Source organism: Chiloscyllium plagiosum, unplaced genomic scaffold (assembly GCF_037043375.1).
Source record: "Chiloscyllium plagiosum isolate Xiang-an unplaced genomic scaffold, Cpla_swu_hap1 HiC_scaffold_10, whole genome shotgun sequence".
Lineage (NCBI taxonomy): Eukaryota > Metazoa > Chordata > Chondrichthyes > Orectolobiformes > Hemiscylliidae > Chiloscyllium > Chiloscyllium plagiosum.
Window position 1 is genome coordinate 100,662,915 of NW_028270148.1, and position 576,716 is coordinate 101,239,630.

General features: G+C 44.7%; 7 protein-coding genes across 10 annotated transcripts; 5 read left to right on the forward strand and 2 right to left on the reverse strand.

Moving 5' to 3' along the window:
• The first annotated feature begins 1,791 nt into the window (after positions 1–1,791).
• Positions 1,792–26,597, forward strand: rnaset2 (ribonuclease T2). Of its 3 annotated transcripts, none has more exons than XM_043696509.2 (10): positions 1,792–1,940; positions 5,316–5,432; positions 8,376–8,436; positions 11,919–11,980; positions 14,226–14,283; positions 15,801–15,865; positions 20,542–20,655; positions 22,643–22,688; positions 22,786–22,851; positions 23,340–26,597. In XM_043696509.2, the coding sequence occupies exons 2-10, from the start codon at positions 5,332–5,334 to the stop codon at positions 23,535–23,537; spliced, it is 771 nt and encodes a 256-aa protein (XP_043552444.2). In that variant the 5' UTR covers positions 1,792–1,940; positions 5,316–5,331; the 3' UTR covers positions 23,538–26,597. The 3 variants fall into 3 exon arrangements, with proteins under 3 accessions (XP_043552444.2, XP_087847726.1, XP_043552445.2); XM_087991600.1 differs by having other exon boundaries at positions 1,907–2,025; positions 23,344–26,597; XM_043696510.2 differs by having other exon boundaries at positions 1,909–2,025.
• Positions 26,598–32,144: 5,547 nt separating this feature from the next.
• Positions 32,145–56,374, reverse strand: bud23 (BUD23 rRNA methyltransferase and ribosome maturation factor). Its single transcript, XM_043696508.2, has 12 exons — positions 56,317–56,374; positions 53,035–53,072; positions 49,350–49,445; positions 47,500–47,582; positions 46,670–46,766; positions 45,200–45,296; positions 44,695–44,745; positions 41,757–41,842; positions 39,959–40,004; positions 35,858–35,916; positions 33,475–33,564; positions 32,145–32,782 (listed from the first exon to the last, which is right to left on the reverse strand). Exons 1-12 carry the CDS (start codon positions 56,362–56,364, stop codon positions 32,728–32,730), a joined length of 846 nt encoding a protein of 281 aa, XP_043552443.1. The 5' UTR covers positions 56,365–56,374; the 3' UTR covers positions 32,145–32,727.
• Positions 56,375–66,088: 9,714 nt separating this feature from the next.
• Positions 66,089–115,995, forward strand: memo1 (mediator of cell motility 1). The gene is made up of 9 exons (XM_087991601.1): positions 66,089–66,242; positions 75,711–75,792; positions 80,181–80,249; positions 98,191–98,303; positions 102,959–103,070; positions 106,999–107,141; positions 111,332–111,408; positions 114,358–114,462; positions 115,329–115,995. The coding sequence occupies exons 1-9, from the start codon at positions 66,182–66,184 to the stop codon at positions 115,458–115,460; spliced, it is 894 nt and encodes a 297-aa protein (XP_087847727.1). The 5' UTR covers positions 66,089–66,181; the 3' UTR covers positions 115,461–115,995.
• A 148-nt stretch (positions 115,996–116,143) lies between these two features.
• urb2 (URB2 ribosome biogenesis homolog) lies at positions 116,144–151,207 on the reverse strand. The gene is made up of 10 exons (XM_043696514.2): positions 151,160–151,207; positions 144,292–144,420; positions 142,400–142,576; positions 136,485–139,794; positions 130,855–131,015; positions 130,441–130,551; positions 126,616–126,858; positions 124,397–124,493; positions 119,814–119,953; positions 116,144–118,619 (listed from the first exon to the last, which is right to left on the reverse strand). Exons 2-10 carry the CDS (start codon positions 144,415–144,417, stop codon positions 118,422–118,424), a joined length of 4,563 nt encoding a protein of 1,520 aa, XP_043552449.2. The 5' UTR covers positions 144,418–144,420; positions 151,160–151,207; the 3' UTR covers positions 116,144–118,421.
• Positions 151,208–151,311: 104 nt separating this feature from the next.
• On the forward strand, positions 151,312–186,242 carry taf5l (TAF5-like RNA polymerase II, p300/CBP-associated factor (PCAF)-associated factor). Its single transcript, XM_043696516.2, has 5 exons — positions 151,312–151,449; positions 152,214–152,358; positions 168,604–168,708; positions 176,475–177,199; positions 184,503–186,242. Exons 2-5 carry the CDS (start codon positions 152,217–152,219, stop codon positions 185,292–185,294), a joined length of 1,764 nt encoding a protein of 587 aa, XP_043552451.1. The 5' UTR covers positions 151,312–151,449; positions 152,214–152,216; the 3' UTR covers positions 185,295–186,242.
• An 18,671-nt stretch (positions 186,243–204,913) lies between these two features.
• On the forward strand, positions 204,914–207,656 carry smim26 (small integral membrane protein 26). Of its 2 annotated transcripts, none has more exons than XM_087991602.1 (3): positions 204,914–205,070; positions 205,572–205,723; positions 206,382–207,656. In XM_087991602.1, the coding sequence occupies exons 2-3, from the start codon at positions 205,573–205,575 to the stop codon at positions 206,549–206,551; spliced, it is 321 nt and encodes a 106-aa protein (XP_087847728.1). In that variant the 5' UTR covers positions 204,914–205,070; position 205,572; the 3' UTR covers positions 206,552–207,656. The 2 variants fall into 2 exon arrangements, with proteins under 2 accessions (XP_087847728.1, XP_087847729.1); XM_087991603.1 differs by having other exon boundaries at positions 206,385–207,656.
• A 16,148-nt stretch (positions 207,657–223,804) lies between these two features.
• dtd1 (D-aminoacyl-tRNA deacylase 1) lies at positions 223,805–464,564 on the forward strand. The gene is made up of 6 exons (XM_043696517.2): positions 223,805–223,973; positions 238,744–238,834; positions 241,898–242,133; positions 246,646–246,743; positions 446,301–446,476; positions 464,353–464,564. Exons 1-5 carry the CDS (start codon positions 223,931–223,933, stop codon positions 446,454–446,456), a joined length of 624 nt encoding a protein of 207 aa, XP_043552452.1. The 5' UTR covers positions 223,805–223,930; the 3' UTR covers positions 446,457–446,476; positions 464,353–464,564.
• The last annotated feature ends 112,152 nt before the right edge of the window (positions 464,565–576,716 follow it).

Sequence of the window (576,716 nt, forward strand, 5' to 3'; positions counted from 1 at the left end):
GCATCCGAGGAGCAGGAGAGTCAATGTTTCAGGCATAAGCCCTTCACCAGGACCAAGACACAAATAGCAAGTGGGACAGAACATCAGCACATCATCAGAGGCTCACTGATGATGTTACCTGTCATAGTGATGAAACGTCTGAGAACAAACCTACCAGCTCAGTGAGCAAACCTGAGCTACAAATCTTCTCTAAAATCACATTATGTACCCAGATAGGATGCTTTCTATGGTGTATCTGTAAAGGTTGGTGAGGGTCCTCATGACATGCTGAATTTCCTAAGGCACCTGAGGAAGAGAAGGCATTGTTGTACTCCCTTGACCATCTCATCTACATAGGAGGCCCAGGACTGATTATCGGTTATCGTCACTCCCATGAGCTTGATGCTCTCGACCCTCTCCACCTCAGCTCCTTTGATGTAGGTAGGAGCGTGTCCTCCTCCTTTCTTCCTGAAGTCAATGATCAGTTTTCTTGTTTTGCCAATATTTACAGAGAGGTTGTTATCATTGCATCACAACAAGCACTCTATCTCTTTCCTCCATTCTGATTCATGGTTGTTTGATATTCAGCTACCATGGTGGTATGCCAGCAAACTTGGAGATGGCTGTTCATGTGGCATTTGGCTACACAGTCGTGGGTGTACAAGGAGAACAGTAGGGGGCTGAGAATGTAACCTTGTGGGATGCCAATGTTGCGGATTATCATGGAGGAGGTATTGTCGTCTATCTTCACTGATTACGGTCTGTGGGTCAGGAAGTTTAGGATCCAGTTGTAGAGGGCAGAGTTGAGACCTAAGTCTTGGAGTTTTGAGATTAGTCTGGAAGGGATTATGGTGTTGAGGGTGGAGCTGTAGTCGATGAATAGCAGCTTGATGTAAGTGTCCTTGTAATCCATATGTTTCAGGGATGAGTGTAGGGCTAGGAAAATGGCATCCGCTGTGATCCTGTTACATTGGTAGGCAAATTACAGGGAATCGATGCAGAGCGGGAGGCTAGTATTGATGTGGGCCCTGACCAGCCTCTCAATCCACCTCATGATTATGGAGGTCAGAGCCATGTTGACTGACGAGAGTGTGGTGCTGGAAAAGCACGGCAGGTCAGGCAGCATCCGAGGAACAGGAAAATCGACGTTTCAGGAGCCCTTCATCAGGAGTGAGTCCTGTGGGCCAGAGGCCGGGCAGCCTCCTGCTCCTCGGATGCTGTCTGACCTGCTGCGCTTTTCCAGCACCACACTCTTCAACTCTGATCTCCAGCATCTGCAGTCCTGACTTCCTCCACTTTGGATGACCTAAAGTTTGGGGAAGATAGAACCTAGGAGGGTGTTGGAATGGCTGCACACAGCAATAACAAATAAGCCAATGAGTATTTGCAGCAACCGATGAGGTGAGACGGGGATGAAAATCAGGCCATGTTGGAGTGGAGATGGGTGGTCTGGGTGATGGTGCAAATATAAGGCCTCAGGATGAAATGTGTGATCTGAATTTCTGCTGTTGGTCTGTAATTTTAAGGTGTGTGTTCGTGGCAAGTTTTATGTCTGTACAAATTCCATTGTGTGGAACAGAAATGTTTCCCCGTCTGTCTGAAAAGATAACTTGAGCAGCAGTTGGCTGGCTGTGTATTCGCATGGGCCAGCCTTGGAACTGGAAGTGTGGGGGAGGCAGGTTCAGTGGAGGCATTGGAAGGTTATTGGAATAGAAACGACGTGTTACAGGGATTGGGCAATGAGTTAAAGGAAGCTGGTGCAGAACTGCACAGTGACAACTGTGTAAAGCACAGAACGGGGCCAAAGTCTCTGGGAGCGATCAGTGTGAATCCGAGGCCACTCCCAGTGAGTCTTGAAGCCGCCCATCAGGCATTGGCTCCGCCTGGGTGTTAAATAACATCGAGTGAACGAGGCTGATGCGAGCAGACGGAGTCAGTACCTTTGTGTTGCCGGGAGAGAGGTGAGTAACCTGTGCCAGGTACGGTGTGTAGGAAGCTCTCGGCATCGGCCGGGACTGCAAGTGAGGGAGACCCTCGGGAGGGGAGGTAGGTCTGAGAGGAGAGTGGCCTGTTTATACCCTCCCCCCCCCCCCCCCCAGGAGAGTAGATGGGCGAGCGTCTCCTCTGAAGTCACCAGCTCAAGAACGGTCCCGACTCTGTGCTGCCTCCCCTAGTTCAATAGCTGGGGCAATCCAGCTTCACAATTACAGCCTGGGGCAGAGACAGCAACAGAGGCTGTACTGTAGTTTTTCTTAATCTGTGATCTGACGTTCTGCTGTTGGGCTGTAATTTTAAGCGTGTGTGTTCGTGGCAAGTTTTAGATTTAGATTACATTACGGTGTGGAAACAGGCCCAACAAGTCCACACCGACCCGCCGAAGCGCAACCCACCCATACCCCTACATTTACCCCTTACCTAACACTACGGGCAATTTCCCATGGCCAATTCACCTGACCTGCACATCTTTGGACTGTGGGAGGAAACCGGAGCACCCGGAGGAAACCCACACAGACACTGGGAGAATGTGCAAACTCCACACAGTCAGTGGGAATTGAACCCGGGTCTCTGGCGCTGTGAGGCAGCAGTGCTAACCACTGTGCCACCGTGCCGCCCACACGGTTTTTGTGTCTGTACTATTTCTAATGTGTGTAGCAGAAATGTTGACGCGACTGGTTTTATTTTGCATCAACTGGTTTTATTTAGTGAACTGTTCTGGTTGCCCCACACAGGCGACAAATGTGTTTGAACTTGCAACTGTTTGCAAATGGGTGTAGCCATGACAAGTTTGCTCATTGTTTCCTGAGTCCACTTTTTCATCAGGTAGTTGAAGGTGAGCCGGGATAATGGAAATTGGAAATACGATGGTCCAGTCAAGTTTATCTAGTGGCTAGTCATCTTAGTCTGGCCCAGGACTCTGTCATCTCTCCTTCAACCAACCGTCTACACCCTCCGACCTAATGGACTGCAGTCCAGAAGTACTTCAGTGTTATAAAGAACGTTGGGTCCTTCCAGGATTTGACAATACAGGCACTCAATTTGACAAATTTCCAACCAATACGGTTAAATTCGTATTTCACGTTTAATGCAAATTTTGTGGCCAATTAAATTTTCCATCTATTTTTCCATTAAAATATCTATCTTCAGCAGTTACTCCAGTGTGATGGAGATTCCTATTTGTATTTTCACACTCTCTAGCTTGTGAGTCAAAGTTTAACCAGTGGCAGTACTGAGGAAGGTCTGCAATGCCTGTAGTGCAGTCTTGCAGATGAGATGTTAAACTGAGGCCCCTCACGTGGAAGTGGAAGATTCTACCCCACAGTTCTGACGAATCTCAGAATAATCGCAGCACACAATGAGGCCAGTCAGTGTCTTTGCCCTTGTCTGAAAAATGTGTTGCTGGAAAAGCGCAGCAGATCAGGCAGCATCCAAGGAGCAGGAGAATCTCCAAGGAGCTGAAGAAGGGCTTATGCCCAAAACGTCGATTCTCCTGCTCCTTGGATGCTGCCTGACCTGCTGCGCTTTTCCAGCAACACATTTTTCCGCTCTGATCTCCAGCATCTGCAGCCCTCACTTTCTCCTTTGCCCTTGTCTGCAGGAAGAGCAGGGAAGTACCCCAGGTACTGGCTCCTGATCCCTGTACATTGAACCACCCCAAAACCCCAATGAGGTGTCTGTGTGGCCAGAGAGTAGAGGTTTTCATACGTTTGAGCTGGGGCTTTGGAGTTAGGTTCATTCCCTTTGTCATTGCTTAGGGAAAAGGTTCAGGCTTTCTCAGTTGGACAGACTGATCATGCTGAAATCGCCAATATTTCCAGCCCTGATAAAGTTTCCCTGAGATTGTTAAGACTTAGTAACAGACTAGAATCGCAGACCAAGTGAGGACAGTAGGCCCTTTTCCCCTGAAGGACATTGATAGTATAATTGGAATGAAAAGAACTGTGGGCACTAAGTCAAAAACAAAAATTGCTGGAAAAGCTCAGCGGGTCTGGCAGCATTTGTGAAGAGAAACCAGAGTTAACGTTTCGGGTCCAGATGCAGTCCCGAGGAAGGGTCACCAGACCCGAAAATGTTAACTCTGATTTCTCTTCACAGATGCTGCCAAGGCCTGCTGGGTTTTCCCAGAAATTTCTGCTTTTGTTTCTGACAGTCCAATGGGGTTTTCGCAATTGTACAATTACAGATATTGCATGTTACAATTGCTGCTAGCAAACTTGCAAATTGACCAAAATATATGTGCTTTGTAATTCTTGTAAGGTCAAGGTAAAATAGCAAATGAGAGGCTGGGGCAGGAACATATTTTTTAATCCTTACAACTCATCACGTGTCGTCAGATCTAGTCTTCAGGCCCACAGGAAACATTGTTGACAGCATCTGGGCATGAGAATGTTTAACGGAATTTGGATAGTATAAGAGTGTGTTTTAACCCCATGGTTTAGACAAAGAACTCAACTAATTATTGGACATTTTGCATCAAGGAGAAATTGTTATGGAACACCAATGTTGTGTCGATTTACCACCCAGGTCTTTTCCTGGCTTTTAAATATGCCATAAAAAGACTCAGCTACAATCGAGAACTGCTGAGTTTCTCCAGCAATTTCTATTTTTGTCTTGACAACAGTTTCTTTTTGGTGCCAATTAGAGCTGGGTCAAGCTAGCACTTGCCGGTGTCTGTCTAATTCCTTGAGTTTAAAGTAAAGTATAAATATATATGTAAAGTATGCATTTAAAGTAGATGCTTGTGTAAATTGGGGTTAGTGGAATGATGCTGTCAGATGCTTATTTGAATTTTCTTGCTTGCATTTTTAAGTAAAAGGAACCTTTTCCATAAAACTTGAATTGTTTGTTCTGGGTGCTCAGACTCAATAGTTTGTTTTGTCGAGAGTGTGGCGCTGGAAAAGCACAGTAGGTCAGGCAGCATCTGAGGAGCAGGAGAGTCAACGTTTCTGGCGTAAGCCCTTCTTGTGTTCTATTTGTGAAAGGAATGATCCACAAAACCTTATAGTTGTCATAACTACTTTCTTTGCTCTGGGTCCACATCATGATTCTTTTTAAAATTACTTCAGTTTCACAATTTGCCACAGTGTGAATTGCACCCACAACCTCTGAGTTAGCATTTTAAGGTCAGAACCACTAGGTTAACATCCCTTTGTAATGGCCATTGCACTGAAGTTTCCAGTGAATCTATCTTACAACAGGATGCAGAGAATGTTGCAAAGTGATTTAAGACCTTGCTGTTGAATTTGTAACTGGAACTCCTGACATTTGGTTGCCAGAGCAGAGAGAACAATGAAGCACTGAACAGCACTAACCTCTCAGTGGTATCTGTTTGCTCACAGGACAAGTTGATGTGAAATGGCTTGTCGCAACAGCAGAGAAAATAAGAGGAACTGCACATTTGTCCGGATTTTCCTGCCTCTGATTATTGCCATCGCTTTTCTTCAGACATCTGACTGGTGAGTGTGAAACGATGCATGGGGAAGTTTTGCGAAAAGTTCCAGTCTTGATGTTATTGGAAATGGCAGGTGTTCGTCACCTTCCGTCTTTAGGAGGGAGTTTGGGTATCTGTTTGAATCGGTGTGCGACAATATGAATTATTTGGTGCAATAGTAAAGTGAACAGTGAAACCTGAGGGAGGGTGGAGGGGGAGTTAGAAACCTCAAACTTGGAAGGTGTCAGGGGCAGTCGGTCGGCTGTTTGTTTTTGAGAAAAAAGTGAGATCTTTTTGAGTTTTTATGGTATATTGAGAAAGTTACAATAACTTTTAAAAAAATACCTGTTAGGCAAGAGGGAAGATGTACATGTACATGTTTGTATAAACTGGGATTAGTCCATTGATACATTTGAGTAAAAGGTTCCTTTTACTTAAAAATATGAGCAAAACAAATATAGTTGTAAGGATAGTCTAGGGAGGCAATAGCCTAGTGGTATTATTGCTTAGCTGTTAATCCAGAGATGCAGGGAATATTCTGAGGACCTGGGTTTGAATCCCACCATGGCAGTTGGTGTAATTTGAACTCAGTAAAATCTGGAAGGAAAAGTCTAACGATAACTGTGAATCCATTGTTGATTGTCGGAAAAGGCTATCTATCTGGTTCACTAATGCCCTTTCGGGAAGGAAACTGCCTGGTCTGGCTACGTGTGCCTGCAGACCCCAAGCAATGGGGTTGATTTTTAACTGTCCTCTGGGCAATTAGGGATGGGCACTTAATGCCGGTCTGGTCAGTGACACCTTCATCCCGTGAATGACTAAAATAAAAAAATCGGAATTCATTGACTGCTGTGTGGCAGGAGTCTCTTTTGAAATATATCAAAAAAAATGTTGGAAAAGGAATTTGCAGGGCTATGGGGGAACAGAAGGGATTTCTATCTCAAAGAGCTGGCTTAGGCATGATAAGTTGAATGGTTCCGGGGTGGACAATTACAACTTCACCCTCAAACTGCCGTTAGCTTTGCTCCAAGTAAGTTGTTATCTGTAGTTTTGCAAGCCGCGTTTTGAAAGCGCAACCTCGGAACTGGAGCTGCGCAGTTCTACGTGTTTTGTTTGAGGTTTCAAAGTCACAAAGTGGTTTTGCACTGCCTCGCTGCCGGGTGAATTGTCTGAAACTGAGTGAATCACATGAGTTCACTTCGGCTGCTGCAGGCAGAGCTTCAAAACATTTGAAGTCAAGGACCATATTTTCTAACCCTTCACTTGCAGCAGCAACAAATCAAAGGGCTTGCTGGTTTCAGATCAACTGACAGGTGATGGGAATTTCAAATCACTAACTGTGTTATTTGTTGAAGCACTTAAACAAGACCAATGTTAACATACAATGAAATGCCAGCGACACGGAACAGAGAACTGTAGAGACATTTTAGGACAGAGACTTTGTGTGGCTGTAGACTTCGTAACCAGTGTTGGTGATTGAAACTGAGAGGATATCAGCATTTCAGAATGGGTTATGTAGATGGGTTGACCGAAGAACAGGAACAATGGCAAATGGGAACACATTATCACTACCATGATCCAGGTGAGTGAGAGACACTGGAAGATGTACCCTTTGTCAACTGGTCTGCTGAGCTCTAACATGAGGGCCAACAGTTTGAGACAGATTTCTGGAATGAGTTCCTTTCAAAAATGGAACTAAAGGTGACCATCTGACAGTGTTGCCACGCAGTAATTGCAGTGTGTACCATCTACAAGATGCAATGCACGAAGTCACCAAGGCTCCTTAGACATTACCTAGCAAACCCACTATCAACTGGAAAGACAGGGCAGCACAGAACCTGCCAGTTCATCTTCAAGCCAGTCACCATCCTGACTTGGAAATATATCACTTGTTCCTCCAATGTCACTGGGTGAAAAGCCTGGAACTCCTTCCTTAATGGCATTGTGGGTCTTTCTACAGGACATGGATTACAGTGGTCCCAGAAGGCAGCTAATTACCACTTTCTCAAGGATCGCTAGGGGAGATGGATAATAAATGATGGTCCGGCCATGGCATCCACCATCGCACCTCCATACACACCAAGCCTTGTAATCCCATGGGTTGCTTTCACCATGGCCAAATCATTTCCATCCACTATTTGGCCCCATTAGCAGCTTCTCTCTCCTCCCAAACTCACCATGATCCACTCCTTTGTCTGTCCATCTGCTGTTCTCACTCTCTGAGCTCTATCTATCATTTATTCCTCCTCCACCTCTTTACTCTCTCTCCCTCTCTCTCTCTCTCTGTATATGTGCGTGTGTCACATGCACTTTTACACTCTCAGACACAGCAAGTCCCTCCTACCCGCAGGTAGTCCTGAAGAATAGGCCCCGAATCCAAAATGTTAACTGCTTTCTTATCACAGATGCTGCCAGGCTGTGTTGAGTTTCTCTAGCAACTTTTGTTTTTGAATAAGATCATGTATTGCATGGGGATTTAAACAGTCATTCTTTCTATTCTCATCACGGTTGTTCCTCCTCTCAATTCCTGAAGCCTGGGTCTCTGTGTTGGGCTGTGAATCTTTCAGGGACAGCAATCCTCTGATAGTTGGCCATTCTTGATCCTGGATGGTGAGTGGTAACCAGTCATTCAGTGGTGGGATCAGCATACTGTTAACCTTTACACAGATTCACCTTGCAGCACAGACTGCAGAATAATAAGGACCAGGAAACCCAACTGATTGCCTTGCCCCTCCACTCCTACCCCTGTCCTGAGGAGATCAGTTGAGCAGTTCTGCCTGCCATCCCTCTATCAGGAATTTTATCTCTGCAGGTCACTGCCACAGTAATGGTGTATCCTGTGAACAATTCCCTGTGCAATTCAGGTCAGCTATGGACATTGGGCGAAGTTTCCGATCACTAATAAGAGACCTATGGTATGTTTAAACAATAAAAGTATGTGCTAACTATGCTTTTTGTTCTCTTGTAGTAAAAATCACCAATGGCACAGCCTCAGTTTGTCTCATCATTGGCCTCAGACTGTGTGTTTGGTGAGTCAGTACCTGTTGTTGTGTTGTGGTATTGACTGTTTTTACCTTTCCCCTCCTCTGCTTGAACTAAACTTTTTATTTGTTTTTAAAAAAAGTGTCCTAAAATTCAAAGATATGCAAAGTTTGTTGATTATCATTTGCTTTTATTTTATTCTGTCCACTTTCACTTCTCGTTCTTGCATAATGTTACTTGAATCTATTTAAGTCAGTGCAAAGCTTAGATATACATGACTCCGCTAAATGGTCAATCACCATTTGAATCGTCCAGTATTTCAGCTTCCTCATATCAGAGCTCCATGAGATGCTGCAAGTCAGTCTGCGTGTTTTTGCTGTAATTTGTGTAATGTGCACCCAGGCAGTCCAGGGAATATTCATTAGCTTGATTCTGGGACTGGCAGGATTTTCCTGTGAGGGAAGGTTGAGTATGTTGAGATTGTATTCGGTGGAATTTAGATAAATGGGTGGAAACCTCATTGAAACATAGAAGGGTCCCATTCTAAAGGGAGCCATTGGTGTCAAGGTAGTGTCACTGGGACTGGTAATCCAGAACCCCCAAGTTAATGCTGTGGGTTTGAGTCCCATTATGTCAGGTAGTGAAATTGGGTTACCTTTTTATCCAAATCCAATGTTTATCATGTAGACATTGTTGATTATTGTAATATCACATCTGGTTCACCGCTTGGTCCGCGACTCCAGACCCACAGCAGTATGATTGTCTTTTAACTGCCCTCGGGATAATTTGAGCTTGTCTATGAATGCTGGCCGAGAATGATCGGCAGGTTTTTAATCAGCAAGGGAATGAAGGAAGTGTCAGGAAAGTGGAGTCAAGGATTATCAGATCAGCCATGATCTCATTAAATGACAGAGTGGAATCGATGGGCCGAAAGACCCCTTTCTCTCGTCTGTCTTAGACATGCATTTCCTTGCTTCATTGTCTATGTAGTATATGATTACATGTCGAAGCACTTACAGCCCACGATTTCCAAACTTTGAATATATTTCAAAACAAATTAGATGTCAGTAACCAGCCCAGGCAAACAGGCCAGCAGAGGCCTGCCTCCAATCACTGTTTTGGATCGGGCTGAAAGGGGAACTGCTGCAGTCAGAGTCGGTACCTTGGGGGTGAAGGGACAGAGAATTGGGAGCCAGCGACTCCAGTTGAAGGTGAGCAGGACATCGAGGTGCAGGCGGCTTGTGGTTTCTCCCAGTCTCTTGCTATTAAGGCCCACGCCGGACTTTGACCGGCTTGAGGAATTTTCTGAGGTGGCCAGGCATCAGCCGGACCCCCTTGGGACCAAAAGATTCAACTGTACCGGGGAGCGAGGGACAGAACAGCTGAGAATGTTAGTGAGGGAAACTCTCATTTCTGAATGGAACTGAACAGTTTGCCAACAGAAGTCACTTTTTAAATAAAAATAAAAGGACTCTGCTCCCTGACAGCAAAACACTTTAAGTTTTTCTTTTGGGTCACTTTTGATATGTTTTAACTGATTCATATCAATCTTTGTGGCGATCCCAATTAACTTTTATTAAGGCTTTGAGGAATTCCAGATTTGAGGTGATAGATTGGATGGTATTACAGGGGTTTGTGACAATGCTGTCACTTTACAAAGGTTATTTTGGTTTTTTTGTTTGTTTGAAGAGAGGTTGTAAAGGCAGAGGTGACGAACTGACTACTGGAGATGGCCTAAGTAAACAATTTAGGAGGACTTCAGGTTTTTTTTTAAATAATCTTGGAACAATGGAAGCAGCTTGAAGGGGAGTGGCCAGTTCTCACAGACCAGACTTTCAAATTTTTTTTTAGCTTTAGCAGTCAGAAGCTGTTTGGGGTTCCAGAAAAGGCAGAGCTTCAGTGAGCGTATCCTAGCTGCTTCTTGTCTGAAATCTCTCTTGATATTGTTTCCTCCTGAATTGGAGAACTGCATGTAAGAATCTGTCTGAATTTACCTTTTTGCTAAGGAGTTTGTTTATGGGATGTTACTATACTGGAACAGTTAATTAGTAATATGTACTGTGTCTATTATTCAGTCAGGGTTTCCTACAGTTAAGTTATTCTCAATTTCTCTTTCTTTTGTTCATATTTTAACTACAGTTATAGAGCCATAGAGACGTACAGCACAGAAACAGACCCTTTGGTCCAACTCGTTCATGCCGACCAGATATCCCAACCCAATCTAGTCCCATTTGCCAGCACTTGGCCCATGTCCCCCTCAACCCTTCCTGTTCATATACCCATCCGGATGCCTTTTAAATGCCATAATTGTACCAGCTTCCACCACTTCCTTTGGCAGCTCATTCACACATGCACCACCCTCTGTGTGAAAACATTGCCCCTTAGGTCCCTTTTAAATCTTTCCCCTCTCACCCTAAACCTATGCCCTCTAGTTCTGGACTCCCCCCCCCACTCCAGGAGAAAGACCTTGTCTATTTACCCTATCCATGGCCCTCATGATTTCATAAACCTCTATAAGGTCACCCCTCAGCCTCCAACACTCCAGGGAAACCAGTCTGTTCAGCCTCTCCCTTTAGCTCAAACCCTCCAACCTGTTTGAATAAATTGTGTTATGCTTAGGGTCGAGTAGTTTGACCAGTCACATCACATTTGGAACATGTACTTCGCATTTACCTTTTTAAAATAAGAAATGTTAGGGTCTAGGCTACCTTCAAAATATTTTTAAGGGGTCTGGTCTCATCCATAACAGGCAGATTGGCCGCCTCCTGTTTCTAATTTGTCTGTCGGTAACTGATGCACGAGAGGAGCAAAGGCTGGGAAGTGATGGAGGGAAATGGATGTTAAGAGGGATTGTGATCTGAGTTTGGCACCTGGGAGACTTTCAATGACAGGGGATGAGGCTGAGATGCCTTTAGCAAGGGAGTTGCAGAGAGTAGTTTGTGTGGTTCGTTCCAATTGTTCTAGCCTTCAGATGTGATCGATCACCTGCACCCAGCGAGTAGCTCTGATTATTTGAAGAACGTTTTAACTCTCTGACTTGGACAAAGTAAAGTTTCCACATTCTGAAGTGTGGAAAAAGCCCAGCCGGTCAGGCAGCATCTGACGAGCAGGAGGGTCAACGTTTCGAGCATAAGCTCTTCACCAGGAATGTCATTCCTGATGAAGATCTTATGCTTGATCTCCAGCATCTGCAGTCCTCATTTTCTCCTACATTCAGATGTTGTTTCCACTTGCGATGTTCCTCCTTCAGAAGGAGAAGCTTATCTAACGGCGTTATAACAGCTTAATGTTGGCTCTGTGCCAGCAGTGTCTTGCTTGTGTTTAAGTAGTTCTTTATTGTTTGAGTTTTGACAGCAGTTCCTTTTTTGAGAAGGGAGTTGGAGAGGGGTGGGAGAGGAGCGGGAGGTGGGGAATGCTGGTGGTCACAGTGATTGTATTTCCAATTTGTAACCTCTACAGCGGAGCAAACTTTGAAATAGCCATAACCTTTCTGCGAAGTCATATCTTTTTTTTTCTTTTTCCCCCTCAGATGGAGAGTGAAACCTGCAAAGTTCCTCAAAATATTGATTACTGGACAGTTCATGGCCTTTGGTGAGCACATATCTACGTTCACATCCTATTCCAAGTAATGTAAATTGCACAACTCCTCGTTCACCATCTGTGTTGGGTATTACCATATCCAAAGCACTCCACAGCCATTGAAATCTGGCAAGAAAGGCAGGAGGCCGGGAGAACGCAGCAAGCCAGGCAGCATCAGGGAGGTGGTGAAGTCAACGTTTCGGGTATGACCCTTCTTCAAGGTTGGGCGTATCCCCAGCCCTGAAGAAGGGTTACACCCACAACGTCGACTTCTCCACCTCCCTGATGCTTGCTGTGCTCTCCCAGCCTGCTGCCTGTCTAATTTGGATTCCAGCATCTGCATTTTTTTTTTTTGGTCTCAAATGAAATCTGTCGTGCAGTCACTGTTGGTTCGTAGGCCTATTTGCACCCAGCAAGATCCCACACACAGCAAATGAGATGAATTACTAACTAATCTGTTTCTTGCTGGTGGCATTTGAGAGACAGCAGTGTGGAAAAATTCACTTGTTCTTCCTTTGACTAACTCCAGGCAATCTTTTCTGGCCCTCAGCCCAGCCCCTGAGCAAGCCCCTCAGTTCAATGCTATTATGGACGGGCGCATCCAGCCAAGTCTGCATCCCACGAAGGGAATAAACAAAAGAATTGGGTCTTCATTCCTTTACCGCAAAGACACTTCACTTTTTTTTCTTTTAGTCACGTCCCAGGGTGTGACCATGCACAGGTCAGGGACTTGGAGTTTGGTTGCAAGCTCAGGAAATTAAGTTCAGTAAAATCTAATCCTCTGTCATGAGACAAGAGAAAAGCAGCAGAAAAAGCAGGCTGTTATCCAAAAGCCAACTTGTTCACAATTGTCTGAGTTGACATGTGACTCCAGTCGCGTGCTGTTGAAGTGTCCTCGTCAGTTATTTTATTTGCACAATAAGTCACTTTACCAGCTGAGGAAGAATAATAAGTAACCCACATCCTGAACAGCTTCTGGAAAAATCCACTTCCTTTAAATGTGTGCACAGGGGGTCATTGCTTGGCCAACTCCCATTGAACATCATTACTTGGGTGGGGGAATAGCTCAGACTCCACTGCATCCTTAAGAAATCCACTAACCAAAGCAAGCAGCAACTTACGCAGTGATCCACTTTTGAGAGATTTTAACACTGCAACAGAATTCAGTTGTAACGAAATATTAAGGATTATAGTCAGAGTTGTACAGCACGGAAACAGGCCCTTCAATCCAACTCGTCCATGCCAACTAGATATCCTAAATTATTTTAGTCGCATTTGGTCCATATCCCTCTAAACCCTTCCTATTCATATTCCCATCCAGATGCCTTTTAAACGCTGTGATTGTACCAGCCTCCACCACTTCCTCTGGCAGCTCATTCCATACACGTACCATACTCTGCGTGAAAAAGTTGCCCCTTAGGTCCCTTTTATGTCTTTTCCCTCTCACCTTAAACCTCTGCCTTCTAGTGCTGGGTCTCCCAGCTCAGAAAAAAGACCTTGACTATTCACCCTATCCATGCTCCTCCTGGTTTTATAAACATGATTGCAAGGGAAATCAGAGGGATATTTTTTTCCTCCTTCTGCCGCAGATAGCAGTTTGAATTGGAGAATTTCACACATTCGCCTCCTCCAACGAGCACCAATTTTTCAATTAACATCAATGTTGTTCCAGATGGAGGGAGCAGATGACTGAATGTCAGGCCTCCAAAATGAGATTTGCGTACAGAAGCGCAGGCAAAATGTACCACCTTGACCCAACAACGTGGCAACAATTGAGATTAATTTGTTGTCTCAGGTGTTTATTTGTCTCTTTTTCTCTCTCCTTTCTTTTCATCTCTCTCTCTCTCTCTCTCTCTTTTTTTGTCTTTTTATTTTGTTTCTCTCAAGTCCCAACAGAATGCTCGCACACTGATTTTTTTTGCCCCTTTTATCCCCTTCTTTTTCTCCTTGTCTCCCCCCCCCCCCCCCCTTAATTTGGGCTAAACGATCATATCTTCTGAGTGTCAAAAATCCAGATTTTATTAAAAATGAAGAATTTAAAGGTGAATCGTTAACCTGCCTTTACTTCCCTTTATTTCGAGCTTTGATTTCAGAACAATCTTAGTGTAACAAACAGGCTTGCTCAACACAAAACAGGACCTGATTGCATGGGACTAGTCAAACATAAGATATGGGAGCAGAAGTAGGCCATTCAGCCCATTGAATGAGATTACAGCGATCTGATAACCCTCAACTCCATGTTTTTTTTAAAATGTAGGCCCAAAGGAGATGAATTGTGCAACAAGTCCTGGCATTTTGAAATCCAAAATGTAAAGGTGAGTACTTACCTTCATTTACATTGGCATTTGTACAGTGGAGCCCTCTAAATGTTTACTCGGGCACGTTGCTGTTTATTTTGATGCAACGTGATGCACAAAATGAAATAACAAACTGGGGTTTATCCTTTTAAATGAAGTGCATTTAGTGTAACCTATATCACTTTCTCAGTACTTGGAGTTCTGATATCCGTAGGCAATCAGTACTAAGGCCCCCCCCCCCCAAATCTGCAGAATCGTTTTCTGCAGTTTCACATACCCTCAGTTTACCATGTCTGGAGCAAATTATAGGGAATGTTCCAGCACCAGGGACTGGGGGTTGCAGGGAAGGTATGTTTCCCTATGTAAATGAATGGGTTTGCTTCTATCCATGGTTCCAGGCTTCTGCAGTAAGTCCTGGAATGTAACCCCCAACTGGTACGGGGGGGGGGACTACTGTGATCACTAGCATTTAATGTGTTAAAAATGGGAGAGTGAGATTGAAGTTTTAACATTTAAAGAACATTGTTTACTTTAATTTTGTATGAAACTCAAGTGTTGGTGAGAAGTGACTTTGCTTTCACTGATGTTGCAGTTGTACAGTTAATTGTAGCCTGAATCTGAACTGGAAGGGAGACTTAGTAACACAGAGGGCATGGTTGAGGTAATATTATTCTGTTTTCCTTCAAGACCTATTTGCTTTTTGCTGACTGGTGAAGGAACTACAAAACCTATCTCTCTTTCTAATGATCATCTGTAAGTGAAATTGCTCCTCAATGATGCTCAACCATGGTTTCAGAGTGTATCATTGTTCAGGATTGACCATTGTAAGAGCGAAGGGTGGCTTGGATTCCCTGAAATAAAACGGAAACTTTGTGACTGCCTCACTCTTGGCAGGAAGCCAGTTTCTCTGGAATTTTTGAGAGCACTCAGTAAAGTTGGTTTGTCTGGAAAGGATGGATGAGCAGCTACATTGTATGTACATGTAATGGGAGATTTGAAAACACAGATGGCTCAAAGATCATGAGCAGGAATTCTGTATTCCGTTGACATCAGGTCACTACAAATCAAAGGGAAATAAAGGTTAAACTAGGAACTGTTTACAGTATGTACATGGAGCAAAGCCTGTGAGTTACATTGCGCTAAGAAGTACTTTGATCTATCTGTTGCCCTTTCCCATAAGCCCTCCTTCCCCCAAAGACATGTTTGACCAGTGAATGGCCATTTGACTGCCCCAGCTGCTGACCCTCATTGTCGCCACCTGCTGGTAGCAGTCTTGCTACAATTAGTTGGACTGGGTCTCCAGGGAGCAGAGTCCAAACTTTGCTCTGTGCACTGCCATTTACAGTGCCTTGAACCCAGGCAGCGGCGGTACTGATTGACTTTGACTTTGACTGGTGATGGAAGGCATATTTATGATTAAAGTCCATGTATATTTATTCCATGTCTGAGTCGGATGCACTCCAGCTCTCACTTCACTTTGAGCCTGAAGAGTGATGGCTATGGACACAACTTCTAATGGTTCTCTTTTTCTGCAGGACATTTTACCTGAATTAAAACTCTGGTGGCCTGATGTGCTTCATCCCAACAGTACTCAGTTCTGGTATGTCTCTTTGTAAACCTTCCATTATTCAAGGCACTTTCTGTTATTCACTGCCAATAGAAAAGTAGTCACAAATGGACATTTAACACTGGCTTCTCTCAGTTGTCTTGCATTCTGTTCATGAGCACACAATCCAGTGACACTGCCGTGCAGTATCCAGTGAGTGCTGCACTGTCAGCGGTGCCAGCATCCCCACTAGCAACTGAATAACAACCTCTGTTCAGTTTGATTCTAACCTATCCCTCAACAAACTGGGTTTTTTACACATCCCAAATGTAAAAGGAATTCAAGGGCTCGGAGCATCTGTGGTTCCAAGATTCCCGTGGTGCTTGTATCACAAAGTCCCAGATAAGTGCCGCTGCAGAGTTTCTCAGATTCAAGCTACAAACCGAGGGCCCAGTCAATGTAATCTCAGTTTTATATTTGGGCCACCACTGCTACCCCCACCATCAGTCTGTGGGTGGACAAGCAGCCAGGTCTTCAACATCTGTGGACAGCCAGAAACTAAAATGTCCTCCACTGCTCGAATTGAAGAGGCCATGATTGTGATGAAGCCAAGAGATGTGTCTATCTTTCCCGACAGCTTGGAGTTTGTAACATATCCCATCATCCTAATTTGGAGTTGAGCTAGCTACCCGGCATGAAAAGGGAAAGGAGCTGAGAATAACTTTGGAGAATCCAGCGCCAACCTGAGGAAATGAGTGAGCTTTAATCAAGGAGGGAGATTTTGAGTCATGTTGTCTGGGAGATATTCCCTGTAGCAGCAGTTGCCTGTTGAAATGGTGTTTAGTCAATGCTGCTTTTAGCCATAGAGAATGGAAACAGACCCCGTGGTCCAACCAGTGCACGTAGACCATGATCCCAAACTAAACTAGTCCCACTTGCCTGCATTTGGTCCATATCTCTCCAAAAATGTCTTGTTCATATACTTACAACATTTAAAAGACATTTCGGTAACTGTACCCACATCTACCATTTCCTCTGGAAGTTCATTCCTTACATCAACCACTCTATGTAATAAAAAAAAACAAAGCCCCTCCTCTTTCTTAAATCTTTCTCCTCTTAACATAAAAATATGTCCCTTAGTCTTGAAATCACCCACTCTAGGGAAAAGACACCTGCCATTCACCTTATCCATGCCCCTCGTGATTTTATAAACGTCTATCAGGTCACCCCTCAACCTCCTACGCTCCAGTGAAAACAAAATGTCCCAGCCTCTCCCTTTTCCTCAAACCCTCCATTTCTGACAACATTCCGGTAAATCTTTTCTGAACCCCCTCCAGCTTTAATAATATCCTTCCTGTAACCGGGTGATCAGAACAGATGTTTGTTATGGCAGAAGTTTAAAAGTTGAAATCCTGGTTCGTGTGATCCTTTCACCCAGTTGCTGCAAGTTCAAATTTTGTTTAAAAAGTTACAGATTTCTACAGGGTTTGTGACACATTTTATTTCGTCTTTGAATGCCAAACTAATTCCCTTTTTTTCAAAAGGGTTCCCGGCTGCAACAGCATGAGGAAATGATGGTCTAGTGGTAATATCTACCGGATCAGCTAATGTTCTGGTGACCTCGGTCTAAATCCTACCCTAGAAGATGGTGGAATTTAAATTATATTCATTTTTAATTAAAAAAATAAGAAACTGGAATGGATAGCTCTCCTCTGTGATGGTGGCCATGAAACTATCATTAATTTGTTATTTAAAATACATCATCATTCATCATGTCCTGAAATCTGCCACCCTCAGCTGGTCTGGTCTACATGTGAGCCTGCCCTGTGAAATGGCTGAGCAAGGGTAATTGGAGATGGATGAAGGGGGACAGTTAGTAAGTTTGCGGATGACACCAAAATTGGAGGTGTAGTGGACAGCGAAGAGTTACCTCCGATTACAACGGGATCTGGACCAGATGGGCCAATGGGCTGAGAAGTGGCAGATGGTGTTTAATTCAGATAAATGCGAGGTGCTGCATTTTGAGAAAGCAAATCTTAGCAGGACTTATACACTTAATGGTAAGGTCCTAGGGAGTGTTGCTGAACAAAGAGACCTTGGAGTGCAGGTTCATAGCTCCTTGAAAGTGGAGTCACAGGTAGCTAGGATAGTGAGGAAGGTGTTTGGTATGCTTTCCTTCATTGGTCAGAGTATTGAGTACAGGAGTTGGGAGGTCATGTTGCGGCTGTACAGGACATTGGTTAGACCACTGTTGGAATATTGCGTGCAATTCTGGTTGCTTTCTTATCGGAAAGATGTTGTGAAACTTGAAAGGGTTCAGAAAAGATTGACAAGGATGTTGCCAGAGTTGGAGAATCTGAGCTACAGGCTAGGGCTGTTTTCCCTGGAGCGTCAGAGGCTGAGGGTGACCTTATAGAAGTTTACAGAATTATGAGGGGCATGGATAGGATAAATAGGCAAGTCCTTTCCCTGGGATCGGGGAGTCCAGAACTAGAGGGCATAGGTTTAGGGTGAGAGGGGAAAGATATAAAAGAGACCTAAGGGGCAACCTTTTCACGCAGAGGATGGTACATGTATGGAATGAGCTGCCAGAGGATGTGGTGGAGGCTGGTACAATTGCAACATTTTAAGAGGCATTTGGATGGGTAGATGAATAGGAAGAGTTTGGAGGGATATGGGCCGGATGCTGGCAGGTGGGACTAGATTGGGTTGGGATATCTGGTTGGCATGGACGGGTTGGACCGAAGGGTCTGTTTCAATGGTGTACATCTCTGACTCTGACTCTATAAGTGCTGGTCTCGCCAGCGATGTGCCCACATCTCCTGAGAAACAAAGTGTCTGGGGGAGAGAATCCCACATTCTAACCTCTGATCCCATTCGCAATCATATGAAATTTGCACTCTCCTCCCACCCCAAAGAAAAATCCACTGTCTCGAGGTCACAGGACTGCTTACCTTTCCTAATCGTTAGCTCTTCCGTTCAGTCTTCCCTTTTCCTCACTGCCACAAAAAAGACAGAACCTTCATTTATTATAAACTCCTGTAGCTCCCTCTGATTACAGTGCTAATATCCTTTGTCACTATGTTCGTCCGATCTGTGGTTTCATATTGGTGGGTGGCCCAGAGTCAGGGAAGCATGCTGAAGAATTCAGGGTCTTCCTGGATGTGTCTGCATGATTTGACCAGCTCTGACAAAGCAGAGGAAATAGAAACATGCCCAAAGACAATGAAAATGGGTTGGTCTTGCCCCAACTTGGGCGTTGCCCTTCAGGTGCTACTGATCCCTGTTGTTCTGGAAATGTCCTGAAGTTGTTCCCTCATGCTGAATGACAACTGAGATTTAATGCTTTTCCTAACTTCAGTTAACACATGGATTGTGGGTCCTCCTTTGAGAATATTTTGTAATAGCAGGCATCTAACCGAGAGATCCTCTTAAATATCTCCTTCTACATCTATAGTGGTCTATCCATTCATCTAGTATGCTGGTTCATTACAGTAAGTTCAGATTTTATACAGACATAATTGTCCTTATTTAAGTTTAAAGCACTAATCTCAGACCCTTTTTTTTTTCTCTTTTGAACTGAATGTAAAAGTCAGTGACATTGAGGGTTCACTGCTACCCAGAGTACATTTATACTGTAATCATTAATTCATCTTATTACCTGGCAGTCTGAAATAGCATGCAGTTTGTTTGGCTGTATCCCACCAGGCCAGTAAAGAGAAAGGGGGCATTACACTGCTGTGGACTCAGTAGGTGTTATTGGCTCGAGTTTCTGTCTCTGTTACTATTACAACAGCCATGGCTGTCCAACTGAGAGAGAATTGAGTTTGCAAACAACGAATTTTTAGAATTGTAATCCCTACAATGTGGAAAATGGCCACTCAGCCCAACACGTTCACACCGACCCTCCAGAAGAGTAACCCACCCAGACCCATGTCCCTAAATTGAGGCCTGACTCATGCACCTAATCTGCACATCCCTGAACACTATGGGGCAATTTAGCATGGCCAATTCGCCTAACCTACACATCTCTGGATTGTGCGAGGAAACTAATGCAAACTCAACACAGTCGGCCAAGGCTGGAATCAAACCTGGGTCCCTGCTGCTGTGAGGCAGCCGTGCTAACCACTGAGCCACCATGCTGCTCCTTGATGTAGCCATTACTGTTCAGGCTCACATATGGAGGAGGTCCTCTGGGCTTGGTGACTTACTGCTTGCATTTACACAGCACCTTTTAACTCAAAAATAAAATCCCAAGGCGCTCCTTAGAACTTTACTCAGACGTGGGTACCAAGATGGAGGAGGAGATTTTATGAAAGGGACCCAGATTTCTGGTCAAAAGGGGTTCAGATTTAAGGAAGGCCTTGAAAGAAGAGAGGTAGCTGTAGAGTCAGATCTTGGCACAGGCTGAATGTGTCAGAGTGTGGCACTGGAAAAGTACAGCAAGTCAGGCAGCATCCAAAGAGCAGGAGAATCGACATTTCAGACATAAGCCCATCATTAGGAAACATCGATTCTCCTGCTTCTCGGATGCTGCCTGGCTGGCTGTGCTTTTCCAGCATCACACTTTGCAACACTGATCTCCAGCATCTGCAGTCCTCATTTTCTCCTCCAAGCTGGTAAAGCAATGTTGGAAGAGTAAGAAAAACTGTCAGCAACATAGAGTGTAACCTGGCCTGTAAAGATGGAGATAGGCTGCTCCCATTAACCACATCCACCTCTCTGCACAGGAAACACGAGTGGGCGAAACATGGAACCTGCGCAGCTACATTGCAATCCTTGAACACCCAGGAGAAGTACTTCAGCAAAACACTGGACCTGTTCCATAAAACCGACCTGAACAGGTAACCCCCACTTTAAATCGATTTCAGGCTCTTAGCCAAACCCTTGCAAATGCTTTTAAAGCAGACCCGAGTGGAATTTTCTGTGTTTTTTTTTTTAACCAATCTTTCGACCTTTCCAAAGCCAAGGGAAAAATCCCCAAGAGGTTTCAATGTATAAAATGGGAGCGTTAGGAGTCCATTTGGCCCCTCAGGCCTGCTGTGCCATTCTTTGTGTATACAATTCCACGTTAACATGTACTCTTGATAACCTTTTGATTCTTTTTGCCGAACGACAATTTATCCATTTCTGCCTTGGAATGATTTAATAATCCTGGTTCCACCACTTCCTGAGGCAGGGGGTACCAAAGCAACATATTTGTTCATTTCATCCGCCATTAACTCTCCATTTTCACTCTCTAGAGGATCAACACTTTTTTTTGTTCTTTTCAAATACCCACAGAAACTCTTGCTAGCTAGCTGACTGTCATACATTTTCATATATAGACAGTTCTTTCTGATGGTTAACTTTTTGGTCATTCCTTATATTCTTACCAATCATCTGACCTGCCACTCATCATTGCACAGTTTTATGCTTTTTACTTCAGTTTGATGCTTTCCCTAACTACTGCAGTTAACCATGGATTGTGGGTCCTCCTCTGAGAATATTTTGTAATGGCAGGTATATGCACACAATCTGAGAGATCTCCTTAAATATCTCTCTCTACATCTGCATTAGTCTATCCATTAACCTGGTTCATTACAGTAAGTTCAGCTTTCATACTGAAATGGTTGCCCTTAGTTAACATTAGTCTCAGACCCATTTTCCCCCTTTCCAACCAATGTGAATTTCAATGGCATTGAGTTCACTGCTACCTTGGGATGCCTTTACACTGTAGTCATTAATTAATCCTATTTCATCAGACAATATACAGTGTCATAGCATGCAATACGGTTGGTTCCAGAGCGTGCTACTCTAATAAACTATCTCAAAGACTTTCTATGAGCCCCTTCAGCTACTGATACTGCCTAGGTGTGTTTTGTCTCATTTGTTGGTTTGTATATTAAAATCCCACCCAAGATTATTGCCATGACTACAGTAGAAGCATTCAATATCTTGTATACTTTATTTTTTATATTCTTGTATTCTTTGTCCCACATTGGGGTTACCATTAGGGGCCAGTCAGTTGTTCCCAAGAGTATCTAAGAGCTCTCATGAGCTGTAGCCTTGATGCACAGTCCCCATTATCTGCTGATCCACATACCACGAGGTTGGTCCCCGATCCCATTCCATTTTTCCCATTGTCTCGTCCAGTCTGCCTCGGTAAACCGATTGTAGCCCTCTGCTGCACAGAGGATTAGTACTGCTTTTTTTTTAATGCATAGGAAGTCCATGCCACGATCCCTCGCAGATAATGAAGACTGTGTACCTGTTCTGTAATACATATTTATCTTTTAATTATTTTTTAACTGTGCCACCAATTTGTGTACTGTGCTGAAACTTCAGAATCGAATAGATCTTAACCATTTGCAAGATACTCACTGACCACCTACCTCCTTTCCTTGTTCCACACCAAGAACCAAATGGTACAGCACAGGCAGCGTTGCAAAGCAAAAGAGAACGAACTCGCACCTCCTTTTCACACCCTCTTCACCAAACTTCCCATTCCCCAAGCTCTCAATATAATTTCCTCAACTGCATTTGTTTGCCTCCTTGTATAAGCGGCTCTGTTCATATTTAAGTACTTGAATGCATGCTCGTTGCCACAAGAACTCCAATCTCTCCCGTCCACTCACTTCCCAGTCACCTTTATCTCTCCCCCCCCTTCCACCTGCCTTTGAGCATGTGAAACTGTAACTTAAAAAAGAACTCCATTTGCTCAGTCCTTCCACAGTGATGAGAATAAGCCTGATATCCATTGCCGTCCCGATTATATGCAGCAGAACCTTTTGGCTATTTATTGTAATGCAAAGATTTATTTACTAACCTTTGACCATTTGTTTTATTCAGTGTTTTTAAAAAGTTTAATATTCTCCCTTCGTCCAACTATTATACGGTAAGGACTTATTGGTGTTTGTCCTTTTTCACTCCCTTGCTTTTCTGCTGAGTTACACAGTTGGCTGTACTTCTAACTATAATATTCTCACATTTAGCTGGAGGTCATTGAAAGTGCGCTCGTGTCAGTCTATGGGGTTATGCCGAAAATTCAGTGCCTTAAGGTAATTTACGCTTTTTATTATTGGTGTGAATAGTTCAGATCAAAACCCGGTTTCAGGTAAACTAAGTTACACTGAGGTCTTGATCTTATTTCAATTTCATTTCTCAGTTTTTCTTTCATATTTTATATTTCTTGTCTAGCCAGCCTCACTGTAGATTGATGCAATGTAAGAACTGACTGTGTTGAGTGATTACGTGTTGTATGTATTGAATGGTGGATTGTTACACTGTTAGGATTGCAAGGAATTATTTAGTGTCTGCGTCAAGTTTTAATCTCCTCAAATCTGGGAATTAGGGTTAAAGAGTGATTTACAAGTCAGAGATTTAACTCTGCAATTGCTTGCCCATCCAGTTGTAAAGGCTTTTGCTTGATTGATTGATTGTAATTTTGTTTTAAGTGCACTCAGATATATTTTGTTGTTTTCATTTCAAACTCAATTGTATCTTTTGTTGTTGTTGTTTCCTCCAATTTCCTCCCCCCCCCCCCCAGCCAGAGGGAAGAACAGCTCAAATCCTGGGTCAGATTGAACTGTGTTTCACCAAAGACTTCGACCTGCTGAACTGCACACACGATGTATTCAGCACCCACACTACTGAGAATGACAGACAGTGTGCTAACTATTTAGGTTTATCAGTGTGTGACCCACAAGAGCAAATCTATTACCCTCCAATTGAGCATCTGTATTGAGTGTGAGAGTTTACTGCTAGTGGTTTCTGTTCAGCAGGTTCACTGGAGGGACAGTACAGCACATTGACTTCTTTGGTATCAGATACAATGCAGCTGTCAGTTTGAGTACAGTGTCAAATTTTAATATCAAGAAACCATGCTAGCATTGCATGATGGGTCAGTCAGTTTTTCCAAAAGGCAAATTAATGTCACCAACATGAATTTCTATTTTTTTTATGACTTTAGCCATTTCCAAAATCATTTTCATTTGTACCAGCACCATTTTTCATTTGGCGTGGAATTATTTAAAACAAATGATTTTAAAACTGGTTTTCAAAGCTCAGACCTGCATTCCTGCCAAGTTAAGCTATAAGCTGGCCTTATCATTCTAGTTGATTTAAACTATGTATTCAGTAGTCACCAGTTTATTTTATGACATTTGGTGTTGAACTAGCAATACCTAATTGTGGTGCTGATCCTTAGGGGCAGGAAACCAAAGTCATTGATCTATCATGTAAAGGACAAGGAATGCATAGATCTTAAAGCTTTAGTCATTTCTTCATGCCGATTTTTAGATTAGATTCCCTACAGTGTAGAAACAGGCCCTTCGGCCACACCGACCACACCGACCCTCCGAAGAGTAACCCCCCCCCCGCGACTAATGCTCCTAACTATGGGCAATTTAGCATGGCCAGTTCACCTGACCTGCATAGCTTTGGACTGTGGGAGGAAAACAGAGCACCCGGAGGAAACCCACGCAGACACGGGGAGAATGTGCAAACTCCACACAGAGTCGCCCGAGGCTGGAATCGAAGCTGGGACCCTGGTGCTGTGAGGCAGCAGTGCTAACCACTGAGCCACCGTGCTGCCCCTCATCTCTCACTCGTCGTAAGATGAAGGTGTCTTTCTTGGCCACTAAAGCAGCCAAAAGAACATGGTGCCTGCCTTAGACTCTGGTGGAGAGTCTGAGCTTGTACCAGGCTTTCACTCCACATTCCCTGCTTATTGGCACACACTCATCACTGTGATGTCCCCTCATACCCTTTCTCTGAGGCAGTGCTGGCTTGTACGCCTGGAGGTTCCTCACAACTAGTGGTTATTGGGCACAAGCCCGCACTGGATCCCACATTCAATCCACCCCGATGCTGCTTCCTATAAAGAGAACTGTGTGTGTGGCAACTTTGGTAAATTTAAAATCTCCCATTCCAATACAAGTCTTTTGTCCCATCTCCTGGGCTTTATTTAATAAAGAAAAGTACTTTGTGGATCTGTCTCGGTCTCTCTCGCTGGAATCATCAATCACCGTTGCAATAATTCCACCCTTAAACATATTGGAGAACAAAGATGGGTTTCAACATACTTTAATGAATAATTAAACTAAGCTGTTTCGAGACAGTGACTCAGCTAAAATCACTTGCATTTTCTAGACACTTCTTAAATTTGAGGTCTTTTGTGTTTTATGTAATATTTCATGAAAATATTAATATGTAATCCAATAAATCATTGAATTCATTTAAATTATAACAATGCAATTCTAACTGAGCTGGATGATTTTACAATTCTGTAGTCAAGAACTTGCCTTTCCCAAGTACATCCCAAAGCCTCCCTGAAACATCGATCATAAGGATTTGCATCAAAATGTTTAGTCCTATGAGATCAGTTTTATAAAAGAGAAACAGAGGGGGTGATGGAGCAGAAATTCAATCAAGTACAATGGAGGGACAGGCAATACATGTACCTGTGAACAATATATTTTTTAAAAACTGTATGAGAGATATCCAAGAGGCACTCACCTGTTTTTCTTTGGTGGTCTTTTACAAAATGTTCATGCTCTTTTTTTTTTGTAAAAATCGGGATGAAGTTCTTTAGCTGTATCCAATAATGACAGAATTCACTGGACTACGCAGAACTCTTCCTCTGGTTTTTATAGAAACCTAGGCATAGGAGTGGGCCATTCATCGATCTTGGCTAAAGAGCTCCTGATGCTGCAGTGTGGGGAAACTTGCCTCCAGTGAATGTAGAGGCAGAAGTGTCAGGGAGAAACGTTCGATACCACAACTTTGGACCAGACTGTGTCTGCAGTACTAAAGTGGGAAAGGTCTGACATACGTCTGTGGTGTAAAATTCAGTGGAATGTGGTGAAACGGTTAAAAATTATGTCCCAATACATGTGTGAATCTAACCGGAATGGAGGTGTTGCTTAGTCCCGTGTGAATCTTCTTATCTGTATGTAACCAGAATGGAATGTGTTTTTTAGCCTTGCTCTGCTGTTCACATGAATGTTTATATCTGGAAAAGAGTATATCAGCTGGAAAAGTCTCCAGTTCGGTGAGTCTGCTCCGGGGTTACGTTTAACCGCCGAGCGTGGGTTGTTGGCAACCGCTCTACGAGAACTGACGGCTCCCAGTTCCGGTAACATGTAGAGTGAGTATAAGCCAGACCCGTTGTTTGGACCTGGTTGTGGCGACGATGCGGGGAATAAAATGCCCATATTCTAGCAGACTCGCCTCTTGGTCGTTTGTTCTGTGTCAGACTACTCTCCTACGAACCTGACCTTGAGAATTTTTTAAAACAACGTCTTGTACAATCCACCATGCAAGTTATTTTGGGTCTCCAAGTGTCTTTGTGTTTAAACACAATCAGAAAGTGGCGGAGAAAGTCAGCAGTCTGGCAACATCTGTAGGGAAAGTAGTAAAAAATAACATTTCAAGTCCACAATGACTTATTTTGAGCTGAATGGGTCTGAAAAAATTGTCAACAGCAATGAGAGAGGGGAGGAGCAAATGGAACAGGTGGTGAGGGTGCCCGGAGCAAAAGGAATGCCATTGGTAGGAGAGGAGGGTGGATCATTGGTAGGATCATGGGTGTTAAGAGTCAGAGATTGAGAGCAAACCTAACAATGGAGTACTGTTCATTTTCTAAATAAACCTTCATTATCAAGGTCACTTTCTCCTGCTTATGTTTTTGTATTGTGCAATATGAATAATGTATTACAGCATTGATATGAACTGTTCAATATTTACAGATGGTTTATTGTAACTTGTCTTTTAAAGAAAATAAAATTAACATATATTCAAATCACCCAGGAAGTCAGGATTTAATCTCTTGCTGATCATTTTTAGGTTATTTCAAGTGGCTGGTCAGTTAATAAGTAGGTCTTTATGTATGTTTCTATATTGCAGACTAGGAATAGAAGTTAATATTTTTTCATTAACCTGTCCATTTTGTGTTATTCAAAGGAACAGGAGAATCAACGTTTCGGGCATAAGCCCTTCTCCAGCAACTGATTTTTAAGCTATGCTGTGCTTTTCCAGCAACACATTTTTAAACTCTGATCTCCAGCATCTGCAATCCTCACTTTCTCCATTTTGTATTATTGGCTGTTTCTTGGTTTGAATTTCTTGATTACCAAGTTCAGTAGGTACTGTTCAAGATTGTATGTCAACAAGTCTTCCTCCAGATATGTAATATTGTTGGAACTCCTTTGGTGTTATTGGCTGAGCTTATTATATATCACTTCATTCAGCAATATAAGCAGTTGCAGATTTTATTAAATAGGACTTGTTCAAGATACAAGTTGAGAACAACACATTGACTTTCACTGTGTATTTTTTTTTGAGTACATATTAGGTTGGTGTTTCCATTTCCCAGGGACCAACACATTATGTCAGAAGTATTTGTCTGGAGATCCTACTTGAAGTATCAGGGCTCTTTGGAATTTCCTTGGGTGCAGCATTAAACAATTGGGGAGGGATTTTGTGAGGAGTGCTAGAATACCTACTTCTGGATCAGAAGGTCCTGGTTCAGTTCCCACATGCCCTGCTGTGTCTCATAACATGTTCAAGCACAGTTAAAAATCAGACAACACCAGGTTATAGCCCAGCAGGTTTAATTGGAAGCACTAACTTTTGGAGCGCCGCTCCTTCATTCAAATCACGTTCAAGCAGATTGAGTAAAAAATCTACAACATCATACAGGTTTAAGTATTGAGTCAGCCTAATATGCAGGATATGCAGCTAAGATTGTCAAATCCATAAAGCAGAATTGCTCTAAATCCATGTTACTGAAGCTGATACACGATTTAAAAACTCAAACAAAACCTTTTAGAGATTTTACAAATGCTGATCAGCCAGTAGATTTTCCAGCATTTGCTGGTGTACTGGATTTTCAGTATTTACTTTTTCCAATTTTCATTTTAAAATTGATGGCTTTTGTTTTTGCAGTATCAGAGGTTGAGGGATGACTTTATAGAGGTCTATAAAATCATGAGGGGCATGGATAGGGTGAATAGCCAAGATTTTTGTTTCCCCCAGGGTTGGGGGGAGGAGTCCAAAACTAGAGGGAGTAGGTTTAAGGTGAAAGGAGAAACGTAAAAGGTACCTGAGGGACAACTGTTTCTCACACAGGATGGTGAGGGTATGGAATGAGCTGCCAGAAATGGTGGCAGTGGGTATGATGACAGCATTTAAAAGGCATCTGGACAGGAAGAGTTTAGAGGGTTCAGTTTACAATATCTGTTTGGCATGGACGAGTTGGACTGAAGGGTTTGTTTCTGTACTGTGTAACTCGATGACTCTGACTCTATAACTGGTTTTTGATGGGGATGTTTTTGGTCTCACTTCAGTAATGGTGCCATGGACATTGACTTCATTTTAGAGATTTTCTTTATTCTTTCTGTATATTACATTGTATCAGACGGTACTAACCTACAGCACCACATGAGGTTCAGTTCTGTGATTAGACTGAAGTTTATATTTTTATCAGACTTTTAAAAAGAAAAATCTGTTCCATTTGACCTGTAGGTTATCCTAAGGGCAGTTGGCAGAAATGACCCATTTACTGTTAAATCCATGTGGGGCTTCATGAGTCTCTTTATACAATATGAAGTGCCTTTGTGGCACTAATGTGGTTAACTGAGAGGTTATCCACTTCGACAGAAAAACAATCAAGTAGATTATTGTGGTGAGAATTTGGGAAGGAGGGAGGTGCAACAGGACCTCTGGGTTGTCATAAACCTAGGTGGTCCAGACAGCAAATGTTAGGTTTGTGATCCGAGATGATTTGAATACAGGAGCAGAGATATCTTACTGCAACTGCACAGGGGCATTGGTAAGGTCAGACCTGGAGCCTTTTATGTAGTTTGTAGTCTCCTTATTTGAGGAAGGACATTCTAGCTGTTGAGGGAACGCAAAGAAGGTTCACCAGACTGATTTCTAGGATAGCAGGACTTTTGTACAGGGATCAGTTAGGATGATATTCACAAGAGTTGAGAAGAACAAGGGGGTGATTGATTCACATAGAAACCTATAAAATTCTATAGACTTAAACAAGATCGGTGCAGGATGGATATTCTCAATGACCCAGGCTCACAGGCCTTTCAGGACAACAATGCAGAATTTCTTCACACAAAACCGTTGAGGCCAAAATATTGAAGATCGTCAAGAAAGATGTAGATAAAGTTCTTAAAAGTCTAATGGGATCGAAGTATATAGGGACAAAGATGGTGACCAATTTTGTGGACTGAGCAGAGGTTGGAGATTCTGTTCTATTTGTAGGAATGACCCTAATCTTCCATTCATTCAACATGTAAAACCACCATTTCATGTTGCCATGATTGTTTCTATCCTATACCTGCTGCAGTATTTAACTGAAGCACAATATAACATGAAGGACTTGACATGGAGCTCAACAATTACAGATAAATGTTGCCACCATTTTGATTACACCCCTTCCCCCACTGTGTCATATTTGCATATTGTGCTTCTCAGCAAAGGCAACCTGTTTCGACTATTCACACCTACTTTGTAACTATCACTTCTTTACTCCCGACTTTGTCTTTTGTTCTAGGCACCCTCAAGCTTCTTTTCTGCTTGCTCCCCCTCAGTCTTTGTCAACAGCATGAAAACATCACTTTTCCAGTCCCCTTCAGTTCTGAAGAGACTCAAACATTAACTTTCTCTATCCACGGATGCTGCCAAACTAGCTGAGTTGGAGCAGTTTCATTTCAAAATTCTAGGACTTTGCTATTGTCCTTGTTTGAAACAGTATGGATCAGTAGCAGTTAGGCAACTTAACTCTTTCTACCACGTGAGCAATGCAACTTCCTAATGGACATTTTTAAACAGCAGGGGTGAGAAAGAGTTCCTTAATTTCCAGTTAAGGACAGTTGACTCATCTGACTCAAACTTCATTATGATGAGTGACTAATTCTCTAATAGTCCTAAGCAGTGGAACTCAAATGCATAAACATGGTTAATAAACTTCCAAGCTTTTGTTCATTGTAGTATGAACTACAGGGGATAAATTGTCTGGCTGGTTTGAATAGTAAAGTGATCTATCTGCAAATGCTGGGTTGCAGTGGTGATACCACATCATGTATAAAAGTTTAATGTACCTTCAACGATGCAAATCACAAACAGTTTTTGCTAATTTGAGTTTTAAGGTTATGATAATTGAAAAGTTATGGATTTAAATTGTAGTAATTCACTTGATTTCTCCACAATTAAACAGCATCTTTTGCTGCAAAGTTAATAGAAAACAGAACCCAAAAAAAAAAGTATTATGCAAAACAATACAGGTAGGCCTGCAAGAGAAATCAGAGCTGAGCAAATAACCTGCAAGTTAAAACACAAATAGATTCTACAACATTTCCAAGTTTTTTGAAGGCTACTGACAAGGGCTCCTCCAAAATGTCTTTACGTTGCATTTTTTTTGGTCTTCATGAAGTAACTTTTTAAAAAAGAAATACATGGCACTTTTGCTGCTGGATGCATGCTTAAAAAGCAACTGTGTTTTGCACTTTCACATGCAGTACTCCACCTTGTGGTGGCATAGGCCTCGTGCAGCTTCTGAACAAGTTGATGAAAGGAACACTATAGACAAGAACAATTATTATGACTCTGCCGTTTTGGTAACCTTGGAAAACAAACAGTAATACAGCACCTCCACCACTGGGTTTTCATCTTCCAGAATCCGAGATCTCAGAATGGTTTCTGCAGATTGGAAGGTAGCAAACACAACAGGGAAAGAGATACCAGGGGATCTATCAGCGAAGTTGGGACTCGATTACATCGTGATATCGGGTTGGCGTGGACGAATTGAACCAAAGGGTCTGTTTCCATGCTGTACATCTCTATAGCTCTTAGAAGCAGGATGGTAGGTTAAATGTTAGACTTTTACTGGGGGTATTTTCAACAGTCCCTTAGAACACAGCACAAATGGACTGGTTCCACATGATTTACAGAAGGAAATTTGTTGAAATCATTAGTTAATGTAATAAAAGGGGGAACAAGTGGATGCAATGTTTGGATTTTTGAAAGTTAGTTACTGGACTACAATGGCTGTTAACAAAAAAAAACAAAGACCTCATGGGACTGTGAATGATGTTAGCATGGATTAAGGATTATCTTGTAGAGAACAAATAGGTCAGTTTTAGATGTGACAAGTGATGTCCAGTAAGGATTAATGCTTGGGCTCAGCTATTTAACCTGTATCAGTGACAAAGGGACAGAGAAATGTAATTATTTGTTTATAATATAAAGCGAGATGAGAAAGTAAGCCACGAGGAGGCTGTGAGTGGGCAAGAACACAAATGAAATACAAGGTAAAGTTGTCTTTTTTTGATAGACTTTTTTCCAGTGGCCAAAGATTGGAAAACAATTTGTATTTAGTGACAACTAGATGTCCTTGTACATGAATCACCAAATAAACACAGCAAGCAATTTGAAAAATCATATGCTAGCCTCCTATTGGGAATGTGAGTAAAGAGGTCTTGCTGCAATTTTGTAGGTCCCTGGTTAGAATATGATTGGAGTACTTGGTATAGTTTTGGTCTCCTTGGCTCGGGTAGCAAATATCTGCCTGAGAAGGAGCACAAGAAAGTTTCACTGGGCAGATTCTTAGAAATGGGAATTGTCTTACGAGAGGGACACTAGTTTAGTGTAATCACCTGTGTTCAATAGAATGAGAAAAGTGATCTCACTGAAACAAAACAATTCAACAGGGTTGATGTCATGAAACTAGGTTTCAGAGTTTCACAATAACGGTCAGATAGTTAGGATCAATATGCAGAAAAGAATCCTCAGAATAGTGAATTGTGGGAATCCTCCATCGCAGAGGGTTGCAGATACTCGCACACCAGTTGATTTTTGAACGCTAAGGAATTGAGGAAGGTAGAGTTGAGGTAGATGAACTACAGTTGAAACTTTATTGCTGGAACAGCACAGCAGGTCAGGCAGCATCCAGGGAACAGGAGATTCAACGTTTCGGGCACAGGCCCTTCTTCATTCCTGAAGAAGGGCCTGTGCCCGAAACGTCGAATCTCCTGTTCCCTGGATGCTGCCTGACCTGCTGTGCTGTTCCAGCAATAAAGTTTCAACTTTGATCTCCAGCATCTGCAGACCTCACTTTCTCCTCGTAGATGAACTACAATCTTGTTGAATGGCAGAGCCCATTTGGAACATAATGACCAAGTCCTATTTCTTGGGTTCTTTACCATTAATTCACAAAATCTGGACCATGGCTTTAGTTCATATCATCTGTTACTACACATCTCACATAACACTCAGCACTCCACAGCTTAAGCAGGAATGGACTCTTGAGCAAGTGAACACAAAGACATGACCAGAATTGAAGAAAATCTAGCTGATCAAGGGCTATATTTTTTTCAGTACACAAGTAAAATAATGTCAAAATTTCATCAGTAGATAAATCACAATCATCAGATTAAGTTGTTCACCTTCCTGGTTGAACTTTTCAATGCAGTCACTGTATAAATATCCTTTTTAAGGAATAATGGTAGCTCATCTGCGGTCTTTAACTCAAGCAGCCAAGCTCATTTAAGAACAACTAGATTCAAAGGCACTGACCCTTTCTTTTGTATTAGGACATCATCCATTCAAGAAACGCACACGACAGCAGTCAAAAATGAGACAACATGGGCTTGCAGAATTCTGGATATTGAGAAGGAAGTTGAGAATGAACAGAATTGCTTCCTCCTGTGATTCAAATCTTTACTGTTCAGCAAACCCATGAAGGTTGTTGTAAACGGAGAGCTCTGTACCAGTAGTGGGTTTGGTATGGTGATCATTCAAAGATAGTCCATCGGCAGTTGTGAGTTCAACATTGAGGGTTCCAGGATCAAGAGGCGCCACAGAATTGACCAAATGAAGTTCTCCAAGCTGAGAACAAAACACCCCTGCCATTCCCACCCTTAGAAACGGGGCTTCCTCTTTCTGCCAGTATACCTTGTGTCAACTCGAACTGTCCTAGGAAGGGAAAGGAAGAATAAAGTGATTACAATCTGCACACAGCAGTTAAGTTTATCTTTAGAATGTGTCTGGATCTAGAAAGCCTATCACAATGTCTTTGCAATGCACTTCTGAATGGAATCTTGCATATGGAGGTGGGTAGATAACCAAGCATTGCTCATTTGTAAAGTTAAAAGATACAGGAGAATAGATTTGGAACAAAGCTCCCACATAATAATGGACCAGTTAGTTCTCCTCAATTCAAATAAATCAGCCAAAGGTCCCCTTTAAGACGGTAACTGCACTAAGGAAAGGGGTATTCCATTCCATCTGACTGAATCCATTGGACAGTGGCAACCAAGATCAGGAGACCTATTGGAAAAGGAAATGCAAATATTTCTGTTTACTGGGAAAATAGTTTTGTCTGCCTTCACCCATATTCCAGAGGCACAGACAATGGCATCAATATGGGATGGTGGGGTGTGCCCTGCTTGTACGAATGAGAATGATGTCCACTGCCAGAGGTAGGAGCATCCAGAGTCTAAATTCATGCAGCAGCCTGCGCTGCAAGCATGTTCACAGTTTCGATTGAATGATTCAAGGTGTTAAACACCTTGTATACAGGACGAGAGAAGAGCGAGGAGGAAACACCTTCATCGCATGGAGGTTTCTTGTTACCCAGTAAGCACCATGGCCCAGCATCACCGTACCTGCCCTGACGCCTCCGACGCTCCTTCTTCTCCAGAATCCACTCTCTGCTTCTTTTTACAGGCTTTCCCTTCAGGTTTTTAAACCTCAACCTGCAGGCAAGAAAAATGGCAGCTTGCTCAGATAACTGAACCAACACTATCCAGCCGAATGCTCAGGGATTTGCTCGTTAAAAGCTTAATTAATGATTTGTTGTACTTTTTCCAGCACTATCCTTTTTGACTATCTCCCTGGACCAGGTTTCTTTGACCCTGGCAAAGAGCTTTTGCTTCCCTGATAGAGCTAATAAAACCAACAGGAGTGGGCCATTCGGCCCTTTGAGTCTGTTCACCCTTCAATATGATCATGGCTAGTCATTTCATTCTGGCTTCCAGTTTTATTTCTTATCTTTTGTTTCTTTCTCCTGTCTCCCTGCTCAGGTTCCCATTGGCCCTGTCATCCCAGTTAAAGTTAAAAATCACAACACCAGGTTATAGTCCAACAGGTTTATTTGGAAGCACTGGTTTTCGGAGCACTACTTCATCAGGTAGTTGTAGAGTAGGGCCATACAACAGAATTTATAGCAAAAGATTAGTGTCATGCAATGTGTCTTATGGCCCTGCTCTACAACTACCTGTAGTGCTCTGAAAGCTAGTGCCTCCAAATAAACTTGTTGGACCATAAACTTGTTGAGCTGAGACTGATCTTCAGCAAGTATGTGAAATGGGTGACAGTGAATCAGCAGCCCCCTTTACACAGTGCCCAAATATTTCCATTTAATCAGAATTTAGGTGTGTTATCAAACATACTGCAAGTAGAGGAGGAGGAGGGTTTATCGACAAACCTGACCCCACCCCAACACCATATCAGGGATTTCAGTGTGGCCTGAAGGAAGCAGCAGATGCAGACTTTCCCTCCTAACTGGGGAGAACTAGGGACCACTGCCAAAGCCACTGACCCACTTATACCAATTCATTTTGCTCTGCAATCAAAATTTCTGTCAAGATTCAGGACATGCGATGCAGGTGTCTCGCATTTGCTGTCAGGATGGTGTTGGTAGGATACTTGTTCAAATTGCTGCAGAACACATCCCTGATGTGTTCATTTGCCAGGGAATTCTAACTGAACCATTAAAGAGAACTTCACATTTATTTTACACTGACACTATCAACGGCACAAATTGTAAGAGGCAGGAAAATGTGGCAACCAGCAGCTCAGGATTGGCACACCAGTTCAATTCCTCAGTTACTATAGGTCTCTCAGTGACAGACAGAAGGAGACTGCAACCCTCTCTGCTTTACACTGACAGACCTGGACAATCAGGCAATCACTAAATATCCTTAAGACTGGAGCATCACACAATAATCTGCAGTTCCCAAAATGTACATTTTACATCCTTTGAGGCACAGTGCACATAGTCAGACTGTTTCTGGATGCCAAGTAAAGATTTTCAGCTCATTTCGTACTAACATAGGCCCATGATGCCATTCATGAGGTAGGTTCTCTCAGCACAAATAAGAAAGAGAAGCTGGGACCTCTCAAATCTATGTCACACAGGACATGCAACATGCCACAGAGCTGCTGTATGAACTCCACCTATCTGAAACACATGCCAGCCGTGGCTGAAGTTAGCTGTAGTCTGTTTTTGAAAATGATCACTTTTCTTCTTAGATCGTCAAATTGCAACAGCAAATAATTGGGAAGAACAAACTAAAATCAGACTGGTACGTGCAGACCAATGCAATTTCAGAACACAGCAATCAGGAAATCACAGTAACAGTCACTGTGGCTGTCTGTTAGGTGTTAATGCATAGTGAGGTCTGGCAGGGATGGTATAGAGTCAGGGTTAATTGGGTGAGGACAGGGTGTATACATATGGGGAGCATGTAATTAATGTGGGTTGAAGTTTTGATATGTGAACTGGAAATTCAATGATTGGAAAACATATATGACTGGACTCTCTCACCTGCATTTTAACCTCTGATGTTTTATCGTTAGAAGCAGCGTTTTTAAAAAAATGATAAGTGAATTCTGCATTTCCAATCAACTGAACAACGTGGCCCCACATCCAACAAATATTTACAAAACTGCATCGATATGGAATTCTGCAAATGTAACATTTCACTCAAATTAAGAGGTGAGCTCGTCTATAAATTTGACAAAACTTTCCTCACCTTCCGTTTCAAATAAACTGGGCAGCCCTCCCCCCTTAAGGTGAGGCCAATGCTTCTTCACTTGAAATTGGACTGAGAACCAGGGCTAAAGAGAATCTGATCAACACGAGGTTGCCAGTTCCACACTGTCAACCCCACCTTGCTGTTAGTGAATAAGTTTCGCCTATATTATGGTTGGATTTATTCATATTATTCACTTTAGCTTTGGACCTCCCCAGTATAAACACCTTACCTGGCATTAGTGAACTGAACCTGGCTCGTCGTCTCCTCTCCCTGCTCTGCTCCGAGCCCCTGGACAGGTAGGGGAAAGAGCACAAAACAGAACACTGTGACCACTGAAATTCAAATTCAATTCCATGCTCAGATCTCAAGGCAAATGATAGAATATGGAACATTACAGCACAGTACAGGACCTTCGGCCCTTGATGTTGTGCCACCCTGTGAAACCAATCTGAAGCCTATCTAACCCACACTATTCCATTATCATCCGTATATTTATCCAATGACCATGCAAATGTCCTTAAAATTGGCGAGTCTACTAATGTTGCAGGCAGGGCATTCCATGCCCTTACTACTCTGAGTAAAGAAACTACCTCTGACATCTGTCCTATATCTATCACTCCTCAATTTAAAGCTATGTCCCCTCGTGCCAGCCATCACCATCCGAGGAAAAAGGCTCTCTCTGTCCAGCCGATCTAATCCTGTGATCATCTTTTATGTCTCTATTAAGTCACCTTCTAACAAAAACCCCCTCAAGTCCCTCAGCCTTTCTTCATAACCCTTGGACCGACACAAACCAAAATGCTGGGGGAGTGGGAAGGTGCACTTATGGAACAAGGGCATGAGCAAGTCAAAAAGATAGCACATTATGATGGGGTAGGTCAAAACCACAGCTCGGGCAGCAAACGTGTTAATGCCTTTACTTGCTCCAATTATTTAAATTCTGGAGTTAAAATGGAAATAAATGGCTACAAGACGCAGTAATGAGATGTTTTACAGATGACAGAACCTCAGCATTAACAAGGCACCGCAAGTTCCACATTCAGCCTTTCCATTGTGATCTTGCCCGGGCCTCTTAGAACAGAACAGAACTTACCAGGAATGGCACTCATGATTTTAAAACAGGCCTCCCTCAACTATAAACAGGACCACAGACAGCTGAAGAGAACTCAAAGCCACAAACCTGTAAACAGAGCACCCAGTGAACTGTGCCAAGTCATTTGCAGCACTAAGTTTAAAGCAATTTTCAGAGAACAGGAATACCCCGCAGGACCCAACAGCACCTGAACAGATGGCTTCTTGTGAAGTGTGACAATGTCTAGAAACAAAACATGATTCACCAGCTATCTTTTTTCAGAAATGCTGACTGATCTATGTATTAACATCAGTTTGCACTCTTGCCCATTTCAAACTCAATTGTCAAAAAGGTGAAATATTTTGATCCTGTAAACTCCATTAGGGGTATTAGTGCTATTACTCTGCCATTATTTAGATTATTTGTTTTGGATCAAATAACCCATAGCCTGCTTATCTGTTAATTAATGGTTTTCTCCTGTTTAATTTGCAATAAAATCACACACCGAGTATTGCAAGAGTCCTCCTGACTGTCTGACAGTGTTACAATCTCTAATCCAGCCACTTAGAACATTCTATTTTAAATAGCAAAACAACAAGTAAACCATCAAGATTCCTCAGTCTGCTCTTTGCAGGACTGCTGGGGGATTAAGCAGGTCATGCATAGGTCATTTAGCCATATAATGTGCAGTAATAAGGGTGACTATCAAACATTTCAACGTTCCCCTCAATCTGTCTTTGTGGATAAAGCTGGATGCTCTAATTTGGAATTTGAAACTGCTGTAGTTATGTCAGACAAAGCCTATTACAATTCCCCAAACACATGGATCTTAAATGGGACAAAGTTGGCCAGACTGGTTGAAACACAGGCTGTCGTTAGCACCAAAGAGGAACCCTGGCTTGTTCTGCAAGGGGCTGATATCAACCCAACTCTAGCAACTTTACCCCAACATGATTCCCACAGTGAGGTTGTGGTAACTGTGCAAGTACATGCATCTTCAATATACAGCTGTTGGCAAGACTTGGGATAAGAACAAAGAGGTGAAATGTTAAGCACAAGTAGATGAATACAGAGGTTGAGATGGATTCAGAAACATGGTACAGACAGGGGTGAAAAGCTGTCAGAACCATTTGTTATCCCATTGAATTAACATCTTGGGAATTTATAAAGGAAGGGCATTTTGAAAACTGGGGAGAGTTAACTGCCATCGAACTGGACAGCACGTCATCTAAAAGGGGCTTTCTGAAAGAAATCTCTCAGAAAGCATCATCTATCAAAGGTACCCTTTCCAGTAAAAACAGTAAAAAGAAAGAGGACCCAGGGAGGAGACAGCAGAATCAGAAAGACAGAAGGAAGACAGCATAAAAGACTATGGTCTTTGAGAGGTTAAGTTGATTTAATGTTTAATAATTGTATTATTGGAGCAGCATTTGACAGAGTTGGGGTCAGATTGTGATTAGTTAAGAAAAGGGGGCTCAGTTTTGTCACTAGTTTTTGTTTCGTGTTCACTGTTAAGAGTTAGAAAATAAATTGTAATTTCTTCTTTGAATGGTGGAAATCAGAGGTTCACTTTCACTTTTTGCAGATTGCGAGGCGAGGTGAGCTTTTGTGGGGTGTTAGTTTTAATTAGCAGAGGGATTTGACCTCTGTCTTAACAAATTACAAATAGCCCTGTCCAGTAGAACATACAGTACTTAAGGACTGACTGAACAGATGGTATGCTAGTTAATGATAGCCTGGTTACTTTTCATGGAACTGTGACTATCACACCCACTGCCAACTCAGAACACAATTTGGATGATTCACAGAGCCAGCAGATGCCAAACAGAAGTTAGTTTTGACTAAATAGGAGACTTGGACTGTGACATTTTTTTGCCTCCACAGTGGGAAGATTTTGCATCAGCTGGGACGTGCCAGTCAGGCACTCGCTGTTAGAAGTCTTTGAGCATCAGCAACATGGATCAAGAAACACAACCTGGCAACTCTGCAAGCACGAGATTTAGCAGCTGCTCGGGAAACTACATTTGAATGCATCAGGTCTAATCTGAAGTTGTGTCTCAAAAGCAAAATGCACTGGGGCCATTGCAGTAACAAACTGAAAGCTCTCAAATTCAATTTTCACTCTATATTGAGAGATCTTTTGGGGTACAGCTGCAACAATGGGGTTCATTTTGCCCAGGGTTAGAGAGAGGATGCAGTGGCTTCTACAAGAAGCACCTAGTTACCAGTTATGGGGCCTTTCATGGTAGAGAAGCTAGTTGGAAATTATGTAGAGTACACTCTAGGAACCAGTTGCTATGGTACCATAACTGGATTGCAAATCTGTGGCTTCAGGAGAGGTAGCTTTATTACTCCCTTTTGAGACGATGTTGGATTTGCATCCAGTTTGAGGGTAGGTTGGAGCTGTGGAACATCAGCCACTGGGACAGGCTGCCTGTCATTATATAACTGTGGAACCTCAGTCCCGTGCAGACATTTAAAAACTCACAGGATCTAATGGATGGCCTTGCAACTAAAAACACCCAGTGTTTTTTTTTTGAAAGCTCGAAGACAACAGTAAACAGAAATGAAATTCAAGAGCAGGATTTTTAAGGGTGCCTCTGCAGAGACTCAGAGATCAATGCCCTTGTTATTCTGCAAAAATCTCAAGTTTTTAGATCAGGGTGGTGCTGGTTTTTAGATCAGGAATGATGAAGGGCTTTTGCCTGAAACGTCAAATTTCCTGCTCCTTGGAGGCTGCCTGACCTGCTGTGCTTTTCCAGCACCACTCTGGTTTCCAGCATCTGCAGTAAGAATACTGGTCTGGACTGGACTGCCAGGAATCGTAGTGATAGGTCACAGGCTGAATGTTTTGGTCATAGAACAAATTCCTACAGTGTGGAAGCAGGCCACTCAGCCAATCGAGTCCACACCAGCCCTCTGAAGAGCATCCCGTCTAGCAGTGCTAACCACTGAGTCAATGGTCAAGTATAGGCAAGAGCTTTTGACTCAAAGTATGCCCACATCCCCTGTTTATACAAAGAACCATCACGATAATCTTTAAATGGCAAACTTTGCTGCCATTTAAAGCCTTGAGGCACAATTTCTTCATGTCCGTTAATTGTACAGGCAGCCCTGGGAGAAACTCAAGCAATGTAGAGACAAAACTCCATCTCAGCTGAGAATAAAAACATAGCTCATTATCATACCAGCACATTACAACGCAAAGAAGGACGAGCCTTCACCAATACCCTAATAAAAATATAATAGAGGAGTTACCATTGGCAGCTTTCCAGAGACTCCAGCAAATAAACACAAGAAGAATCTAAAAAAGAAAAAAAAAAGTTAATACTGAGAAGTCATGAGCACAATCTACAGAAAGGGTTTGAATCACTTGCAGAATGTTAGTATATTCTCAGAACGTCACAAAATATATACTGGCCAATTAATTACTTCTTGAAGAGGAGTCACTGTTTATAAATAAAGAAACCCACCCTGAGCACCTTGTTTTGTCAATCCACCTTTGTTATACCCATATCATTGCTACCCTTACACTAAGTATTACCCATATTTCTTTTCAACCAGAGAGCTTTCTCTGGAAGGAGGATGCACGAGCAGTCAATGAAGGGAGCGCAAGTGTGTGCTGTCTGACATCCCATGTTGCAACAGTCTATGACCCATTTAGAACACCAGCTGCATGCCTAATCCTCACATGAGGCAAAGATCAGGAAATTCATTGTCAGAATGCTCCTAGCTTTACTCATTGACCAATCATCTGAGTAAAAATGTGTACATAGTGATGGTTCCTAAATCTACAACATGCCACAAACTCAAAAGACTGAACAGAGAATCCACAAAGAATCCGCTGATTCAGATGGGCAGGGTAATGTGAGGGGAAGAGGTAGAAATAAATCTCAGAACACTCAAGAATTTGCACCAATCAGAAGACAGCTGGACATATCAAGACGGTCATCTGCTTAGACAATCAGTAAGCCTTTAGTACTTTTACATGGAGCTTGCAAGCGAGCGCGGCATGCAGGATAAAGAAATAACTCAGCTGTCCAAAATAAATGCTGCATTTATACCAAGGTGAACAGTTAGGCTGCTCCATCCATCGCTTTTACTGTACCAATGCCAGTTGCAACTTGTTCTGACAGCATTTCCAGCTGCCATTTTTCACGCTTTCAGGATGCTATTTTTTCATGCGAAAGCAGCAGCTAATCTTGCACAACAGGATCCCTCAGACAGCACTGAGATAATGATGAAATCATCTGTTTTCAGATGCTGCTTGAGGGACAGCTGTCCCACTCTTTAAATACTGACACAGGATACTTGACTACATCCAACAGCAGATGAAATGATGATTTACCATTATGCTAGGAAAAAGGAATCCCCAACACTGCAGCACTCCCTCAGCATTTCCCTGGAATGTTACCCTCGAACGGTGTGCCGTAACCACCAGTGGGGATAGCAGCCAAAATCCTCAGGGTTGAAGCACTAATCCAGTCCAACTGAGTGCTAATGGCTACAAGGTCCCTTAAAATCTTGTAGTTCTTCTAATTGGGAGGGCGGCCTAACTGCCTGTCTTTGTAGGCCTCAGTTATGTCCTGAGTGGGGTGCTGGAAAAGCACAGGTCAGGCAGCATCCGAGGAGCAAGGAGGTCAACGTTTCGGGCATAAGCCCTGATCTCCAGCATCTGCTGTCCTCACTTGCTCCTAAATTATGTCCTGGAAACCTAACAGAAAGGCAAGTGTTTTTTTTAAACTTAAATATCCTGTGGATCAAAGATGTCCCCAGCCACTTGGTCCCTGAACTAGTCTCCTCTCTACAGGTCTACAGTATCTGCAAACTTCAAAACACCCAAAACGGGTGATGAGGAAAACAAAGTTAGGAAGCACTGGCTTGGATGTCGTGTTCATATCTCTCCGACACGCTATTGCCTGACTCCAGAAAGTGCGCTGTTCATCACGGAGCTAGGACCCGATAGTTAGAGACGAATTGCTTCACAGCTCAGGAATGAAACCACTTAAAGCAATGCCTCTTTCCTGAGTACTTACTCAAAAATGAGTCTACTTACTTTTTTGCCTTGCTGCTGTTGGGGTAATCCACGACCATCCCACCTGTGAAACCAGCCTTCATGGCCTGTGCTGTGATCAACTCCAACTGAAGACAACAAAAAGTTATACTCATTTTAGTTGCATTCAATGCTCTACCTCCCTTCCCTTTAGTTTTTATTCCCCTTTACTTCAAGCATGAGTTTTTGCCTGAGACAGAGTTTGTGGACACACAGTGGTCGCTTGCCCTTGGCACTACAGTAATACAACCACCTGACTCAGGTGAGAGCATGTTAAAAACCGACTCTGGGACCAGGGCACATAACCCAGACCATACCACAATGCAGCACCTAGACTGCACTGCTGCAGAAGCCTCTCTTTGGCAGAGATATTAAACCAATGAACTGTGTCTGTCTGTTCTGTTGTTTCAGATTTTTTGCTGAATTTGTATTATTTGATGAGAGTGGTTATGTATTGAACAGAATTCCAGGTAATTCAGTGACAGCACTGCACTTGAGGTAACAAGATACCACAATTTCCCACCCACAAGCTGCGACTCAACTGCAGGGGCATCAGCTGAGTCAGAGTTTGCTCTTGCTCCACATCCGCACTTGTATATTTATAGTAGGGGATTACTGCATGGTGGCGTGAAATGGGAACCTTGGCTAATTTCTCCGCTACCTGTTGCGGTAATTGAATGAGCTATTGGAAGCTCTCTCAGTAACTTATTCTACAATTTGAATTAAAAGGTGGCACAGATTCCACACTATCAATACCATTGTATCTGTTGGATCTGTAACAATTGCTGTTTGTGTTCACTGACAGTATCTACAGAGGCTGTGTGGGGACAAATAAAATATAAAAAGCAGGAAATAGGAACAGTAGGCCATTCGGCCCTACCAGGCCCCAGGTCCCTTTGTAATCTATATTTGCAATATATTACCATTTAAATAATACTGCCTTTGTTCTTCACATTTACCCATGCTACACTGCATCTGGCATGTGTTTGCTCACACATTACTGAAGCTACCGTGCGACTTCCTGACAGCAACAATAACAGAGTGACGATGACTTGCCTGAAGCACGCAGTATTCTGAAAACTTTTAACACTGAGCCACTAGACTCTGCCAATGGTTTAACAGATAGAGACACCTGATGCTCCACTGACATCCCTTCTGTGCCAAGTCAAGCTGGGATGCTAACAAGCAGCCCTGACACCTTGCGTCACAGGGTGCGAAAGCAGAAGCTTCAACTGGACAGGCTAGAATTTTACAATGCACACCCATATTGTTTGTGCCAGTTTCCTGATCAACAATACTTCCTTGCTCTTTCCCAAGAGCCCTTACAAATGTTTGTTTGTAAAGAAAATACCCAAGTCACTTCTAAAAGTTACAACTAAATGTGCTCCCACCAGCTTTTCAGACAGTGCGTTCCAAACCATCACAACGGAGTGTAAAAAGAACTCTTTGTTCTTCTGGCTTTGTGCCAATTATTTTCAAACTGCACCCTCTGAGTACAATCTCTCCTGTCAATGGCAACAGTTTCTCCTTACAGTATTGAAACCATTTGTAATGTTGAACTCTTCACAACTCTGTGCTCCATTCTGCTGCTGTTTACCACCCAGTACCCAAGCTGGGCAGTGCACTTCAATGGAGGTCAGGTGACTGGGTGATTGCACGGAAACAGACCCTTCAGTCCAACACATCCATGCTGACCATAATTCCAAACTAAAATAGCCCCACCTGCCTGCACATGGTCCACTGACGGAGGGGTGATGACCTCGTGGTATCATCACTGGACTGTTAATCCAGAGACCCAAATAATATTCTGGGGACCCAGGTTCAAATCCCACCAGGGCAAATGGTGGAATTTGAATTCAATAAATATCTGGAATTATGAATCTAATGACTACTATAAATCCATTGCCAATTGTTAGAAAAACCCATCTGGTTCATTAATTTCCTTCCTTTAGAGAAGGAAACTGCCATCCTTACCTGGTCTGGCCTACAGGTGACTCCAGACCCACAGCAAATGTGATAGACTCCCAACTGCTCTCTGGGCAATTAAGGATGGGCAATAAACGCTGCCTCGCCAGCGAAGCCCTCATCTTTTTACAGAATAAAGAAAAAAATCCCTTCAAACATTTCTTATTCATGTACTCATCTAAACATTTTTCAAACATTGTAACTGTACCCACATCCACCTCTTCCTCTCGAAGTTTATTTCACACACGAACCACTAAAATAAAGGCCAAATCTCTCTCCTCTCACCTTGCCCTTTCGTCTTGAAATCCCCCACCTTAAGGGAAAGACACTTGCCATCCACCTTATCTAGGCCCCTCATGATTTTATAAACCATTAAGGTCACCGCTCAACCTCCTACACTGCAGTGGAAAAGTCCCAACCTCTCCTTATAACTCAAACCCTAAATACCTGCCAACATCCTACTACATTTTTTTTCTCAACACTCTCCAGCTTAGTTATATCCTTCCTTTCACAGGACAACCATATCTGAACACACTACTTCAGAAGACGCCTCACCGACATCCTGTACAACATGACATCCTCTAACCATGCTCTCCTCAGAGCAACTTAGAACTGATGATTTAGGCTTGGGTAAAGAATGGCCACTTGGATAAAGTGCCAGAGTACTGTAATGCCTATGGAGCACAACCTAGTAGGGAGGGTATTGGGTACCAAGCCAGGCACTTGCTGTAATGATGACCAAGCTCTGAGGAGCTCACAAAGTTTACCAAATGATCATTTTAATGCTAGACACAAGCATTGTGTGGACAACATTTTAGGGAGTGTGCTGCATTTAATGCACAAAAAGAACTCTTGATTTACTTGACCTTCAACAAACTAGAAGGATGAATAGATCAGAAGACTGACATACAAGCCCACACGCATCCATGACATGTTGGGTATTAGATTTCACTTCTTCAATACTGTGGTAACTTACTTGCTCGGAGTTTTCAGGATAGAGCTGAAACACAGCTCGTGCGCCTCGTACCTGTAAAACAGAGAGCTTAGTGTATAAAATAGCCGCTCTGGTGAAAACCAAACAAAATTCCAATACCATGCCATTACAGTCAATAACAGCTGCTCTAGTAGTGCACATAGCAAACACAGTCCAAGACAATCTCAATGCAAACTCTCACTTACTTGTAACTAGAGCATTATAGTTTAGCAGGCTGCAGTTGCTGACTCAGTTCGGATGCATTTGAGTACAATGGGCAAATAGGGCGTTGGATGTTGTATCGAGTAGATTGGGGTGGGGCAAATAGAAACGCAATTAAAGTCTGGGTGTACATTCTAATCTTTCTCTGGCTTTCCTGCAAAACCTAGTGGCCGTGGAATCCATAGGTTCGGTGCAGAAATGCAACAGGCAACCTGCACACAAAACCACCCACACCGCTATCACCCTCACAACGATAAGTATTGAAGCTCCCAATCTCACACCTTACCAGACTGGCATACAGGGAGCTGAAGAACTTGTACAGTCGCTTTGGGGGGCTGTGATTCTTCTTATCGGCATTACAAAGCCACTGCAGGGCAGAAATACTAAGGAGAGAAGGAAAAGGACCACAGCATTAAACTCCTTCTGGTATGCCAACCTGCCAGATATCTAAGACCAAGTCCTTTGCTTCAAATGAAACGTGGTTCAGACAACATTCTTATTTAGTGATTTTTTTTTGCAAGCATTTCAGCATTCCAGTACTTGAGGTGGGGTGATGAGATAGATTAAAGGAAGGTCTTACAAAAATTATGAGGATTGACTTCAGAAACACTGCCTCAGGAGACAATCAGTCAACAGCTTTGTTCAAACAGGCTGTCTGGTTGATAACCAAAACCAGGGAGCGATTATAAAACTCATGCCCGGTTTAAATAGCTGAGATTGTTGAGCATGGAACGTGTTTGGGATGGGGTGGGGTGAACACTTCAAACATTTATTTGCCACAAACTGCAGAAGTTAAAGGCACAAGAAAAAGTTAAAGTTCAGTTTAGATACAACTTTGAGCAGGGAGGGGTAAACAGGTCGAATGAACTTTCGGGGGGGCGGGGGCACGCAAAAATCTGATGCTGCTTTTCTGATTAAATCGCTACCAATGTCCCAACATGTTTTCCAAGTCACTCAGATGACACAATCTTGTACATCGCCCCATTTTCAGTAATGCATGCTGATGGGCAGCACGGTGGCTTGGTTATTAGCACTGTTGCCTCACAGCACCAAGGACCCAGGTTCGATTCCACCCTTGGGCAGTGTTTGCACATTCTCCCCGTGTCTGCATGGGTTTCGTCCCACAATCCAAAAGTGTGAAAATTAGATGAATTGGGCAGGGATGTGTAAGTTAGCTGCATTAGTCAAGGGTAAATACAGAGCAATAGGATAGGAGAATGAGTCTGGGTGGGTTACTGCTCGGATGGTCGGTGTGGACTTGTTGGGTCTGTTTCTACACTGTAGGGATTCTATGATTCAAACAAAAGTGGGGAAAGGAAGTGTATTACTCTTTGCATATACAACATAGAACATTACAGCACATTACAGGTCCTTGATGTTGCGCTGACCTGTGAAACCAATCTGATTTTCCCATGAACAACCACACCTCAGGTACTTGTCCTTAAGGTCTGGAATTCCTCCACGTACCTGTCCGCAACTTACCTCTCATTTAATTTAATAAAACTAATCACTTCGATAAAGTTTTTGAGTATCTGCTTTAATATCTCTTTCTAGGGATGGAGCTCAGTGACAACTTTGATCTAATAACACTTCTGTGGAGCTCCTTGGGACACAATTTTAAACATCAACCTCAGGACCAGCATATGGATGGTTTACAATCTCTTTCCTACATTCAGGGGCAATGACAACAGAAAACATAGCAAAATTACTGTTGCTGCAGGTATTACTGCCAGTACCTAGACAGTTTCTCTTTTACCTGATGCAACCATCAAACATGCCAGGCCGGAATGGAATGCCAGCACCCAGATCACCCAGAATGAGATCACCTTCCACCTCTCTCTCCAATGCAACATCTGTCATGAAAAGGAAAAAAAGACTCAGCGATACCACCTACAAGCAGCACAGAAACCTATCAAATTTGTGCACATGTATTTCGCCACAATTCACTCAGTCTAACCTGCTCCCCGCAGTCTTTCACACCCCAGCAACTGTCTGCTCACTCTTCAATCATATCCAATCTGAATCCACTTGCTTGCTCAATTCAAACAGCATGAAGCATTTTTCCAATAATATGACTTTTTTTTTTAAAAAAGGTAATAGTTCCCCAATCTATGTTGATGTAATTATCACATTTGTTATCACTTGCTATTTATGACACCTTCATAATAATCCCCTCAGATTTTAAACCAGCTCAAACTGGGCAACTAGGGATTGGTAATAACTGGCGACAACTACATCTCTGAATGATGAAAGAATTCTGATTAAGCAATAGCTTAAGGATCCAGCTGGCGAAACAAAAAAAAATTTTTGGAGAGGACTGGAAGCCCCATTTAATTTCTCTTCTTATTTCTCAGGACACCAGCTGTACTCTCTTAGCTGCTCAGGTTATAGAATTATGAATCGGGACCAGGTTGAAAAGCTGCTGTCATGTTTTAAGATTCCTTCATCCCTGAGACAGATGAATTAAATCAAACTCCAGGTGCTAGAATTTGATTTGATCACATTGTGCAAAACTCTCTGGCTTTATAAGGCCAGGTTGTTGAATCTGATCACAACAGGAGCATGTAGTACTGCCCTGTCACCTACCAAGCATGGCTGGACTGATGTCCACACCAACCCAGTGATGTCCTTCTTCAGAGAGGTAATCCCCACTCAGTCCTGACCCACACCTGAAATACGCAGAGAAACAAAGTTCAGTCAATATCACCAAGAAATAACAAACTCTAATACACATATTTACATGGTATTGTACTGAACCATGTGCCAATTGTCTACGTTTCCAAGAACAATCAGATTTATAACATATATTTGTATGAACTGATCAATCATAAAATTGTGACAAGAATAGAGACTTGCAATACCGCACTAAAACCCAATTCAAATCCATTCTCTTCCAATGACCGGTTTTTAAAAATGGACATAGCTCTGGAAGGTGTTGGGTCAAGATTTATTTTTTTGATTAACAAATTAAGGGACTTCACCAGTCGTGTTACAGAATAGAAAACTTTACGAGTTTTGAGAAGATTTGTAGCTCAGGTTGACGTTTTAGATGTAGGTTTGCTCGCTGAGCTGAAAGGTTCATTTCCAAACGTTTCGTTATCTTACTAGGTAACATCTTCAGCGGACCTCATGCGAAGCAATGCTGAAAATTCCTGCTTTCTATTTATATGTTTAGCTTGGGACAGCAGCTAATGAACTTGAAAGACCCTATACAGACAATGAGCAAAACTAACGTCATTTACAAAATACCGTGCAAGGACTGTAACAAACACTACATTGGACAACCACCAGGATGCATGAACACCAACTAGCCACAAAAAGACATGACCCTCTCACTAGCATCCTCACATACGGAGGAGGAAGGACATCACTTTGACTGGGATAATACAGCCATCCTAGGATGGACCAAACAAAGACACACACGAGAATTCCTAGAAGCATGGCATTCCAACCGGAACTCTATCAACAAACACATCGAGTTAGACCCCATCTACCATCTTTTGAGAAAAGGGGTAGGAAGTGACTTCACCACAGGACATAACATCACCACAGGAAATGACATCACCAACCCAAAGAAAACCAAACATATAAATAGAAAGCAGGAATTTTCAGCATTGCTTCACATGAAGTCCACTGAAGATGTTACCTAGTAAGGTAACGAAACGTCTGGAAATGAACCTTTCAGCTCAGCGAGCAAACCTACATCCAGAAAACTTTATGTTTCAGGAAAAAGGTCTTGGCAAACACACAGACTCAGGTAAGGAGCTTCCAAATAAAGTGTAAAGCTACAGCCATGGCAATCACAACAGGGCGCTCCAACCTCAATTCAAGACATAATCTTCTGTACTTTTTTTGTCCAGTTTCCCTGTCATGGTTACCTTGAGGCTGCTGACCCATGCTGAATTCCAGCTAGTTCTACAACTTTGTCTGATCCCTATTAAGAAATGCATTGAGACCATACAAAGACTCATTGCATAGGATCCTTACAGCTAAGGACTGCCAATACCATCACTTTAGCCTGAACTAAGTGCAGCTATTCAAGATGAAAGGCATCAGATCCATGGGATCTCCCAATTCCATTGAAATATTTTAAATTCCACCAAACTTCCTTCACCCCCACCACCAAATGAAACATACCAAAACTTAAATATGATAACATCCATGTTCTTCTACCTACACACAAGATCTCTTATTGTGGCTTGATGGATAAGACAAAAAGGTGGCAAAATACAAAATGTGACAAGCAAGTCATACAGGGCAAGTGTTTCACATCTTGCGTCCTATGAAAATCAACGCCAGTAAGAGGCCAGGGAGCAGATTCAGAGTCCATCCCAGAGGATCAAGAGAACAAAAAGATAAATAACAACAGCTTCACCTCCGGGATGGTTTTCTCTGAAAATCCCCTGCAAGACTGTAAAAACTTAAGAGGACCCTACCCAACATCTAACAGGAAGCATGGCTGATCTTCAGGTAAATGGAGTAGCTCAACAGCCCTTTCGGACATCTGGGTCTGGATTTCAATCATACGTGAGCTGTGAAGGGAAGAGTCACATTTTATTCAGGTAACCGGCTCACTCCAATCTGTTAATAAGAAGTTTTTTTTACCCCCATCTGTCCTTGAACTGTGAATGACACCCACGAAGCAGCTTTTACTATCTGTATCGAATTGTCAAGAGAATTGAGAGGCTGCAGTTACATGAAGTCTGAGTTGTGCCTTCTTCCTCTCAAGTACGTTAGTGAAGATTAGATTCGATTCCCTACAATGTGGAAACAGGCCCTTCGGCCCAACCAGTCCACACTGACCTTCTGAAGAATAACCCAACCAAACCCATTTCCCTCTGACTAATGCACCCAACACTATGGGCAATTTAGCATGGCCAATCCACCTGACCTGCACATTTTGGACTGTCGGAGGAAACTGAATCACCCGGAGGAAACCCACGCAGACACGGGGAGAACGTGCAAACTCCACACAGATAGTCTGTGGAGGCTGGAATCGAACCTGGGACCCTGGTGCTGTGAGACAGCAGTGCTAACTGCTGAGCCACCGTGCCGCCCTACCACTTGGGTTTTTGCAATAATCCTGACAGCACTCATTCGCCAGTCTGAATGCTACCTGATGGCATGACAAGGCATCAGCTCAAATTAATATACACAAAAGCTGCTAGAAACACTCAGCAAGTCAAGCAGATTCTGTGCCGAGAGAAACTGAATTAGAGCATCAGGTTGAGATGGCTTTTCCATCCTTTCCAGTGAAACACCATCTCCATTTGAAACAGAGTTTCTCTCTCCACAGATTCTGTCTGACCAGTGAGGAATTTTATTTTTATTTCCAAATCCTGTGTGGGGGCTAAGTAGTCAGTAAAATATCACATTTACTCGCTACCAAAAGCAAGGCAGTTCAATTTCGCACATAACTCTCAACCCGAAACAAGGTAGCAAAGCTTCCCACCCTCTCCCCAACAATCTCCTTCCTGAAAATAGCAACTTTGATAGGTACCAGGTCCTAATTAAAAATTAAATACCACAGATACAGGAAATATGAAGTAAAAACAAGAAAATGCTGGAGGAACACAGCAGGTCTGGTAGCAACTGTACAGACAGAATTAGAGTTAAACGTTTCAAATCCAATCAGTCTGAAGAAGGTTAGAAAACAGTGGGTCAGAGAACAGCAGGTCTTTTTATGCTGTTGATGGAGGGGTAGGAGTTACTGAGCAAAACAGTTGTGAGGGAATCCAGAGCAGTGTGAAAAGGAAGCGATGTTAGCAAAGGCTCTCTCTGCTGACAGCAAAGTCAACAAGATATAAGTGGGGAAGGTGGGGACAGATGCAAGAAAAATGGATGACAGAGGTTCTGAAAGTTGTAGAATGCAATATTGAATCCTCCAGTCTGTAAAATGACTAAGTGGAAAATGAGGCGTTATTCTTCCAGGTTGTGTGGAGCTTCAATGAAACACTAGCAGGCCCAGGACGGAAATGTTAGTATTGAAACAAGATGGTTTATTGAAAAAGGCAAGCAACTAGATGGTTCGGGTCACTGTTCCAGATTGGAGGTTCTAGTACCCTTCCATTTTGGCTCAAGGAGAGCAATCAGGTGCCTAGCCTTGGAAAGCAGGGATGTTGGAGTTAAACAGAATTGGCAGCAAAACATTCATCCCATATCCATGTTTCCCTGCAGGAACCCTGGATTTTCACTCCCCATGTCTCAGAGCAGGGAACATACAGACCTCAGAATCAATCTGCTGCAATCAGCTGTCTTAATTCATAGTCGCACACAAGGGATCAAACAGATGAATTTACTTTAACTGAGTAACATGTTCATTTAACTACATCCCTGCAAAACATATCCAAAAGTTGCTGATAAAGTATAATTGCTTTCTGGAATACATTGTTTGGTTCTGTGCTCATAAAAGGAGGACATAAACAACATACACAAACAACTCGTTGGGAGACCCGAGCTTGAGTGAGGGGGAGGAACTGAAAGAAGTCAGCATTCGAAATGGTGTTGGGAAAATTGACAAGATTGAAAGCCGATAAATACCCAGAGCCAAGTCATCTACATCCCAGAGTGCTTAAGGAAGTAGACTCTGGAACAGTTCCTACAGATTGTAAGATATCTAGTGTAACCCCCTCCATTTAAAAAGGGAGACAGAGAGAAAACAGTGAACTATAAACCAATCAGCCTGATGTCAATAGGGGGAAAATGCTCGAGTCCATCATGAAAGACTTAATAGCAGAGCACTTATAAAACAGTGGTCGAATTGGACAGAGTCAGCATGAATTTCCGAAAGGGAAAAGGGCTTAACAAATCTACCGGAATTTGAGGATGTCACCAGCAGAGTTACTGATGGGGAGCCACTGGATATGGTTTATTTGGACATTTAGTAGGCTTTTGAAAAGTAAGTGATTAGCATTTCAAACTAAAATGGTTGGGATTGTGGGTAGTGCAGTGAGCCGAATAGAAAACAGTAGGAATAAACTGTCTTTTTCAGAAAGGCAGAATTTTTAGTCCTGCAGGGATCAGTGCTAGGATGCCAGGTATTCATAATATATAAACGATTTAGATGCACGAAGTAAATGTAACAGCTGCACATTTGCAGATGGCACAAAGTTGGGTGGGAGAATGAGTTCTGAGGAGGATGCAGTGATGCTTCAGTGCGATTTGGACAAGCTGAGAGTGTAGGCAAAAGTATAATGTTTATATAGATACAGCATAATGTTTATAAATGTGAGATTATCCACTTTGGTAGCAAAAAACAGGAAGGCAAGTTATCATCGGAATGGCTATAAATTGAGAGGGGGGGGGGGGGCGGGCAACAAGATCTGAATGTCCTTGCACATCAGCTGCTGAAAGTAAACGTGCAGTTGGAACAGGCGATAAAGGCAGTAACAGTGTGTTGGCCTTCATAGCAAGAGGATTCAAGTACAGAGGAGCAGGGATGTCTTGCTACAATTAACAGGGCATTGGTGAGGTCACACCTGGAATACTGTGTCTCCAATTTTGGTCTCCAATTGAGGAAGAATGCTCTTGCTATAGAAGGAGTGCAGGGAAGATTTACCAGACTGATCCCTGGGATAGCGGGACTAATGTACAAGGAGAGGTTGAATGAGTTTGGATTATGTTTGGAGTTCTGAAGAATGGGGACAGCAGTATTCTCATAAATACTTTTAAAATTCCAATAGGATTCAACAGAGTAAATGCAGAAAGTGTGTTCCGGATGACCAGAACCAAGCATTACAGTCTAAGTATGTGGGGGTAAACCATTCAGACAGAAATGAGAAGATGTTTCTTCACCCAGACTGTGGTAAAACTTTGGAATTGACTACACAGAAAGCAATCAAGGCCAAAACACTGTATGGCTTCAAGGAGGAGGTGGATACAGTACTTGGGGCTAAAGGGATTAATGAATGGAGGAAAAATCACGAACAAACTATTGTGTTGGATAATCAGCGTGATCATATTGAAAGGAGGAGCAAACTCAAATGGTCCACTTTTCCTATTTTTGATGTTTCTCAGTAAATCACGTTGGAATAATTTTACAGCAAGAGCACACAAGTCACACAGCCTCATCTAACAGAACAGGAGAATATAAACATCAGGGACCAAGTTGAGAAGACTTACTTTTGTGTGTATTTTCTTGCTTCATCTTCACTGTAAAACTGAAAATAAAACATTTCATTAATTTCTTACAATTTAAATCTCACTATAAATCATACAACACCTAAAATTCATTTGAGACATCTTTCGCAGATCTTCATACAAAGCAAACATAATGCACAATGTTGCTGTCACAGGGCTCCCAGGAGAGAAACAAAACTGCACAAATAGTTCACCAGTAATGCACATGCTGCACGCAATGTTATTCTGCCCAGAGCTCAAGGTATGTTAATGAAAACAAAATATTCTTTGCATAACATAATGGTAACAGCATTGATAGCCATCTCAGTGAACTTCCGGGGGGGGGGGGGGGGGCAGAGACTGGAGTGTGGGGGGTAAGGAGAGACTGGGGTGGGGGGTGGGGGAGGGAAGGGGCAGTGAGGGGACCTGTGGGATGGGGGAGGAGGAGTGAAGGAGCAGTGAGGGGACCCTGTGGCGGGTGGGGGAGGAGAGGGGAAGAGAAGGGACAGTGAGGGGACCCTGTTGGGGAGAGGGGGGGACAATAAGGGGACTCTGTTTGAGGGGGGCAGTAAGGGGACTCTGTTTGGGGGGGGAGCAATGAGGGGACCCCTGATGGGGGCACGGGGCAGTGAAAGGACCCTGTTTGGGCGGGGGGGTGCAGTGAGGGAACACTGTGGGGGGGGGGGTTTGGCAGAGAAGGGGCAGCAAGGGGATCCTGACCCTGGTGGGGTGGGGGAAGAGGCAGTGAGGGGATCCTGTGGGGGGGGGGGGGGGGGGGAAGGGTCAGTGAGAGGACCTGTGGGGGGTGGGGGGGGGGGAGAGAGAGAAGGGTCAGTGAGGGGACCTGTGGGGGGTGGAGGGGCACTGAGGGGACCCTGTTTTGGGGGGGGGGGGGGGGGGGGGGGGGGGGAGAAGAGAGAGAAGGGCAGTGAGGGAACCCTGTGGGGGAGAGGGTGCAGTGAGGGGACCCTGTGGGGGAAGGGGTGCAGTGATGGGAGCCTGTTTGGGGGGTCAGTGATCAGACCCTGTTGGGGAGAGGGGAGGGGACCCTGTTTTTTTTTGGGGGGGGGGGGGAGGAGGCAGTGAGGGGACTGTGGGGGGTGGAGAGGCAGTGAGGGGACCTGTGGGGGGTGGAGGGGCACTGAGGGGACCCTGTGGGGGGGGGGGGGGGGGAAAGAGGGGAGAGAAGGGCAGTGAGGGGACCCTGTGATGGGGGAGAAGAGCAGTGAGGAGACCCTGTTTTGGGGAGTGTGGGGGAAGAGAGGGGCACTGAGGGGACCCTGTGGTGGGGGGGGAAAGAGGGGAGAGCAGGGCAGTGAGGGGACCCTGTGGGGGTGTGGGGAAAGAGAGAGAAGGGCAGTGAGGGGACCCTGTGGGGGGGAGGGGAGGGGAGGGGAGGGACAGAGGGGATCCTGTGGGGGGGGGGGGGGGGGGGGGGGGGGGGGGGAGGGGATCCTGTGGGGGGGGGGGAGGGACAGAGGGGACCCTGTGGGGGGTGGAGGGGCAATAAGGGGACCTATGGAGGGGGTTGGAGGGGCAGTGAGGGGACCTGTGGGGGTGGGGGGGGCAGTGAGGAGACCCTGTGGGGGGGGGGGGGGGGGGGGTTGGAGGGGCAGTGAGGGGACCCTGTGGGGGTGGGGGAGAGGGGCAGTGAGGGGACCTGTGGGGGGGGGGGGGGGGGTTGGAGGAGCAGTGATGGGACCCTGGGGGGGGGGGAGACAAGGGGGAGGAGGGGAAGGGGGGAGGGGGGAAGGGGAAGGGAGGGGGGAGGGGGGAGGGGGGAGGGGGGGAGGGAGGGGGGGGGGAGGGAGGGGGGGGGGGAGAGGAGGGGGGGGGAGGGAGGGGGGGGGGGAGGGGGGGGGAGAGGAGGGGGGAGGGGGAGGGGGAGGGGGGGAGGGGGAGGGGGGGGGAGGGGGGGAGGGGGGGGAGGGGGGGGAGGGGGGGAGGGGGAGGGGGGGAGGGGGAGGGGGGGAGGGGGAGGAGGGGGGAGGGGGGGAGGGGGGGGAGGGGGGGAGGGGGGGGAGGGGGGGGAGGGGGGGGAGGGGGGGAGGGGGGGGAGGGGGGGAGGGGGGGGAGGGGGGGGGGAGGGGGGGGGGAGGGGGGGAGGGGGGGGAGGGGGGGGAGGGGGGGGGGGAGGGGGGGGAGGGGGGGGAGGGGGGGGGGGGAAGAGGGGGGAGGGGGGGGAAGAGGGGGGAGGGGGGGGAAGAGGGGGGAGGGGGGGGAAGAGGGGGGAGGGGGGGGAAGAGGGGGGAGGGGGGGGAAGAGGGGGGAGGGGGGGAGGGGGGGAGGGGGGAAGAGGGGGGGAGGGGGGGAAGAGGGAAGGGGGGGAGGGGGAAGGGGGGGGGGAGGGGGGAGGGGGAAGGGGGGGGGGAGGGGGAAGGGGGGGGGGGGGAGGGGGAAGGGGGGGGAGGGGGAAGGGGGGGGGGGGGAGGGGGAAGGGGGGGAGGGGGAAGGGGGAAGGGGGAAGGGGGAAGGGGGAAGGGGGGGAGGGGGAAGGGGGGAGGGGGAAGGGGGGGAGGGGGAAGGGGGGGAGGGGGAAGGGGGAGAGGGGGAAGGGGGGGAAGGGGAAGGGGGGGAAGGGGGGGAGGGGGAAGGGGGGGAAGGGGGGGAAGGGGGGGAGGGGGGGGAGGGGGGGAGGGGGGGGAGGGGGAAGGGGGGGGAGGGGGAAGGGGGGAGGGGGAGGGGGGGAGGGGGAAGGGGGGGAGGGGGGGAGGGGGGGAGGGGGGGAGGGGGGGAGGGGGAAGGGGGGGAGGGGGGGAGGGGGGGAGGGGGAAGGGGGGGAGGGGGGAGGGGGGGAGGGGGGGAGGGGGAGGGGGAAGGGGGGGGAGGGGGAAGGGGGGGAGGGGGGGAGAAGGGGCAGTGAGTAGACCCTGTTTTGTGGGGGGGGAAAAGAGAGGGACAGTGAGGGGATCCTGTGGGGGGGGGGGGGGGGAGGGGATCCTGTGGGGGGGGGGGGGAGAGAGGGGCAGAGAGGACCCTGTGGTGGGTGGAGGGGCAATAAGGGGACCTATGGAGGGGGATGGAGGGGCAGTGAGGGGAGTTGGAGGGGCAGTGAAAGGACCTGTGGGCGGGGGGGGGGGGGGGTTGGAGGAGTAGTGATAGGACCCGGGGGGGGGGGGGGGGGGAGAGAGAGGGGACCCTGTGGGGGGGGGGGGGGGGGGGTGGGATGGTAGCAGGAGGCCAGGGGGCGCGGTAAGGAAGGTGCCCATACGTTAGCGGTGCCTGAAAATCGGACCTGGGGCCTATCGCCCTTATTCCCCGCCCTCGGTTCCCCCGCTCCTTTACCACTTCAGGCGGAGCCAGGTGCTCAGGCCTCCCCGTGCGAGCCGCCATCTTCAAATAGCGTCATCAACACGCGACACCCGAGCATAATCACGGCGCGCTGAACATGTGATCGCCCGTCGCCATCTTGGTAAAGTAATGATGTGGAGGAGTCCCTGTGCTGGACTGGTGTGGACAAATCACACAACACCAGGTTATAGTTTAACAGGTTTATTTGAAAGTAGAAGCTTTTGGAGTGCTGCTCCTTCGTCAGGTAGCTAGCTAGCGAAGGAGTAGCAGTCCGAAAGCTTGTAGTGTTAAATAAACCTGGTGTTCGTGAATCTTAATTTGGTGAAGTAAATGAGACTTGGGACACATGGTACTGGCACTGTGTAAATAACTCATCTGTTAAATAAATTTAACTGTGACCAATAGTGTACTGCAAGGATTGGTGCTGGGTCCACTGCTTTTTAGATTAGATTAGATTACATTACATTACAGTGTGGAAACAGGCCCTTCGGCCCAACAAGTCCACACCGACCCGCCGAAGCGCAACCCACCCATACCCCTATATTTACCCATTACCTAACTCTACGGGCAATTTAACATGGTCAATTCACCTGACCTGCACATCTTTGGACTGTGGGAGGAAACCGGAGCACCCGGAGGAAACCCACGCAGACACGGGGAGAATGTGCAAACTCCACACAGTCAGTCGCCTGAGGTGGGAATTGAACCCGGGTCTCAGGCGCTGTGAGGCAGCAGTGCTAACCACTGTGCCACCGTGCCACCCATTCATATAAATGATGTGAATATGAACAATAGGAGGTATGATTAGTAAGTTTGCAGATGACACCAAATTTGGAGGTGTAGTGCACAGTGAAGAAGATTACCTTAAAATACGATGGGATATTGATCAGATGGGCCAATGGGCTGAGGAATGGCAGATGAAGTTTAACTTAAATAAATGTGAGTTGCTGCATCTTAGAAAGGCAAATCACGCCAGGACGTATACACTTAATGGGAAGCTGCTAGGCAGAGTTGCTGCACAAAGATATCCTGGAGTGCAGGTTCATAGTTCCTTGAAAGCAGGCCCACAAATAGACAGGATAGTGAAGAAGGCATTTGGTATGCTTTCCTTTATGGGTCAGTGCATTGAGTATAGGAGTTGGGGGAGTCATATTGTGGCTGTATAGGACATTGGTTCGACCACTATTGGAATACTGTATTCAATTCTGGTCTCCCTGCTATAGGAAGGACATTGTGAAACTTGAAAGGATTCAGAAGAGATTGACAAGGATATTGCCAACATCAGCATGTTTGAGCTATAGGCAAAAGCTGAATATTAACAGAGTCAGAGATGTACAGCAAGGATACAGGCCCTTCGGTCCAACTCGTCCATGCCAACCAGCTGTCCTAAAATTAATCTCGTTCTCATTTGCCAGAACTTGGCCAATATCCTTCTAAACCCTTCCCATTCATGCACCCTTCAGATGCCTTTTAAAATGTTGTAATTGTACCATTGAATAGACTGGGGCTATTTTCCCTGGAGGTTCGGAGGTTGAGGGGTGACCTTCTAGAGCTTTATACAATTATGAGAGGCATGGATAGGGTAGATAGACAAGGTCTTTTCCCCAGCATTGGGGAATCTAAAACTAGAGGGCATAGGTTTAAGTTGAGAGGGGAAAGATTTAAAAGGGACCTAAAGGATTACGTTTTTACACAGAAGGTGATACGTGTATGGAATGAGCTGGCAGACGAAATGGTGGAGGCTGATACAGTTACAACATTTAAAATGCATCTGGATGGTATATGAGTAAGAAGGGTTTAGAGAGATATGGGCCAAATGCTGGCAAATGGGACTAGATCAGTTTAGGCTATCTGGTCAGCATGGACGGGTTGGACCGAAGGGCCTGTTTCTGTGCTATATATCTCTATCACTTGTCATAAGTTACTAGATGATGCTTCTCATTGGAACAGAGAAGCAGGAGTGGACCATTCAGCCCATCAAGCCTGAACCATGGATGATCATTCACTCCCCACACTATCCCTTGATACTTTGACGTCATTGGAACTTAGAAACCTGTCAATCTCCAAATATACTCCATGAGAGAACTGATGCAGTCTTCTGGGATAGAGAACTTTGGAGACTCACAGCTATCTACATAAAAAAAGTCACATCTCATTCAAAAATGGCTTTCCCTGGTGAAATAGTTTCCCTGCATCTAACCTGTCTATCACTAAAAATTTTGTAGGGTTTGGTGAGGTGATCTTTCATTCTTTGAAACTCTGATGATGTTCTGTCCAGTTTTCCAAACCTCTCTTCATTGGATGGTCTTGACATCCTGGAAACAAGTCTCATGAACCTTTGTTTCACACCCTTTATGGCAATAATATCCTTCATAATGTAAGGTGATGAAAACTGCACACAGTACTCCAAGTATAGTCAAACCAAAATTTTAAACAACTGATGCAAGATTTCATTACCCCTGTACCTAAATCTTCTTGCAATAAGGACGAGCAAACTGTTAGCCTTCCTAATTGCTTCTGCATCCTCATGTATGCCTTCAATGACTTATTAATGAAGACACCCAAGTCCATTTCCACTTTCCGATTAAGAAACACTCATCTCCGTGATCAAACATCCGTCTGCTTTTAAAAACTGTCTTGTTTTAAGATCCCTATGACTGAAACTTTACTGCTGCATCAACTGTTTCAATTGGTTGGTGGTCGCTTTCATTCCTGTAACCAAGTGGTTTTTCTTAATTGTTTGAAAACCTCATCTGGGTTATGGTTGCTCTTCCTTTGCCTGGGGTTGTTATCATGTGGATGAAAATTCTTGGCAGTTTCTTCATATATCTCCCAGCTTCAATTAGTTCAATCTGTCAAACAGCCTTCCCCACCCCAGTCTCCAATATTTTTATCTTTAATAAAGCTAAATGTACAACTAAAATGAAAGATCATTTTTATGATTTTTCTGCAGGTTATGTATAGCCGTACAGAGAAAGTGAATCTTGATTTATGAAGACTACGTAAAAATTCTGATGGATGGGAATACAGCTCTCAATTCTTCAGGAGGGATATGTGGTAAATGTGTGGCCAAGTGTAAGAATTGTTGCCAGGAGGTCTGAGGCTATTCATCAGTGAGATGGAGAGGAAAATTGGACAAAATACTTTGATTAAACTGATTACATGATAGTCCGGCAAGTAAGCCAGGTGCTCCATGTTTATCAGGCATTTCTGATCAAAAAACTGATAATAATGAAATTGATATGAAGTACTTCAGCACTTAATGTACAAAGTGAGCAATTGCCAGCCCCATTTCATGATAGTATTTTCAAGTCTAAGTCAGAATCTTCAAGTCCCATTAATTCAGTTCAGTGCTGAGGTTTTGTTGCATTGTTGGCAGCATTGCTTTAGAGATGAGATGTTAAAACAAGAGCTGTCTCTTTAAGTGGATATAAAATATAACATATAAATTTAAGAAAGGTAGGAGAATTCTCTCCCAGTATCATGACCAACATGATTCCACTGTCAATAATATGAAAAACAAATTATCAGATTACCTCATTTCTTGTGGGATCTTGCGATGCAAAATTGGAAGTGGATGGCATGCTTCAGTAGTAACCCTTTGGAATTAAAGTGCTTTTGGAACAACATGACTCGGTATGGTGGCTCAGTGGTTAGCACTGGTACCTCACAGTGACAGGGACCCGGTTTCAATTCCAGCCTTGGGCAACTGTCTGCATGGAGGTTGCACATTCTCCCTGTGTCCGTGTGGGTTTCCTCTGAGAGCTCCCGTCTCCTCCCACAATCCAAAGATGTGCAGTTTAGGTGGATTGGCCATGCTAAATTGCCCATAGTGTCCAGGGATGCGGAGGTTAGGTGCATTAGTCAGGAGTAAATGTCGAATAATAGGGGGAATGGGTCTGTTAGGTTACTCTTTGGAGGGTGTGGACCTAGAGTCATAGAGATGTGCAGCACAGAAACAGACCCTTCAGTCCAACTTGTTCACGCTGATCAGATATCCTACCTTAACCTAGTCCCATTTGACAGTATTTGGCCCATATCCCTCTCAACCTTTCCTATTCATATACCCATCCAGATGCCTTTTATACGTTATAGTTGTACCAGCCTCTACCATTTCCTCTGGCAACTCATTCCATACACACACCACCCTCTGTGTGAAAAAGTTGCCCTTAGGTCCCTTTTATATCTTTCTCCTCTCACCCTAAACCTATGCCCTCTAGTTTTGGACACCCCATCCAGGGAAAAGACCTTGTCTATTTATAGACAATAGGTGCAGGAGTAGGCCATTCTGCCCTTCAAGCCTGCACCACCATTCAGTATGATCATGGCTGATCATCCTTAATCAGTATCCTGTTCCTGCCTTATCTCCATAACCCTTGATTCCACTATCCTTGAGAGCTCTATCCAACTCTTTCTTAAATGAATGCAGAGTCTGGGCCTCCACTGCCCTCTGGGGCAGAGCATTCCACACAGCCACCACTCTCTGGGTGAAGAAGTTTCTCCTCATCTCTGTCCTAAATGTTCTACCCCGTATTTTTAAGCTGTGTCCTCTGGTTCGGTACTCACCCATCAGCGGAAACATGTTTCCTGCCTCCAGAGCGTCCAGTCCTTTAATATTCTTATATGTCTCAATCAGATCCCCTCTCAGTCTTCTAAACTCAAGGGTATACAAGCCCAGTCACTCCAGTCTTTCAGCATAAGGTAGTCCCGCCATTCCAGGAATTGACCTCGTGAACCTACGCTGCACTCCCTCAATAGCCAGAATGTCTTTCCTCAAATTTGGAGACCAGAACTGCACACAGTACTCCAGGTGTGGTCTCACCAGGGCCCTGTACAGCTGCAGAAGAACCTCTCTGCTTCTATACTCAATCCCTCTTGTTATGAAGGCCAGCATGCTATTAACCTTCTTCACTACCTGCTGTACCTGCATGCTTACCTTCATTGACTGGTGTACAAGAACACCCAGATCTTTTTGTACTGTCCCTTTACCTAAATTGATTCCATTTACGTAGTAATCTGCCTTCCTGTTCTTGCTACCAAAGTGGATAACCATACATTTATCCACATTAAACTGCATCTGCCATGCATCTGACCACTCACCTAACCTGTCCAGGTCACCCTGTAATCTCCTAACATCCTCCTCACATTTCACCCTGCCACCCAGCTTAGTATCATCAGCAAATTTGCTAATGTTATTACTAATATCATCTTCTATATCATTAACATATATTGTAAAAAGCTGTGGTCCCAGCACTGATCCCTGCGGTACCCCACTGGTCACTGCCTGCCATTCCGAAATGGAACCGTTTATCACTACTCTTTGTTTCCTGTCAGCCAACCAACTTTCAATCCAAGTTAGTACTTTTCCCCAAATACCATGCGCTCTAATTTTGCTCACTAACCTCCTTTGTGGGACTTTATGAAAAGCTTTCTGAAAGTCCAGGTACACTACATCTACTGGATCTCCCTCGTCCATCTAGAGAGTTACATCCTCAAAAAATTACAGAAGATTAGTCAAGCATGATTTCCCCTTCATAAATCCATGCTGACTCTGACCTATCCTGTAACTACTATCCAGATGTGTCGTAATTTCATCCTTTACAAGAGACTCCACCATCTTTCCCACCACTGAGGTCAGACTAACTGGTCTATAATTTCCTGCTTTCCGTCTCCCACCTTTCTTAAAAAGTGGTACAACACTAGCCACCCTCCAATCCGCAGGAACTGATCCCGAATCTATCGAACTCTGGAAAATAATCACCAAAGCATCCACAATTTCTCAAGCCACCTCCTTCAGTACCCTGGGATGTAGACCATCAGGCCCCGGGGACTTATCAACCTTCAGACCTAACAGTCTCTCCAACACCAATTCCTGGCAAATATAAATTCACTTCAGTTCAGGTCCTTCAGCCACTGTTACCTCAGGGAGATTGCTTGTGCCATCCCCAGTGAACACAGATCTGAAGTACCAATTCAATTCTTCTGCCATTTCTTTGTTCCCTGTAATATATTCCCCTGTTTATCCTATCCATGCCACTCATGATTTTATAAGCCTTAATAATGTCACCCCTCAGCCTCTGATGCTCCAGGGAAGACAGCCCCAGCCTATTCAGCCTCCCGCTGTAGCTCAAATCCTCCAACCCTGGCAACATTCTTGTAAATCTTTTCTGAGCCCTTTCAAGTTTCACAATATCCTTCCAATCGGAAGGAGACGAGAATTGCACACAGTATTCCAAAAGTGGCCTAACTAATGTCCTGTACAGCCACTACATGACCTCTCAACTCCTGTACTCAATACTCTGACTCCAAATGGCCGGCTTCAACATTGTAGGGATTCTATGATGATGACTCAGTGATCAAACAGTACTTTAATAAAAATCTAACTTCAGCACATAGAAAATTGATAGACTCTTGAACTGTGTCTGTACCAATCAAAAAACTTGAAATGATTAGTGCAAGAGAAATCAGAGGACTTGGGAAAATAACCAAAGTTGTTCCTTTATTTAAGAGGGGCAATAGGTATAACTTGGAAAATTGTAGGCTGGTGACCCTTTCATTAGTGGTAGGTAAATTATTGGAGCAGATATTTAGGGATAAAATTTCTTCACATTTTGAAAATATGGACTTAACAACAATATGCAGTTTAACTTTATGCAGGGAAGGTTCTGTCTCATAAACTTGATTGAGTCTTTTGAGGAAATGACAAAGGTGATTGATGAGGGCAGGGTAGTAGATTTGTTAGGGCCTCACGGCAGGCTGATATCAGATGAAATCTGCAGTAGTATTAGGAGTGGTTGAGCTGGTAAAATGGTACAGAAGTGGCTTAGTTGTATACGACAGACAGTAGTAGGGGAAGGGTGGTTTTCTGACTGGAGATCTGTGGGCAGTGGTGTTCCATGGGGATCACTGCTGGGACCCTTATTGTTTGTAATAAAGATGAATGATTTTTGAGGAGAATGTAGATGGACTGATTAGTAAGATGGCAGATGAAACAAAGATTGGGGCAGTTGTGAATATTGGGGCAGATTGCCAGAGGATACATTAGGATCTAGAAAGGCTGGAGACTTGAGCAGAGAAATGACAGGTGAAGTTTAATCCAGACAAATGTGAGGTTATGCATTTTGGAAGATCCAGTGCAGGATGGAAGTATACAGTAAATGGAAGAACCCTTAGTAGCACCAACATACAGAGGGATTGAGGTGTACAGATCCACAGTTCCCTGAAAGTGGCAACACAAAAGAATGAGGTGTTTAGAATGTGGCATGCTTGCCTTCATCAGTTGGGGCAGAGAGCATAAACATTGACAAGTCATGTTGCAGCTGTTTTGAACTTTAGTTCTGCCACATTTGGAATATTGTGAACATTTCTGATTGCCACACTACCAGAAGGATGTGAAGGCTTTGGAGAGGATACACAAACAGTTTACTAGGACGTTGTCTGGTTTGGAGGGTAGTGGCTTTGAAGAAACACTGGACAAACATGGTTCATTTTCAAACTAGTGTCAAAGAATGAGGGGTGACCTGATAGAAGTTTACAAAGTTATGAGAGGCACGGATACTCAGAGTATTTTTCCCAGTATACAAATGTCAATTACTAGGGTTTCAGGTAAGAGGGGTAAGTTTAAAGGAGATGTGAGAGGCAGGTTTTATTACACAGGGTGGTAAGTGCCTCGAATCAAGTTGCCAAAGGAGGTGGTGGAGGCTCATACAGTAGCAACATTTAAGAGGCAGCTTGACAATTATATGAAGAGGCAGGAAATAGTGGGATATGGAACATGTAGACGTGAAATGTTTTTAGTTTTGAATAGCATGATGTGTCAATAGTTTTGGTGGGCCAAAGGGCCTGTTCTTGTGCTGTACTGTTCTTTGTTTATTTTGAGATTAAAAGAGATTTTTGGCTTGAATTGAAGAATAAAGCCTCAAAGGAGGAAAAGATTTAATAGTTGCTTTGGCTCCTTGAGCATGTTCCATCAGTTGTTAAAATCCTCACTGACCTATGACCTAACTCCATATAAAATATAATCGTGATGTGGTGAAGAATGAGGAAAGAAACGTGTGCATGTTACTAATTATTTTGAAATTGTTGGAAACCCTCAGTAGATCAGACAGCACAAGTGTTGAACAAAAGAAACCCGAGTGGCGAAATGAATCCTTCAAGAGATTGGTACAAAAATTGAGTTAAAGAATACATTTTGATTTGCACAAAGACACAATTTTGAAAAAGATTGCTAAAAGAGTGCTGTGGGATTGGTTAATGCTATGGGGTGAGCCTGCTTTTTGTATTAATATTAATGTAGTAAAAGATGTTGAAAAAAACACCTGCAGACTTCTGACCAAACACAGCACATCCAAAGATGAAGTTTCAGGTGGATACACTTGGATTGGATAGGCTGGGGTTGTTTGTCTTGGCGTAGAGGAAACTAAGGGGAACATGGGACCTGAAGGGGAAAAGATTCAAGAACAACTTCTTCCCCGCTGTTTATAGATTTCTGAATAGATCTCTCAAATTTTAAATTTAAATGTTGATCTTGCTCTCTGTGCACCTTCTCTGAAGTTATAACATTATATTCTTGACTCTGTTATATTACCCTAATGCACCTCGGGTGACTGTGTGGAGTTTGAGAGTCCAAAGATGGGCAGCTTAGGTGAATAGGCTATGCTAAATTGCCCATAGTGTTCAGGGATGTGTCGGCTAAGTGCATGAGTCGGGGCAAATGTAGAGTAGTTGGGGAATGGGTCTGGGTGGGATGCTCTTTGAAGGGGTGGTGTGGACTCGTTGGGCCAAGTGGCCTGTTTCCACTCTGTAGGGATTCTTCTATAAAACGTATGAAGAGAGTAGACAGGAGGTAGCTTTTCCCATTGGTGCAGGAATCAATAACCAGAGAGGATAGAATTAAGGGGAGCGACAGAAGGTTTAGAGATGTGAGGAAACATTTTTTTCACCCAGAGGCTGGTGAGAATCTGGAACTTGTTGCCCGTGAGGTTGACAGAGACAGAAACCCTTTTACCATCTAATATGTATTTAGATGTGAACTTGTGATGCATACAAGTGGGTCTAATGCTGGAAAATGAGATTGGAATTGTTGGTTTTGAACAGCTGGTACTGGATGGGCTGAAGAGCCTTTTTTCTGTGCTGCAGACCTCAATCAGAGGTGAAAAAGTTGGAGATGTGACAAATTTGAAAGCATTCAAAAATTTCTGTAGGTATTGGCTCATAATGAGCCTTAAAGCTACAAGGTTATGGTGTGGGGGGGCTGTGTGTCATGATAGAGTGCGCCATGGTCGAGCGCATGCGCGCACCCTCCCATCCGGAGGGCGGGGGGAATTGGCGTGTGTCTCTCTCTCCGTCATCACGGTCGGCGACCCCCTCGCGTCATGATGTCACGCCGGCGGCCGCACCCACACCTTTTCGGGAAGGGGAAGGGGGAGGGGTGAGGGAAGGGAGCGTCATGGCGTCAATCCCGATGCGTGCCGGCTGACGTCAGGACGCGGAGGCCGCGCCGCGCGCATGCGCCGGGCTCCCCTCATCCCACTCTGGGACCGGGACTGTTTCGGGTCGGATCTGCTCGGCGGCCGCTTTGTTCTCCCTGCCCGGGGAGGGGGCGGGCGGTCGAGCCGGCGGCTGGCGGTCTGCTCCGTGTGGGTCGCTGTCCCCTTGCTCCTCCGGTGCCGCTGGGTCCGGGCTGCGGCCTTTCTAGGTCCCACTTGGCCCTCCCTTCCTCTTTCCCTACCCCCCCCCCCCCCGTTCCCCCTTCCCCTCCCCCTGACCCCACTCCCTCCCCCCCCTCCCCACCCCTACCCCCACCCCCACCCCTCCCTCCAGTTGCTGAGATCCCATCATAGGAGGGTCCGGCTCCAAGATGTCCAGCCGAGCCGTCTGCCGAGAGGCCAGTCACGCCGGGAGCTGGTACACGGCCTCAGGTCAGGAGACGGTTCGGGAGGGACTGGAGGGTGGGGGTGGGGAATGGGAAGGCTGGATGGGGGGGGGGAGAGATAGGCACAGACACACACACACAGACACACACACACACACACATACACGACGGGGGGGGGGAAGTGAAGAAGAGATGGGCTTTGAGGGGTGGGAGGATAACAGGAAGATAGAGGAACTGGACTGGGGGTTAGAGAGTGATGGAGGAGGGACAGGACTGGGGGGGACAGGGTGGGGGGGGGGACAGGGTGGGGGAGGGGGGGCAGGACTGGGGGGGACAGGGTGGGGGAGGGGGGGCAGAACTGGGGGAGGGGGGCTGCAGTGTGGTGGAGGAGTGACAGGACTGGGGAGGGGGGCAGGGTGGTGGAGGAGTGACAGGACTGGGGAGGGGGGCAGGGTGGTGGAGGAGAGACAGGACTGGGGAGGGGGGCAGGGTGGTGGAGGAGAGACAGGACTGGGGAGGGGGGCAGTGTGGTGGAGGAGTGACAGGACTGGGGCGGGCAGGGTGGTGGAGGAGTGACAGGACTGGGGGAGGGGGGACAGGGTGGTGGAGGAGAGACAGGACTGGGGAGGGAGGCAGGATGGTGGAGGAGTGACAGGACTGGGGCGGGCAGGGTGGTGGAGGAGTGACAGGACTGGGGGAGGGGGGACAGGGTGGTGGAGGAGAGACAGGACTGGGGAGGGGGGCAGGGTGGTGGAGGAGAGACATGACTGGGGAGGGAGGCAGGATGGTGGAGGAGAGACAGGACTGGGGAGGGGGGCAGGGTGGTGGAGGAGAGACATGACTGGGGAGGGAGGCAGGATGGTGGAGGAGAGACAGGACTGGGGAGGGGGGCAGGATGGTGGAGGAGAGACAGGACTGGGGGAGGGGGGACAGGGTGGTGGAGGAGTGACAGGACTGGGGGAGGGGGGACAGGGTGGTGGAGGAGTGACAGGACTGGGGGAGGGGGGACAGGGTGGTGGAGGAGTGACAGGACTGGGGGAGGGGGGACAGGGTGGTGGAGGAGTGACAGGACTGGGGGAGGGGGGACAGGGTGGTGGAGGAGTGACAGGACTGGGGGAGGGGGGACAGGGTGGTGGAGGAGTGACAGGGTGGTGGAGGAGTGACAGGACTGGGGGAGGGGGGGACAGGGTGGTGGAGGAGTGACAGGACTGGGGGAGGGGGACAGGGTGGTGGAGGAGTGACAGGACTGGGGGGGGTGCAGTGTGGTGGAGGAGTGAGAGGACTGGGGCGGGCAGGGTGGTGGAGGAATGACAGGACTGGGGAGGGGGGACAGGGTGGTGGAGGAGTGACAGGACTGGGGGGGTGTGCAGTGTGGTGGAGGAGTGACAGGACTGGGGGGGTGTGCAGTGTGGTGGAGGAGAGACAGGACTGGGTGGGTGTGTAGTGTGCTGGAGGAGAGACAGGACTGGGGGGGTTTGTGCAGTGTGGTGGAGGAGTGACAGGACTGGGGGGGTGTGCAGTGTGGTGGAGGAGAGACAGGACTGGGGGGGTGTGCAGTGTGGTGGAGGAGAGACAGGACTGGGGGGGTGTGCAGTGTGGTGGAGGAGTGACAGGACTGGGGCGGGCAGGGTGGTGGAGGAGTGACAGGACTGTGGGGGGGGGCAGGGTGGTGGAGGAGTGACAGGACTGGGGAGGGGGGGGTGGTGGAGGAGTGACAGGACTGGGGGTGTGTGCAGTGTGGTGGAGGAGTGACAGGACTGTGGGGGGGGGGGGGGCAGGGTGGTGGAGGAGTGACAGGACTGGGGAGGGGAGCAGGGTGGTGGAGGAGAGACAGGACTCGCGGGGGGGGAGTGCAGTGTGGTGGAGGAGAGACAAGACTGGGGAGGGGGGACAGTGTGGTGGAGGAGTGACAGGACTGGGGGGGGGGCAGGGTGGTGGAGGAGACAAGACTGGAGGGGGGACAGGGTGGTGGAGGAGACAAGACTGGGGGGGGGGCAGGGTGGTGGAGGAGAGACAGGGGGGGGGCAGGTTGGTGGAGGAGAGACGGGGGGGCAGGTTGGTGGAGGAGAGACGGGGGGGCAGGTTGGTGGAGGAGAGACGGGGGGGCAGGTTGGTGGAGGAGAGACGGGGGGGCAGGTTGGTGGAGGAGAGACGGGGGGGCAGGTTGGTGGAGGAGAGACGGGGGGGCAGGTTGGTGGCGGAGAGACGGGGGCAGGTTGGTGGCGGAGAGACGGGGGGGCAGGTTGGTGGAGGAGAGACGGGGGGGCAGGTTGGTGGCGGAGAGACGGGGGGGCAGGTTGGTGGCGGAGAGACGGGGGGGCAGGTTGGTGGCGGAGAGACGGGGGGGCAGGTTGGTGGCGGAGAGACGGGGGGGCAGGTTGGTGGAGGCGAGACGGGGGGGCAGGTTCGTGGAGGCGAGACGGGGGGGCAGGTTGGTGGAGGCGAGACGGGGGGGCAGGTTGGTGGAGGCGAGACGGGGGGGCAGGTTGGTGGAGGCGAGACGGGGGGGGGCAGGTTGGTGGAGGCGAGACGGGGGGGGGCAGGTTGGTGGAGGCGAGACGGGGGGGCAGGTTGGTGGAGGCGAGACGGGGGGGCAGGTTGGTGGAGGCGAGACGGGGGGGGCAGGTTGGTGGAGGCGAGACGGGGGGGCAGGTTGGTGGAGGAGAGACGGGGGGGGGGCAGGTTGGTGGAGGCGAGACGGGGGGGCAGGTTGGTGGAGGCGAGACGGGGGGGCAGGTTGGTGGAGGCGAGACGGGGGGGGCAGGTTGGTGGAGGCGAGACGGGGGGGCAGGTTGGTGGAGGAGAGACGGGGGGGGGCAGGTTGGTGGAGGAGAGACGGGGGGGGGGCAGGTTGGTGGAGGAGAGACGGGGGGGGCAGGTTGGTGGAGGAGAGACGGGGGGGGCAGGTTGGTGGAGGAGAGACGGGGGGGCAGGTTGGTGGAGGAGAGACGGGGGAGGCAGGGTGGTGGAGCTGAGACGGGACGGGACTGTGGGGGGGGGGCTTGGGTGGTGGAGGAGAGACGGGGGCAAGGTGGTGGAGGAGAGATGGGATTGGGGGGGCAAGGTGGTGGAGGAGAGATGGGATTGGGGGGGCCGGGTGGTGGAGGAGAGACGGGACTGCGGAGGGGGCCAGGATGGTGGAGGAGAGACGGGACTGCGCGGGGGGGCCAGGATGGCAAGAGGCAGGGCAGGCCCTTGGATCACTTTGGCAAAGAGCATAAGGTTATGGGTTAGTGTGACCGGATTGTCATCTTAATGTAATAGAGAGCTGACATAAGGGTAGGGGTGGGTTATTTTTGGGGAAGATGGGTTATGGATGTGTTATTTGAGGGAAGAGTGACAGGATATGAATATGTGCAAATGACAGGAGAGGAACGTGGTGGATTTGTGGGGAATGAAGAACAGGAATGGCGTGTGGATGGGTTAATGAGGGGTGAGAGGGTAAAGATGTGGGTATGCTCCATCAGTTTAACTAAATTAGTTGGGTGTGTATTGCTGACGTAAAGGGTCACTGGTAATAATACAAGAGCAATATAGACATCACTGTAGGTTGTGATGTTGTTTTGGATGGAACATGGGAGATTGGCCGGGTAATGGGCAGGCATGGCACTTGAGGGGTTGGTTTAATGAGAATGACAGGGTGGAGATGTGAGTAAAAAGGGCAGTTTGAACATAGCAGGGATATAGCATTGAGTAAGTGGAGACTTATGTCTATTGTCCTCTGTGTTTGGGGCAATGAAAACTCACCCTGATGAAGGAAGGCCGAAACGTCGGTTCCCCTGCTCCTCGGATGCTGCCTGACCTGCTGTGCTTTTCCAGCAGCACGCTCTTGGCATTGAAAACTCATGTAGGGTGGTGCATGTGGTGTGATATTGTCAGTGGGGATGAGGTTTGACCAGTGTAACTAGATTTGGGTGGCTTATAGGTGTACTGGTGGGTTACAGAAGGAATAGCAGGAGCAGAGTTTTCTGAAACGTCAAGGAGTGATGTACATGGGAGAAGACATCGCCTGGTTGGGGCTGGGGAAAAGCAGAGAACAAGAGTGTGGATGCTGAAGATTTGAAACAAACGGCTGGAGAAAGTCTGCAGGTCTGACAACATTTCAAGTCCAGTGACCTTTCCTTAAAACTCATAGCAGCTCAGGAAAGGCGGTATGTGTACGGAAAAGGTTATACGAAAAAAGAAGCTTTACAGGATGCTGGGGAAGAGAATAGAGGTTGGTGACTGTATTGGACAAAGTTGAGGCAGTGAGGTTGGCTCAATGTTATTGAAACATAGATTTTTTTTTTCCATCATGTACATTATCTAATGTTTCTGGAAGGAGGGACTTGTTCAAAGTTTTTTTTCTTGCAGTTGTTGTGAATGTGAAATTTTCTTGCAGTTGTTTTGAATGTCAAAGTGTAGATGAGAAAGTCACCTGCCCTTTTCTCCTGTTGTTATAAATGGTTATCATTTAAATGTTCTCTTTCCTCTCATCAAATCAGTGCTGGCATCAAAGTAGTAGATTCCGGATCAGTGGTGCTGAAAGAGCACAGCAGGTCAGGCAGCATCCAAGGAGCTTCGAAATCGACGTTTCGGGCAAAAGCCCTTCATCAGGAATCGAGGATTCCTGACGAAGGGTTTTTGCCCGAAACGTTGATTTCGAAGCTCCTTAGATGCTGCCTGAACTGCTGTGCTCTTCCAGCACCACTAATCCAGAATCTGGTTTCCAGCATCTGCAGTCATTGTTTTTACATCAAAGAAGTAGGGTTGGGGGTCAGAAAGTGCCAGGGAGTATGCGAAAATATCTGATGCACATATCAGTGGGAGGATGCTGTACAGTGGCTTAGTACGCTAGCCTTCACTTTGCCTGACCCAGCCCAAACAGAAGGGATGATGGCTTTTTCCTTTGTTTTCGGATTGGAAGGGACTTGGCAGTAAATTTGCCTTCACGTATTAAATTTTGTGGTTGGCTTTGGAATAGAGACAGTCAAAGGAGCTTTCGTCTATTCCATATTTTACTTGTTCTGATCTGGGAATGTAACACAATGGCTAGTTGCCTAAATGGTATCGTATTCCCATGTGCATAAATTCCTTTGCCTAATGAAATGAATGAGCACAAACGTACAAAGGAAGGGGAAGTTAATATGTAAACATTGGGTTGACAGTGGAGGGAAGTCAGTTTGCCTATGATCAGTGAGAGTTGGGGTGTTTCCGTATGGGAGTACTTTGTGTAACTGGGTGTTGAAATACAGCATGGATCTGAATGGTAATTATTTCAGGTTTGAAAGAATTAAACCCAAATTTACTATCTCTTTCCCCCCCACTTTATCGTGAGTAGTTACACGAAAACATAAATGGTAACGCAAGCAATGTCAGGGAGTTTGTGCTGTGTTATGGAATTTTGCATGGGACCATGTTGTTTTCGGAGCCAGTCTAGTGTTTAGCCGAAATTGTGTTTTCAGGGCCAGTTTAGTGTTTTGCTTTATTTCTGACCCTTATCGCTAGGACTGAATGAGAGAATTTGATTCTCTTACTTCAATTTTTACTGAAGTCTTCAGTGCTGCATTGACAGGTTATTTAGAAAAAGGGAGCGGGAGGAAGTCAAATAGCCCTTTTGAACTTGCTGCTTCTGTTACCTGGTGAGGCTGTGTCCATGGGAAGGACATTGTACATTTATATTGGCAATGTTTAACGCAAACAGTAAAGCCAGTTGTTATTGCGCGGTGTGGGTCCATTCATTATCTCTCTGCCTGATGAAGCTCCCTGAATGTGTGCTTAATCCCATTGACATGTCAGTAGTTTGGAAATACAAGTTTATAGATGACTCCTGTTGCAAAATGTCAGTGATGAATTCATTCCCATAATGTGTTGGCTATTAATAAAAACTCTTTGCCATTTCTTGCAGCAAGGGAGTTGCTGATTTTGAGCTGCTCAATGGTTTTGATACCCCGGTGTTTGTATTGCAGCGCCACTAAGTGGTATCTCTTTTTAACTCTGGTAATTCTAAGAACTTGTTGGAATATAGATAGAAATTCAAACTCTTGTGATTTCTTCACTCAGTTTGGTTGGGTGAACTTGAGTTGTTTTACAGCTCTTCCAGTTACCGATCAAAGAACCTTTGAACACCTCAACTCATAACAAGGAGATGGGAGGTTGTTTTTAAAATTGCTCAGTTCTGCCAACCAGCTGCTGTCTGTTATTTTAAAGCATGATTTCCAAACGACAGTTCCTTTGAGCCTCGTGGTCAGTGCCAAGTAAACACAGGTCTATTTGTGTTACTTTCTGTTCTGAACTGTTTGAGTTCAGTGGGCCAGGAAGTTTAGTAAAGGGCTTTTCTGTCGCCCTGTGTCAGATAAATGCTGAATCAGAATTCCAGGACCAGTTCCAGTTAACAACTTGAGATATATGTGAGTTAATTAACATTCCAGGTAAACAACATAGATTTGTTCTAACCCTATCAGGAGGCTGCTAATCTATGCTGTATACCAAATCCCAAATTTTCACATCTTTTTGAAGGATAAAGGAATAAGATGATTGTGTTTTACCATGAAGTGACCCTATGACCCATTGAACAATACAAATTCAAGATTACATAAAGCTGAATTACATGGTAACACTCTAACTGGAACTGCTGACTCCCCTCTTGTGAGAGAATTCCTCACATGAATGACCTTTTAAAGAAAAAAAAGATTGAATGAAATATTCACTCTTCTTTCCTAATAGTCTGGCAGTCGAGTTGACCAAACTCTTGGCTGAGAGAGAGATAATTGAGAAAGGATCATGTGGAATATCTGAGGGCTTAATTGGAATTGAAAATGTTAATCCTGAATGCTGTTATTAAATTAAAAAATTTATGACCAAGCCCGATAGATTGTGAATTAAAGTATTAAGGAACATAGAACTGCAACTGTTGATCTAATTGAATTATGAAACAAGCTCTAGGGTTCCCTCAGTTAACCTATGCCTTTGATGACAAATGACACGAGGGCAAATTGCTTATGTGGGAGTTCAGGGTTGATGTCAAGAAGCGTGTCTGAGTGATCTGTAACTAGAATTATCTTCAAGGTGGAGTGTTGCAACAAAACCCATGGAAAATATACTGTGAAGTCATGGAGGTGAACTGTAGGTTTCTATAGGAAGCATCAGCTAGATGGACTGAATGGGTGTTGCTGCCATTTTTAATGATTTCTGAGGTGCAAAGATCCTTATTGATTGCAGTGATGTTCACAGATATCTGTCCTAAATTGGAAGCAGTGTTTGGGTTTAGCAGTATCAGCTACAATTTGTTTTGTTTCAACAATTTGTTCTCTTTCTACTGTGTTGTGAGAAATATAAAGAGATGTACTTTTCTACAAAGTGTCCCCAGCAAGAACAAGGGGTACTTTTGAATATTGGCTAATGCCATTATTTTAAAATGGCGTTCAAAGAAGTAATTGTCTAAATCATTTGTAGCCTGCAATTCCTTGAATTTTATAACATCTTAGTCTGATATTAATCTTTCATTTTCAAACAATTGATCTTAATGTTTTTAAATATGCATTGTTTCTCATAAGCATTTTTGGATTTATTTGTGCAGTTTAGAATCCCAGTCTCCTAATCCCATCTGTCCTATTCTGTCTGCATACCAGCTTAGAAATCACAGATAATAATGAGCTTATTTCTTTTGTGATGACATGGGGACAGACAGCTAAACCTAATCAGCCTTTGTACCTCTGTGTTTGCAACATAGTAAAATTAAGCTGTTGAAGACCCCTGAATAGTCACTCCAATGGTTCAAAACCAGAGTTTTGATTAACCAATCCCAGACTTTGCGAATAATTTCCAGATTCTGGTTTTGTACATTAAGCAAAAGATTTAATCATTTATTAGATCCACAATTTCTTTTTAACAGAAAATTAAACAATATGTTAAGCTGATTAAATCTGTGTTTTCAACTCGATATCTGTTTTCAGCTCCATTCTCTCAAATGACACTCAGCCAAACAATCACAAATAAGAAATCTCTCAACACCAGGTTATAGTCTAACAGGTTTAATTGGAAGCACACTAGCTTTCGGAGTGACGCTCCTTCATCAGGTGATTGTGGAGGGCTCGATCGTAACACAGAATTTATAGCAAAAATTTGCAGTGTGATGTAACTGAAATTATACATTGAAAAATTGATTGTCTGTTAAGCCTTTTATCTGTTAGAATACAGTGATAGTTTCAATTCTTTCATGTGTAAATCACATGAAAGAACCTTGGGTTCATGTCACATTATGGGTGATCACCATTGCACTACACACACACACACACACAGATATTCCTACACATACACACTGACACAGGTACACACAGACGCGCACACAGACACACATGCACCCCCTCACAGACTTAAGACACTCTGCACTCACTACACGCGTGCGTGCGCACATACACACACACACACACTTTCTCACACTCTCAACCCCCACCCTAGACAGACAAAGACCCACATGCGCACACATATTTTGTGGGGTGAATTTGTACTTGCAGAGTTACATTGCACTTTACTCAAAAACTGCATACATTCATATAGAACTCTGAGCTCAAAAACTGCATGAATTTATGTAAAACTCTGTTATCTCATTTTTAGATTAGAATCAATCTAAACATCAGGTCATAGACAGAGAACACAGGGGGCTAACACCTTCAACATATTGTCTAGCTGTCACCATTGTTAACAGCTAACCCGAGAATGCAACTTTAAAAAAACGGGTTTTGTGATTTACACATGAAAGAATCCACATCCCAAAACTAATCTTTAGTTCGTAATTCCCAGAATAAAATAAAAGCAATGAAAAATCAGTGGGGGCTTTGACACTAAATAATCTGACAATCCCATTGTTTTCAAATCTTTCTCTGGCCTCTTCAAGCCTTACACCATTCAAGATCTCATGTTCTTCCAATCTTAGCCTCCTGCATGTCCCCAGTTATCCTTGTTTCAGTCATTGGTGGATACCTAAAGGCAGCCTACTGCTGTAAAGATGTAAATGGACGATGAGAGCGGTATTAAACAATGACTAAAAGATCAGTCAATCGAAGTGGCTTTTAATGAGGCTATAAGAAGAATGAGCTGAAAATGTGTTGCTGGAAAAGCGCAGCAGGTCAGGCAGCATCCAAGGAGCAGGAGAATCGACAGGACTGCCATTCCTGAAGAAGGGCTCATGCCCGAAACGTCGATTCTCCTGTTCCCTGGATGCTGCCTGACCTGTGCTTTTCCAGCAACACATTTTCAGCTCTGATCTCCAGCATCTGCAGACCTCACTTTCTCCTATAAGAAGAATGAGGAAAGGTATTGAAAATGTACCAAAGTATCAAGTACAGAATAGGGATATGCAAGTGTCAGAGGAACAGGGTGTTCTTAGCCTAGCTGGTATGCATTTGGGTTTGCTGAATAGAAAAGGTTTGAAGTTGGAGAAGGAGCAAAATTTCATAAGAGGGTCTATTTGAAATCTGCAGCTTGAGCTAATGAGCAAGATTTTTTTTTAAACTTCACCATTGTCTCTTTTCAGGAGCTCAACTGAACGCACAATTAGAAAACTGGCTCGCCCAAGCACAACCCACTGGGAGGCCAGCTCGAGCCATCATTGCACCGTAAGTCCATCTATTAAAACAAGTCAACAGAGCCTTTTAGAGTGACATGTTTAACGGTAAACTCACTCACCTCTCTTTTTCAACCAGTTATGCACAACCTGTTTGCTTTAAGTGTAAAGAAATGATCTTGATCGTAATGCACCTTTCCACGTAGATCAGACATTAAAGAAGATCATAGAATCCTTAGTGTGGAACCAGGCCCTTCAATCCAGCAAGTCCACACCCAACCCTCCAAAGAGTATCCCACCTGAACCCATTCCCCTACCCTATTACTCGACATTTGCCCCTAACTAACACATCCCTGAACACCGGGCAATTTAACATGACCAGTTCACCTAACATGCACGGGGTTTTCTTCTATGTTTCAATTCCACTCACTTAAGAGGATAGGTAAATGTGCATCAAAACTGTAGAAGTGCCAAGTTTTGTTTTGGTAAAGAGAGTTAGCCCTCTTTGAATACAGGTTAGGTATTCTTCCGAAAATCAAAAAGACCTAAACACCGGAAGGTCTTTTTGAAAATGAACCCAATCAGACCTGTGGACACACTGGTTCTGGGTCCTTTGGGGCAAAATAACTTAATTTGTCCCCAATGGAACGAAACCTTTTTGTCCCCTGCAGAGGCTTAAACTCAACATATCTCCTGGTCTGTTCAGAGCGTTCCTGGGGAAAATTAGCTTTGCTTTTGGCTAGCTCTGTTCGAGCTGGCCAAAGATCTTTTTTTCTCCGTCCCCTCCCCTTCCCTCCCCTCCCTGGCCTGAATAGACCTTTCTGTGTATCTGAAAGCTGCAAGTACCTTTTGTCCAAAAAATAGTTGGTGCTGAGGTTTTGGGATAAAGCTTTCCTGACCCAGTACCACTGTGACTTTTGCAGCCATCTGAATGGAAAGGTGGAACCTTGCTTTTACACCTCGTTGAGAGACAGATGTGGATCGTTTACTTTGTCTTATGTGACATGTATCTGGGATGTTTACTGCTCTGCATTCCTACTTGAAACAGTATGGCATGACATTTGAATGATTAAATTTCAGTTTTGTCAAAATTTTGTTTGAGCGTGACTTGCTTTGTCAGTTGTGATGGTATGTTGGTGGAAATGTCAGCCTTGGTTCAGTAGTAACACAGTTGTCCCTTAAAGTAGAAGGTTGTGGCTTCAATTCCACATGAGAAACACGATTGTGCAGTGCAAGTGGATGCTCCAGTACAATATTGAGGGAGTGCTGTTTTGTGGAGAATACCATGTTTTGAGTTCAGTTTTGGACCAAATCTCTGACTCATTCCTGGATGGGTATTAAAGATTCTGTGGTCCACTTCAAAGAGAACGGGGGAATTCTTTCCATGTCCTGACCAACTTTTATCCCTCAACCAATATCTCTGGTTGTTAAATGTCATTGCAGTTTATGGGCATTTGCTGTGTGCAAATTGTTTGCCTCATTTCCCTTCTTTACAGCAATGACTAAACTTAGAAAGTACTTCATGGAGTGTGAAGTGCCTTGTGAAAGTAATGATGTAAACGACAGTTTGTTTGATTATGATTAAGGTAGCTATTTAACTAGCTGCTTCAGTTCTCTGTTACCAATCAAGTAAGTGCTCTATGACAGCAACTATATTCCCCAGTCTTAGCTTGAATTTGAACTTGAACCTTTTGCACATAAAGGCATCGTCTCGTCAATTTATTAATTGATGTAGAGGCATCTTTGACCAAGGGAAAAGCTGTTCACAACTCTGGGCCTACAAAAATATTATTGATTCGCATATTATCGTTAAAATGTTGTTTTTGGAGGGTTAATGCAAAATTGTGTCAAGATTATGCTGGTGCCTGAACATGGAAATGGTGTGAACCATTTGCCTTGCCTTATGTGACATCCACTTGGGATATTTGCTGCGCTCCATTCATATCTGAAGCAGGTGGTCACATGCAGGCAGCGGTATATTTTTGGAGAGTTTGTCTTTCAGGCGAGCCTCTGTCCATGAGTGTGTCAAAGAGCCAATGGCACTACTTGAGAAAGATTTAGATTTTTTCCGAGTGCCCTGGTCACCATTCCTCCCTCAGTCAAAACTATCATGATCTCCCCCACTTGGGAGAGCAGTAAGTCCATTGGAGCAGCATTAGTTGTAAGTTCCACTGCAGGTCATGCTATCACCACTGGGACAGATAACACTGCTGATTCAACGTTACTGAGCTTAACTCCTGGAACTATCTATCTTGGGAGTACCACCACCCCCAACACAAGTTGGAGTAGTTGTGGAGGGTTGCTTACCAGCATCATCTTGAACAACTGCTCTCAATTTATTTATTTAATATATTCAGTGACTTTGGTCTCCACTGCCTTCTATGATAGAGAATTCCACAGGTTCACCATCCTCTGTGTGAAGAAATCTCATCTGTCCAAAATGGCCTACTACATAGCGTGAGACTATGACCATTTGTTCTGGAGTCCCGAGCCAAGGATAACATCATCACTGGATCCAATCTGTCCAGCCTGTGAGAATTGTTTATATGTTTCAATGAAATCCCTTCACTTCCTCTTAAACTCAAGTGAATACAGGTCAAGTTGACCCAATAATTCCTCACAAAATAAACAAACTCTCCCAGAAATCAGTCTTTTGAACTGATACTGCATTCCCATTATGGCAAGAAGGTATTTTCTTGGGTAAAACTGCACACAATACTTACTCCAGGAGTTGTCTTACTGAGGCCTTATACAGCTGCAGTAAAAAGGCTTGATTTCTTATCAGTCCTCTTACAATTCCTGGCAATGTAGAGGCTTTCTGAATTTTCAAATATATTTGCTTCTCCTTATTGAGAGGGGGCTTTGAAAAAAGATTATTGAGATTATATTTGGCTGTGAGTCTTGGTTTTTTTTTCCATATCTTAAATTGCAAGGTTGAAGCCTCAGCATAAAGATCTACACAGGTTGACTTAACATTTAATTCAGCCCCAGCCATTTGATCTTTGAATACTTTATTATAGCCTTTGTTTTTTCTTTTAAAAATTATCTCACTATGAGACAAGTAACCAAACGTAGGTAAACAGGTAAGATCAGTGATGGTATAGTGTAAGGAAGTCCCTTACCTGGTACTCAGCTGTCTTTTTCCATACATATCTATTTGCTATTTTTTTCTGGGAACAGGAGGTTTTGAAGTTTGACTTACTTTGTCAAATTTTGGATTGCAACCTTCCAGAGCTATTCCTCTCATGTCTCTGCTAATTCTTGGACAGCCAATTTTCCACCCCATGGATTTCTTATCTGTATTCTGTCTGAAATAGTTATCTTGTTGTCCAGTAATGCATGCATCTGACCTGAGCACAAAGTAGTTGATCAGTCATTACACCTCCTATGTAAAATATGTATTTAACCTTTCTTCTTTCTCTTGCTAACAGCTTCAAATTGATTTATTGACTTCCCCACCGAGAAAAAATAGTCTTTTGCTTTGGAGCTGTCAAAATCTGACACCTTTCATCAGAATTGCCAACACTTTTGTTATGCAATATAGGTTGAGTAATATTATATTTTGCATCATCCTCGACCTACCACCAAATAGTATCTTTATTATTTGAAGCTTTCTTTCCCCCTTTCATGTACAAAATGTAGGTGTTTGTCCCAGGATTATATTGATTGGGTTGTCACAAACTCAAAATTGGCCTGTACATAGTACAATTTGTCTCCTGACATCTGCTTTTTAAAATATACATTTAAAATGTGATGCACTTAACGCATTTTATCATCTTGAGTGAATTACTTAGCCTGAGAAATTAATTGGACAGCAGTGATGCGGGGGGAGGTGCCTGCACTGCGTGCCAGTCAGCACAAAAGTGTGGTGTGATGCCACAGGTGTAATGCTGCAACCATTTAAAAATGATTAAAAATCTACCTGTTGTGTAAGAGTGAGCATTACGCTGAGACAATGCAATGATCATCCCTAGGAGTGGTCTCTTTTGCCATGTGTGCATTTTCGCTGCAAAGTTTATCCTATCTCAAGTTTTCAAACCTGATTGTTGCCATGTGTCATGGCCATAAGAATATAGAGAAATAAATTCAACTAAAATACATTTCATGGCAATTCTTTGGAAAGTTACATTTGAATTTCTCATCCACTCAGTAATTGCCTGACCTTACCCTCCATCAATCGTGGCTCTGTAATTGCTGCCAAAAGGTACCCAAGGAAAGCCCCCTTCTGAATCCTTCCAATTCTCCTTCCCTGTCTGCCAGTCAGTGCTTAGTTTCTGGTTGGAAACATGCCCTTTCATATGTTGCTGGTTTAAAGCCAAGTCCTAACATTGTCTGATTCAGGATGTTCAAGATGTTCTGCTGGCTGTGGATATGTTGATTAGATCTGCATAGGTTTTGTGTGGGATTTTAGTGTTTATGCTAACCTTTTGTTTCCTTTAGTCATGCAGGATACACGTATTGTGGATCTTGTGCTGCTCATGCTTACAAGCAAGTGGATCCATCAATCACGTAAGTGAATCATAAATACTGGAGCTTCTCTTCTGGTAAATATCACCTTAACCAAGGTTGATTTTGAAGGAGGAATTGAGCAGAATTGGGTCATTGGAACCATTAAATGATGGAAGTCTTCCTGCATATTAGGTTTGTGACCAGAAGTGAAGACTGAGTGATTCATTGGCCAGCAATAGCATGGATGCCATCATGCAAGGGATGGAAAGTAGTGAACCGTAGTAGAGGTTTCTTTGCTGGCTGAATAGTCCAACCCTGGGGCTAGAGACTCAGTTACAGGTGCTGAGGTTGGTTGTTGAGATGCTGTGGATTTGGTATCCTCTCTCCGCTGCTTGTATTGATCCCCATGCGCTCCATCCGAAGGGGTTGGCCCCTTCACGGATGCTGCTTCTCCATTTTGTGCGTTCTAGGACAAGTGGTTCCCATATAGCAGGGATTTTGCATTTTTCAAAACGTCCTTGTAGTGTTTCCCCTGCATTCCTAATAATTGTTAACTATCCTGGAGCTCGGATTAGAGCACTTGTTCAGGGAGTCACGAATCGGATGTGTGAATAATGTGACCCACCGGTTACAGCTAGTGAGTGACCACTGCTTCAATACTGGTATATTGTCCTGGGAGAGGATACTTGTTGATATGCTTGCTTTGCTAGTGGATTTGCAGGATTTTGTGAAGATGATACTAGTGATAACACTCCAGAGATTTGAGAGACTGCTGTACACGGTTCATGTTTCTGATGTATACAAGGGGTTGAGGTCCACGGCTGCTTTGCAGATCTTGAGCTTGGCGCTGGACTTGTCTCGGGCCTTCAAGCAGTTTCCTCAGGAAATCAAAAGTTGCACTTGCTCAGAAGTTCGGGTTAATTGTCAGTCTCTGCTCACACTGAGGAGACCCCTGAGGTAAGGGAAATGATCCATGTTGTCCAACGGCTCACTGTGGATTTTGACAGTTGGAGGGGTATTGTTGTTTGTTTTCTGGCTGTTTAGCCTGAGGCCTGTTCTCTCCACACATCAGAAAGTTTTCTGATTCAGTATGTGGATGTACTTATTAGAGAAGTTGCAAAACTTGACCTATCCTTGGGAAATAAGGCCGGTTGGTTGACCGAGGTGTCAGTAGGGGAACACTTTGGGGCCAGCAACAATAATTCTGTTAGTTTCAAAATAGTGTTGGAAAAGGATAGCCCAGATCTAAAAGCTGAAGTTCTGAATTGGAGGAAGGCCAATTTCAATGGTATTAGGCAGAAACATTCCAAAAACTGATTGGAGTCGGATGTTTGCAGGTAAAGGGATGACTGGAAAATGGGAAGCCTTCAAAAGTGAGATAATGAGAGTCCAGAGACTGTATATTCCTGTAAGGGTGAAAGGAAAGGCTGGTAGGTGTAGGGAATGCTGGATGACGAGAGGTTTTGATTAAGAAAAAGAAGGAAGCATACGTCAGAGATTGAGTAAATCCTTAGAGTATAAAGGCAGTAGGAGAATACTTGAGGGCCAAAAGAGGACATGTGATAGCTTTGGCAAATAAGGTTAAGGAGAATCCAAAGGGATTTTATAAATACATTAACTACAAAAGGGTAACTAGGGAGAGAATACGATCCCTTAAAGATCAGCAAGGCAGTCAATGTGTGGAACCGCAGGAGATGGAGGATATACTAAATGAGTATTTTGCATCAGTCTTTACTGTGGAAAAGGACATGGAAGATATAGAATGCGGGGGAATAGATGGTGACATGTTGAAAAATGTCCATATTACAGAGGAGGCTGTGTTGGTTGTCTTGAAATGCATAAAAGTGGATAAATTCCCAGAACTCTGTGGGAAACTAGGGAAGTGATTACTGGGCCCCTTGCGGAGATATTTGTATCATCGCTAGTCACAGGTGAGGTGCCGGACGACTGGAGGTTGGCTAAAGTGGTGCCACTATTTAAGAAGGGTGGTAAGGACAAGCTAGGGAACTATAGACCAGTGAGCCTGACATTGGTGGTGGGCAAGTTGTTGGAGGGAATCCTGAGGGACAGTATTTACATGTATTTGAATAAGCAAGGCCTGATTAGAAATAATAAACATGGCTTTGAGTGGGAGATTGTCTCTCACGGACTTGATTGCATTTTTTGAAGAAGTAACAAAGAGGATTGATAAGGGCAGAGTGCTGGAAGTGATTTACATGGACTTCAGTAAGGCATTCAACATGGTAGACTGGTTAGCAAGATTGGATCTCATGGAATACAGGGAGAACTAGCTATTTGGATACAAAATTGGCTCGAACTTAGAAGACAGAGGGTGGTGGTGGTGGAGGATTGCTTTTCAGACTGGAGGCCTGTGACCACTGGAGTGCCACAAGGATCGATGCTGGGTCCACTGCCTTTCGTTATTTATATAAATGATTTGGATTTGATCATAGGAGGTACAGTTAGTAAGTTTGCAGATGACACCAAAATTGGAGGTGTAGTGGACAGCGAAGAAGTTACATCAGAGAACAATGGGATCTTGATCAGATGGTCCAATGGGCTGAGGATTGGCAGGTGGTGTTTAATTTAGATAAATGCGAGGCACTGCATTTTGGAAAGGCAAATCAGAGCAGGACTTATACACTTAATAGGAAGATCCTGGGGAGTGTTGCTGAATAGATATTTTGGATGCAGCTTCACAATTCCGTGAAAGTAAAGTCATAGGATAGTGAAGAAGACGTTTGGTATGCTTTCCTTTATTGGACAGAGCATTGAGTGCAGGAGTTGAGGGGTCATGTTGTGGCTGTATAGGACATTGGTTAGGCCACTCTTGGGATATTGTGTGCAATTCTGGTCTCCATCCTATCAGAATGATGTTGTGAAACTATAAATTGTTCAGAAAAGATTTACAAGGATGTTGCCAGAGTTGGAAGATTTGAGCTATAGGGAGAGGCTGAACAGGCTGGGGCTGTTTTCCCTGGAGTGTTGGAGCCTGAGGGGTGACCTTATAGAGGTTTACAAAATCATGAGGGGAATGAGGTAAATAGACAAAGTCTCTTCCCGGGGGTGGGGGAGTCCAGAACTAGAGGGCATAGGTTTAGGGTGAGAGGGGAAAGATATAAAAGGGACCTAAGGGGCAAGTTTTTCACGCAGGAGGTAGTGCGTGTATGGAATGGGCTGCCAGAGGAAGTGGTGGAGGCTGGTACAATTACAGCATTTAAAAGACATCTGGATGGGTATATGGTTAGGAAGGGTTTAGAGGGATATGGGTCAACTGCTGGCAGGTTGGACTAGATTAGGTTAGAATATTTGGTTGGCATGGACCCCCCCCCCCCCCCCCCCCCCAAGGGCATGTTTCCGTACTGTACGTCTCTATGATTCTGAATGTGTCAGTATTGTTTTGTAGATTAGCCCAGAGTATGTGCAACAGGTGTCGTCTGCATACTTTGTTCGGTGACAGAAGTTGAGGTGTCTTGGTTCAGGCCTGGGAGGTATCAAATTTTGAACAGTTTCCCACTTTTTCTGTAGGTTGGCTCCACTCCATCTGGGAGTTTCATGAAGATGGGTTGGAGTATTGCAGTGTGGAAGATTAAAGAATACCTTTGGCACAATCACACAACACTGCTTGACCCAGTTTGCACTCATTGGATCTGTGGTAGATCTGTTGGTGAGGAGGATGAGCATGCCATCGTGAATGGTGGTCAATTTCTGCAGCAGCTGAATTTGAGGAACGTATTCTACTATTCCTCATTGTTGGCAGAGTCAAAGGCATTTGACCTATTGAAGCAGAGCACATGAGGGAAGAGCACCCAGAGTCAGTCAGTCACCAGCTGAAAGAGTGAGGGAGGCAGACACTGAGACAGTCACCATCAGCTGTTGCAATTTATAGCTGATGAAAGTCAAATGTAGTAAACAAGATGGAGAATAGGATCAAATTTCAGGAGGCCATGGACTGATTGGTGACAGGCACATTATTAAACGTAAGTGTCAAGTGATATTCTTTTGGCAGAAGAATGAGTAAAGTGAATTAAATAATACAATTCTGAGAACAATTATGTGGCTATTTGCAAAATAAACTCAGACCAGTATGGAACAGAGAGAACTTTTGTCAAGACAAATACAGTACTCAGCAAAGGGAGATCAGCAAATACGTGATAATAGAGAAGGTTGTCATGTGGGTGGTGGAAGGGGAGAGTATGCAGTAGCTTCGGGGAGAAAGATGTATTGCGATTGATAATTTAAGTTTTTTCCATATCATCAGTTAGCGAAGGTGGATTTGGTGATAGAGCTAGTGATTATCGCAGGGGAAGGTCAAGGAAAAGTGTTGAGAAGTTTGCAATGGATAAAATGATCAGTTTGCAACTGCAGATCCTGAACCTTTCCACTGAAAGTATATAATAGAAGCTGTCAAGTTCACCATTTGTAGTCCAGCTCCATGACCCTTGAAAAGAAGGTGAATCTTTTCATTGTGTGTTTTTAGTTTGCCAGTGTCATTTTTTTAAAATTTCCAGATTAAAAAAAACGAAGTTCAGGTTCTCAAACAACCACTATAAAATGAGATTTAATGTCTAGAATTTTACTTGTCCAATAATAGAAACATATACTGCAAATGAGAATTCGATCAAATCAGTGTTGGTAGATATGAATTTCTGTGAATGTTCCTTCCATGTTAGTAAGTGTATTATAGGTTCCATACAAAACATGCACACATTAATGGAGATAACTTGGCTTGTATGCGTTGAAATTTAGTTAGAGCACAGTGTTCAGATGAAAGGAAGTGATGACCAATGGTGTTTTCTGCATCATATGATGTATTCCATACTAAATCTGCAAATAATGGAGTAAATATTGATTGTAGGTGAAACTGAGAAAGAAAGTGAATTTGAAGAAAGGGGAGCGACTAAAGAGGTCAATGGGTTAAAATGGATATCTGCTCAATGGCAAATAGTCATGCAGCATGGAAACAGACCCTCCAGCCAACTCATTTGTGCTGACCAGACATCCACATCTGACCTAGTGCTATTTGCCCATCCCTCTAAATCCTTTCATTCACATTCTTCCAGATGCCTTTTAAGTGCAGTAATTCTACCCACCTCCTCCATCACCACATCTGGCAGCTCATTCCACACACATACCAATCTTTGCATGAAGTTGCCCCTCTGGTTCCTTTTTAAGTCTTTCCCCTCTCATCTAAACCTATGCCTTCTAGTTTTGGACTCCCTGATGTAGAGTAAAATTTGAGAATGTTTGAAGTGCGTGAAAAATGATTGGGAAGCTCTGTGTGGCTTAGGGGGAGAGAAACAAAGGTTTAAGAATCTAGGTACCTGAAAGCAAAATACAGTCTTAGAAAGCTTAATTAACTTAATTGGAAGGTGATATAAGATCCCAACAGGAATCCATTGGTGAACCTCAGAGTTTCATTTGGCCTATGATGTATAGTTTTGGCTGTTGACCACAGCAAGAAGAACAAGCCTTAGAGAACTGAGCTGTGATCTGTAAGATGAGTGAATTTACCTGTGATGAGAAAAAGACTTAGCTCTGGTTACACTCATTCGATAGTGGAGGTGATCTGTTTCACATGTCCAAAACAATGATTGGAATTGTCAGGATAGTGATAGAATGACTTCGCTATAGTCGAGGGAATCTCGAAAAATGTAACCAATCTTAGCATTTAGAGCATATTGGTTTCGCTTCAAGGATTGTGAGAATATTCTCTGCATTGTCATTGAATTCATGAAATGCAGAAACAATTGGCCATGCTTTGGAGGGAGAGAGCCTTTGGGAGTATGTGGTATCAAGAAAGGGATATAAATTAGTATTTAAAGGATAGGGCTGCAATGACTGTCAAAATGGAATAGAGCCATGAGCTGAATTGCTCACTTGTACATAAAATTTACATTTGCTCGCAAGAAGCATACAGTGTTCTATATACAGTGTTACTTGTGGTGACAGAGCTAAGTAGCTAATTTATATATTGGCAATCAAGCATCTAAAAATCTTGCCACCTTCTCTGTTTGCCAATGCTTTCCTTCTCATTTCTCCCACCCACACCACTTATCCATGAACAGCCTTATTCCTTTGAGGTACAGCTCTTCTGATGTCAGTTCTGCTGCTGTCTCTGTCCTGCCCTCCTGGCTATTACTTCTATATACTTACAGTGGCACTCTGGCAGCTGGAGTCTGATTCTCTAATCACCTGATAGCTGCATGCTCTTTAGGTGTTATGAGATAGCAAACGGAAAATGGAAACCCCTCTGGTCAACAGCCCTCTCTCTCCTACCACATGCCCTCCTTCCCCCTTAGGCACTCCCGCCTGCAAAAAAGATAAAAGCGACCTACACCTACCTTGGTTCAACTAACCCAAGACAGGGTAGGAGGTTAACATGCCCAATTCAAATGCTCCTTGGTTAAGCCCTCTCTCTATCGCTCAATTACTAATTGGGTAAACGCTGTCTCTGTATCTCCTATACTAAGAAGGAAAGGGGGTAATTTTCCAAGAGAGTGGGGCTCGGGGTAGGTTTTTCGAGGGACTTAAATGGTGAGTGCATTTGAATGAATCAGACAGTGGGATTTTGTAAGTGCAGTTATATATGAATTGAGGTGTGGGTGTTAATTAGGGATTCTCCAGGTCTGGGCACAAGTAGATAATGTAGGGTATGGATGGAGAATAATACGAGGCAGAGATCAGAGATGACCTTATCAGTGATAGATAGAAGGAACGAACAGGGTGATGGCTCTGAATATGGTGAAAAGGTGCAGATAAGATTAGCTCCTATTTAATTCTCTAGCCTTTTGCTCACTCCTGTTTCAAAATTAACATAGCAAAAATAGGCCATGTGCTTTAAATCAAAAATGCATCAAGTATTTGTTTTAGCAAAATCACCTAGCGTAAAAAAGAATCCAAAACATGAGTTTTAGAGAAACGAGGCATCTATGATGATTAGTCTTGGTATCCATAACAGTGAGTAACTACTAACAGTTCCTCAGCAGGGAGCAGATGATAACTGAAATGGTATAATGGCTGCAATTTAATAAGAAAAACATTTGCTAGTTCTTTTCACTAGATTACTCCCAATAGGTGAATAGATGTACACCCTGTCCACTTAAACAACACCAGATCAGTATAAGATTTACAAGAGTCACAGATGCTCTTGAAGTAATATTGAAATTTTTACATTGTGTAAATACAAATATTGATCATGCCTTCATGAATTGGGTTCACTTCAACATTATAATGAACTCCTGTGATGCTGTTTAATTTTCTTCTAGCTTCCTGTTTAACTTCCTTCTGCATCACATTTCCTCTTGAACTTCAGAGTAATCCAGCATTCTAATTCGCACTAGTAGTTAATAAAAACTCCTCCTGATAGCAGCATGAACTGGCAGACGTGTCCCTTTCATTTTCCTTTGTCCACAAGTGGAAAGCTTTGTTTTTACTTGATGACCCATAGAGGAGCTTTTCAGAACTAACTAACTTTATCTGTGGGGTGCATTAAGCAGTACATGTGATCTGTTTTTGTGAGGCAAATCTGTTGTGCCTTAACAGTGGGTTTTAAGGAGGAAGGCTACAGGAGTCTGCTTTGTGTATTTTAACTTTCAAAGGAAGCCTCAATATTTTACTTGTTTTTCTTTGTTTCCATTTTCTTCTTCCTGTGGTGTTTCGTCAATAGAAATCACTGACCTGTGTTTTCAGGTCGAGTTCGATATGTTCCTCATCCCCTATACAGTCTGTATGGACAGGATCTGATATATCCAGTCAGTAATTTCCACTGCTGTAGTTGGAAATGCTGGACAAGAGGAGGCGATGACCCAGTAGTATTATCACTGGACTGGTAATCCAGAGACCCAGGTAATGTTATGGGGCCACAGATTTGAATTCTGCTATAGTAGTTCGTGGAATTTGAATTCAATGAACGAAAAATGGAATTAAGAATCTAAAGATTATCATGAAACCATTGTCTATTGTCAGAAAAATGCATCTGTTCCACTGATGGCAAAAGCTGTATTCCTGATGATGGGCTTTTGCCCGAAATGTCGATTTTCCTGCTCCTCGGATGCTGCCTGACCTGTGCTTTTCCAGCACCACTCTGATCTAAACGCTGTTCCACTGATGTCCTTACCTTAACTACTATCCTTACCTGGTCTGGACTACATGTGACTCCAGACCCACAGCATTGTGGTTGACTCTGAACTGCCCTTTGGGATGGGCAATAAATGCTGGTCGAGCCAACGATGCTGTCATCCCGTAAATGAATCCCGAATTAATGAGGAAGAGGTAATCCTTTCAATATAAATGAAGAACAATGTTCAGACTGGTTTCCTATTCAGGTGTGAGATCCCACCTTAGATACTGGTGCCAAAAGCAGAATTGTGGGATGTGACCACACTGTCCTTAAGTAATTTTAGCATGCTGTTATTACAGCATTGTTGTTCCCATCGATAAATGGCTTTTTACCATTGAGAGTTTAAGGTCACACGTTGTTGGGTTGAAATGGGGTGGGGGAGAAGTCACCAGCTTATTTCCACAATATCTGAATGTGCCCAGTGTTTACTGACCATCAGCTAGATTTAAACAATTCACGGGATAATAGGTGTTAGATGGTTTAATATTCCAGAACATTTGTCACCATACTAGGTTATATCATCAGAGAGCCTCCGGATGAAGCACTGGTGGCATGGCCCACTTTCTATTTGTTTTGGTTTCCTTGGGCTGGTGATGTCATTGCTGACGATGTCATTTCCCATGATGATGTCATTTCCGGTTCTCTTTCTCAGGGGAGGTACATGGAATCCAAGTCAGTGTGTTTGTTGATGGAGTTCCAGTTGGAATGCCAAACATTTTCTAACTCGCCAGGGCCTGATGGCCTGCATTCAAAGGTTTTAAAGGAGGTGCTGTAGCGATGGAGGCACTGGATGAAATTAGTAAGTTTTGAGTCGCGGAAATGACTGCCAGACTACTCAGACTCCTTAGCATCATGGCAACCCACAAACCTATCAACAAACTAAAACAGCAGCTAATGAACCTGAAAGACCCTATACAGACAATAAGCAGCACTGATGTCATTTACAAAATACCTTGCAAGAAATGTGACAAACACTAGATTGGACAAACAGGCAGAAAACTAGCCACCAGGACATATGAATGTCAACTTGCCACAAAAAGACATGACCCACTCTCACTAGTCTCCTTACATATAGATGAGGAAGGACACCTCTTCGACTGGGACAACACATCCATCCTGGGACAAGCCAAACAGAGACACGCACGAGAATTCCTAGAAGCATAGCAAACGGAACTCTATCAACAAACACATTGACTTGGATCCCATTTATCACCCCTGAGAAAAAGTACAGGAAATGACATTGACCCAAAGAAACCTAAGCACATAAATAGAAAGCAGGCCATGCCGCCAGTGCTTCACTCAGAGGCTCGCTGATGATGTTACCTGGTATGGTGACAAACATCTGAAAACGAACCTTCCAGCTCAGCGAGCCAACCTACATCCATTGGTTGAAATATTCTGGGACTGTCTGGATTCTGAGAACGTTCCAACTGACTGGAAAACTGCTGATGTGACACCTCTGTTCAAGAAGGGAGAGACATTGAAAGCAGGAAACTGTTGAAGTATGACTGGACTAAGCACTAACCTATTTTCTTTGTACATATGCTACCAGACTTGCTGTGTTTCTCCAGCACTGTTCTTGTTTCAAGCAATATATAAGCCAGTTAGCCTAACACCAGTCATTGGGAAATGCGAAAGTCCTTTAATAAGGAGGAAATTGCAGGACATTTTCAAAATCTGTCAGCATGATTTTGTGCAAGACAAATCATATGTGACAAATTTGCTTGAGTTCTTTTGAAGATATAATGAGTAAGAGTTGATAAAAGAGAACTGGTAGATATAGTGTATTTTGATTTCCAAGTGGAATTTGATAAGGTTATTGCACAAGGCAGGAGTTTGTGGTATTGGGGTCATGGGTTAGCCTACCAAAGAGAGTCCGGAGTATTGTCTTTTTCAGATTGGAAAAAATATCACAAGTGAAATACCAACAGGATTTTCTAGGGTCTCGGGAGGAGGGAGAAAGGTCTTGCGTGTCCAGGTTTGCTGTCGATACAAAAAAATACATGAAAGATCACTTTGTGATTGAGACATAAGAACTTCTGTGAGGGTGGAGAGATAAGTGGTGTGAGTGGCCGAAAACTTGGCAGATGGAGTTTAATGTCAGAAAGTGTGAGGTCATGCACTTTGGTAGGAAGGATCAAAAGGCAAACTTCCAAAACCAAAGGATCTGAGTGTTTTTGTGTTGGCAACACAAAAATTTAGCATAGGTGCAGCAGGAAATGAAGAAGGCATGTGGAGTTTTGGCATTTTTTTTGCCAGGGGAATGAAGTTTAAAAATAGGTTTGTCTTATTACAACTGCTCAGGAGAAATGTATGAGGGAAGCTAATGAGGCTAAAGCCTGATGAGATTCCTGGACCTGACTGTATCCTAATATTTTAAAAGAAGTAATTGTACACACAGTGGATGCACTAGTGCTAGTGGTAATCTTTCAAGATTTTGGAAAACTGCCAATTTAACATCCTTAATTCAAAAAGGAGGGAGACTTAAAATAGGGAACTGCAGGCCAGTTAGCCAAACATCTGTTAGCGACGAAATGTTTAAGTTTATGAAACAACATTTAATAGCAGAGCATTGAGAAATACATAATGTGTCAAGAGTCAGCATGGCTTCATCAAGGAGAAATCATACCTGACAAATGAATTACACTATTTTGAGGTAACAGGCAGTGAAGATAAAGGGGAGCCAGTAAATATAACTTGGATTTCTGAAAGCATTTGATGAGGTACTGTACGTAAGGCTACTTAAAAAAGATAAAATGGTGGAGGGTAGTATATTAGTATTGACAGTGTATTGCCTAACTACTGAAAGACCATGGACATTTTCAGGTTGGCAAACTATGACTAGAATGCTAGAGGGATGGATGCTAGGGCCACAGTTATTTACAAGTGAATGCACTCGCACCAAGTTTGCAGATGACCCAAAAATGAATGGGAAGGAAAGGAGTGAAGTTGACACAGGAGTCTACAGAGGGATATGAAGACACTGGGCAAAAACTTGGTTATGCACTTTGGCAGGAAGAGTAGAAAAGCTGAATATTATTTAAGTGAGAAATGACTGCAAAATGCTGCAGCAGAGAGGAATTTGGATGTCGTGCATTAATCACAATGCCAGCATCCAAGTTCAGCAAGCAATAGGAAAGGCAAATGGAATTCAAAGGGAATAAGGAATAAAATTAGTGAGATCTTGCTAAAACTATTCAAGGTAATAGTCAGATCATGTCTAAGATAGTGTAAACAGTTTTAGTCCTCTTGACAGAGGAAAGGTATACCCCCACTGGAGGAAGTTGCGAGGAGAGCTTTTGTAGATTGAGCTTAGATCCATTGGAATATAGAAAAATGAGCAGCGACCTCATTGAAACGTGCAAGGTTCTTAGAGGACTTGACCGTGCAGATGTAGAGAATCCCTTCCCCTTGAGGGAGAGTCTGTGACCAGAGGGCATAATCTCTGATTTCGGTTCACCCGTTTAAGGTCAAGATGAGTAATTGTTTTGTGAAGGTGGTAAACCTGTGGAATTTTTTTTACCACAGTGTGATGTTGAGGATGGGTTCTTGAGTGTATTCAAGACTGCAAGATTTCTCTTCCTGAAGGCAATGGCGGGTAATGGGAATAAAGCAGGAAAGTGAAGTTGAGAATGATCAGATCCACCAAGATCTCATTGACTGGCAGAGCGGACACTATGGGCTAAATAAGTCTATTTCTGCTCCTTGTTTTCTGGTGCTAAGATCACCTTGGAGTACAGCTTTCATTCCTTTCTTTAAGAAGGATACACTGTCATTGAGGACAGATTCACAAGGTGGATTAAGGGTTTGATTTATCAAGGATGGCTTAACAAGTTGGGCTTTTATTAATTAGAGTTTAGAAGAATGAGGAGTGATCTTAGTGAAGCTTACAAGATCCTACAAGAGCTTGACATGGTAGATGTTGAGAAGATGTTTCCTTTAGTTTTGGAATTGTGAACTAGGGGACATGGTTACAGAATAAGGGGACAGTCACTTAAAACGTAGAAGCCATGGAATTTCTTCTCCCAGATGATAGTATCTGGAATTCTCTACCCCAGAGAGTTGTGGAGATGAGATGTAGGTAGAGTTTTGAAATATCATGAAGTTGATGATTGCTGATACGAAAGGAATTGAGACCTGGGGCCAAACAGCCATAATCTTGAGTTGCTGGGCATTCTGGAGAGGCTGAAAGGCCTCTTGCTGCTCATTGATTTTTGTGTTTACGTACATCATACTGCAACCATGAGAAACTTGTTCACAATATATTAAAATCAGTTCATCTGCATTGATCTCCTGTCTGTCAAACATATTCATTAAATTGATCCCATTTTCTGGCAGAGGCAGTTGGTAATGGCTTCAGTTTTTGCAGTACTTAGGAAATTTCTGCTTAGCCAGTATTGACAGAGTCTGACAATTATAAGACAATGGGTTATATATGCATTATATATGTATATGTACACAGGAGAGTGAATGAAGTAGAAATACAAAACAAAAAAGCCGGAGATAGTCACTGCGCTCAATGCAGTTTCCTTTGTGTTGGCAAGACCAAATATAGATTGGGTGACGGCTTTGCATAACGCCTCCACTTTGTTTAAAAGAATAACCCCACCTTTCCAGTTGCTTTCCATTTCAAGAAGCCATCTTGTGCCCATGCTGACCTTTCAGTTTCAGGCCTGCTGTAGCATTCCTGCACAGCTCAATGTAAGCTGGACCTCATTTTCTAATAAGGCACTTTACAGCCTTCAGAACTATCTTCAACAGCCATGGGATGAGGTGTGAATTCGTAGCGAGGATTGGGAGGAGAAAGTGAACAAGGGCTGTTGAGCAGATGATTTCAAACTTGATGACAGGAGTTTCACACACTTAGTAAGATGGGAGAGACAGTGGAGAAGCCATGCAGGAGAGAGAAGAAACTGGATGCTATCGTGGTTTTCTTGGTTGATTGGCAGAAGTAGTTTTAGCAGACTGCATTATGTGTGGATGGTGAATGGTTAAACTCGTTATACACCATATCCATTCATGTCTGTATCTGTTGGGCTTGAGACTGGAGATGTGTGCCATATTGAAATACAGTGAGTGTGATGATTTTAAAGGAAACTTAAAGCTTTAAAGGTAGAGGTGTGGCCACGCACACCAGCAGCTGCAGAATTGTTGTGGTGAATGGATAGTTAAATATGATAACATTGGTATTTTAAAAGTACAATAGCAAATGTGTTGTAATGGGTTTCCCTGCAGACTGGCATAGAAGAGGAGGCTAGGGCGAAGGAGGGAGATTTCGGTGACCAGCGAAAGTTATTGGGAATTACTTGACCTGTGACTCAATGTTATGTAATGCAGTGTAAGTTGATGCAGACCGTTCTGCTGTAATACAAATTTGCTGTAACACGATTGAATTGGGGATGCTGTTTCTAAAGCGCAAACTTTTAAAACCTGTTGGTTGTAATGTGATCACATTGCCAACACTTTCGGTGCTGTTTCTAAAACATGGGACCATCGCGTTCCAAAAGAATGAACTCCATCTCTGAAGATAATTTGCTGGGTGTAGAGGCTGAGAGAGGAGTGTTGTGAAGATAACTCTTTAGTGCTTGGATGTGCACTACTAAATGAGGATCTTGACCGAGAAGTGATGGGCTTTGATTAAGGTGGTATAGAGTCATAGAGATGTACAGCACGGAAACTGACCCTTCGGTCCAACTCGTCCATGCTGACCAGATATCCTAACCTAATCTAATACCATTTGCCTATAGAGGTGCCTTTTAAATGTTGTAATTGTACCAGCCTCAATCATTTCCTCTGGCAGCTCATTCCACACACGCACCACCCTATGATCAAGGTCATTGGAGAAAATGCCACAGAAGGGAGTACAGACAAGTGTTTCAGGCTGGGGAGGTTTCATTTAGAGGGAAGGTGATATCACATAGCCAGACTCGGTTAAGGTTGTGATGTCAATGCAGTTACCCACAATAAGCTTATGGATGGTGAGGGCGTTTCTCATGTGATTTGATATTGTGGAGGGAGACATGACATGAGGATAGTTGATTCACTGAGCCAGCGCCCAAACTAGTTGAACAATAAAGACATTGGCTTATCCTCTTATTAGGATGCTGGGTAGGAACGTTGACAGAAGTGCATTGTGGAACAATTTAGATTTGCTGCTCACGAGACCACCATTCAGAGCAGGAGTAACTTGTTTGGCCCTTCAAGGCTGCTCTGTTATTCCAAAAAATTCTAGCTGGTAATAGAGAGCAACTTTTCCACACTATTTTCGTATCGCCCGGTTTCCTTAGTATCCGGAAGATGGTCAATTTCGCTCTCTGCATGCACGCACTCACTGAACCTCCACAGCTTTGAGGGAAAAAAATTGTAAATATTCTCAACTCTTTGAATTAAGAAATTTCTCCTCTTGGCCAACTTGTCTGCGTATTATGACTCTAGTTCTAGACTCTCCAGCCAGAGGAATCTGCCTCCCAGCATCTACCCATTAAGTCCTTTACGAACCTTCTGTTTCAAAGCAATGACCTCTCATTCTTCTTAACCTCAGAAATTGCCAGCCTCAGATCTGCCTACTCTGTTACTGGTTCAAAAGTATGGAACTCCCTTACTGAAAGTCTGTTGCTGTGCCTCCAACACATGGACTGCAGTTGTTGGAGAAGACAGCTGAACTGTACTAGTTCGAGGCAGTTAGGGATGGGAAGTAAATGCTTTGTCAGCCCATGAAAGAATGGAGATTTTTAAACAAATCTCTTCCATCCCAGGAGACAGTGCTGTGAATCTTTATCACACTCACGTATATGTATGTTTCCTTAAGGCATTGACACTAAAACTATACCATACTGTCAGTATAATCTCAACAAGACCCAGTAATCAATAATTTTTTGTTTGGTGTTCTATTCTTTTGGAATAAATACTCTTCTTTCCTTAGTAATGTGCTAAAATTTATATTTCGTTAACAACAAGACCAACATTTCCTAGTCCAAAATGTCACCATTTTAATATTAGTCAGTTTTTCTACTTAATTTTGGTAATTTCACATTTCTCCACATTATAGCTGCAACATTCTTCCCCATTCATTGAGCCTGTTTAAATCCATTTGCAGTCTTTGTGTTTTCCCATCTAGTTTTTGTTGTCTGTAAACTTGGATGCTTTGCACTCTATTCCTGCATCTCATGTGTTGGTACAGCTCATGACTGAGGCCCAAGCCCTGATCCTTGTTGTAATCCACTACTTACACGCATGCCTACCAGAAAATGCCTTGTTTATTCCTACTGTTTTCTATACATGCTCGATCCATTCCAACGTTCACAAAGAACAGCACGAGTAGTGCCCCTGGAGAATGGGTTTCTGTAGGCTTTCTCCAACTCTGTTAATCCTTGAATGTAAAAGACAGCTTGTAATGAACAGGGCACAACCATCTTCACTATTTCATCAATGACCTCCTTCAAAGGGTTAGAGACAGGGATGTTCACAATTTATAATTCCTTGGACCTTGAATTAGTTCGTGTCCAAATACTGCAAGGCTTGGACAACATCCAGGCCTGGACTCATAAGTGGCAAGTGACATTTGCGCTACACAAGTACTGGACAATAATAATCTTCATCAAAACCAAATTCAGTAACCCAATGGTGTTCACTGGCATTACATTGCTGAGTCCCCCTGTGATTAAACTCCTGAGTGATACTGTTTACTGAAAACTGAACTCGTTCAGTCCTATAAATACTGTGGCTATATGAACAGACCTTAGGCTGGCAATTCTGTGACCAGTAACTCCCCATCTGACTCCCAGAGCCTGTTCACCATATATACGACAAATGAGTATGATGGAATACTTAAATAAAAGCAAAAACTGCAGATGTTGGAAATTAAAAAGTGCTGGCAAAACTCTGCAGGTCTGGCAGCATCAGTGGAGAGAAAAGCAGAGTTAACATGGAGTCTGATCCAATGGGACTTCAGTGCACTCCACTTGCCTGGATGAGTGCAGCACCAACAAAGCTCAAAGCTGCTTGATTGGACCTCCATTTAATATCTTCAACCTTTGCTTTCTCCACTGCCACTGTGCAGTAGCAGCTGATGCATTGCAACAACTCAGCAAGGCTCCTGAGCCAACATCCTCCAAATTAACAACCTCTACCACTGAGAAGGGTAAGACATATTTGGGAGCACCATCACTTGCAAATTCCCTGTCAAGCCACATGGCACCCTGACTTGGAAATCATATCACTGCTCCTTCACAGTTACTGTGTCAAAATCCTGGAGCTCCCTCCTCACAGCACTTGGATGTATCTACACCTCATGGACTGTAGCAGTTCAAGAAGGCAGCTCGCCATCACCACCTCAACGACAATTAGGGAAATAAATGCTGGTCTAGCCAACAATATACATATCCTGTAAATGAAAGCATAAAAATACCAAAAAATGTGCGTTGGCCTTTTTGAAATGAGGAAAAGGAATGACTGTGGGTTATCCTTGGAAATTTCTATTCTAATGGACTGTAGGTGACCAGTAATTGGGTATATTACATTTAGAGTACTTTGAACATGGAAAAGAGCCTCCAAGATATTGATAGATTAAGTAATTGGGCAAAGGTCTGGCAAATAGGGTACAATGTGGGAGAGTGTGAAATTGTCCATTTTGGTAGAAAGAAATGAAGCATTGGATCCAAATGGTGAGTCGTTGCAGAGCTGTGAGATGCAGAGAAATCTGGGTTTCCTTGCAAATTAATTACAGAAGGTTAGTATACAGGGATAGAGAAGAATTGATGGGAATTGTAAGTAAGAGTAGGAAGGTTATGCTTCTGTTTTACTTGGAATTGATGAGATCGCTTCTGGAGTGCTGTGTATATTACTGGTCACCATACTTATGGAAGGATGAAAATGCATTGGAAGCAGTTCAAAGAAAGGTTACTGAATTAATACCTAAAATGGGCAGATTGCCTTTTGAGGAACGACTTTCCAGCTAGTGTCTGGTGTTTTGAAGAGTCAGAGGTGACTTAAATGAGACACAAGATCCTGATGGGACTTGACGGATGGATATTGAAACCATATTTGTACTTGTGTGAGAATCTAGTATTAGGAATCATAGTTTAAAAGCAAGAGGGTGTCCATTTAAAACCAATAAAGAAACATTTTCTCAGAGTTGTGTCTCTTTGGAATTCTCTTCCTCAAAAAGCAATGGATGCCGAATCTTTAAATACTTTTTAAGGCAGAGGTAGATTCTTGATGACCAAGGGGGTGGAAGATGATTGGGGGTATGCAGGAATGTAGAGTTGAGGTCAAAATCAGATCCGCCATGGCCTTATTGGACCAAGCTTGAAATGCTGAGTGGCCAACTTGTGTTCCTTGTTCATCTATTCATAAGAATAGCAAGGGCTATTATGAGAATTGGGTGATGAAGGGCTGATGCCAGAAACTCAATTCTCCTGCTCCTCGGATGATGCCTGACCTGCTGTGCTTTTCCAGCACCACACTCTCGACTCTGATCTCCAGCATCTGCAGTCCTCACTTTCTCCTATTGAGAGAAAGTAAAGAATCCAAATTATCCAAAATAACCAGTTGTGATTGTCCAGCCCCCTCACTGCAACAATCTGGATGAATTAAGGTGCCACAAATGACTTCCCTCAACTGTAAATGCTGTGTGACTGTTGACCTATGATACTGAGAAACAGAGTCGGTTTCTCTGTTTCAGTGCAGGTGTCATCAAGTAACAGCATCCCCTGGGTAGGTGGATAATGAAAGATGAATTGTGACATGTTGCTAATTTCCACCATGTGGGTGATTGCTCGCTGTGAAACTGGGTTTTATTTTAAATGCTTTGTAATTGTTTGTGTAAGTCAGAAGGCAGGTAACTGCTCAAATTTACCAATGGATTTAATTTTGTCACAGACGCAGAGTTTTTATCTTGGGACCATCGCACCATGCGCCTCTTTCTCGTTGTGCTTTATCCACTGCAGATATTTATAGAACACCTTTGTATGATCTACGCATCGATCAAAAGAGTAAGTATCAATACCAAGATTTTGCTATTGATTAAAAATGAAATGTTATGCATGTTGTTTTAAATTTGTATGAGAAAACTGATGTCAAGATTACCTGATGCCCAGCTAAATCAAGGATTGGGTTTCCTTTTAAGCTCATCATTTGCTGCCCTGCCTACCATGAGGTAATGGGTATGGCAGATGTGGATATACTGGTCGTAATGATAACTTCTTACATTAGAAAAGTTAAAAGGCTGTGAGAATAAGAACAGAATTCCAGCATGGATTAAAAATAGATTAGGGAGCAAAGAATAGGAGTCAGACAAGTTTCTGGGAAAAGTCAGAGTTCATAGCAGTGTTATGCGTTTATCTAGAACCTCTTCAGTTCACTGTGTAAATCAAGAATTTGGATGTAGGTCTGGAGTAAGGGTTTGAGGTTTGCAGATATTATCAAAATCTGATGTATTGTTAATTCCTTAGAAATTGCAATAGGTTATTGATGGCGAAATGAGCTGAAAAGAAACCGATTCAATCCAGCATCACTGAGATGGCACAATTTGTAAATAAAAGCAGCAGCAGTTACTATCATCTTGGAATAAGTTTGATTCTGTGATTTGGTCAGGTACAGCAGGTAGCTCATACAACATAATGTACAAATGTATGAATTAGAAGCAAGTGTAGGCTTCTTGAGCCTGCTGCACAATTTTAATGACTGATGACTGATCTGATTATTCTACATTGCTGCCTAACTTTTCACCCTTTCCCTTATCAAGAATCAGTGTACCTCTGGATTAAACAGATTGAAGAACCTCCTTCCACCTCCTTTTGAGGAACAGTTCTAAAAATGTATGACATTCAAAGCATTTTGCCTCATCTTTGTCTTAAATGTGCAACCCCGAGTTCTAGCATCTCCCACAAGCGGAGACATCCTTTCTATATACACCCTGTCAAGAGCTTTCAGGATCCCATATGTTTCAATGAAGTTGCCTCTTATTATTCTAAACTCAATTAGTTGCAAACCTAGCCTGTCCAACGTTTCCTCATAAAATGACCATCCATTTTAATATTAGTCTTAAAAGTTCTCTGAGCATCCTGAATACATTTATATCCTTAAATAAGGAGATGAATACTGTATGCAGTATTCCACTTGCCAATACCCTGTATATGAGAGCCATAAACCACCTACTTTGTATTCCCTTCACAATAAACAATATCAATCTATTGGTTTTCCTCATTACTTGCTGCATCTGCTTAATAACCTTTTGTGGTTCAAGAATCAGGACTCCTGGATACCCCTGCACCTCAGAACTCTGCTAACTTGCATACTCAGAATTCTTTCTATTCTTGTCCCAATTAACAATTTTATATCATACTCTATTTTCTAAATCTGTGCTTACTCTCATATCCTATCTATGTCCCTTTGTAATCACCTCCACAAATTACTTTCCTAGTTATCATGGTGTCATCAGCAAATATAGCAATTACCTTCAGTCCCTTCATCTCCGTTATTTATATGAAATGTAAAAGGTTGAGACCCCGGCACTGATGCTTTTGGCATACCACTTGTTGCATCTTGCCAACCAGAAAAAGGTCCTTTGTGTCATCTAACAGCAAATAATCTTTGTCCATGCTAATATGTTACCATCTACACAAACTTCTGTTTTCCGCAAGGACCTTTGTGGCACCTTAGCAAATGCCTCTTGGAAATCCAAGCACAAACACCTTTTATCCACAACACCTGTTACTTTTTAAAAAAAAAATTCCATGAAATTGGTTAAATACGACTTCTCTTTTACAAAAGAGTGCTTACTTGACTACCACAAACCTTTCTGATGTTCTGCCAAGATCTCTTTATTAATAGCTTCTAACGTTTTCCATGACAGGTTAAGGTGACTAGCCTGCAGTTTCCTGTTTTCTGTATCCCTCTTTGAACAGAGGAGTTAGTTGTTATTTTTCATTCTAATGAAGCCTTCCCTGAATCTTAAGAAGTTTGGATTATGAAAATCAAGCCATAAATAATCTCGGCAGCCAGTTATTTTAAGATCCCTGGAGCAAGTCCATCAAGACTCCAGGACTTGTTAGCCTGCAGCTCTAATATTTTGTTGAATCCATCTTCCTCCCTCCCTCCCTCCCTCCGATTTCCTGATTGACAGCTATTCCTGGATTGTTACCTGCGTCCTTTATAGTGAAGACCAGTGCCAGCTCCTTATTTTCTATTCCCATTATTACTTCAGTTTTTGTAGGACCAAGGTTCACTTTGTTAGCCTGTTCCTTCATAGCTATAGAACGTTTAAAAAAATATATTTTTAGTTAGTTTTTGCTTGTGTTCTTAATTTTTCTCTCCTTTTTGGCCTTTTTTAAAATAATATTTTGCCCAGTCCTCTGACTTATCTCACATCTTTGCATAATTAATTGTTTAGTTAATCATGGAAGATGGGTCCTCCCTTTGAAATTTTTAGTTTGCCTTTGACGGTATCCACTCAATATTCTGAAATGTTCCCTTAAATGCCTGCCAGACTATTTGTATTGAACTGTGACTTAACCTAATTTGACAGTTTATTTTTGCTTGCTATACTTTTATGCCCTCTTAATCACTGTATTTAGATTTAAAATGCTAACCTCTCTCTCTCTCTCTGAATATGGAATTTGTTCTCATTATGGTACTGCTTTTACTGAAGTCACTGATTTATCCTATCGTATTGAAGAATACTGGGGCTGGTATAGATTTACCAATGGATTTAATTTTGTCACAGACGCAGAGTTTTTAATCTTGGGACCATCGCAACCGTCGTTTGGTTGCAGAACATGCTTCTCAGTGAAGCTAGCCAGAAGCATGCTATGAACTCATCATTTTGGCTACTTTTGCACAACCAAGTTTTCCAGTCTGTGTAGATTATTACCATTCTTTTTAGACAAGCTTGTGACATGTCTTCCTTTTTCCTCCATACAGCCATGTGGTTAATGTTACGGGGCTTGTACACCACTTACATAAATGATATTTTGCCTTTATCGTTTCTCATCTCTACCCAAACGACTTCTACATTCTGGTTATACAAAATTAAGTCATCCCTCTATTGTGCAAATGTTATGATTAACTAACAGAGACCCACTTCTTCTCCTCCTTCCTCGCTCCCTGTCCATCCTTAGTGACATTTATGGTTTCATATTTGGGTTCAGTCTGTCATCTTGCAGCCATGACTATCCATTGGTTATCAGATTATACTTCTTTTTGCAGTCTCTGTTCAGTTTGTTTTATTTCAAATTGTATGTGCATTCCAATATAGAACCTTTAGTTTGGTTTGTTTAACTTTGTCTTATTTGTTAATTTATCATTAGTTAATTTATCATTAGTTATACACTGTCCCTTCCAATCACTGTCTGATCATTTCTCATTTTAATATTTTTCCCTCTTCCTTTGTCCTTACTCTTTGATTCAATATCTCTTGCCAAATTCTATCCCTTGCCCCACTGTCTAGTTTAAAGCCCTTTTAACTTTCTTTGTCATGCTTGTAATTGAAACCTCTGTGGGTCAAAATGATGAGATCTTCCCTTGCCACTGCAATTTCCTCTACAGCCCTGAGCTGATGTCCTGAACCCTGGCACTGTGCAGGCAACACAGCTTTCTGGACTCTTGCTGTTTCACAGTGTCGATCTCCCTCACTATTAGTACATAATTCTGAGTTCGTTGCCTCTCATCATTTTGTCCCTGCACACACACACACACACACACACACACACACACCCCGTGTTCATCCGAGCAATCTTTAAAGTATTGTCCTGCATGAATCTAGGGGCTTGGCGAAGCTTATCTTAGCTTTGCGACCTCTCTGGTAGATAAATCCTACATCGGATTACGAGGATTTGTTTGTATCAGCACTGAGATGAGATTTATGAAGACGAGGGGCGCAGAAATTTATCTGATTCTCCACAGGCTCTGTTATTAGTGGTCGATGAAAGCTAAAAGCTTGGCTACTATCAGACAAAATATTGACTTTTCAGTTGCTTAAAGATAATCCATTGGATTGTCGCCAAGTAACTTGGAACGATGCACAGGTTGCATCCCCTGCCAAGTTGAACCATAAAGCTTTAATAGTGGAACACTTGAGGAATAAGCTAGTCAAGATTCACAGTCAGCACTGGGTAATCAGCCTGCTAGGTCTTGTTGTCTTTCCCTGCAGCAGCCCTGATATTAGTGAAACACTATTGACGGGCACTGTCACATGGCCACACTATCATGAGGCATCAATAAATTATAGAGAGCATGGTCTTCTGTGTGTGTGAAAATTAACGTAGTCATCTATGACCAAGGCTTTCTGCAATTTAAGCTCTATTGTACAAATGGTGCCCTTAAGAGTTTTCAGCACCTCAAAACTGTTTACATCTGTCCAGATTTAAGCACGGTGCCAGATAGGGTGACGCTAGATTGTGATCTTCTGACTGATAGCTTTTACTCTCCTGTTTGTGTATGTAAGGGAGAGAGAGATGTGGAGAAATTCTGTGGTGTCCAAACGCACTATCGAGCTGTTTGTTTTAGATTTCCAAGCTCTTGCGCATTCTGCAGGATTTAAATTGGTAAATTTTGTTGTGATACTGTGGGTTGTGATCATCTCAGATGAGTGACAAAGCACATGTATATTAAATCACAATTGACAAGGTTTCTTGTTTGTAATCTTTAGTTTACGGAGAGCTGTGGAAGACAGGAATGTTTGAACGCATGACCATTCAGATAGATGAAGATGAACATAGTATTGAAATGCATCTGCCTTACACAGCTAAAACCATGGAGAGGTAAGTCACTGAGCTGCTGTGTATCATAATTGAGCATGCAGTTAATTAGAATAAAGCAAATTCAAGCCCTTCCTTTTGTGTCTTTGTCAGCTAAAATGTTGAAAAGGCCTATCTGCTGGAAGGCAATAGGCTGTACAAAGAATATATGACTCCACTGCAATCTGACTGGACAATTTACCATTATCTCTTGTAAAGAACAGCACAGTGGCTCAGTGGTAATCTCCCTACCTCTGGGCTAGCAATTCTCGGTCAAGTCCCACCTGAGAATTAAATGGCCACAAAGTATGTCATATCATTGACCAAATAAGTTGATTATCAGTCTAAAATTGCTTCAGATAGGCCCGTGGCAGGTGCTAATTGTGGGAGTTTCCTGTTCAGCCAGCACCATGTGGTAGTTACTACTTAAGACCCCCTCTGCAGCACAAGCACGGGTTGTCCTCATTCCTAGGGATTACTCCACATACGTTGTGCTACACTTATATCCTGGATCTTTAAGAATCATGCAGTGCTTGAAAGGCTGTATTGCATTGGCTCTCTGCTCCTGGTCTGGCCTCACTTTGCTTACTCTCTCCTGACTGCTGCTATTTGAAACCCAGCTGCCTCTTCCAAAATCAATGAAAATTGGCGTTTTTGGATAGGTGATAAACTAGGATTAAATTTCTGTCTTTGCTCTCTAGATCCTGTGATATTTTTCAGTCAACAAATTCTTTGAACTGCGACTACTACTTCATTTTAAAGAACAGCAGTTAATGCACCTTGAATCTTGTTTAAATAAAGTTTAGTATGTTCTCTTGGGCTGACATTTTTGGAGGTTGCAAACATGAAGAAAACATTGTTTTAGTATTCATGCAAAAGCATGAGATATGTTAAAACAGCAGGGTGATGGTACAGGATATTATGATTTCCAGCTGTGAAGTTCCCTTTGAAACATTGACTTCAATCAAGTTAGAAGAGGCTTTGGTTTTCTTTAAGTGGTGAACACCACTATGATCTGAATGTTCTTGACATTTAGTTTTAACATGATTAGGCCTTCCTCACTATTTAAAATACAGCGGATTTTATGTCCTTGTTCCTTCCAATAAGTTTTCGACTTCTGAATCTAGCAACTGCACAGTATAAAAAGTTCAGAGGCTTCAGATGTTCTGTGGAAGCTAATGGTTTAGTCATAGAACATTACAGCACAGTACAGACTCTTCGGCCCTCGATGTTGCGCTGACCTGTGAAACCAATCTAAAGCCCATCTAACCTATATTATTCCATTATCATCCTTATGTTTATCCAGTGACCATTTAAATGTCCTTAAAGTTGGCGAGTCTACTACTCCTTGCAGGCAGTGCATTCCATGTCCTTACTACTGAGTAAAGAACCTACCTCTGACATCTGTCCTATGTCTGTCACCCCTCAATTTAAAGCTATGTCCCTTCATGCTAGCCATCACTATTCAAGGAAAAGGGCTCTCACTGTCCTCCCTATCTAATCTCTGATCATCTTGTATGCCTGTATTAAGTCACCTCTTAACCTCCTCCTCTCTAATGAAACAGCCTCCAGTACCTCAGCCTTTCCTCATAAGACCTTCCCTCCATACCAGGCAACACCCTAGTAAATCTCCTCTGAACCCTTTCCATAGCTTCCACATCCTTCCTATAATGCAGTGACCAGAACTATACGCAATACTCCAGGTGTGGCCGCACCAGAGTTTTATACAGCTGCAATATAACGTCATGACTCCGAAACTCAATCCCTCTACCAATAAAGGCCAACATACCGTACACCACCTTAACAGCCCTTTCAACTTCGGTGGCAAATTTCAGGGATCTATTGACATGGACACTGAGATCTCTCTGTTCGTCCATGCTACCAAGAATATTACCAATAGCCAGTACTCTGTATTCCTGTTCCTCATTCCAAAGTGATTCACCTCACACGTTTCCACATTAAACACCTTTTGCCACCTCTCAGCCTAGCTCTGCAGCTTATCTATGTCCCTCTGTACCCTGCAACATCCTTCTGCATTGTCCACAACGCCACTGACTTTAATGTCATCTGCAAATTTACTAACCCATCCTTCTACGCCCTCATCCAGGTCATTTATAAAGATGACAAATAGATCCTTGCGGTACACCACTACTAACTGAACTCCAGGACAAATGTTTCCCATCAACCACTATCCTCTGTTGTCTTACAGCGAGCCAATTTCTGATACAAACTGCTAAATCGCCCTCAATCCCATGCTTCCATATTTCCTGCAATAGCCTACCGTGGGGAACCTTATCAAACACTTTACTGAAATCTATATACAGAGGAATCTCGATTATCCAAATATCAATTATCCGAATTTCGGGTTATTCAAAGAAGATCTCAAGGTCCCGATAGAAACATTACATCAAAGAGGTGTTTCCAACAGTAATTGCGTCTCTTGTTTACAATGATTAAAAATGAATTTGGCTTGCTGAGAACAGTCCTGGACATCGATGGGAGACCAGGCACCGTCTCCAAATGACTGACTGCCTGCCCTCTCTTTCTCTCCCCACACTTTCCCTGAAATTCTACACAGGGGAACCCCCTTCACCAGGTAATCTCTCCAACATTGTCCTGTACAGGGCAAAGGTGGAACTTGTCAAAAAGTTGTGTGTGTGGCTGCGCGGACAGGAGGCAGGGTTGGGGACGGATGGGGAGGGGGTGTGCTGCTGCCTAGTGTCCTGAACAGGGAGTGGACTTAGCAACTGCTCGTTGTGTCGATCCCATTGAACTGATGGGTTGGGGGGTATGGGAAGCAGGAGGCTTCAGTAATACTGCAGGTCCCTTACACATGTGTGTCTCTGCTCAGAAACAAACCCTGAGACAGAGAGAGGGAGCAGGGCAGGCAGAGCGAGGAATAAGGAAACTTCAGAAAACTCTGAGCCCCAGAGGAGAAGCATTGAATCAATTAACCGAATAATCAATTATCCCAATGAAATTCTGCCAGCCCATCTCATTTGGATAATCGAGGTTCCTCCATACACCCTATCAACAATCCTCAACTATTCTTTGCAAATGCAGTGAACCAATATTGGCATGGAATTTGGGATTGTAGTGTCCAAACAGGCTTGATTTGTCCATCCACCCAAGGATACAACTGTGGGCAATAAGCAGTCTGTCAAAATATATAGTGAAGGATGGTAACACAGTGAGAAAAAGCCCTTTATTCATCAAGTTCATTCCTTCCACCTGAAGGATGCTTCATTTTAAACTCGAGGGGAAGCTGTCTCGTACACATCCCCTTCGGGTCAGTTGGTCGAGTGTGACAATTTTTTTTAGCTCAAGCCTCTTCGATGTTGGCATGTGGCTGTTCATGGATCACAATTGCACTTGCCATGGAGTATTCAGTCAAGGTTAGTAGTCTTCAGTTAAAGTACGTCGAGACAATGAAAGACGTCATCCTCTGCATCCAAAAAATGCCCAGCAGCCAACGAAGCAATTTTGGAGTATAGCCACTATTGCAATCTAAGGAAATCTGCCAGCTGATCCCAGAGGCAGCAGTGTGACAAATGACCAGATCATCTGTTTTGATTGTCTGTTGAATAGAAATTTTAGCCAAAGTAGTCGGCTGAGCTCCTCCTACTCTTCAAATTTCTGTGGAATCATTGACTCATACTTAAGAGGGAGTCCCAGTTGAAACTTCTGTACAATAGACCACACCCCTGACAGTGCCATGTCCCCTCAGTAATGACCTGCAGTGACAAACCTGTGCTCCGGTCTCTGGAGTGGAACTTGAGCAGGTGATCTTGTGGTAGCTCGGGGTACAACCAAATGAGCCACGGCTGGTGAAGCAGAAGTGGGTGAGTAATCCAAGACAGTTTAGACCAAAGCTGAGGCGATATTTTTCACTTCTGATTGTTTATTTCATTTTTTATGGCTTTCTGAACTGACTGTCTCTGTTTTTAACCAGCCAAAAAGATGAGTTAACCATTGTTCCCGTTTTGGTTGGAGCCCTGAGTGATTCCAAAGAACAGATGTACGGGGAGCTCTTCAGTAAATACCTAGCTGATCCTCTAAACCTCTTTGTGATTTCATCAGATTTCTGTCACTGGGGTATGTACGAGTTTAAATCGAATTGGTACTTTTGGAAGGAATCTGAGGAGGGGCATTTTTTTTCTTCGTAATTTTGTCATTAAGCAACCCTCCCTGCTTCAAGATTTCTGGTTAATCTGTGTCCAAACTTCATCCTAAACAACAGCTTCACAGTGTATGTGCATACACAGGTGCACACGCACATGCATAAATACATCAGTGCATTCATGCATACACGTCCAATCACAAACTTGTGTTACATATCCTCAGGCCACGTAGTGTGCTCCCATATTTACACTATTCTCTTTAAATCAATAGAGTCAAATTCATTAGAAGGTAAATTCAGAAGCTGAATACAGAATGAGTCCAAACTTTGAGGGCTAAGTTGGACTCTGTTAGGATGGCAGTGCCATTAAAAGCTCAGTGCTCCACCCCTACTTTCTGTGCTTGTATATAAATATACAGCATGGAAAAAGTGTTTATTTTAGCTAGTGCTGTTTATAAATATTGAGGGTATTTTGTTGCCTTTTTGGTCTTTACATCAAAAGACTTCCAGATGTCTTCAGAAATATTTTTGTCTGATATTTTAGTAATCTGTTGCAATCCTAGTTGGGAGTACTGACATTCAGAGAAATTCAAACACCCAGTAATTAACTGGTGGAGCTGAACTACAAGTTTTCATGTTTTTAAACAAAAACAAGCTTTATTGTACATGCAAAGAAAATTAAACAAGAGCACGCACTACCAATGTAACTGTGATATGAATCCAGTTTTACTTTTACTACCCAACCCCCAAGATTACCCTTGCTATAAAATCTTGAAGTTCATTTATCTGGCACCAACCCAAAGGATCACCACAGTCTTCAGAAATCACTTGGATTTCTTTTCAATGTTCCAACTATAATGAGAGGTATGGATTTTCTTGGGGATCCTGCCATTAGAGCTTGGCTCAGCAAACCTGTAATTTTATTTAAAAGCCACATGACTTTTCCCCTTCAGTTTGTGTGAGCTTTATGCATCCTTTCTTCAGGATTTGAACATCGGAAACGTCTCCGATTCCCAATGATTTTCTAAGTCCCCTTAATTTCTCCACAGCCGCTGCCCCTACGGCTTTATCCAGTTCCTGGCAGTTGTTTTTTCACTGCGTATACCAAACTGGCTGCTACAGGGATAACTGCCTTTTACTGTGAGAACAACGTTTTTAAAACTGTAGCTTTCAGCGAGGCCCATCTTCTAGCTTTGTTTCCATTCGTGCAAACTCTCAAGTCTTCAATTAGAGCTCAGGCCCCAGTCACATTCTTTGAAACAAACTCTTGGGTGAGTGTTTTCTCAATGTGCAAGCCTGGCTGATACCTCCTTTTGCTCCCTTGATTCGGTGATCTACAACCTGCCAAAAAAAACCAAATCTGCATCTAACGTCAGTGAGGACTGAGCAAGCTGAATCAAACAAAAAGGACACTTCGGCCCCACAATCCATTTCTGCCCTAACTCTGTATGCTTTCAGGGGTTCCAAATAGAAATGTCAGTTGACTATCTTGCCTTCAGCATAGCTCTTTGATCTGCAAAACGCGTGAATAATTTAGATCTCTAATAGGTAAAATTGCCCTTTCTCCAGGACTGCTGTCTCCGTCAAGAAACCTGCATGTTTACAAACTGTCTCAGCTTTTCATCTGGAGAAGACATAACCTGGCTCCATAAAAGATTTATGTTGCTTAACTGTTGTCTGTCTGTCAGTTTAAAGCTTGGAGATGGATCAATGTTTAAATTTCTTTGGACTGTCATCTGACCTTTCAGGATAATCAGGTTAAACCTAGTGTGTTTATTCTTCCTTTACATTAGGGTTGTTTTATCACTTTCTTAATGAGGGCTTTTCCATTTATCTGACCAATTCAATCTCCAACCTAAAAGTTACACCTAAAATATTAATATAAACCATGAAGCTAAACAATTACAACAATCCCATTAATATATTTTAAAATTCTTAACCTTCCAGCTCATATTTTAATAATTTGTCAAGCAGTACGTTTGTTTTCAAGTCTGTCTCTAGCACTTAATACGAGGGGATAATTGAATGTGATTTGCTTGTAACAGGCATATTAGACCCTTCTTTTGTGTCTCTACTCAACTGGGAGCTCAGGAGAGCTGAATGGGATTGTGGTTAGTTTTTTTTTGTCTCTGGGGCTCGAGTCTGATTCTAACTCTGGATAGATAGACTGGGACATTTTTCACTGGAGCATTGGGGGGGGGGGGTTGAGGGGTGCCCTTAAGGAGGTTTATAGAATCATGAGAGGTACAGATAAGGTGAATGGCAGGTGTCTTCTCCCTAACATGGATGATTTCAAGAATAGTTGACATTTTTAAGGCGAGAGGAGGAAGATTTTTTTTAAAAAAGTCAAGGGGGCACTGTTTTTTACACAGTGGGTCATGTGTGGAATTAACCTCCAGAGGAAGTGATGGATGCAAATACAGTTATAATGTTTAAAAGACATTGGATAAATACATGAATAAGCAATATATGGAGGGACAATAGCCAAGCGCAGGCAGGTGGGACTAGTTTAGTTTGGGATTATGGTTGGATCGAAGGGTCTGTTTCCATGCTATATGACAGTCCGATCACTGACTCTTAAATGACAGTCTGATCACTGCCTAGTACTTGACTGCACACAACCAACTATTCCTAACCCAATACTAATTGGCAAACTCTGAGGTCTGAATCTAGCTGATGTAGAGAATGAGACAACTAGGTCTGCAGTAGAGGACAGTCCTCTCAGCTAGGTGCAGAACACAGGTTTACTGGATATCTGAACGTAGGGTGCTTGTTGAAGTACAACTTCCATTAACATTACTAACAAAGGTTTATTTATTTAAAAATAAAATTTCATTGCAGCCCAGAGCCGAATTTAGGTAGTTTTTTTAAACATTGTCTTCCCATATACGATAGACAGAACTTTAAATAATATGTAACAACAATAACAGTGAGAGGATTAGGGTATAGGAATAGGGATGTTTTGCTGCAATTATACAGGATCTTTGGTGAGACCACACCTAGAATATTGTGTCATTTTGATCTCTTGATCTGAGAAAGAATGTTCTTGTTAGAGGGAATGCAGTGGAGGTTTACTCGACTGATTCCTGGGATGGCAGGGCTTGAAGTATGAGGAGAGATTTGATCATTTAGGATTGTGTGCATTGGAGGTCAGAAGAATGAGGGGGGATATCATAGAAACCTATAAAATTCTAACTGGACTAGACAGGGTGGGTGCACGAAAGATGTTCCTGATGACTGGGAATTCTAAAACCAAGGGGTCAGAGATCAAGGATATGAGTCAAACTATTTAAGACTGAGGTGAGGAGAAATTTCTTCACCTAGAGCACAGTGAGCCTGTGGAATTCACTACTACAGTAAGCCGTTGAGGTCACAACGTTGTATGATCTCAAGGTGTTGGATGTTTCATTTGGGGCTAAAGAACCAAAGGGTACAGGGGAAAAGCAGGAACAAGTTATTGAGTTGGATGATCACAATTAATGGTAGAGCAGGGTCAATTGGATGATGCTCCTATATTGATCATTTGATTTGGATTGTTATGTTAACCAGCATTCAATATTTGACATGTATCAAATGTGTTTATTGCTCAGGTGTGGTGTGATATTGGAGTATTCTTAAATCCTGTTATATTATCTCTTAATTCACTTGGCTGTTATTGAGTTCCGTAGCTGGAGGAACTGAGCGATTTGTGCAGTTAACTTGGAATGAGGCTTGAAGTTTGGGAACATTCTCTGTAAAAAAAAAATGGCAGAATTGATTAGTCTGATGTGTCTCTCTAGATTTCAATCATGTCAGAAACCAGAGAAGTAAGGGCCAAGAATGCCTTTGCAAGGTCTTTTACTCAACTGTTTTCCTTTGGCTTGAGGTTGCTGACCTCACTGCCTGACCCCACAAATTTCAGTACAGAATTAATAATAGTTTTACTGACTGACTGCCACATCTCTCAGTACATGGAATTCCTTTATTAAAAGGGAACAGCCCAAAATCTGACAGTAAACGTTTTGCAGGGGCCACTTCACTATTTCTCGAACTGTGGGAAAGCACAGCAGGAGGACATTAGGTCCATTGAACTACAAGGTTCTTCTGTGTCAGGACTATGATGTTTCTAACTCTGTTTAAAGCCTGACCCTCTGCCTCAGATTTCTGACCTTTGTTTTTTTTTCAGGGCAGCGTTTTCGATACACGCACTATGATGAGAGTCAAGGGGAGATCTACAGATCGATTCAGCACTTGGATAAAATGGTATGGCAAGTGGCATGTTCTCTGAGGGAGGAGATCCTTAGCTGAGTTTCCTTCTGTAATTTTGTTCCAACTTTGTTGTTTATCTGCTGCAAATGGCAATTAACTGCAAGCTGAAATGCCCAAGGCAGTTCCTTTGTCACTGAATGGATGGTTTCAATGTAGAACATTAAGTACAATAACCGGACCTTTGGTTCAACTGACATATGGCAGTGTTTATTATTACAGTTCTCCTGTCTTCCTTCTCCATCTAACCATATCCGCATAATCTTCTCTTTCTTTCTCCATGTTTATCTAGCTTTATCTTAAATGCTTCAATTATCAAAGTGGAGTATTTCTAGCCACTCCCTGGATCGTTCTTGCTGTTTTTTTTAAAAATTGGGAGTTATTTCATGACTATTTGAACTTTGTTACCTCTAATTTTGGTCTGACCCCCAGTGAAAACATTTTGATGACTCTTTGATCAATTTCCTTCAAGTCTTCCGTCAACAGTCAAGATACATGGGACAATGAGTGAATTTGCTCCTCATGCCCCCAAAATGCCTGCAAAAGTGTCATCACTAGGGCAACACATTGAGAAGAGTCACCACCTAGTCATGGGGGAAAGATAAACTGTGATTGGAGAAGTAGCTCCTCAGAGATTCTATCTCCCCTATGCAAGCCACAGCAGCTTCCCCAGGCTCGGGTGACCTCCCACCATTTGTGCTGCACTGGACACAGTACATGTGATTGGAGGAGCAGCAAGCTTGGGAGGGAGGGAAACTACTGATTGGAGGAGCAGGTCTGGTTGCTACCAGGATCAGCATGAGAGTTTTGTGAGACCAGAACAGTGGCTGTTGAGCCTGGTGAGGACACATCAAGGCTTGTGACCAAGTTGCAGCCTGATTGGGTCCGGTGGTGTCAAGAATAGCATCACCAGTCTTGGCCCAGGGTGGGTGCGGGTGAACAGCACTCGAGTGTCAGCCTGGTAGTGTTTGGGGGAAATGAGCAGGGGCAGTTGTAGTGTACCTGCCCCTGGACTGGAAGGCCCAGGTTCAACTCCCACCTGCTCCAGAGAGGTGAAACAACATCTCTGAACAACTTGATTCGAAAATTTACAAAAACAAAATTCAGAGTATCAGATGATCCACTAATTATCAGGAAAATAGGTAGCTCAGACCTTGTGCATTCTGCAACTTTACCAATTACTAACAAAGTTTATTGGAGCTTATTACCATTCATATTTTCCAAAATGATGAGAGGACACAGGATTCCCTGTAAAGAGGAGGCAATCTGAGGAGCTGAGGTCTTAGATACTTTTTATGATAACAAGGATGCCTGTGTCAGGCTCCTTATTGGCTACAGATCTGCCTTCAACATCATAATTCCAAATAAATTCATTTCCAGAATCTGAGACCTAGGTCTTCGCTCGCCCACCACTATAAACTGGATCTTCGACTTTCTGACTCATAGACTGCAATTAGTAAGAATAGGCGACAACACCACCTCCATGATAATCCTTAACACCGGTGCACCACAAGCCCCTTACTGTACTCCTTTTACAATCACGACTGTGTGGCCGAATTCTGCCCCCAACTCCGTTTACAAGTTTGCTGATGATGCCACCATTGTAGGCCAGATCTCAAACAACAATGAGACGGAGTACAGGAAAGAGATTGAGAATTTAGCAGCATAGTGTAAAGACACGATGCTGTACTCTCCATCGATGTCAGCAAAACGAAGAAGCTGGTCATTGACTTCAGGAAGTGGAGTGGAGGGCACGCCCCTGTCTGTATCAACGGTGCTGAGGTGGAGATGGTCAAGAGCATCAAGTTCCTGGGAGTGATGGTCACCAACAATCTGTCCTGGTCAATAAAGCACAACAATGCCTCTGTTTCCTCAGGAAGCTAAGGAAATTTGGCATACACCATAGAAAGCATCCTATCTTGATGGATAATAGCACAGTGTGGCAGCTGTTCTTCCCAGGACTGATAGAAACTACAGAGTCGTGGGCACAGCCCAGTCCATTATGCAAACCAGCGTCCCATCCATTGACTCCATCTATACTTCCTGCAGCCTTGGGAAAGCAACCAACATAATCAAAGATCTCTCCCACTCCAGTTATACTATCTTCCATCCTCTTCCATTGGGCAGAAGATATACATTTTTGAATACACTTACAAACAGATTGAAGAACAGCTTCTTTCCTGCTTTTATCATACTTTTGAGTGGACCTCTCCAATGTTAATGTTTATATTGCGCTCTCTCTCTCTCTGCATCTTCTCTCTGGCTATAACACTATTCTGCACTCTGTTCTGCTACCCTGATGCACTTTGTATGACACGATCAGCCTGCACAGCATGCAAAACAACACTCTTCAGTGTATCTCTGTACATGTAACAACAATAAATCAAATCAATTCAAATTTAATTATTTATAGAGGTATAGAATCAAAAGAGTTGGATAATCAGCTAATTGTTAATGTCATTTAGGGAAGGAAACTTTCATCCTAAACTGGTCTGGCCTATATAGGACTCCAGGCCCAAAGCAATGTGCTTAACTTTTAACTGTTGTCCGGGCAATTCAGGAGGGCAACAAATTTGGGCGTGAAAAAATGAATTAGAAAGAAGAGTCACCATCCTGCATTCAATATTTTCACAGTTTTCTTGAAGTAACGAAATGGCCAGGTGTTTGAATTGTGCAAGTGGTGTTCAGCCAGCAAATGAATGGAAGTGAGCAGTTTCCAGTTATGGCGGTGGTTACATTTAAAGATTTAATTTGCTAGCGTAATGACAATCACTGAATCTGCTTGGCTTGTGTTTCCTCATGACCTGACATTCACACGGTGCATGCTGGTTTCTGAAGGTGGCAAGACTAGTAATGTTCCCTGAACTTGGATATTTTTGCATTGGATGACAAAATGTTTCATAACATAGTCTCTCTCTCTCTGCCACTTGATCTGTTTTCTTTCAGGGTATGGATATTATTGAACAACTAGATGCTGTATCATTTAACAACTATTTGAAGAAATACCACAATACAATCTGCGGTCGCCACCCAATTGGGGTTCTGCTCAACGTAAGCTGCAGTTAATTATTTTTTCTCCTTTAGACCTCTATATTGTAAGACCGTTTTGCTAGTTGTGGTTAACTGTATTCTTTACATTGCGATGAGTTAGTACTACTTTTAGTTATTTTAGTTGTGGATTTCCAAAATTTTGTAATGGGGAGTCCGGTTTATCAACTACAGGAAGAGCACATTCAGATTTTAATTGCTTTGAGTTGGAAAAAGCTTGAGTTGAGTGAAGATGCCATTCCATACCAGAAAGACTCATCCAAAAATGAAGTTCATACATTTGGGTTTTATGTTTGTGTTCAGCCTACTGAGAATATAAACATTACAGCTGCATGTGTCTTAAAGGCTAAGTGAATCAATTGGGAGTCCAAAGAGGTAATTGTTCCAGGTTCCTAACCGCTGTCATCATTTCCATTTATTTTATCACAAGCAGAAGCTAAAAGTGGTTGTAACAAATGTGAGTGCACAGTCAAAGATTGTAGTCATGCTGCAGCTCCCATTGCATTAACCCATTCCTTTTCCAATAATTCTGGGAAACATTCAAAGTTATTAAAATGGGTAGAGGGTGTTAGCAGCTCGGTGTTTAGTTTTTTCGATTGACATGAAAAAACACAAGAAAAATCAGATCCTAAAGCAACTCCATCTCTCTGCCACTATGAATCTACTAACTACCCGGAGCATGAGAGAAACCATTCCTGTACTTGCTGATCAGACCATTGTGTGGCTAAGGTTAGCGGAAATGGTTCATAGTATCGATAGGTTTGTTGTCAAAAAGCACCAGTGAACACCTGCAGCCAGTATCTGTCTTTCCTGGTCTCTCTGTGCCCTCTTAGAGTTTGCTGATGGGACCATCTTCTTCTGTCTTTCAGGCTGTGGCAGAATTGAGGAAGAGTGGAATGAACATGGCGTTTTCCTTCCTAAACTATGCCCAATCAAGTCAATGCAAAAACTGGGAGGATAGCTCCGTTAGCTATGCCGCGGGTACTTTGATGGTCCACTGAATCATCGCTACTCAGGAAAGCCACTGCATCCTCGGTCTCCTGGTCCCAGCCTTCCCTTAAAGACATACCTCCATTATTTGGAGCTATCTAATGTTGAACTTTTGAACTTTCTTGAGGTGTAGTCCCTCATAGTTTTGACTGACGTGCTTTCTTTGTGTTTTCTTTAAGCTGAAGTGCGGTACTGGATGACGTGACCTAGTGTTAAGGTGGCCAATGGCGACGTATAAAAGTGTAGACACTTATTTGCTTACAGATAGATCTGCAGGTGTGGGTGAGAGTGTACCGTTCATATTCCCATCAGTTGCATTTATAATCTCAAACCATAGTTACTCAAGATATAAGCTGCAGTGCAAACAGCTGCTGCCAACATTGTATAAGGTTTTTTTGTTTAGTTGCTAATAAAGGGCTACACACACCAAAATGGTCTTATGATTTAGATTTCCTGCTATCTGATGTGTAATCTGAATTTTGTCACTAACTGTAGTGTTTTTATTATCTATTTTTAAAAACAATTAAAGTTTAATTCTTTTCTTGATTATTTTCATTGCTTTTAGCACATAGTTTCTAAATTTACTTGAATGTTACTCCAAGCAGGATGGATCCCATCAGTCTCCCCTCACTTTTTTTTTGTCCTGTAGGGTTATTTCTGTAGAGTAAGTCCTGGCTTAGCCTGCCTAATATCGATTTGCTTTAATGTTGTAATATAGTGACATTGTCAGTTTCACTTCAGTGTCATTCACCACAGAGTACTTGTTCTCTGCATTCTATTAAATTACTTTCCTCACCAGGCTGCCCTCCTCACCCTCTGTTCTTAACTTAGGCCCTGGGTTCCCCATCATTGCTGTACTCTCACTGACACTTGAGCTCTGTCTCGTTAGTCAGTTTAAGTAGCTCCAGCAGCTCCAAGTAAGTTTTATATTTGGCAAGTTTTTCTTTTTCAACTAGGAATGGAGTGTATGGTACGGTATTTCAACTTGTGCTTTTCTCCGTGGGGGAAATATCTGAAGGATCCAAACTTTTGGTTTTTATTTTGATTCCTATGAGTAAATAATGCTCACTCAAAATTTCTCTTTGAAGTCATAAGTTTAAGGAACATCAATTTAAGTGAGGACTTAAACCTTGAATTGAATACATATTAAGTATGGTGCTGATCGGAGAGGCTGAAAACCAACAGATCAAATACTCCATCTATGAAACAACACACGAATTGGTTAAAATAGTTAATTGATGTTGGAATCGAGGAAGGTATGGCGTTGGCGAAGTGCTGACAGGCCTGAAGTCCTGCTGCTATTTGCACAGCCAGGCTGCCAGCATCTTAGTCCTGCATGATATCTGTGATCTGTCTTGGCTTGAATGCCTTGATTTCCTTCCATCTTACACCAGTAGTTATGCCATCCCTCAGACTATTGGACATAATACTTTGACTGCAGTCTCGTTGCTGTCTGGAGTTTGCTGGTCCTGTCCAAACAAAATGCAGCCTAATTGTTCTTATAGAGGTGATAAGTCACCTTGAATGGTGCAGTTCATGTAGTATGACCCAATAACCATGAGGGAACAGTGAAATATGGATAAAAGAAAGTACTGTTAAAAAACAAAGCTGGAAATAAAACCAAGATCTATAGATCGTAAATGTCTCAGCTAGTCAGAGAGAGATTGAGTGGGAAAAGAGAAGGGGAAACAGCTTTAGTTGAAAGGGTTAATTTGAGGATGGGTTGCATAGATTAGTCTCATTTTCCCCTACTAGAAGATCAAGAGCTGATTTCAAACATTTATGAGTAAAGAAGTTGAAAGGGTGCATGAGAAATAATTTCCTCTGGTACAATGAGGCGTAATGTTAAAAACAAAGCTTGTGTCAGGAACTGAAATGTTCCATAAACATTTGAAGGCAGATTGAGAATTTCAAAGCTAAAGCTAATAGATATTTTTCTTAGGCCAAGTATACTAAGGTGCAGGGGTCTGGGATAACGGGATGGTCGGTACACTTCACCACACTTAATTAGAACTGGACTAATTATAGTAAGGAACATAATTGTAAGAATATTAGCCTCCAAGGTTAAATTGTCCCAAGTATGTTTACAAATAAACTAAGATACAACAGCAATAAAGCAATATTAACCAATACAATATAAATGAACTCTAATCAGTCCACAAGGAGCTAATTGGTCCATTTGGACAAGCTGCCTATTAATGAGTTTACACTGTCTCTCTTTTGGATCAACAGGCCTTTTCAGTCCAGTCTTTCAAATCTGTAAATCTTAATTTAGCAGAACCAAACAATATTTGTGACAGACCAAACTATCTGCACAATTTGTTAATTACCAGTTTGTCTGCTCTTGATCAGCAGCTCTGTGACACACGTTGTTGTCAGCTCTTATTCAATAAGAACCTGCTTATTGACACTCAGTTTGGGTTCTCCTAAGACTGGTACAGCCTTAGGCCAAATATGGACAAAAATCTTCAGAAGGTAAGTGGATATAACTGCCCTTGCCATCAGGGAGCATTTTCCTTATTTTGACATCAAGCAGCTCTAGCAACCTCCACCCAGATATGGTGAGGAGCCTTTGAACTTGATGGCTAATCCACACTGCCAGTGAACTACCCCGTTTTATGGAGTGGTGAGGGAGGAGTTGCCTCATCGTATCACAGTTATTTTCATATTGTTTAAAAGCATGCTGAGTGAGAAGCTTGGTAAACCATATTTTGGCTGATTTCAACTGGGGCAATTAAAACTGGTGACGTAGCCTCAGTTGGACAGACGTTTGGGCTTGAAATAGCTGGGTTTCCTTCCAGGTTGACCTTTTGCAGCACAGAAATAGGCACTGGGCTGAAGAAATGGTTAAATCTGAGATTCCCACCAACACTCTCAGGTTAAAGGTGAACTACCACAGTGGTTAGGGCCTTGGTAGGCAAGACGGAAGAGGTGGAAATCTGCAGAGCAAAAGGTGGCTTGTTCCTTGCAGTTCAGGCTGTGTATTTTTCCTCGCCTTGTTTTTTACTCTTGTGGTAGTGTGTGTAATCGTTGTACAACTCCTTAAACACTTCCCTCACGCCTGTCTGTAATGATGTATTGAGGAACCGGAGATCGCTCTCTGTGACTAGATCCAGGAGATGATAGATTCCCACCGTCAAATGTCTTTTCACATCTGTGTTGAGGGTGACCTGAAAATAAAAGAAAATGACAGCCTGGTAGGAACCCCTTCAAAATAAAAACAACAGATGTAAGAACCTTTCACTGAAGCTTAACAATATTAAGAAAATATGAGGTGTGCTTTTGGACACCTTGGATTCCAGCATCTGCAGTTTTTTTTGTCACTAACCAACTTTGGAGATGAGTAGCTGCTATTTTATTGGTAACTTTAGCATTGTGCCCCCAATGGGAGATGTTTGCAATGTATGCCAATTTGAACCAACAATCTGTATGGCTTCAGCTCCATCACACTCCATAGGTCCACTGGCTCTGCTTGTGAAAGTCTCCAATGTGTAGGAGCTAGGATTGTAGGGATCACAACTGACTGCTGAGAGCAACAGTAGGTTTCATCCCTCCTGAGCTTGCCTTTTCCATTATGTTTATGACTTACTTCATGGTTGGTTGGCAGGAGAATTGAGAATAGGTCAAGAGTCACAGGCACAAGCCATATTCCTGACACACTATAGTATAATACAACAGGATGCTACATGGTCTTAGTTCTACTGGCATCATCTGCTATTGGAAGACTGTGCGGTCAAGTCCCGTTCAAGGACAGAAATGAGGCTGACGCCGCTGAAGGAGAGTTGCGCTTCCTGTGATTCTGTCTTTCCAATGAGATGTTAAGTCATTATCTGCCCTTTCATAAAAGATCTTTGAAGCAAGGAAATTTATCCCTCAAAATAACACTATAAACGTGATCATTATAATATTTTCATATCTTTTAAAAGCATGCTGAGCAGGAAGGTCACTAAACCATGTTTTCTTGGCTGATCTCAACTGGGGCAATGAAAATGCGACACTGCCTCAAGTTGGACAGAGGTTTGGGTTTGAAAGAGCTGGGTTTCCTTTCCAGCTTGGTCTTTTGTGAAGCACGGAATTAGGCACTGGCTGAAGAAATGGTTGAAGCTATGATTCCCACCAACACTCTCGGATTAAAGGTAAACTGCCACAGTGGTGATGTGGAATGGTTTTGGGAATTTGCTCTGGTCAAAATGGGCTGCCACATTATATCATTTTTGCAAATCAAATTTGTGTTGAAGTTGGGTCTCTAACCCATTCCCTTCCAACTCCGTTGCTTGGGTCCTTTTACTGAGCCTCAGCTGAATTGTTCATTTCTTCCTCAATTCCTGCAATTACAAGTTGAGTTGGTTGGTGGCAGTGATTACCTTTTGTAGCTCGTTGACATACTCTGCCACTGCAAAGGAGGAGAACATTGCAAATTTCTCTGCGTTTGACGCAATGTGAGTGCACATCCTTTCCACCAAATGTGCACATTCTAGGACCACTTCACTGATCTTCGTCACACCTACAATAAAAGGACATTCATTAGAGATTCCAGGGCTCCAGCTTCTTACTGAAGCATATATAAACGTCCTACCCATTTTAGTACCTTGTTATTTTGTATCATCAGGAATTGGGATACTATGTGGCACAATACTCATTGATTCACCCTCTCACAACATTGACCCAGTGATGCAACAACTCTGCACTGCACTGCACAGCTATCCAAGATTACCTGGAAGATCATTTTTGATGTTCAGGGGAAGGATGGCAAAAGTGAGGAGTAATGTTTCTCATCTTAAGTGTTCAGCCGTTGTCAGGTTCTCGTCTGTTGCAGCACTGTGAGTTACCCATTTTGTGCTGTGATCCTATATCTCACTCCAAATGGAGTTGGACAGCTTGAACTGACTTTTTCAGCCAAAATGTTAGCAGCTAGTTTCAAACCCAGATCACTTCAGGAACCCGCTGCATCACTAGGTTCCTAATTATTTTCAAGGCCAGACCATAGGGCTACTCTCCCATGAGAGAGAGAGAGAGAGAGAGAGAGAGACTGTTGCTAGTGGTTTAACCCGAGGGTCACCAAGCCTCAGCCGAGGGGAGGGGTTGAGAAGTAGAATCCTTCATGGTAACCAGTCAGTGCAGAAATTGAATTAGTGCTACTGGCGTCACTCAGCCTTGCGAACTTATGTCTCGAAGTATTTTGCAAAGTAATTGAACAAAAATTTATGAAAAATACTAAAGTTTAGAGAGCTTATGATTGATGTTTAAGGTTTAAATGCTTGTTGAAAACTTGTGCATTTGAATGTCTATTTATTTAGCATGTCACAAAGCCAAGCAATAGTCTGGACTGTGGCCAAAAGGAGCTCTTTAAACCCACCTTCACATTTCATTAATGGACTCCTTGATGTGAGATGATGTTTGGACTGCAGCACAGCCTGCAATCTGGATGCTCTTAGTGAGCCCCTTGATGCTGGGTCATTGCACACATGCCTTGGCCACTCTGGAAACTATTCAAGGGGGACCACTGCCACTGCCACATTGGCAGATCAAAGCTGGGTGGGACAGCAGTGAGGTCGATGATGAGAGAATGATTTCTGCAGCGAGGTTTTCTCCTGGCAAAGATCATGGGCTGTTACTCTTTGGCGTGGTACATCTGGCGTGGTGTGAGAGATGGCAGATTGCTAGTGGGTTGAGGAGTGGGTAGGCTTGGGTTGAAATAGACCTTCCCCTTCTCGGTTTAGACCTTTCCGGTTGCAAGTTGTCGCTCAGAACTGGTAATCCAGGGATGGAAGGTTAATCAGGGATTACCCATGAGGATGCACATTTGGTGTGGACAGATTGGTACCACAATTGGGAGCAGGAATCTGCAGTGGAGTATGTGATGGTGAAGGCAGAGATCTTTTGGGTCTTGGCCTGTAATTTCCTACAAGGCACTGCTAAGTTTGTTTTTCTTTACTGCAGGAGGTGCAGTTACTGCTTGTTGAAAACATGGTCTCACTCCTCCCTTTGCCACTTAGTTATGCAGCAAGGAAAGAGACCCTTCAGTCCAACCAGTCCATGCATTTCTACAACTTTCAGAGACCTGCTATCCCTCCACTCCCAATCTTGATTGTATCACCAATTTTAATTTCTCTTACATCCTCAGCTGCCTTGGCCATAAGCTTTGGAATTTTCACCTTAAACCTCTCAATCTTTCAACCTTCCATGCAGACAGCCCTTAAAATCCATCTCTTTGAACGTGCTTTGGGTCACCTGCCCCTAGTAGATCAATTTGTGGCACAATGTCACATTTACTCTGAATATGGTCCTCGAAATGCCTTGAGACTAATTTACTATGCTGAAGATGATTTATAAATGCAGTACAAACAGAAAATGCTGCAAACACTTAACAGATAAAGCAGGAGCTCTTGACAAAATTTTAACTCCTTTTTCTCTCTGTAGATGGTGCCTGACCTACACTTAGAGAATTTCTTGTTTTTAATTTCAAATTTCCAGCAAAGGTTACATTTTGCTTTTTTTAAAAATAAATGCAAGTTGCTTTATGTGACATTTCAATAGCACATGCTTTAAAAGTGTGTTAATGGTATTCCTCTATGCCTCAGTATATGAATCTGTTATTCAAAAGTTTGCAAATTCAGGCACCAGAGTGGACACTAAAATTTGTGCTAAACTATTGATTCAAAATAAAAACCCTTTTAAATCTCTATGAAAGTCTTTTCCTGTCTAATTCAACACATGATTGTCAGCTAATGAAATAAGTGTCAGTGACAGTGACCACAAGACTATCATCAATGGTCATGAAACCTGATTCACAAAGCTATTATACTTACTGTTCTGGCCTATAGATAACTCTCGCTTCATAGTAATGTGGCTGACACCTTAACAACTTGGGAAAAGACTGATGAAACCACTCAGTTCAGAGCACTTAGGGATGGGTAAAAAATGCTGGCCTTGCCATGGGTGCCAACATAGAGTCATAGAGATGTATGGCATGGATGGGTCCAACCCATCCATGCCGACCAGATATCCCAACCTAATCTAGTCCCACCTGCCAGCACCCGGCCCATATCCCTCCAATCCCTTCCTATTCATATACCCATCCAAATGCCTCTTAAATCTTGCAATTGTACCAGCCTCCACCACATCCTCTGGCAGCTCATTCCATACACGTACCACCCTCTGCATGAAAGAGTTGCCCCTTAGGTTTCTTTTATATCTTTCCCCTCTCACCCTAAACCTATGCCCTCTAGTTCTGGACTTCCCAACCCCAGGGAAAAGACTTTGCCTATTTATCCTATCCATGCCCCTCATAATTTTGTAAACCTCTATAAGGTCACCCCTCAGCCTCCGATGCTCCAGGGAAATCAGCCCCAGCCTGTTCGGCCTCTCCCTGTAGCTCAGATCCTCCAACCCTGGCAACATCCTTGTAAATCTTTTCTGAACCCTTTCAAGTTTCACAACATCTTTCCTATAGGGAGGAGACCAGAATTGCATGCAATATTCCAACAGTGGCCTAACCAATGTCCTGTACAGCTGCAACATGACCTCCCAACTCCTGTACTCATACTCTGACCATAGGCTGCCAATTCAATGCATTATAGAGGCAACTCAATGTAGTGTCTTCATCATGATGCATCACATATCTTCATCCCAAACACTACCATCACCAATAACCTGCAGACTGAGGCTTAGGCTGGGTTCTACCAGGGTTTGCTTCTCCTAACCTCATTACAGCCTTCCTTCAAACATGGTCGAAAGAGCTGAACTCGAGAGATGAGGTAAGAATGACTGCCTTTGTAACCAAGACTATATTTGGTCAAATGTGGCGTCAAGGAGCCCTATCAAGGGTGGAGTCAATGGGAATCAGGACGAAAAATCTTTGCTGGTTAATATGTGGCATTTAGGAAGATGGTTGTGGATGTTAGAGACCAGACATCTCAGCTCCACGATATCATTGTAGGAGTTCCTCAAGGTAGTGTCCTTCAGGTACTTCACCAAGGACCTTTCCTACATCGTCAAGGAGAGAAGTGGGGATGTTTGTCAATGACTGCACAATATTCAACGTCATCCGCGATTCTTCAGATACTGACATTGTCCATGTCCAGATGCAACAAGATCTGGACAATATCCAGGCTTGGGCTGATAAGTAGCAAGTAACATTTGGACTGCACAAGTGCCGGGCAAAGGTCATCTCCTACAAGCAAGCTGCTAACAATCAATCATTCTTGATGTTCAACGGCACTATCATTGCTGAATCTCCCATCATCAACATCTTGGGGATTACTATTGACCTGGATCTAAACTGAACTAGCCATATAAATACTGTAGCTACAACAGTAGGTCAGAGGCTAGAGGTCCTTCAGTGAATGACTCACCACCTGACTCCCTAAAGGCTATCCACTATTTACAAGGCACAAATCAGGACTGTGGAATACTCTCCACTTGGTTAGAGAAGTGCAGCTCCAAAAATACTGAGGAAGACTGACATCATCCAGGAAAAGCAGGTCCACTTGTTTGGCACCACGTCCACAAACATTCACTCCTCCATTACCAATGCTCAACGTTACCATATACAAGATGCACTGCAGACATTCTCTAAGGCTCCTCCGACAGCAACCTCCAAACCCACAAACATTATCCTCTGAAAGGACAAGGGCCGCTGATACAACACCACCTACAAATCCACTATTGGGCCAAAGGGCTTGCCACTTGCCATCCTGACTTGGTAATGTATGACTGTTCCTTCGGTGTCTATGGGTCAAAATCCTGGAGCTCACATATGCCAATCTATCTACAGCACGTGTTGATTGTCAATAGCAACTGTGGTTCAATAAGGCAGCTCACCACCACCTTCTCAAGTGCAAATAGGGATGGGCAATAAAGGCTGGCCCAGGCAGTGATGCCCAGATCCCATGAATGAATAAAAGAACAAGTGAAACAATTCAGGACAAATTTGTTCCGCACTGACCTTTATCGCCAACACATTTCTGACGCCCTTTATGCATAACTGAAAGCACCAGCCGGTTAAAGCACTTGAAGAAAGTAGGTGCTGCATTAAACAAAACCTGTGGACCAATGCAAAGGATCCCAGTGAATGATAATACTTCCATTAGGGCAACAAGTAATAATTAAAGGCAGACCATTCCAAAAATACTCCCCTTTTCAAAAATGCCACACCCTTCAGTTAATATTGAGCCAGTCCCGCATTCTCTCCAGGTGTCCTGTTAATCCCAGATCAGTAGGGTCCCAGATGAAGACGGCCATGTCGGGTGAATCTGGCCGAGAGCCAGCTGTCTGATACAGTCAGCTCCACCAGTCACATGTAAAGTTAGAGCTAGTTTTTTCCAGTGAACGCAAAGGAGGACAAGAATGTCACAGTAATCAGCCCCTCATGTCACAGAATCCCTACAGTGTGGAAGCAGGCCATTTGGCCCATCAAGTCCACACCAACCCTTGAAAGGGCATCCCACCCAGATCCACCCCCATCCTACCCCTGTAACCCTGTATTTCCCACGACCCATGTAAATAAAGTTGCCCTCTGTTCCACGTAAAAGGATTTTCATTAGCAGTTTTTTTTTAAGAACCAAGGTTCCTGTAGAGCAATGATTTGGAGGAGCTGGTGTTGGACTGGGGTGGACAAAGTTAAAAATCGCACAACACCAGGTTATAATCCAACAGGTTCATTTGGAAGCACTAGCTTTCGGAGTGATGCTTCCAAATAAACCTGTTGGACTCTCACCTGGTGTTGTGTGATTTTTAACCCTGTAGAGCAAGGCTTCCTAAGGTCATAACCCTTCGAGGGATCAGTTGCCAAAATATTAGGGGGTCACATCATTCGATGTACAAATGGCTGTCTGAGCTCCTTTAAAGCATTGCAGTTTTTAAAAATATTATGTTTGACTCAACTGCTTGATCGTCAATCCTGTCCTAAAATTCCCCCGGAAAAACCCTGGGAGTAAACATATCCCACTGCCTCCATCACAGCTCTTTTCAATCCCCTCAACCTGTCCACAGTCATTCATCACCCAGCAGACATCTTAAATCTCCTATCCCCACAGGCACAATAGCCCCACCCCCATTCCATACAGGCATTTCTCTCACTCAACCCCTCACAAAAGCATCTCCCCTCTCCCCCTCCACAGGTGACCCCTCTGTACTCCCGTCACACACTCAGCTCTAGGTGATACTGAGCATTGAAAAGAGGTCACGATGAAAAATGTGTTTGGGAAGTCCCACTGAAGTGCAAAATCAAACAGCAAACATGATCATGAAATATTATATTTTTAAAGTCACCCTAATTTTAAATAAAGTGAAAGTATAATAGAAAACTGAATGCAACAGTGTACTATACCTTTAACCACCAGTTCACTGTAGCTTTAACTGTCAGTGGACTTTCTATAACGGGATGATGGTATGCTAACATCTACCAATTCTTTAATCCCATCAAAAGGGGTGGGGGGTGGACTCTGATAGATTCCAGTAAAGGAGGTAACAGCCCTCTCTACCACCATCCTGAAAAAGGCTAGGCCCTCAGCACAGGCCTCTCCTGACACAGGTTCACAGTTAATTGTCCATTTAATGGCCTCATTTGGCGCACTGAAACTGTAGGAGCTGCTGGTACTTAGGTGTGGACAAGGGTCGGCACATTGGCATTAATGAGCTCCACATACCCCATCTTCAAACCCGTTGGTGGACAGGAACATAGGAACAGGAGTAGGACATGGAGTCTACATATACTACATCCATTGGCTCTCCCTTTTCAACTTTGTTAGTAATATCATCAAAACTTCCAAGAAACTTCGAAATACAATTTCCCATTCACTAATGCTTGCTCTTGATGTCCAATCAGATCATTATCAACCAGGTGTCTAGTGATCACATCTTTTTCCCTTCTATTGAGGTAAGGCAAAGGTCCTGGTTTTGACTCTGGTCTCCAGCATCTACAGTCCTCCTCGTTGACTAATGCAGCCCACAGTAACTTATCCAGGCCACACTCGAAATTTGCTGTCTCACCACCTCATCAGGCACAGTGCAAGGCAAGACAATCAGGACAAAATCTGACTGGCAAGGTCAGAAAAGGAGGCAGTCCCATCCTGTAGCTGCATCCTCCAGTGCAGGGGTCAGCAGACTAGTTTGGAACAGGCATTGAGAAGAGGACCCTTATTACACCCAGTAGCACCAGCTTACCTTAGTCTGAGACTGCACTATAGCAAACAGCACCTCCTGGATGGCTCGAAAAATAGATCCATACTCATCCAGCTGAAAATGGTCGAGTGGAACACACAACAAAGCATTAAACGCAAGCGTCACATGATGAGGGTTCGAGAGAATGCCTTCTCCCTGCTGGACCAGAATTGCCAAGGTCTCCAAACTGAGCACAGTGATCCTAAAGCCCGCGGCCTGATCCAGAGCTGCTTCCTTACACAAAACCTGGAAAAACCAAAGTGATTCAAAGGTAACAGTGAAAGGTTGTCAACAGTCAGTGCACCGCATGGTAAGTTCAAACTGTAAGTGGGTATTAAGAATTCTGAAATCTGACGTTCTGGGTTCAAGTCCCCTTTCAAGTGATTCGGAACAACAAATCAGACTGACACTCCGGTACAGCACTGAGGGAGAGTCACACTGTCACAAGTGTTGATTGTTTGGACGAAATTTTAAAGAGGTCCCACTTGCTTGCTTTGCTGGATTTAAGAGATCCTAAGGCACTATTTTAAAAAAGAGAATTTGAATAAATGTGAGGCGTTGTGTTTTGGTAAAGCAAATCAGGGCAGGACTTATATAGTTAATGTTAGGGTCCTGGAGATGTTGCCATCAAAGAGACCTTGGGGTACGAGTTCATAGTTCTTTATCGGTGGACTCACGGGTAGACAGGGTAGTGAAGGTGGTGTTTCGTACAAATGCCTTTATTGGTCTGTGCATTGAGTATAGGAGTTATGTTATGGGGAGTATAGATGTCACATTGCGGCTGTACACTTTTGGAACACTGCATTCAATTGTAGTCTCCCTGCTATAGAAAAGATGTTGTGAAACTTGAAAGGGTTCAGAAAAGATTTACGAGGATGTTGCTGGGGTTAGAGGGTTTGAGCTACAGGGAGAGGGTGAACAGGCTGGGGCCGTTTTCCCTGGAGTGTCAGAAGCTGAGGGGTGACCTTATCGAGGCTTATAAAATCATGAGAGGCATGGATAGGGTAAATAGCCAAGATCTCTTCCCCAGGGTAGGTGAGTCCCAAGCATGAAGGCATAAATTTGAGTTGAAAGGGAAAACATTTAAAAGGGACCTAAGGGACAACCTTTTCATGCAGAGAGCGGAATGAGCTGTCAGAGGAGGTGGTGGAAGCTGGTACAAAAGGCACCTGGATGGGGACATAAATAGGAAGGTTTAGAGGGATATGGGCCAAATGCTGGCAAATGGGACTAGATTAATCCAGGATATCTGGTCAGCATGGACGAGTTGGACAGAATCCTTACATTGTGGATGCAAGCCCTTTGGCCCAACAAGGGCTCCGACCCTCCGAAGAGTATCCCACCCAAACCCATTCCCTTACATTTCCCTGGCTCATGTGCCTAACCTACACATCCCTGAACACTACGGGCAATTTAGCACGGCCAATTCACCTAACCTACACATCCCTGAACACTACGGGCAATTTATCAAGGCCAATTCACCTAACCTACACATCCCTGAACACTACGGGCAATTTAGCACGGCCAATTCACCTAACCTACACATCCCTGAACACTGCGGGCAATTTAGCATGGCCAATCCACCTAACCTACACATTTTTGGAGTATGGAAGGAAACTGGAGCACCCAGAGGAAACCCTTGCAGACACGGGGAGAATGTCTGCACACAGAAAGTAACCTGAGGCTGGGATTGTACCTGGGTCCCTGGCACTGTGAGGCAGCAGTGCTAACCACAGAGCCACCGTGCTGCCCCACTTCCATGCTGTGTAACTCTATGACTCTGTGATTATTTTCCTGGGGCCCTGGCCAATATATATCTCGCAATCAGAATCACAAAAATAGATCCTCAACATTATCACATGGCTGTTTGTGGGAGCTTGCTGTGCACGAATTGGCTGTCCTACATTATAACAGCTTCTACACTTCAAAACATACTTCATTGTCTGTAACATGTTTTTAAAATGTCTGGTGACTATAAAAAACGTTACGTGAATGTAGGTCTTTTTTTTATTTTTAACAAGCCATGAAAGATTATTGATAACAGGATAGTGAGGCAAGTTGTATTATTGGAATCGTAACCCTGGGTTAGATAGATTCTGGGTTCAAAGGGCAGGTCCTGGGATAAATCTGGTCATTTGTCTGCTCCCAGAAAGAGACCTTGAGAAGTTGCTAAATCGAGGTAATAAGCCAACTGGCTCCCTAATAATGTTTTGTAAAGTGTTTCTGCCAAACGTGCCAGATCTGGCCTGTACATGATTCCAATCCCACACAACATGGCTGACTCCTAACTTCCCCAAGATCACCTAGAGATGGGCAGCAGGCTCTTGGCAATATCTTTACAATTATCTGCTGCTTTCTAAGAAACAGGGCATAATTACTGTAGTGGTATTTCAGTGGAACCAAGTGACAGTGCAACAAGTGATGTCTTATTGATTAGCACCTTCATAATAGATCTGGATGTATAACTGGTTAGGATGCGAGTTGAATTACAGTGATAGGTTTTTTTAAAACTCATGAATGTGGATGCTGCTGGCAAAGACAAAGTTTGTTAATTGGTCCAGAACAGAGTGGCTTGCTCGGCCATTTCAGAGAGCATTTAAAAGTCAACCACATTGCTTGGGTTTGGAGTCACATATAGACCAGACTAGGTAAGGACAGCAGATTTCTTTCCCTAAAAGGACATCAATGAACCAAATGGGTCTTTCACAATAATTGACGACAGTTGCATGGTCACCGTGACTGAGACTAGTTCTTGAATTCTGGATTTCATGAATTAATTCAATTTAAATTCTACCAACTGCTAGGAGGGAATTCACACCTATATTCCCAAATTATTAGCCCAGGTTTCTGGATTACTAAACTGTTGATGTTACCATTATACCACCATCTCTCCCTTGTTTAGATGAGAATGGTCTTGGGTCAGTAACTGACCTTTGATGGTGAACAGGCTAATGGCAAATAATGGGAGATGTGGAGTTTGACAAACATTATGAGAGTAAATGTTTGGGAACCAACTGGATCCGCTCATACGAGGGTTGCCCTGGTTCATTCTGGCAATGCAAAAATGATTTGGTCTTAATGGGATCTTGCTGAGCACAATTTGGCTGCAAAATGGTGATTCCCCCGCAAAATGCATGTTGCTGTTAATCACCTTAGGACATCTCAAGGATGTTCTGTTTTGAAATTCTGCATTTGGTCACTAAGGCACAATATTCACAGGATCCTCAAACAGTGGACACAGCTATCCCTTTCCAATTGTTCCTCAAAATGGTGCTGAAAAATGTTACTCCTGCTTCTGGGTCTCCTTCCTATCGGAAAGATGTTGTGAAACTTGAAAGGGTTCAGAAAAGATTTACAAGGATGTTGCCAGGGTTAGAGGATTTGAGCTATAAGGAGAGGCTGAACAGGCTGGGGCTGTTTTCCCTGGAGCGTCGGAGGCTGAGGGGTGACCTTTATAGACATTTATAAAATCATGAGCAGCATGGATAGGATAAATAGACAAACTTTTCCCTGGGGTGGGGGAGTCCAGAACTAGAGGAGCATAGGTTTAGCGTGAGAGGGGAAAGATATAAAAGAGATGTAAGGGGCAACGTTTTCAGGCAGAGGGTGGAACGTGTATGGAATGAGCTGCCAGAGGACGTGGTGGAGTCTAGTACAATTGCAACATCTAAAAGGCATCTGGATGGGTATTTAAATAGGAAGGGTTTGGATGGATATGGGCTGGGTGCTGGCAGGTGGGACTAGATTGGGTTGGAATATCTGGCCGGCATGGACGGGTTGGATCGAAGGGTCTGTTTCCGTGCTGTACATCTCTATGACTCTACTCACCGTTAGCGCCATGATGATCTGAGGAGCTATAAACCAAAGAGCCTTTTCTACATCTCCACTTAGGGGACATTTCAAGAGCAGGGCTGTCAGGTTCAAAGACGACACCACATCCTGAATCAAATGGACAAAGCAAGCCAGAGTGAGGCTGTGAGAGAGTACAGATTGCCTCAAAGAGAGCGACTAACAGCAAGTGAGGACTGCAGATGCTGGAGATCACGCTCGAAAAGTGTGGCGTTGGAAAAGCACAGGAAGTCAGGCAACATCTGAGGAGCAGGAGAATTGGGCATAATGTGTGACGGTTCATTCCCAATGAAGAGCTTAAGCCTGAAATGTCGATTCTCATGCTCTTCGGACGCTGCTGACCTGCTGTGCTTTTCCAACAAGACACTCTCAAACCAGAACATGACATCTCACCTGATGCTGTCCTTTCCAAAGGTTGGTGACCTCAAGGCCCTGTGCGATGAACTTTACAATGAGGTAAAACTGCTGCTGTGTACACCTATCAATGAAACAGTGGAGCAGTTCGACGAGATGAATTTCCAGCGAGTGAATGAACTGCTGCGTCACCCTTGGAGCTGGAGAGGCACAGAAAACAACTTGGTTACATTTGCACGATGGAAAGGAGAGCAGTTTAAAAGCTGAAGTATGCTAACATTGCACTCGCTTTATAGAGACGGAGAAATGAACAGGAAACAGTTTGATGCATCATAAATGTCCCATCACGCAACAAGATTTATACAATCTTTCAGATGCCACATTTGGAGTATTGAGTGCAGTTTTGGGCCCTATATCTCAGGAAGGATGTATTGGCCCTGGAGCACGTTCAGAGGACGTTCACGAGAATGGCCCCAGGAATGGAAAGCTTAATATATGAGGAACATTTGAGGACTCTGGGTCTATACTTGATGGAGTTTAGAAGGATGAGAGGGGATCTAATTGAACATACGGAATACTGAATGGCCTGGACAGAGTGGATGTTGGGAAGATGTTTCCATTGGTAGGAGAGACTAGAACCTGAGGGCACAGCCTCAGAGTAAAGGGAAGACCTTTTAGAAAGGAGCTAAGGAGAAACTTCTTCAGACAGAGAGTGGGGAATCTGTGGAATTCATTGCCACAGAAGGCTGTGGAGGCCAGGTTATTGAGGATATTTAAGACTGAGATGGATAGGTTCTTGAGTATCAAGGGGATCAAGGGTTACAGGGAGAAAGGGGGAGAATGGGGTTGAGAAACTTATCATTCATAATTGAATGGTGAAGTAGACCTGATGGGCTGAACGGTCTAATTTCTGCTCCTATGTCTTATGCATCAGCAGGCCTCCAGCATCTTCCAAACCTACAACCACTTCCATCCAGATGGACAAGACCAGCAGAAACATGAGAACATCATCCCCTGCAAGTTTCTGTCCAAGCCAGTCACCCTCCTGACTTAGAAATAGATTGTCATTCCCTCACTGTCATTGGGTCAATGTCCCTTTGTAACAGCACTGCGGGTGTTGCTGCATCACAAGAATTGCAGCAGCTTAAGGAGGGAGCTCACCAGCACCTCCTTCAGGGCTGGACAATAAATGCTGGCCCAGCCAGTAACACCCACATCCCGTGAAAGAACCAAAAGAATAAGAAATTCAAAATCTGTGGTCGCCCTTGCTCTCCATCATGGATTCATACAGATTCCAATTTGTACCCTCCACTGGCTGTCCAGGATTTCATTCTGAGATTCACCCATTAACCGTGTCCTAAAGCACTGTCTCCTCCTTTAAGGTGCTCCTTATAGAATCATAGATCCCAACAATGTGGAATCAGGCCATTCGGCCCATTGAGTCCACACCACCCATGCGAACAGCATCCCATCCAGGCCCACCCTCTTACCCTACGTTTCCCTTGGTTAACTCACCTATCTGCAAATCCCTGGCAATTTAGCACAGCCAATCCACACTAACCTGCACATTGTGGGAGGAAACCAGAGCACTCGAAGGTAACCCCACACAGACACGGGGAGAATGTGCAAACTCCACACAGACAGTCGCCAGAGGCTGGAATCAAACCCAGGTGCCTGGTGCTGTGAGGCAACAATGCGAACAATTAAGCCACCATGCCATCCTAACCTACTTCTTTGACCAAACTTACAGTTGCCACTCCTAATATTACCTCCCGTGGTTCGGTGTCAGACTTTGATAATGCTGATGTGAGGTGATTTCTGTGGGTATTTTACATCATTAAAGCGCTTATCAATGCAAATTATCCTGAGCCAGTCAAACACTTGGTGAGCATTTGTACACCACGGTGTCACAGAACTGAAAGCATCTACGATTAGAGAAGGATTTGTGGAATAGAAGGGTGTGTGGGTGTAACCAAAGGAACATTTTAACATATTTTCCAAACATCTGACCTTTTATAAAGAAAAGCATGGTATAAGGAAAGGTAAAATGATGATGATTGAGACACACATTTGGTGGTAGGATGGTGGGGGGGGGGGGGGGAAACTGGATATATTCTGGTTCAAAGTGTCACAAATGAAACCTGGAGCCAAACTCACTGAAGGCAATCAATTCATTTGTTGTAGGAATTCTCAATATAAACAGCTCATGCTGTAATTACACAGAACATAACAGCGCAGTATAGGCCCTTCGGCCATCGATGTTGTGCTGACCCGTGAAACCGATCTGAAGCCCAACTAACCTACGCTACTCCATTATCAATCATATATTTATCCAATTACCATTTAAATGCCCTTAAAGTTGGTGAGTCTACTAATCTTGCAGGCAGGGCATTCCATGCCCTTATTACTATGAGTAAAGAACCTACCTCTGACATCTGTCCGATATCTATCACCCCTCAATTTAAAGCTATGTCCTCTTATGCTAGCCATCACCATTCAAGGAAAAGGGCTCTCACTGTCGTCCCTATCTAATCCTCGGATCATCTTGTATGACTCTATTAAGACATCTCTTAACCTCCTTCTCTCTAACGAAAACAGCCTCAAATCCCTCAGCCTTTCCTCATAAGACCTTTTGTCCACACTAGGCAACATCCTGGTAAATCTCCTCTGCACCCTTTCCAACACTTCCATATCCTTCCTATAATGCGGTGACCAGAACTGTATGCAGTACTCCAAGTGTGGCCGCACCAGAGTCTTGTACAGCTGCAACATGACCTCATGGCTCTGAAACTGAGTCTCTTTACCAATAAAAGCTAACACACCGTACACCTTAACAACCGATCAACCTGGGTGGCAACTTTCAGGGATCTATTCACATGGACACCAGAGATCTCTCTGCTCATCCACCCAACCAAGAATCTTACCATTAGCCCAGAGCTCTGTATTCCTGTTCCTCCTTCCAAAGTGAATCACCTCACTTTTCCGCATTTAATTCCATTTGCCACCTCTCAGCCTAGCTCTGCAGCTTATCTATGTCTCTCTGTAACCTGCAACATCCTTCCGCACTGTCCATAAGTCCACCAACTTTAGTGTTGGCCGCAAATTTACTAACCCATCCTTCTACACCCTCATCCAAGTCATTTATAAAGATGACAAACAGCAGTGGCCCCAAAACTGATCCTTGTGGCACACCACTAGTAACTGATCTCTGGGATGAACATTTCCCATCAATCACCACTCTCTGCCTTCTTTCAGCTAGCCAATTTCTGATATAAAGCACTAAATCACCCTCAATCTCATGCCTCAGTATTTTATGCAATAGTCTACCGTGGGGAACCTTATCAAATACTTTACTGAAATCCATATACACCGCACCTACTGCTTTACCCTCATCCATCTGTTCTGCAGAGGCATTAGAGGATCTTCAAAGGATCACGGGTACATTATTAGTGTCCCATAGACAGTTTCCATTTTAAATCCTCTGCCTGTATTTGTAAGGAAATATTTGAAAGAAATTCTGCAGAGATTCAAGGTTAATATATGCAAATCAATAATGCGGCAGTACCTGCCATTGCTCATCGCTCCAGAACATAGCCAATCTCTTAAAGAACATAAAATGCAATGTATAAATCAGACTAATTCAACTGGAAGCAGTCTTTTGCCAGTTGGCAGCCTGAGTAATCAGTGCAACGAATACAGCCAGACTGTGCAGGAAGCCTTTTTTGGAGCATCACACTGCAGTTTTAGGGGTTCTTATCAAACAGTCATACAGCACAGAAACAGGCCCTTCTGCCCAACTGGTCCATGCCGACCAGTGAAGCGGTTTCTCTTTTGTCCTCAACTTGTGGGATGTCGGTAGGCCTGGCCTGGTTAGGATCTCCTGTCTGCCAAGTCTGCACAGAATGCTCAGAACTTGCTATTTCTATAGCTGCTGCCACATGTACACTGACAGTGTCCAGCTTGAGCTCAGCACCACCCTTCTTGTCTCTCAGCTGGCTGATTTCACATCCAGTACTGAAGCAGGAAATATGCCAGTAGTTTGCAGCTCTGCAGAAGAGTTGTATTCAACTCAAAAGAGAGAACTTTCCTCCAGTAAGTCAGTATGGGCGAGACTCTAGCCGCTGTCTTCAGCCTCTGCTCTGAATTCTGTTCCCCAGCTCCTAACTCCATCCTCTCTCTGGCAACTGTCTTTGGCTGAACCAGACTGTTGGCAACCTTTGTGTTATATCTGACTGAGAGGAGCATCAGTTATATATATATCTGTGCCATTGCTAAGATCGCCTATTTCCACTTTAGTAACATCCATTTCAGCTCACCTGCATCTGAAACTTTCACCCGTGCTTTCATTGTCGCTAGGCTTGGCTATTCCAACATACTCCTCTCATCAGCTACTTTAGATAAACAGAACTCGTAAATACTTGTAGGCAAATGAAATGTTAGCATTCTTTTCAAGAGGGTTAGAACACAAGAGCAGACATATACTGCTGAGGCTGTATAAGGCTCTGGTCAGACCGTATTTGGAACATTGCGAGCAGTTTTAGGCCCCGTATCTAAGGAAGGATGTGCTGGCGTTGGAGGGGTCCAGAGGAGATTCTCAAGAATAATCCCAGGGATGAAGGGCTTGTCATTTGAGGAGGGGTTGAGGACTCTGGGTCTGAACTTGAAGGATGAGGGGGAATCTGATTGAAATGTACATAATACTGACAGGCTTGGATAGAGTAGCTGTGGGGAAGATGTTTCCACTAGTTGGAGAGACTAGGACCCTGGGGCACAGCCTCAGAGTAAAGGAATGATTCTTTAGAACAGAGATGAGGAGACATTTCTTCAGCCGGAGGTTGGTTAATCTATAGAGCTCATTGTCACGGACAACTGTGGAGACCAAGTGATTGAGTATTTTTAAGACAGATAGATAGGTTCTTGATTAGTAAGGGGATCAAGGGTTACAGGGAGAAGGCAGGAGAATGGGTGGAGAAACAGATCAACCATGATTGAATAGTGCAGCAAACACAATGGGCTGAATGGCCTAATTCTTATGGTCTTATGTACTCAAATTGTCAATCAACAAAGACCTTGATTTTAAAAATTCTCACTTTTTTTTCCAAAACCCTCTCAAATTTGGCTTCTCCCTTCCCAATCTCAGTATTCTCCACCAGCCTCTCGACCGCCCGAGACCTCGGTGTTTCCCCAATTCCAGCATTTTCACGTTGATGGCCACACCTTCGGCTATCAAGGCCACTGAATTTCCTCCTGAAACCAATCTAGCTCTCCTTCCTTTCAGACACTCCTTAAAACCCCACCTCTTTGGACCAAGCGTTTGGTCAGATGTCCTGATTATTTCTTTATGTGGCTTAGTGTCAAATCTCGTTTCATAAGAACTCCTACCTTGGATCATTTTATTATGGTAACTAAATTTAATGAATTGAGCTACATTCGCATCTTCAAAACAGACGCGAACAACGATTTGAAAAGGAAATTTGCTGCGGACTCGATGGAATGAAACCTTTCAGGGCGACAGTCAAGAGCAGGGATATGGGATCATCTGCATGTTCCCATGGAGAGCTGGAATGGACTCACTGGGCCAAATGGCCTTGTTCAGTGCCATAAATGACTCTGATGTGAGGTGTTGTCACCATTTACATTATGTACTTTGAATAAGACAAGCTGTTTACCTGCAAGCAAGGCTTTTAGAGCACTGAGAACAGAGGGGATGCCAGTCTCGTTATCACAGCCAGAGCAAAGCTCGGAGGTTGAACTGTAGATCCGTAAAAAGTCGAGTTGCTTTTGGAGTGATTCTGGATCATCAGGGAAAGAGGGAAGTCGGCGAAGAACTTGAAAACATGTCCTCTGGTACAAGTCAGCGTGTTTCAAGCTCTGTGTGCCTCCACTCCCTCTCTCATGGACCACACTGCCGTCCTCCCGGTCTGCACCACCCTCCTCCTCCTCTCTCAGGCACAATTCTATTTCCAGGAGGGCAGTAATGCCAAACACAGTCAGATTCTGCTCTAATCTTCCGTCCCTGTCCGAATGGGACTGAAGAACTGGACCCAGGAGCCCTGCGAGCTGGGTGAGCAGGGAGTGCAGAGAGTTGCCCGTGTGCTTGTCAGGTTGTAGTGGGGCCTGTATGACAACCCGACTCAAGGCCGACAGGGCAGTGATGAGCAGCTGCTCAGTCGCCGGTCTCCACTTCTTGCTTCTCGCTGAGGATAGCCAGGCGTTGGAGAGGAAAGCAATAAACTGCTCCAGGTTCAGTCGCATGCTTTGCTTCCGTTCAACGATGGTCTGGATGGAGACAGTCAGGAACCTCTGGACAGCGTCCAGGAACTCCGGCCAGGCCGGACACTCTGCGCAGGAGGCCAACCTGCTGCCCGCCGGAAACAGGGAGGCCGTCACCTTCTCCAGGATGTCGCCAGCGTGTGCCAGTTTGAAGACTGCGTTCTGGCTGGTGCCCGTCTGCAGGACGGCGAGGAGGGAGTAGGACCGACTCAGCGCCTGCAGACATTTGGAAGCGTTGGCCTTTTCCGGTTTAGGCTTGAGGGCCGTGACCAGGGACGCCAGCAGAACAAAGCAACGGAGGTGGTCATAGCAGGGCAGGCTGTCCAGCCTTAGGCCACCAAGAAGGTCTAAAACCCACAGGAGGTGATCCAGTTGAGTCTCGGAAAAGGTGTGGGTCGATGGGCTTTTAACCAACAGCACATTCGGAATGTTAAGAAGTGAACTCCGTTGAGGGGACATGGGCTGGGATCCCAGTGACTCAGAAACGCTGCTCTGCTGGTTATCAGCCTCTTGACTGGCATCAACATCATCACTGAGGAGGCACGTGGGCAGGTTAAACCTGGTGTCCGGTAGCAGGTCACTCACCCCTTCCATTAGACGCAGTAAAACGCCATGGTGCAGTGGCGGCATTTCCGGGAGCAGGCTGCTGCGGAGCAGGCTCCTGCACATCGCCGGGATGGAAACCTGGTTTTCCGAGTCTTGATCCTGCTCCGCGGCCTCCCGCAGCAACAGGTTCGCCGTCACCACGTCTGCCAAGTGGGCGATCTCGGGCTCGGGGAGATGGGGCAGCAGCAGGGCAATGTTCGATGTGACCAGGTGCCAGTGCGCCACGGCATACGTTTCGTCGTCGATGGAGCTGATCTCCCCGTCCCAGGCCTGGGCGCCGGCGTTTTTGACCGCGTCCTTCCCCGACTGCACAACAGACACCGCAGCGGATCTCAGCGACATCTCCTGCGCCTCAGTCCGCGAGCCGGGCCGCATCATGACGCTCTTCATTTCCTGGATCGCCAGCAGCTGCAGGAAGTGGCGGCTCAACGCGTCGTTCCAGCCCTCCCGAGGGAGCCCGCTGCCAAGGCTCCACACCTCGGCCTCAGCGTCTCCCGGCGAGACATACTTGCTGCAGTTCAACCTCAACATGTGATCCAGCTCCAGCCAAGTGGAGCGGAGGATCAGGACTGAGCTCTCAGCCCTCAGGGCCCACGGGGATGAGTCTTTGCCAGAGGGGTCCTTGACCACGCGAAAGAGAGGTGTCACCACCGCTCGCATCGTCTTATCCATCAGACGCTGCGTGCGTGTAATGATCGGCACTGGTGTTTTGTCGTCCAGGCTCTTCATGTTGAAAAGGACAGCGTTCAGCAGAGTGCTCACCGCCAGAGCTTTCAATGCCGTGTCCACGTTCCCGGTTAGATCCGGAATGAAGGCTTCCAGACAGTTCAACATCAGGTCCCAGATATCCAGGGCTTGACCAGACGGAAGCTTCAATAGGCATTCGTGGAGCTTCTCAGTGAGGCCAACCCACAGGACGGGCCGCCTCAATTCATCTGCGGCTGGCCGAGAGATGATGGCCAACACCTCCTGGAATAGCCTTGGCAGCTGCCGCAGTTTGGTGTACGTTTCAAAGAGGGTGCACAGCAGCGATTCCTGGGCTCTGCGGACCCGCGGGTCACTGATGTCAGCGTCCACCCACGCCGACGACACCAGGTCGTCCAGATTCGGCTCCACGATTAAATGATTCAGCAGGATCAATGTCCTCAGGCACCTGAACCAGGCCGGTGCCTCCTGACGGGGGTGGGACAGCAACATTACCGCCACCCTGCAGTACAGGGCAAACTGCACTCCCCCGCACCGGATTTTGTCCACGGCGACATTGTAGACGTCGCTGCCCAGGATAGAGTTCAGCAGCTGGTCCAGGGCCAGTAACCCGGGATTCCAGTCTGCAGGCTCCTGTCCAGCTCCATGATCCAATGGTGTAGGGAAGCCCAGGGTGCCAAGGAATCTGGCAAAAATGTGGAAACAGAGCAGATGATTCCCCTCCCTGCAGTAAGCCTCGAGAGAGAGTCTGTAGAGCAGCGGGACTGAGCCCGCTACGACAGCGGAGTGCAGTTGCAGACCAAAGAGGCTAGCGTCGGTCAACTTGGACAGCATTGTTTCGACAGGGGCTACCAAGTCCTTGGATGAGCTAGCCGTCTTTTCCTGCGATCTGTTGTCTTGCAGCAGCTCTTGCCTGTAAGAGTTCAGGAGATCGGTGTGGAACAGGCCGCTCTGGAGGGCGGTCTGGATCCTCTGACACACCTCCTTGCTGAGGTGCTGCCGCACGGCTGCCACGTCCTCGCCTGTCCAGCACCTCGAGCACAGCCGCTGCCTCAGGAGCAGAAAGGGCTGCAGGAGGGGGCTGCAGACCTGCAGGAAGACCCGGCACCGGTTGCACTGCTGCCTCTGAGTGACGAGGTACAGGTCAAATGCCAGCAGGAGGACGTCGAAGAGCTGCGTAGAGCGCAGGGCCTCCGTCGGCTTTAACCTCGAGCACAGCAGCACTGACAGCCTGCACAGCAGATCCACCAGCAGCTCCCACTTGCTGCTGTAGATGAGAGCGAAGGCAGGAGAGGTCAGAATACCATGACAGCAGCTCAGCACCGTCGCTAGGTTTGATGGGCTGGCATTCAGTCGTCCTTCGCTGGAATGTTCCTCAATCCGATCATTTATAATCTGAAATTAAAATTTTATAAGTTTGCAATATTTCTCAGACAGGCGTTGACATTTCATATTAAATACTGAAATATGCTTTCAAATTAATCAAGAAAGTTTACAAACGTGTTATAAAATACATGTGATTTATGGCAAGCAGATCGTTTGACCCAAGGGTCTATATTGGTGTTTTTGCATTCCACGCAAGTCTCTTCCTTCCCCACTTCACTGATAGATTCATAGATTCCTTACGTTGTGGAAGCAGGCCATTCGGCCCATCGAGACTACACTGACCCGCCAAAGAGCATCCCACCCAGACTCAACCCTATCTCTGTAATCTTGCATTTCCAATGGTTAATCCAGCTAGCCTGCACACCCCTGGACACTATGAACAATTTAGCATGGCCAATCCAACTAACCTGCACATCTTTAGACTGTGGGAGGAAACCGGAGCACCCGAAGGAAACCTTTATAGACACAGGGAGAACATGCAAACTCCACACAGAGTGTTGTCCAAGGCTGGAATCGAACCCAGGTACCTGGTGCTGTGAGGCAGCAGTGTTAACCACTGAGCCACCGTGCTGCTCCTATTTCACTCCATCAAGAGATCCTGTCACCTTCTCCCTAATGTGGTTACCTAGTTTCTTCTTCAATCCCTCCATGCCATTTGCCTCAAACACTCCCAATTTCCTGTCTGCTCAAAAACCTGGACGATAAGTCTAGATCCATTCAAGAAGAAAATAGAGGCCTCCAAAATGAAATGGTGAAGTCGTTTGCTAACAATTCAATATAGGGACGGTAAGATAAGTGGTGTCTGTAATTGCTACAGCAAATAGAATGCAAGCAGCAACATCTGGAAGAAACAATATCAGTATTTCAGCTATTTCGTCAGTGCTGAAAATTTATAGATATCTGTCCTGTGGGCAAAATGGAAGGCAGCAGAAAGAGATGCTGTTTGATGATATGAATATTATAGAGCTTACAGTGGATATAACAGGATGGCGTAAGATTGAGATACCACAACCAGCAGAAACTCTGGTCAGAGTAATGGCAGGCAGCAGCACCTGTACAAGAGCCATCTGATAGTGAGCTAAGTCTACTAACACCTTCATAAGACTGAACAGATCAGAAATAAAGCAAAGGTCACTGCGTCCCACAGCCTTCTCTTCATCTCCAGCCTGTTCAGTCCCTTGGAAGTTGAAAAGCACTTTTAATGCTTGTGTTGTTCAGGTACTTTGCATTTCCAGTATATCCATTAATTCTTAACAACATAACTTTTTTTTTTGAACTTGTGAGCATGAGAGCCCAGGTGTGATCAGGCCCTGCGAGCTGCTGACAGATGTACCTATCTATCAGAAAGCCCTCAGACAGCCAGGACATGGGTCAAGACATCGCAACAGGAAGAGGCGCTTCATCCCCTCTCTTCAAGCCTATTTCACAGGTCTCACCTTAAACCAGTGTCGTAGAGCGCTGGGCACTGGCCTTTTTCACCTTGCCTTACTGGTTGACTGTTACAATACAGTCAAGTCCCACCAGAGAGAGGCTACACAGAATCTAGGCTGACAGTGGACAGACGGAGTGCTGCATTGACGGAGGAGCCTTCTTTTAGGTGAAATATTATTCAGATATCCCTTCCGCCCTCTCAAGTAAATATAAAAAGGTCCTACGGCAATATTTCCAAAATTATCTTTGCCCAGTGTTATGGACCAGACCAGACCCTCTCAAAATATATTAAGGAGGTAACCTAGATCCTAATTTTTCCTTATTTTAAAGGGAAATATCAAGTGCTGAGTTTCAGCTGCAGTTCCATTTGTCAAACTACTTGATGTTAAGCGAAACACAATTTATTCAAACACTACGGTTAACATACAACCAAAGAAAGAAGGACTTGGAATAACTTAAAATAATAATATTTATAGTTAAGTATTACTACTTAACTATTCCAACAGATTGTTTCACATGTAGTTCCCCAATCCAGAAGGAAAGAACATTAAAAGACAATTCTGAGAGAGAGAGAGAGAGAGAGAGAGAGAGAAAATTTAGCAGACCGGAAAGATTCACTGCTTTCAAACCCTGCTGACACCCAACAATTGCTGAAAGCCAACAAAAAAATCTTGGATCTGTGAGAGCTTAACCACACCCATTCAGGCAGCTTCTATTGTTCCAACTTTTTAACAAAACCCAAGGCCTCACAAGTTGTTTATCTTCTCATTGACTGCACATCACCTTTCCCCCAATCTCACTCTAAACGAAACCAGGTCAAAACAAACCTCTTAAAGCCACAGCATCATCATACCAGTGTCCTGTCAAATATTTATCTTCAAATGTACATCATCAAACAGGTTCTCTGGTCTTGATGCATTGCTGTTTTGAGGATGCTGACTTGTTTGCATATTCCCTACTAGACAGCAGTGACCATGAAAATGTTTTGGTGCCCGTAAAACATTTCAGGAGGTCCCAAATGACACTATATAAATGCAAATTTTTTTTTAAGCATACCAAATTCAATAGTCATCAATTATCCCACTTCTGTCAGAACTAAGTTAACTAGGCTAGAGGGAAACGGTTATTAATGACAATAGATTTATGTCACTGTGATGTACAAAGGTACTTTGAGTTATTTTACCTGTGCAATGGTGGCATGAAGAGTGATAATCTTCCCTTTCTCAATCAGTTTCTGCAACTTTTTGCTATGAAGAATATCATCCAGATAAATCCAGAGACCCTCCAGAATTTCATCTCCAAACTGTAGCTTTTTACTGTAATAGCCAGTCAATGCACGACTTACCCAATCCACTAAAACCTTTGTGTTTGAAAGAAAATGAAGTAGATTAGTACTTTTTAAAAAATCCTCCCAGAAATTTGGTTTCCATTTAGAAGGTAAGTCGGCAGATATATTAAAAATAACACCGTGAAATTGTGTACTTTGTACAAGATTTTAAACACCCTGGAGATGGATATTTATGCCACTTATAATTTCTTTTCTTACTCTGGGGAAGAGGTCTGAAGAGGTACTCAGCAGACAAAAAGAACTCTTCACTGAGCTTTATTCTTTCATAGGAACATAGAAACAGGAGTAAGCCATTCAGCCTTTTGAACCTGTTCTGCCATTCAGTAAGATTATGGCTGATCTGTGGCCCAACTCCATATACCTACCTTTGGCCCATAACCCTTAACACCTTAGCTTAACAAAATTTTGTCTATCTCAGATTTAAAACTAACAACTGATCCAGCATCTACTACTTTTTGTGGAACAGAGTTCCAAACATCTATCATCCTTTGAGTGTAGCTGTGCTTCCTAACATCTCTCCTGAATGATCTGGCCCTAATTCTCAGACCTTGTCTTTTCCTGTTCATATCTACAGGCATTTGATTAAATCACCCCTTAACACTCTAAAGTGTAGAGAAAACAGGCCTAATTCATATAATCTCTCCTCATAACTTAGCCCTTGAAGTCCAGGTATCATTCTTGAAAACCTAAGTTATACACCCTCCAAGGCCAATACAACCTTCCAAAAGTGTTGGATGTAGGTTTGCTTGCTGAGCTGAAAGATTGGTTTTCAGACATTTTGTCACCAAATTAGGTAACCTCTTCAGTGAGCCTCCGAATGAAGCATTGGTAGTGTAGCCCACTTTCTATTTATACGTTTGAGTTTCCTTGGGTTACCCAACTCAAACATATAAACAGAAAGCAGGCTACATCACCAGTGTTTCATCCGGAGGCTCACTGAAGGAGTTACCTTGTACGGTGACGAAACATCTGAAAACGAACCTTCCAGCTCAGTGAGCAAACCTACATCCAGAACCTCAACCTGAGCTACAAATCTTCTCAAAACTCGTGTTGCCCTGATCTGCTCAGAGTACTCCAAGGGAGTTATACCATATCCCTAATTGCTCTTTATTGCATGACCATTTCAGAGGGCAAACAAAAGTCAACCATATTGCTGAGTCTGCAGTCACATGTAGGCCACACTGATAAGGATGGTAGATTTGTTTCCTTATAAGTAAATCAGTGAACCCAATGGATTTCTACAATAAGTAACGGTCATTGTCATGGTCACCATTACTGCACTTAGCTTTAAGTTCCAGATGAATTGGTTGAATTTCAATTCCGCAAATTGTCATGGTGGGAATTGAACTTGCCTCCTCAGAACATTAGTTGTGTCCTCTGCATTACTAGTCATATGCTTGTACCACCATCTCCCACTCACAGAACATAGCTTGGTCTGATCAGATTGTTGAGGCCGGATCTGAACTCATGTTTAATAAAGCAACATCTGACCAATCACCACATACTCTCACTTACATGTATGTGCTTTTACCCTAAAAATACCCAATCACATTAAAATATTTTGCTCATTAGCTTCCTCTCTGCAAATAATTACAACTGACGGGACAGTAACACAGTGGCAATGTCACTGAACTAACAAATCCAGAGACTCGGGGATTAAAAATAAGGACGAAAATTTTGAAACCAAATTAACATAGAGTCAAAAAGAGTTTACCAAATGCACACACCTGCTCCTTGTTGGGCAGAAAACACTGGTGAGAAATCCAGGCAAATCGAGCCAGTTTTAGCTTGTCTTCCCATGGGGTCTTTGCACTCTTTAGCTTTAAATGAATCCCAGAATAAATTGTAGCCATGATCTGAAAACGAAAGAACAACCTTTAAAGATTTAACATCGACACAGCTGCCCAGTGATTTAATGCTGACTCCCAACATGAATTATCACGTGTCTATTTTACTGATGGTTAGTATTGAAGCCTTTTGGTCAGAGGTTTGCGGATTCAAGTCCCAGTCCAAGACTTCAGCACAAAGTACAAGTCGACAGTGCCGGTGTTGCATCTTCTCCAGGACCCTTTCAAAGCCAGAGAGGATGGGCAATAAATGCTGGCCTTATCAACAACATTCACATCCCAATAACAAATCAGATAAAAATTGCCATCTTTCAGCTGAAATGTTGAACTGAGGACCTGTTGCCTCCTTGGGTGGAGGAAACATTCCCATACATCTATTTGGATTCTTCCTTTAAACTGTGTGCCAACAGTGTTACATACAGATTCCCCATATCTCTACATAACGAGAAACAATTTTCTATAACTCTATATATAGTTTAGATAAACTCCCATACACATAGATTGAGGAGCACATAACCTTACATATTTCGATACAGAATATTTCATAATCCTATATAATCAGGTAGAGTCTCATTTCCCTATATATACACTGAGTATCCCAGAGCTCTGGTTGCCAAGTATCCAATACAGTTCTCCAGGTTGATTATAACCTCACTGCGAAGCCTCTTCCAAGGATGCCCATCTCGAAGATGTTCTCCTCCCTCTACAAGGATCCACACATTCCTGATGAAAAGCTCATGCTCGAAAAGCAACTCTCCTGCTTCTCGGATGCTGCTTGACCGGCTGTGCTTTTCTTGCACTACACTTTTGACAAGTATCCAATACAGCTAATTTATTATGTCCTTCCATAGAGACACGTATCTCACAGTGCTACATATTTACATAGTATGCCAAATTCGATATGTATAGTTAAGTGTTCCAGATTCCTCTGTATGTTAGAGTACACGCCTATATATATAATGAAAGCCTCCTAGTCATATCATGAGGTTTAACTGATTTACATACATGCAGTCCCAAGGTTGTGAATAGGTTCTCTTCTCAAGCCAATTTGCAAGTCAATTTGTACCGAATTGAAACGCAATGCAGGACATTATAAAATAGCCTTTCGTAAGTCCAGGGAATGTTTGTATGTTGAACCTTTAAAATTATACCCTGTATGAGATTGTGTTCACAAAAGTACGAGCATTCATAAGTCAAACATTTGTAAACTGGGGGACCTTCTGTAGTTACACCTGTTCTGGACTCCCTCACAAGCGCAAACAATTTAAGGGTGGCATGGTGGCTCAGTGGTTAGCACTGCTGGCTCACAGCACAAGGGTCCCAGGTTCGATTCCAGCCTCGGGCGACTGTCTGTGTGGGAGTTTGCACATTCTCCCCGTGTCTCCGTGGGTTTCCTCCGGGTGCTCCGGTTTCCTCCCACAGTCCAAAGATGTGCAGGTCATGTGAATTGGCAATGCTACATTGCCCATAGTGTTAGGTGCATTAGTCAGAGGGAAATGGGTCTGGATGGGTTACTCTTTCGAGGGTCGGTGTGGACTGGTTGGGCCGAAGGGCCTGTTTCCACACTGTAGGGAAATCTAATCTAATCTAATTTAAAACGTTGCTAATTTAAGACACTTTAAAATGTTAAAAGTTAGCACACAGCATTCTTTTTGCCAGGGAAAGAGCTCCAGGCTGTTCAGTCTCATGGAAGTTAAAAAAAACCCTGAATCTATGGTGCTGACAGACAAGTACCTGTCTACCAGAAGGTCTCTCCATCTTTGCTGCCAGATCATACTTCCCCAGCCAGGTCATCCCACGTTTACCACAGGACATGCTGAGACAGAGAAAGAGGCCACTCAGACAGCTGAATGACTCAGATTCTGCATGTCCACTTACAGCATGCACCACATACAGTTATAATGTCCCACACCGCCACATGTATCTTAACACAATGACTCTGAATACTACATAAATGCCATAAGAAAATCATAAGACACTGGAACAGAGGTCAGCCATTCAGCGCATCAAGTCAACTCCAGCATTTAATGAAATGACTGGTAATTCTGAACTCCACTTTCCTGCCTTATCCTCATAAACTTTAGATTCCTTTCGTGATTAGAAAACTGTTGATCTCAGCCTTGAATAGACTTCATGATCAAGCCTCGACAGGCCTCTGCAATAAAGAATTCCACAGATTCGCCATCCTCAGAGAGAAAAAAAAGTCTTCATCTTAAATAGGTGATCCCTTATTCTGAGATAATGTCCTCTGGTCCTACACTCTCTGTGGTGAAACGGTTAAAAATTATGTCCCAATACATGTGTGAATCTAACCGGAATGGAGGTGTTGCTTAGTCCCGTGTGAATCTTATTACACACCTCCCCGTGTGAATCTTCTTATCTGTATGTAACCAGAATGGAATGTGTTTTTTAGCCTTGCTCTGCTGTTCACATGAATGTTTATATCTGGAAAAGAGTATATCAGCTGGAAAAGTCTCCAGTTCGGTGAGTCTGCTCCGGGGTTACGTTTAACCGCCGAGCGTGGGTTGTTGGCAACCGCTCTACGAGAACTGACGGCTCCCAGTTCCGGTAACATGTAGAGTGAGTATAAGCCAGACCCGTTGGTTGTGGCGACGCTGCGGGGAATAAAATGCCCATATTCTAGCAGACTCGCCTCTTGGTCGTTTGTTCTGTGTCAGACTACTCTCCTACGAACCTGACCTTGAGAATTTTTTAAAACACTCTCTCACAAGAGGAAATAACCTCTCAGCATCTGCCCCATCAAGCCCCCCCAAGAATCTTATATATTTCAATAAAGTCTCCTCCTGTCGTCCCATTTCTGCCTCAGCAGAAGCAAACTGCTCATAGACACAGCGTAGTTTTATCTCCTTCGTCTTTATTCCAGGCCCCGGAGGGAGAGAGGACGATCGCCTGCATGCACAGTGACATTAAATCTCGGTCTACTTTCGAACAGCAGTTTCTTAATGAATTATATAGTCATTTACAGGGAGGAGCATCCAGATAAGGCAACATACATATTGATTGGGTGACCGTTACAATCAGCAAATATCAAAAGTAAAGATTAAACCATCTGCTGTTACACAATGAATGTTCTTAACCTTGTTAACTGGCTTCACATATTGAATATTTTTCACCTTGTTAACTGACTTTACATACTGATTGCTTCTTCATCTTGTTAAAAGGCTCTACCTAATGAATGCTTTTCCACTACCCTTGCTTCCAGCATCTCATTGTTTAGATTAGATTAGATTACCTACAGTGTGGAAACAGGCCCTTCGGCCCAACAAGTCCACACCGGCCCTCCGAAGAGCAACCCACCCAGACCCACTTCCCTCTAACCTGTGTATCTAGCACAATGGGCAATTTAGCATGGCCAATTCACCTAACCTGCACATCTTTGGACTGTGGGAGGAAACCGGAGCACCCAGAGGAAACCCACGCAGACACGGGAAGAATGTGCAAACTCCACACAGACAGTTGCCCGAGGCTGGAATCGAACCTGGGACCCTGGTGCTGTGAGGCAGCAGCGCTAACCACTGAGCACCGTGCCGCCAAGTTCCTATCTGATCCGAGTCATGCTCGCTGAACCTTTTGTCGCACAAAAACTTCACTCTTTCCCTATTTGCTCATACCTTACACACATTCTCACTCCCATTCCTCTAAACTCCAATGAATACAAGTCCAACTTATTTCCCCTCTCATACAACAATCCCTCCATACCTAGAAACAATCCAGTGAACTTTCTCTGGACTGCCTCCAATGCTGATATACCTGTCTCTAGATAAAGGGACCAAAACTGTGCACAGTGTCCTCGAGTGTAGTCTGACTAATGTCTTGTATAGTTTTAGCAAGATTCTGCTATTGAAATACTCCATGCTGTCTATATAGATAAACATAATGATATAGACTACATATACATACATAAGATGCACTGTACAATCCCAATATGGACAGTTACATACACTCTGCCCAATCCCTATATCAACAGATTTCCAGTAACACTTTATTAGTGTTCCAGACTCCTATACATACATATATTATATATATATATACACATAAGAGTGTCTGACATGCCTCTATGTAGTTATATACACTCTCTCCAACCCCTATATATCTACAGTTCTATATTTATCGTTAGTGTTCCAAATTTCTATGTTGAGAAAACATATTGCTTCACATGCCTATAGTAGTTACATACACTTCCTCATTCCTATATATTTACATATAGGAAGCTCTGCAGACTTACATCTGTAGTTAGTGTAAACATGTAGGTGGTCTGATTTGTAAATCTGCAGACAACATGTGGAGTTTTGGATAGTAGGTAGGTTGTCAACAGGTACAGCAGGATATAGATCAGTTAGAAAGTTGAGCAGAGAAATGGAGATGGAGTTTAATATAGACAAGTTTGTGGTGATGTATTTTGGGAGGTCAAACACAACAGGAAAGCATTCAGTAAATAGCAGGACTCTTGTGAACATTGATATACAGAGGGATATTGGAGTGGAAGTCTATAGTTCCCCGAAAGTGGCAACACTAGTGGATAAGGTAGTAAAGAAGGCATACAGCATACTTGCCTTCATTGGTCAGGGCACTGAGTATAAAAATTGACAAATCATGTTGCAGCTGTATGAAACCTTAGTTTGGCCACTTTTGGACTAATGTGTGCAGTTCTGGTTACTACAGGAAGGATGTGGATTGCTGTGGAAAGGGTGCTAAGGAGGTTTTCCCGAGATGTTGCCTAGATTGGAGTGTATCAGTTCTCAGGAGAGGCTGGAGAAACTTGTTAGTGTTTTCATAAGAGCCTGGGAGGCTGAGGGGCGAACTGCTGGAAGTATATAAAATTATGAGAGGCAGGGATTGGCTGGATAGTTGGAGTCTTTTTGCCAGGATGGAAATGTCAAATACTAGGGAGCACAGGTTTAAAGTGAAATGGGAGAAGTTTAAAGAAGACATGTGAGCAAAGCTTTTTTAGGTGGGGGAAGTAGGTGCCAGCAATGTACTGCCAGGGGAGGGAGTAGAGAAAAAAAGAGAACCTGCAGATATTAGAATCCAAAGTAGACAAGCAGGAGGCTGGAAGATCACAGCAAGCCAGGCAGCACCAGGGGGGTGGAGAAGTTAATGTTCCGGGTATAACCCTTCTTCAGGTGGTAGAAACAGATGTGATAGCAATGTTGAACAGGCATTTAGACAGACACATGAGGAGAAGGAATCTAGATTAGAGTGGTGCTGGGAAAGCACAGCAGGTCAGGCAGCATCCGAGGAGAAGGAAAATTGACGTTTCGGGCAAAAGCCCTTCATCAGGAATGAAGTGCCTACATGAATAGAAGGATATACACTATGTGCAGGCAGATAGAATAGCATCATGGCCAATGCAAACACAGTGGGTTGAAGGGCCTGTTCCTGTGCTGTACTTTTCCATATATATATTCCATATCTATAATTACCAAGTGTTCCAGATGCCTTTATCTATGACAATGCAGTTATATCGATTCCCCATGCCTTATGCATTTGCAGTTGTTCAACTTCACAAACCCATATCTATAGTTATCCAGTGTTCCAGACTCTTATATCCAGACTAATTTCCCATATGCCTATATGCAGTTATATACAGTCCCCCATCCCTTATACATTTATACATGTAAGTCTCTGGGGTGAATTAGCATTTGCAGAATTGTAATTGCAGATACATTCTATTTTGTTCAAAAAGCACACAATCTGCAGGCAGTCAATCCATATAACATTTTATAAATTCCTGCTTTGTAAATAGAACCAGTCTGACTCAAGACTTGAATACAGACAGATTCTAGCCTCACACCTTTAATACATTGTCTGAGCTGAGATGTCATTTTTTTAATAAAACCTTAAGTTATCTCGAGATTGTGATTTGAAAGACATTCTGGGATTTACATTTTAATGAACCAATATCTGCAACCCATTCTAAAAGATGAAAGACTTAACAGCAATCTAGATTTGTTCAATATATTGTTTCAATTGCATGACACTGTGATCTTTTGCTACAAATTCTGTATTTTATGATCCTACCCCACCAGCTACCTGATGAAGGAGCAACGCTTCAAAAACTAGTGTTTCCAAATAAACCTGTAGAACTATAACCTGATCATAGAGTCATTGTGTTGTTTGATCTTTAACTTTGCAAAAGTGAGTGCTGCAGATGCTGGAGATTAGAGTCAAGAGTGTGCTGCTGGAAAAGCACAGCAAATCAGGCGGCATCCAAAGAGCAGGAAAATCTACGTTTCGGGCAAAAGCCCTTCATCGGGAGTCCTGATGAAGGGCTTTTGTCCAAAGAGTCTATTTTCCTGCTCCTCGGATACTGCCTGACCTGCTGTGCTTTTCCAGCAGCACACTCCTGATTTTTAACTTTGTCCAGCCCAGTCCAACACCGGCTCCTCCACAGCACATTTAGGTTACAACCTCCCTATAGTCACCCAGTGTTCCAGACTCCTAAAAATGACAGTGTCTCACATGTCTATATGTAATCATATACATTCCCCCACCCCTTGCACAATTACAGTTGTACAACCTCCCAGACCTCTATCTATAGTTAAGAGTGTTCCAAACTCCTGTACAGTATAGAATATAGTGTCCCACATGCCTCTATATATAATATAGTTTATATATATCCCTGATCCAATATATATTTACAGTTTACCAGCTCCCAGACCCATATCTATAGGGTTCCAGTACCTATATAAATATATACCATGAATATTTAGTCAGACAGACTCACGTTCACAGTCAGACCCCTCCAGCTCCAGGCTGTGCTGCACCACGTGCCCCCTGCAGCACCATGTGACCCCCGAACCCTCTGCCCTTTCACCCCTGACCGCCCCCCTCCCCCGCAGCCAATCAACGTGAAGCCGAGCGGAGGCGCCAAAGCGGCGGCGCCGTGACGGGAGGCCCCGAGCCCCGGGCCTGGAGGCCAGCGCGAAGCCGAGGATAGCCTGAGGCCTAGGCCCCGCTTCCTGTCACCTCCCCCCCCCCTCACCCCCCGTGCTGTAGGAGCGAGGCCGTCATGCAGTAAGTTCACCGGGATCGGGGGGCCGGGCCTGCCATCGCCCGTAGTGTTAGTGCATTAGTCCGGGGGTAACTACGGGGGGAGGGGTCAGTGTGGACCTGTTGGGCCGAAGGGCCTGTTTCCACATTGTGTCGGGATTATAATTCTAAAGGAGCCGGGCTCGGGTAAAGAATCACCCCCCCCCCCCCCCCCCAACCGAAACATCCTTATCCCCTGAAGGACACCCCCCCCCCCCCATCCCCTGAAACTGCCAGCCCTCATTCCCCAGCCCTGTCCCCATCACTCTCTCTCATTCCCCCATCTCCTCCACCCCCCCCATCTCTTTCCCCATCTCTCCTTACTGTTACTATCCTTCAAGTCATTCCCCCTCTACCACCCACCCCAGCCTGAACCATCTCCCTCCACGACCCAAACCTATCAACTCCCCTCCTCCACACCCTTGCACAGTGACAGAAAGTACCAGTTTCAGTTGACTCTAGAGCTTCAAACAAGAACTTTGTTTTGAGACTATGAGCAGCTCAGGATATTCGTGACTGAAGGAATGCTAATGATATCACAGTAGCCTGCCAAATATCACTGGAATAAAGATGCTGTGATAAAAAGCAAATTACTGTGAATGGTGAAAATCTAAAGCAAACATTACAAAATGTTAACTCTATTTCCCTCTCCACTGCTGCTGCCAGTCCTACTGAGTTTCAACAACATTTTCCGTGTTAGTTATAAAAGATACTGTGCTTCATTGATTGCATTTTGTGTTGATGATTAGACCATGAAGCGAGTACGTACAGAACAGATTCAGACTGCAGTGGCTCTCTACCTCCGAAGAAGACAATATGTTGACTCTGATGGAGCCCTGAAGCAAGGACCCAAGTTTTCTCAGACTGCAGAAGAAATGGCAACTAACTTAACAGGTACGTCAGAGATCAAATCGAGCAACAACATGAATCATTGCATCTATTTTAGTGACCAGGTGTCAGTATCAAGCTGGTCAGAGTAAAGCTCCTCATTTGACATGTAGATAAAGTGAAATTAAGTGAATGTATCTACTCTGTCTTAAATATACTCCATTACCTGGCCTCCATATCCTTCTGTGGCAATAATTCCATGCACTCGCCACTTTCTGGCTGAAGAAGTTTCTCTATTTCTGTTACTAAGGCCGTGCCCTCGGATTGTAGTCTCTCCTACCAATGGAAACATCTTCCCAGTGTCTTCTCTGTTCAGGTCATTCAGTTTTCTTTGAGTTTCAATTAAATTCCCCCTTATCCTTCTAAACTCCATTTGAGTATAGACCCAGAGTCCTCGAACGTTCCTCGTGTTAAGCTTTTCATTCCTGAGACCATTTTCATGAACCTCCTCTGAACACGCTCCAGGGCCAGTACATCCTTCCTAAGATATGGGGCCTAAAACAGTGCCTCAGAAGTATAAACCTGCTTTTATATTCAAATCACCTCAAAATAAATGCCATCACTACCTTTCTGACTCAATCTACAAGTTTACTTTGAGAGAACCCTGGACTATAACTCTCAAGACTCTTTGCATTTCAGATTTCTGAATTTTCTCCCCATTTAGAAAATAGTCTCTGTCTCTATTCTTCCTACCTAAGTGCATAACCTCACGCTTTCCCACATTGAGCTCCATCTCCCACTTCTTTGCCTCCCTCCTAACTTGTCGAAATCCTACTGCAGCCTTCCTACCTCCTCAATGCTACCTCTCCCTCTCCCTATCTGTGTATCGTCTGCAAATATAGCCAGAATGCCCTCCGTTTCTTCATCCAAATTGTTAATGTATAAAGTGAAAAGTTGTGGTCCAAACACTGAGCCTTGAGGAACACCACCTGTCATCGGCTGCCATCCTGAAAAAAACCCTTTTATCCCCACACTCTGCTTTCTGCCAGACAGCCAAACCACTATCTGTGATAGCACCTTGCCTCTAACACCATGGGCCCTTATCTTACTCAGTAGCCTCTTGCGCGGTACCTTGTCAAAGGCCTTCTTGAAGTCCAGGTAGATAACGTCCATTGGCTCTCCTTGGTCAAACCTGCTCCTTCCTGCCTCAAAGAAGTCCAGCAGATTTGTCAGTCATGACCTCCCCTTGATGAAACTATGCTGTCTTTGCCCTATTTTATCACACACTGCCATGTATTTCAAAGTCTCATCCATCACAATGGATTACAGGATCTTAACCCACGATTGTGATTAGGCTAATTGGTCTGTAATTTTCTATCTTTTGCTTTACTCTCTTTTTAAACATGGGTGTCATGTTCAAGATTTTCCAGTCCTCTGGAACCCTCCCTGATTCTAGCGATTCCTGAAAGATCACCACTAACACTTCCACTGTCTCTTCAGCTACCTCCTTTAGAATGCTGGGGTGTAGTCCGTCTGGTCCAGATGATTTATCCACCTTCAGGCCATTCAGTTTTCTAGCACCTTCTCCTTGGTGATGGCCACCACACTCAGTTCTGCCCCTTCACTCTCTTGAATTTTTGAGATACTATTCGTGTCTTCCACCGTGAAGACTGACATGAAGTAATTATTCAGTTCCTCAACCATTTCCTTGTTCCCTATGACTCTCTCTCCAGCATCATTTTCCAGCACCCCAATGTCCACCTTTGCCTATCTTTTGCCCTTTACATGTCGAAAGAAACTCTTACGGTCTTTCTATATATTACTGGCGAGCTTACCCTCATTTAATCTTCTCCTTCCTTAATTCTTTCTTTTATTACCCTTTGGTCTTTGTAAGCTTCCCAATCCTCTGGTTTCCCATTGCCCTTTGCTGCATAAGCTTTCTCTTTTGTTTTTATGCTATCCCTGACTTCGCTAGTCAGCCATGGTTTCCTCTCTGTCCCTGTACCATGCTTCTTTCTCCTCAGGATCTCTGCTGTGTCTCCTGAATTATACCTAGAAACTCCTGCCATTGCTGTTCTACTGTCTTTCCTGCTAGGCTCCTCTCCCGGTCAATCCTGCTCAGCTTCTCCCTCATGCCTCTGTAATTGCCTTTATTCAGCTGTAATACTGTTACCTCTGATTCTATCTTCTCCCTCTCAAATTACAGAGTAAATTCAACCATATCATGATCACTGCCTCTTCAGCGTTCCTTCACCTTAAGCTCCCTTATCAAGTCTGCGTCATTGTACAGCACTAAATCCAGTATTGCTTGTTCCCTAGTGGGCTCCACCACAAGCTGCTCCAAAAAGCTATCCCGTAGACATTCCACAAATTCTTTTTCTTGCAATCCATTACCAAGCTGATTTTCCCAGATCCCTGATATCTTTAATATCTAAAAATCTATCAATCAATTCCTGTCAGTGACTGGGCCTCCATAGTTCTCTGGGGTAGAAATTTAAATAATTACCAAGGGCCTGTATAACTGCTGTAATCTGTCATGTCTTGGAACCATCTGCCACATTTAAAGCAAGGTCTGTAGGGAAGAGTAGCAATCGGACCAGCTTACTTTGATTCAGGGTACCTCTTGTGCAGGCAGAGTGAAAACAAATGTCATGGCAATGTAGTCAGAGGGAATAGATACACTATGCAGCAAGGAGCATGATTCACCAAATTGAAGTGCTGAGTCTCAAGGGCAATAATTTCTGATTTGTTACCTAAGCCATGTGCTAATTGTCAGAGGGCACATAGGATGAGGAGAATGCGTGAGGCACTGGCATCAGTACTGAAGCAAGTGAGGCCTGTACAGCTGGGGCAATATATACCTGAACCACTGGGGCCAGTGTTCTGGCAAACCATAGAACTAGAGAAGTAGGGAGTGATTTAAACTGAATAATGTGGGTGAGGGATCAAGCTTGGGGTAGACATTGCAATTGAAGGGGTACAGCCATTGCAGGAGAGCAAATAGTAATTTGGGAAATGAAAGTCAGAGAATGATGGAAAAGAACAGAGAAAATAGACCGAAGCATATGCCAATAGTCAAAGATGGATGTCACCAAGATGCACAAGAGTCAAACCAAAAGACCTGTAACTGAATGCATGTTACTGATAACACATTCACTGGATTATTTGCATACATTGAAGTGAATAAATATGATCTGATAGATGTTAGAGATATGGTTGCACACTGACAGCTGATAGCTGCTAAGTCCCTAAACTCTAAGATTTGTTTCCTCGACCTCTTTGACTTTCTTTCCTTCTTTAAGACCCTTCTTACAGACCGACATCTTTGACCAAAATCTTAGCTATCCGCCCTAATAGCTTTACTTTTGGACTCTGTGACGAATTTTGTTTACTGACTTTCCTGTGAAATGCCTTGGATTGTTTTGCTACATTAATAGCTCTGTATAAATGTAAGTTGTTGCTATTTTTATGGTTATCCAGTTTCTTTTACATTCGCCCCATCATTTGACAGCATGCGGGAGAAGAGATGACAACTGGTTTTATTGCATCTTTGTAGATGTGTGACAAGAAACCTAAATCCCAGTTAGGCATGTCACGAACAGCTATTGTGCAGATGCTTGTTTGGATTCTGGGAGACCAACATCTGTGTGACAAATTTTTGCACTTCCACAATATTGCAGGTGTCTTAGAGGTAGAATGATATGTTCAAATATGATGTGATAAGGCAAGATTTAAAATGCATAGGATGGGGAAAGAAACTGCAGGGCATGGGCACAATTGAAATGTGAAGCTTATTCAAGAAACAGCTACTGCGGGTCCTTGATAAATATGTACTTGTCAGGCAGGGAGGAAATGGTCAAGCGAGAGAGCTGTGGTTTACTAAAGAAGTTGAATCTCTTGTCAAAGCGAAAAAGAAGGCTTATGTTAGGATGAGATGTGAAGGCTCAGTTAGGGGGCTTGAGAGTTATAGGTTAGCCAGGAAAGACCTAAAGAGAGAGCTAAGAAGAGCCAGGAGGGGACATGAGAAGTTGTTGGCAGGTAGGATCAAGGAAAACCCTAAGGCTTTCTATATGTGTATCAGGAATAAAAGCATGACTAGAGTAAGATTAGGGCCAATCAAGGATAGTAATGGGAAGCTGTCTGTGGAGTCCAAGGAAATAGGGGGAGCTCTAAGTGAACATTTTTCGTCAATATTCACAAAGGAAAAAGACAAAATTGTCGAGAATACTGAGATACAGTCTGCTAGACGAGACGGGAGAGAGTTTGCAAGGAGAGGTGTTAGTAATTCTGCAAAGTGTGATAATAGATAAGTCCCCGGGTCAGGTGGGATTTATCCTAGGATTCTCTGGGAAGCCAGGGAGGAGATTGCAGAACCTTTGGCTTTGATCTTTATGTCGTCATTGTCTACAGGAATGGTGCTAGAAGACTGGAAGATAGCAAATGTTCTCCCTTTGTTTAAGAAGGGGAGTAGAGACGACCCTGGTAATTATAGACCTGTGAACCTTACTTCGGTTGTGGGTAAAGTGTTGGGAAGAATTACACAAGAGAAGGTTTATAATCATCTAGAAAGGAATAATTTGATTAGGGATAGTCAACACAATTTTGTGAAAGGCAGGTTGTGCCTTACAAACCTTATTGAGTGCTTTGAGAAGGTGACCAAACAGATGGATGGATGTAAAGCCATTGATGTAGTGTATATGGATTTCAATAAGGCATTTGATGAGGTTCCCCACGATAGGCTATTGCAGAAAATATGGAGGCATGGGATTGGGGGTGATTTTGCGGTTTGGATCATAAATTGGCTAGCTAAAGAAGAGAGGGTGGTGGTTAATGGGAAATGTTCATCCTGGAGTTCAGTTACTAGTGGTGTACCACAAGGATCTGTTTTGGGGCCACTGCTATTTGTCATTTTTATAAATGACCTGGATGTGGACGTAGAAGGATGGGTTAGTAAATTTGTGGATGATACTAAGGTTGGTACAGTTGTGGATACATTTGAAGGCTGTTGCAAGTTACAGAGGGACATAGATAAGCTGCAGAGCTGGGCTGAGAGGTGGCAAATGGAGTTTAATGCAGAAAAGTGTCAGGTAATTTACTCTGAAGGAGCAACAGGGCAGAGTACTGGGTTAATGGTAAGATTCTTGGTAGTGCAGATGAGCAGAGAGATCTCGGTGTCCATGTACATGGATCCCTGAAAGTTGCCAATCAGAAAGTATATGGTGTGTTCGCTTTTATTCGTAGAGGGATTGAGTTTCAGGACTACGAGGTCATGCTGCAGCTGTACAAAACTCTGGTGCGGCCGCACTTGGAGTATTGTGTGCAGTTATGGTCACTGCATTATAGGAAGGATATGGAAGCAGTTCAGAGGAGATTTACTAAGCTGAAGCCTGGTATGGAGGGAAGGTCTTATGAGGAAAGACTGAGGGACTTGAGGCTGTTTTTGTTAGAAGAAGATTGCAAAGTGACTTAATTGAGACATATAATATAATCAGAGGGTTAGATAGGGTGGACAGTGAGAGCCTTCTTCCTCAGATGGTGATGGCTAGTACGAGAGGACGTAGCTTTAAATTGAGTGATAGGTACAGGACAGATGTCAGAGGTAGTTTCTTTACTCTGAGAGTAGTAGGGCCTGGAATGCCCCGCCTACAACACTAGTAGAATTTCTAACTTTTAAGGCATTTAAATTAAGGCATTGGAGAAACATACGGTTGATAGTGGAATCGTGTAGGATAGATGGACTTCAGTTTTGTTCCACAGGTCGGCACCACATCGAGGTCCTTAATCTTCACTTTTGGGGCTAACTAGCTGTATAAAACCAGCTATTGTAAGAGTCAGTTTACAAATGCATCAGCGTTAAAAATAAAATACATGGGAGCTGGCTGAAGCTTTTTGAAAAATACTAATTAACTCGTGATAACTAAATCAACACCAATTGTTCCAATTGAACGGTTGCAACTCCCAAAGAAATGGTTGTGGGAGCTCTCTATAATACAGAATTTGATTGTGTTCTTTTTAAAAGCATATTTCTATTTGAAATTAAGTTAAGTTGAGGAGTCACATATGACTTTAATGTGGTCTGCAATCCGAATTTTATTTGAGCATTTGAAAGAAAGTTAATACCGTGAAATGCAAGACAATATTTGAATATTGTAATTATATATACATTATCATTATGAACCAGGGAAATGGCCTCATTCCTCTGGGCTTCAAAAGCAAGCGTAAGTTGTTAACAAAGATTTTAATTGAATTGAATTAGTTAATATTATGTGCAAGTGGAAGCTGCATTTGGATTGCATGTGTCGTTCATATCAGAGTTAAATCTACCCATACTCATGGGATAGAAATTTCTTTGCCACCTGTACCCATTTCCCATGGATAAAAATCACAATAAAAGAGACAGTGAAGCTAAAAATAGCTACTGAATAGTATTAAACAAGAGGTAAGAGAAAGGATTTTTATAAATTTGACTAAATGTATATGTTGCTGCTTGTACAAACCCCAACAGGTTATAATGGCTTGGTGCTTAGAGTCATGAGTCCAAATTGGATCATGACATGTTGATTCTGTAAGTCTGGTCATTTTGTAAAACAGCAACTGTTTACTACAGTTCTTCACAGAAGGGACCCTGCACGCCCAGCTGATCTGATAACCTATGTGTGAGCCAGTTCCACACAATGTGGTTGAATCATAATCCTACAAGTACAAGTGTGTATTACATACGGACTTTCCATTGTCTCCCATATTTCAAGACAGGCAATTTTAGTACTGGAACAAACATTATGCATTATGGCATTTAAAATATTCCTGTGGTAAGTAGAATGTTGGACCATTGCAAAAGATTGCTTGAGTGTATTCAAGGGACCTCTAACTGTTCCAGTAATATGATTTTTGTTCTGCCAAATCTTCATATTGAAGCTTTCAGAGCACATTTTGGTAATTGAGCATATCAAAATGTTTTGTTATGGAGCAGACCAGACCCCCTGCAAATATATCAAGGGATACTCATTTAGTATCTCCTCCATTTTCTGTGGCTCCACACAAAGGCCGCCTTGCTGACCTTTGAGGGGCCCTATTCAAGGGGGAGGATCCAGTTGTTGTGGTCCACGTTGGTACCAACAACATAGGCAAGACTAGGGTGGAGGACCTGTTTGAGCATTACGAAGCACTAGGCAGGAAATTGAAGCACAGGTCCTCAAGGGTCATAATCTCCGGATTACTGCCCGAGCCACGTGCCAATTGGCATAGGGACAAGAAAATTAGGCAAGTAAACACGTGGCTAAGGGATTGGTGTGGGAAAGAGGGATTCCACTTCATGGGGCATTGGCATCAGTTTTGGAACAGGGGGGATCTGTACCGTTGGGACGGTCTCCACCTGAACCGATCAGGTACCAATGTTCTAGCGAAGAGGATAAATAGGGTGGTCAGTAGGACTTTAAACTTCTGAGTTGGGGGGAAGGGAAAGTGAAAGCGACAGGGAGTATGGAGGTAAATGGCAAGATAAGCAGCAGGATAGCATGTTTCCAGGCGGATTTAAAATTGAGGCAGACTGAGAATGCAGTAAAAAGCAAGGATAACTTAGGATATATGACTTCCAACATCTCTAATGATAAGGAAATTAGCATTAAGGCACTTTACCTGAATGCTCGTAGCATTCATAACAAAGCCGATGAACTAATGGCACAGATAATAGTGAATGATTATGATGTAGTAGGCATCACAGAGACTTGGTTACAGGGGGGTCAGGACTGGCAGTTAAACCTCCATGGTTTTTCAACTTATCGAAAAGACAGAGAGGTGGGCAGAGGGGGTGGGGTTGCCTTGTTAGTTAAGAACAAAATTAAATCGATGGTATTGAATGACATAGCGTCAGATGATGTGGAGTCTGTGTGGGTGGAATTGAGGAACCACAAAGGCAAAAAAAACATAATTGGAGTTGTGTATAGACCTCCTAACAGTGGTCAGGACCAGGGACGCAACATGTACCGGGAAATAGAGAAGGCATGTCAGAAAGGCAAGGTTACATTGATCATGGGAGACTTCAATATGCAGGTGGACTGGGTAAATAATGTTGCTAGTGGATCTAAAGAAAGGGAATTCATGGAATGCTTACAGGATGGCTTTTTGGAACAGCTTGTCATGGAGCCCACAAGAGAGCAGGCTATTCTGGACCTAGTGCTTTGCAATGAACCAGCCTCTATAAAAGATCTTAAAGTAAGGGAACCCTTAGGAAGTAGCGACCATAATATGGTAGAGTTCAGTCTGGAGTTTGAAAGGGAGAAGGCAAAATCGGATGTAATGGTGTTACAGTTGAATAAAGGTAATTATGAGGGCATGAGAGAGGAACTGACTAAAATAGACTGGAAGCAGAGGCTAACCGGGAAGACAGTAGAGCAAAAATGGCAGGAGTTTGTAGGTATAATTGAGGACACTGTACAGAGGTTCATTCCCAAGAAAAGAAAGATTAACCGGGGAGGGATTAGACAACCTTGGCTGACGAAGGAAGTCAGGAAATGTATTAAAGAAAAAGAGAGATCCTATAAAGTGGCTAAGAACAGTGGGAAATCAGAAGATTGGGAAGGATACAAAAGCAAACAGAGGATAACAAAGAGTGTAATAAGAAATGAGAGGATCAAATATGAAGGTAGGCTAGCCAGTAATATTAGAAATAATAGTAAAAGTTTCTTTCAGTACATAAGAAACAAACGACAGGCAAAAGTAGACATTGGGCCAGTTCAAACTGATGCAGGAAGCTTAGTGATGGGAGATAAGGAAATAGCAGGAGAACTTAACAAGTACTTTGCATCAGTTTTCACAGTGGAAGACATGAGTAATATCCCAAAAATTAAAGGGTGTCACGGGGCTGAGTTGAGTATGGTTGCCATTACGAAAGAGATAGTGCTAGAAAAGTTAAAAAGTCTTAAAATTGATAAATCTCCTGGCCCCGATGGGATACACCCTAGAGTTCTGAGAGAGGTGGCTGAGGAAATAGCAGAGGCATTGGTTGAGATCTTTCAAGAGTCACTGGAGTCAGGAAAGGTCCCGGATGATTGGAAAATGGCTGTTGTAACCCCCTTGTTCAAGAAAGGATCAAGGCAAAAGATGGAAAATTATAGGCCAATCAGCTTAACCTCGGTTGTTGGTAAAATTCTAGAATCCATCATTCAGGATAAGGTTTCTAAATTCTTGGAAGAGCAGAGTCTGATTAGAACAAGTCAACATGGATTTAGTAAAGGGAGGTCATGCCTGACAAACCTGTTGGAATTTTTTGAAGAGGTAACAAGTAGGTTAGACCAGGGAAACCCAGTGGATGTGGTCTATCTAGACTTTCAAAAGGCCTTTGATAAGGTGCCACACGGGAGGCTGCTGAGCAAGGTGAGGGCCCATGGTGTTCGAGGTGAGCTGCTGGGATGGATTGAGGATTGGCTGTCTAACAGAAGGCAGAGAGTTGGGATAAAAGGTTCTTTTTCAGAATGGCAGCCGGTGACGAGCGGTGTCCTGCAGGGTTCGGTGCTGGGGCCACAGCTGTTCGCATTATATATTAATGATTTGGATGAGGGAACCGGGGGCATTCTAGCGAAGTTTGCCGATGATACGAAGTTAGGTGGACAGGCAGGTAGTACTGAGGAAGTGGGGAGGCTACAGAAGGATCTAGACAGGTTGGGAGAGTGGTCCAGGAAATGGCTGATGGAATTTAACGTGAGCAAGTGCGAGGTCTTGCATTTGGCAAAAAGAATAAAAGCATAGACTACTTTCTAAATGGTGAGAAAATTAATAAAGCCAAAGCACAAAGGGATCTGGGAGTGCTAGTCGAGGATTCTCTAAAGGTAAACGTGCAGGTTGAGTCCGTGATTAAGAAAGCGAATGCAATGTTGTCTCTTATCTCAAGAGGGTTGGAATATAAAAGCAGAGATGTACTACTAAGACTTTATAAAGCTCTGGTTAGGCCCCATTTGGAGTACTGTGTCCAGTTTTGGTCCCCACACCTCAGGGAGGACATACTGGCACTGGAACGTGTCCAGCGGAGATTCACACGGATGATCCCTGGAATGACAGGTCTAACATATGAGGAACGGCTGAGGATACTGGGATTGTATTCGTTGGAGTTTAGAAGATTAAGGGGAGACTTAATAGAGACGTACAAAATAATACATGGCTTGGAAAAGGTGGATGCTAGGAAATTGTTTCCGTTAGACGAGGAGACTAGGACCCGTGGACACAGCCTTAGAATTAGAGGGGGTCATTTCAGAACAGAAATGCGGAGACATTTCTTCAGCCAGAGAGTGGTGGGCCTGTGGAATTCATTGCCACGGAGTGCAGTGGAAGCCGGGACGCTAAATGTCTTCAAGGCCGAGATTGATAGATTCTTGTTGTCTAGAGGAATTAAGGGCTACAGGGAGAACGCTGGTAAGTGGAGCTGAAATGCGCATCAGCCATGATTGAATGGCGGAGTGGACTCGATGGGCCGAATGGCCTTACTTCCACTCCTATGTCTTATGGTCTTATTCTCTCCCTAGTTACCCTTTACCGCCTTTGCTGTTTGAATTCATGTATCGTTGGACATCGGAGTGCATCTGGGAAAATTAACAAACTGTGAAATTCACAACTAATCTTGGAGGAACTGTTGGGCGAAGTTCACAACATAGAATTAGATAAGTTAATTGTTGTTTTAAGTCTATCCAAGAGAAAGGCTGCAGTAGTGAGTATAGTGGATTCTTTCTTGATTATATGTTTTTGGAGATAAGTCTCTTGATTAAACTTAAAATATAAGCCAAAACTATTAATTTAACCTGGTGCAGTGTTTTGTAGAGGAATAAGACGGTGTTATTTTCTAGGTCTGTAGATTGTGAAGGAGCAAAAATGGCCTTTGCAGTGAGATGTACTTCTTGTCAGATGTGGAAGTTTAAAGAGTTTAAGGGTTACTGCGGATCATATCTGCCATAAATGCTGTTGGATGCGAATCATGTCAGATCAAGTGGATCATTTGGAGAGACAGATAGAAGCGATGAGGAATTTGCAACAGCAACAGTATGTGATGGATGGCAGTTATAGGAAGGGAGAAAAGTCTCAGATACAGTCACATAGATGGGTTAACTCCAGGAAGGGTGAGGGAGGTCGGCACCGAGGACAGGAGTCTTTTGTGGATATACCATTTCAAACAGGTATGCTGTTTTGGAAAACGTAGGGGGTGATGGATTCTCAGGGGAACGTAGCACAAACAGCCAAGTTTCTGGTATTGAGACTGGCTCTAATGCAACGAGGGGTACGTCGGCTTCCAAGAGATCAATTGTGTTAGGGGATTCTGTAGTCAGAGGTGCAGATAAACGTTTCTGTGGCCAGCAGAGAAAAAGCAGAATGGTGTGCTGTTTCCCTGGTGGCAGGATCAAGGATGTCTCAGAGAGGGTGCAGGATGTTCTCACGGGGGAGAGGGGACAGCAAGAGATCATTGTCCACATTGGAACCAATGACATTGGAAGGGAAACATTTGAGACTCTGAAGGGAGATTAGAGAGAGTTAGGCAGAAATTTAAAAAGGAGGTCCTCAAGGATAGTAATATCTGGATTATTCCCAGTGCTACGAGCTAGTGAGGGAAGGAATAGGAGGACAGAGCAGATGAATGCATGGCTGGGGAGCTGGTGTTTGGGAGAAGGATTCATATTTTTGGATCATTAGAATCTCTTTTGGGGTAGAAGTGACCTGTACAAGGAGGACGGATTGCACCTAAATTGGAAGGGGATTAATATACTGGAAATTTGCTAGAACTGCTTGGGAGGATTTAAACTAGTAAGGTGGGGGGGGGGTGGGACCAAGGGAGATAGTGAGGAAAGAGATCGATCTGAAACGGGTACAGCTGATTAGATTAGATTACTTACAGTGTGGAAACAGGCCCTTCGGCCCAACAAGTCCACACCGACCCGCCGAAGCGTAACCCACCCATACCCCTACATTTACCCCTTTTAACCTAACACTACGGGCAATTTAGCATGGCCAATTCACCTGACCCGCACATCTTTGTGACTGTGGGAGGAAACCGGAGCACCCGGAGGAAACCCACGCAGACACTGGGAGAATGTGCAAACTCCACATAGTCAGTCGCCTGAGTCGGGAATTGAACCCGGGTCTCTGGTGCTGTGAGGCAGCAGTGCTAACCACTGTGCTACCGTGCCGCCCACACTTCTGAGAACAGAAGTGAGTCAAACAGTCAGGGCAGGCAGGGACAAGGTAGGACTAATAAATTAAACTGCATTTATTTCAATGCAAGGAGCCTAACAGGGAAGGCAGATGAACTCAGGGCATGGTTAGTAACATGGGACTGGGCTATCATAGCAATTATGGAGACATGGCTCAGGGATGGGCAGGACTGGCAGCTTAATGTTCCAGGATACAAATGCTACAGGAAGGATAGAAAGGGAGGCAAGAGAGGAGGGGGAGTGGCATTTTTGATAAGGGATAGCATTACAGCTGTGCTGAGGGAAGATATTCCCGGAAATACATCCAGGGAAGTTATTTGGGTGGAACTGAGAAATAAGAAAGGGATGATCACCTTATTGGGATTGTATTATAGATCCCTCAATAGTCAGAGGGAAATTGAGAAACAAACTTGTAAGGAGATCTCCGCTATCTGTAAGAATAATAGGGTAGTTATGGTCGGGGATTTTAACTTTCCAAACATCGACTGGGCCTGCCATTGTGTTAAAGGTTTAGATGGAGAGGAATTTGTTAAGTGTGTACAAGACAATTTTCTGATTCAGTATGTGGATGTACCTACTAGAGAAGGTGCAAAACTTGACCTACTCTTGGGAAATAAGGCAGGGCAGGGGACTGAGGTGTAAGTGGGAGAGCACTTTGGGGCCAGTGACCATAATTCTACTGGTTTTAAAATAGTGATGGAAAAGGATAGACCAGATCTAAAAGTTGAAGTTCTAAATTGGAGGACGGCCAATTTTGACGGTATTAGGCAAGAACTTTCGAAAGCTGATTGGGGGCAGATGTTCGCAGGTAAAGGGATGGCTGGAAAATGGGAAGCCTTCAGAAATGAGATAACCAGAATCCAGAGAAAGTATATTCCTGTCAGGGTGAAAGGGAAGGCTGGTGGGTATAGGGAATGCTGGATGACTAAAGAAATTGAGGGTTTGGTTAAGAAAAAGAAGGAAGCATATGTCAGGTACAGACAGGATAGATCGAGTGAATCCTGAGAAGAGTATAAAGGAAGTAGGAGTATACTTAAGAGGGAAATCGGGAGGGCAAAACGGGGACATGAGATAGCTTTGGCAAATAGAATTAAGGAGAATCAAAAGGGTTTTTACAAATATATTGAGGACAAAAAGGTAACTAGGGAGAGAATACGGCCCCTCAAAGATTAGCAAGGCGGCCTTTGTGTGGAGCCGCAGAAAACGGGGGAGATACTAAATGAATATTTTGCATCAGTATTTACTGTGGAAAAGGATATGGAAGATATAGACTGTAGGGAAATAGATGGTGACATCTTGCAAAATGTCCAGATTGCAGAGGAGGAACTGCTGGATGTCTTGAAACGGTTAAAATTGGATAAATCCCCAGGACCTGATCAGGTGTACCCGAGAACTCTGTGCGAAGCTAGAGAAGTGATTGCTGGGCCTCTTGCTGAGGCATTTGTATCATCGATAGTCACAGGTGAGGTGCCGGAAGACTGGAGGTTGGCAAATGTGGTGCCACTGTTTAAGAAGTGCGGTAAAGACAAGTCAGGGAACTATAAACCGGTGAGCCTGACCTTGGTGGTGTGCAAGTTGTTGGAGGGAATCCTGAGGGACAGGATGTACATGTATTTGGAAAGGCAAGGACTGATTCAGGATCGTCAACATGGCTTTGTGTGTGGGAAATCATGTCTCACAAACTTAATTGAGTTTTTTGAAGAAGTAACAAAGAAGATTAATGAGGGCAGAGCAGTAGATGTGATCTATATGGACTTGAGTAAGGCGTTTGACAAGGTTCCCCATGGGAGACTGATTAGCAAGGTTAGAGTTCATGGAATAAAGGGAGAACTAGCCATTTGGATACAGAACTGGCTCGAAGGTAGAAGACAGAGGGTTGTGGTGGAGGGTTATTTTTCAGACTGGAGGCCTGTGACCAGTGGAGTGCCACAAGGATCGGTGCTGGGCCCTCTACTTTTTGTCATTTACATAAATGATTTGGATGCGAGCATAAGAGGTACAGTTAGTAAGTTTGCAGATTACACCAAAATTGGAGGTGTAGTGGACAGCGAAGAGGGTTTCCTCAGATTACAACAGGATCTGGACCAGATGGGCCAATGGGCTGAGAAATGGCAGATGGAGTTTAATTCAGATAAATGCGAGGTGCTGCATTTTGGGAAAGCAAATCTGGCAGGACTTATACACTTAATGGTAAGGTCCGAGGGAGTTTTGCTGAACAAAGAGACCTTGGAGTGCAGGTTCATAGCTCCTTGAAAGTGGAGTCACAGGTAGATGGGATAGTGAAGAAGGCGTTTGGTACGCTTTCCTTTCTTGGTCAGAGTATTGAGTACAGGAGTTGGGAGGTCATGTTGCAGCTGTACAGGACATTGGTTCGGCCACTGTTAGAATATTGCATGCAATTCTGGTCTCCTTCCTATCGGAACGATGTTGTGAAACTTGAAAGGGTTCAGAAAAGATTTACAAGGATGTTGCCAGGGTTGGAGGATCTGAGCTACAGGGAGAGGCTGAACAGGCAGGGGCTGTTTTCCCTGGAGCATCGGAGGCTGAGGGGTGACCTTATAGAGGTTTACAAAATTATGAGGGGCATGGATAGGATAAATAGGCAAAGTCTTTTCCCTGGGGTTGGGGAGTCCAGAACTGGAGGGCATCGGTTCAGGGTGAGAGGGGAAAGATATAAAAGAGACCTAAGGGGCAACTTTTTCACGCAGAGGGTGGTACATGTATGGAATGAGCTGCCAGAGGATGTGGTGGAGGCTGGTACAATTGCAAGATTTAAGAGGCATTTGGATGGATATATGAATAGGAAGGGTTTGGAGGGATATGGGGCGGGTGCTGGCAGGTGGGACTAGATTGGGTTGGGATATCTGGTCTGCATGGACGGGTTGGATCGAAGGGTCTGTTTCCATGCTGTACATCTCTGACTCTGAGATAGCCTGGACGTTAACTTGCATCTTATTTCAAGGCAGGTGTAAGGTGCTGTGCTCCAGATGTAATTTGATTGGTCACACTATTCAGCTTTAAGCAAAGCTCCCTTTATTCTTTCCCCCCAGTTAAAATGCAAACACAGGAAAGAAGAATTGGTATAATCTTATCTCTATTAGGAAACTTAACAGAGCAATAGATTATTTAACTAATAAACAGCAACTATTCCAAAATAGTAATATATTATAAACGCACTCTTGGCAAACGCAGATTCAGTACAACAGATTGTCTCACATGTGATTCTGGCAACAGAATATTTCAGCTAAAATCTGGAGCTAAGAATTCTGGTAGAGAGAGAGAGATGGACAGACACCTTCCACTGCCAACTTCCCCTCAACAACTGCTGAAAGCTAAACTAAAACCCAGATTCTGTAGGAGCCTGACTCCACCCATTCATTCTGCTTCTGTTGTTCAAACCTATTTTTAAAAAAAATCCCAAGGTCCCTCAAGCTATTTACTTTATTGGCTACACGTAGACAGCTCGGCGCCTATGGCTGAAAACCACTCTTCAGAAATGAAAAGGACAAAATACACCTCTAAAGCCATAGCATCGACACAGTGTACAGCTTTTGTAAAAATGCAGTTATTGAAAAGTTTATTTGCAACTGTCCATATCTAGAACCACCTTCAAGGCCAATGACAGGTTTTGCAAGAATTCATACAAATAATACAATGGCCCAAATGTTGTCTGAGCTACCTGTGTGTGGTTTTTGTTTTGAGGCAGGTGCTGGCATGTACCTGTTGAAACTTCCATTTTTGCAGGGTTGTTCTCAACCCAGCTATCATTTCACACTGCAGTCTGTTGAAAATCTGCTGAATGAAGGAGATATATGTTTTTGAGAGGTATGTGTGTTTATGATAGCATATAATTTGCTGTAATGAAATCCCAGTTGATGGCTGGAATTGATAATGCTTTGAAAGAATTGTGCGTCGTGCCTTGAAATTGCCTTTGTCACTCCTTAGTCAAACTATTTAATTATAGTTTCATCTGCATACCAGTTGAATTGCCCTTGTCTCTTGTATAAGTGATCTCAGCTTGTCAGCACAGTTATTTTCAAATGGAAATTTCATGGCTAGATGCAGTTTAATTATACATGCCAGGTCTTTGCTGATTGCATTCATTTTATATTTTCAAAAACAGTTCAGACAGAGTCTGGTTCTCCCAATGTGGTGTCTGCAGCTCCCTGTCAAGCTGATCCTAATCAGTACGAAATACAGTTTGCACGGCTGAAAATCTTCCTTTTTGGTAAGTTCAGACAGAAGCAGAATACATTTAGTGATTAAAAATGTTTAGTTTGTATAAAGTGGTTCATGAATTGAGTTTGTGCATCTTGATCTTTGCATAATAATGTTTCTGAAATTGATAGCTCACATTACAAAACTACAATGTATTTGTCACAATATAATTTTTTCCTTTTTTAAAAAGCGCAGTAGTTGGAATTTGTCTGTTATCAGAATTAGTTAAAAACCACTTAAGCCATGCCAGGATCAGGAGAAAGATTTTCCATGATACTTGACTTAACAGTGCAGTTACACAAATTTAAGCCTCCACCTAAATTCAGAACATAACCACAGGCTTGGGAGACGTGGTATAGCATGGTGGAATGTAGAACTAATAATCCAGAGGCCTTTATTAATGATTCAGAGAATTAAATTTGACTTCCATCACAATCAAGAAATTCATTTAATTGAATGAATCTGTTAAAAGCAGTAATGGCAACTTGGTTGTTGTAAAAGCTCATCTGGTCCTCTAATGTCCTTTCCAGGAAGCATATCTCCTGCCCCCAATCAGTCTAACCTGCACATTACTCTTGATGCACAGCAATGTGGCCAACTTTTGTGGTTTGCTCTTAAAAGGTCTAGCAGCCACTTGGTTGTACTCAAGCAGATGGCTTGCCATCACCTTTTTAAAGGATAATTTGGATTGGTGATAAATGCTGGCCTTGCCAATGACCGAATGAATCTGAAATGAATGTTTACGAACTGCTTTAAGTGACTATGATGCAGGTACTGTATGCGGAGGAAGTTCACTGTAAGACTGCAGTGTGAGAAGCTCAGAAGACGTCTTCTATTAGCTAATTTAAGATCTAGGTTGAACAAAATTTTGTTCTAAGTGTACTAACTTTTGTTCCTTTTAAATCATGCTTTCCTTTTTGAGAGGTGACATCTAGAAAGAGAAAATCACTTCTTCTTTCTATTGAAATTTTAATCTCACAGGTGCCTTGGGAATGAGAAATACACTCAGCTGCTCTTAATTCTCTGAACAAACCCACTGTCAGATGCATGTGCACAATGAGTCTAGTTTTACCTGTAATTGGTCTCACTATTCACAGTGGTGTGGCTGCGATTGGATGGAAATGGGAAAGCATAGCAATGAAGATAAATGTTCTAACACAGCTGGGAAATGTAGCATTAAATACAGTGAGACTTTCACAAGATTTGAATAATCTTTTCACTTGCAAAGAATAATTGTATACTTCGTGGCATATGGAGAGTAAATTAGTCTATCCTCCAGAGCTGTGAGCACTTTAAGCTTTAATTGTTGATTTGAGTTCCAGGAAACAGTTCATTTTGACTAACTTCATTGAATGCAGAAAATGGTATTGGTTCAATCACTCCAATTCTCTCAGGTAAAAGTTGCTCAAGAAAGTATCCAAGATATAGGGACTTCTGTTGTTACTGCTTATTCTGTTCTAAGTTACCATATGCCAATTTAATGAATTTACTAATCAGCGTTAGCCTGAATATGACAATTTAGCATTTTCCAACATTTTAGAGATAACAGGATGCTGCCAACCCGTGTTTCTCCTAAATTGGGTGCAATCACACCGTGCTTGTTCCAGATTAAGTCTCTCGCATGTTCAGCTCTGCAAATAATGTGAAAAGTAGTGTTTGAAAAGAAAAGTGGCTGCCTATAAGAATGAAATGAGCTTTGGTGTTGTTTCTGATACTTGCCATAATGGAGCCAGGCTTTGCCTTTCATCCATCCAGGAAACCTCTGCAATTCAGTATTGGTTCACCAGAAATTAATCTTGCCAGTGGGGGGGGGAACTCACCTTTTTTGATCAGAAGTAAAGCATATTACAAAACTGGCTAAACCCTCCTGCTGAATTTAAACCAGCAACACAAAAAAAAAATTCCGTGCAGTAATCTGTGAAAATTTGAGGCCAAGAACTAGTAAAAATAAAAGTAACATCTTTTATTTCTTAAACATAACAGAGAATAATTAGCTAACAACTATTTACAACTCCTTCCTCTAACCTATCTTTTACTTTCCCTTCTATATTACTAGTCCAGTAAAGCCCCCGATTAAGATTTACCAAAATTCAACTTTTCAAAAACTAGTCAGATATCAAATCTTCTTTTTTCTTCTTCGGGATTTCTGTTTCACAGGTCACTAATCGATAAAAGTACCTTTTAAGAGAGTTATTCTCCAGGCAGTCTGCAGATGTCATTGGCTTGGCAGTTCTCCTCCAACTGTTCAGGTTTTCCCAGTCTTCTACCCCCCCCAAAGCATCGGATTGTGCCATTGGCTTTTAAGATTGTTAGTATACTAAATTCAAACTTGATTGGAGTTTGGTATTTTTGGGATATAACTTAAACTGATTAGCTGAATTTGAATTTGTTTCCATCGTCTCCAGGCAGCCCAGCTAATCTAGCTTTCAACCAAATGTTACACTGTTAGCTTATTCAGAACACTTCATGCTGTGTCAGGTAGTTCCACTACCTTTTAACCTCTCTTAAAGGTACAGTGCACCCACATTTTCATAAAATGGTGTCTGCACAAGAGAAAATCATTCATCCAGCCAATTCCTTGCCAGCTGTCTGCAAAAACACTTTTGCAAGTCCCACCTAATTTCAGTTTTTTCCAATTAGCCCTACAATGTTTTTGGCTTTAAATACTTATCCTATTCCTTTCTGAAAGTCTCTACCGAATATGTCTCCACTGCACACTCAGCTGTGCATTCCAGATTTAAACACTTGCTGCTTTAAAATCATATTGCCTTTGATTCTTTTGCTATTTACTTTAACTCTATGTCCTCTGGTCCTTGACCCTTCCATCAGTGGAAATAGTTGCACGTTGTCTACTCTATCTAGACCCCTCTTGGTTTTGATCACCACCACGTATAATCTCCTCTCAACATTCTCTTTGCTAAGGGCAATATCCTTAATTTCTCCACCTTGTCCATGCAACTGCAATTCCTCATCCTTGGAGCCATTGTTGTAAATGTTTCTACACTCTTTATAAAACCTTCACATGCTTCATAAGACATAGTCCCGAGAATTGGGCACAGTGCTCACATGAGACCAAATCAGGTTTTAAAGAAGTTCAGCTTTGTTGCATTTGTTCGTTGTGCCAGCCTTTTTAAAAAAAAAGTCAGCAATCTATGACTTTTTTTCAACCTGTCCTGTCACTTTCGATGGTCGACCCCACCCCCCCCCCAACCCGGTCACTCTCGCTTTCTTTCTCTGATCCTTTTAGAATTATACCTTTTATTTCCCATTATCTCTGCTCATTCTGTCCATCAAAATGTCTCATCTTGTACTTCTCTGCATCCAATTGCATTGGTCAACCATCTGCCTGTTCCACCAATGTGTATGTCCAATTGAAGTTTATTGTTCTCTTCCTCACCCTTAACAGTGCTTTCAAAAGTTGTGCCCTCTGTTAATTCTAAAACTGCACCCTGCGTACCCATGTCGAGGTCTTTTAGGTAGATCAAGAAAAGCAGTGGTGCAAATGCCAACCCTGGGGCACACTATTATTTACCTGTTCAAGTCTCACTATTATGAAACCCAATCAAGTTAGGTAAGTATGTTCTTCCTAGAACAAATCTATGCTTGCTTTCTTTAATGCACTCTTGTTCAAGTGATGACTGAATTTGTCTAGGGTTATTATTTCTAGAACCTTTCCCAATACAGAGGTTAAAATGACTAGTAGTTGCTGGGTTTGGGCTGTTATGGACTGGACCAGACCAGACCTCCTCAGAATATTCTTAGAAGGTAGCCAAGACCCTAACTTTTTCTTATTTTAAAGGCAAATGGGAAGGGTCTGTTCCAGATGTAATGTGACTGCTCAGATTACTTGACATTAAGCAAAACAATTTAATTAAATCCTGTAGTTCGAATACAACCAAAGTAAGAGCAATTTAAAATAGCTCAACAGATTGGAAACTTAACAGAATAATAAACACAGCAACTATTACTAATTAACTGTTCCAATATAGTAATATACCTTTAATACACCCCTTGACAAAAAAAAGGAAAATTCAGACACCGATTCTCTCTCACATTTCTCCAGTCCAGCAGGGAAAATCATTAAGAGAAAATTCAGAGAGAGTCGTATTTACTGAAGCTGCCAACTGTGTTGAGACCCCGAAGCTTCTGATGCTATTGGAAAAACCAAAATCCAGAAATCCTTGTCTGTGAGAACTGGCCACACCCATTCAGGCTGTTCAACAAAATCCCAAAACCTCCCAAGGTGTTTCCACTACCCCAGACTGCTCAGCACCTCTGCTTTACAACCGCTTTCCAAAAAGAAACTGGACAAAATGACCTCTTAAAAATTACAGCATCGTCAGAATACATGTATTTTTTTTGAACATAGGTATGACATTTGCCACTGTTTAGGTCTCTGACACCAACCCTGTATCTGGAAAGGAGTGGTGGATTATGGCTAATTTCTTTACAATTTCCACCTTTACTTCCTTCAGCATTTTAGCCAATTTAAATTGTAAGTACAGCCAACTTTTCTAGCAACTCTTTTTTTATTAATTTCTAAGCCAGCTATTACCCAGTTACCTTCTCTTTCTCAATGACTTGGACAAAATCTCTTTCCTTTCCTCAGCCATTGTCTTTGCTTCCCTGTGTAGGTCCCTTCTAGGACTAATCAATCGCATCCTACCTCTCTTACCCTTTGTCTGTTTATATGCTGAGAGAAAACTTTTATGTTAGTTGTCAGTCTCCTGTCATACACTCTCATTTATTTTTATTTGCACTTTCCCTCTGAACTTTCTATATTCAAGTTGGTTAACACAATCTGAGAGCTGTCATATGCACTTTTTTTCTATTGTATATTATCCTGTATCTCCATCACCCATCATGTTCTGGATTTGGTTTACTCTACTTTTCACCCTTGTGGGAATTTACCTCAACTGTGCTGACTGTCCAGCCATGTATTCATTTGTTGTACTCTTCAGTTCTATACTTTCTTGTGCCAGTAATACAAAAGGCACATTAACACCTCTTCTTCCTCAGGCGGCTCAGGAAATTTGGCATGTCCATAAGGACCCTCACCAGCCTTGACAGATTCACCATTGAGAGCATACTGTCTGGGTGCATAGTGGCCTTGTATGGCAATTGCTCTGCCCAGGACCATAAGAAACTACAGAAGGTGGTGGGCACAGCCCACACTATCATGGAAGCCAATCTTCCATCCATGGACTCCATCTACACAGCTCACTGCCACGGAAAGGCTGCCGACCTCATCAAAGATCCACTTTACCGCGTAATACTCTCCTCCGTCCTCTTCTGTCAGGCAGAAGATACATAAGCCTGAATGCATGCACCAGCAGGCTCAGGAACAGCTTCTTTCCAGCTATTATTAGACTGATGATTGGGCACTCTAGCCTCAATAAGCAATGTAACATGTATCCCTCTGTCCTATGTAAAAACAAGTACTACTTGAGATGGCCTCATTGGGTACTTGTATGAAATATTAGAAGCAATTAATGAAGAGAGAGAGGGAGTAGTAGGGGATTTAGTAGCCGTTTGAAGTGGATTGATCTGCAGGCCTGGATGAGATTTATCCCAGGCTGTTGAAGGAAGCAAGACAGGAGATACCAGAGGCTCGAACAGTCGTTTTCAAATTCTCTTTGGCTGTAGGTCAAAGGACTGGAAGACTGCTAACATTCCCCCATTATTAAAAAGGGAGGATGGCACAGACCAGGAAACAAAAGGTCATTCAGTTTAACCTCGTTGATTTGATTTATTTATTGTCACATGTACGTAAAGTGAAAAGCTTTGTTTCCGAACGGTACAGGCAGATCATAGTAAGCAAGGGCATGTAGATCACAGGGTGGGAAAGAAAGTTTAGACAGTGGCATGCAGGTTACGTTGCACAGAGCGTGTGCTGGGCAAGTTCAACATTAACAAGATCAGCATTATTTGACGTTAGAGGGTCCATTCATCATCTAATAATGGCCAGGAAGAAGCTGTTTCTGAACCTGCTGGTGCATGTGTTGAAGCTTTTACCTGACTGAAGAGGTTAGCAGAGAGTATTACTGGGGTGGGATGGGTTTTTGATGTTGGCAGCCTTTCCACGCCAATGAGCATTTAAATGGAGTCCATGGGTGATGAGGAAGTTACTAGAGAGAATTCTGAGGATAGAATATACCTGCACATAGAGACATGGATTGTTTAGGGGTAGCATTGACTTGTTAGGGAAGGTCATGTTTGTCAAATTTGTTTGAAACTTTTACAGAAGTAACCAGGAATTCTGATGAGGGTGATATATTTTAGCAAGGCTTTTGATAAGGTCACTCATGGTCGACAGGTCAAAAAGGTAAGAGCCCACTGGATCTGAGACAAAGTGGCAAGTCGGATCCAAAATTGGCCAAGAGGCAGGAAACAGAGACTGATCGAGGGATATTTCTGTGACTGGGAGCCTGTTTAGTAGGGTTCCACAGGACTTGGTGCTGGGATGTTTAGTGTTTATGATGTTCATTAATGATGTGGACTTGAATGTAGGGAATATGATCAAGAGGTTTGAGGATGACATGAAGATTTAGGATGGTAAATGGGAGAGGTTAGCCATAAACTGCAGGATGTTATCAGAAGGCTTGTCAGCTGGACAGAGTAGTGACAGATGGAATTCAACCTGAATAATTATTGGTTATGTACATGGGAAGGTGAAGGATTAACATAGAAACATAGAAGATAGTAGCAGATTGAGGCCTTTCAGCCCTTTGAGCTTGCTCCACCGTTCATCATGATCATGGCTGATCATCCAACTCAATAGCCTAAGCCTGCTTTCTCCCCATAAACTTTGATCCCATTCGCCCCCAAGTGCTATATCTAGCCGCTTCTTGAATACATTCAATGTTTCAATGTCAACTACCTCTTGTGGTAATGAATTCCACAGGCTCACCACTCTTTGGGTGAAGAAATGTCTCCTCATCTCTGTCCTAAGTGGCTTACCCAAATCCTCAGACTGTGACCCCAGGTTCTGGATGCACCCAACATCGGGAACATCACCCCTGATGTTCTATCTAACCTGTCTCGTCCTTTTAGAATTTCATGTCTCTGAGATTCTCCCCTTATTTGTCTGAACTCCAGTGAAAGCAATCCTAAGCTAGTTAATCGCTCCTCATACGTCTGGGAAATCTTTGCTGTACTCCTTGCGCAAGAGCAAACCTCCTCAGAAAAAGAGACCAAAACTGCACACAATATTCTAGGTGTGGCCTTACCAAGGCCCTGCACAACTGCACCAACACATTCCTGCTCACCATTCGCTGCCTTTATCACCTGCTGCACCTACATGCTTACCTTCAGCATCTGGTGCACAAGGACACCCAGGTCCCGCTGCATACTGCCCTCTCCCAATTTACAGCCATTCAGTAGTAACTTGCTGCCTTGGTTTTGCTTCCAAAGTGTATAATCTCATTTATCTGCCATTGATTTTTGCACTCACCCCAACCTGTCCAGATCTTGCTGAAGGATCTCCGCATCCTCATCATGGTTCACCCTCCCACCCAACTGGGTATCATCTGCAAACCTTGAGATGTTACATTTTTGTTCCTTCATCCAAATCATTAATATATCTTGTCCAAGTCTTTTGATCTATACATCCTGGCTTACTATGATCTGTTTGTACTAAAGCTTCTCACTGTACTTCAGTACACGTGACAATAAATAAATCAATCAAATTACTACCTTCTGAATATTGGGAAAGGTGTGTTCTAACAAGTGCTGAAAGTGTAATTACTCACATCCGTGTCTTGTTTCTGGTTCTAGATACCGACTCAAAGTACAGCCAAGAAGTGAAACAATTGCTCTATCCTTTATTTGTCTACCTCCACCTTGATATGGTTCACAGTGGTCTGAAGAGTGCAGCCGATAGTTTCTACAGTCGCTTTCATGGGATGTTCCTACAAAGTACGGACCAGAAGGACATCATGGAACAGCTCCGGACTACTCTGAATAGTCAGGACATTTATTCAAACTCCAAGCTGCGAAGCCTGACCGAAAATAAATATGTTCTTAGCCTTACTGAAGAAAGTTACAACTATCTCCTCCGCTACCTCCAGAGTGACAACAATAGTGCTTTGTGCAAGGTTCTGGCCTCTCGTGTTCAGCTGGATGTGCAGTGTTCTCCACAGACAGGCTATCAGCTGTATAATGCCGGGACGCTATCTCGCACCGAGGGGGTGGGCCTGGAGCCCTCTGAGCTACCCTCTACTATGTTGCAGAATGAAGCTGCGCTGGACATGTTGCAGGACAGCATAAAACGGGTAAAAGATGGGCCTCCCTCCCTCACAACCATTTGTTTCTATGCTTTCCACAACACGGACCAGCTGCTCAATACTGCGGAAATTTCGCCGAACAATAAACTGCTCAGTGCTGGCTTTGATAACTCTTGCATCAAACTCTGGAGCTTGAGGGCGAAGAAACTCAAATATGGCCCACAGCAAGTGGACGTCTCTCGGATCAACCTCGCCTGTGACATCCTGGATGATGAGGTACAAAAGTGTTTCTGCTACCTGGGTTTTATGCTCATTGGCTAAATCCAGCAGTTAGTATCAAGTTGGACAGGTCTGTTGTTTAATACTTGGTCACTGGACAGATCTAAGAATTCAATTTTCATTTAATTTTGTTCTCCTGGAGTTCAACCCTTTTAACTCGTTCGTGTTCACAATAGAACAAAGAAGCAACCATCTTACCATGCAGTCAGTAAGATGCATGAGGTGAATCACTCAAAGGACTCGCATGCAGGTTGCATTTCATGTTTCCAAGTCCGACTACTTTGTTTAACATGAATTTCAAGAGGTTTAAAATATTTAGGGATTACTATTGCTGATGTTGAGGCTCCGATTTAATTGATGCAATCAATACCACAACCGGGTCTCCACTGACAGACCTTTTAACCTTTTCTTCCACATGTAATAATTTTACTTCAGCTGCAGTCAATTCAACATGGTTCTGTGTTGTAAAATACATAGTACGTTGGCCGGTGATCCACTCTGTGTGGATCTTAACACTATGCATTCAAGCTAGAAGGTCTCCATCACTCCTAACTCACTGACTTGGATAAAGGCACTGCGAGTTGTGATGGATTGGATTGAGGACATGCCGAGTGGATACTTTTTGTGTATACCATAGTTGGAAATGGGCCCGTTTTACTTGCTTGTTGTCCTGCACTTGTTCTGTAATCTGACTCTTATTTTTCCCTTTGCCAACAGTGCTCTCCAATGGTCCTTCCTTTGTCTATTTTTTCTTGGGTATTATTTAAGAAAAAATGTCTCCAAGTGTAGGCAGCTAAATTATCCCATGGCAAGTGTATGAAAAAGGCAGCTTGCAGAATGTGGAACCCACCCACTTTACAACATTCCTCTTTCACATACTTCAGTTCTGTCATCTTCCCAGCATTCCCTTATCTAACAGAGTCCTTCCCCTGTTTCCCTTAAACCTGGCTCACAGAGGAAATAAAGTTTGGCAATCCTACATTATGACCCCAAAGTTTGGCTTTGTTGACTCTTTTGATAACCCTTTGAAAAGTGAATAATCTCATTTATCTGCCATTGATTTTCCCACTCACCCCAACCTGTCCAGATCATGCTGAAGGATCTCCGCATCCTCGTCATGGTTCACCCTCCCACCCAACTGGGTATCATCTGCAAACCTTGAGATATTACATTTTGTTCCTTCATCCAAATCATTAATATATCTTGTGAATAGCTGGGATCCTAGTACCGATCTCTGTGGTACCCCACTAGTTACTGCCTGCCAATTTGAAAAGGGCCCATTAATTCCTACTCTCTGCCAACCAGTTTTCTTTCCATCCCATGCGCTGTAATCTTGCATAAAAATCTCTTATGCGCGATTTTGCCAAACACTCAAAGTCCAAATATACCACATCGACTGTCTCCTCTTGTCAACTCTACGAGTTACATCTTCATAGAATTCCAATAGATTTGTCAAGCGTGACTTCTCCTTCATAAATCCAAGCTGACTCTATCTGATCCTGCCACTGCTTTCTAAATGGCTATAAAGTCCTTGATAATGGATTTGAGAATTTTCCCCAATACTGATGTTCGGCTTACTGTTTTATAATTCCCTGTTTTCTCTTCAGCTCCCATTTTGAATATTAGAGTGACTTTAGCTACCCTGCAATCTGCAGGGACTATTCCATATATAGATCATACTATGAATGGTAAGACTCTGGAAAGTACTGAAGATCAGAGAGACCTTGGTGTGTACACCAACAGATCTCTAAATATAGCAGGCCAAGTGGATAAGGTGGTTAACAACATCATTTCGGATCCTTGCTGAGTACTAATTGAGGCATAGAACACAAGAGCAGGGAGGTTATGCAGGAGCTGTATTAACTGTTGGCAAGGCCATGTCTGGAGTACTGTGTGTAGTTATGGCCACCGCATTAGAGAGACAATGTGATTGCACTAGAAAGGGGTGCACAGAAAAGTTGCCAGGATGCAGCCTGGGCTGGAGGGTCTGAGCTATGAGGAAAGATTGGACAGGTTTGGGGTTGTTTTCCTTAGGGCAGCAAAAGTTGTGAGGTTTATAAGATGATGAGGGGCATTGATATCATGGATAGGATGCACTTTTTTCTTTCTTAGGGTCAATAAGTAGTGTTTTGAAGATGTGGGTGTACTGTATCTTTAAGAAAGTTGAAAGGTAGCAGAACTACTTGACAGCATGGTGGCTCAGTGGTTAGCACTGCTGCCTCACAGCGCCAAGGACCCAGATTCGATTCCAGCCTCTGGAGAATGTGCAAACTCCACACAGACATTCTCCCCGTCGTCTGCGTGGGTTTCCTCCCACAGTCCAAAGATGTGCAGGTCAGATGGATTGACCAGGCTAAATTGCCCATAGTGTTAGGTGCATTAGTCAGAGGGAAATGGGTCTTGGTGGGTTACTCTTCAGAGGGTCAGTGTGGACTTGTTGGGCCAAAGGGCCTGTTTCCACACTGTAGGAAATCTAATCTAATCACCAAGTGTTCTGAACAAGATATAATGTAACCTTTTGGTCCAGCAGCTAGTGTAGCTGGTTGCCAGGAATCAAAAACAAACTTGAATTAGGCAAATCAGTTTAAATTATACACCAAAGAATGCGAACCTCCAATCAAGTTTGCATTTAGTATATTGACAATATTAAAAGCAAATGACACAATACGATGCTTTGGGGGTATAAGACCGGGGAAAATTGAACAGTTGTTGCTGCTTTAAATTAAGCAGAAGGGTTTCCCCCGTGACGTAACATTAGGGGGTATAGATTTATAAGGTAGATGTTGCAGGAAAGTTAACATCATTTGCCTGGAAGCCATTTTCCTGATTCGGCTGAGAGTTCCATTTTGTGTCCCCAGCCAGAACTTTGCTGGCTCTGCATTCCTTACTATAAGGTAATGTGAAAGGTTGTCCTTATCTTCCTTCTCAAGATAGTGTCTCCTCCCTTTGCTGAATGATCAGCACAGGCTGTAGAACCAGTCAAGTTGACATAGACTTTCCAATTAGTCCCCCTTCCTTCTCTAGTTATTGCCTCTTCACAATCATTCAGCCAATTAGAGATATCTCCGCTTGGTGTTAGCAATCCGTGTATCTAGAACAGGTGGTGATACCACTTGATCTGTCCACTTGTGGAATGCATAATAGTGCTTTAGTTTTGAACTTAATGACTAACCTCTAATTTAGTACCAACTTGTAAGCATGCCAAACTGTGTAATTAACGGTCAGATCCAAGCTGTTTTCTCTATATAATTCTGTAGTACTCTGATGTACTTCGGGATAACACCGAGCCACAATTAGGACGGTGAATTCCCCATGATATATTGTGTAATAAACTAATCAGTTCGTAAGGTCCGAGTCTCGAGAGCTTTCTCCAACAGTAGAAGACTAAGAGGAGAGCAGAGATTATTTTTATTTTACTTGTAATGTGATAGCAGACTGGAACACTACCCATAAAGGATGTTTGAGTCAGAAATCTCATCGTATTTCAGCATTATTTACAAGTTCACTTCCATTACCATAGCCTTCAGAGGCATGGGCCAAAGGTTAGAAAATAGGGTAGTTATAGTTAGATATTTATTGACTGGCACTGATGTTATGGGTGAAATGGCCATCTATTGTGCTGTACATGTTTGAGTCTACGTAGCCTAATCTTATGCCATGCGTTTTATTCATTCGTGGAATATGAGTTTCCTTGGCATTTAATGCCCATCCCAAATTATTTTTGAAAAGGTGCTGGTCAGCTACCACCTTGAACTGTTACAATCCATATGGCTGTATTTGCACCCACACTGCTAGGCAGAGAGTTCAGGATTTTGGCCCAATGACAAGATATTTCCATTTCTGGCTGACATTTGATGATAGAGGGAAGCTTGGAGACAACGCTTTTCCCATCCACCCATTAGCTTTTGGTCGAGGGTTGAGAGGTGTCTTTCTCAGTTGCTACAGTGCATCTGGTAAAAGGTACACTCTTCAGCTACACTCTGCCGACAGTAAACTAAGTAGTGGGCGAACAGCCAGGCTGCTTTGTGCTAGGATTCCAGTCTCTGGCCTGTAGATTTGAGGTCACCAGTGTGGTTTATGTACCAGGCAGCAGAGTGGCTAGGAGTCTTTAATCTGAATATTAAGTGGAACAAGTCAGCTTTATTCTGGAGTCACAGCAGAGTTTGATGATTTACATATGTTTGAGAATTGACTCCAAATGAGTACAGGAGGTGAAGGGACAAGATGACTTCATTTTCTTGTTGAGTCATCCTCCATTTTCTGATGGAGTTGACCAGGGCAAGAGATAAATCTGCTCAAGATTCTATAAATTCCTTCACAAAGCCGAAGACATACCATGACCTGGTGGGCCCTGTGGCTACTTATCAATAGTGACCACTTAATGGGATATGTGCTGATGTGGATTTACAGCTCATTGACCAGAGAGTTTGTTATTTACTGATTAAGAGGCTAATGGCTGCTCTAGGGTTGCCTAGAGTTTTAACAACTTCCAAACAAAGATCTTTATATGGACTGGATTCCCTTTTCATTGCTTCTCAGCAGTCAAGACTTGTACGGAGCTGATAACTCTGCTGAAGTTATCTATCAGATTTTCTGTGAAAACATGCAGAATGCAGGGTTAACATATACACTAGGATATGGAAATTCAATTCTAATATTTCTTTTGAAATGATCTTGGGTCGGTATTTTTTTGTTGAGAATAATTTCCTTTCCTCCCCTTCTCCACTGGTGCTTCCTGACATGCTGCATATCTACAATATTTTGTCTGTGTTGCAAATTTCCCATGCTTGCATTATTTGCAGCTGTAGAATCCACTGGTAAAAATATGAAACCACTGCGGTTAGCTCTCTTCAAGATCATGGCTTTGGTGAGAAAAGCAGCATAAGTTGGGGCAAGTGTGCCGAAATTGTGCTTTTGTCTCCGAAAAATCGATGCGTAATTGTATGATTTTAACATCAGTGGGTTACCAAGTGTGTTAACTTTTTATAATTGAGGCATAATGCAAATTGTGTTTACTCTGTTGCATTTTATACACTCTGCCCTTACGTGGTGACGTCTGGGTATGTTCCATCACCTTCTGGCATGAGTGTTCTGTTATAAACCATGTCTTCTTGCGCAGTTCGCCCACAGCTATTACTCCCTTCATCCTTTTAATTCTCCAAGGTTTGAATCTTAAGTACAGGTTAGTCCCCTACCATTTTGTGGAGGTTGGTACAGAGGAGAGAAGAATGATAATATCTTAGTTATATTTTAAAATACGCACTTACTAGTTGTGGAAGTGTTGAATAGATTTATTTGAATCGATTGATGAATTAATGTAATGTCACCTTTACCTTGGCTGCAAACAATCTGGCCTCCATAGCTGGGGACTTGCTATTACCACTCTGTAGTTGGTACTTTCAGTGGCTCCCTGTTCCATGGAATGCACCATCTGTGTCTTCAGGTATTTGCTCCCTGACGTATGAAGCGTTTTTACAGAGGACAGGGTGGGAAGAGGTGTAATCTAGGTAGCTGTGGGAGTCAGTCGGTTTATAGTATACGTCCGTGTTGAGTCGGTCGTCCGAGATAGAGATGGAGAGGTTGTCTCAGACTCCTCCCTCCCCTTCCTAGACCTCTCCATCTCTATCTCGGACGACCGACTCAACACGGACACATACTATAAACCGTCTGACTCCCACAGCTACCTAGATTACACCTCCTCCCTGTAAAAACGCCATCCCATATTCCCAATTCCTTCGCCTTCACCGCATCTGCTCCCAGGAGGACCAATTCCAATGCCGAACAACCCAGATGGCCTCCTTCAAAGACCGCAATTTCCCCTCAGACATGGTTGACGATGCTCTCCACGCATCTCCTCCGCCCTTGAACCCCGCCCCTCCAATCGCCACCAGGACAGAACCCCACTGGTCCTCACCTACCACCCCACCAACCTCCATATACATCGTATCATCCATCGTCATTTCCGCCACCTCCAAACGGACCCGACCACCAAGGATGTATTTCCCTCCCCCACCCCTATCAGCATTCCGGAAAGACCACTCCCTCCACGACTCCCTCATCAGGTCCACACCCCCCGCCAACCCAACCTCCACTCCCGGCACCTTCCCCTGCAACCGCAAAAAATGCAAAACTTGTGCCCACACCTCCCCCCTCACTTCCCTCCAAGGCCCCAAGGGAACCTTCAATATCCATCAGAAATTCACCTGCACCTCCACACACATCATTTACTGCATCCGCTGCACCCGATGTGGCCTCCTCTATATTGGGGAAACAGGCCGCCTACTTGCGGGACGTTTCAGAGAACACCTCTGGGACACCCGCGCCAACCAACCTGTGGCTGAACACTTTAACTCCCCCTCCCACTCCGCCAAGGACATGCAGGTCCTTGGCCTCCTCCATCGCCAGACCATGGCAACACGACGCCTGGAGGAAGAGCGACTCGTCTTCTGCCTAGGAACCCTCCAGCCACAGGGGATGAATGCGGATTTCTCCAGCTTCCTCATTTCCCCTCCCCCCACCTTTTCTCAGTCCCAGCCCTCAGACTCAGCACCGCCTTCTTGACCTGCAATCTTCTTCCCGACCTCTCCGCCCCCACCCCCTCTCCGGCCTATCACCCTCACCTTAACCTCCTTCCACCTATCGGATTCCCAACGCCCCTCCTCCCTACCTTTTATCTTAGCCTGCTTGGCACACCCTCCTCATTCCTGAAGAAGGGCTTATGCCCGAAATGTCGATTCTCCTTCTCCTTTGATGCTGCCTGACCTGCTGCGCTTTTCCAGTAACACATTTTTAAGCTCTGATCTCCAGTATCTGCAGTCCTCACTTTCTCCTCCCTGACGTATGGAGGCATTTTAACAGTCTGATGTGCACGGTTGGCACTGTACTGTTTTCCTACAGCATTAAAACATTGTTTCTACAAGTGCGCAGCTCCCAAGTCAGTTACGTCCAATTTACAAGGATAGTTTACAAAAGGAGAACTGTTTTATTGCCTCCTTGCTTTCTTTCTTGCTCATTGGAAGCTGACTTAGGAAAGGCACTTGTGTATGTCATGTTCTGAATGCTCATTTAGTGTACACTAGATCAAAAACAGAGGACAGTATAAGTGTGTGTGACCCTTACACCAGGCTAATTTTGCCATCATGCTGTCAAGAGCAGTGTGAGATGTGTAAAACTCTGTAGAGGAGCATATTTAAAGAGAACATCTTTGCTGCTTGCTTGCACACTTTATTGAAATTTACTGTTAATTATATCATTATATCAATGTTATTCATTGCTTTTGCAATTTTTTTCCCAAATGCAGGTGGAAGATGATGTGGGCAGTGAAATGAAAATCCTACGAGGACACTGTGGGCCTGTGTATGCTACCAAGTTCCTCTCTGATAATTCAGGACTTCTGTCTTGTTCAGAAGACACAACAGTCCGATACTGGGATTTGTGCAGTTTCAAGAACACTGGTTTGTATCAAGGACATGTTTATCCCATCTGGGACATCGATATTAGTCCCTTGAGCCTTTACTTTGTGACTGGATCACATGATCGGACAGCAAGACTTTGGGCACTTGACAGAACATACCCTCTACGCATTTACGCAGGCCACCTAGCAGATGTAGACTGTGTTAAGTTCCATCCAAATTCTAATTACATAGCCACAGGCTCAATAGATAAAACTGTGCGGCTCTGGAGTACGCAGCAAGGGAATACTGTCCGTCTCTTCACAGGACATCGGGGACCTGTGTTGGCATTAGCTTTCTCTCCTAATGGAAAGTACTTGGCCTCAGCAGGTGAAGATCAGCGACTAAAGTTGTGGGACCTTGCATCAGGTACTTTATTCAAAGAACTGAGAGGGCATACTGACAATATAACTAATCTTGCATTTAGTCCCGATAGCAGTTTGATAGTTTCTGCATCTGTGGATAATTCGGTCCGTGTGTGGGATATTTATAACACTTATTCAAATTCACTGGTGGATGGTTCCTCCAGTGAGCTGGTGGGTGTATACATGGGACCTACCAGCAACCTTTTGAGTGTGCAGTTCATGGCCTGCAATCTGGTCTTGGTTACTGGTGTTGCACAAGAGAAAAAGGAACAATAAGTGGACAAGAACAATTCCTTCTGTTTAATTAGAAGCACCTAGATAAGTAAGCTGTAAGAGGACCAGATGTGTCTTGAATGTACCTGGCCAGCTTGCTGTGGAAAGACGTTTTGAGATTATACCTCACTGGCTTGCTTTGATCACACCTTGCAGCTAAATACACCATCTGTTGCACAATCTTCCCTGTAGTTCCATAGGAATGAGTGATCCTATGATTGGCACTGGGACTGATGTTGGTGGTTCTTCCCTTGCCGAGCCTTGGACATCTGTTTGTTGCTCCATTCGCAGTGCTGTGCAAATTCACGAATTGCAGAGGTTCTGGTCAGCATGTGAGGTTAAGACACATGCCTGCACCTCTCGTGTTGCCATTACATTCAGAATGTCAGCCAGAAATTGTTCTGATGTTAGCTGCCATTTGTCCAGCTGTAAAATGAATTATACCACTTGTACACAGTCAGCCAAAAGGTGACTGGAATGTTTTTGCTGTAATTTATTTAGCCTGATCTTGGGTTGGCAGAACAAACAAAATCCTGGTTGAAATTTAAGTTCTTCTGTTACACTGGCCCAGATGTTTAATTCTTCAATTTTCTGGCAAATACATTTGTATGGCAGAAATTGATTATGTTTCATCTGTAAAGTGGTGTACTCAATATCATGAAAGGAATGTGAGGATTTGAAAAGTACATCAAGATGCAGCCACAAGCCTTTGGAACACAATGTGAACCTTCAGCTTTCGGTCTCCTGAAAAGCGTTCAGTATACATTTTTGTTAAACTGCATATTAAACTCTGTTTCACACAATCAAATAAATCTGGTTCCTGCTCTCCAAATCCAATTTGTAGTTTCTGAATGCAATATCAATTGCTAGTTTTTTTTTAAACCAGTGATCAAGATGTTGTGTTTGGAAGTAACACTGAAATTAAAATAAACTTTCATTTGTATCATTGTATATTTACCCATGTGGCTTTGACATGTTTATCAACACAAACAGAATCTTCAAGTAAAGTTGCGTATGAATAGGAGTAGGCCATTTGGGCCCCTTGAGCCTGCTTAACAAGGTAATGGTGATTTGATTATTCCACATTTGCCTGCCTTGAAGAAGTTTTCCTCCTCTCTCTACAAGAATCTCCGGGAGTCCCTCTCCCACTGCAACTGATTTTGCTGCTCCTCTGATGCTGAATGAACTGCTGTGCTCTTCCAGCACCACTAATCCAAAATCTGGTCTCCAGCATCTGCAGTCATTGTTTTTACCTATTCCACATTCCTGCTGACTTAGAGTAAACTTTCACCCCCTTGATAATTAAGAATCTATCTACCTCTGTTTTGTTTATATTCAAATGCTGCTCCTACTGTCTTTTTTTTAAGAGCATCCTTTGTGAGAGAGCGTTTTGCTTTGTCTTTGTCCTAAATGGGAGGCCCCTTATTTTGAAACAATGACCTCAAGAGGAAACATGATCCCACAGGCACCCTGTCAAGATCTCTCAGGATCCATGTAGGTATCCACTTCTTTGAATACAAAAGCAACCTGCCCTACCTTTCCTCAGGACTGCTCATCCTTCAGCTCTTTATCAATTCTAACTTTTCTGAACTGCTGGGAGACTGATACTGCACACATACTCTGATTGCTGTGTATAACTGAAGCATTACATCCATTTGTGTTCCATTCCCCATAGTAATAAATGAAAACATTCTACCAGCTCTCCTAATTGCCTGCATATTCACCTTTTGTGATTTGTAAACAAGAGCACCCAGATTACTCTGCATCTGAGTTCTGCAGTCTCTCACTATTTAAATAATATTTCTTTTTATTCTCCCTGTCAAAATAGACAGTTGCCAGATCTTTATCCACTCACTTATCCTATTGAGTATCCTTCTGTCCCCTTCACAACTTACTTTTCTGCCTATCTCAGTGTCAGCAGCATCAATATCTTTGATCCTTTTATCAGAGCCATTTATGTAAACTGTAAAAGGTTGAAGCCTCGGAACCAATCCCTCTGGCACACCGCTCGTTCCATCTTGCCAACCAGAAAATGGCCCCTTGACCTGTGTTGTTCCTGTTAGCTAACCAATGTGCAATGAGCTTTTGTTTTCCACAGTGACATGTGATGTGGAACCCTTAGGGCCTTCTGGAAATTTTAAGGACAGTATATCCAGCAGCTCCCCTTTATCTACAGCATGTTGCTATTTCAAAAATCTCCATTAAATCAATTGAATCTGATTTTTCCATTTCACAAAACCATGTTGACTCTGATTACTGTGAATTTTTTTAAAGAGCGTTTCTAGAAAATGTTTCACAGTTTCTAATGTGTTCCCTGTTACAGATGTTAAGCAAATTGGCCTGCAGTTTCCTGCTTTCAGTCTGTCTCCCTTTTTGATTAGAGGTGTTACATTAGCAATTTTCAAATTTATGGGGCTTTCTCCAAATCAAGTGGATATTGGCAAATTGAAACTAATTTACCAAATATCACGGTAGCCAGTTCCTTTAAGACTACAGGATGATACCTGGGGTTTTGTCAGCCCACTGCTCCAATAATTCACTAAGTGCCATTTAACTGGTGATTATAATTTTCTTATTCCATCCTCCCTCTCAGTTCATGATTTACAGCTTTTTCTGGGATGTTACTTGAATTCTGTATAGTCAAGATTGATGCAAAATACCTGTCTAATTCATCTACTAACTCCGTTTCTCCCTTATTAAATCCCTCGGCTCACTTTTTATTAGCTCTATTTTGCTTTTTTTTAAGACGGCTATAAAATGTCTTCCAGATTTTATACTTGTAGATAGCATTCTCTCTATTCTAATTTTTCTCTCCTTATTAATATTTTAAGCACTTGCTGTTTTATATTTTGCCCAGTCTTCTGACTTGCCAGCCATTTTCGTGCACTTACATGACTGCTCTTATTTTTGATTCTGTCTAACATATTTAGTAAACCGCAGATGGGGTGGGTCCTTTGAATATTTTTTTGTTTTGGCATGTGTCTATTCTGCATGTTATGTAATTACCTTAAATATCTGCTTTTGTACCTTTTATTGACCTATCTCTTAAAATATTTTATCGAGCTGTGCTTTCTTGCCCTTCCCGTCAGTGCCTTTATTTCAGTTTAAAATACTGGTGTTGGATCTTCTTTTATCTTTGCGAGTGTTGACTAATTAGATGCTGGTGTGCAGATATCTTAAAGTTGTCGATTGTTCCCTCACTATTGTCTTCCTGCTATAAGTTCAATTTTTTTTAAAGTGGAGGTACCAGGAGAAAGGTGAATTCCACTTTTCCATTCGTGGTAGTACTGTGATGGTGTCGCTATGTAATCATAGCCTTAGATGTTCATGAGGGAGACAGTGGTAGAGTCATAGCGAGTGGAATTTGAACTTAATTTATACATTTGCCATTGAAAGTCAGTCATGATTGAGACTAAGAAACTGGCAAATTGTTATAGGGAAAGAAATCTGTCATCTTTTCCTGGTGTGGCCTACGTGTCATTCCAGACCTGTAATAGTATGATTGGTGGTAGTAGTAGCTAAAATGGCTTAGCAATTCACTTGGTTCAAGGACAGTTATAATGGGCTACAAATGCGAACAATGATGCATCCCCTGAAAGAATAAAGAACATAGTTTATATCTAAATATTGGATTTCTGGATGGGCAAAGTTGATGGGAGATGTATAGAGATTAGTTTTGTTTTATATAATAGATGGTCTGTCAGGTCTAAGAAACATCTCAAAGCATGTGTACCTGAATTAAATAGCATGCCCAAGAAATTGCACCAAAATTACTTTGAAGGGTTTTTATTAAGTAACCTAACGTGTTTGCTTTAGTGAGCATCTTTCGGAAATCCATGTACATTACTGGTTTCCTATATCCTGCTTGTTACCTCTTCAAAGAATGCTAATAAACCTGTAGGCTATGATTTCCCCTTCGTGAAACGACGCTGACTGTACTTGATTTATATGATGAATTTCTAAATGATCTGCTATTACATCTACTTAACTCAAAGCCTATTTAATTTTAATTATTAGCCTACTTTTCTTTGTGTGAAATGAAAATTAAGTTCTGTTTTAATTAAGTTGCTGTTTTCATAAATGCTGCTAGATAGAGTTTTATTGTACAAAATGTAACTGCAAATTGAGCAGTAACTGCAAATTGAGCAGTAACACCAAGCAGTGAAAGTAATCTGTCAATATTACCTCTTTTGTCAGTTTGAATGGATCTGTCTACGTGGGCTAAAACCATCGATTTACAATTTATTACACTTAAAAAAAAAAGTAGTCTGGAAAAATGCAGTGCTAGTAGTTAGAGTCATCGAGCTGGTGTTAAAAGAGAGTGTGCTGGTTATACTGTCCACCAGCATCTGTGGGGAGAGCAAAGAGCAAGCATTTCAGGTCCATGACTATTCTATTGAAAGGTTAAAGAGTTGAACTGTCTGCATCTGGAATACTCTGCACAGTATTGATTGATCCCCTTTATTTAGAAAACTTGGAAGCACTTTATTGGACTAATACCGGGAGTAGTGGAGTTGATTTCTCAAGGAAATTTTCAACACACTGTTATCCCCTGCAGTTTTAAAGGATAAGAGATTAATTGAATGAACCACGCGAGATCCTGGGGCGTCTCGACAGGGTAGACATAGAGACAATGTCTCCTGAATGGGAGAATCTGGATCGAGAGGTCACTACTGTTTAAAAATCAGGGGTAGCTCATTTAAATCTGATAAGATGACATTTTTTCTGAGGCATATTAGACTTTGGAACACTCTTCCTGAAAAGCAGAGTCCTTGAGTATTTACAAATTAGAGGTAGGTACGTTCTTGTTAAGTAAGGGGGTTATCAGAGGTAGGTAGGAATGTGCGTTTGAAGTTACAGTCACATCAGGCCTGACCTTATTGAGTGGCATAGCAGACTGGAGGGTATAAGTGGCCTACTCCTGATTGAAATGTTCATGCTTTGACCCTGTTTCTCTTCCAGCAGATGCTGCAAGAAATCTTTCAACTTTGGTTTTTGGTTTTGTTTGGATATTCAGCACCTGAACTATTTTAAGATCTTGCAAGGGGCAGTTGGACGTTGTCATGATGTAGGAAATGCCAGTGGCCAGTTCACACACAGCCAGTTCCCACAAACAACAAAGTGGTTCTAGTCAGAATATATTATTTGTAATGTGGTTTGAAGGATTCATTCACTGGCTGTCCCTCGCAGATGAGGATGACTCTTCCACATTCACGGTGAGCCAGTACGTGGCTGTACAGACCGATGGGGGCTACCGTAGGCTCTGTTATACTTGGGGCAGAAGGTGTTCTTGGGAAGGGTGGACGGGCATTGGTGTGGAAGCGCACTCTGTTACCTGTTCTTGCCTGGTTTCTGTTTTCTCCCAATGGGCAAGTCTCGAGGTGCTCAACGCCTTCCCCAAATGCTGCTCCTTTTGAAGAATAAATATTGGCTGACGCACCAAAGATAACTGTCCTTATCATCATCCATATAGTGCCACAGGATTTCTTTTTAGATCGATATGCAAAAGAGTACAGGGGACCCGGGTTTTAAATCTCATCCAAAAGACGCAGTAATTGTGAGGATTAAACCTGAGATAATTATCCTTTTTTGCATTGGATTGTCACCAGCAATATCAATTTCACTGTGTGGATAAATTCCTAATAGCATCTTGAGCAAATGTTACTCACGTCTCTGCATTAGGTTTTGAGGTCACAACCCATTTCAGAGACCAGAACAAATAATCTGGGCACGAACATGGGAGTGCTGCAGTGTCTAAGATTGCAGACCTGATATTTCGAGGAGAGATGAATGTAAGTTCCTCTGGCACTATTTGAAACAAGTCAGGATGTTACCACCAATGTCTTGGTCCAACTTTATCTGATATACTGGCACCTAAATGTGGATTATCTTATTGTTTATACCTTTTTTTGTGTATAAGAGCATGCTGTGTGCAAATTGGCTGCCGTGTTAGCTTCTACAGTGACTGTAGAATTTGCTGTGAAAAACTGCGACTTCCTGAGATTTGTGAAAAGGTCTGTATATGCACAATTATTTCTTTCAAGCCATTCCCAACAACAACAGTCTCATCTTGGCAAGGTATTTTAAAACCAGTTCTGCCAATTCTCACAAGCTGTCTTTGTCAAGAACAGCCTATGTCCACTTCTGTGTAAAAGGTACATTACTTAATTCATTCTTCAGATAAGGATGCTGCAGGCAAGATGAAAATTTATTGCACACCCCTTGTTGCCTTGAGAGATGATAATTTATCTGTGCGGTTTCTTGAGTCATTTCAGACAGCAGTTAAGAATCAGCCACTTTGTAATGGGATTAAAGTGCACATCATGGGCCAGACAGATGCAGGGCTCCTGGTTCATTTCTCTACAAGATATTGGTAAACCGAGAAGATTTTCACAAAATGCCAACAGCTTGAAGTTCACATTTAGTATATACCAGTGTTTTATTAAGTTTTTTAAAAAAAAAAAATCATGGTCTACTATGATTCTCATAGGGGACCTGTAAACCTAAATAGCCAAATTTACTGAGTAACCCACAAATGGAAAAAATTACCATCAAGATTTCACCTTTTTTTTTACACCAGCATAAATTAAGTATTAAGTAATATATGGGTGACATTTCAAACAAAACGGTAAATTTTACTTTGTCGTTGATATCATAATGTGTCTTATGTAACTTATAGTAACTGCTAGCGGAAAAGTAAATTGGTTTTTGTGCTTGGAGTGGCTTTTATTGTCGAGAACAGAGAGCTCCTGAGCTACTGGAGGCCTGAAGGCTTCTCCATCTTGGTCATAGCCCCAAGCTGCTCTACTGCCTGAGAATCACTCATAACTCTCGGCAGGCAGAGAAGGCCTTTGTCATTGATAACTCGTATCCAGTCTACAGACCAATCAACTGCTTGTCGATCACTGAATCTCTATTTGTACACCGTCTCAGTTGGCTCCAGCTCAACTCAAACTACACTTCAACCGCTGCACTTATGGGTACAGTGCTTGTAATGAGTGGCAGGTTACCTGCATTTTTAAAAATTGCAGTAATCCTTCCTTCTGGCAGCTCTTGGTTTTTGAAACAATTCTTCTCCCTCCAGCCACAATTAAAAATTGAGAAAAATATAAAGATCGAATCCTTACAACTGGTGGATATATTGCATCTGAGGTTTCCTAGACTTGGAGAATACCAATAAGGCACACATCTAGAAGCTCTCAGGTGACACAAGTCCTAATAGGAACTCCAATTTCTAACAGTCACAGTCTGGCTGTTTGTTCTATACTCTTGGCTCTCTTCCTTGCCTATGGTATTTGTGTGGCTTTTAGCATTCCATTCAGCTTAGCCACGCATCCCATCTCCAAAAGCTTATGGAATTCTTTTATCCTTACCAAACAGGAAGTTGAGAGTTCTGCGTGCTCCCAACACCTAGCTGCAATTTAGTAACTGTGCCCTGTTGCAACACTTTCTTTTTTTCTGGGTCGAATCGCCCTGTGCCTCCAATGTGCTTGGTGCCTGTTGTTCCCCTTTGTATCTAACCATACAACTTTCCTCTGAATTTCCTATTGGCCATACTTCCAAGTCATGGGTTGCTAGGTCATGTGCACCAATATTTCTTAATATCTAATTACAATTGATCTCAATGTAAATTCCTATGTTCTTTTTAAAATATCCTTAAACTTAGATTTCACAGAGGTTAAAATAAATGAATTTTCCTTATTGTATTGTTTCTACATCAAGGGTTGTTACAATTCAAATTTGTTAAACACACAGTGGGACTTTTAACTCCATTATTTTCTTTTTAATCCAGATTCCTGGTTATTAGTCCAGTAACAACCACTAATGCTTCTACCTAGACAATTATTCCTTTTGTTCTTGTAAAAGGAAGTTTCCTAGATATTGTTAGCTTCTACCATATTTCTCTGCATTGACAGTCTGAATCTATAAATTAACAATATTTCAAATCGCTGATGAAAACATACACTCGTCTGTCCTCAGACATGTGTGAGCCCCTATTTGAAAGCAATACTATTATTGTCAATTTCTCATTCCTTTTCAGAAATATTAATGCTTATAGCAGGATATCCTGTTATTTCCAGGCTTTGCAATCATTCCCCATTGTTCTGATCTGCTCTGATCATTAAGAAGCAGGGAAGGATGGTGTTATCTTGGTAACATCATAACAACTGCATTCTCTATCGCAACCGACTGCTTTTCTGAGTTTAAAACCTCAAATTAGAGAAATCTCTTGAAGTATCACTAACATTTCAGTTACTCTCGTTAATGGTGTATGACTTTTCTGTGAGTTAGAATTTTCAGAAGTGACCACCTCCTCTTTCTTGGTTTTTGTCAAACGTAGGAAACGTGAATGTAGAACAGGAACTTAGCCACATACAGAAGGGTGTGACCTAATGTGGTAGACAAAAGCAAGTGGTATGATCTAAGGTTGACTGCTGTAAATGGTTGGAGTTCAGAAGGCAAAGAAATTAAAATGGAACAAGGTCCTGCCCCTGCTCATTGCCCAAGGGTGCCCTACCCTGGCCAGAATGATGTTTGACTATTTGATGATGGTTTTCCATAACCAAAGCATCTGTTGAGTAATGGTTTCCGGTAAAGTCCTGGAGGCATAACAAAAATAAATTGTAAAATATGAGTTGAAGCTAAATAACAGGGATAGGATAAATAGGTAAAGTATTTTCCCTGCGGTGGGGGAGTCCAGAACTACAGGGCATAGGTTTATGGTGAGGGGGAAAAATTTTGAAGGGGCAACATTTTTACACAGAGGGTGGTACGTGTATGGAATGAGCTGCCAGAGGAAGTGGTGGAGGCTGGTGCAATTACAGCATTTAAAAGGCATCTGGATGGGTATATGAAAAAGAAGGGTTTGGAGGGATATGAGCCAAGTGCTGGCAAATTGAAGTAGATTAGGTTAGGATACCTGGTCGGCATGGATGAGTTGGACTGAAAGGTCTGTTTCCAAGCTGTACACTTCTATGACTGAGGTAGAAGGATGGCTTACGTAGGTACAAGTAGTGGTGGTAGGCCATTTGGCCATTCAAGTTTGTTCCATCACTCAATATGATGATGGTACATCCTCTATTTTAATCCTGCAGTCCTGCATTCTCTCCATACTCTCGGTTGCTTTCAGTATCTAAATATTTATCAAGCCTTTTCCTGACATAGCAACGTGGCCTCCATAACCTTCTGTGGTAGAGAATTCTACAGGTTGACCATCTTGAGTGAAAAAATGCTTCCTCTTCCCAGTCCTCAATGGCCTAGCTTGTTCTGAGACTCTCAACCAGCAGCAAACATTATCTCTGCATCTCGTCTGTCCAGCCCTGTTAGAAGTTTTCATCTTTCAATCAGACCCTATCACATTCTTCTCAACTGTAACGAATACAGTCAACACAGCAAAAGAGTTGATGTTTCAAGCATTTGCTCTTCATCAGACATTCCTGATGAAGAACTGATACTCAAAACTCTGATTCCCCTGCTCCTCGGATGCTGCCTGACTGGCTGTGTTTTTCTAGCACCACACTTTTTGACCCTGATCTCTAGTAGCTGCAGTCCTCACTTTCTCTCTGTAATGAATACAGGCCCAGTAAAACTAATCTTTTCTGATATCAGAAAACTGATATCACAGTTCTGCCATCCCAGTATCAGTCTAGTGGTCCTCTGCTGCACTCCCTCTTATGGCCAGTATACCCTTTTTTTTAAGTAAAGGCAAATCAAGCTGCAAAATGACCTACCTTTTACTTGTCTCCTTCTACTGAGACAATCCCTGCAGAAATCCTCCTTGTTTATAGTTGGATTTTGATCAGCACAATGCATTTTTTTATCCCATTCTTTTGTATTACTGTATTCAACGTTAATTATAGAAAATCTCCATTAAATCACCATGAGCCAGCACACAGTGGAGATTTGCAACAAATTGCAGCTTCTTCAAAACATGTTCCTGTGTCGTGTTCTATTGCCAAACCGATCAGAGGATTATCATGATCCAGGTCTTAATTTAAAATCCAGCACTTTGAATATCACTCTCAATCATGTATACTTTAATCTGCCTGTTCAGATGTGCTTTGACACCCCTCTGGAGCAGGTGGAACTTGTACCTAAATCTCCTGGCCCAGGGGTAGGGACACTACAACAAGAGCACATGAAGAATTGTTACTAGGTGTTTTTAATCAATTTGTTCAGAAATGTTGTGGTGTATCTCCTGGAGGTGACACATGGGATTTGAACCCAGGCCTCCTGGTTCTGAGTTAGGGACACCACCACTGCACCAATAAAGTCCTGATACATTCAAATCATATCCTGTCTTGAACAGTTTTAAATTCATTGAACTCGTCTAATTATTCCAAATTCAATGTAGCAGAGGATCAGTGCTGTATGACTTTATAGTGAGGATCTACAAGCTTACTAATCCCAGTATCAATGAGGCTTGGATTATCAAATCTCTCCTCACCAAATTCATTATTTCCTTTGTTAATTTCTTTTACCAATTGCTGTTAACCAGAGTTTATCCATTTGATTGAAAAGCAACAAGCTTTTCACTTGGGCTGGGGAGTAATGTTATTGTGTTTGGAGGCAGGGAGGGTACTTAGGGTGGTATGCAAGTTCCCCACTGCCTTTCTGTCTCCTCCAGATATGGAGGACATCCCCCAGCCTCTGCACCAGTTGAGGCCCTGAAGAGGCTGCTGATGGTCAGGCAGCTCTTGACGGTTGATTGTCCATTCCCCAATCCAGAAAAGGCCCACCAAAGGCCATTTACTACCAGCAGGAGGCACTGTAGGTTCTCTCACCAGTTCTCCAGACAGCAGGTGGACCTTCATAAGGTAGCTCGCTTCTCACAAACAAATTGGCTACAGCTATTTCAGCCGCCAGTACATTGAAAGCTCAGCAAACGGTTGGCAGGGTCATAGCCTGCTCCTTCGTCCTGATGAAGGAGCAGTGCTCCGAAAGCAAGTGCTTCCAAATAAACCTGTTGGACTATAACCTGGTGTTGTGTGATTTTTAACTTTGCATTTATGTAAAACCCTTCAAGTCATTGTAAAACTCTTTATGGCACTGAGACATAGTCTGGGCACTGTTTAGAATTTTTAAAAAAATTCAGTGTCATATACTTTAATTGTAATAAAGTCACAACACGGTCTAATTTGGTTGTAGTTTGATGTAGGCAGATTATTTGAGCCTTTTTTAATTAGATATACATTCCGGGTTGACCTGTGTCATTACTTGCTCATCTCGCCTGATCCAGGTGTTATACAGGCTATGCCTTTTTGCTTATGTCTTGCCTCAAGTCAATGATTGCCCTCCTTACCTAATAAGAGTCTTATTTTCCTGTGTTCTCTGCAAATCAATGAGATATGATCAGTATAGGATTGACACCAATGGCAGATTGAGTACAATGACTAGAATTAGCCAGCATAAACTGAGCTTCTTTGGTCAATCATATTATTGTCAACTCATCAAATCTGCCTCTTTCCCTACAGATCTATGAAGATTTCCTTGTAGTGTCTATACTGCGACATTCAATAATAACTTTGTATGTTACTATTACACTGCCCCCTCAGCCAGTACATTTACCGATAACTCACTATCTTTAAAGATTTCCCTTCTGTTCATCAATCAGATTAAACCAGTTTCCTCTCGCTATTGATCCGCCTGTCCCTACCTGCTGTCTTCATTACACACACCAGTATTAAATCACCCCTTAGATTTCTCTGCTCCAAGAGTTATCCGCATTTTATTTACCCCCGTGTCCTTACTAAAATCACTCGTCCCTGGTACCATTCTAATAAATCTCTGCATCTTCTCCCATGCTTTGATATTGTTCCTAAGCTGTGATGTCCTGAGCATTAATCTGTGTTTATAGATTCACAGAATTGTTTTGGTGCAGAAGGAGGCCATTCAGCCCATTGTGCCTGCACTGGTACTGTGTGAAACGTCTGAAACCGAACCTTCCAGCTCAGCGAGCAAACCTACATTCAGCACCTCAACCTGAGCTACAAATCTTCTCAAGACTCACAAACTGGTACTATCTCCTGGTCCCAATCTCCTGCTCCCACCCCATATTCCTGCACACCATAAGTAACCTTCCAATGAATGCCTCAATTGAATCTGTCTCAGCAACATTTCCACACAGTGCATACCATAGGCTTGTAACTTAGTGCGATTTTTTTTTTCCTCACGTCACCCTTGCTTCTTTTGAATGTCACTTTAAATTTCTGCCTGTCATTCTTGTACTTTTAACAAATAGGAACAGCTTCGGCCTAACGACTTCTTTCGGCCTGCTTGTGATTTTGAAAACCTCGATCAAATCTCAAACTTGAATAGAATCCGACCAGCTGCTGGTGTATCATTGCCATAGAAACACTCCGTTCAGTCAAGTCAATGTTTACAATGTTTGTAGGCCTGAGTTCACTTTAATGATAGTGTTTCTACATTCACTGGCACAGTAGCTCAGCGGTTAGCACTGCTGCCTCACAGCACCAGGGACCCAGGTTCAATTCCAGCCTCCGGCGACTGTCTGTGTGGAGTTTGCACATTCTCCCCATGTCTGCTTGGGTTTGCTCCAGTTTCCTCCCACTGTCCAAAGATGTGCAGGTCAGGTGAATTGGCCATGCTAAATTGCCCAGAGTATTAGGTGCATTAATCAGAGGGAAATGGGGTCTGGGTGGGTTACTCTTCGGAAGGTCGGTGTAGACTTGTTAGGCCGAAGGGCCTGTTTCCACACTGTAGGGAATCTAATCTAAAACAATGTTCAAAGATGTGTATTTTGTATTTACTTTATACTGAGAAGAACTATAATGCTGAACTTTTACCGTATCTCTTTATTTTTCTACTTTTTAATTTCTGATTTTGAGTCTAGGTACCTTGTACCTAAGATGGTACTGTGAATGGTGACATTGTACACTTTTCCATGTATCCCTGTACTTAAGTATACATGACAATAAAACCAAATGCTAATTCCACAGAGAAGGAAGCCAGCATCTTCTTCAATAGTTGATGAGATGACTCTCCCTTCACTGCAATCCTGAAGCTCAGAGATTGCACCCATCAGGGATTGGCTGATATCTGTAAGGAACAGGGGCTTCTCCTAATTGGATTCGATGAAACCAATGGGCGGTGACTCTAATGAAGTAAAGCATGAATTTACATAGTGCCTTTCACAATCTCTGGATATTCCAAAGCTATACCATTTTTTAAAGCAAGGACACTATGGATTTTTGTTTTTAATTTCAAAATATTCTTTATTCATGTAAATGAACTTTATAGTCATAAAAATAGTTTGGTTCTGTACAGTAGCATATCAAAGAAACAAACAGAGCAATTTTTAATATGTTCGAAATCAACTCATCAAGCCATCTTTGAGGACTTGTGTGTACCCAGGTATCTCTGTTCCTGCTCCCTCTTTATTGTTTAATTTATGTTGCCTCTCTTAAGTCACCAATCCAAAATAATTCAGCAGTATTTTGAACTCTGTAGTGGTTACTGGATTAAACAATCTGTGACCAGACCTATTTGTGACAGCGACAGATTGCATCTTACCTCTTGCAATTTTAAAATTAAAAAATTTGTAGCCTGCACATGCAGCCAATGGAATTATTTTAATCTGCTGGTATTATCGCAGTTTCAATTAAATATAGGGAGGCTGGATGGAAAGCTCCCTGTGGAGGGGGAGAACAGGTATTAAAATACAGCTGCAGTTCTCAGGGATTAATTTAGAAAATTGACAGCTGTTGCAAATTCAGGAGAAAGCCAAGAGCTGCAAAACTCCTGCAGTTATGTTAAGAGTCTAGGTGTTGCCAAACCTTGTGTTGCCTTGTTACCAGGACTTGTCGGGTTTTTGGATACATGTCAGATTCTACTAGGAGCAAACAACCCTGTGGTTTACCTGGTTCAAGCCATTCTGAGTGTTTTCTGATGGTCCAATCAACCATAGCTCAGTGGGGAAATGACTGGTCTGTGTATGTAAGAATCTGGCTGTTTACATTGGCCAGTATATTCTCTGTGGTTCAATTGCACTTTCAACCCTTTCTATCCCTCTGTTCATCCACCTTTTAGTCCTCTATCCTTGATCCATCTAGCCGCCTTTAGTTCACTGATGAGCATTTAGCCATTAAGCCTGGCAGATGGGCTGATTTAGCCATTAAGCCTAGCGAGTTTTGAGAAGATTTGTAGCTCAGGTTGAGGTTCTGGATGTAGGTTTGCTCGTTGAGCTGAAAGGCTAGCAGATGACCTGCTTTCTCCCAATGCATAGAGTACGCAGCCACCATCTTTGAGTCCCAGGGTTAAACCTCTGGCTAATCTTAGGAAACGCCAATATTTCACTCTGATCAATCATGCTGTCAACCCATTCTGAAACTGGCGAAGAATAAAGTACAGAAGGAACCAGTTTGGTACTACCTGTTTTTGTTGCTTATCCAATTAGTCCCACTCCCCTACAAGTCTACATCTAAATCTCTTTTGAAAGTTGTCATTGAATTGGCTTTACCACCTTTTCCAAAAGTATAAGCCAGATCTTAATTCACATAATGACAGACTGGACAGCAAAAGTCTGACTTGAAATCCCTATTAACAGGCTTCAGCAAACATCTTTAAGAACAGTAACAGAAATACAGGAAATAGCAAGTGATTGCATTTTCAAAGTAGGTGTTTATAAAATGTATGTCATCTGCAGAAGGAGAAGTTGGATCAGGCTTTAAAATTTCCCGGAGTAAAGGCAAATATATGTCCATCCATAAACATGCGTAACACAGGGATAGTCATGAAGGTTATACTCAAGGATAATAGAGACAAAAGAAGGAGTTTTGAAATAACACTAAGAAATAGGAGTAGGCAGTTCAGCTCTTTGATCCTGCTCTGTCATTCAATAGGATCATGGTTGGTCCAACATTTCTCATGTCGAATTTGCTGCCCTTTCCCTGTAGCCCTTCATTTCCTGACTGATCAAGATATGATCTATTTCAGCCTTAAACATATGCAAGGACTCTACTGCCACAGAGACTCGAAGGCAAGGAATTCCAGAGACTCTCATCCCTCTGGGAGAAGAAATTCCTCTGAACTCACCTGTCACATTTGAAAGCATGGATACACAATTATGTTCCTATGGAACATGAGTGCCCATAAATCATTGCCTTGTAATTTATTGTAATGTTACACATGGTATGGATTGTAGATTCTCAGAGACCTTGCAGCCCGTTGAGTCTGCATTGGCTCTTTTGAAGATGAACCTTGTTAATCCCATTCACTTTTGCTCCTTTCTATATTCTGAAAATATTTCCTTTTCAAGTATTTCCCAAAGCCCTGCTAAAGGCTCTATTGAATCTGCATCTAGCTTCCCATCAGGTAATGCACTCTAAATTTAGTTCCTTGTTGCATAATCAAACTTTTCCTCATGTCTCCTTTGGTTCTTTTATCAACTGTTTTAATCTGTGACCTCCAATGATTGACCCCTCAGTTATTAGAAACAGATACTCTTTTATTGACCCAATCTCCATCCTTCGTGATGTTGAACATATCTATCCCATCTCTTTTTTTATTCACTCATGGGATGTGGGCATCTGGCCAGCATTGTTTTTGTTGCCTGACCCTAATTGCCCTTGAGAAGGTGCTGGTGAACTGCTTTCTTGACCCGCTACAGTCCACCTGATGTAGGTTGACTCACAATACTCTTAGGGAGGGAATTCCGGGATTTTGACCCGGCGACAGTGAAGGGACAGCGATATATTTCCAAGTCAGGATAGTGAGTGGCTTGGAGGGGAACTTATCCATGGTGGTGTTCCCATGTATCTGCTGCCCTTTTCCTTCTAGATGGAAGCGGTCATGGGTTTGTCGAAGGATCTTTGTTGAATTTCTGCAGTGGATGGTACATACTGTTGTTGCTAAGCATTGGAGGTGGAGGGAGTAGATGCTTATGGAAGTGGTACCAATCAAACGGGCTACTTTATCCTGAATGGTGTCAAGCTTGTTGAGTGTTATTGGAGCTGCCCCCCATCTAGCCATCTCTGCCTACCTTTCTCTGTTTATGGAGAATAATCCCGGGGTCTATACACACAATTCATCCCTTGAAATCATTAGAAGAGATTTATTCGAGAGATTTATTCTTTCCAGAGTTTAGACATCTTCCCAGTGGCAACCAGAGTTAGATATAAAATTCTAGCTTGGGCCTTAACCCGTGTTTTATAAAGTTCTGCACAACTTCCCAGTTTTTTTCCATGTAACTCTTCATAAAACCTAGAATTGCTCTGTTAATCTGTCCAGCCAACTGCAGAGATTAGGAGTACAATCACTCCCAAGGTCTCTCACTGTCCTTGCATCCTCTTTATAATGATGTACATCTAAGGTTTCCTACCAAAATATTATCTCATTTTTTTTCTTTTGCACTGAATCACATCTGCCATGTGTCCTTTTAATTTAATAATTTTTAAAAATGTTTTCAACCTTGTTGCAAAATTTGACTTTACATACTGCTGTGGTGATGAAGTCAGGTGCAGAGGACTGTTAATTCAGGTCATTGAATAAGGGAGTAATGTGGACAGGGTCAGGGGCCCTTGTTGGCCGAGGGAGGGATCTCAACACCAAGGATTGAGAATCCAGGGCTTTTCTCTTCCAGTGTCTGCTCCACTCATTTCTGCTTTGATCCAATTAAAGAGTGGCATGATTGGGTTGCTCTACACAGGAGTCGAATACAGATATAGAAGGCCATTCAGCACCTTGAGCTGTCAAATTGGAACCGGAGGAGGCCATACAGCATCTCCAGTTGTTGCTTAGGAGTAGAGGGCCATTCAGCCCAATTAGCAAATAAATCGGAGGCCATTCAGCCTTTTACACAGGAAAGGGGTAAGTTGTTGCTAGCTTTCAGCCCTGGAATCCACGATACAAATACAGGTTGCACAAAGGAGACACAATCCCTACAGTATGTAAGCAGGCCATTCAATCCATTGTGTCCATAGTGACCCTCCGAAGAGCATCCCACCCAGACTCACCCCTCTTCCATATCACTGTAACCTTGCGTTTCTCAGGCTAACCTGTACATCCCTGGACACTGGGCAATTTAGCATGGCCAATCCACCCAACCTGCACATCTTTGGAGTGTGGGAGGAAACTGGAGCATCCGGAGGAAACCCGTGCAGACATGGGGAGAATGTGCAAACTCCACACAGACAGTCACCCGAGGCTGGAATTGTACCCAGGTCCTTGGTGCTATGAGGCAGCAGTACTAACCACTGAGGCACCATGCTGCCCAAAAATAAGAAAATGGCATGGAAAATAAGGTTTTGGTTTGGAAAGGAAATAAATAATGAAGCAATTAATTCTACAAATGCAGCAAATCTTTATGGAGGAAAATGTAATAATGGACAACAGGTGATTTATAAATGAAATTTGTTGGCCGTTGTGGGAAATACAACCCTCAACAAAAACAGAAATTGTTGGAAGAACTCTGAGGTCTCATAGCGTCTGTGGGGAGGAAGCAGAGTTAATGTTTCAAATCCATTTTCTCTGCATTAGAACTGGAAATAGCTAGGACATACTGGTATTTGTGCTGAAGCCCAAGTGGTGGGCAGGGGCTGGGGAAGGGAGAGGTGAGCAGATGGATGGAGATGAAGACCAGAGAGAAAGATATGAAAGGGATAGGTTGGCAAAGAGATAATGGATAGCACATGAGGACAGAAGAAAAGCAGAATAAGAAATAGTTAAGAGCAACGAGTGAGAAAGTGGATATGCTATGCTGAAGGCAATCTATATAGTATGAAAAACAAAAACAGAAATTGCTGGGAGAATTCAGTAGGTCTGGCAGCATCTGTGGAGCAAAAGCAAAATTAACATTTTAAGTCTAGTGACCCTTCTTCAGAATTGATTGTAGCTAGGAAAAGATTGGTGTATAAAAATATATATATATATTCAAGAAAGGATGGGAGGAGGGGGTCAAAGAGTAAAGGATAGGTAGACATGGAGCCCAGAAAGAGAGAAACACAATTAGACAAAGGAATGGGTAAAGGACAGTCTGATAAAATGAATAGCTGCTAACAAAGACCATCATGGACTGACAATGGGTTGTGTGTGGAAGCAGGCCATGTGATGGCAAGGCCTAGTTGGTGGAAGTTGAGGTAAGGACATGGGCGAAGGTGCTCAAGCCCTGGAATTGTTGAATTCGACTTTGAGTCCAGGAGGCTGTAGAGTTTCCAGGCAGAAAATGAGGTGTTCGTAGAATCCTTTCAGCGTGGAAACAGGCCTTTCAGCTCAACAAATCCACACCGATCCTCCAAAGAGTGATCTACCCAGACCCATTCCTCTACCCTATTATCCTATATTTACCCCTGACTAATGCACCTAACTTACACATCCCTGAAAACTACAGGCAATTTAACACGACTAATTCACTTGACCTGCACATCTTTTGGATGCTGGGTGGAAACCGGAGCACCTGGAGGAAACACATGCAGACATGGGGAGAATGTGCAAATCCCACACAGACTGTCACCCAAGGCTGGGGAAGGGACTGTGAATGGAGTCGGGGGTGGGAAGGGAGGTTATGTGAAATTGGAGAGCCCAATGTTGAGTCTGCCAGTTGGGGGGGGGGGTGGGGGGGGGTTGTGTGGGACGGTGATGATGCTGAAGGCTGCCCAGACAGATGAGGTGTTGTTCCTCCAATTTGGGGCTTGGTGGCAATGGAGGAGGCCAAGATGGTCATATTGGAGAGGGAATGGGAAGGGGAATTAAAATGGACGGTGATGGGGGGGGGGGGGCACTGCAGGCCCAGCTGAGACGCTCGGGGAAACATGCCAAGTTTACATTTGGTCTCCCCCCATGTAGGGAAGACCCCTGCAGCAAGCCTGTGATGGAGATGTCGGCCAGGGAACGGGATTGCGTGTTGAAATGGCAGGCAACAGCCTATGACCCCATAATAGGAAGCTCAGGGTCACTTTTACAGATAAAAGGTAGGTGTTTTGCAAAGCAGTCACCAAGCCTTCACCATATCAAAAAGACAGGGCTAAACAGGTTGTGCTGCAAGCATGGATTCGACAGACCGAATGACCTCCTCCAAGGTTGCATCACTGCAAAACTTTACAAAATGCGTTTGGTTTGCTTTGCAAATTCCACCTTAAGTCGTGATTTGGAGATGCCGGTGTTGGACTGGTTAAAAATCACAACACCAGATTATTGTCCAACAGGTTTAATTGGAAGCTTTCGGAGCACTGCTCCTTCATTAGGTGGTTGTGGAGTATAATAGTGCTTCCAATTAAACCTGTTGGACTGTTACCTGGTGTTGTGATTTTTAATTTTGTCCACCTTAAATGTTGAAAAATGTATTGCTCCTGCTCCTTGGATGCTGCCTGACCTGCTGCGCTTTTTCAGCATCACATTTTTAAGCTCTGATCTCCAGCATCTGCAGTCCTCACTTTCTCCCACCTTAAATGTTCACCAGGAGACAGGGAGGGGGCGCTGCTGCGGGATGACCGGGCGGGAGGGGGCGCTGCTGCAGAAGGGTCGGGCAGCAGGGGGCGCTGCTGCGGGAGGACCGGGGCAGGAGGGGACGCTGCTGCCGGAGGACCGGGCGGGAGGGGGCGCTGCTGCAGGCGGATCGGGCAGGAGGTGGCGCTGCTGCCGGAGGTCCGGGCTGAAGACGAGGGAGGGCGCTGTTACTGCTGCACGGGCAGAGTGTCGGCGTCACCCGCAAATTAAATGAGGCAGCGCTTCCTGAAATAATAATATTTCCAATTGGAATCTGATTATCCGTGAGAGGGAAACCGAGTCCGTTCATTCGACGGTATTGCCTCGAAATAAATCGAGGTAGGAGAGTGCCCCGAAGGGAAGAAGAGGCAGGATCTGGGAGAGTGTAGGCGGGGACCGTTCGGTAAAGGGGAGGGTCTGTGTTCGAATCCCAGGGGTGGGAATCAGCCGGTGTCCAAGGGGCGGGGCGGAACCAGTGTCCAAGGGGCGGGGCAGAGCCGGTGTCCAAGGGGCGGAGCCGGTGTCCAAGGAGCGGAGCTGGTATCCAAGGGGCGGGGCGAAGCCGGTGTCCAAGGGGCGGGACGGAACCAGTGTCCAAGGGGCGGGGCGGAGCCGGTGTCCAAGGAGCGGAGCTGGTATCCAAGGGGCGGGGCGAAGCCGGTGTCCAAGGGGCGGGGCGAAGACGGTATCCAAGGGGCGGGGCAGAGCCGGTATCCAAGGGGCGTGGTGGAGCTGATGTCCAAGGGGCGGGACCTTTTGCCAGGACGGATACCGGAAGGGGCGGGGCCGAGTCCGAGCTCGGGGTCACATGTGACCAGCCTGTGTTTATTTGGGCCGCAGGATGCAGCTGAAGGAGATTGTTCGCTGGAATGTCCGCGTGTCCCTTCTTTATGCCATTGGCATCTGGACCATGCTCGGCACCTATGGCTTCTTCCACCTGAAGAAGAAGCGGGAGCTGGCAGCGATCGAGAACAGCACCCAGGACTCGGCAGGTAAGGGCAAAGGTCACAACCTCCCACCCCGTGAAGGGCAAAGGTCACATCCTCCCACCCCGTGAAGGGCAAAGGTCACATCCTCCCACCCCGTGAAGGGCAAAGGTCACATCCTCCCACCCCGTGAAGGGCAAAGGTCACATCCTCCCACCCCGTGAAGGGCAAAGGTCACATCCTCACACCCTGTACTGGGCAAAGGTCACATCCTCCCACCCCGTGAAGGGTAAAGGTCTCATCCTCCCACCCTGTGAAGGGCAAAGGTCACAACCTCCCACCCTGTGAAGGGCAAAGGTCACATCCTCCTAACCCTGTAAAGGGCAAAGGTCACATCCTTCTATCCCCGTGAAGGGCAAAGATCACATCCTCCCACCCCCGTGAAGGGCAAAGGTCACATCCTCCCACCCCGTGCAGGGAAAAGGTCATCCTCCCACCCTGTGCACAGCAAAGGTCAGTTTGTGCAGGGCAAAGGTCATCCCCTCCCACTCCGTGGAGGGTAAAGGTTACCTCCCCACCCCATGCAGGGTAAAGGTCACTGTCTGGCTGCCACCCCCCCCCCCCCATTGTAGGAAAAAGGTGACGGATGAAGGCCCTGATATGTTTTAGCATTGTTGGCCTTGCTTTTACATTAAATAAAGGTTAACTTTGTTTTTTTTTTCAGCAGTCACTTACCAAGACGAGATCAGTTTGGAACCTCAAAAACAAGTTACCAAAGAATTTGTGGAGACAAAAGTTGTTGCAAAGGAAGGTTTTGTTCCCTTTTCATTCAGAATCTACAAATATGGGAAGTCTCTCTTCGGTGTTTCATCTGATACTTCAATAGAGAAGTAGAGTTCAGAACAATAACTAACGCAGGTGATACTGCTAGGGAGTTCATGCTTCAGTTTTCTTGTGGACACTGAGGATTTCTCTACGTGCCCCCAATTTGTACAGTTGCTTTGGATGGTGTAGACTGTGCTTAAGTGCCTAGTGTCTATGATCTATTGAGCCTCATTTGATCTATTATTTTGAAAACTATGTATCAGTTTCTAATGGACAGTGTCTGTACATCTACATTTTTTGCACAGTGGGACATCAGTAGCATTTTGAGAGAATTCAGCTATTTTTAAATTATGGGGGAAATTTGTTTCCAAACAACTGAAGGCTTTACCATGCCACATTTTTGTACTCACATAATCAACTCCAGAATACTTTTTTGCATGTGCAAACACATAGTTTCTTCTTCCTTTCTTCCACAACTGCTCTGGAATCAATCAACAGGTTGGAGTGGCTGATATGATTGATCCTCTTTATCCAGCCGGCTTTAGCTTTTCAAAAATGTGGTTATATTCTGGAAAGTGAACTGGTGAAGGATTGTGCTGGATCAAATCTTTCCTCAAACGTACCTTATATTTACAGAGTGAAAAATCTACAATCTCCGAACACAAGCACACACCGCTTCAATAAGTCTCTTTATATGTGTTCAAGTGAAACTCCATTTTAAAACCACTGATTGGGTAAAATTGACAATGAAGACCCAATCTAGAAGTAGGTTTAATGCATTATTTTCATGACTTGAGTTATGTATTATACAAATTCATTGTCACTATTTACATGCATGTTTTGTGTTGGACATATGAATCAGCAGGTTGGGAGCAGATTAAAACTAAACTGATGTATTTTACTGCCATTGTAGTGAACCTTCACTTTGAAAGAAGGATTGATATGATTATTGTGACTTTGCAAGATGCATGGGAATTTTAAATGATTGCTGTTCATTAATTTAGGACTGTATAAAACTAACCCTGTTCCAGGAGTTTGAAGATTCACCATTGGGTTTAGATTCCACCTGATTGGGAATGAGACTTGATCTGATTATGTATTAGTTGTGTTGATATTGTTAACTAATAAAATTGGAGTGATACTAAATTTGAAATGACAAGACAATCACTTACAATCTGTTCATTTGTTAATGATACAACAGGTAGGAATTGGATGTGAAATTATGCCTCTGAAGGCTCCTCAAATACCTGGATTGCAGCAATTAATTTTGCAGTAGTTTATATTTTGTGCTTTGATTCGTGCAATGGCTGAAGTTGTGAAGGGACCACAAGCTGTTTGCTCTCTGTGGCTCACCTTGTGTGGACAATAGGCACTGAAATTTCCCATTGTGCTGGCCAGCCCTTCAAGTTATATTGAGAGTCTGCCCATGTGGATGTAAAGCTGGAGAAATCTGAGGATCTTGGGGCACAGTGGAAGTGTCCCTACCTCTGAGCCAGGAGGTCTGCATTGAAGGCTCACCTCACATGGTTATGTGTCATAACAGGTTCAGACAGGTTTTTTTTATTTATGGAGGGCTTTGGCGAGGCCAGAGAGAAACACCCCAGTTACTGGGGCTGGATTTGATCTGTGAGCTTTTCTGCTTTGAAGTTATGAGCATTAGAATTAGAAGCTTATGTAGACCACTCAGCTCCTTAATCCTGCTGTGCAATGCATTAATATTGTTGCTAATCTGATTACTCCATATTCCTGCCTACCCCTGTTAATCCTCCATCACCAACTCATCAAGGATAACCTGCTTCTGCCTTAAAAATATTCAAAGATTCTGCCCACGCCATCTTTTGAGGAAGAGGCCGCCTTTGGAATACCATGTGCAGTTCTGGTCGCCGTGCTATAGGAAGGACATTAATAAATTGGAGAGGCTGCAGGAAAGATTTACAAGGATGTTACTGGGACTGGAGGGTTTGAGTTATAAGGATAGGCTGGGACTCTTTTCACTGGAATGTAGAAGGCTGAGGGGTGACCTTACAGAGGTTTATAAAATCATGAGGGGCATTGATAATGTGAATAGCATTGGTCTTTTCCCCAGGGTGGGGGGAGTTCAAAACAAAGGCATTTTTTAAGTTGAGACGAGAAGGATTTGAGGAGCATTTTTTTTCCACGCAGAGGATGGTTCATATATGTAACAAACTGCCAGAGGAACTGGTGGATGCAGGTACCATTGCAACATGTAAAAGACATTTGGACAGGTACATGAATAGGAAAGATTTAGAGGGACATGGGCCAAATGCTGGACTGATTTGGTTTGGGAAATTTGGTCAGTGCAGATGTATTGGACCAAAGGGTCTGTTTCCATGCTTTATGACTGTATGCCCATATAAGAGAGTCCCAAAAACTCAACCCTTTGTGAGAAAAAAAAATCTTAACATAAGTTTTCAGATGAAAACTATTATAAAAAGCCAAAAGCAAGATCTAGGAGTTATTTTGTACTTTGAGTGTTTTAGGAAACATTTTTGATGCGGGGTGCAATAATTCAGCAGCTATGTTACGCTGAAAATATGGTTAGACCAACCATGATGAAATATAGAGCTTTTCAGATCTAAAACCATTTACTTTCCAGTTGTGTATGATTTGACCACACTGTTCACAAACCACCTTAGTGTGGCCCCTGTGACTTCTGGATTGTGTTGCTGTTGTGCACCCAGCTGGATACAGATACCCACTCGATATGGGACAGAGCTATCAAATGTTAACCAGGCAGGTACAAATGGCCCTTGAGGGAAAATACTGAATATCTGAGATGGAGACACATACCAAATATTATGGGCGTTAGAAATCAGAAAAACAAGAAATATGCAAAAGGTGAAGTATCTCTCAGCACCTGTGGAGAGGCAATAGTGCTTTTTATAGTTTTGACAAGATTCACCTATATTTACACTTCATTCCATTTGCTATAGAGGCCAACATGGTGTCTTACAGCGTGGGAACAGACCCGTTGGTCCAAGCTGACAATGTTCCCAAACTAAACTAGTCCCACCTTCCTGTGCTTGGTCCACATCCCTCCAAACTTTTCCTCTTCATGAGGAAAATGTCCACATGCCTTCCCCATTGCCTGCTGAAACATTGTTAGTCTTATGTGACATCTGATGCTCAGATGTTTCGGTTGGATGATCTTTCGTTGGGACTGGGAAAAGTTAAAGTGCAAATTATGGTTAAAGCAAGTGGACGGATGTATTGAGATAAAGAAAGAAACAAAAGATCTGTGACGGTGTGCAAGACTGAGGGATTCAAGGATGGAAGACTGGCTGATGCAGGGCTAAAGGGACAGTTGATGGGAATGGTGTAGAGACAGAACAGCTAAACATTGGGCAGCTGAGAGCAACAGTGAAGTAAAGCCAAAACTTGCAAAGGGAAAGGCAGCAGAATAGAGATTAAGGTGTCAGGTTGATGAACTCTCATTTCAGTTCCCAAACTGTTAACAGCCAAATCAAGAGAAAACTGCTGTTCCCTGAGCTTGTGTTGATTAGTATGAGAGCAAGATGGAGGATCACAATGACAGGCAGCTGGAAGCTTGGGACTATGTTTGCTGACTGAGTGAAGGTCCTTTACAAAGTAGTCTCTTAATCGGTTTTTGGTCCCCAGTGTAAAGGGAAAAGCAATGAGAATACAGCTGTAAGGATCATATCCTTTTTAGTTTTTTTTATTTTGGATTGTGACAGTGGGTGTGGGGTGGGGCGGGCTGGGAAGAGAAAAGAGACCGCTGTAAACCAAGCATTGAGAGAGGAGCTTCTGCACTTTTTAAAACCAGTTACTGGAACTCATTGTGAGTGGTGTTGACACTGTTGCTCTGTTCAGGCACTGAGGGAAGATGTCGTAAAATGCCCCAGCAATGGGAGCATGTGTGCAGAGTGAGCTTTGCCCAGAGACAGATTGGTTTGAGTAATTACAGCAAGCAGGGTGTGATGAGATTTAGTGAAAGTAGTTATGCAAGTCAGTGCGCCTGTTGTGAATGTTCATGAAAGCCAAGCCCCAGAAACAGAGACAAGAAAATTGAGGAAGAATTACAGTGAGACCATTTGAAGCTGAGAACATTGTGAATATTGGAAGCAACGTTGATTAAACTGCTTGGTATGAGTGCAGAAAGTGACACAATAAACTCATCAATTTACTGGCGGAGAAAAAGAGGAGGGGACTGTTTGGATGTTTGAGTAATTGGGATTTGTCATTGAAGCCAGGAATCACGGCATTGCAACGACTGTCTTGTGGGCTCCTGGGTAAGTACACAGCTTGTGTGTGAGCAATATGGAGGCCGAAGGTCTCCAAACTGCAAGAGACAGCATCGCTCCTTTTCCCGTGGTGAAGTTACCTAAATCTGAAAGGAAGCCTAGCTCTTCTCTCCCACCATTTGCTGTAGGCCCTGTTTCCATGCTGAGCAACTCTATGGCTGTATAAGCTATCGCCTCTCCGCTGTGAAACTGAGCAATTAGTATGTCAACCTCCCCATCCCCTGTCTTCAGCAAAGAACACAGGAACTAGGAGCAAGAGTAGGCCGTCTGTCCCCTCGAGCCTGCTCCGTCATTCAATAAAATCATGGCTGATTTTTATTGTGGACTCACCTCCACTTACCCCATATCGCTTTCACCATATCGCTTAATTCCTTTACTGTTCAAAAATCTATCTATCTTTACCTTAAAAACATACACTTCGCTGGGCAGGGAATTCCACAGATTCACAACCCTTTGGTTGAAGAACTGCCTCCTCAGCTCAGTCCTAAATCTGCTCCCCACCCCCATTTTGAGGCTATGCCTCTTAGTTCACCCGTCAGTGGAAAACAACCTCCCTGCTTCTATCTGATCTATTCCCTTCATAATTGTATATATTTTTGTCGTCATAACTCACCCCCTCCTCATTCTTCTAAATTCCAATGAGTATAGTCCCAGTCTCCTCGATCTCTCATCAGAACTGAAAGCACTTGGATACGAAGATTGGAAATCAGAGGATTTGGAAGAAACAAGAGGGCCATCTCTTTGAATCCTGTGGATTAAGGTGTTTTCTTTAATTTTTTTTCCCCACCCATAATATCCATGCATGTTTGTTGTCTGTGAGGGAGTTTAAGAAGTGGGTAGAGTTTTGGTTGATTGCGTTTTATGTTGAAAATTCATATATTTGATTGCCCATGGTGATTTATTTGGAATATGTGGAAGTTCACGTTAAGTTTAGGAAACCAGACTAGTGTTTTCTGCTAACCCGAATCCATATGACAGATTAATTAGAGTATTTTGATCAAAGGTTTCATTTTTGTGATAACTTCAGAGTGAAACTTGAGTAATAGCACACCTTCCCAAGTTGCTCTTGGTAGAGTATTATTATGTAGAAAGAAGCACAAATAAATTGTAGTGTATTTGGGGTCTAAGGCATTGAGGTGGTAAGGGATATTGCTTACACCTCCTAGGCTTGCATGTAAAGTTGCCATTGGGAGTGAATGGGACAATTGAAGAGTGAGCCAGGGTATCCCAGAGGGGATGGAGGAGAAAGTGAGGACTGCAGATGCTGGAGATCAGAGCTGAAAATGTGTTGCTGGAAAAGCGCAGCAGGTCAGGTAGCATCCAAGGAGCAGGAGAATCGACGTTTCGGGCATGAGCCCTTCTTCAGGAATGAGGAAAGTGTGTCCCAGAGGGGATGGTCCATTTGGAATGATGAAAGGGGAAGGGAGGATGTGTTTGGTGGTGACAGATTGCTGGAGCTTTAAACGAATTAGGTAATGAATATGGAGGCTGGAGGGTTAGGTGAAGTGAAAATGTGAGTAACAAGATTATGGTTTTGGTAGGGAGAGGAAAGGGGTTGAGGGATGTGGTGGTGGGCAGGTAGAGGAATGTAGACCGTGGAAGACCCTTGTCAATCAGTGTCCTTGATTGAGAAAAAAGGATAAATCAGATACGGTGGATTACACTATCTGAACAGGAACAACATTATGGTTTTGGTAGGGAGAGGAAAGGGTTTGAGGGATGTGGTGGTGGGCAGGTAGAGGAATGTAGACCGTGGACGACCTTGTCAGCAGGAACAGAAATGGAATAAGAAACTGGGAGAGTGAAATCACAGCAAGCAGGGTGTGAAGAGATTGAGTGAAAATAGTTGCAGAAGTCAGTGGGCCTGTTGTGAATATTCATGGAAGCCGACCCCCAAAAATGGAGACAAGAAAATTGAGGAAGAGTTACAGTGAGGCCATTTGAAGCTGAGAATAGTGTGAATATTGGAAGCAACGTTGATTAAACTACTCAGTATGAGTGCATAAAGTGACACAATAAACTCATCAGTTTGTTGGGGGGAAGGGGGATAAAAGAGGAGGGGGCTGGAAAAGAAAAGGAATGCTTCCCACATCCCACAGAAAGGCAAGCATAGTTAGGATTGATGTGGGTTCGCACAGTACAGCTTTTGAGCTGTTGCTTGTTTAGCACTCCAAATGCTTTTCTAAAAACTGATGCGTTGAATGAACACATTCTAAGGAAAATAACTTTGCTATAATGAAAGCGTGTATTAAGTGTGGGGCTAATTCCTGACCTCTAATTTTTATCTTATGTACCTGTGTAAAAGTGAAATTTTTGAGTCAAGCTTTTAAGGCCAAAAGTTACTTTTACACAGGTGATGTTTTTGAGACATTGATCTTGGGCTGGCCCATAGAAATCTGACACAATGGAATAAAGTAAGACAACAGAAAATTCTCTGACATTTATTTATTTTACAACAATATATTCCATCCGACACAATTTAAACTTTTCTTCGGTGCAAACATTGTGCTGAGCAGAGAGGGGATCAGAATGGGTATAATCCAATGCATGCAATCTCAACATCAGACTCTCATGAGGGTTCTCTTGACTGCATGTGTCTTGCTGTAGTCCTAAATCCTCTTTTGGTGACCATCTCACTGCTCAATAAGTCCCAAGGATCCTCTGGCAATGAATTAAGTTCCATCGTCACATTTTCAGCCAAACCTTCCGCTCTCCGGATAGTGGGAGACTGGACAAACAACCTGAGATGCATGCTGGGAGCCCATGGAAGTCCTTTGGTGGAATTTCGAGTGAAGGCCAACACTGAAACAAGTGCTTACTCAAACCTCACAGAAATTAGTGAAGGGTCTTGTTGCATCATACAAAATTAGTACAGTACAACCTCAATTATCCGAACATCAGTTATCCAAATTTCGGATTATCCGAACAAGATCTCAAGGTCCCGTAAAAACGGCATTAGGCAACTCAGCGTTCAGTAATCAGTTAAACGGCACTATGGTGTGCATTGCCAGATAACCGAGAAATGATCGATGACCAGCGCTCATAAATTACAGTTGAGAGTGTGGTGCTGGAAAAGCACAGCAGGTCAGGCTGCAGCAGAAGAGCAGGAGAATCAACGTTTCGGGCAAAAGCTCTTCAGGAACTTATGCCTGGAACGTTGATTCTCCTGCTCCTCCTGCCTGACCAGCAGCACCACACTTCTCGACTCTGATCTCTAGCATCTGCAGTCCTCCATTTCTACTCATAGATTACCGCTTGTTTATGATCAGGTCAGATCAGTCATCCGAGCAATCAGTTATCCGAACAAAATACTCCCCGTCCACCTTGTTCGGATAATCAAGGTGGTCCTGTAAACTCATTGCTAAACCCGGAAATGTTCACAACATCGGTGAGTCACTGATCCTGCCTCCATTGTCCATATTAATACCTGATGTCATGAATTTGAGTGCCAAAGAAGCAGTTCAGGCAACTCCTTTGAGTAATTCTACTGTTGCCAGAAGAATCAATGAGATGGCACGGGACAAGTGGGAACAATATTCCAATGAAGAATATAATTGCTCGTGAAACTGATGGTGCCGCTCCTATGGTTGGTCGTCACAGACGATTCATTGCCCACTGAAAAAGAGTTATACCTTCTGTCTTTGCTATTCATTGCATCATTTGGAAAGATGTTGTGAAACTTGAAAGGGTTCAGAAATGATTTACAAGGATGTTGCCAGGGTTGGAGGATCTGAGCTACAGGGAGAGGCTGAACAGGCTGGGACTGTTTTCCCTGGAGTGTCGGAGGCTGAGGGGAGACCTTAAAGAGGTTTACAAAATTATGAGGGGCATGGATAGGATAAATAGACAAAGTGTTTTCCCTGGGTTTGGGGAGTCCAGAACTAGAGGGCATAGGTTTAGGGTGAGAGGGGAAAGATATAAAAGAGATCTAAGGGGCAACTTTTTCACGCAGAGGGTGATACGTGTATGGAATGAGCAACCAGAGGGTGTGGTGGAGGCTGGTACAATTGCAACATTTAAGAGGCATTTGGATGGGTATATGAATAGGAAGGGTTTGGAGGGATATGGGTCAGGTGCTGGCAGGTGGGACTAGATTGGGTTGGGATATCTGGTCGGCATGGACAGGTTGGACCGAAGGGTCTGTTTCCATGCTGTACATTTCTATGACTCTATGAGTGCACCTAGTAGCTAAAAACATAGGAGGATGTCTCAATCTTTCGCTTTCAGTTGTCATTAAAAACTGTAAACTTCATCAAATTCTATGCCCTTCAGGATCATCTTTTCCAGCAGCTGTGTGAAGAAAATGATGAATAATTCCGGATGCTGTTGTCGCTGTATACCAAGGGGAGGTGGCTTTCCAAGGGAAACTGTCTTAAACGTTTTGTTACACTCTGGGACACCATAGTGTCTGATAAAGAGCATGGAGAAAGACCCGTTGATGCTAAGGTTATCTTCAGAAACTTTACTTGTTAAACAAGACCTTATAGGGCAAAAGCAGTAACCTCATAGATTGTAAGGAAGCCATTGTTTCTTTCCTTAAGAAACTCGAAATCTATTGGCACAACATGGAATGTCGAAAATTTTTACCATTTCCAAACCTGAAGACAACCGCAGAGGCACTGAAGGCCAATGACCTTACTGTTTATGTGAAACATCTAAAGCATATACAAAAGGATATACAAGAAAGATTTAATGACCTCTTAAACCTTAGTATCCTGGGTTGGATTTTGAATCCCTTTGAAGTACACCCCACCCAGGTTGAGGCAGGAATTCCAGAGAGGTTGATTGATCTTCAGAGCGATATAACTGCATGTCGTCAGTTCAGTCAGCTTCAAAAAGATTTTTCGATCAAGGGTGATCTGCCGAATAAATTTACAACACTGTGGGGAAAAGCCCAAATATTTTTTATTGCCTTTCCCTCAACATATTTGGTTGCAAGGTAGTTACCGTGACAAAATCCAGGAACACAATTGATATTGCAACAAGAGGTGTGACCTCTGACTGTCATTGTCTAATTTGGAGCCCGATATCATGCAATGTGCAGAAAAACACCAGGCTCAAGGACTGCATTAGGCCTGATAGATGTTTAATTTCATACAGTTTTTTTAAAGTTTTGTCCAGTATGTTGGAATGTTCAAGTTTTCTTGGTATTCAGTAATAAATGATTTTTTTTGTCTATCTGTTCGTGTTGTTTCCCTGTTTGAAAGGGGGGGCCCTGGAACCTGAGAAGAGCTCCTGGGGGGACCATGGCCGAAATATGGTTGAGGATCACCGCATCAAGACATTCAAAATGGCAAAAACAAATGATCGTCAAGAGAACATTTTAAAAAAATGACTAAAAAGCTAAGTAAAAAGCTAACTAAGGTAGAAGCCTGTGCTATTGAGGGCAAGTTATTGACATGGCTGGGAAATTGGTTGAGTGGCAGATAACAGAAAGTAGGGGTAATGGGTAGGTACTCAAATTCACAGGATGTGACCAATGGTGTCCCACAAGGATCTATGTTAGGGCCTCAATTATTCACATTATTTATTAACTTCCTGGATAATGGCATAGAAAGTCATATTTTCAAATTTGATGATGAAACAATGTTAGGTAGTTTTGAAGACAGTGTAGATAATATCGTAAAGATACAAAGGGACATTGATAGACCAGGTGAATGGGCAAAACTGTGGCAGATGGAGTTGAATGTAAGCAAGTGGGAGGTTATTCATTTTGGACCAATAAAGGATGGATCAGGATACGTTCTATGTATCCTGTACGAAGTATGAAGTTAAATACAGTGAATGTCCAAAGAGACTTGGGGGTTCAAGAGTATGGACCTTTAAAATGCTACAAACAGATGCAGAAAGTAATCAAAAAGGCTAATGGAATGTTGCCTCTTATGTCGAGAAAATTGAAGTATAAGGATGCAGAAGTTATGTTGCAGTTGGAATCCACTTGGGAGTATTTTAAGCAGACCTGGGCACTATACCTTAGGAAGGATACACTGGTCTTGGAGAGAGTACAATGCAGATTTACAAGAATGGTACCCGGACCTCAGGGGTTAAGTTAAACGGGGAAATTAGGTCTGTTTTCTGTTGAAATTAGATATTAAAGGATGACCTGATTGAAGTTTTCAAGATATTAACAGGAGAAGATGGGCTGGATAAAGAAAAACTATTTCCACAGGTTGTGGATTCCAGAACTCGGGAGCATTGTCTGAGAATTAGGGCCAAACCATTCCTGAGAGGTGTTAGGAAGTAATTCTACACACAAAGGGTGCTAGGGCTTTGGAACTCTCACAAATGGCAGCTGATGCTAGATCAATTGTTAATTTTAAATCTGAACTTTTTTTTGTTAAGGTGAAGTATTAAGGGTTTGGAGTTAGACCACAAATCCATTATGGTCTCATTGAATAGTGTAACAGGCTGGAGGAGCAGAATGGCCTACTCCTGTTCCTTCAGGAGGAAATCGATCACGAAAGTAAATTGGTAAGAAATGTGAAAACAGCAAAACCTTCTGTGGGAATATAAAAAGAAAGGGTGTAGCTGAAGTGAGTGTGATGGAGGATGCAGTAAGGGGAAATTGATAAAGGGGAGCGGGGAAATGGCAGATAATTTAAATCAATACATCATATTTTATGGTGGTGGATACTATAAACCATCCCAAAGATAAGCAAGGTGCTAATGGGAGGAAAGATCTCGTAACAATCTCTATCACAAGGGACAAAGTATTTGACAAACTAATAATCTAAAGATGTGCAGGCTTGGTGGATTAGCCATGCTAAATTGTCAGGTGCATTAGTCAGGGGAAATGTAGTGAAATAAGGGAATGGATCAGTGTGGGTTACTCTTTGGAGGGTTGGTGTGGTCCTGCTGGGCTGAAGGCCACACTGCAGGAATTCTAATAGGAGTATAGGCAGGCAACTCACCAGGACCTGATGATCTGCATTCAATTTTTTTTAAAATTAAGTTGCTGCAGAAATAGTGTTGGCATTGGCTGAAATATTCCAGAACTCACTGGATTCTGGGAGGGTTCCAGCAGTTTTGAAAACAATGTGATGTCCCCTTGTTCAAGATGGGAGGGAAACAGGAAAAATGTCAGAATCTATTATTAAGGAAGAAATTGCAGGGCATTTAGAAAATAAGTCAAGATGATTTTGTGAAAGGGAAATCATGTTCGACAAGCTTTGCTTGAGTTCTCTAAGTTCTACATAACAAGGAGAACTGATAAAATGGAACTGGTAGGTATAGGTAATTTGGATTTCCAAACAGCATTTGAAAAGATGCCACTTAAAAGTCTTGCATGAGGCAGGAACTCACAGTGTTGGGGGTAATGTATTAGCACAGAGTGAGGTTTGGTTAACACACAGAAGACAAAGAGTTGGGATTAATGATCTATTTTCAGGTTGGAAAGATGTAATGATGGAGTGCCACAAGGATCAGTCCGAGCATTTTGATTAATCACCCTCTGTGTTAATAACTTGGAGGAGTGGAAGAGTATAAAGTATCCAAATTCAGTGACAATACATGGGCATACTGTCATGAGGATAGAGAGGATATAGAAATCTGCAAGGTGGCGAAGACAGGTTGAATGAGTGGGCAAAGGTTGGCAGGTGGAATTCGGTGAAGTCAAGTGTGAGGTTGGAAGAATCAAAATGGCAATACTCCAAAAAAATTGTAGCAAGAGGGATTTGGGTTCCTGTTCATGAAACACAAATTGTGAGGATGCAGGAACCACATATAATTAAGAAGGCAAATGGAATTTTGGCCTTTATTGCTAAGGGGTTTGCGTTTAAAAATAGGGTAGTCTTGCTACAACTGTACAGGGTGTTGGGGAATCCCCCTCTGGAGTAGTGTGTATAGTTTTTGTCTCTGTATTTGAGAAAGGATATACTGGCACTGAAGGCTGTTCAAAAGAGATTCCCTCGGCTTCTTCAGGACTTATCAGGAAAAATTAAAGACAAAAAAAAACTGCAGATGCTGGAATCCAAGGTAGCCAAGCAGGAGGCTGGGGGAACACAGCAAGCCAGGCAATATCAGGAGGTGGAGAAGTCAACGTTTCGGTTATAACCCTTCCTCAGGACCTGAAACATTAAATTCTTCATCTCCTGATGCTGCCTGGCTTGCCGTGTTCTCCCAGCCTCTGACTTATTAAGAACGGCTAAACAGGTTAAGCCTTTATTGATTAGGTTTTAGAAGAATGAGGGATAATCTTATTGAAGCATACAAAATTCTGAGGGAGTTTTACGGGTATATGTTGAGATGATGTTTCCTCTACTATAGTAATCTCAAACTATGGAAAGTTAAATCTGAAATAGAGTCAAACAGCACAGAAACAGACCCTTTGGTTCAACCAGTCCATGCCGACCATGATCCCAAACTAAACTCGTCCCATTTGCCAGTGCTTCTGCCATATCACTCCAAACCTTTCCTATTCATGAAGTTATCCAAATGTCTTTTAACATTGTAACTGTACTTGCATCCACCACTTCCTCCGGCAGTTCATTCCACACATGAACCACTCTCGTGTAAAAAAAGTTATTTCTTGTGTCCTTTTTAAATCTTTCTCCTTTCATTTTAAAAATATAGCCCCTAGATTTGAACTCCCCAACTTTAGGGAAAAGGTCATTTTCATTCACCTTATCTACGCCCCTCATGATTTTATAAAACTCTATAATGTCATCCCTCAACTTCCTGCACTTCAATGACAAAAGTTCCAGCCTTCCTAGTCCATTTTTATATCACAAGCCCTCCATTCCCAGCAACATCCTGGTAAATCTCTTCTGAACCCCCTCCAGTTTATTAATATCCTTCCAATAACAGAGACCAGAACTGGACACAGTATTCCAGAACAGGCCTCACTAACATCCTGTACAATCTCAACATGATGTCCCAACTCCTGTACTCAAAGATCTGCGCAAGTGTGCTAAATGCCTTCTGAACCATCCTGTCTACATGTGACACAAACTTCAAAGAATTATGTACCTGAACCTCTAGGTCTCTCTATTCTCGAACACTACCCGGGGCCCAACCATTAACTGTATGAGCCCTGCCCTTGTTTGTATTAACAAAATGCAGCACCTTGCATTTATCCAAGTTAAACTCCTCAACTCATTGATTCAATTGATCAAGACGCTCATGGATAACCATCTTCGCTGTCCACTACATCACTAATTTTGGTGTCATCTGCAAACTTACTAACCATGCCTCCTATACAATCATTTGTGTAAATGACAAACAAGGGTGGACCCAGTATCGATTCCTGTGGAACACCGTTGGTGTTCCAGTCTGAGAAACAACCCTCCACCACGCCCCTCTGTCTCCGATCATAAAGCCAATTCTGTGTCCAATTCACAAGCTCATGATAGATTAGAAAGATCGAACCACAAAGCTTTTTACCTGTGAAACCAGAAGACAGAACTGCAGCTAAGTCATAACAAATGAAAACAGGAGATACATCAGAGATCTGTTGTAGCATGATTCCAGTTACTTTCAAACTTCAATGGCAGATATACTGTGAAAACATTTCATTGGAAACAACTTTGATAGTCAATTTGGAAATGTATGTGTAAGTATATAAGGTGTGGTAAGAGTAGGAAATAAGTGTAGCAAAAAAGAAAATCTAAACATAAATGCTTATTGATTCAGGAGTGTCAGTGTAGAACAGTACATAATTAATTTCAAATGCCCCAATTCCTATTTATTCATTGGATGTGGGCATCTCTGGCTGGGCCAACCTTTATTGCCTATTCCTCGATGCATCCCTTGAGTGAATAAAGAAACAATGCGGGAATTTTGATTCCACATGAGCTAGTATCTGCCCAGTGTATTTTACAATTGCATATTGAATCTGCTGCCTGCAGACCTTCCTTGAAGTCAGCAATATAACTACAATTTGCATGTGTACAGACATAAAGTAATGCTATGACTCTTTGACTCTATAGTATTGCAAAGTAACGCAGAATGAGAAATAAAATCAGCTGGTTCTACAATTTAATGTAAGCAACAGCCAAGTACCTTTGAGCATCTCATCTCTAAACATTGCAATTATGGCTTCAACTTTAGAAGCTGCAAATACTTATTAATTGTTTACTTGAATTGTGAAGAAACACAGTATTAGCATTCAATCAGTATCTTGACAAATAATGTTTTCCAATTCCAACAAAACCAAACAAGTTATTTCACTGGTTTATGGATTCTTGCAATTGAACAATCAAACAAGAGTTACTGCTCCTGATATGAACATCTGTCATCGTAATGATTTTATAATACAGTTGAAGGTGTGCAAGGTGAATGCAAATTTCTTTCATTTAGAGATAAGGTTGGAGGCACTGAGGGAGGAACTTACAGGTAAGGAGTTCAGGTGATAGAGATAGATCTATGAGAATTTTGGAATATATGTGGAAAGACAGCAGTTGTTTCAAGGGTCTCAGATGTAAAGGCGAGATGTTCTTTGCATTTCGTTAAAAATCACACAAAACTGGTTATAGTCCAACAGGTTTAATTGGAAGCACTAGCTTTCCCAGTGCTGCATCAGGTGGTTGTGGAGAAGACCAAAAGACACAGAATTTACAGCAAAAGGCATTTAGTGAACCAGATGGGGCTTCCCCCAAAGCAATCACTTCATGGCCACTATTAGACTTTAATAACGCATGTTTCTCATGCGTATGTGAGAAACATGAGAATGACGAGAACGAGGGTAGGTCCGATCAAGGACAGTAGTGGGAGACTGTGTATTGAGTCGGAAGAGATAGGAGAGGTCTTGAATGAGTACTTTTCTTCAGTATTTACAAACGAGAGGGACCGTATTGTTGAAGAGGAGAGTGTGAAACAGACTGGTAAGCTAGAGGAGATACTTGTTAGGAAGAAAGATGTGTTGGACATTTTGAACAACTTGAGGATAGACAAGTCCCCCGGGCCTGACTGGATATATCCTAGGATTATGTGGGAAGCAAGAGAGGAAATTGCAGTACCGTTGGCAATGATCTTTTCGTCTTCACTGTCAACGGGGGTGGTACCAGGGGACTGGAGAGTGGCGAATGTTGTGCCCCTGTTCAAAAAAGGGAATAGGGATAACCCCGGGAATTACAGGCCAGTTAGTCTTACTTCGGTGGTAGGCAAAGTAATGGAAAGGGTACTGAAGGATAGGATTTATGAGTATCTGGAAAGACTCTGCTTGATTAGGGACAGCCAGCACGGATTTGTGAAGGGGTAGGTCTTGCCTTAATTCTTTGAGGAGGTGACCAAGCATGTGGATGAGGGTAGAGCAGTGGATGTAGTATACATGGATTTTAGTAAGGCATTTGATAAGGTTCCCCATGGTAGGCTTATGCGGAAAGTCAGGAGGCATGGGATAGAGGGAAATTTGGCCAATTGGATAGAAAACTGGCTAACCGGTCGAAGTCAGAGAGTGGTGGTAGATGGCAAATATTCAGCCTGGAGCCCAGTTACAAGTGGAGTTCCGCAGGGATCAGTTCTGGGTCCTCTGCTATTTGTAATTTTTATTAATGACTTGGATGAGGGAGTTGAAGGGTGGGTCAGTAAATTTGCAGATGATACGAAGATTGGTGGAGTTGTGGATAGTGAGGAGGGCTGTTGTCGGCTGCAAAGAGACTTAGATATGATGCAGAGCTGGGCTGAGGAGTGGCAGATGGAGTTCAACCCTGCCAAGTGTGAGGTTGTCCATTTTGCAAAGACAAATAAGAATGCGGAATACAGGGTTAACGGTAGGGTTCTTAGTGAGGTGGAGGAACAGAGGGATCTTGGGGTCTATGTTCATAGATCTTTGAAAGTTGCCACTCAGGTGGATAGAGCTTGTAAGAAGGCCTATGGTGTATTAGCGTTCATTAGCAGAGGGATTGAATTCAAGAGTCATGAAGTGATGTTGCAACTGTACAGGACTTTGGTTAGGCCACATTTGGAGTACTGTGTGCAGTTCTGGTCGCCTCACTTTAGGAAAGATGTGGAAGCTTTGGAGAGGGTGCAGAGAAGATTTACCAGGATGTTGCCTGGAATGGAGAATAGGTCATAAGAGGATAGGTTGAGAGTGCTAGGCCTTTTCTCGTTGGAACGGCAAAGAATGAGGGGTGACTTGATAGAGGTTTATAAGATGATCAGAGGAATAGATAGAGTAGACAGTCAGAAACTTTTTCCCTGGGTGCAACAGAGTGTTACAAGGGGACATAAATTTAAGGTGAAGGTTGGAAGGTATAGTGGAGATGTCAGGGGGTGGGTTCTTTACCCAGAGAGTGGTGGGGACATGGAATGCTCTGCTTGTGGGAGTGGTAGAGTCAGAATCATTGATGACCTTTAAGCGGCAATTGGATAGGTACATGGATGGGTGCTTAAGCTAGGACAAATGTTCAGCACAACATCGTGGGCCGAAGGGCCTGTTCTGTGCTGTATTGTTCTATGTTCTATGTTTAATTCCAGATGTTTATTGAAATCAAAGTACACCATCCACCATAATGGGATTTGAACCCAGGTCCCCAGCACATTACCTACATCAATAGCCCAGCAACAATACCACTGGGCCATCACCTCCCCTTTCTGTAAAGGAAAATAAAACTGGGAATGTCTTTACTTTTTTTCAGTTTGTTTTGGGGGTAACAGTAATATGTGGATTAGGGATGTACCTGATGTGAAGAAATTTCTTCTCTGGGAAGGTAGTGACTATCTGGATTTCTGTACGCGTTGTGGAGGCTAGCTCACCAAAAGTTATTTAAAGAGGAGGGAGACAGATTGCTTTGAAATATCAAGGATACCGTTCGAAAATTCTGAACCATTGAAGTCTGGGAGGAGCTGGCACAGATGGGGAGTTGAGGCCTGGGACAGATGAGCCATGATCTTATAGAATGGGTTGAGGGGTACTCCTTGCTCCAATTCCTTTTGCTCTGTAAACATCCTTGCTCTTGTAGGTACATGTAGAAGGTGAGAGAGAGATAGACAGAGAGAGGTGAGCCCCTGCTCCAGTATATCCCTGGGTTAATATTTGGTTAAATTGCACTCTTAAGTGTGCAGCTCTGCTTCTGTCCTGTAGGGGAATCACTGCGTTGCCTTTGAACAGTCTATTCCCCTCTCTGTCTGCCTGTGACTGCATCAAGACAGATATATTTATATATATATATAAATATAAAAACCTCCGGCTTCTAGTTACCGCCTGGAAACACTCTTGTTGAACACCATGAAGGCCATTATTCAGAGAGTGGCTAAGGCTAGTGTCACAGGTCAGTCTGCATTCGTGTGACTTTTATTTGGGGAGTAGAGGGAGGTGGCGGCGAGTGGGGTTTTTTTTTGTGTGTATGTGTGTGTGTTAGCATTATTAATTCATGGGGTGCTGTCACAAAGCAGAGGCCGGGTCCGGGTGCTGGGAGCTGGGAGGTGGATTCGGAATGGTCCGCTGTGGGTTACACTGAAGCGTTACATAGTAGCAACTGCACAAAGCAGACAGCTCCGCTACATGTCAAGCGCAGCGATGTCCCTTCCGCGTTCGAGAGGGAGAGCCTCTGTCTCTTCCGGCTGAGCCTGTATTTACAAACTGCAGCCTACACACCCACATACACACACAGAGGGAGAGAAACAGACACCTTATGTCTGGCACCTATTGTTCATCAGCATCAGCTCCAACAACACACTCTCACAGCCCCTCTCTCTCCAACAACACACTCTCAGACAGCACAGCCCCTCTCTCGCTGTATGATCAGAAACGTGCTCCTTTAGCAATCATGGATGCATTTATATTCATTTCCCCACTCTGCCTGTTTCAGGGATGTTACTGCACACCACCTCCAGGATTTGGACCCAGGTCTTTTCCAGCACCACTCTTATCTAGACTCTCCTCGGTCAGAGACAGGGGACATTACCACTGCACCTACTTCTACGGTTGAATGGGGATATCTGCTTTCCAGTAGCACCTTCCCTCCCCCCCCCCCCAAACAAATTGGGGTGTGCGACAAGCTTTTCCAGACATTTTTTCTTAATATCTTGACCCATCCCACTCTGCTCTCTTCAGACATTATCAGATGAACCACAGCCAACACCTCACCCACATTTTAGTTTTCAGTCGCTGGAATTTATTTGGAAAAAATTAGCCACGTTGAGTCAGAAGAAAATGATCAGTGACAAAATTTCCAGGAAACAGTACTCAAGGCCTTTGGGTGGGGGTGTAGGGGCGGAAAACAAAGAGACTTGCATTTGTATAGCCACCTCTCATGCCCACAGGGTGTCCCAATGCTCCCTGCGGCCAGTGAGGCACTTTTGCGACGGAGTCACTGTTGTAATGTAGCAAACGTGGCAGTCAGTTTGGGCACTGCAAGCTCCCACAGACAGCAGAATGGTACACTGTCCTGGCTGGCACCCACTTTGGCTACCCGAGTTGGTTCTGTTTTTATCTCATGGCATTTAGAAAACAGAGGTTGATAGTTCACACTGTCTAGACTGCCAGTGTGTACACAAGACAATTTGTGGGATCAAACCTTCCTCTGTTGGTGTGTGTGTGTATATAACAATAAGAATGACATGATTTTAAATCAAGATGCAGTATGGGCCGGGCGTTGGCAGGTGGGACTAGATTGGGTTGGGATATCTGGTTGGCATGGACAGGTTAGACCGAAGGGTCTGTTTCCGTGCTGTACATCTCTATGACTCTATGACTCTATCTGAATGATGGACCGACTGAGATAGGCCTTCCACAGGATTTAAGTACAAAGCATGATATTGACCTTTATGGTGAATGAGAAATCTTGTCCTTAATAAGATTCCGCCCTTGAGGTTATTTGGTCTACAATGTAGATTTTACTGGACTGTTGGGATTTCGTGACAATCAAAGTACTCTGGATGCTGGAAATCTGAAATAAAATGTGACAGGTCTGGAGAGATGAACTGAGTTGAATTTTCGAATTGACCATGATACATTCAGAACTGAGATGTCACCACCTCACCACTCTTTGCAGTGTCTGGTGTCAATCAGTTATTGGTCTTGCTGGGGATGAAAGCGTCCTGGTGAAAGAGAGATCCTGTGAGCGAGGTGGTAATGAGGGTGAGGTTTGTGGTCATGGGATTGCTGGTGATGTTTGGGTCTAGTGCATTAACCAGAGGAAGAGTTACAAAACATGACGATGAGGAATCTGGATGTTTTCCCAATTGGTTGCACTGGAGATGCTCTTAACTATAGAACTACGAGAGTGCAGAAGCAGACAGTTTTACCCATTGAGTCCACACCACCCCTCCGAAGACCACCCCACCTAGACCCACCCCCTCTTCCCTATAACCTTGCATTTCTAATTCACCTAGACTGCACATCCTTGGAACTGTATGCAGTTTAGCATGGCCCATCTACCTAACCTGCACATCCTTCGATTGTGGGAGGAAACTGGAGCACCCAGAGGAAACCCACGCAGTCGCGGGGAGTGCTTTTTCCCTCCCATATTTTCTAATTGAGATGAAACTTGAACCCTAGCCTCCTACTTCAGAGGTAGGGACATTACCACTGCACCACTTGCACCCCTTTGATGGGGATAAGAAGTTAGAACAATGCAAGTTGGGATAAGTGCATATTTCAAAGGGAAAGAGGAGCAAGAGTGTGAAAGATTTATTGCTACACAAGAGGTCATCACGGATGGGAGTCTTGCAAATATGAAAACGGTGCCAATGTTGTAACTTACTGAAGTTCCAGGATTTCTTTATGCTCATGCCTTATCTATGATGACAGATGTGAATTGAGAACAGGGATGAAATTGATCAGTGACAACTTGAATGCAAACTGTAAATCTAATTTTGCTAATGGTGTAGTCAACTTGGCCACAACATATTGTTATGCTGTTATAAGATAATGCGATGATAATACAATCCACTTAATTGCCGTAATGATTTACACTGTAGTAATCATCTGAATTTTTAATACACCACTCAATTTTTAGTTTTATGATATGAACCATGCTGAGGTGTTAATACAATTCTGAATTGTGGACCTTGATATATAAACTCATAGCTTTGTCTTTCACATCAGTTATGGCCTGAGTTGATCTTGAAGCAATATTATTTGTCCTTCCCATCAATTCATAGTTGGGGCTCCCTCTGTACGGCATCATTCAGTCAAATGTGCTTGTGTTGGTGATCTGAAGAAGGGCTTATACCCGAAACGTCGATTCTCCTGTTCCCTGGATGCTGCCTGACCTGCTGCGCTTTTCCAGCAACACATTTTCAGCTCTGATCTCCAGCATCTGCAGTCCTCACTTTCTCCATCCCGATTTGAAAGATATGTCCAGTTAAAGCATTAGCGGCATCGTGGTAATGTTGTCACTAATCCAGAGACCAGGATTAATGTTCTGGAGATGAGCTGAAAATCCCAATGCAGTAACTGGGGGTGGGGTTCAATTCGGTCAGTTAATAATTCTGAAATAAATTGATAGTGATCTTATTTACAGTGATCACAGATCAACCAGATTATTATTAGCAATGGACCTGGTTCACTCATTTCCTCCCTTCAGGGAGGGAAATGTGCCTTTCTTACCTGGTCTGGCCTATACGTGACTCCATACTGACAGCAGTATGCTGACCCTTCAGTTGCCCTTTGAAATGGTCTACCAAGTCACTCGGTCCTAGGCAAACCACCTTTCCCTACTCATGGACAGTCAGGGAGGGACAGTAAATGCCAGCAACACTCGCGCTCTGACCGAGACAAATTTTTAAAATGTTCCATTTGTCGGTTCTTTTCCCTGTTTCCCTAAACCACCAACAACACTTCCTCTTCAAGTACTTACACCTCTTGGAAGTTATTATTGAATCAGCTCCCTCCCATTCTTTTATACTGGGCACCCAGGTCATTAGAAATCTGCATATTCCACCCATTCCTCCGAAAACAATCTGTGTGTCACTGTGGGCTCTTTTGCCAAGCTCTTTCAGTCTGTGTCATCTTCCATACCTACTCTATCAAAATCCTTCATGACTCTGAACATCTTTCTCAACACTCCCTTCAATGTTCTGTGCCGTATGGACAGACAATGCCAGCTACTTCAGTCTCTCCACATAATTGAAAGCCTCCCCATAGTGTCACAGGGTGGTACAGCACAGAAACAGAACTTTTGGTCCAACTGGTCCATACTGACCTAAATTAATCTAGTCCCATTTGCCAGCATTTGGCCCATATCCTTCCTATTCATACCGCCCAGGCCTGGGTACCATTCCAGTAAACCTTGCCCATCCTCTCCAAGATGTTGATACCCTTTGGAGTGTAGTTCTTATTCACCCTTTTACAGGACGTGGGTGTCGCTGGTAAGGCAAGGCCGGTGTTTGTTACAATCCATCGTTGCCCTGAAATTGGACTGACTTACCAGACCATTTTGGAGGGCTGTTAAGAACCAGCACATTGTTGAGGACCTACAGTCACACTGAGGCCAGACCTGGGGTAAAGGCAGCAGGTCTTTCTCCCTAAAGGAGAGGAGAGTCTTACAGCATGGAAACAGACCCAACCAGCCCATGCCGACCATGTTCCCGAACTAAACTAGTCTCACCCGCCTGCGTTTTGGCCACATCCCTCCAAACCTTTCCTATCCTTGTACTTATCCAAATGTCTTTTAAACGTTGTAACTGTATCTGGATCCATTACTTCTCCTGGAGGCTTATTCCACATACAAAACACTTTGTGTAAAAATGTTGCCCTTCAAATCTTTCTCCTCTCACCTTAAAAATAGGTCCCCTAGTTTTTAACTCCCCATCCCAGGGAAAAGACACCTGCCATTCACCTTCTTTATATCCCTCAGGATTTTATAAACCTCTAGAAGGTCACCCCTCAACCACCTACACTCCAGTTAAAGAAGTCCCAGCCGATCACCTTCTCCCTGTAATGCAAACCTTCCATTCCAGCAACAGCCTGGTAAATCTGTTCTGAACCCTCTCCAGCTTGGTAACCTTCTTCCTATTACAGGGTGATCAGAACAGCACAGAGGTCTCACCAATGTCCTGTCCAACCTTAACATGATGTCTCAACACCTATACTCAAAGGTCTGAGCATTGAAGGCAAGCATTGTCCCATCTGACTGTGACACAAATTTCAAAGCATTATGTACCTGAACCTCTAGGCATCTCATTTCTATAACACCACCCGAGGCCCTACTTTTAATTAGAGTCATAGAGACAGAGAAATAGATCCTTCAGTCCAACTCGTCCATGCTGACCAGATATCCTAAATTAAACTAATCCCATTTGCCAGCATTTGGCCCATATCCCTCTAAACCCTTCCTATTCATATACCCATCCAGATACCTTTTAAATGCTGTAATTGTACCAGCCTCCACCACTTCCTCTGGCAGCTCATTCCACACACGTACCACCCTCTACGTGAAAAAGTTGCCCCTTAGGTCCCTTTTATATCTTTCCCCTCTCACTCTAAACCTATGCCCTCTAGTTCTGGACTCACCTACCCCAAGGAAAATACCTTGTCTAGTTACCCTATCTATGCTCCTCATGATTTTATAAACCTCTATAATGTCACCCCTCAGCCTCCGATGTTCCAGGGAAAACAGCCGCAGCCTATTCATCCTCTCCCTGTAGCTTGTTTTACCAAATACAATACCTCACATTTATCCAAATTAAACTCCATCTGTCCAGAAATCATCCCCAATATACCAGCTACAGTCTAATCAGTATTTCTAATATATATTTATAATAATTTCATTGTTTTTGTGCTCTCTGCTCCTTTTGTATAAACCCAAGAGTCCCAAATACATGTTTAGCAGTCTTCTCTGCCTGTACTGATCCCATCTAAAGATCGATCAACAGTTTCTCTTATTCCTGCACTTTAAAATTGTGCTACAAAAATTCAAGAATCACTCAAAAAAACCTAGTTTAATTGCTGATTGTTGTTAAAATCTCATCTTGCTCACTAATGTTCTGTGGGGAAGGAAGTTTGCAATTCCCAGCTGGTCTGGCCTTCCTGTGACTTCAGACCCGCAGCAATGCGGTTGATTTTGTAACAATCAGGGATGGGTAATAAATGCTGGCCTAGTCAGTGAAGTCCACACCCCATCAATGAATAAAAAGATTGCTTGTTTAGCAGTCCTCTCAAGGAACACTGACCCTACCTAAATCTATATCCACAGTCTCTCTTGTTCCTGCACCTCATTTAAAATGGTACCGTGCATGAAATAGATTGTTATTTTGATAACCAGAAATGTCAGGAAGAGAGACTTGTGAAGGAACAGAACACACTTAAAACAACCAGAAGGATTCCATTAGGGTTTGCGGTCTGAATAATAGAGAAGCCAGGATTGTGGTGTGCAACGAAAGAGTCAGGTATGTAAATGGTAGTCGGGGTGGGAGGTTCTCTTTTTAAGAGTGTAGCTAACTACCCCAATAAAATAGATTGAGTGATGGATTCCTAAAACGCAACCATATGATAGTTGGGGCAGCGTGACATGCTCGTCAGAAACTGGAGGTGGGGATAGTGGGTGTTCAGAATGGAAAATAAATGGGAATGTTGTTAACTTATTAATATTTATAGAGATGGATCTGAATTTAAATGAACTGTTTAATATGTGAAATCCACCAGCCAGCTGTTACTTTCTCTCTAACCAAACCTCACCACATCCCACCTAGCTTGTCAACACTATGGAAATATCTACACTACATTCTGCCCTGAGTCTGCGCTTTTTGTAAGATGTAACCAGCTATCCTGCTCAGTGTGTTGAGTTTGATTAGAAAGATCTAGGCTTGATTGCTGGTGATGTGATGTTTGTGTCTAGCAGGCCTGATGCTGCAATGCTAATGATATCTGCCAGTTGCATAAACTGAGCATGGATTTTGTGGTACTGAAGAATCTGACAGACATTTATTACAGCTAACTATTATGGGTAAACATTATTCTGCTTGGACACCTAAGTGTATGGCCTAATATTAAGCTATTATGTTACACAGAGCAACATGCTTCCAGTATCATGATAAGCTTCAAGTGATCCTGACGTATGATGGAGTCTGAGACTTTTATACACTCAGGTCAAGTACAATGATATAGTGATGATATTGTCATGATTGTGACTGTGGTGAAGAGAGCAGTGTTAATTAACACCAGTATACCATGAGACATCACAAATGTATAAAGGGCCAATTGAATTACTAGGAAGGTTAATTTATCTGACTTTGACCACCATCGAAGTTTAAAAAAAAACTCACACCAGGTTTCATTAATAAGCAAGAAAATAAGAAATGTATTTATTATAAACAAACTTCACCTTTTAAAAGTGGCAAAGTAGATTATTAATTAGTAAGATGCAAACTTAAACTATATTCCCTGTAACCCTAACACACACACATTCATTCAGAAATAGTATAAACAAGACAAAAAGGGGTACAGAAATATAGTGGGTGGAAAACATGGGCAAAATTCTGTGAACCATGAGACCAAAACCACAAGGTTGGAATGAAGTATTTTCTCTCCTTTCTTTAGTGACGATTTTGATGGTGTTGACGATGATGCAGTTGTCAACAACAGGAGATCATCGTTTTGGTAACTGGTCAGTTAGACCCAGGTCTTTGCTTTAGTCAGAAATTCATTGTCTCAGAATCCTTGCGTGCTGGTTTCATCCGACTCAGGGACAGAGACGCAGAGAGAGAGGTATATCTTTTGTTGGCAGGTGTTCTGGAGGTTTGGATGCAACTACCTTCTCTCAGCCTTATGACAATCTGACATTTAACCATCCAAAAATTATTGCTAGGCGACAGTTTAATCTAAAGGTGCCTGGCATCTGCTTGTCTCATAAAAATATCAAGTCCGCCTTCTACAAAAGTTGCTCGACCTTGGAACTATTACGTGAACATCACCCAGTTCCATAGAGTCATAGTCATACCTGGCTCTTAAACATTGCAAAATGGAGACCAGAAGTTGGACCCTTTCATCTTGCACTCATCAGAACTAGGATGCAAGAAGCAGAGTTGAAAAAAGAGCCCCATTTTATGTAGAGTAAGAAGAGTGTGCTGATTGGTTGGGCTATAATTGGCATGGAGATGCTGCAAGAGCAGTTAACTGTCAATCTTCATTGTCAGGCGAAAGTGAGGACTGCAGATGCTGGAGATTAGAGTCAAGAGTGTGGTGCTGGAAAAGCACAGCAGGTCAGACAGCATCTGAGGAGCAGGAAAATCAACATTTCAAGCAAAAACCCTTCATCAGGATGTTTTCCTGCTCCTTGGATGTTGCCTGAACTGTGCTTTTCCAGCACCACAATCTTCATTGTCAGACCAGGCAGGTAGATTCTGATTGGTCAGGACATTGCCAAGGAGTTTGACTGTCTCCGTGACTCCTCTATTTGATTAAAAAAATGCAATCTATGCACAAATTGCTTTTGCCTTTATAAAACAGGATCCAGTGTGTTTATTCCTACAGCTTCCAGCACTGCAAATGCATCAGAATGTGAGTGCAGCTGATGATCTTCAATTGGTCTCTGGTATAGCTCTAAATAGAGTCTGGATTATTCAGTAGGTGATTCCCTTTGGCAGAATCACATCTATTGGTAGATATATTTTTCTGAGGCTTGAAAACATAGGCCGTTTGAGCACATGTGGCATGATGCCAGCTACAAATGGTCAACAGGATGAATTGTTTGTTATGGTCTGCCAGTCTTTGGGATGTACAGCATACATACCTGGCATCACTCTGGCATTGAAACTCATATAACACATCACTCATTTGTGTGGAGGTCAAAATGTCTTTTTGGCTTACAACAGGATCCTGTTCTTAGAGGAAACCACTTGTCGATTTATTGCATAGTTGCAGTATGAACCAGCCAGCTTCAACGAATCAAAGTTTTGAGATACCTTGCCCTTTCAGGGAAAGCTGAGGTAGACTGGCTACAGCTCAGAGCCAACAGTGATGGACTTGGTCCCTTTCGTGAGTTTGCACAATGATATGAAGAGTAATGATTTGCTCAAGATCTCCATTATCATGTGGGATAATGATTTGCTCAAGATCTCCATTATCAATTGGTGTCAGCCCAGATAATGAATTGAAGGTGTTAGCCCACTGTGTGCTACTGTCTGTGCACCTAACACCTTCAATACATTATCTGGGCTGACACCAATTGTTAAAGTTCACTTGAGAATGTAACTTTTTAAAAAAGTTTTGCGATTTACATATGAAAGAAGTGAAACTAACATGATCATTCTAACAGATGAGAGACTTAACAAACAATCAAGGTATTTTTCAATGTATAATTTCAGTTACATCACACTGTAAACTTTTGCTATAAATTTTGTGTCCCCCAATCATGTACTCCACAACCACCTGATGAAGGAGCAGCGGTCCGAAAGCTAGAGCTTCCAATTAAACCTGTTGGACTATAACCTGGTGTTGTGTGGTTTTTAACTTTGTCCACCCCAGTCCAACACCAGCATCTCCAAGTCCTGTGGAACTAACGCAGCGAATGAGATGTTTGACGTCCAAAAACCCCAGCCATCTTCCTATGAACTGGGAATGATCCCAAACTGCAGAGTGCTCTCCCTCACTTCACTTTTGCTCGAGCTGTTAATACCATACTCAGTTAAATGCTTCAAATTGGAAATCAGGCCTGCTTTTCCTGTACTCATCCCAAAAGTGAAGTATTTTATAAACATATGCAAAGTTCACCAATTTACATAGGTTTCAGACCTAGGATTGAAAAATGTGTTGCTGGAAAAGCGCAGCAGGTCAGGCAGCATCCAAGGAGCAGGAGAATCGACGTTTCGGGCATAAGCCCTTCTTCAGGAATTAGACCCTGGATGACATACAACAAAGACCAGGTTTCTGTACTTAACAACAATGACGATTTATTGTAAATCATAAGATCCTAGTTAAAAATCACACAACACCAGGTTATAGTCCAACAGGTTTAATTGGAAGCACGCTAGCTTTCGGAGCGACGCTCCTTCATCAGGTGGTTGTCTTCATCAAGCATACTCCACAACCACCTGATGAAGGGGCAGCGCTATGAAAGCTAGTGCTTCCAATTAAACCTGTTGGACTATAACCTGGTGTTGTGTGATTTTTAGCTTTGTATACCCCAGTCCAACACCGGCTACTCCAAGTCATAAGATTCTAGGTAGTGGTAAACATTTATGAGACATCAACACCTAATTGTACTAGTTATCACAGAGTCATAGTATTGTGCAGCATGGAAGCAAACATGCTGACCAGATATCCTAAGCTAATCCAGCCCCATTCGCCAGCATTTGGCCCATATCCCTTTAAGCCCTTCCTATTCATATACCCATCCAGATGCCTTTTAAGTTTGGATGGGTATATGAATAGGAAGGGTTTGGAGGGATATGGGCCGGGCGCTGGCTGGTGGGACTAGATTGGGTTGGGATATCTGGTCGGCATGGACGGGTTGGACCGAAGGGTCTGTTTCCGTGCTGTACATCTCTATGACTCTATGACTCTAAGTGTTATGATTGTACCAGCCTCCACCACTTCCTCTGGCAGCTCATTCCATACGTGCACTATCCTTAGGTCCCTTTTGTATCTTTCCCCTCTCACCTTAAACCTATGCCCTTTAGTTTTGGACTCCGCTACCCTGGCATTCACCCTATCCGTGCTCTTCATGATTTTATAAACCTCAATAGCGTCATCTAACCCTACCTCTTCCACACACCAACACAGATACGCTCAGACAGGCACAAAAATAAAATGGATGCTGTGAGTAGATGGAAAGACTGGGAAGGTGGTTCAATGGTCTCTGTCCAGAGGGTTTTCTGAGATGATCCTTTTGACTTGTTAGAATGTTCTGTCCCTTGATCTTTCTTCTTTCGGTACTTTTGCTTGCAGGAGGCACGAGGTGACTGGTTCACACCTGTACAGTCTCTAACTTCTTAGTTAAAAGCCACAATTTATAGCAATGAATGAGGAAAGGTATGCTGGCTTTCTTCAGGCTTGAGGTGATTTTTAACGCAGAGAAAAGAGACTACTTCTTCCTTTTTCAGAGATCAGATAGCTTCTTACTAAAGGGTCACCCCCAGAAACTACTTGGGAGCCAGTCACGTTGATATTAGCAGTCAGAGGCCATTGGCAATAAGTCACCATTCCACAGACCAATCAGCTACCTGTTGCAAAGCGAACCTCCATTTGTACACACTTCCTGTAACTAGACTCATCTGGAACTAGACTCTTTCTCCCCCCCCCCCCCACCAACACCTCCCTGTTTGAATAAACAGCACTTAAACTGAGTGTCACGTCACTTGTTTTTAAAAGTGGAGTAATCCTTTCCACACTAGTTACTTTTGAAAACAGTTCATTTTCCCTTTCAGTGCACAATCAGAAACAACATAAAAATGAAAAGACAAGGTCTTTACAATTCCCTGACATTTAAAGACCATACCTCTCAAGTTTTAATAGAATCCCTACAGTGTGGAAACAGGCCATTTGTCCCAACAAGTCCACACCGACCCTCTGAAGAGTATCCCCAGACCCATTCCTCTATATTTCCCCTGACTAATGCAACTAACCTACACACCGCTGAAGACTATGGGCCATTTAGCATTGCCAATTCACCTCATCTTTTGGGTTGGGGGAAGAAACTGGAGCACTCGGAGGAAACCCACGCAGATGTGAGGAGAATGTGCAAACTCCCACACACAGTTGCCCAAGGCTGGAATCGAACCTGGGTCCCTGGCGCTGTGAGGCAGCAATGCTGACCACTGAGCCTCTTGAAGGTCATGAGCCTGAATGACTGAGTAAATGTGGTCAGGATGAAGAGGTGATTAAATAATAGGTGACTCTCCCTCAAATTATTGCCTTATATAGATCTGAAATAGTCAGGATGAGGAGCAACAGTCGGGTTAGTTGTCAATTTGAGAATTCTCCAGCATCAACTACAAGATATGCCACATGACTGAATTCCTGATGATCACATCAGTACTAGTTACCCTGATTCGAGCCCCTTGTGCAATCTCGTTTGTTGCAAGTTCTTCCATTCACCCTCATGCTGTCAGCTTCCTCCTTCCTAAGTGCTTTCGGGGAGAGTGGCTAACAAAGTGCGAAACAAACCGATCTGCTGTGACTGAAAGTCTGGACGTTTGCCGTGCTAAAACTCTGCCAAGGACCAAGTGGTGACAGTGTGGTGTTACAGCGAGCTCAGTTACAGAGAGTTATATCAATTTGCACTTTTATTTATTAACAGATGGCAGTATGAAGTGGTAGTACAACTGAATAAGCAATAAGCAAAAACTATTGTTGAACTATAAACAAACAAAGCAGATGGAATCGGAGGTTTGTCAAATTTAACATGTCAAAATAATCCCTGATCAGAAATTTGAAAATAAAACAGCAAATTCAACCAGCACTAACATATTTGCTCAATGTTTAGAGATAGTGATCTTCAAGCAATGAACTTCAAGCAACCTCTACTTCTTTAACAATGCTCTTTCAGACCTGTCTGTCTCACCAAGGTTTTGACCAGCTGCCCCAGCAGCTCTTTATGTGGCTTGTTAATAATAAGATAATGAGAGGATTAGATAGGGTGGACAGTGAGAGCCTTTTTCCTCAGATGGGGATGGCTAGCACGAGGGGATATAGCTGTAAATTGAAGGGTGTTAGATATAGGACAGATGTCAGAGGTAGTTTCTTTACTCAGAGAGTAATAGGGGCATGGAACGCACTGCCTGCAACAGTTGTAGACTCGCCAACTTTAAGGGCATTTAAATGGTCATTGCATACACATATGGATGAAAGTTGGCTCAGCGGTTAGCACTGCTGCCTCACAGCATCAGGATCCCAGGTTCAATTCCAGCCTCGGGCAACTGTCTGTGTGGAGTTTGCATGTTCTCCCCATGTCTGTGTGAGTTTCCTCTGGGTGCTCCAGTTTCCTCCCACAGTCCAAAGATGTGCAGGTCAGGTGAATTGGCAATGCAAAATTGCCCATAGTGTTAGGTGCTTTAGTCAGAGAGAATGGGTCTGGGTGGATTACTCTTCGGAGGGTCGGTGTGGACTTGTTGGGCCGAAGGGCCTGTTTCTGCACTGTAGGGAATCTAATCTAAAATGGAATAGTGTAGGTTAAATTGGCTTCAGATTGATTTCATAGATTGACGCAACATCGAGGGCCAAAGGATCTGTACTGCGCTGTTATGTTCTATGTAATCACACTGTGAGGGGCTTTGGGATATTTCACTAGCTTAAGGTTGTTATAGAAATGCAAATTGTTGTTCCCATAAATGGTGGGCCACAAATCGAATGCATGATTGAAAAGCCTGTTACAAAGTCAGCCATAATTTTAGATGACATTGAGATCCAAATGGGATCAGAATGGTGTGGCTCCCTCTAATTTAAAGTCATCCATTAAATAGCAGGGCAGGCTCGATGGACCGAATGGCCAACTCCTGTTCCTATTTTCCTGTGTCAGCTGTCGCTTAGTTGCCTCGCAGTCCAAGGTCTTGGGTACAAGTCCCATTCTAGGGATAGGACACAGACCCTCCAATGCAGCACCAAGGGAGTTCTGCCTTTTTCCTGGCCAACACTTATCCCACAATGAACTTCATTGTCACATTACTTTTTTTAAATTCTCTTATGGGATGTGGGCATCGCTGGCTGGGTGAGTATTTATTGCGTCATTGCCCTTGAGAAGGTGGTGGTGGTGGTGAGCTGCCTTCCTGAACCACTGCAGTCCACCAGGTGTGGGTTGACTCACAATGCCCTTTGGGAGGGATTTCTAGGATTTTGACCCTTTGGCAATGAAGGATGATGAGTGGTGTGGAATGGAGCTTGCAGATGGTAGTGTTCCCATGTATCTGTTGCCCTTGTCCTTCAAGGTGGGTGCTTCTTAGGATTATGGGTGAAATTGTGCAGTGCATCTTGTAGATCATACACCATAGATCAGTGCTACTGAATGTCAGTGGTGGAGGGAGTGATGTTTGTAGGAGTACTGTTTCCTATTGTACAGGAGTAAATACAATTCAAAACATATTTCATTGGTTGGAAGGTGCTATGAAATGCCTGGTGGTCATGATAAGTGTGAAATAAATACAGGTTAAAAACAGGAAAGAACTGCGAATGCTGGAAATCAGTGGGAAGTGACTGTCAATCCAGAGACCCATTTAATGTTCTAGGGACATGGGTTCAAATCATGCCATGGTGGATGGTGGAATTTGGATTCAATAAAAATGTGGACTTCAGAATCTAATGATGGCCATCAAACCATTGTTGGCTGTTGGGAAAAGCCCATCTGGTTCACTAACTTCCTTTGGGGAAGAAACTAGTCATTCTTACCTGGTCAGGTTGACATGTGTCCAGCCCACAGCAATTTGATTGACTCTTAATTGCTCTCTGGGCAATTAGGGATGGGCAATAAACATTGGCCCAGCCAGAGGTGCCCACATCCTCATGGGAGAAAAAAGGAAATCAGAGACAAAAACAGAAAGTGCTGGAAAATCTCAATAGGTCTGTCAGCATAGAGTCATAGAGATGTACAGCACGGAAACAGACCCTTCGGTCCAACCCGTCCATACTGACCAGATATCCCAACCCAATCTAGTCCCACCTGCCAGCACCCGGCCTATATCCCTCCAAACCCTTCCTATTCATATACCCATCCAAATGCCTCTTAAATGTTGCAATTGTACCACTTCCTTTGGCAGCTCATTCCATACCCGTACCACCCTCTGCGTGAAAAAGTTGCCCCTTAGTTCTCATTTAGCGGCATCCAGTCATACAACATGGAAACAGACCTTTCAGTCCAACCAGTCCATGCTGAATATAATCTCAAACTAAACTAGTCCCACCTGCCTGCACTTGGCCCATATCCCTCCAAGAGTTAAAATTTCAGATCCTGTGACCCTTCTTCAGAACTGGAAAAGGGTGGTTTTTATGCAAATAAATACAGGTCTTTTGTTTTAACAAAATGCTCTGAGATTAGCGGAATATGGCATTCAATACCAAGGAAATTCCAAAAAGATATGACAGTGTGAACCGCATGTCCAGTTATAGTCAGGATTTTAAGGATGTAGTTTGCTCCATTTCACAAAGGTTTCCTTTTTATTTTCCAGTGGGTGAGGAACAAATCAGCTCAATAGGACGAGGTATCTGTGTGCTCCTCGGCATCTCGGTCGAAGATACCCAGAAAGACATGGAGTATATGTGAGTGCCCTTTTAAAAAGAAAATGCTCTTGTTCAAGATAGAAATGTGTTAATGGAGATCAGGGCTGACAATGTAATTATTGTTCATTGCTTTAATAGCTCATGATAGAAAGTGACCCTGTTACCGGAAAACCTTTTGATTGAAAATTTATTTGATAATAATTTATGCAACATATTGTAATTGCTGAGCAAAGAGTAAGAAACTAGATCCTTATATAGCTTTTGAATCACATTTTCTTCTGCACAGTGGGCACTATACATAGCTGATCTCCAGTCTGCAAAAAATCATTTCCTCCAGACAGCAAGGCTGTGGGGAATCTATCATTGACTCAGTTTTTTTCACCTGCTGTCCCTTTCAGTGATAAAGCTATAAAGAGGCACTTAGAGCTACATCCTAACAATCCTCAGCAGAAGGGAGCAACTAATGGTGAATTTAACCATGAAACAAAGGACAAATGCATCACGACTTGATACGTCAACTGTTCTGCCCAGGACCATACGAAACTACAACGAGTTCTAAACAAAGCCCAGTCCATCACACAAACCAACCTTCCATCCATTGACTCAATGTACGCCTCTCGCTGCCTCGGGAAGGCAGCTGACATCGTCAAAGACCCCGAGGTAAAAACAATGACTGCAGATGCTGGAAACCAGATTCTGGATCAGTGGTGCTGGAAGAGCACAGCAATTCAGGCAGCATCCTGCATTTGTGGGCTGCACGGTGGCACAGTGGTTAGCACTGCTGCTTCGCAGCGCCAGAGACCCGGGTTCAATTCCCGCCTCAGGCGACTGACTGTGTGGAGTTTGCACATTCTCCCCGTGTCTGCGTGGGTTTCCTCCGGGTGCTCCGGTTTCCTCCCACAGTCCAAAGATGTGCAGGTCAGGTGAATTGGCCATGTTAAATTGTCCGTAGTGTTAGGTAAGGGGTAAATGTAGGGGTATGGGTGGGTTGCGCTTCGGCGGGTCGGTGTGGACTTGTTGGGCCGAAGGGCCTGTTTCCACACTGTAAAGTAATCTAATCTAATCTAATCTAAATGTAAAGTAATCTAATCTAATCATCCGACGAGCAGCAAAATCGACGTTTCGGGCAAAAGCCCTTTTGCCCGAAACGTCGATTTTGCTGCTCATCGGATGCTGCCTGAATTGCTGTGCTCTTCCAGCACCACTGGTCCAGAATCTGGTTTCCAGCATCTGCAGTCATTGTTTTTACCTCGTTGATTTTAACCCTACTGCGAATCCTCTTGCAAGGATGCCTGCCTGGAAGACGTTTTCCTCCTCTCTCTGGCTCTCTTGCCTTTATTCCTGATGAAGGGCTTTTGCCCAAAACGTCGATTTTGCTGCTCGTCGGATGCTGCCTGAATTGCTGTGTTCTTCCAGCACCACTGATCCAGAATCATCAAAGACCCCTCCCACCCCTCGTTATAATCTCTTCCAACCTCTTCCGTCAGGCAGATGATATAAAAACTTAAACACATGTACCGACAGATTCAAAAACAGCTTCAGCCTCATGTTCTGAATGAACTTCTCAAATTTAATATTGATCTCACTCTTTCTGCACCTTCTCTACAGCCATAGCATTGTATTCCTCGCTCCGTTCTGTTGCCCTAATGCACTTAGTATGGTGTGATCTGCCTGTACTGCATGCTGATGTGCCTCATCTTAATCATAGAATTCCTACAGTGTGGAAGCAGGCCATTTGGCCCATCGAGTCCACACTGATCCTCCAAAGAACATCCCACCAGACCCACCCTATCCTTGTAACCCTGTGCTTCCCATGGCTAATCCCCCGAGCCTGCACATCCCTGGACATTATGGTCAGTTTAGCATGACCAATCCACCTGACCCGCACATCTTTGGATTGTGGGAGGAAACCCACACAGATATGGGGAGAATGTGCAAACTCCACACAGACAGTCACCCGAGACTGGAATTGAATCCAGGTCCTCAGCGCTGTGAGGCAGCAGTGCTAACCACTGAGCCACTGTGCCATTATGTTATTTATACTACCAGCAATAAAGATACAGAGGGAAAGGCATTGATTGATTATTTTGAACAAATATAAAAAGAATTTGCTTTAATTTGGTGAGGTCCAGTTGGTGTTTTATTGGTTCCATTGCAACAATGCAGAAGTGCTGTTTATGTGTTTAATTATTTTCCATTCATTGGTTCTCTCCAAAAGAATATAAAGAAGGCATTGTGGGGACACTTTATGCTAATAGATAGGAGGCAGACATAGGCAATATAGCATTCTGTAAATTAACCAACTATCAAGAAGAAGATTTGCTATGATCTCGGACTAGATCACCAAGTTTACACTATAATCTGATGAGGGACTGATACCTTTATCTTTAAAGTAGACTAAAGGTGAGATACTGGGGACCTACTTAGACATTAAAGCTCCAAGATTTGAACAAACAACACCCTTGATGAAGGGCTTATGCCTGAAACGTCGATTCTCCTGCTCCTCAGATACTGCCTGGCCTGCTGTGCTTTTCCAGCAACACACTCTCGACTTTGATCTCCAGCATCTGCAGTCCTCACTTTCTCCTAATATTCTTCACTATACTAGTTAGAACAATACTGCAATCTACAATACATGTAGACTTATTTTTTCATCCAGACTTAACATGTGGCAAATATCGGTAATGTGTTGTGATCAAATGCCCCAAGAGGACATAAAAATAGCAATTGTGCTCAGGGCAGATCCAATTAATCTTCCGGCAACTCCCCAAATCCCAGATTTTATCAATATGATGGGTCATCAAGTCTCATTAGTCAATGCATCGGTAAAAACAACAATGTTTCATTTACCAGTTGCCATAAGCTGCTGACAGTCAGATAACCTTAAAGAGAGAGGCTGATTAATGACCAAAGTCAAGAGTTGATCATACTATTGTCTGAAAGAACACTGACTGCAGCCTTCATTCTCTCCTGAGATTGAATTGGTGTGTGTGTGAGAGAGAGAAAGTGACGTGTAAGACATTTATATGACAATGACATCAGTGTCAAGGTATGTAAACTGATGGATTGTTTTCTTAAATACTCCCATTGTTTTTACATTAGGGTTCGCAAGATCCTGAACTTAAGGTTATTTGAGGATGAAAATGGGAAGCACTGGTGTAAGAGCGTGATGGACAAGCAGTACGAAGTTCTTGTGGTCAGTCAGTTCACGCTGCAGTGCATCCTGAAGGGTAACAAGCCGGATTTCCACTTGGCAATGGGAGCCGAACAGTCGGAGACCTTCTACAATGGCTTGTTACAACACATCAGGAAGGCCTACAAACCTGAGTTGGTGAAAGGTATGAGGAAATTCTGCCTTTTGCCCCCGGGGTGTGAGGAGGAGATGTTCAGCGGCGCTAAGATTTAACTTAATTGGTGGTGGGAGGTTACTGGATTAGCTACCCTCCTTTAAGACCAGTTTTCTTTCTCCTGAATGGCTGGACTGTCGGGAAATGGCTCATCTCCTCAATGTGAGATCATCATGGACATTGTGGGATAGTGCCACAGAGGTCTTCCCTGGGTTCTCTCAACCCATTGACTCTGAATTGTCCCCCTGTACCATGGTTGAAATATTCCACTGACTCCCTCCCCCCCACAATAGTACGACACAAGTATTTTTTTTCACAAGGCTTCAACAGTTAAACATTCAGAAGTGACATAAAAACAGAAGCTGCTGGAAAAGCTCTGCAGGTGTGGCAGCATGTGTGGAGAGAAGTCAAAGTTAACAATTTGGGTTCAGTGACCCTTTTTCAGAACTGATGGTAGCTAGGAAAAGAATGTTTTTTATATAAAAGATAGGGTGGAGGAAGAGGGGAACAATAGGTAGAGGGAGAGCCTAAAGAGAGAGAAGATCAGTTGGATAGACAAAGGAGTGGATAATGATCAGCCTGGGAAAATGAACAGCTACTCATGGGGACAGTTAGTGACTAACAATAGGTTGTGTGTAGTAGCAGACCATGTGATAACAAGGCCTGGTGTGGAGGGGCTGGGGTAAGGACTTGGGCGAAGGTGCTTCAAGTCCTAAAGTTGTTGAACTCGATTTTGAGTCCAGAAGGCTGTTGAGTTCCCCAGTGGAAAATGAGGTGCTGTTCTTCTCGCTTGTGTCTGAACTTCGCTGGAACAGTGCAGCAAGCCTGCGACGGACATGTTGGACAGGGGATGGGATGGGGTGGGGGTGGGGAGGTTTGCTGAAGTATTGCATAATGACTTACAAAGGCTGAGGTAGACAAATTTTTAATCAGTGAGGAAATGGTGAAAGGGCAAGAAAATGGATCAGCTATGATATCATTGAATGGATCTGCAGACTTGATGGGCTGAATGGCCTACTTCTGCTCTGACAGCTTAAGGTAAAGAGTTTACAGTAGTACAGACAGTGAGAGAGAGCCTAATTCTAGGATTAGGACAGAACTGTAGTGGTCTAGTCAGACAGCACAGCCTTGAAGAGTACAAGTGCAGACATCCAACACTGCAGAGAAATTGAATGAGTATAGAATCCATGAAAGGATGGCCAGCAGATGAGAGTCTGTGAGACTTGGGTTCGATTCCAGCCTCGGGCGACTGTCTGTGTGGAGTTTGCACATTCTCCCTGTGTGCGCGTGGGTTTCCTCCGGGTGCTCTGGTTTCCTCCCACAATCCAAAGATGTGCAGGTCAGGTGAATTGGCCAGGCTAAATTGTCCGTAGCGCTAGGTGCATTGTTAGGGGTCAATGTAGGGGAATGGGTCTGGGTGGGTTGCTCTTCGGAGGGTCGGTGTGGACATGTTGGGCCGAAGGGCCTGCTTACTAACTGTAGGGAATCTAATCTAATTGTTTTTAATTTCCCGTGTAATAACTGCAATGATTGTTGAAACTTTCTCTCCAGGCAGCCCCATAGTGCCCTATATATTGGGGTGACCATTTCTCAAAGTTCAAAGCGGGGGCATGCTAGACTGGAGCACAGTAAAAGTAATGTGAACAGTAAACGTAATTGCTCGACCTGGCACGGCAGAGGTTTTAGCAAGTTATTTTTCACCACATTTGGACATCCGGTGCGAAACAGATGAGTTGATAATTGACGGTGGATCTGGCATGATGGTATTGAAATTCATTCAGATTTATCTCATTCATTAACATTCAGACCATTCAGGAATGTCAAGCTTTTGTACCCATTGTCTACATTGCTTACTCTGTGAGAAAGGGAGGACTGCAGATGCTGGAGATTAGAGTCGAAGAGTGTGGCGCTGGAAAAGCACAGCCGATCAGGAAGCATCCGAGGAACAGGAGAGTCAACGTTTCTGGCATAAGCCCTTCATCAAGAATGAGGCTTGTGGGCCAAGGGGGCTGAGAGATAAATGGGAGGGGTGTGGGGGGAAGGTAGCTGGGATTGTGATAGGTGGATGAAGGTGGGGTAGAAGGTGATAGGTTGGAGAGGAGGGTGGAGTGAACAGGTGATGGACAGGTTAAAAGGGCAGTGCCAAGTTGGAAGGTTGGATTTGGGGTGAGGGGAGGGGATGGGAAATGAGGAAACTGGTCAAATCCACATTGATCCCATATGGTTGGAGGGTCCCAAGGTGGGCGATGAGAAGTTCCTTGATATTGCTTAGTCTGTGCCCACTGAATTCAGTGAAAGAAATTAGTCTCAGGGATACATTGCAGGTGCTGTAAGAGCATCAGTCTGTTTAGTCATAGCTCTGTTCTCTTCTATCGATGTCCTACCTCAACTGGAATTGGAAAATAACGACTGACATTTTAACACTTTGCTTCATTAATGATCGGTCACAAATACGGAAAAAAACACCTTTGAAACTCATTGTTGATGTAGCACTTATGCTTTCTTGACAAACAACGATCTCACTTTAAACCCAACTTGAGTCATATACCATTCAGTCAACTTGACAGCTGCAACAGCGTTGTATTATTAATGTGACTGTTAACAGGAATATCACGAATAATAAATGTGGGATGCAAATTGATTTGATCAGGCAATGCCCTGATCAATCAGAATCAACGCACCTGGTTTAAAACTTAGACAGGTCATGGAAGTTAACTGTCAACCATCATCAATTGGTGCACTCTCCACGGCAACTCCTCTACAAATCACCTGCCAACAAATCAACACTCTCCTCTCATACTTTATAAATGTTGATTTACCCCTTGAACCTGTATTCTTGTGAATTGTCTGAACAAGTGTGAGACATTGGGCAGAGATAATTTGTGTCCTTTTTCCAGCATACCCAAGTTCTGTACTAGCATGTCACTGTTTGATTTATTATTATTATTAGTGTTTAGACAGTTAGATGGAAAGTGATACCGGTTAGTGTGTCCGAGACTTTATTTGACCAGGGCTACAGTCACCCATTCAGAAACAGTCCATGGAAACCAAAGGGAGTTTAATCATCTGCATCTATCAATCGGAACTTCCTTGCTCTTGAGAAAAGGAGAACAAGGCAAGGACTTCTGAGGCACGGTGGTTCAGTGGTTAGCACTGCTGCCTCACAGCGTCAGGGACCTGGGTTCAATTCCAGCCTCGAGTGACTGTCTGTCTGTGTAGAGTTTGCACATTCTCCCCGTGTCTGCTTGGGTTTCATCCAGGTGCTCCGGTTTCCTCCTACAATCCAAAGATGGGCAGGTTAGGTGAATTGGCCATGCTAAATTGCCCATAGTGTTAAGTGCGTTAGTTAAAGGGTCTGGGTGGATTACTCTTCGCAGGGTCGGACTTGTTGGGCTGAAGGGCCTGTTTCCACACTGTAGTGAATTTAATCTAAAGTGTCTAATTGAGTAAGGAGGTACTGTTCCTCATTATTGTTGAGATTCATCAAAGCAGTGTCGGAGGTGGAGGACACAGGGAGTGAGTTGGAGGATAAAAATGACAAAGGACTGTAAACACAGGTACACCTACAGACAGTATAGAAAGCCCAGGGCTGGTTACTTTAAGCTTGGCTGGTATGTTCCTCACTGAAAGACATGAGGGGAGCCATTGTCATCCTTATTAACCAGGTAAAGGTGTGTTGTGGTAAAGGGCGATTAGACCCTTCAGTGATGGAAAGAGGAGAGGGCACCCCACAGTTGCTCTCCATGTTTCCAGGTGAGTGAGGATGGGAAATCTCCCATAATCCCAGTGAAAGTGCCCAGGATGATGGCTGTTCTGTCAGAACCCGAACCCATGTGGAAACAAGTCCTTTCTAGCATTGCAGAGAGAACAGACTCTCTGAGTTCAGATTCTGGAGTTGTCACCTCGTTCCTGAGGAAGGGCTTAAGCTCGAAGCATTGATTCTCCTGCTCCTCAGTTGCTGCCTGACCGGCTGTGTTTTTCCAGCACCACACTTTTCGACACTGTTCACATCCTGCTTTGCTTAAAAATAACATTACAAAAACACCCAGTCAGTGGAAGCTGAAAACTGTAAAGGTGGCGAGACTAAAAGTGATCATCTAAGAAGGGAGATGACTAAGTGGCGGCACGGTGGCACAGTGGTTAGCACTGCTGCCTCACAGCGCCAGAGACCCGGGTTCAATTCCCACCTCAGGCGACTGACTGTGTGGAGTTTGCACGTTCTCCCCGTGTCTGCGTGGGTTTCCTCCGGGTGCTCCGGTTTCCTCCCACAGTCCAAAGATGTGCAGGTCAGGTGAATTGGCCATGCTAAATTGCCCGTAGTATTAGTTAAGGGGTAAATGTAGGGGTATGGGTGGGTTGCGCTTCGGCGGGGCGGTGTGGACTTGTTGGGCCGAAGGGCCTGTTTCCACACTGTAAGTAATCTAATCTAATCTAATCTAATCTAATCTAATCTAATCTAATCTACAGTGAGCTGATTAACTTAAACAATCTATTCTATTCTAGATGGCAAATTTGGAGCCTACATGCAAGTTCATATACAGAATGATGGCCCAGTCACTATTGAATTAGAATCGCCCACCGGTCCCTCTGACCCTAAACAGGTAAGAGAATACTGGTCTGTTCCTGTGTTTAAGTGGTTAAGGTTTTGTAATGCTTGATTACACAAACTCACCTTGATCTACAAAATAAGGCTGCATGATTTCAGACTTCAAGTTAAAAATCACACAACACCAGGTTATAGTCCAACAGGTTTATTTGGAAGCACTTTTTTTAATTTCAAAAATATACTTTATTCATAAAAATATTTTGATGATCTGTACAATTGGTCATGCCATACCTATGTAAACATTCCATTTCTTTGCATACAGAGATCGAGTAAGCAAACATATATACAGGTCTGTACGTTTACTATGCATATATTTAGCTGAGGAGTCAACGGAGCCCACTTACTGCGTGGGCCCCCTGTTCTTAGGCAGGCAGACGTTACACGGTGGTATTTCCCCACCGCTCCTTGGCAGCAGCTGCCCCAAGCTTCAGCATGTTCCTCAACATGTAGTCCTGGACCTTGGAATGTGCCAGTCTGCAACACTCAGTCGGGGTCAGCTTCTTAAGCTGGAAGATCAACAGGTTTCTGACAGACCAAAGAGTGTCTTTCACCGAGTTGATGATCCTCCAGGCACAGTTGATGTTCGTCTCGGTGTGCGTCCCGGGGAACAGGCCATACAGCACGGAGTCCTGTGTCACAGAGCTGCTTGGGACAAACCTCGACAAGCACCACTGCATTCGTCTCCAGAATTCATTTGCGGAGGCCCATTCCAGAAGGAGGTGTGTGACAGTCTCGTCCCCTCCGCAGCCGCTTCGAGTCTGAGAGTCCGGGCGTGCATAAAGGATCTCACCGGCAGAGCCCTTCTCACCACCAGCCAAACCATGTCTTGGTGCTTGTTGGAAGATTCTGGCGATGAGGCATTCTGCCAAATGACTTTGACAGTCTGCCCAGGGAACCGCTCGACAGGATCCGCCCTCTCCTTTTCCCAAAGGGTCTTAAGGAAGCACTAGCTTTTCGAGCACTGCTCCTTCATCAGGCGGTTGTGGAGTATAAGATTGTAGGACATAGAACTTATAGCAAAAGCTCACAGTGTGATGTAACTGAAATTATATATTGAAAAATACCTAGATTGTTTATTAAGTCTCATCTTTTCGAATGACCATGTTGGTTTTTGTTCTTTCATATGTAAATTCAAGAACTTTCTTAAAGTTACATTCTCAAGTGAATTTTGACAATAGGTGCCATGTCAGCCCAGATAATGCATTGAAGGTGTGAGGTGCCCTGTGTGAGGCTATCTGTGCCACAGTGTTCAGACTGATTCTAATCTAAAAAAAGGATTTACAGAATCTTATATGGATTCATGCAGTTTTTGAGCAAAATAAAGTGTAATTCTGCAAGTACAAATTCACCCCACAAACCTGTGTGTGTGTACATATGGATGTGTGTGCGTGGAGGGGGGTATTAATGTCTGTGAGACAGTGTGTGTATGAGTGTGAGTGTAAAGGAGTATAAGTCTGTGAGACGGTGCGTGTGTGAGTGTGGGAGTGTATGTGTGAGCGTATGAGAGAGGGTCTGCGAGAATGTATGGGTCTATAGGAGTGTGTCTGTGAGTGTGTGTCTGTCTGTATGTGTGCGTCTGTCTGTTCTATGTGTGTGAGTAGTGCAGTGGGGTCACCTGTATTGCGACATGTTCACATTTCTGTCTAGTTCCTGATTGTTCTGTATGTACATACTTGCCCTTAGAATGATTACAGCACAATGTTGTAATGATCCCAGGTCGTGCTGACAGCACATTAAGTTAGACAGTATTACTTTTAGATTAGATTAGTTTAGATTCCCTACAGTGTGCAAAGAGGTCCTTCAGCCCAACAAGTCCACACTGACCCTCCGAAGAGTAACCCACCCAGACCCATTTCCCTTTGATTAATGCATCTAACACTATGGGCAATTCTCGACAATGGGTTTATTTACAGAATGTATATACTGTATATCGCCCACCAACCATCTCATACCTCAGCGGTCTCTCTTAATATAGTATTATTTTGATGAATCAATTAAAACAATGAACTCAAATTAAAATAATTGCACTTGATTAAACACTAGGCAGCTCCTGGAAGGGGCCAATACACGGGATGGTACAGCATAGAAACAGGCCCTTTGGCCCACCATATCTATGCTGACCAACAAATGCCAAACCACTAATCCCATTTACCAGTACTTGATCCATAGCCTATATTCTCTGGTGTTTGATGTATTCATCCAGATGCTTCTTAATCGTTGTGAGCGTATCTGCCATCACCACCCTCTCAGACAGCCACTCTCTGAGTGAAAAGAGTTTTCTTCAGATCTCTACTGAACCACTTGCTCCTCACCTTAAACTTATACCTTCTGGTCTTAAACACATCTCAAATGGAGAAAACATTCCTACAATTGTCTCTGTCTTTGCCTGTCATTATTCTGTATACTTCCATCAGATTCCACCCCCAGCCTCCTCTGATCCAGTGAAGCAAACCCGGCCAATCCATGACTTTACTCAATAACTGAGACTTGCCATCCCAGGCACACATCCTGGTGAATCTCCTCTGCACCCTCTCCAGTGCAATCATGTTCTGTGTGGCAACTGGAACTGCACACAGTATTCCATTCCATCTGTGACCTCACCAATGTTTTATGAAGTCATACAAGACTTCCTTGCTCCTGTATTCTACCCCATATGCCTTCTTCACCACTCTGCCTATCTCTACGGACACGTTCAGGGATCTAAGAGCTTGTAGACCAATGTCCCTCTGTTTCTTAGTACGTCCGAGGGATTTATCATGCAGTGTGTAAATTGTTCTCTCATTCCACATGAAAACCTGTGAAAGTGTGGCAAAGTGGCTCAGTGGTTAGCACTGCTGCCTCACAGCACCAGGGGCTGGTTCCAGCCATAGGCGACTGTCTGTGTGGAGTTTGCACACACTCCCTGTGTCTCTGTTTCCTCCGGGTACTCCGGTTTCCTCCCACAGTCCAAAGCCATGCAGGTTAGGGTGGATTGGCCATGCTAAATTGCCCATAGTGTCCAAGGATGTGCAGGCTAGATGGGTTAACCATGGGAAACACAAAGATAGGGTGGATTCTGGGTGGGATGCTGTTTGGAGGGGCTGTGTGGCATCGATGGGCTGAATGGCCTGCTTCCCCATGGTAGGTTCCATGAAATTAAACCAATTTAACAATTGACTTCCCCTTAAAAGTGCATTGTTAGTAAAGTTTAGGGGATAAAAAACCCAACAAGAATTGATGAATTCAAATTAAAAGTTGATTATATGGGGGGATAATACACTCCAGCCCCAGTGGTGTGGATTGGTCACAGAAAGTCTCAAACAGACACTTGATCTCTACCATACCATCTGAACATGAACTTTCACCTGTCTCTCTTTAATTGACTTCCATTTGGAGAGTATAATCAAAAATAACACAAATTAACAGTCCCTTAAAGAAACACGGCAGCTAAAGTTAAAGCTTGCTGTTGAAATTAATTTGTAATTTGGCGTTGCGGAGTAATGCCCTGAGATGCCCACCAGTGACATAGGGCATTGACCAGATCAGTGAGCACCCGATATGGACATCTTCAGGTCCTTCTGCAAGGCCACCCAGGGAACTGACATTACCATAAACAGTGTCTCGCCAATTAACACAGGGCATTCAGGATGTTTTTTAGCTCCCTAAATTCTTAATTTCTTCAACCATTTCCCCTTCAAAGCAAGGGAATATTTTAATATGCAACTATAAATTTCCCTCTGAGTATAAGTTTCTTTTGTGTTGGGTTTTCTTTGGAATCCCTTATGCTTATCAAGGTAAGGGAAGTAATGTGTTGTGGAATTGAATAATCTGGCTTGACAACATGTTCCAACCTCCCCACAGCCCCAGCGCGGCCATTTTCTTCAATTTGACCAGTCATCTGGTGGTCTCTCCCAAGATTGCTAATGAGTATCCAAATCAGGGCAGCTTTGTGTAGTGGGCCCATGGATGGACACTGTTCAAATGCAGTGCATTTGACACCTTGTCAGGCAGTGGACAGAGCAGAATTATTTGAGATTAATTTTAAATTTAGGTCCTAGGCCAGTCTCCAATTCAGTATGTTGAACAACCCACATAAAACACGTTCCCCTTATTGCTGAGGAAAGCTTACTGACAATGCACTGCACTGTCAGAATCACCAACTTTCCAGCCAGGTGTTTGACTCGAGACCCTGTCTGCTTGAGTTAATGTCTAAGGGAATTCCTAGAAGCATGGCTTTCCAGCCAGAACTCTATCAACAAACACATCGAGTTAGACCCCATCTACCACCCCCTGAGAAAAGGAACAGGAAGTTACTTCACCACAGGAAATAGCATCACTGAAGGAAATGACATCAACAACCCAAGCAGGAATTTTCAGCATTGCTTCGCCTGAGGCCCACTGAAGGTGTTATCTAGTAGGGTAACGAAACGTCTGGAAATGAACCTTGCAGCTCAGTGAGCAAACCTCCATCCAAATCCCCAACCTGAGCTACGAATCTTCTCAAACCTTGATATCTCAGAGTCTGTGGCACTACTTTGAAGGAGAACGGAGGAGTTATCCCTGATTTACCCTTAATGGGAACCACCCTAAACAGATTACCTACTCACCTGGCTGTTTGCCTGCTGTACTATAATGATTACACAAGTATTTCGTTGGTTGTAAAGCTCTTTGAAACGTCCAGAGGTTGCTACATAAATGAAAGCTTTTGTTTTTTGTCTCTGCAGTTATTATTTGAATAAAACTATACACAAGTGTCCGTTATAATTCTGAGCATCAGCCCCTTTTCAGTGTTTCAGGGTTTTTGAATTGCGCTGGTTATTAAATTTGTTTGCTGACTGTGAAGAATTATTTTGATAAAAGTGTTGAAGAAGTACTTATATCCTGATTATTAATATTCTCAATTAAAAGAAATGCAGTTTAATAAGGGGGAGAATGTTCTAGAAATGTGACCACCATCCGTGGGCAGTTGGATGATGTTTTGACTTTTTTTTACTCAGTGAGAATTAATTGTTTTGACAGAGATTGAAGGGACCTTATCTTCCAACTTTTCAAAGTAACTCATAGAGTTCCCATAGTGTGGAAGCAGGCCATTTGGCCCATCAAATAGGCAGCAACTCTCCGAAGAACATCACACCCTATTCCTGTCACCCTGCATTTCCTGTGGCTAACCTTCCTATCCCTGGTCACTGTGGGCAATCTATCATGGCCAATCCACCCTAACCTGCACATCTTTGGACTGTGGGAGGAAACCGGAGCACCTGGAGGAAACCCACGCAGACACGGGGAGAATGTGCAAACTCCACACAGGCAGTTGCCCGAGGCTGGAATCGAACCTGGGTCCCTGGCGCTGTGAGGCAGCAGTGCTAATCACTGAGCCGCTTTGCTGCCGTAACGCACGTGACAGTTTCCTATTGAATGGGCCGTTGAGGCAAGATGAGTGTTGCCCTGCTCTTTGATGCCTCCTGCATTTACCCACTTTATCTCCCTGGCTCGACTTGACCTCTCTTACCCCCTTCCCCCATGTGCACCACCTGGGTTGGCATCTGTGTTACCATCTAGTAGGGACAGGCACGGGGACCTGAGGCCAAATGGAACCGGGCAAATGTTGATCTGATAATTAAGGGATAATTGGATGTGAATTATGGCTGGGTGTGTAAGTGGGGGATAGGGCTGTTGTGATGAAGTGGTAGTGTCCTTTCTCCTGGGCCTGGAGGTCCTGGTTCAGGTATCAGAGATGTGTCTTAACATGTTGAATATGTTAATTAAAAATATTGGACCCCACCCCCTTTGTGGCTCACAGATAGTGTCCCTGCCTCTAAAGCAGGAGGCCTCGAGTTCATGTCCCAACTACTCCAGAGATATATCATAACATCTCTGAACAGGTTGACTAGAAACTGTCAACCCACCGGTGATAAATAACCCATGATGCTGGGGTTTTGCGCTGCATGAATTGGAATAAAAGTCGAACTAGAATAATACTGGACTTTTGACTTTAACCTCTGGGGTGTTTAACCTCTGCAGTGCTGGAAGAATGGAGTGGCTTTGCAAGTGAGAGTCACATTTCTAAGCTAATTGCAATAGAACTTCAGTGGTCTGCCTCTGTGCTATTGAAAGGCTTGTTCAGTGGGAGTTGGTAGAAGATTTAGTGCCTGGTACAGGTCAATGGTGACCTTCTAAACACTGTCACGAGTGAAAACATATTTAATGGGCTGTAACCATGGAGAGTGAGCAAGCCAACATTTCGAGTCTAAGTCTCTGATGAAGAGTTTTGTCAACTCACAACATTAGCTTGCTCTGTCTCCATGGGTGCTCCCCAATCCGCTGTGACCTCTGGCATTTGTTGTTTTCAGTACGGATTCCAGCATCTGCAGTAATTTGCTTTTCCTTTAACAAGCTGTAATCTTGGGCCTCCATGATGATTGACAAGTTGGGTGTCCAATGGCAGTAGTCTGGAGGTGGGGTGGCTGAAGGCAGGAGATCATGTGGTGACATCTCCCAGACCCAATTGGTCACTATGGTGTTCCAGAGATTATTTGCAATGTACAGTGTATATACCCCCCAGACTGAGCAATTCATGGTGTCCTTCTCCTGCACCATTCACAATGAAAGGTTACATGAAACAGAGGTTGTGACAGGTTGAATTAATGAGCCTGGGGACGTACACCTTTATGACTGCTGGGAGGGACGGAAGAGTGCTTCAAGATGCATTCCACGCTAAATCTCTCCAAAGAACAGAAATAAAAGACTACAAACATTCTGATAGGCTTGAAGGCATGCTTTTAAAGGCAAGGAGAAAGTGAGGACTGCAGATACTGGAGATCAGAGTCAAGAGGGTGGTGCTGGAAAAGCACAGCAGGTCAGGCAGCATCCGAGGAGCAGGAGAATCAACGTTTCGGGCATAAGCCCTTCATCAGGAATGATGAAGGGCTTATGCCTGAAACGTCGATTCTCCTGCTGCTCAGTTAGTGCCTGACAAACTGTGCTTTTCCAGCACCACCCTCCCAACTTTTAACCCCAAGTGAAGATAACTCAATACATCTCACAGAACCATATGAATTTGAGCAGCTGAAATTGAAGATAGGTGTGAGAGGTGTGAGAGATCTCTCAGGCGTGAGAGATCTCAAAACAACAGCGCAACCACTGAAGGAAGTTAACCTGACTCTTGAAGAAGTTCTAAACATTTGCAGAAGCTCTGATCTTGGAAAGCAATAGCCATGGCCTGTAAGTTGGTGAGCAGTTTGGACCTGGCCGCCATATTGAAATGTGGCCCTGATTGTTCAAATATAACGATGCGGAGAAATTTTGCGGAAGCGATGGTGTTGGATTGGGATAGAGATGGACAGAATTCACTTGTCAGGTGAAGTCAACCAGATGAAGGAGCAGCGCTTCGAGAGCTTGTGATTTCAAATAAACCTCTTGGTCTGTAACCTGGTGTGACTTCTCTGACAGTGCGGAGAAAAAGCACCAATTAATCCACAGAAAGATCAAGGACGATAGACAAGGTGCAAATATTCGTGGCGCTACACAAAGGAAAGAGTGTCCCGTATGGAGGAAATGTTTTAACTGCAAGAAGGTAAACCACTTCTCAGGTTGTGGGTAGGGCTGTAAAAGCTAGAGTGGTGATTGCTACTGAGAAAGTGGTGGATGTGCGTACAGTTACAGCATTGAAAAGACATTTGGGTAAGTACGGTGAATAGGAAAGGTTTCGAGGGATGTGGGGCTAGTATAGTTTGGGATTATGGTCAGCATAGACTGGTTGGACCGAAGGGTCTGCTTCTGTGTTGTATGACTCTCTGACTATATGTTGGATGATAATTTGGACAAGTCAAGTATGAGTACAGAGATGGCAGATGACTCAATCCAGCCATTCCAACAGGTTGGCAATGTCAAGTCTGAAGGAGAAACATAACCATTGTAAGACAGTGGAATAGGAGCATCAAATTAGTCAATAAAAGGTAAAGTAGCCCATAGTCCCGTTCTCTCAGTATAAGGAATGACTGGCGGTGGGTTTAACCTGAGGGTCAGCACGCCTCAGGTGAAAGGAGAGGTAGAGAAGGAGAGTCCTTCATGGTAACCTTAGCCGCTTCAGGAATTGAAGCCATGCTGTTGGCATCACTCTGGATCACAAACCAGCCATCCGGACAACTGAGCTAACCGACTCCCGTCAAGTGAATATACGTGACAAATAGACACAGGTCCTCCTCTTGCTTTGCAAGCCTTTGTAAAGCACGATGTCATTGGCAAGAGTGACATCTTGGAATTCCAGATTATTCAACACAGAGCTAAAGCTGCACACCTCAGCAGAAACAAGTTGGAAGCTCAGTCTAATGACCTGGATGTTCCAGGAGAGATTTCCGGTGTTTCAAGGGCCGCATCGAGTGGATAAACAGCGGGACACAGGGCACATCTGATTGCAGGGCCACAAACAAAGCTTGGTGCCAAAGGCAAGCAATTGAAAGCCTGCCTTACTAGATGGCTAGTGCAATGAAGACAAAACGTGTGGAAAGTGAACAGTGTGAGTCAGTTGAGAAGATTTTGAAACAGGCCCAGAGAGCAGATTGTTCCAACCAGCAGATGTTGGAGGAGAAGCCAGTGACCTAAAGCCTGACTGAAGGTCTGGGCCCTTGGGAAGCCAACTTCCAGCCAGTTGTGGCCTAGCCATTGACTCATAGGTGAAATTTCCAGTTGACCTCTGATGACAGGCCCCTGGGTTGGCTTTTTATAGGTGTCATTGGTTACCCAGAGGAGTATCCCTTCAGTTGCCCATCTATTCTCTGGGAAAATAGACCAGACTGAATGGTACTGTCTGGTAGCATGAATCTTTGTACCCACCCTCCTGCCAGCCTCTGTACTCAAAGTGAAAAATGGCAGTGGAAATTCTTCATCTGGTGTGCATGAGGGGGTTACATCTGACTGTGCAAGACTCGCTAATGAGACATGGTACACACCTTCAGAGGAAGTGATGAAATATCACATGATCTTGCTCAAACATGCGGCCTCGTGGCAAAATGAAGTCACAGGAAGGTGTTTCTCAAATAATGTTAATTTTTTCCTCACCTCAGCAGAGTATATCCAGCAGCACAACAAGACCAAGAATATAATCACACGGTCAGTGTGACCTTCCCCTGCTGAATTGGAACTTGTTTAATTCCAGATTGTTTCAATACATGGTGTATCTGACAAGAGGTTTTGCGAGAGCTGTGTTTCAGCATAGAATTAGCTAAAACTGACAATATGGATGGATGTGATGATCAAGTCCACATTACACCATCAGGGCACTATATATCTCTCAAATCTAATGAACTGCTCCCAGACTTTGTTAAGTCCATGTCACTATATCAATCAAATTTCAATTGTACCAATTACTAAGATGCACTCTGCTATTCTCCTGTCTTTGGAAAATTGCTTGAGAATGTTGTTATGTAGTTTGGGAGTACTTTGCCATTTTATTTCTTCTTCCTCTTTGAAATTTCTTTTGTTTTGTCCTCTTTGGGCGATGTCTTCAGCTTTGACCAGATGTTATGATCCCAGCTGAAGTGGGCACGTTAGATCTCAGGCTGAAGTCTGGTTTGATAGAGTCACATAGCATGGAAGCAGACCATTCGGTCCAACTCGTCCATGCCAACCAAGTTTCCCAAACCGAATTAGTCCCATTTGCCTGCACTTGGACCGTATCCCTTTTAAACTTCTCCAATTCATGTACCTGTCCAAATGTCTTTTAAATGTTGTGACTGTACCTGCATCCACCACTTTCTCTGGCAGTCCATTCCACATACGAACCACCCTCTGTGTGAGAAAGGGCGGCACGGTGGCTCAGTGGTTAGCACTGTTGCTTCACAGCACGAGGGTCCCAGGTTTGATTCCAGCCTTGGGTGACTGTCTGTGTGGAATTTGCACATTCTCCTCATGTCTGCGTGGGTTTCCTTCGGGTGCTCCGCTTTCCTCCTACAGTCCAAAGATGTGCAGGTCAGGTGAATTGGCCACGCTAAATTGCCCATAGTGTTAGGTACATTAGTCAGAGGGAAATGGGTCTGGGTGGGTTACTCTTCAGTAGGTCGGTGTGGACTTGTTGGGCTGAAGGGCCTGTTTCCACACTGTAGGGAATCTAATCTAAAAAAAGCTGCCCCTCAGGTTCCTTTTTAAATCTTTCTCCTCGATAGATCATATTCTGTTACTTTTAAAAATATATACAATGACACAGACATTCTCTGACAAATGGCCAAAGCTGCAGATTTGATTTTCACAAAAAAGCAGAAGTCCATAATTCAGAAGAAGCTGTGATAAAGTAGAAGAAGCCAAATAATTGTATATAACACGGGATTAAAGATCGCAAAATGCACGGTACTCCTTTACAGGCCTTACACCAGAGAGAGGCAAAACCTACATCTCTATCACGTCTACAGGTTTAACGTTTGTGGCTTTCTGTCAAAACTGGGAAAAGTTAGAGACGGGTAAAAGTTTTAAGATGGGGTTGTGAGGGTGGGGAGGGTGGCGGGGTCGATGGAAATGGTGGTGGGAATAGGGACAAATGGAAGGTCTTTGATAGGATGGAAAACAGGAGCGATGGAATGACAGAAGAGTTAACCCACCAGGGTCAAAGGGAACAATGATGGGACAAGAGAAGAAACTAAGATGCCAGGAGTGAAAGCAAAAGGTAAGATGAAAATCAAACCATGAGAAACGGTAGAAAAGCAGGGACAAAGTTTACAGTCAGAAATTGTTAAACCCACTGCTGAGGTAAGGAGGGTGTAAAGTGTCCAATTAAAATTCAAGATGCTTTTCCTGTACCTTATGTTGAGCATTATTGGAACACTCCAAACATCGACAAAGTACTGCTGCTGCTGCCAAAGGGTGAGAGGAGAGTGACTGCCCTTTATTTTATTCCTTTGTGGGACTTGGGCGATGCTGGCTGGTCAGCATTGATAGCCCATCCCTAATTGCCCCTTGAGAAGGTGAGGTTGAGCTGTCTTCTCGAATCGCTGCAGTCCACCTGCTATGGGTTGACCCACAATGCTGGTAGGGTGAGAATTCCAGGATTTTGATCCAATGGCTATGAAGGAACGGTGGTATATTTCCAAGTCAGGGGTGGTGAGTGGCTTGGAGGGGAACTTACAGGTGGTGGTGTTCCCAAGTACCTGCTGCCCTTGTCCTTCTGGATGGAAGTGATCGTGGGTTTGGAAGGTGCTGTCTCGGGATCTTTGGTGAATTTCTGCAGTGCATCCTGTGGAAAGTACATATTGCTGCTACTGAGTGCTGGTGGTGGAGGGATTGAATGTAGATGTGGTGCCAATTAAGTGGATTGCTTTGGCCTGGATGGTGTCAAGCTTCTTGAGTGTTGACATCAAGGCAGCATTTGGCAGAGTGTGGCATCCAGGAACCCAAGCAACACGGGAACTGAGGAGAACTCTCCACTGTTTGGACTCAAACCTAGCACGAAGGGAAGAGTTTGTGGTTGTTAGAAATTATTCATATCTGACAAGAGTAGGCCTCTGATTTTCCAACACCTTTCAATAAGATTTTAACTGACTCTACATTTCCACCTACCCTGATAACCTTTCACTCCATTACTTATAGAATCATAGAATCCCTACAGTGTGGAAACAGGCCATTCAGCCCAACAAGTCCACACCGACTCTCAAGAGTGTCCCACCCAGCCTCACCCTCGCTTCTATCCCTGTAACCTTGCATGTCTTGGGCTAATTCACCAAACCGACATATCCCGGGACACCATGCGCAATTTAGCATGGCCACTTATGAAGACGTTATCTACATCTGCTCAAAGACTCAGTTTCCACTGACTCACTACAAGCAATTACTGGTAGGTAAATAAATGTTGGCCTGCCCGCAACACCCATATCCCATGAATGAAGCAATAAAACAATGTCAGGTTGTTGTGCATCTATGTGCGAGACAGCTCTCCCAAGCTTGGCGTAAATCCTCAGAGGAGGACTTTGTAGAATTGATTGGGTGCACTGGGTCTTCATTGTTTGTGTTGATAGGTCCAAACTGTGGAGTCATCTTGTGCTTATCTTCCTGAGTTGTCTAGAGGGGTTTGCTATAACAGAGTGGCTTCCTCAGCCTGTTGGGAGGACAGCAGAGAGTCAGTCGCATTACTTTGGGTCTGGAGTCAGACTGGTTCAGGACAATTTACGGGAAATGTCAGATGCTGACTACAGGAGAGAGCCAACATGAATTCAGAAAGCATGGAGATGAACTGAGAAGCGAACGACGAGGGTCAAAGAGTGTGTTCAAGAATGGATGAGCAGGTGACATAAAAGGGACATGACATAAAAGTTCACGTGCAATCAGACACACGGTAAAACAAGTTAAAAAAAATATTCCGGACCAATTAGGGAGAAAAAGCAAATCTTCTTCTGGACATGAAGGGTGTGGCTGAGATACTAAATGAATACCATGTAAAGAGGACACTGTCAATGTCACAGTAACAGAAATGGTTAAGGAAGAAGCACTTTGAGAGCAGTGAATGTAGCAGACTTAATTTGAAAAAGTGCATGTGAATTGCAGCTTAACCTGGAAATGCATGGGGCCTGGGATTGCCTGGAGTGAGAAGGAAAAAGTGTAGTCCTTCAGGGCTTTTGAGGGAAGTCTCGGTGGAAAGGACACGGGTGTTGTGGGTATTTGACGAGTGGACTGTGTCTCACAGAGGAATGTTTCCTTTGGGATGCTGAAAAGGGAATTGAGGGGAATGATATAGGTTTTGCCTCTAGAGTATGTTTACCTGATATGGCAATGCTTATGTTACCCATTGTTGTATAAGAAACTAGGGTAGAGATAACATGGTATTGAAAGATCTGATGGACATTTAATACAGCATGCTAATATTTAGTAATACTGCATTTGCAGGCTGTGTCTGGACGAGCCTTAAACAAATTGGTTACAAAGAGTAACAGGTTCATTTAAGAGGCATTTGGATGGGTATATGAATAGGAAGGGTTTGGAGGGATATGGGCCGAGTGCTGGCAGATGGGGATAGTATGGGTTGGGATATCTGGTCGGCATGGACGGGCTGGACCGAAGGGTCTGTTCCCATGCTGTACATCTTTATGACTTAGATATGATGCAGAGCTGGGCCGAGGAGTGGCAGATGGAGTTCAACCCTGCCAAGTGTGAGGTTGTCCATTTTGGAAGGACAAATAAGAATGCGGAATACAGGGTTAACGGTAGGGTTCTTAGTGAGGTGGAGGAACAGAGGGATCTTGGGGTCTATGTTCATGGATCTTTGAAAGTTGCCACTCAGGTGGATAGAGCTTGTAAGAAGGCCTATGGTGAATTAGCGTTCATTAGCAGAGGGATTGAATTCAAGAGTCGTGAAGTGATGTTGCAGCTACAGGACCTTGGTTGGACCACATTTGGAGTACTGTGTGCAGTTCTGGTCGCCTCACTTTAGGAAAGATGTAGAAGCTTTGGAGAGGGTGCAGAGAAGATTTACCAGGATGTTGCCTGGAATGGAGAATAGGTCGTACGAGGGTAGGTTGAGAGTGCTAGGCCTTTTCTCATTGGAACGGGGAAGGATGAGGGGTGACTTGATAGAGGTTTATAAGATGATCAGAGGAATAGACACAGTAGACAGTCAGAAATTTTTCCCCGGGTACAACAGAGTGTTACAAGGGGACATAAATTTAAGGTGAAGGGTGGAAGGTATAGGGGGGATGTCAGGGGTGGGTTCTTTACCCAGAGAGTGGTGAGGGCATGGAATGCGCTGCCTGTGGGAGTGGCAGAGTCAGAATCATTGATGACCTTTAAGCGGCAATTGGATAGGTACATGGATGGGTGCTTAAGCTAGGACAAATGTTCGGCACAACACCGTGGGCCGAAGGGCCTGTTCTGTGCTGTATTGTTCTATGTTCTATGTTCTATGACTATGACTTATCTCATGATCTGAATTATGATGGAGTCTGAGACCTTCAGTTCAAGTGCTATAATGAGTTACTTGTCCAATTTCCTATTGTTCATGACTTAATTGAATGATTACAACCGTTGCTGATATGACGATCACTACTTTTCAGTTTATTTGTGAAATGAATGGTGTCTGATTACAGACTGTAGTTCATTGGCAAACCATTCATAGACGCGTATCAAATGGAGAGTGAAGCATAGCAGTTCATTACCTCAGCATCAAAGTTCAAATGGTCTAGCAGAACAGATGCAACATAACATCAGTTCAATGTCATCACGTGTCAAGCAATAAAGGAAGATTTTAGTATTGCCTTGCAACATTTTCGCGCTACATCAATGGAGAAGGGATTATCATCCAGGCACAACATATGCTCGGAAGATTTTTGTTAAAAACCTCGCCCTGCAACTAATTGTCTGATACCCCAGGACACTGAGCAGTCAAAGACAGGGGAGAATGGAAGCAATGGTGAACGAATAAGTAGAGAACGACCAAAACTGAGTGCTGGACAAAGCTAGAAATATAAATGCAAAAACTTGAATGCAAACAGAAGTTTTGAGAATGTGAAACCAGTGCAGATTATGTGATGTCAAGCAGAGAGACCTAAGGGTTCAGGTACAGTTCCTTGAAAATTGCGTCACAGGTAGACAGGATGGTTAAGAAGGTGTTTAGCACACTTGCTCAGAACATTGAGTATAGTGGATGGGACGTCATTGTTGAGGTTGTGTAGGATGTTGGTGAGGTCTCTTCAGGAGTACTGTGTGCACTTCTGGCATCCCTGTTATAGGAAGGATATTATTAAATTGGAGAGGATTCAGAAAGAAAATTACCAGAGTGTTGCCGGGACTGGAGAGGCTAGGACCTTTTTTTTATTTGAGGGTGGGAGGTTGAGAAGTGATCTTCTAGAATTATGAGGGGTGTAGATAAGGTGAATAGCAAAGATCTTTTTCCTAGGGTGGGTGAGTTCAAAACTAGGAGGTATATTTTTAAGATGAGAGGAGAAAGATTTAAAAGGGATCTGAGGGGAACCTTTTCACACTCATGATGGTTTATGTATGGAATGAACTGCCAGTGGAAGTGGTAGTTGCAGGTACAGTTCCGATGTTTAAAAGACATTTGGACAGGTACATGAATAGGGAAAGTTTGGATGGATATTGGGCCAAATGCAGGCAAGTGGGACTAGATTATTTTGGGAACGTGGTCAGGATGGACTATTTGGGCAGAAGGGTCTGTTAACTTGCTGTATGACTCTATGACTCTCAGTCATTCCTGATCATGGTGAAGGAACAAAAACCCGCTCAGGTCAATATACAACACACCAATCACGCACGAAGAGAGGGAAGAAGAACACTTTGGTGATGGTATTATGTGATGATGTTAAGTGACTGTACCCAGCGATAGGACAACTTAGGTTGTCAAACAAGTGTAACATAGAACAGAGTGTCCCACTCCAGACTGGAATATGCTCAATGGATCAGAGCAAGTTGTCAAAACTCCAAAGCATTACATTAACATTTGAAATGTAAATCTTGTAAACTCTGTTTTACCCATTTGTACAATTCTCAAACTTGACAACGTGTCTCTGTTACAACCATGTATATCTGTCTTGGGATAATGTTTTATTTCTGGGAAAGGGGTGTGGGAATGTTGTCTTATGCCTCATGGTCTGTATATCAATATGTATTCAAGAGCCATGTTGATGGTAACATCACAGTATTGTAGCATATAACTGGAGGTGTCAGACTGTATTTAAACTCGGGCCATTTGCAGTATGACAGGGGCTGGTGATGACCTAGTGGTATTATCACTAGACACCCAGGTAATCTTCTGAGGACCCAGGTTCAAGTCCTGCCATGGCAGATGGTGGAATTCGAATGCAATAAAAATCTGGAATTAAGAATTTAATGATAATAGTTGTCCATGGTTAGGGGGAGACAAACCCATCTGATTCAGTAATGTCCTTTTGGAAGGAAATCTTCCATCCTTACTCAGCCTGGCTTACATGCGACTCACAGGAATGTAGCTGGCTCTGAACTGTCCTTTTGACAATGAGAGGTGGACAGTAAATGCTGGCCTAACCAGTAATGTCCCCATCACCTGAATTAATAAAAGAAAATAATGTTGAAAGCATGTTACTCTTTGCAGCCGAATAGATCGATGTTGGCCTAGACATAGATGTGCTGGTGAATGCAGTATTGGTGCATATTAGTTCACAGTTTATCATAGCTCACTGTGTTGGACCTTTCAATAGTTTCTTTTGTCATGAGGGACAATATAAAAGTTGCTGCATTAGGAAAAGATACAGTGCTGAAGAGAAAATGTACTGTGCTTGAGTAGTTCTAGCATTTGTTGATTTTATTTTCAGATTTCAAGCATCCACAATATTCACTTTCTAAAAATCTGTGCATACTCAGATTATCACAACATCAGTCTTGCTATTTTAAATAGATTTCTCTAACTTAAACTACAGTTGTGAATTGAGAGAAATATTTGCATTGCTGTTATGACATGTCATTTTCACTAGGGGACAGCATGACTGCATCAAATTTCCTCTAAACCTGAGCTTTCCACTAAAACCTCTGTGAAGTATTGTGTATAAAAATTCAACCATACATAGCCCCAACCATTGCTCTCCTAGCAGAATCTTCGATTAAAATGTATTCTCACATCTTAGGACTTCATGATTTGTTAAAAAGATTTGTCTTAATAGGTCCCTTTTCTGATGCTGCGTTTGATAAAGCCTCATCTAGCCAACAATTAATGTAACAAATAAGCTGCTTGTCTGAGTTATACTTCCGCTATATTTTGAAAGCTTAAATAATCAAAATTTGAAAATAATCCTTTTTGTCCTTGTCACTGCCTGTTACATGACGTTTGTCTGTCTCCAGTCTAGATGTCAAACCTTTATTGGAAAGAAATCTCTGCAGTTGTACAAAGTTAAATACTGTGGTGGGGGGGCAGGGGAACTATTGATCTGCTTGAGTCTCATAGAGTAGGAAGTTTGCTGATGTGCCTAATGATCTGAGAATTGTGTCTTTTTTGGAGACCGGTGTCCATTCCTGACAAAGAAATGTAGAGTCCTACAGCACAAAGACAGACCCTTTGGTCCAACTAGTCCACGCCAACCATGTTGCCAAACTAAACTAGTCCCACCTGCCTGCGCTTGGCCTACATCCTTCCAAACCTTTCCTCTTCATGTACTTATCCAAATGTCTTTTAATTATTGTGACTCTACCACCAAATCCTTCAGTAGTTTATTCCATCCATGAACCACTCACATGTTGCCCCTCATGTCCTTCAAATCTTTCTCCTTTCACCTTAAAACTATGCACTCCCCCACCCTAGGGAAAAGACTCTTGCCATTCACCTTATCTATGCCCCTCATGATTTTAGAAAGCACTGTAAGGTCACCCCTCAACCTGGAGGAGAAAGTGAGGTCTGCAGATGCTGGAGATCAAAGTTGAAACTCTATTGCTGGAACAGCACAGCAGGTCAGGCAGCATCCAGGGAATAGGAGATTCGACGTTTCGGGCACAGGCCCTTCTTCAGGAATCATTCCTGAAGAAGGGCCTGTGCCCGAAACGTCGAATCTCCTGTTCCCTGGATGCTGCCTGACCTGCTGTGCTGTTCCAGCAATAAAGTTTCAACACCCCTCAACCTGACATATTGTTAACGTAGTGGAGAGAGTGGTGCTGGAAAAGCACAGCAGGTCAGGCAGCATCCGAGGAGCAGGAGAATCAATGTTTCAGACAAGAGCCCTTCATCGGGAATGAGGACGAAGGGCTCTTGCCCGAAACGTTGATTCTCCTGCTCCTCGGATACTGCCTGACCTGCTGTGCTTTTCCAGCACCACACACTCGACTCTGATCTCCAGCATCTGCAGTCCTCACTTCTTTCATACAGTTATTGTAGACAGTACAGATATTCATACTAAGCTGCTGATATAGGCATTCTTGGTATATTGCCAATGTTGGCATAAAATATTCCTGCTTTATATTTCAGTACAGGCATATACCAATTCCAATGCAATGTCAATGCATCTATCCTGTTGTAGTCTCAATACATGTAATCCTGGTACATTACCAATGCAGGAAGTACACCAGTAGATTGACAATGAAGCCTGGTAGATCTTGCCTGAGGGAGACTGGTCAAGGCACCTGATTGACAACTCCTTGAGATTTTGACACCGAAGCTGACTATAATTAATACTTGGCACACTAGCTGAAATTTGTAGCAATGATTTTTATTTTAAATGAATTAAGTGTCGTCTACGTTTCAGTGAGCAGCAAATACATTCTGAAGGAACAGCAAATACCGAATAATAAGTGATTCTTTGGCTTTAGTCAAATCAGTATTTGGAGAAAGTGAGGACCGCAGATGCTGGGATCACAGTCAAAATGTGTGGTGCTGGAAAAGCCCAGCCGGTCAGCCAGCATCTGAGGAGCAGGAGAGTCTGCGTTTTGAGCATAAGCCCTACATCAAGAATCCCCCACATTCCTGATGAAGAGCTTATGCCCGAAACATTGATTCTCCTGCTCCTTTGATGTTGCCTGACAGGCTGTGCTTTTCCAGCACCACATTTTTTAACACAAATCAGTATTTGTTTGACATATCAGTTTACCTCCTAACAAAGCAATCACGGTGAATGTTTGCCACCTGATTCACTGTCACATCAACTGTCTGTGTTCTGTACTGTCAAAAGATGCCTCTGAATCCATACATACCAGGCATTGAGAGCTGGTCCTAAACACACACAAACAACAAATTGCCCCTCCCCCAGCACAATGTCCCAAAGCACTTCAATTGTGTACTAATTGTTCAATTGTACGTAGGTTGTGGCTGTAAGGGGGTATCAGTTGCATTCCTATTCTCTGAAAGTGGAGCTCCAACCCTTTATCGATGCACTTCAAGTCCGGATTCCTGGTCTTTGACCTCCTGGGGTGGACAGCTGGGGAGTGGGCAGACCTGAAGGCCTCATTATGGGTCCTGATGGTGAACATCTGAGGTGGCCATATAGCCTGACTGCCTGCCTCCCTTCTGTCATTACTCCTGCGCCCAGGTGTCCCCAGAGACAAAGCTTGCTGGGCCCACCTTTTTGAGACTAGTGGGCACTGACGGAGGGGGTGCGGGTGGCTGCAGGGCACCATCAACAGAGGGATATTTTAATGGACAATTACGATTGGTTCTGCAGAAACAATGTCCTGAAGTAAAGAGGTTAATTGCAGGACAGGCTTTTTCAAACCCAAATGTATCAAGGAACAGGGGAGTACTTTTGATAAGAAGGCATATTTTAACTTGATGAATTTTATTTCAAAGTTCTTAGATTAGATTAGATTACCAGATTAGATTACATTACAGTATGGAAATAGGCCCTTCGGCCCAACAAGTCCACACCGACCCGCCGAAGCGCAACCCACCCATACCCCTATACCTAACACTACGGGCAATTTAGCATGGCCAATTCACCTGACCTGCACATCTTTGGACTGTGGGAGGAAACCGGAGCACCCGGAGGAAACCCACCCAGACACGGGGAGAACGTGCAAACTCCACACAGTCAGTCGCCTGAGTCGGGAATTGAACCCGGGTCTCTGGCGCTGTGAGGCAGCAGTGCTAACCACTGTGCCACCGTGCCGCCGTGTTTTGGTTACTGTGAGTTAATTCACCTGGGGAATTTAACTGATTATCTGATATTAAAAGTGGTACAAATAGAATCATAGCATCCCTACAGTACAGCTTCAGGCCATTCTGCCCATTGAGTCTGCACCGATCCTCTGAAGAGCATCCTACCCAGAAATAGAGTTGGAACTGTAATCCTCATGTGTAGCTTTGTAAACAAAAGCTCATAAAAGTGTGTAAAGATTGGCTCAGCTCTATCTTTCACTTCCTAGCTTCCTGGAATATAACACTTCTCAGCACCGAATCTTAAAAAGAGATGTTGATGTGGGTAAACGATAGCTCAGTCAGAGTACCGTTCAAGGAGGAGGGACAGAAAGCTTCAGGCAAGACAGATGCTTTAAACATCTTCTGACTTTGGCCACCTTGTTTTAGGTTCAGCCTGGGAGAAGGACTGACTCACTTGTGATTATCTGACGTTGTTGAAGGCTAGCTTCTGTTCACCTGTGAGAAAGCAGCCAATAAATGGCATGGATGTATTGGTTGTGTGTAAGTACTAGTACACTGTATTCTCTTCCCATGCCTGGTCTAGCTGCAGTGCCTATTCCAATCCAGACCCCTGAAATGTGGAGTGAGATAACTCCGGTGTTTAAGGACAGGATACCCGGCTCCCCCACCCCTGCTCAGCTTCCCTGCTTCCACCTTCTCCCAAAGAGTTTGGTATTATTCTTTCCGTTATGGGTAAGTCACCACAAGTTACCTTTAATTCGGCTACTTATTAAGAAATCTCACAATCAAGTACTGAAACAGGGATTTAAACTTTACTGCATGTAGCAACCAAAATAAGGCAACAAGTTAAGCCTCACAACCCAACTTGGCTATTATATGAACACCTCTGGGACACCCGGACAAACCAACCCAACCACCCTGTGGCTCAACACTTTAACTCCCCCTCCCACTCCACCAAGGATATGCAGGTCTTTGGACTCCTCCACCGCCAGACCACAACAACACGACGGTTGGAGGAAGAGCGCCTCATCTTCCGCCTGGGAACCCTCCAACCACAAGGGATGAACTCGGATTTCACCAGTTTCCTCATTTCCCCTCCCCCCACCTTGTCTCAGTTCAATTCCTCGAACTCAGCACCGCCCTCCTAACCTACAATCTTCTTCCTGACCTCTCTGCCCCCACCCCACCCTGACCTATCACCCTCACCTTGACCTCCTTCTACCTATCACATTTCCGACACCCCTCCCCCAGGTCCCTCCTCCCTACCTTTTATCTTAGCCTGCTGGACAAACTTTCCTCATTCCTGAAGAAGGGCTTATGCCTGAAACGTCGATTCTCCTGTTCCTTGGATGCTGCCTGACCTGCTGTGCTTTACCAGCAACACATTTTCAGCTCTGATCTCCAGCATCTGCAGACCTCACTTTCTCCTATTATCTGATTTAGCCATAATTCCAACCAACAGTGTCTGTCCCTGGAAGTGTCCAGGGTTCAATCCTTACACAGCATTGCCTTTCGAAGTTCTGCTGGTGAATTGTTCTGGTGTTGGATTCTTATACAATTTTCTCTCTATCAAGTTTGTTGTGTGACATTACTGATGATCCTATAGATTCTTTCACCTCCAACACTGATTATACATCTGGAGACCTCAAGTCTGTAGCTTGCCCTTTCTTCCTTGTTACATTCAGTGTTAGATGTCTCTTTAAAACACTGTCTGTCCTGCAATTTATCCGTTTACTTCAGGGCATCCCTTCTGCACATGCTGTTAATTGCCCATTTGTCACAAAGCAGCAAGTTATCAAACAATGTTACCTCCTACATCCCAGGAAACAGCTTGTCTATGTTGGTTTGACTCCTTCTTTCCAGAATGGTTAATTAGCATCTTGCCTTTCATTCCTTTATAACTGTTTATCCTTGTCCTTTTCATCCTTTAACTGATTCCAGAAAAAGTTATTGCTGATTATTTCATTCCCAAAGTTATTAAAGTTTACTTTGTCATAGTTCCTTCTAGTTATAGAATCTCTACAGTGTAGAGACAGGCCATTTGGCCCAACAAGTCCACACCAACCCTCTGAAAAATATCTCACCCAGAATAATGCCTGACTAATGCACCTAACCTACACATCCCTGAATGCTATGGGGCAATTTAGCATGGCCAACTCACCTAACCTACACATCCCTGAATGCTAAGGGGCAATTTAGCATGGCCAACTCACCTAACCTACACATCCCTGAATGCTAAGGGGCAATTTAGCATGGCCAACTCATCTAACCTACACATCCTTGGACTGTGGGTGGAAACCAGAGCACCCGGAGGAAACCCACACAGACACGGGGAGAATGTGCAAACTCCACATGGTCTCCTGAGGCTGGAATTGAACCCAGGTCCCTGGCGCTGTGAGGCAGCAGTGCTAACCACTAAGCCACTATACGGCTGTTGTGATCCATGCAAACACTGACTGGACAGGAAAAGACCGTCTGGTTAATCCATTCAGTTCCATGTGACCCAGGGACAAAATCCAGTTAAAAACCAAATTCAGTGATAGCTGCAAATGAACGTAATGCAACACTGTTCTGAGATGCACTCGCCAAGTTGGAATCAGCATGCATCATTTGCACATTTTATTGATCTATCCTTCTGACAATTAGGATCTTTGAGTGTTGCACTAAAATCATTAGCCCATTGAATTCTGCTGGGAGAGGTAACAAACTGCTTAAAACTCAGACTGATATAATATGTCTTTGAAATTCCTCTCTGACACCACTACCTGATCAGAACTAGCCCGGCTGATCACTAAGTGCTTGTCTCTCAAGTGCCGCTATATTTAATCAGCAGCAGGTATCAGCTGTTGAGAGTGCGGTGCTGGAAAAGCACAGCCGGTCCTGCAGCGTCTGAGGAGCAGGAGAGTCAACCTTTTGGGTGTAAGCCCCTCATCTGCAGTCCTCACTTTCTCCTAGAGGATATCAGCTGTCAACCTGACCCTGCCTGTGGTGGGATAGGCCACTTCTTAGCGTGTTTAAACTGGGCTCCTGCAGGCCATTTCAATGGAAGTAAATTTCCATTGGGGTGCTGACCTCGTCCAAACTCTACTCAGCTGGAAAATATGCTTCCTTTCTCATATTTTTGTGAGTCCTCTCGCCAAAGTTTGCAAGTGTTCTTCAGGGAAGGTAATCTGACATCCTAAACTGGTTTGGCCTACGTCTGACTCTATGTCCATGCCAATGGGGATGCCTCTCAACTGCCCTTTGGCAACTAGGGCTTAGGCCGGTCTAGCCAGCGGCACACACAGCCATTGAGTGAATAAAGTCAAAAGAGCCCATGCTGATGTTGCGCTCCACATGAGCTGACCCTATAACAGTTCATCTCGCCCCCCTCTACGTATCCTCCCACTTTTCCCCATGCATTTATCTGATCTATCCTGAAAGAGTGGGATTGCATGGGTGTTGAAAGCTCTGTAGAGCCAGAGGGGTGTTTGCATCAGTCTCAAAACCCTCACATTTGATCTATTTTGCAGCCACTTCTCACCAAATGCTGTAAGACACCGTAACCATTTTGATGGGCAAACCACAGCCTGCACTTCCCCACAAATAACAGTAACCGTGGGTAGGTTTAACAATACCTCACAGGATAGGCCTCATAGAAGTTTATAAAAATAATGAGAGGTTTAGATAGAATTAATGTAGGTGTCTTTTCCCTAGGGTGGGGGATTTCAAGGTTGAGAGTGTGTTGCTGGAAAAGCACAGCAAGTCAGGCAGCATCCAAGGAGCAGGAGAATCGACGGTTCGGGCTGGACCCCTTCATCAGGAATTGGGGGATATCAAAACTAGAGGGCACATTTTTTAAGGTGAGAGGAGAGAGTGTTAAAACAGACATGAGGGCTTTTGTTTTTACACAGAGGATGGTTTTTGGGTGGAATGAAATTCCAGAGAAAGTGATGGATGCAGGTACAGTTACAACATTTAAAAGACTTTTAGATAAGTCCATGAATAGGAAAGATTTGGAGGGATATGGGTCAGGAGCAGGCAGGTGGGACTAGTTTAGTTTGGGATTGGTTGGATTGAAGGGTCTGTTTCTGCGCTGTATGACTCTATAATTAACAGTCCAGATAGACATACCTGACAATGTGTGGAGTTTGCGTGTTCTCCCCATGTCTGCGTGGGTTTCCTCCAGGTGCTCCAGTTTCTTCCCACAGTCACAAAGATGTGCAGGTCAAGTGAATTGGCCAGGCTAAATTGCCTGTAGTGCAAGGTGCATCATTCAGAGGGAAATGGGTCTGGGTGGGTTGCTCTTCAGAGGGTCGGTGTGGACTGGTTGGGCCGAAGGGCCTGTTTCCACACTGTAGGGAATCTAATCTAAAAAAAAGTCAATGTTTTGGGTGCAACCCTTCTTCAGGACTGGGGGTGGGGGTGGGGGGAGCTTCAGATAAAGGGGGTGGCGGGGACAGGGTGATGAAGTGGGGATAGGTGAAGACAGGCAAAGGGAACGACCTGGTTGATCAACAGGAGGAATGAATCCAGTGGGTGGCTGGGAGGAATGGAAGGGAGGGGTATTGCTGTGAAGGGAGTCGGGGGAAGGGAAGAGAGGTATTTGAAATTGGAGAACTCGCTGCTGAGTCCCCAAACTTGCTTGACACAGCAGTTCACACTTGCTCATTCTGAATCTCACCCGGTCCTTGACTTTACGTGCAGTTTTGATTCTGACATGAATTGGGAAGTCCTAAGGTGGGTGAACCCTGGAACGTTTCACCACCCACCCATCCCGGCCCTCAAAGGCTTGACTTTTTGGATTGATGAAAGGATTCAGAATGTAGCACACAGAGTCAATGTGGTAACTTACAATTGGTGTTAACAGTGAATAACACTACACTTGAACAGGTCACAGCAGGAGAGAATCAATTCTGTCAGTACGAGGGGGCTGACAGGGTAATGGAATACAATATTGTCCTGACATACTGTGACTGTCAAGATAAGGCAATCTTTCAAAACTCAAGTGCTGGATAAAGCAATTGTTTCCTGGCAAGGAGCTGGATATGAGTAAAATGTGTCCTCTCTGGGATTTGTATTGTAGAACCCTTAGACTATCTGAGCTATTTTAAAAGCTGGCCTGTCGATGTGACTTTAGGTTTGATTATAACTAGGGAAGTAGAGAGGGCTTTAAACTAAACGGGGGGTTTAGGGTGTGTCAACTTTGGATATCTGTGACAAATCAAGGGATTGAGTCAAAGCAGAAGAGAAATATACCAAGCTCAGGGAGTGGCAGCCAGTTTGTATTTAGTTGATATCAAGACCAATTGGACAATATGCTACTTTTCTTATTGTATCTAGTATTTACGTTAGCCCTTTAATGAGGTAAATGATCTTCAGGCACTTTTACAAGATCAAACAAAATTAGACACCAAATTACAGAAGGATGAGATAAAAAATTTGATCAAAGAGGTAAGTTTTGCAGGATCACCTCAAGGAGGTAGATAGTCTGTAACTTGCTCTTTCCCAACATCTTGTAACTCCATGCTTATCATGGCTGGTAGATGTAATGCATCATGCCTTCTGCATTGACGCTGTCTTGCACTTGTCATGTTAATGGTAGTGATTTAATAATCAGTCACTCACCAGGATTGATTAACTCAGTGGATTAGTTCATTTAAAACAGTAAAACACATTACAAGTTCTGAAGCTGAAGTTTAACAACAGACTGATTTCTATGTGTCTAGCCTGCAGACACCAAGCAGACTAACTGGCAGCAGGGTATCAACATTGTATATATACATATGGAGTCATTAAAGGTGAACACTCTTAAAGGCAAGGCACACAGACAAATGTAGTACCCCAAACATTTATCTTAATGGGCGGCACCGTGGTTAGCACTGCTGCCTCACAGCGCCAGAGACCTGGGTTCAATTCCCGCCTCAGGCAACTGTCTGTGTGGAGTTTGCACATTCTCCCCGTGTCTGCGTGGGTTTCCTCCGGGTGCTCTGGTTTCCTCCCACAGTCCAAAAATGTGCAGGTTAGGTGAATTGGCCATGCTAAATTGCCCTTAGTGTTAGGTGAAGGGGTAAATGTAGGGGAATGGGTCTGGGTGGGTTACGCTTTGGAGGGTCAGTGTGGACTTGTTGGGCCGAAGGGCCTGTTTCCACACTGTAAGTAATCTAATCTTAATATTACCTTTCGGAAGAAACAATCTTCCAGGTCTAAGCCTGATCAATTTGTAAAAGGAAAGGCTTTTTCATAGAGGCATTGAGATCTACAGCATAGACAAACAGCCTTTGGCCCATTGTGGAGTCAAGTCCCACTTGCTTTGGAAGTGAGATCACGTCTCTCTCCTTTAAGGACATTGGATGCGGTTCACAGGAGGATTATGAGATTGGTACCTCGAATGAGTGGGTTGACTTATGAAATGTAGAAAAATGTAGAAGAATGAGGGTCGATTTGATTGAAGTTAATGGGTGGAATTTGATGGGGGCCTGAGTGGCGTGAGGTGAGATGAGATCTGTGGCAGAGTCAGATGAAAAGGAGTGTGGTCAAGTGTACCGCAACACTGGGAGAATCTCACTCCATCTTCTGTGCTTTTGCTGAGCGATGAGGTGAGTTTATCACGAGACAGAATTAGTTTGCCTTTGAACGAGGCATTTAAAGGAACTCGAATCCCCTTAACTCCTCAGCCCCCTCTTTAACGTTCAGCTCCCTGTCTTAACGAGTGAGTCGAGCAAACAAGACATTGAGCTTTGGGAGTGAGAGTGGAGGTCCCTGGCAATTCTAGCTCACCGTTTGCTTCAAAGGATCTCCATAGGACCCAGCAACAGCACAGGGCACCATCCTCGGGCATATTGCCCACAGACATTGGCATCTGACCCCCTATTGACCATCGTAGTACCTACAGTGTGGGAGCAGGCCATTCGGCCCATCGAGTCCATACCGACCCTCTGAAGAGCATCCCACCCAGACCCACCCCTCTACCATATCTCTGTAACCTTGCATTTCCCAGGCTAAACCACTAACCTGCACATCTCCGGACACATTAGTACGGCCAATCCACCTAACCTGCACATCTTTGGACTGTGGGAGGAAACCGGAGCATCAGGAGGAAACCCACACAGACACGGGGAGAATGTGCAAACTCCACGCAGACAGTCGCCCGAGGCTGGAATTGTACCCAGGTCCCTGGTGCTATGAGGCAACAGTGCTAACCACTGAGCCACCCGTGCTGCCCTTTAATATTCTAGAAGGATGCTTAGGAAGCACAGCCTTGAATTATGGGGTGTACCAGCAGCTAACATTGAAAGGCTGCTACAAGGATGGACATATGCCGAGTTCATTTATTGGGACCAGGTTACATTACAGGGTTTCGCACTTGCTCTCTTAGCACTCGCTTACTTAGTGTCTTCTGGCCTTGACCAATCAGGGTAGCTTTGGAATGCCAATGTTCATCTGGTTACACAGTGGCCTTTTAGATCTGGCTGCAAGGAATGCTGGTCATTTAGCAGATATCTGGTGAGTGGTGAGTTGTTCTGGAAACAACAGTAAGTTGGGGATGGACGCAGACGTGAGGGTACGATAGGTAGTTAATGACTGCATGTTTTGGTAAGGGAAAGCCCAACCAGGCTTTGCAGAAAGAATCACTCCAGAAAAACTCGCGCACCCCACGATTCAGCCCTGTAAGATTACAATTGATCTTGACAAGGTGTACGTGAAAAGAATTTTTCCCTTTGTGGGCACTGTGAGACACTGTTTTACAATAAAGACAAGAGCTGAGGGGAAATGATCTCTCTCAGATAGTTGTGTGACTTTGCCTCAGGGGGGCAGTGGAGGTGGAGTCATTTAATGTTTTGAAAGCAGAGATATTTCGATCCCTGTTAGAGTAGGGAATCAAAGGTTAGTGGGGATAGATGGGAATGTGGTATTTGGAACACAATTGTTTGAAGGGCCAAATGGCCTCCTTCTCCTATTTTGTATCATGTCCATTTTGTTTTCATTCTGAAATAGCGGGCTTTCTGCTAGATTAGCCAGGTTACACTGTCAGAGATGTGCTCTTCCTTTGTGTAAAGATGTTTCACCATTGAAATCGTGATATTTTGCCTAAGGGCAGCTATTCTGCTCATTTCTGAATGGAACTGGCCTGTCTACCTCCATTCCTTGTAGGAACCTCCCATTTCCCATTGCAGTGAGCAATGGGCCTGGATACACATAGTGGTTTCCTGTTAACTTTCTTTCTGTGCACCACTAAGAAATGCAAGTGCTCCTTCCGCAAGACTGGCCTCCTGTCAGCCATTTCTGCTCAGTATTCTAGATTCTCTACCATCACTATTGCCAATTCGCTGGTTCTTAAGTTGGCCGTGACTCATAATCCTAAGTTTCTGATCCTACACCGGGCAAATTTCTCCAGTGCACTCATGTGGCCCCTGCTATATTTGTGCAATGCTTTAATAACCCTGGCATTAAAGAGTGCTTCATAATGTATATGGCAATGTCAAAATCAACTGTTACCACCTAGGAATTCAAAATCTTTATAAGGTTTTAATCGACTGCTGTGCTTCCCTAATGGTGTATTGGAAAATCCATGCTATTGTCATATATTCTTCCTGCCACCAGGGGGTGCCAATGGGTTGTGGGTGTTAAGTCACTTTAAAAGACAGAGTGAAACTTTCCGCTGAACTTTTGAGGTGTAGCATTTCTGACTTTCTCCAAACCTGACAGTAATGTAAGGTAACACCCTCTTTTCATCACATGATTCCTGAACACCAACTAGATTTCTGGACCAAAAATAATTTGCTGGCGTTTAGCTAAGCCTCAGTCTAAAATATTTTCTGCACTAATTGGACAAAGCCAATAGCTGGGTGCACTGGAGGTATAGATAGGGTGTCACCTCAATAATAGCTGAAAATGAACTTGTTTCCCAGCCAACCTCCATAGGACAATGCTGTCAAACTCTCAGTCGGGGCACTAGGAGGTACTGTTGGGTATAATACAATTTGAGAAGGCACATCTGTTGACTTACAGATGCTACTGAGCAGTTGACCTGATTCATGTCATGATATGCATCTGAGGATCAGGAGAGTTGATGACTCGGGCATAGGTCTTTTCCCTAGGGTGGGGGAGCCCAGAACTAGAGGACATAGGTTTAGGGTGAGAGGGGAAAGACATAAAGGGGACCTAACAGGCAACTTTTTCATGCAGAGGGTGGTGCTGAGCTGCCAGAGGAAGTGGTGGAGGCTGGTACAAATGCAGCATTTATAAGGTATCTGGATGGGTATAAGAATAGGAAGGGTTTGGAGGGATGTGGGCCAAATGCTGGCAAATGGAACTAGATTTATATAGGATATCTGGTCAGCATGGATGAGTTGGACCAAAGGGTCTGTTTCCGTGCGGTACAGCTCAATGACTCTAACCCTTCCTGATGAAGGGCTTCTGCCCGAAACATTGACTCTCCTGCTCCTCGGATGCTGCCTTACCTGCTGTGCTTTGCCCGCACTACACTCTTCGACTCTGACCTCCAGCATCTGCAGTCCTCACTTTCTCCTCATGTCGTGATATCTACAATAAAGACCAACAGGTTTAATTGGAAGCACTAGCTTTCGAAGCGCCGCTCCTTCATCAGGTGGCGCTCTGAAAGCCAGTGCTTCCAATTAAACCTGTTGGACTCTGACCTGGTGTTGTGTCATTTTTAACTTTGTACACCCCAGTCCAACACCGGCATCTCCAAATCGTGACTACAATAAAGACTGGGGTTTACGTTATGTCACTACTGATTGGAAGTTCCAGTAGCATTGCTAATGTGACTATGTGTTTTGCTCTGCTGAATTTGTTCGTGACTCCTCTTTGATGAATGTGACCCACCACCCAGATTGCTCTGTGCTTAATTAAGACACTCCCTATAGCAAAATGCCCACTGACGAAGGTGCAGTTGAGCTGTGAGGTTGCAGGGTGCAGCAGTGCTCCATCACAAGAATCTGAATCTCCTGAGGCATCGGTGCCCCTGTGTATGGGATTGCTGGTCACCTGGTAGTCAATCCAGTGTCGGAGTGTGGCATCCTCCCATTGACATCTGAGTGCCCATTCTCTATGGAAGGGCATGTGACTATTGGTGCAGCCACAACTGGGGGATGGTGTCAAATGTCCCACACCCCAAGCAGAGATGGGTGACGAGCTTATTCTGAATGCTGGGAACATTGACGTACAGCTGAAGGGCTGGTCAGGTGAAGGGGCCTCCAAGTTGGCAAATTGGTATTCAACCTGCCAACCGCTTTCTGAGGGAAGGAGCACTTTGTAGTCGGCCTGCCCTTCAGTGTAACTATTCAAAGCTTTTAAAATTCTAATGCACCACACTCTTATTTGTTCAGAGACACAGTGTGTGGGACAGCTCCCTTATGGGCATTGAGGAACTTCCATGAGAAAAATCCTCTTCACTACCTCCCCAATGATTGTCTTTCTATCTCAGCCACAGGGTTCCTGACTTCTGCATCAAGTGTTTGCTTGAGAACTTCAGAAGTCGTTTGGAGATTTGGGCTCCACGGTGTTTATCCAAATTTCAACCTTCCTTCGCCAACCAGGTCAGACCCCACCCACCCCAGCTGTAATTTTACGTCACGTGGCTTGAAGGAACTCTAGTTACTACCCTTGGAGAAATGAAAAAAGGGAAATAATGAAAAGAAACATTCAGACCAAGTGTCAACATAATGCATTGCGTCGCTGCAGACCGTAGTTTCTCTTTGATTCCCAGCCTTTGGATTTGATGTTCATTTCAGACATAGCACTTAACAATCAAATAGGCTCCAGTCATCAGTGATTTTAATTATGAGCTTATCTGTTCTTCGTCTGTTCTTCATTTGCTGAAATGAGGAGCATTTTGGATTTATAGAAATAGTTGAAAAGATTGAAACAAGACATAGGAGTGTAGCATTTCGGCGAGTTATTGTGGAGGAAAACCATGGGCTGTAGAGTCAATTTTCTCGTTTTACTGATGTTACCATCAAATTCTGACATGCTTAATTTTGTCAACAGCATGCAATTTGGAAAAGATGTAACAAAAAAAAGAGTTGAAATGAAAGGATAAAATTGACTCGATGTGAAGGTGAATTGGAAAATATCATGGAATCCTTTTTTTTCCAAGTGCTCTTGACGATGAGATGTTCCATTTTAGTTTGATGCAGGTGAAGAGTTCAGTGCATCTATTAATACCATGTTAATTTGAGTCATTGTGGATCAGTGTATTGGAGTTTAGGCTGTATATTAAACTCTGCTTTGTCTCCGCAGCAGTGTACTTGACCTTAATCCCACACCGCAAGATTAAAATTCCTGGATGTGGTCTGTATTTTCACTTTCTCTTCAGGGCTAACATCCTTCAGCCACTGAACTGCTAAAGCAGAACACAAAACGGCACTTTTATATCAGCGTTTTCAATGAGGTGGATCATACATATATAGTTGCTTCAAGGGTGAAGGTCATTGGAGTCTAGAGTTCACTGCCTGAAGGGAAGGTTGAGTCAGAAAATCTCATAACGTGTAAGCAAGTGTTTACATTTGGGGCGGCGTGGTGGCTCTGTGGTTAGCACCGCTGCCTCACAGTGCCAGGGATCCAGGTTCGATTCCAGCCTCAGGCAATTGTCCGGGTGGAGTATGTACATTCTCCTTGTGTCTGTGTGGGTTTCTACAGCTGCTCTGGTTTCTTCCCACAATCCAAACATGTGCAGGTTAGGGTGGAATGGCCAAGCTAAATTGCCCATAGTGTTCAGGGATGTGTAGGTTAGGTACATTAGTCAGGGATAAATGTAGGGCAGGCGGCATCCGAGGAGCAGGAACATCAACATTTCAGGCAAAAGTCATTCCTGAAGAAAGGCTTTTGTCCGAAACGTTGATTTTCCTGCTCCTCAGATGCTGCCTGACCCACTGTGCTTTTTGAGCACCACTCTAATCTAAACTCTGGTTTCCAGCATCCACAGTCCTCACTTTTGCCTAGGGGTAAACGGGTTTGGGTGGGATACTCTTTGGAGGGTCAGTGTGGATTTGTTGGGCCGAAGGGCCTGTTTCCACACTGTAGGGATTCTATGGAAATGTGCACTTGTGCTTTCATATCCTCTGGCACAAGGACTAAAAACTGGACAGATCTTTGTTGATCAGCAAGGATGTGATTGGCCAAATGGCCCCCTGCTGCTCTCTAAACATCAACACGTTGAACAATTTTAAGCAGAAGCAATGCCAGCAATTTCTTCACAATTTACAGAATTGAGGATGGAGCAGAAATTCAAGTGTAAGATACAAACTGGAAGATAAAGGGTGCAGGAGGGTGTGCCAGGAGCAGCATCGAAACATGAGGTAAAGCTACCCAACAGGTCTATGTGCATGCCAAACAGCATAAGCAACAAGTGATTGACAGAGTTTAATATGGACAACCAGCAGGTCAGATCGAAGGTTTGCAGTTCTGCCATGTCCAGACATGAATGGGTATGGACGATTAAACAACTGACCAGGAGATACTGGTTTCTGAAATAGCCCCATCCTCAATGATGGAAGAACATGGCACATCGCTACAAACGATAAGGCTGAAGCTTTCGCTGCAATCTTCAGCCAGAAGTGCTGAGTGGATGATCCATCTTTGTTTCCTCCAATGGTCCCCCATTATCACAGATACAGTCTTCAGCCAATTTGATTCACTCCATGTGATATCAAGAATTAGTTGGGGCCACTGGATATTCCAAAATCCTTGACAAAATTTCAGCAATAATACTGAAAGCTTGTCACAATAATACATGAAAACTTGTTACTCCCTTAGCTCCAACAAAGAGCTCGATGCCATCCAGGACAAAGCATCCCGCTTGATTGGCACCATATCCACAAACACCCACTCCCTCCACCACCGACGCTCAGTTGCAGCCGTGTGTGCTATCTACAAGATGCACTGCAGAAGTATACCAAGTCTCCTTAGACAACACCTTCCAAACCTATGATCATCATGATCTAGGAGGACAAGGGCAGCAGATACATGGGAACATTCCCACTTGGAAGTCACCATCCTGGCTTTGAAGTATATTGCTGTTCCTTCACTGTCACTGGGTTAAAATCCTCTTGTGCCAATAGACCCTACGCTACACTAGCAGGCAGGCTGGTACACTGGCAGGCAGGCTGGTACACTGGCAGGCAGGCTGGTACACTGGCAGGCTGGTATACTTCATGCAGGCTGGTACACTGGCAGGCTGGTACACTTGCACCCTGGTACACTGGCAGGCAGTCTGGTAAACTAATGGGCAACCTGCTCAGGTGCGCCAGCCTTGATAGGACACTCCTAGCACTGCAGATTCATTCCCAAGCTGCGGGTATTGACACCACTGGATGCCATCACACTGATTCCCCAACATGGACCCACATGCCACAGACTCCAGGCCTTGCACCACACTCCTGTTGCATTTCTGTGGAGGTTTGTCATTGCGCTGTGCAATCGGGAGGATTTCATACCAAAGCTGCTCCCACTCAAAGGGAGCAGTTCCATCTGTTTGTGTGAGACAGAGAACTTTGGAGCAAAATCTGACACTTGTAATTCAGTTGCTGTCTGATGCACTTGGATGACAACCAGTTTCACTGTGGTCCTGATGTGCCTTCCTTAACCTGCCAAAAGGAACTTGTCACATTCTTCAAAGTAACTGCATCAAGATATCGTGCCATCGGGCAGGTCTCAGCTGTCATCAAGGATGTTAAAATAACTAGGACCTAACACTCTGTTTCTGTACAGTTCCCTTGTAAGGTGACAAAACAGGACAGGAAGTAATATTTCAGAAGTCCAGCTCTCTCTGAGTTTTGGATCGTCATCCATGGTTCTTTAGGTATCAGAGAGACCCGATGTTAGTGAGTTGAGCTGGATGGTTGGAGCAGAATGTGGAAGTAGCGCACGGTTCAGTAAACACACTGACACTGCTTTGTGCAGGAGCTCCTGAGAGGACTGAAGATTATATAAAGGAAGGTTTTCAGTTTTAATGGAGTGTTCAGTGTAATTCAATGTCTTTCTTTCGTTATTGACGTGTAAATCCACTGGGAGTCTCACGGAGAAATGAGAAAGATATTCTGGATCATTCTTCTTTTAACAATCTCCCTGCCTTGCTCCAGTTAATCGCTCCCACTCTGTCTACTGTGTATACCTGTCTATTTCCTTTTCATGGTCTGGGCATAATGCACACACTGCTGCCATGAATGTTATATTGTATTTCTTTCTCGTCTCCTTTTGTTTAGGTCTCTTGTTCCTCACCCTCTCATTAATGTCAGTTAAGTAGGAGGACTGGGGAAGCTGGAACTGTTCCCCATGGAGCAGGGAAGGCTGAGAGGAGGTTTGATAGGATTAGAATCAGATTTTATTGTCATGTGCACAGTGAAAAATATACCACGTCACTTTTCCCGGCGCCATCTTTGGTACAAGGTACAAACCCGTGGGTACAAAGTAGAAAAATAAATGAATAAGCGAGAAGTTCAACAGTACAGTTCTACTCTGTAAAAGTGGTAAATAATGTTTCAAAACTACGGTTCCTCTTTAGCCACAGGCCTGCAGTCACTCCACCCTGGCCTCTCCTCATGAGGGCTTGCACAGCCCGTGATGGATCGATCTCTCTCCCGCTGGATCTCTCAATCCTCGCGCCTCAGCGCTGCCGCCTCACTGCAGACCGGTAGAAGAGAAAGCACCAGGAGTGGTGTCTCGCTGCGGGGTGTAGACATCTGATGGGGAAGGAGGTCTGCTGTCATGGAGAGGGAGCCTGGGCCCTTCTCCACAGCAAGGGCTGGACATTTCCACACTGGAGGATATCAGCGATGTTGAGACAACACCAGGCCCCTCTCCTGATGCCTTTGGACACCATTTTCCTGAGGTCTTCTGTCTGCCAGTCTCTCCCTCTCCAGAGATCATCATCGTAAAATCCCTCCAGTGTGGAAACGCCCTTCAGCCCAATATATCCACACCAACCCTCTGAAGAGTAACCCACCCAGACTCTTTCCCCTACCCTATTACTTTACATTTTACTCCTGACCAATTCACCTGACCTGCACATCCTTGGACTGTAGGAAGAAACCAAAGCACTCGGAGGAAACCCACGCAGACACGGGGAGAATGTGCAAACTCCACACAGCCAGTCGCCCGAGGGTGGAATCGAACCCGGGTACCTGGTGCTGTGAGGCAGCAGTGCTAACCACCGAGCCACCGTGCAACTTTTACAAGAGCTCTTGTAAAATTCAGAAAAACTGGGACGCGTCCTGAGGTGGGGATCGTGTTGTCCTGGTCAGAAGGCAAGGATGGGTCTGAAGGGAAAAAGGGCCTTGGTTGACAATGAACCCAATGAGGTTCATTCCTGATGAAGGGCTTTTGCCTGAAACATCGATTTTCCTGCTCCTTGGATGCTGCCTGACCTGCTGTGCTTTTCCAGCACCACTCTAATCGAGACAATGAACCCACTGATTGACAGCATGGATGTCCGATCTTGGGGATGTGGCACCAATGCTTCAAATAAATATACTGCTGTGTTTTATCTAGTCACTAATCATTAGAGCTTGGTTGTCTAAATATAGACAAATATGTTTATGATGCAGGATTTGCTTTTGCTTTAATTTATCTCGCACGTAGAATCGTCCAGCACAAATCTAGACCACTCAGTCCACTATGCTGCTGCTGGCTGTTTTTGAAAGGGCTCTCCAATTGGTCGCCCACCCCTTGCCCCTCTTCCATGACCCTGCAAGTTGTAGGTGACATGAAAGATGGCAAACTCTGGAATGTCTTTGGTGTGTGGGAAGTCGCTATGATCTAAAAGCAGTAAGGTCATGTTGCAGAAAGACCATTGCAGAAATAATACCCCAAATGAAGTACAAGTTCATAGCTCCTTGAAAGTGGAGTCGCAGGTAAACAGGATAGTGAAGAAGGCGTTTGGTATGCTTTCCTTTATTGGTCAGAGTATTGAGTACAGGAATTGGGAGGTCATGATGTGGCTGTACAGGACATTGGTTAGGCCAGTTTTGGAATATTATGTTCAATTCTGGTCTCACTGCTATCGGAAGGATGTTGTGAAGTTTGAAAGGGGTTTTAAAATATTTACAAGCGTGGTGCCAGGGTTGGAGGGCTTGAGCTATAGGGAGAGGCTGAATAGGCTGGGGCTTTTTTCCCTGGAACATCAGAGGCTGAGGAGTAACCTTATAGAGGTTTACAAAATCATGAGGGGCATGGATAGGGTGAATAGCCAAAGTCTTTTCCTCAGGGTCGGGGAGTCCAAAACTAGAGAGCATATTTTTAAGGTGAGAGGGGAAAGATATAAAGGGGCAACTTTTTCACACAGAGGGTGGTGTGTGTATGGAATGAGCTGCCAGAGGAAGTGGTGGAGGCTGGTACAATTACAACATATAAAAGGCATCTGGATGGGTATATCAATCGGAAGGGTTTAGAGGGATATGGGCCAAGTGCTGGAACGTGGGGCAAGATTACTTTAGAATATCTGGTCAGCATGAACGAGTTAGACCAAAGGCTTTGTTCCTGTGCTGTATATCTCTATGGCTCTCGCCAGAAACTCCTAAGAGACCTTGGGCAGGAATTTAACCCATTCCTCCTCCTTTGATGAAATGAGGCAGGTGGGCGTGAATGTATGTGTGACCGAGCTGGCACTACCTGCCCCTGATGTGGGATCAGTAGCTGAAGGGGTACTCAGTCACAAGCAGGGGATAGCCAATCAGAATGGGGCTGTTGACTGGTCCATTGAATCCTATTGTTAGAGGCTGCCTGGGATCTTCCAGTTGGCTTGCAGTGTTCCTGCAATTGGAGACAGTCCAGGGGTGGGGATATTGATGGGGAGCGGGAGGTGGGGGGAAGCAGCTACTGCTCCAGACTGACTTATCTGCCTTGTGTGTGTGACAGTCAGAAGGACAGACTCATGTTAGATGCGCTGTTGTAATGAGTTATTAACCCATTCAAGCGGACCGAATGAAAAACCTGGCAGGGGTTACGAAGAGCATTGCTTAATGCCTTGGCCAGATGATTTCAAATAAATCAAGGGACGGGGAATGAAATTTTAGCAAACGTAATGAGTTTTCCTGTCATCAGTTTGACTGCATGGGGATTATCATCGGATTACTTACAGGATGGTGAAGTACAAAATCAGAACATTGTCTCGGCAAAGGTCTGTTTGGGTTTTGCAGAAGATATAGTAGAATTGTGGTAATACGGATCAGGAGGGTCCTGTGTGTGAGGGGTACGGAATATAATGTAGAACTTGGAGGCTGAGGGGTGACCTTATAGAGGTTTACAAAATTATGAGGGGCATGGATAGGGTAAATAGGCAAAGTCTTTTCCCTGGGGTCGGGGAGTCCAGAACTAGGGGGCATAGGTTTAGGGTGAGAGGGGAAAGATATAAAAGAGACCTAAGGGACAACTTTTTCACACAGAGGGCGGTACGCGTATGGAATGAGCTACCAGAGGAAGTGGTGGAGGCTGGTACAACTGCAACATTTAAGAGGCATTTGGACGGGTATATGAATAGGAAGGGTTTGGAGGGATATGGGCCGGGTGCTGGCAGGCGGGACTAGGTTGGATTGGGATATCTGGTTGGCATGGACGGGTTGGACTTAAGGGTCTGTTTCCATTCTGTACTTCTCTATGACTCTATGACCTTGTCTGAGTGAACTAATTCAAAGCAAAGGAGATAGTAAATAATATTAGTGGGTACTAGTGTGAACTTGCCTCCAAAAGGGTATTTTACCTAATGTAGTGATGTTTATGTTATTCCCTATAACATAAGGCATTGAGTGTAGACCTTGTGGTATTGAAGAATCCAACAGACATTTCTTACAATTAAACATTATATAGAAACATTGCATTGCTCAGGCACATAAGTGTCTGGGCTAGTATTAAGCTACTCATTTACAGTAGAAGTGCATGCTGTTAGTGGAGCATCATGCTTCAACTGATCCAAGGTAAGGTGGTGTATGAGATCTTCATAGCCCCTGGTCACATGAAATGATGTTATCCTGACTATGTCTCTTATATGCACACTGACGTACTGACTGTGAGACATAACACACCAGGGATGGGTGAGATTGATGTAATAGCGTAAAGAACTGCTGGAGAAATTCACCAGGTCTGGCAGCATCTGTGGAGAGAAAACAGAGTGAACATTTTGAGCAGGATTGATGCCTGATAAAACTTAGTGTGCCAGATAAACTGTGAATGTACCAGGTAAACCATAAGGATACCTGATAAACCATTAGGCTACCAGATAAACTGTGAGAGTACCAGGTAAGCTATAAGTTAACCAGGTAAACTGTAAGGATACCGGACAGAGAATAACAATGGAGAAAATGACAGCTAGGGAAAGTAGTGAGGAGGTCTTACTGATGATACAAAGAGAACACAATTAGCTTTGGACTCTCACCATGACAAACGAATGTGCGAAGAGGTTGCAATGTTAAAGTACTGTTAGATGGACAGATGGATAGAAGGGGATGATGAGGATTAAAAAGAGGATGCTTCACAGTTACCTGAAGAATGGATGGTCATATGAAGAACTGAGGAGAGAAACAGATGACTGAACTCATTTGGAGATGGGGATTGACCCTGCCACATCTTAGCCTGATTGAAGGCTGGTTATAGAAGTGTTTGTTTTTTTGTCCTGTTTTGTTTGTTCATCACTTTCTAGCAAGAAAAAACAAAAGGCTAATATGAATTTGTACTGAACTTAATGCCAAAGAGGTGTGAAAATGCACCTTTTCTTCAGAGATGGCATCAGATTCCATTACATAGCCATTACATGAGTTGAATCTTTCTCCATCCCAAAAGTCAATTATATTCAATAAGCGCGAGTCGACTCTCAGTCAGGTATAAGCTGAAAGCTAATGGCATTGATTTCATGCTACCCCGAGATCATGTCTCAATACTGAAACTCAATGTTATTTTCAGATCCCTCCTTTGCCCTCCATCCTTACTCTTAATCTTCAATAATTCTGGTGACTTGTGCATCCTCGATTTTAATCATTCCACTATTGGTTGCTGTATTTTGAGCTAATGAGGCTGTGAAACCCGCTCCCCTCCCCCCCCCAAACCTCTCCAGCTCTCTTTTTGTCTGTTCCCCATGAGCAAAGGTGTTATCTCATGCATAAATGTTACAATGAGGATATGATTTTTTTTTGGGGCTATTATGTGTTTTGGTGTACAATTCACACCAAAGTTTAAGACGCATCAGGTCAGTGTCAGGTGACAACCTCCCTTTGTGTGCAGCTCAGCTGAGCTCAGTTCCTGTGTAGCACTTGTGGGAATTATTACTGTAACTTGTTGTGGTTTTTTTTCTTTATTTGTTTAGACGTCAATTAGGCTACTACTAATGACACGGTACTTTGGACTGTAGCATGAATTTCAGCCCATCAAAAGTAGTATCCATGTAATAGTCAACCACATAAATTTAAGATAAAAATCACACAACACCAGGTTATAGTCCAACAGGTTTAATTGGAAGCACTAGCTTTCGGAGCGATGCTCCTTCATCAGGTGATAGTGAAGGAGCGACTCTCCGAAAGCTAGTGCTTCCAATTAAACCTGTTGGACTATAACCTGGTGTTGTGTGATTTTTAACTTTGTCCACCCCAGACCAACACCGGCATCTCCAAATCGTGACATAAATTTAAAGTCTAAAAACTCGGACTTTTGCAGGAGTACATGTGGTATGTTGACCTTTTCCTTTTCTCTATTGCTTATCCTCCAGTCAGTTTGGTCTCCTGATCACTTAGACTCTCTCAGAAATCCTAGAGAAGCCGAATTCTTAAAGGAACCATCACCCCACCTTAAAATATGGGCTTTTTCCATATCGCCAACCCCTCCCCTCCAAAATCACACGGGCTAGTAGAGACTGCATTGAAATGTTTACCACTCTGTTCTCATATTCTAATGGATACATTTATGATGGTTTAAACTTGGATCTGAGCTGCCATGTACGTACAGGACGTTGGCTTCATTTATCATGAAATTCTAAATCCTCTTCGGAAGGCAAATCCTCACGGAGAAATGATATTGGATGCATGGGTTGTTTTCCTGATGTTTCGAGGATAGAGTGCCTGATGGATTGCTGTAGATATTTGCCTTCATTGCTCAGATCTTTGAGTACACGAGTTGGGACATCATGTTGAGGTTGTACAGGGCACTGTTGAGGCCTCTTCTGGAGCACTGTGTCCAGTTCGAGTTGCCCTGTTATAGGAAGGATATTATTAAACTGGAGAGGGTTCAGAAAAGATTTACCAGGATGCTGCTGGGAATGGAAGGCTTGAGTTATAAGGATAGGCTGGGACATTTAAGGGTTACACCCGAAACATGGTCTCCTCCACCTCCTGATGCCGCCTGGCCTGCTGTGTTCTGTCGGCCTCCTGCCTGTCTATTTTTGTCTCTAGCATTTTTCACTGGAGCATAGGAGGTTGAGGGCTAACCTTTCAGAGGTTTATAAAATCATGAGTATAGATAAGGTGAATGGCAGGTGTCTTTTCCCTAGGGTTGGGGATTTCTAGTTGAAACTTTATTGCTGGAACAGCACAGCAGGTCAGGCAGCATCCAGGGAACAGGAGATTCGACGTTTCGGGCACAGGCCCTTCTTCAGGAATGAGCAGAGAGTGTTCAGCAGGAGAAGATAAAAGGTAGGGAGGAGGGACTTGGAGGAGGGGAGTTGGAAATGTGATAGGTGGAAAGAGGTCAAGGTGAGGGTGATAGGTCGGAGTAGGGTGGAGGCGGAGAGGTCAAGAAGAAGACTGCAGGTCAGGAAGGCGGTGCCGGGCTGGAAGGATCCGGCTGAGACAAGGTGGGGGGAGGGGGGATGAAGAAACTGGTGAAGTCCAAGTTCATCCCCTGCGGTTGGAGGGTTCCCAGTCGGAAGATAAGACGCTCCTCCTCCGACCGTCGGGTTGTTGTGGTTTGGCGGTGGATGAGTCCAATGACCTGCATATCCTCGGTGGAGTGGGAGGGGGAGTTGAAATGCTGTGCCACAGGTTGGTTGGGTTGGTTCGTCCGGGTGGCCCAGAGGTGCTCCCTGAATCGCTCCGCAAGTAGGCGGCCTGTCTCCCCAATATAGAGGAGGCCACACCGGCTGCAGCGGATGCAGTAGATGATGTGGGTGGAGGTGCAGGTGAATCTGTGGCGGATATGGAAGTTTCCCTTGGGGCCTTGGAGAGAAGTGAGGGGGGAGGTGTGGGCGCAAGTGTTGCACCTCCTGCGGTTGCAAGGGAAGGTGCCGGGAGTGGTGGTTGGGTCGGTGGGGGGTGTGGATCTGACAAGGGAGTCGCGGAGGGAGTGGTCTCTACGGAAAGCTGATAGGGGAGGGGAGGGAAATATATCCTTGGTGCTGGGGTCTGTTTGGAGGTGGCGGAAGTGACGGCGGATGATGCGCTGTACATGGAGATTGGTGGGGTGGTAGGTGAGGACCAGTGGGGTTCTGTCCTGGTGGCGGTTGGAGGGGCGGGGCTCAAGGGCGGAGGAGTGGGAAGTGGAGGAGATGCGGTGGAGGGCACCGTCGACCACGTCGGGGGGGAAATTGCGGTCCTTGAAGAAGGAGGCCATCTGTGTTGTACGTATTTTGAACTGGTCCTCCTGGGAGCAGATGCGGCGGAGACGAAGGAATTGGGAGAATGGGATGGCGTTTTTACAGGGGGCAGGATGGGAGGAGGTGTAGTCCAGGTAGCTGTGGGAGTCGGTAGGTTTGTAGTAGATGTCCGTGTTGATTCGGTCGCCTGAGATAGAAACAGAAAGGTCTAGGAAGGGGAGGGAGGAGTCCGAGACTGTCCAGGTGAATTTGAGGTCGGGGTGGAAGGTGTTGGTGTAGTGGATGAACTGTTCAACCTCCTCGTGGGAGCACGAGGTAGCGCCGATACAGTCATCAATGTAGCGAAGAAAAAGATGGGGGGTGGGGCCAGTGTAGTTGCGGAAGATGGATTGTTCCACATACCCTACGAAGAGGCAGGCATAGCTGGGGCCCATGCGGGTGCCCATGGCTACTCCTTTAGTTTGGAGAAAGTGGGAGGATTGGAAAGAAAAGTTGTTCAGGGTGAGGACCAGTTCGGTCAGTCGAAGGAGGGTGTCGGTGGAAGGGTACTGGGTGGTACGGCGGGAAAGGAAGAAGCGGAGTGCTTTGAGTCCTTCGTGATGGGGGATGGAGGTGTACAGGGACTGGATGTCCATGGTGAAGATGAGGCGTTGGGGACCGGGGAAGCGGAAATCCTGGAGGAGGTGGAGGGCGTGGGTGGTGTCACGAACGTAGGTGGGGAGTTCTTGGACTAATGGGGACAGGACCGTGTCGAGGTATGCCGAGATGAGTTCGGTTGGGCAGGAGCAGGCTGAGACGATGGGTCGTCCGGGGCAGTCAGGTTTGTGGATTTTGGGCAGGAGGTAGAAACGGGCGGTTCGGGGTTGTGGGACTATGAGGTTGGAGGCGGTGGATGGGAGGTCCCCTGAGGTGATGAGGTTATGGATGGTCTGGGAGATGATGGTTTGGTGGTGGGGGGTGGGGTCACGGGTCCATCTTCCGCAACTACACTGGCCCCACCCCCCATCTTTTTCTTCGCTACATTGATGACTGTATCGGCGCTACCTCGTGCTCCCACGAGGAGGTTGAACAGTTCATCCACTACACCAACACCTTCCACCCCGACCTCAAATTCACCTGGACAGTCTCGGACTCCTCCCTCCCCTTCCTAGACCTTTCTGTTTCTATCTCAGGCGACCGAATCAACACGGACATCTACTACAAACCTACCGACTCCCACAGCTACCTGGACTACACCTCCTCCCATCCTGCCCCCTGTAAAAACGCCATCCCATTCTCCCAATTCCTTCGTCTCCGCCGCATCTGCTCCCAGGAGGACCAGTTCAAAATACGTACAACACAGATGGCCTCCTTCTTCAAGGACCGCAATTTCCCCCCCGACGTGGTCGACGGTGCCCTCCACCGCATCTCCTCCACTTCCCGCTCCTCCGCCCTTGAGCCCCGCCCCTCCAACCGCCACCAGGACAGAACCCCACTGGTCCTCACCTACCACCCCACCAATCTCCATGTACAGCGCATCATCCGCCGTCACTTCCGCCACCTCCAAACAGACCCCAGCACCAAGGATATATTTCCCTCCCCTCCCCTATCAGCTTTCCGTAGAGACCACTCCCTCCGCGACTCCCTTGTCAGATCCACACCCCCCACCGACCCAACCACCACTCCCGGCACCTTCCCTTGCAACCGCAGGAGGTGCAACACTTGCGCCCACACCTCCCCCCTCACTTCTCTCCAAGGCCCCAAGGGAAACTTCCATATCCGCCACAGATTCACCTGCACCTCCACCCACATCATCTACTGCATCCGCTGCAGCCGGTGTGGCCTCCTCTATATTGGGGAGACAGGCCGCCTACTTGCGGAGCGATTCAGGGAGCACCTCTGGGCCACCCGGACGAACCAACCCAACCAACCTGTGGCACAGCATTTCAACTCCCCCTCCCACTCCACCGAGGATATGCAGGTCATTGGACTCATCCACCGCCAAACCACAACAACCCGACGGTCGGAGGAGGAGCGTCTTATCTTCCGACTGGGAACCCTCCAACCGCAGGGGATGAACTTGGACTTCACCAGTTTCTTCATCCCCCCTCCCCCCACCTTGTCTCAGCCGGATCCTTCCAGCCCGGCACCGCCTTCCTGACCTGCAGTCTTCTTCTTGACCTCTCCGCCTCCACCCTACTCCGACCTATCACCCTCACCTTGACCTCTTTCCACCTATCACATTTCCAACTCCCCTCCTCCAAGTCCCTCCTCCCTACCTTTTATCTTCTCCTGCTGAACACTCTCTGCTCATTCCTGAAGAAGGGCCTGTGCCCGAAACGTCGAATCTCCTGTTCCCTGGATGCTGCCTGACCTGCTGTGCTGTTCCAGCAATAAAGTTTCAACTTTGATCTCCAGCATCTGCAGACCTCACTTTCTCCTTGGGGATTTCTAGACTAGGGGGCATATTTTTAAGATGAAAGGAGAAAGATTTAAAATTGACATGAAGGGCAGTGTTTTTACGTGATTTGTATGTGCAATGAACTTTCAGAGGAAGTGTGGATGTGGATTTAAAAAGGCATTTGGATAAGTCCATGAATAAGAAATGTTTGGAGGGATGTGGCCAGTAGCAGGCAGGTGGAACTAGTTTAGTTTGGGATAATGGTAGGCATGGACTGGTTGGATTGAAGGGTCTGTTTCCTTGCTTTATGACTCTATAACTGGTGCTGCATGAACGAAATAGAGAGAAAAGGAATTATTATCTCGCTCAGCAAGGCACAGAATTTACACCCTGATTTTGTTTCCAATCTCGAGCTGGAAACTGAGTGGAACTGAAGATCTCCTGCGATGGGGGAAGGCAACAAATGAATAGTGATGCTGTCCTCCATTCCCCCCAGAGTGGGGCAAGACAGATACCTTTCATCTCTGACCTTTCCCAGCTCCGAGAGCAAACTGTGAACTGTCCTAGCCACACAGGCTGTGTACCAGGGTCAACTCAGAGCAAAACTGCTCATGAAGTCACTCAATAATGATGGGAGTGGTGCAGTAGATTTGCACAGCACAGGAACTGTGCTGTCCCAGTTTCATTCAACGGCTTTAACAGCTGCTGGAGGTGATTTAAGGTTGCAGATTTAAAATGAAGTTGTCATAAGCTCCAGCTGCCGTTATTCTCTTGTATTTTAAGCATTAATTCTTCAGGTTATTTCCTGAATTCATAGGATCTCCAGTGTGTGGAAAGAGGCTATTCAGCCCATTGAGTCTGAAGCAGCCCTGTGAACAGCATCCCACCTTATCCCTATAATCCTGCATTTCCCTTGCTGACCCACTTAAACTGCACATCGCTGGACACTATGAGGCAACTTCCCATGGTCAATCCACCTAATGTGCACATCTTTGGACTGTGGGAAGAAACCCACACAGACACAGGGAGAACGTGCAATCGCCGTGCAAACAGTTGCCCGAGGTTGGGATTGAACCCGGGTCCCTGGCACTATGAGGCAGTAGTGCTAACCACTGAGGTACCATGCCATCCAATTTCTTCAATGCACTGTCAGAGTGAATGGTGCTTGGAACCATAAGTTCCTCTTTACCAATTCACTCCAGCAGGGAGCAGGAGTTCAATGGCTGAGCCTGGGTCAGGTTGCACTGATGGCTTCCCATTTCCCCCCTGCTCAGTGCTTTTACCCTGCACCGCTCCCACCTTCGCCCCCCCCCAAGCCCTCCTGTGGCCGACTCCCTCTACCCTTAGCCATGGGGCTGCGGAGGGGAAAGTAACTTTGGGAGTTGGTCAAGGCTTCCCCGAATCATCAGCCAGAGAATAGAGGGGGCAGAGAGGAGGCTGGTCTCTGGGTCAAGGGGCAGCTGCCTGTCATGTTGCTGAGGTGGCAGGGAGAGTGGGTGCTTCTCATTAATCTGTGGGTAGTGGAGGCCAAGTCGTTGAGTGTCTTTAAAAGAGGTTATTGACTGATAAGCAGAAAAAGGGTTACAGAGAGAACGCAGGAGAATGGAGTTGAGAAACAGATCAGCTATGATGGAATGGTGGCAGACTCAATGGGCTGAATGGCCTAATCCTGCTCCAGTATCTTATGGTTGGCATCACTGTGGCGTCTCGGGGCAGAAATGGAGTGGGTGCTGTTGCTGAGGTGATGTGTGTGGCCTCCTACCCTGAAGCAAGACAAAGGAAGGGTGGAGGGTTGGTGGAAGGGTTGTGGGGGATACATGTCTGTTGGGTCCCACTGGCGATAAGGGCTGCGGGAAGGGCAGGAAGCGGGGTTTCAGGAGGACATGGAAGAGTAAGGAGTGGCAGGAAGACACAGAGGCCAGCCCCTAAACACAAGATCCAATTCAAGGACAGAGGTGCATCATGGGAGACTGGGACTGTTCAGGCATTTGGTTTGATGGTCCGTATTCCCATCATCGAAGGCAGCACTGGGTCCCACACCCTGTCAGACCCGAGTCTTGAATTTCTTCACTTCTGGCTGCTTCTGAGGGTCAGCTACAGACCCCAATGATGTCTTGCAAAGGGCAGCTGCAACATTGTAGCTGATTGGTCACAGAAACCTTCTTTGCAGGACTGGACAGCCTATTCCCTAAGAGTAGACTCGGATGGACCAGATGGTTCACTCCAAGTTCAGCGGCTAATTGGGGAAACAAATGGAATCTTGACTTCCTCTGGCAGCTCATTCCATACTTGCCACACCCTCTTGGTCAAAAAGTTGCCCCTTAGGTCCCTTTTGACCTTTCCCCCCCCTCACCCTAAACCTATGCCCTTTAGTTCTGGACTCCTCCACCCCTGTGAAAGGACCTTGTCTGTTTATCCTATCCATGCCCCTCATGATTTTATAAATCTCTATAAGGTCACCCCTCAGCCTCCAGTGCTCAAAGGGAAAATAGCTGCTGGAGGAAGTGGTGGATTGCAGGTGTAGTTACACCATTTAAAAGGCATTTGGACAGGTACATGAATGGAGAAGGTTTAGAGGAATGTGGGCCAAACACAGGTAAATGGGAATAGTTTAGTTTGGGAAACTTGATCGGTGTGGGCGAGTTGGACTGAAGGGTTCGTCTCCATGCTGTGTGACTCTAACACTCTGAATAAAACCATTTCTCTTCACCTTCAGCCTACATGGTGTCTCCCTTATTTTTAAATTGTGCCCCTTGATTCAAGACTTTCGAATCAGGGGCTACATGTTTCCTTCATCTAATCTGTATATAGGGATGGATCCTAGGAAACAAAGGAGTATCTCTTTGAAGAGATGGTGACTGATCTCCTTCAGCAGTCCCAGACAGAAGCCTGGGGTGGTACATGCTTGGGACCTCTTCAGTAGCACAAGCATTGAGCACACCATCCAGATTTGATCCACAGTCTACCCTCCAATATCCTTCTGTAAGGGGTTCTAGCTCCAGATGGTGGTCCCCTCTGATCTCCATATCATACTCCTCCAGAGAATTGCAGATGTCGAGGATGGTGGGAATCGTGGAAGGAGAGAGCCAATAGGGGAGGAGCAGGAGGTGAGGGAAGAGGAGGCGGAGGGAGGAGGTGCCCCCCCCCCTCCTGCCACCCTCTGGGAGGGGCTCCCCTGTTCCCCTACCCCTGCCCCCGGTGTCAGTCCTCAGGCCCCTCTCTCACACACAAGTCCTTGGCGTGATCTGCTGGATTTCCCTCAGGACCAACAGCAGCCTCAGTGATATCTAAGCGATCCTGCGACTGACCCTGGCCCTCCACTGGCTCAAAGTGGACAAGGAATCTGTCTCCATAGCAAATGAGGGGAGTCCCCATTTTTAAAAAAATGTGCTTGAATTCCACACAAGGGGTGGATCCTGTCCCCGGTTCTGCTTCCTGCTTCTCTCTCAGGTGAAAATCCAGCCTTATATGTGTCAGGCCAGGATAGGCCTGGCGTACAACTTCACTTACAGAACAGCCTACGTGCATTTACCTAGCACCTTTAATCCAGCAAAGAGGTGCTTCACGGGAGTATTGTTAAACTAAATATGGCTCCTCGCCACTTCCAGAGACACGAGTACAGAACCGGGTGAGAGGTAAGTCATCTTAAAGGCAGAGAGAAAGGTGGAGACATTTAGATAGAGAATTTCAGAGACTTGGCAGTTCTCAGCAGCGGTGGAGTATGTAGAATGTGCAAAAGGTTTTGAATTGGAGGAGCGCCAAATTTTTGTGGGGCTGGAGGTGGTTCCAGAGATAGGGAGGGATTTGAAGACAATGATGAGGATTTTAAACAAAGCAGAACAGGAACTCCACATCTATGGAGAGGAAGCAGAGGTAACCCCTTTCGAGGATCACAGGACTGAAAATGTTAAGTTTGCTTCTTTCTCTGGCGATGCTGCCAGACCTGTTGAGTTTCTCCAGCTCTTTCTGTTTTGTTGTGTTTAAGATCTCCAATGCCCACAGTTCTTTTTTCCATGCTTTGTGAGGATTTTAAGTTGTAAATGTTGCTGCACAGGGAGCCATGTGGGATATAGAGCAGGGAGGGGTGCTGGGTGAACGGAACTCAATGTAAGTTGAGCAGCACACTAAGGTTCACACATGGATAGTGTGTCGCCTGGGCAAAGTTTACAACCCAAGCAGAAACAAAGAGGAGCGTAGAAAAGGGAAGTGCGAAATAACTCCAGAGAGGCTGGTATCCTGTCACCAAGTCACCCTTTATGTATGAATGAACAGTCCTTCACGTTAGTACTGCCTCATACTGAGTGTGAGTATCCCTGACACACAACCTTTCTGTGTCAGCCAGGGCTCCCTGATTGGAGCTGTTGGTCTGGTCCAATCAGGGAACTCATATTCTGTGCAGTAAAACTGGCTGACCTCATTGCAATCACTACAGAGATAAAGAAACCAATCTCAGCCCAAAACCTTCCTTTCAAATGTCAGAGATGGGGGGGAAGGGTGCGTGTCGTAAAAAGTACCTGGGGAAGGTATCAGCAGAAGTGAACCTCATCGATAAAGTGTCTCTTTAGTCAGGTCTTTCCCTTTCAAACTCTGCCCCACAGTGAGCACTTCTCTTTCAGCTCAGTGTTACAGCCAACATGCTCCTCCGGTACCATATCGTTTATTTATTTATTTTCAACTCCCAGCGTCCTAATTACATGGCAGTCTTTCATGTTAATGCCACACATTTGTGTGGCAAGTATTTGAGAGACACAGTATTGGGTTGCCAATGAGCTGTGCAGTGTGGGTTTGTGCCAGGATATAGCAGCTTGTGACATTATGTACCCATTAGCAGGCTTTAACTATAATGAATGTTCTGTTAGACCAGGGAAATGTAATACACACAGAGAACTACCAACCTGCTGGGTTATTCGACCGATAGGTTTCCCTTCCCCACCTCACTACATCGCTCCTTGAATTAATATAATTTATCCTGAATTGAATATTTGAATGATACTTCATCTGCAACTACTGGAGAGCAATGATTGCCCAATGTTATGAGATTTTTGTCATGTCGATGAACAATTATTTGTGTGATTTCCCTCTCCTGCTTCCCCAAGAAGGCATTGCTTCATTACTGTCAGTTCCACAGACTCTAGTCACCCTCTAGTACTTCCCCTGCAATGATGAGCATGATAGAAGTGGTCAGATAAGCTTTTAGTTTTTTTAACTTCACTCGTGGGGTGTGGGGATTGATGACTGGACCAACACTTATGTCTGACCCTAGCTGCCCATGAGAAGGTGGTGGTGAACTGCTATCTTGAATAGCTGCAATCCATGTGCTGTAAGTGCACCCAAAATGCCCTCAGGCAAGGAATCCCAGGATTTTGACCCAGACATAGTAAAGGAACAGCGATATATTTCCAAGTCAGGATGGTGTGTGGCTTGGAGGGGAACTTGCAGGTCATGGTGTTCCCATGTATCTGCTGCTCTTGTCCTTCTGGTGAATGTGCGTTTGTTTAAGGAGCTTTGTGTATTATGGAAGTTTTAGGTATTACACACTTAAGTATCTTTTAGGTATTACACACTTCTCTTATTGAGCGTTGGTGGTGGAATGACTGAGTGTTCATGGCTACACTGCAGTTTCTTCTCAGGAGTGCATAGTTCTGCCTCACACAACATCCACACGAGCACACTTGCCGATTTTCAACGGAAAGCGAATGTGGGACGGGATCTCTGGCTAATTGTCCTCTTTCTCACCTAGTGCCTTTTGTGGCCATTTGTCCAATCCCCAATGAGACCAACCAACTCAACATAGACTGAAGCTTGAGCCTGGCTGTTGGTGACATTGGTAGGTCTGGTCGCTCAACAGCTGAATCCCTTGTGAGGACAGAGGGATAGCGAAGGGGGACAAAACACTATACAATTTTCTTTAACAACATGCTTGCTTTCATTTGTTGTAACATTGAGTATAGGTATTGGGACTTAATGTTGCGGCTGGAGAGAACATTGGTGAGGCCACTTTGGAATATTGCGTACAATTCTGATTCCCCTGCTACAGGAAAGCTGTTGTGAAACTTGAAAGGGTTCAGAAAAGATTTTTAAGGATGTTGCTAAGGTTGGACGGTTTGAGCTCCAGGGAGAGGCTGAACGGGCTGGGGCTGTTTTCCCCGGAGCATCGGAGGCTGAGGGGTGACCTTAGAGAGAGGTTTATAAAATCATGAGGGACATGGATAGGGTGAACAGACAAGGCCTTTTTCCCTGGGGTGGGGGAGTCCAAAACTAGAAGGCATAGGTTTAGAGTGAGAGGGGAAAGATTTAAAAATGACCTTGGGGCCAACTCTTTCACACAGAGGGTGATGAGTGTATAGAATGAGCTGCCAGAGGAATTGGTGGAGGCTGGTACAATCACAACATCTAAAAGGCATCTGGATGGGTATACAAGTAGGAAGGGTTTAGAGGGATATGGGCCAAATGCTGGCAAATTGGACTAGATTAGGTCGGCATGGACGAGTTGGACCGAAGGGTCTGTTTCTGTGCTGTACATCTTTATGACTCTATAAAAATTCCCCAATGGATGGTGCTTGTTTGGAAACTTTTGTCCTGTCCTCTAGTAAGCTACAGTATTCCTAATTTATTGCCCAATTAGAATTATGGCTGCTGTGGCGCAGCACCTTATGAGGTAAATAAAAATGATCACTATTCTCGAATCATAAATTCTGAATAATGGCAGCGGGTACATTTCCAGCTGCATGCTCTGAAGGAATTGGTCTAATTTAATCAGGTTTCTCTACTTTGACAGAAGGAGGTCATGTTTTCTGCTGAAGAGGTGTACTTTGGTCCATTGTGATTCAATATTTTCCTTCCCAACTTCTTGACAAATTGTAATGTCTGAAAAATAGTTTATGCTCCACACTCTTGAGCAATAAACAGTCTGGAGATGTGCTTCTATTACATAAAACAGCATGTCTTTCTATATTGAACTCCTATGTTGATCTCTCTGGCTCGAGAATCGCGCCAGGTATTGTTGACTCTCATTTCCCTCTGTTTAACCCTTCCAATGCTGACTCTTATGTGAAATTGAGGTGAACTTGCCTTGGGAAAAGGCATTCAGTCAGTTCTTCCAATTATAAAGACCCCCCTCTAAAAAGCACCAAGAAATATGAGGAAGTGACCTCGGCATTGTGTTCTAGCTCAGCTTCTCTGGTCCACTTAGTCTGAATCGGACGCTGCTTTTCTGAACTGCATGAGTGAAAAGTTCCTCCCGACTGAATCTTGGGAAGGCTGGAGCTGTGGACCTTGTTCTGTCCACTGAGGCCACCCCACTCCTTGACCACTGTCTCAATCTGGCACACTGTTTGCCAGCCCGGAGTTCTGATTGGCACCAGGACTAGCTTCTGACGCCATATCTTTTCCATCACCCAAGACTGGCAGGTCATCTCCAACCCTTGCCTGAGTTCTCCTGGTGCCGAGACCCTGCTGAAATGCTGTTTGATCCCTCAGGATTCGTCTAATCCAGTGCTTGTCTTGTCTGGCCTCCCATTATCCACCAGGTATAAACTCAATCTCATCCCAAACATTTTGCTGCCTGGATGCGACCTCTCACCATGTCCTGCCAACTGTGTATTCACTGACCTACATTAGCTCCTCATGTCTTTAATAAATGTCTTAGTTTACAGAAAGGCCTTAGCTCCCTCAATCTTTCTTCATAAAGCCTGCCTGGACTGGAGGGCATGTCTTATGAAGAAAGGCTGAGGAAGCTAGGGCTTTTCTCATTGGAACGAAAAAGGATGAAAGGTGACTTGGTAGAGGTGTACACAATTTTGAGAGGCATAGGTAGAGTGGATAGAAATAAGGAGCATAATTTTAAGGTGATTGGAGGAAGGTTTAGGGGAGATGTCAGAGGTAGGTTCTTTACACAGTGAGTGGTGAGTGCATGGAATTCACTGCTAGTGGTGGTAGTTGAGTCAGAGACATTAGGGACATTTAAGTGATTCTTCGATAGGCACATGGAAGATAGTAAGTATGTAGGTTAGTCTGATCTTAGAGTAGGATAAAAGGCTGGTACAACATTGAGGGCCGAAGGGCCTGTACTGTGCTGTACTGTTCTATGTTCTATATATTAACACTGCTTCCTCATCTCAAACCCCTGCATGACTTTGCTGCCCTGTGCCAGAAGCCCCCATCCACAACCTCTACCGTGCCCACCCTCCTTCACCACCCCTGCCTGTCTGATTCCAGCAGGTTGTGCGTTGCCTACTTGAATTGAAGTAGCGTTTGTGCCCATGCCCTTTCACCTTCTAGGCTGTACGTTGGAATCCCCTTTCTAAAACACTCCACCTCTCTTTGCTGCCTTTTTCTGTGTGATGCCTTTAAAATCGGCCTCTCTGACTGTGCTTTTGCTTCATGATCTTAAAGCCCCCTTCTATGGCGGAGTGTCGGATAATGCTCCTGTGAAGAGGGCTCGCATGTTTTATCATGTTGCGGATGTGAGATGTTGGGTGTGAGTGAAAGAGACAATGGCATCTGCCCATCTGTGCTGACAAGAGTTGCCATCGCAACACCAGTGACCCAATGACAAATCGACCAGATAGAAACCAGATGGGACTTACTGTGAGCCATCTCATCCCATTCCAGTGGATGAGTGATTGGGATTAGTCACCTCTTCACATTTGTATGATATCCACAGCTCAGCTAGTTCCAGCGGTGTAAATGGGACATGGGATGGAGCTGACACTCTTCAGCAAAATGTGCTTTTAGATTGCCTCATAGCTCCCTAATGCCGTTTGAGTTGGAGTGGTTGAGCTGGGAGACTCAGGATGTGTGGCCGAAGATTGCTAGTTTCCTCTGAAACGGTTTGGTTTCCTTGGAACGCAGCCTTAGGCTTATTGCAAAAGGTACACATTTACCGTAAGCTACTCTGCTTTTCTGAAGATCCTTGAAAAACCCTCAATGTGTGCAGCTAAGAATCCCGCCTGGCACAGATGGAGCAGTGGTATTTAAGGAGAACGTGAGGACTGCAGATGCTGGAGATTAGAGCTGAAAATGTGTTGCTGGAAAAGTGCAGCAGGTCAGACAGCATTCAAGGAACAGGAGAATTGACGTTTCGGGCATAAGCCCTTCTTCACGAAGGGCTTATGCCCGACACGTCGATTCTCCTGTTCCTTGGATGCTGCCTGACCTGCTGCGCTTTTCCAGTGGTATTTAAGGCCAGGGTTCTTGTGGCAGAGTGATATCTGTGAACCAGGAGGCTTGAATTTGCAGCTGCTCCAGAAATGTGTAATAACATTTCTGAACAGATTGATTGAAAAACATCTAAGGTCAGCTGGGAACATCGAGAAGATGTGTGAGAGCACTTACAACAGCCAGCCTGGCTTTACAAGGTCAGTCTTGGTTGATTCGATAGGTTAAGTGTTAAGAACAACAAAGAGTTTTTGCAGTGATTTGGGAGGGGGAGTTGGATTTTATCACAACAAACTCATCAGGAAGCTATAGGAATTACGTTGGTTGCTGCTTTACACCCTGCCAGATTTTAATTTGCATTGGCTTCTGGAGACTGAATATAAATGGCACACCAGCCGTCAAGAGTAACTCATTTGGTCTAAACGTAAAACATATCCTCTTTTTGTGTGCCTTGAGTTAGTTGGTGCCTGTACACATAAGTAACTCGGAGGGGTCAAAGTTCCTCTCCTGGAAATAGAGCATCCTGTGGGTGGCTCGGTGGGTTAACCCTGCTGCTTCACAGCACCAGGGACCTGAGTTCGATTCTAGTTTGGGGGACTTTCTGTATCATGTTTGCGTGTTCTTTGCGTGGGTTTCCTCTGGGCACAGTAGATTCCTCCCCCAGTCCAAAGACGTGCAGGTTAGGTGGTTTGGCCATGCTAAATTGCCCCGTAGGGTCCAGGGATGTGCATGCTAAGTGAGTTAGCCAGGGGAAATCAACTAGGCGAAAGTGAGGACTGATGAAGGGCTCCTGCCCGAAAAGTCGATTGTTTTTCTGCTCCTCGGATGCTGCCTGACCTGTTGTGCATTTCCAGCACCACTCTAATCTTGACACTATCCAGGGGAAATGCAAGGATGGGTTGGGTCTGGGTGGGATAGAATATAGAACGTTACAGCGCAGTACAGGCCCTTTGGCCCTCGATGGTTTCACAGGTCAGCGCAACAATCTAAAGCCAACCTAATCTACACTATTCCATTATAATCCTTATGTTCATCCAATGACCATTTAATGTTGGCGAGCCCACTATTGATGCTGTTTCGGAGAGGTATTGCAGACTCGATGGTCTACATGGTAATCAATGTAGTGATTCTATTTGCTGGAATTGCCCTGTAATGCACCCCATTTTGGCTCATTGAAGCTGTTTGTTGGCTTCTAGTCTATCCTCTTGTATCTCTCCCCACCTCAGGATAACCCCTGTGTTTGAGAAAGCTATGTTATGGATGCCCAATGAAGCAGAAGATGTGGCACACGATAAAAGGACAATATACCTGGTGATTTTCTCAGAAACCAAACTTTAAATAAGTTCATGACTGGCTTTTGACGGCAGTGAGGTTTCTCTGCAAGCAGTGAAACATTGTCAGCACATGCATCATCCTATCAGTAGGCCACAGTGGCGCCTACTTTTTGTTGGCGTCTTCATTTGATGTTGTGTTCATCTGGGTTAAGGATGTTGGCAGTGGGAAATGTAAGGCGAGAGTGTGGTGCTAGAAAAACACAGCAGGCCAGGCAGCGTCCGAGGAGCAGGAGAGTCAACGTTTCCGGCAGAAGCCCTTCATCAGGAATGAGGCTTGTGGGCCAAGGGGGCTGAGATGTGAATGGGAGGGGGGTGGGACTGGGGGATAGGTAGCTGAGATTGTGATAGGTGGATGGAGGTGGGGGAGAAAGTGATAGGTCAGAGAGGAGGGTGGACCAGATGGGTGGGAAAGATGACAGACAGATCAAGAGGGCGGTGCTGAGTTGGAGGCTTGGGACTGGGACAAGGTGGGGTGGGGTGAGTCCCAAGCCTCCAACTCGGCACCGCCCTCTTGATCTGTCTGTCATCTTTCCCACCCATCTGGTCCACCCTCCTCTCTGACCTATCACTTTCTCCCCCACCTCCATCCACCTATCACAATCTCAGCTACCTATCCCCCAGTCCCACCCCCCTCCCATTCACATCTCAGCCCCCTTGGCCCACAAGCCTCATTCCTGATGAAGGGCTTCTGCCGGAAACGTTGACTCTCCTGCTCCTCGGACGCTGCCTGGCCTGCTGTGCTTTTCTAGCATCACACTCTTCGACTCTGACCTCCAGCATCTGCAGTCCTCACTTTCTCCTAGTGGGAAATGTAATTCCTTTTCCAAGAATCACTGGAGGAAGCAGAGGCAGGTAGACCTTGAACTGCCCTCTCTGCCCCAATGGCAGGCTGCATTGGGTGCACATTGTCAAAATCCATGATGGGACTCCTCACTCACAGGGCTTAAGCATGTCCAACCATGCTGCAGACCTAATCTGGATTAGAGGAATACAGTCATTGAACAGTGGTTTGGGTGGGATGCTCTTCGGAGGGTTGGTGTGGACTTGATGGGACGATTGGCCTGTTTTCGCACAGTAAGGGTTCTATGATCTTTGAGCTGGATCAAAGCATATGTTGTCATACTCAGTGCCAGAGCAAAAGTTGATCTGCACCAGTACCAGATCCCATTAGAAAACAATAGTTAGGAAGAATCCCCTTGTGTTTTCCAATCCATATCTTCAAGGTCTCAACTGAGACACGCAGAGTCTGAAGGCAACATTTGGAGACACACATCATGATGTACTTATTCCCATGTACAGGTTTATTCCAATGTTATTGTTGCATCAACACACACATTTTTGAAGTTTTGAAGTTTGCTATGAAGCAAGAGAGGTCGATGTGTTCAGGCCAGATGCATATACAAAAGGAAGATTCCGTTATGGACCAGACCAGATCCCCTCAAAATATTTTAAGAAGGTATCCTAGACCCTAACCTTTTCTTATTTCAAAGGTAAATGTGAAGTGTCTGTTCCAGATGCAATGTGACTGGTCAAACAACTCGACGTTAAGCAAAAGACAATTTATTTAAACACTGTAGTTAAAATACAACCAAAGAAAGAGGAATTTAGAATAACTTGACTCTATTGGAAAACTTAACCAAATAATACATACAGTAACTATTACTAATTAACTGTTCCAATATGGTAATCCCATAAACACGTCCCTTGACAATAAAGGAAAATTCAGACACAGATTCTGACATGCGGTTCTTCAATCCAGGAGGAAAATAGCATCCAGAGAAAATTCAGATAGAATAGCAGCTCCAATGTCCTCCCACGGTCCAAACAGATGCGGGTCAGGTGGATTGGCCATGCTCAAATGCCTGCTGCTAGGGTCAGGGGGATGGTCTGGGTGGGATCCTCTTCAGAAGGTCCGTGTGGACCCGATGGCCTACTTCCACACTGTTGGGATTCTATGATTCCAAGAGGGAAAGGTCTGGGTCTGGATGTGCACACTTGGTGCATTAGTCCTGGGAAGTGCAGGGTTTCGGGGATAGAGTAGCGGGGCAGAGTCTGGGTGGGATGCTTTTAGGAGGGGCAGTGTGGACCCAATGGGCTGAATGGCCTGCTTCCACAATGTAGGGATTGTATTGGTGTGTATGGCAAACCCTCACCCTGCCCATCCTACACCTGTTTAACAGTTGGCATGAGATCCAATTTGCACGCCTTGATCTGTCTGCTGATCAACCACCGCCAGGGTGGCACGGTGGCTCAGTGGTTAGCACTGCTGCCTCACAGCGCCAGGGACCTGGGTTTAATTCCAGCTTTGGGCGAGTGTCTGTGGAATTTGCACGTTCTCCCTGTGTCTGCGTGGGTTTCCTCCGGGTGCTCCGGTTTCCTCCCACAATCCAAAGATGTGTAGATCAAGTGAATTGGCCAGGCTAAATTGCCCATAGTGTTGGGGTGGATATAGAGTAGGGGAATGGGTCTGGGTGGGTTACTCTTCGGAGGGTCGGTGTGGACTTGTTGGGCTGAAGGGCCTGTTTCCATACTGTAGGTAATCTAATCTAGTCTGTTTGCCTTCAGTTCTCCCAGTTTGAAATTAAGAAGTAAAATATGCTTTAGAGAAGAGAGATGCTTAACGGCCAGATACAAACAGGAGGGTGAGGAGTTCTGCTGAGTCAGGGAGCCGGCTCTGAGCTAGCTGGATCAGTGTCACGTACTATGCATGTGTAAATAAATAGTGATGAATCATAGAATCCCTACAGTGTGGAAATCAGCCCTTTGGCCCAAAACATCCACACTGACCCATTCCCCTACCAGTCACCCAACTAGATAAAATATGCACCTAACCTATACATCCCTGAACACTATGTATAATTTAGCATGACCAATTCATTTAACTTGTACATCTTTGGACTGTGGGAGGAAACCAATGCACCCTGAGGAAACCAACACAGACACAGGGACAACGTGCAAATTCCACACAGACAGTTGTCCATGGCTGGAATCGAACCCAGGACCTTGGCGCTGTGAGGCAGCAGTGCTAACCACTGAGCCACCGTGCTGCCCCAAGGGGTTATTTCAAAGCCTCTTTTATGAGATGCAATCCTGGTGCGACATTATTGGTGCAAACTCAAATGCAGCACTTAGAGGCTTTTCTCTTTTAGAAAAAAACCTTCATTTAAAAATAGGCCCGAGTGAAGGAAGATTTTGGCAGGTCCTTTATTTTGACTGAGGCCTTTGGCAGCTCCAGCTGTGCCCTGTTGGCCGCTTTCGGCCTGACAAATACAGAAACGTGGCCAAGCGTTTATTCATTTCAATCCCTGCGAAGAAGGCTTAGGATTCAGCAAAACTAGGGTGTGCAACTGTACTGTGGCACGGTTAAGACTGAACATCGTTTATCGGGAGAAGCAGTTAAAGAATCCGGAGCCGAAGCTGTGAAATGGTGTTAAGGTACAAATCAGCCGTGATGTATTTCAGTGATAGAGCAATCCAGAGGGGCCGAATGGTCTCCCTCTGTTCCTATGAACTGATATAGCGAGAAAGAATGAAAGACAAGTGGTATCGGGAGCAGGTGAAAATGTCTTTTTATCTTTACACCGTATTTACAAAGTGAATCAGTTCTGCAGGTGGCCTTCCAAACCACATGTTTCCTTCCAGGTTTTCCACTTCTATGTTCATTCCCAAAAACAAAATGATCACTGGAATTGCCTGGTCTTGTTTCCTCCCCTTGGGAACGCTGCAAACTCTCAACTTCTTCAGTGGATTGAAGTGAGTCTCAGATAAAGAACTTCAGGATGGGGATCTATGCGTTGTGAAAAAGTAATCATGACTGTGTTTGGGTCAGGTACAGCGCAAGACAGGTGCATTGTCCCATTCCTGGCTTTAAAACAATCTCCTGTGAGGAGGTGCCCGAGTGAAACATGAAACCTTGCCTTGGAGTCATAGCGATTTTACCACATAGAAAGAGGCCCTTCAGCCCAACTTGTCCATGCCAGTCATCTGACCGAATCCCATAATCCAGCTCTTGGCCCATAGCTCTGTATGCTGTGCTCATCTAAATAGGTCTCAAATATTGCTAGGCGTCCTACCTCTACCACCCTTTCTTCAGTGTGTTCTAGATACCCACAAACTCTGTGTGAAAAAACGTTTCCTCAAAATCCCTTATAAATCCTTGCCCCTTACCTTAAATCCATACACCTTGGTTATTGGACCCTCTACCAAGAGTAAAAGCATCTCCGATCTATCCTGTACATGCCTCTTGTAATTTTCTGCACCTTAATCCGATTCACCCCCCAGCCGTTTCTTGCTGAATCACTCCAGCCCCAGACAACATCCTGGTGAGTCTCCTCTGTAGCCTCTCTTGTGCAACCACATCCTTCCTACAGTGTGATAACAGAACTGCACACAGTACTCCAACTGTGGCCTGTTGAATGTTATATACTGAAATCATCATAGAATCCCTACAGTTCGGAAGCAGGCCATTTGGCCCATCAAATCCACACCGATCCTCCGAAAAGCCATCCCACCCTGACCCACCCCCTATGGCTAATCCACATAGTCTGCACATCCCTGAATGCTACGGGCAATTTCCCAATGTCAATCCACCTGACCTGCACACCTTTGGACTGTGGGAGGAAACCGGAGCACCCGGAGGAAACCCACGCAGACATGGGGAGAATGTGCAAACTCCACACCTACAGTCACCTGAGGGTGGAATCGAACCTGGGTCCCTGGCGCTGTGAGGCAACAGTTAAAACCACTAAACAATTAACTTTTCGAGTCCAGTGATTCTCCTTCAGAATTGAATCTGAAGAAGGGCCATTAGACATGAAATGTTGACTCTGTTTTCTCTTCACAGATGCTGCCAGACCTGCTGAGTTTCTCCAGCATTCTCTGTTTTTTTGTTTGCTGACATTATATACATTCAAGATTAGAGTGTGTTGCTGGAAAAGCACAGAAGGTCAGGCAGCCTCTGAGGAGCAGGGAAATCAACTTTTCGGGCAAAAGCCCTTCATCAGGAACGTGACCGAACGTCGATTTTCCTGCTCCTCAGATGCTGCCTGTCACGCTGTGCTTTTCCAGCACCACACTCTCATCTTGACTCTAATCTCCAGCATCCGCAGTGCCCACCTCCGCCCAACATTATATACAGCTCTATCATAATCTCCTGGTTCATGTATTTAGTTGCTCGACTATTGTGAAGAAATAAAGGGACATAAGAGCACTCTTAGTTACATTCTTCTGGTCAAAATAGGCAAAGCTCAGGTAGCAAGCCAGAAATGGTGCATGGTGGAAGATTAAAGAGAGATAACTTGAGGATTAACTGGTACATAATGTCGATGCAAGGCAGAACACTGCATTGCACACAATGAGAGATCCTTAATAGAAATAGGACGATACAAAATAAAACACACATTAATCTGGGCATGACATAGAGATTATTTAGCATTTCTTGAAGGTGCTCATTAATGAACCACTATATTCACCAATAATCTCAGTGATGCTGCCTGCCCCATCCTGTTGTGACATATCTTGCAACAAAGGTGACAATAACACCATCAAGATAGATGAATGCGTTCAAGTCATTGTGATTGTGGAGTCAGTGGTTGAAAAGGCTCCAGTTGGCTTGCCAGGGACAGATCCCCTGGAAACGGAATGGAGCCTTGAGGTGGCCCTCGCTGAAGACTAAACATTGGAAATGCTGAGAAAAGCCTCAGAAAAATGGCGGGTGAGGGGGCGTTTGGGTGGCTACCAAATTGCTAAAACAAGTGAAGATGTAGATGCCAATTAGAACTGAAGGTCATGAAATTGCCTATTCTGGATGTCCAGTTGGACTTGACAGGATTGAAGTGATCTGTTTTAATTGCTCCTGACTATTTTTGGACAAATGTCAATAATTAATGAATAGTAATTGGGGAAAATGCAATGTACTGAATTTGTAGAACGACCAGGCAGAATCCGGGGTCAACTTAGCAGTACATTAATGCTCTTAATGTGAGTGAAGGAGTTATAAACCATGCAACAGACAGGCGGTTGCAAAGTGCATTTTACCAAAGGTTACGTGGCATTGTGACAAAATTACGAACTCTCTACTCAAGGGGCATCCATTTTCTTGAACTCTTGTGAGTGCGTGTGAGAACACCTCCAAGGTAAAAGGCAGTGCAATGACAAACCTCACACACAGGTGACGTTTCTGCAGCCCTTGCTACATTCTGCAGGGATTTCCAGCGAAATGTGTGAGAACCCCATATTAATTTTCAGAACCTAGGAAATCAAAATTAAAATGGGAGTGCGGAAATGTATTTGTGGATGAGGAATTGACAATGTCACAGGAGGACACAGACCCAGGGTATAGAACTGAGAGTGCTCCTTCAAAGAGCTAGTAAATGCCCAAAAATGACACGTGGTCTCTTCCTGTGCTGTAAGATTCTATAAATTCTTTACATTCCTTTCATTTACTCTGTCCTACTTTTATTCTCTTTTCTCCAGGTCGGATTTATCCTTTTCTGTTTTCCTCATTTTTTTAAATTTGCTGTCTTGTTTCTCTCTTTGGACTTTCTTTTTTAATTAATGATATTTTCTTCAGGTAAAGGAAAAAACATTTTCTATTTTGGCAGATAGTTTCCCCTGGTTGCTATGTATAATAAAAATGGGCTGATTCCTTACATTTTACTTTTCCGTGGAGATGTGAAGTATTCCGGCATAACAGGTTTATGATGTTTTTAGAAATAATAATCAAAGGAAGTCTTTCAGCCCTGGTTACCGGGTCACCAATACTCCCCCTTCATCAGTTTTTATACTTTACTTTCTCACACGACCATGTGCATCTAATTATTGGCAATGCATAAAATAAAGTGGAGTCTCTCAGCGGTCGGTGAATTAGCTGGGCATCAGCAATTCTTCGAAACTTTAAGTATCTCAGCTTGTGAATTAGCGGCTGCGTGGTGGCTCAGTGGTTAGCACTGCTGCCTCACAGCGCCAGGGGCCCGGGTTCAATTCCAGCTCTGAGAGACTGTCTGTGTGAGGTTTACGCGTGTCTGCATGGGTTTGCTCAGGTTTTCTCCCAGAGTCCAAAGGTGCACAGGTTAGATGGATTAGTCATGTTAAGTTGCTTGTAGTGTCCCCAGCGATGTGCAGGCTAGGTGGATTGGTAGGGATGTTACAGCGGCTGAGTGGGATGCTCTTTGGAGGTCGGTGTGGACTCGGTGGGCTGAATGGCCTGCTTCCAAGCTGTAGGGATTCTATAATGTGAGACTGCAAGTGGAAAATGTTGTACAAGTTGATGGGTATGAAGGGTTAATCCATGAGTGTGCTAGGGGCCCTGAGTGAAGCAGTTGGTAGTTTAAAGACACATAAGTCTGGTACAGTCTGCTGATGGAGAGCAAATGAAAGCAAAATACTGCAGATGCTGGAAATCTGAAACAAGCACAGAGAGTGCTGGAGGAGAGGGGAAAAACAGAGTTAATGTTTCAGGTCAGTATGACTCTTCTTCATGATGTGCTTTCACTATATCTTGTTAGTAATAGTTAATTAACCCCAAGAGTTGCCCACTGGAGGTGGTGATGGCCTAGTGGTATTATTGCTAGACTGTTAATCCAGAGACCCAGGGATTGTTCTGAGGGCCCAGTTTGAAATCCTGCCACAGCAGATGGTGGAATTTGAATTCAATAAATACCTGGAATTAAGAGTCTAATGATGACCATGAACCGATTGTTGGAAAAACCCAACTGGTTCACTAATGTCCTTACCTGGTCTGGCCTACACGTGACTCCAGACCCACAGCAATGGGGTTGACTCTTAACTGCCCTCTGGGCAATAAATGCTGGCCTAACCAGCAACACCTTCATCCCGTGCTTGAATAAAAACAAAGTTGATGAATCCGACAAATCGTGTTAAAATGTAATAAACTGCATCCTGTTATCTCAGACAACAGCCTCCTCAACTGAGTTTTTATAATTTACTTTCTCTCACGACCATGTGCTTCTAATTATTGGCCACGCATAAAATAAAGCAGAGTCTCTCAGCGGTCGATGAACCAGCTGGGCACCGGCAATCCGTGGAATCTTTAGGTATCTTAGCTTGTGAAGAGATGAATTAGGAGCAGTGCGGTGGCTCAGTGGTTAGCACTGCTGCCACATAGCCCCAGGGACCTGGGTTCGATTCCAGCCTCAGGTGACTGTCTGTGTGGAGTTTACACATTCTTCCAGTGTCTGTATGGGTTTGCTCAGGTTCTCTCCCAGAGTCCAAAGATGCACAGGTTAGATGGATTAGCAATGTTAAGTTGCTCGTAGCATCCAGCGATGTGCAGGCTAGGTGGAATAGCAGGATTGAAGTGTGTGGTGCTGGAAATGCACAGTAGGTCAGGCAGTATGTGAGCAGCAGGAGAATCAATGTTTCAGGCATAAGCTCTTTTCCAGCATCACACTCTCGACTCTGATCTCCAGCATCTGCAGTCCTCACCTTCTCCTATGGAATAACAGGGAAACTACAGTGATGGAGTCGGCCTGGGTGGGATACTCTTCAGAGGGTCAATGTGAACTCAATGGGCTGAATGGCCTGCTTTCACACTGTAGAGATTCTATAATGTGAGACCGTTATACGAGGTGATGGATATGAAGAGTTAATCCATTTATTTGTGGTCCATCCTTCACCACAGACGACTGAAGTCCCTTGAGCTAACACAGGAAGGAGGATTAGTGACAGTACTATGAAAGATTAGTGGTGCTGGAAAAGCACAGCAGGTCAGGCAGCATGAGTGAGTCCCTCATTCCTGATGAAGGACTTTTGCCCGAACCATTGATTTTCCAGCTCCTAGGATGCTGCCTGACCTGCTGTGCTTTTCCAGCACCACTCTAATCTTATCTCTAGTCTCCAGCATCTTCAGTCTTCGCTTTCTCCTCCGTGTACTGTGAAAGATGAGGGAGGTGCCACATAAATCCAAGTTCTGAGTGAAAATTGATGTAGAACTCTTTCCATTGTCAAGGTACGGGCCTGTGCTCATTGGAATGTAGAAGAACAAAAGGGAACCCTATTGAAACTTAAACAATTCTGGGGAGACTTGATATGGTCAATGCTGAGAGATTGCTTTTCCTGTGGGACCGTCTAGGACCAGATGGTATCATCTCAGAATAACAGGTCACAAAAAGACAGAGGTGAGGAAGAATTTCTTTTCACACAGGGCAGTGAATCTGTGGAATTCTTTACTGCAGAGGCTGGGTCAGTAAGTGTATTCAAGGCTGAGATACACAGTAAGGAAATCAAGGGCTATGGGGAAAAGTGGAGTTGAGGATTATCAGATCAGCCATGATCTTATTGAGTGGTGGAGCAGACTCGATGGGCGGAATGGCTTTACCTCTGCTCCCACATCTTTATGGCCTTAATCTGAAGGTCAAGATTGAGTAGAGTGGGCCTTTTGTTTTACTGGAAAGAATTTGAAGTGATCTTATTGAAAGGCGTAATATTCTTGAAAGGTTTGACTGGGTCAATGCTTGAAAGGCTGCTTCCCTGACTACAGGGCCTAAAGCTCAGGATCACAGTGTGTGGATATGGGGTTCAACCACTTAGAGGGCTTTTAATCTTTGAAGTTCTCTACTCCAGAGAGCTGTGAATGCTCAGTCATTGAAGTATTTAGAATTGGGATGAATAGATTTTTTGACACTAGAGATAGGCAAGAAAGAGGAGTTGATTTGACATTGTTATTCGAACGGTAGAGCAGGCTTGAGGCCTTGTGCGGCCTACTCCTGTTTCTGTTCCTTATTCTCTAACAGTGGTATAATTGTGCGCTGTGGACAGATAGTAGGCCTTAGATGAGGAGAGCAAAAGTGTGGTAGCTAATTTAGTGGATGACACATAGATAGGTAGGAAATTATATAGTGAAGTGGTTGCAGGCAAATATAGATAGTTTGAGTGAATCGGCAGAAATCCAACTCCTATACTCAATGCACTAACCAATAAAGGCATGCATACCAAATGCTTCTTCACTATCCTCTCTGCCTGCAACTCCACTTTCCTGGTAAATTTCTGCACCCGCTTAAGTTTATCAACAACTTTCCTATAGAAGAGTGACAAGAATTCTATGCAGGATTCTAAAAGTGGCCTCACCAATGTCCTGTACAGCCGCAACACGACGTCCCAACTCCCAAGGTCTGCAGCACCTATTTTGAGGAGCCAACCAGTTGTGTTCTCATGCCCCCACTCTTTCCCTCCCCCATTCTTTGTTTCTCTTTGTGTCCTCACACATCTGTCCAAAGGCAGTTTCCTCCTCTTGGCCAGCAGGTTCCAAATCCAAACTGCTCGCTCCTTTTGTGGAAAAAATGTATAATTTTCACATTGCCTGTGGTTCTTTTGCAAATGTTGACATAATCTAACTGTATTGTTCACAACAGGCTTCTGAATGGTCAGTGCTTTTAAACAAGATTACAAATTGCTTTTGAACAAGCCAATTAATGAGCTTGATTCCATGTATTTTCATTGTTTTTTTTCTGAGCTTTAATAACTTACTTCCTGTTTGGTGAGAAATTATTTTTGTAATGAGCTTATCTCGAGGAATAATATCTTGAATCAATTTCTCTGTGGATCTGAGCACCAGTCTGGGAATTTGATCTTCAGAAGATTACTTGATCTAAACTAATAAAACAATAAAGCATGTGAGACACAGTAATTGCTGTTTGGACTTGGTGCAGAGGCTATTTATTTGGTTTGCTCTGTTGACTGGATGGCTGGTGTGGCAATGCCAATAGTGTGGGTTTAGTTTGCACTCTGGTTTTAGTCAGCATGAAGGCCACACCTTCCTGAGACAGGGTGACCCTCAGGTTAAGCTCACCACAGGTCGTCTGTGTCTCCGTAATCAGAGAGCAGGCATATCATCCACTGGGACTGTGGTAACTTTCCCTTAAAGCACTGAAGGAAACCATTCAGCCAACTGTGTCTCTGCTGGTTCTCCAAATGAGCCATCCCCACCCATTTTCAGATAATAATCCAATTTTGAATTCCTCAATTGCACCTGCTTCCTTCACACTTTGTTACCTGTGTATGTCATCCAGGTTTTACAACATCGAGATGAGTGTGAGTTGCCATAGTCTTACCATGACCATAGGGACTACTCTCTGATTAGACAAAGGTGGTGGTTTAACCTGAGGTCCACCGTACCTCAGGTGAGGGGAGAGATTGAGAAGGAGAGTCCTTCATGGTAACCTCAACCAGTGATGGGAATTAAACCCACGCTGTCTGCTTCACACTGCTTCACAAACCAACTGTCCAGCCAACTGAGCTAGACTGACCCCACACAGGGATACAGGCTGCTCCAGCATCTGAGGAGCAGTGAGTGGTGCTGAACGTTGTGCAGTCAACAGTGAACATCCTCAGTCTGACCTTATGATGGAGGTAAGGTCATTGATGAAGCAGCTGAAGATGGCAGGGCCTAGGGTGTGTCATTATTCCCCTGAAGTCTATTGATATCGCCACAATTAACCAATATTGAATCCATTTTGAGGTTTAGATCCTTTTTCTTAATGCAAACATGGGGCTGTTCTGTCAGAGAGTCAGCTGTATTTATCATGAGGGTTTGTGTGGCACAGTCATAGTGTCCCTAGCTCTGGGGTAAAACTCCCAGGTTCAAGCTCCACCTGCTCCAGACTTGTGGTATCATATGTCTGAACAGATTGTTTACAAAGAAGAGATTGTTTTTCCTTTAACAAAAGATTCTAATTGGGGTAACTGTGTTAGTTAATCATTCTGACCTGTGCAGCCACTTAGTGAGGTTGCTGCTCGTCTCTTGCCCTTGTGTACAGATTGGTCCTTACTTGAGGAGGGATGTAGTTGGATTGGAGGCTGTTCAGAGGAGCTTCACAAAATTGATTTCAAAGCTGAGCATTTTGTTTTATGAAGTGAGATAAACAGTTTAGGTCTATACTCTCTGGAGTTGAGAAGAATGACAAGAACATGGAACATAGAACATTCCAGCGCAGTACAGGCCCTCCGGCCCTCGATGTTGTGCCGACCTGTGAAACCAATCTGAAGCCCATCTAACCTACACTATTCCATTATTGTCCATATGTTTATCCAATGACCATTTAAATGCCCGTAATGTTGGCGAGTCTACTACTGTTACAGGCAGGGCGTTCCATGCCCTTACTACTCTCTGAGTAAAGAGAGTACCTTTCGCGTAAGATGCGAAAGGGGATTGACAAAATAGACATAGAGATGATGTGCCCCTTGTGGGGAAATCCAGAATGAGAGGTCATAGTTTCAGGATAAGGAATGACGGATTTAAATCTGATTTGAGGAGAAATTACATCTCTCATGGGTAGTGAATCTGTGGAATTCAGCACCCCAGAGTGTAGTAAATGCTTAGACACTGATTAAATTTAAGGAGGAGATAAACATATTTTTAATTAGCAGCCGGTTGAAAGGTTATGAAGAGTGAGCAGGGAAGTGGAGTTGAGACCGAGATGAGATCAGCTAATATTGTATTAAATAGCAGAACAGGCTGAAAGGGGCTGACTTGACTCCTCCCACTCCTGATTGTAATGTAAAAGAAATAAACTTTGTGAAGTGATTGCCACTTCTGAAGGTACTCAAAGCCATAAAACTTTACAATTAATGCTGTCATAAGCTGGATCTGACAGTTAGTTGATGTGTATTGTCCCTAGCTCATCAGCCTGCTGGGTATTCAGACATTATCATTGAAAGTCTTGATGCTTAAATAAGCAACTGAGTAACAACGGCCAAAACCTGGCTTCCTGTGCCGTGCTGGTCATTAAAGTGTGAAACATTAGTCTCAAAGCCAGTCAGTGGACAATTTAAAATAAAGAGGAATATTAGGAATCCCTTGGTGTTTGTGTTTGTGTGTGTGTGTGTGTGTTTGTGTGAGGGTGAGGGAGTGTGTGTGAGGGTGAGAAGAGAGAATATGGTTGTGTGCGTGGGGGTGAGGGAGCGTGTGTGTGTGTGTGAGGGTGAGAAGGGAGAATGTGTTTGTGCGTGTGGGTGAGAGTGTGTGAGTGAGAGAGAATGCGTGTGTGACAGAGAAAGTGCGTGAGTGTGTGTGAGAGAGTGAGAGTGTATGTGAGACAGAGAGCGAGTGTGTGTGTGTGTGTGTCTGTCTGTGCATGTGTTTTTGTGTGTGACTGTGCCTCTGTGTTCGTGTCTGTGTGTTCGTGTCTGTGTGTTCGTGTCTGTGTCTGTATGTTTGTGTATGTGTGTGAGTGAGAGAGAGTGTGTTTGTGTGTGTGTGAGAGTGTGTAAGTGTGAGAGGGTGTGTTAGAGAGACTGTGAGAGAGAGAGTATGAGTGATTGTGTAAGAAAAAGTGTGAGAGAGAGAGAATGTGTGAGAGTATGTTGAGAACAAGTGAGTGTGAGAGTGCAAGAGATTGAGTGCGTATATATGTGTGTGTGTCTGTGTGTGTGTGTTTTCGCGAGTGTGTGTATATGTCTGTATCTCTGTGTTTTCGCAAGTGTGTGTGTATATGTTTGTGTCTCTGTGTGTGTCTCTATGTGTGTGTATATGTCTGTGTTTCTGTGTGTGTGTATGTCTGTGTCTCTGTGTGTGTGTGCGAGTTAGTGTGTATATGTCTGTGTGTGTGTGTGTATATGTCTGTGTCTATGTGTGTGTGTGCGTGTGCGGATGTGTGTGTATATGTCTGTGTCTCTGGGTGTGTGTGTATGTGTCTGTGTATGTGTGTGTGTCTCTCTGTGTGTCTATGTGGCCGTGTGTGTGTGTGTGTATGTGTCTGTGTCTATGTGTCCATGTCCGTGTGTGTGTGTGTATGTGTGTGTGTGTGTATATATATATGTGTGTGTGTGTTTTTGTGTGTATGTGTGTCCGGGTGTGGAGTGTACAATTTGCCTGCCCTGGTTGCTACATCACAAGTGCTTTGTGAAGAATATAAAACACTTTTGGAGATTAGATTCTCTACAGTGTGGAAACAGGCCCTTTGGCCCAACAAGTCCACACCGCCCCTCCAAAGAGAAACCCACCCAAACCCATTCCCCTACCCTATATTTACCCCTGACTAATGCACCTAACACTGTGGGCAATTTGGCATGGTCAGTTCACCTGACCTGCACATCTTTGGATTGTGGGAGGAAACCGGAGCACCTGGAGGAAACCCGCGCAGACACGGGGAGAATGTGCAAACTCCACACAGACAGGCGGGAATCGAACCCCCAGGACCCTGGAGCTGTGAGGCAGCAATGCTGACCACTGAGCCATTGTGCCACCCAATCTGGATGCTGTAGAGGGCACGGTGGTGTAAATGCGAAGCTGCTTTATCATTCGCCTGTTACGAGAGCCGTGTGTTATGCCTGGAATGGCAATCAGCTTTGGGTCCAGTTAACAAGACCAAATCGTGAGGCAGTGGGTGCATCACTTCCTCTGAGCCAGAAGCTTCAGCTTCAAGTCCCATTTACAGGACTAGAAGAGATAGGAAAACACATGGAGGCCATTGTGCCCATCGAGTCTGCTCCACCATTCAATATGATCATGGTTGATCTGATAATGCTCAACTCCACTTTCCTCCCTTTTCCCATAATCCTTGATTTACAGATTTGTCAACCTCAGCCTAGAGTGTGCTTACTAACCCAGCCATGATAGCCCTTTGAGGTAAAGGATTCCACACATTCAGTACTGTCTGGATTGAGGAATGAGGCTAAGGAAACTGGTGTGTTACGGCTCACAGTCAGTATCTCAGTGTGAGACATGCTCATAACACTATAACTGTATCATACTGTCGGGGTATAAAATTCTCATTCTCCGTCTTACCTTGGATCACCTGAGCATGAGACTCCACAGGAAACACGTGCTTGTTTTGTAACTTCATTGCTTAATACACTGTGGTACCTGAGGGAATGTACTGTCCATACACAATAGTTAGCTCTAATAAACATCTGCGGGGTTCTTCAATACGATATCCTTGCACAGTTTTGTATGTTATAGGAGATAACATAAACAAGCATCAGATAAAACACCCCTGTTGGAGGCAGGATCACAGCTTGGTCAGTCAGAACCCTGGGACAACTGCAATGTAATAGCCTCCCACACTAAAAGACTCCCCAGGACAGGTTGTTACTGTTGGCTATACTCAGTGAGAAACATCCTCCTCACTTTGAGAGGTTGGTAGAAGAAGAAAAATTGGTCAAACTTTGAATTCCATCTCCATTCCTCCTCTCCTCCTGCTAGGATAGGATGAATAGACAAGGTCTTTTCCCTGGGGTAGGGGAGTCCAAAACTAGAGGGCATAGGTTTAAGGTGAGAGGGGAAAGATATAAAAGGGACCTAAGGGGCACCTTTTTCACGCAGAGGGTGGTGCGTGTATGAAATGAGCTGCCAGAGGAAGTGGTGGAGGCTGGTACAATTATAGCATTTAAAAGGCATCTGGATGGGTATATGTATAGGAAGGGTACAGAGGGATATGGGCCGGGTGCTGGCAAATGGGACTAGATTCATTTAGGGTATCTGGTCGGCATGGACGAGCTGGACCGAAGAGTCTGTTTCCATGCTGTGACTCTAGTGAAAATAATGGTATCCTTGAGGTTACAGATTGGTGTGACGTTTTTGCAGTGAGTCTGAGTTATGTGAGTGACCCTCTTTTTGTGAAAGTCATTGTTTTGGGGAATGGAGTGTTGCAGGGGAAAGGAGAGAGAATTGCTACCCTTTGCTTCCAATCGTAAGTGCGGAACTCCCCATCTTCACTGCATCTATGCACTTTGAAGATGGTTTCTCTTGCACTTTGACTAGTTTAACAACAATCCCATAACAGAACAGTGATGTCCAACATCTGTCTGAAAGACAGAGCTTCCCTGATAATTCGATTGGACCGTTGCCGTAAGAATTGAATTTCCCCACTTTGCAAATTGAGGAGCAGAAATATTGCACGGAAGTGGGAATGCGGTGCTAATGTTGGTTTGAATAAGCAGATGCCTTTAATTATGCAACTGGGAATGAAGGGTAGACTATTATTCAATGTGACAGGAAGATGCAGTGTCCTGTGGTGGTGTTTTCAGTAACTCAAATGATATGTTGCTTTGCGCTAGTGAAATGTAAGGGATGCAGCATGAAACTAGTCCCTGCTATTAGCTTTTGACACATTAGGGAACATTCTAAGAGCTCTTGATAAGGCAATGGATTGAATGTAAATGTCAGTGGAGGGGGCAGGTACTTGAGGGGACAACCACTTTGTGGGGTGGGGGAGGCACTGGCAAGGACTTGAGCTGGTTCCAGGGTCCCAGAATCAGACAATGATAAGTTTTTAGAGAATCCCCCATAGTGTGGAAACAGGCTATTGGGTCCAACCAGTCCACACCGACCCTCCGAAGAGTATCCCACCTAGACCCATTCCCTACCCTATTCTTCTACATTTACCCCTGATTAATGCACCTAACCTACCCATCCCTGAAGACTATGGGCAATTTAACATGACCAATTCACCTAAACTGTACAGCTTTGGACTGTGGAGAAAAAAAAACCCAGAGGAAACTCACACAGATTCAAGGAGAATGTACAAACTCCACACAGGCAGTTGCCTGAGGCTGGAATCGAACCCAGGCCCCTGGTGCAGTGAGGCAGCAGTGCTAACCACTGAGCCATCGTGCTGCCTCTTGAAGGGTGGGTCAGTGCAAAAATAGAAAACAGCACCCCCTCGCCTGGTGGGTCAGGAGGAGGTCTTCAACGCATGTCAGCTGCAATGCGGCTACTGGAGATCAAAATCTGGGGGGATGCGACATCTATAATACAAAACCTATCATGCCCAAAGAACCTTTTGGGAAGTTTACACCTATTTAAACAAATCTGTTTTCGGATCTCCAGCATCTGCAGTGTTTTATGTCAGTATTCCCAACACGTACACTTCCCACAAACTCTGCTGCATAAGTTTTTGTTCTTTAATTGTGCGAATTCTTGCTGCTCAAAATAAACCCTGGCTTACAGGCTAAATAACAAGCTCCATCATTTTGTGTTGTGCTCAGTCTCTAATTGGGAGTTAATTATATGAAGTGCGATTACGCGCTGGAAGTGGAACAGCTCCTCAGGGACGGTACCGCTGTCACGGTAACCTGCCGGGGACTTCATTACGCATTAGTAAGGATGACAGATGACTTTTGTTTTCAGTAAGTTCTGAGGAGGATGGAGGAAATCCCTTTCACAGTTTATCAGGGCGTTTTATCAGGAGCAATACTTGTCAAAATACAGATACTGAACCATGTGAGACTCGTGCCCAAGAATTGAGTGGCAGCCTGTTTTGAGGAGTGTCTTAAGAACCTAAGAACTAGGAGAGGAGTAGGCCGTGAAGCCTGATCCAACATTCAACAAGATCATTCAGCAAGACCATTTCGTGGACTCAGCTCCACTTTCCCGCCCGTTCACTGTAACCCTTATATCCTTTACTGTTCAAAGATCTATTTGCCTTATTAACATTCAACGACGTAGCCTCAACTGCTTCACTTGGCAGGGAATTCCACAGATTCACAACCCTTTGGGTGAAGAAGTTCCTCCTCAACTCAGTCCTAAATCTGCTCCTTCTTGTAAGAAAAGAAGGCGGACAATGATAGGAGAGGCGTAGAGTGTGTGTGTCTGTGTGTGTGTGGGTGTGTGTGTGTGGGTGTGGGTGTATCTGTGTGTGTATCTGTGGGTGTGTCTGTGTGTGTGTGGGTGTGTCTGAGTGGGTGTTTGTGTGTGTGTGTGTGGGTGTGGGTGTATCTGTGTGTGTATCTGTGGGTGTGTCTGTGTGTGTGTGGGTGTGTCTGAGTGGGTGTTTGTGTGTGTGTGTGTGGGTCTGGGTGTATCTGTGTGTGTATCTGTGGGTGTGTCTGTGTGTGTCTGTGTGTGTGGGTGTCTGTCTGTGTGTCTGTATGTGTCTTGTCTGTGGGTGTGTCTGTGTGTGTGTCTGTGTGGGTGTGTCTCTGTGTGTGTGTGTGTGTCTGTGTATGTGAGAGAGAGAGAGAGAGGGAGGAATGGGGGGGGGGAAGCTGAGAGGGTTGTGGCTGGATATCGCGGAGTTTGGGGCCTAGGCAACTGGAGGCCAGCGGTAAAATGTTGAAAATCACAGTTGCTCATGAGACCAGAGTGGGAGAAATGCGGTCAAGATTTTTGGGGGCTAGTGTATGTTTGCAGCTTTGATAATAAGATCTCCAGGGAGTGTGAAGTTGAGTAGTTCTGTCTCAAGCCTGCTGCCTCTTACACCAGTGGAGCAGGTAGAAGTCACCACCTGAAAGCAGGACCACTCACTCCTGTGAAAAAAACCCACTGGGATGTGCACTTGAGATGCTATAGCCAACAGGACTATGAACCAAGAGCTAGATGGTGGAGTTATATTGAATGGCCTCTTTTTTTTTTGAGCCTTACTGAACATGATGGACCAAATGGCCTCCATCTCGGCTGCAAATTTTGTTTTATTGACTCTTGGGACTGGGCCACGCTGGCTGGATCAGCATTGATTTCCCATCCCTTGACGCCCGTTCTTGAACTGCTACAGTCCTTGAGATCTTAGTAGACCTACAATAGAAAGGGAAATCTTTCTACATTTCGAAGTTTCAGATAACTCATGTTTTTAAGGAAGTTTCGGCAATGTTTCAAAGTGCTTCACGTGAGCGATACAGATCAGAGTTCAACACTGAGCCACATGAGAGCAGGCAGCTTAAAGCTTTCGCAAAGCAGTAGGTTTTTAGAAGGAATTAATAGAGAGGGTTAGGGAGGGTATCCTGGAGTTTAAGGCTGAGACTGCTGAGGCACAGCTGCCACTGGTGGAGCAGTTATAATCAGAGAAGCTCCAAGGGGACAGAGTTCAAGGGAATGCATGCAGGGATCTCAGAGGGGACTGGGAAACATGTTAGACAATAGACAATAGACAATAGGTGCAGGAGTAGGCCCTTCGCACCTGCACCACCATTCAATATGATCATGGCTGGTCATCCTCAATCAGTATCCTGTTCCTGCCTTATCTCCATAACCCTTGATTCCACTATCTTTAAAAACTCTATCCAACTCTTTCTTAAATGAATCCAGAGATTGGGCCTCCACTGCCCTCTGGGGCAGAGCATTCCACACAGCCACCACTCTCTGGGTGAAGAAGTTTCTCCTCATCTCTGTCCTAAATGGTCTACCCCATATTTTTAAGCTGTGTCCTCTGGTTTGGCACTCACCCATCAGCAGAAACATGTTTCCTGCCTCCAGAGTGTCCAATCCTTTAATAATCTTATATGTCTCAATCAGATCCCCTCTCAGTCTTCTAAACTCAAGGGTATACAAGCCCAGTCGCTCCAGTCTTTCAGTGTAAGGTAATCCCGCCATTCCAGGAATTGACCTCGTGAACCTACGCTGCACTCCCTCAATAGCCAGAATGTCTTTCCTCAAATTTGGAGACCAGAACTGCACACAGTACTCCAGGTGTGGTCTCACCAGGGCCCTGTACAGCTGCAGAAGAATGTTGAATGTTTTTATCCTCAATCATTGTATGAGACCGTGCCCCTGGATTGAGATTCTGTTCCTCTGGTGCTAACCTGTTGCCTGCCTGTCCCCCTCCCTCTCGTTCAGCCTTTAAAGTTGCCACACCATGGAATTGTCTTCCTGAATGTTTCCAAACCACGGCACATCTCCCTGTTTGCAAATCCCTTGAATTGGACCTTCAGTCGCTACCCTAACTCTTGTAAGACAGCTGCCAGCTGCCAATCCATGATTGCTGATGCAAGGCTTGCTTTGATGCAGCTTGCTGCATGCAGACTGTTCTCCAAACCCCATCATAGCCTTACCGAGAAGACAGACAGGTCTCCGTAACTCGGGGGAGCACGTGTGCAGAGTTTCCTGGAACTGGGCTCAATGGTTAGCACTGCACCCTCACAGTGTGGAAAGTGAGGACTGCAGATGCTGGAGATCAGAGTCGCGAGTGTGGTGCTGGAAAAGCGCAGCAGATCAAGCAGCATCTGAGGAGCAGGAGAATCGACGTTTCGGACATGAGCCCTTCATCAGCATTCCTCGGATGCTGCCTGACCTGCTGTGATTTTCCAGCACCACACTCTCGACTGCTACCTCATAGCGCCAGGGACCCGGGTTCGATTCCAGACTCAGACAACTGTCTGTGTGGAATTTACACATTCTCCCCATGTCTGTGTGGGTTTCCTCTGGGTGCTCTGGTTTCCTCCCACAGTCCGAAGATGTGCAGGTTAGGTGGATTGGCCATGCTAAATTGTCCATTGTGTCCAGGGATGTGCAGGCTAGTTGGGTTAGCCATGGGAAATGCAAGCTTACAGGGATAGGGTAGGGAGGGATGTGGGTCTGGGTGGGATGCTGTTCAGAGGGTCAGTGTGGACCCATTTGGCCAAATGGCCTGCTTTTTGGGATTCTATGATTCTATGAAAGCAAATAGGGGATTTGAACCTTATTACCAATGTATCCTCGGGAATGATGAGTTATTTGCAATTGGTTAGGCAAAAGTGAGGGCTGCAGATGCTGGAAATCAGAGTCTTGATTAGAGTGTTGCTGGAAAAGCACAGCAGGTCAGGCAGCATCTGAGGAGCAGGAAAATCGACATTTCGGACAAAAGCCCTTCATCAAGAATGAAGGCAGGGAGCCTCTGGAATGGGGAGATAAATGGGAGGGCAGGGGTGGGGCTGGAGAGAAGGCAGCAAAGAGTACAATAGGTGGATGGGGGTGGGGATGAAGGTGCAGGGCAGAGGAGATGACCTGGGGGTTGCAGTGAGAGATAGACTCACTGAAATCCTTGTAGAGAGAGGAGGAGAACTTCTTCAAGGTAGGTTTAGGTGGGGTCTCTTGTTGACACTCCATTGCCTGCCTCACAACCATGACTGCACTCCAGGGTGCATTGTCGGCTGCAGTATACTTTGAAATATCTAAGGTTGGAAAAGGTGCCACAGAAATGCCGGTCTTTGAGTAAAGCTTGGAAGAAAACTGCATGAAGCTGCGATCATTGTAATTTCACTGAATGCCGGTTTAGCTACTTAGTCGAAGCAAGCATCAATGGACACTATACTGGGGTGGCTAGGAGCCCCAGCCTTGAGGGCTGCTCACTTTGAATTAGAGGTTGAGTTTTATTTTTACAGATGAGTGGAAGCCTATTGCGCAAATTGATATTATAAGACTTTTCTAACTGATTAACCTTGTGCTTTAATCAGCCTTGTGCACATTATACCTCCACATTTATTCATTATTCCAGAGAAACGGGAAGCTCTGAAGAAATGTCAAGGAATAATGGTTATTTTTGACGAACTGCAGAAACTGCAGTGACATTTTCTTTCGGGTTTGTTTGTGTGACTGGGGAAGCCGCAGGTGGAATCAGTTGCCAAGGGAAAGGGCAATAATATATATAAACGAAAGCCGCAAGAGTTTTAACTTGAATCAGTCTGTTCGATGGCTGTTTTGTCACAGAGTTCTGTTTTGATAATCGAATAAAGAGTAACTCAGGAATGATTTGCTAAAACTCGCGTTCCCACACTATACAACTGTATTATACAATGAAAAGTCTTTCCTGTTCCAAAACATCCTTCTGGACTGAATGTTCAGTTAGAGTCATAAAGACGTACAGTATGGAAACAGACCCTTCGGTCCAACTCGTTCATGCCGACCAGATATCCTAACCTAATCCAGTCCCATTGCCAGCATTTGGCCCATATCCCTCTAAACTCTTCCTATTCATGTACCCATCCAGATGCTTTTTAAATGTTGTAATTTTACCAGCCTCCACCACTTCCTCTGGCAGCTCATTCCATACACACACCACCCTCTGCGTGAAAAAGTTGCCCTTTAGGTCCCTTTTAAATCTTTCCTCACTCACGTTAACCCTATGCCCTATAGTTTTGGACTCCCTTACCCTGGGGCAAAGACCTTGGCTCTTCACCCTATCCATGATTTTGTAGACCTCTGTGAGGTTACCCTTCAACCTCCAATGTTCCACGGAAAATAGCCCCAGCCTATTCAGCCTCTCCCTGTAGCTCGAATGCTCCAGTCCAGGCGACATCCTTGTAAATCTTTTTTGAACCCTTTCAAATTTCACAACATCCTTCTTATAGCAGGGAGACCAGAATTGAATGCAATATTCCAAAAGTGGCCTAACCAATGTTGTGTATAGCTTCAACATGACCTCCCAATTCCTATACTCCATGCAATGACCAATAAACTCGAAAGTGTGAGTGCTGGAACGACACAGCAGGTTAGGCAGCATCCGAGAGGCAGGAGAATCGATGCTTTGAGCATAAGCCCTTTATCAGGATCCCGAAAAACCCTTCATCATGATGATGGGCTTATGCCCAAAATGTTGATTCCCCTGCTCCTCGGATGCTGCCTGACCTGCTGTGCTTTTCCAGTGCCACTTTAATCTCCAGACTCTAATTTCCAGAATCTGCAGTCCTCACTTTCTCCGTTTTCTTCATTATCCAGTCGGCTTGCGACTCCACTTTCAAGGAATTGTGAACCTGCACCCTTAGGTCTCCTTGCTTGGCAATGCTCCCCAGGACCTTACCATTAAGTGTCTAAATCCTGCCCTGATTTGCCTTACCAAAATGCAACATCTCACATTTATCTAAATTAATCTCCATCTGCCACTCCTCAGCCCATCAGCCCATCTGATCAAGGTCCCGTTGTACTCTTGAGTTGTGTATAAACTATTGGATGCAAATCCATTGATGGTGCCATGGTCATGTCAATGGACCAGCACTCTAGGGGACATGGATTCACATGCCCAGCTGGCAAAGTTTAAATTCAATTAATTTATCATTCTGGAATTGCAAATTAGTTGTAGTAATGGTGACCATAAGACTGTCATCGATAGCTGTACAACACATCTGGTTTCCTAATGCCCTAAAGAAAGGAAACTGACGTCCTGACTTGGTTTGGTCTCCATGTGGCTCCAGATCCACAGCGATGGGTAGAACATTACAGCGCAGTACAGGCCCTTCAGGGGGTTAACTCTTCACTATCCAGAAGGCTACTTAATTCAAGGGCAATTAGTGAAGGGCAACAAATGCTGGCCTTCCTATTGACACCCACATCCCAGGAAAGAATATTTTACAGCACATAGTTGTAACAGTCAGTGGACACTATTGCTGTGGATATATTTCAACTTCAAAGTTGCAAAGAGAGAAACAGGCACTTCTATTGTCAAATATAGAGACAGGAAGCAGGGAAAACACTATTCTGCATCCTGCCCAGGGAGCTTAGTGCTCTAATTGAATTGGAGTCGACAACCCTTTGTTCTCTCAACCCACTTAATCTAGTGCTATGGGAATGTTATGAAACATTAATTAAGAATAGCATTGGCTGTAGATATCTATGATATCGTGTGCTTTTTAGAAAGAACACTTTAAATAAGAAACAATGCTGGCTACAGCAGCAAAAGTGTTTCATTTGTAAAGAACACAAGAAACAAAGTTTTGGGAAAAGTAGGCCACGGGCGTAATATTTTCTTCACAAAGTTCCCTTAAAATATTCCAGAGGAAACTGTGTTTTCCGGTGTAGAGATAGAGAATGGTGTGGCATTGGAATAGTTAATATCTGCTTAGTTTGATCTTATCTGCAATCAGGGTATGTTTGACTGGTTTCATTAGTCTTAGGTTATGTTGACATACAGTTGCTGACATATTGAATGCTTTTATTTGGACTCAATATTCTGACTGTAAGCTAAATGGGTGCTCATTCTTTGCACTTTTGCAAATTACTGCGTATGACGGAATGAATCTGGCAGGTTTACTTTTATCTTGTTGCTGTGCTGTTATAATGACAGTCAATTGGGAAGCAGTGATACTCCTGCTGTACTAGGCCCAGATCCCTACTCAAGTGTGGATTCCTGCCAGCCTCAGAATGTCCTGCACAGCCATCTCAGGAAATGGAGTGGAGGGAATGTCCCTGTCTGCATCAATGGTGCTAAGGTGGAAATGGTGGAGAGCGTCAAGTTCCTGGGCATGATGGTCACCAACAATCTGTCCTGGTCCACCTGTGTTGATGTGATGGTCAAGAAAGTAGAACATCATCCCTACTTCCTCAGGAGGCTAAGGAAAGCCACCTATGTGGATGCATCGCAGCTTGGAATGGCAACTACTCTTCCTAAGACTGCAAGAAATTGCAGAGAATATAGTGAACACAGTCCAGTCCATCACACAAACCAGCCTTCCATCCATCGACTCCATCTATATTCTCATTGTCTCGGGAAAGCAACCAAATAATCAAAACCCCTCCCATCCAATTTATAATCTTTTCCACCCTCTTCCAAGACATAAAAGTTTGAATATGCCTACAAATAGATTCAAGAGCAGCTTCTTCCCTGCTGTTGTCAGACTTTGGAATGGACCTCTCAAATGTTGATTCTGATCTCTCTCTCTCTCTCTCTTTCACACACACACTCTCTTCTCTCTCTTTCTCTCTCTATTCTCTCTCTCTCTCCCTCCCCCTCCCTTCCTCTCTCTCTCTCCATCCCCCTCCCTTCCTCTCTCTCTCTTTCTCTCTCTCTCTCTTTCTCTGTCTCTCTCTCTCTCTGTCTCACTCTCTCTGTGGCTGTAACACTGTATCTTGCACTCTATCCTCATTCCAGATGAAGAGCTTATACTTGAAAGTTAGGAGTGTTAACTCTCCTGCTCCTCGGATGCTGCCTGACCTGCTGTGCTTTTCCAGCACCACACTTCACGACTCTGTTCTCCAGCATCTGCAGTCCTCACTTTCTCCCTCTATTCTGTTACCCTGATGGACTTTGTATGGTGTATGGCATGCAAAACAGCGCTCTTCACTGTGTCTCAGTGCATGTGGCAACAATAAATCAATCAAGCTATCAATCAATCTATCTCTCTTGGCTTTTGGTCTCACTGTTCAAGCGCAAAATGTTTCTGATCACTTAACCCCTGGATTCCTTGAAGCTGTCGAGAGGTTCCATTTGCGAAGTGGTGGAACAGGCATGAGAGTCTAATGTTTGCTTCAAATAACCTGCCGTGACCCTGCCCCTTGACACTGAAATGGCCCATCTTCTTTGATGGAGAAAACTTAATAATATTAGATGTCTCCAAAAATAGAAAGTGTGCTCTTGATAATCTTGGAAAAGGAGAAGGACCTTACGTTTGTAAGAGAACTCCCCGGCATCCTCTGGGTATAACAGTTTCATCTTAAGCCTCGACATGACCTTCCCAATTGGCACCTTGTGGAGTCATTTCATTAACTTCCTTTGAGGTTGGCAGCTTAACTTTTACATTAATTCCTGACAAACAATGCAGCGATTACTGGGAATCTCGTTGCAGTGTGGAATTCATTACTTTCAGTGACAGTGACCTTGTGAAAACAGAATGCCAGTCAATCTCTTCAATTTACTACGTGGCAATCCATTAATATTAAAATTATTTTGTGTATCACTGAAAGTAATTAAACATGTTCATTGCAGTGCATCCAACGAACAGTGAATCCTTAAAACAACTCAGGAAATCAGGGTAGACCACTCGGCCCTCGACCCTTTTCCGCCATTCAGTAAGATGATGAAAGATGTGATTGTGTCTTCAATCCACTTTCCCGCGTATTTCCCAAAAGCCTTGACTCTCTTGTCAATCTGACGAACTTGGCTTTGAAGATATTCAATGACGCAGACCCCCCTGTTGCTTGTTTGGGGCCGAATGGCCTTACTTCCCCTCCTATGTCTTATGGTCTTATGGTCTTATAATAATAATCCTCAGAGAGAAGACATTCTTCAGCCTGTTCTCCCAGGTGGCATGGTGGCTCAGTGGTAGGCACTGCTGCCTCTCAGCACCAACGACGTGGGTTCAATTCCACACTCAGCTGAGTGTCTGTTTAGAGTTTCCCCCTGTTCTCCTTGTGTCTGTGTGGGTTTCCTCCTACAGTCCAAAGATGTGCAGGTCAGGTGAATTGGCTAAGTTAACTTTTCGATAGTGTCCAGGGATGTGTAGTTAGGTGGGTTTACCATGGGAAATATAGGGTTGGGGATAGGGTGAGGGAATGGGTCTGTGTGGGATACTCTTCAGAGGGTCAATGCAGACTCAGTGGGCTGAATGGCCACATTATGCACTGTAGGGGGTTCTATGATTCTAGTTTGACTTTCATCCATGAGGGATGGGAAGCATCCTGTCAACTTCCAACTTGTCAAGTCTCCTTGGAATCCTGAAATATTTCAATAAGATAATTCTTTTCAACTTGAATGAATGTGTGGTTAACCAGTTGTTCCTTTCCTCATAAGACAACCCCTTCAGCCCAGGAATCAACCTGGTGAAACTTCTCCGAGTCATGTCTAAGGCATGTATGCCCCTCCTTAAATAAGGACACCAAAACTGTACTGAGTGCTCCAGTACTTAGGGGAGCTTAGTGGTATTGTCACCAGACTGTTAATCCAGAGACCTCGGTAAATGTTCTCTCGAAACACAAACGGGAATTGTTGGAGAAACTCAGCAGGTCTGGGGAGAGAAATCAGTCAATGTTTTGAGTCCAGTGACCCTTCAGAACGCAGTGTTTGATGTTCTGGGGACCTAGGTTGAATCCTGTCACGGCAGGTGGTGGAATTTGAATTCAATGAAAATCTGGAATTAAGAATCTAATGATGATCATGAATCCATTATCAGTGGTAAAAACCATCTGGTTCACTCATCCTTTATGGAAGAAAATCTGCCAGTCCTTACCCAGTCTGATCTCCCTATGACTCCAGACCAATAGCAATATGGTTGACTCTTAACTGTCCTCTGTCCTCCAGCCAGCATTGCCCACATCCCATGAGTGAATAAAGAAAAAGGTGTTGTTTCATCATTGTGCTGTATCATTATAGTAAGATTTCCCTATATTTATACACCATTCTAATGGCCATAGAACCATTCCATTGGGTCTAGATTGCACTATAGAGTGAAACATATTGGGGCTAATATAGAATAATCAAGCACATGTTGAACTTTCTGAATAGTTGCCTGGTCCGAAGTGTTGACAAGGGATAAACAGTAAATCCTGTCCTGCCAGAGAATTAAACAAGGTAAAATAACCGACTTGGAATAGAAATCCAAACCTGGGTGTGAGAAATCTGAAATCACTGGGGAATGGATGCTACTCGTTGTAGAGTGCTGGGGAACGCATTGGGTAGTGTTCTAGTATATAAATCATGTCAGATTAGTATGAAGTCTCAGCAAATAAATAGGAAAGCAAATAAAATGTTGCTGTGTATTATGAGGAGAATTGAATATAAAAATAGTGAAGTTATGCTTCAGTTATACAGAGGGTTGGTGTGACAATGTAGCGAGTGTGGTCCTGGAAAAGCACAGCAGTTCAGGTACCATACAAGGAGCAGGAGAATCGATATTTCGGGCATAAGCCTTTCATCAGGAAAAAATCCTGCTCCTTGGATGCTGCCTGACCTGCTGTGCTTTTCCGGCAACACACCCTCGACTTTGATCTCCAGCATCTGCAGTCCTCACTTTCTCCTTATGCACAGTTTCGGTCTCCTTATTTAACAGAAGGATGTATGTGTGTTGGAAGCTGTTCAGACAAGCTTTACCAGACTAATACCTGGAATGAGTGGGTTGTCTTAAGAGGACATGATAGCTCAGCTGGGCTTCTATCCACAGATTGTGTATCCGTTCAGCCAAAGGTCACTGGATTTGAAACGTCTATTTTCAAGAGTCTAATGATGACTATGAATCCATTGTCAGTGCTAAACACCATCTGATTCACCCATTATTGGAAGGAACTCTGCAATCCACTGGAGTTTAGAATCATAAGAGGTGATTTGACTGAAGAATACAAGGTCCAGAGGAAGTTTGACAGGGTAACTGTGGAAAGGATGTTTGCTTTTCTGGGAGAAATCAGAAGATAATGTCAATTTTTAAAAAATAAAGGATCACCCATTTTGGAATGAAATTACAAGATTTTTTCTCACAGGGTCATGAGCATTTGGAATTTAGTGGTGGGAGCAGAATCCTTGATTAATTTTAAGTTAAGTGATAGTTAGATTGTTGGTAAGAAAAGTGGTATAGGTTGGCACCAGTCTCAATGGGCTGAAGGGCCTGACGTGATATATGACTATGACTCATCTGGGATAGGTGGGAAAATGGAGTACAGAGGAACCTCGATTATCCGAACGATCCGGGCACGAAGTATTTTGTTCGGATAATCGAATGTTAGGCTAATCGAATGCTGGACAACACAGTTTGGCCAAGCATTGGGACCTTCGGATCTTGTTCAGATAATCCGAAATTCGGACAATCGAATGCCGGATAATCGAGGCTCCGCTGTAGTCAGATTGGTCCTAGTCTTATTGAATTTGATTGGATTTATGCTGTCTTTTGTCGGGGTAAATTTGAAGCAGGTTGGGCCTATAGTTTGGAGTTTAGGAAACAAGAGACGATCTTATGGAAATATATAAGATTCTGGGGGGGGGGGGGGATGTAGCAAGACAGAGTGGATGTGTCCTCAGAATTCACAACTAGGAGGATAGCTTCAAAATAAGAATTTCACCCAGTGCTAAGAAAGATGAGGAGCAGTTCTTATTCTCAGAGGGGAAATAACCTTTGGAATTCTCTTACAAACAGCACTGGAGTTTGAGTTGTTGAGTACAGAACTAAGTGATTGTTTTTCTACTTTTGAATCTCATAGTGTAAAAAGAAAAGCTTTTCATAACATTTTCAGAATAGTTTTGCCTTTTACTTATACTGGAAACAATGCTGGTTATAACTGAGAAAACCAGCATTATCGATAACCATTTAATTATAAGAGGTGACTCAAACAAATGAATGGGTTTATGTGGAGCATGATGACGATTTTCATTAAAATCCTCATTTGAAACAGTAAAGTGCAACACACTGACTCACCTTTAATGTCACAATATAAACATGGTCCTCACTTCTCTTGACTTTTTTAAAAGCTATTTTCATGTAAATGTGATCTGATTGGAAAAGGGTAGGAGTTGCAAATGTGGTGCTGACGAGTAACAAGTGGCTCCTGAGCTGCAGGTTTTCAGACCCTGAAGAGATCTATTCAAGGCTTCAAAAAGGCACTTGACAAAATGCCATCACGAAAGGTCCTCAGTCAAACTTAAAGCAATGGAGATTCATGATGAGCACTGGGAACAGGTTGGTTGGAAGGTATAACGTAATGAAACTTCAATGAGTAGGAGATGAGAAAGTGACAGCACCGATTTGGTAGCTTCAGAGCAACAGGAGGAATTGAGGACTGCAGATGCTGGAGAACAGATTTGAGAGTGTGGTGCTGGATTAAAATCAACAAGGAGAATGTGATTCCTGATGAAGAGCTTATAACCAAAACATCGATTCTCCTGTTGCTTAGATATTGCCTGACCTGCTGTGCTTTTTCAGCACCACACGCTCCACAGCCTTAGAGCGATACCCAAGTTTATAATGCAGTGTGGGTCCAGGTTTATAATGCAGTGTGGGTCCAGGTTTATAATGCAGTGTGGGTCCAGGTTTATAATGCAGCGAGGGTCCGGGTTTATAATGCAGTGTGGGTCCAGGTTTATAATACAGTGAGGGACCAGGTTTATAATGCAATGTGGGCCCAGGTTTATAATGCAGTGTCTGTCCAGGTTTATAATGCAGTGTCTGTCCAGGTTTATAATGCAGCGAGGGACCAGGTTTATAATACAGTGAGGGACCAGGTTTATAATGCAGTGAGGGACCAGGTTTATAATGCAATGTGGGCCCAGGTTTATAATGCAGTGAGGGTCCAGGTTTATAATGCAATGTGGGCCCAGGTTTATAATGCAGTGAGGGTCCAGGTTTATAATGCAGTGTCTGTCCAGGTTTATAATGCAGTGTCTGTCCAGGTTTATAATGCAGCGAGGGACCAGGTTTATAATGCAGTGAGGGTCCAGGTTTATAATGCAATGTGGGCCCAGGTTTATAATGCAGTGAGGGTCCAGGTTTATAATGCAGTGTCTGTCCAGGTTTATAATGCAGTGTCTGTCCAGGTTTAAAATGCAGCGAGGGACCAGGTTTATAATGCAGTGAGGGTCCAGGTTTATAATGCAGTGTCTGTCCAGGTTTATAATGCAGTGAGGGTCCAGGTTTATAATGCAGCGAGGGTCCAGGTTTATAATGAAGCGCAGGTCCAGGTTTATAATGCAGTGAGGGTCTAGGTTTATAATGCAGTGAGTGTCCAGGTTTATAATGCAGTGTGGGTCCAGGTTTATAATGCAGTGAGGGTACAGGTTTATAATGCAGTGTGGGTCCAGGTTTATAATGCATCGCAAGTCCAGGTTTATAATGCAGTGAGGGTCTAGGTTTATAATGCAGTGAGTGTCCAGGTTTATAATGCAGTGTGGGTCCAGGTTTATAATGCAGTGTGGGTCCAAGTTTATAATGCAGTGTGGGTCCAGGTTTATAATGCAGCGCATGTCCAGGTTTATAATGCAGTGAGGGTCCAGGTTTATAATGCAGTGTGGGTCCAGGTTTATAATGCAGTGAGGGTCCAGGTTTATAATGCAGTGTGGGTCCAGGTTTATAATGCAGCGAGGGTCCAGGTTTATAATGCAGTGTGGGACCAGGTTTATAATGCAGTGTGGGTCCAGGTTTATAATGCAGCGCAGGTCCAGGTTTATAATGCAGTGAGGGTCCAGGTTTATAATGCAGTGTGGGTCCAGGTTTATAATGCAGCGAGGGACCAGGTTTATAATGCAGTGAGGGTCCAGGTTTATAATGCAGTGTGGGTCCAGGTTTATAATGCAGCGACGTGTAGGTTTATAATGCAGTGTGGTTCCAGGTTTATAATGCAGTGAGGGTCCAGGTTTATAATGCAGTGTGGGTCCACGTTTATAATGCAGCAAGGGTCGAGGTTTATAATGCAGCGAGGGTCCAGGTTTATAATGCAGTGAGGGTCCAGGTTTATAATGCAGTGTGGGTCCAGGTTTATAATGCAGTGAGGGTCCAGGTTTATACTGCAGTGAGGGTCCAGGTTTATAATGCAGTGAGAGTCCAGGTTTATAATGCAGTGTGGGTCCAGGTTTATAATGCAGTGTGGGTCCAGGTTTATAATGCAGTGAGAGTCCAGGTTTATAATGCAGTGTGCGTCCAGGTTTATAATGAAGTGTGGGTCCAGGTTTATAATGCAGTGAGGGTCCTGGTTTGTAATGCAGTGTGGGTCCAGGTTTATAATGCAGTGAGGGTCTAGGTTGAAAATGCAGTGAGTGTCCAGGTTTATAATGCAGTGTGGGTCCAGGTTTATAATGCAGTGAGGGACCAGGTTTATAATGCAGTGTGGGTCCAGGTTTATAATGCAGTGAGGGACCAGGTTTATAATGCAGTGTGGGTCCAGGTTTATAATGCAGCGCAGGTCCAGGTTTATAATGCAGTGAGGGTCCAGGTTTATAATGCAGTGTGGGTCCAGGTTTATAATGCAGTGAGGGTCCAGGTTTATAATGCAGTGTGGGTCCAAGTTTATAATGCAGTGTGGGTCCAGGTTTATAATGCAGCACAGGTCCAGGTTTATAATGCAGTGAGGGTCCAGGTTTATAATGCAGTGAGGGTCCAGGTTTATAATGCAGCGCAGGTCCAGGTTTATAATGCAGTGTGGGTCCAGGTTTATAATGCAGCACAGGTCCAGGTTTATAATGCAGTGAGGGTCCAGGTTTATAATGCAGTGTGGGTCCAGGTTTATAATGCAGCGCAGGTCCAGGTTTATAATGCAGTGTGGGTCCAGGTTTATAATGCAGTGAGGGTCCAGGTTTATAATGCAGTGAGGGTCCAGGTTTATAATGCAATGTGGTCCAGGTTTATAATGCAGTGAGGGTCCAGGTTTATAATGCAGTGAGGGACCATGTTTATAATGCAGTGTGGGTCCAGGTTTATAATGCAGTGAGGGTCCAGGTTTATAATGCAATGTGGTCCAGGTTTATAATGCAGTGAGGGTCCAGGTTTATAATGCAGTGAGGGACCATGTTTATAATGCAGTGAGGGTCCGGGTTTATAATGCAGTGTGGGTCTAGGTTTATAATGCAGTGAGGGTCCAGGTTTATAATGCAGCGAGGGTCCGGGTGTATAATGCAGTGAGGGTCCAGGTTTATAATGCAGTGAAGATCCAGGTATATAATGCAGTGAAAGTGCAGATTTATAATGCAGTGAAAGTCCAGGTTTATAATGCAGTGAAGATCCAGGTATATAATGCAGTGAAAGTCCAGATTTATAATGCAGTGAAAGTCCAGGTTTATAATGCAGTGAGGGTCCAGGTTTATAATGCAGTGAAAGTCCAGGTTTATAATGCAGTGTGGGTCGAGGTTTATAATGCAGTGACGGTCCAGGTTTATAATGCAACGAGGGTCCGGGTGTATAATGCAGTGAGGGTCCAGGTTTATAATGCAGTGAAGATCCAGGTATATAATGCAGTGAAAGTCCAGATTTATAATGCAGTGAGGGTCCAGGTTTATAATGCAGTGAAGATCCAGGTATATAATGCAGTGAAAGTCCAGATTTATAATGCAGTGAAAGTCCAGGTTTATAATGCAGTGAGGGTCCAGGTTTATAATGCAGTGAAAGTCCAGGTTTATAATGCAGTGAGGGTCCAGGTTTATAATGCAGTGAGGGTCCGAGTTTATAATGCAGTGTGGGTCCAGGTTGATAATGCAGTGAGGGTCCAGGTTTATAATGCAGTGAGGATCCAGGTTTATAATGCAGTGAGGGTCCAGGTTTATAATGCAGTGAGGGTCCGAGTTTATATTGCAGTGTGGGTCCAGGTTGATAATGCAGTGAGGGTCCAGGTTTATAATGCAGTGAGGGTCCAGGTTTATAATGCAGTGAGGGTCCAGGTTTATAATGCAGTGTGGTTCCAGGTTGATAATGCAGTGAGGGTCCAGGATTTATAATGCAGTGAGGGTCCGGGTGTATAATGCAGCGCAGGTCCAGGTTTATAATGCAGTGAGGGTCCAGGTTTATAATGCAGTGAGGGTCCATGTTTATAATGCAGTATGGGTCCAGGTTTCTAATGCAGCGCAGGTCCAGGTTTATAATGCAGTGAGGGTCTAGGTTTATAATGCAGTGAGTGTCCAGGTTTATAATGCAGTGTGGGTCTAGGTTTATAATGCAGTGAGGGTCCAGGTTTATAATGCAGCGAGGGTCCGGGTGTATAATGCAGTGAGGGTCCAGGTTTATAATGCAGTGAAGATCCAGGTTTATAATGCAGTGAAAGTCCAGATTTATAATGCAGTGTGGGTCCAGGTTTATAATGCAGTGAGGGTCCAGGTTTATAATGCAGTGAAAGTCCTGGTTTATAATGCAGTGAGGGTCCAGGTTTATAATGCAGTGAGGGTCCGGGTTTATAATGCAGTGTGGGTCCAGGTTGATAATGCAGTGAGGGTCCAGGTTTATAATGCAGTGAGGGTCCGGGTGTATAATGCAGTGAGGGTCCAGGTTTATAATGCAGTGAGGGTCCGGGTGTATAATGCAGTGAGGGTCCAGGTTTATAATGCAGTGAGGGTCCAAGTTTATAATGCAGTGTGGGTCCAGGTTTATAATGCAGTGTGGGTCCAAGTTTATAATGCAGTGTGGGTCCAGGTTTATAATGCAGTGAGGGTCCAGGTTTATAATGCAATGTGGGTCCAGGTTTATAATGCAGTGAGGGTCCGGGTGTATAATGCAGTGAGGGTCCAGGTTTATAATGCAGTGAGGGTCCGCGTGTATAATGCAGTGAGGGTCCAGGTTTATAATGCAGTGAGGGTCCAAGTTTATAATGCAGTGTGGGTCCAGGTTTATAATGCAGTGAGGGTCCAGGTTTATAATGCAGTGTGGGTCCAGGTTTATAATGCAGTGAGGATCCAGGTTTATAATGCAATGTGGGTCCAGGTTTAGAATGCAATGAGGGTCCAGGTTTATAATGCAATGTGGGTCCAGGTTTATAATGCAATGTGGGTCCAGGTTTATAATGCAGTGAGGGTCCAGGTTTATACTGCAGTGAGGGTCCAGGTTTATAATGCAGTGTGGGTCCAGGTTTTTAATACAGCGCAGGTCCGGGTTTATAATGCAGTGAGGGTCCAGATTTATACTGCAGTGAGGGTCCAGGTTTATAATGCAGTGTGGGTCCAGGTTTATAATACAGCGCAGGTCCGGGTTTATAATGCAATGTGGGTCCAGGTTTATAATGCAGTGAGGGTCCAGGTTTATACTGCAGTGAGGGTCCAGGTTTATAATGCAGTGTGGGTCCAGGTTTATAATGCAGCGCAGGTCCGGGTTTATAATTCAGTGTGGGTCTAGGTTTATAATGCAGTGAGGGTCCAGGTTTATAATGCAGCGAGGGTCCGGCTTTATAATGCAGTGAGGGTCCAGGTTTATAATGCAGTGAAGGTCCAGGTTTATAATGCCGTGAGGGTCCACGTTTATAGTGCAGTGTGGGACCAGGTTTAGAATGCAGCGAGGGACCAGGTTTATAATGCAGTGTGGGTCCAGGTTTATAGTGCAGTGTGGGACCAGGTTTATAATGCAGTGTGGGACCAGGTTTATAGTGCAGTGAGGGACCAGGTTTATAATGCAGTGTGGGACCAGGTTGATCATGCAGCGACGGTCCAGGTTTATAATGCAGCGCAGGTCCAGGTTATAATGCAGCGAGGGACCAGGTTTATAATGCAGCGAGGGTCCGGGTGTATAATGCAGCGAGGGACCAGATTTATAATGCAGCGAGGGTCCAGGTTTATAATGCAGTGTGGGACCAGGTTTATACTGCAGCGAGGGACCAGGTTTATAATGCAGCGAGGGTCCGGGTGTATAATGCAGTGAGGGTCCAGGTTTATAATGCAGTGAGGGTCCGGGTTTATAATGCAGTGAAAGTCCAGATTTATAATGCAGTGAAAGTCCAGGTTTATAATGCAGTGAGGGTCCAGGTTTATAATGCAGTGAAAGTCCAGGTTTATAATGCAGTGAGGGTCCAGGTTTATAATGCAGTGAGGGTCCGGGTTTATAATGCAGTGTGGGTCCAGGTTTATAATGCAGTGAGGGTCCGGGTGTATAATGCAGTGAGGGTCCAGGTTTATAATGCAGTGAGGGTCCGGGTGTATAATGCAGTGAGGGTCCAGGTTTATAATGCAGTGAGGGTCCAGGTTTATAATGCAGTGTGGGTCCAGGTTTATAATGCAGTGAGGGTCCAGGTTTATAATGCAATGTGGGTCCAGGTTTATAATGCAGTGAGGGTCCAGGTTTATAATGCAGTGTGGGTCCAGGTTTATAATGCAATGTGGGTCCAGGTTTATAATGCAGTGAGGGTCCAGGTTTATACTGCAGTGAGGGTCCAGGTTTATAATGCAGTGAGTGTCCAGGTTTATAATGCAGTGTGGGTCCAGGTTTATAATACAGTGAGGGTCCAGGTTTATAATGCAATGTGGGTCCAGGTTTATAATGCAGTGAGGGTCCAGGTTTATAATACAGTGAGGGTCCAGGTTTATAATGCAATGTGGGTCCAGGTTTATAATGCAGTGAGGGTCCGGGTTTATAATGCAGTGAAAGTCCAGATTTATAATGCAGTGAAAGTCCAGGTTTATAATGCAGTGAGGGTCCAGGTTTATAATGCAGTGAAAGTCCAGGTTTATAATGCAGTGAGGGTCCAGGTTTATAATGCAGTGAGGGTCCGGGTTTATAATGCAGTGTGGGTCCAGGTTTATAATGCAGTGAGGGTCCGGGTGTATAATGCAGTGAGGGTCCAGGTTTATAATGCAGTGAGGGTCCGGGTGTATAATGCAGTGAGGGTCCAGGTTTATAATGCAGTGAGGGTCCAGGTTTATAATGCAGTGTGGGTCCAGGTTTATAATGCAGTGAGGGTCCAGGTTTATAATGCAATGTGGGTCCAGGTTTATAATGCAGTGAGGGTCCAGGTTTATAATGCAGTGTGGGTCCAGGTTTATAATGCAATGTGGGTCCAGGTTTATAATGCAGTGAGGGTCCAGGTTTATACTGCAGTGAGGGTCCAGGTTTATAATGCAGTGAGTGTCCAGGTTTATAATGCAGTGTGGGTCCAGGTTTATAATACAGTGAGGGTCCAGGTTTATAATGCAATGTGGGTCCAGGTTTATAATGCAGTGAGGGTCCAGGTTTATAATGCAGTGTGGGTCCAGGTTTATAATGCAATGTGGGTCCAGGTTTATAATGCAGTGAGGGTCCAGGTTTATAATGCAGTGAGGGTCCAGGTTTATACTGCAGTGTGGGACCAGGTATATAATGCAGTGAGGGTCCAGGTTTATAATGCAGTGAGGGTCCGGGTTTATAATGCAGCGAGGGACCAGGTTTATAATGCAGTGAGGGTCCGGGTTTATAATGCAGTGTGGGACCTGGTTTATACTGCAGCGAGGGACCAGGTTTATAATGCAGCGAGGGATCAGGTTTATAATGCAGTGAGGGTCCGGGTTTATACTGCAGCGAGGGACCAGGTTTATAATGCAGCGAGGGACCAGGTTTATAATGCAGCGAGGGTCCAGGTTTATAATGCAGCGAGGGACCAGGTTTATAATGCAGTGAGGGTCCGGGTTTATAATGCAGTGTGGGTCCAGGTTTCTAATGCAGCGCAGGTCCAGGTTTATAATGCAGTGTGGGTCCAGGTTTCTAATGCAGCGCAGGTCCAGGTATATAATGCAGTGAGGGCCAGGTTTATAATGCAGTGTGGGTCCAGGTTTATAATGCAGCGAGTGACCAGGTTTATAATGCAGCGAGGCTCCGGCTGTATAATGCAGTGAGGGTCCAGGTTTATAATGCAGTGAAGGTCCGGGTTTATAATGCAGTGTGTGTCCAGGTTTATAATGCAGTGAGGGTCCAGGTTTATAATGCAGCAAGGTGCAGGTTTATAATGCAGTGTGGGTCCAGGTTTATAATGCAGTGAGGGTCCAGGTTTATAATGCAGTGTGGGTCCAGGTTTATAATGCAGTGAGGGTCCAGGTTTATAATGCAGCGAGGTGCAGGTTTATAATGCAGTGTGGGTCCAGGTTTATAATGCAGTGAGGGTCCAGGTTTATAATGCAGTGTGGGTCCAGGTTTATAATGCAGCAAGAGTCCAGGTTTATAATGCAGTGTGGCTCCAGGTTTATAATGCAGCGAGGGTCCAAGTTTATAATGCAGTGAGGGTCCAGGTTTATAATGCAGTGTGGGTCCAGGTTTATAATGCAGTGAGGGTCCAGGTTTATAATGCAGTGTGGGTCCAGGTTTATAATGCAGTGAGGGTCCAGGTTTATAATGCAGTGTGGGTCCAGGTTTACAATGAAGTGTGGGTCCAGGTTTATAATGCAGTGAGGGTCCTGGTTTATAATGCAGTGAGGGTCTAGGTTGAAAATGCAGTGAGTGTCCAGGTTTATAATGCAGTGAGGGTCCAGGTTTATAATGCAGTGTGGGTCCAGGTTTATAATGCAGCGCAGGTCCAGGTTTATAATGCAGTGAGGGTCCAGGTTTATAATGCAGTGAGGGTCCAGGGTTATAATGCAGTGTGGGACCAGGTTGATCATGCAGCGACGGTCCAGGTTTATAATGCAGCGCAGGTCCAGGTTATAATGCAGCGAGGGACCAGGTTTATAATGCAGCGAGGGTCCGGGTGTATAATGCAGCGAGGGACCAGGTTTATAATGCAGCGAGGGTCCAGGTTTATAATGCAGTGTGGGACCAGGTTTATACTGCAGCGAGGGACCAGGTTTATAATGCAGCGAGGGACCAGGTTTATAATGCAGCGAGGGTCCGGGTTTATAATGCAGCGAGGGACCAGGTTTATAATGCAGTGAGGGTCTGGGTTTATAATGCAGTGTGGGCCCAGGTTTCTAATGCAGCGCAGGTCCAGGTTTATAATGCAGTGTGGGTCCAGGTTTCTAATGCAGCGCAGGTCCAGGTATATAATGCAGTGAGGGCCAGGTTTATAATGCAGTGTGGGTCCAGGTTTATAATGCAGCGAGTGACCAGGTTTATAATGCAGCGAGGTTCCGGCTGTATAATGCAGTGAGGGTCCAGGTTAATAATGCAGTGAAGGTCCGGGTTTATAATGCAGTGTAGGTCCAGGTTTATAATGCAGTGAGGGTCCAGGTTTATAATGCAGTGAGGGTCCAGGTTTATACTGCAGTGTGGGACCAGGTATATAATGCAGTGAGGGTCCAGGTTTATAATGCAGTGAGGGTCCGGGTTTATAATGCAGCGAGGGACCAGGTTTATAATGCAGTGAGGGTCCGGGTTTATAATGCAGTGTGGGACCTGGTTTATACTGCAGCGAGGGACCAGGTTTATAATGCAGCGAGGGATCAGGTTTATAATGCAGTGAGGGTCCGGGTTTATACTGCAGCGAGGGACCAGGTTTATAATGCAGCGAGGGACCAGGTTTATAATGCAGCGAGGGTCCAGGTTTATAATGCAGCGAGGGACCAGGTTTATAATGCAGTGAGGGTCCGGGTTTATAATGCAGTGTGGGTCCAGGTTTCTAATGCAGCGCAGGTCCAGGTTTATAATGCAGTGTGGGTCCAGGTTTCTAATGCAGCGCAGGTCCAGGTATATAATGCAGTGAGGGCCAGGTTTATAATGCAGTGTGGGTCCAGGTTTATAATGCAGCGAGTGACCAGGTTTATAATGCAGCGAGGCTCCGGCTGTATAATGCAGTGAGGGTCCAGGTTTATAATGCAGTGAAGGTCCGGGTTTATAATGCAGTGTGTGTCCAGGTTTATAATGCAGTGAGGGTCCAGGTTTATAATGCAGCAAGGTGCAGGTTTATAATGCAGTGTGGGTCCAGGTTTATAATGCAGTGAGGGTCCAGGTTTATAATGCAGTGTGGGTCCAGGTTTATAATGCAGTGAGGGTCCAGGTTTATAATGCAGCGAGGTGCAGGTTTATAATGCAGTGTGGGTCCAGGTTTATAATGCAGTGAGGGTCCAGGTTTATAATGCAGTGTGGGTCCAGGTTTATAATGCAGCAAGAGTCCAGGTTTATAATGCAGTGTGGCTCCAGGTTTATAATGCAGCGAGGGTCCAAGTTTATAATGCAGTGAGGGTCCAGGTTTATAATGCAGTGTGGGTCCAGGTTTATAATGCAGTGAGGGTCCAGGTTTATAATGCAGTGTGGGTCCAGGTTTATAATGCAGTGAGGGTCCAGGTTTATAATGCAGTGTGGGTCCAGGTTTACAATGAAGTGTGGGTCCAGGTTTATAATGCAGTGAGGGTCCTGGTTTATAATGCAGTGAGGGTCTAGGTTGAAAATGCAGTGAGTGTCCAGGTTTATAATGCAGTGAGGGTCCAGGTTTATAATGCAGTGTGGGTCCAGGTTTATAATGCAGCGCAGGTCCAGGTTTATAATGCAGTGAGGGTCCAGGTTTATAATGCAGTGAGGGTCCAGGGTTATAATGCAGTGTGGGACCAGGTTGATCATGCAGCGACGGTCCAGGTTTATAATGCAGCGCAGGTCCAGGTTATAATGCAGCGAGGGACCAGGTTTATAATGCAGCGAGGGTCCAGGTTTATAATGCAGTGAGGGTCCAGGGTTATAATGCAGTGTGGGACCAGGTTGATCATGCAGCGACGGTCCAGGTTTATAATGCAGCGAGGGACCAGGTTTATAATGCAGCGAGGGTCCGGGTGTATAATGCAGCGAGGGACCAGGTTTATAATGCAGCGAGGGTCCAGGTTTATAATGCAGTGTGGGACCAGGTTTATACTGCAGCGAGGGACCAGGTTTATAATGCAGCGAGGGACCAGGTTTATAATGCAGCGAGGGTCCGGGTTTATAATGCAGCGAGGGACCAGGTTTATAATGCAGTGAGGGTCTGGGTTTATAATGCAGTGTGGGCCCAGGTTTCTAATGCAGCGCAGGTCCAGGTTTATAATGCAGTGTGGGTCCAGGTTTCTAATGCAGCGCAGGTCCAGGTATATAATGCAGTGAGGGCCAGGTTTATAATGCAGTGTGGGTCCAGGTTTATAATGCAGCGAGTGACCAGGTTTATAATGCAGCGAGGTTCCGGCTGTATAATGCAGTGAGGGTCCAGGTTAATAATGCAGTGAAGGTCCGGGTTTATAATGCAGTGTAGGTCCAGGTTTATAATGCAGTGAGGGTCCAGGTTTATAATGCAGCGAGGTGCAGGTTTATAATGCAGTGTGGGTCCAGGTTTATAATGCAGTGAGGGTCCAGGTTTATAATGCAGTGTGGGTCCAGGTTTATAATGCAGTGAGGGTCCAGGTTTATAATGCAGCGAGGTGCAGGTTTATAATGCAGTGTGGGTCCAGGTTTATAATGCAGTGAGGGTCCAGGTTTATAATGCAGTGAAAGTCCAGGTTTATAATGCAGCAAGAGTCCAGGTTTATAATGCAGTGTGGCTCCAGGTTTATAATGCAGCGAGGGTCCAGGTTTATAATGCAGTGAGGGTCCAGGTTTATAATGCAGTGAGGGTCCAGGTTTATAATGCAGTGTGGGTCCAGGTTTATAATGCAGTGAGGGTCCAGGTTTATAATGCAGTGTGGGTCCAGGTTTATAATGCAGTGAGGGTCCAGGTTTATAATGCAGTGTGGGTCCAGGTTTACAACGAAGTGTGGGTCCAGGTTTGTAATGCAGTGAGGGTCCTGGTTTATAATGCAGTGAGGGTCTAGGTTGAAAATGCAGTGAGTGTCCAGGTTTATAATGCAGTGTGGGTCCAGGTTTATAATGCAGTGTGGGTCCAGGTTTATAATGCAGTGTGGGTCCAAGTTTATAATGCAGTGTGGGTCCAGGTTTATAATGCAGCGCAGGTCCAGGTTTATAATGCAGTGAGGGTCCAGGTTTATAATGCAGTGTGGGTCCAGGTTTATAATGCAGCGCAGGTCCAGGTTTATAATGCAGTGAGGGTCCAGGTTTATAATGCAGTGAGGGTCCAGGTTTATAATGCAGTGAGGGTCCAGGTTTATAATGCAGTGTGGGTCCAGGTTTATAATGCAGTGAGGGTCCAGGTTTATAATGCATTGTGGGTCCAGGTTTATAATGCAGTGAGTGTCCAGGTTTATAATGCAATGTGGTCCAGGTTTATAATGCAGTGAGGGTCCAGGTTTATAATGCAGTGAGGGTCCATGTTTATAATGCAGTGTGGGTCCAGGTTTCTAATGCAGCGTAGGTCCAGGTTTATAATGCAGTGAGGGTCTAGGTTTATAATGCAGTGAGTGTCCAGGTTTATAATGCAGTGTGGGTCTAGGTTTATAATGCAGTGAGGGTCCAGGTTTATAATGCAGCGAGGGTCCGGGTGTATAATGCAGTGAGGGTCCAGGTTTATAATGCAGTGAAGATCCAGGTATATAATGCAGTGAAAGTCCAGATTTATAATGCAGTGAAAGTCCAGGTTTATAATGCAGTGAGGGTCCGGGTTTATAATGCAGTGTGGGTCCAGGTTGATAATGCAGTGAGGGTCCAGGTTTATAATGCAGTGAGGGTCCAGGTGTATAATGCAGTGAGGGTCCAGGTTTATAATGCAGTGAGGGTCCATGTTTATAATGCAGTGAGGGTCCAGGTTTATAATGCAGTGAGGGTCCAGGTTTATAATGCAGTGAGGGTCCATGTTTATAATGCAGTGAGGGTCCAGGTTTATAATGCAGTGAGGGTCCAGGTTTATAATGCAGTGTGGGTCCAGGTTTATAATGCAGTGTGGGTCCAGGTTTATAATGCAGTGAGGGTCCGGGTGTATAATGCAGCGCAGGTCCAGGTTTATAATGCAGTGAGGGTCCAGGTTTATAATGCAGTGAGGGTCCATGTTAATAATGCAGTATGGGTCCAGGTTTCTAATGCAGCGCAGGTCCAGGTTTATAATGCAGTGAGGGTCTAGGTTTATAATGCAGTGAGTGTCCAGGTTTATAATGCAGAGTGGGTCTAGGTTTATAATGCAGTGAGGGTCCAGGTTTATAATGCAGCGAGGGTCCGGGTGTATAATGCAGTGAGGGTCCAGGTTTATAATGCAGTGAAGATCCAGGTTTATAATGCAGTGAAAGTCCAGATTTATAATGCAGTGTGGGTCCAGGTTTATAATGCAGTGAGGGTCCAGGTTTATAATGCAGTGAAAGTCCAGGTTTATAATGCAGTGAGGGTCCAGGTTTATAATGCAGTGAGGGTCCGGGTTTATAATGCAGTGTGGGTCCAGGTTGATAATGCAGTGAGGGTCCAGGTTTATAATGCAGTGAGGGTCCGGGTGTATAATGCAGTGAGGGTCCAGGTTTATAATGCAGTGAGGGTCCGCGTGTATAATGCAGTGAGGGTCCAGGTTTATAATGCAGTGAGGGTCCAAGTTTATAATGCAGTGTGGGTCCAGGTTTATAATGCAGTGAGGGTCCAGGTTTATAATGCAGTGTGGGTCCAGGTTTATAATGCAGTGAGGATCCAGGTTTATAATGCAATGTGGGTCCAGGTTTAGAATGCAATGAGGGTCCAGGTTTATAATGCAGTGTGGGTCCAGGTTTATAATGCAATGTGGGTCCAGGTTTATAATGCAGTGAGGGTCCAGGTTTATACTGCAGTGAGGGTCCAGGTTTATAATGCAGTGTGGGTCCAGGTTTTTAATACAGCGCAGGTCCGGGTTTATAATGCAGTGAGGGTCCAGATTTATACTGCAGTGAGGGTCCAGGTTTATTATGCAGTGTGGGTCCAGGTTTATAATACAGCGCAGGTCCGGGTTTATAATGCAATGTGGGTCCAGGTTTATAATGCAGTGAGGGTCCAGGTTTATACTGCAGTGAGGGTCCAGGTTTCTCATGCAGTGTGGGTCCAGGTTTATAATGCAGCGCAGGTCCGGGTTTATAATGCAGTGTGGGTCTAGGTTTATAATGCAGTGAGGGTCCAGGTTTATAATGCAGCGAGGGTCCGGCTTTATAATGCAGTGAGGGTCCAGGTTTATAATGCAGTGAAGGTCCAGGTTTATAATGCCGTGAGGGTCCAGGTTTATAGTGCAGTGTGGGACCAGGTTTAGAATGCAGCGAGGGACCAGGTTTATAATGCAGTGTGGGTCCAGGTTTATAGTGCAGTGTGGGACCAGGTTTATAATGCAGTGTGGGACCAGGTTTATAGTGCAGTGAGGGACCAGGTTTATAATGCAGTGTGGGACCAGGTTGATCATGCAGCGACGGTCCAGGTTTATAATGCAGCGCAGGTCCAGGTTATAATGCAGCGAGGGACCAGGTTTATAATGCAGCGAGGGTCCGGGTGTATAATGCAGCGAGGGACCAGGTTTATAATGCAGCGAGGGTCCAGGTTTATAATGCAGTGTGGGACCAGGTTTATACTGCAGCGAGGGACCAGGTTTATAATGCAGCGAGGGTCCGGGTGTATAATGCAGTGAGGGTCCAGGTTTATAATGCAGTGAGGGTCCGGGTTTATAATGCAGTGAAAGTCCAGATTTATAATGCAGTGAAAGTCCAGGTTTATAATGCAGTGAGGGTCCAGGTTTATAATGCAGTGAAAGTCCAGGTTTATAATGCAGTGAGGGTCCAGGTTTATAATGCAGTGAGGGTCCGGGTTTATAATGCAGTGTGGGTCCAGGTTTATAATGCAGTGAGGGTCCGGGTGTATAATGCAGTGAGGGTCCAGGTTTATAATGCAATGTGGGTCCAGGTTTATAATGCAGTGAGGGTCCAGGTTTATAATGCAGTGTGGGTCCAGGTTTATAATGCAATGTGGGTCCAGGTTTATAATGCAGTGAGGGTCCAGGTTTATACTGCAGTGAGGGTCCAGGTTTATACTGCAGTGAGGGTCCAGGTTTATAATGCAGTGTGGGTCCGGGTTTATAATGCAGTGAGGGTCCAGGTTTATAATGCAGTGAAGGTCCAGGTTTATAATGCAGTGAAAGACCAGGTTTATAATGCAGCGAGGGTCCGGCTGTATAATGCAGTGAGGGTCCAGGTTTATAATGCTGTGAAGGTCCAGGTTTATAATGCCGTGAGGGTCCAGGTTTATAGTTTAGTGTGGGACCAGGTTTAGAATGCAGCGAGGGACCAGGTTTATAATGCAGTGTGGGTCCAGGTGTATAATGCAGTGTGGGTCCAGGTTTATAATGCAGTGTGGGACCAGGTTTATAATGCAGTGTGGGACCAGGTTGATCATGCAGCGACGGTCCAGGTTTATAATGCAGCGCAGGTCCAGGTTATAATGCAGCGAGGGACCAGGTTTATAATGCAGCGAGGGTCCGGGTGTATAATGCAGCGAGGCACCAGGTTTATAATGCAGCGAGGGTCCAGGTTTATAATGCAGTGTGGGACCAGGTTTATACTGCAGCGAGGGACCAGGTTTATAATGCAGCGAGGGACCAGGTTTATAATGCAGCGAGGGTCCGGGTTTATAATGCAGCGAGGGACCAGGTTTATAATGCAGTGAGGGTCCGGGTTTATAATGCAGTGTGGGTCCAGGTTTCTAATGCAGCGCAGGTCCAGGTTTATAATGCAGTGTGGGTCCAGGTTTCTAATGCAGCGCAGGTCCAGGTATATAATGCAGTGAGGGTCCAGGTTTATAATGCAGTGTGGGTCCAGGTTTATAATGCAGCGAGTGACCAGGTTTATAATGCAGCGAGGTTCCGGCTGTATAATGCAGTGAGGGTCCAGGTTTATAATGCAGTGAAGGTCCGGGTTTATAATGCAGTGAAGGTCCAGTTTTATAATGCAGTGAGGGACCAGGTTTATAAGGCTGTGTGGGACCACGTTTATAATGCAGCGAGGGTCCAGGTTTATAATGTAGCGAGGGTAAGGGTGTATAATGCAGTGAGGGTCCGGGAGTATAATGCAGTGAGGTTCCGGGTTTCTAATGCGGTGTGTGTCCAGGTTTATAGTGCAGTGTGGGACCAGGTTTATAATGCAGTGAGGGTCCGGGTTTATAATGCAGCGAGGGTCCAGGTTTATAATGCAGTGAGGGTCCAGGTTTATAGTGCAGTGTGGGTCCAGGTTTATAGTGCAGCGACGGTCCAGGTTTATAGTGCAGTGTGGGACCAGGTTTTTAATGCAGTGAAGGTCCAGGTTTATAGTGCAGTGTGGGACCAGGTTTATAATGCAGCGAGGATCCAGGTTTATAATGCAGTGAGGGTCCAGGTGTATCATGCAGTGAGGGTCCGAGTTTCTAATGCAGTGAGGGTCCAGGTTTATAATGCAGTGAGGGTCCAGGTTTATAGTGCAGTGTGGGACCAGGTTTATAATGCAGCGAGGGACCAGGTTTATAATGCAGTGAAGTTCCGGGTTTAGAATGCAGCGAGGGACCAGGTTTATAATGCAGCGAGGGTCCGGGTTTATAATGCAGTGTGGGACAAGGCTTATCCTGCAGCGAGGGACCAGGTTTATAATGCAGTGTGGGACTAGGTTTATAATGCAGCGAGGGACCAGGTTTATAATGCAGTGAGGGTCCGTGTTTATAATGCAGCGAGGGACCAGGTTTATAATGCAGTGAGGGTCCGGGTTTATCATGCAGTGAGGGTCCAGGTTTCTAATGCAGCGCCGGTCCAGGTTTATAATGCAGTGAGGGTCCAGGTTTATAATGCAGTGAGGGTCCAGGTTTATAATGCAGCGAGGGACCAGGTTTATAATGCAGTGAGGGTCCGGGTGTATAATGCAGTGTGGGTCCAGGTTTATAATGCAGTGTGGGTCCAGGTTTATAATGCAGTGTGGGTCCAGGTTTATAATGCAGTGTGGGACCAGGTTTATAATGCAGTGAAGTTCCGGGTTTATAATGCAGCGAGGGACCAGGTTTATAATGCAGCGAGGGTCCGGGTTTATAATGCAGTGAGGGTGCAGGTTTATAGTGCAGTGTGGGATCAGGTTTATAATGCAGCGAGGGTCCGGGTTTATAATGCAGCGAGGGTCCGGGTGTATAATGTAGCGAGGGACCAGGTTTATAATGCAGCGAGGGTCCGGGTTTATAATGCAGTGTGGGACCAGGTTTATACTGCAGCGAGGGACCAGGTTTATAATGCAGCGAGGGACCAGGTTTATAATGCAGTGAGGGTCCAGGTTTATAATGCAGCGATGGACCAGGTTTATAATGCAGTGAGGGTCCGGGTTTATAATGCAGTGTGCCTCCAGGTTTATAATGCAGCGAGGGACCAGGTTTATAATGCAGTGAGGGTCTGGCTTTATAATTCAGTGTGGCTCCAGGTTTATAATGCAGCGAGGGACCAGGTATACAATACAGCGAGGGACCAGGTGTATAATGCAGCGCAAGTCCAGCTTTATAATGCAGCGCAGGTCCAGGTTTATAATGCAGCGAGGGACCACGTTTATAATGCAGCGAGTGTCCGGGTGTATAATGCAGTGAGGTTCCGGGTGTATAATGCAGTGTGGGTCCTGGTTTATAGTGCAGTATGGGTCCAGGTTTATAATGCAACGAGGGACCAGGTTTATAATGCAGTGAGGGTCCGGGTGTATAATGCAGTGAGGGTCCAGGTTTATAATGCAGCGAGGGACCAGGTTTATAATGCAGTGAGGGACCAGGTTTATAATGCAGCGAGGGACCAGGTTTATAATGCAGCGAGGGACCAGGTTTATAATGCAGCGAGGGTCAGGGTGTATAATGCAGTGAGGGTCCGGGTGTATAACGCAGTATTGGTCCAGGTTTATTATGCAGCGAGGGACCAGGTTTATAATGCAGTGCGTGTCCGGGTGTATAATGCAGTGAGGGTCCGGGTTTATAATGCAGCGAGGGACCAGGTTTATAATGCAGCGAGGGACCAGGTTTGTAATGCAGTGAGGGACCAGGTTTATCATGCAGCGACGGTCCAGGTTTATAATGCAGCGCAGGTCCAGGTTTATAATGCAGCGAGGGACCAGGTTTATAATGCAGCGAGGGTCCGGGTGTATAATGCAGTGAGGGTCCGGGTGTATAATGAAGTGAGGGTCCGGGTGTATAATGCAGTGAGGGTCCAGGTTTTTAATGCAGTGAGGGTCCAGGTTTATAGTGCAGTGTGGGACCAGGTTTATAATGCAGTGAGGGTCCAGGATTATAATGCAGCGAGGGTCCAGGTTTATAATGCAGCGAGGGTCCAGGTTTATAATGCAGCGAGGGTCCAGGTTTATAATGCAGCGCAGGTCCAGGTTTATAATGCAGCGAGGGACCAGGTTTATAATGCAGCGAGGGTCCGGGTGTATAATGCAGTGAGGGTCCGGGTGTAAAAGGAAGTGAGGGTCCGAATTTCTAATGCAGTGAGGGTCCAGGTTTATAATGCAGTGAGGGTCCAGGTTTATAGTGCAATGTGGGACCAGGTTTATAATGCAGCGAGGGTCCAGGTTTATAATGCATTGAGGGTCCGGGTTTATAATGTAGCGAGGGACCGGGTTTATAATGCAGCGAGGGTCCGGGTTTATAATGCAGTGTGGGACCAGGTTTATACTGCAGCGAGGGACCAGGTTTATAACGCAGCGAGGGACCAGGTTTATAATGCATCGAGGGTCCAGGTTTATAATGCAGCGAGGGACCAGGTTTATAATGCAGTGAGGGTCTGGCTTTATAATTCAGTGTGGCTCCAGGTTTATAATGCAGCGCATGTCCAGGTTTATAATGCAGCGAGGGACCAGGTATACAATACAGCGAGGGACCAGGTGTATAATGCAGCGCACGTCCAGCTTTATAATTCAGCGCAGGTCCAGGTTTATAATGCAGCGAGGGACCACGTTTATAATGCAGCGAGGGTCCGGGTGTATAATGCAGTGAGGTTCTGGGTGTATAATGCAGTGTGGGTCCTGGTTTATAGTGCAGTGGTCCAGGTTTATAATGCAACGAGGGACCAGGTTTATAATGCAGTGAGGGTCCGGGTGTATAATGCAGTGAGGGTCCGTGTTTATAATGCAGTGAGGGACCAAGTTTATAATGCAGCGAGGGACCAGGTTTATAATGCAGCGAGGGTCCGGGTGTATAATGCAGTGAGGGTCCGAGTGTATAACGCAGTATGGGTCCAGGTTTATTATGCAGCGAGGGACCAGGTTTATAATGCAGTGCGTGTCCGGGTGTATAATGCAGCGAGGGACCATGTTTATAATGCAGTGAGGGTCCGGGTGTATAATGCAGCGAGGGACCAGGTTTATAATGCAGTGAGGGTCCGGGTTTATAATGCAGCGATAGACCAGGTTTATAATGTAGTGAGGGTCCGGGTTTATAATGCAGTGTTGCTCCAGGTTTATAATGCAGCGAGGGTCCAGGTTGAAAATGCAGCGAGGGACCAGGTTTATAATGCAGTGAGGGTCCGGGCTTATAATTCAGTGTGGCTCCAGGGTTATAATGCAGCGCAGGTCCAGGTTTATAATGCATCGAGGGACCAGGTATACAATACAGCGAGGGACCAGGTGTATAATGCAGCGCAAGTCCAGGTTTATAATGCAGCGCAGGTCCAGGTTTATAATGCAGCGAGGGACCACGTTTATAATGCAGCGAGGGTCCGGGTGTATAATGCAGTGAGGGTCCGGGTGTATAATGCAGTGTGGGTCCAGGTTTATAATGCAGCGAGGGTCCGGGTTTATAATGCAGTGAGGGTCCAGGTTTATAATGCAGTGAGGGACCAGGTTTATAATGCAGCGAGGGACCAGGTTTATAATGCAGCGAGGGTCCGGGTGTATAATGCAGTAAGGGTCCGGGTGTATAATGCAGCGAGGGTCCAGGTTTATAATGCATCGAGGGACCAGGTATACAATACAGCGTGGGACCAGGTGTATAATGCAGCGCAGGTCCAGGTTTATAATGCAGCGCAGGTCCGGGTGTATAATGCAGTGAGGGTCCGGGTGTATAATGCAGTGTGGGTCCAGGTTTATAGTGCAGTGTGGGTCCAGGTTTATAATGCAGCGAGGGACCATGTTTATAATGCAGTGAGGGTCCGGGTGTATAATGCAGTGAGGGACCAGGTTTATAATGCAGCGAGGGACCAGGTTTATAATGCAGCGAGGGTCCGGGTGTATAATGCAGTAAGGGTCCGGGTGTATAATGCAGTGAGGGTCCAGGTTTATAATGCAGCGAGGGACCAGGTTTATAATGCAGCGAGGGACCAGCTTTACAATGCAGCGAGGGACCAGCTTTACAATGCAGCGAGGGACCAGGTTTATCATGCAGTGAGGGACCAGGTTTATAATGCAGCGCGGGTCCGGGTGTATAATGCAGTGAGGGTCCAGGTTTATAATGCAGCGAGGGACCAGGTTTATAATGCAGCGAGGGACCAGGTTTATAATGCAGCACGTGTCCGGGTGTATAATGCAGTGAGGGTCCGGGTTTAAAATGCAGCGCAGGACCAGGTTTACAATGCAGCAAGGGACCAGGTTTACAATGCAGCGGGGGACCAGGTATATAATGCAGCGCGGGTCCGGGTGTATAATGCAGTGTGGATCCGGGTTTATAATGCAGCGAGGGACCAGGTTTATAATGCAGCGAGGGTCCGGGTGTATAATGCAGTGAGGGTCCGGGTGTATAATGCAGTGAGGTTCCGGGTGTATAATGCAGTGAGGGTCCAGGTTGATAATGCAGTGTCGGACCAGGTTTATAATGCAGCGAGGGACCAGGTTTATAATGCAGCGAGGGACCAGGTTTACAATGCAGTGAGGGACCAGGTTTATAATGCAGCGAGGGACCAGGTTTATAATGCAGCGATGGTCCGGGTGTATCATGCAGTAAGGGTCCGGGTGTATAATGCAGCGAGGGTCCAGGTTTATAATGCATCGAGGGACCAGGTATACAATACAGCGAGGGACCAGGTGTATAATGCAGCGCAAGTCCAGGTTTATAATGCAGCGCAGGTCCAGGTTTATAATGCATTGTGGGTCCAGGTTTATAATGCAGTGAGGGACCAGGTTTATAATGCAGCGAGGGACCAGGTTTATAATGCAGCGAGGGACCAGGTTTATAATGCAGCGAGGGTACGGGTGTATAATGCAGTAAGGGTCCGGGTGTATAATGCAGCGAGGGTCCAGGTTTATAATGCATCGAGGGACCAGGTATACAATACAGCGAGGGACCAGGTGTATAATGCAGCGCAAGTCCAGGTTTATAATGCAGCGCAGGTCCAGGTTTATAATGCAGCGAGGGACAACGTTTATAATGCAGCGAGGGTCCAGGTTTATAGTGCAGTGTGGGACCAGGTTTATATTGCAGCGAGGGACCAGGTTTATAATGCAGCGAGGGACCAGGTTTATAATGCAGCGAGGGTCCGGGTTAATAATGCAGTAAGGGTCCAGGTGTATAATGCAGCGAGGGTCCAGGTTTATACTGCAGCGAGGGACCAGGTATACAATACAGCGAGGGACCAGGTGTATAATGCAGCGCAAGTCCAGGTTTATAATGCAGCGCAGGTCCAGGTTTATAATGCAGCGAGGGACAACGTTTATAATGCAGCGAGGGTCCAGGTTTATAATGCAGTATGGGACCAGGTTTATAATGCAGCAAGGGACCAGGTTTATAATGCAGTGAGGATCCGGGTTTATAATGCAGCGAGGGACCAGGTTTATAATGCAGCGAGGGTCCGGGTGTATAATGCAGTGTGGGACCAGGTTTATACTGCAGCGAGGGACCAGGTTTATAATGCAGTGTGGGACCAGGTTTATAATGCAGCGAGGGACCAGGTTTATAATGCAGTGAGGGTCCGGGTTTATAATGCAGTGAGGGTCCGGGTTTATAATGCAGCGAGGGACCAGGTTTATAATGCAGTGAGGGTCCGGGTTTATAATGCAGTGTGGCTCCAGGTTTATAATGCAGCGAGGGTCCAGGTTGAAAATGCAGCGAGGGACCAGGTTTATAATGCAGTGAGGGTCCGGGTTTCTTATGCAGTGTGGCTCCAGGGTTATAATGCACCGCAGGCCCAGATTTATAATGCATCGAGGGATCAGGTATACAATACAGCGAGGGACCAGGTGTATAATGCAGCGCAGGTCCAGGTTTATAATGCAGCGAGGGACCACGTTTATAATACAGTGAGGGTCCGGGTGTATAATGCAGTGTGGGTCCAGGTTTATAGTGCAGTGTGGGTCCAGGTTTATAATGCAGTGAGGGTCCGGGTGTATAATGCAGTGTGGGTCCAGGTTTATAGTGCAGTGTGGGTCCAGGTTTATAATGCAGTGAGGGACCATGTTTATAATGCAGTGAGGGTCCGGGTGTATAATGCAGTGAGGGACCATGTTTATAATGCAGCGAGGGACCAGGTTTATAATGCAGCGAGGGTCCGGGTGTATAATGCAGTAAGGGTCCGGGTGTATAATGCAGCGAGGGTCCAGGTTTATAATGCAGCGAGGGACCAGGTTTATAATGCAGCGAGGGACCAGGTTAATAATGCAGCGAGGGACCAGGTTTATAATGCAGCGAGGGACGAGCTTTACAATGCAGCGAGGGACCAGGTTTATAATGCAGCGAGGGACCAGGTTTATAATGCAGCGAGGGACGAGCTTTACAATGCAGCGAGGGACCAGGTTTATAATGCAGCGAGGGACCAGGTTTATAATGCAGCGAGGGACCAGGTTTATAATGCAGCACGTGTCCGGGTGTATAATGCAGTGAGGGTCCGGGTTTATAATGCAGCGAGGGACCAGGTTTATAATGCAGCGAGGGACCAGGTTTATAATGCAGCGCGGGTCCGTGTGTATAATGCAGTGAGGGTCCAGGTTTATAATGCAGCGAGGGACCAGGTTTATATTGCAGCGCGGGTCCGTGTGTTTTATGCAGTGAGGATCCAGGTTTATAATGCAGCGAGGGACTAGGTTTATAATGCAGTGAGGATCCGGGTTTATAATGAAGCGAGGGACCAGGTTTATAATGCAGCGAGGGTCCGGGTTTATAATGCAGTGTGGGACCAGGTTTATACTGCAGCGAGGGACCAGGTTTATAATGCAGTATGGGACCAGGTTTATAATGTAGCGAGGGACCAGGTTTATAATGCAGTGAGGGTCCGGGTTTATAATGCAGCGAGGGACCAGGTTTATAATGCAGTGAGGGTCCGGGTTTATAATGCAGTGTGGCTCCAGGTTTATAATGCAGCGAGGGTCCAGGTTGAAAATGCAGCGAGGGACCAGGTTTATAATGCAGTGAGGGTCCGGGCTTATAATTCAGTGTGGCTCCAGGGTTATAATGCATCGAGGGACCAGGTATACAATACAGCGAGGGACCAGGTGTATAATGCAGCGCAAGTCCAGGTTTATAATGCAGCGCAGGTCCAGGTTTATAATGCTGCAAGGGACCACGTTTATAATGCAGCGATGGTCCGGGTGTATAATGCAGTGAGGGTCCGGGTGTATAATGCAGTGTGGGTCCAGGTTTATAGTGCAGTGTGGGTCCAGGTTTATAATGCAGCGAGGGACCATGTTTATAATGCAGTGAGGGTCCGGGTGTATAATGCAGAGAGGGACCAGGTTTATAATGCAGCGAGGGACCAGGTTTATAATGCAGCGAGGGTCCGGGTGTATAATGCAGTAAGGGTCCGGGTGTATAATGCAGCGAGGGTCCAGGTTTATAATGCAGCGAGGGACCAGGTTTATAATGCAGCGAGGGACCAGGTTTATAATGCAGCGAGGGATCAGCTTTACAATGCAGCGAGGGACCAGGTTTATCATGCAGCGCGGGTCCGGGTGTATAATGCAGTGAGGGTCCAGATTTATAATGCAGCGAGGGACCAGGTTTATAATGCAGCGAGGGACCAGGTTTATAATGCAGCACGTGTCCGGGTGTATAATGCAGCGAGGGACCAGATTTATAATGCAGCGAGGGACCAGGTTTATAATGCAGCGAGGGACCAGGTTTATAATGCAGCACGTGTCCGGGTGTATAATGCAGTGAGGGTCCGGGTTTATAATGCAGTGCAGGACCAGGTTTACAATGCAGCGAGGGACCAGGTTTACAATGCAGCGCGGGACCAGGTGTATAATGCAGTGTGGGTCCGGGTTTATAATGCAGCGAGGGACCAGGTTTATAATGCAGCGAGGGTCCGGGTGTATAATGCAGTGAGTGTCCGGGTGTATAATGCAGTGAGGGTCCGGGTGTATAATGCAGTGAGGGTCCAGGTTTATAATGCAGTGTGGGACCAGGTTTATAATGCAGCGAGGGACCAGGTTTATAATGCAGCGAGGGACCAGGTTTACAATGCAGTGAGGGACCAGGTTTATAATGCAGCGAGGGACCAGGTTTATAATGCAGCGATGGTCCGGGTGTATAATGCAGTAAGGGTCCGGGTGTATAATGCAGCGAGGGTCCAGGTTTATAATGCATCGAGGGACCAGGTATACAATACAGCGAGGGACCAGGTGTATAATGCAGCGCAAGTCCAGGTTTATAATGCAGCGCAGGTCCAGGTTTATAATGCAGCGAGGGACAACGTTTATAATGCAGCGAGGGTCCAGGTTTATAGTGCAGTGTGGGACCAGGTTTATATTGCAGCGAGGGACCAGGTTTATAATGCAGTGAGGATCCGGGTTTATAATGCAGCGAGGGACCAGGTTTATAATGCAGCGAGGGACCAGGTTAATAATGCAGCGAGGGACCAGGTTTATAATGCAGCGAGGGACGAGCTTTACAATGCAGCGAGGGACCAGGTTTATAATGCAGCGAGGGACCAGGTTTATAATGCAGCGAGGGACCAGGTTTATAATGCAGCACGTGTCCGGGTGTATAATGCAGTGAGGGTCCGGGTTTATAATGCAGCGAGGGACCAGGTTTATAATGCAGCGAGGGACCAGGTTTATAATGCAGCGCGGGTCCGTGTGTATAATGCAGTGAGGGTCCAGGTTTATAATGCAGCGAGGGACCAGGTTTATATTGCAGCGCGGGTCCGTGTGTTTTATGCAGTGAGGGTCCAGGTTTATAATGCAGCGAGGGACTAGGTTTATAATGCAGTGAGGATCCGGGTTTATAATGAAGCGAGGGACCAGGTTTATAATGCAGCGAGGGTCCGGGTTTATAATGCAGTGTGAGACCAGGTTTATACTGCAGCGAGGGACCAGGTTTATAATGCAGTATGGGACCAGGTTTATAATGTAGCGAGGGACCAGGTTTATAATGCAGTGAGGGTCCGGGTTTATAATGCAGCGAGGGACCAGGTTTATAATGCAGTGAGGGTCCGGGTTTATAATGCAGTGTGGCTCCAGGTTTATAATGCAGCGAGGGTCCAGGTTGAAAATGCAGCGAGGGACCAGGTTTATAATGCAGTGAGGGTCCGGGCTTATAATTCAGTGTGGCTCCAGGGTTATAATGCATCGAGGGACCAGGTATACAATACAGCGAGGGACCAGGTGTATAATGCAGCGCAAGTCCAGGTTTATAATGCAGCGCAAGTCCAGGTTTATAATGCTGCAAGGGACCACGTTTATAATGCAGCGATGGTCCGGGTGTATAATGCAGTGAGGGTCCGGGTGTATAATGCAGTGTGGGTCCAGGTTTATAGTGCAGTGTGGGTCCAGGTTTATAATGCAGCGAGGGACCATGTTTATAATGCAGTGAGGGTCCGGGTGTATAATGCAGAGAGGGACCAGGTTTATAATGCAGCGAGGGACCAGGTTTATAATGCAGCGAGGGTCCGGGTGTATAATGCAGTAAGGGTCCGGGTGTATAATGCAGCGAGGGTCCAGGTTTATAATGCAGCGAGGGACCAGGTTTATAATGCAGCGAGGGACCAGGTTTATAATGCAGCGAGGGACCAGCTTTACAATGCAGTGAGGGACCAGGTTTATCATGCAGCGCGGGTCCGGGTGTATAATGCAGTGAGGGTCCAGGTTTATAATGCAGCGAGGGACCAGATTTATAATGCAGCGAGGGACCAGGTTTATAATGCAGCGAGGGACCAGGTTTATAATGCAGCACGTGTCCGGGTGTATAATGCAGTGAGGGTCCGGGTTTATAATGCAGCGCAGGACCAGGTTTACAATGCAGCGAGGGACCAGGTTTATAATGCAGCGAGGGACCAGGTTTATAATGCAGCGACGGACCAGATTTATAATGCAGCGAGGGACCAGGTTTACAATGCAGCGCGGGACCAGGTATATAATGCAGCGCGGGTCCGGGTGTATAATGCAGTGAGTGTCCGGGTGTATAATGCAGTGAGGGTCCGGGTGTATAATGCAGTGAGTGTCCGGGTGTATAATGCAGTGAGGGTCCAGGTTTATAATGCAGTGTGGGACCAGGTTTATAATGCAGCGAGGGACCAGGTTTATAATGCAGCGAGGGTCCGGGTGTATAATGCAGTGAGGGTCCAGGTTTATAATGCAGTGTGGGTCCGGGTTTATAATGCAGCGAGGGACCAGGTTTATAATGCAGCGAGGGTCCGGGTGTATAATGCAGTGAGTGTCCGGGTGTATAATGCAGTGAGGGTCCGGGTGTATAATGCAGTGAGGGTCCAGGTTTATAATGCAGTGTGGGACCAGGTTTATAATGCAGCGAGGGACCAGGTTTATAATGCAGCGAGGGACCAGGTTTACAATGCAGTGAGGGACCAGGTTTATAATGCAGCGAGGGACCAGGTTTATAATGCAGCGATGGTCCGGGTGTATAATGCAGTAAGGGTCCGGGTGTATAATGCAGCGAGGGTCCAGGTTTATAATGTATCGAGGGACCAGGTATGCAATACAGCGAGGGACCAGGTGTATAATGCAGCGCAAGTCCAGGTTTATAATGCAGCGCAGGTCCAGGTTTATAATGCAGCGAGGGACAACGTTTATAATGCAGCGAGGGTCCAGGTTTATAGTGCAGTGTGGGACCAGGTTTATATTGCAGCGAGGGACCAGGTTTATAATGCAGTGAGGATCCGGGTTTATAATGCAGCGAGGGACCAGGTTTATAATGCAGCGAGGGTCCGGGTGTATAATGCAGTGTGGGACCAGGTTTATGCTGCAGCGAGGGACCAGGTTTATAATGCAGTGTGGGACCAGGTTTATAATGCAGCGAGGGACCAGGTTTATAATGCAGTGAGGGTCCGGGTTTATAATGCAGTGAGGGTCCGGGTTTATAATGCAGCGAGGGACCAGGTTTATAATGCAGTGAGGGTCCGGGTTTATAATGCAGTGTGGCTCCAGGTTTATAATGCAGCGAGGGTCCAGGTTGAAAATGCAGCGAGGGACCAGGTTTATAATGCAGTGAGGGTCCGGGTTTCTTATGCAGTGTGGCTCCAGGGTTATAATGCACCGCAGGTCCAGATTTATAATGCATCGAGGGATCAGGTATACAATACAGCGAGGGACCAGGTGTATAATGCAGCGCAAGTCCAGGTTTATAATGCAGCGCAGGTCCAGGTTTATAATGCAGCGAGGGACCACGTTTATAATACAGTGAGGGTCCGGGTGTATAATGCAGTGAGGGTCCGGGTGTATAATGCAGTGTGGGTCCAGGTTTATAGTGCAGTGTGGGTCCAGGTTTATAATGCAGTGAGGGACCATGTTTATAATGCAGTGAGGGTCCGGGTGTATAATGCAGTGAGGGACCAGGTTTATAATGCAGCGAGGGACCAGGTTTATAATGCAGCGTGGGTCCGGGTGTATAATGCAGTAAGGGTCCGGGTGTATAATGCAGCGAGGGTCCAGGTTTATAATGCAGCGAGGGACCAGGTTTATAATGCAGCGAGGGACCAGGTTAATAATGCAGCGAGGGACCAGGTTTATAATGCAGCGAGGGACGAGCTTTACAATGCAGCGAGGGACCAGGTTTATAATGCAGCGAGGGACCAGGTTTATAATGCAGCGAGGGACGAGCTTTACAATGCAGCGAGGGACCAGGTTTATAATGCAGCGAGGGACCAGGTTTATAATGCAGCGAGGGACCAGGTTTATAATGCAGTGAGGATCCGGTTTGATAATGAAGCGAGGGACCAGGTTTATAATGCAGCGAGGGTCCGGGTTTATAATGCAGTGTGGGACCAGGTTTATAATGCAGTGTGGCTCCAGGTTTATAATGCAGCGAGGGTCCAGGTTGAAAATGCAGCGAGGGACCAGGTTTATAATGCAGTGAGGGTCCGGGTTTATAATGCAGTGTGGCTCCAGGTTTATAATGCAGCGAGGGTCCAGGTTGAAAATGCAGCGAGGGACCAGGTTTATAATGCAGTGAGGGTCCGGGCTTATAATTCAGTGTGGCTCCAGGGTTATAATGCATCGAGGGACCAGGTATACAATACAGCGAGGGACCAGGTGTATAATGCAGCGCAAGTCCAGGTTTATAATGCAGCGCAGGTCCAGGTTTATAATGCAGCAAGGGACCACGTTTATAATGCAGCGATGGTCCGGGTGTATAATGCAGTGAGGGTCCGGGTGTATAATGCAGTGTGGGTCCAGGTTTATAGTGCAGTGTGGGTCCAGGTTTATAATGCAGCGAGGGACCATGTTTATAATGCAGTGAGGGTCCGGGTGTATAATGCAGTGAGGGACCAGGTTTATAATGCAGCGAGGGACCAGGTTTATAATGCAGCGAGGGTCCGGGTGTATAATGCAGTAAGGGTCCGGGTGTATAATGCAGCGAGGGTCCAGGTTTATAATGCAGCGAGGGACCAGGTTTATAATGCAGCGAGGGACCAGGTTTATAATGCAGCGAGGGACCAGGTTTATAATGCAGCGCGGGTCCGGGTGTATAATGCAGTGAGGGTCCAGGTTTATAATGCAGCGAGGGACCAGATTTATAATGCAGCGAGGGACCAGGTTTATAATGCAGCGAGGGACCAGGTTTATAATGCAGCACGTGTCCGGGTGTATAATGCAGTGAGGGTCCGGGTTTATAATGCAGCGCAGGACCAGGTTTACAATGCAGCGAGGGACCAGGTTTACTATGCAGCGCGGGACCAGGTATATAATGCAGCGCGGGTCCGGGTGTATAATGCAGTGTGGGTCCGGGTTTATAATGCAGCGAGGGACCAGGTTTATAATGCAGCGAGGGTCCGGGTGTATAATGCAGTGAGTGTCCGGGTGTATAATGCAGTGAGGGTCCGGGTGTATAATCCAGTGAGGGTCCAGGTTTATAATGCAGTGTGGGACCAGGTTTATAATGCAGCGAGGGACCAGGTTTATAATGCAGCGAGGGACCAGGTTTACAATGCAGTGAGGGACCAGGTTTATAATGCAGCGAGGGACCAGGTTTATAATGCAGCGATGGTCCGGGTGTATAATGCAGTAAGGGTCCGGGTGTATAATGCAGCGAGGGTCCAGGTTTATAATGCATCGAGGGACCAGGTATACAATACAGCGAGGGACCAGGTGTATAATGCAGCGCAAGTCCAGGTTTATAATGCAGCGCAGGTCCAGGTTTATAATGCATTGTGGGTCCAGGTTTATAATGCAGTGAGGGACCAGGTTTATATTGCAGCGAGGGACCAGGTTTATAATGCAGCGAGGGACCAGGTTTATAATGCAGCGAGGGTCCGGGTTAATAATGCAGTAAGGGTCCGGGTGTATAATGCAGCGAGGGTCCGGGTGTATAATGCAGTAAGGGTCCGGGTGTATAATGCAGCGAGGGTCCAGGTTTATAATGCAGCGAGGGACCAGGTTTATAATGCAGCGAGGGACCAGGTTAATAATGCAGCGAGGGACCAGGTTTATAATGCAGCGAGGGACGAGCTTTACAATGCAGCGAGGGACCAGGTTTATAATGCAGCGAGGGACCAGGTTTATAATGCAGCGAGGGACGAGCTTTACAATGCAGCGAGGGACCAGGTTTATAATGCAGCGAGGGACCAGGTTTATAATGCAGCGAGGGACCAGGTTTATAATGCAGTGAGGATCCGGGTTGATAATGAAGCGAGGGACCAGGTTTATAATGCAGCGAGGGTCCGGGTTTATAATGCAGTGTGGGACCAGGTTTATAATGCAGTGTGGCTCCAGGTTTATAATGCAGCGAGGGTCCAGGTTGAAAATGCAGCGAGGGACCAGGTTTATAATGCAGTGAGGGTCCGGGTTTATAATGCAGTGTGGCTCCAGGTTTATAATGCAGCGAAGGTCCAGGTTGAAAATGCAGCGAGGGACCAGGTTTATAATGCAGTGAGGGTCCGGGCTTATAATTCAGTGTGGCTCCAGGGTTATAATGCATCGAGGGACCAGGTATACAATACAGCGAGGGACCAGGTGTATAATGCAGCGCAAGTCCAGGTTTATAATGCAGCGTAGGTCCAGGTTTATAATGCAGCAAGGGACCACGTTTATAATGCAGCGATGGTCCGGGTGTATAATGCAGTGAGGGTCCGGGTGTATAATGCAGTGTGGGTCCAGGTTTATAGTGCAGTGTGGGTCCAGGTTTATAATGCAGCGAGGGACCATGTTTATAATGCAGTGAGGGTCCGGGTGTATAATGCAGTGAGGGTCCAGGTTTATAATGCAGCGCGGGTCCGGGTGTATAATGCAGTGATGGTCCAGGTTTATAATGCAGCGAGGGACCAGATTTATAATGCAGCGAGGGACCAGGTTTATAATGCAGCGAGGGACCAGGTTTATACTGCAGCACATGTCCGGGTGTATAATGCAGTGAGGGTCCGGGTTTATAATGCAGCGCAGGACCAGGTTTACAATGCAGCGAGGGACCAGGTTTACAATGCAGCGCGGGACCAGGTATATAATGCAGCGCGGGTCCGGGTGTATAATGCAGTGTGGGTCCGGGTTTATAATGCAGCGAGGGACCAGGTTTATAATGCAGCGAGGGTCCGGGTGTATAATGCAGTGAGTGTCCGTGTGTATAATGCAGTGAGGTTCCAGGTGTATAATGCAGTGAGAGTCCACGTTTATAATGCAGTGTGGGACCAGGTTTATAATGCAGCGAGGGACCAGCTTTATAATGCAGCGAGGGACCAGGTTTATAATGCAGCGAGGGACCAGGTTTACAATGCAGTGAGGGACCAGGTTTATAATGCAGCGAGGGACCAGGTTTATAATGCAGCGATGGTCCGCCTGTATAATGCAGTAAGGGTCCGGGTGTATAATGCAGCGAGGGTCCAGGTTTATAATGCATCGAGGGACCAGGTATACAATACAGCGAGGGACCAGGTGTATAATGCAGCGCATGTCCAGGTTTATAATGCAGCGCAGGTCCAGGTTTATAATGCATTGTGGGTCCAGGTTTATAATGCAGTGAGGGACCAGGTTTATATTGCAGCGAGGGACCAGGTTTATAATGCAGCGAGGGACCAGGTTTATAATGCAGCGAGGGTCCGGGTGTATAATGCAGTAAGGGACCAGGTTTATAATGCAGCGAGGGACCAGGTTTATAATGCAGCGAGGGTCCGGGTGTATAATGCAGTAAGGGTCCGGGTGTATAATGCAGCGAGGGTCCAGGTTTATAATGCAGCGAGGGACCAGGTTTATAATGCAGCGAGGGACCAGGTTTATAATGCAGCGAGGGACCAGGTTTATAATGCAGCGAGGGACCAGCTTTACAATGCAGCGAGGGACCAGGTTTATAATGCAGTGAGGGACCAGGTTTATAATGCAGCGCGGGTCCGGGTGTATAATGCAGTGATGGTCCAGGTTTATAATGCAGCGAGGGACCAGATTTATAATGCAGCGAGGGACCAGGTTTATAATGCAGCGAGGGACCAGGTTTATACTGCAGCACATGTCCGGGTAATAATGCAGTGAGGGTCCGGGTTTATAATGCAGCGCAGGACCAGGTTTACAATGCAGCGAGGGACCAGGTTTACAATGCAGCGCGGGACCAGGTATATAATGCAGCGCGGGTCCGGGTGTATAATGCAGTGTGGGTCCGGGTTTATAATGCAGCGAGGGACCAGGTTTATAATGCAGCGAGGGTCCGGGTGTATAATGCAGTGAGTGTCCGTGTGTATAATGCAGTGAGGTTCCAGGTGTATAATGCAGTGAGAGTCCACGTTTATAATGCAGTGTGGGACCAGGTTTATAATGCAGCGAGGGACCAGGTTTATAATGCAGCGAGGGACCAGGTTTATAATGCAGCGAGGGACCAGGTTTACAATGCAGTGAGGGACCAGGTTTATAATGCAGCGAGGGACCAGGTTTATAATGCAGCGATGGTCCGCCTGTATAATGCAGTAAGGGTCCGGGTGTATAATGCAGCGAGGGTCCAGGTTTATAATGCATCGAGGGACCAGGTATACAATACAGCGAGGGACCAGGTGTATAATGCAGCGCAAGTCCAGGTTTATAATGCAGCGCAGGTCCAGGTTTATAATGCATTGTGGGTCCAGGTTTATAATGCAGTGAGGGACCAGGTTTATATTGCAGCGAGGGACCAGGTTTATAATGCAGCGAGGGACCAGGTTTATAATGCAGCGAGGGTCCGGGTGTATAATGCAGTAAGGGTCCGGGTGTATAATGCAGCGAGGGTCCAGGTTTATAATGCATCGAGGGACCAGGTATACAATACAGCGAGGGACCAGGTGTATAATGCAGCGCAAGTCCAGGTTTATAATGCAGCGCAGGTCCAGGTTTATAATGCAGCGAGGGACAACGTTTATAATGCAGCGAGGGTCCAGGTTTATCGTGCAGCGAGGGACCAGGTTTATAATGCAGTGAGGATCCGGGTTTATAATGCAGCGAGGGACCAGGTTTATAATGCAGCGAGGGTCCGGGTGTATAATGCAGTGTGGGACCAGGTATATACTGCAGCGAGGGACCAGGTTTATAATGCAGTGTGGGACCAGGTTTATAATGCAGCGAGGGACCAGGTTTATAATGCAGTGTGGCTCCAGGTTTATAATGCAGCGAGGGTCCAGGTTGAAAATGCAGCGAGGGACCAGGTTTATAATGCAGTGATTGTCCGGGCTTATAATTCAGTGTGGCTCCAGGGTTATAATGCAGCGCAGGTCCAGATTTATAATGCATCGAGGGATCAGGTATACAATACAGCGAGGGACCCGGTGTATAATGCAGCGCAAGTCCAGGTTTATAATGCAGCGCAGGTCCAGGTTTATAATGCAGCGAGGGACCACGTTTATAATACAGCGAGGGTCCGGGTGTATAATGCAGTGAGGGTCCGGGTGTATAATGCAGTGTGGGTCCAGGTTTATAGTGCAGTGTGGGTCCAGGTTTATAATGCAGCGAGGGACCATGTTTATAATGCAGTGAGGGTCCGGGTGTATAATGCAGTGAGGGACCAGGTTTATAATGCAGCGAGGGACCAGGTTTATAATGCAGCGAGGGTCCGGGTGTATAATGCAGTAAGGGTCCGGGTGTATAATGCAGCGAGGGTCCAGGTTTATAATGCAGCGAGGGACCAGGTTTATAATGCAGCGAGGGACCAGGTTTATAATGCGGCGAGGGACCAGGTTTATAATGCAGCGAGGGACGAGCTTTACAATTCAGCGAGGGACCAGGTTTATAATGCAGCGAGGGACCAGGTTTATAATGCAGCGAGGGACCAGGTTTATAATGCAGCACGTGTCCGGGTGTATAATGCAGTGAGGGTCCGGGTTTATAATGCAGCGAGGGACCAGGTTTATAATGCAGCGAGGGACCAGGTTTATAATGCAGCGCGGGTCCGTGTGTATAATGCAGTGAGGGTCCGGGTTTATAATGCAGCGAGGGACCAGGTTTATAATGCAGCGAGGGTCCAGGTTTATAATGCAGTGAGGGTCCGGGTGTATAATGCAGTGAGGGTCCGGGTGTATAATGCAGTGAGGGTCCAGGTTTTTAATGCAGTGAAGGTCCAGGTTTATAATGCAGTGTGGGACCAGGTTTATAATGCAGCGAGGGACCAGGTTTATAATGCAGTGAGGGTCCAGGTTTATAATGCAGTGAGGGACCAGGTTTATAATGCAGCGAGGGACCAGGTTTATAATGCAGTGAGGGTCCGGGTGTATAATGCAGTAAGGGTCCGGGTGTATAATGCAGCGAGGGTCCAGGTTTATAATGCATCGAGGGACCAGGTATACAATACAGCGAGGGACCAGGTGTATAATGCAGCGCAAGTCCAGGTTTATAATGCAGCGCAGGTCCAGGTTTATAATGCAGCGAGGGACCACGTTTATAATGCAGCGAGGGTCCAGGTTTATAGTGCAGTGTGGGACCAGGTTTATAATGCAGCGAGGGACCGGGTTTATAATGCAGTGAGGATCCGGGTTTATAATGCAGCGAGGGACCAGGTTTATAATGCAGCGAGGGTCCGGGTTTATAATGCAGTGTGGGACCAGGTTTATAATGCAGCGAGGGACCAGGTTTATAATGCAGTGTGGGACCAGGTTTATAATGCAGCGAGGGACCAGTTTTATAATGCAGTGAGGGTCCGGGTTTATAATGCAGCGAGGGACCAGGTTTATAATGCAGTGAGGGTCCGGGTTTATAATGCAGTGTGGCTCCAGGTTTATAATGCAGCGAGGGTCCAGGATGAAAATGCAGCGAGGGACCAGGTTTATAATGCAGTGAGGGTCCGAGCTTATAATTCAGTGTGGCTCCAGGGTTATAATGCAGCGCAGGTCCAGGTTTATAATGCATCGAGGGACCAGGTATACAATACAGCGAGGGACCAGGTGTATAATGCAGCGCAGGTCCAGGTTTATAATTCAGCGAGGGACCACGTTTATAATGCAGCGAGGGTCCGGGTGTATAATGCAGTGAGGGTCCGGGTGTATAATGCAGTGTGGGTCCAGGTTTATAGTGCAGTGTGGGTCCAGGTTTATAATGCAGCGAGGGACCATGTTTATAATGCAGTGAGGGTCCAGGTGTATAATGCAGTGAGGGACCAGGTTTATAATGCAGCGAGGGACCATGTTTATAATGCAGTGAGGGTCCAGGTGTATAATGCAGTGAGGGACCAGGTTTATAATGCAGCGAGGGACCAGGTATATAATGCAGTGAGGGTCCGGGTGTATAATGCAGTGAGGGACCAGGTTTATAATGCAATGAGGGTCCAGGTTTATAATGCAGCGAGGGACCAGGTTTATAATGCAGCGAGGGACCAGCTTTACAATGCAGCGAATGACCAGGTTTATAATGCAGCGAGGGACCAGGTTTATAATGCAGCGCGGGTCCGGGTGTAGAATGCAGTGAGGGTCCAGGTTTATAATGCAGCGAGGGACCAGGTTTATAATGCAGCGAGGGACCAGGTTTATAATGCAGCGAGGGACCAGGTTTATAATGCAACACGTGTCCGGGTGTATAATGCAGTGAGGTTCCGGGTTTATAATGCAGCGCAGGACCAGGTTTACAATGCAGCGAGGGTCCGGGTTTATAATGCAGCGCGGGACCAGGTTTATAATGCAGCGCGGGTCCGGGTGTATAATGCAGTGAAGGTCCGGGTTTATAATGCAGCGAGGGACCAGGTTTATAATGCAGCGAGGGTCCGGGTGTATAATGCAGTGAGGGTCCGGGTGTATAATGCAGTGAGGGTCCGGGTGTATAATGCTGTGAGGGTCCAGGTTTTTAATGCAGTGAAGGTCCAGGTTTATAATGCAGTGTGGGACCAGGTTTATAATGCAGCGAGGGACCAGGTTTACAATGCAGCGAGGGACCAGGTTTACAATGCAGCGCGGGACCGGGTTTATAATGCAGCGAGGGTCCGGGTGTATAATGCAGTAAGGGTCCGGGTGTATAATGCAGCGAGGGTCCAGGTTTATAATGCATCGAGGGACCAGGTATACAATACAGCGAGGGACCAGGTGTATAATGCAGCGCAAGTCCAGGTTTATAATGCAGCGCAGATCCCGGTTTATAATGCAGCGAGGGACAACGTTTATAATGCAGCGAGGGTCCAGGTTTATAGTGCAGTGTGGGACCAGGTTTATAATGCAGCGAGGGACCAGGTTTATAATGCAGTGAGGATCCGGGTTTATAATGCAGCGAGGGACCAGGTTTATAATGCAGCGAGGGTCCGGGTGTATAATGCAGTGTGGGACCCGGTTTATACTGCAGCGAGGGACCAGGTTTATAATGCAGTGTGGGACCAGGTTTATAATGCAGCGAGGGACCAGGTTTATAATGCAGTGAGGGTCCGGGTTTATAATGCAGCGAGGGACCAGGTTTATAATGCAGTGAGGGTCCGGGCTTATAATTCAGTGTGGCTCCAGGTTTATAATGCAGCGCAGGTCCAGATTTATAATGCATCGAGGGACCAGGTATACAATACAGCGAGGGACCAGGTGTACAATGCAGCGCAGGTCGAGGTTTATAATGCAGCGACGGACCACGTTTATAATACAGCGAGGGTCCGGGTGTATTATGCAGTGAGGGTCCGGGTGTATAATGCAGTGTGGGTCCAGGTTTATAGTGCAGTGTGTGTCCAGGTTTATAATGCAGCGAGGGACCATGTTTATAATGCAGTGAGGGTCCGGGTGTATAATGCAGTGAGGGACCAGGTTTATAATGCAGCGAGGGACCAGGTTTATAATGCAGCGAGGTTCCGGGTGTATAATGCAGTAAGGGTCCGGGTGTATACTGCAGCGAGGGTCCAGGTTTATAATGCAGCGAGGGTCCAGGTTTATAATGCAGCGAGGGACCAGGTTTATAATGCAGCGAGGGACCAGGTTTATAATGCAGCGAGGGACCAGGTTTATAATGCAGCACGTGTCCGGGTGTATAATGCAGTGAGGGTCCGGGTTTATAATGCAGCGAGGGACCAGGTTTACAATGCAGCGAGGGACCAGGTTTATAATGCAGCGAGGGACCAGCTTTATAATGCAGCGCGGGTCCGTGTGTATAATGCAGTGAGGGTCCAGGTTTATAATGCAGCGAGGGACCAGGTTTATAATGCTGCGAGGGTCCGGGTGTATAATGCAGTGAGGGTCCGGGTGTATAATGCAGTGAGGGTCCGGGTGTATAATGCAGTGGGGGTCCAGGTTTTTAATGCAGTGAAGGTCCAGGTTTATAATGCAGCGAGGGACCATGTTTATAATGCAGCGAGGGACCAGGTTTATAATGCAGCGAGGGACCAGGTTTACAATGCAGCGAAGGACCAGGTTTATAATGCAGCGAGGGACCAGGTTTATAATGCAGCGCGGGTCCGGGTGTATAATGCAGTGAGGGTCCAGGTTTATAATGCAGCGAGGGTCCAGGTTTATAATGCAGCGCGGGACCAGGTTTATAATGCAGCGAGGGACCAGGTTTATTATGCAGCGAGGGACCAGGTTTATAATGCAGCACGTGTCCGGGTGTATAATGCAGTGAGGGTCCGGGTTTATAATGCAGCGAGGGACCAGGTTTACAATGCAGCGAGGGACCAGGTTTATAATGCAGCGAGGGACCAGGTTTATAATGCAGCGCGGGTCCGGGTGTATAATGCAGTGAGGGTCCAGGTGTATAATGCAGCGAGGGACCAGGTTTACAATGCAGCGAGGGTCCGGGTGTTTAATGCAGTGAGGGTCCGGGTGTATAATGCAGTGAGGGTCCAGGTTTTTAATGCAGTGAAGGTCCAGGTTTAAAATGCAGTGTGAGACCAGGTTTATAATGCAGCGAGGGACCAGGTTTATAATGCAGCGAGGGACCAGGTTTACAATGCAGCGAGGGACCAGGTTTATAATGCAGTGAGGGACCAGGTTTATAATGCAGCGCGGGTCCGGGTGTATAATGCAGCGAGGGACCAGGTTTATAATGCAGCGCGGGACCTGGTTTATAATGCAGCGAGGGACCAGGTTTTTAATGCAGCACGTGTCCGGGTGTATAATGCAGTGAGGGTCCGGGTTTATAATGCAGCGAGGGACCAGGTTTACAATGCAGCGAGGGACCAGGTTTATAATGCAGCGAGGGACCAGGTTTATAATGCAGCGCGGGTCCGGGTGTATAATGCAGTGAGGGTCCAGGTTTATAATGCAGTGAGGGACCAGGTTTATAATGCAGCGAGGGACCAGGTTTATAATGCAGCGAGGGACCAGGTTTATAATGCAGCACGTGTCCGGGTGTATAATGCAGTGAGGGTCCGGGTTTATAATGCAGCGAGGGACCAGGTTTACAATGCAGCGAGGGACCATGTTTATAATGCAGCGAGGGACCAGGTTTATAATGCAGCGCGGGTCCGGGTGTATAATGCAGTGAGGGTCCAGGTGTATAATGCAGCGAGGGTCCAGGTTTACAATGCAGCGAGGGTCCGGGTGTATAATGCAGTGAGGGTCCGGGTGTATAATGCAGTGAGGGTCCAGGTTTTTAATGCAGTGAAGGTCCAGGTGTATAATGCAGTGTGGTACCAGGTTTATAATGCAGCGAGGGACCAGGTTTATAATGCAGGGAGGGACCAGGTTTATAATGCAGCGTGGGTCCGGGTGTATAATGCAGCGAGGGACCAGGTTTATAATGCAGCGAGGGACCTGGTTTATAATGCAGCGAGGGACCAGGTTTATAATGTAGCACGTGTCCGGGTGTATAATGCAGTGAGGGTCCGGGTTTATAATGTAGCGAGGGACCTGGTTTATAATGCAGCGAGGGACCAGGTTTATAATGCAGCACGTGTCCGGGTTTATAATGCAGTGAGGGTCCAGGTTTATAATGCAGCGAGGGACCAGGTTTATAATGCAGCGCGGGTCCGGGTGTATAATGCAGTCAGGGTCCAGGTTTATAATGCAGCGAGACTCCAGGTTTATAATGCAGCGAGGGACCAGGTTTACAATGCAGTCAGGGTCCAGGTTTATAATGCAGCGAGCGACCAGGTTTATAATGCAGCGATGGTCCGGGTGTATAATGCAGTAAGGGCCTGGGTGTATAATGCAGCGAGGGTCCAGGTTTATAATGCATCGAGGGACCAGGTATACAATACAGCGAGGGACCAGGTGTATAATGCAGCGCAAGTCCAGGTTTATAATGCAGCGCAGGTCGAGGTTTATAATGCATTGTGGGTCCAGGTTTATAATGCAGTGAGGGACCAGGTTTATAATGCAGCGAGGGACCAGGTTTATAATGCAGCGAGGGACCAGGTTTATAATGCAGCGAGGGTCCGGATGTATAATGCAGTAAGGGTCCGGGTGTATAATGCAGCGAGGGTCCAGGTATACAATACAGCGAGGGACCAGGTGTATAATGCAGCGCAAGTCCAGGTTTATAATGCAGCGCAGGTCCAGGTTTATAATGCAGCGAGGGACAACGTTTATAATGCAGCGAGGGTCCAGGTTTATAGTGCAGTATGGGACCAGGTTTATAATGCAGCGAGGGACCAGGTTTATAATGCAGTGAGGATCCGGGTTTATAATGCAGCGAGGGACCAGGTTTATAATGCAGCGAGGGTCCGGGTGTATAATGCAGTGTGGGACCAGGTTTATACTGCAGCGAGGGACCAGGTTTATAATGCAGTGTGGGACCAGGTTTATAATGCAGCGAGGGACCAGGTTTATAATGCAGTGAGGGTCCGGGTTTATAATGCAGTGAGGGTCCGGGTTTATAATGCAGCGAGGGACCAGGTTTATAATGCAGTGAGGGTCCTGGTTTCTTACGCAGTGTGGCTCCAGGTTTATAATGCAGCGAGGGTCCAGGTTGAAAATGCAGCGAGGGACCAGGTTTATAATGCAGTGAGGGTCCGGGTTTCTTATGCAGTGTGGCTCCAGGGTTATAATGCAGCGCAGGTCCAGATTTATAATGCATCGAGGGATCAGGTATACAATACAGCGAGGGACCAGGTGTATAATGCAGCGCAAGTCCAGGTTTATAATGCAGCGCAGGTCCAGGTTTATAATGCAGCGAGGGACCACGTTTATAATACAGCGAGAGTCCGGGTGTATAATGCAGTGAGGGTCCGGGTGTATAATGCAGTGTGGGTCCAGGTTTATAGTGCAGTGTGGGTCCAGGTTTATAATGCAGTGAGGGACCATGTTTATAATGCAGTGAGGGTCCGGGTGTATAATGCAGTGAGGGACCAGGTTTATAATGCAGCGAGGGACCAGGTTTATAATGCAGCGAGGGACCAGGTTTATAATGTAGCGAGGGACCAGGTTTATAATGCAGCGAGGGACGAGCTTTACAATGCAGCGAGGGACCAGGTTTATAATGCAGCGAGGGACCAGGTTTATAATGCAGCGAGGGACCAGGTTTATAATGCAGCACGTGTCCGGATGTATAATGCAGTGAGGGTCCAGGTTTATAATGCAGCGAGGGACCAGGTTTATAATGCAGCGAGGGACCAGGTTTATAATGCAGCGCGGGTCCGTGTGTATAATGCAGTGAGGGTCCAGGTTTATAATGCAGCGAGGGACCAGGTTTATAATGCAGCGAGGGTCCGGGTGTATAATGCAGTGAGGGTCCGGGTGTATAATGCAGTGAGGGTTCAGGTGTATAATGCAGTGAGGGTCCAGGTTTTTAATGCAGTGAAGGTCCAGGTTTATAATGCAGTGTGGGACCAGGTTTATAATGCAGCGAGGGACCAGGTTTATAATGCAGTGAGGGTCCAGGTTTATAATGCAGTGAGGGACCAGGTTTATAATGCAGCGAGGGACCAGGTTTATAATGCAGCGAGGGTCCGGGTGTATAATGCAGTAAGGGTCCGGGTGTATAATGCAGCTAGGGTCCAGGTTTATAATGCATCGAGGGACCAGGTATACAATACAGCGAGGGACCAGGTGTATAATGCAGCGCAAGTCCAGGTTTATAATGCAGCGCAGGTCCAGGTTTATAATGCAGCGAGGGACCACGTTTATAATGCAGCGAGGGTCCAGGTTTATAGTGCAGTGTGGGACCAGGTTTATAATGCAGCGAGGGACCAGGTTTATAATGCAGTGAGGATCCGGGTTTATAATGCAGCGAGGGACCAGGTTTATAATGCAGCGAGGGTCCGGGTTTATAATGCAGTGTGGGACCAGGTTTATACTGCAGCGAGGGACCAGGTTTATAATGCAGTGTGGGACCAGGTTTATAATGCAGCGAGGGACCAGGTTTATAATGCAGTGAGGGTCCGGGTTTATAATGCAGCGAGGGACCAGGTTTATAATGCAGTGAGGGTCCGGGTTTATAATGCAGTGTGGCTCCAGGTTTATAATGCAGCGAGGGTCCAGGTTGAAAATGCAGCGAGGGACCAGGTTTATAATGCAGTGAGGGTCCGGGTTATAATTCAGTGTGGCTCCAGGGTTATAATGCAGCGCAGGTCCAGGTTTATAATGCATCGAGGGACCAGGTATACAATACAGCGAGGGACCAGGTGTATAATGCAGTGAGGGTCCAGGTTTATAATGCAGCGAGGGACCACGTTTATAATGCAGCGAGGGTCCGGGTGTATAATGCAGTGAGGGTCCGGGTGTATAATGCAGTGTGGGTCCAGGTTTATAGTGCAGTGTGGGTCCAGGTTTATAATGCAGCGAGGGACCATGTTTATAATGCAGTGAGGGTCCAGGTGTATAATGCAGTGAGGGATCAGGTTTATAATGCAGCGAGGGACCATGTTTATAATGCAGTGAGTGTCCGGGTGTATAATGCAGTGAGGGACCAAGTTTATAATGCAACGAGGGTCCAGGTTTATAATGCAGCAAGGGACCAGGTTTATAATGCAGCGAGGGACCAGGTTTATAATGCAGCGAGGGACCAGCTTTACAATGCAGCGAGGGACCAGGTTTATAATGCAGCGAGGGACCAGGTTTATAATGCAGCGCGGGTCCGGGTGTAGAATGCAGTGAGGGTCCAGGTTTTTAATGCAGTGAGGGACCAGGTTTATAATGCAGTGTGGGACCAGGTTTATAATGCAGCGATGGACCAGGATTATAATGCAGCGAGGGACCAGGTTTACAATGCAGCGAGGGACCAGGTATATAATGCAGCGCGGGTCCGGGTGTATAATGCAGTGAGGGTCCGGGTGTATAATGCAGTGAGGGTCCGGGTGTATAATGCAGTGAGGGTCCAGGTTTTTAATACAGTGAAGGTCCAGGTTTATAATGCAGTGTGGGACCAGGTTTATAATGCAGCGAGGGACCAGGTTTATAATGCAGCGCGGGACCAGGTTTACAATGCAGTGAGGGACCAGGTTTATAATGCAGCAAGGGTCCGGGTGTATAATGCAGTGAGGGTCCGGGTGTATAATGCAGTGAGGGTCCAGGTTTTTAATACAGTGAAGGTCCATGTTTATAATGCAGTGTGGGACCAGGTTTATAATGCAGCGAGGGACCAGGTTTATAATGCAGCGCGGGACCAGGTTTACAATGCAGTGAGGGACCAGGTTTATAATGCAGCGAGGGACCAGGTTTACAATGCAGTGAGGGACCAGGTTTATAATGCAGCGAGGGACCAGGTTTACAATGCAGCGAGGGTCCGGGTGTATAATGCAGTAAGGGTCCGGGTGTATAATGCAGCGAGGGTCCAGGTTTATAATGCATCGAGGGACCAGGTATACAATACAGCGAGGGACCAGGTGTATAATGCAGCGCAAGTCCAGGTTTATAATGCAGCGCAGGTCCAGGTTTATAATGCAGCGAGGGACAACGTTTATAATGCAGCGAGGGTCCAGGTTTATAGTGCAGTGTGGGACCAGGTTTATAATGCAGCGAGGGACCAGGTTTATAATGCAGCGAGGGTCCGGGTGTATAATGCAGTGTGGGACCCGGTTTATACTGCAGCGAGGGACCAGGTTTATAATGCAGTGTGGGACCAGGTTTATAATGCAGTGAGGGTCCGGGTTTATAATGCAGTGAGGGTCCGGGTTTATAATGCAGTGTGGGACCCGGTTTATACTGCAGCGAGGGACCTGGTTTATAATGCAGTGTGGGACCAGGTTTATAATGCAGCGAGGGACCAGGTTTATAATGCAGTGAGGGTCCGGGTTTATAATGCAGTGTGGCTCCAGGTTTATAATGCAGCGAGGGTCCAGGTTGAAAATGCAGCGAGGGACCAGGTTTATAATACAGTGAGGGACCAGGTATACAATACAGCGAGGGACCAGGTGTATAATGCAGCGCAAGTCCAGGTTTATAATGCAGCGCAGGTCGAGGTTTATAATGCAGCGAGGGACCACATTTATAATACAGCGAGGGTCCGGGTGTATAATGCAGTGAGGGTCCGGGTGTATAATGCAGTGTGGGTCCAGGTTTATAGTGCAGTGTGGGTCCAGGTTTATAATGCAGCGAGGGACCATGTTTATAATGCAGTGAGGGTCCGGGTGTATAATGCAGTGAGGGAACAGGTTTATAATGCAGCGAGGGACCAGGTTTATAATGCAGCGAGGGCCCGGGTGTATGATGCAGTAAGGGTCCGGGTGTATAATGCAGCGAGGGTCCAGGTTTATAATGCAGCGAGGGTCCAGGTTTATAATGCAGCGAGGGACCAGGTTTATAATGCAGCGAGGGACCCGGTTTATAATGCAGCGAGGGACCAGGTTTATAATGCAGCACGTGTCCGGGTGTATAATGCAGTGAGGGTCCGGGTTTATAATGCAGCGAGGGACCAGGTTTACAATGCAGCGAGGGACCAGGTTTATAATGCAGCGAGGGACCAGGTTTATAATGCAGCGCGGGTCCGTGTGTATAATGCAGTGAGGGTCCAGGTTTATAATGCAGCGAGGGATCAGGTTTATAATGCAGCGAGGGTCCGGGTGTATAATGCAGTGAGGGTCCGGGTGTATAATGCAGTGAGGGTCCGGGTGTATAATGCAGTGAGGGTCCAGGTTTTTAATGCAGTGAAGGTCCAGGTTTATAATCCAGTGTGGGACCAGGTTTATAATGCAGCGAGGGACCAGGTTTACAATGCAGCGAGGGACCAGGTTTATAATGCAGCGAGGGACCGGGTTTATAATGCAGCGCGGGTCCGGGTGTATAATGCAGTGATGGTCCAGGTTTATAATGCTGCGAGGGACCAGGTTTATAATGCAGCACGTGTCCGGGTGTATAATGCAGTGAGGGTCCGGGTTTATAATGCAGCGAGGGACCAGGTTTACAATGCAGCGAGGGACCAGGTTTATAATACAGCGCGGGTCCGGGTGTATAATGCAGTGAGGGTCCAGGTGTATAATGCAGCGAGGGACCAGGTTTACAATGCAGCGAGGGTCCGGGTGTATAATGCAGTGAGGGTCCGGGTGTATAATGCAGTGAGGGTCCAGGTTTTTAATGCAGTGAAGGTCCAGGTTTATAATGCAGTGTGGGACCAGGTTTATAATGCAGCGAGGGACCAGGTTTATAATGCAGCGAGGGACCAGATTTATAATGCAGCGCGGGTCCGGGTGTATAATGCAGTGAGGGTCCGGGTTTATAATGCAGCGAGGGACCAGGTTTATAATGCAGCAAGGGTCCGGGTGTATAATGCAGTGAGGGTCCGGGTGTATAATGCAGTGAGGGTCCGGGTGTATAATGCAGTGAGGGTCCAGGTTTTTAATACAGTGAAGGTCCAGGTTTATAATGCAGTGTGGGACCAGGTTTATAATGCAGCGAGGGACCAGGTTTATAATGCAGCGCGGGACCAGGTTTACAATGCAGTGAGGGACCAGGTTTATAATGCAGCGAGGGTCCGGGTGTATAATGCAGTAAGGGTCCGGGTGTATAATGCAGCGAGGGTCCAGGTTTATAATGCATCGAGGGACCAGGTATACAATACAGCGAGGGACCAGGTGTATAATGCAGCGCAAGTCCAGGTTTATAATGCAGCGCAGGTCCAGGTTTATAATGCAGCGAGGGACAACGTTTATAATGCAGCGAGGGTCCAGGTTTATAGTGCAGTGTGGGACCAGGTTTATAATGCAGCGAGGGACCAGGTTTATAATGCAGCGAGGGTCCGGGTGTATAATGCAGTGTGGGACCCGGTTTATACTGCAGCGAGGGACCAGGTTTATAATGCAGTGTGGGACCAGGTTTATAATGCAGTGAGGGTCCGGGTTTATAATGCAGTGAGGGTCCGGGTTTATAATGCAGTGTGGGACCCGGTTTATACTGCAGCGAGGGACCTGGTTTATAATGCAGTGTGGGACCAGGTTTATAATGCAGCGAGGGACCAGGTTTATAATGCAGTGAGGGTCCGGGTTTATAATGCAGTGTGGCTCCAGGTTTATAATGCAGCGAGGGTCCAGGTTGAAAATGCAGCGAAGGACCAGGTTTATAATACAGTGAGGGACCAGGTATACAATACAGCGAGGGACCAGGTGTATAATGCAGCGCAAGTCCAGGTTTATAATGCAGCGCAGGTCGAGGTTTATAATGCAGCGAGGGACCACATTTATAATACAGCGAGGGTCCGGGTGTATAATGCAGTGAGGGTCCGGGTGTATAATGCAGTGTGGGTCCAGGTTTATAGTGCAGTGTGGGTCCAGGTTTATAATGCAGCGAGGGACCATGTTTATAATGCAGTGAGGGTCCGGGTGTATAATGCAGTGAGGGAACAGGTTTATAATGCAGCGAGGGACCAGGTTTATAATGCAGCGAGGGCCCGGGTGTATGATGCAGTAAGGGTCCGGGTGTATAATGCAGCGAGGGTCCAGGTTTATAATGCAGCGAGGGTCCAGGTTTATAATGCAGCGAGGGACCAGGTTTATAATGCAGCGAGGGACCAGGTTTATAATGCAGCGAGGGACCAGGTTTATAATGCAGCACGTGTCCGGGTGTATAATGCAGTGAGGGTCCGGGTTTATAATGCAGCGAGGGACCAGGTTTACAATGCAGCGAGGGACCAGGTTTATAATGCAGCGAGGGACCAGGTTTATAATGCAGCGAGGGACCAGGTTTATAATGCAGCGAGGGACCGGGTTTATAATGCAGCGCGGGTCCGGGTGTATAATGCAGTGATGGTCCAGGTTTATAATGCTGCGAGGGACCAGGTTTATAATGCAGCACGTGTCCGGGTGTATAATGCAGTGAGGGTCCGGGTTTATAATGCAGCGAGGGACCAGGTTTACAATGCAGCGAGGGACCAGGTTTATAATACAGCGCGGGTCCGGGTGTATAATGCAGTGAGGGTCCAGGTGTATAATGCAGCGAGGGACCAGGTTTACAATGCAGCGAGGGTCCGGGTGTATAATGCAGTGAGGGTCCGGGTGTATAATGCAGTGAGGGTCCAGGTTTTTAATGCAGTGAAGGTCCAGGTTTATAATGCAGTGTGGGACCAGGTTTATAATGCAGCGAGGGACCAGGTTTATAATGCAGCGAGGGACCAGATTTATAATGCAGCGCGGGTCCGGGTGTATAATGCAGCGAGGGACCAGGTTTATAATGCAGCGAGGGACCTGATTTATAATGCAGCGAGGGACCAGGTTTATAATGCAGCACGTGTCCGGGTGTATAATGCAGTGAGGGTCCGGGTTTATAATGCTGCGAGGGACCTGGTTTATAATGCAGCGAGGGACCAGGTTTATAATGCAGCACGTGTCCGGGTTTATAATGCAGTGAGGGTCCAGGATTATAATGCAGCGAGGGACCAGGTTTACAATGCAGCGCGGGTCCGGGTGTATAATGCAGTCAGGGACCAGGTTTATAATGCAGCACGTGTCCGGGTTTATAATGCAGTGAGGGTCCAGGTTTATAATGCAGCGAGGGACCAGGTTTATAATGCAGCACGTGTCCGGGTTTATAATGCAGTGAGGGTCCAGGTTTGTAATGCAGTGAGGGTCCAGGTTTATAATGCAGCGAGGGACCAGGTTTACAATGCAGTCAGGGTCCAGGTTTATAATGCAGCGAGCGACCAGGTTTATAATGCAGCGAGGGTCCAGGTTTATAATGCAGTGTGGGACCAGGTTTATACTGCAGCGAGGGACCAGGTTTATAATGCAGTGAGGGTCCGGGTTTATAATGCAGTGTGGCTTCAGGTTTATAATACAGCGAGGGTCCAGGTTTATAATGCAGTGAGGGACCAGGTTTATAATGCAGCGAGGGACCAGGTTTATAATGCAGCGAGGGACCAGGTTTATAATGCAGCACGTGTCCGGGTGTATAATGCAGTGAGGGTCCGGGTTTATAATGCAGCGAGGGACCAGGTTTTTAATGCAGTGAAGGTCCAGGTTTATAATCAAGTGTGGGACCAGGTTTATAATGCAGCGAGGGACCAGGTTTATAATGCAGCACGTGTCCGGGTGTATAATGCAGTGAGGGTCCGGGTGTATAATGCAGTGAGGGTCCAGGTTTTTAATGCAGTGAAGGTCCAGGTTTATAATCCAGTGTGGGACCAGGTTTATAATGCAGCGAGGGACCAGGTTTACAATGCAGCGAGGGACCAGGTTTATAATGCAGCGAGGGACCGGGTTTATAATGCAGCGCGGGTCCGGGTGTATAATGCAGTGATGGTCCAGGTTTATAATGCTGCGAGGGACCAGGTTTATAATGCAGCACGTGTCCGGGTGTATAATGCAGTGAGGGTCCGGGTTTATAATGCAGCGAGGGACCAGGTTTACAATGCAGCGAGGGACCAGGTTTATAATACAGCGCGGGTCCGGGTGTATAATGCAGTGAGGGTCCAGGTGTATAATGCAGCGAGGGACCAGGTTTACAATGCAGCGAGGGTCCGGGTGTATAATGCAGTGAGGATCCGGGTGTATAATGCACTGAGGGTCCAGGTTTTTAATGCAGTGAAGGTCCAGGTTTATAATGCAGTGTGGGACCAGGTTTATAATGCAGCGAGGGACCAGGTTTATAATGCAGCGAGGGACCAGATTTATAATGCAGCGCGGGTCCGGGTGTATAATGCAGCGAGGGACCAGGTTTATAATGCAGCGAGGGACCTGATTTATAATGCAGCGAGGGACCAGGTTTATAATGCAGCACGTGTCCGGGTGTATAATGCAGTGAGGGTCCGGGTTTATAATGCTGCGAGGGACCTGGTTTATAATGCAGCGAGGGACCAGGTTTATAATGCAGCACGTGTCCGGGTTTATAATGCAGTGAGGGTCCAGGTTTATAATGCAGCGAGGGACCAGGTTTATAATGCAGCGCGGGTCCGGGTGTATAATGCAGTCAGGGACCAGGTTTATAATGCAGCACGTGTCCGGGTTTATAATGCAGTGAGGGTCCAGGTTTATAATGCAGCGAGGGACCAGGTTTATAATGCAGCACGTGTCCGGGTTTATAATGCAGTGAGGGTCCAGGTTTGTAATGCAGTGAGGGTCCAGGTTTATAATGCAGCGAGGGACCAGGTTTACAATGCAGTCAGGGTCCAGGTTTATAATGCAGCGAGCGACCAGGTTTATAATGCAGTGAGGATCCGGGTTTATAATGCAGCGAGGGACCAGGTTTATAATGCAGCGAGGGTCCAGGTTTATAATGCAGTGTGGGACCAGGTTTATACTGCAGCGAGGGACCAGGTTTATAATGCAGTGAGGGTCCGGGTTTATAATGCAGTGTGGCTTCAGGTTTATAATACAGCGAGGGTCCAGGTTTATAATGCAGTGAGGGTCCGGGTTTATAATGCAGCGAGGGACCAGGTTTATAATGCAGCGAGGGACCAGGTTTATAATGCAGCGAGGGACCAGGTTTATAATGCAGCACGTGTCCGGGTGTATAATGCAGTGAGGGTCCGGGTTTATAATGCAGCGAGGGACCAGGTTTACAATGCAGCGAGGGACCAGGTTTATAATGCAGCGAGGGACCAGGTTTATAATGCAGCGCGGGTCCGTGTGTAAAAAGCAGTGAGGGTCCGGGTTTATAATGCAGCGAGGGACCAGGTTTATAATGCAGTGAGGGTCCGGGTTTATAATGCAGCGAGCGACCAGGTTTATAATGCAGTGAGGATCCGGGTTTATAATGCAGCGAGGGACCAGGTTTATAATGCAGCGAGGGACCAGGTTTATAATGCAGCGAGGGTCCAGGTTTATAATGCAGTGTGGGACCAGGTTTATACTGCAGCGAGGGACCAGGTTTATAATGCAGTGTCGGACCAGGTATATAATGCAGTGTGGGACCAGGTTTATAATGCAGCGAGGGACCAGGTTTATAATGCAGTGAGGGTCCGGGTTTATAATGCAGTGAGGGACCAGGTTTATAATGCAGTGAGGGTCCGGGTTTATAATGCAGTGTGGCTTCAGGTTTATAATGCAGCGAGGGTCCAGGTTTATAATGCAGCGAGGGACCAGGTTTATAATGCAATGAGGGTCCAGGTTTATAATGCAGCGAGCGACCAGGTTTATAATGCAGCGAGGGTCCAGGTTTATAATGCAGCGAGGGACCAGATTTATAATGCAGTGAGGGTCCAGGTTTATAATGCAGCGAGCGACCAGGTTTATAATGCAGCGAGGGTCCAGGTTTATAATGCAGCGCAGGTCCAGGTTTATAATGCAGTGAGGGACCAGGTATACAATACAGCGAGGGCCCAGGTGTATAATGCAGCGCAAGTCCAGGTTTATAATGCAGCGCAGGTCCAGGTTTATAATGCAGCGAGGGACCACGTTTATAATGCAGCGAGGGTCCGGGTGTATAATGCAGTGAGGGTCCGGGTGTATAATGCAGTGTGGGTCCAGGTTTATAGTGCAGTGTGGGTCCAGGTTTATAATGCAGCGAGGGACCATGTTTATAATGCAGTGAGGGTCCGGGTGTATAATGCAGTGAGGGACCAGGTTTATAATGCAGCGAGGGTCCGGGTGTATAATGCAGCGAGGGACCAGGTTTATAATGCAGTGTGGGTCCAGGTTTATAATGCAGCGAGGTACCAGGTTTATAATGCAGCGAGGGTCCGGGTGTATAATGCAGTGAGGGTCCGGGTGTATAATGCAGTGAGGGACCAGGTTTATAATGCAGCGAGGGACCAGGTTTATAATGCAGCGAGGGTCCGGGTGTATAATGCAGCGAGGGTCCAGGTTTATAATGCAGCGAGGGTCCAGGTTTATAATGCAGCGAGGGACCAGGTTTATAATGCAGCGAGGGACCAGGTTTATAATGCAGCGAGGGACCAGGTTTACAATGCAGCGAGGGACCAGGTTTATAATGCAGCGAGGGACAAGGTTTATAATGCAGCGAGGGACCAGGTTTATAATGCAGCGAGGGACCAGGTTTATAATGCAGCGAGGGACCAGGTTTATAATGCAGTGAGGGTCCGGGTGTATAATGCAGTAAGGGTCCGGGTGTATAATGCAGCGAGGGACCAGGTTCATAATGCAGCGAGGGACCAGGTTTATAATGCAGCGAGGGACCAGGTTTATAATGCAGCGCGGGTCCGGGTGTATAATGCAGTGAGGGTCCAGGTTTATAATGCAGCGAGGGACCAGGTTTATAATGCAGCGAGGGACCAGGTTTATAATGCAGCGAGGGACCAGGTTTATAATGTAGCGAAGGACCAGGTTTATAATGCAGTGAGCGACCGGGTGTATAATGCAGTGAGGGTCCAGGTTTATAATGCAGTGTGGGTCCAGGTTTATAATGCAGTGAGGGTCCAGGTTTATTATGCAGCGAGGGACCAGGTTTATAATGCAGTGAGGGTCCGGGTTTATAATGCAGCGAGGGACCAGGTTTATAATGCAGTCAGTGTCCGGGTTTATAATGCAGTGAGGGTCCGGGTTTATAATGCAGCGAGGGACCAGGTTTATAATGCAGTCAGTGTCCGGGTTTATAATGCAGTGTGGGTCCAGGTTTATAATGCAGTGAGGGTCCAGGTTTATTATGCAGCGAGGGACCAGGTTTATAATGCAGCGAGGGACCAGGTTTATAATGCAGCGAGGGACCAGGTTTATAATGTAGCGAAGGACCAGGTTGAAAATGCAGTGAGCGACCGGGTGTATAATGCAGTGAGGGTCCAGGTTTATAATGCAGTGTGGGTCCAGGTTTATAATGCAGTGAGGGTCCAGGTTTATTATGCAGCGAGGGACCAGGTTTATAATGCAGTGAGGGTCCGGGTTTATAATGCAGCGAGGGACCAGGTTTATAATGCAGTCAGTGTCCGGGTTTATAATGCAGTGTGGGTCCAGGTTTATAATGCAGCGAGCGACCAGGTTTATAATGCAGTGTGGGACCAGGTTTATAATGCAGCGAGGGTCCAGGTTTATAATGCAGCGAGGGACCAGGTTTATAATGCAGTGAGGGTCCGGGTTTATAATGCAGCGAGGGTCTGGGTTTATAATGCAGCGAGGCACCAGGTTTATAATGCAGTCAGGGTCCAGGTTTATAATGCAGCGAGGGACCAGCTTTATAATGCAGTGAGGGTCCGGGTTTATAATGCAACGAGGGACCAGCTTTATAATGCAGTGAGGGTCCGGGTTTATAATGCAACGAGGGACCAGATTTATAATGCAGTGAGGGTCCAGGTTTATAATGCAGCGAGGGACCAGGTTTATAATGCAGTGTGGGACCAGGTTTATAATGCAGTGTGGGACCAGGTTTATAATGCAGCGAGGGTCCAGGTTTATAATGCAGCGAGGGACCAGGTTTATAATGCAGTCAGGGTCCAGGTTTATAATGCAGCGAGCGACAAGGTTTATAATGCAGTGTGGGTCCGGGTGTATATTGCAGTGAGGGACCAGGTGTATAATGCAGCGCGGGTCCAGGTTCATAATGCAGCGTGGGTCCAGGTCTATAATGCAGTGTGGGTCCAGGTTTATAATGCAGTGAGGGTCCTGGGTTATAGTGCAGTGAGGGTCCAGGTTTATAATGCAGCGAGGGACCAGGTGTATAGTGCAGCGAGGGACCAGGTTCATAATGCAGTGTGGGTCCAGGTTTATAATGCAGTGAGAGTCCAGGTTTATAATGCAGTGAGGGTCCAGGTTTATAATGCAGTGAATGTCCAGGTTTATAATGCAATGAGGGTCCAGGTTTATCATGCAGTGACGGTCCAGGTTTATAATGCAGCGAGAGTCCGGGTTTATAATGCAGTGAGGGTCCAAGTTTATAATGCAGAGGGTGTCCAGGTTTATAATGCAGTGAGGGTCCGGGTGTGTAATGCATTGAGAGTCCAGGTTTATAATGCAGTGAGGATCCGGGTGTGTAATGTATTGAGAGTCCAGGTTTATAATGCAGTGTGGGTCCAGGTTGATAATGCAGCGTGGGTCCAGATTTATTATGCAGTGAGGGTCCAGGTTTATAATGCAGTGAGGGTCCAGGTTTATAATGCAGTGAGAGTCCAGGTTTATAATGCATTGAGGGTCCAGGTATATAATGCAGTCAGGGTCCAGGTTTATAATGCAGTGAGGGTCCGGGTGTATAATGCAGTGTGGGTCCGGGTGTATAATGCAGTGTGGGTCCGGGTGTATAATGCAGTGAGGGTCCGGGTTTATAATGTAGCACGTGTCCAGTTTTATAATGCAGCGAGGGTCCGAGTTTATAATGCAGTGAGGGATCAGGTTTATAATGCTGTGAGGGACTAGGTTTATAATGCAGTGTGAGGCCAGGTGTGTAATGCAGTGAAGGTCCAGGTTTATGATGCAGCAAGAGACCAGGTTTATAATGCAGCGAGTGTCCAGGTTTATGATGCAGCAAGAGACCAGGTTTATAATGCAGTGAGGGTCCGGGTGTATAATGCAGTGAGGGTCCGGGTGTATAATGCAGTGAGGGTCCGGGTGTATAATGCAGTGAGGGTCCAGGTTTATAATGCAGTGAGGGTCCGGGTTTATAATGCAGTGAGGGTCCGGGTTTATAATGCAGTGTGGGTCCAGGTTTATAATGCAGTGTGGGTCCAGGTTTATAATGCAGTGAGGGTCCGGGTGTATAATGCAGTGTGGGTCCAGGTTTATAATTCAGCGAGTGTCCAGGTTTATAATTCAGCGAGGATCCGGGTTTATAATGCAGTGAGGGTCCGGGTTTATAATGCAGTGAGGGTCCGGGTTTATAATGCAGTGAGGGTCCAGGTTTATAATGCAGTGAGGGTCCGGGTTTATAATGCAGTGAGGGTCCAGGTGTATAATGCAGTGTGGGTCCAGGTTTATAATGCAGTGAGGGTCCGGGTGTATAATGCAGTGTGGGTCCAGGTTTATAATTCAGCGAGTGTCCAGGTTTATAATTCAGCGAGGATCCGGGTTTATAATGCAGTGAGGGTCCGGGTTTATAATGCAGTGTGAGTCCAGGAGTATAATGCAGTGTGGGACCAGGTTTATAATGCATCGAGGGTCCAGGTTTATAATGCAGCAAGGGTCTGGTTTTATAATGCAGCAAGGGACCAGGTATATAAGGCAGTGAGGGATCAGGTTTATAATGCTGTGAGGGACCAGGTTTATAATGCAGCGAGGGTCCAGGTTTATAATGCAGCGAGGGTCCAGTTGCTGGTTGTACTCTGCCTGTGACAAACAACCAAAGAGTGTGCTGTTTGATCTGATCCATGACATGCTTGTGCAAAAAGCCCATGTACCAGACAATGCACTGGCACTGAGTGTTGCTCAGGTTTGTGTGAAAGGCAGATTATGGCTTTGGACTGAAGGTAGCTTCCTGTCATTGGGAATTTGGATTGGAGTTTTGCCAAATGCTGAGCTGACTGCTGCCCCCTGCACATGTGCAGATGGTGCCGGTGATGTCACATGGCTGCTACGGAGCCTTCCTTACCACATTGTGTTTGCACATGTAATGAGAACCACGCCACCATCACATACATTTTAACATGAGGAATGTTTGAGGACTCTGGATCTATACTCGATGGGGTTTAGAAAGATGGGGGTGTGGAATCTAATTGAAGCATGCAGAATACTGAATGGCCTGGACAGAGTAGATGATGGGAAGATGTTTCCATTAGTAAGAGAGACTAGGACCTGAGGGTTGAGAATGTGGTGCTAAAAAAGCGCAGCCGGTCAGGCAGCAACCGAGGAGCAGGTGAGCCGACGTTTCGAGCATAAGCTCTTGACTCTGATCTCACTTTCTCCCAGTTGATTAGGACCCAAGGGCACAGCTTTAGTGTAAAGGGAAGACCTTTTAGAATAGACATAAAGAGAAACTTCTTCTGCCAGACAGTGGTGAATCTATGGAATTCATTGCCACAGAAGGCCAGGTCATTGAGTATATTTAAGACAGAGAGAGATAGGTTCTTGAGTATCAAGGGGATCAAGGGTTACGGGGAGAAAGCAGGAGAATGGGGTTGAGAAACTTATCAGCCATGATTGAATGGGGGAGCAGGCTCAATGGGCTGAATGGCCTAATTTCTGCTCCTGTGTCTTATGGTCTTGCACACACAGGGAGTTCCTGTGGGTTTGGTTGACCCCTTTCACCAGGGTGTTGCCTATTGACCCGGTCAGACTGTATTTTTCACTCACTTAAAGAAGCATGAAGATTTTCATTGTGATAACAAATCGATTCATCCCATCATCTCAAAAAAATAGAAGCCTTGGTTGTAGCCAATCAGACAGTCTAAAGTAAACTCTGAGTAAGTAACACCCGTCCCATACGTCTGCACTCCGTCTCTGGTGAGCTCCGGGAATACAGCCCAGAAATTGTGGAGCCTTGAGATCTTCAAGCTCTAAACATTTTCTTTTGCTGCTGGGCGCCATGGGACCAGATTTCCCTGATTTGTTTTAACCCACTCATGACAGTTTTCTCCCGATGTCATTATGACATTGGCATCAACCTGGCAACGTTTGCCCTCGCCACCAAAAATATTAGTAAGTCTAAACTGGCAAATGGCCACCTGCCCTCCTAATCATCATTGATTGAGCCATCAAAGTACTCCTGGTGCTCAGTAAGCTGAGCCATATCTTTCTCTCACTTTAGTACAAAGCTGATTCACCAAAACCAGTCTTTGTGATATAATGCAATAGTTCCACCCTCATGCGATCACGCGATGTAAGAAAATCATGTAATAGCAGCACCATTTAAACTAATGGGACCGGAATTGCATTATAGCCAATACAGGTAAAGAAAGTTTTATTGGTCAGGGTATTGAGTACAGGAGTTGGGAGGTCATGTTGCATCAGTACAGGACATTGGTTAGGCTGCTGTTGGAATATTGAATGCAATTCTGGTCTCCTTCCTATCGGAAAGACGCTGTGAAACTTGAAAGGGTTTAGAAAAGATTTACAAGGATGTTGCCAGGGTTGGAGGATTTGAGCTATAGGGAGAGGCTGAACAGACTGGGGCTGTTTTCCCTGGAGCATCAGAGGCTGACGGGTGACCTTATAGAGGTTTACAAAATTATGAGGGGCATGGATAGGATAAATAGACAAAGTGTTTTCCCTGGGGTCAGGGAGTCCAGAACTAGAGGGCATAGGTTTAGGGTGAGAGGGGAAAGATATAAAATAGACCTAAGGGGCAACTTTTTTACACAGAGGGTGGTATGGGTATGGAATGGGCTGCCAGAGGATGTGGTGGAGGCTGGTACAATTGCAACAATTAAGAGGCATTTGGATGGGTATATGGATAGGAAGGGCTTGGAGGGATGTGGGCTGGGTGCTGGCAGGTGGGACTGGATTGGGTTGGGATATCTGGTCGGCATGGACGGGTTGGACGGAAGGGTCTGTTTCCATGCTGTACATCTCTATGACTCTAAAGTTTGCGTTCTACAAATAATGGTCTACATTCTTCAATCGTGTTATAGCCCATTCACATTGAAGAAACGGCAGAACCAACTGTACTTACAATGAAACTTTACCGCCAGCCCTAGTCATTTTAGCTCCTTAACTCACGACACAATTAATGTCTTAGCATGTGTGATGTGAGTTCTGTCAACCAGCCCTTTATTGTTAACTCCTGCCTCTTGGTGCTCAGACACAATTGTCTTTGTACCTGGAGTTTTCACTGTGACGAATACTTGTTTTCAGGGTTGATTGATGGTCTTCGTTTTCGGGACATATTTATTAATAGGTACCGTTAGCTGTCTCTATTCACCTCCCCAGCCTGAGGAAGAATGTTTGTGAGTTTTCTAATTATCGACTATATTTCTGTAAAGTGGTGTAACTGCTTCCATCTGTCTGTTGTTAGATCAGGTGCAGATGGGAATTGAAACCTCGGTTTTGTTACGGGTGGGTTTGCTGAAGCAGAGTTATGATTACATGTACCTCATTATTTTGTGGTTGCAGGGGGTTCAGGACTTGCAGTTAAACATCCAAGGCTTTACAACTTATCAAAAAGACAGGGAGGTGGGCAGAGGGGGCGGGGTGCCTTGTGAGTTAAGAATGAAATTAAATCTATGGCACTGAATGACATAGGGTCAGAAGATGTGGAGTCTGTGTGGGTCGAGATGAGGAACCACAAAGGCAAAAAAAAACATAATGGGAATTATGTGCAGACCTCCTAGCAGTGGTCAGGACCAGGGGTGCAGGATGTACCAGGAAATAGATAGGGCATGTCAGAAAGGTAAGGTCACGGTGATCATGGGGGACTTCAATATGCAACTGGAACGGGTGAATAATGTTGCGGGTGGATCCAAAGAAAGAGAATTCATGGAATGCTTACAGGATGGTTTTTTGAACAGCTTGTGATGGAGCCCACAAGGGAGCAGGCTATTCTGGGGATTTAGTGCTTTGTAATGAACCAGAGTTTATAAAAGATCTGAAAGTAAGGGAAAACTTAGGAGGCAGCGATCATAACATGATAGCGTTCAGTCTGCAGTTTGAAAGAGAGAAGGCAAAAATGGATATAACGGTGTGACAGTTAAATAAAGGTAATTACAGGGGGATAAGAGAGGAACTGATGAAAATTGAGTGTAAGCAGAGCCTAGTGGGGAAGACAGTAGAGCAACAATGGCAGGAGTTTCTTGGTATAATTGAGGGCACAGTACAGTGGTTCATGCCTTTGATAAGATGCCTCATGGGAGGCTGCTGAGTAAGGTGAGGGCCCATGGTGTTCGAGGTGAGCTACTGGCATGGATTAACAATTAGTTGTCTGACAGAACGCAAAGAGTTGCGATAAAAGGTTCTTTTTCGGAATGGCAGCCGGTGACAAGTGGTGTTCCGCAAGGTTCAGTGTTGGGGCTGCAACTGTTCACTTTATATATTAATGATCTGGATCAAGGGACTGGGGGAATTCTGGTGAAGTTTGCCGATGATATGAAGTTAGGTGGACAGGCAGGTAGTACTGAGGAGGTGGGGAGGCTGCAGAAATATTTAGACAGTTTAGGAGAGTATTGCAGGAAATGGCTGATGAAATTCAACGTGAGCAAATGTGAGGTCTTGCACTTTGGAAAATAAAGTACAGGCATGGATCATTTTCTAAATGGTGAGAAAATTCAAAAAGCCAAAGTACAAAGGGATCTGGGAGTGCTAGTTCAGGATTCCCTAAAGGTTAATTTACAGGTTGAGTCCGTGATTGTGAAAGCGAATGTAATGTTGTCATTTATTTCAAGAGGGTTGGAATTTACAAACAGTGATGTGCTTCCGAGACTTTATAAAGCTCTAGTTAGGCCCCATTTAGAATACTGTGTCCAGTTTGGGGCTCCACACCTCAGGAAGGACATACTGGCACTGGAGTGTGTCAGCGGAGATTCACACAGATGATTCCTGGAATGGTAGACCTAACATACGATGAACGGCTGAGGTTCCTGGGATTGTATTCATTGGAGTTGAGAAGGTTGAGGGGAAATCTAATAGAAATTTACAAGATTAGATTAGATTAGATTACTTACAGTGTGGAAACAGGCCCTTCGGCCCAACAAGTCCACACCGACCCGCCGAAGCGCAACCCACCCAGACCCATTCCCCTACATTTACCCCTGCACCTAACACTACTGCATGGCTTAGAAACGGTGGACGCTGGGAATTTGTTTCCAGTAGGCAGGGAGACTAGGACATGTGGGCACAGCCTTAGAATTAGAGGGGTCAATTTAGAACGGAAATGAGGGGACATTTCTTCAGCCAGAGAGTGGTGGGCCTGTGGAATTCATTGCCACGGAGCGCAGTGGAGGCTGGTCCATTAAATGTCTTCAAGGCAGAGATTGATAAATTCTTGATCTTGCAAGGAATTAAGGGCTACGGGGAGAGTGCGGGTAAGTGGAGTTGGAATGCCCATCAACCATGACTAAATGGTGGAGTGGACTCGATGGGTCCTTACTCCCACCTTTATGTCTTATGGTCTTATGGTCATTATTGAGTTTAGCACTGATCTGTTCAGGATTGGTTGTTTTTAATTATTGAAGTTTGGCAGAACTTGCTTGTACTTTTCTCCCTGTGCAGTTTAGCTTTTGTTATTCAGTGCACTGGGGATGTGGTGTAGTTGGTAATGTAACTGGACTAGTAATGTAAACCTCCAGGCTCATGTTCTGGAGTCAGAGGTTCACATCCCACTATGGCACTTGGTAAAATTTGGATTCAATAAATATCTGGCAGGATCAATTATCTGATCGAATCCCTGTAGTATGGAAGCAGGTCATTTGGCCCATCAAGTCTTCACCAACCATCTGAAGAGCATCCCACTCAGACCCACCTCCCCACTCTATTCTTGTAACCCTGCATTTCCCATGGCAAACTCACCTAGCCTGCACATCCCTGCACACTATGGGCAATTTAGCGTGGCCAATCCACTTAACCTGCACATCTTTGTGACTGTGCATGGAAACTAGAGCACCCAGAGGAAACCCACGCAGACATGGGGAGAATGTGCAAACTCAACGCAGACCATCACCAGAGGGTGGAATTGAACCTGGGTCCCTGGCGCTGTGAGCAATCCACACATGACATAACCATTGTTGTAAACGTGCATCGGCTTTGTGAATGTCCATTAAGGAAGGAAAACTATCATGCTTACCTGGTCTGGCCCACATGTGACCCCAAACGCACAGCGATGTGGTTGATACTTAACTGCATTTGTAGGAAATAAGTGCTGACTTAGCCAGTGATGCCCGCATCCCATGAATTAATTCAAAACAAACTTGCGAGGTCTGTCAGTTCTGCTGTGTTTGTTTAACTGACACCTTTTCCCTTCAGACAATGATGTCATTCATGTCGGCTGACCACCGGCTATGACTGTTGCCTCTGAGCCAGTAAGTTGTGGGTTCAAATCTCACTTCAGAGGCTTGAGGCCACATGTCTACCCTGACGCTTAGGTGCAGTGCTGAGAGAGTGCTGCGTGTGGATGAGTTGCTAAACCTCATTAACCTGTGTTCAATTCCCACCTCAGGCAACTGGCTGTGTGGAATTTGCACATTCTGTCCATGTCTGCGTGGGTTTGCTCCAGTCTCCTTCCTCAGAGCAAAGATGTGCAGGTTAGGTGGATTGGCCAGGCTCAATTGCCCTGTAGTGTCCACAAATGTGCAGGTTGATTGAATAACCATGGGAAATGTAGGATTGCAGTAATGGGGTGGGTTTGGGTGGGGATGCTCTTCAGAGGGTCAATATGGCCTTAATGGGCTGAATGGCATGCATCCACACACTGTAGGGATTCTATGATTTGCCTGTTCACGTAGACATATAAGTTCCATGGTGCTATTTGTACAGAGAGCAGGGTAATTAAACTTGGTTAATTGCCAGTAGTTTTCACTAGGTCAGCATCATGAAATACAGATTAACTGGGTCAATATTACATTGCTGTCTATGGGAGCTTGCTGTGTGAAAATTGGCAGCTGCGTTTCCTAAGTCACAACAGTGACTGCATTTCAAAAGTAATTGATTGACATTCAGTGAGAGACATCCAATGGTCATGAAAAGTGCTATATAACTTGAGGCTTTATTTGATGTTTCAGTGCAGTTTTGGGAGGGGTCTTATCTGCTATCTCAGGTGGACATTAAAGGTCCCGCAGCAAAATGGAGGAGAAGGCGAGTGACCTGGCCAATATTTCTCATTTAACCTCCACCACTTAAAAAAAAGGTCTGGTTATGATTACATTGCTAGTTGTGAGAGTTTGCTGTGTGCAAGTTGGTTAATAATTTTCTTACATTGCTACAGTGACAGCAAGTGGAAAGATTTACAAGGATGTTGCCATTGTTGGAGGGTTTGAGCTATAGGCAGGGGCATCAGAAGCTTAGGGGTGACCTTATAGAAGTTTATAAAATCCTGAGGGGCATGGATTGGGTAAATAGACAAGGTCATTTTCCCTGGGTTGGGGAGTTCAAAATTAGAGGACGCAGGTTTAAGGTGAAAGGGGAATGACATAAAAGGGACCTGAGAGGTAACCTTTTCACACAGGATGGTGCGTGTATGGAATGAGCTGCCAGAGGAAGTGGTGGAGGCTGGTACAGTTACAACATTTAAAAGGCATCTGGATGGTCACATGAATAGGAAGGGTTTAGAGGGATTATGGGCCAAATGCTGGCAAATGGGACGAGATTAATTTAGGATATCTGGTTGGCATGGACAAGTTGGACTGAGTGGACTGTTTCTGTGCTATGTAATTCTATAACGCACTTTAGAAAGTCCCAAGGTCATGAAAACAGCTATATAAATGCAAATTGTTAGTTGTTTGAAACCTGCAATCAGATTTTCCTTGATGTGAGTTCTTTTCCAATTGAGAAGCCCTTGAACAAATTGACTTCAAGTTACAGTTTGTTCCAAATCAATGGTACGTGAAAACATCTCATTCTTAAAGATCAGAGATATAATAATCTAAGATTAGAATCATCTTCTACCAAAGCACACAAACCACAAGTACTAAAGAGTTACTCATTACTTTCTGAACAGATCAATGAAAATTCACACTGTGGCCAGAAACTGCAGCACAGTGTCACCTTGAAAGGAACTGGTTTCAGAGTATAAAAATCTTTACATTAATATAAGTTCCTTAAGTGTGCACTACTGAGTCTCCTTGGAGTGGTGATGTACCCCGTTGTCTGCAGTTAGGACATGAATCAGGAAAGGCTAGTGGTTTCAATCTTTGCAATTATTGCTCCTTTATAAAAGTAAATGTAAATAAAAACAAGTCGCAGTTAGACCCAAGCTTCCAACTTCTTTGTTTTAATGAATATAATTGCGGCAAACAATGTTGAGGAAAGAGGTAATTGGGATCCAGCAATGCAGTTTGATCTTTGCTTTGCCTTCTGTCATCAAGTCTGTTTGTTGCAATGTAAACTGGAGTGAAATTAAGTGCCAGTCTTTCTTTTCAAACTGGGAGGCTGAACATTTCCAAACCATTGAGGCTAATCTGACTGCCTGAAGTTTGTGGGTCAATCCTTGCATATTTTTCTGTATAAGGGTGTAATCTTTTAAAATTCTCTAATTATTTGGCATTACGTCCTCAGTCTAAGGAGGATTGCATGATTCTGGCCAGTCCCTCTTCAATTTCTACCCTGGCTTCAGTGTTCTCAAGTTCACTCATTTGGTCCTGGTGACTTGTCAACTTTAAATCCAGCCGGCGTTTCTCTGACCTCCCCCTTTATCAATTTCAGCCGGTCCAGCATCTCAACTGCATTTGTTTTCACTGCCACTGTGACAGCACTTGTTTTCCTCAGTAAATGACTCATTTAGTACCTCTGTATCCAGATCCCCTTTTTCAGTCTCTAATCAGTCTTACCCCGCTTTGTGGCCCCTTCACTGTTTATAACTTAATAAAGTACATTTTGAAAGTTTTTTTAAACTTTGGCTGCCATTGAATTTTCATATTTTCCCTTTGCCTCTATGATCTCCTTTGGCATTTGCTCTATGAACTTTCTGATTCATTTTTGTTCTCACTTGTATTATCAACCTGACCTGTGTGTCATATGTCCCTTTTTCTGCTTCTTCTCACTCTCTCTCTCTCTCTCTCTTTCATTGATTCAGGGAACTCTGGTTTAGACTATGTACCTTTTCCTCCATGTGGGAACACAATATGAGTGCATCTGCACCACCCTTCTTTAATGTTCTGTTCCAGGCATTTGGCATGCTTGCCTTCATTGGTCAGAGCATTGTGTATAAGCATTGAGAGGTCACGTTGCAGCTGTACAGGACATTGGTTAGGCCATTCTCGGAATACTGCATATGGCTCTGGTTACTCTGCTATAGGCAGGATATTGTAAAATTGGAAAGGGTGCAGAAAAGACTTCCAAGGATGTTACCAGGACTGCAGGGTTTGAGTTATAAGGAGAGGCTAGATAGGCTGGGACATCTTTCCCTGGAGCTTAGGAGCTTAGAGGTTTATAAAATAATGAGTTAAGGTGGATAACAAAGATCTTTTCCCCAGGGTCGGGGAGTTCAAAACTAGAGGGCATAGGTTTAAGGTGAGAGGGGGAAGATTTAAAAAGGACCTGAGGCGCAACATTTTCACACAGAGGATGGTGCGTACATGGAATGAAGTGCCGGAGGAAGCGATAGATGCAGGTACAGTTATAATGTTTGGACAGGTCCATGAATAGGAAAGGTTTAGAGGCACATGGGCCAAAAGCAGGCAAATGAGATTAATTTGGCTTGGGAAACCTGGCCGGCATGGACAGGTTGGACCGAAGGATCTGTTACTGTACTGTGACTGAAATTGACCATAGCCAGATCCATTCTCACCTCATTCAAATTATTCACCCTAGCCTCTCACTATTCTCTAATTTTATTATTTCTCATTGCCAATGTAAACCTGAAGATATTATGATCACTATTCCCTTGTTTTCCTTTACACTGTACTCTGTACTGCTATTATAGGGTATTAAGACCAAAGGTATCCTTACTTGAGACAAAACGCTCAAATGTACTTCCTGGGATATTCCTTTCTGATAAGATAACCTTTGAACTCTAACATGTACTTCAACATGGCTTCAATATCACTGATGCCCTTTCATTCTTTGTGTGAACAGCAACAGAGAACCAGTTTGATCATGGCTGTGATTTTATACTGTCATCTGGAAGAGGCTCCAAACAAATAATTATGTTTCTCCACAGTTGTGTAAAGATGACATTATTTTGTCAAGTGAATGGCTGTCCTAATGGCTGTCCTTTATTGGTGCCACCAGTTCATGTAAATAGGGTGGACCAGATTTATCAAAACATACCTAAACTGATAATAAATGCCAGATCTGTGGAGGTAGAATTATAACGTGAGGCAGAATGGCATTCTAAATTACATCATGAGAGAAAGAAATTTGTATTTTTTGACAATGTGGGAAGGTGATACGTCACATGACAGACTGGACCAGAAGAGAAGCCAGTTATTACCTGAGTACCTTAGTTATTACAAAGTCCCAGATCTTGTTTCAATGGGTCAGAAGGAGTAGAACTGAGGGGCAAAGGAAGGACAGGAGCAGGCAGAGGTGAGTGAAGCATTTGCTTTCACCAGTGATAAATGGCAACTCATGTGGTCTGCATTTATTGCTGCTAGTCATACTCAGACACTTCACCTGATCAACAATAATCCAATAACTCGCTGATGGTCTAACTGGTAGTAACATCTTACCTGTAGCTAGTGCTCTTCCAATAACCTGTTGATATTCACCCTAAATCGTAGCTAGACATTGGAACAGTCTAGCTTCCTGTTGATGTCACACCCACCTTCCCCCACTGTAGGCTTGGATTCTGGTTCGGATTATGTGGATGGTATCGACTCTGAACTGGGAGCTTCAGTCAATGCTAATCTTTACCTCACTCTGCTAGGGCTACAGGTGCTTGCTCTGTTTATGCATGACTTGGATGACAGATGTGAATGTGCCATCTCCAAGTTCATGGAGACATGGAAACAAATGGCAAAACAATTACTGGAGATAACTGGTGCGGAGGCTCAGCGGCTAGCACTGCTGCCTCACAGCGCCAGGGACCCGGGTTTGATTCCAGCCTCGGGCGACTGTCTGTGTGCAGTTTGCATGTTCTCCCCGTGTCTGTGTGGGGTTTCCTCCGGGTGCTCCAGTTTCCTCCCACAATCCAAAGATGTGCAGCTAAGGTGAATTGGCCAGGCTAAATTGCCCCATTATGTTCAGGGATGTGCAGGTTAGGGGGGTTAGCCATGGGAAATACCGGGGTGGGGTGGAGGTGAGATGCCCTTTGGAGAGTTGATGCAGATTTGATGGGCTGATTGGCTACTTTCTGCACTGCAGGGGTTCTAAGACACAAGCAGCCTGCAGAGACTGGACAGAAACTTGACAGCTGGAATATAACATGGGAAGATGTGAGGTTATTCACTTTGGCAGGTAATTAATAAAGAGCTGAAGATTATTTGAATAAGGAAAGACGGCAAAAAGCTTTAGTTCAATGCAAATGGAATATTTGCCTTTATTTCAAAGGAAATGGAGTATAATAGCAGGGAGGTCTTTCTATATTTTTACAGGGCACTAGTCAGACCACAGCTGGAATACTGTGAACAGTCCTCTTATCTCAGGACAGATACATCGGCATTGGAGGCAGTCCAGAGAAGGTTCACTGGGTTGACTCCAGGTATGGAGGAATTTCCTAATGAGGAGAGGTTGACTAGGTTGGGTTTGTAGTCTATTGGAGTTTAGAAGAATTGAGAAGTGAATTTATTGGGAGGTAGAAGGTTCTGAGGGGCCCTTACAGGGTGAGATGCTGTTTCCTCTCACAGGGGAATCTACCACCAGAGGGCATCATCTCCGAGTAAAGCTTCACTCATTTCAGACAAAGATGGTGGAGCCTCCAATTTTCATTCCATCGGGATGGGGTTGCACATTTAAGACAGATCTCCCTGACCTCCACACCCGGAGGAAACCCACGCTTTCCCCAGTCTCCTCCTGTTCCCACAGCCCTTTTCTCTAGTCTCTCCCTCTGCCTGAAACCCCATTCTCCAGTCTCCCTCTCTCCCCTCATTCTCCAGTCTCCCTCTCTCTCCATTCCCCACACTCCCTGATCTCCCTAATCCCCACTCACCCCGACCCCCCATTCCCCAGACCTCCCCACTCCCTAAACCCTCATTCCCCAGTCTTCCCACTCCTCAATCCCCATTCCTCAGTCTCCCCCCCAATCCACCATTCGCCAGTCTCCCCTCACAAGCCCCCTCTCCCGAGACTCTCACCTCTCACTAATCACCCATTCCCCATTCTACCCGTCATCCCGATCCCCCATTCATCAATCCCCCACCCCACCTTGGTCCCCCATTTTCAGTCGCCCCATGTCCTGGATGCCACATTCCCCAGTTGCCCTCCACCCTAATCCCCCATTCCCTAATCTCCCCGATTGCCCCCATTCCCCACTTTCCCTGATCTCCCAATTTCCCACTCTCCCCAATCCCCCGTTCCCCACTCTCCCCGATCTCCCCATTCCCCACATTCCCCGATCTCCCCCATTCCCACTCTCCCCAATCCCCCATTCCCCACTTTCCCTGATCTCCCCCATTCCCCACTTTCCCTGATCTCCCCCATTCCCCACTCTCCCCAATCCCCCATTCCCCACTCTCCCCAATCCCCCATTCCCCACTCTCCCCAATCTCCCTCGTTCCCCACTCCCCCCGATCTCCCCCACTCCCTTCTCTCCCCGATCCCCCATTCCCCACTCTCCTCAAACCTCCAGTCCCACAGTCTCCCCGATCTCCCCCATTCCCCACTCTCCCCAATCTCCCGTTCCCCACTCTCCCCGATCTCCCGATTTCCCACTCTCCCCGATCCCCTATGCCCCACTCTGCCTGATCTCCCCCATTCCCCATTCTCCCCGATCCCTCAATCCCCACTCTCCCCAATCCCCCAATCCCCACTCTCCCCAATCCCCCAATCCCCACTCTCCCCGATCTCCCCATTCCTCCCCTTCCCCAATCCCCCATTCCCCACTCTCCCCAATCCCCCATTCTCCACTCTCCCCATTCTCCACTGTCCCCAATCCCCCATTCCCCACTGTCCCCAATCCCCCATTCCCCATTCTTCCCAATCCCCCATTCCCCACTCTCCCTAGTCTCCCTCATTCCCCACTCTCTCCAATCCCCGATCTCCCCCATTCTTCCCAATCCCCCCTCTCCCCATTGCTCACTCTCCCCAATCCCCCATTTCCCACTCTCCCCATTCCCCACTCTCCCCAATCCCCCATTCCCCATTCTTCCCAATCCCCCATTCCCCACTCTCCCCAATCCCCCATTCCCCATTCTTCCCAATCCCCCATTCCCCACTCTCCCTGGTCTCCCCCATTCCCCACTCTCTCCAATCCCCGATCTCCCCTATTTTCCCCTCTCCCCACTCTCCCCATTCCCCACTCACCCCAATCCCCCATTCCCCACTCTCCCCATTCCCCACTCTCCCAAATCCCCCATTCCCCATTCTCCCCAATCCCCCATTCCTCACTCTCCCCATTCCCCCCTCTCCCCAATCACTCATTCCCCAGTCTCCCAAATCCCCCATTCCCCACTCTCCCCAATCCCCCATTCCTCACTCTCCCTATTCCCCCCTCTCCCCAATCCTCAATTCCCCACTCTCCCCAATCCGCCATTCCGCACTCTCCCCATTCTCTCCTCTCCCCACTTTCCCCATTCCCCACTCTCCCCATTCCCCACTCTCCCAATTCTCCCATTCCCCACTCTCCCCAATCCCCCATTCCCCATTCTTCCCAATCCCCCACTCCCCACTCTCCCTGGTCTCCCTCATTCCCCACTCTCTCCAATCCCCGATCTCCCCCATTCTCCCCTCTCCCCACTCTCCCCATTCCCCACCCCACCCCAATCCCCCATTCCCCACTCTCCCCATTCCCCACTCTCCCCATTCCCCCCTCTCCCCAATTCTCAATTCCCCATTCTCCCCAATTCCCCCATTCCCCACTGTCCCCATTCTCCCCTCTCCCCACTTTCCCCATTCCCCACTCTCCCCATTCCCCACTCTCCCTATTCCCCATTCCCCACTCTCCCCATTCCCCACTCTCCCCAATCTCCCATTCCCCACTCCCCCAATCCCCCATTCCCCACTCTCCCAAATCACCCATTCCCCCCTCTCCCCAATCCTCAATTCCCCACTCTCCCCATTCCCCACTCTCCCCAATCCCCCATTCCCCACTCTCCCCATTCCCCACTCTCCCCAATCCACCATTCCCCATTCTCCCCACTCTTCCCCATTCTCCCCTCTCCCCACTTTCCCCATTCCCCACTCTCCCTATTCCCAACTCTCCCCAATCCCCCATTCCCCACTCTCCCCAATCCACCATTCCCCACTCTCCCCACTCTTCCCCATTCTCCCCTCTCCCCACTTTTCCCATTCCCCACTCTCCCCATTCCCCATTCTCCCCAATCCTCAATTCCCCACTCTCCCCAATCCCCCATTCCCCACTCTCCCCATTCCCCACTCTCTCCAATCCCCCATTCACCACTCTCCCCAATCTCCCCATTCTCCCCTCTCCCCACTCTCCCCATTCCCCACTCTCCCAAATCCCCCATTCTCCACTCTCCCCAATCCCCCATTCCTCACTTTCCCCATTCCCTCCTCCCCAATTCTCAATTCCCCACTCTCCCCATTCCCCACTCTCCCCAATCCCCCATTCCCCACTCTCTCCAATCACCCATTCCCCACTCTCCCTGATCTCCCCCATCCCCACTCTTCCCATTCCCAACTCTTCCTAATCCTCCATTCCCCACTCTGCCTGATCTCCCCCATTCCCCACTCTCCCCAGTCCCCCATTCCCCACACTCCCTGGTCTCCCTCATTCCCCACTCTCTCCAATCCCCCATTCCCCACTCTTCCCGATCTCCCCCATTCCCCACTCTCCCCGATCTCCCCCATTCCCCACTCTCCCCAATCCCCCATTCCCCACTCTCCCCAATCTCCCGATTTCCCACTCTCCCAGATCTCCCAATCCCCACTTTCCCTGATCCCCCATTCCCCACTCTCCCTGATCTCTCCCATTCCCCACTCTCCCCAATCTTCCCCATTCCCCACTCTCCCCAATCCCCCATTGCCCACGCTCCCCAATCCCCCATTCCCCACTCTCCCCAATCCCCCATTCCCCACTCTCCCCAATCTCCCGATTTCCCACTCTCCCAGATCTCCCAATCCCCACTTTCCCTGATCCCCCATTCCCCACTCTCCCCAATCTTCCCCATTCCCCACTCTCCCCAATCCCCCATTGCCCACGCTCCCCAATCCCCCATTCCCCACTTTCCCCGATCTCCCCCATTCCCCACCCTCCTATCTCCATTCCCCAGTCTCCCCCCTCCCTGGTTCCCACATTCCTCAGTCTCCCCCCCCCCCCAGCGATCCACCATTCCCCAATCCCCCCCATTCCCCCTTTCCCAGTTGGTCTCTCCTTTCCCATTGTCGACCTTGAAATTTTACCCAATTCCCAACCTTCAATTGTTCCTGAGAGATCACTCTGTCTGGACTTGCTGCGACATCAGGTTATATTAAAAAAAAGACAAACCATGGTAAAAATAGTCCTGTTGGGGTGAATCTAAAACATTCTCAAAATAACCCAGGTGCTGTTCTTCTTCGCTCCTGTATATCAGCAATTGATGTGTCTTCTCATGAAATACACCTTAACTGACTCGAGTTCTCCTTATTCCTAATCTGTTAATGGGAGAAGATGATCTTTATCATTGGCCTGAATAAACAGGCAGATACACAACCTCAACCGAGTTCCTGTCCAGAGTAATGTTAGCGATGGGACAGCATCTAACAAAGATGCTCAATTCTTAATGATCCACCATGAGATTGTCACTGGAGTTGCCGATTCGAGTGCTTGATTGAGAAAATTATCATCATTTTCACAGGTTATTTTCCAAAATGATTGCATCAAGAATGTGCAGCATCCTGATTATTAAACATCTGCAATCTGATTCATTTCCTTTATTAGAAAAACCCCTTGAGTTGTCATTCTCCTCCTTGCACATTTTAAAACATGGCCTCAATTATTTAGCGGGGGACTGAGTGGTTTCTGTTTTGTATCTGCTGAAATCAGTATTCTCTGCTACGCCCTATTCCATCAGAGCCTTCAGACCGCAGTTATACTGACTTATTTTGGTGTGTGAAATGTCTGGGTCGTCTGTTGGGCTCAAAATGTTAACTCTGTTTCTCTCTCTCTCTCTCTCTCTCTCTCACACACACAGAGGCTGCCAGGCCTAGTAGGTTTCTTCAGCAATTCCTGTTTACATTTGTGAAAGGTTTGCTCTGCTCTTTGCTCATATCAGCCTACTCCCCTTTCCCCAATCTCCTATTCCTCACTTTACCCTATCTCCCCATTCCCCACTCTCCCCAATCCCCCATTCCTCACTCTCTCCAATCCCCCATTCCCCACACTCCCCGATCTCCCCCATTCCCCACTCTCCCCGATCTCCCCCATTCTCCACCCCCCCGTCCCCATTCCCCAGTCTCCCCGATCTCCCCCATTCCCCCATTCCCCACTCTCCCATCACCATTCCCCAGAGCCAGAGCTCTCTGTATTTTTGAAAGTTCACTGTCCTTCCAAAGGCACAATACAGTTGGTTGCACAATTCTTCCACAGATATTCAAAGTTAAAAATCACACAACACCAGGCTAAAGTCTGGATTAGAGTGGTACTGGAAAAGCACAGCAGGTCAGGCAGCAAACCACCTGACGAAGGAGCGGCGCTCCAAAAGCTAGTGCTTCCAATTAAACCTGTCGGACTATAACCTGGTGTTGTGTGATTTTTAACTTTGTCCACCCCAGTCCAACACCGGCATCTCCAAATCATGACAGGTATTCAACAAAGTCACAACCCTGTTCTATCTCTCGTGGGACTCTTTCTCTTAAGTCAAACGTTGCTGGGCTGTGAATTCCTCTCTCCCCACAGTGACTGAGGAGCATTGGAAATAGGAATGAAAAGAGACCATTTGGCCCCTCAAGTCTACGACACCATTAAGCCTGATCATGGTTGATTGTTTTTACTAGATGTCCTCATTCCACTGTGCCATACAGGTCGTTCTTCTGTAATGCGATGGTTGGGTTCTGGTGCAACCCCGCGTTATAGAAAAATCGCTCTTTAGAAACAGTGCTTAAAGTGTTGGCGATGTGATCACGTTACAGCCAATGCACATTTTAAAAGTTTGCGCTGTGGAAACAGCGTCCCCAATTCATCAATTGCGTTCCAGTGAATTTGTGGCAATGAAATACACATTTTGGCTGTATGTGCACAACTTAATTCTGGAGATTTTTTGAATTTTTAACAATTCATTTGTGGCCTGTGGGCGTCGCCGGCTGGGCCCAGCATCTATTGCCCGTCCCCTAGTTGCCCCTTGAGAAGGTGGTGGCGAGCGGCCTCCTTGAACCGCTGCAGTCCACCTGCTGTGGGTTGACCCACAATGACCTTAGGGAGGCAATTCCAGGACTTTGACCCAGCGACAGTGAAGAAACGGTGACATATTTCCAAGTCAGGATGGTTCTTGCGTTCTAATGAACTTTCTCACACAATAAATCTTATACACTTTCTTTTAGAAATTGAGGTCTAGCATTTATCCTTACTTGGACCATTTAGATTTTAATCCATTTTCATAGTTACAGTAGTGCAGGAATGATGGGCCAAATGGCCTCCTTCTATGCTGATTGTGCAATAACAAGACACTGGTTCATACTTTGGAACAAAGAAATCAGAAATAACTGTAGGAAAGGAGTTTTTCTCAATACAGAACAACCTTGGTTATCCAAACATCAATTATCCAAAGTTCGGATTATCCGACCAAGATCTCCAGGACCCGTAAAAACATTATCAGTTATCCGAACAAAATGCCCCCTGCCCATCTCGTTTGGATAACTGAGGTTGTTCTGTAATTACCTGATAGCATTCTGCATCCCTTTATCCTTCAATATTTTCACACATTGAGAATTGTTTTTATTTGTTCATGGGATGAGGATGTCACAGGCCAGGCCAGGCCTGCATTTGCTGCATCCCTAATGGCCCAGAGGGTAGTTGCAGGCCAGCCACATTGCTGTGGGTCTGGAGTCACATGTAGGCCAGGCCAGGTAAGGGTGGCAGTTTCTTTCGCTAAAGGACATTAGTGAACCAGGTGGGCTTTTCCCTAAAAATTGGCAATGGGTTCATGGTCATCATTGCCCTCCTCATTCCAGATTATTATTGCATTCAAATTCCATCATCTACCACGGCAGGATTTGAGCTCAGGTCTCCAGGATGTTACCTGGATTAACAGTTCGGCGATAATGCCACTAGGCCATCGCTTCCCCTAAGGATGCTGTAATTTTCTATTTGTGGTTGATCAGAGATGTTGGACCCATATCTCCAGGTGCTCACCTGTTTTCTCTCTGCATCACCAACCTCCATTACACAAATGCACTTCCTGTTTTAGCTCTTTCCTTGTTCTGTTTGGCAGGAGGGAGGTCAGTTAGCTCAACTGGCTGGATGGCTGATTTGTCATGCAGAGTGATACCAGCAAAAGTGGGTTCAATTCCTGCACTGGCTGAGGTTACCATGAAGGACTCTCCTTCTCACTCTCTTCCCCTTCACCTGTGGTGCGGGGTCCCTCAGGTTAAACCATCACCAGCACGGCCTGTCTAGGATGACAGAGCGGCTGTGCTGGTGACGTTATCTTTAGTACAGAGGCTCTGAACCTCTTTTGGCTCTGAACCTCTTTGGCTCTGGGATGTTTCCCGCAGGAGAGCAATTCCACAGACCCTGCACCACAAGACCTTTCAGTGCACAAAAGGTAATTATACTGTTTTACAAAGAGTGAGAGAAAGCGAGGACTGCAGATGCTGGAGAGTCAGAGTCGAAAAGTGTGGAGTTGGAAAAGCACAGCAGGTCAGGCAGCATCCGAGGAGCAGGAGAATCGACATTTCAGCATTAGCCCTTCATCAGGAATGTGGGGGGGGAGGGAGGTGAAGGGGGCTGAGAGATAAATAGGACGGTGGGGGGGCGGGGCTGGGGGGAACATAGCTGGGAAGGTAGATGGAGGTGGGGGGTGATGGTGATAGGTTGGAAGGGAAGGTGGAGCAGATAGGTGGGAAGGGCTATCATCCCTCACCTGTATCTCCCTGTCACTCCCCAGCCACCCCACCCCCACCTTCCTCTTGATCTCTCAGCCTGTTCCCCGCCCCCACCCCTGCCGCCCACGCCTCCATCATTCCCCGCCCCCCAAACCCACATTCCTGATGAAGGGCTAATGCCGAAACGTTGATTCTCCTGCTCCTCGGATGCTACCTGACCCGCTATGCTTTTCCAGCACCACACTTTTCGACCGTGTTTAACCAAGAATCCAACGCAGCCTGACAATCGCTCTGCTACTGTAACAAAGTGGTCAGTTACTTCTGTACAGTCTGAATGGTGATGGTATGGGTGACTCTGGGTTGCTGTGGCAACATGTGCTTTTTAACTGCATGTGTCAGCCAGATGTAACGGATAGTGATGGTGGAACCTCTGATTCCCCTTCTGTTAGGGATCCCACATTTAAGACAGAGACGAGGAGGAATTTCTATTGTCTCAGGGGGTGGTGCACCTGAGGAATTCTTTACTGCAGAGGGCTGCTGAGGCTGGGTCCTTAAGCTTATTCAAGGCTAATAGACAGATTTTTAAACACAAAGGGAATCAAGGGTCATGGGGGAAAGGCAGGAAAGTGGAATTGAGGATTGTCAAACCAGCCTCATTGAATGGCGGAACAGACCCGATGGGCTGAATGGCCTACATTCTCATTTTATCGTGTAATGTTAGGATCTGGCCAATTCTGTCAGATTCAACTTTATCCTTTGAGTAACTCTCTGTTGATGGGGATTATTGTACACACACTCTTCATAGCGAGTTTCATGTATGAACTTTCTAATAAGCATTCTACACATTGCTTAGAATTACTTAGACTAAAAAGACTTTGACCACCTGCCATTAGTGTAGTTTGGAAGGACTTATAAGATGATTAGATTAGATTCCCTACAGTGTGGAAACAGGCCCTTCGGCACAACAAGTCCACACCGACCCTTCAAAGAGTAACCCACCCAGACTCATTTCTCTCTGACTAACTCACCTAACACAATGGGCAATTTAGCATGGCCAATTCACCTGACCTGCACATCTTTGGATTGTGGGAGGAAACTGGATTGGCCACACTTTTCAACTCTGATCTCCAGCATCTGCAGTTCTCACTTTCTCCCACAGCAATATGATTCACTCAACTGCCCTCTAGGCAATAAATGGCTTGGCCAGCGGCACCCTCCTCCTGCAAATGAATAAAAAAAGCCATTAATTTGCCTTGGTAAATATGACTGCCCCAATCATAGCCTCATAGTATAGTTACAGGACAGAAGGGGGCTATTTGGTCTGTCACAGCCATGCTAGCTCTCTTCAAGATCAACTTAGCTAGCTCCACCCTCTTGCTTTTTTCCTAAAGCCCAGAAAACATTTCAATGTCAGCTGAGTGTCCAATTCTCTTGACAAGACCTGAATTGAACATGCCTCCATCCCACCCTCATTTCAGCTGCTAGCCATGTGCTTCATAAACAAGGCTTTTCCAAATGTCAGCATTGCTCCTTTTGCCAATCACCTCAAATCGATGGTATCTGGTTCTGAACACTTCCACCAATGTGAACAGTTTCTCTCTGTATACTCTGTCCAGACCACAGATGGTTTTATGATACCTCTATCAGATTTCCTGTTAATCTGTGGAGTGGCATGGTGGTTCAGTGGTTAGCAGTGCTGCCTCATAGCGCCAGGGACCTGGGTTCAATTCTAACCTTGGTCTGTATGGAGGTTGCATGTTCTCCCTTTGTCTGCAAGAGTTTCCTTCCACAATCCAAAGATGTGCAGGTTCAGGTGGATTGGCCATGCTGAATTGCCCCACAGTGTTCAGGTATGCGTAGGTTAGGGTGGATTGGCCATGCTGAATTGCTCCATGATGTTCAGGGATGTGTAGGTTAGGGTGGATTGGCCATGCTGAATTGCCCTATAGTGTTCAGGGATGTGTAGGTTAGGGTGGATTGGCCATGCTAAATTGCCCATAGTGTTCAGGGATGTGTAGGTTAGGGTGGATTGGCCATGCTAAATTGCTGAAAATGTGTTGCTGGAACAGCGCAGCAGGTCAGGCAGCATCCAGGGAACAGGAGAATCGACGTTTTGGGCATAAGCCCTTCTTGCTAAATTGCCCCATGATGTTCAGGGATGTGTAGGTTAGGGTGGATTGGCCATGCTAAATTGCCCCATAGTGTTCAGGGATGTGTAGGTTAGGGTGGATTGGCCATGCTAAATTGCCCCATGATGTTCAGGGATGTGTAGGTTAGGATGGATTGGCCATGCTGAATTGCTCCATAGTGTTCAGGAATGTGTAGGTTAGGGTGGATTGGCCATGCTAAATTGCCCCATGATGTTCAGGGATGTGTAGGTTAGGGTGGATTGGCCATGCTGAATTGCTCCATAGTGTTCAGGAATGTGTAGGTTAGGGTGGATTGGCCATGCTAAATTGCCCCATGATGTTCAGGGATGTGTAGGTTAGGATGGATTGGCCATGCTGAATTGCTCCATAGTGTTCAGGAATGTGTAGGTTAGGGTGGATTGGCCATGCTAAATTGCCCCATGATGTTCAGGGATGTGTAGGTTAGGGTGGATTGGCCATGCTGAATTGCTCCATAGTGTTCAGGGATGTGTAGGTTAGGGTGGATTGGCCATGCTAAATTGCCCCATGATGTTCAGGGATGTGTAGATTAGGTGCATTAGTCAGGGGTAAATATAGGATATTAGGGTGGGGGAGTGGGTCTGGGTGGGTTACTCTTTGGAGGCTTGGTGTGGATTTGTTGGGCCGAAGGGCCCGTTTCCACACTGTAGGGATTCTACGATTCTTCGATAGAAAGAACTACGGATGCTAGAAATCTGAAACAACAATGGAAATTGCTGGAAAATCTCAGCAGGTCTGACAGCATCTGTGGAGAGAAGTCAGAGTTAATGTGTTGGGTGCAGTTCTGAAGGAGGGACTCTATGAGTTCCAGTTATCCTATCTTGTGCCCTATTGATAAAGTGCAGGATTGTGTCTTTGTTATTATCCACACTCCCCAAGCTCTCCAGTGATTGGTACATGTTTACCTGCATTTAATTCTGGTCTCTCTGCTGCAGGAAAGATGTTGTTAAACTTGAAAAGGTCAGAAAAGATTTCCAAGAATGTTGCCAGGGTTGGAGGGTTTGAGCGACAGGGAGAGGTTGAATAGGCGGGGGCTGTTTCCCCCTGATTGTCGGAGGCTGAGGAGTGACCTTAGAGAGGTTCACACCAGCATCAGAGCATGGATAGGGTGAATAACCAAGGGTAGCGGAGTCCAAAACTACAGGGCATAGGTTTAAGGAAGGATTTAAAAGGGACCTAAGGGGCAACTTGTACATGCAGAGGGTTGTGTGTGTATGGAATGAGCTGCCAGAGAAAGTGGTGGAGGCTGGTACAATTGCAACATTTAAAATGCATTTGGATGGGTACATGAATAGGGAAGGGTTTAGAGGGATATGTGCCAAATTTCGGGTGGCAATGTCCTAGTAGTATTGTCACTACAAAGTTAATCCAGAGACCTAGGTAATGTTCCATGGACCCAGGTTTGAATCCAACCACGGCAGATGTGGAATTTGAATTTAAACCAAAATCTGGAGTTAAGAGTCTAATGGTGACCAGGAATTGATTGTCGGGAAAAGCCTATCTGGTTCACTAATGTCCTTTAGGGAAGGAAACTGCCAATCTTACCTGGTCGGCCTACATGTGACTCCAGACCCACAGCAATGTGGTTGACTCTTAACTACTCTCTGGGCAATTAGGGATGGGCAATAAATGCTGGTCTAGCCAGTGTCGCCCTCATCGTGTGAATGAATTTAAAAAAGGGACTAGATTTATTTAGGATATCTGGTTGGGATGGACGGGTTGGATCGAAGGGTCTGCTTCCATGCTGTACAGCTCTCTGACCTCCAAGTCTCTCTGCTCCTTCACACTGTTTGGAATTGTATTGCCTTTCCTCATTCTTTCTCTGAAAACGATTCACTTAACACTCCTTGTAACTGTAATTGTAAAGTTGTTGATATCTTCTATCTGATTATCTTCTTTGCCAATAAGATAAATATTTAAATTCTGAAAAGTAGTCTGACAATGATAAATTGGGAATCTCCTTCTCACTGAGAAACAAAATGTTCACTGTTCCTATCTGAGAATGGAACAGTACAATGCAAATATAAAATTGATCATTTGCAGAGGCAATTTGTAGAAAATTATAGTTTTTAAAATTCATTCATGGCTTGTGGATGCCTCTAGCTAGGTCAGCTTTTATTGCCCAGAGGGCAGTTAAAAATCAGCCACTTTGCTGTGGGTCTGGAGTCACGTGTAGGCCAGACCGGATAAGGATGGCAGTTTCCTTCCCTACAGGGACATCGGTAAACCAGATGGGGTTTTCCCAACAATCAACTCACGGTCACCATTAATTCAAGATTTTTATTGCATTCAAATTCCACTGGTGGGAGTTGAACCCAGGTCTCCGGAACATCACCTGAGTCTCTATATTAACAGTTTTTCTAATACGATTAGGTCGTCACCTCCCCTTGTTTAATGTTGTTGTTCTGAAAATTACTTAACCAGGAATCGGCGTTCATAACATTGGTAAGTGCAGCCAGCATTTCAGGTGCAAACTATTTTTTCCATCTTCAGAGATGGATCGAACACGTAGCTCTCCAATCTCAATCAAGCTGTCCTCACAAAATCAATACCCTTAACTTTGCAATTCTATTTAAAACCAGGCTGTTTGTTATTGCGTTACATGGACTGGCTGGTCAATCATGTCATGGGGCAATAGCCTAGGGTGTATAAACATGCTCACTATGGTTCACAGTGAATTACTGCTACTGAGAGCTGGTATGTACAAGACAGGCTGAATTACCTTGTTTTGTGCTTCAGCCATTCTACAATTCTATTTCAGATAGTCAACCTTCAATTTTATGAGCTGTACCCTATCTGTTTACAGTATCTATCTAATTATCTAACTGCAGTGGATAACGAAAGTTTGTTTCCAAGAAAACTCTGGGGAGAACTAAGTGCTTTCTGTCTGTGGGCCGAACCCTTTTAAAAAAAACTTGCTTTCAAATTCTTTCAAAAGTGACATGAGACCATTCTCTCTTTTCTAAATGCAGCATCCATTCCCATCCAAATCAACCTGTCACCTAGCATCCTGTAAACTGTCACATTTGGAGGTGTTACTTTTGATTTGCAAACCCTATGTGACATCCTGATTGGATCAATAATTACATTCGTAACCTGGTAACCTCTCATTGGCCCGTGAGGCTGAGAAACAGATGGCAGCTTTGCGTAAGGGACTGTTTAAGAAAAAAAATGAAAGGAAGCCCGTCGTTTGTGGTTGGTCTGTACTGACCTACCTCCCTTTGAATTTCCACAGGGATCGAAGATAGCATTTGCCAGCAGCAATCATTCAAGCAACAAGACCACCCTTTGCTGCAGCAATTAATTTATGATTAATCTTGGAATGTGTAGTCTCCTGACACATAGCATCTGAGCTTAAAAAGGGGTCTGGGTAAATTCAATACTTCATCATTTTAGCAGCTGACATAAGTCCTCAATGCAATTGGCAAAAGATTTATTGAGATGTAAACCTTCCTCAGATTATTGTAATGCAGTGCCATCTAATAGATTGTAGAACATAGAACATCACCGCACAGGAGCAGGCTATTCGGTCCTCGATGTTGTGCTGAACATGACGCCAAATTAAACAAATCCCTTCTTCCTGACCTGGTCCATATCCCTCCATCTCTTACATATTCATGTCCTTATCTAAAAGTCCTTTAAATGCCCCTATTGTATCTTCCCGCACTACCATCACTCTGGCAGCATGTTCCAGACTCCTACCACTCTCTGTGTAAAACACTCGCCCCTCACATCTCCTTTGAACTTTCCCCCTTTAACTTTAAATCCGTGCCCCCTAGTATTAGATAGTTCAACTCTGGGAAATGGATTCTGACTTTGAATTTTATAGCCTTCTCTCAAGTCTCCCCTCAGCCTCTGCTGCTCCGGAGAAAACAACTTCTAGCTTTCCCTTATTGTTCATAGCCTCTAATCCAGGCAGCATCCTGGTAAACCTCTTCTGCACCCTCTCCAAAGCCTCCACATCCTCCTTGTAATGTGGTGAATGCAATACCCTAAATGTGCCCTCAGCAAAGTCTTATAATACTGCAACATGACATTCTGACTCTTGTACTTAGTTCCCTGACCAATAAAGGCGAGCATCTTCACCACCCTATCCACTTGTGTGGCCACTTTCAGGGAGCTATGGACTTGAACCCCAAGATCCGCCTGTACATCAATGCTGTTCAGGCTCCTGCCATTAACTGTATATTTTTCCTTAACATTTGATCTCTCAAAGTACAGCATAGAGTCATACAATTACAGCATTTAAAAGATCTCTGGATGGGTATGTGAATAGGAAGGGTTTAGAGGGATATGGGCTAAGTGCTGGCAAATGGGACTAGATTACTTTAGGAAATCTGGTTGGCATGGACAAGTTGCCTTTTAAATGCTTTAGCCTCCGCCACTTCTTCTTGCAGCTGATTGCAAAGAGGCACCACACTCTGCATGAAAGGTTGCACTTTGAACCTATGCAGTCTCACACTGGACTCCCCCACCCCAGGAAAAAGATCTTGTCTCTTTAACCTATCCATGACCCTCATGATTGTGTAAACCTCTATAAGGTCACCCCTCAGCCTCTAACACTCCACTTCACACTTACCCGGATCAAACTCCATCTGCCATTTCTCCGTCCATAGCTGCAACTGATCTATATCCCACTGTATCCTTTGACAACCTTCTACCCAATTCACAACTCCACCGACCTCTGTATCGTCTGCAAACTTACTAACCCACCCTTCTACGTTTTCATCTGAGCCATTTAGGTAAATCACAAACAGCAGAGGTCCTAGTACGGATCCCTGCAGAACCCTTCCAGCCAGAGAAACACTCTTCTACCACTACCCTCTGTCTTCTATGGGCAAGCCAGTTCTGAATCCATGAGGCTAAGTACCATGGACCCCATGCATCTTAATCTTCTAGATGACCCTATCTTGAGAGCGGTGAGGAGAAAGGTTTTTTACTCAGAGGGTTTGTGAATGTTTGCAGTTCTCCTTGCACAGTGGGCTGCGGAAGCACAGTCTTTGAGTATGTTTAAGGTAGGAATCGATAGATTTCTGATTCCCAATAGCATACAAGCTTATGGGAATGATGTGGACAAACAGGATTGAAGCGTTCAATCAGCCATGATCATATGGGGCAGACTTGATAGGCTGAATTGCCTACTGTCCCTATATTCCTGCCCTTATAATACAGCACATCTTGCAACATCACTTTGAACAATTCTCAGCAGATCTGCCAATTTGTTTTAGTAAAATTAAAAGAAAACTCACCCTCGCAGAATCAGAGAATTGATAGAGCACAGGAGGCCATTCCGCCCATCATCTTAGCACTAGCTTTCCAAGTGTGGAAATGGATGTAGTGCCACTCTCCTGCAGGTCCCTCATATCCTTGCACATGTTTCTGTTCCAACGGCCATTCCGCGTGCTTCAATTGAACCTGCCTCCATGGCCATCCCAGACAGTGCATTCCATCCCCTAACTATTCACAACTGCACATAATGAGCAGCAATTAATGCAAACCCAATATGTTGTCCTGAAGTGAGACAGATTCTCTGAAGCTAACATCTGAGCAAGGTCACAAGTCATAGTTCACCAGCGTAGACAACAACATGTCCTTTTATAGGTTGAGGAATGCCACTCTGCATCAAACACAGGATAAGGTAAGGACTCAGTTTCCCATGAGCTACCACAGCCAGTTCAAGGGTTGAACCCACAGCCTGGCATCTTCACCAGACCGACATCTAACTATCATTAAGACAAACAAGATTATTTTTCAGCCATAAGCACATATCAGGCTATGTAAAAATCTCAACTAACTGGTAGGGACACAGCGAATGTGTCCATGGTCATGCCTCACGTATGATGACTAATCACTCATTATTTAGGGGAGTTGAAGTCTGTGTGATGACTGTTTTGGGCAAAATGCAACAGGAAAAGAAACTGTGCCACCATCCTATGCCTGCTTTTGTATGGATGACATGGTGGCTCAGTGGTTAGCACTGCTGCCTCACAGTGCCAGGGACCCAGGTTCGATCCCAGCCTCAGGCAGCTATACATGTGGGGTTTGCACATTCTCCCTGCGTGGGATGTAGTCCAAAGATATGTAGATTAGCTGGATTAGCTGTGCTAAGTTGTCCTGTAGTGTCCAGCGATTTGCAGGCTAGGTAGATTAGCCATGATAAATGTGGCCTTATAGGGATAGGGTTGGTGTCTATTTTTGAATGTGATGCTCTTCAGAGGGTCAGGTATACACTTGATGAAGTGAATGGTCCCTTTGTTCATTGTGGGGGATTCTATGACAGGTCCAGTTTATATTGTTTCTAATTCTATTGACCCCCCCAATTCCTGCTGTTGTATTTGGAGGTGCAAGTTCATAGAATCATTATAGAATCCCTACACTGTAAAAACAGGCTATTTGGCCCAACAAGTCCACACTGACCCCCCCCCCCCCCCCCCCCCCCCCCCCGAAGAGTAACCCTTCCAGACCCATTCCCCTACTCTAATACTCTACATTTACCGCTGACTACTGTACCTAACTTACACATCCCTGAATACTGCGGGCAAGTTTGCATGGCCAATTCACATCTTTGGATTGTGGGAGGAAATCCACGTAGGGATGGGGAAAACGTGCAAACTCCACACAGACAGTCACCCGAGGCTGGAATCGAACCCGGGTCCCTGGTGCTGTGAGGCAGCAGTGCTGGCCAAGTTCTTGTTATTATCAGATACTTTTACGTCCAATGTGCTAAAAGGAAATTTTGAACTCATTTAATAATCTTGATTAATAGTCACTGAGTACTTACAGATCTATTGTTGTAAAAGGAGACATGTTTTCAGCCCTTTCATCTTGTGATCATCAGGACAGAATTGCAAGAATACCAAATCTCAAAGAGAACAGCAATTTATATTGCTTGATAAGGAAGTGCTGATTGGCAAGTGGACTCGGATTGGTAAAGGTATTGCTGTGGAGGATACAGCAAAGCTCCTATTTAAATTCAAACCAGGCCAGTCAATTCTTATTGGCCAAGGCATTGGTGTGGTGAATGCAGTCCCTCAAGCCTTTGTTGGGTTGAAAAAATGGTGGCAGGATTCTTGCGATTCAGTCCTGACGCATGCAAGTTGAAAATGTTTCAACAGTGTTCAATCTTTCCTGGAATTTGGGAAGTGATGTCAATGACAGCATTGGAGAGAGCGCAGAAACAATTTACAAGGATGTTGCCAGAATTGGAGGGTTTGAGTTATAGGAAGAGGCTGGATAGGCTGGGGATTTTTTTCACTGGAATGTAGGAGGTTGATGGGTGACTTTATAGAAGTGTTCAAAATCATGAGGGGCATGGGTAAGATGAATAGCAAAGGTCTTTTTCCCTGGTATAGGGGGAATTCAAAACGAAAGGGCATCTGTTTAAGTTTTTTCCTTTTTACATTACATTGTGGAAACAGGCCCTTAGGCCCAACAAGTCCACACCGATCCGCCACCCACCCATACACCTACATTTACCCCTTACCTAACACTACGGGCAATTTAGTATAGCCAATTCACCTGACCTGCACATCTTTGGACTGTGGGAGGAAACCGGAGCACCCGGAGGAAACCCACGCAGACATGGGGAGAATGTGCAAACTCCACACAGTCAGTCGCCTGAGGCGGGAATTGAACCCGGGTCTCTGGCGCTGTGAGGCAGCAGTGCTAACCACTGGGCCACCGTGCCACCCACAAAGTGAGAGGGGAAAGATTTAAAAGGGACCTGAGGGGCAACGTTTTCACTCAGAGTAGTGCATATATTGGTAAAGGTGTATATGGAATGAGCTGCCAGAGGAAGTGGTGGAGGCTGGTACAATTACAACATTTAAAAGGCATCTGGATGGGTACATGAATAGGAAGCGTTTAGAGGGATATGGACTAAGTGTAGGCAACTGGGACTGGTTTAATTTTGGAAACCTGGTCAGAATGGATGAGTTGGAGTGAAGGGCCTGTTTCAGTGCCCTATGATTCTATGACCAAGCAAAGAAGGAGGCCATTCAGCAGGTCTTACCTGTGCTAGCCCTTTGTTGGTCGGTTCATTTTCAGTGTCAGACATTTCAGAGGGGCGTTGTGAAATTTGGATTGGGAAATGTTTCAGGAAAGAACTTCTAAAGCCTCTTGGTAACGAGATCGTAATTCAATCGGTTCGTGTGATACACTTTTATTACATAAAGATTGGTGGCATTAGGAAATGCAATCCTGTACTACATACCTCCAACCTGAGTTGAGGATGCTATATTTAATATTCTTCCAAGTGCCTACAACCCTTGAATGAGCCAGTATATTTATTGGAAAAGTGGTACTGTATGTCTAGTCTGTAATATTTATTAATGTTGTCTCAGGACATAATGATCTTGGTGTATTTGTAAGCACTTAACTAAGAAAATTGTATTTAATATCTGAATTAATTGTGGAAAACCCACATTTGTATTACCTTATGCAGTAGACTGTAGAATTAAATAATTGTAGCTTGGACTAACCCAGCAGGCGCTGAGTCTAGATGCCCAGTGTTCAGTGTTGTTCCGTTTTCAAGGTTTTATGAAAATTGTAAAATTTGGGGAGCTGCGGACAGTTCAGTGAGCTCACAGAGGAGCTACAATCTCTCTGAATTGCATAGCCTGCCCTGCTCAGTGGAGGTTGCACTTGTGCTCAATGCCATAAATAAAACATTTCCACATCAGCTTGGACTCCACGAACCTGTGAACGTACAATAATAGCCTGTGATTGTTGACGAGGAGAGTCAGTCTGTGACTGCCGTACTGCTGGCCAGCTGTTGGTGTGTGAGTAGAGTTTCAGTTGTGTTGATGAACACACACCAGTTTCGATTCTTGAACCATCTACCTGCACATCAGTTTCATCTCCCCTAATGGTGCAGGATGTCACGGTGAGGTGGATTTCATGGACCAAGCATGTAACACCGTAGAAGGAAATAAAATGGTCATGTCTGCACAGACTTGATGGGCCAGAGGAGCTCTCCCTGAGCTGCAGATCTCTGTGTTCACAATAGCTGGGAAAATCCTTGCTGTTGTGCCATTGTTATCTCTAGAATTGTCGGCTCCATTACAAGGTAACCGAACCCTAGGACTGTCTTATGAGCAGAGATTGAGCTGATATTTTCGAGAATTTGGAAGAATGAGAGATGATTTTTTTTTTGCTGGTTACAAAATTCTGAACACTGACTTGACGTGGTAGGTGCAGGAAAGACCATAAGAAATAGGAACAGGAGTAGGCCATCCAGCCCTGAAGCCTGTTCTGCCATTCAATAGGACCATGGCTGATCCAACATTCCTCATGTCAGCTCTCCTGCCCTTTCTCTGTAACCCTTGATTCAACAATCTATCTCTCTTGTGGGAAGGTGTTCTGAAGATGTTCCCTGTTAGGTTGTAAGTTTACCCACTGAGCTGGTAGATTTGTTCTCAGACATTTCATGCTAGGTAACATCATCAGTGAGACTCTGACGAAGTGTTGGTGTTCTGTCCCACTTGCTATTTATGTGGCTTGGTCTGTTGTGGTAGGTGATATCACTAGCATCCTTACATACAGATGAAGAGGGACACCAGTTCGACTGGGACAATATGTCCATCCTGGGACACGCTAAACAAAGACATGCACGGGAATTCATACAGGATCTCCATTAGCAAACATATCAATTTGGACCCCATTTACCAACCTCTCAGAAACAGAACCGGAAATTATATCACCAACCTCAACAGACCAAGACACACAAATAGAAAGTGGGATGGAACACCAGTGCTTCATCGGAGGCTCACTGATGATGTTACCCAGCATGGTGCCGAAACGTCAGAGAACGAATCTACCAGCTCAGCGAGCAAACTTACAACCTGATCCACAACCTGAGCTATAAATCTTCTCCAAAATCGCAAATGTTTCCTGTGACTGGGATGGGTTTGGGATATATACTGGGAATAACGAACAGGTCACCTAGGACTGAGATAAGGTCGAATTTCTTCACTGGCAGGGAGTGGGGGAGGATGAGGAATGAAAGGTAACTGTTTGGAATTCTCGATCCCCCCCCAGAGGGCTATGGACGTTCAGTCATTGAGTATTTCAAGTCTGAGATCGATACTAGATATTAAAGGCATCAAGGGATATGGGGAAATGTGTGGGAAAATAGCATTGAGATGGAAGATCACCCCTGATCTAGTGAACTGACATAGCAGGTTGAATGGCCTACTACTCCTACTTCCATTGCTCCATTTCCCAGCTGCTGTCCCCCATGTTGCCTTCCCTAAACATGAGTCCGAAAGCACTTGCTTTCCACGTCTAACTTGCACTCAGTCTCATTCGCCCTTCACCCCTATTGTCACTGGTTCCTGGTTAAACATTGTCCTATTTTAAAATAACAAATAATGAAGAAAGTCAGGCCATGAAAGAAGCTGAAAGCTGAAGCAATGCAACAAGTGAGAGCTTTTTCACAGGTTAGGAAGTACGTGTGTGCAACACAGGACAAAAAGAAAACCTTTCTGTTGTCATAGTGCCATATCTTCATGCTTTTCAGTGTCTCTCGGGGTTCATATGGTAGCATGCCCACCTGAGAAAGAAGGTTCAGTGTTAAACTCCCCCACCCTAGTGCCTCAAAAATAAAACCATGTTGTTTGGGGCAGCATGGTGCTCAGTGGTTAGCACTGCTGCCTCATAGCACCTGAGACCCGGGTTCGAATCCAGCCTCGGGCGACTGTCTATGTGGAGTTTGCACGTTCTCCCCGTGTCTGCATGGGTTTGCTCCGGTTTCCTCCCACAATCCAAAGATGTGCAGATGGCCATGCTAAGTTTCCCCATAGCATTCGGGGATATGGAGGGTAGCTACATTAGTCAGGAGTAAATGTAGAGCAATAGGTTTGGGGAATGGGTCTGGGTGGGTTACTCCTCGCAGGATTGGTATGGACTTGTTTGGCCAAAGGGCCTGCTTACACACTGAAGGGATTCTATGGATAAAAACCTACACAGATTCCCAATGCGTTACTGAGGGAGTGCTGCACTGTTTCTCAGATGAAACACTGGGGCTTCACCTGCCCTTGAAACTGGGTGCGAACTATGTCAAAGAAGGCCAGTAGGCAGAACTCTGCTGTGAGCTCCACTTGGAAAGAAATCTGCTTATTTTCCACATGCTGTTTGTGAACTAGATGTGCACAAATTGCATTTCCTGCGCAGAACAGAGACAGCATTTGCGAAGGATTTATCAATCTCCAATTGACTCCATTCCTCTCTCAGCGACAGTCTTGGACAAATCCAGGCTTCTTGCATAATTGGTTCTGGTGATAAGCTCCTGACTCCATCTTCCTGCTCTCTCTAAAATAAATCTTTTCCATCTTGGCACGTGACATAAAAATGTCACCCTAGCCTTGACGTATCTGTGGCTGCATTCCTTCATTATCTCTTGATTGTTCCATCTGACGCCTTGCTGGTGTCCCACATTTCACTCTCTGTAAACCTGCACTCCATATCCTAACTCTGTGTCCCCTGCACCGATCACCCCTCTGCCCACTAACCTACATTAGCTCCCGATTAAGCACCAGACTGGTTTTATCATTCTTGCCCTTGTTTCCAAATCCTGTCATAGCATCACACCGCCCTATCTCCTCCAGCCCCATAACTGTTGGAATTTAGGAGAATGGGGGGGGGGGGGGGGAAGGATTTATAGAAACAGATAAAATTAGCCTCAAAATAAGGGGAAGCAGATTTAGGACTGAGTTGAGGAGGAACTTCTTCACCCAAAGGGTTGTGAATCTGTGGAATTCCCTGCCCAGTGAAGCAGTTGAGGCTACGTCGTTGAATGTTTTTAAGGCAAATTAGTTGGCACGGTGACTCGGTGGTTAGCACTGCTGCCTCACAGCACCTGGAATCTGGGTTCAATTCCTGCCTCGGGTGACTGTCTATGTGGAGTTTGCACGTTCTCCCCGTGTCTGCGTGGGTTTCCTCCGGGTGCTCCGGTTTCCTCCCACGGTCAAAGATGTGCAGGTCTGATGAATTAGCCATAGTATTAGGTGCATTAGTGAAGGGTTACTCTTTGGGGGGTCAGTGTGGACTTGTTGGGTCGAAGGGCCTGTTTCCATATTGTAGGGAGTCTAATCTAATCAAAGATAGACAGATTTTTGAACCATAAAGGAATTAAAGGTTAAAGGTGAGAGGGTGGGTAAGTGGAACTGAGTCCATGAAGAGATTAGCCATGATCTTATTGAATGGCGGAGCAGGCTTGAGGGGCCATATGGCCTACTCCTGCTCGTAGTTCTGATGTTCCTAACTCTCTCAAACTCATCTAGTTCAGAGCTCTGGAACTCCCCACTTGTAATCACTGCACATTGTCCCCAAACTTTCAGTTGCCTAGGGCTCAAGATCTGGAATTCCTTCCCACCAACTTTCCCTCACCCTCATTTTTCTCCTTTAATACACTCTTTAAAACCTACCCTTTGATTAAGCTTTATAGAAGTTTACAAAATTATGAGGGGCATAGATAGGATAAATAGACAAAGTCTTTTCCCTGGTGTCGGGGAGTCCAGAACTAGAGGACATAGGTTTAGGGTGAGAGGGGAAAGATATAAAAGAGACCTAAGGGGCAACTTATGGAATGAGCTGCCAGAGGAAGTGGTGGAGGCTGGGACAATTGCAACAATTAAGAGGCATTTGGACGGGTATCTGAATGGGAAGGATTTGGAGGGATATGGACCGGGTGCTGGCAGGTGGGACTAGATTCGGTTGGGATATCTGGTCGGCATGGACGGGTTGGACCGAAGGGTCTGTTTCCATGCTGTACATCTCTATGACTCTAATTAATATCTCCTTAAGTGGCTTGGTTTTGTATTTGGTTTCATGCTGCCATTGGATGTACGGGATGTTTAACTACATTAAAGGCACTATATAAATATAGGTTGTTGTTGTAAAACAATTTGGAGTATCCTGAGGATGTGTAAGATGCCATATGAATACAACATTTTGTCTATGTCATGCCCCTCAGTTTCTAATCCATGCATAGATTTTTAAACAACTGAATCGTAAATCCCACAGGCAGTTCTGAAACACTCCCATTATCACTGTTGCATTTCTCACCCTCATTAATAGAAGTATGTTTTACAAGTGGTAAATATTTACCATAACTTCTGCTCTTGTCATTACTGAGGCTGAACCATGTCTCTAATGAATTGCAATTGGTAGCCGTCAGCTGTTATAATAAAGGAAAACTGAAGACATTTTATTATTAAATCTGTCCTTTGCAGTTGCAGAACTGACAAAAGAAAATGCTGTTTAAATTTAGCCAGCTCGCATTTGTAATATAGGCAGCGATGCAGCTTTGTAGACGGAGACAAGTATTTCATTAATACTGAGAAATACAGTCTAGGCTCCAGAACAAAAATAGATGAAAGTGAGGACTGCAGATGCTGGAGATTAGAGTCAAGATTAGGGTGGTGCTGGAAAAGCACAGCAGGTCAGGCAGCATCCGAGGGGCAGGAGCCCTTCATCAGGACACTGATCAGCAAATGCAGGCAATGCGCCTCCTTCCCAAATGGCGGGTCTGTAAACGCAAAATGGACAGTTCCAGAAAGCCACCACCTTCTCAAGAACAACTAGAAATAGACAATAAATGCTGGTCCAGCCAGTGATGCTTAGCTCCCATGAATACATTTGTTAAAAATTTGTGCTGACTTAAAGCTTCAGATTTCAGAACACTGGAAGCAGTCATGGTGCAGCAGTAATTATAATGTAGTCCCTGTGATTTATGTGCATTTTTATTGTCATTTATTTTAATTCTGGATTTTTGAAATTTTAATTAGTGCCAAATGGGTTTTTCTGTGTATTTAAAGTTAATAATTAACTTCCAAGTTAATTATTAGTGATACTTTTAAAATAGTTTGTGAGAGCTAGTTGTCAGAACTAATGGGTTTTTGTGTACATTCCAGGTTTTTACAACTGAATAAGGTAAGCATTTGTGCATCAAGGGTTGATAGTAAGTTTTGGATTTTTTTTTAAGGGGAAACTTTGAGAATTAGATCTTTCCTTTTTAGGCAGTTCTAAGAGGTTCTTGGATGAAGGTAGATAACTTAAGATATGTGCCTGAGAATGGGACAGGATAGTTAGATTTGTTAAGAATAGGTTACCTTAGGGTCAGGAATTACTAAAAGATCGAGTCGAGATGTGTTTGGATAAAAGCCTGAAGAGATTATTTGAAGCTGAGTGCATTTAAGCTCAGGTATGTAATAGCTCCAGGAAGATGTAATCAGATTTTTAAGACTTGGAGATGAAGCCATAGTTAAATCTATCAAGATTAATGAAATATTTTAAAATCTGGTGTGAGGGATGTTTCTGAGAACTTAAGGGAATGATTTTCAGATCTGTAAGGGAATGTTTTCGGATTAATAGGATTCTATTTTACTGTGTGTTTAAAAACATTTAAGAAAAGGGTTCAGAAAAGATTTTCTCTATGACTCTTTTGTGCTGTATATCCATAGATTGGTCTGTTCTATTTTATTTTCACATCTTTTGCTTGGCAGCTTTAGTTTTATTGTTAAAACCATATCAGTAACATTGTTTAAATGAAACAAATAAAATATGATCTATCAAGCCAAGTTTCAGACAGGAAACTGACTTGTCCTGTCATAGCGTCAACTGGAATCATTGCAGTTTATAATGGGGATGGGGTTTTGTGTAGAAAGGGCTAGGCCCATTACCTTTTACTGTCGGAGTAGCTATTGCTGAAGAAGGGGTTTTAGCTCAACCTGATAGGAGGAGAAAGTGAGGACTGCAGATGCTGGAGATCAGAGCTGAAAATGTGTTGTGGCGATCGTGGAGGCGGTTGTCTGGGTGGCGATCGCGGAGGCTGCAAGGAGAACAGGAATAAAGATAAGGAACTTGAAATAACAAAGATGGTACAGGACATGGTGAAAAAGCTATATCAATTTGTCAGAGTTAAGGAACAGGGGAAGAGGTGTTACTCATTGGAAAAATATTAGAGTTTGCTCAACCATGGGAAGAGGACAGACATTGATGATTTAGAACGCAAGAACATAGAACGTTTTGTTCTATATAGCAATGTTCCATCTTCTGAATTAAATGTACCTTCTTAATTATGAATTTGTCTTGTTGGGATTCTTCATTTTGGCTCAATGGGTCATAATTTCAACAAGTCCCAGTGTAATCTTAGCACTTCTACATTGCATCACCCTGACTGTATGAACAACTCTTCAGTTGCAAAGAAATTAGTGCCCTTGGTCAGAAAGCAATTCATCTTGGTCCTGGTATTGACTGAAGCTTTTAATTACGCTTTTGTAAAGCTATTGATTCAAAGAAGACTTTATTGCGATTTTGCCTCAGTTTTAAAAATCAGCTTTGAGGGTCTTTGTACGAATTTTGCAAATAGTAAGTTTTTAAATGACTGTCCATTGCTTCCTTCTTATGTCTAAGAGGAGATGTCCCTTTGACTTTTTGCTTTGCTAATAACTCCCCAATTCCTCTTCTAAGGAGTCAGGCTCGCATTAGAAATGTTTATTTAGCTTTGTATCAAAACCAAAACAGGTTTATCTGCAGATGCAGACTGACCTGCAAATCTATATCGCTTTTTGCTTCTTTTGAGTGTTCAAATTTAAAAATAAACAGCAGGAAGCAAAGTCAGAGGGTTGCTAATTGCAAAACTATTGCTGTTAAGTCATAGAGTCACACAGCATGGAAACAGTCCCCTTGGTCCAACTAGTCCACACCAACCATATTCCCAAATGAAACTAGTTCCACTTGCCTGCATTTGGCCCACATTTCTCCAAATCTTTCCTATTTACCAACATGTCTTTTAGATGTTGTCACTGTACCCACATCCACCATTTCCTCTGGCAGTTCATTCAATACACGAACCACCCTGTGTGCCAAAAAAGTTGCCTCTTATGTGCTTTTTAAAACTTACTCCTCTCACCTTAAAAGTATGCCCCCTAGTTTTAGACTCCTCCACCCTAGGGAAAAGACACCTGCCATTCACCTTATCTATGCCCCTGATGATTTTATCAACCTCTCTAAGGTCATCCCTCAACCTCCCACACTCCAGGGAAAAAACAACTCCCAGCCTATTTTTATAACTCAGACCCTCCATTGCCAGTAATGTCCCAGTAAATCTTTTCTGAACCTTCTCCAATTTAATAATATCCTTCCTATAGTTATTCAATTAAAAGTGATAATTGTTAGCTAAAATGTACATACATAAGGATTAAAAGTATTTATTGATAAAAGATGCTAATGAAGATGACACCAAGGATAGTCTGTCTCACTGCAGATGTGTGATCACCTTGAAGATATTCATTCCAAAGTAAACCTGAAATCAGAATTCAGCAGCTGTGATGGATTCTGTAGGGGAATAGCTTGTACAGATGGCCGGACAAGAGCTGGTTCTGGGAGGAAGTGAGGGCTTCTTTATTTTAGTTCTACAGATTGAAGCCTAGCTTAGCAATCAACCTTTTAGGTGGTCTTCCTGTTGAGAACCCTCTCTTTCTGATGGTGCCTCTCTTTTGGAATTCTGTCAAAATGGCATCTCAGAGTCTGTTTTACCATACCTAAAGCAAAGTGGCTCCTAAGTTAACTTGGATATATCACTGTTGTACAAGTCAATGTCAATTAGGCTGAATTTCCTGTGGTTTCCTTCCAGCCTTCTCTGACACTTAGAATTCTCACACCATTGGAAGGATCTGTAACACTGTCTCAGGATTGATTGACTTCTAAATGTCTTTCTTTGGGATTGTTGCAAAGAAAGCACATCAATCTGTCTGCTCTTTAGCTGTAGTCAGGCAGCAATCTGTCACATGACTTCTTGGAGCTGCCTTGCAAGATTCTGTGTCCATTTCAAAAAGTCAAATTACCGTTTCTGGGCAAAAGCTATTCTGTTATAATTACATCTTTGTCAATTTGTATGTCATGCATGTTAATACTAACCAGAAACACTTCATCAATGGGTAAATGCATTCTGTAGTGTGGGATATAACTCTACAGATTGGGATATTTCAAACTCTGCTCTGTGCTGACTAGGCCTTTTCAGTTAGAGCAGCAGTACAGGGATAACGGTCATAGCAAGGTGAGAGACAGGACATGAAAGCATCGGTGTAGTCTATGGTCTCGATGTATCGAAGGCAGGATACAGGTATCCCCTGCTTTTTGAACGTTCGCTTTACAGCAATTTGTTTTTATGAAAGATCTGTTTTCGCTAACCGAAAGAGGATTTCCGCTTTTACGAAAAAGCGCACGCAGTGAGAATGGCCACCAAGTGCCTTCCCGGGAACTACACTCGGCGTCAAGCCGCCATAGTTTTGAACTGTGTCTGAACGACGGACCTTAACCTTTGACATCAAGGCAGGCAGACATAGAAGCAAGTGAAGACGTTAGTGACCTGCCTGCCCTGATGGATTCAGACAACAATGAGATGTTAATAGGTGACCCTCTCCCTCTCCTACACTCCAGTCTCCTGTACCTCCCACCACCCCAACCTCCGATGGTCTTTACTATATGTTAGTGTTAGTTTAGGTTTTGTGTGGTATTTGGTTTGATTTGATAGGTTATTTTTGGGTCTGGAAACGCTCAAACATTTTTCCCCAAAAAATTAATGGTAATTGCTTCTTCATGCCATACTCTACTTTTGGATAGTGGGAGACAGACTGTAACATGCCTTTAATGTTTCACAAGATCCAATTGAAATGATATGTATGTGCTGGCTGCATGAACCTGATAGTGCAGGCCAGAGACAGGGAATTTTGCAACAAGTACTTCACTTCCTGTCTCCCCAAAGCCTCTCCGCAATACTCTCCAGCTGCCTGGATAGGTGCAGCTCCAACAACATGCAAGAAGCTTAACACTATCCAGGAACAAAGAAGTCCTCTTGATTGGCACCCCATTCAACATCCTTAGCACTCACCCCCTCCACCATTGGCGTAAAATGGCATCAGTGTGTACCATGTATAAGACAGTAAGCTAACCGTCTGCAGCAATTCCCTGCGGAATTCCTCCGACAAAATTTTCCAAATCTGTGACCACTACCATCTAGAAGGACAAGGCTTGCAGACACGAGGTCATCACTCCCCAGGAAGCTGCATTCTAAACCACATGTCATCCTGATGTGTATTTAGGTCATTGTTCCTTCAGCGTGGTTGGGTCCCATTCCTGGAGCTCCCTCCCTGCCCGCATCTTGGGTGTCTCTATCCACATGGACTGCACCTCCTCCATCTTGTCCAGGGCATTTTGTTTTCTTCACTCACAGGATGTCACATGTAGGCCAGACTAGGTAAGGATGGCATATTTTCTTAAGGACATTAATGAACTAGGTGGGTTTTTCCCGACAGCTAGCAATTGTTTTGTGGTGATGATGGGCAGTGCGGTCGCTCAGTGGTTAGCACTGCTGCCTCACAGCGCCAGGAACCCAGGTCGATTCCATCCTGAGACACTCGTCCGTGTGGAGTTTGCACATCCTCCCCGTGTCTGTTTGGATTTCCTCTGGGTGCTCCAGTTTCCTCCCACAGTCCAAAGATGTGCAGGTTCGGTGGGTTGACCAGGCTTAATTGCCCCACTGTGTTCAGGGATATGCAGGCTGGTTGGATTAGCCATGGGAAAGGTAGGGTTGAGGTGGTGGGGGTGGGTGGGTCTGGTTGGGATGCACTTCGGAGGGTCGGTGTGGATGAATGGCCTGCTTCCTCACTGTAGGGATTCTGATCATTAGACTCACTTATTGAAATCAAATGCCACCATCTGCCATGGCAGGATTTGAACCTGGGTCCCCAGCAGCATTTCTGGATTAATATTCAAGTGATAATGCCACTAGGCCATCACATCCTCGTGGCAACACCCATGAATATAAATAGTGGCTACGAGAAGAGGCCCTTAGTCCAATGTTCATTGCCCACTCAAGCAGCTCAATTAGCTGCAGAGTGGGTAGGTTATCCAGGGGCCTTCCTTGCCCGGACTTAATCGGAGCGGAGGCAGAGTCCATACTTGCCGTTGTCCCACCTGATTAAATGTTCACCCTGTCTCCAAACCCACCATAGGGAAGGAAATAAAGCAAAACTGTCCATCAAGGATGCATCTGTAGCCTGATCTAACCTTCCTGAGTGCACGTGGGTGAGTCTCCAGTTCCTGACGGAGGATTTGGGCCGAGCAGATCAAACCACTAAGAGTTCCCAGTACCTAAATCTCGACTGGCTGATGACTCCAGTGTGCTCAGACACTGATGGAGGTCACAAGGTCAGGCATAGCTCCTCTAGACTACATCGGTTGTTAAAACTGCTGCTGTGAATATCTCTCCGCTAAGCTCGAGAGAATGATCATTGTCTGGCTGATGCGTGGAATTGATTGAAATTTCACGAGTGTTGTTGTGCGACTGTAGGGGGCAACAGTTCCCAAATGCTTTGTAGCGCACGGCTCCAAAGAATAAAATGGCAATGGGCTGCAATTGGACAGCTGATCTCCCCTCTGGCTCAGTCAGAATCCCATCATCAGTACAGTGACTGCAGACCTGACCTTAGACTCTGAAGAGCAGATTAAAATGTAGAGGCATAAAAGACTGTGATTGGCACTATGGTGCAGTGACTATTCGATTGTTGAACATTTTATTTTTTTCAACACTAGACATACCACATGTAAACAAAAGCATCAGTTCTGGACACTGCTGTATTTGAGAATGTTGGTTTTCCTACGAAAGGTTACTCACTCTCAAGGAAACTCATCTACCCTGCTCTCTAGAAATGCAATTTATCCATGGTTGGAATAAATCAAGTAAGATATTCCTATTTAGTTGCGATGGATGCCACTCATACAGTGGGAGGTCATCAGCTATTGCTGTGATCACCACAGTAAGTCTGTAAAAAGGCGCATAACCTTTAGATAATATTATAATCTGGCTCTTGCGAGTAAAACTAACCTTCTTTCCTGCAGTAAGTAAATCAGCATGTTACTATGGAAACCTTTCAGGCCTCAGAAGTGTGTCTTGAGAGTAAGTTACTGTGCAACAATGCATTCATTTCATACATCTACTTTCCTGGTAACCAACACTGCAGTTCTGTGGCTGCTGACCCTTTGCAGTCTGTGTCATGATTAAAACCTCACCAATTCCTTCTGAGCCAAGCCCAAAGATATAAAAGACACAAAGGGGCAACTTTTCACGCAGAGGGTGGTATGTGTATGGAATGAGCTGCCAGAGGAAGTGGTGGAGACTGGTACAATTACAGCATTTAAAAGGCATCTGTATCGGTATATGAATAGGGAGAGTTTAGAGGGATACGGGCTGGGTGCTGGCAAGTAGGACTAGATTAGTTTAGGATATCTGGTCGGCATTGACTAGTTGGGCGGAAGGGTCTGTTTCCGTGCTGTACATCTCTATGACCTTGCAGTCCACTGCCGGATTCCTGACTGTTTTGCAAACGGTCCTTTTCAAATCAAGTTCAGCCTTTTCTGTACGGTACATCTCTATGACAGTCACAGAATGTATTGCCATTGCATTGACTCCTGTTACTGACATCACTCTGTCTCTTATTGAGATGTTAACACCACACGGGGAGGCCGTTCAGCCTGCCGAGTGCATTCCAGCACTCTGTTGAGTAATCCAGTTCCACTGCCCCTTCTCTCCATCCCATCTCCATGTGGGCCTGTTTGCATCAGGTGCACCTCCAAGTTTCCTTTTCTCATCATTGATTGCCTCCACTTGTGGGCGCACGTTCCAAGTCATAGACTCCCTCCGATGTGGAAAGAGGCCACTCAGCCCTTCGACTCTGCACTGACCCTCCAGAGAGAGAAGCATCCCACCAACAGCCACCCTATCCCTGCATTTTCCATGGCCAATCCACCTGACCTGCAGATCTTTGGACTGTGGGTGAAAGCTGAACAAAGCCCCTGCGGACTCGGGGAGAATCTGCATGCTTCACACAGACAGTCGCCCGAGGCTGGAATTGAACCCGGGGTCCGTTGGGCTGTGAGGCAAGAGTGCTCACCACTGAGCCACCATGCCACCCAGTTATTACTGGGTGTGGTGTCAGAAGTTCATCTTCATATGTCCCCTGCATTTAGGGTGTAGGTTTGCTCACTGAGCTGTAGGTTTGATATTCAGACGTTTCATTACCTGGCTAGGTAACATCATCAGTGGCGACCTCCAAATGAAGCGAAGCTGTTGTCTCCTGCTTTCTATTTATATCTTTCTCCTGGATGGGGTTCCTGAGGTTTGTGGTGATGTCATTTCCTGTTCGTTTTCTGATGGGTTGATAGATGGCATCTAGATCTATGCATTTGTTTATGGCGTTGTGGTTGGAGTGCCAGGCCTCTAGGAATTCTCTGGCATGTCTTTGCTTGCCTCTCCCAGGTTAGATGTGTTGTCCCAGTCGAAATGGTGTTTTTTTTCATCCGTGTGAAGGGCTACGAGGGAGAGAGGGTCGTGTCTTTTTGTGGCTAGCTGGTGTTCGTGTATCCTGGTGGCTAACTTTCTTTCTGTTTGTCCTACGTAGTGTTTGTGGCATTCCTTGCATGGAATTTTATAGATGACGTTGGTTTTGTCCATGGGCTGTACTGGGTCTTTAAAGTTTGTTAGTTTTTGTTTGAGAGTGTTGGTGGGTTTGTGTGCTACTAGGATTCCGAGGGGTCTTAGTAATCTGGCTGTCATTTCTGAAACTTCTTTGATGTATGGTAAGGTGGTTAGGATTTCTGGCTGTGTTCTCCTGCATTTCTTGTTCAAAATCTTAAATCTGTATCACCTAGTCTTTGCACAGTCAGCTAATTCTATCACTGAAGAGTAATATTAGACAATATTATACCACTGAGTGACCTATATATTGTTCAACAAAAGGGTAATTTTAATTTAATTTTGTTTATAACATAATCAATTTATGTGGACCATTGTAATTTGCATTGACATATAATCCACTTCCTGTATAAATAAAACCTAAAATCATCTCATGTCACACATTTTTGGAAACTAGCTGGTAATTCTGTTTTTCATTAATTGAGGTGAAAAATAAAACAGCTTCCATAAACTTCACCTTTGACTACCAGGCATCCTGGGCTTAACACTGAACAGAACCTAAACTGGACCAGCCACATAAAAATTGTATCTACAAGAGCAGGCAGGAGGCTGGGAATTCTGTGGCAAGTTAACTCCTGACTCCCTAAAGCCAGTTTACCATCTATAAGGCACATGTCAGGAGTGTGATGGAATACTGCTCACTTCCCTGGATGAATGCAACTCCAAGAATGATCAAGAAACTCAATACAATCCAGAACCACATCAATCCCCTTGACTGGCACCTCATCCCCCATCTCCAACATTCATTCCCTACACCATAATGTAGATTGGCAGCAGTGTGTACCACCTACAAGATGCACTGCAGCAACTAACCAAGCCTCTTTGGACAGCTTCTTCCAAACAGATGACTTGCATCAGCTTGAACAGGGTTGGCAGAGGGAAGGGAATATCACCAGTTGCAAATTCTGGCGAATGACGTAACCCAGAATGTTGATGGTAGACCGTTGTAGAGTCATAGAGATGCACAGCAGAGAAACAGACCCTTTGGTTCAACTTGTCCATACTGACCAGATATCCTAACCTAATCCAGTCCCATTTGCCAGCACTTGACCCATATCCCTCTAAACCCTTCCTATTCATATCCCTTTTAAATGTTGTAATTGTACCAGCCTCCACCACTTCCTCTGGCAGCTCTTTCCATACACGCACCACCCTCTGTGTCCCTTTTATATCTTTCCCCTCTGACCTTAAATCTTTGTCCTCTAGTTCTGGACTCACCCACCCCAAGGAAAAAACCTTGTCTATTTGCCCTATCCATGCCCGTCATGATTTTATAAACCTTTACAAGGTCACCCCTCAGCCTCTGATGCTCCATTTGGATACAGAAGGTGGTGATGGAGGGTTGCTTTTCAGACTGGAGGACTGTGACCAGTGGTGTGCCACAAGGATTGGTGCTGGGTCTACAGCTTTTTGTCATTTATGTAAATGATTTGGATGTGAACATAGGAGTTGCAGCTAGTAAGTTTGCAGATGACACCAAAATTGGAGGTGTAGCGGACAGCGAAGAAGGTTACAGAGTACAACGGGATCTTGATCAGATGGGCCAATGGGCCGAGGAGTGGCAGATGGAGTTTAATTTGTACTGATGTGAGGTTCTGCATTTGGGAAAGGCAAATCAGGGCTTATGCCTGAAACGTCGATTCTCCTGTTCCTTGGATGCTGCCTGACCTGCTGCACTTTTCCAGCAACACATTTTCAGCTCTGATCTCCAGCATCTGCAGTCCTCACTTTCTCCTCAAATCAGGGCAGGACTTATACACTTAATGGTAAGGTCCTGGGGAGGATTGCTGACTGTTGCACTCCTGAATTTCAACAGGAGAGGTTTTGATTAATTTTTCAAGGAGATAGTGATTGTCTGTCACTTCTGTATTATGGATGCTATTTGTCACTTATTTGAGCAAGCCTGAATGTTGATTGGCCTTGCTGCATTGGGCATGGTTTGCTTCGTTCACTAAGATATTGTTAATGGATCTGAACAGACCGTGCTATGTAACCTTACCTCTGATATTATAATTGAGGAAAGTCATGAATGAAGGAGCTGAAGATAATTGAACAGAAGACAGTGACCTGAGGATCTCATGTGGTGGTGTCTTGTGATTGGGTTGATTGACCTCCAGCATCTATCTGCTTTTGTTTCAGGCCTAATTCCATGCTGAGATTCCCATGATCCCTTTGATCCCTTGACATCAGTTTCTTTTTGACTTCTTTGTGCCAAATTAAGATGAATACCACCTTGATACTAATGGCAGTAGCTGTCACCTCATCTATAGAATGGACCAATTGTGGTGGGAGCCAATGAGTATTGGTGAGCAGGTTGTTCATGCCAATTGTCAACACAATTGATTACCCTTTTCAATATGGTGCCAATGTTTGTGGGTAGGTGAATAGTGTGATGATTGGCCAGATTAGATTAAAGAACGGGACATTTGTCAGAATTTTTCCGTATTGTTGGTTAGATGGCAGTATTGTAGCTGGGCTGGAAGATCATAAATAGCTTTGGAGCACAAGAGTTGAGCATTACGGCTTCATTGCACACAATGTGCTCAGCTGTTTCTGGATGTCCCGTGAAGTGAATCAAATTTGCTGAAGACTGCCGTCTATGATGCTGGGGATTTCAGGGGCTAAACCGAGATGGATCATCCATTTCTGGCTAAAGGTGGTTGCAAATGTTGCAGCCCTGCCATCTAGCGAGCCCGACTCCCACTCCACGCCCACCCCCTCATCGAGGACGGGGATGTTTGTGGAACCTCAATTTTCTGTTTAATTTTCTATTGCTATTCACAAAGCTATGGAGCGTGAAATTTATCTGTTGATTCTGGGATCGCTTTGATCTGTCTATAACATACAGCACCCGCTGTTTGGCTTCCAAGTAGTCCTGAGTTGCAAATCCGTCTTATTTTTTGATAGTGCTGCTGTTGGCCTGCTATCATGCTCCTCATCTTGAAATGGGGTTGATCAGCTGTGTTGGTGGTGACGGTAAAGGGGTTTACAGTTTGTGGTGGACTTTCTGGTTACGGATGGCCCACGGTGCCTCATGGGTTCAGAGCTGCTCGACCTATTTGAAATCTATCCCATTTAGCGTGCTGTTATATCCGCACACTACACTGGATAGTGCCCTCACTGTAAAGACCAGTCTTCATTTCTACAATGACTGTGCGGACTGTAACTAACACATTCTTTTATATTTATTTATCCTCGATTGCAGATTTAAAGAAAGGGGAAAGGACTGTTCTAAAACCAACAACTGTATGCAATTGCTGAAATTGTGATGTTGCCAGGGTTGGAGGGTTGGAGCTATTGGGAGAGGGTGAACAAGCTGGGGCTGTTTTCCCTGGAGCATCGGAGGCTGAGAGGGGCCTTTATAGAGGTTTATAAAATCATGAGGGGCATGGATAGGGTAAATAGACAAGGTCTTTTCCCTGGGGTGGGAGAGTCTAGAACCAGAGGGCATAGGTTTAGGGTGAGAGGGGAAAGATATAAAAGGGACCTAAGGAGCAACTTTTTCATGCAGAGGGTGGTGCGTGTATGGAATGAGCTGCCAGAGGAAGTGATGGAGGCTGGTGCAATTACAACATTTAAAAGGCATGTGGATGGGTACATGAATAGGAAGAGTCTAGAAGGATATGGACCAAGTACTGGCAAATGGGACTTGATTAGGTTTGGATGTCTGTTCGGCATATACAAGTTGGACCGAAGGGTCTGCTTCTATGCTGTGCATCTCTATGACTGTATGACTCATTATGAGTTGTGTTCACACTGTTGCTTTGCAAAATGTAGGGGGAAAAGTGAGATACGATGGCATAGCACTGTGCCTGTTTACACAGCAGGTTTCATCCAGCAACAAAGTGGCTGATTGGTTTCTGCAGATGTGACTATTTGTGATTGCAAGACATCATCAGATGCCTGATGATGACTCTCTGTTTGGCTTCTGGGCAGGCAAACAGGTTTAAAACAGAGGGAGAGAAGCCTCTGGACTGATGAAGGAACAGGTTCTGTGCCTCTATCTCTGTAGTATAAATTATTGATACCTAAAGAAAGCCAGATGTTTTCTCCCACCAGTTGCTGTAAGTTATATCCTTAACCAGTAACTAAAAGACTTTATAATTAGAGTACTAGTCGCTGTGTGCCTCCTGTGAAGCAGCAAAAGAATCCAGAAAGGGGATTAGATAGCAGAAGATCCTGGGAAGTGAAAAGGACATCTCATCAATCATGTGGACTGGTGCTATTGAACTCTGCTTCCCCAGCACCCTTTTCCTCTATCTTTGATACCAATGTTTTTTTGATTGTCTGTATGCGTGCATAGAGGTTTAAAATAGTAGAGTTGTACTGTTGTTCGTTCATAGTTTTGTCTACTTGTGGATGGAACATATTCATGTGTAATAAACAGTAATTCTTGTTAAGTAGAGGAAAATGATTAGTTTATTCTATTAACCTAATTCCATCTGACAGGCAAACTGGAGACTTTGCGGACTTTGATTAAATATTTGATGTTTGTGGCAACATCTGGAGTGATGGGGCTCAGGAATCAGTACACTTTCCCAAGTGAAGGTGAATTGGCCATGCTAAATTGCCCGTAGTGTTAGGTAAGGGGTAAATGTAGGGGTATGGGTGGGTTGTGCTTCGGCGGGTCAGTGTGGACTTGTTGGGCCGAAGGGCCTGTTTCCACACTGTAATGTAATCTAATCTAAAAAGTGGGTCATAACAGCTCTTAAAGGACAGATTAATTTGCAACACTGAGGTTTTTCCTTTGTGCTGGTTCTCTCACTATCTTCTGTAGTTCTGTTCTGGCAGAAATGTCTTTAACGTCATGGTGAAGTTGTACAGGACATTGGTGAGGCCTCTTCTTGGTACTGTATCCAGTTCTGGTCGCCCTGTTATAAGAAGGATATTATGGAGTTGGAGAGGTTTCAGAAGAGATTTACCAGGATCTTACTGGGAATGGAGGGTTTGAGTTTTAAGGAGAGGCTGGATAAGCTGGGACTTTTTTCACTGGAGCATAGAGGTTGAGGGGTGACTTTATCGAGGTTTATAAAATCATGAGGGGGACAGATAAGATGAATGGCAGGTGCCTTTTCCTTAGGGTGGGGAATTTCAGGACATGTTTTTAAAGTGAGAGAGAAATATTTTAAAAAGACACCAGAGGCAATTCTTTTACACAGAGAGTGGTTTGTATGTGGAATGAACTTCCAGAGGAAGTGAATAATATGGGTACAGTTATAACGTTTAGAAGTCATATGGATAAATACATGAATAAGAAATGTTTGGGGGGGACATGGGCCAAGCGCAGGCAAGTGGGACGAGTTTAGTTTGGGATTATGGTCAGCATGGACTGGTTGGACTGAAGGGTCTTTTTCTGTGCTGTATGACTCAATGTCTCGATGAGCCTGTGACTCAACCAACTTGGTCAGCAGTGGTTGTCCAGAAGCAGATATTGACATCCCTAACCCAGCGTGCATTCTGTTCCCTTGCCACCCTCAGTGCTTCCTCCAAATGAATGTATTTTTATTTGACCAAGCGCAATGTGACATTTTGGGACGTGAATCAAAGTTGAGGCTTTGCAAGACCACTCAACCTTGAGTGTATACCACAGGGCTGCCATCTCTAGTAGGTCTATGCTCCTGGTGGAACAGGATCTGCCAGGACTGACAATGATGGAGGAATCTGGCACGTTGGCTTGAAGATATATTTCCGGTGGTGCCTGATGGCTCAGTAAGAGAGGTCTTTAAATTTCACACAAGTACCCTGTTGTTAGACTAAATCAAGTAGCAAGGTCAATGAAGGCTAAGCCATTCACTTTTCTTCTTGCAACTTTTCATAATGGTTTGACGCAATTGAGCGGTTTGGCAGGTCAGTTCAGAGCGTAGTTCAGAGGCAGCCATATTGTTGAGGGCATGGAGTCACCATACCAGGTAACATGGGCATATTTCTTCTCCTGAAGGGCATTAGTTAGCCAGATGGGGTTTTTGACACGTGAGTGTATGGATTACAAGGTGGATCATGCCACCAGGCCTCTCGAGCCTGCTCTGCCATTTCGTTAGTTCATGGTTGATCTGACTCTTCTGCATTCCCATCTACTGTCAATAACCTTTCACCTCCTTGCTTATCAGGAATCTATTTATCCACTGCCTTAGAAATAGTCAAAGATTTTGTTTCCACTGCCTTGTGGGAAGAGAGTTCCAAAGACACATGGCCTTCTGTGAGAAAAGATAGATTTCCTCCTCTCTGTCTTAACTCGTAATGTTTAAAAAAGCGTTTCCCTAGCTCCAGATTCTCCCACCATAGTCAACATCCTCTCCACGTCCACCCTTCTGAGACTCCTCAGGTTTTCACTTGTTTCAATCAAGTCACCTCCTACTCTTCAAAATTCCAGAGGGTATAAGCCTGAACTCTCTAATGTTTTCTCATAAGACAAACTGTCATTATTAGTTCAGTAAAACCTCTGTGAATTGCTTCAATTGTATTTATTTCCTACATTATTTAATAAAACCAATACTATACGCAATACACCAGATGTGCGCTCACCAGTGCCCTGTCTAACGGAAACATAACCTCCTCACTCTTCTTTATTCCCCTTTGGATAAATGATCAAATTCTATTAACTTTCCTAATTAACTGCTACGATTGAATACTAATCTCTTGTGATTAACGTACTAGGATATTTCTGTGCACCTCAGAGCTCTGCAATCTCTCAGCATTTAGTTAGAATCATAGAATGCCTACAGTGTGGAAGCAGGCCATTCAGCCCATCGAGTCCACACCAGCCCTCCGAAGAGCATCCCACCCAGACATACCCCTGTCCCTATCCCTGTAACTCTGTATTTCCTGATGCCAATCCACCTAAGCTGCACATCTTTTGATTGTGGAAGGAAACCGGAGCACCCGGAGGAAGCCCATGCAGACACTGGGTGAATGTGCAAACTCCACACAGATAGTCACCTGAGGCTGGAATCGAGCCTGGGTCCCTGGTGCTGAGAGGCGGCAGTGCTAACCACTGAGCTATTGTGCTGCCCTGGCACAGGCAACTTTTAATGTTTTTTAATTGATCCCTCTATATTGCACAATTTCTAATTTTCTCACACTGGATTACAGCATCATAGTCCCAGAAGAACATAAGGCTGCTCTCTCATTAGACAGACAGCTGACTGAGGGTGGATTTAACTGAAGGCTGACCACATCTCAGGAGAGACGGATGAGTTTCAGAAGAGGAGACCTTCATGGTGACCCCAGCAGACGCTGTGACACTATTGAACCGTGGAGCCGTTCAATTGACCAAATGTCTATTTTTGCTCCTGTTTCAAATGTTCCGATTATATGTGGTAGATAACACTTGGTGCCACACATTTACCAAGCAGTGACCATCTCCAACAGGAGAACACATCTAAGCATATCGCATTGATGTTCAGCGGTATTACTATCACTGAATTCCGCCCTTCTCCCATCAACATCCTGGGGATTGCCATTGACCAGGAGCTGAACTGGACCAGCTGTATAAATCTCATGTCTCCAAGAGCAGGTCAAGAGATGATGAATTCTGTGGTGAGTAACTCATCTCCCGACTCTCCAAACTTGCTCACAATCCAGAACTATAAACCGTGGTGGAATACTGTCTGCGGGGCTGGATTAGTGCAGCTCCAGCAACACTCAGGAAGCTCAATACGATCAAAGTCATAGCAAGCTGGCGTGATTGACATCACATTAACCACCTTCAGCATTCAGTCCCTCCATCACCAATGCATGATGGCAGCATTGGCAATACCATCTGTCGGATGCACTGCAGCAACTCATCTCAGCTCCTTCAACAGCATCTTCCAAACCTGCAATCGCTACCATCTAGCAGAACGAGGGCAGCAGATACGTGGGAACTCCCATCACCCATGAGTTCTCCTCCAGGTCACACACCGTCCTGACTTGGAAGTCTATCAGTGTTCCTTCACTGTCATTGGGTCAACATACTGGAACTCCCTTCATAATAACAATTTTGGTGTACCAACATTGCATGGACAGCAATGGTTCAATGCAGCAGCTCATTACAAAATGCTGGCCTTACCAGCAACACCTTCATCCCCATGAACAAATTAACACAGTTCCTAACTATTTACAAAACGTTGATTTCTCAAAGGGGAGCTACACTCTGCTGGGGCCCGAGGCAGCCTTGTTAATGATGGGTCATCTGCTATCTAGGAGGGTAAAGGCTGTTTGAGTCTTGGGGAAACCACCCGTTGCAAATTCTCCCCCAAACCTCACGTCAATCGGACTTGGAACAATTGTTGGGGTCGAAACCCTGGAATTCCTTCCCTAATCAGCTGTACCTATAATAGTTTGAGAAGGTGGCGCAGCAGTGCCTTCTGAAGGGTAATTAGGAATGAGTAGGAAATGCTGCACTCGGCCAGTGATGCCCACATCCCACAAATGAGTTTAAAAGAAGTATTTAACCATGATTAACTTGGGCACTGCCTTCTTCTACGCAGAATAGAAGTGGGAGAAAGTGAGGGCTGCAGATGCTGGAGATCAGAGTCAAGAGTGTGGTGCTGGAAAAGCACAGCCAGCCAGGCAGCATCTGAGGAGCAGAAGAGTCGACGTTTCGAGCATAAGTTCTTCATCAGGGTGAAGAGCAGTTTCCTGATGAAGGGCTTATGCTTGGAACGTTGACTTTCCTGCTCCTCGGTTGCTGCCTGACCGGCTGTGCTTTTCCAACACCACACTTTTTGACACAGACTGGGAGTAGTCAGGCAGGGAGCTATTGAATGCACTTTAGCAGGATATTGTTGCACAGATTTTGTTTTCATTTGCTCCTGTCAGCTTATTCTATTTTCTTAAATGGAACTGAAGTAGGTTTGATAGAACTGTAGTTGCTTATGTTTGTTTTGCCACTCACTTGAAATATCACTATAACTGGCCTGCTCCTAATTTACTGCCACTTCCCTAGTGTTGATTTGACTCCCTCGGGGTGACTGATGCTAACGGGGCTTTGCAAATAAACTAGCTCAACCCTGGGGTAAGTGCCTTTGATCCTTGAGGATTTCTTCAAGAGGTTTGGACTTCTAACTCATTTGTATTAAAGATTGTACTGATGTCTTGTTGCTGAAGTGAACATGTTCTTAATGTCTTCCACTGCAATGTGGGCCTCAATTTTTAAAATTGTTTCTTTTATGGTTATTGCTGTTGAGGAGGAGATGATGAGTTGGTTATATAGAGTCTTGGTTATGGGCCAACTAAAATACTATTCACACTTTTTAAAGCTCCATTCTTCAGAGATGATATATTGGCTATGGAAGAGGTACAATGTAGATTCATCAGGACAATAGAATTAGAATTAACTTTATTGTCACATTTGTCATAGAATCCCTACAGTGTGGAAACAGGCCATTTAGCCCAACAAGTCCACACTGACCCTCCGAACAGTAAGCCACTCAGACCCATTCCCCTACACTATTTTCCTATATTTGCTCCTGACTAATACACCTAACCTACTCATCCCTGCACACTATGGGCAATGTTAGCCTGTCCAATTCACCCAACCTGCACATCTTTGGATTGTGGGAGGAAACTGGAGCATCCCGAGGAAACTCATGCAGACACAGGGGGAATGTGTAAACTCCACATGGTCACCCGAAGCTGGAATTGAACCCAGGTCCCTGGTGCTGTGAGGCAGCAGTGCTAACCACTGGGTCCCTGCTACCTAAATGAGTACAGTAAAAAGTTTATAAGTCACCACTTATAGCACCATCTTAGGTGCAAAGGTACCTAGCTACAGCTCCTTCAGTTACAAGATCTTAGAAAAATACAGAAATAATAAGTCCAGCATTGCAGAAATAGAAGTTCAGAACAATGGTCTTCCGACCCAGACCATACTGGCACCTCACCTCCGGTCCACAGTGGGCCTTGGCTCCAGACTGTGCTGGGCTTCACCTGGAGGTTCCTGAGGCTGGGAGATCATTCTGGAATCACCTCGAGACTGGGAATCCAAGCTGAGTCCATACCAGACTGAGAAATCACCATGTACAACCAGAAGACTGCCACACCAGGCTGAGAGGCCGCCATGCCATGCCGTGCGCCCACATTGGCGGAGGTGGGGCGTCACTACGCTAGGCCGGGAGGACCCCTCACCCCGTCTGTGCTGAGGCTGGGAGTCATCGGAGGCTGGCAGTGATTGGCATACTGTGCCCCGAAACGTAAACTTATGAGAAGAGTGGAATAGGTTAAAATTTCCCTGAATGTAGATGGTTAAAGGCTGATCCGATCAGGGTGTTTGAAGAATTGAAGGGGTTCAGTCAGATCAACAGGGAGAGACCATTTCATCTGGTGGCAGAATTCAGAACAAGACGGGGGCACGCCATTTTTGTGAAAAATTAGGAGCAGCTTTTCACCCAAATGTAGTGGAAATCTGAATTCCCCTCCCCCAAAATAGCAGCAATGTTCATGCCAGAGATCAACAGATTTATAATACGTTTGGGCATTTTTAGAATATGTGTCAAAGCAGAGCCAATGGGATTGAGGTACAGATCAGTCAAGATCTAATTGAATGGCGGGACAGGCTTGAAGGCCTGAATGGCCTATTCATGTTTATACAAGCATTTTGAAAGTCCTCAAAAACATGCTGCTCTTGGAAAATGGACAAATTTCAATAGTGAGAGTTTTGCTCTCAGATCTAACAATATATGAGGCAGTTCCCTGTATATGTTTTACAAGTAACTGTTAACCTTATTTGGAGAATTTGGGTACTCCGCAGTCTACCGAGTGAATAGCATTTTCATTTGCTCCCAAACGTGCAAAATGGAGATAAGAGCGAATTGCAAAGTCAAGCCAACAATCTTATTATTTAAAGCTGAACTCTGGGTGTCCTGATTGTCCAGGCTGAAGTTATTTACGTTGCTATGGCAACTGATTCAGTGGAGGATTATTTTTGCAAAAGCAGGTCAGAAAAGTTCGGAAGGTCGTGTTTCACCTACAGCTGGGAATGTTCTTACTGTCAGAATAGCAAAATAGCAGAGTTAAAGCACAGAAGGAGGACGTTGAACCTTAGGCTGGTTCCATGAAAAGAACGATCAAATTAGTCTCCCTCTTCTGTTTTTTTTCTCCCACATTGCTGTAATGTCTGTGTTCTCCTCAAGGATTGATAGGTGAATTGGCCACGCTAACATTGCCCATAGTGTTCAGGGGTGTGTAGGTTCGGTGCATTAGTCAGGGGTAAATGTAGAGTAATAAGAAAGGGGAGTGGGTCTTGGTGGGTTACTCTTCTGAGGGTCGGTATGGACTTGTTGGTCCAAACGGTCTGTTTCCACACTGTAGGGATTCTAATTCTAATTCTTCTAATGCTAATCTACAAATCTTGCTGCATTTAAACAAGAATAAGTTATTTCATGTCACCCCCTTGTTCTTTCGCTAGTCTCTTAAATCTGTGTCCCCTTGAAACAGTTGCTCCTTTGTTACTGAACCAAAACACTTCATTATTTGGATAGCTCTATTAAATTTCTCTGAGAACTTCCCCTGCTCTAAGGACAGCACTCCGAACTTCTCTCGTCTTCCCCCACTTTGATAGGTGCACAGATCGGGATGAACAGCCGAATGGTCAAGTGAATAAAGTAATATTTTCACCAAATCCGCAATGCAAGTCATGTCGTCTGGTTAATTCAGTGGTAATGCCCAAAGATTATGTGACATGATACAGTGACAGTGTCAACAAGTGACTCACAGTTAGATTGGATCTCAAAATTCAGTTAAACCATTCTTCCTGACACAACAGATCAACTTCAATTCCTCTAACTCTGAGCAAACCCCAGGCTCTATAGACTGCCGACTTTATTAATTTCTCACCACATGCCTTGTGATTGTTCCCTGTATTATCCTTTACCAGACTGTATGTATTTGTTTTTGCACAATTGCTGAATACCTCTAAATTCGTTGTGTTAAAACTGACTGCTAGCTGCAATCAATTCTTCAAAACAAACGTCAGCATAATTTTGCACAGAATGTGAACAGAAGGGAAACTATGGATCCTATAAGGTCCATATAGAGGTATCCAACTTATACTGCCTTACCTCTAGTCTGGTAAATTGTTTACCTCTCAAGTTTTTTATATTTAGAATCCCTACAGGTGTGGAAACAGGCCATTTGGCCCAACAAGTCCACACTGACCCTCCGAAGAGTAACCCACCCAGACCCATTCCCCTACCCTATATTTACCCCTGACTAATGCACCTAACCTACACATCCCTGAAAATTATGGGCAATTTAGCATGGCCAATTCACCTAACCTGCACATCTTTGGACTGTGGGAGGAAACCAGCGCACCTGGAGGAAACCCACGCAGCCAGGGGGAAGAATGTGCAAACTCCACACAGACAGTCACCCGAGGCTGGAATTGAACCTGGGTCCCTGGTGCTGTGAGGCAGCAGTGCTAACCATTGAGCCACTCCTTTGAATGTGTGAGCAATGAATCTGATTCCAGATCCCAGCAGTGTGCTTTATGTGTTAATAAAAATCCTCTTCTGCTGACTGTTTTGTCTCTCCTCTTAATCTGTGTCCTTCTTGTCAGTAATTCTCCTCCCACTGGAAGCAATTTCACCTGCATTACGCTATCGAAACCGTCCATGATTTTAAAACTCCAGTCATATTTTCCCTATGCTTTCCCCGTTCTAAAGAGAACAACCTTGGTTTCTCTAGTCTCTACACATACCTGAAGTCTCACAGCCCCAGTACCATTCGAATAAATTTCTTCTGTGCCCTCTCCAAGGTCCTGAAACCTTTTGCACAGTGCAGTGAGCAGACTCCATTAACAAAGGCTTAAGCATTTGTAGGCATTTAGCGTAGCTTCCTTTCATTTGTGCTCTGTTGCTAAAGCCACGGATCTCAAATGCTTTTTACTAACAGCCTACTCGGGTCGTGTTTCCACCTTCAAAGCTTTGCGTATATACAGCCCCAAGTCTCTCTGATCATGTCTCCCCTTTCAAAAGATTTACAAAGGTGCTGCCAGGGTTGGAGGATTTGAGCTATAGGGAGAGGCTGAACAGGCTGGGGCTGTTTTCCCTGGAGCATCAGAGGCTGAGGGGTGACCCTATAGAGGTTTACAAAATTATGAGGGGCATGGATAGGATAAATAGACAAAGTCTTTTCCCTGGGGTTGGGGGAGTCCAGAACTTGAGGGCATAGGTTTAGGGTGAGAGGGGAAAGATATAAAAAGGACCTAAGAGGCAACCTTTTCACACAGAGGGTGGTACGTGTATGCCAGAGGATGTGGTGGAGGCTGGTACAATTGCAACATTTAAGAGGCATTTTGATGGGTATATGAATAGGAAGAGTTTGGAGGGATATGGGCCGGGTGCTGGCAGGTGGGACTAGATTGAGTTGGGATATCTGGTCGGCATGGACAGATTAGACTGAAGGGTCTGTTTCTGTGCTGTACATCTCTATGACAATGACATTGCTGATGTTGCGTCTCTTTGGTCTTCCTATCAAAGTGGATCGTATGATAACATACAGCATTACATTCAACTTATAGCTGATAAACAGGTCAATCAGCCCAACCAGTCATTCTGTAAAAGAATTCCCTTCTATCCTCATAAATCCAGATTTATCAGCATGGCCCTCTATTCCTTCCTATCTCTCTCTTTCTCTATTTCTCTCTCTCTTTCCCCTCTGTTAACCTAGCCTTCTTTTCAATGTTTGTGCCTTTTTCAGCTCAACCGTTCACCTTGGTCGCAATTTCTGCATTGGATGAAGAATTTTCTTTTGAATTCCCCACTGGATTTCTTGGTGACTGTCTTATATTGATGTCTTTAAGTTTTAATCCTCCCTCCCTGTGTTTACTTTATCAAAACATTTCATAATTTCATGACCCCCCCATGTTATGCCACCACTCTGCCTTTTCATCAAGTGAAAGGGACCCAGTCCTTTCCCCCTTTCTGGTCAGAGTAACCTTGCATTTCTGGAACATACTTGTGTGAATTTTTCTTGCCCTCTCTCCAGTTTCTCAATGCCTTTTTCATGATACCAGAACAGTGTACAGCATTCCAAGGTTGGTCTAAGCAAGGTTCAAATGCTGGTTCAACATAACATCCCGACTTATTAATTCTATCCCTCTCAAAACAATGTCTCGTGTTCGTTTTATTTAAACATGGACAAATGCTCGCAGATCAGCTTTTGACGGAAAGCTTCAGAATGAATGTTGCATAAAAGGGTGGCATTTGTTGTTGCAAACTTATTTTTCTATCTCTGTTTTCGCTTCCACCCTCAGCCTTCCTGAGGGATGGAGTAGGGTAAAGAATTAAAGACTATGGTTTGAATCTCCTGAGGAGTGGTAATCACAGTGGGATGGGTCAGAATGGATTGTCAGGCCATGGGGGTGGGGGGGCACGAGTCACATCAGATCTGGGGGGGATCCTCTTGGGGAGAGGGGTGTTGCTCAGGGTCAGAGGGGCAGTTGAGGCAGGCAGGTTTGTGTACTTACCCAGGTATTAGGCATTGTTTTAACATTACCTGATTTAGTAAGTCCAAATTGGAACTATCCCAAGTCTAATTTGGAGACTTGCTCCCAGGGAGCTGGGGATTGGCTTCGGAAGTTCAGATTTCCTGGACCTTTCCTGTGAAATCAATGTGCGTGGCCTTCTGTGAGTCCCCATGTGCTTAGGTCTGTTTTCTGATTATCAGGGACCAGAAATGTGATACAATGAGAATGAATATGTGTGGAGCCGCAGAAAATGGGGGAGATACTAAATGAGTATTTTGCATCAGTATTTACTGTGGAAAAGAATATGGAAGATATAGACTGTAGGGAAATAGATGGTAACACCTTGCAAAATGTCCAGATTACAGAAGAGGAAGTGCTGGATGTCTTGAAATGCATAAAGGTGGATAAATCCCCAGGACTTGATCAGGTGTACCCTAAAACTCTGTGGGAAGCTAGAGAAGTGATTGCTGGGCCTCTTACTGAGATATTTGTATCATTGATACTCACAGGTGAGGTGCCGGAAGACTGGAGGTTGGCAAATGTGGTGCCACTGTTTAAGAAGGGCGGTAAGGACAAGGGAACTATACAGCAGTGAGCCTGACATCGGTGGTGGGCAAGTTGTTGGAGGGAATCCTGAGGGACAGGATGTACATGTATTTGGAAAGGCAAGGGCTGATTAGGGATAGTCAACAAGGCTTTGTGCATGGGAAATCCTGTCTCACAAAATTGATTGAGTTTTTTTGAAGAAGTAACAAGATTGATGAGGGCAGAGCAGTAGATGTGATCTATATGGACTTCAGTAAGGCATTTGACAAGGTTCCCCATGGGAGGTTAGATTAGATTACTTACAGTGTGGAAACAGGCCCTTCGGCCCAACAAGTCCACACCGACCCTCCGAAGCGCAACCCACCCAGACCCATTCCCCTACACCTAACACTACGGGCAATTTAGCATGGCCAATTCACCTAACCTGCACATTTTTGGACTGTGGGAGAAACTGGAGTACCCGGAGGAAACCCACGCAGACATGGGGAGAATGTGCAAATTCCACACAGTCAGTCGCCTCAGGCAGGATTTGAACCTGGGTCTCTGGCGCTGTGAGGCAGCAGTGCTAACCACTGTGCCACTGTGCCGCCCACTGGTTAGCAAGATTAGATCTCATGGAATACAGGGAGAACTAGCCATTTGGATACAGAACTGGCACAAAGGTAGAAGACAGAGGGTGGTGGTGGAGGGTTGTTTTTCAGACTGGAGGCCTGTGACCAGTGGAGTGCCACAAGGATCGGTGCTGGGCCCTCTAATTTTTGTCATTTACATAAACGATTTGGATGCGAGCATAAGAGGTAAAGTTAGTAAGTTTGCAGATAACAGCAAAATTGGAGATGTTGTGGACAGTGAAGAAGGTTACCTCAGATAACAATAGGATCTTGATCAGATGGGCCAATGGGCTGAGAAGTGGCAGATGGAGTTTAATTCAGATAAAGTGTTGCATTTTGAGAAAGCAAATCTTAGCAGGACTTATTCACTTAATGGTAAAGTCCTAGGGAGTGTTGCTGAGCAAAGAGACCTTGCAGGTTCATAGCTCCTTGAAATTGGAGTCGCAGGTAGATAGGATAGTGAAGGTTTTTGATATGCTTTCCTTTATTGGTCAGAGTATTGAGTACAGGAGTTGGGAGGTCATGTTGCAACTCTACAGAACATTGGTTAGGCTAAAGTTGGAATATTGCATGCAATTCTGGTCTCCTTCCTATCAGAAAGATGTTGTGAAACTTGAAAGGGTTCAGAAAAGATTTACAAGGATGTTGCCATTGTTGGAGGATTTGAGCTATAGGGAGAGGCTGAACAGGCTGGGGCTGTTTTCCCTGGAGCTTTAGAGGCTGAGGGGTGACCTTATAGAGGTTTACAAAAACATGAGGGGCATGGATAGGGTAAATAGACAAAGTCTTTTCCCTGGGGTCAGGGAGTCCAGAACTAGAGGACATAGATTTAGGGTCAGAGGGGAAGGATATAAAAGAGACCTAGGGAACAAATTTTTCACACAGAGGATGGTACGTATGTGGAATGAGCTGCCAGAGGAAGTGGTGGAGGCTGATACAAGTGCAACATTTAAAAGGCATTTGGTTGGGTGTATGAATAGGAAGAGTTTGGAGGGATATGGGCCGGGTGCTAGGAGGTGGAACTAGATTGGGTTGGGATATCTGGTCGGAATGGACGGGTTGGACCGAAGGGTCTATTTCCATGCTGTACATCTCTCTGACTCTATGAATATGGTATGTTGGAGACATATATCATAATGTAACCAAGAGCAGAGATATACTGCTGAGGCTGTATATGATTCTGGCCAGTCCCCATTTGGAATATTGTGAGCAGTTTTAGGCCCCGTATCTAAGAAAGGATGTGTTGGTATTCATGGAGGTTTACAAGAATGATCCCAGGAATGAAGAGATACGAAGAGCAGTTGAGGACTCTGTGTATGTACTCGATGAAGTTTAGAAGGATTGGGAGTGGGGGGGGGGGGGGGGGGGGGGGGGGGGGGTGATCGAATTGAAACTTGTTATCAGCTGTCATGTTATCAGCTGTCATGTACAAGAGGCTGTGAAGGAAGGAAGGTCTAGTCTGTACTAGTGAGAGGTGCACTTACAAAGAACAGTGTGACATACAATAAAAGAGTTTGCAAAAGCTGACTAGGTTTGAACAGCACTTTCTCACAGATAAAGGAAATCATTACAGACCACAGTCAAGCAGAAGAGAGTGCTAGCCACAAGCTGTGTGGCAACACAAGATTTGGATCAATGTCTATTCTTCGAATTTCCTCCCCACGATGAAGGGATTAGGGTCTTCGCTGGCAACAATTCTGTTAGCATGAGGTTCAATGTTCCTCTGAGCCACAAACATTTCTTCAGAATTCCAGTCAATCTCAGAGTCAGAAATCCAGGAGTAAATTTGTGACAGCAGAAGAAACTCACGATCCAGATACTCTGGAAACTAAATACTGGTGCACGCAGTCAACAAACTGTCAACACTGCTCAGAAAGGTTTCCATCAAGTTGCCCAGAAAAGTATTCTTTTCCTTGCTAGGGCTGGTAGTCACCTTGATACCGAAACAGGCTATTTCCTAGGATGGCCAGTATCACTTATTTCTGTGTCTTGAGTCGTACATCCAACTCCTTGTTTCCAGCCTTGGGTGACTGTCTGGGTGGAGTTTGCACATTCTCCCCCTGTCTGCTCTGGTTTCCTCCCATGATCCAAAGATGTGCAGCTTAGGTGAATTGGCCATGCTAAATTGCCCATAGTGTTCAGGTATGTGTGGGTTAGGGGTAAATGTAGAGTAGTATGGTAGGGTGGGTTACTCTTCGGAGAGTCGGCATGGACTTGTTGGGCCAAATGGCCTATTTCCACACTGTAGGGATTCTATGAACTTATGAATATGATCGTGTCAATGATGCATTAATGATCATGGATGTACCACAGTGTAATTGAAGCGAGTTCACTTTTCTTTCTATTTTATTTTAAAAGCCATGAAATGCTGCACGATAATGTTTATGTTATAGCTCAGGAATTATTGGTGATCATATCTGTGAACATTTGTACAAATAGTTTGTTAAGAATGTTACTCCTGTCATTGTCTATGCTGTTTGTTTATCTCACTTGCACTGAGTGTTAAGGTACTGATGAAAAGCAAATGAAACAGTTATTGCATTCTTCCAAGGAGAACAAATTTGGTGGGGCAAGTGACTCAAATTTCCCTCTTTGAAAATAGATGTCTCAATTTTGCAATTTGAGTGGACAAAGCAAGATGGTGGGTGTGCAGCCTGGCTCTATCTACCTGCACCTCACTAACTAACTTGGCAGGCAAACATTTTGTAGCTAAAAATTACAGGGAGCTGCTCTAACTGACAGCAAAACATTCTGATATGCAAAATCTGAATTATTGTATTTCATTTATAGAAGCCAAGCGTTTGCCAGAGTGGAGAAATTTTTCTAAGATACTGTTGCTCACCGAATACGAGTGTCTTATATTGATGAACTGCACTGAGAAATGTCTGTAATACCATAACTTGTTTCCCAGTTCTTAATCTTAATTACCAGAGATAGGTGGCGTAACCTTTGGTGGGAAAGGTAGAAGCCAAGTTTCTTCTCAGAACACAAATGATTGGAAGTTTGCAAAAGGAAACCAGTGATTAGATTTTGCAAAGTCTTTTGTGCAATGCCAAGACAGGAAAAGCATAGAATCCCTACAGTGTTGAAGTGGACCATTTGGCACAACGGGTCCACACACACATTCCGAAAGACAACCCGCCCAGGAACCCACACCACCACCTCCACCCACTCCCCCCACTCCCCCAAATCCCTAAACTCGGCATTTCCCATGTGGGTTTGTTTGCTTCAAGTGCCCCTTCAATTTCCTTTTCCTGTCATCGGTTGTTTCCATTTGTGAAAGGCAAGTTCCAAATATAGAACCCCTACAGTGCGGAAAGAGGCCATTCTGCCCATTGAGTCTGCACTGATCCTCTGAAAAGCATTCCACCGAAACCCATCCACCACCCTATAGCTCTAACCCTGCATTTCCCATGGCTAACCCACCTAGCCTGTACATCCCTGGACACTATGGGCAATTTAGCACGGTCTATCCACCCAACCTGCACGTCTTTGGACTGTGGGAGGAAACCGGAGCACCTGGAAGAAACCCATGCAGACACGGGGAGAATGTGCAAACTCCACACAGACAGTCGCCTGAGGCTGGAATTGAACCCATGTTCCTTGTGCTGTGAGGCAGCAGTGCCAACCACTAAGCCACATATTACCCAATCAAAGTTAAATGTAACTTGTGAATAATTGACATGGAATGGGTTGCAGGACAGTGCAATAAATAATGTTTCTGTTGAACCAAAAGTAAAGGAACTGGGATATTTCTTGACTGAGAAGTGAGTATAAAGATTTTTTTGAAAACAAGATTGGGGTGGCACCATTTGTTCCAAGCATATGAATTGGGAGTAAGAGCTGGCCATTTGACCCCTCAATCTGCTTCTGCCATTTGACAAGATTACGGTTGATCCAATTATGATCTCAATTCCATCTTCCCACTTGTCCCCAATAACTTTTGATGTCCACGTCCATCCAACATCTTACTCGGCCTTAAAGGATATTGGCCCAGATCTTCTGAGAGCAAGTGTGTCATCACAGCAGTGTAGACTGGAGTTGTGCATTGGGACAATGTGGAAGTCCCAAACCAACCAATTACACAGGAATGGTCCAGGAAATCTTCAATGAGCAATTTCCCCACACCTGGAATTCTGTCTAACATGGTCCCCAACTCTGAATTAGATTTTAGAGACTTTGACTTGTTTCAATATACTTAGCTCGATAGTTACCTAGGAGAAGTTAGGGGAGTTAAAATTTCTGGTTAACTGTTAAACTAACCACCCTTTCTTGATCTCGTGCAAATTCCTGATGGACCCCAGACCCAACAAAACATCCCAACCCCTCCCTCCTCTTCCACCTCTCCCCATACCCCCAATATCCTGACCTGACCTATCCAACTGCCAATGAAGTCATCTACCAACTCATTATGCTCCCGATTGACCAGCCTGATACTCAAACCCCTTAGTCACAAACCTTACCCCTGAACCCGATCCCACTTAATTCTTTCATCAAATGCATTCTCTGGAAATCTTTAAACAACATTGAGTGTTAAAATGAATGAGAGAACTAAATTGCACTTCGAATTACTCAGTAATGATAACATTAAATCATTAAAAGAAATTTGAAACCCTTTCCGTTTACAATTGATGAAGAAAACTAGCATTAAATCTTTAAAAGGGACAGGAAATATAATAAGTTATGTAACACTGACAAATATAATTCATCACACTTTTCTCTAGGTTAATCTGTAGAGCGTTGATTGGTGCCCTTCAGGGATATTGTCTCTGGCATCATGGACAACGTGCCAAGGCAAGACTGCCCACAAAACAAAATGTTCAAAATCTCCTGGACACTTCTTGATATGATTAATGCTGGATGTATCTGTTCCAATGGTAATCAAAAGTCCTGGGTCATTCAATGACTCTGTCTCCCTTGCTCTCTGGGGAAGTGAATTTACAGGCCAACACCCCTCTGATAGGAGCAGATTTCTCCTCACCTCCATCTTAAATGGAGATGTCTTCTTTTTAAAATGTGGTTGTAGTCTCTCCCACAACCTCCCCTTGGCATCCATCCTGTCACATCCCCTGGGGATTTTAATGTTTCCATAAGATTGCCTCCCAATCTTCTAAACCCCGATGGATGTAGGTCCAGTTTTTCCAACTAAGCCCTTGCTCCCAGGAATCATTCGTGTGAACTTTTTCTGAACTTCTTCTGATGGTATTACTTTTTAAAATTCATTTGTGGGACGTGGGCACTGTTGGCTGGCCAACAATCAGTGCCTGTTCCTATTGCATAGAATCATAGAGTTATATAGCACAGATAAACACTTTGGTCCAACTCGTTCCCATTGAACAGATTTCCTTAATTAATCTAGACCAATTTTCCAGCATTTGGCCCACATCGCTCTGAACTCTTCCTATTCATACACCCATTCAGATACCTTTTAAATGTTGTAATTGTTCCAGCCTCATGCACCATCCTCTGCGTGAAAAAAGTTGTCCCTTAGATCCCTTTTAAATCTTTCCCCTCTCACCTTAAACCTTTGCCCTCTAGTTTCCTACCCTGGGGAAAAGATCTTGCCTGGTCTTTTCTCAAGTCAGAAACCTGAAGTTGCGTTCTGGACATGGTCTCCTTAATACCCAACACAATCCTTCTACACAATAATTTTCCATTCCCCTTGAAATAAGTGACAACATTCCACTGACTTTCCTTATCACTTGATGTAGCTGTACATTGAACATCAAACCAGTCAGGACCTGATGCACCTCAGAGCTTTGCAGTCTTTCTCCATTTAAATATTGTATTGCTTTTCTATTCTTCCTACCGAGATGGAACAGTTCATAATGTCCAGCCCTCACCTGCCTTTGGAAAGGTGCTGGTGATATGTTGCTCCTGTGGTAGAAACCCCCTGGATTTCCATCCAGCGACAATATGTGTGACATAAAGGGAGCTGTGGAGGTAGTGGTGTTCCCATAAACCTGCCGCCCATGTCCTTGTTGGTGGTAGAGGTTGCTGGTTTGTGAGCTGCTCTTGATGATGGGGCATGGGAGAGAATGAGAGATGACAGTTAGATGGCAGAGTGAGTGAGGTCTTCAACCTCTGTGAGGATGGGGGGAGGGGGGTGCTGTACAGCAATTACCATGGCAACTGTGGGCCTGAACTCTGCTGGGATCCCCAGCTCCTGCCCATCTCTTTAGGAAAGGTGAGGTGATACCTCCCGATGACCTCAAAGGTGTTGAAGCACGTGACAAAGTGTCACGCTGTTTATCGAATAAAGATTCTCTTTTGTGTACCTGCAGCTTACAAAGCTGGAAAAACAGCAGCAACGAAAGGAAAAGACAAGAACTAAAGTACCTTCGGAATACACCAAGGACAAAAGTGCCTCACGCAGCAAAGATGACCCCAGTGCTAGTAGTGGTGCCGATGGAGATGTTTCATCAGAAAGAGAACCGTAAATGTACAGTGTAGAACACCGGTAAGCATCTGTTCTTCTATTGTGTGTCTCCTGATTTCATTGCAGTCTGTATTTTACACCTTAGTAACCCACACCTCCTCCTGCGTGCTCTATGCCCAGTATAGAGCGTCAATTTGACTGAGAGCTTAGATTAGATAAGATTACTTTACAGTGTGGAAACGGGCCCTTCGGCCTAACAAGTCCACACCGACCCGCCGAAGCGCAAACCACCCATACCCCTACATTTACCCCTTACCTAATACTACGGACAATTTCCCATGGCCAATTCACCTGACCTGCACATCTTTGGACTGTGGGAGGAAACCGGAGCACCCGGAGGAAACCCACGCAGACACGGGGAGAACATGCAAACTCTACACAGTCAGTCGCCTGAGGCGGGAATTGAACCCGGGTCTCTGGCGCTGTGAGGCAGCAGTGCTAACCACTGTTCCACTGTGCCACAAGCCGTCCTCCTTGCCCAAGCGTTAACACGAGATATCTGCTGCCCTGCCACCCTTTGCCGCTACCACAACCTGACCGGTTACTTTAACCATGACAACTGAGAAAGGGTGACTCAAAACAGCAGCTTTTCCCCAAAACCAGCAAACAGCCCTTGAAGCTGTCCCAGGAACTTTAACTCGGAGGGGGATTTGCAGGGCAAACGGAATTAGCTTGTGGGTTTTCTGAATTCATACAAAGAGAAAATACATTGTAAGAGGGAACACTGAAGTACCAAGCCATCAGCTGTATTATTCTTGTTTAAAACTGGAGCAGGTGAGGTAAGCTTAAGTTTCTATAGAATCCCTACAGTGTGGAAACAGGCCATTTGGTCCAACAAACCCATGCCAACCCTCTGAAGGGAGCCCCACTCAGACCCATCCCCATAACCCTGCATTTCCCATGGCTAACACACCTAACCTGCACACTATGGGACAATTTAGCCTGGCCAATCCACCTAACTTGCACATCTTTGGATTGTGGGAGGAAACCGCAGCACCCAAAGGCAGCCCACGCAGACACAGGGAGAATGTGCAAACTCCACGCAGACAGTCACCCAAGACAGGCATTGAACCTGGATCCCTGATGCTGTGAGTCAGCATTGCTGACCAGTGAGCTACTTTGCTACCCCAGTTAACCCTATTATAAGTCCAACTTGACATTGATGATGAGTAAAACAGGATACAAAAAGTTTTGTCTCGAAGTTTCCTGTTACAGATAGATGAGCGTTCAGAGCACTCCCTGCACTTTAAGTGTGTGTGTGTCTGTGTGCGCGTGTATATAGGAGTGTGTGTGTATAGGAGTGAGTGTGAGTGTGTGTGTGTATAGGAGTGTGTGTGTGTCTGTGTGTGTATAGGAGTGAGTGTGTGTGTGTGTATAGGTGTGTGTGTGTGTGTCTGTGTGTGTCTGTGTGTATGTGTGAGTGTGCGTGTGTGTGTCTGTCTGTCTGTCGGTGATATATTTTCTATCACATATTTCAGAGAGCTCAGCCTGTTTGAACAAACATTCTGTTTGTTATTGAAGTCTCAGTGGTACAAAAGCAGGTGGCCTGGAAATGGCTTACCTCGAGAAGAATGTGTTGACACCAACAAAACCAAATTAGGTCAAAAAAATAGGGAAGGATAGAATTTCCTTCTCAGTACAAAAACACTTTGTGCTTGTTCCTGATCAGTGCCATTTTTTTGAGCAGTCCACTGATGGAATATATGAACCTGATGTTAAGATTTAGGAATCCAGAGGGATAAGCCAGTAATCGCTGGGAATGAATGTACTGGTCTTCATGCTTACTTCGTGTACTCCCCCCTCCTCGCACAATCCACCACCATTCAGATAATAATCTGCTTTCCCGTTTTTGCTACCAAAGTGGAAAACCTCATATTTATCCACATTATATATCATCTGCCATGCATTTGCTCACTCAGTTTAAGAGCAGGAAGTTAATGCTGGAACTGTATAAAATGTTGGTAATGCTACAGCAAGAATATTGTGTGCAATTCTGGAAATCATATAATAGGAGGGATGTGACTGCGCTGAGAGGGTGCAGAGGAGATTTACCAGGATGTTGCCGGGGCTGGAGGGTTTCCGTTCTCACAAACTTGATTGAGTTTTTTGAAGAAGTAACAAAGAGGATTGCTGAGGGCAGAACGGTGGATGTGATCTATATGGACTTCACTAAGGCATTCGACAAGGTTCCCCATGGGAGACTGATTAGCAAGGTCAGATCTCATGGAATACAGGGAGAACTAGCCATTTGGATACAGAACTGGCTCAAAGATTGAAGACAGAGGGTTGTTTTTCAGACTGGAGGCCTGTGACCAGTGGAATGCCACAAGGATCGCTGCTGGGTCCACTACTATTCATTATTTATATAAATGATTTGGATGTGAATATAGGAGGTATAGTTAGTAAGTTTGCAGATGACACCAAAATTGGAGGTGTAGTGGACAGCGAAGAAGGTTACAGAGTACAACAGGATCTTGATCAGATGGGCCAATGGGCTGAGAAGTGGCAGATGGAGTTTAAGTTCGATAAATGTGAGGTGCTGCATTTTGGGAAAGCAAATCTTAGCAGGACTTATACACTTAATAGTAAGGTCCTGGGAAGTTTTGCTGAACAAAGAGACCTTGGAGTGCAGGTTCATAGCTACTTGAAAGTGGAGTTGCGGGTGGATAGGATAATGAAGAAGGCGTTTGGTATGCTTTCCTTTATTGGTCAGAGTATTGAGTACAGGAGTTGGGAGGTCATGTGGTGGCTGTACAGGACATTGGTTAGGCCACTGTTGGAATATTGCATGCAATTCTGGTCACCTTCCTATCGGAAGGATGTTGCGAAACTTGAAAGAGTTCAGAAAAGATGTACAAGGATGTTGCCAGGGTTGGAGGATTTGAGCTACAGGGAGAGGCTGAACAGGCTGGGGCAGTTTTCCCTGGAGCGTCGGAGGCTGAGGGGTGACCTTATAGAGGTTTACAAGATCATGAGGGCCATGGATAAGATAAATAGACAAAGTCTTTTCCCTGGGGTGGGGGAGTCCAGAACTAGAGGGCATAGGTTTAGGGTGAGAGGGGAAAGATATAAAAGAGACCTAAGGGACAACTTTTTCACACAGAGGGTGGTGCGTGTGTGGAATGAGCTGCCAGAGGAAGCGGTGGAGGCTGGTACAATTACAACATTTAAAAGGGATTTGGATGGGTACATGAATAGGAAGGGTTTGGAGGGAAATGGGCCAGGTGCTGGCAGGTGGGACTAGATTGGGTTGGGATATCTGGTCGGCATGGACGGGTTGGACCGAAGGGGCTGTTTCCGTTCTGTACATCTCTATGGCTCTCTGAGATTGGACTGATGGGGATTATTCTCCTGAGAGCAGAGAAGATCGAAAGGGGCATGGTAGAGAAGGGCTTCTGAAGGTTCAACTAATCCGTATCCACTGGCTTCTCCTTATCAACTCTTACTTAGTTACATCCTCAGAAAATTTCAGTGGATTTGTCAAGCATGATTACCCTTTTGTAAAATCTATTTTCCAAGCGCTCTGCTCTTCTTTTATAATGGATTTGAGCATTTTCCCTGCTACCGATGTCAGACTGACTGGTGTACAATTCCCTGTTTTCCTTTTTAAATAGAAGGGTTCCATTAGCCAGTCTCCAAACCATAGGAACTATTCCAGAGTGTGTAGAATCGTAAAAGATGACCACCATTGCATCCATGATTTCTAGGACCATTTCCTTAAGTACGCTGGGATGTAGAAGCTTGGGGATTTTTCAGGCTTTAATCCCATCAATTTTCCCAACACCACTTAATTGCTAGTACTGATTTCTTACAGTTCCTCTTGATCACTAGAACATGTGATCCCTAATGTTTTTTTTCATATGTTATCCTTTGGGAAGACAGACCCAAAATTTAATTGGTCTACAATCTCTTTGTTTCCCATTATAACCTTCTCTGTTTCTGACTGTAAGGGACCGACATCTGTCTCCATTAGCCTTTTTCTTTTCACATATCTATAGAAGCTTACACAATCAGTGTATATGTTCCCTGCAAGCTAACTCTCGCACTCTCGCACTCTATTTCCCTTTTCTAATCAACTTCTTTACCTTCCGTTGCTGAAATTGAAACTGCTCCCAGTGCTTAGATCCGCGCTGTTTTGTCCAATTTGAATGCCCCTTCTTTGAATCTAATGTTATCCCACTTTCCCGTCTTTGCCACATTTTATTTCTGTGCCAGACAGGAGTGAACAATTGCTAAAGTTCTTCCATGCACTGTTTAAATGTCTGCAATTATCCCTTTCAGGAGTGTTCCCCAATTTGTCGTAGTCAGGAGTGTTCCCCAATTTATGACAGCTCACAGATCACAGCTCATACTGTTGTAGTAGATTCAGGGCCCAAGTCTCAGAAACAGCTGTGTCACTTTTCATCTTAATGAAGAATTCTATAATATTATGGTCACTTTTCCCCAAAGGCTAGATTGCCAATTACTCCATTCTCATTGGACAAAACCCAGTCTCGGGTGCCCTGTTCTCTGGTTGGTTGCTCAACATATTAATCCACACTCCATCTTGATGACGTTATTTCTGATTTGGTTTGCCCATTTGAAGTTTTTGGTCTCTACTGTCTCCTTGTAAATGTTTCCATTCCTCTTGCCATTTTTGTGTAAGACCTCCCCAACCGCACTAGCAAATACTCCCCCAGGACATCAGCGCTGGTCCTCCCCAAGTTGCCTTTAGCCCTTTCTAACCTAGAGAAAAGAACCCCGGCCTGTCAGTCTTCCCTTTCGGTTATAGCCTCTTGGTCCTGTGTGTCATTAGGGTGGCATGGTGGCTCAGTGGCTAATACTGCCGCCTTACAGCGTCAGGGGCTCAGGTTCAATTCTAGCCCTGGGCGATTGGATATATGGAGTTTGCGTATTCTCCCTGAGTCTGTGTGTGTTTGCTCTGGTTTCCTCTGAAAATCCAAAGATGTGCAGGTTAGGTGAATTTGCCATGTTACCATTGCCCATAGTGATCAGGGATGTGTAGGCTAGGTGCATTAGTTAGGGTTAAATGTAGAGTAATAGGTTAGGGGAATGGGTCTGGGTGGGTTACTCTTTGGAGGGTCGGTTTGGGCTAAAAGCCCTGTTTTCACACTGTGGGGATTCTGTCATTTCTATAAATGTTGGCAGGGGAAAGAGGCAAAGCAATATTTACAATACTTTGATAGCCAGGCCAGTGATCAGAACTGGGCTTTTCCTGATCGAGTTGCTCGGCTCACCAAGTGCTCTTACAGCCCGAGCAACCGACGGAGCACTCGTTTCTTTCAGACCACGGCCCTTACTGTAAAGCTCCCAAGCCGTCAGCACATTTAGCTGGTTCACCTTACAACGTATGAGTAATGCAAGCCGCAAGGCCCTTCCTGGCAGCTTCACTAGTTGGGCAAATGTAACACCCTGATACATCTGTGCCCTTGTGGTTTCCTCTGTCAGTTTTACTTAACAGTTAAGAATCACACCAGCCACAGGCAAGTAACCAGATCAACAACAATTTAATCATCTTTGACTGGTAATTTTGCTTTGAGTCAAAGCCCTTTAGTTTGGAAATTATTAGTGTCCATAGATTTCTATTAGTTTTCTTTTTAATAAACAAGAGAGATAAGTTTTGATTTTGGTAAGCTGGAAGATTTTATTCAGCAGCATTGTTAGAATTTGCAGGAACACGTTGAGCGAGTCGAATTAAGACACTTAATTGTATAGCAGAATGGGAGGCTGAATGGCCTGATTCCACAAAGCTCCTGCGTTGCAGCGTTGCTGTATACTCTAATACTCTGCTGCTGAAGAAAATTCATCTCATTTAAGGAGCATTCCCCAATTTATTATAGTCAGATCACACCTCATACCATCGTAGTTTGTTTTATTTAGATTCAAGGCCTGAGTCTCAGAATCACGCTGTCATGTTTCATCTTATTTAAGAATTCTATAATATTGTGGTCCTACATAATTTCTTACTGCCTTTTGCCATTCATTCTCTCTCACGATTCCCTGCCCTTTTGTGACTGGATTATTTTGATTTGCAACTGAGGTGTTTTTGGTTGAATTTGAGAATAATTCAGTTACGGAACAGTTGGGTATGAAAACAATAAAATAAAAGCACTAGCAAGTCTTGGGAGAGCTGATTTTATAAGAAATTCTCGTCTGATTGCCTGAAAGATTTATTTTGTGAATTAATTTAGGCTAAGGTTTAGGCGTTTGATGGTTGGGAATTGTTTTACAGTCCTTTATTGCTTGTTTTGTGGAAGTAATTAGCAGTAAATCACTTTACTAAATGAAGTAAGTAATTACCGTGACTACAACAGCATTTATCTTGCAGCATTCCCTCTTCATGTGTCCTGCATCTACATTATAGCTTGGAAAGGGTGGACGCTAGGAAATTGTTTCCGTTAGGCGAAGAGACTAGGACCCGTGGACACAGCCTTAGAATTAGAGGGGGTAAATTCAGAACAGAAATGCGGAGACATTTCTTCAGCCAGAGAGTGGTGGGCCTGTGGAATTCATTGCCACAGAGTGCAGTGGAGGCTGGGACGCTAAATGTCTTCAAGGCAGAAATTGATAAATTCTTGATGTCACAAGGAATTAAGGGCTACGGGGAGAATGCGGGTAAGTGGAGTTGAAATGCCCATCAGCCATGATTGAATGGCGGAGTGGACTCGATGGGCCGAATGGCCTTACTTCCGCTCCTATGTCTTATGGTCTTATTAGTCTGCTAACTGTGCAATTAAAACGGAGGTTAAAGGTCACATGCTCGGATCCTGCCATTTTAGAGTGGATTTTCTTCCTATCCTGCAAAGCCTCTTTGAATGGGGAGGGGTGGGGGGTGTACGTTTTAAGGTAAGGGCAGAAGGTTTAAAGGAGATATGAGGCAAAATCTTTTCGCCCAGAGGATGTTGGGTATCTGAAACTCATTACCCGTAAGGGTGGTAGAGGCAGAAACCCTCAAACCTTTAAGAAGTATTTAAATATACACTTGAGAAGCCAAAGCATACAAGATCACGGGCCAAGTGGTGAGAAATGGAATAGTGAGGGGGTTGTTTTTGACCAGCACAGACATGGGGGCCAAATGGCCTTTTCCTGTTCTGTAGATATCGATGGACTCTTCTTCTGGAACCTTTGGGTGGGTGTCATACCAGCAACATCCTTCGGCCTCCCAGTGGCGCTACTGTTCAGTCGGGCTGCCAGCTTCCGACAGGCTTGGCAGCTCTCGATGGGTGGAACCTCCACACCCTAGGGTCCTGGGGGACAGCCTGCCAGTGGTGCCTGAGGGGAACAAGATGGAGTGTGGCCTAAAACGACAAGAGGTGATTCCTGTCTCTGACTGGTTCTCTAATTGAAGGCCGAGACCCTTGTCACTTCATTGTAGCCGCTGTTGTTAAATATATCGTGGGAACCCCCACCTTCATGAAGAGAATCCATGCAGGAGAAACATCAGATCATAGAACGGTTACAGCATACAAGGAGGCCATTTGGCCTGTCAAGACCATGCCAGCTCTCTGCAGGAACATACCAGCTAGCCTCACTCCCCCATTTGCTGCTGCCTAGGCCTCTGCACTGGAATATTTTTTCCACCTCACTCCCACATAATACAGTCCAGGCCCTCACCACTTTCTGGTGTAAGAATGTCTTTCTTCATTCTTGCCTGTTCTTCAGCTCCTTGTAGGCTCAGGCGGGTAGCGGTAATCCCCAGACCTCACAAGGACTGGCTTCTCCAGCCCAGATTTTTCACCCTCCTCCTTTCCAAAGTGTGGAGCCTCTTAGCACTTGCCTCTTTCCCCCCAAACCCTGTCCTGACTCTCAGGGTTCCTTGTCGCAGGCTTGTGATCGCGCGCCGCTGTGCTCCCAGCCTGGCTGGCTGTATGGTCAATCTTTGGTGATTTACCTATATAAGGGCCTGCCACTAAGATAATGCGTCTTGCTGCACCGCAAACTCATTGCATCCTTAAACCGTACCATTGCCAACCACTTCTTGAATTACCTCTCCTAATAAAGCAGGCTAAGCTGCTCCTTGCCCTGTTAGCTCTGCTCCTCTGTGATGTTGGCCTCAGTTTAGACCTTGCCACTTAGGACTGCATTTCACCAGGCAAATCCCAGATCCCAACTACCCACTGCTGAAAGCATCATTTTCCTCAAGCTGCCTTCTGTTCATCTGCCATTTGTGCAACCTACTGAGCCCATGCTACGGTGGCTCAGTGGTTAGCCCTGCCACCTCACAGCTCTGGTGACCCGGGTTGGATTCCAGCCTCGGGTGACTGTCTGTTTGGAGTTTGCACATGTTCCCCTACACCTCTGTGCAGGTTTGCTCCGGTTTCCTCACAAACCTAAAAATGTACAAGCAAGATGGATTAGCCATGGGAAATGCGGGGTTTTGGGGATAGGGTAGGGAGGTGGGATGCTCTTTGGAGGGTCAGTGTGGCGTTAAATGGCTTGCTTCCCCTCTTCTCCCCCTGTGCGACATTATTGATAATTCCACACATGAACCTCAGATCCCCAATGATTCAGCCTTTACCTGCCCAGTATGGAGGCACTGTCTTATGGGGTGAGGTATTCATAGGAGTTTAGTAGAATGAAACATGCAAGAATCACCGGGGCTTTGACAGGGGACGCGCTGAAAGTTTGTTTCCCTTTGTGGGAGATTCGAGGACCAGAGGGTGTCATCTCAGGGTCAGGGCTTGCCTATTTAAATCAGAGATGAGGAAAAATGTCTTTGTCTCAGAGGGGAGTGAGTCTGTGGAATTCTTTATCATGGAGGGCTGTTGAGGCTGGGTCATTGAATATATGCAAGGCTGACAGAGACAGGTCTCTTTTGGGGGCAGGGTTGTTAACTGGGATGGCTGGTTTGAGATACAGAGTGATACCAACAGCAAGGGTTCAATTCCTGCACTGACTGAGGTCATCATGAAGAAGTCCCCTTCTTAACCTCTCCCCTCACCTGAGGGGAGGTGACCCTCAGATTAAACCACCACCAACTGTTTTTCTCTAATGATGAGAAGGTCGGAAAGTTGAGATGAGGGTTATCAGATCAGCCAGGATCACACTGAATGGTGAAGCAGACCCAGGGGCCTAAATGGCCTTTTGGTGGTCTTTTGTCTTAAGTAATAGGTAAACAATTAGCAAGATCCCAAGATGGAGCAGAAAGCCCTAGCAATTTTAATTTGATTTGGTTTATTATTGTCACACGCACCGAGATACAGTGAAAAGTTGTTTTGTGTGCTAACCAGACAAATCAGCACATCAGGGTTAAGAGATCAGAATGCCGAATATAGTGTTACAGCTACAGAGAAGGTGCAGAGAAAGATCAATCCTGGCATATACAAGGTCTGTTCATAAGTCTGATAACCATACTCCGCGAGAGGACTTTGTTCTGAGATTCCAGTGGTTTGATAAAGTGACAAGCAAATGGAAAAATAATCTCTTAAATCTCACTGTCAATGTTAAAAGGAGTCTGTGACTTATTTTATAGAAGCAGATATTGATTGCAGCAAGTCAAGGCAAAAACGCTTCCATCTCAAAGACCAGCGATGTCTGCATCCCATAAATAATTATTTTTAAATCCTGCTGAGCAGCGAGAACTTGAAATTATCTCATTTCAAATCTTTATCTGTCCAGTTTGAATGATAGCAGCATGGGAAATAAATGAGAAAATGTCCTAGTGGGCAGTGCAATTGCATTCGGAAAAACCCGGGGAAGTCCTGTCAGTGCTAGAAAATATTACAGCTGGTCACCGAGTTTAATTAGATTAGATTCCCTACAGTGTGGAAACAGACTCTTCGGCCCAACAGATCCACACCGATCCATACCTCCAAAGTGTAACCCACCAAGACCCATTTTCCTCTGACTAATGCACCTAACACTATGGGCAATTTAGCCTGGCCAATTCATCTGGCCTGCACATCTTTGGACTGTGGGAGGAAACCAGAGCACCCGGAGGAAACTCATGCAGAATCAGGGAGAATGTACAAACCCCACACAGACAGTTGCCCGAGGTTAGAATCGAACCTGGGTTCCTGGTGCTGTGAGGCAGCAGTGCTAACCACTGAGGCACCGTGCTGCCCTGTTTGTCCAGACAATATAGAGGGCAGAGACCACAAAAATGGGGAAACTTTTCTAAGGAAGGGAAATACCACTGGGTGAAGGGGATGGGAAGTGCGTGAGGTAATGTCGACTTGGGCAGTGTATTCCAGATCCGAACCACACGTTGTGTCAAAGGGGTTTCCTTCATCCAGGTCTTTGGTTTCTCTTGCAGATTGTTTTAAATTGGTATTGTCCAGTCCTTGACCCTTTCACCAAAAGGGAAGTCCCCAGTTTACTCACCCAGAACCCGCCTTGTGATTTTAAATACCTCGGACAAATCTGTTGCTCTCTTCCCAAATTGAGGAAATTTTCCCGCTCAAGGAACACAGTTCACAGGGTGCTGGAGTGAGAGCAACGATAACTTGCATGTATAAAGTGCCTGATTGTAGAAAGACGTTGTTGAATCTTCACAGAGGTATTAAAACACCAACAGGTGACAGGCAAAAGCAGGGGTGTTACGAGTCAAAAGAATTTTAAAGGGAGACTTTAAATGAGGAAGTCATAGAGATGTACAGCAAGTAAACCGAACCTTAGGTCCAGTTCGTCTAGATACTCTGAATGAATCTAGTACCATCTAGTACTTCGCCCATATCTTCTAAACACTTCCTATTCATGTACCTGTCCAGATGCCTCTTAAATGTTGTAATTGTACCCGCCTCCACCACTTCCTCTGGCAGTTCATTCCATACACACTCCACCCTCTGCATGAAAACGTTGTCCCTTAGGACCCTTTTAAATCTTTCCCTTCTCACAATAACCCTACACCCTCTATTTATGGACTCCCCTACCCTGGAAAAAATAACTTGGCTAATCCCCCTATCCATTGTGATTTTATAAACTTCCATCAGGTCACCCCTCAGTCTCTGATGCTCCAGGGAAAACAGCCCCAGCCTACTCAGCCTCTCCCCAAAGCTCAAATCCTCCAATCCTGGCAACACCCTTGTAATTTTTTACTGAACACTTTCAAGTTTCACAACATCTTTCCGATAGGAAGGAGACCAGAATTGCACACAATATTCCAAAAGTGTCCTAACCAAGGTCCTGTACAGCTGCAACATGACCTCCCAACTCCTGTACTCAATGCAGTGATCAATAAAAGCAAGCATAGCGAACACCTTCCAAGCAGGAAGATGTCCAAAGAAGTACACAAATAAGATGCAACTACCAAAGGTGGGCAAGGAGGTGTACGCTGGAGTGTCTGTTAGGTAAATCACAGAGATTGTGGGTCTGTCTGCAAAATGATCAAAATACATTCTTTAGATAGAAGACCCGAACAGCTAGCATTTATCTTCCAAATTCTCTTGGGAAATCAGTTTAATTGGATGGGGATGGTAGTACAGAACTTAATGGTTACTAAAAAGAGGCGCAAAGTCAGTGTTTTGTCTTGTGCTCATCAGGGCTATGACATAAGCGAACAAAATTGATAAAGAGAACACCAATTTTTACAGCATGAGAAGAGGATGCTGATTAATTCTACTGTGATTGCAATGGAAATGCAGCAGAAATCGTTAACTGTTAGTCTTAGTTAGGTGATTAAGCTCAGCTCAGGCAATAGATCAGATCAGTAGACTGATTGGTTTGGCCATTGCCATGGGGAATATAGCATTGTCCCCCTAACCCTTTACTATGAAAAAAGGGTGCAATGTGTGGACATATTCCATGAAGAACAGTGCCCTGTATGTGAATAAATATAGTTTCCAGCAATCACAAATATTTTCAAATGCAATCCCCAGCTGATCATCTTCAATTGATTTCTAGTGTAACTAGCACAGTCAGGACTATTTAATAAATGTTATCCAAGCACAGGATTACATTTAGTGTTGGCTATGGAGCCCTGAGATTTGCAAGCTTTTCATAATGTTGAAGTAAATCCATTTACTCTGGACTGGAAGATTTCAGTTATAAAGAGAGGTTAGACAGGCTGGGGCTTTTTTCCCTAGAGCATAGGAGACTGAAGGGAGACCTTATAGAAGTCTATAAAATCCTGAGAGGCACAGATAAGGTAGCTAGCTGATAGCTTTTCCCCATAATAGGGGAGTCTAAAACTAGAGGGCATAGGTTTAAGGTGAGAGGGGAGAGATACAAAAGAGTCCGGAGGGGCAATTTTTTCACACAGAGGATGGTGAGTGTCTGGAATGGTCTGCCAGAGGTAGTGGTGGAAGTGAGTACAATTTCATCATTTAAGAAACATTTAGACAGATACATGAATGGTATAGATATGGAGGGATATGGACCAAATACAGGCAAATGGGACAGTTCTAATTGTGAAAACTGGGCACCATGGACAAGTTGGGCTGAAGGGCCTGTTTCCACGCTGTAGACCTCTATGACTCTACTCCTTCAGAGATGGGGAGACGGAGGACTGAGACCTCCTTGCTGCCTCCTTGACATGGCCATCCTCACTGAGGTGGGATCACCTGAGGAATCCTCAAAAGTCTTATTTCTTGCATTTATTTTAAAACAGCAGATCGAGTCAAAGCTGTCCTTCACGAGGGTTAATTTTCCACATCTGAACCTTTCCGCACCCTGCTGCGATGTTGTCTGGTAAAGCCAGTGTGCATCTGTCCCGTAAATGTCATTTCATTTCTCTGAGTGGAATAAATTAAAATAAACATTTGATCTATCATCTGCCCTGCGTGTGACATAACCTCAGGATTCCTGATGTGAAGTGATTTTTCTTGTTGTCTGACTCATCATTTATGTAACCATTTCTTGGAGAGAAAGATAAAAGAGCTCAAAGTCTACTCATGACCAGCATTTATTTTAAGGTGCGCTATTGATGGTTTTTATTGGATAAAGGTTAAAATCTTTCCTCCAGACTCCATTAACCTGAAGGACTAAATATAAATTTCAATTACAGCTGCTACAGCGAGGAAAAAGCATTAAGCCTGACTTTAAACTTTGTTTCAGTGTGATTTTATGAACAGCAAAGATGAAGGGTTATTTTGGTTACTCTTCAAGTTGGACATTTTGGTGAATTTTGGGAATATTACATTCAGTTCTGGTCTCCCTGCTAAAGGAAAGTTGTTGTGAAACATGAAAGGGCTCAGAAAAGATTTATAAGGATGTTGCCAGGGTTGGAGGTTTTGAGCTATAGGGAGAGGTTGAAGAGGCTGGGGCTGTTTTCCCTGGAACATTGGAGGCTGAGGTTGTAGAGGTTTATAAAATCATGAGGGGCATGGATAGGGTGAATAGTCAAAGTCTTTTCCTAATTGTAGGGGAGTCCAGAACTCAAGGCTATAGGCTTAGGGTGAGAGGTGGAAGATTTAAAAAGGACCTGTGGGGCAATTTTTCACGCAGAGGGTGGTACGTGTACGGAATGAACTGCCAGAGGGAGTGATGGAGGTTGTTACAATTACAACATTTAAAAGACATCTGGTTGGGTACATAAATAAGAAGAGTTTACAGGGATATGGGCCAAATGCTGGCAAATAGAACTAGATTAATTTCAAATATCTGGTCAGCATGGATAAGTTGGACTGAAGGTTCTGTTTCCATACTGTACACCCCTATGATTCTCAGTAGACTTGACACTGTTACCACATCCTTCAGACTGGGTGGGTTGGGGTGTAATCTACTCATTCGGTGATAAACATTCCCTTCATGGTTAAAGTGGAATTATTTCAGATGGCCTGACCCATTTCCACTCTCCTGGGAGTTTGCACAAATTGCCGCCTTCTTGATGATCCCAGTGCAGAGGGCTGAATTATGAAGTGAGAGTTCAGGGAAATACTGGTGAGAGTTTAATTTGGGTCAGCTCTGGTCAGTTACTTTTGAGTTTCGGGGGGGAGGGGGAAGCGGGTGTGAGTGGTGGGGAGGTGGGGTTGAGGAGAATGGGGAGAGTGAGGGGGGGTTGAGGGAGGATTTGGTGGTGTGCAGGTTTCGCTATGTCAAAGGAGCTCATCAGAGTGGGTTTTAAAAAAAAAATCATTCACAGGATGAGGGTGTCGCTGGCTAGGAAAAGCACTGGAAAACCAGATGTAGGAAAACAGGATGAGCCAGTGAATTTTGTTGGAGTGGTAATGGAAAGCACAGTGGAGGCTAGAAAGCTATACCAGAATGTACGAGCTGGTCGGAGGTTGGTTAAGGAGGAAATGCCAGATCTTCTTAAACCATATACCTGTGATGGTAGAGTTTACTCACATAGGCCAGGAGCAGCTGGTAAAGAGGTTACAATGTTAAGAGATACAGGATCCTTTCAATCTGTGATGTTGAAAGATGAGTAGGTATGTACCTCTGAAGGGCTATTACCAGAAAAGGTGCTAGTAACAGGAATTCACGATGAGACAAGAAGCGCTCAATTATGTAGAGTGAGGTTAGAGTGTCCAGTGAGGAGTGGAGAAGTCATAGTAGAGGTACTGGACAAACTCTCAGCTCAAGCAATACAATTTGTCCTTGCTAATGACATAACTGGTTCACAGGTGGGAGTGCTGCCTACTGTGGTTGAAAAGCCAGTGGAAACTCAGGCAACTGAACTATTGCAGGACAGATGTCAGATTTTTTCTGGACTGTGTGGTAATGAGGTCACCAGTTAAAACAAAAGAGATCAGAATATAGAATAACAACCTATCCAAAATCCCAACAGATTATCCCAATTTGGTGATGCTGTTCCAAATTCCTACAATAATCCCCATAAACACCCCTGGGCAAAAAATGATAAAATCAAACACAAGGTCTTGTGGGACGGAGAGAGGGAGAGAGAGAGAGATGGTAGAGAGATTCAGCATGGAACACCTTATTCCATGTAACTGTTTCTTTGACCAGCAGCCTCATAAAGCTGACTGACTGCTTTCTCTGAACAGCCAGACTGCTCACACCAAACCAAACCAGAGAAAAGCTGAACTGGGAAAGCTGGCCACTCCCCTTTCATTGAACAAGTGTTTAAACCTTGCAATATCTGTTAGCTATTATAAAACTGGCCTTAAAACCCACCCAAGCCAGACCTCCCGGAGTCTCTGCATTTACGACCCCTCCAAAAAACGCCAAAGGCATCATAACCTTATTAATGGAGCAGCATCATCAGAGGGTGGGGAGAAGGCTCATAGAAATGCTTTCATGCTTGAGACACTCTGGCTGTGTAAAAATATCGTTGAAGTTGGGCCTGGGCTCTCTGGAGAAGAGATGGTTGTGAGATTTGATTAAGGTATTCAAAAACTTGAAGAGATTGTACAGAGTAGAACTGCTCCCGTTGGTGGAAGGGTTGTGAGCCAGAGGGCAAAGATTTAAAGTATTCGGCAAAGAAAAGCAATGGTGACATGAAGAAAATCTTTTTTTATACAGTGTGTGGTTAGGATCTGGAATACTGTGCCTGGTGGGGGGGCAGTGTCTATTCACAGGGAATTGGATTGTTTGCAGAGCGAGGAGGAATTGACCGTGGAGTTGCATGAGGTAAATTATTCCTTCAGAGGCCCGGCACAGATATGATGGGCTGAATATCTTCTTCCCTTGCTGTAGCCATTTAACATATTTAAAAAGAAGTCAGATAAACACACAGAGATGGGATGGGAGTGGACAGAGGCTCATTACCTCTCCTTAATCTTATTCCTCAGAAAAGCAATGAAGTAACTGGTTCCAATTGACCCCTCACCTCCTTGAATTGGAATACAACAGCCTGGGAAGCAATGAAGTGAAATAGAAACACATGTAAACTGTAGAGCCCCTCCAACCTGCACCTCCATATTGTAAGATTCCAGCAGATCTTTTACCTCAACCCCACTTTCCCCCCATCTCCTTTTTTTTAGATTAGATTCCCCTACAGCGTGGAAACAGGCCATAAGTCCACATTGATCCTCCGAAGAGTAACTCACCCAGACCCATTCCCGTCTGACTAATGCACCTAACACTGTGGGCAACTTAGCATGGCCAATTCACCTGACCTGCACATCTTTGGACTGTGGGAGGAAACCAGACCGCCCAGAGGAACCCCACGCAGATGTGGGGAGAACGTGGAAATTCCACACAGACATTCGCCCAAGGCGGGAGTCAACCCCAGGGTCCCTGGTGCTGTGAGGCTGCAGTACTAACTACTGAGCCACCGTGCCGCCCCATTTCCTTTGGATTTCCTTATGATCTTAGCCTTGAAAAAACGTAAGGAGTGAACATCCATAGATCTCTGTAGTGAGGTAATTAGCCATAGTCCAAAAAGTCATCTCTGGCCCTTAGAGAGAGACAATGGGCTCTAGGAAGCTTGAGAGAAATCATTCCAATGGGAAGGGAAGGAATCAAGGTCTCCATGAACTGCTACCACCAACATTAGGGACTGAGATGGCAGTCTTGGCTTTACTCTGCATTGCATTCTGGTGTTGAGCTAAGTGAGCTTGCTGACATCCCCACATACCCTGTGGTAGAAACAAATTATTAACACAGCACCAGTTGCTTTCTCTCTCATTCCCGCCATACCCCTCCCCACCCACCCCAAACGCATACACAAAGCAGAAGGTGACGGCATAGTGGTATTATCACTGAGCTGTTAATCTGGAGTCTCAGGTAATGTTCTGGGGGACCTGGGTTCCAGTCCTGCCTCAGCAAATGGTGGGGATTGAATCCAATAAAAATCAGGGATTAAGGATCTTAATGATGACTATGAATACCCATGTGGTTCACTAATGACCTTTAGGGAAGGAAGCTGCTGGCCTACTTGTGACTCCAGACCCACAGCAATGTGGTTCTCTCTTAACTGACCTCTAGGCAATTGGGGATGGGCAATAAATGCTGGCCCAGTCAGTGATGTGGTCATCCTGTGAATGAATTTTAAGAGGTACACAGTTATACGCAAGCATCATTTGATAATGTATTATTTATTTAAATCGTGATTTGGTTAAATCATCAGTGTTATGCCTTGTGACTTCATGGCAAATTAGAAAACATGATGCAGTTGCTGAAATTCCAAAAGAGAAAATGTTTCAAGGAGCTTTGTGCTGCATGCTGGAGATGATGCAGTTGGCATTTTGCAGAAATAGAGTGAAAGGTTATGTTGCAGGGCTGTGCCCATTTTGAATCCTGTTACATTTGAGTAAGCCCCCAAATGGAGCAGATACTGGGATATTCAGCAAAATCTCCTAGATGTCGAAGCAGCATTAAGAGGTGGAGAAGTTGATGTTTGGAGAAGGGCCACACCCGAAATGTCGACTTCTCCACCTTCTGATGTTGCCTGGCGTGCTGTGTTCATCCAGCCTCCTCCTGTCTACTTTGGATCCCAGCATCTGCAGTGTGTTTGTCTCTAGTTTTGGGAAAGCAGGGACATGTTTTAAATATGCGACAACTTAACATGAGTTGGGAAAATCCTGTTTGCCCATTTGTTTTTGAGCAGAATTACAGAAAGAACGACCCAATGAAATGGGATGATATGGTGGCTCAATGGTTAACACTGCTGCCTCACAGCACTAGGGACCCAGGTTAGATTCCAGCCTCGAGCTACTGTCTGTGTGGTGTTTGCACATTCTCCCTGTGTCTGCGTGGATTTTCTCCAGGGGCTCTGGTTTCCTCCCATAGTCCAAAGATGTGTGGGTTGGGTGGATTGGCCATGGGAAACGTGGGTTTACAGGGATGGGATAGGTTTTGGTCGGGATGCTCTTCAGGGGGTTGCTGTGGACTTGATGGGCCGAATGGCCTGCTTCCACACTGCAGGGATTCTATGAAAGCTGTAATTTCTGATCTGAACTTGTTGATCCTTTTGTAAATGTTTATAATGCACATCTAAACTAAGGTGAATAAGCCACTGCTCACTTTGTGTAGACTCACATCATACTGCATTCTTTTAAACACAGGGTACGGGACCAATCACTGATTCCTTTCTTTGTTTTGTTTTCCTAAAGTAAGCTGCAGGTTTTTAGAGACTTTCTTTTGGGAACGCGGCACTGGATTATGGATCCCCCTTGAGTTCATGGAATATGCAGACTGCATTGATCTTCACTTATTATATCAGACGTCAATAATCCAAGAGAGGAAGAAGGATATTGGAACCAAAGTGTGACTGACGTCTTGAATTCTGAAATGTAGCTAACGAATAAAGTTGTTGAGAAATGAGGCCCCCCGTGCATCTTTAACTCCAATCGCCTTTGTGATTTTTTTTCAAAATGCCTTTCGTCATATTTTCAGGTGTTCATGTTCCGCAAAGCTTTGGATGTGGTGGTCCCTGTGATATTCCCAAGTATGGCACAACATTCAGTTCTACGCGGTTATCATTCAGAACCTGTACGGCTAACCATAGGGCACTGCGAAGGGCAGCCATCAGGAAACAAAACAATAACTTATGTCATATCCCTCTGAATTTTCACATTGGTTATAAAAAAGTTGTACAGTGTTAATCCACCGAGAGAAAAAAAAACCCCGTGGGAACGATTGGAAACTGTAGATTTGATAATCAGCCAATTACCAAATAGAAACTCTTTATCAAATGCCAAGGACTGGTAATCCAACTGGTTCATGGAATGTCATAACAAATAGATTTAGTTGTATGCTGCAGTGTTATAGAACATAGAAAACTACAGCACAGAACAGGCCCTTCAGTCCACGATTATCTATTCAAATCCCGGGTTTTTCCCTGCATGAGAAAGTAAAAGAGAAAATGTCACTGAAAGAAATTCCCGCTCCCTTTCTATGTAGTTTCATAACTCTCTCTTGTCAACTTTTGAGAAGATTTGTAGCTCAGGTTGATGATAAGTATGTAAGTTAGCTCACTGAGCTGGAAGGTTTGGTTTCAGATGTTTCATCACCATATCAAGTAACATCATCAGTGAGTCTCCGGTGAAATGCTGGTGGTATGTCCTGCCTCTCTATTTATAGGTCTTAGTTACTTAAGGTGGATAATGTCATTTCTGGTTCAACTTTTCTTAAAAGGAAGATAGATAGGATCCAAATTTATGTGTTTATTGATGGAGCTCTGGTTAGAATGCCAGGTCTCTAAGAATTCTCGTGCGTGTCTTTGTTTCGCCTGTCCTAGGATGTGTGTGTTGTCCCAGTCAAAGTGGTAGCCTTCTTTCTCTGTATGTATGAACACTATTTTGACTGGGACAACGCACACATCGTTGGACAGGCAAAGCAAAGACACACACGAGAATTCTTCGAGGCATGGCATTCTAACCAGAACTCCATCAATAAACACATCGACTTATTTCCCATCTGCCTTCTCTTGAAAAAATGAACCAAAAATAACATCACCCACCTTGAGCAACCAAGACCTATAAATAGGGAGGCGGGACATACCACCAGCGCTTCACCAGAGACTCCCTCTGATGATGTTACCCAGTCATGGTGACGAAACATCTGAAAACAAACTTTCCAGCTCAGCAAGCTAACTTACATACTTATTGTCTATTATGCTAAGGATTTTCTTGTTAAGATTTGATCATTTTAGAGGGCCAACAGCTGAGAGGTTGATAAAACCCGATTGATCACTTCAACATTACCCAACAGCTCCTTGTCACTTACCCGTCCCCATCAATCCTCCCACATTTGATGTCCTCTGGTTCCAGTGTAACATGGTTGCTTAGAATTATAGGAAGGCAGGCTCAATTGAAAACGTATAAAGTACTAAATAAACAGGAAACACAAAAGGGACAATCAGTTTCAGAGATTACTGACAAGAAAAAGTGAAACCGCAGAAGTGAAACAAGAATAATATGATCTTGTTCTCGTAATATCAATGTGATGTCTTCCATTTTATTTTGAAAAAAATACTTATTGTTAAAGGGAGACTTTTCCCTTGAAAGCCCCTTTTACTTGGAAACAAAACAAAAAAATTATGTGGCGTCCTTCTGAATTTTCACATTTGTTATAAGTAACTGTACTGTGTTAAACCACCAGATAGACTGAATAAAGAGCCTTCTGAGAAAAACAAAGAGTTCAAAGGATCGGAAAGTGCAGACTGTCATTGCGCAGCTCTGAGGAGTTACAGAGTATTGTCATTACACTGAAAGGAGGGGGGTGTGGGATATTCTCACTTCATTGAAGGGGGTTGTGGGACATTAGCATTATATTGTGGGGGGGGGAATGGGATATTGTCATTATATTGCGGGGGGAGTGTGGGACAGTGTCATTATACTGAGGGGTCTGTGGGATATTGTCATTACACTGAGGGGGAATGTGGGATATTGTCATTACGCTGAGGGGGACGTGGGATATTGTCATTACATTGAGGGGGGAGGTGGATATTGTCATTACACTGAGGGGGGGGGGTTGGATATTGTCATTACACTGAGGGGAATGTGAATTATTGTCATTACACTGAGGGGGACGTGGGATATTGTCATTACATTGAGGAGGGTGTGCAGGATATTGTCATTACACTAAGTGGGGTGTGGGATATTGTCATTACACTGAGAGGGGTGCAGTATATTGTCATTACATTGAGGAGGGTGTGGGATATTGTCATTACACTGAGGGGTGAGTGTGATATTGTCATTACACTGAGGGTGATGTGGGAAATTGTCAATACACTGAGGGGTGTGTGTGATATTGTCATTACACTGAGGGGGGTGCAGTATATTGTCATTACACTGAGGGGGGTGCAGTATATTGTCATTACATTGAGGGGTGTGTGTGAGATATTGTCATTACACTGAGGGGGGTGCAGTATATTGTCATTACATTGAGGAGGATGTGGGATATTGTCATTACACTGAGTGGGGTGTGGGATATTGTCATTACACTGAGGGGGTTGTGTGGGATATTGTCATTACACTGAAAGGGGTGCAGTATATTGTCATTACATTGAGGAAGGTGTGGGATATTGTCATTACACTGAGGGGTGTGTGTGATATTGTCATTACACTGAGAGGGGGTGTAATATTGTCGTTACACTGAGAGGGGTGTGTGGGATATTGTCATTACACTGAGGGGGGTGCAGTATATTGTCATTACATTGAGGGGTGTGTGTGAGATATTGTCATTACACTGAGGGGAGTGCAGTATATTGTCATTACATTGAGGAGGGTGTGGGATATTGTCATTACACTGAGTGGGGTGTAGGATATTGTCATTACACTGAGGGGGTTGTGTGGGATATTGTCATTACACTGAAAGGGGTGCAGTATATTGTAATTACATTGAGGAGGGTGTGGGATATTGTCATTACACTGAGGGTGTGTGTGTGATGTTGTCATTACACTGAGGGGTGAGTGTGATATTGTCATTACACTGAGAGCGGTGTGTGGGATATTGTCATTACACTGAGGGGGATGTGTGGGATATTGTCATTACACTGAGAGGGGTGCAGTATATTGTAACTACATTGAGGAGGGTGTGGGATATTGTCATTACACTGAGGGGTGTGTGTGATATTGTCATTACACTGAGGGGTGAGTGTGATATTGTCATTACACTGAGGGGTGTGTGTGATATTGTCATTACACTGAGAGGGGTGTGTGGGATATTGTCATTACACTGAGGGTGATGTGTGAAATTGTCATTACACTGAGAGGGGTGTGTGGGATATTGTCATTACACCGAGGGTGATGTGGGAAATTGTCATTACACTGAGGGGGGTGTGTGATATTGTCATTACACTGAGGGTGATGTGGGAAATTGTCAATACACTGAGTGGGGGTGTGGAATATTGTCATTACACTGAGTGAGGTGTGGATATTGTCATTACACTGAGGAGTGTGTGTGAAATATTGTCATTACACTGAGGGGGGTGCAGTATATTGTCATTACATTGAGGAGGATGTGGGATATTGTCATTACACTGAGGGGAGTGTGTGATATTGTCATTACACTGAGAGGGGTGTGTGTGATATTGTCATTACACTAAGGAGGGTGTGGGATATTGTCATTACACTGAGGGGGGGGTGTAATATTGTCATTACACTGAGAGGGGTGTGTGGGATATTGTCATTACACTGAGGGGGGTGCAGTATATTGTCATTACATTGAGGGGTGTGTGTGAGATATTGTCATTACACTGAGAGGGGTGCAGTATATTGTCATTTCATTGAAGAGGATGTGGGATATTGTCATTCCACTGAGGGGTGTGTGTGATATTGTCATTACACTGAGGGTGATGTGGGAAATTGTCATTACACTGAGTGGGGTGTGGGATATTGTCATTACACTGAGGAGGGTGCAGTATATTGTCATTACATTGAGGAGGATGTGTGATATTGTCATTACACTGAGGGGTGTGTGTGATATTGTCATTACACTGAGAGGGGTGTGTGTGATATTGTCATTACATTGAGGAGGATGTGAGATATTGTCATTAAACTGAGGGGGGTTATGGGATATTGTCATTACACTGAGTAGGGCTGTGTGGGATATTGTCATTACACTGAGGGGGGTGTGGGAAATTGTCATTACACTGAGTGGGGCTGTGTGGGATATTGTCATTACACTGAGTGGGGCTGTGTGGGAAATTGTCATTACACTGAGTGGGGAAGTGGGATATTATCATTACACTGAGTGGGGGTGTGTGGGAAGTTGTCATTACACTGAGTGGGGTGTGGGTTATTGTCATTACACTGAGTGGGGCTGTGGGATATTGTCATTACATTGAGGGGAGTGTGGAGTATTGTCATTACACTGAGGGTGGAGTGGGATATTGTCATTACACTGAGTGGGGCTGTTTGGGAAATTGTCATTACACTGAGTGGGGAAGTGGGATATTATCATTACACTGAGGGGAGTGTGGATTATTGTCATTAAACTGAGTGGGGTGTGGGATATTGTCATTACACTGAGTGGGGCTATGTGGGATATTGCTGAAAATGTGTTGCTGGAAAAGCGCAGCAGGTCAAGCAGTATCCAAGGAACAGGAGAATTGACGTTTCGGGTATAAGCCCTTCTTCAGGAAGGGCTTCGGGCTTATGCCCGAAATGTCGATTCTCCTGCTCCTTGGATGCTGCCTGACCTGCTGCGCTTTTCCAGCAACACATTTTCAGCTCTTAGCTCCAGCATCTGCAGTCCTCACTTTCTCCTATGTGGGATATTGTCATTACACTGAGGAGGATGTGTGGGATATTGTCATTACACTGAGGGGGGTATAGTATATTGTCATTAAACTGAGTGGGGTGTGGGATATTGTCATTACACTGAGTGGGGGTGTGGGATATTGTCATTACACTGAGTGGGGCTGTGTGGGATATTGTCATTACACTGAGGGGGGGTGTGGGATATTGTCATTACACTGAGGGGGGTATAGTATATTGTCATTACACTGAGTGGGGTGTGGGATATTGTCATTACACTGAGTGGGGGTGTGGGATATTGTCATTACACTGAGGGGGGTGTGCGTTATTGTCAATACACTGGGGGAAGGTGTGGGTCATTGTCAATAGACTGGGCGCTGTGTGGGTTTTTTTATTTGTTCAAAAGTTGTATGGGCATAGTCCTTTCACCTAGGGGTGTTGCAAAATCTACATTCTTCATTTTACTTTATCTTTGATTGTGGACTGAATTGGTTAAAGGAATGTCTGACAACAAACGGCCAAGGAAGGGGTTGCTGTACTTTTAAAACACAAATTACTGGAACTCATTATGTGTGGTGTTTACACTGTTTTGTTCAAGCAGTGGTGGGGGGGGGGGGGGGGGTGGTGTGATGTTTGCGGACTACTACCCTGCTCTGGGGTTCTGTGCACAAAGTTAGATTTTGTCAGCAACAGGTTGCTGATTGGTTTGTAAAGTTGTGACCAGTTGTGAATGCCAAAAGCCTGATGCCAGTAATCTGATTGCCTCCTGAGTACCTGAAGCTTGTGGGTGTAAAACAATACTGCCAGAAGTCTTTGGACTTCTAAGAGGGCAGGTGGTGTATCTCTCCAGTACAATGATTTAAGCTTGAAGAAAGCCAATTTATTTTCTCCCACTGGTTGCTGGAAGGTGTTGCTTTTAACTATTAAGTCAGAGAATTTATTAGTTTTGGACTAGTTGTTTTGTGCCTCCTTTGAAGAAGTGAAAAAAAAAACCTGAGGGTTAAAAAAAAGTCAGAGAAATGAAGGACTTGCACATCCAAAGGAGTACCTGATTAATCTGGAGAACGATGCCGTTGAACAGTATTCCCAGTTTTTTATTCCTTACCTACAATACATTTTTATGTCTGTATATGTGGGTAGGAGGGATTTAGAATGGGGCAAGAGATTTAACAATTGGAGTTATATCTTGGACAATCATAGTAGTTTATCTGCAGATTGAATATTTCATTTTTAGTAAATAGTATTTCTTGTTAAGTACAGAAACCTAGACTGTGTTATCTGTCAACCTGTGCCAATCAGAGAAGTAAATTAGTGACTTTGCGCGTATCAATTGTAGTTTTTTACATTTGTAGGGCTTAATTTCCCATGTTTTTAAATCAGAGTGGTACTGGAAAAGCACAGCAGGTCAGGCAGCATCCGAGGAGCAGAAAAATCGACGTTTCAGGCAAAAGCCCTTCATCAGGAATACCGATGAAGGGCTTTTGCCCGAAACGTTGATTTTCCTGCTCCTCGGATGCTGCCTGACCAGCTGTGCTTTTCCAGCACCACTCTGATCTAAACTCTGGTTTCCAGCACCTGCAGTCCTCACTTTTTTGCCTACTTAATTTCCCATGTGCTGTCCTAGTGAGGTGTGACAGTATGAGAAATTTTCTTTACAGGGAGAAACTATGTGGTATTATTGTTACATTGAGGGGTTACGGAATAACATCATATCAGTGAGAAAGTATGGGATATAGTCATTACAATGAGGGAGTGTGGGATACTGTAAACAATTTTATCCTATGATCGCAAATGTTCTTGCACTTAAATGGGAATTAAATGAGTAGAAGTTTTGACCGTGTTATTGGTCATCTGCAGCCGACATCTGAGTTTAACTCTTGTTTCAGAAGGGAATGGCTTGTTATTTTAATGCTATCATTGAGGCTGTAAGATTTGGATTTCACCTCCAGTAGCTGCAGTGCTGACGGGTGGGTCAGCATTGGGTAGAAGGCAATGTTAGTTGACCAGAGGGAAGTGTGTACTCCTTTCTCCCCTTTCAGACCTTGCAACCCTCTTCTCAATCCAAAACACCATTGAGGGTATGCCAATGTTCCACTCTCTATATGGATCCCACCTCCCAAATCCAAGCCCTGTTCCCAGTGCATTGGCAAGCATAGCTACCCATAAGCAGGCCTTTTGACAGTGGTCATTAAAAATATTCTTAAAACCTACTTGAATATGGTAAAATCAGTTGTGTAAGGGAACTAGGAAATGATTGCTTAAATCTAATGTATGTTAAAATATAGTTCTCTGCTATATTGTTAATGTGGATAGATATTGTCTGTAAAATCTACTGAAGAAATCTCATCCGGAGAACATTCTGGACAAACCATGAAATCAACTTGAGATATTTTTGGACCAAGTGGAAATGTTCCACATGGAGCTTGAACTGATTTGGAAACATATTTATCCCTTATCCCAGCTGTCTGTTTTGTTCCGACATAAGCTGAAGCCTGTAACAAACCATAGCAGTATTCAGTATTCTTCTGATACTGAACGCCTGACTGTATATGGCCTATTTTATAGGAGGGTGAATTAAACTGCAAACCATATCTTCTTTCAACCTTATTCCTTTTTACATGCACCTCCCTATGTGAAACAATCGCTATTATTTCCCAAGTAAACTTTGTTGTAGCACTAGATCAAATGCCTCCTTGAAATCCAAGTACAGTACATTCGCCATTTCCTCTTTATCTACAGCTCACCTTACTTCTTCAGAGTATAGGAAGTTCCTGACTTCCAACTGTCCAACTTTTTAATGCATGTACTTCTGATGGGATCTCATGCAAGCATGTCTGCAAACTGTAGGGCCTCAGACTCAATCTGGACCAGCCTGACCTTGTGGATGTATTCCTCTATTGGCTGTAAGGATGATATTGGGAATGGTTTCGGCCGTAGAGGCAAAGAGTCATAGAGATGTGCAGCATGGAAACAGACCCTTCGGTCCAACCCGTCCATGCCGACCAGATATTCCAACCCAATCTAGTCCCACCTGCCAGCACCCGGCCCATATCCCTCTAAACCCTTCTTATTCATGTACCTATCCAGATGCCTTTTAAATATTATAATTGTACCAGCCTCCACCACTTACTCTGGCAGCTCATTCCACACATGTACCACCCTCTGCGTAAAAATGTTGTCCCTTAGGTCTCTTTTATATCTTTCCCCTCTCACCCTAAGCCTATGCCCTCTAGTTCTGGACTCCCAGAGCCTAGGGAAAAGACTTTGCCTATTTACCCTATCCATGCCTCTCATAATTTTGTAAACCTCTATAAAGTCACCCCTCAGCATCCGACGCTCCAGGGAAAACAGCCCAGCCTGTTCAGCTTCTCCCTATAGCTCAAGTCCTCCAACCCTGGTAACATCCTTGTAAATCTTTTCTGAACCCTTTCAAGTCTAGCAACATCTTTCCGATAGGAAGGAGACCAGAATTGCATGCAATATTCCAACAGTGGCCTAACCAATGTCCTGTACAGCTGCAACATGACCTTCCAACTCCTGTACTCAATACTCTGACCAATAAAGGAAAGCATACCAAACTCCTTCTTCACTATCCTATCTACCTGTGAGTCTACTTTCAAGGAGCTATAAACCTGCACTCCAAGGTCTCATTGTTCAGCAACACTCCCTAGGACCTTACCATTAAATCAACTGAGTTCCTTCTGGGCATAAAGCCATAATGAATGATCGTAAATTGGTCTTCTGACTGAGCAACCAGTCAAGGAAAGGCCAGGCAAGTGGACGTGAGAATGTTGGATCAGCCATGATGCTATTGAATGGGGGATCAGGCTCAAGGGGATGAACAGCCTATGCCTCTTCCTATTCCTTATGGTTTATTTCCAAGGCAGCCATTGTGATCAACTGGTCCTTCATGTGTCTAGTTTAACCCCACGCTCTCCATCATCCGCTATTCCCCCCTGTTAACCCTGGGGCCTCTCATTCTGCAACTGCTTCAAGATTGGGAGGTACTCTGGCTTTAACTCTTTGACATGAGTGTGGACACCATCTGAAGCAGGTTTCCCAGGAATATGGTAATGCCAGCAAATTCAAGAGGTTGGGTAGCGTCTTGGCAAATTGCCCGTAGTGTTCAGGGGTGTGCAGGTTAGGTGCATTAATCAGGAGTAAGTGTAGGGTAGGGGAATGGGTCTGGGTGGGTTAGTATTCAGAGAGTCGGTGTGGACTTGTTCGGCCAAATGGCCTGATTCCACACACTGTAGAGATTCTCTGAAAGTAAGCCATTGAGAAACAGGAAGTTTTTTGTGAGTTGTGGGACTAATCAGATAGATTCTCAACAGTCGTTTTTAGTTCCCTATGTTCTTATATTCCCTAAAGCCTAATGCAGTTTGTCACTCTTCCAACTGTTTTCACCAATTGGTTCGGCTACTTTATATGATGTGAGAACTGTATGAAGTCACCAGATCCTATGTCAGAAGACTGCTGCTGCTCTGCGGCTGGAAAATTAATTCAAAGACAGAAACTCACAGTGCAACACACCACAAATATGGGATTAAATGGGAGCAAATATAAGACACAAATACCAGAATAGAAAAATTTGCATTGCTGATTCCACATTCTGTACTCACCCACTTAAGCAGTAGGTTTTCCAACCTCTGTGCCTCATGAGTAGAAAATGCCCTTCAAAATGAAAAGATTAAGTTGATGCAAGTAGCTTGTAAAAGTATGAACATTAGAGAAGTAAAGCATAATTCAGATTAGAGGCCTGTGACCAGCGACGTTCCTCAGGATCGGTACTAGGTCCACTTCCATATGACTTTTACATAAACGATTTGGATGAGATTTTAGGGGGCATGGTTAGTAAGTTTGTGGTTGACATCAGAATTGGTGGTATAGTGGAGGGTGAGGAAGTTTATTTAAGATTACAAAGAGATCTTGATCATTTTGGTCAGCGGGCTGAGGAGAGGCAGATGGAGCTCAATTTGGATAAATGTGAGGTATTGCATTTTGGTAAAACAAACAAAGGCAGGACTTATACATTTAGTGGGTAGTGTTATCAAATAGATATCTTAGGGGTTCAGGTAGATAATTCTTTGAAGTTTGTGTCACATGTAGACAAGGTGGTTAAGACGATGTTTCGCATGCTTGCCTTCATTGCTCAGAACTGAGTAAATGAGTTGGGCATCATGTTGAGGTTGCGCAGGATGTTGTTGAGGCCTGAGGCCTGTTCTGGAGTACTGTATCCAGTTCTGGTCACCATAGGAAGGATATTATTAAATTGGAGGTGGTTCAGAAAAGATTTACCAGCCTAAGACCATAAGACATAGGAGTGGAAGTAAGGCCATTCGGCCCATTGAGTCAACTCTGCCATTCAATCATGGCTGCCATTCAATCATGGCTGATGGGCATTTCAATGCCACTTATCTGCACTCTCCCCGTATCCCTTAATTCCTCGTGAGATCAAGAATTTATCAATCTCTGCCTTGAAGATATTTAACGTTCCAGCCTCCACTGTGCTCCATGGTAATGAATTCCACACCCTTTCTGGCTGAAGAAATGTCTCCTTGTTTCCGTTCTAAATTGACCCTGTCTAATTCTAAGGCTGTGCCCACGAGTCCTAGTCTCCCTGCCTGAGGAAACAAATTCCCAGCGTCCTTTCTTAGCCATGCATTATCTTGTAAGTTTCTATTAGATCACCCCTCAACCTTCTAATCAATCCCAGGATCCTCAGCCTTTCATCGTATGTTAGGCCTACCATTCCAGGGATCATCCGTGCGAATCTCCACTGGACATGCTCCAGTGCCAGTATGTCCTTCCTGAGGGGTGGAGCCCAAAATTGGACACAGTATTTTAAATGAGGCCTAACTAGAGCTTTATAAAGTCTCAGTAACACATCGCTGCTTTTATATTCCAACTCTCTTGAGATAAATGATGACATTACATTTGCTTTTTAACCACGGTCTCTACATGCAAGTCAATCTTTAGAGAATCCTGGACTAGCACTCCTAATCCCTTTGTACTTTAGCTTTATGAATTTTCTCACCGTTAAGAAAATAGTCCATGCCTGTATTCTTCTTTCTGAAGTGCATTACCTTGCATTTGCTCACGTTGAATTTCATCAGCCATTTCTTGGACCACTCTCCTAAAACTTTTCTGCAGCCTCTCACTCCTCAGAACTACCTGCCTGTCCACCTAACTTCGTATCATCGGCAAACTTCACCAGAATGCCCCCAGTCCCTTCATCCAGATCATTGATATATAAAGTGAACAGCTGCACCCCCAACACTGAACCCTGTGGGTCACCACTTGCCACTAGCTGCCATTCCAAAAAAGAACATTTTATCCCAACTCTCTGCCTTCTGTCAGACAGCCAATCCTCAATCCATGCCAGTAGCTCACCTCGAACACCATGGGCTTTCACCTTACTCAGCAGCCTCCCATGAGGCAGCTTATCAAATGCCATTTGGAAGTCTAGGTAGATAACATCCACTGGGTTTCCCTGGTCTAACCTACTTGTTACCTCTTCAAAGAATTCTAACAGGTTTGTCAGGCACGATGTCCTCTTACTAAACCCATTCTGATTTGTTCTAATCCGACCCTGCACTTCCAAGAATTTAGTGTCTAAAATGTTCCATCTTTTGTCTTGATCCTTTCTTGAACAAAGGGGGCACAACAGCGATTTTCCAAACATCTGGGACTTTCCCTGACTCCAGTGATTTTTGAAAGATTACAACCAACGCCTCTGGTATTTCTTCAGCCACCTCCCTCAGAACTCTAGGATGTAGCCCATCCGGGCTAGGAGATTTATCAATTTTGGACCTTTTAGCTTTTCGAGCACTTTCTTTTTTGTAATGGCTACCATACTCAACTCTGCCCCCTAACTGTCCTTAATTGTTGGGATATTACTCAAACCTTCCACTGTGAAGACTGACGCAAAGTACTTATTAAGTTCTTCAGCTATTTCCTTATCTCCTAGCACTAGCTTCCTGCTTCAATTTGGGGTGGCCCAATTTCTACTTTTGCCTCTCGTTTGTTTCTTATATATTGAAAGAAACTTTTACTATCATTTCTGATATTGCTGGCTCGCTTACTTTCATATTTGATCCTCTCCTCCCTTATTTCTCTCTTTGTTATCCTCTGCTTGTTTCTGTAGTCTTCCCAATCTTCTGATTTCCCAGTGCTCTTAGCCACTTTATAGGCTCTCCCTTTTTATTTGATACATTTCCTGATTTCCTTTGTCAGCCATGGCTGTCTAATCCCCTCCCCCCCCCCCCCCCCCCCCGGATAATCTTTCTTTTCTTTGGGATGAACCTCTGTACAGACCTCCCAGCAGTGGTCAGGACCAGGGGTGCAAAATGTACCAGGAAATAGATAGGGCATGTCAGAAAAGTAAGGTGATCATGGGGAACTTCAATATGCAAATGGCCCGGGTGAATAATGTTGTGTGTTGATCCAAAGAAAGGGAATTCATGGAATGCTTACAGGATGGGTTTTTGTTTGGAACAGCTTGTGATGGAGCCCACAAAGGAGGAGGCTATTCTGGACTTAGTGCTTTGTAATGAGCCAGACTTTATAAAAGATCTTAAAGTAAGGGAACACTTAGGAGGCAGCGATCATAATATGGTAGAGTTCAGTCTGCAGTTTGAAAGAGAGAAGGCAAAATCGGATGTAATGGTGTGACAGTTAAATAAAGGTAATTACAGGGGGATAAGAGAGGAACTGACGAAAATCGACTGGAAGCAGAGCCCAGTGGGGAAGACATAATTACATCTCCATATCAGACACATTCATTAATTTTCAGAAATCTAATACATTCTCCAAAGGACCATTGTAAAGTGAACTTGTTATTATAGATGGAGATGTGAAGCAGGAAGCTAATGGATATCATGTTTTAATGTGACATGCAGACTGTCATGATTGCTAAGAGTACAGAAACTGCACAGGCTAAATGCTCTACAGAGTTCATAGAATCATAGAATCCCCACAGTCTGGAAACAGGCCCTTCAGCCCAACAAGTCGACACCGATCCTCCGAAGAGTATCCCACCTAGACCCATCCCCTACGTTATTACTCTACATTTCCCCTGACTAATTCACCTTACCTGCACACCCCTGAAACCTACGGGCAATTTAGCATGACCAATTCACCTAAACTGCACATCTTTGGATTGTGGGAGGAAACTGGAACACACGGAGGAAACCCACACAGCACGGGGCGAGTATACAAACTCCACACAGACAGATGGGCGGCACGGTGGCACAGTGGTTAGCATTGCTGCTTCACAGTGCCAGAGACCTGGGTTCAATTCCTCAGGCAACTGTCTGTGAGGAGTTTGCACGTTCTCCCCGTGTCTGCATGGGTTTCCTTTGGGTGCTCTGGTTTCCTCCCACAGTCCAAAAAATGTGCAGGTCAGGTGGAATGGCCATGCTAAATTGCCCATAGTATTAGGTGAGGGGGTAAATGTAGAGGAATGGGTCTGGGTGGGCTGCTCTTCGGAGGGTCGGTGTGGACTTGTTGGGCTGAAGGGCCTGTTTCCACACTGTAAGTAATCTAATCTATGGGTGGAGTCAAACCCAGGTCCCTAGCGCTGTGAGACAGCAGTGTGAGCCACTGAGCCACTCAAATTTAGACTTGCAGGAACAGGTGAGGAGGGGCTTGTTTAAAAACTGTGCAATGGTCAATGCCTTCCAAAGCACAAATCTTTCCACATTGATGCCCCCCCTACCCCTTCCCCTCACAATCAACTCAACATCCACATTTACCTGGAATGCACTTGTCTATGGGTCAGAAAGCTCCTCAGGGAAGGTGGGCCTAACAATTTCGAAATGTTGGTTGCTTAATCACCGCTATATTAACATGTTTGTAAGAAATGCAACTACGGCTCCACAGGTTTCAAAGAAAGAGGAACAGGTGTCGACTGCATGAGTGGTGGGCCCTGCTCCTCTATTCAACATGAGCATCACCTTCCATCACATAGTCAGCATCTCACAGCCCTTCTGGGCCACAGGACACAGAGGATCAGTAAAGATATGCAGCTCCTAGGAGGCCATATGCACATATGCTGATGATAAACTTTGTCGTTCATGTCTGAACAGAGGTATCTCAGGGTCTTCCATCATCCAGCGAGCAGGCGTCTGGAGTCTTCCAGAACAAGACCCACTGCCCAGCGAAGCTAGTTGGCATATCTTTTTGCGCCAAAGCCAGCATTGACCTCACCTTTGTTGCCTCAAGCTCCTAGCAGGGCTTTGCTGAGGCTGTTTGTCAAACTACTTGCTTGCTAGCCCCCACCTCTTATAAAAGAGTGGGCACAAAGCTTCTGTGCCAGGGCGGGCAATTATGTCAACATTACCACCAGTCAGAGTGGGCATTCTCTTGCCTTTGCAGATCTGGTTGGCTTTCCACAGGTACAGGCCACTGTCAACAGCGTGCATGTGGCCGTTGAAAGGCAGCCCTGCCATCCAGGATTGCCCCTTGATGCGCTAAGGCTCTGTATCCATTCATATCCATAACACCACAAGAAGACTTTCGTGCAGATGTTGCATGATCCTTGGGCAGCTCCGTTGCTTTGCTCCTGTTGTATTCCAACATCTTACATAATCTCTTGACAGCTCAAGAAGACTGGCTGCTTGGAGGCATGGGACACCACCAAAGACTTGGTTGATGATCCCAGAGAGCAACCAATTTTAATGAGGACCGTAAGCAATGCAATGAAAGCTCGATGCACCAATGGGCTAGCCATTGGCAGGCAGAAGGAATGCTGGAGCATGAAGAGAGATGAACTGGCTCTTCTTTGTTCACTCACTCCCTCAGTTGGTTGCCCTTGATTCCCCAATTGGTCAAGAATCTACCTCAGCCATACATGTACACAAGAGCTCTCTTCCCACAGCTCTATGTGGTAAGGAATTCCAAACACTCACAACCTTCTGAAGAACCCTCCTTATCCCAGTATTAAATTGGTGCTGCTTTACTCTGAAACTATGTCCTCTGAACTAGACTCTCCCATGAGAGAGGCAACATCCTCTTAGCATTTATTCTACCAAGTGTCTTAAGGATCCTGCATGTTACAATGAGATCACCTCTCAATCTTCTAAACTCCAGTGAGTAGAGTCCCAACCTGTTTAGCCTTTGCTCATTATACAATCCCTTCATACCAGGGATCACCCGAGAGATTTTTTTCTAACTATTGCCAATCATCATTAAATAAGAGTCAAAAACTGTTCACAGTACTCCAGATGTGGTCTCACCAGTACCTTGTACAGTTACAGTAAGTGTCTCAATGCTACTCCTTTTATAAGGTTATGTTGTCCTTGGTCTTTTTCAAATGGGGTCGTAAAAGGCAGAGGTGTTGACATGGCTACCAGAGATCGTCTAAGTTAACAATCAGGGGAAGCCTTCAGACATCTTTTAAAACAGTTGTACAATGAAAGGGGAGTGGCCAGTTCTCCCAGCTCAGGGTTTTTTCTAGTTTGGTTTAATTTTAGCAGTTAGGAACTGCTGGGGACAGAGAAGCAACTACACCAAAAAGCAGTTCCATGCTTCAGCAATGATCCCTTCACTGATCCTTTCTCTCTAACTTCTCTCCTATAAGAACATGGGTTTGAATTTACCTTTTTTGCCAAGGGGTGTGTTTATGGGGATGTTGCAAGAAATCGGAACAGCATCATTAAGTTGTGACAGAGTCGGGTGGGTGTTCAGATTGGCTGCGTTATTTTATATTCTGTTCTCTTTTGTTCGTGCTTCATTCAGTAGTCTGCAAATAAATCCTGATTAGAGTGGTGCTGGAAAGGCACAGCCGGTCAGGCAGCATCCAAGGAGCAGGAAAATCGCCGTTTCAGGCAAAAGCTCTTCATCCGGAATGAAGGCAGGGAGCCTCCAGGGTGGAGAGATAAATGGGAGGGTGGGAATGGGGCTGGGGCGAAAGTAGCAAAGAGTACAATAGGTGGATGGGGGTGGGGATGGAGGTGATCGGTCAGAGAGGAGGGTGGAGGGATAGGTGGGAAGGAAGATTGGCAGGTAGGACCAGTCATGAGGATGGTGCTGAGCTGGAAGGTTGGAACTGGGGTAAGGTGGGGGGAGGGGAAATGAGGAAACTGGTGAAGTCCACGCTGAGCCAGAAGGTTGGAACTGGGGAAGGTTGCAAATAAATCCTGTTTTGTTTAAAACTGAGTGGTTTGATCTGCCTCAAACACCTAAAAAAGTTAGGTTCTGGGCCACCTTCTTAAAGGGGTTCTGGCCTGGTCCATAACATTCGCCTTCTACTTTTGAACTCCAACTCTCTTAAAATAAGGGCCAACATTCCATTAGCCTTCCTGATTACCCATTGCATCTGTGTGCTGGCCTTTCGTGTTTCATGCACAAATACCCCAAGTCCCTTTGTGTTGCAGCTTTCTGCATTTTCTCTCCATTTAAATAATACCGTGTAATTGTTCTCCCTTCCAAAATGAACAATTTCATATTTTCTCACATTATGGGACAGAAATTAAACTGGTACAAAGCGCAGAGTTCTCTGAAATTGGGACAATAGTGGAGATGCTCCCATTGTCAATGTCTGTCACTGACACAAATATTCCGTTCACAACATTGCGTCTTTCATCTTGTTAAGGAGCTATGATTCTCCAAATCTGCACCCCTCTTTAAAGATGGAAATGTGTTGCTGGAAAAGCGCAGCAGGTCAGGCAGCATCTAGGGAACAGGAGAATCGACGTTTCGGGCATTAGCCCTTCTTCAGGAAGGGCTAATGCCCGAAACGTCGATTCTCCTGTTCCCTAGATGCTGCCTGACCTGCTGCGCTTTTCCAGCAACACATTTCCATCTCTGATCTCCAGCATCTGCAGACCTCACTTACCCCTCTTTAAAGTACAAATAAGTTAAAAGAATAGATCTGGTGTCCACTATTTTGAGTGTTCACCTTCCCTTCCCCAGAGGTTTGCCCAAGTCTGCTTAGTGATCCTATTGGACAGCAGTAGTGAGAACATCTTTCACTTAGATCATTGTCTGAGTTACATATGGCTGAAAACAGAGGCACATTTCTAAAACTCTTCATCTTGCAATCATCAGGATGAATACAAGAATGCCAAATGTTAAACAAGCACAACAATTGACACTACAGAAGAAACTGGCTTTAATTAGCCAAGGCATTGCTGTGGAGGAAGCAATGGGGAATTATACGCACCCTAGAAGCCTGATTCTTTGAGAATACAGGCAAGAGGCAAATGTGACAAAATAAAAAAAAAAGAATTAAATGCTATATGAAACATAACTAAAGAAAGCTACCCCTTGTAAATATACTTAGTAAATTATTATTATTGAAATATATTGCATGTATCCTTCTTCACATTCACAATGACTTGTTTCTAATTACTAATGAACATAACTTTCAGGCAGTTTCTATAAGGGAAACATTGTTTTTCAATGCAAGTACCACATATAATTTTTACTAACAAATAGATGTGTGATGTGATATGTTAAGCCATAGGACCAGTGTTAATGAACTGTGGAAATGTTCTTCTCAGTTGAATAGTGCCTTTGAATGTGACTCAATAACAGGGGACATTGAAGGGAAGTAATTGATTTAAGTAACAGATGGAATATAAAAATGAAATATGACTTTGTTGCTATTGAAATTCTTCACCAGCTGGTGAAAGGTCTGCCTCATGGATTCCACCAGCTACTATAGATGTCAATACCGAAGGCAATATTTACAGCCACAAAAATTCCCTCCAAAAATGAGGACAAACTTATATAATGAGTGTAAATAGGAGCTGTCTGAGTGGGTGCGAGTGCTTGCCATCTTTGTTGGTCACTACGTGGCATCTCCTATGAGTGGGCATGCCTTAACTATTACCTGATTAACCATTAGTGGACAGTTATAAGATACTGGTAAGCAAAGCATGCTTTTGTGGTGTGAAGAATTGAGGCAAGCTACTAATGCGGGTATAGCATGTTGTGGCGGAAAGGTGGGGTATTGACTTATATACCAGGTATATGCACTAACAAGACTTTTGTGATGTGGGTGTACATTTACGCCCAATCTACATTAATCCAGTTCAAAGCCCCACAAACCAGGGATGATCCACATTTAATCCTATTCTTTTCCTCAGTCAACTCATCAAGGATAGAATATCAAATGAGGCACTCTCCATCGTAAGAACTGCAAAATCTACCAGGGTTCCCATTCCAGAGCAGTGATTCTCAGAACTACTGGGAGACTGTACACCCACAAGTGCATGAATATTAGCTGAGCACTTGAATGAATCTTGCTAAAATATATGGATGTTCCCACATAAGTACCAATGACGTGTATGATGCTTCAACCCAGGGACATTGGCAAATAGTAGTTCTGCAAATATGGTACTAACACAGATCCAGAAATTTCGACTAAGGTGTTATTATGACATTAGAAAAGCCAATATCTTTTCTCTTCATGCTTCCTAGGTATATCCCAATGGAATACCACTCTACTGTTTCCAGCATATGTCAAATTGGGGATATTAGCGAGAGGTGTCCTTCTAATACACTTTGCCAATGTTGCAGAGTAACTAATCCTTATAACGCTATAGGATGGAAAGGGGAATGGTTAAATTCTCTCTTATTGGAGATGGACATTGACTGGCACTTGTATGACTTGGCTCTTATCAACACAAGCCTGGTTATTGTTCAGGCCTTGCAATATATGGACATGGGCAGCTTCAGTATTTGAAAAACATCCCCACCTTTGATCTCATGGTAGAGGGAAAATCATTGATGAAACAGTTGAAGATGGATGGGACGCAATCCTGACGAACTCCTGCAGCAATGTCCCTGAGACAGCAATGAGTGACCCCCAACAACTATAACCATCTTCCTTTCTACTAGCTATGACTCCAACCAGCAGAGAGTTTTTCTCCTTGATTCCCATGGACTCTGGTGGTCTTAATGCTCGTTGAAGCCTTATTCAGTTAATTACTGCCTTGGTATCACCCCAAGTCTTGCACCTGGCTTTTGTCCATGTTTGGACCAAAGTTATAATGAAGTCAGGAGCTGGGTGGTGCTAGTGAAACCCATAACTGAGCATCAGTGAGCAGGAAATTTATTTGCACTTATTAGAACTAATAAGGACCCTTCCCATCAGTTGCTGAATATCGAGAGGAGGCTAATGGGATGGTAACTGAATTTATTCTGCTTTGTGTTTGTGGGACACACATATGTAATTTTCCTCTTTGTTGGGTAGATGCCAATTTTGACCCTCTGCTTTTTCCAAAATTGCTTACAATAGTTTTATTTTTAAAAAATTGCATGCAATGGTAGACCCTTGAGGTTTGTTCCCTAAGTTCTTAATTTTTCATAAGTATTGTTCTATTGTTTCATGGAGGGTTTTGGCCACATCAGTCTACTGACACTTTTGTTCCTTTCTCAATGAAACCGGATGAAATAGATAACCTGAGGTAGCCAATCTCAGCTGGATTCAGAACCATGGCCAGCAGCTACTGAGACGGTACCATTCCTGGCAGAGTGTAAGCACTGGCATGGATTTCAGCTCCCCTAAAAGCATTACTCACACGTAAGTCAACTCTCTATATTCGTCCCTAAAACTTTGGTCTCAAAACTCGACTTGATGTGAGCACACAGAGTAACTCCACTTTATGTGGAATCTACAACACAGGAGGACAACCCTTCTGCCCTAATGATCTACTCTGGTCCCAGTGCTCTACCCAAGCTTTCTGCCACCTTCCAGCATCTCATTAACCTGCTTAGATCCATTATCCTTCCTCTGATGGCAACATCAATGAATTTCTAAGCTCTCCTGGGAAAGGGATCGGTTCCCTGACCATTACATACCCGTCTTGTAGGGATATTGTAGAGAGCTCCTGAATCTGCCTAAGAGGACCCAATGTTATATAAAAAAAGAGTGCATCCATTGGTTTCAGAGGCACAGAGGTGCAAGCAGTTGGCTATGGATGCAGGTTCTTGTATGGAAGATGGCACAGCTTCCATTTTGCCTCTTAGGTGTAAGAAATCCAACACGTGGATCCTCCCTGTGGGGGGCGCACTTCTCAAATGTGCCTCATGTTCATTTTCTTCTCTGTCCACCTAAATAGCAATGGCATTTGCATGCACCCATTGGGAGAGCCTCACTGTGAGGGTGGGGAATGTTAACACGCCCCAGGGGTCACACCTGCCAATAGGCAGATGGAACTAAACTGTCTCTATCATAATCAAAGCAAATGTCAACAGAGTGTCCTTTTGAGTTGGGAGAGTCACTTGTTCAAGCCTTTTGGCAGTTTTCAAACCATCAAGCTCTCCAGTGCAGCTGGCATTTCTGATTCCCACCAGCTTTCCTGGTGCATATACAGTATTGGCTGGGATAAAGTGATGGTGTAGGGGCCATATCATGGTACTAGAGTTACAGTAGTACAACCTAACAAGCTGGGGTATGGGTTCAAATCCTACTTCACCCACAAATCTGGGATTTGGAACCTGACTCTTTAATAGTGACCATCATTGCTATACGATTATTTTACAATTGCTGAAGAGACCTTTCTGACTCACCTTTGGGAAAGAAATCTGCTTTCCTTACTCAGTCCTGCCCACATGTGATTCCAAATCCACAGCAATATGGGTGACTCTTTTTTATGCATATATTTATTGAAAACATTTTTCACTCTTTTACAAAAAGACAAACCAAAAAAGTTATAAAAGTACAAAAGTACAGAAAAGGAGAAATAATATCATACTATTATATTATATTCCAGTAATGTTGACAATATACTGCCTACAGTTCTCCAAGATACAGTCATCTCATATTTACTTAACCCAAATTAGCATAGGCTCAAACTAAATAAAATAACATTTAACTAAATTACAATTCACTAAAATTAAATTACACTACATTGTGCTATATTACATTTCTCCACTCACTGCACCCCCATCAAGGCTCCCATCAATGGGAGCAACAGTTATTACACCCATATTTACTGGGCCTCCCTTGGGTCTATATACGGCCTCATGGCTATATAAGGGCCCTAATCAGTACCGCCAACAGATCCATGTCTATGTAATTTAGAAAGGGCTGCCATGTCTTATAAAGTTGCTCCATTCCATGGTGCACCATACTTGTCAGGTAACCCTGAGGGATGTGCTCCATCACAAGTCTATGCCACCCTGCACGACCTGGAGGCTTTTCTGAAATCCAATGCATTAGGATGTTCTTCCTCGGACAGTGTGTAAGAATGTTGAATAACCTCTTCCCGTGCTCACCCAAAGACGGAAGATTCGGTATTCGGTAGTCCCGAAAAGAGGGACACCGGATCCTCCCTAACTTCCACCCCCAAGATCCTCTCCCGCTCATTCACTATGGCCCCCCCCCCCCCCCCCCCCCAGTATCCACGATCTTGTAACAGGACCAAAAGCAATGTGTAAGGGTTTCAATAGTGTTTTTACATTTGGGACATTTCGGAGAAGATCCTTTCTTAAACTTTGCTAACTTCTCTGGCGCCATATGGGCCCTGTGGAGGATCTTCAATTGCATCGCTTGTGCCTTATTGCATATTGAAACTTTCTTTACGTTCTCCCATATATCCTCTCATGTTTCCGATGAGATATCTTTCCCTAACTCCTGACTCCAAATCTCACAGAGTCTCTCCATATCCCCCAGTGCATTCCCTCTCTGCAGATGATATATGGTACTTACTGAGAGAGCGTCCCTATATGGGAGCACTCTTCATTCTATATCCGACTTGCAGAGCTGAGCCATGAGCTTGATTTTCTCCTGTATGTAATCCCTAACCTGGAAATGTTGGAAAAGGTCTCTATTAGGGATTCTGTATTTCTGACATAATTGGCTGAAAGACATCAAGATCTCTCCCTCAAATAAATCTCCAGACAGGAGATTCCTTTACCCTCCCATGCTCTGAAGATGGAGTCGACTGACCTCGCTCTAAATCCTGGGGTTCCCACCAACGGGGTGAATGGCGAAGTCTTAAACAAATTGCCCTCACCCTGCTGCGTTATTCTCCATGCTTTCACCGTATTTTTGATAATCGGACTCTCACAGTGCTCAACTACAGATCTCATCTTATCCATGAACAATAAGTTTATGAGGGGACATTTTGCCTACGAGGCCTCTACATGAAGCCATATTGACTTCCAGTCATTGTGCATCCATTCGCCTACATATGACAACAGTGCGCCTATTTGGTATCTCTTCAGATCTGGGAAGTCCACTCCCCACCATATCCTGTGGAAGCTGCAGCTTGGTAAATTTAATTAAGGGGCGCCTATGGCACCAAATAAATGATCCAAGCCATCCCACAAACTTCCGCAGCACCTGTTTGGGTAATAACAACGGGAGCATCCTTGTAGGATATAACAACCGAGGAAGAGCATTCATCTTAGTCAACGCTACATGGCCTAATGATGATATGGGTAGTCTCTCCCATCGCTGCAGGTCCTGCTTTATTCTCTCAAACAGCTGCACAAAGTTTGCTCTGTACAGCTGCCGGAAGTAAGGGGTTATAAAAGTTCCCAGATGGAGAAAACCTTTCTGTGACCACCTAAAAGGAAATTCCATTCTGTCCTCCAGCTTCGGTACGCCCACCAACTCCCCCACAGGTTTGACTTCCGATTTTGAGAAATTTATCCAGTATCCTGAAAAGCTGCCAAGTAATTTAATATTTTGTATTAGTCGGGGTATGGACTTTTAGGGATTCGCCAAAAACAGAAGGATATCGTCTGCACAGAGAGTGATTTTGTGCTCCCCAACTCCCACCTTCGGTGTCATTATTCCCGTGTCCATTCGGATGGTCTCCACCCATAGTTCAAGTACCAAGGTAAACAGTAGCTGCGACAGGGGACATCCCTGTCAGCTGCCCCTCCCCACACCAAAATTACTCAATTTAACCCCATTTGTAATAACTGCTACCTTGGGGTCTTTATATAACACTGCCACCCACCTGGCGAAGGCCCCTCCCAGACCAAAGCGATCAAGAACTGCAAAAAGATATGACCATTCCACCCGATCAAAAGCCTTTTCTGCATCCAGGGAGACCACCAAACCCAGAATCAGTCTCTGCTGACATACTTGCATTGTATTTAATACCCCCCTGATGTTGTTGGAGGAGCTGTGGCTCTTGATAAAATTCGTCTGGTCCACTTTTGTAATAACCGGCAGCACCTTCTCCAACCTCAGAGCCAACACCTTTGATAGGATTTTAAAATCCACATTCAACAACGGGATGGGTCTATATGATGCGCAATCCTTGGGGTCTTTCCCTTTCTTTAAAATAAGGGAGAAATTAACTTCCCCAAGAGAGGCCGGAAGACAGTCCTGGCTGTCTTCATACGAATGTCTATCCATCTCCAGCAGTGGTTCAGCTAACGTGTGCAAGAACTCCTTGTAAAATTCACTCGGGAATCCGTCTAGACTGGGTGCCTTACCACCTTGAACTGCCTTACCCCCACCTGCACCTCCTGTACTGTCAGAGGTGCCATTAAAAGGGAGGCCTGATCTGCGTTTGTACCGGGGAGGTCCAAGTTTTCAAAACAGCATTCCATTCTCGCATCTCCATCCCCATAGCCCTCCGACTGGCATAACTCTGCATAGAACTCCTGGAATCTGGCATTGATTTTCCTCAGCTCACAAGTGACATTGCCAGTTCTCTCCCGGACAGACACAATGGACTGCGGAGCACTTTTCTTCCTAGCCAGGTAGATACCTGGCTTATCCCCATATTTAAACAGCCTTTGCTTTGCAAAGGAGACCCCTTTCTTTGCCACTTGTGTGAGCACTGAGTCCAGAGCAGCCCAGACAGCCATGACCCGTTGCATTTTGACTGTGGATAGTCTGGTGTAATATGCCAATTCGGCTACCTTCAGCTGGGCCTCAAGCATCCGCTGCTGCTCTCCTCTCTGCCTCCTTCTTGTTTAGATTAGATTACTTACAGCGTAGAAACAGGCCCTTCGGCCCGACAAGTCCACACCGACCCTCTGAAGAGTAACCCACCCAGATCCATTCCCCTACATTTACCCCTTCACCTAACACTATGGGCAATTTGACGTGGCCAATTCACCTGACCCACACATCTTTGGACTGTGGGAGGAAACCGGAGCACCTGGAGGAAACCCATGCAGACACGGGGAGAATGTGCAAACTCCACACAGACAGTTGCCCGAGGCAGGAATTGAACCCGGCTCTCTGGCGCTGTGAGGCGGCAGTGCTAACCACTGTGCCATTTCTTGTTGTTGAGTATGAAATAACCATACCCCTTAAGAATGTTTCAGTGGTCTCCCAGAGCACTGATGGATTACTGGTTGTACCCCGATTGATGTTCCAAAAAGCCCTGAACTCCTTTGTGATATACTGTACACAGTTGTCATCCTTCAACAGAAACAGATCTATTTGCCAGTGCCATGTGCCTACTCCACTAACTTTAGTATTAACATCTAAATATACTGCCACATAGTCCGAGATAGTTATGCTCCCAATCCTGCAGATTGGGAGCATAACTAGACCGATGGAACAAAGGACATATCAAATCTTATGTGGCACTTGTGCGGGTTGTAGTAAAAGGTAAAGTCCCTCCCTTTTGGGTGGAGGCACCTCCACACATCCACTAGCTCCAACTCCTCACACAAGTCCACTAACTGTCTGAAAAAAGCAAATTACTGCAGATACTGGAATCTGAAACCAAAAGAGAAAATGCTGGAAAATCTCAGCAGGTCTGGCAGCATCTGTGAGGAGAGAAAAGAGCTGACGTTTCGAGTCTAACTGACCTTTTGTCAAAGCTGTCTGGACTGCCAAGGTGTACCCGCCAGCTCTCTTGGCTTCGTGTCTACCCCAGGGCCCATGAGACAGTTAGAGTCTCCTCCTATAATCATATGGTGCACCCCAAGAGCCATTAATTTCGAGATCGCACCAACTATACATTTGAGAGGGTGTGCCGGGGGACAGCAAATGTTCAGGATGCCATACTCTTGTCCATGTATCAGCACCTCGAGAATGACGAACTGTCCATATTCATCCTTGATTTGATCTGTCATCTGAAATGGGAGGTTCTTTCGTACCAGTATGGTCACTCCTCTGCTTTTGGAGATAAAGGAGGAAAAGAACACCCTATCGTATCCCCTGCTGTAACTTCAGATATTCCCGATCAGACAAGTGTGTCTCTTGCAACTGTGCGATATCAACCCTTTCCATCCTAAGATTTGAGAGCACCCTTTTCCTTTTAATGGGAGAATCACTCCCCTTTATATTCCAGGTGCACCACCTGAACAGATCGCGAGCTATGACAGCACACTACAGCCCGCAGTCCCCTGAGAGAAAGAAGCCCATTCAATGTGTGACGAGTGGAGGAAAAACAGACTTTATCAAATCTAAAGACTATTCCTACAAACACTACCAAAACTACTAAAACTGAAAAACTAACCTCTACTCCTAACATAAACACAAAAAAACTCAAATTCCCAGAGATCTCCCCCCTTGCCCACAGGGAGCGTTCACTCCCAACCCCACAACCATCCTAGCACCTTCCAGTTCAGGCCGCATCCCAAACCCAAGCAATTTACACCCCTACAAGTTAACAATGGACGCCCACCCGTTCCCCTCCGCATCTTAACCCCACACATCTTTACACCAAAGGAATAACCACACTTCACCCATCAAAACAGAAGCTGTGGAAGAGTGGACCGCGGCGACAGAGAGCTCTGAGGGGCAGGTCCGAACCTTGGAAGGCTGGGTTCAGGCCCAGCAGAAACAAGTAGACAACCTCGAAAACCGAAAATAATAACCACTAAACAGATATAATATAAAACGTACCAGATTTTATACCAAACATTACCAAGCCTATAAGGCCCAAGACCTCAAAACAGAAAAGAGAGCGAAGGTAAAAAAAAAATTATATTATGCCATTGTCCGCATGCATCTTTTCCTCCTTCCCTCCGTGGCCAAGGTCTATCATTTCAGCGAATTCAAAAATTCTTTTACTTTTTCCACCAAGTCAAAGTTGTAGACAGATCCCCCATAATTGAAATGTAGCACTGCCGGGTACCTCAGAGAGTACTGAATGTTTAAATCTCTTAATTTTTTCTTTACCTCTTCAAAGGTCATCCTTTTCTTAATTATGACCTCAGAAAAGTCATGAAAAAACATTATCTTCGAACCTTTATAAGCTAAAGCCTGTGGATCTCCCCCCAGTCTTCTGGCTGTTTCTATTATTAAATGCTTTTCCTTGTAACGCTGGAGTCGCTCTAGGACCAGGCAGGGATGCTGGGCTGGCTTGGATCTGTGCATCGCAATCCAGTGGGCCCGCTCCACACTCACCCGGCCCGATTCAATCTCCTGTCCCAGCAAGCCCAGAAGCCACCACTCGAGAAAATCATAAAGGTTTTCACCTTCTTCATGCTCCAGTAAGCCCAAGATCCATTGACTATTTTTCCGACCTCTGTTTTCAAGGTCGTCTACTTGTTCCTGCAGGGCCTGAACTTGGCCTTCCAAGGTACGGGCTCCCCCCTCGGAGCTCTCCGTCGTGGCCTCTGAGGCCGTGGCGCACTGTTCCACTGCTTCTACGCGCTGATCCGAAGGCCCGGATCTCCAGCTCATGCCTTGTCAGCATGACAGTAATTGGTTCCAGTGCTCCCTTGATTTTTTCATGGAGGTTTGCGAACTCCGTTAGTAAATGCTGTTATTTCACTGAACTGAAGGGGGCCACCACAGGAGTTGAGGTAATGGCTGCAGTTGTGCCCGACATAGTTGGGGAGTGCCCTCCCTGCTGAACTCCCCTTTGCTCCCTGGATGTCTTCATTTCAGCTCCAGATCTGTCAAATCTTAAACTAGAAATGCTCTAGGTATCCTACCTGTTTTACATTACAAACTTTCCTCAGGGTTGGCTCATGGTTGGGGGGGGGGTAGGTTCCCACCTTTCCTGGGGTATGGCACACAGCCCAACACAGCAGACTGCTGCCATCTTGAATCTCCAAATGGGTGACTCTTAACTGCTCTCAGGGCAATGAGGAACAGGCCATAATCGGTGGCCTTTCCAGCGATAACCACATTCCATGAAAGAATAAAGATTATTAAAGAATACAGGGCATCAAAGCAATGGACTTCATTTGAATCCATTTTCGTCAGAGGATGCTGAGCAGTCAGATTGGGCTAACATGGGAACTGGGGGAGGTCACTCTCCCACTCCAGAGTCTTCTGCCAATCAATTAGATTATCGTCCATCTGTACCTTAATTCAATCTAGCCAGCTCGGTTCTGTGAATCTCAAAAACCATGCTCAATAACATTTGGAATATGCAATCATGCCAGAAAATTCAGGAGAGGGCTTGAGTTTGATTTTGAGAAAGGAACAGATTTCGCCTCAATTTTTTGGATGAGAAATGCCTTAGCTCGAACACTGAAGAACGGCCAAGAATATTTTGGCCATTTTGTGGTTTTCGATGAACTCAGCATCTAGTATGGACAGCCAAGTGGCAGGCATGACTGAAACCTCACTCAAGTAGCTCAGGAAATTCAAAATAGCTTCTCAGGATGAAAAGGAATGTAAACATTGATCCCTTCTACCAGATGCTGTTTCTTTCATTCAGCACATAATTAAGGTTAAAGGTTATTTGCTCTTGGCTCACATTACTAAAGGTACAAACAGAGGATGCACTAAAGCCCACTGACCAACTCACCATGCCAGCTCTTACCTACCTTTCAGGATAAGGAGGAAGGGCTGAAAGTGGCGGAAAACTGAAATAAAAGCACAACATGCTGGCAATGCAATGCAGTTCATTGAATCATACTTCATGAATGAGAGGTCCACCATTCAAAACAGAGACGCTAAAGTGACCAGGGAGGCATTGGCCTAGCGGCATTAATGCTGGGCTGCTAACCTAGAGACCCAGGTAATGTTCAGGAAGTGTGGCTTCAAATTTCACCGTAGCAGAGAGTGGAATTTGAATTCAATAAATATCTAGACTTAAGAGACTGGCGATGATCATGAATTGATGGTTGGAAAAACTCAGTGTGTTCATTAATGCCTTTTAGGGAAGGAAACTATTATCCTTACCTGGTTTGGCTAACATGTGACTCCAGACCCACAGCAATGTGGGTGACTCCAACACCTGTTGTGAAACTTGAAAGGGTTCAGAAAAGATAAACAAGGATGTTGCCAGGGTTGGAGGATTAGACAGAGATTTACTAGGCTAGGTCGGTTTTCCCTGGAGCGTTGGAGGCTGAGGGGATGACTTCATAGAGGTTTATAATATCATAAGGGGCATGGATAGGATAAGTAGACAAAGTCTCTTCTCTGGGGTGTGGAAGTCCAGAACTAGAGGGCGTAGGTTTAGGGTGAGAGGAGAAAGATATAAAAGTGACCTGAGGGGCAACTTTTTCACGCAGAGGTTGGTATGTGTATGGAATGGGCTGCCAGAGGAAGTGATGGAGGCTGGTACAATTGCAACATTTAAAAGGCATAGGAAGGGTTTGGAGGAATATGGGCCAGGTGCTGGCAGGTGAGACTAGATTGGGTTGGGATATCTGGTTGGCATTGACTGTTGGACTGAAGGGTCTGTTTTCATGCTGTACATCTCTATGACTCTTAACTGCCGGATGGGAAATAAATGTTGGCCCAGCCAACGATGCCCTCATCCTGTGAATGAATAAAAACAAGATTTTTTTTCTGTCAGAGGGTTATGAATCTTTAACCATGCAGGACTGTAGAGGCTGGATCATTAAGAAATATTAAAGGCTGAAATCGATAGAATTTTGATCAATAAATGAATCATGGAATATGAGTAAAAGGCAGAAAGTGGGAGTTGAGGATTATCAATCAGGTCAAGCGTGATCTCACTGAACAGCAGAGAAGGTTCAATGGGCTGAATGGCCTACCTCAGCTCTGACATCTTAAGGTGTTATGAAGGAAGTCATCATATCCTTGCCAGTTGTTTTGAAGATTATTCCCATATTCCGGTCTTTTTCCACAGCCTGGAAAATATTGCATTGTTCAACGAGTTGTTGTTGTGATGGAATCTGCTCGGGCTTTCAAGCAGCAGAGTCCAGGTCTGAGCAATCCTGTTCTTTCAGTATCCGCTGAGGGTAATAGGAGGCTGGTGCAATAGATCCATCTGCACAATGTCTGAATGCACATCTCTTACCAAAAACCTTGCAAGGCTGACAAAGTATCTGCACCCCAAGTGCGAGCTCTTCTCTAAGATCAATGGACCTACTCTGGATCTCCAACGTTTTCTCTTCTGACCCAATCGCTTTTGAGATATTTAGTGTCAACGTCTAATAGTTATGTCATTCACCGATGTGAAGAAAATCGTACGAAATATTTCAATGGTTCGTTACGGACCAGGCCAGACCCCTCAAAACATTTCAAGAAGGTAGCCCAGACCCTGACTTTGCAAGTTATTTTAAGCAGGTGTAAAGTGGATATTCAAGGAGAGATGCAGCTGGTCAAACCGCTTAGTTTTAACCAAAACAGAATTTATTTCCAAGATTACTGAATGAAACACAAACAGAAAACTTAATACTGAATAATTTAACTTTTCCGAAAACCCAACAGCTTATCGTAACTTAATGATGCTGTTCCAAATGCTTGCAATAATCCCCACAAACACCCCTTGGCACCAAAAGATAAAATTAAAGACAAGGTCTTACAGGAGAGATGTCAACGAGAGAGAGTATCAACCTGGACCTGATTCTTGAGTCCAGCAGCTTTTTCCACACTACTGCTAAAATCCAAACCAAGCCAGAGAAAAGCCGAGGTGAAAGAATTGCTCGCTCCCTTTTCATTGTATAAGTGTTTTCCATTTAAACCTTGAAAGCCTTCTGTCTAAGACAGTATCTGTTAGTTATAATCAAATTGGCCCTAAAACTCTTTGACTCCAGACTTTTCAGTGTCTGTGTCATTTACAAACTCTCTGAGAAAAAAAAAACGAAGGGCATCATAACCTGTTAAAGGAAAAGCTACGTCACAGATTTGAACTTATTTTCTGGTTAAAATTAAACTATAACCCACACAGCTAGCTTGCAGGAAAATATGAATTCCATTTATATCCATAACCCAATGTTTAAAAAATGTTTAAAGCACATGCATTTTTTAAGAAAGCAAGTGAACTCTATAAGTCACAGCTGTAAAAGTCCACCCGTCATGTGAGATGACTCAATTTTTCTGGTCCCAAGAACTAGTTTTTTTTTGCTTAAATGTGGTGTAAAAGTTATGTCCCTGCTTCCTGCATACTTTCCGGGCACAATATAATGTATCCGCATTTGTAGCTCAATTATCCACCTCACAAATGGATGGGGGGGAGGCTGCAGATGGACCTGGACAGGCTCAGAGAGTGGGCAAAGAATTGGTCAATGGAATATTATGTGGGAAAGTGTGAGATTATGCACTTTGGTAGGAAGAATAGAGGCATGAACTATTTTCTAAGTGGGGAAAAGGCTTCAGAAATCTGAAGCACAAGGGCACTTACGAGTCCAGGCTCAGCGTCCTCTGAAGGTTAGCTTGTAGGTTCAGTTGGCAATTAGGATGGCAAATGCAATGTTAGCATTCATTTCAAGAGGGCTAGAATACTAGAGCAGAGATGTACTGCTAAGCTCAGGTCGGTTTGTATTCAGAGTATTGTAAGCAGTTTACATCCTGTGTCTAAGGAAACATGTGCTGGCCTTGGAGGTGACCCAGAGGAAGTTTACAAGAATAGTCCTGGGATGAAGGGCTTGTCATATGAGGAGTGCTTGAGGATTGAGACAGAGACAGATCAATTATTTTATGAGTAAAGGCGTCAAGGATTATAGGAGGAAGACAGGAGAATGGGATTGAGAAACATATTAGCTGTGATCGAATGGTGGAGCTGATTCAGTGGGTCAAATGGCCTAATTCTGTTTCTGTACTTTATGGTCTTATGACCAGACGCAAGAGATCAAACAATGATGGGTCGGGCTTTGCGATGGAGTTAATAACATTTTGAAATGGCGATCACACACACACACACAGATGGTCCACTTTTATACTCAACATGCAAATTGACTCCTGCTTTTGGATGGAATTTTCAAGGCTTCAGAAGTTGAATTGTAAACTGACGTCTAGGGTAAATAGAGACTGAAGTAAACACTGACTGCTTTTCCCTTGGCATTGCTGATTTATATTGTGGAGTTTACAATTTTGTCTTCCTCTGTTTTATTAGACTGTAGTGGGCACTGGTAATTAGTGTTCTACAGTTCACAACCAGATAATGACCCCTCCACAGAAGGATTAATGGTTATGATGAACTATTAATGTTTACTGAATGTCAATAACTCAACAGTGGAAAATTAAGCTGTTAGCACATCTTACAGCATTCTGTTTTCCCTGTGGTGATTTTTCTTTAATTCTATTTTTCAGTAGCATGAGAGCTTTTTCAGTGTGGTAAGCTAAAACAGGCAACAAAGACCAGCCTCATCTGACACTTTTGTCCTGATTTTCACTTCCACAATCTTGAAATTTACACTCAAGCCTAAAATCAGAATTTACCACCCCCATTCTGTCCAGCCCAAGGTCAAAACTCTACAGGTCCTCAGCCATCTCTTCTGCAGCTCAAGGAAGCTCTAGGAATCTTGATGCTCCCCCAGGAACCATGGTGGTTCCCTGGTGCTAAGTTCCTGCTGGTCCAGATGACCTAAAGGATTGTCGTGGACACTTGTGAATGATAAGCACTATAAAGAATCTCAATAATTGATCCATGCCAAAACTCCTACTGGGGGACCTGTATTGTATACGGTTCCAAAATTATTCCCTGTCTGTTCTTGCAAAGTTCTTTGCGGGAATTTCCTGTGCAAATGCAGTACAGTTTATCGGGATGAAAAATATGAGCGATGAACAGGTAGCTACACAAAAAGAAATTACAAATACCCACCATTTTATTATAGACAGGTAGGAGTTGAGCATTCACCTGCTTCCCCATTGCTTGAGATGATATTGACTTCACCCAGGGGCTGTAAACAAAAGATAGTCAGCAATAAATCCTATAAAGAGCTCAGGAGAAGTTAGAATATGTTGAAAATGTGGTGCGATTAAGGTGACATTAGATATGCACAAGATGGAGAAAAGAAAAGAAGAATTTGGGTGGCATGGTGGCTCAGTGGTTAGCACAACTGCCTCACAGTGCTAGGGGCCTGGGTTCAATTCCAGCCTTGGGTGACTGTCTGTGTGGAGTTTGCACATTCTCCCTGTGTCTGTGCAGGTTTTCTCCCACAGTCCAAAGATGTGCAGGTTAGGTGAATTGCCCACGCTAAATTGCCCATAGTGTTCAGGGATGTATGGGCTAGGTGCATTAGTCAGGGGTAAATGTAGAGTAATAGGGTAGGGGAATGGGTCTGGGTGGGTTACTCTTCAAAGGGTCGGCATGGACTTGTTAGGCCAAAACTGATCCGTTTCTACACTGTAGGCATTCTATGATTGTTGATGTGCTCATCCAGACAGACATTGGGCTCAATGGCTTGCCTCTTTGCTGCAAATTCTATTTAATTCAAATCCCTCCAAGGTTCATCTTTCCCTACTTCTCAGTTCTCCTTCAGTATTCCCAAATATGTGAAGCCCAATGATTAAGGAGAGAGAACTGTTAGGAACTGAAGTCTAACTTAGCAGAAAGAGACTGTATGTATCCAGTAAATTGAGGGATCTTGCAGAAAGTCCCAAGGACTCCAATGGCATTACTTTGGGAGACAAAAGAGATTTGGAACCAGAACGCAGCAGATTGTGGCATCAGCAGAAAGGGCGAAAAGAAACATTGAAGTGAGCAACAGAAGTGAAGTTCACCGTCAAGAAGAAAAGAGAATTCTATTTCGAAGATGTACCTGGATGTCAGGGACATTGCGGGTGGAGCAAAAATTTGGAGACTTCGATTCCTGCCTCGCACGACTATCTGTGTGGAGTTTGCACATTCTCCCCGTGACTGCATGAGCTTCCTGTGGGTGCTCTGGTTTCCTCCCACAATCCAAAGATGTGCAGGTCAGGTAAATTGGCCACACTAGATTGCCCATAGTGTTCAGGGATGTGTAGGCTAGGTGCATTAGTCAGGGATAAATGTAGAGTAATAGAGTGGGGGAATGGGTCTGGGTGGGTTAGTCTTCAGAGCGTTGTTGTGGACTTGTTGGGCCAGACTGTTTCTGCACTGTAGGGCTTCTATGGTGACGATACAGCACTGTATGAAGAGGTGTGATGGACATTTAACACTTACGTCAGTGTTTGTCGAAATTGAACTACTGAATGGCCAAAGTTTAAAGGTAGAAAATAAAGGTCAGGGGTCAACATGAATTCCTTTATTCTCTAGCAGAGAATTGCATTTAATGAAGAGTTGATGAATGGAGCTTCATTAATGAAACAGCCAAAGATATTTGATCCTTGGATCAGAACCTGAAGGCTCAGTCAGGAGGATTTAAGATGTTTCCTTTTGTGCAAAGGTAATTTTCATTCAGAGTTTTATTGAAAAGATCCATGTGAGTTTCATAGAACCCCTACAGTGTGGAAGCAAGCCATTCGGTCTATCGAGTCCACACTGACCCTCTGAACAGCTTCCCACCCAGACCCACCCCCTACCCTATCCCTGTGACCCTGCATTTCCACTGGCTAATCCCCTAGCCTGTACATCCCTGGACACTATGGGGCAATTTAGCATGGCCAATCCAACTAATCTGTGCATCTTTGGACTGTGGGAGGAAACTGGAGCACCTGGGGGAAATCCACGCAGACATGGGGGGAATGTACAACCTTCACGCAGTCACCTGAGGCTGGGATCGGACCCAGGTCTTTGGTGCTGTGAAGCAGCAGTGCTAACCACTGTGCTGCCCTAAAATTGAAATTTTAAAAGCAAGGATGCTTATAGTTCATCCCCGCACCCATCTTCTTGATTACAAATCGACTCACTGGAACAGTCACTATTTTTCCAAACTCACTAACATTAAAAAAAAAGCTTCTCTTGGCAAAATGGCGGCGATTCTGTAGAACTGCTGAGGACTGCTCTGCCCAACAGACAAGGCATGCTGGTGTTTTTTGCCATCCCTGGCCAATGTATGTGGAGGAATTATTAATTTAAAACCTTACAGAACACATATTTGGGAGTGGGGAGGATGCCAAAGGAAAAGGAGCAGGCAAATAGCAGCAGGGAGGACACTCCCTTGCAGCACCTACAACACCAGAGACTGCAGCCAACAGCAGCCTCTCCTGAACCCCCCGGGGACCTGACAGACTCGCAGGAATTGGCTGCGGCAATGGAGAAACTTACCTTGAAAGTTGCGGCTGCGATTGAGGAAATCCGTGGGGAGATTCGTGCCCAGGTCCAACCTATCGCATCCATGCTGCAGAAGCATGAGCAGGAGATCCAGGGCCTCGGGGAGAGGGTAGAGGAGGTGGAGGGTCGAACTAAGGCCTCGGAAGCTGCGATGGAGTCCTCATCCAGTCAGATCCAGGTGCTGGAGCGAGAGGTGTGGGCTTTGCGAAACCATATTGACGACCTCGACAATTGAGGTCGGAGGATAAATCTCCGAATTGTCGGGCTCCCTGAAGGTGAAGAAGGTGAGCAGCCAGTCATAGAAGCTTCCAGATCCCTGGGAAAAGATCTGCAGGCGCTGCTGTATAAGGGGTCAAAAATCATGTTTTTCCAGGATTTTTCAACAGCTGTAATCCCAAAGAGGAAGTCCTTCGATGAAGTTAAAAAGAGGCTGAGGAACCTGGGCATCCAGTACTCCATGAGATACCCCGCAGTACTTCGTTTCAGCTACCAGGACTCAGTTTATACATTTGACTCGGCGAATAAGGCTAAAAACTTTGTGGACACTTTAAAATAGACGGATTGGCCCGAAGAATATGGTTAATGTTTGTGCTCTTTTCTATCTTTCCCCATGTTTTCCCTTTTTTTTATTCCTTTCTTTCTCCCTAATAATTTCCTTTTTGGAAAGTGGGGGAGAAATCTTTGGAATAAGTTGTTCCTTTTTTTAATAACTGGATTTTCTGATGGGAAATTTTGTAGATGTTTTTTGCTGCGCCTCTCCCTTTTTTTTTGTTTGTTCTGCTTCTCTTTTAGTCACAAGTTGGGTTGTCTTGAAGCCAGGGATGGGTGGAGGGCTCATCCTGACTTTGTCTTTTTTTCTGTTGATTTAAGGATCATCTCCTTGTTTTTTTCTGGCCTAAGGCTGGGGCACAGTCCAGGTTTGAAGGAGCTGTGAAGAATGGGATGGGAAGAGTGAGTGCCCCCTATGGGCAGGGAGAAGAGTCTTCCATTCAAGGTTCTATAGTTGGTTTTCTTTGTAGTTTTTTGGTAGTAATAGTTGTTTCTAGTTATGATAGAGTAGTTTTTGTGTATATAGTTTTTCGATGCAATGAGTCTTTATTTACTTATGCTCGGTGCTTTGTAAGCAGGGTTCTCCCTCCAGTGGGTTCAAGGGTGTCTGAAAGGGGATATGGCTAAGTGTCTTATTAAATGGTGCACCTGGAACATTAAGGGAAGTCATTCGCCTGTTAACAGGAAAGAAGTGTTTTCTAGCCTTAAGAGGGAAAGGGTTGATATCGCTTTGTTGCGGGAAACCCATCTTGATGATGGGGAACACCTGAAATTACAACAGGGGAGTTACGACCAGGTGTTCTTTTCATCCTTTACTACTAAAAGTAGGGGAGTGGCGGTATTTATCCAGAAAAACCTTCCGTTCACATTATTAGAGCAGGTGAAAGATGAGCAGGGATGGTTTGTGATACTTAAAGCCCTGATACATGGGGAGGAATATGGCATTTTAAATGTCTACTCTCCTCTGGCGCATCCCTCAAATTTTTGATTTGTGCTTTCTCTAAGTTGAGTGCTTTTGGAACACGGCACATTATTATAGGGGGGGGGATTTTAATTGTCTTTTGGATCCGACAGTGGGCAGGATGCCTTGTGGGCCCCCAAATATTTCTTCGCAGGCCAAACAGATGGTTGACTTATGCGAGGAGTTGGGACTGGTGGATATTTGGAGAGGTCTTCACCCTACTGGCAGGGACTTTACCTTTTTTTCAAACCCACATAAATGTCACACGAGGATTGACCTCTTTCTGGCTCCCTCGGCCCTTCTGGCTTCAATTATGAGTTATAAAATTGGGAATATAACTATCTCTGATCACGTGGCAGTATATTTGGAGGTTAAGGCCAAGAGTGAAGGGCTAGGTTTGCGGCACTGGCGTTTGGACCCTTTTCTCCTTAAGGATTCGAAATTTGTGGAATACTTTTTGAACGAGTTTCAGGAATTCTTGACTATCAACTCAGGCATGGCTAGTAGTCCGTCCATGCTATGGGAGACTGCTAAGGCCTTTGCTAGGGGATTAGCTATTTCCTATTCGGCTAGCTGGAAACGACAGAAGGAGGAACAGCAGCGTCTATTTGAGACGCGGTTGAAAGCCGCCGAGGCAGCACATTATGCGCGGCCTTCGGTGACTAAGCTACAGCGGATCACGGCCCTTCAGGCTGCCTTCAACCAACTTCCTGGTGAGTTTTATAAGGAGTTTATAGGGATTCTGTCAGCGCTGATGTTGGAGATGTACAATCACTCCTACATGCATGAATGCCTACCGCCATCTTGGAGAGAAGCTAATATTTCATTAATTCTTAAGAAGGGGAAGGTTCCTGAGGATTGTGCCTCATACAGGCCCATCTCTCTAATAAATTCAGACTTCAAGATTCTGTCCAAGATCCTGGCGCTGAGATTGGAAAGGGTGTTGCCCCATATTATTAAAGAGGACCAGTCAGGCTTTATAAGGGGCCGTAGGTCCTCTAATAATATTAGAAGGTTGCTGAATGTGGTTCAAGTTTGTCAGCAACGATCGATTCAGGGGTGGGATTTCCTTAGATTCAGAGAAAGCATTTGACCGGGTGGAATGGCCGTATCTTTTTTATGTCTTAGAACAGTTCGGGTTGGGTAGAGTCTTTGCTAGGTGGGTGGAGCTTTTATAGCACCACCCTCTGGCAGCGGTCATCGCCAATGAGGTGAAGTTTGTGAATTTTACGATTGGTAGGGGTAGTTGGCAAGGCTGCCCCCCTCACCGTTGTTGTTTACATTGGTGATAGAGCAGCTGGCAGAGGCCATTCATCAGAACGTCCACATAACCACTCCAGAAGTGGGATCGAGGGCACAGAAGATTACACTGTACGCAGATGATGTCCTTCTGTTTTTATTGAACCCAGCACCTCCGTACCCCATTTGATACAATGTATCAATTCATTTGGGGCTATTTCAGGATATAAGATCAACTTTGCAAAATCGGAGGCTGTGCCTTTGGGGAACCTTAAGGATGTGCCAGAAGTTGAAGGTGGCTCTAAGTTCCCTTTAAAGTGGTCACGGGCAGGGTTTCGGTACCTAGGCATTTTTATTACCCCCAAGTTTGATCTGTTATTTCGGACTAACTTAGCTCACTTGCTTGACAATACTAGGCGAGATCTCCAGAGATGGGAGGCTCTTCCAACTTCATGGCTGAGCCGAATATCTCTCATTAAGTTGAATGTTCTTCCTCGTTTGCTTTATCCCATGTATATGCTCCCTATAATGTTTCCCAGGTCAACGCTGTGGAAGCTAATGGGTTGGTTTGGTTCCTTTGTCTGGCATCGTGGGCGGCCCCTCATCAAACTTACTAAATTGCAGTTGCCTCAAGGAGGGGGAGGAGTTGATTTCCCAGACATCAGAAGGTATCAATTGAGTTCCCTGCTGTCCTTTATCTGCGATTGGGTAGGTAACGATCCAAACTCAATGTGGCTGGATATTGAGGCCTCCCAAGCAAAGTGCCCTCTTATTAACCTATTGTTCATGGATGAGGACAGTTATGGACCACTGCCGGAACCCCATTGTCATTAGTACAGTCAAGGCATGGAGGGCGATGCCTCAGAGTGAGGGTTGTTTATCCAAGACGTCGCCACTTACACCTATAGTTGGCATACTAGGTTCCAACCAGGGATAATGGACTCAGGGTTCAAACTATGAGCAGCGAGAGGAGTTTCTAGTTTGGGAGAATTGTTTGAGGGGGAGGTTATGATGTCTTTTGAGCAACTGAGCTACAAATACGGGCTGCCCAGCAGAGATGTTTTCCGTTTTTTTCAGGTTAGGGATTTCATCCAGAAGAAGACTACTCACTAAGCCCTATAAGCCCGATACAGAGAGGTTATTGCTTTGTTCCACAAGCACCCTTTCAGTTAGTGCTCTCTATCGCTTGCTTTGTGGCAGGGCCTGGCAGGATATTAACCGGTCATGTAAGGTCTGGGGCAAGAGTTGGGAGTGGAGATCTCTTCTGAAACATGGGAGAACATATGGGAGCATACTCAAAAGATCTCAATCTGTAACAGGACATGAACTACGCAGTTAAAGGTTCTGCACAGGGCTCATCTGGCACCAGACCGTCTGGCGAAGTTTAAAAAAAGGGGAATCTTCAGTGTGCCCCAAATGTAAAATAAGTGTAGGTACTCTTACTCATTGCTTCTGGACTTGCCACAGGCTCCGTGTTTATTGGAGCACTCTGGGGGGAGAGATAGGGAGGGTATTGAGAACTGAAGTTAAAGTAGACCCGAAATCTCTCCTCTTAGGTCTACCAAATTTGCCATCTTTAGACGGGCATGGTAAAGAACTATTTAATATTCTTGCATGCTGTGCACGGAAGAATATTCTGATGAATTGGGTGTCTGAGAACCTGCCGGGCTTGCTGGGATGGCAGAAATTAATTATAGAGCACATTTCCTTGGACCTTTTTACAAACGTGGTACACAACACAACAGACCATTTTTATAAGACATGGCAGCCCTACTTGAGTTATTTGGATATAGATTTATCAGTTATCTTAACTAGGGCGTTTGTTTAACCAGGATAGTTAGATTTGTCAAGAACTGGGCCCTGGAGGGGGTCTCCTGAGTTAATGTGGGTATATACACAACGCTCCTATTCCTCTGTTTGGGAGCTTTGCGCAGGGCATAGCTGGTCTGCATTCTGTGTTTTTTTTTACTTTTCTTTTTTTTTGGTGTTGCTTTGTTTTGTATTAGAGGGTAGGTTAATAGTTAGGAGACAATAGTTGTATTGTTTTTGTATTTGTTTTCTTTTTATTATACTGATATTTGTTATTGATTTATTTTTCAATAATTTTGTATGTTTGTAAAGTTAAAAGAAATTGCTAATAACTATATTTACAAAAAAAAGCTTCATTAAAATATAAAAACCTAAAATCAAAATTTGGCAAGTTGCAGTTCTGATGTCAATTTTTAACTAAAATAAGACATAGAAGAAGTATTGGAATGAAAATAGGATGGGAATCAGATGATTATGTGGGTAGATAGGACAGGTTGGACCACAGGTTTTCAAATGGTAAAATAGCCAGGTTTTGTGTTACTGAATGATAAGACTGCATTGAAACAGGTACCTTCATTAACAAGACATAATAGTATACAAGTTTCTAACTGCTAGACTATATTGGAAATATTGGTGAGGGAGCACCATTTCATAATTGCAAAGCAAACACAAGAAACAATAATTAGCAAAAATTCTGAAAGTGTATAGCATCTGTTTGAGGGATTATTTTAATATAAACTTTAATCAGAACTGATTAATGTCTTCAGTGGGTTGGAAAATTGAATCTAGATTTCAGTTGGTGTTCAGAAATGCATTGCAATGTTTAAAAAAGATGCTCACACAACTTTGATCATCAGCATGTTTGAAGGGAAGATTTAATTATTTGCTCATCTCAGCGATATCAAGGACTGAAGAACTCTCAACTCATTGAAATGCCACAGATTACATTAGCACATTGTACCTAATTGCACAATCTCAAAGCAATAGTCACAAAAAACCCTCCATTTTAGAATTGCAACATTGCAGCGATAGTTTGTTCAAAATTATAATGGTTAATTCTCAATTGCCAAGAGCACAGTACATAATTGACAAAGTCAATGGTTGAAGCTTATACAGCTAAAATTAGTAACCCCTCACTTCCAGTGGTAAATATATAACTTTGATGATGTTCTTAGAAAGATCTGACTCTGTTGATCAACTGGTAGAGAAACAAAATTCTGCAAATAGTTTATTATTCTTTTCTGCAATTGCTTATTTTGGTTTCAAAACACATTATCCACTTTAGGTCTGATTAAAAAAAGAGAACAGAATATTTTCTAAACAGTGAAAAAGCCAGAAACAGGAGACCAGAATTCCAAAATGGTTTAGGAGTCCAGGTACATAAACTATTTTAGTGTCATAACTAGGTATTGGAAGTATTCAAACAGATCAATACCATGCAAGTCTGTAGACCTAGAGGCTTCGAAGACAAGGAGTAGAAATCATCTTAATGTGTACAATGCCATGGTTAGAGCATGAGTTGGAGATGGCGGTGTTGGACTGGAGTGGACAAAGTTAAAAATCACACAGCACCAGGTTATAGTCCAACAGGTTTATTTGGAAGCACCAGCTTTCAAAGCACTGCTCCTTCTTCAAGTGGTTCAACCACCTGTTGAAGAAACAGCAGTTCAAAAGCTAGTGCTTCGAAATTAAACCATTTGGACGATAACTTAGTGTTGTGTGATTTTTAACAATGGTTAGAGCAGACCTAGAGTGCTGGGAGCAGTTTCTGGAGTCAAAAACTGGGTGGCATGGTGGCTCAGTGGTTAGTACTGCTGCCTTACAGTGTCAGGGACTCAGGTTCAATTTCAGCCTCAGATAACTTCCTGCATGGAGTTTGTACAGTCTCCCTGGGTCCAGCTTTCTTTTTGGCTTTCAATACAGAGGCAACAACTTCCTCTCTCAGTACAATCATCTGGCTTCTACTGTGACTTCATTTTAACTGGCCACAAGAGGACAGTCCCCAGGAGATATCCCATGAGTAAAACAGCCATTGCATTTCTGTCTGAAACATTGGGACCAGAGGGTCGTTTGTAAATAAAAAGCCAGTGTAAGTTAAATAAGGTAGTGCCTTTCCTCATAAAGACTGGTTGAAGTTTGGAACTCTCTTCACTAAAAGCAATCAATGTAAGGTCAATGTTTCTGAGCCAGATTTGACTGTAATTCATGTGACCTCTTACCCAGTCATTCCTCTGGTCTTTCCTCAAGTTTCAATCTTCATTGGTCATGGATATAGTCTGTTTCCCCATTGACACTGAGGGCTCATTGCCTTTGCTGTACTGCCATCAGCAAAATGAAGATGCATATCACAAAATGCCCACTCCAGAAAATCCTAGGCCAATATATTTTTTGTTAAAGTGATTTTTTCCCTAACAAATCTGGCAAGTTTCCTTTGATAGGTACTGAGTAATGTGGCCCAGCAGGTTTCTAAGGAGCACACCAGACTGAGAGGGGACCTGATGGAGGTGTATAAGCTTAGGACGGGTGTGAACAGCTTGGATAGAAAGCAGCAGTTCCCCTGAGTCAAAGGGTCAGTAGCGAATTGGCATAATTTTAAGGTGAAATGCAGAAGAATTAGAGGGGATTTGAGGAACTATATTTTGACTTAGTGGGTTGTGAGAATCTGGAATGTGCTGCCTGGGAGGGTAGTTGAGGTGGGAAACCTTCCAACCTTTGAAGAGCGCTTGGATGAGCTCTTGTCATAATATTCAAGGGTCTGGGGCAAGTGCTGGAAAGTGGGACTAGTGTAAATTTAGAGTCGTGTTGTCGGTGTTGGCTTGATGGGCTAAAAGACCTCTTCTGTACTGTATGATTTTCTACGAAAGGTATCTTCTTGATTAAGCAATGTTTTCTCAGCTTGTGTAGCATGACCATCTGTAGCTTATTCAATAACACTTACTGACTACTTCATCTTGTAAGTTAATGTAAATGCTTTGAAGAAATGAGCCAAAATTGCAGGGTGCATTGTGCAATGAACAACTGTCGTCCTGTCTTCTTTTAATGTTAATTTCAGGTCCTAGAAGGTTCAATAGTGTTTGTTGTCATGCGATTACATTAATACCTTTAAACTGCAGTTAGAGCCATGTACTGGAGTTCTGCGACCCTGTTTACAATTTTCCAAGTCAAAGCTAGCAACAAGGAATTTGAGAATGTTTCAGTAAAGAGGTACTCCTCGTTTCCTGATACAAACAAGGTACAAACTGCAAGGTGACCATTCAGCTAAGTGAAGTGGTGTGGGAGATTACATGTTAAACATTCTAAATCTGGAGGGTCGGGTAATCTTATAGAAATATTGAAAAGCTCCATCCGTGACTTTATCATCAAGAATTATACAAATCGCTCTTGTAAAAGAAAGAAAATTACTGAGAGCACTGGACATCTGAGATAAAAGTTACAAATACTCAGCAGGTCAGGCAGCACCAGGGGAGAGAGGAAAGTGAGTTACTGTTTCAGGCCACTCTAGTATCAGCACTGTGGAAAGGATAGCTATCATTTGGACAGGGTTAGAAATCACGTGGTGTTAATGATAGTTGGCCTCTAACCCTTCATTCCCGTAGCTGCAACTAAAGTGACATCCGCTCGCACAGCTGATGATGAAAAGCGAACATTAATTTACAAACGTGGGAACGTATTGATAACGGAACATAAATATCAGCACCAAACTGTTCCCATGATGTTTGCCTTACTCCTGACCCTTCCACCAGGAATAGGAGCTGCCCCAGGGTCCGCAGCTGGCCCGGAGGCAGTCTGCCCCCTCATGGAGATGGATGGATTTCTAGTCTGGGGCATATAACCTCAGGGCCATTTGTAGCTAGAGGGCACAGACCTGTTGAGTGTATCCCCACCTTGGTTCAACCTCAGTGGGTCGAACTCCCAAGGGACTGTGGGTGGGGTTGGAGGATCTAGAATCATAGAATCCCTACAGTGTGGAAGCAGGCCCTTCAGCTCAACAAATCCTCACTGACCCTCTGAAGAGTAACCCACCCAGACCAATTCCTCCTACCCTTTTTTATCCCTGGCTAATGCACCTAACCTACACACCCCTGAATACTATGGGCAATTTAGCATGGCCAACCCACCCAATTTACACATCTTTGGACTGTAGCAGGAAACCGGAGCACTCAGAGGAAACCCACGCAGACAGGGGGAGAGTGTGCAAACTCCACACAGACAATTGCCTGAGGCTGGAACTGAACCTGGGCCCCTGGCGCTTTGAGGCAGCAATGCTAACCACTGACCACTGACCCACTATGCCACCGCAAGTCTGGACATGTCTGTAGGAGATACCTAGGGGGAGCGGGGTGGGGGGAGGGGGGAGGGTGGGGACAAGGTGTGGTAGCTAAATGGTTTCTCCTCTGGCCTGACCCTTTCTGTCTGAGAAAATGGGCAGTGGAGGGGGGGAGGGCAGATGGGATAACCTCATCGTTGGCACTCAACATGATGGCTGCAGTGATGGAGCACAGGAGCAGGGGTCGGCATGGAAACCCAGCAGATCCTGAGAGTGCGAGATCCTGGCTGTTCATGTCAGTTGCCAAACTGCCCATTTGGCAGCCAGAGGCTTGCATTCCAGAAACAGCGTGGCACCATCCGCTGTTGGTGGTTGGCCCAGAGCCTTTGATAAACCTGCCTGCTCCTCCTGGGTCCACCTGTGCATTTATATGAAGTCATTAATGGCTGGCACCACACAGTGCCTGGGCCTGAGTAAGGTGCCACCTCTGTGGCACTCTTCCAAGCCCAGGGGGCACTTCTTACCCCACCAGCTGTGAAGATGTAGCAGTGACGCACTCACCAGAAGGTGAACCCTCCCCCCCCTCCCCCTCCCCCCCCCCTCCCCGGATTCTACTGTACAGAGAATACCCACCGTGGTTTTGGTATCTGAGCTGGTGGAGGGTGCAGGAGGCAGTCTTGCCCCTCCATCCATTGAAGGCCCTCAGAGGTGGAGAAATAGACGGGGTCGTGTGCGGCTGCTTTCTCCAAAGTGGAGATGGTGCAGACGCCAATGGTCCCTGCTGGAGACGAGAAAGACGTGAGCTATGAATTAGTGGCAGACACTTGGGCATGTGATGGTTACACTCACTGTGCCAGGAATGGGAGTGCAGGGCAGGACCTGACAACAAATTTTATTTGGTTGCCATGATATGGAGGTCTCAGCATCATCACATGAGCAATCAGAGCCCCCACCTGCTTAGCCAATGATTCTCTTCACACAGGGGATGGATATTGGGCACCCAAGACTATAAGACATAGGAGCAGAAATTAGGCCATTCAGCCCATCGAGCCTGCTCCACCATTCAATCAAGGCTAATAAGTTTCTCAACCCCATTCTCCTGCTTACTCCCCGTAACCCTTGATCCCCTTAACAATCAAGAAGCTATCTATCTCCATCTTAAATATACCCAACCTCCCGGTGCAGCTGTCCCTGCCCTGCTGTGGAGATTATCTCCTGGGATGAGGGATTGAATGAGATGAAAAAGACTGGTTCAACTGCTAGAGGTAGGGGAAAGGGGGTGAGGTGTCCTAAGCGAGTGAATAGACAGTGCAAAGGGCCATGCAGGGTTAGCAATATGTGGGAAGTGATGGTGGGTAAGATTGAGTGAGGTAAGACGCAACAGCGAGAGGTGTAGAGTTGGAAATTTGATGGTAGTGTATGTCGTGGTGGATATTTCTGACTTCAGGCTCCTCAATTCGTGGGACGGCCCAGTACTGAAAGGTGTCTAATCCAGTTGGACTTCCATTGGTTCTTCAACCTGCAGTGTTATGTATCACTGTCAGAATATGAATATACCATATATACTCAGGATTTGGAGGTGCCAGTGTTGGACTGGGGTGGACAAAGTTAAAATTAACACTAAACCAGGTTATCGTACAACAGGTTTACTTGGAGGCACTAGCTTTTGGAGCGCTGCTCCTTCATGACGACCACCTGATAATGTATTGTTCCAAAATCTCCAAAAGAAAGAATCATTAAATAATTTTTACAATACTCCGGCTAGGCCTCAACTGGGGTGTTAACCCCAACTTCATTGACACTTTTGCCTGGAGAGGAGATTTGTGAGAATGGTATCAGGCACATAATGCTTTGACGTTTGTGCCACATATAGACAGGGTGTTTGAAAAGGCGCTGAGCACACTTGCCTTCACTGCTCAGTCCTTTGCGTATAGGAGTTGGTAAGTCATGTTGAGGTTGTACAGGACATTAGTGAGGCCCCTTCTGGAATACTGTGTCCAGTTCTGATCGCCCTGTTATAGGAAGGATATTATTAAGATTAGATTCCCTACAGTGTGGAAACAGGCCCTTCAGCCTAACAAGTCCACACCGACCCTCCAAAGAGCAATCCACCAAGACCCATTCCCCTCTGACTAATGCACCTAACACTACAGGCAATTTAGCCTGGCCAATTCACCACCCCCAGTGATGTCACTCACCTGCACAACGACCACGCCGCATGCGTCTCCACCTCCATGCCGATCTCCGCACCCACGCCGATCTCCACCCCCACGCCGATCTCCACCCCCACGCCTAACCCCGCCCCCACGCTGATCTCTGCCCCCACGCCCAACCCCGTCCCCATGCCCAATTCCGACCCCACGCCCAACTCCGCCCCCACGCCTAATTCCACCCCCACTCCCAGCTCCAGCCCCACACCAGGTCCTAGCTCCCAGCCCTGCCGTATTTTCACTATCCCTCCAGACCTCCCCTTCTCTGAGGATAAAAGATTAGTCCTCAGCAGAGGCCTCACCTTCATCCCCCTACGCTCCTGGATTAACGAGTTCAACACGCAGCGAGACAACGAACAATTCTTCCGCCGCCTTCGCCTCCGCGCCTACTTCTTCAACCAGGATTCTCGCCCACCCTCTGAAGACCCCTTCTCATGCCTCCAACACACCCCATCCACCTGGACACCCCGTGCTGGCCCCTTACCCGCCCTCGATCTCTTCATAGCCAACTGCTGCCGCAACATTAACCATCTCAACCTGTCCACCCCTCTTACCCACTCCAACCTCTCACCCTCTCAACATGCAGCCCTCCACTTCCTCCGCTCCAAAACCAACCTCACTATCAAACCGGCAGACAAGGGTGGCCCGGTGGTAGTTTGGCTCACCGATCTTTACATTGCTGAGGCTAAACGCCAGCTTGTGGACACCTCCTCCTACTGCCCCCTTGACCATGACCCCACCTCCCATCACCAAACCATCATCTCCCAGACCATTCATAGCCTCATCATCTCAGGGGATTTCCCATCCACCACCTCCAACCTCATAGTCCCACAACCCCGCACCGTCCGTTTCTACTTCCTGCCCAAAATCCACAAACCTGACTGCCCCGGCCGACCCATTGTCTCAGACTGCTCCTGCCCCACCGAACTCATCTCTGCATACCTCGACACAGCCCTGTCCCCCTTAGTCCAAAAACTCCCCACTTACGTTCAGTTCACCACCCACGCCCTCCACCTCCCCCATGATGTTTGCTTCCCCGGCCCCCAACGCCTTATCTTCACCATGGACATGCAGTCCCTGTACACCTCCATCCCCCAGCACGGAGGACTCAAAGCCCTCCGCTTCTTCCTTTCCTGCCGACCCAACCAGTACCCTTCCACTGACACCCTCCTTCGACTGACTGAACTGGTCCTCACTCTGAACAACTTCTCTTTCCAATCCTCCCACTTCCTCCAAATCAAAGGAGTAGCCATGGGCACCCGCATGGGCCCCAGCTATGCCTGCCTCTTCGTCGGATATGTGGAACAGTCCATCTTCCGCAACTACACTGGCACCACCCCCCACCTTTTCCTCCGCTACATCGATGACTGTATCGGTGCTGCCTCGTGCTCCCACGAGGAGGTTGAACAGTTCATCCACTTTACTAACACCTTCCACCCCAACCTCAAATTTACCTGGACCATCTCAGACTCCTCCCTCCCCTTCCTAGACCTCTCCATTTCTATCTCGGGCGACCAATTCAACACGGACATTTACTATAAACCGACCGACTCCCACAGCTACCTAGATTACACCTCCTCCCACCCTGCCCCCTGTAAAAATGCCATCCCATATTCCCAATTTCTTCGCCTCCGCCGCATCTGCTCCCAGGAGGACCAGTTCCAATACCGTACAACCCAGATGGCCTCCTTCTTCAAAGACCGCAATTTCCCCTCAGACATGGTTGACAATGCTCTCCACAGCATCTCCTCCACTTCCCGCTCCTCCGCCCTTGAACCCCGCCCCTCCAATTGCCACCAGGACAGAACCCCACTGGTCCTCACCTACCACCCCACCAACCTCCAGATACATCGTATCATCCGTCGTCATTTCCTCCACCTCCAAACAGACCCCACCACCAAGGATATATTTCCCTCCCCTCCCCTATCAGCGTTCTGGAAAGACCACTCCCTCCCCGACTCCCTCGTCAGGTCCACACCCCCCACCAACCCAACCTCCACTCCCAGCACCTTCCTCTGCAACCGCAAGAAATGCAAAACTGGCGCCCAAATCTCCCCCCTCACAATATCCATCACAAATTCACCTGCACCTCCACACACATCATTTACTGCATCCGCTGCACCACAGTGGCCTCCTCTACATTGGGGAGACAGGCCGCCTACTTGTGGAACGTTTCAGAGAACATCTCTGGGACACCCGCACCAACCAACCCAACTGCCCCGTGGCTGAACACTTTAACTCCCCCTCCCACTCCGCCAATGACATGCAGGTCCTTGGCCTCCTCCATCGCCAGACCATGGCAACACGACGTCTGGAGGAAGAGCGACTCATCTTCTGCCTAGGAACCCTCCAACCACAAGGAATGAATGCAGATTTCTCTAGCTTCCTCATTTCCCCTCCCCCCACCTTATCTCAGTCCCAACCCTCAGACTCAGCACCGCCTTCTTGACCTGCAATCTTCTTCCTGACCTCTCCGCCCCCACCTCCTCTCCAGCCTATCACCCTCACCTTAACCTCCTTCCACCTATTGCATTTCCAACACCCCTCCCCCAAGTCCCTCCTCCCTACCTTTTATCTTAGCCTGCTTAGCACACCTTCCTCATTCCTGAAGAAGGGCTTATCCCCGAAACGTCGATTCTTCGGCTCCTTGGATGCTGCCTGACCTGCTGCGCTTTTCCAGTAACACATTTTTCAGCTCAGTCTCAGTCTATGTTTGGATAGTTTAAAATCCCTTGCCATAACACAACTTCCAACTTTTAGTTATGTATTTGCTTCTAATTTAGTTCTAGACTCTGTATAATAGAATTACTTGTGATTTAAAGCAGATGGATTTAGCTTCCTGTCATTCACTTGTGTTGAATTTACCTTTATAATTCACTTTATTTTCATATCTCATTAATTCCTATCTGTTATTTATGCACAGCATATTTGTATTTCATGCAGCTTGAACCCTTCAATGTTAATATTCTCTACATATTAGCTTTATTCACCCAGATTGACTGAGCAACTGACTATTAGTTGACTTACATATTCCAATTGATTTAACTTGTCCACACACTTTTTCTCTCTGCACCTCTGCAGCTGAGTTCATTCGCAAGAAAAATTCACTCCTGTCAATTAACTCTCACAGTTTAACAAAGAGCAAAGACAATTTTAGATTACTTACAGTGTGGAAACAGGCCCTTCGGCACAACAAGACCACATCGACCAGACCCATTCCCCTACATTTAACACCAAGGGCAATTTAGCATGGCCAATTCACCTGACCTGCACATTTTTGGACTGTGGGAGGAAACCGGAGCACCCGGAGGAATCCCACGCAGACACGGGGAGAATGTGCAAACTCCACACAGTCAGTGGCCTGAGCCAGGAATTGAACCTGGGTCTTTGGCGCTGTGAGGCACCAGTGCTATCCACTGAGCCACCATGCTGCCCACAGCTTACAGCCCAGGAATAGACCCTTCGGCCCTCCAAGCCTGTGCCGATCCAAATCCACTGTCTAAACCTGTTGCCCAATTCCGAAGCATCTGTACCCCTCTGCTCCCCACCTACTCATGCATCTGTCCAGGCTCACCTTAAATGAACCTACCGTGCCCATCTCTACTAACTCTGCTGGCAACACGTTCCAGGCACTTACCACCCTCTATGTAAAGTATTTTCCGTGTGTATCCCCCTTAAACTTTCCACCTTTCACCTTGAAAGTGTGACCTCTCGTTATTGAATCCCTCACCCTGGCAAAAAGCTTATCTCTACCCACCCTGTCTATACCCGTCATGATTTTGTAGACCTCAATCAGGTCCCCCTCCCCCATTTCCTTTTTTTCTAATGAAAACAGTCCTAACCTACTCAACCTCTCTTCATAGCTAGCACTTTCCATACCAGGCAACATCCTCGTAAGCCTTCTCTGCACCCTCTCCAAAGTGTCCACATCCTTTTGGTAATGTGGCGACCAGAACTGTACACAGTATTCTAAATGCGGCCGACCCAAAGTTAGAGAAGAGAAACAGAAATACATAGTTCTATGTGGAAAGAGCAAAGGAGTAAACTGAACTAATGGCGAACTTTCTGATGAGCTTCTGCCCAAACACTAAACTAAACCTTATGTACTGAGCACTAAGGGTGGAACTATCCCAGTCTCTGGATGGCACGGCCATTGGCGAGTCAGTTGGGAAAATATGACGAGAATTGAAAACTGAACCTCTTGTTTTCAAGGAAACATTGGCTCATTGAGTCCACACTGACCCTTCAAAAAGCATCCCTCCCTACCTTATCCTTGCATTTTCCATGGCTAATCCACTTAAATTACACACCCCTGAACACTTTGGGCAATTGAGCATGAGCATGCACATTCGAAAACTGACCACCTGGAGGAAACCCATGCAGATACGGGGAGAACATGCAAACTCCGCACAGATAGTTGCCCGAAGGTGGGATCGAAACCGGGTCCCTGGCATTGTAAGACAGCAGTGCTAACCACTGATCTGCCAGTTCCTGGCATGAAAGTCAGAGTGGGTACCGGGTGAAACCAGCTCACTGCCCACTCCAACATATCTGGGCACACTCCATGGGCAGTGACCACCAGCAACAGCCTGTTGTCCTTGCCACCCCCCTCACACCCCTATCCTTGAAGGTTGGCATCAAGCATGCACCAGCACCACATGGCACATCTCTGACTCACTTACAATAGAGTTCACCACCTCAATACTTCACTTCATTGCGATGTTATTGTCAGGTGACTCAGGGCAGGCTACGATTTTGTATCAGAGCAGGGTGGCATCTTAGTTCTCTGAGCTTACTCGCTCAGTGACCACTCAGTTTGCACTTTCTTGGATGCCACAGTATCTCTGCCCGGATATTTTGCACATTTCTATCTCATTCGGAACATTCAGCAACACATTCCTTTCTTTCCTTGTTTTTTTATGCACAAACACAAAGCCAGACAACGTATCATGGTGGTCTAAATGTCAATCTTAATGAGAAAGAAACCCTGTTAGAGGTCAGCGTGGAGTGGGCAAAGAGAGGGTTGGCATGGAGAAAAGAATCCAGGAATAAGTTATCCACCCAAACCTTGGATTTCCTGAACCATAAATATTTCAAAGGAATGATTGATTGGAAAAATGTTAAAGATTATATCAAACGAAAAGATAAAGCTAATAATGTGTGCAAGGACAGGTCCAAAGGTTGGACAGAAGTGTTTTTAAAAATGCAAAGAATGTCTGAAGCATGTCTGAAGAAGGAAAGTTGTAGTTTGAAGGAAAGCTAGCCAGAAATATCGAAACAGACAGCAGGAGTCACAGAAATATTTAAAGAAGAAAAATATTTTGAAGTTATCATTGGTTCTATTGAAAGTGAGACTGGAAAATTAATAATGGAAAATGTGGAAAAGACAGATGAATTGAGGAGGTATTTTGCAGTAGTTTTCACTATGGAGGATACACGGAACATTCCAGAAGCAGCGATAAATGGAAAGGAGACAGGAACTCTGGAAAATTACAAGCACGAGGGAAGTGGTACTGAGTAAATTGCACTGATCTATTATGTTAGGATCTTTACTGAAGTTGCTAGTTGACACATTAGGTTTAATTTTCCAAACCTCCATTGATTCTGCAATGATCCCATTAAATTTGAAGATAGCGAATGCAATTCCTTTATGCAAAATAGGAGGTAGACAGAAAGCTAACAGGCCAGATGACAGACAGCTCAACCTCTGCCACAGAGAGAATGGCAGAAGCTATTATTAAAGAAGGTTTTAGTGGCAGTACTTGGATAAGTTAAAGGTATTCAGGCAGAGTCAACTTGGTTTTGTAAATGAAATCATTTTTGACTAACTTCTGGAGTTACTTAAGGAGGGAACATTCTGTGGATAAAGTGGAACTGGTGGGTGTATTGTACTTAGATTACCAGGAAATGTTTGATCAAAGGTTTATCGCAAAAAATAAAAGTTCAGGGTGTTCAGTGGTGGCATGGATATGGATGGAGGATTGGTTGGCTAACATACAGCATAGCACTAAGTCTTTTCTGACATATCTGAGCCTTTTCCAAGTTCGCAAGATGTAACAAGGGATGTGCCCCAAGGATCAGTTCTTGGTACTTAACTGCATTATTAAGAATTTATATCGATGACTGAGATGAAGGGATGGAAGTTTAAGGTTGCTAAATTTGCTGACACAAAGTTAGAGGGAAAGGTAAATTCAACTTACTGCCATCTAACCCATACCCCAGTGTGGTTTCAGAATGAGAACATTCAGCAGGGACATTATTGCGTTCCTACAGCTGCAAGAGAAATGGCCCGACTGAAAGAAACCACCATCTATTTATTACCTTCCTTGATTTCACTGAGGCAGACCTACATCCTCAACACACTCCTGTCTAGACAGGGGTGAGACCTGGACAATAACTGCTATACATGAGCAAGGGCTAAACAATTTCTACCTCCCCCATGTCAGGCACATCCTCAGCATCTCTTGCCAGAGCAAGAGGTCAACTCAGATACCCCGATGCCTGGTCATTTTGTCAACATACGCTCATTGCTATGTTAACGATGTCTGTGCTATCTCAGCCACGTTCATTGGATGGATCACTGACCCAATCATTTTCGTTACTGTGAATTGGCCATGGGATCTCAACCTCCTGGGCACCTGTAGCTGTGCTGTGAGGCTACCTACAAGGGAGATTTGAAGAATTAAGAGATTGAGGCTGACAAATGGGAGGCAGTTTCTGCTGGCCATGACTTCCGGAGGTTAATTTTGTGGGACGAGCATTGGAAAGGTGAGCAGAAACAAAGACATCCAGCTAGTCAATAAGAGAGTTCATAGAAAGCAGAAGCTTCTGAATTGTGCACCTTCTCAGCCCGGTGTCTTTTTCTGCAGTAAATGTGACAGACACCGCCCTTCAGAGTTACACCATGCAATGCTTAAGTTAAAGTCATAGAACCCCTATAGTGTGGAAGCAGGCCATATGGTCCATTGAGACCATACTGACCCTCCGAAGAGCATTCCAACCAGACCCAATCCCTGTAACCCTGCATTCCCATGGCCAATCCACCTGGCCTGCACATCCCTGAACACTATGAGGCAATTGAGCATGGTCAATTCACCCTGACCTGCACAACTTTGGATTGTGGGAGGAAACTGAAGCACCCAGAGGAAACCCACGCAGACACGGGGAGAATGTGCAAACTCCACACAGACAGTTGCCTGAGGGTGGTATCAAACCCAGGTCCCTGGCACTGTGAGGCAGCAGTGCTAACCACCATGCTGCCCAAATAGACCAGCGTGATACAAACCATTGCCTAAAGAGGTGGAAGGCTGCCACAAACATTGTCACAGAACTAACTGGACTTCCCTCCAAGGCCCCAAGGGACACTTCCAAGGCCCCAAGGGACACAAATTCACCTGCACCTCCACACACATCATCTATTGCATCCGCTACACCCGATGTGGCCTCCACTATATTGGGGAGACAGGCCGCCTATTTGCGGAACGTTTCAGAGAACACCTCTGGGACACCCGGACCAACCAACCCAACCACCCCGTAACTCAACACTTTAACTCCCCCTCCCACTCCACCAAGGACATGCAGGTCCTTGGACTCCTTCATCGCCAGACCATGGCAACACGACGGTTGGAGGAAGAGCGCCTCATCTTCGGCCTGGGAACCCTCCAACCACAAGGGATGAACTCAGATTTCTCCAGTTTCCTCATTTCCCCTCCCCCCACCTTGTCTCAGTCAAATCCCTCGAACTCAGCACCGCCTTCCTAACCTGCAATCTTCTTCTTGACCTCTCCGCCCCCACCACACTCCGGCCTATCACCCTCACCTTGACCTCCCTCCACCTATCGCAATTCCAACGCCCCTCCCCCAAGTCCCTCCTCCCTACCTTTTATCTTAGCCTGCTGGACACACTTTCCTCATTCCTGAAGAAGGGCTCATGCCCGAAACGTCGATTCCCCTGTTCCTTGGATGCTGCCTGACCTGCTGCGCTTTTCCAGCAACACATTTTCATCACAGAACTAAGTCTAAACAACAGTTATGTCAAATACTAAAACTAAAATTGCATTTAAAACTAAAAGCTAAAACTAAGTACATACACAAGCATCAACTCTTAACACCAATACTAAATACTTAACAAACTCTAAACAGTAACTCCTAAACTAACATAACCATGACACAAATAGGAGACACAGAAGTCTAACGATGCTAACCCAGCACAAAACAATGATGCAATGTGCAAGCTAAAAAGAAATTGGTCCTAATTTTAGGAACATCTCATCTCTGGAAAACTGTTTGAATGCCATATTTGTTCTGGAGGTCTGCCTCAAGATAGCTTTTCAGATTAAAGCTATTTTTAAAACTGCAGCTTGTGGATTGGCGAGAGGCTTGGAAATATTTCCAAACAGAGGTAATTATTTATGGAAGGAGGTTGTCTTTGGGAATGTAATCTCTTTCCCTGATAAAGAATTCTGTCAAACATGATAGCCGAACCAAAAGGATTAAGATTCTGTCTATTCTCCGAGGCTGCACAGGACAATAAATGCCTCTTTGAGCTCTCTGATCCCCTTCCAGATAATGCCGGGGTAAAATGCTCTTTGAGGCTTATCAGTTCACCAAAGGAACTCGTGTGATTAAACAACTGCTATTTTTGCCGGTCTTACATGTTGCAATCATAAAGTTGTCTTGTTGCTCTCCCCACCAACTTTAAAGATTTATTTTATTGCTGTGTCTGTTGTCAGCTTTGTTATAATTGAACTTATTTCTACATGAACTTCCAAAATATTTAAAATGTGTCTGCACCTTGACCTTGATTCCTCTTCACATCTTCCCCATTAATTTTCATTCTCTTCATACTCTCGTTACATTTTTTGCTTCATGCAGAGATATGCTTCCACGGATGATAGCTATAATATCGGACCTTGCCTCAGTGGGCATTTTGCACAGTTGGGCCAGAGCAGTGATTCGTGGTTGGCTATTCTACAACTGAGACATCGCAAACAAGGCAAGTTAAGGTTTGTGCTCACACACAACTTATTTCCAACACACCCAAGCATCCTGTACACACCTAGGCATACAACACACTGACAGACAACATAATACATGCACACAGAATACATTATGATATCAAATATGTGATTTGTATATTTACTAAGATCTATATGGACTTCAGTAACGCGTTCGACAAGGTTCCCCATGGGAGACTGATTAGCAAGGTTAGATCTCACGGAATACAGGGAGAACTAGCCATTTGGATACAGAACTGGCTCAAAGGTAGAAGACAGAGGGTGGTGGTGGAGGGTTGTTTTTCAGACTGGAGGCCTGTGACCAGTGGAGCACCACAAGGATCGGTGCTCGGTCCTCTACTTTTTGTCAGTTACATAAATGATTTGGATGCGAGCATAAGAGGTACAGTTAGTAAGTTTGCAGGTGACACCAAAATTGGAGGTGTAGTAGACAGTGAAGAGGATCACCTCAGATTACAACAGGATCTGGACCAGATGGGCCAATGGGCTGAGAAGTGGCAGATGGAGTTTAATTCAGATAAATGCAAGGTGCTGCATTTTGAGAAAGCAAACCTTAGCAGGACTTATACACTTAATAGTAATGTCTAGGGAGTGTTGCTGAACAAAGAGACCTTGGAGTGCAGGTTCATAGCTCCTTGAAAGTGGAGTCACAGGTAGATAGGATAGTGAAGAAGGCATTTGGTATGGTTTCCTTTATTGGTCAGAGTATTGAGTACAGGAGTTGGGAGGTCATGTTGCGATTGTACAGGATATTGGTTAGGCCACTGTTGGAATATTGCATGCAATCCTGGTCTCCTTCCTATCGGAAAGATGTTGTGAAACTTGAAAGGGCTCAGAAAAGATTTACAAGGATGTTGCCAGGGTTGGAGGATTTGAGCTATAGGGAGAGGCTGAACAGGCTGGGGCTGTTTTCCCTGGCGCGTCGGAGGCTGAGGGGTGACCTTATAGAGGTTTATCAAATCATGAGGGGCATGGATAGGGTAAATAGGTAAAGTCTTTTCCCTGGGGTTGGGGAGTCCAGAACTAGAGGGCATAGGTTTAGGGTGAGAGGGGAACTTCACGCAGAGGGTGGTACTTGTATGGAATGAGCTGCCAAAGGAAGTGGTGGAGGCTGGTATAATTACAACATTTAAAAGGCATCTTGATGGGTATATTAATTTGGAAGGTTTTGGAGGGATATGGGCTGGGTGCTGGCAGATGGGGCTAGATTGGGTTGGGTTATCTGGTCGGCATGGACGGGTTGGACCGAAGGGTCTGTTTCCATGCTGTTCATTTCTATGACTCTATTTATTTTAGAGTTTGGAGTTTGGGCTAGTGGCATGTGAGTTTTGGCCTATGTGTCTGAAGGAGTAATAATTCACTCATCAGTCTATCTGGAACTATGATTTTAATCCAATTGGGAGTTGAATAATAATAATATGTGTTTGTTGGTTTATTTTTGTCAGAATTTCATGATTGGAACAAACATCGCAAAGTGTTAGCTTGCTTTTGGTTTACAAAATTCAAAAATTGCCTTTTTGCTTAGGAAAAACCATAGATAGGAAAGCTTTTGGGGGCAATTCACAGGAAACCTGACTCAGATTAAATGTGTTTTCTCCAGGAGAACAGAGTTAGTTCAGAACAGTCATAATGTAGGTTACTTCATGGGAAATGTGTTAGTATGAAAATTCCAGAGCAAAAATGTTTGGTTACAACCATGATTAGGATCATTTGAAGCTATGAAAGTTTAAGCTTAGCTGTGTGGATACTCAAGAAAAAGAAACTATCAAACTCACAAGACTGGGAATTGAGAGAAACTGTTAAGGCAGAAGCATAGATGTAATAGAGAAAGTAACTCTCACTTTGAGATTTGAGTACCGTACAGTAATAGAGTAGATAGAAGTTTGTTTTACAAGTCACTATTTCCTCAGCCACCTCCCTCAGAACTCTAGGATGTAGTCCATTGGGGCCAGAAGATTTGTCAATTTTAAGATCTTTTAGCTTTTCTAGCACTATCTCTTTTGTAATGGCAACCATACTCAACTCAGCCCCCTGACTCCCTTTAATTGTTGGGATATTACTCATGTCTTCCACTGTGAAGACTGGCACAAAGTAAAGTTCTCCTGCTATTTCCTTATCTCCCATCACTAGCCTTCCAGCATCAGTTTGAAGTGGCCCAACGTCTACTTTTGCCTGTCGTTTGTTTCTTATGTATTGAAAGAAACTTTTACTATCATTTCTAATATTACTGGCTAGCCTACCTTTATATTTGATGCTTTGAAATTGTGTTGCATGCAAGTAGTTTGGTTTGTTCTCTTTCATGTTTTCATTTCTGTAATACACTTCTGTTTTATTGTGACTTCTGTTTTATTGTGAAAAATAAATCTGCAGCATTGCTTGCTGAAATAAACCACCTTGTTACATGAAAAACAAATGTTCTGCACTCTTAGATCTGACTTATCAGACATCAGCTGGGATCATCCCAAAAAACACACACACAAAATACACAGTCGAATGGAGCATCACACCCAATGGTGCTTATGGTGGTTAAGGAGTATTTAACTGGCTGAGGGAATGGTAAAACATGCCTTCTTCTTTCCCACTTACAGCCTGATTAAGCATGAAGGCCCAAGATGGATTTTCTGCCCCACTGGCAATTGAAAGCTTCTGGTGGATAATTAATGGCCATTTAGGATCTCTTCCCACCGCCAATTGCATTAATTCAGCAGCGGGTTTGTCACGCAGGCAACACATAATAAGAAAACAGATATGGAGTTACTTGTGGGCGGCACGGTGGCACAGTGGTTAGCACTGCTGCCTCACAGCGCCAGAGACCCGGGTTCAATTCCCGCCTCAGGCGACTGACTGTGTGGAGTTTTCACGTTCTCCCCGTGTCTGCGTGGGTTTCCTCCGGGTGCTCCGGTTTCCTCCCACAGTCCAAAGATGTGCAGGTCAGGTGAATTGGCCATGCTAAATTGCCCGTAGTGTTAGGTAAGGGGTAAATGTAGAGGTATGGGTGGGTTGCGCTTCGGCGGGGCGGTGTGGACTTGTTGGGCCGAAGGGCCTGTTTCCACACTGTAAGTAATCTAATCTAATCTTGTGGGCTATTAGGGTGAGAGGTGAGGAAATACATCTTTCAAAGCTACTCAGATTGAGGAAGCTAGTGGGCGTGCCAAGTGCCACACCCCATCCTTACTGTGAACTCTCTGTTCCATGAACTATACTCTAAACCCATGTGACTCTTCTCCTGCCATTACTCAGCTGTGATCTGGGATCCAGAGGAATACCGGGCTTTCAGATGTTGTTGTACCAGTAGTAGCCACCACATTCCAGAGGCTCAACCCTTCATAGGGCTCCCAGCAGCTCTTGGCAGGCAGACAACCCCCCACTGCAGAGACCATACATTATGGGAAAGACCATACAACACCAGGTCACAGTCCAACAGGTTTATCTGGAAGTACTAGCTTTTGGAGCGCTGCTCCTTCATCAGGTGGAACTATGTTGAACTATGACCTGGTGTTGTGTGATTTTTAACTGTGCCCACCCCAGTCCAACACTGGCACCTCCGCATCAGGGAAAGGCTACTGTTCTCTAGTTGAGAAGGTGAGGACTGCAGATGCTGGAGATCAGAGTTGAGAGTGTGTTGCTGGAAAAGCACAGCAGGTCAGGCAGCATCCGAGGAGCAGGAGAATCAGGAGCAGGAATCTGATGAAGAGCTTATGCCCAAAACGTTGATTCTCCTGCTCCTCGGATGCTGCCTGAACTGCTGTGCTTTTCCAGCTCCACACTCTAGTTAATTACCTGAGTGGTGCTTAATCGGACAGATCTTGTCTAAAAGAGGATGTGGGACCTCCTCGCCAGCTCTCCATCAAATGAGTAAGACTCCATCACTTCCTTTATATACAACACATGGGAGCTGCCAGTAGGTACTCATTGTGAAGTCAGAAAAACAATAGTGGGCAGTTGTGATGCCTTTAATTTCAATCCTAAACTGATTCCTGGAGGCATGAGGGAATGAATTGGGTGCCAAGTCAAGGAAGGAGATATTTGGAAGGTTGCTTGAGAAAGTTAGATCTTAAAGAAAGGAAGGGATGAGGAAAAGTTGAGAAAATAAACATCATATCTGAGGGCCTTATTCTTGAAGGCCATCTAGCATCAGTGGAACCATTGTGGATTTCCCTCTCTCTGCAGCCCATGTGTCATCCCTTATAACACCTCGATTACAATAAATTCACTTTGACTCCAGGGCTTGAGCACACAACTCTAAGCTGGCACTCTGGTCTGTCACACTGTCGGAGGTTCTGTCTTTCAGAAGACGCCTTGAACCAAGGTTCCCATCAGCCTACTCGGGTGGATCGAAAAGATCCCATAACACTATTCGAAAAATGAGAAGAATTATGTTTCTTTAATAGGGGATGCTTGTGGAGTGATGATGTTACTGGGTGAGTAATGCAAATGAAAGATCCAGAGTTATGCGTTCAAATCTTACCATAGCAGCTCGAGGAATCCAAACTTAATTTTCGTGATAATCATGAAACTGTCAAATTGTTGTAAAACTTCATCTAATTCATTGACATCTTATCTGATCTGGCCTCCATCTGACTCCAGATTGACAGCAATGGACTTTATCTTCTCAAACGGCCGGACATCTTGTGTCAAACAGCTAGAAAAGGATCAAATGAGAATAAAACCAACCCAGGCACCAGAAATTATTGAGGCATGCGCCAGCTGACTCGGCAAATTCCTGCTCACTAACATCTGGAACTTATGACAAAATTGGCAGAGCTTCGTGATGAGCTAGTCTTGCAACAACCTGGCATAGTCAAACTCACTGAATCATACCTTGCAGCCCACATTCTAGATGCTTTCTCCATCCCTGGCTATGGTCCAGCCTACTGGTCGGACGGGTCTACCATAGGTGATGGCACAATTATAAACTGTATGGATGGAGTTGTCCTGGGAGTCCTTGACATTGACTCCAGACCCAATGATGTATCACAGCATCAGATCAATATCAGGCCAATTCTGATTGTCCCATCTCTTGGCTGATAGACTAGTTCTCCTCCAACAGTAGAGTGGCACAGTGGCTCAGTAGGGGGGTGGCACAGTGGCTCAGTGGTTAGCACTGCTGCCTCACAGCACCAGGGAGCGGGGTTCAATTCCAGCTATGGGCGACTGTGTATGTGGAGATTGCACATTCTCCCCATGTCTGTGTGGGTTTCCTCCGATTGCTCCGGTTTTCTCCCACACTCCAAAGATGTGCAGGTCACGGTGAATTGCCCATTTTGTTCATGGATGTGTATTAGTCAGGGGTAAATGTAGAGTAATGGGTCTGGGTGGGTTACTCTTCAGAGGGTCAGTGCGGACTGGTTGGGCCAAAGGGCCTGTTTCCACACTGTAGGGATTCTATGATTCTATGGTTCTAACTCCATTTGAAGGAAGCTCTGAGTGTCTCAAGGGCACAGAAAGGACTCTGAGAGGGGAATTTTAATGACCCTCATCAGGAGTGGCACATGACTAACCGAGCTGACTGGCAGAGCTGCCAGACTTGATTTACATCAGATGGTGAGGGAATCACCAAGAGGGACAGTGCTGGTAGGAGTGACCACTTTGTGTAGAGGAAGTCACATCTTCACATTGAGGTCAACATGCGTTATGTTGTGTGACATCACCAATCTGATAAATGGGATCGACTCATAACAATCAAGCAGTTCAAACTGGGCATCGAGGAGATGCTTTAGACCATCAATATGGGATATGCTAAGTCATCCCAAAACCAACAGAGTAGATCAAAGCTCTATAACCTGAAGAAGTAAACAACATCATTCCTTTAATCCCATTGTTTAAGCAGAAAGCTGTTAATCCAACTTCACATGTGCTGTGATCATCACTGCACCGTTCTCAAATTGCCACGTTTCATTGACTAACCTGCTTTGAGCTAAAGGGTTGAGGGAAAACATCGGATTAGCAATCTATGCCCATCGTTTTGACTTCCTCCTTCAAATGGTGCATGCCCAGTATTAGCCACCATTCTCTAAGGGCGCTGTTGAGCGCCAGTCCTCTAAACTGGCCGGCAATCCTTTTGGGGTGGGTGATGGCTGCTATCCTTAATTGGTTGGGAGTCCTGGCAACAGCCTCTTCATTGACTACCCCTTCCCCATCGCTATAGAATGTGACCCAGGTTCCTAGCATCCTCGAAAGCACCATTGTTCTGTTGTCCAACTTCTTACCCCTCCAGAAGAGCCTTGCCCCCCTCAGAAAATCCAAACCTAATGTTTCTCACGTTAGGTTAACCATTTTATTCTTGATAGAAAAGTAATATACAGCGTGATTCTCAGTAGAGAGATCTGTGCTCTCAAGTACACATTCCCAGCCCATATGGGGAGTGGACAGCCTAGTGGTAGTACCACTGGACTGTTAATCCAGGTAATATTCTGGGGACCCTGGCTCAAATCCTGCCATGGTGGAATTTGAATTCAATAAAATTCTGGAAATATGAGTCGAATGATGACTGTGAAACCATTCCTGATTCTTTAGGGGGAGAAACCCATTTGGGTCACTAATGTCCTTTAAGGAAGGAAAGTAACATTTTTACCTGGTCAGGCCCTCATGTGACTCTATGAATTTAGTTAACTTTTGACTGCACTCCGGGCAATTAGAGACGGACAATAAATGCTGACCCTGCCAGTGAGATTCATGTCTTGTGAATGAATTTATTAAAAATGCAGTGCATAATCCTGTCAGTGGTGATGAAGTTATTAAATGGGGAGCTATTTAAAGACTAGACTGATGAGCCAAATATTTTTGCTTTGCAACGGCAAATCCTTTCAGACAGACTTTCGTTAATTCACCTTTAAATAAATATTGAAGTGCTTTATTGTAAGGCTTGTTCTGTGTTAGGAAGTTTGACTTAATGGAAGAATATTTTATGGATTTCAAGTGATGATTGGCATGTGCTGATGCTCTGTAAACATATGTGTGACACCTACATGAAACAAATAGAGAATACAATGAACAATGGATCTCACTGTAAGTGGCTTTTTAAAAAAGGATTTGAGCTACTTATGATAGAATATTTAATCTAAATAAAGTGAAGCTGTCTCTGCTTCTGGCAATGTGAAATTTTCAAGTGCACACTGAGAACATCATAGAATGAAAATAATCCAGGGAGTAGATAGGAGATGTCTTAAACTTAGATTCATTCTTTGTCAAGGTTCATTGTGAAGTAGACTCCTCACAGAATTTCAGACAGGCATGAGCGGCAGCCACTGAACTTTACATGCTTACACTGCACCAACTCCAATTTTTGAAAAGATTTGAACCTCAGGTTGATTATGAGTATGTAAGTTCGCTGAGCTGGAAGGTTTGTTTCAGATGCTTCGTCACCATGACTAGGTAACATCATCAGTGAGAGTCTCTGGTAAAACGCCAGTGGTACTCCAACTCCAACCTTCAAATCCACTGGTGGGATTGTTCATCTCAGCCACAGGCCTCCGGGAGAGTCCTGAAAGACTTTCCCCACAACGTCAGGTGGAACTGTGGCTCAGTGGTTAGCACTGCTGCCTCACCGTGCCAGGGACCCAGGTTTGATTCCATCCTCAGTTGACTGTCTGTGAGCAGTTTGCACATTCTCCCTGTGTCTGCATAGGTTCCCTCCTAGTGCTCTGGTTTCCTCCCACAGTTCAAAGATGTGCAGGTCAGGTGGATTGGCCAAACTAAGTTGCCCAGTAGTGTGCAGACTAGATGGGTGAGGAATGCTGGAATAAGGTGAGGGAGACGTGTCTGGGTGAGATGCTGGTCTGAGGGTGACTGCAGACTTGACGAACTGAATGGTTTGCTAATGCATTGAAGGGATTCTATGAACAGCTCCACCTCCTCACAACCCCTGTCAGCATCCATTGTTTTTATCACAGTGCTCCTGGCCAGTGTTCAAGAAGCATCCCATATGCAACACGCGTCTGGCATGTTTCGATGCCAGTTTGTTATGTTGCTGTGCCACTTTGATGCCACAAAAAAAATTGATCAAGCCAAATCTTCAAGCAATGCAGGTGAGTCAATAAAACTGGCAGTCCTGAACGTTTGTTTAATTCCGTCAGACTAAATTCAAAGGCCACTAGAATTTCACACACGATTAAGAAAGGTACAAATGTTAAACATGCGGAAATGGGTTGACCCTTCCAGTTTGGTGTTCCTTTGATATGCCTTTATTTTGACTTTGGTTCTGCACTTACTGAGTTTTGAGGACTTCATAAAATAGATTGGTCTGTGTTGGAAAATAAGATTCCACTATCCCCACAGGCAGGACAGACTTGCATGTAATCAGTGCCAGGAGCTCAGTATAAACTTAGATTGATCAAATGAAAAATAAGGTGAAATTGAACATTGTGCTAAGCCGCTAGCCTTACGAGCTGCAGGATAGCTTTCAAAGGCACCACGTCTAAAGCTATGACAAGCTAATATTCTGCTTGGATGTGACATTTAATGCTTTGACTAAAATACTAGCACTGGGCATCATGCAATAGAAATGGCATTCCAGGAAACAAGGTTATTGTTTTGCAATTTGGATCTGATTCTTTGTATGTCTGCTCAGGGACTGCAGGACCCTGGTGCTGTAAGCTAACAGGCTTTTCTGGCTACTACCCAACAGGGTCCCTCACAATGACTTACAATTAGACACCCTGTGGTATTCAAGACAAATCTATTGAGGAAGTTCAGACTGAAGATGGTAAAACCCATCCAAAATTTATTTGCTTAAAAAAAACCCATTCAAATTTAGGTTTGCTCGCTGAGCTGGAAGGTTCATTTTCAGACGTTTCGCCACCATGCAAGGTAACATTCATTCAGGAGCTCACTGATGATGTTACCTAGTATGGTGATGAAACATCTGAAAATAAACCTTCCAGCTCAGCGAGCAAACCTACATCCAGAACCTCAACCTGAGCTACAAATCTTCTCAAAACTCACTAACCCATTCAAATCATCATTCATTGACTGGCAGACCAAAGCATGACTATTCTGACGAAATACCAGTATTTACGGTAATGGAATGAATGAAATGGTAGATAATTGAGTGTCTCCAAAAGTTTATAATTGATGGTTGATAAAATGACACCCGAGAGAATTCAAATTACATAAAAGCATCAAAAGAAGCCTTACTTCTTGTGCAACTCCACATGATGCTGAGTCCAATGAACAAATACCGATGACAAACCACAGCAACTCTTGACTGCAAGCCTGGGTTTTCCCCGCCCATTATCACACTCGGATCACAGTGGTACTATCCTGCCTCAAATTGATCAGAGACTGCCAGAAAAACTCACCAGGTCTGGCAGTATCTGTGGAGAGAGAAACTGAGTTAACCTTCCCAATCCAAAATGATCCTGCCCTGGAACTGAGATCTTCTTCCTGCTCTGAATGGCATATTGGACACTGATTGATAAATCTGAAAAGTGAGGGAGTGACTGTAGAGGGGAGTAGCAGTCCCTCACTTGCCTTTGAAACCCCTTCACCTCCTTTCCCTCTCTTCCCTCTCTGATGCTCCCTTCTTCCTCTTCAATCCCCTTCCCTCTTTATGGCCCACTACCTCCTCTGCAGCCCTTCACCTCTTTTATAGCCCCTCTTCTCTCTGTACTGCCTCTCCCTCCCCTTTATAGCCCCTCTTCCCTCTGTACCGCCCCTTCTCCCTCCTTTACAGCCCCTCTTCCCTCTGTACCGCCCCCTCCCTCCTTTACAGCTCCTCTTCCCTCGCTGACGATTGGTTCATAGGAAGCCTATCGGCATTAAGTGCGGGAAATTACCAACTTCTGATTGGAGAATTGACTCTCACAGTTTGTTACAATTTTACTTAGATGGATGACTTTTTCCTGATTGGTTGCTTCAACAATACCATTCCCCCCCTACGGGTGGAGTGAATTTGGGGATATTGCATTCAGATCTGTTCCTCCTGTCCCCACCACCCTCTGTGTTTTCACCACTGATTGCCACACTGTTCCACTATATATTGCTCTTTGTTTACACTGGCCCGATCAGGTATCTTATCCAACAGTAGCTTTCCCATCTATGTTTCACAAGTATGACCATTATTAACAAGACAGGCTGATATGAGCATTTTCTCCACTAGATCATAATACTGTAATGACATAACTTCCCCCAGAGGTCCTTTTGAACTGAGCAACAAGTAACACCCTTGTTCATAGTTTGACTACTATTGCAAAAACAGCCAGCTATCTAACATCACTCACACATTGCATTTGATTTGTTTGATTTATTATTGTCACAGGTACAGAGACACAGTGAAAATTATTGTTTTGCCTGCCAACCAGACAAACCATACCTTGCATAAGTACATAATGGTAATAGAATAGAATGCAGAATACAGTGTTACCACTATGTGCAGACAAAAATCAACTCAAATATGTGGGGGGTTCATTCATAAGCCTAATATCAATGGGGAAAAGGCTGTTCTTGAACCTGTTGATATGTGTTTTCAAACATTTGTGTCTTCTGCCTGATGGAAGAGGGTGGAAGAGAATATAAGTGGGGTGGGAGCGGTCTTTGATTATTTTGGCAGCTTTCCTGGGACAGTGTAGATGGAGTCAATGGAAGGAAGGCTGGTTTACATGATGTTCTGGGCTGTGTTCACAACTCTCTGTAATTTCTCACAGTCCTGGGCAGAACAGTTACCCGACCAAGCTGTGATGCATCCAGATAGAATACTTTCTGTGGTGCATCTATAAAAATTGGTTAGAGTCATTGTGGAAATGCCGAATTTCCTTAGCCTTCACAGAATGGAGAAACATTAGTGTGCTTTCTTGAGTGTAGTGTTGACGTGGCTGAATCGGGATATTTACTCATAGTCTCTTGGCCAATTGTACCTCAGTACCATTGATACAGACAGGGGCGTGTCCTCCACTCTGCCCCCTTTGGTTGATGACCAGTACCTTTGTTTTGCTGACATTGAGGGAGAGGTTGTTGCCTTTACTCCACACCATTAAGGCCATCTATCTCTTCCCTGTACTCTATCTCATTGTTGTTTGAGATCTGCCTCATTATGGTGATATCATCAGCAAATTTGTAAATGGAGTTTGAGCTGAATTTGGCCACACAGTCGTGGATGCATAAGGAGTACACTAAGGGCTGAGAACATAGCCTTGTGGGGCACCTGCATTGGGGATTATTGTGGAGGAGGTGTTGTCACCTATCCTTACTGATTGTGATCTGTGGGTCAGGAAGTTGAGAATCCAGTTGCGGGGGAGGGAGCAGAATCCTCAGTCTCAGAGTTTGGAGATGGGTTTTGTTGGAATTATGGTGCTGAAAGTAGCATTGTTTCAGGGTGGGCCAACATCCATAGACTATGGGGTTTCCAAACAGCCTCCATGTTTCATACTGGGTAAAAGGGAGGGGCAAAACCCAGTGATTATTATTGACATCCCAGTATATTACAATGACCTTTCTCATCCAAACTAGACAGGCTGGCCTTGAACTACCCTTGTACTCTGTAAAGTATCCAATCTTTATGTGTGTGCGTGTGCACATGTGAGATCATGTGTGAGACTGAGTGTGTGGTTGTGTGGTGTTGCAACAAGCTGAAGTGAGTGTCTGGGAATAGAGAGCCTTCTTTGCATTTAAACGCATAAAAGCTTGCTGCTGAATTGTTTAATTCGAATAAGTACAAGTGTCAGAAGGGATTTGACTTATTTCCATTCTATACTAATTCAAGCAATAAGAGAGCATTTCAAGTCTGCCCACGACAGGGTGAAAGAAATTGAAATGGGTTCTTCCTTTACACCATTTTTTAATGATACTTAGAAATGTTCGGAATCAGATTTAGAGGTAAGACAGGAAGAGGTTTCAATTCTCCCGGCAGTACGTTTCACCATTCACTGTGAAGGATTCATACAGATAATCAAACTGAAACATGAACTCTGTTTCACTTCCCACTGGAGCTGCCAGCATTTCTGGTCTTCATATCAGAATTCCAACGTCTACAGTATTTGACTCTTGCTTTTTCTCTTCACGTTGAGAAATCGGTGGACGGCTGGTGCTTGCGGAGGTTCTGTGTGAGGCAGGAAAGGATACAGAACCATGAAGAGCCAACGACTTTGGTGAATGATAGCAAAGATGATATAGATAAGCAAAAGAAGTTGGTTTCTAACTTAAGAATTGTGTGGGAAGCTTCCCTCCTGTGCATTAGGCAAAGTGACAGCAACACTTTTATAAAATAATATGCTTCTGATTTCACCACACTTAACTTGCACAAGAACTCTTCCCTCTAAGTGTGGCTTTATTTCAGAAGCAAGTTATTTTTAAAAATTTGCTTGGAAAACAAATCCTCTTATATTAGCCAGAATGTGCTCCCTGCATGTTACCTCAATTTTCTTGGCGTCATGTAATTGCTTCTCATTACTCTGTTTTATGATTTACAATTGCTGGCAGTCTGGGAGTAAGCATTTTATGAATGTTGGATGAATCCTGTGACATTATGAATGGGGAGAATGGACTACAGCTGAATAGTCGTTCAGAAAGTCGATGGTTGAAACAGCATGGGTCTACGGAACAGGAAAGAACCACACCAAATTTATGCTTTCGAACAGTAGTTTGAATGTAATAAAAAGGGGTGATTGAGAAGCTCGTGATTATACAGTTTACTGCCACCAACAAGTCTGGGAAATTCACTAAATCATACGGGACTTTAACTTTTCAAATATTGACTGGAAATGCTATAGTTCGAGTACTTTAGATAGGTCAGTTTTTGTCCAATGTATGCAGGAGGGTTTCCTGATACAGTATGTAGATAGGCCAACAAGAGGCGAGACCATATTGGATTTGGTACTGGGTAATAAGACCATAAGACCATAAGACATAGGAGCGGAAGTAAGGCCATTCGGCCCATCGAGTCCACTCCGCCATTCAATCATGGCTGATGTTGAACCCAGCCAGGTGTTAGATTTGGAGGTAGGTGAGCACTTTGTTGATAGTGACCACAATTCAGCTATGCTTGCTTCAGCAATGGAAAGGGATAGATATATATCGTAAGGCAAGAGTTATAGCTGGGACAAAGGCAATTATGATGCGATTAGGCAAGATTTAGGATGCATAGGATGGGGAAGGAAACTGCAGGGATGGGCACAATTGCAATGTGGAGTTTATTCAAGGAACAGCTACTGCGTGTCCTTGATAAGTTTGTACCTGTCAGGCAGGGAGGAAGTGGTTGAGCGAGAGGGCCGTGGTTTACTAAAGAAGTTGAAGGTCTTATTAAGAAAAAAGAGGAGGCTTATGCAAAGATGAGCCATGAAGGTTCAGTTAGATGGCTTGAGAGTTACTAGTTAGCCAGGAAGGACCTAACGAGAGAGCTAAGAAGAGACAGGAGGGAACATGAGAAATTGTTGGCAGGTAGGATCAAGGAAAACCCTAAAGCTTTCTATAGATATATAAGGATTAAAAGAATGACGAGAGTAAGATTAGGACCAGTCAAGGATTGTAGTGGGAAGTTGTGTGTGGAGTCCAAGGAAATAGGGGAAGCGCTAAGTGAATATTTTTAGTCAGTATTCACAAAGGAAAAAGACAATGGTGTCAAGGACAACACTGAGATACAGGCTACTAGACTAGACAGGATTGAGGTTCACAAGCAACTCTGGAAAGTATGAAAATAGATAAGTCCCCTGGGCTGGATGGGATTTATCCTAGGATTCTCTGGGAAGCTAGGGAGGAGATTGCAGAGCCTTTGGCTTTGATCTTTATGTCATCACTGTCTACAGGAATAGTGACTAATAATGACTGCCATAGGAAAGGCAACTTTTACATGGTTTGCTGACTCAGCAGGATGAGGTTTGCATCGCTAGGCCAAATGAAGTCCGCAACTGCCCAAGAAGTAGATGCTACCCAGGGTCAGGATGTGTTCCTCTGGGGGCAGGTGGAGCTCCAAAAACAATGATTTTGTTTGACAGGCAGCTATCGTGGTTGATGGCTCCAAAATGAATGTTAAATTAGATACGTGCTCAGGCTAATCTGTTCTTTCTTACCACGGTAATGCCTCAATTTCTCCAACTATCTTCTACAAATCTTCAAGGTGCAACAGAAGCCATAATAAGAGCATGAGAACATCTGTAAGCTATCCTTCACTGCGTATCGAGAGCCAACCATGATGCTGTACATACCATTCCCAGTCAGAATTGTTCTTTAGTAAACAGAGACTCTTGTGTAGCTTTGAATCTTCACAATTCACCCCAGCTGCAGCAGAAATTGAAGTTATTAATTACCCTGTGAACCAGTCTTCATTGGAGTAATACCATTCCAAGCTCCATAAAAGGAATATGACAATATTTCAGCTTTCTTTGAAGTAAGGTTAGCAGAAGTAGCAAGAGGATGCCCAGAAATCGATGGCAAGCATCAGCAAGGGTAACATTCTATTTCTCAATTTGCTCTTTCAGGGAAGATTGGAAGGGAATATTATTGGCAAAGAGGCAGATGATCCGTTGGATGAAGAGATCCTGGATCTTGCTACATTTTTTGATGATAGTACCATTGATGATGAAGTCTTTAAGGAGCCTTACCCCGTCATTGAAAAAGGGGAAGAAGAGATGAATTGGTCTGAATTTTCCACTGAGCCCGTGTGATCTAAGAAAAGCTTTTCAGGGAGGTATGTAAGTTCCAATGAACTCCAATTGACCTTGAGGGTTTTTGTCAGTCAGGTTTTCTGTGATTTATCCTCCTTGTTATTTCAGACAGGTTTTTATAAGGATTACAGTCCAGGGGACAGCTGTCATGAGAAGTTTCCATTCCACTCCATTTCCTTCCAAGGAACTTTATCTGTCCTTCAGGAGAGTTGAGAACACAGTTGGAGATTGACATCTCAGGAGCAAAAGACTTGGAGAAGAAGAGATACATATAAGATGGGCAGAAAGAGTAAATAGTTCATTAGGTCAACAGTTTATGGAAAGGGTAAAGCTCAGAGGAGATGTGGCATAAAGGGTTAACTATACCTGTTCTTGAATAGCTATGCCACAGTGATACCAAATCACATGGTCTAGAACTTTAGTCTGTAGTGTTTCAGAGAATGCACTGTCTTCTGATTTCCAGTAGACTTTTGAAAAGGTGTTGTACACAAGGCTTCTCAATAGGATTAGAGCCCATGGTGTCAGGGGCAAGGTACTGGCATAGATAGAGGATTGGCTGGCTGGCAGAAGGCAGAGATTGGGGATAAAGGATGGCAGCCAGTGACTAGTGGAGCTCTGCAAGGGTCAGTGATGGGACCACAACTATTCATATTAAACATTAAGGGAAAACCAAAGGGACTTAGGAGTCCTAGGTCACAATGCTGTTAAGGTTAACAAGCAGGTTCAGTTGGCAATAAGGAAATGCAGTGTTAGCATTCATCTCAAAAGGGCTGGAATACAAGAGTAAAGATGGACTGCTGAGGCTTTATATGGCTCTGATCAGGCCACATTTGGAATATTGGGAGCAATTTTGGGCCCCATATTCTCAGGAAGGACATGCTGGCCTTGGACAGGGTCCAGACAAGGTTTATAAGGATAATCCCGAGGATGAAGGGTTTGTCATGCAAAGAGCAACTTGAGGACTCAAGGTCTGTACTTGATGGAGGTTAGAAGGATGAGGGATGATCTCATTTGAAACTTACGGAATGCTGACAGGCCTGGATAGAGTGGACACTGAGAAGAGGTTTCCACTAGTAGGAGAGACTTGTACTGAGGACACAGGCTCAGAGTGATGGGCTGACTCTTTAGAACTGAGATGAGGAGAAATTTCTTCAGCCGGAATGTGGTTAATCTGTGGTACTCTGCCACATAGGGTTGTGGAGGTCAAGCATTTAGTGTATTTAAGACAGAGATAGATAGATTCCTAATTTGTTGTGAAACTTGAAAGGGTTCAAGAAAAGATGTACAAGGATGTTGCCAGACTTGCAGGGTTTGAGCTACAGGGAGAAGCTGAATAGGCTGGGACAGTTTTCCCTTAAGCAACTGAGGTTGAGAGGTGACCTTATGTACAGATTTGTAAAATCATGAGGGGCATGAATAGGGTTAGCAGACAAGTCTTTTTTCTGGAGTCCAGAACTAGAGAGCACAGGTTTAGGGTGAGAGGGGAAAGGTATAAAAAGGACCGAAGAGGCAACTTTTTCACACAGAGAATGATGCATGTATGGGAAGAGTTGCCAGAGGAAATGGTGGAGGCTGGTACAATGACAACATTTAAAAGGCATCTGGCTGGGTAATGAATAGGAAGGGTTTAGAGTGGTATGGGTCAAGTGCTGGCAAATGGGACGAGATTAGGTTAGGATATCTGGTCAGCATGGACGAGTTGGACTGAAGGGTCTGTTTCCGTGCTGTACACCTCTGTGACTCTATAACTCTAATTATAAGGGGATCAAGGGTTCCAGGGAGAAAGTGGGAGAATGGAGCTGAGAAACATATCAGCCATGACTGAATAGTGGAGCAGACTCGATGGGCTGAATGGCCTAATGCTGCACCTTTATCTTGTGCTCTTATAACTTCTGTTTCAATGCTAAAGCAAAACCTGCAGCATTGTGTGCTTATGTTTCAGTGATAGACCACTTCATTGAAACCATAACTAAGCTAAATATGATCTATCAAGCCAGGTTTCTGTCACGAGGCTGACTTGGCCAATAGTAACATCAGGTGGAATCATAACACAAGCTATTTGACCTTGTGGAATTTCTCTTCCGCTGTCGTGCAGAACATCAAACCAAAGGGAGCTTTTACCCTTGTCTCTGTGATATCTCAGAGCTCATTGTGTCCACAGAAGTGCTAAAAAGGCAACTGCTCATCCCCAGCGATATGTTAAATGGATCTAGAGTGGGGATTGAGGAGTGGAGTGTGGAGGGAAACTTCTTTGGTCATGTGAAAACCCATTAATGACCACCAATTATCCATCAATGAGCAGCATCAATTCACTGAAACCCCTTTCGAATTTTGGAGAGCGTTAACTGATCACCCATTCACCCACTGTGAGCTTTGAAGCAGTTTGTCTGATTGTACCAGTCAACATAGCAACAGACTGCAGGTTATCAGCTTGCCTAAATATCAGCATCCAAAACATGTTTCTGAGGAGTCTTGATTTCACCTGAAAAGCGAATCAATCCTCTGCCTAGAGATGTCTCTGGGAGGTGCCAGAGCAACCTGCTGCCTTACCCTGACTGTGAAGGAACTCTACAGCTCCGGTTTCCAGCCTTGTGGGCTCTGATCCTTCTGGTGAATTGATACCTATACTGTGTGACTTTAATACTCATTGATATGTAAGTATGTGTCTCTGTGTGTATTTTGTATGCATCTGTGCATGGCTATGTGTGCATGGGTCTGTGTGTGCATGGGTCTGTGTGTGCATGGGTCTGTGTGTGCATGGCTGTGTGTGCATAGCTGTGTGTGCATGGGTCTGCGTGTGCATGGGTCTGTGTGTATGCCTGTTTGTGTCTGTGTGCACCTCTGTCTGAGTATGCATGAGGATCTATGTCTGTGTGTACATGTGTACACATGTGTATCTGCCTCATGTGCTTGTGTGGGCATATGTGGGTCCCTGTCATGTAAAATCATTCCGGGATTGAATGTGAGAATAAGTAATGCCACTGGGGTTTAAACCTCAGATTATATTGTGCACATCTCTTTAAAACTGACTTCACACATATCGAAGTTTCAAACTATACTTCAGTCTTTCCAAGACTGCAGTAATCTGTCTCTGTACAGAATATGAACAGAATGAAGGAGTTCAGTCTGTAACCCTCCCCATGTCATGACACGTGTAATGGTAACAATATTGAGTTAACATAACGCGGTGAAAGGAAACACTTTACTGAGTACCCTCTTCATGTATTCACCTTGTATCCCTGGTGTTTTGCCTTCATCCTCTACAGTAACAGATTACTTGAAATAAATTTTATAGTGATCAATAAAATATTGCATAGAGTGTTAGTTGATCACCAAGATTACAAGTTGTAAAGGATTTAGTCCATTTGGTTTAAGAGTGTAGTTCCTAGCAATCTGTCTATTGATGAAGTCCCACATTGCCTTCTATTCTTTATGATAGTTTCTGTGCTTGAGCTGGTAATGTAGTTGGACTAATTATTTGCATTTGGAGAGAAGAATGTTCATCAAAAACAGAAGTGTAGTTTGAAACTCCTCTGTGTGTGAAGCCGGTTTTCAAGAAATGTATAGAAGATGTTTCGGGTTTAAACTCCAGCGGTATTGCTTATTCTCACATTCAACCCCGGGGCGGTTTTACGTGACTATGCTCAGAGACACATTCGTGTTCACACACACACACACATCTAGGCATGTGCACACTTAGAGTCATAGAGATGTACAGCATGGAAACAGACCCTTCGGTCCAACCCGTCCATGCCGACCAGATATCCCAACCCAATCTAGCCCCACCTGCCAGCACCCGGCCCATATCCCTCCAAGCCCTTCCTATTCATACACTCATCCAGTTGCCTTTTAAATCTGCAATTGTACCAGCCTCCACCACATCCTCTGGCAGCTCATTCCATACCCATACCACCCTCTGTGTGAAAAGATTGCCTCTTAGGTCTCTTTTATATCTTTCCCCTCTCACCCTAAACCTGTGCTCTCTAGTTCTGGATTCCCCCACCCCAGGGAAAAGACTTTGTCTATTTACCCTATCCATGCCTCTCATGATTTGATAAACCTCTATAAGGTCACCCCTCAGCCTCCGATGCTCCAGGGAAAACAGCCCCAGCCTATTTAGCCTCTCCCTATAGCTCAACTCCTCCAACCCTGGCAACATCCTTGTAGATCTTTTCTGAACCCTTTCAAGTTTCATAACATCTTTCTGATAGGAAGGAGACCAGAATTGCACACAATATTCCAACTTTAGCCTAACCAATGTTCTGTAGAGTTGCAACATGACCTCCCAACTCCTGTACTCAATACTCTGACCAATAAAGGAAAGCATACCAAACGCCTTCTTCACTATCCTATCTACCTGCGATTCCACTTTCAAGGAGCTATGAACCTGCACTCCAAGGTCTCTTTGTTCAGCAACACTCCCTAGGACCTTACCGTTAAATGTATAAGTCCTGTACATATAGATGCACAGACATGGACACAGTTTTCATCAAAGCTGAAGACTTGGAGGAAATTTGGAATGATCTGCAGCGTCTGAGTCAGAACTCAAATTGGGAGATGAAGTAATAGGTTGTACTAGTAAGCCTGCAGTGGGGTTCTTCTGCTGCAGTGGTGGTGTCCCTATCTCTAGACCAAAAGTTCTGGGTTCAAGCACCTGTCAGGTTTAATTGGCCATGGAAGGAGTGTTCATCAGGTGACCAACAGGATGACCAGTCTGTGAATCCTTCCACCACTTCCCCACTGTTTCTCCAAAGGAAGGGACATTGAAGAGACACCAAGAGGAAGTGAGACTGTACTCATCAAATATGGGAATCAAATGGTTGTGATTTATCCTTCATGATTAATTGGGATTAATTATGAAATCTCAAATCCTGCTGGAAATGACCAAGGCAATTTGTACCTCAGTTGTTCTGTAATGAACATTTTGAGGAACAGAATGGTAATCATGTGGGTTATTTACACACACACACACACACAGACCAATATATCCAAAGGATATGGAATGGGTATGCAGTGGGTGACATACATTCCAGTACAGAGCAGTGAAGGAGGCAAGGCAGCAGTTGTGGGGTCATGCAAGTAGAACTACTGCCAGGTTTAAATATTGGCTGAATGTTCAGGCTAAAGGCAAAGTGAGAGAAAAAGGAGATTAAAAATACAGAATACAAGTCATGACAGTAAGGCCGAAGACTCCTAATCACTGGGGAAAGACTCCGTCATGAGAGACCTCCCTCGTGCACTATGTTAATGTTTTGAGTCCAGTGACCCTTCTTTGGAACAGACCCTTCAAGCCCTCCTGAAGAAGGGTCACTGGAATGTTCACTCTATTTTCTCTCGACAGATGTTGCCAGGCCTGCTGAGTTTCTCCAGCAATTTCTGTTTTTGTTTGTTTCAGATTGTCAGCATCTGAGTTCTTCATTTTATGCTAAGATCTATCAAGTCAGGTTTCAGTCTGAAATCTGTCTTCTCCAGTAATAACATCAGCTGGGATTATAACATTCATTATGCCCCTCTTATTTTTCTTAATATATTCGTAAAAACATTGAACATTACTCTTTGCTGTCCCTCACTCGCCTTTTTTTCTCAAATTTCCTTTTTTTGTGGACTTGTACTTTCTCTGAACCTTATTGTCTATTTTTATATTTCTCCGCGTCCGCAGAGGAGATAGTAGAGACCAGAGACTTGTCGTTCACAAGTTGGTTTCAATCTACCTCCCTGCAATAATCTTAATGTCACGTTGCATGTGTTTTTCTGAAAATGCTTGGTTCACTTTCTAAATTTTCTTCAAAAGAAATCAAATTAAAGTGAGGAAAGACACTTAGAGTTACTGCAATTTGTGTTTCCTAATTTCTGATTTCTCATGTGGTTTATAGTTTAACAATTAATTATCTGCCTGTCCGAGGTAAAGCATTAGCAATTTAGCCTTTTTAGTCGCCAATAAGATATCATTGAGATAATTAGTAACTCAGTTGCATGCTTCTTTTGAAAAGTTGAAGAAATATTAAACGATAATGAAATGTTGAGATCCCTTTTTGTCTCAACTTCTCATCATAGATACCCCACATGTGGAAACAGGTCATTTGGCCCAACACATTCACACTAACCCTCCAAAGAGTATCCCACCCAGACCCATTCCCCTAGACTAATGCACCTAATCTACACATCCCTGGACACCTATGGGCAATTTAGCATGGCCAATCCACCTAGCCTGCACATCTTTGGACTGAGGGAGGATACCCACACAGGCACAAGACAAAAGTGCAAACTTCACACAGACAGTCACCTGAGGCTGGAATCAAACCCAGGTCCCTGACGCTGTGAGGTAGCAGTGCTAACCACTGAGCCACCGTGCCGACCAATCTCTCCCATTCTGTTTAAATCCATTCTCTCTCTTTCTCCAATTAATGCCTTTTTCCAGTTTCTGGCCACTTCTCTGAGCAGAGGTTCGATTCCAAGACTTTGCATTTACTGTCGGCTTTGAACGAAAATGGAAACAAAGACATTAATAGATATGGGAAAAATTAACTGGGTGAGTTTGACTATGGTATATTCTGAATTTTATCCTTTTCTCTATTGTTTAAACCCTCCAACAACAGTGGTAACCCTGCAACCGAAAGCACTTCGGGATATCTTGGGATAGGCAAGTCTCTTATTTTAAACTAATGGGGCAGCATGGTGGCTCAGTAGTTAGCACTGTTGCCTCGCAGCACCAAGGACCTGGGTTCAATCCCCGCTTCGGGCAACTGTCTGTGTGAAGTTTGCACATTCTCCCCGTGTCTGCGTGGGTTTCCTCCGGGTGCTCCGGTTTCCTCCCACAGTCCAAAGATGTGCAGGTCAGGTGAAAAGGCCATGCGAAATTGCCTGTAGTGTTAGGTGCATTAGTCAGGGGTAAATGTAGGGGAATGGGTCTGGGTAGGTTGCTCTTTGGAGAGTTGGTGTGGACTTGTTGGGCCGAAGGGCCTGTTTCCACACTGGAGGGAATCTAATCTAAAGTGGAGGTTGAGAAAAGGCTTCAGAATGCTTTCCAACTGAGTTGTGGGAAAATAGTTGACAGATTGCGCAGATTAATTTGCTCAAAACCAACTTCAAACGTGGATGCAAGAATTTAAAATGGAAAATCAAATTGATTTCAAAACAGGAAGTATCTGTTGACATAAGATTTTTTAATTTGATAAAAGTGAACTTGAAAATAGGTCACGGCAGTACCCCAAGCTTGTCTGTTTCTGATGTGGCAAGAGCTGCTCCAGAGGCTGAAACATATTGTGACCATTGACTCAGCCACTGAACAAGAAGTATTAATAATCTACAAAAGATGATTGATGATAGAAAGGATAACCAATAATACTGACAAAAGGAATGCACCCTTCAATAGGAAGAATTTCAATAGAGACGTATACTTCTAACGTATGGAGATAAAGACTCAATGATATTTCCAAAATTGCATTGACAGATTGAACATGGTAAATGATAGGCTATTTTTGCCATCTGCATAAATTAAGCATTGCACATCTAATCCATTTGATGACTCAAGGCTCCTTTTTTGCACATGGTTGGAGTGACTTGATAACAAACCCTTTCATGCTGTAGTCAAAGGTTCTCGGGAATCCATGACTATTTAATTTCCAAGAGTTAAAATGGTAGCAACAGGCCCTTCCTGTCTGAAGCAATTCCATCACCTCCACACAACAGGGGGATCTCCAGCTCTTGTCAAAAGCCTATAACTAGGCTTTTAGCTTCCTCGCCTCTGACATTGTGGCATTGTTGAGCTGTGCAGAGAAACAAAGCAGAACCCAAAAAAAGACCAACAAATGTTGTGGGAGCGTGACAGTTCCTGGGCAGCAGGGACTACAGAAATGTCATGTCACGGAAAGCAATCTGTCAAGATTGAGTAATGTAGAATGTAACATAGTGGGAGGACGCTTCAAGGTTGGCGGAGGGAGTCTGGAATATGTTCACAGGCAAAACATGGAAGATAAGATTAAACCCTTTTGGTGTGATATCGTGGAGAGCTCTTAGCTCCCTCTTCTGGCCTCTTTCCGCAAGATGACCCAGAATCAAGGGTTAAGAGGATAAGGCAGGAACAGGATACTGATCGTGGATGAGAAAGTGAGGACTGCAGATGCTGGAGATCGTGGATGATCAGCCATGATCATAATGAATGGTGGTGCTGGCTCGAAGGGCTGAATGGCCTATCCTGCACCTATTGTCTATTGTCATTGGACCATTTCCAATGAGGTCTCGTCAATGGGGATAAATCCCAGGCTCCTGCTCAAAGCCAGGGAAATGGGGCATTGGAAGGCAAGAATTCATAAGAACCTGTCTCTTCTGATTTAACCTTTGGGATGGGTCATAAAAAAACTGAAGAAATATTTTCTAGTTTGTCTCCACTGATCTGGTGGGGGGTGGTGGAGGGGAGGGAAAAGCAATAAAATATATCGCTATAGAAGATTAAACATTTGACTGGATTTCAGGGAAGAGGGGAATGTGTGGATGCGATGGAATCCTTACAGGGAATGATGGAAAAGGGTTCAGGGCTAGACTGAACCCAGGAATGGAAAGAGCAATAAACAAAGACTGGTCAAAGAGATAGGGTTATGAAGAAAAAACACAGAGAGACAAAGTAAGAAAAGATATTAACAGTTTGAATTTTAACTAATTTTTAACAACAATTTAATACTTGAAGGAATGAGATGCCGTAATATAAATTGCTCAATTTCTGATGCAGTGAATTGAGTAGCACTGCAAGAGAAGGAAGCTAGGAGAAAGTAAGGATTGCAGATATTGGAGATCAGAGTTGAAGAGTGTGGTGCTGCAAAAACACAGTGGGTCAGGCAGCATCCGAGGAGTAGGAGAACCGACATTTCAGGCATTAAGTCCTCATCAGGAATGAGGACAAGAGAAGGAATCTTTTCACCACAAGGTACTTATGGTATTAAGTACTAACCTGAGTTTTCTGTGGAAGTTGGAAATTAATGCACAAATGCAATAATGTTATTAAATCACAGGAAGGCAGAGGATGAGCTGCTCATCTCATGATATCAATAGCACAGGGACACCAATTGTTCAGCCAAATTCTTAATTCAAGGTGGGCTAGATCTTTAGACCCACCATGGTGGGCACAGAATGTTATGCTACCAGCTGCATGCCTGTCCCCGGCTCAATCCCGACCTGTGCCACTTCCTAATTAATCCAGTTACAGGCCTAAAGCCTGTTAACAGAGGCCAACTGGGAATTTCCTGTTGGCTCCAGGTTCCCGGAGGGATTAGGGACAGGTTGAGCTGCAAATATCCAGCTGCACACCAGCGAGTATCAATGCTCAAGGCAGACTGAGAGTCTTTCTTTGCCAGCCTGGATTTGTCAGTGGCTAGAGGCTGCTACCCTCCCTCACCCCTCACAGTGGTGCCTTAACTGGAAACGCCACTTTGGAGTTAGAGTTAATGAAAACATTGGAGAGAAGATGCCTCCATTTTGGGCTTCCTCCTCCCTCTCAACCTCTTACTTTGATATTCTGCTGCTGCTTTCAAATCAACTAGGCTTCAGATTGATGTCCCCAAAGAGTTACCTTATAAATCTGAGGTATACTTGTAAACATCAAATTGGAGCTCCAGTACGTTCGTTTGCAAGTATTATTGGAATTTTTCTAGGTTTTCTCACTGTAAAGCTTCCAACTTTGAGATCTGGCCTACCAACAACAACTGGGCATTAAGCCTGCTCTCTGACCATACATTGACCACTTTGGTGGCAATCACAATGAGTGGCTATTTCCCACACAGTGTGGACTTACCACCCTCATTTCAATCTGCAGAGGTTTTCAGGGAACACCCCGTCTGGGGTATCTAGACCTAGCCACAACACTTTGAACGGTTTACACACTTCTAATGGGAAGTGGATTACACTTTGGCAGCAGATTTTTAAATTTTGGCAGCAGATTTATGCTCATTGTTTTAATGTATTGAAATATAATTCCTGAATTACTTAATTGAAGCGTCAATGCACCTTTGCCTCTTTTACAGTAATTGTCACTCCTTAATAATAAAATCCCAGATGACCATGGGTTATGTGGAGTGAATTGTTTACCAAACTACAAAATTCTGTACAATTTTATCAGCACTACACAGGCACCATTTGCCTGACAGGAATTATATAGAACATCGATTTTCCTCTTGTGAGCGTGTTTTGTGGATTAAGCAACCTCAGGGCCCACTAGCTGCTCTCCTGATTATGCTGGTGGGGGGGGGGGGTTATCTTGACCTTAAAGCTTTAGATTTGTGGTGTCGTTAGTGTGTGGGTAACCAGTGTGGGAGGAGCTCAGGTGTGGAGGGGTTCTCCTGAAATCTCCCCTCACTTTTCAGCCAGACGGCTGCCAGCATTGTTTAAAGGTCTCCATGACCTACCCCCTGCCACTCCATGCCCATCCTCCATCTCCTTGTATACTCCGCAGCCACTTCCTCACTACCCAGAAAGTACAGTCCTCGGATTCTGAGCAACAAGTAGAAATATCTTACATTCGCTGGAGATCGAAAAGCTGTCACCATCTGATAAAATCAAATATGCTGAAGAAAGATTGCTTTAGAATTAGAATTCCGACATTGTGTAGAAACAGGCCCTTCGGCCCAACAAGTCCACACCAACCCTCTGAAGAGTAACCCAACCAGACCCATTCCCCTACCCTATACTTGACTAATGCACCTAACCTACACATCCCTGAACACTATGGGTAATTTAGCATCGCCAATTCACCTAATCTGCACATCTTTGGATTGTGGGAGGAAACCCACACAGGTACAGTGAGAATGTGCCAACTCCATCCAGACAGTCACCTGAGGCTGGAATCGAACCCAGGTCCCTGGCGCTGTGAGGCAGCAGTGCTAACCACTGAGCCACCGTGCCACCCTGGCCATCCATAATGCCTTGTAATCCCTAATAATTGTAACAATTCTGGTGATCTCAATAAACTCACATCAACAAATCAGAAACCACAAGAAAGGCACCGTTATTCTCAGATGAAAGGATCACATACTGTACTGAAAGCCACTTGCACTTGAACCTCAGTCAAGCATTCATAATGGCCACAGCCTTCCAAACATTGCAGTGCTGTCTGAAGGGTAAGGGACAGAAGGTGTTCATTTCAATTTCAAAGCAGAGTGCTTGTACATTCATGGACTGGTGCAGGTGGTTAGTTTTTCTTCCCCTCAGGAGCCAAAAGTAGTTTTTCTTATAATTAGGCAGAGCTGTCACTACATTCAAATTACGCTATGAAAGATAAAAATCCTGCAGTAACTCACTGAGACACCGTTTACAGTCCTTTCCAAACCCACGACCTCCACCATGTTGTAGTACAAGGTCACCACAAGCATAGGAACACTACCATGTGCAAGTTCCCCTCGAAGTCACACACTATTCCTGATTTGGAACTATACTGCTGTTCCTTCATTGCCATTCAGTCAAAAACTTTGGAATTCCCTTCCTAATGGCAGTACGGGTAAACCAAGGACTGCAGCAGCTATAGAAGACAATTCAACACTACCTTCTCCAGGGCAACTCGAGATGGGCAATAAATGCTGGCCTAGCCAGTGATGCCAATATCCCACCAACAAATAAAGATATAACTCAGCCTCAGTGGTTTAGTAATGAAAGAACAAATGTAGATGGAATATAGATGAAAGTAGAGGCAATCAGCATTCTGGCTGTTGTCAATAATCTGGGAGTAGGCTTCTTTCACATCAGAGTGGTGCCGGGTGTAGGTGGCAAATATCTTAAGGAATACGTGCAGCTTGGTTCCATGTAATCGTTTATGTTGAGCAATAAGTTGTTTGCAACTATATGTCTGTTTTACAATGTTTATTCTAATAATAGCTGTGTTCATAACAAACTCAAAAGATGCTAATTTTGTGAGATACATTTATATGGATAAACCTACTGATCAGCTGTCAGTGAACACAGCTTGTATTTCTCTGATGAGCAGTATCTGGTATTAATCACACAGAAGGGAGGAGTTGGCATCAGATCCTGGTTTTGCGCCAATATCTCATTAACCCTATAAAGCGAGGCAGATGATAGCCAGTTAACTCTGGTATCCCATTTAAACTTAGATAGCTCATTAAGCACTCACAGAAATTTCTTTTTCAAATTATTTAAGAGAATGATGTATTTTCTTCAAACGTGAAGCTCCACTATAGGGTCCAAAGTTGTGGTCATAAATTCTCAATAATTGCAGATATAGAAAGTGGAGAATTCATAGCCCCTGCAGCTTTTCAACGTTCTGCAATAAATATGATAATTGAGTGACCTTTGACACCGGCCTATGTTTTGTAATAAATTACCTCATTAAATGTTAACTGAGGCAAATACAGATTCATTAACTACTTTTAGAATTTCTGTCATGCTCCAAATAGAAAGAACAAAGAACAATACAGCACAGGTACAGGCCCTTCGGCCCTCCAAGCCTGTGCCAGCACATTTTGCCCTTCCATACTAAAATTGTCTTCACTTACAGGATCCATATCCCTCTATTCCCTTCCTATTCATGATTTGGAGATGGCGCTGTTAGACTGGGGTGTACAAAGTTAAAAATCACACAACACCAGGTTATAGTCCAACAGGTTTAATTGGAAGCACACTAGCTTTCAGAGCGACGCTCCTTCATCATCAGGTGATTGACAATCACCTGATGAAGGAGCGTCGGTCCGAATGCTAGTGTGCTTCCAATTAAACCTATTGGACTATAACCTGGTGTTGCGTGATTGTTAACTTCCTATTCATGTATTTGTCCAGGTGCTTCTTGAATGCTGTTATTGTGTCTGCTTCCCCCACCTCCTCTGGCAGCGTGTTCCAGGCACTCACCACCCAATGCTGAAAAACCTGCCTCGCTCATCTCTGTTAAACTTCTCTCCCCGCACCTTGAACCCACGTCCCCAAGAAATTGACTCCACCCCCCCATGGGAAAAAGCCTTATGCTTTCCACTCTTTCCATGTCGTTCGCAATCTTATAAACTTCCATCAGGTCACCCCTCAACCTCCTGCGTTTCAGCAAGAACAAACCCAGTCTATCCAAACTTTCCTCTGAGGTAAAACTCCCCCACCTCAGGCAACATGCTGGACCCTCTCCAAAGTTTCCACATCCTTCTGGTAGTGTAGTGACCTTACACTGACACATCACACTGCGTTACAGTTGGAGTGGAGTTTTAAACAGGAGCCAGACAAATAGTTTCTGTGGTGAAACGGTATTGTCAGAATCAGGTTCAAATCCCACCTGCTCCTGAGATGCATCATTCCATATCTGAACAGGCTGATTAAAGCTATCTGCAAGTCAAACAGTCTGTTTACGAAGCAGAGAATAATTAAATAGTACTCCGCAACAAATAGTCCACAGAGTCTAACTCGCAACATGGGTGCTGAGGAAAATATAAGCACTACCCCGGTTAGGCAGTAGTGTGGGGGGAAAAGGAAAACAAAATATAAAAGGGTTTAAAAAAAAAGAGAAAAAAAAATAGACCACAGAGTTTATTTGAAAAGCATGTCTATGAACTACAATGAACAGAGCTTTTGATCCAAACTACACCAGTGGCTCTTGAGAAGGTGGTGAATTCTTCCGCAAGATGCAATGACTGGAGTTAATTACAAAATGCTGGTTATTTGTGCTCAAGCAATCCTGTCACTTCAAGCAGCATAGTCTCCAGATGTTAATTAACGAAACACGAGGGTTTATTAACTACTACACATGAGAAGAAATGAGAATTAGACACACACATACAGATTAGAAACAACAGGTGAGTCCAAAATGATAAAAAGTGAAAATCACGATTATGTGGAAAAGTCTCTGAATCATTCATGATGAGTAGATCTGATAATGTTGAGACTGTTTTGGGTTGTGCGGGTAGTATCGAATCAGAGAATTCCTACAGCACGGAAACAGGCCATTTAGCCCATCAACTCTGCACTGATCCTCCAATGAGCATCCCATTGATGCCTTATGCCCTGTAATCCTGCATTTCCCATGGCCAATCTAACCTGCAAATCATTGGACTGAGGGAAAAAAACTGGAGCAACCGAATGAAACCCATGCAGTCATGGGGCGAATGTGCAAACTCCACACAGACAGTCACCTGAGGGTGGAACCAAACCCTGATGATATTAGCAGTTGAGCTATGGTTTTGTAGGCTAATTGAAGTTCCTTTCTCCTGATTCATTTTTTTAAAACTCGGAGTAAAGGATTAAATTCCTTTCTTTACTTGCAGTGCAGGGGTGCATATTGGCTCTTCTCAAGCTGTGAAGCTCACAACATACTAGACATATTCTAATGAGTCCTGAAGAAGGGTTATACCTGAAACATTGTCTTCCGCATCTCCTGATGGTGCCTGGCTTGCTGTGCTTTTCCAGTATCCTATTTGTTTACTTTGGATTCCCGCATCTGCAGTGTCATTTTTTGGTCTCTAGCATATGCTAATGCACAGCAGCCTAGTAATAGCATGCAGCTTATGTTGAACCTTTTGTTTAACCCCTACTTTTTCTGTAACTTTCTGGAAAGGGAACCCCTCAAAAAGGTACCTCCCTGGCAAGTGGGGTGGATAGTATGATCAGACCCCTTGTTATCTCAAGTCACTCCTGTCTGTTGAGTGTTTCTTTGACACCTTCAGGTATTACATTCCATCAGTCCCAATAAGTATTTTCCAAGCCATTCACTGGATTTATGCCTGCAGTAATTTTGTCTCAGTAGAAACTCTTTTTTTAAAACAAATCACACTTTGGACTTAAAGGTTAAAAGCATATGAAGTATTTCAAGATTATGATCTGACATTGAAGCCCTTCCCCCACTGGATGTATGACTCGAGGTTTGTTTTCAATTCAGTACAAAGCGTGAAAGGAATTGAATATAGAACAACAGACGCACTCACAGCTGCCTTCATTCTCTGAGCCTCAGTCAATGTTGCCTTTTCGATTCTAACAGAATCTCTGCAGGTTCCGGACAGAGGTCTGCAAGAACATTTGGTTTCCCAGTAATGTGGATGTTTTTTTAAGACGTATGGTTGAAGGAACAAACTCCAATGGAATAACCTGTGGACAAGAGAGTTCAATGTGCACCCGCATCCATGTCATACTCCAATGTATCCCTGCTGCTACCCTCATCCTTTGGGTTAGTGGAAATAGGGCAGATTGCTCCCCTTCAGGGTGGAGGTATTGCTTTATTGTGTGACATGACACAACTTTTGCGTTTTTCCCCGATCTGGGATATCAATCAGGGGTATCAATTAACTTCCCCATGACTCTTTGCTACTTTATGTAGCACACTGAACTGCTGTTTAACATTAACTTGATATTTATAGGAGCATTAATATGTAAAGTCTTGGCTGTAAGTTTGGGGCCCTGCTATGTTTAGCCACATTGTGCTTCACCACTGTTTGGGTGATTTCTACATGTCTCTGAGCACTTCATGAGTGTCAGTCTTGGACCTCTGCTATGTATTGTAATGTGGGGACTTCCTCCTACTCTATTATAAATCTCTCCTTGACTACGTAGAACAAAGAACATTACAGCACAGTACAGACCCTTCAGCCATCAATGTTTCGCTGACCAGTGGAACCAATCTGAAGCCCATTTAACCTACACTATTCTATTTTCATCCATATGTCTATCCAATGACCATTTAAATGCCTTGAAAGTTGGCAAGTCTACTACTGTTGCAGACAGGGCATTCCATGCCCTCACTACTCTCTGAGTAAAGAAACTACCTCTGATATCTGTCCTTTATCTATCACCCCTCAATTTAAAGCTATGTCCCCTCGTGCTAGCCATCACCGTCTGAGGAAAAAGGCTCTCGCTATCCACCCTATCTAACCCTTTGATTATCTTATATGTCTCAATTAGGTCATCTCTCCACCTTCTCTCTAACGAAAACAGCCTCAGGTCCCTCAGCCTTTCCTCATAAGACCTTCCCTCCATAACTGGCAACATCCTAGTAAATCTCCTCTGAACCCCTTCCAAAGCTTCCACATCCTTCCCGTAATGCGGTGACCAGAACTGTACACAATAAACACTTTCAGCGTACTTTCAGAGGCCCATGCAATTGGTGCTTATAATTTAATACAATTGGGGTCAACCCATTAGTCTCATTAGGGAATCAGGGTGCCAAAAAAACAGAAAATTTAGTTCTTTGCTACAGTCATGGGGGTACTCATAGCAGAATGGCCTGATCCATTGTTTTTAGAGTCTGGTGGTACCATTGTGGCCTGGTGGGTGATACAACAAAAACTTCCATTAGGTCCTGCCCAGGTTAGCCATGACTTCTAGAGCTATTTCAGACAATAACTTTGAGCCATGGCCCGACTGGATCTCAATGGGCAGACCACACCGGGTGAACTATGTGGTTAATTCCTTCATGTTTTGATGGATAAGGTTCTCAGGGGCTGGAGAATGTGTAGCCATAATCCATGATCCATGATGGTAAGGATACTTTCTTCTGTTTCAGGCGATCCGTAAAAACCTTGCTGATTGGTTCCCCAGCACAGGAATCATGCGCACAGGTCTTATGGCGTGTTGGGGGGGATTTTCCCACAATCTGCAAAATCCCTCTCCATCCTGTTGAGCTGTGGTCAGACTGTTGAGCTGGTAAGACTGTTCCCATTGGAGGACACTGATCTGAAGTGAATGGTGAAATGAACTCAGGTAACATGAGAGCAAACATTTTACACGACAGGAACAGATGTCACGGTCAGGATGAGGCTGCCTATTAGGTACTGACTGCGAGTGTGGAAGGGGGACATGTACAGTACTACGTCCCCTGTTCCACGTACAGTTTCATCTTCATCCCTGTCATGATCCAGCCGCCATTCTTGGCTGGTAATGAGTTGGAGAGCACAGTGCTGAAGGCAGGCTGGCTGATCCACAGTCCAGGCTGATTTTTGGCATTTCATGCCCGTATTTCACTTGCTGCTGACATCAATGAGTCAATTAGGTTAATGGGCTGAAGAGTGGCAGATGGAGTTTAATTTTGATAAATGTAAGGTATCACATATTGGAAAAACAAACAAAGACATGTCTTACACAATTAGACATAGGGTCTTGGGCAGTGTTGTAGAACAGAGACGTAGGTTCAGCAGCATAATTCTTTTAAATCTGTATCACATATCGATAAGAGTTGAAGAGTGTGGTGCTGGAAAAGCACAGCAGGTCAGGCAGCATCTGAGGAGCAGGAAAATCAACGTTTCAAGGATAAACCCTTCATCAGGAATGAGGCTCATCAGGAATGTAGGGCTTATGCCTGAAACGTCGCTTCTCCTGCTCCTCGGATGCTACCTGACCTGCTGTGCTTTTCCAGCACCATACCCTTTGACTCTGAACACATTTCGATAAGGTGTTTAAGGCAGCATTTAGCATGCATGCCTTCATTGCTCAGACCTTTGAGTGTAGGAGGTGGGATGTGATGCTGAGGTTGTACAGGACATTGGTAAGGCCTCTTCTGGAGTACTGTGTGCAGTTCTGGTCACCCTGTTATAGGAAGGATATTATTCAACTAGAGAGGGTTCAGAAGAGATTTAGTAGGGTGTTGGCAGGAATGGAGGATTTGAGTCATAAGGAGTGCCTTGAAAGGCTGGAACTTGCCTCTGGAGTGTAGGAAGTTGAGATGTGACCTTATAGAGATTTATAAAGTGACGAGGGGTATAGATAGGGTGAATGGCAGGTGTCTTTTAAGGTGAGAGGAGAAAGATTTCAAAAAGTTATGAGGTTTTTTTATGCAGTGAGTGGTTCGTGTGTGGAATGAACTTCCAGAGGAACTGGTGGATGCAGATACAGTTGCAATATTTAAAAGACACTTGGATAAGTTCATGAATATGAAAGGTTTGGAGGGATATGGGCCAGGTGCAGGCAGGTTGGACTAGTTTAGTTTGGGATTACGGTCAGCATGGACTGGTTGGAGCGAAGGGTCTGTTTCTGTGCTGTATAATTCTGTGAGTGAGTGAGGTAAGTACTATATCTGTCTGAGATTTAATATTGGTACAGACCTGGAGGCTCTACTCTCTCTATCTCTGACATTCAAGTCAAAAATCACACGACACCAGGTTACAGTCCAATGGGTTTATTTGAAAGCACTAGCTTTCAGAGCGCTGCTCCTTCATCAGCTATCAGTGAGAGAGGAAGACTTTAGACACAGAATTTATAGGGAAAAGATCAAAGGGTCATACAACTCATGCAAACCTAAGGTGTGTTCAATTCATTTGCATGAGTTGATCTTTTCCTTATAAATTCTGTGTCTAAAGTCTTCCTCTCTCACTGATAGCTGATGAAGGAGCAGCGCTCTGAAAGCTAGTGCTTTCAAATAAACCCATTGGACTGTAACCTGGTGTCATGTGATTTTTGACATTGTCCAACCCAGTCTGACCCTGGCACCTGCACATCATAGCTGACACAAAAAGAAGACAAGACTCCACTGGCTCCCTTACTCTGCTGGTAGAAAGACTCTCTGCCTATCTCTGGTAACACGTTCCTTCTCCTCCCACAATAAGAAGAAACCTATGCAGGAGAATAATGGAGCTGACGGATGGACAACCTTAATTGTGTGTAACTTTAGGGGCAAAGGTCTGACGCTGTGTGAGGATAAGGTGGAAATGGCGATCAGACAGGGAATGTGAGGAAGTGCACAGACACAAAAGGGAGGGCTGGAGTGAACGGTAATATGCTGAAATAGGTTTGGGAAAGTTGATCGAGGGACATTTCAAATACGGTTGAATATGCGACGATACCCACCTTTCAGTCCTTGGTCAGGACATCAAACCGCTCTCAGCTTTCAGCCAGGATTGTGATGACACACTGCTCCTACAGTGTGGAAACAGGCCCTTCGCTCCAACAAGTCCACACTGACCCTCTGAAGAGTAACCCACCCAGACCCATTCCCTGTTATCCTATATTTACCCCTCACTAATGCACCTAGCGAACACATCCCAGAACAATATGGGCAATTTAGCACAGCCAATTCACCTAACCTGGACTGTGGGAGGAAACTGGAGCACCCGGAGGAAACCCATGCAGACACGGGGAGAATGTGCAAGCTCTGCACAGACAGTCGCCTGAGGCTGGAATTGAACCTGGGTCCCTGATGCTGTGAGGCAGCAGTGCTAACCACTGAGCCACCATGCTGCCCCAGTCACATGCTCCTGTACACCTCCTCCATTTCCTCCAACTGGACCGACTTGGTAATCCTTTCAGGGTCCCTCCACCACAGAGGACTATCTCCTTACGGGTCATCACAGCGTCTGATTCAGGGGCACGTTTTTCAAGCGAGATACAGCCTTTGTGTATCTAAACTACCAACCTGTCACCTCCTGGTCTTCGACCCTCAAAGCCAGAACCTGTCCGCTTTCCCATTGGTGATCTCCCTTTAACTATGTAGGTTGTCATCACACCCTCTCTCCCTAAATGACTGGGGAGTACAGAAATAATATGGGCAGTAGTTGGCTTAAAAACCCATTGACAGGTGAATATGTTTGCTCCTGGCATTTCATGTACTGTTTAGACAGAGTCATTCAGCTGCCCATGGATATCAACTACACAATGCCAAGATCACCTGCCAACTAATTCCAGACTAATTATTTAGCTTGACGTACTTGTAACGCCAAAATTAACACAAAGAGCATAAGCAGCAAGTGGTGAAATGTCAGTCAGAATGACACAAGCATCGGGTCCTGGAATGTACCAGTCAGTTCCTCAAGCTTACTCTGCCATTCTGTGAGGTCAAACCTGTCAAAGAGCCATCACCGATGCACTCTGCTGTTCAGGAATAATTCTGTATGAGCTGTGGGATGTTTCAATAAGGTCCTTCTATCACTGGAGCTATCTGTAGGTGTAGCAAGAGGAGAGGGTGACCCAAGAGTTCAGGGGGCAAGGGAGTCACCCCACTCGAAGAAGACAAAGTGCCATGAATGGTGGGTGACTCAAGGCACGACAGAAGATTAACACATGGGCCAGAATTTATTGCCTGTTTGTAATTGCTCTTGAGTAGGTGATGATGGTTCAGTTATCTAGAACCTTTGCAGTCCATATGATGTAGGCAGATCTGCTAAACCATCTGAGAGGGGGTATGCCTGGAGTTTGACCCAGAGACAGTGAAGGAACGGGGATATATTTCCAAGTGAGGATGGTGAGGGACTGGCAGGGGAACTTGCAGGTGACGTGCTTTTAGGTGGTAGATGTCATGGGTTTGGAAAGCACTGTTTAAACAGCCTTGGTGAATTTCTGCACTGCATCTTCTAGATATTGTTTCTACTGAGCTTTGGTGGTGAAGGGAGTGAAGGTTTGTGGATGTAGTGCCAATCAAGTGGACTGAATAGACCTGGAAGCTGTCGATTTTCTCGTCTGTTGTTGGAGCAATGGACCGTGGATTCTAACTCCGGCCGGTAGTAAATTACATTTTTGTCTCTCAATTCAGTTTTACCCTCTCACTCTGTATCTCACAATTCAATTTCAATCTCTGTTTCAGTCTTTCCTCTGTGCTCTCTCTTTAAATCTTAGTAATTCAGGAGACAGACTCTAGGTCCAATCATTGACCAAGGTCCCAGTTTGCACCTCAGGAAATGTTCAAATAAAAAGATGAGGAGAAAATGCAAAGGGTTCAAAGCCACTAGCTGTACAACATTCCCTGGCTGGGCTAGACCTGGAGTTACTGTGCTTGGTTCAAGGGCCCATATCTTAGGAAGTGTATATTGGCTTTGGAGATTACCAGAATAAGTTTACCAGAACGATACCTGGACTCAAAACTAAATTACAAGGCAAACTTTGATTGTATTCTCTTGAATTTACACGTTAAGGGACAGTTTGATGGAGTTTTCAAGAAACTTAGGGAAACAAATGGAGTAGATCAGGATAAACTACTTCTACAAGTTGGGGAGTCTTGGTGCCTTGAATATGTAACATTATAGGTTTTGTAATAAACTGTAATCTCTTTTTAAAGAGAATGGGTGCAAAGGAGCCTTGAAACATGATTCCCAAAAGTATTTGATTTCATTTGTGGATTCAACTGTGATTGGTACTGGACTGTACTTATCTCCAGAAGGATCATAAGACATATTGAAATTCAATGCACATTTCTAAGGATAAACATAAACTCATTGATAATGTTTCTCTCAAGATGTGAATGGCTTTTTCCTTTCTTACCAAACCTGGAAGAATGGGAGCCAGTTGGGTTAATGGCTAAGACAGCTAAACATTAATTATCTTGACTGAATGCTGATGGATGGGACTGTACTCCAGACTTCTGTTAATAACCACTATCTTAAATGGAAACATTATTCAAAGGATTGGGATACCCACCATTTTGAGTTGTGAACTGCTTAAAACTGTATCAAACTGTACAAATGTCTGACTAGGAGCAACCATTTGCTGCAAAACTGTAAAGACCATTTCAGCCACCACTCTGAGCTGAACTAATTGACAGCCATACCTGAGAGTTGGCTTTTCTCTCTGACATCAGGAGTTCCAGAAGAAGGTGTCCTGAAATCCTCGACTTTCTGTTGAAAAGGAACCCAGGCAGTTTGAAAGTGTTGTGCTGGCAAACCCCGGTAAGGAGTCAAAAAGTGTGGTGTTGGAAAAACACAGCCGGTCAGGCAGCATCCGAGGAACAGGAGAGTTGATGGTTCAGACATAAGGAGGAAAGTGACCTTCACTCGCTCCCCAAATCTACTGCTCCTGTTGTGTCCATCGACAAAGGCAAACTCCAACTGTTCAACTACAGAAGCCATCGCACAGGCCATATTTGACCTTTCAACTTCAATTCTTTATTCCAGATTACCAACACTCCAAGCTGCAGGACTGCAAAGATCTGACTGAAAGTTAGCTTTACAAGGCTGTCTTGTGCTTATCTGCATGGATGTACCTGGTCAGTAAATTTATCACCTTTATTTAAGTAGCTTTCTGCAGTGTTTTGTAATATCTTGGTTATGGCTAAAGCTTTGCTGTTGATTATTTTTAAATTAAATCGCTCACAAATTAACAGAGGGTTTTTTTGTTAAGAATCCCTACCATGTGGACATAGGCCCTTTGGCCCAACAAGTTCACACTGACCCTCCAAAGAGTAACCCACCCAGACCCATTCCCCTCCTCTATTATCCTACATTTACCCCTCACTAATGCACCTAATCTATACATCCCTGAACACCATGGGCAATTTAACATGGCCAATTCCTTGACAGCGGGCCTGGTAGATGGATGCTCTAGATGGGAGGTTGGCCTTTGTGATTGCCTGGGCCGAGTTCACCACTCTCTGTAACCGTCTCCGATCCTGAATGGTACAGTTGCCACACCAGGTAGCGATACACCCAGACAGGATGCTCTCGATGGCGCACCTATAAAAGTTGGCTTAAAGTGTTGGTGATGTAATCGCGTTACAGCCAACACACATTTTAAAAGTTTGCACTGTAAAAACAGAGACCCCAGTTCATCAATCATGTTACAACGAACTCATGTTGAGGAAACACGTGTTGTGCAGGACGACCTAAAGGGGAAAGAACACTGTCTGACCAGCACTTCATATTCATTCGATTCTCTCGTCCCACTGTCTTCATCACAATTGTTACAAGCTGTTGTTCTCCTTTAAACTTAACCTGCTGTAAGGTATACAATGAATCATCTGAATTTTCATCCAACGTCTCTCTAGCACCTACATTTGATGTATCAGAATCGTGCTAACACCTCTATCGATCATCTCTGTAGGATTTAAATGCTTGCCTGTTTTCATCCTGGCTTAAACATACGAACACAAAAATCAGGAACTGAACCAGGCCATTTGACACTTCAGGTCTGCTTCACCATTCAATAAGATCATTGTTTCCCAAATTCCACATTGCCATCTTAATTTTTGATTCCCCTACCTACCAAGAATTTATCTGCCTCCCATGATCCCATTCCCACAGCCTTCTGAGGTAGGCAGCTCCTCAGAGAGAGTAGATTTCCCTTCATTGCCTCAGTAAAAGGACGACCTCTGATTTTAAACCAGTTTCCCCTGGTTTTACACTGACCCAGAAGAGGAGAAATTTGTTCCATGTCCACTCTTTCGAGGTCATTCAGGATCTTATAAACTTCAATCAAATCACCCCTTGCTCTTCTAAACCCGAGTGAAAACAAATCCAGCCTGTCCATCATTCCTCATCAGACAGCCAGTTCATTCCACAGATTAATCCAATAAACTATTTCAGACCCATTTCCAATGTATTTATCTCCTTTCTTAAGTAAGGAGATCAGAACTGCCCACAGTATTCGAGATGTGGTCTAAGCAAAGCCCCGTATAACAGAAGCATAATGAATTTACTTTCATGTTCAATTCTTCTCATTGTAAAGGACAGCATTCCATTAGCCTTCTTAATTACTTGCAGTACTTGTATAGTAACCTTTGATGACTCAATACTAGAGCACCAAGGTCCTTCTGCAATGTTCTGCATCTCAATAGTATTTTATGCTTCCTGTCAAACTGAATGCCTTCATATTTTCCCAATTGCATTCCAAGTGCCAGATTTTTGACTGTGCACATAACCTGCCATACCAGTCTGCATCCTTATTAGGTCAAATTCACCACATACTTTCCTCCTTACCTTTGTGTCATCTGCAAATTTAGTTCACGTACCTTTGAACCTATCACATAAGATTTTGTAATTCATCCGTGGAATAGCTGGCCCAACATTTATTGCCCGTCCCTCCTTGTCCTTGAGGATCTTTTTAGATTAGATTAGATTCCCTATAGTGTGGAAACAGGCCCTTCGGCCCAACCAGTCCACACCGACCCTCCGAAGAGCAACCCACCCAGACCCATTTCCCTCTGACTAATGCACCTAACAGCTCAGCTTCCTTCTTGAACTGCCGAAGTCTGCTTTCTGTGGATTGATCCACAATGCCATTAAGAGAGTGAGTTCCATGATTTTGACCCAGCGACCCTGAAGGGACAGCAATGTATTCCCAATTCAGGATGGCAAGTGACTTGGAGGGGAACTTGCAGGTGGTTGTGTTCCCATGTATTTGGGGCCTTTGTCCTTCCAGATGGAAGTGGCCAAGGGTTTGTAAGATGCTATTTAAGGAACCTTGGTGTATTTCTGTAGTGGAATTTGTAGATGGTACATGCTGCTGCTACTGCATGTCGGCAGTGGAAGGAGTGAGTGTTCATGGAGGTGGTGCCAATCAAGCAGGCTGCTTTGTCCTGAATGGTGTCAAACTTCTTGAGTGTTGTTGGAGCTGTACCCATCCAGGCAAATGGGGAGTGTTCCACCACACTCCTGACCTGTGCCTTGTAGATGGTAGCTGGGCTTTGGGGAATCAGGAGGTGAGTTATTTGCTGCAAGATTCCTTGCCTCTAACCTGCTCTTGTAGCCACTGCACTTGTATAACTAGTCTAGTTCACTGTCTGGACAACAGTAACTCCCAGGATATTGACAATGGGGTTCCAGTAAAGCCATTGTATATCAGATGTGAATGGATTAGATTCTCTCTTGTTGGAGATGGTCATTGTGGTACTTGCCTGGTACAAATGTTATTTTCCACTTGTCATCCCTAGGCATTGTATAAATTGTAAAAAGTTGAATGCCCACTGCAGATCCCTCATGATCCCACTCATTGCTTCCTGCTGATTAGGCCAAGACCCATCATGCGTACTCAATTTTCTGCAGCCAGCCAATCATGTCCATTCTACTATGATACCCTTATCCCATGACCCTCCAACTTTGTGCAAAAACCTGTTAAATTGGAATCTTATCAAATGCCACCTGAAAATCCAAATTCGATACATCAAAAATAGAAAAGTAGAGAATAGGTGCAGGAATAAGCCATTCGGCCCTTCGAGACTGCACTACCATCCAATATGATCATGGCTGATCAGGCAATCTCAGTATCCCCTCCCACTTTCCCCCCCATACCCCTTGATCCCTTTAGCCTCAAGGGCCATGTCCAGCTCCCTCCTGATTTTATCTAAAAAAACTGGTCCCAACCGCTTTCTGTGGTAGGGAGCTCCACAGGTTCACAACTCTCTGAGTAAAGAAATTCTTCCTCCTCTTGGTCCTGAACGGCTTACACCTTATTCTTAAAGTGAGACACTCAGTTCTGAACTTACCCAACATCAGGAACATTCTTCCTGCATCTAGCCTGTCCAGTTCCATCAGAATTTTATGAGATCCCCCTCATTCTTCTAAATTCCAGTGAGTACAAGCCCAGTCGATCCAGTCTTTCTTCATATGTCAGTCCTGCCATCCCGGGAATCAGGCTGGTGAACCTTCGCTGGTCTCCCTCAATAACAGGAATGTCTTTCCTCCGACTAGGAGATTAAAGCTGCACACAATACTCAAGGTGTGACCTTACCAAGGCCCTATATGGAATTGTAGGAAGGATGGAGACACAGATTTGTGAGGCAATAGGATACACAAAGACTTTGAAGAGGGAAGGGCAGTTGTCAACTGGGGCACTGAGAGCAATAGTTTTTCTGTGAGAGGGGAATGGAAGGAGCAATGATAGATATGAAGAATTGTGGGGGGGGGGGGGGGTGTTACATGGATTGACTGCCTTCATTGACTGCCTGCAGATAGTGTGCTTTTTGAGCAAAATAGAATGTATCTGCAAATACAATTGTCTTAAGATCCTTTTCCAAAGCTACCTGATTAAGGAACATTGATCCGAAAGCTCGTGCTTCCAAATAAACCTGTTGGACTATAACCTGGAGTTGTGTGTATTTTTTATTTTATGGTGAGAGGGGAAAGATTTAAAAAAGACATGAGGGGCAACTTTTTTTTACACAGAGCATGATTCCAGTGTGGAAGTTCATTCTTGTTGGGGTAACATGTGGATTAGTGGTGCTGGAAGAGCACAGCAGTTCAGGCAGCATCCAAGGATCAGTAAAATCGACGTTTCAGGGAAAAGCCCTTCATCAGGAATAAAGGCAGAGAGCCTGAAGGGTGGAGAGATAAGCTAGAGGAGGATGGGGTTGGGGAGAAAGTAGCACAGAGTACAATAGGTGAGTGGGGAAGGGGATGAAGGTGATAGGTCGGGGCGGGGGGAAGGTGGAGTGGATAGGTGGAAAAGAAGATAGGCAGGTAGGACAAGTCATGGGGACAGTACTGAGCTGGAAGTTTGGAACTAGGGTGAGGTGGGGGAAGGGGAAATGAGGAAACTGTTGAAGTCTACATTGATGCCCTGGGGTTGAAGTGTTCTGAGGCGGAAGATGAGGCGTTCTTCCTCCAGGCGTCTAGTGGTGAGGGAGCGGCGGTGAAAGAGGCTTAGGACCTCCATGTCCTCAGCAGAGTGGGAGGGAGAGTTGAAATGTTGGCCCACGGGGCGGTGTGGTTGATTGGTGTGGGTGTCTCGGAGATGTTCCCTAAAGCGCTCTGCTAGGAGGCGTCCAGTCTCCCCAATGTAGAGGAGACCACATCGGGAGCAACGGATACAATAAATGATATTAGTGGATGTGCAGGTAAAACTTTGATGGATGTGGAAGGCTCCTTTAGGGCCTTGGATGGAGGTGAGGGAGGAGGTGTGGGCGCAGGTTTTGCAATTCCTGCAGTGGCAGGGAAAGGTGCCAGGATGGGAGGGTGGGTTGTAGGGGGGGCGTGGACCTGACCAGGTAGTCACGGAGGGAACAGTCTTTGAGGAAGGCGGAAAGGGGTGGGGAGGGAAATATATCCCTGGTGGTGGGGTCTTTTTGGAGGTGGACCCTGGTTTTTGGAGGTGGAATCTGGTTTCCAGCATCTGCAGTCATTGTTTTTACCTTGGGGTAACATTAGATTAGATTAGATTAGATTACAGTGTGGAAACAGGCCCTTCGGCCCAACAAGTCCACACCGACCCGCCGAAGCGCAACCCACCCAGACCCATTCCCCTCTTCACCTAACACTACGGGCAATTTAGCATGGCCAATTCACCTGACCTGCACATCTTTGGACTGTGGGAGGAAACCGGAGTATCCGGAGGAAACCCACGCAGACACGGGGAGAATGTGCAAACTCCACACAGTCAGTCGCCTGAGGCGGGAATTGAACCCGGGTCTCTGGTGCTGTGAGGCAGCAGTGCTAACCACTGTGCCACCGTGCCGCCCCGCCAGGTCAACATGCTATTCATTCAGTTAGCTACTGCTGTGTCTGGGTGTGTCCTGTTAGCTGTGATTTGTGATGTGTTACACATTGTTTTGCTCCTTATTGTAATTGAGGGACTCAGGGCTGCCAAAATTACAGGACTCACACATTCAATTTAACAAAATACTAGCCAAGTGTTAAGCAAACAACAACTAATGGAAGGTAACAGCTCTGGATTTTGTGGGCTGTGAGTTCAGATTGTCTTTGTCCTCTTTGCTATTTAGATCCAGGCTAAGTGTCTCCTCAATAGTACTGAAGCCAATATCAACTTTCACTGTCATCGTTATGCATTGGTACAATCGATGAAATTTCACCTTTCTCTGGGTTTGGATGCAAGATGTGCATTTGAAGGAGATGTGATTCAATAATTGTCAAAAAGAATTATCGTAATTGTTTCCAATAATCCAAAAATAAATGAGGACATGGCCCCTCAGATGATAACATTTCCATTCTTTATTAATACATGTCTGAGTAGGTGAACTTACTGTTCATTTCCAGTGTTGGAGCCCATCAAGAGCAGGAGCAAACCAAATATAACTTGGTCTCCTGCATCATTTTCAGGTCAAACTGCACAATGAGATAACGTATGGCATGGTGCGATTTCACCCCACAAGGGAGGATGAGTGCATCTGCAATTCAAAGCTCTGCAACAATGTCATGGTGGGAGACACGGCAAGGTGCTTAAGGCGAGGCGACACCCACCACAGTAACAGAAACCAGTGCTGGTGCCCACCCTATTCGAAAATGAACCGGAATAATGGCCAGCAAGCATCAGAGACTATGGAGGCCAAAGCCTGGTATTCTTTGGAGCACAACACTCGGTTGTAAGCTTACAATTAACACAGGAACAGGAAGAGGCCATTGAGCCACTAAGAATTTGTTCATTCAGTCATAGAGTCACACAGTACGACAACACACTTTTCAGTCCATCCAATCCATGTCGACCATAATCCCAAACTAAACTAGTCCCATCTGCCTGCACTTGACCTGTATCCCTCCAATTCTTTCTTATTCATGTACTTAGCCAAAAGTCTTTTAAACATTGTAACTGTACCCGCATCCATCATTCCCTCTGGAAGTTCATTCCACACACGAATCACTCTCTGTATAAAAATGTTGCCCCTCATGTCTTTTTTAAAGCTTTCCCCTCTCTCCTTAAAAGTAAAACAAATCATACAACACCAGGTTATAGTCCAACAGATTTATTTGGAAGCACTAGCTTTCAGAGCAATGCTCCTTCGTCAGGCAGCTTTGGAAGAGGATCATAAGTCACAGAGTTTATAGCAAAAGATTACAGAACCATGCAATTGAAATGATATATTGAACAAACCTAGATTACTGTTAAATCTTCATATTTTAGAATGGGTTGTGAATGAGAGAGAGCACATGTATGAGAGAGGTCACATTACAGGTGACCCCACGACACTATATACACACTCTTACATACTCACACAATCACGCAGACCCTGTCTCATACACACACACTCACAGGCGTTTACTCCATGACACTCACACACACACTTTACCAAGCATACACATATGCAAACACACACTCTGTCACGCGCACTCACATTCTCATGCACACACTCACTCTCTCTCTCCCTCGCATGCACACACATACACATATAAATCTCTGGGGTGAATTAGCATCTGCAGAATTGTACTTGCAGATACATTCTATTTTGCTCAATAAGCACACAATCTGCAGGCAGTCAATCCATGTAACGTTTTATAAATTCCTACTTTGGAAATAGAACGAGTTTGACTCAAGATTGGGCTACAGACAGACTCTAATGTCACACCTTTAATGCATTGCCTGAACTGAGATGTCAGACTTTTATTATGTCAGGCAATCAAAGATTATGAAACAAAGCCAGATGAATAGAGTTGAGATACAGATCTGATTAAAATCTAACTAAATTACAGATTAAAATGAGCTTTTTAACGGGCTTCCAGGGTCTATGGGATTTCGTGTTGTTTCAATGCGCTAATTGTGATTTTTGAAACATCTCTTTCTGCTCCCTGTGCACTCTAACCGTTATTCTCAATAACAAAATTCCCTGTCATATGTTTCACTTCAATCCACTTTTGTCAGATTTTTCCACATCACTGAAACACTTTGTTCGAGATCTATAGCCCTCCATGGATTCCCTTGATGGTGCAGTCAATACCACATCAGGCATCAAGCTGGTTACTCCTCACTGGAGGTAGAAAGGAAATCTTGTCCCTCTCCCCTCTCGTTAATAACTCTTCAGCCAACAGGGCAACTTCTGAGTCAACAAGGCACATGATCAGCAGCTTTTGAATCACGTGTGCAAGCTATGGTGAGATTCTGCTCTGTTAAAAAAGCACCCTGCACTCCATATCTGTAAATTATACTTGCAGAGTCAAGATTACAATAACTTGCTTGTGACTTCAGGTTAAATTCTCTGCAGCAGCAAGAAATAGCACGTCTTAATTAATTTTTAATCATGTTCGACGGTAATTAAATCAGAAAGCCATTTCCTGTATGATACTCTGCTCTATCGAGACAAAGTGTAGTGGTAAGATATAGAGCACTCTTAGAAATGCTTGTGTTTTATCCAGTGCCTAGCAAAGGGATTAAAAACTGTTCTCTTCAAAAGCTGGTAGCATTTGCTGCACACACTTTTGACAGTCATTCCTTTTTTGTTGTGGAGACCAAAGAATAAAAAATAAAGTATTCCAGAATCTGGTTATTAATGGAGAGTCCGCCAAGTCAGCACAGTGGTTTAAAATTACAAGTGGTCTTCTTTTATCCTCAACCATTTAATGTTCTAGAGATTCAATTATATTGAGGTTAGATTAGATTCTCTACTGTGTGGAAACAGGCCATTCAGCCCAACTAGTCCACACCGACGCTCCAAAGAGACCCATTCCCCCTGAATGATGCACCTAACTCTATGCGCAATTTAGCATTGCCAATTCACCTAACCTACACATCTTTGGATTGTGGAAAGAAACTGGAGCACCCAGAGGAAACCCAAGCAGACATGGGGAGAATGTGCAAATTCCTCACAGACAGTCACCCAAGGCTGGAATCAAACCCAGGTCCCTGGTGCTGTGCGGCAGCAGTGCTAACTCCAGTTAAGGCTAGGGTTAAGGAACCAATATTGAGTGCAAAAAGGGTGCACTGATTCTGCTCCAGAAGTGGGCGGCACGGTGGCACAGTGGTTAGCACTGCTGCCCCACAGCGCCTGAGACCCGGGTTCAATTCCCGCCTCAGGCGACTGTCTGTGTGGAGTTTGCACATTCTCCCCGTGTCTGCGTGGGTTTCCACCGGGTGCTCCGGTTTCCTCCCACAATCCAAAGATGTGCAGATCAGGTGCATTGGCCATGCTAAATTGCCCGTAGTGTTAGGTAAGGGGTAAATGTAGGGGTATGGGTGGGTTGCGCTTCGGCTGGTCGGTGTGGACTTGTTGGGCCGAAGGGCCTGTTTCCACACTGTAATGTAATCTTAAAAAAAAAAGTGGGGTGGGACCCTCAACAGCAAGGAGGCAAGTGTGAGGCAGGGAGGAGATAGAGTAATCAGAGGTCAGGCTGGCACACGATAGGGAGCGAGGAATGTCTGTTGGATTATATTGCATTTACTTCAATGTAAGAGGGCTGATGAACTCAGGGTGTGGATAGGGACGTGGGACTGGGATGATATAGCCATTACAGAAACATGGCTAAGGGAGGGGCAGGACTGGCAGCTTAATGTGCCAGGGTACAAGTGCTTTAGGCAGGACAGAGGTGGAGGGGAGGGGGAGTTGTATTTTTAATTAAGGTGAGTATCACAGGAGTAGTCAGAGATGAAATAACTGAGTGATTATCCGGTGAGGCTTTGTGGGTGAAGCTAAGAAATGAAAAGGGGATGGTGACGTTATTGGGGTTGTACTGTAGACCCCCAAACAGGCAAAGGGAATTTGAGGAACAAATATGTGGGGAGACTGGGGAAACTTGCAGGAGGAATAGAGTTGTCTGCGGAGAGGATTTTAATTTTCCTAACATAGACTGGGACTGCCAGAGTGTTGAGGGCTTAGGTGGGGTGGAATTTGTTAAGTGTGTTCAGGAAAGTTTCTTCAAGCAGTATATAGAGGGTCCTACTCAGGAAGGGCCAAAACTCGACCTACTCTTGGGAAATAGGGCAGGACAGGCGAGGGAGGTGACAGTGGGGGAGCACTTTGGGACCAGTGACCATAGTTCTATTAATTTTAAAATAGTTATGGAGAGGGACAAAACTGGTCCACAGGTTCATATTCTAAACTGGGGCAAGGCGAAATTTGATGGACTTAGACAGGAGCTTGCAGGGGTTGATGGGAACATTTTATTTCCGGGCAAAGGGACCTCCGGCAAGTGGGAGGCCTTTAAAAGTGAGATAGCTCAAGTTCAAGGTCTATCTGTGAGGGTGAAGGGCAAGGTTGGCAGGAATAGGGAACCCTGGATGACAACAGATATTGAGGCTTTGACAAGAAAAAAGGAGGCCTGGCTCAGGTACAGGCAGCTGGGATCAAGGGAATACCTGGAGGGATACAGGGAGTACAGGAGTTTACTGAAGAAGGAAAGCAGGAAGGTGAAAAACAGAGATGGGGTAGCCTTAGCCGAGAAGATTAGGGTGAATCCAAAGAGGTCCTTTAAATATCTTAAAGGAAAAAGAATAACTCGAGAGAGAATAGGACCCCTCAAGGACCAAAGTGGACATGTATGTGTGAAACTGCAGAAGATGGGTGAGGTCCTCAATGAATATCTATCCTCTGTGTTTATAGTGGAAAAAGACAAGAAGACCCAGGGAACTTGGGGAAGTTAGTGGTGATATCTTGGGACAGTCCACATCACAGTAGAGGAGTTATTCGATGTATTAGAATGTATGAAGGTGGATAAATCTCGTGGTCCTGACCAGATATATCTAAGGAGAAAGTGAGGACTGCAGATGCTGGAGATCAGAGTCGAGAGTGTGGTACTGGAACAGCACAGCAGGTCCGGCAGCATCTGAGGAGCAGGAGAATCGACGTTTCGGGCATAAGCCTTTCATTAGGACTCATTCCTGATGAAGGGCTTATGCCCGAAATGTCGATTCTCCTGCTCCTCAGATGCTGCTTGACCTGCTGTGCTTTTCCAACACAGGTCGGGCATAAGCCTTTCATTAGGACTCATTCCTGATGAAGGGCTTATGCCCGAAATGTCGATTCTCCTGCTCCTCAGATGCTGTGCTTGCCCTGGCTAATATTTTTGCATCATCGTTAGCCACAGGTGAGGTCCCAGAAGACGAGAGGGTAGTGAATATTTGGCCCTTATTCAAGAACGGCTCAAAGAAAAACCTGGGATCTAACAGTAAGCCTAACATCTGTGGTGGGTAAATTACTTGGGAAGATTCTGACAAATAGGGTATACGTATATTTGGAAGGACAGGGTTTGATTAGGAATAGTCTGCATGGCTTTGTGCGTGGGAGATCACGCCTCCCAAATTTGTTAGAGTTCTTTGATGAAGTGACCAGGAAGGTTGATGAAGGCAGGGCCGTAGATGTAATCTGCAAGGATTTTAGTAAGGCCTTTGATAAGTTTCCACATGGTAGGCTGCTCTGGTAGATTAGATCGCATGGAGTCCACGGGGAGCTAGCAAATTGGATACAAAATTGGCTTGATGGTAGGAAGTAGAGGGTAATAGTGGAAGAATGTTTGTCGGACTGGAGACCTGTGACTAGTGGTGTGTCTCAGGGGTTGGTGCTGGGCTGATTGCTGTTTGTTATCTATATCAATGAGAATGTACAAGGCATGATTAGTAAGTTTGCTGATGACATTAAGGAAGGTTAGCAGAAACTGCAGCAGGACTTTGATCAGCTGGGGAAGTAGGCTGAGAAATGGCAAATAGAGTTTAGTATAGATAGGTGTGAGGTCTTGCATTTGGAAAATAAAATCAAGGTAAGAGTTTCATGGTGAACGATCAGGCCTTAAAGAGTGTAGTGGAACAGAGGGACCTTGGAGATCGGGTGTATGGTTCTCTGAAAGTAGAGTCACAGGTTGATAGGGCAGTGAAGGAGGCTTTTGGCACACTGGCCTTCATCAGTCAGGGCACTGAGTATAGAAGTTGGGAAGTTATATTCCAGTTATACAGATGTTTTTGAGGCACACTTGAAGTATTGTGTTCAGTTTTGGTTCAGGAAGGATGTTATTAAACTGTAAAGAGTGCAGAAGACATTTACAAAGATGTTGCCAGGACTCAAGAGTCTAAGTTACAGGGAGAGGTAGGACAAATTAGGACTTTTTTCTTTAGAGCATAGGAGACTGAGGGGGGATCTTATAGAAGTGTATAAGATCATGAGAGGTATGGATAGGGTGAATGCATTCAGTCTTTTTCCCAGTGTTGGGGAATCGAGGACGAGAGGGCATCAGTTTAAGATTAGAGGGGAAATAATAAAAGGGAACCCGAGAGGCAACTTTTTTACACAGGTTTGTACACATATGAAGTGGTGGAGGCTGGTACAATTGCAGCATTTAAAGGGCATCTGGATGGGTACATGAATAAGAAGGGTTTAGAGTGGTATGGTGTTGGTTCATTTGTCTGCAGTTTTAGTGCAATTGCCACTGACCCTGGTGTAGTATTAGTGACCCTGGTGTGGTATGAGTGACCCTGATGTGGTATTAGTGACCCTGGTGTGGTATTAGTGACCCTGATGTGTATTAGTGACCATGGTGTAGCATTAGTGACCCTGATGTGGTATTAGTGACCCTGGTGTGGTATTAGTGACCCTGATGTGTATTAGTGACCCTGGTGTAGTATTAGTGACCCTGGTGTGGTATTAGTGACCCTGACGTGTATTAGTGACCCTGATGTGGTATTAGTGACCCTGACGTGTATTAGTGACCCTGGTGTGGTATTAGTGACCCTGGTGTAGTATTAGTGACCCTGGTGTGGTATTAGTGACCCTGATGTGTATTAGTGACCCTGATGTGGTATTAGTGACCCTGACGTGCATTAGTGACCCTGATGTGTATTAGTGACCCTGGTGTAGTATTAGTGACCCTGGTGTGGTATTAGTGACCCTGATGTGTATTACTGACCCTGCTGTAGTATTAGTGACCCTGGTGTGGTATTAGTGACCCTGACGTGTATTAGTGACCCTGATGTGGTATTAATGACCCTGGTGTGGTATTAGTGACCCTGATGTGTATTAGTGACCCTGGTGTAGTATTAATGACCCTGGCATAGTATTAGTGACCCTGAAGTGGTATTAGTGACCCTGATGTGTATTAGTGACCCTGGTGTAGCATTAGTGACCCGGATGTGGTATTAGTGACCCTGGGGTGGTATTAGTGACCCTGATGTGTATTAGTGACCCTGGTGTAGCATTAGTGACCCTGATGTGGTATTGGTGACCCTGGTGTGGTATTAGTGACCCTGATGTGTATTAGTGACCCTGGTGTAGTATTAATTACCCTGGCGTAGTAGTAGTGACCCTGATGTGGTATTAGTGACCCTGGTGTAGTATTAGTGACCCTGATGTGGTATTAGTGACCCTGGTGTGGTATTATTGACCCTGATGTGGTATTAATGACCCTGGTGTAGTATTAGTGACCCTGATGTGTATTAGTGAACCTGGTGTAGTATTAGTGACCCTGATGTGGTATTGGTGACCCTGGTGTGGTATTAGTGACCCTGATGTGTATTAGTGACCCTGGTGTGGTATTAGTGACCCTGATGTGGTATTAGTGATGCTGATCTGTATTAGTGACCCTGATGTGTATTAGTGACCCTGGTGTGGTATTAGTGACCCTGATGTGTATTAGTGACCCTGGTGTGGTATTAGTGACCCTGGTGTGTATTAGTGACCCTGATGTGGTATTAGTGATGCTGATCTGTATTAGTGACCCTGATGTGTATTAGTGACCCTGGTGTGGTATTTGTGACCCTGATGTGGTATTAGTGACCCTGATGTGGTATTAGTGATCCTGATGTGGTATTAGTGACCCTGATGTGAATTAGTGACCCTGGTGTAGTATTAGTGACCCTGATGTGGTATTAGTGATCCTGATGCGTATTGGTGACCCTGATGTGGTATTAATGACCCTGATGTGGTATTAGTGACCCTGATGTGTATTAGTGACCCTGGTGTAGTATTAGTGACCCTGATGTGGTATTAGTGATCCTGATGTGTATTAGTGACCCTGGTGTGGTATTAGTGACCCTGGTGTAGTATTAGAGACCCTGATGTGGTATTAGAGATCCTGATGTGGTATTAGTGACCCTGATGTGAATTAGTGACCCTGGTGTAGTATTAGTGACCCTGATGTGGTATTAGTGATCCTGATGCGTATTGGTGACCCTGATGTGGTATTAATGACCCTGATGTGGTATTAGTGACCCTGATGTGTATTAGTGACCCTGGTGTAGTATTAGTGACCCTGATGTGGTATTAGTGATCCTGATGTGTATTAGTGACCCTGGTGTGGTATTAGTGACCCTGGTGTAGTATTAGAGACCCTGATGTGGTATTAGAGACCCTGGTGTGGTATTAGTGACCCTGGTGTGTATTAGTGACCCTGGTGTAGTATTAGTGACCCTCATGTGGTATTAGTGACCCTAATGTGTATTAGTGACCCTGATGTGTATTAGTGACCCTGGTGTAGTATTAGTGACCCTGATGTGGTATTAGTTACCCCGATGTGTATTAGTGACCCTGGTGTAGTATTAGTGATCCTGATGTGGTATTAGTGACACTGATGTGGTATTAGTGACCCTGGTGTAGTATTAGTGACCCTGATGTGGTATTATTGACCCTGGTGTGGTATTAGTGACCCTGATGTGTATTAGTGATCCTGGTGTAGTATTAGTGACCCTGATGTGATATTAGTGACCCTGATGTGGTATTAATGACCCTGATGTGGTATTAATGATCCTGATGTGGTATTAGTGACACTGATGTGGTATTAGTGACCCTGGTGTAGTATTAGTGACCCTGATGTGGAATTATTGACCCTGGGGTGGTATTAGTGACCCTGATATGTATTAGTGACCCTGGTGTAGTATTAGTGACCCTGATGTGGTATTAGTGACCCTGATGTGGTATTAATGACCCTTATGTGGTATTAGTGATCCTGATGTGGTATTAGTGACACTGATGTTGTATTAGTGACCTTGGTGTAGTATTAGTGACCCTGATGTGGTATTAGTGACCCTGGTGTGGTATTAGTGACCCTGATGTGTATTAGTGACCCTGGTGTAGTATTAGTGACCCTGGTGTGGTATTAGTGACCCTGGTGTGGTATTAGTGACCCTGATGTGTATTAGTGACCCTGATGTGGTATTAGTGACCCTGGTGTAGTATTAGTGACCCTGATGTGGTATTAGTGACCCTGATGTGTATTACTGACCCTGGTGTAGGATTAGTGACCCTGATGTGGTATTTGTGACCCTAATGTGTATTAGTGACCCTAATGTGGTATTAATGATCCTGATGTGGTATTAGTGACCCTGATGTGTATTAGTGACCCTGGTGTAGTATTAGTGACCCTGATGTGGTATTAGTGACCCTGGTGTGGTCTTAGTGACCCTGATGTGTATTAGTGACCCTGGTGTGGGTATTAATGACCCTGATGTGTATTAGTGACCCTGGTGTGGTATTAGCGACCCTGATGTGTATTAGTGACCCAGGCGTGGTATTAATGATCCTGATGTGTATTAGTGAACCTGGTGTGGTATTAGTGACCCTGATGTGTATTAGTGATCCTGATGTGGTATTAATGACCCTGGTGTGGTATTACGGACCCTGATGTTGTATTAGTTACCCCGATGTGTATTAGTGACCCTGGTGTAGTATTAGTGACCCTGATGTGGTATTAGTGACCCTGATGTGTATTAGTGACCCTGATGTGGTATTAATGATCCTGATGTGGTATTAGTGACACTGATGTGGTATTAGTGACCCTGGTGTAGTATTAGTGACCCTGATGTGGTATTATTGACCCTGGTGTGGTATTAGTGACCCTGGTGTAGTATTAGTGACCCTGATGTGATATTAGTGACCCTGATGTGGTATTAATTACCCTGATGTGGTATTAATGATCCTGATGTGGTATTAGTGACACTGATGTGGTATTAGTGACCCTGGTGTAGTATTAGTGACCCTGATGTGGTATTAGTGACCCTGGTGTGGTATTAGTGACCCTGATGTGTATTAGTGACCCAGGTGTAGTATTAGTGACCCTGATGTGTATTAGTGACCCTGGTGTAGTATTAGTGACCCTGATGTGGTATTAGTGATCCTGATGTGTATTAGTGACCCTGGTGTGGTATTAGTGACCCTGGTGTAGTATTAGAGACCCTGATGTGGTATTAGAGACCCTGGTGTGGTATTAGTGACCCTGGTGTGTATTAGTGACCCTGGTGTAGTATTAGTGACCCTCATGTGGTATTAGTGACCCTAATGTGTATTAGTGACCCTGATGTGTATTAGTGACCCTGGTGTAGTATTAGTGACCCTGATGTGGTATTAGTTACCCCGATGTGTATTAGTGACCCTGGTGTAGTATTAGTGACCCTGATGTGGTATTAGTGACCCTGATGTGTATTAGTGACCCTGATGTTGTATTAATGATCCTGATGTGGTATTAGTGACACTGATGTGGTATTAGTGACCCTGGTGTAGTATTAGTGACCCTGATGTGGTATTATTGACCCTGGTGTGGTATTAGTGACCCTGATATGTATTAGTGATCCTGGTGTAGTATTAGTGACCCTGATGTGATATTAGTGACCCTGATGTGGTATTAATGACCCTGATGTGGTATTAATGATCCTGATGTGGTATTAGTGACACTGATGTGGTATTAGTGACCCTGGTGTAGTATTAGTGACCCTGATGTGGAATTATTGACCCTGGGGTGGTATTAGTGACCCTGATATGTATTAGTGACCCTGGTGTAGTATTAGTGACCCTGATGTGGTATTAGTGACCCTGATGTGGTATTAATGACCCTGATGTGGTATTAGTGATCCTGATGTGGTATTAGTGACACTGATGTTGTATTAGTGACCTTGGTGTAGTATTAGTGACCCTGATGTGGTATTAGTGACCCTGGTGTGGTATTAGTGACCCTGATGTGTATTAGTGACCCTGGTGTAGTATTAGTGACCCTGGTGTGGTATTAGTGACCCTGGTGTGGTATTAGTGACCCTGATGTGTATTAGTGACCCTGATGTGGTATTAGTGACCCTGGTGTAGTATTAGTGACCCTGATGTGGTATTAGTGACCCTGATGTGTATTACTGACCCTGGTGTAGGATTAGTGACCCTGATGTGGTATTTGTGACCCTAATGTGTATTAGTGACCCTAATGTGGTATTAATGATCCTGATGTGGTATTAGTGACCCTGATGTGTATTAGTGACCCTGGTGTAGTATTAGTGACCCTGATGTGGTATTAGTGACCCTGGTGTGGTCTTAGTGACCCTGATGTGTATTAGTGACCCTGGTGTGGGTATTAATGACCCTGATGTGTATTAGTGACCCTGGTGTGGTATTAGCGACCCTGATGTGTATTAGTGACCCAGGCGTGGTATTAATGATCCTGATGTGTATTAGTGAACCTGGTGTGGTATTAGTGACCCTGATGTGTATTAGTGATCCTGATGTGGTATTAATGACCCTGGTGTGGTATTACGGACCCTGATGTTGTATTAGTTACCCCGATGTGTATTAGTGACCCTGGTGTAGTATTAGTGACCCTGATGTGGTATTAGTGACCCTGATGTGTATTAGTGACCCTGATGTGGTATTAATGATCCTGATGTGGTATTAGTGACACTGATGTGGTATTAGTGACCCTGGTGTAGTATTAGTGACCCTGATGTGGTATTATTGACCCTGGTGTGGTATTAGTGACCCTGGTGTAGTATTAGTGACCCTGATGTGATATTAGTGACCCTGATGTGGTATTAATTACCCTGATGTGGTATTAATGATCCTGATGTGGTATTAGTGACACTGATGTGGTATTAGTGACCCTGGTGTAGTATTAGTGACCCTGATGTGGTATTAGTGACCCTGGGGTGGTATTAGTGACCCTGATGTGTATTAGTGACCCAGGTGTAGTATTAGTGACCCTGATGTGGTATTAGTGACCCTGATGTGGTATTAATGACCCTGATGTGGTATTATTGATCCTGATGTGGTATTAGTGACACTGATGTGGTATTAGTGACCCTGGTGTAGTATTAGTGACCCTGGTGTGGTATTAGTGACCCTGGTGTGGTATTAGTGGCCCTGATGTGTATTAGTGACCCTGGTGTGGGTATTAATGACCCTGATGTGTATTAGTGACCCTGGTGTGGTATTAGCGATCCTGATATGTATTAGTGACCCAGGCGTGGTATTAATGATCCTGATGTGTATTAGTGACCCTGGTGTGGTATTAGTGACCCTGATGTGGTATTAGTTACCCCGATGTGTATTAGCGACCCTGGTGTAGTATTAGTGACCCTGATGTGGTAATAGTGACCCTGATGTGTATTAGTGACCCTGATGTGGTATTAATGATCCTGATGTGGTATTAGTGACACTGATGTGGTATTAGTGACCCTGGTGTAGTATTAGTGACCCTGATGTGGTATTATTGACCCTGATGTGGTATTAGTAACCCTGATGTGTATTAGTGACCCTGGTGTAGTATTAGTGACCCTGATGTGATATTAGTGACCCTGATGTGGTATTAATGACCCTGATGTGGTATTAATGATCCTGATGTGGTATTAGTGACCCTGATGTGGTATTAGTGACCCTGGTGTGGTATTAGTGACCCTGATGTGTATTAGTGACCCTGGTGTAGTATTAGTGACCCTGGTGTGGTATTAGTGACCCTGATGTGGTATTAATGACCCTGATGTGGTATTATTGATCCTGATGTGGTATTAATGACCCTGATGTGGTATTAGTGACCCTGCTGTGTATTAGTGACCCTGGTGTAGTATTAGTGACCCTGGTGTGGTATTAGTGACCCTGATGTGTATTAGTGACCCTGATGTGGTATTAGTGACCCTGACGTGCATTAGTGACCCTGATGTGTATTAGTGACCCTGGTGTAGTATTAGTGACCCTGGTGTGGTATTAGTGACCCTGATGTGTATTAGTGACCCTGGTGTAGTATTAGTGACCCTGGTGTGGTATTAGTGACCCTGACGTGTATTAGTGACCCTGATGTGGTATTAATGACCCTGGTGTGGTATTAGTGACCCTGATGTGTATTAGTGACCCTGGTGTAGTATTAATGACCCTGGCATAGTATTAGTGACCCTGAAGTGGTATTAGTGACCCTGATGTGGTATTAGTGACCCTGATGTGTATTAGTGACCCTGGTGTAGCATTAGTGACCCTGATGTGGTATTAGTGACCCTGGGGTGGTATTAGTGACCCTGATGTGTATTAGTGACCCTGGTGTAGCATTAGTGACCCTGATGTGGTATTGGTGACCCTGGTGTGGTATTAGTGACCCTGATGTGTATTAGTGACCCTGGTGTAGTATTAATTACCCTGGCGTAGTAGTAGTGACCCTGATGTGGTATTAGTGACCCTGGTGTAGTATTAGTGACCCTGATGTGGTATTAGTGACCCTGGTGTGGTATTATTGACCCTGATGTGGTATTAATGACCCTGGTGTAGTATTAGTGACCCTGATGTGTATTAGTGACCCTGGTGTAGTATTAGTGACCCTGATGTGGTATTGGTGACCCTGGTGTGGTATTAGTGACCCTGATGTGTATTAGTGACCCTGGTGTGGTATTAGTGACCCTGATGTGGTATTAGTGATGCTGATCTGTATTAGTGACCCTGATGTGTATTAGTGACCCTGGTGTGGTATTAGTGACCCTGATGTGTATTAGTGACCCTGGTGTGGTATTAGTGACCCTGGTGTGTATTAGTGACCCTGATGTGGTATTAGTGATGCTGATCTGTATTAGTGACCCTGATGTGTATTAGTCACCCTGGTGTGGTATTTGTGACCCTGATGTGGTATTAGTGACCCTGAAGTGGTATTAGTGATCCTGATGTGGTATTAGTGACCCTGATGTGAATTAGTGACCCTGGTGTAGTATTAGTGACCCTGATGTGGTATTAGTGATCCTGATGCGTATTGGTGACCCTGATGTGGTATTAATGACCCTGATGTGGTATTAGTGACCCTGATGTGTATTAGTGACCCTGGTGTAGTATTAGTGACCCTGATGTGGTATTAGTGATCCTGATGTGTATTAGTGACCCTGGTGTGGTATTAGTGACCCTGGTGTAGTATTAGAGACCCTGATGTGGTATTAGAGACCCTGGTGTGGTATTAGTGACCCTGGTGTGTATTAGTGACCCTGGTGTAGTATTAGTGACCCTCATGTGGTATTAGTGACCCTAATGTGTATTAGTGACCCTGATGTGTATTAGTGACCCTGGTGTAGTATTAGTGACCCTGATGTGGTATTAGTTACCCCGATGTGTATTAGTGACCCTGGTGTAGTATTAGTGACCCTGATGTGGTATTAGTTACCCTGATGTGTATTAGTGACCCTGATGTGGTATTAATGATCCTGATGTGGTATTAGTGACACTGATGTGGTATTAGTGACCCTGGTGTAGTATTAATGACCCTGATGTGGTATTATTGACCCTGGTGTGGTATTAGTGACCCTGATGTGTATTAGTGATCCTGGTGTAGTATTAGTGACCCTGATGTGATATTAGTGACCCTGATGTGGTATTAATGATCCTGATGTGGTATTAATGATCCTGATGTGGTATTAGTGACACTGATGTGGTATTAGTGACCCTGGTGTAGTATTAGTGACCCTGATGTGGTATTATTGACCCTGGTGTAGTATTAGTGACCCTGATGTGGTATTAGTGACCCTGATGTGGTATTAATGACCCTGATGTGGTATTAGTGATCCTGATGTGGTATTAGTGACACTGATGTGGTATTAGTGACCTTGGTGTAGTATTAGTGACCCTGATGTGGTATTAGTGACCCTGGTGTGGTATTAGTGACCCTGATGTGTATTAGTGACCCTGGTGTAGTATTAGTGACCCTGGTGTTGTATTAGTGACCCTGGTGTGGTATTAGTGACCCTGATGTGTATTAGTGACCCTGATGTGGTATTAGTGACCCTGGTGTAGTATTAGTGACCCTGATGTGGTATTAGTGACCCTGATGTGTATTACTGACCCTGGTGTAGGATTAGTGACCCTGATGTGGTATTTGTGACCCTAATGTGTATTAGTGACCCTAATGTGGTATTAATGATCCTGATGTGGTATTAGTGACCCTGATGTGGTATTAGTGACCCTGGGGTGGTATTAGTGACCCTGATGTGTATTAGTGACCCTGGTGTAGCATTAGTGACTCTGATGTGGAATTGGTGACCCTGGTGTGGTATTAGTGACCCTGATGTGTATTAGTGACCCTGGTGTAGTATTAATTACCCTGGCATAGTAGTAGTGACCCTGATGTGGTATTAGTGACCCTGGTGTAGTATTAGTGACCCTGATGTGGTATTAGTGACCCTGGTGTGGTATTATTGACCCTGATGTGGTATTAATGACCCTGGTGTAGTATTAGTGACCCTGATGTGTATTAGTGACCCTGGTGTAGTATTAGTGACCCTGATGTGGTATTGGTGACCCTGGTGTGGTATTAGTGACCCTGATGTGTATTAGTGACCCTGGTGTGGTATTAGTGACCCTGATGTGGTATTAGTGATGCTGATCTGTATTAGTGACCCTGATGTGTATTAGTGACCCTGGTGTGGTATTAGTGACCCTGATGTGTATTAGTGACCCTGGTGTGGTATTAGTGACCCTGGTGTGTATTAGTGACCCTGATGTGGTATTAGTGATGCTGATCTGTATTAGTGACCCTGATGTGTATTAGTGACCCTGGTGTGGTATTTGTGACCCTGATGTGGTATTAGTGACCCTGATGTGGTATTAGTGATCCTGATGTGGTATTAGTGACCCTGATGTGAATTAGTGACCCTGGTGTAGTATTAGTGACCCTGATGTGGTATTAGTGATCCTGATGCGTATTGGTGACCCTGATGTGGTATTAATGATCCTGATGTGGTATTAGTGACACTGATGTGTTATTAGTGACCCTGGTGTAGTATTAATGACCCTGATGTGGTATTATTGACCCTGGTGTGGTATTAGTGACCCTGATGTGTATTAGTGATCCTGGTGTAGTATTAGTGACCCTGATGTGATATTAGTGACCCTGATGTGGTATTAATGATCCTGATGTGGTATTAATGATCCTGATGTGGTATTAGTGACACTGAT

Bases quoted from the DNA above. Each gene is read 5' to 3' on its own strand.
- urb2 (XM_043696514.2), bottom strand. From the start codon at position 144,417: ATGGCTACAATTTATTCTGGGATTCATTTAAAGCTAAAGAGTGCAAAG. The intron at 126,859-130,440 runs GTGAGTAGAGTC...TGGTTTTTCCAG, and splicing joins AGATCATCATGGCGCTAACG to GTTTTGTGTAAGGAAGCAGC. The intron at 124,494-126,615 runs GTAAGCTGGTGC...ATTGGTCCACAG, and splicing joins TAGTGCAGTCTCAGACTAAG to GTTTTGTTTAATGCAGCACC.
- memo1 (XM_087991601.1), top strand. From the start codon at position 66,182: ATGTCCAGCCGAGCCGTCTGCCGAGAGGCCAGTCACGCCGGGAGCTGG. The intron at 66,243-75,710 runs GTCAGGAGACGG...GTCTCTTTTCAG, and splicing joins GAGCTGGTACACGGCCTCAG to GAGCTCAACTGAACGCACAA. The intron at 80,250-98,190 runs GTAAGTGAATCA...ATTTTGTCACAG, and splicing joins CAAGTGGATCCATCAATCAC to ACGCAGAGTTTTTATCTTGG.
- smim26 (XM_087991602.1), top strand. From the start codon at position 205,573: ATGCAGCTGAAGGAGATTGTTCGCTGGAATGTCCGCGTGTCCCTTCTT. The intron at 205,724-206,381 runs GTAAGGGCAAAG...TTTTTTTTTCAG, and splicing joins CAGCACCCAGGACTCGGCAG to CAGTCACTTACCAAGACGAG.
- taf5l (XM_043696516.2), top strand. From the start codon at position 152,217: ATGAAGCGAGTACGTACAGAACAGATTCAGACTGCAGTGGCTCTCTAC. The intron at 152,359-168,603 runs GTACGTCAGAGA...TTTCAAAAACAG, and splicing joins AATGGCAACTAACTTAACAG to TTCAGACAGAGTCTGGTTCT. The intron at 177,200-184,502 runs GTACAAAAGTGT...TCCCAAATGCAG, and splicing joins GTGACATCCTGGATGATGAG to GTGGAAGATGATGTGGGCAG.
- bud23 (XM_043696508.2), bottom strand. From the start codon at position 56,364: ATGGCGGCTCGCACGGGGAGGCCTGAGCACCTGGCTCCGCCTGAAGTG. The intron at 46,767-47,499 runs GTAGGTGACAGG...TTTTCATGACAG, and splicing joins CATCAGTCCAGCCATGCTTG to ATGTTGCATTGGAGAGAGAG. The intron at 40,005-41,756 runs GTAAGTAGACTC...TTTCTTTTTTAG, and splicing joins AACAGCAGCAAGGCAAAAAA to ATTCTTCTTGTGTTTATTTG.
- dtd1 (XM_043696517.2), top strand. From the start codon at position 223,931: ATGAAGGCCATTATTCAGAGAGTGGCTAAGGCTAGTGTCACAG. The intron at 223,974-238,743 runs GTCAGTCTGCAT...TTTATTTTCCAG, and splicing joins GGCTAAGGCTAGTGTCACAG to TGGGTGAGGAACAAATCAGC. The intron at 242,134-246,645 runs GTATGAGGAAAT...ATTCTATTCTAG, and splicing joins CAAACCTGAGTTGGTGAAAG to ATGGCAAATTTGGAGCCTAC.
- rnaset2 (XM_043696509.2), top strand. From the start codon at position 5,332: ATGGCTTGTCGCAACAGCAGAGAAAATAAGAGGAACTGCACATTTGTC. The intron at 5,433-8,375 runs GTGAGTGTGAAA...GTTCTCTTGTAG, and splicing joins TTTCTTCAGACATCTGACTG to TAAAAATCACCAATGGCACA. The intron at 14,284-15,800 runs GTGAGTACTTAC...CTTTTTCTGCAG, and splicing joins TTGAAATCCAAAATGTAAAG to GACATTTTACCTGAATTAAA.